General features: G+C 38.2%; 7 protein-coding genes and 2 non-coding genes across 14 annotated transcripts; 6 read left to right on the top strand and 3 right to left on the bottom strand.

Annotated features, from left to right (window-relative positions):
• Positions 1-169,195: 169,195 nt before the first annotated feature.
• Positions 169,196-169,267, top strand: TRNAC-GCA (transfer RNA cysteine (anticodon GCA)). The gene has a single exon. It is a non-coding gene; the product is annotated as a tRNA-Cys (tRNA).
• A 31,408-nt stretch (positions 169,268-200,675) lies between these two features.
• MZT1 (mitotic spindle organizing protein 1) lies at positions 200,676-214,450 on the bottom strand. Its single transcript, XM_020887830.2, has 3 exons — positions 214,289-214,450; positions 208,720-208,865; positions 200,676-202,477 (listed from the first exon to the last, which is right to left on the bottom strand). The coding sequence occupies exons 1-3, from the start codon at positions 214,359-214,361 to the stop codon at positions 202,454-202,456; spliced, it is 243 nt and encodes an 80-aa protein (XP_020743489.1). The 5' UTR covers positions 214,362-214,450; the 3' UTR covers positions 200,676-202,453.
• BORA (BORA aurora kinase A activator) lies at positions 213,984-241,120 on the top strand. Of its 4 annotated transcripts, none has more exons than XM_070471587.1 (13): positions 213,984-214,262; positions 216,072-216,239; positions 217,999-218,105; positions 220,228-220,273; positions 223,484-223,565; positions 230,290-230,355; positions 230,898-230,954; positions 231,368-231,594; positions 232,129-232,185; positions 232,489-232,621; positions 234,835-235,442; positions 239,437-239,568; positions 240,806-241,120. In XM_070471587.1, exons 1-13 carry the CDS (start codon positions 214,125-214,127, stop codon positions 240,869-240,871), a joined length of 1,887 nt encoding a protein of 628 aa, XP_070327688.1. In that variant the 5' UTR covers positions 213,984-214,124; the 3' UTR covers positions 240,872-241,120. The 4 variants fall into 4 exon arrangements, with proteins under 4 accessions (XP_070327688.1, XP_020743485.2, XP_070327691.1 ...); XM_070471590.1 differs by lacking the exon at positions 213,984-214,262 and adding an exon at positions 214,516-214,608; XM_070471589.1 differs by lacking the exon at positions 213,984-214,262 and adding an exon at positions 214,688-214,777.
• Positions 241,121-244,576: 3,456 nt separating this feature from the next.
• DIS3 (DIS3 homolog, exosome endoribonuclease and 3'-5' exoribonuclease) lies at positions 244,577-269,979 on the bottom strand. Its single transcript, XM_070471586.1, has 21 exons — positions 269,630-269,979; positions 268,871-269,028; positions 266,443-266,636; positions 265,960-266,033; positions 262,034-262,201; positions 261,117-261,281; positions 259,834-259,947; positions 259,573-259,710; positions 258,863-259,009; positions 258,370-258,486; positions 258,011-258,112; positions 256,842-256,906; positions 256,669-256,753; positions 253,707-253,834; positions 251,133-251,219; positions 248,657-248,813; positions 246,923-247,137; positions 246,649-246,817; positions 246,358-246,516; positions 245,544-245,666; positions 244,577-244,881 (listed from the first exon to the last, which is right to left on the bottom strand). Exons 1-21 carry the CDS (start codon positions 269,855-269,857, stop codon positions 244,798-244,800), a joined length of 2,877 nt encoding a protein of 958 aa, XP_070327687.1. The 5' UTR covers positions 269,858-269,979; the 3' UTR covers positions 244,577-244,797.
• A 96-nt stretch (positions 269,980-270,075) lies between these two features.
• Positions 270,076-500,814, top strand: PIBF1 (progesterone immunomodulatory binding factor 1). Of its 2 annotated transcripts, none has more exons than XM_020902643.2 (18): positions 270,076-270,379; positions 271,472-271,771; positions 280,881-280,981; positions 287,179-287,377; positions 292,852-292,971; positions 314,663-314,796; positions 319,623-319,731; positions 320,206-320,387; positions 321,550-321,675; positions 344,958-345,056; positions 397,875-398,040; positions 403,494-403,644; positions 412,911-413,001; positions 428,047-428,149; positions 460,409-460,539; positions 466,756-466,840; positions 488,072-488,245; positions 500,554-500,814. In XM_020902643.2, the coding sequence occupies exons 2-18, from the start codon at positions 271,520-271,522 to the stop codon at positions 500,602-500,604; spliced, it is 2,274 nt and encodes a 757-aa protein (XP_020758302.2). In that variant the 5' UTR covers positions 270,076-270,379; positions 271,472-271,519; the 3' UTR covers positions 500,605-500,814. The 2 variants fall into 2 exon arrangements, with proteins under 2 accessions (XP_020758302.2, XP_020758301.2); XM_020902642.2 differs by having other exon boundaries at positions 270,076-270,500.
• Positions 441,885-442,424, bottom strand: LOC110143096 (ubiquitin-ribosomal protein eS31 fusion protein-like). Its single transcript, XM_070471585.1, has one exon. The coding sequence runs from the start codon at positions 442,386-442,388 to the stop codon at positions 441,918-441,920; it is 471 nt and encodes a 156-aa protein (XP_070327686.1). The 5' UTR covers positions 442,389-442,424; the 3' UTR covers positions 441,885-441,917.
• LOC110143097 (protein S100-A16) lies at positions 445,575-446,619 on the top strand. The gene has a single exon (XM_020902644.2). The coding sequence runs from the start codon at positions 445,722-445,724 to the stop codon at positions 446,031-446,033; it is 312 nt and encodes a 103-aa protein (XP_020758303.2). The 5' UTR covers positions 445,575-445,721; the 3' UTR covers positions 446,034-446,619.
• A 30,149-nt stretch (positions 500,815-530,963) lies between the features above and the next one.
• Positions 530,964-552,702, top strand: KLF5 (KLF transcription factor 5). Of its 2 annotated transcripts, none has more exons than XM_070471582.1 (4): positions 530,964-531,181; positions 537,913-538,786; positions 539,792-539,851; positions 552,422-552,702. In XM_070471582.1, the coding sequence occupies exons 2-4, from the start codon at positions 537,925-537,927 to the stop codon at positions 552,598-552,600; spliced, it is 1,101 nt and encodes a 366-aa protein (XP_070327683.1). In that variant the 5' UTR covers positions 530,964-531,181; positions 537,913-537,924; the 3' UTR covers positions 552,601-552,702. The 2 variants fall into 2 exon arrangements, with proteins under 2 accessions (XP_070327683.1, XP_070327685.1); XM_070471584.1 differs by lacking the exon at positions 530,964-531,181 and adding an exon at positions 535,279-535,624.
• Positions 552,703-564,068: 11,366 nt separating this feature from the next.
• Positions 564,069-564,141, top strand: TRNAG-CCC (transfer RNA glycine (anticodon CCC)). Its single transcript has one exon. It is a non-coding gene; the product is annotated as a tRNA-Gly (tRNA).
• The last annotated feature ends 12,575 nt before the right edge of the window (positions 564,142-576,716 follow it).

The following is a 576,716-nucleotide window of genomic DNA, read 5'->3' as shown; positions in this document are numbered from 1 at the left end:
CAACAATATTTCTTTGGTCCTAACAAGATACATTTTAAGTCCAAATAACCTGTAAATTCAAAGCTTATTTTCTACATTTAAGAAATATGCCCATACAGGTTCTATTATACATGGCCATAGATCCAGGAAATACTATTTGACTACCTACTCTGTGTCGGGTTTGTGTAAGACTATTGTTTTATAGTTTCATATTCAATCCTATCAGCCATGCTCTGCTGTTTGTCCTATTTTCTTCTTTTAGTAGTTGATAAAATAAGAAAGAGAGACAGTGACATGCCTAAGATAATGTATTTTTTTAACTTTTTATTTTATATTGGAGTATAGCCAATTAACAATGTTGTGATAATTTCAAGGATAACAGCAGAGGGACTCAGTCATGCATATATATGCGTCAAATCTCCCCTAAACTTGCCTCCCATCCAAGCAGCCACAAAGCATTGAGAAGAGTTCCCTGTGCTAAGATGATGCATTTTAGAAGAATGCCTCTGCCCCGCATACATACCTCTGATTGCAGGAGCAGCGGGACTCAGATGTACTGGCCTATGCCTGATCTGAGTCTCAGAGCCCTAAGTGTCTCCTCTCTCCTCCCAGGGCTTTGAACAAGGAACTCACATCCTGGAGCCCTCAGGCAAGCCAGTCAGCTTTTGGCAACATTTTTTTTTCCCATTTTATTTCAGACAATGGATTTGCTCTTTGTTAAAGCAAATGATATGAATGAACTTATTTATGAAGCAGAAACTGATTCAGAGACAGAGAAAACAAATTTATGGTTATCTAAGGGAAAAGGGGATGGGCAAAGGATGAATTAGGACTTCGGGATTAACAGATATACACAACTATCTGTAAAATAGGTAACTAACAAAGACCTTCTGTGTAACAGGGGGACCTATATTCAGTATCTTGTAATAACCAATAATGGAAAAGAATTGAATATATATATATTCATTCATATCACTTTGCTGTACCTCTGAAACTAACACAACATAGCAAATTAACTATATTTCAATTTGAAAAAAAAATAAAGTTTGACTATTTTTCTGTCTTAATTTGTTTACTATGTTTTACAAATTTTCAACATTTTCTCTTCTTTGTCTTTAGCAAATGAATTAACACCGTATGACTCAAAGGCCTAAGGATAAACCAGCAACAAAAGATAATTAGCCCTCAAAATAGATTCCGACCCCTCTGAACAGATCTCTATTCCAATTTTAAATTATCCTCTTGACCTTAAAGACGATGCTCTGTGTGAATGAGACACCTAAAACCACTGCTCTTCATAACTCAGTCGGGATATGAATGTAAAGATTCTCACAAAATGGTAATAAATCCAGATCCAAAGACAGTTTGAGAAAGCTACAGGAAAAGTGGTGCTCACTCATCTCAAGGACTTTTCAGTCCTTAGGGAACCTAATTGTTTAAAATTCAGGATATTGAATTCATAGGACTTTCGGAAATGAGCCAGATGTCCCCCCAGATCCGTGTTCTCACCTTAGGAGCCATTAAGGAAAGGTCAGGCTTGGAGAACCATTGGTGTGACCTTGTTGGAGACTTAATCTGGAAGACAAAATGGTCCAAATTTTTTACGAGAATCAATGTAGGGAGTCATATTGAATGAGAAACAAATATACTGAGGTGAGTGAAATAAAGTCAGCCCTCATCCTAGCTACAACTCTACCAACCTTTCACCTGAAGATCTTGCACTCATAGCTCTGGGGGCATTTTGTTGTCTCATCTGAGAATGTGGGCTCCTTGACTAAATTATTTGGAGACCTCATCTCATGATTCAACTTCAGAATAGCCCCAATAGACTTCTCCCTCTTGGCTTCAGAATGGCGTTATCTAATATTAACTTCTCGCCTCATTTCATCCTGAAAGCCAAACAGAAGCTGGTTGGAGTTTGGATAATTTCACCAAGGTCTTTAGGATGAGATTTGTCATACCTGTTAGGAAAACACTTCTTTCAATAGAATAAATTTCAGATTTTTATTGAACAACTTAAGCATGACCAGGAAAAAAAAAAAGCACTGTGATAATAATATGCTCAGTTGCTGAGTCTTATCCAACTCTTTGTGACCCTCTGTCTGCCAGGCTCCTCTGTTCATGGGATTTTCAAGGCAAGGATACTGAAGTGGGTTGCTGTTGTCTCCTCCTATAACAAAAATACAATATAACAATACAAAGTGCTGCTCTTCCACCAAGTACAAGATGCGAGGTAGGTGGGTGATAACCGAGAAAGGGGCAGTTTTAAAGCCAGGCAGTATCTGAGTTACTGAAGGGATTGGCAACACACTCCAGTACTCTTGCCTGGAGAATCCATGGGGTCACAAAGAGTTGGACACAACTGAGCAACTAACACACACAGAATAATTGAGTGGTTATTCTCTACTGTTTCTCCAAGAAGTAGAATAACAGCCAACACACAGGAGGACCTCGACACATATTTGATAAGTGGTTAAATAGATGAAGAATTAATGAATGTGATTCAATCTCTGTTTTGTACAAAGACCCATAGAAGCTATGGAATTTGTCCTGGACTATTTGTCAACGGAAATTAAAACACAGAATCTCTAAATTTTTGCCTCTGTCACAGTGTGACTTTCCCTGTTACTAGTTTGTTTTGGTATTAATATTTAGAAAATACAAGCTTTTATTGAGCAGGATATAAAACAGTTGAGGTACTGATATCTCAAGAAGCTATAGCACACAACTTTTCAAATGTGCCTAAGTACAGAAATCACTGGGAAAATAATTAATGTTTATTAAAAATAAGTTCCCAGGCTTCTGATTCCATCTCTCTCACCAGACAAGTCCTGGAAACACTGCCCTAACCAGGTCACTGGAGAGGGGAGGGGTCTCCCTTTGCTCTCTGCCAGGACACTTACTTCCAACCAGAGAGGGGAGGTTGGGATGCAGTAATACAGGATGCTTTATTTACTGCTGATAAGTCAAAGGATACTGATGAGAGCAGTGAGGAGGGTGATTTTGAGGGCAAGAAAACACCTGGGAGAGACAGCACTCACCTTTGATTTATTAATTAAATTCGTAGAAAGGCAGCTTCCCTAGAGGTCCTGCAGCTGCACATGCTTCCTTCCACCTTTTTATGAGAAAAAAAAAAAAATGACCCAAAGGCAGATGGAGGCAGGGCTTTTCTTTTCTAAAAACTAAATTTCAACCCTACTGCTAGGATTGGTACTCAGTCATCTATATGTTCCGTATCACTTACATGGGCACTTTCACCATAGCAACCATTGACTAGAAAAGGTGAAAATATAAATATTCACTGAATGAATGACAGGAGAGTTTTCTCTTCAACCATTAGTACTAGTATATGAGAATTAATCTTGACAGTCCTTTTCTGGAGTCATTATCATTGCCTTTCAAGACTATGCAGACTATGAACTACATTATTATTGATGATAAAAAAGAAAATGTGGCAAGAAGAATAGGAGGTAGAGGATTTAGCAAGCACACATGCTAAAGTCCTTAGGGAAAACTAAATGATCAGAAAAAGGAAACTTAGGCATTATAACTGCAGTCTAGTCAGCGTGCCAATGAAAGACAATATGTAGACCTGTTTAGTGTTAGTCACTGAGTCATGTCTGCCTCTTTGCAATCCCATGGACTTGTAATCCGCCAGGCTTCTCTGTCCATGGAATTCTCCAGGCAAGAAAACTGGAGGGAGTTGCCATGGCCTTCTCCAGGGGATCTTCCTGACCCAGGGATCTAATCCCAGTCTCCCGCACTGCAGGCAGATGCTTTACCATCTGAACCATCAGGGCTGGTAGACCTGCTTTAGAGGGTTTCATACCTTTTTGTTTGCAGTTTTCATGAACTGAGCTAATGTGACCCTAGCAAATTGCATGAACACTGTATGTAATTGCTGCAGTGCAAGTTTTACGGGGTAAAGCCAATGTCTGCTTTACCTGCTGTATCCCCAGAGCCTAGCACATAGCCTGGCACATGGTAAACACTCAGTAAATATTGAATAGATGTATAAATGATAGACACATGGATGAATCAATGGGAGGATGGGTGGATCTTGGCTATATGAAGGGTGGGCATATACATACCTATAAATATCCTATGCCCTTTTCATCTTCAGGAGCTAAGCTGTTCTAAGTCTCTGAAACCATGGTGAGATATGGAAGATGGGGCCTACAGGGTTGTAGTCAGTAATCTTCTTCATAAAATCATCAAGACATTAACTGTTGATGGAAGGCCACTGCATTGGTCCCCTAAGGCTTCCAGAGCAAAGTATCACAAACTGAATGGCTTAAAGACCAGAAATTTATTATTTCACAATTCTGGAAGTCTGAGATCCAGCTGTCAGCAGGATTGATTCCATCTGAGATCTATAAGGGAGAATATGTTCCTGCCTCTCTCCTCAGCTGGCAGTCTCTGGCATTTATTGGCTATAGATGCATTACCCACATCTCTGCCTTAAGGATCAAATAGCATCTTCTGTGTGTTTGTGTGTCTGTATTTGTGTGTATGTCTCCACATTTCTACTTTTCATAAGGACACTAGTCATACTATATTAGGGCACACACCAGTGACCTCCTTTTAGCTCGGTTACCTCTGTAAAGACCCTTTCTGATATACTGGAGGTTAGAAATTCAACATATGAATTTGAGGGGAACACAACATATAACAAGTTATGAAAAATAAATACCTCCTACAAAACTTATTATCTGCAACAAAGTAAAGCTAAATTGCTGTTTAAGCTTCTCATTGAATTGAAGACAATATTCCACTAACAAACGGATAGTAAGTAAAAATCAGCGCAAATTACCATTGTTATTTAGCATTTCTAAAACATCATTGATAGTCTCTTAATTTAATTGTTCTCTCCTGGTTTAGTGAACATATTCACTCACTGCTTAAACACGCAATTCTGCTGCTGCTGCTAAGTCACTTCAGTCGTGTTCGACTCTGTGCGACCCCATAGATGACAGCCCACCAGGCTCTGCCATCCCTGGGATTCTCCAGGCAAGAACACTGGAGTGGGTTGCCATTTCCTTCTCCAACGCATGAAAGTGAAAAGTGAAAGTCAAGTCGCTCAGTCATGTCCGACTCAGCGACCCCATGGACTGCAGCCTACCAGGCTCCTCCGTCCATGGGATCTTCCAGGCAAGAGCACTGGAGTGGGGTGCCATTGCCTTCTCTAACACAATTCTAGTGTAGAAATATTGTAAGAGCCTGAATAGCTTTACTTAAACATCAGTTAGCTCTCATCATCTTTTACATTTAATGGCTAAATTTCTGCAATACTGTGTTTTTAGAGAATCTAGTTCCCAAGGTTGGAAAATAAATATCATATATAGTGGTGCATGTATTTTGGAAAGATGTAAATCTGAAATAAGTTTTAAGTTCTGACCCTTGAAGAGATAATGTCCTCAGAAAATTTACTTAACCAAATAGCTTGCTTCCTAACAATGATGAATAACAGAGATTGTGCTATTTATAGAAGTGATTTAGCTGGATATACACAAATGATAAAGTTCAGCTCACTTTATGTGAGAGCAAGTCCCTTTATGATGAAGGCAAAGAATTGTTAAAGGAATTGCTAACAGAAACTTTTAAAAGCCTAGACATGTTGTATAAGCCACATCCATGGGGAGTCTGATAAACATTGAAAGGAAAATATCAAATTCATTGTTATAGTTACTATCATGGCATTTGGCACTTTTGCCCTGTGGAAGAAGCATTAACCATATCCTCTGAGTAACTTACACTCAAAAAGGAAAAAAAATAAAATGAGGACTAAATGTTAAGTTGTACATTCAGAAATGCAGGGAAAATATATGAATCATACAGGCATAGATTCTAACTGGGAAAGTAAGAGTGAAAAAACTCTAAAAATAAAATTGACTTCACTTTCAGACAGTTATAATTGATCTTGAAGAGGAAGGGAATTTTTTATAATTAACCAGGCTTTGATATAAAATCAAGGATCCATGTACATTTTCTACAAATGGTCAGATAAAGAAACACACTAAAGACAGTTTATTTATAAATATCAGCAATATTCAATTAGAAATATGTAGTTTTTAAATCCCACTCACAATTGCATCAAAATATATAGAATATCTAGGAATAAATTACACACAAAATATGCAGATTTACATGAAAAAGTACAAGATGTTTTAAAACAAAATAGAAAAGGATAGAAGTCATTAAGATGATTTAATACTACTTAAATGTCAGTTCTTTCTTAATCTACAAAGTTAAGAATTTTTCCACTGAAAACTTCAATGGAACTTTTTGACAAAGTAAATCTAAAGTTTTTCTGGAAGAATAATGTGCCTGATAATCAAGAAAATTTTTAGAAAGAAAACTGAGTAAGGATTTGCCCTGATAAATACTAAATGTATTTTTGTAAAGCTGTTATAGGTTTACAGTAATTACATGAGTGCAATAGACTACAGTGTACACACTGACACAACTTAATATATGACTGGCAAAAAAAAAAAAAAAACTCCTGTAAACTTAGACTGCATTTTCAAAAGAGGAAAGAGAACATTGACAGAATAGACTTTATCTGAAGAAGGGGAGGTTATAAATTGGATTGATTTGGTGATAGACGTTTGACCCAGGGGGATTTCTGGTGTTTCTTCCCACTTTAAAACACTATAAAAACCAAGCCTATTCCTTCTCCAGCAGATCTTCCCGACCCAGGAATCGAACAGGGTTCTCCTGAATTGCAGGCGTGTTCTTTACCAGCTGAGCTGCCTGGAAAGCCCCAGAGTGAATGCAGATTACTACAATTCTAAGTCTTCTTCAGAAGTTTTCACCAGAGGCCCCATATTTTGTCAGAGTGCTCTAGAGGAACTTGTGGCAGGTAAATGGGAGGAGAAATGGGTGCATTCAATTTTGCATATCAAAAAGACCACTTGGCAGCATTTTAATGGATTAGAGGAGGACCAACTTGATGGTTATTATACTAAGCCAAGCAAGAGGGTTGAAGGAGCAGAGTGGCAGTGAGGGTGGACAGGGGAAAACAGGATTGAAGAATTATACAGAAGATAAAATTTTCTTGGTGATCAATGGTATATCAAAGGAAGTATGAACAAAAGTCCAAGATAATTCACAGGTACTGTCTTAACCAATTGGGTAATAAGGAGTAAAGAAGAGTGATTTTAGAGAGAAAGACAATGAGTTCAATTGCTAGGTCTTTATTTTAGGAAAGAATCTGCATTTTTACATATTTTATGTATTTGATAAATATTTTTGCATATTGGGGTTTCCCCCATAACTGTAATTGTGAAAGGATTCTGTTGCTTTTTAAAAAGATTGAGAATTTCTGGATTTGAATGACAGTCTTTGCATAGTTATATCAATTCTCATTTTTAAAGAGGGGAAACTAGGTGCTTATAAAGTTATGTGATTTTCATCCTTATACGTAATCAGGGTCAAATATGAACATTTTAGCTCCAAGACTTGTAATCTTAACCTTGTGCTCCAATCACTAGACTACATGTGGTTCAGAACATTCCAAACATAAACTCTTACCTGGTAAGGACCTGAAAGCTTTCCTAGTCCAGCCCTTGGATTGTACAAGAGTCTGAGTTCCAGACGTTTTTCCTGGCTCTCACAGTGAGTATACTAGTAGAGCTCAGATTAAAATCCAATAGAGTAAATCATAATCAAGCATGTGACCCATTGCTGTACCCTGCCTCACCACTGGGTGCTAAATCAGTCACTAGAATTAACATCATTTGATGACACTTTAAAAATAAGTTGCACTTTCTATTAACAAAACAGATTAAATGTATATCTTATTCAATTCTCACAAGTCCATGATTTAGAATAAGATTTCTGTTGTACACATGAGGAAACAAAAGTTTGTAGAAAATAAAGTAACTTGCTCAAAGTCACATCACTAGTAAGTGGACTCAGAGATGTTGAAGCTACAAGCTCTTTTTCCTAATGCCCCATTTACAAAAAAATGAGTTAACCATATATATATATAAACCAGGAAGAACTAACACTTATTTCACATAGGTCTGTTGCAAGATGGTGGAAAATAAAACATTCAAAGTTTGTGTATCCTACTAAAGTCAAAATTTTAAAAACTGCTTACCTAATACATTTACTTTGACACCATAGATTACCTTTAATACTACCCTTGCCCTGATATACTTGACCTCTATTCACAGAAAATGAAACGCAGCTTGTACAGATTGATTTTTAGATCTCTTTATTCAAAATAAAGGATAAGCCAGAATCAAATTTTGGTATGTCTAATATTTATGCTTGCAAAGACAGTCTGGCAAGTGTCAACATTGGGTGTAAATTAGCATTATGGAAGATCAGCAGGTATTGGTGAAAAAGCTATCATTGATAAGAAAGATCTGCATGCATGCTTAGTCGCTTCAGTCATGTCTGACTCTTTGGGACCCCATGACCATAGCCAGCCAGGTTCCTCTGTCCATGGGATTTTCCAGGCAAAAATACCAGAATGGGTTGCCATGCCCTCCTCCAGGGCATCTTCCTGACCCAGGGATCGAACCTGCATCTCCTGCGTCTCCTGCATTGTGGGAGGATTCTTTATCATTGAGCCACCAGGGAAGCCCTAAGAAAGTCCTATATAAGCATAAACACTGCTTCAGAGTATCATTTTAAAAATATACAGTGCCCACTTTTAGTCTATGGTTACGTTTTAATAGTATTGCGGAAGTTCATTTTTCTAAAATGTATAAAACTAGTTATTTTTCAGTGGCAGAGTCCAGAGAACTCTTTTTCTAAACACAAATTGAAATAATTGGCCAATAAGGTAAAAGGAAAAATGAGTGGAAACAAATAGCCCTGGATTCTTGTTTGAGGCAACATGGCACAGTGAATAAGGGCAAAGACTTGCCCAGTGACCAGCACTTCAACCCTGTCGCTTGCCAGATGTGTGACAGTGACTCTGTTGCTCAATTTTAGGATGCCTCAGTTTTCTCATCTGTCCAGTGGGGATGATAATGTACCTGCCTCACTGAGTTATCAGCTGGATTAAATTTATACTTGTCAAGTATGTTAACTCAGATGACCCTTATATCTACCATGGTGGGCAAGAACCCCTAGAAGAAATGGGATAGACCTCAGAGTTAACAAAGGTGTCTGAAATGCAGTACTTGGCTGCAATCTCAAAAATGACAGAATGATTTTGTTCATTTCCAAGGCAAACCATTCAATATAACAGTAAACCAAGTCTATGCCCCAGCCAGTAATGCTAAAGAAGCTAAAGTTGAACAGTTCTATGAAGACCTATAAGAACTTCTAGAACTAACAACCAGAAAAGATATCCTCTTCATTATAGGGGACTGGAATGAAAAAGTGGGAAGCCAAGAGCTACCTGGAATAACAGGCAAATTTGGCCTTGGAGTACAAAATGAAGCAGGGCAAAGGCTAACAGAGTTTTGCCAAATGAATGCACAGGTCATAGCAAACACTCTCTTCCAACAACACAAGAGACAACTCTATACATGGACATCACCAGATGGTCAATACTGAAATCAGATTGATTATATTCTTTACAGCCAAAGATGGAGAAGCTCTATATAGTAAACAAAAACAATACCAGGAGCTGACTGTGGCTCAGATCATGAACTCCTTATTGCCAAATTCAGACTTATATTGAAGAAAGTAGGAAAAACCACTATATAATTCAAGTATGACCTTAATCAAATCTCTTATGATTATACAGTGGAAGTGACAAATAGATTCAAGGGATTAGATCTGATCGAGTGCCTGAAGAACTATGGATGGAGGTTTGTGACATTGTACAGGAGGCAGTTATCAAGACCATCCCCAAGAAAGAGAAATGCAAAAAGGCAAAATGGTTGTCTGAGGAGGCTTTACAAATAGCTGAGAAAAGAAGAGATGCTAAAGGCAAAGGAGAAAAGGAAAGATATACTCATTTGAATGTAGAGTTCCAAATAACAGCATGGAGAAATAAGAAAGCCTCCCTCAGTGATCAATGCAAAGAAATAGAGGAAAACAATAGAATGCTTGTTTGACTACAGATCTCTTCAAGAAAATCAGAGATGTCAAGGGAACATTTCATGCAAGGATGGGCACAATAAAGGACAGAAACAGTAAGAACTAAACAGAAGCAGAAGAGATTAAGAAAAGGTGGCAAGAATACACAGAAGAACTGTACAAAAAAAGTCTTAATGACCCAGATAACCACGATGGTGTGGTCATTTACCTGGAGCAAGACATCCTGGAGAGTGAAGTCAAATGGACCTTAGGAAGCATTACTACAAACAATATTAGTGGAGGGGATGGAATTCTAGTTGAGCTATTTCAAATCCTAAGAGATAATGCTGTTCAAGTGCTGCACTCAATATGCCAGCAAATTTGGAAAACTCAACAGTGGCTACATGCCTGAAAAAGGTCAGTTCTCATTCCAATCCCAAAGAAGGGAAATGCCAAAGGATATTCAAACTACAGCACAATTGTACTCATCTCACACACTAGCAAAGTAATGCTCAAAATTCTCCAAGCCAGGCTTCAACAGTACATGAACCATGAATTTCCACATGTTCAAGCTGGATTTAGAAAAGGCAAAGGAGCCTGAGATCAAATTGCCAACATCCACTGGATCATCGAAAAAGCAAGAGAGTTCCAGAAAAACATCTACTTTTGCTTTATTGACTATGCCAAAGCCTTTGACTTTGTGGATCATGACAAACTGTAAAATTCTTAAAGAGATGAGAATACCAGACCACCTTACCTGCCTCCTGAGAAATCTGCATGCAGGTCAAGAAGCAAAAGTTAGAACTGGACATGAAACAACAGACTGGTTCCAAATTGGGAAAGGAGTACAACAAGGCTATATATTGTCACCCTGCTTATTTAACTTATATGCAAAGTACATCATGCAAAATGTCAGGCTGGATGAAGCACAAGTTGGAATCAAGATTGCTGGGAGAAACATCAATAACCTCATATACACAGATGACACCACCCTAATGGCAGAAAGCAAAGAAGAACTAAAGAGCTTCTTGATGAAATTGAAAGAAGAGAATGAAAAAAATTGGCTTAAAACTCAACATTCAGAAAACTGAGATCATGGTATCCAATCCCATCACTTCATGGCAAACAGATGGGAAACAATGGAAACAGTGAGAGACTTTACTTTCTTGGGCTCTAAAATCACTTCTAGATGGTGACTGAAGCCATGAAATTAAAAGATGCTTGCTCCCTGGAAGAAAAGCTATGACCAACCTAGACAGCATATTAAAAAGCAGAGACATTACCTTGCCAACAAAGATCCATCTAGTCAAGGCTATGGTTTTTCCAGTAGTCATGTATGGATGTGAGAGTTGGACTATAAAGAAAGCTGAGTGCCAAAGAATTGATGCTTTTGAACTGGGGTGTTTGAGAAGACTCTTGAGAGTCCCTTGAACTGCAAGGAGATCCAACCAGTCCATCCAAAAGGAATACAGTCCTGAATATTCACTGGAAGGACTGATGCTGAAGCTGAAATTCCAATACTTTGGCCATCTGATGGGAAGAACTGACTCATTGGAAAAGACCCTGATGCTGGGAAAGATTGAAGTTGGGAGGAGAAGGCGACAACAGAGGATAAGATGGTTGGATGGCATCACTGATGCAATGGACATGAGTTTGAGTAAGCTCTGGGAGTTGGTGATGGACAGGGAAGCCTGGCATGCTGCCGTCGATGGGATCACAAAGAGTCAGACATGACTGAGTGACTGAACTGAACTGAACTGAAAGTACATAAAACAACATCTGGAATGTTGGATAAATTTTTGTCAAAGTAAATATTGGATAAATTTTTGTCACTGAAACAAAATGTAGACAAGTCACTCTGTGCATTTAGACCAAGTCACACTTAACTGATTCTTGATTACCTTCGCTAATAATATGAAGTGATTGTACAACCTTTAATCTCTTCTTGAATCACCCTTTGGGGAGGTAATTAGAAAAGGCAACTGCATAATATAAGAAAGGTAAACAAAAGGAAAAATAAGGGTAGCGTCATTGGAAATGAAATCTTTGGAGACTGCTAACAGGATCACATTTTCTGAAGTTTGAAATTCGTAGGTGGTTTGGCCTTGGGCAAACACCAGCTCCTCCTGAACCCGTGTGATGACCTACAGGTTCCTTGGTCTCTGAGCCTCTCAATCCCCATCTCTATGGTCTCATAGCAATCCCTACTTCAGAAATAGTTGGTAGTAAAATTATACATGTAAAGAATAGTAAGATTATACATATAAAGCATGTTTGACATGTTGTAAGAATGTAATAACCAGTGTTCTGGTGGTCATAAGAATGATGATGGTCACATTGTCAATAAGATACTTTAGCAACTTTATAACCAACTCTCCTATCAATTCACAAAATGATTATAAACCATAGAAATTATGTTAGATATGTAGCATGAGGCTTGGTTCAACTTAATTCCTTCTTTTACTTGTCAGGGATATGACTCAAATAATAAAAACAAAGTATGGAAGTAGAAAAAAAAATAATTTGCCATCATCACTTACTTCCTTTATTTTGTAAGTAGAAAAAAAATGCTATCATAGCTTACTTCTTTTATTTTAAAAAGTTTTATATAAATGCTAACACCTTTAAAGATTCACATGGAATCTTAAAAATAACCAATACAGTATTAGATGCTTTCATTTTCAGCTGGAGAGAAGCAGAGTGCTATTAACAACTCAAGGATAGACTTATGATGGCACAGCAAAGAAGTCCAGTACAAGTCATCCTGTCCTTCAGACGTGAGGATGTCACTGCCAGTGTGATTGGTACAGCTTAAGTAAACTGAATTACTAACAATTTTGCAGGCTGAATAGATTTTAGTAGACCTAATAAAATTATAAAATAAGCTATTTTCAAGGCTACTCATAAACATTGTACCAAATCCATAAGAATGCTTTTACAAGGAAAACATGATGCTAGACTGTAATTTTTGTGTTTCTTCTTAACCCTTATACAGTGTTTAGTGTTTTCTGTTGGTGTTATACTGCATCACTGTTTTGGAAAATATGATAAATGCTACTGAAAAAAATGTACAAAAGAAGATAAAAATCATCCCAAAAACTGCCACGCAGAAGTAATCTCTTTCTAATTAATACTTTGGAAAATAATCATGTTAGACCTCTCTCCAAACATTTCTGTACATATGGATTATGTACATATGATATTTCAGTTATATCATGCCAAATGGTATTCCTTAATGTTTTTTACTCAACAATATGCTATGATCATCCTTTTTATCTCAGTAAATGTGGATCCATGTCATCATTTTCATTGCCATATTGTATTCATTAATACATATCAACAAAATTTACTTGATCATTGATGAAAACTTAAAACATTCTTTTGTGATCATTTTGTGAAATATGACTATCTTTTCCCTCTGCTAATCCTTCAAGCCAAATAAAAAGTACTTTTAAAAGAATATTTGTAAAAAGTGAGATCCCATTCACAAGTAATTTAAACATCTAACAAGCTATATATTAAAACAGTATATATTTAAAATATGTTTTTATTCCCCAAAATATATAGATAAAGAAATGTATAGGTCCTATAATAAGAAAACTATAAAATTGTTCTAAGGGACAGAGACAAGACTTGAATAAATGAAAAGATAAAACTTGTCTTAAATATGAAAATTCAATGTTGTAACAAGACTAGTTCTCCCTAAATGATTGCATAAATTTAATGCAACTCTCTTTCAAATCCCAGAAGATTTTTTTATTCAGAATGATTACCTTAATAATAAGTACGTAAGAACATTAAAAATATTTCGGACCATTTGAAAGGAAGGAGAAGGAGAGAGAGAAGGAGAAAAGTGCAGTAAAAGATATGGGAATGTATTATACAGCTATCATGATTAAAACAATGTGGTACGAGAATATGTAATGAGATCAGTGAAACAGAATCCACATTCCTGGAAGTATATAGTGATTAATCATATGATAAAAATGTCATTTCAAATCAAATTTGAACTATTCATAAATATGACTAGGGCAAATTGTCATTGTTTGTAAAAAAAAATAACAATAATAAAGTTAGATAATGACCTCAATCTTTCTGTTGTTATTCAGTCAGTAAGTCATGTGACTCTCTGCAAACCCCATGGACTGCGGCAGGCCAGGCCTCCTTGTCCTTCACTGTCTCCCAGAGTTTGCTCAATTTCGTGTCCATTGAGTCAGTGATAATATCTAATCATCTCATCCTCTGCCGCCCCCTTCTCCTCCTGCCTTCAATCTTTCCCAGCATCAGGATTTTTTCCAATGAGTCAGCTCTTCACATTAGGTAACCAATGTACTGGAGCTTCAGCTTCAGCATCAGTCCTTCAGTGAATACTCAGGGCTGATTTTCTTTAGGATTAACTGGTTTGATTTCCTTGCTGTCCAAGGGACTCTCCACAGTCTTCTCCAACCTTGTAATCTGAAAGCATTAATTCTTCAGCATTCAGACTTTTTATGGTTCAACTCTTACATGTGTACATGATTACTGGAAAAAATATGGCTTTGACTATATGGACCTTTGTTGGCAAAGTAATGGCTCTGCTTTTTAATACACTGTCTAGGTTTGTCATAGCTTTTCTTCCAAGGAGCAAGCGTCTTTCAATTTCATGGCTGCAGACAACATCAGCAGTGATTTTGGAGCCCCCCCAAATAAAATGTGTCACTGTTTCCACTTTTCCCCCTTCTATTTGCCATGAAGTGATGGGACCAGATGCCATGATCTTAGTTTTCTGAATGTTAAGTTTTAAGCCAGTTTTTTCACTCTTCCCTTTCATCCTCATCAAAAAGTTCTTTAGCTCCTCTGCTTTCTGCCATTAAAGTGGTATCATCTGCAAAATTGAGATTGTTGATATTTCCCCCTAAAATCTTGATCCCTGCTTATTATTCATCCAGCCTGGCATTTCACATGATTTACTCTGCAAATAAGTAAAATAATCAGGGTGAGAATATACAGCCTTGACGTACTCCTTTCCCAATTTGGAATCAGTTCGTAGTTCTATGTCTGATTCTAATTGCTGCTTCTTGTTCTGCATATGGGCTTCTCAGGAGGCAGGTAAGGTGGTCTGGTATTCCCATCTCTTTAAGAATTTTTCCACAGTTTGTTGTGATCCACACAAAGTCTTTACCATAGTCAATGAAACAAAAGTATATGTTTTTCTGGAATTTCCTTGCTTTTTTATAATCCAATGAATATTGGCAATTTGATTTTGTGGTTCCTCTGCCTCTTCTAAACCCAGCTTATATATCTGGAAGTGCTTGGTTCATATACTACTGAAGCCTCACTTGAAGAATTTTTAGCATAACCTTGCTAGCATGTGAAATGATCAAGATTGTGCAGTACTTCGAACATTCTTTGGCATTTCCCTTCTTTGGGATTGGAATGAGAACTGACCTTTTCCAGGCATGTGGCCACTGTTGAGTTTTCCAAATTTGCTGGCATATTGAGTGCAGCACTTGAACAGCATCATCTTTTAGGATTTGAAATAGCTCAACGAGAATTCCATCCCCTCCACTAATATTGTTTGTAGTAATGCTTCCTAAGGCCCATTTGACTTCACTCTCACTAGCTCTATTTTTAGTTTTTAAAGCAACCTCCATACTGTTCTCCATAGTGGCTGTACCAATTTACAATTCCACCAGCAGTGTAGGAAAACTCCTTTTCCTCCATACTCTCTCCAGCATTTATTACTTGTAGACTTTTTGATGATGGCCATTCTGACTAGTGTAAGGTAATACCTCATGATAGTTTTGATTTGCATTTCTCTAATAACTAGCAATGTTGAATATCTTTTCATAAGCCTTTTGGCCATCTATATGTCTTCTTTGGAGAAATGTCTACCTAGATCTTCTGTCCACTTTTTGATTGGGTTTTTTTTTTTTCAATTGAGCTGTATGAGCTGTTTGTATATTTTGTAGTTTATTCCCTTGTCAGTCCTGGGTTTTCCAGGTAGCTCAGTGGAAAAGAATCTTCCTGCCAGTGCAGGAGATGCAGGTTCAATCTCTGGGTTGAGAAGATCCTCTGAGGTATGAAATGGTAACCCACTCTAGGATTCTTGCCTAGAAAATTTCAGAAGAGCCTGGTAGGTGGGCTATAGTCCATGGGGTCACAAAGAGTCGGGCACGACTGAGCGACTGAGCATGTACACCCTTGTCAGTCCTAAAGTTATAATAAACTTTATTATAGCTATAATAAAGTTATAATAAGTTATTACAAGTTATAATAAACTTATAAGCTATCAGGAGAAAACTATGAGAGCTATAATTTTAATACAGGACACCTTTTTTAAATATCACAACAAATAGAAATGGTAAAGGGAATGGATGTATATATCTTTTAGGCTATGTAAAATTTTAATTTTCAATGTGATTTTTTTAAGAAATAACATACCTAATGTTAAAAGTCAAACCACAAACTGGTTTCATTTTTTTTTTTTTTTCATTTGAAGGAAGGCTTATACTTAGTACCATTGCCTAAATAGTTGTTCTATTTTGCCTTAGAAATCCTAACACAAGCTGGATTCTTGACCCCCGCATGAACTATATACCTGATACCAGAATTAAACTATATACCTGATATTGAATGAACTATATATCTGATACCAGAATTGAAAGAGACACATGTACCCCAATGTTCATCGTGGCACTGTTTATAATAGCCAGAACATGGAAGCAACTAGATGTCCATCAGCAGATGAATGGATAAGAAAGCTGTGATATATATACACAATGGAATATTACTCAGCCATTAAAAGGAATACATTTGAATCAGTTATAATGAAATGGATGAAACTGGAGCCTATTATACAGAGTGAAGTAAGTCAGAAAAAAAAAACACCAATGCAGTATACTAATGCATATATATATATATGGAATTTAGAAAGATGATAATGATAACCCTGTATGCGAGACAGCAAAAGAGACACAGATGTATTGAACAGCCTTTTGGACTCTGTGGGAGAGAGCGAGGGTGGGATGATATGGGAGAATGGCATTGAAACATGTAAATTATCATATGTGAAACGAATCTCCAGTCCGGGTTTGACGCATGATACAGGGAGCTCAGGGCTGGTGCACTGGGATGATCCTGAGGGATGGGATGGGGAACACATGTACACCCAAGGAGGATTCAAGTCAATGTATAGCAAAACCAATACAATACTGCAAAGTAAGTAATAAATAAGTTTAAAAAAAAAAACTATTCCATTCCCTCAGTTCTTCTAAGTAAGTATCCACCTATAGCCTAATGATACTGTAATTTAGTTTCAACAATTACACAACAATATAAACCTATTCTATCACAAAGTATTCCCACATAGCCTCACTTGATCATGCCAATAAATTGTACATTTGTTGCTGACATTTTAAAAAGTTATCTGTTTGGTCTCTGCAAAACATTGGAAAGATTTCTTTTCTCCTATCCAAGACAATCTTCCTTTAAACACCGGGGCCCATGTGTTGTTATCACAATTGACACAAGATTACAATGCAAAACACTTCTCGGATCACCTCTGCTCTAACATAGAACACTCAATAGAATCATCATTTGTTATTGTTTAGTCACTAAGTCATGTCTAACTCTTTTGTGACCCCATGGACTGTAGCCCGCCAGGCTCCTATGTCCATGGGATTTCCCAGGCAAGAATAATGGAGTGAGTAGCCACTTCTTTCTCCAGGGGATCTTCTCAACCCAGGGATGGAACCGGGTTTCCTGCACTGTAGGTGGATTCTTTATAACTGAGCCACCAGGGAAGCCTCAGAATCATCAAACTTTAGCTTTAAATATTTTTTTGCGTACTTGTCTGCTTCTTGCTGCTGAAAGAAACAATCATGTAGACAGATGAATATCTATCCTCTATGTTTTGAAGACTACATAAGTTATAACAAAACATATAAATTATAAGTTACAATAAAACAATGTCTTAGCACACTGTAAGTGTTCAATAAATGTGAGTTGTTAGCGTCATCATTAGTAAGTTATTTAGTCCAAATTAAGGCAGGGACACATTAAAAGCAGGAGACTCTTGCCAACGTGTCTTATTAGATAAACAGCACATCTCTATCTACCTATATTGGAACTGAATTAAAGAAACACATAATGGCTTTGAGCCACATGTTCCTGACAATGATAAATGGTGTTTTGCTGGTCACATCCTGGCACTATGCAAGGGAGCGGTGAGGGGAAGGACAAGGGAGGTGGTCCATTGGTGCTCTTACCAAGTGTATTTAAATTGTTCCATTCACACCAAATGCATCACTAGCTGTGGCAGATGGAGAATTCAAGGAAGAGAACAAAGATACTCAAGTTGCAAAGACAGCATCGTAGCATCACAGTGACAGCCCGGTCACTGACTGCTCAGGCAGCTGGGGCTTTTAGAGGGAACATCCTGCAAGTGGAACAGAATTTGGTGATTTGGGGGAAGATGGTCTGAGGCAAGAGCCATGTTGGGCTCTCTGAAGGGATGCTGGGCTGGACCAGAACACAGACTAATCCCCTTGCCACGTCAGCTCTTTGTAGACTAAAAACAGATATTAGAAATTTGCTGTGTTTTCATTAGTGTATGTTGTACATTGGTAAAACACATGTGCTATTTTTCAGGATCCAATTTCAGCCAGTCTCCACAAACCCTATGATCTTTTTCAAAAATTCTTCCCTTTAGGTTAATATTTAATTGCAAAAATTGAAACAAATGAAGATTAAAACTCTAGTGTACTGGATTGACCAAGCCCAGAATAAAGACATATTTCCAAATGGTATGTGAACAAACTTTTGAAAACTGGGTTACTACATATTGAATGAAAGATCACTTAAGAGCATAAAGTGAAGTGAAGTGAAAGTCGCTCAGTCGTGTCTGACTCTGCAATCCCATGGACTGTAGCCCATGGAATTCTCCAGGCCAGAATACTGGGGTGGATAGCTGTTCCCTTCTCCAGGGGATCTTCCCAGTCCAGGGATCAAACCGATGTCTCCTGCATTGCAGGCAGATTCTTTACCAGCTGAGCTACCAGTAAGACACCTGGAAATTCCCGATGACTTAACATATTTTTCTGTTTTGGTTCAAATAGCATTTGCTTTAAACAAGGCTTCCATACCACAGAAAGAGGAAGTTTCCAGCCACAATATTTAATTAGTACCTAATTAGAGCACCGACATAATAAGCGAGGCAGATTTGGGCCCCGTGTTTGTACCTGGATATGGGTAAACAGTCTCCAGTGAGTCTTGGCTGTGTGACAGCTCTCAACTGTCATTGGCACCACAGAGCCCAGGGAAGATGCTGAGGCTCCTTGGCAAGCGTACACTAGCAAACATTCAAAGCAGTTGGAGGAAACCAATCACACCAAGTATATTACAAAAGCAAAAATATGGGGGGTCTGGAAAGGACGGCATATTCACATGTATATGCCTCATATTGAGCCACAGTCACCTGAAAGAGTTCATCAACTCCTTTCACACTTAACTGAGGTACCACCTCTTCCAAGGGTATCTTCAAGAATACCGTTCACTTAGGTAGAATCGGTACAACTGCCAAAAGCCAAATATCAATCTGATGCAAGTAAAATCCTTGATGAACTGCAATTACCAAATTGACTTGCCTCTGGGGAGCAACCCACCTTATATCAAGTCACTAAGGGAATAACATCACTATATATCTGGAACTCCTTAGGATTATTCATCTTTTTTTCCTACTAGTAAGCAGCTCTTTTAAAAAGTGAAAACTGTGTGGCTCAACTTCCTGTTCTTTGTTACACATTAACCAATTCTATGACCTTAGACCAGGCAGTTCACCTTTCTGGACCTTGGTTTCTTCCACCGAAAAAAGAGGGGATTAGCCCAAGTGCTTTCTGTGAGCTATCTAAAATGATATGATTTGGTGCTGCGTATTTATATAGCATACTCCTCCTGCAGATTTCAAGATCTCTCAAGAGACTCTCATTAGTATTCTCAATATTGCTGTGAGGCAGGCAGGTGGCAAGGTTTATTATCCCCATTTTTTCATAAAAGAGACAATGAGACATTTTGCTGACACAGCGCTCTTGACCAAGTAAAGACTAAAAGTTAGGTGTCCTAATACTAATCAAGAACTCTGTTAAACCACTTTGTTACTAAACTAAATGGAAGGTCTCTGATGAATAAAATATTCTGTGCTCATGGTCGAGGGGAAACAGAGTTTGATCACCTTGCAGAGATGTAATGGTTTCAAACAATGATTTCCAAATTGTCGCCCATACAATCTTCCAGGTGTTTTTCTTAGTTCTCACTGACACAGCCCTATGCATATATTTTTTCTTGGATATGAATACTAAAATGTGAATGTGCTGAAGTAAGAGGGTGTTAAAGAATATGTGCAAGCAAAGGAAGAAGGTAGACTGAGGAAGAAATCATTGAATTTGTTTGGAAATTTTTCAAAGAATAAATTATATAATCAATAGGAATATATTATAGAAGTGATAGCCAAATTCAATTATACACAGCAATGAAAAGAAAATATCATCCAAGGAATAATCCAAGGTCTTTCAATATTAGGATGTATTTCTCAAGAACTATAAAGGGTCTAAGATATCACCCTATACGCAAGCTACAAGGTTGGTCTGCCATAGTCTCACAGGTGCTGGCAGAAGACACAATACTATTAGCTCAGAAAAAATGGAAGTTAATTGCAGTAGCTAGAGTATCAATAATTTTACTGAGGTTTCCCAAGCCCCAGTTCAAACAGGACGATGCAAAGAGGGTCAGGTGACACCTGAATGTGTAGGAGATTGCCTTAGAGGAGAGAAACCCTGAACCTGGGTTTCCTGAATTATTTATTGTAACGGACAGCAAACATGCCTGCCCTTTGCACCAGAGGGAGACTCTATCTCTGTCTTCCAAGGCTGTTCACTATATAAACATGCCTGGAAAGATAGTTCAGAACACAAGCAGTGTTCTGAGTGCCTCTGCCTGCAAAAAGTGCAGAGAAAGACACATGGAGAAAATTTCCCAGCAGCATTTAATGGCTTTATTTGACTCTCTGTGTATCTGATATTTTGAGAATTCTTCAATGCTCAAAGCAAATACCATAGCAATACTGATGAAGCACAGGACGTTTTCCCAGCTTGAACTCCTATTGGACCTCCCCTATTTCTGTCTCCATCCTCATAGTTCAACAGCTCAAAGCAGAAACAAATAACCTCTTTGGGACACAACTAGAGATTATCATGCTAAGTGAAGTAAGTCAGAAAGAGAAAAAAAGTACGTTATGACAACACTTACATGTGGAATCTAAAGTATGACACAAATAAATTTATCTATGAAACAGAAACAGACTCACCCACATAGAGAAGAGACTTGTGGTGTCAAGGGGGAGAGGTTGAAGAGAGATGGATTAGAAGTTTGTGATTAGCAAATGCAAACTGGTATATACAAAATGGATTAACAAGGTCCTACTGTATAACACAGGGATCTATAGTCAATATTCTGTGATAAATCATAATGGAAAAGAATATGAAAAGAATGCATATATATATGTATGTATGTATGTATGTATGTATAACTGGGCCACTTTGTTATACAGCAGTAACTAATACAACATTGTAAATCAACTATACTTCAATTTTTAAAATGTAAAGAATAATAACTTCTTTGGTTCCCTGCCTTAGCTTTTTCACTTCCTTCCACTTATTAAAGTGGGCGGAAATCTTTCCACCAGTGAGAAAATACAAGTAAAACTGTCCTGAAATGCACTCAAGGCCATAGGAACATAAAGGCTAAGATTCCAAATCCCTTGTCTTAGTTCCAAGGACCCTGCAAAATCATTTCATCATCACTCGAAGCTCCCTTTCTTTTGAGCTCTGAACTTCAAGTCCTAGTTAAAGACTTATTATGACCAAACACCCAGAAAACAAAGAAAATCTCTGAGAGTGCCCAGTCGTAGAAGTAGGCTCACCACCAAACATATGCTCTTGTGTATATACTCCCCCAAAGCTCCCGGCAGTACTAAGAAGCTGTCTCAGTGAGGGGTGAACATGTCCACTCCACAGTCAGTCGGCAGTCATCAGATCCCAGAAGTGCTGGTCATTAGCTATGGAACCTCACTTGCCCTGATGTTTCAAGCTTTCTGTGTCTCAGACACTGATGAATAAACTTTCTTAGCTAACTTGGGGTCCATTGTACCAAACTGCTGATGTGAACAGCATCATTGCTGAAGTACTGACATTAATGGAAAGAGGTAGATATTGAAAGGACCTTTTTTTGGAAACTCCCCATCATTCCTTTTGATCTTATAAACTGGGCTGCTGGGTGGAGAGGGGACAATGCAATGTTAGTCTACTCACCCCTTAAAAAAGAAAACTACCTCAGAAATCTTGCTGTGTTAGATATATCCCACTCACTATTAAAATAAGCATTTTCTTGTGTGCTCTATATTTAGCATCAAACTGCTAATTTTGTGTTTGAAAAGTATAGAATTATGATTGGTGAACTATGACCTTCCCCTCTGTACAGAGAAAGTTTGGTTTCTTGTAAACGTGAATTGTTATTTTAAGGGGAAATGTGAAGGTCTTAAAAGTGGAGATTTTGCATTCCATACAAACAAATATAGAACAAGAAGAAGTAAATAAATGGCAATGACATTTTTAACATGACATTTTAGAACATTTAAAGGGACCACAAGAACAATAAGTGCATCTTGTGTGCAAATGTCTTTGAAGTTCTAATCTCAGTTCATGCCACTAAATCATCAAGGAAGGTTATTTTTAACTTGTTATGTAAAGGCTGGGGGAAAAAAAATCAAGAAGCACTCTCTGAATTTGAAACGTCAAAAAGAAAGAGGTTTTTGTTCATTTAGTGCACTAAGGTGATACATAACTTGGATCAGGGGCAATTCATTTATCCCCAAATTTTTCAAAATAGCATGAAGAGATTTACAGAATGGAAGCAATGAATTTTCTTCAACATTTTCTTTGAGATACTTGGTAAGCAGAACAGGTGGTTCAGTGGTAAAAAAAAAATCTGCCTGCCAGTGCAAGAGACACAGGTTCAATCCCTGGGTCAGGAAGATCCCCTGGAGTAGGAAATGGCAATGCACTCCAGTATTCTTACTTGGAAAATTTCACAGAGGAGCCTGGCAGGTTATGGTCCATGAGGTCACAAAGAGTGCACACACACACACACACACACACAAGCCACAGGACAAATTTAACTAATTAGCAAAATACCATCCCTTGAAACTAGATGTGAACCAAATTATGAGGACCCTCTGGAAAGAACACCAGCATCCCTGGAGTTCCCCCCAGAGAAGAGTTTTAATACCCACCAGAGGAAAGACTCTGCCATCCTAGAAACAGCCTATCAGCTTGCTCCTTAGGAAAAAGTCTTCCTCCTATCTCTGTTCCCTAATCTCCTCTTTTTTCTTTCATTTTCCTCCCATCTCTCTCAAGTACACATGCAGTTCATCACCTTTCTTAATCTAGTCTCTTTCTCAAAAATTAAAATCTCCATGGTATTTTTTCATCACCTGAAATTAATGATAATATGTATAATGGGTAATTTTCTTAGCATAATGGATTTTGTCAAATCATTGGGTACCATTTTGACTTGTAAACATCCCTTTACTTGAGTTGGTGTGAGAGTCATTCATCCATCAGCTTTCAACCAAGACAGTGAATTGGCCTTTTTAGTATACTGTCCACCTTCCTTTAATCATGTCTTGAAAATTTTATTTTGAACATGGGAAACATAAAGGGTGACATCTCTGCAGTTGGGGAGAGAATGGAAAGATCCAAATTTCTCACACACTTTAATGTGGGTGAGCCATGATCTACTTGTTAAAATTCTTGGATTGCTAATAAAAGTCATAATATACCAAATGGTGGTAATTTGGATGAAACAAGCATATCAATCATTGAAGAATGGGCTCGTGGCTCTTTATCTGGGCAGAATCATTAAGTAGAATTTATGATATATAATGTATACTATTAAGCAGCTTCCATTAAACTTGCCTGCCAAACTCATTCTATGTAGAGGGATGTTTCCAAAAACAAGCTGTATGCAAGAGCACCACCTATAGTTAAACTTCCACATTTACTTTACAGTGCTAAAACCCCAGAAAATTACAAGGTTTGGAAGCGGAAATTTAAAAAAAAAAAAAAACAAGGAAATGAGATGTTTAGTTTAAGATGTAAGTTCAAATCACCTCAAAAAAGGAAACTGAACAAAATTATTTGAATAAAAAATATAAATATTATAAAACACAACTTTTCCTATTTAGGAAAAAGTGCTCTTATTTTGCAGATAAGGCCACGGGAATACCTTTTCTTCTAACTAATAATTCAAATGAAACCATTACACTTTTCTATTCTTTAAACATTTTTCTGTTTTGGTTTTTGTTAACTGTAATTTTAGCAATCTGCCTTGGTGAAACCTGAAAACAATAACTATTTAAAGTACAAATAAACTTCTTTCTGATGTTTCATCCTTTTAGGAAACACACTGCCCAAATACTTTACCTCAGCATAAATATAAGATAAATGAAAAATCCTAAAGAAATAGTGACTGGTACTACTGCTGTGAAATGTCCTTTAGGAGTTGATATCCACAGAAATTTAGTCTTAATACTTGTTCCTTTGACCTAAAAGCTAATTATGAGGGAGTTGAGCCAAAAAGTAAGATGAATAAAAAGACATTTCATTGGTATTACAGAGACAGTTGCCAGAAAGAGCTTACAAATCATGAATCTACGCAGAGATGAAAAGTTGAGTCTAAATTATTATTAGACTGGGTCCTTAAATCAATGAAGAGCAAAAAAATGATTACAGTGGACCTTTAATTTTCAACTATAAAAAGTCAACATGGTGGCGTGTTCAACAGTGTTTTACTGCAGGCCGTTAAGACAGCCTTTAGCTCTTTCATTTCCAAACAGAGTGTATTATTTTTAAGCCCAAGTTACAATCAAGTCGTGGCTGCAGATCACATCCGAGGCTGCTCACCTCTCTGACCAACGGCTTTCACAAGAAATAAGCCGGGGAGGATGGTGCCCCAGAGGTACTTCTCATTATCTCACACTTGGGCCCCTTTGCTTTTCCGAGGCCCATTGTTTCCTTTTGGGAAGGATGGATTTTTAAGTAGATTCGCTGCTCATCAAGGCAGGTGCCAAAGGGAGAGGACTACACAGGGCGGCCCTCTGTTTGCGGAGCCGGAGGAGCCGGGACCGCAGCGGCTTTCCCACAATGCCCTGCGACGGCGCTTTATCTCGGCCCTGGGAGGCCCACTTCTCCGGATGAGAGGATAATTCACTCGCTATAGCCCATTCAGTCTTCAGCCTCTCGGCTGACGCTGCCAACAGAAGTGCCAATTAATGCCAATTACAATGGTGACTTTTCTGATATGGGCACCTACTCATATAGGCCATCAAACAGCCATCATCTATTAATGACTGTCAGTCATTACCAAGATGGGCCAAGTTTGAACTAGTGACCTAGAGGAGAACTGCTCTTTATCCTACATCCAACTCCCTGAACCGTCCAATTCCCCTCCCCCTTTCTTGGCCAATGTTCTTAATTATAGTTTTGTACCTGAATAATGAATGTGCTACATTTTGACAGTGACAATTGCTGAAACCCTGACAGCCGAAGTGCAGCCACCGCCTGCCATTTAGCAGCCCTGTCACAGCCTTCAGGCCGGGGAGGTCGGACACAGATCTTCAGGGGGCACCACTATTTCCTTTGTCATTCCATCCAGTGTATTTTTATTTTATTTGTCTCTATTACTCCTTAGAAATGAAAAGAGCCTTTGTATGCAGATAAATGTGTCATGGATTCCTATGCAGATGCCACCGTTAGGGCTTTCTTATCTGCTCATTATTTCAGGGAACCTTATGAGACAAAAACTCCCCCATAACAATTAAAGAAGCTGTAAATTAACCTGGAATTGCACCCTTCTGACTCAAAAGGGGAAAGCAACTCAAGCACAACAAACATTCTAAATGATAGAAAAGCTTCTGGTTTCTTTTGTAAAACACACACCTGAAACTCTGTCTCCCTGAATAGGGTTTTAACCCAATTTGGTATGCAACCCCTCAAAGGTCAGTTGCCACTTGCTATCTGACTGGAGTCTTAACATGTTTTCAGAAAGTCTGAGACTCACTTCACTTAACTCCCAGAATGCTCTGCAGCCTGTAACAGTCAGGAATATATATTATAAATTTGGGTTGCTTCTAGATCTTGGAAAAAAAAAAACTTTTAAGAGAAAGAAATTGTTACCCAGCCCTTCTTTCTACCTTCCAGGGAGCCCAAATAAGTCTCAGCCCTGCATTCTTCACATGTCAAAAGAACAAAACAAATCACCAAATGGTAGAGTGTACCCTGCTTCCAACTCTTTCCTCTTTCTCTGAAAGTGGCACCAAAAGACACTTTGTGAAATAATATTCTGGACTTTCACTTAACTTCTCTACACTCCTGATATGTTTGGGGAAATATTTTTTAAAACTGATAACTCCTTTCTAAAATGTCTAACTTTGACATATCCATCTAGTAATCTGTCCTATCCATCTAGGGAGGTGATGAGGGTGGCAAATTTAAGGTTAAAACTCACACCCACCCCAACAACCTACTCCAGATATTACATACACCCAATCCCATATAATTGGCAATCTGAAAAGGAAATACAGTTAGTATCATTTGCAGACAAGGAAAAGGAAACTTGGGGAGGACAAGGCAAACTGTCCCAAAGACACCACAGCCGGGCTGGAAGAACCAGAATGGGAACCGAAATATTGCTGGCTCCATAGAACATGGCTGTTCAACTGTACCATGTAACTTTATCTTGTGGAGATTTATTTGAGAAGTAGGTCAGAATTCCCTAGGTCAATTCAGTTTGCTCTACACAACTGTCAGACAGCCTATGAGATTTCAAGTCACTCCAAGTTACATTAGACCAACCCAGCTAGGCAGCATCTAGGACTACATAAATGTGGCAGAAAACACTCTGGTTTCCATTTTTGCTCAGTGATGTTCAAGCCATTAGGAAAAAAAGAGTGGGAGGTGAGAACTGCAGAAGACATTCTTTGTGTTGTTTGTTTTCTGTTGATGCTCCAAGAATGTTAATCCCAGGAGATTGGAGATAAGCACGTAGAGAAGAATTTAATCCTTGCAATGCATATTTTTACCCCCATTTGACAGATGGATAAACTGAGACTCCATAAGGTTTAGCAGGTTGTCCTAATGCACCAAGTTCGAGCTAGCATTTAACCCCACTAAGGCCAGAAGCTCTTTCTCACTGCACTGCTCTTCAACAAGATATCTCGTCTCATAGCTTTCTGGATTTGTTTGTTTTAGGTGGAAAAGAGTCCCAGGAGGATATTTCTAGATAGACTAAGGAGTCTGCTCTTGCCTCAAGGAAACAACAGGTGGATGAGTATATGGAAAAAATTATTTTTGAAAGTATCAACTTCAAGAGAAAATATTTAAAATATTATGAGACAATGCTTTCTAGGGGTAGCGTATTTTAAATGACAGATTGTTCCAACTTTGAGAGAAGATTGGAGAAGAAAATATGACCAGTGTACACAACAGACTGTAGAAGTTCAGAAAATAGATATAAGCCATCTCTTCCTATCTTCAGCCTGCCTCTCAAAACAATAACTATGTTAGGTTATCTTAAATACAGAAGCAATTCCCTCAAAGACACACTAGTAACTGCTTTTTGAAAAACATGTTGAGTTGTTCCTCCTATCACGTTGTACCGACTCAAACACAATATTTCCTTTACATCAAATCTAATAAGGCTCAACAATTCCCTCAAGTATTGCATTAAAAATATAAAATATTAGAAATAATCCTGGAGATAGATTTTTCTTTAAGACTAAAATTTGAACCCTTGATGTAATGGACCTTCAAAGGCACAGAACCATAGCCAAGTGAGGCCATTCTGGACCAAACACAAGAATTTTAGCCTGGATGAGAAGTAATTTTAAGGTCACAGTGAGGAAACATCTAGGATCCAGGGATCATAAATATTACAGGGGTTGAAATGCAAAGTCATGAAAGAATAAAGGAAATAATAAAATGTTTGTGACTTCAGGAAATCTGACTCTGAGGAAATGTGTCACACCCCGAGGAATTCACTAATAGAAAATCCACTACCGAAAAGGAGGCATTATTTGCTGGTACAGCTGAAACTAAATAGCTTATGACTCTGCAGAAGACTTCTGTGGGGCAGAATGTCAAGAATTTCTGCAATATTCTACAGAAACAACTGAGGGTATCTTTAAAAAGGACAAAATTTTCAATGTGCCACTCTTGAAGACAGGCAGGAAAATAAATACATGAAGCAAGGAAAAACAGAAAGATGGGATTTTTTTTAAGTTTTTAGTGAAAAGATAGGAATGTCAAGGTGGGAAAAAAAAGATGAAATAAGCTATTAAACAAACTAGTTTAAATTTAGGACAAAGATTAAAAGATAAAGATTGAGCTGTATGCCCTTCTCTGTTTTTATTTATAGGAACTAGCAATTCTTCATCTTTTAAGACCTTGAAGCTCTTCTCAGACATCCAAATCTTAGATGACAGCATTTTTTGCCTTTACCTACATTTTCCTTTCTCATTTTAACTATAGTTCCCTGTGTCTTACTCCATTTGGAATGCTACTATTCCAACTTTTAAACAGTTTGTACGCAAGATGTTGTTTTATGTAAAGAAGGGAAAAGATTGACAAATCTAAACCAAACAGGGAAGAATTATAAATATTTTGCTTCACTAATGCAGCTTTCTCCATATGCCTCATATAAAATATTTCCAATTAAGCTCCACTTCTGCAGAAAGCTTACCAACAAAATAAGTCTCTATTAGTACATAACATGTGTAAATGTAATTAGCTTTTTTAAAAGAAACAATTGAAATACGATGTTTATGACAAGGAACTGAGTTTTTTCTTTTTTCTTTTTGCGAATGAAATCTGAAACTGCACAAGCTATTGACAGACTGATGGCTGGGTCGGTTGCCAGAATCTGGTTAGGGAAGTCGGTATGAAGGTCACTAATTTCATTCTGTTTTATTTCAACAGGACCTTGAAACAAAGAACACAGCCTTAAATAGATGGTGAGGAGGGATGGGTGATTAAGCCAGTACTTCACTATTGGTTTTGTGTGACTTTTAAAAATCAGGAGGTAGTCTTTTACCACGATGAATGTTCTAAATTTTATCAAAAAGTAAGGTGATTGAGAATGGGATAAGAAAATGATATTCATAGCAGTGTCTAATCATGTAAAAACCATTTTTACAATGTGCCTTGCATTTTCCTTTCTATATGCCCAAATTATGAGCATTTAGAGTCTATCAGCTGGTGTGTTTTTTTTTTTGTTTGTTTGTTTGTTTGTTTTAAGTAGATGTCTGGGTTTGTAGTTTCTATGCAGACCTCAGATACAGTCTTTTGTTTTGTCAACTTCATTTTTCTTATTAATAATAGAATCGTAGTAAGGCAATTCATTTCTCCTACAGTGATCACTCATAAATTATTCTTTTAATAAATTTAACTTGCTTAAAGAAGAGGGAAAATATCATACTCAATGTCAGTAACAAGTAAATATATTTGCTTTGTTTTTATCTTTTATTAGAATAAGGAACTCACTCTACATGACCTGAGCTGTGTGGTACACACAATAGAACTGTAGTTTGAAGAGATTCTCTTAAAATCTTAAGACAAAACCCTAGATAGTATAGTTCCACTAAAAATTTGCACTTTTAACTGTGAGTTAAAATATACTTTATGTTGTACACACACATGCACAGAAGGACTGAAGGGATAAAGCTAGTAAATATTACAAAAAGAAAGTAACTGAAAAAATCAGTTAGTTAAAAAAAAAATCAAAAGAAATTCTAAATTGTTCTACTGAGTAGACCCAAATTCAACAGATAATTCAAGAATGAGGCAAAAATATCCAACAGGGCCTCCAAATCACCATTATCTCAATTTGACATGGGTTTTTGTTACTTGAGTCAGCACTAGACCTGGCCAGTGTCTGAATCCATCCCCCACCACTAGGGTATGGGGACCAGACCCAACCTTTCAGAGGTAGTATGGTCAAGTCAGGCTCTAGAAATAGGGTCCGCTGAGTATCTATCTGCCTCAGGGCAAAAAACAGAGTAAATTTGTTTTCCCTTCAGCTACAAAAACGCATTAAACAATGCCTTTCGAAGGCCAGCATCAACTAGTTCATGTGTGTGTGCTCATTTGCTTCAGCTGTGTCACACTTGGCAACCATATGGACTGTAGCCCACCAGACTCCTCTGACCATGGAATTTTCTCAGCAAGAATACTGGAGTAGGTTACCATGCCCATCTCTAGGGGCTCTTCCTAACCCAGAGATCAAACCCACATCTCCTGTGCCTCCTGCATTGCAAGCAGATTCTTTACCACCGAGCCACTGGGAAGGCCTGAATCACTTGGTGCTATGGACCAAATGTGTGTGTCCCCTCAACATTCGTATGCAGAAACCCTAATCCACAGCTTGACGGTATTTGGAGATGGGCTCTCATGATGGGACTACTAACCTTTTAAGAAGAAGACAGAGAAAGCTTACTCTTTTTCTCTCTCTCTGTCATGTGTGGACATAGCAAGAAGTGGTTGCTTGCAAGCCAGGAGGAAAGCCCTCACTTGAAGTTGATCATTCTGGCTCCCTGATCTCAGATTTCCAGCCTTCAGGCCTATGGAAAAGAAAGATTTGTTGTTTAAGTTATCCAGTCCATGGCTTTCTTGTTCCAGTATTCTGACTGACTAAGACACCCAATTGGATATGCCATTGATGGGCTAATTCCTCATGGATCGACAGTGTCCCCCTCTACTAAAGATTTTTCAAAGCCTAACTGAAGCCTCCTTCCTCACAGCTCCCAGGGCTGTGTGGCTTCTGATATCCCCGGGGCTGAAAGTGGAGAATCACAGTACCCCCTTCCCCTCACTAGGCTTATTGCTGCCTTGCTCTGAGTTGTCCCAAGACTACAGTTCCTCACAGTGGTACCTTGCAGCAGTTCCTCTGAAACAACTCTACCTTCCTTCTGTGTAGCTAGCAGACCTGAAGGGCTCTTGGCCTAACCTTGCCATGTGAGAGAGCTAACTGTATTTCTGCAGTATTTGCTTTTTATGCTGATTCTACTGAAGTCTCACACACTTTCTTAGCTCCCTGTTTGTCTTCTCTTATTGTGGCTCAGATGGTAAAAGCATCTGCCTACAATGTGGAAGACCTGGGTTCGATCCCTAGGTAGGGAAGATCCACTAGAGAAGGAAATGGCAACCCACTCTGGTACTCTTACCTGGAAAATCCCATGGATGGAGGTGCCTGGTAGGCTACAGTCCATTGGCTCGTAAAGAGTCGGACACGACTGAGCAACTACACTTTCACTTTCTTTCACTTTCATCATGATTTACCTCAAGAAGCCAGAATCCTTATAGCCCAGCCAATGGGGTTCACTGCCTCAAGACCTGTATGTGAAAAGGCCACACTCTTCCTTCTTCTGGCTCTTATTTGCCAACCCACTTTCAATAAGGACAAGCCCCTCCACATGCTATACATGGAGTGCAGGTTCCTTAGGCTTTCTCCTCCAGACCCTTAAACTTTCCTCACTCTTGAACTGCATTTTTATATGACCCCAGAGCTCCCAGTCACCAAACCCCTCAATCATCTAACATGAGAAACAGACACACACTTTGATCACATAGACTTCATAGCTTTGGGGTACACAAGATAATTTCTCTTCTTTCTTTCCAATGCTAACTTAATTATCAGATTGCACATTTTTACATAGAAATTGTAATCAGTTATCCAAAATGTCCTTACTTATAACAATGTCCCTACAGTGGGGGGAAAAAATCATTAAAAATTTTAAAGGAACCCAGTTCTAAACAATTTATAAACTATTTGGAAACTTAGACACACACAACACTGACTACCTTAGTGACTAGAATCTATAATCAGTGTCGATAACCTCTTAAACTTTGGTGCGTATTAACTTCACAAAAGAATATTACATGAAGAACTGCATCTTCATGATTTTCACATACAAAGCATTAGCTTACATATCTTGCTTTTCCAAATTTCTGATTAAATGTTTTAATTTAAATGGAAAATAATATTTAATGTAATATCTAGCTTAAAATGTCCCTGAAGCTTCAATTGCAAACAATCATAATAAAGAATGTTCTTGTTTAATCTACAAAATAAGTACATTTGATTTTAATTACTTGGGTAATGACTAAGCAACTACATCAGGCACATCCCTTCCAAGAGATAATGAAAGACACAGAGGAGCAAACAATATTCCTGCGAACAGACCATCACATTCTGACTCCGAGGATGGCTCCACTAATGAAAATCTGTCTTTGCAAATGACTCATCTTCTGAAGACGGCTCTGAAGATGTTGGAAATCAGAATGATGCATGTGAAAATGAAATTAATCAATATGAAGATGGGGAACAGCAGTCTATCACAGAAGGGCTGTTTGATAATAATGAAATTGAGGAAACAGTCAGTGGTAGAGAAACAAATGAAAGCACAGGAAATGTCAATGATAATAATGAATAAGTAACTAATTCTTGAAATTCAAGAGGAAGAGTTAGCAAACAAAGACAAATTATCAGCCAGAAGAATAACAAAGGCAGAAACCACAGTTTTCCAAATTTCTAGAGATGTGTAAACACTAATATGGTAATAAATTTAACAGAAAGGGGGATCTAAAATTTTCAGAACTTCACAGCAATAGTAAAGCTACTATTTACTATTTACTATTTACTGTCTAGTTTGGTCAGAGCAATGAAGCATAAAAGGGTAGAAGTGGAAGAGAAGGCTAGAAAGTTCTACTGTACCTCCAGAAGTCTTTTGAAAGTGTCATGTGAATCTTATTTGCCTGACTTTGCCTATTTTGTGATCACACTGTTTTAAGTCCACAGTCCTAATCAAGTCCACTTCGTCTGTCAAAACAGTACGACTCAGGCCCTGTTTTCAGCTGTTCTAGGTTCAGTCTTTAAGGAGTGGATTTTCCATGTCTCAATTTCATACTGTTTATCAATTTCACTTCCCTTGAAGATGCTGTTATTTGTATTAATAGTATCAGTGGTGAACCTCACACATCCATAGAATGGCACCTGGAGAAAACTGTGACTACTTGTATCTCTAAAGGGCAAATTCCTTCTGCTCTGTTTTGAATGCTGCCTGGAAGTATCTTTGTGCACGTGCAAGCTAATTCGCATCAGTCACGTCCACCTCTTTGCCACCCTGTGGACCATAGCCCACCAGGCTTCTCTGTCCCTGGGATTCTCCAGGCAAGAATATGGAGTGGGTTGCCATGAAGTATCTTTGCTACTGTGCACGTAATCAGTTTTCTATACCATAAGTATTCCCCCTTCTCACTATCAAACTCCCAAAAATCATTTAAAACTGAGGTTGAGTTTAGGCAGTAGAGCTATTTATAAAACTCAGTCAAGTCCTCTGAATATTAGGCAAAGTTGCAAATAGTTCATATGTGTTCATTATTTCCAGATTTCACATAAACCTTAAGTTTCTTTCTGTTTATTCCAGATTTCATATAAACTTTTAAGTTTCTCTTTGTTTATTTGTTCTGGATTTTTTTTTTTTACAAACTCAGCATATTACATTTGGATGTTATTTCTTGTCTTATAACTTGCCAGCAATGTTTTCCTCAAACTGGACCTTAATCAACTTAAATCCTGGCATTTAATCAAATGTTGAAAATTAAGGGAATTACTTTGAAAACTAAGCCTGAAATCTACATACAAATTGTATGTATAGCTCAGAAAATTGTTTTGTTCCATCTCTATCCAATTTAACAAATCAGCAAATCAAAAGGATATTGGACTATTAGAAAAAAATATATTATTACTTTATCTAAATCAACATACTCTCCTGACATGCAGGAGACACTTGACACATTAAAAAATAAATGGATCAGTATGTAATTTGTCCAAGTTTATGGTGTCATATAAAAGACAAGAGATGAGAGAATTTTAAGGATAAAATAGTAAACACTGTCAAATACTATGAAGAGGTCAGAAATGATGAAACTAAGAAAAGCCAGTGGATTTGGAAGTCATTCATAATGATGAGTGATCTTTGTGAAAGTAGAGATAGTTTCTGCTTTTGATTCCCCATCCCCCAAAATTTCAGGGAGAAATGAAGATTGATGAATATATTGATCTGAAAAATTTTAGAAAAATATGAAATCTAGCACTTTGAAATTATAAAGGAGAAAATAGCAGCCAAGCAAAGCACACACATGGGAACATCTCAACTTTTTTGGATCAGAGTAGGTCCAATACAGGGATGAAATAGATGTGAATATACCATGGACACGTAGTCCTTAGTAACACAGTTCTGTGCATCTTGAGAGCTGACATTGCAATGCAATGAAAATGAAATGCAATGAAATAAAAGTAAGCAACATGACAAATTTAACATGCATGTTAATTTCAACTTCTCAAGCCAGCATAAAAATGATGGTAAAAAAATTTTAATGTAAAAATACAGGGTAAAAGATAATAGGAAAGGAGAAAAACTTGACAAAGAATGTCCACAAATTTGAGAATAATAAAAAATTAATTGTGACAATGTGATTCTATTACACACACATTCTGGCAAAACTTAAAGTCTTATAGATGAATATGCATGATGAATATCCTTAGCTTAAAGCTTCCTTAATTTTGCTGTTTGGGGAGACACTGCTTTGGGAAAGATCTCTGGTGTTCTACTTACTTGCTACAAGTAATAAATCCTTCCTTCTGCTTAAAAAAAAAAAATGGTCTGATAATACTAGTAATAGGATAAAAAATGAGAATACTTATTCTGCTGTTGGAAGTGAAAACTGATCCAACCACTAATTTAAACAACTAATTTAAATAATATTTAAAATAAAAATTATTTAAATTTAGTGGTCCAACAACTAATTTAACCACTAACTAAAGTTGAAAATATTCATGTGTGCTCTGTCACTCAGTCATGTCTGACTCTTTGTTACCCCGTGAACTGTATCCCACGAGGCTCTTCTGTCCATGGAATTTTCCAGGCAAGAATACTGGAGTGGATTGCCATTTTCTTCTCCAGGGGATCTTCCTAACCCAGGGATCAAACCTGGGTCTCCTGCATTGCAGGCAGGTTCTTTACCACTGCGCCACCTAGTGTTCATACAAACAAAAACTAAAAATTATATATTTTAATATACATATGCAAAGAATTCTCACAAGTGTACAAGAAGACATATGTAAATATGTCCTTTGCACAGTGTGACACAGCAAAAACATATATGTCAGGAGTCAGGAAGTGGAAGGGAACCTAAGAAAATGATAATATATTGCAAAGTAGGATTAAGGAATAACTGCTGTGAATAGAACAATAAGCAAAAGCATAACTATTTTGATAGAAATATAAAGAGAAATTGGTAAATGGAACATATTCCTTGTCCTGGAGAAACTTAGTTGATTATGTTTTTAATTACATAACAAGAAATATCAGTCTACTCATAATAGTTTTAGATGTGGAAGCTGCCACTAGATGACACTGTTGAAAAATTTTAAGTAAGTTCTGTTTGGGGAAAAGGAGTTGAGATGGGAATGGGGGAAGGGGTGAGGAAGAGGGTAGAAAACAGGTGTACCACAAGCAAGCATTACTTTAATTCAACTTTTTAAAATATATCAGAAGGATTATTTAAAAATAAGAACTGAAACACTGCAGTTGGATTTGGCATTTAGATCATTTGCCAGATCTTCTAGATCATTTCTGTGAGGTTCTGAAAGTATACACCAAGTAGAAGTCTATCAAAACTTGAATATCAAAAATTGAAAGAGAAGTGAGAAAGTAGGAACAGCAAGTGTGGGCAATTCTTTCTCAAGACATTTGAAGGCAAGGCAGAGGAGAGGGCTAAGACTGTGTCCAGAGGGTCAGGTGAGGACTTTAGGAGAACAGGTGAGTATTGAGTGTGTATAGAAGAGGATTGTTATTGTAGTTCAGTCGCTCAGTCATGTCCGACTCTTTGCAACCCCATGGACTGCAGCACGCCAGGCTTCCCTGTCCTTCACTATCTCCCGGAGTTTGCTCAAATTCATGTCCATTGAGTTGATGATGCCATCCAACCATCTCATCCTTTGTTGCCCCCTTTTCCTGCCTTCAATCTTTCCCAGCATCAGGGACTTTTCCAATGAGTCGGCTCTTTGCATCAGGTGGCCAAAGTGTTGAAGCTTTAGCTTCAGTCCTTCCAATGTATATTCAGGGTTGATTTCCTTTAGGATTGACTGGCTTGTTCTCCTTGCTCCAAGGGACTCTCAACAGTCTTCTCCAACACCACAGTTAGAAAACATCAGTTCTTCGGTGCCCAGCCTTTTTTATGGCCCAACTCCCACATCTATACATGACTATCGGAAAAATTATACCTTTAACTAAAGGAACTTTTGTCGGCAAAGTAACATCTCTGCTTTTTAATATGCTATTTGTTTAGGTTTAGGGTTGTCATAGTTTTTCTTCCAAGGAGCAAGCATCTTTTAATTTCACGGCTTTAGTCAATGTCCACAGTGATTTTAGAGCCCAAGAAAATAAATTCTGTCAACTGTTTCCATTTTTCCCCATCTATTTGCCATGATGTGATGGGACCAGATGTCATGAGCTTATTTTTTGAATGTTGAGTTTTAAGCCAGCATATTCACTCTGCTCTTTTGCCTTCTTCAAGAGGCTCTTTAGTTCCTCTTCACTTTCTGCCATTAGGGTGGTATCATTTGCATATCTGAGGTTATTGATATATTCTCAGCAATCTTGATTCCAGGCTGATGAAAAGAATTAAACAGAAACAAATATCAAGGATACAAGGGAGTGTTGGAACAGCTGATGAAGCACTTTGCACAGTCCGTGTTGGCAGTGGGCATCCGGGGTGCATCAGACCCTCCCTGCCTTTGAGGAACCCATAGGCTGAGAGAAGAGACAGATAAGATAATTCCATACAAGTTGTTACAGGAGCATGGAAGGGGTTAGGACTGTCAAGAAGAGATTTTAAAACTTCACAAAGGAAGTTTAACCAGTGTAGAAAAGTGAATGAAAGTGCCAGGCAAAGAAAACAGCAAGCTGTACACTTAAAATGGTTAAGATAGTAAATTTTATGTTATTTTTATTTGATCGCAATAGAAAGAAAGAAAGAAGGAAAACAACCAGAAAAGACTCATTGCTGTGGAAGAATTATTGTAATATTTGGAAATGTGTTTAACAGAAAACAGTCCATATGGGTAAATGTTGGAAAATGGATTGAAAAGATAAATTAGGTTCAACTGGTAAGAGATCTTATATGCTGTACTGAAGAGCTTAAAATATATCTTTCATCGATTCGTTCTTGAAACATTCTGAGAAGGTACATTTTCACTTTCCATTTTATTCACCTTTGTATTATTTTAATACTTATATTCATCAGGAAGTATTTGTTTAATAAAAGAGTTTAAAGAAAAATAAAATGAAAACCATTTATTGGATGCCAGGCATTGGGAGAAAATAACATAAATGAAATAAAATCTATACTTTCCAGAAGTAGATAATATGAAGAAAAGATAGGCAGCACCAAATGACCTGCTATGAAGAAAAGATAGGCAGCACCAAATGACCTGCTGTAGCTAGTGAAATTGTGTAAGCGGAAGTGACATGCAACATGTGCCACGGGGAACCAAGTACATGCTACAATGCTTTATTGTCCAGGTTACTTGGAGGAGGAAATGGCAACCCACTCCAGTATCCTTGCCGGGAAAATCCCACGGACAGAGGAGCCTGCCGGGGTACAGTCCTTCGGGTGGCGAAGAGTCAGACGCAACTGAGTACTCACGTTTTCCCTGCCATAGAAACCACGGGAGAATATTTATATAGGGAAGAGTTGGACTATCAAAGCATTCTGGAATGTTATGCCAGTTCTTTTAAGACAGAATACATTGTGTGAGAAAGAAACCATGGTGGAATGAGCCACAGAGATTCAGGCTTCGTTATTCCAGCATAACATGACTTATCCTGGCTGATGAATCGGACAATGTCCAAGTCTCAGAAGTAATTGCCCAGTAATGCTGACATGAAGCTTGTTCAATTCTTCTTTGGTTTTGATCAGTCATGATACTCTGAACTTCGGGCAAACAAAAATTAGAAATAGTATTTTTTTAAATATATAAACCCTCACTTAATTCACATGGGAGCTTATTTTTTTCAGATGTGCCGGCTTACAAATATTGCCAGAATGGACACTATTGTAAGGTGATCCAGGGAACACTCACCTTAACACCATCACAATCCTTAAACTTCCTTCTAACCTTATTCTTCACAACTCCTCATCACAAATCCTATGCTCCAAGAAACTAAACAAGCAGATTTTTCCCTTATGCAATTTTCAGCCTCTAATATCTTAACATACACTATGCTCTTTATGTGGAATATCTTTTACCCACCATTTTCTAATACCCAAATCCAGTATGCATGTATGAAATAAATTTCATACATTTTATAAGTATGCATATACACTCACATACACAATCGCACACCTATAATATACAAAAAGTAATCTTTCCAACTAGTGAAAGAAAGGAAATGAAAGGAACGAAGCTTTATTGACTGCCTTAACTACTTGCTTGGCATTGTTTGTTGTACACCATTTGTCCATGTACTCACAGAGTACTTTATCCGCTTCTCTCTTGTGATATCCAAAACTGTATACCTTATCATGCTATGTGTGTTTGTGTGTATCTTTACTACCTTTAAGGATAAAATCAGTATCGTTTTTGGAGTCCAGCTTAGGGTCTGACATGTAGTAGACTTTCAATAATTTTTTTTAATGAAAAAAATCTCCTGAATGCCTTTAACATATATTTATAATCAAAACAGTTGTAAAGGAAAACATATGACTAGAAATTAACAGTTTGCTTATACTATTATGCCTGATTTCCTAGCCTTCAGTCCAATACCAAGCTACAGGATCGATTTAAAATGCCATCCTGTCTGAAAAGAGCAACAAGGAGCTGTGATTCACTGAAGGGACCTTCCTTGTTAAGGCATTTAAGACTTTGATCTGAGTTACCTATCTCATGAACATAAGTACTTAACTCCTAAAGTAAGACTGACTGCAACAGCAACCACCAACCAATCAGAAAACAGGAGTAAAATTGTGGGAGGAAGCCCAGAGAAACAGTAAAACAGATTTAGGCTTCACAGGACACTAATTAATCCTTTTGGCTGGAAAGCCCCTCTCCCCATGGAGCTTAATAACTTCCAAGGAAGGTTTGGATGAAATATGTCACCAGATGGATCCAGTACCTACATTAAGACTCTGCCACCCACATCCTTATGTATTCATTTATCTCTCCATAAAATATTTGATACTGTGTTGAGTCTGTGCTAACAATGGACTAAAGAAAATGTTGTATGACAAGTCACCTTTGATTTTTCATAGGTAAGTGTAAACTAAAATGGAGGTTCATAATTAAAATTATGTCACAAAAACTTAACATTTCTATTTTATGCTTTTGAACTAATGTACCAGGGTGGCATAATGATGGTGTCACTCTAGTTCTGCAAAAAAATCAGAGCCTGTTTTGCACTGAATTATTCACATGTAAAGAAATGTCTGATTGACCTCAAAACAGCACAGTACCAACAAGGATATACTGGACAGCACAGGGATATATAGCCATTATTTTTGCAATAACTTTAAATGGCATATAATCTAAAAAATATTGAATCACTATATTGTTTACCTAAAACTAATGTAATATTGTAAATCAACTATACGTCAAAAAAAATCACATGGCAAAAAATCTTTAAAGTACATGTTCCCTTTAGCCACTGTATTTAAATTGTAATTTACATAACCAGTGTGGCCATTTTCAGAGCACCTACAAGATAGGTGTTGTTATTCCATTGTACAGACGAGGAAAGTGAAGCTTAGAGGTTAAATTATGCAAACTAATTTATTTGTAATGAGCAGGTCCAGTATTCAAACCTAGGTCTTCTATATTCAAAGCCCAGGTTCTTTCCAGAATTATACTTCATTATATAGCACAACACTTTATCAGAGTGTTTATTTAAAAGTTATATCCATATTTGTATATACATACAAATATGTAAGAAAACAGGTTGGACTTATAAAGAAGACACACACACACATAGGAGAAAATCATTTCAAGAGTCTAATCCTCTGCTAGGAACAGGCTGTGATAAAAGAACTCAGGCACAAAATATTAGTTTTGTTTTTACCTAAAAATTAATAATGATCAGCTTTATTTGCAAGGCTTTATAGCAAAGGTTAAAATAAATGTTGATAAATTAAGACTATTAACACAGACTGGTAATAGTCTAAATAGCAATTTACTAACAGTGCCATCTTACACTTTAATGAAATGAAAATGTGAATTGATTGGATAAGGAAAGAATCTCTTGTTTATTCTAATCTTAATATTATGGTTGATAATTTCACCAGCAGTCCTGATGAAAATATACCTGATACAACAACGCCGCAGGAAACTAATGATCATAATGAATCTACTTGTCACTGAAGTACAAAGATAGAGACTCATAAATCTCTTAAAAATTACTAAAAGCAAACAAGTGATCAGGATAAACAAATGATTGTTTTATCATCATTTATTTGTTTTCTACTTTATAGTTACTATCTTCTTTCCTGGGGAAAATGTCAAAATATCTTTTAAATATTTGCACTTTAACCTTTACTATGTTTACTACACAGAAGCTCCTAAAGACTGGACTTCGGTAAACCTTTGTCTAATTATTATTATGAAATGGTTGTTTAATCTTTTCTTCTTCATAAGATAATCAGTAGTCAACTAACAAATAATATTAGTATATACAACATTTTGCCTATTTTTAGGACTTTATAACTTGATTATAAATTATCTTCAAACTTGAAGTACACATGGGTGGCCATGCTTTTTAAAATAATTTTTCCAAAACTGTGTCTAAAAATCACAAAATATATTTTATTTATTATTTACTACTTGAAGTTAGCATTCCATAAATAAAATGAAAAGTTCAATCAATTACTCAGAAAGTTCTATTGCTCCTCTGTCCACTGAAGAAACCAAACTAACCAAAATAAAACTTTTGCTCAAAGATAATTGCAATCATTTAGATAACTGCCTGCATCATAAACTTTCTACTTTTATTAATGGATAGTCCAAATATGACCAATTTGTCATGAGCAGAAACTAAATCCATGCATGTTAATTTCAGATGAATAGGAGGAAGAAGTCATCAATCTACTTTTACATGGAAATCAAGATATCTTTGATTATTTGATTGCAATATTCACTCTTGTTATAGAATTGAACTTCTCTATAATCTTAGACACTGTCATGTTTATGATCATTACTTACAAGATAACAACATATCTAATCACTCACAAGATTATTGGCATGAGGCCATAAGCTGATTACAAAAGTCTCTTGAAAATATAAAATTCTGCAAATATTACTATGTTACGAGGAATTCTGATCTTAGCCAGGAGTGATTTTATTTATTTACCAAAAATGTATCAATTCTTATTAGTGTGTGCATGCTTAGTCATGTCAGACTCTTTGTGACCCCATGGACTGTAGCCCACCAGGATCCTCTGTCCATAGGATTTTTCCAGGCAAGAATACCGGAGTGGGTTGTCATTTCCTACTCCAGGGGATCTTCCTGACCCAGGGAACCCACCTCTCCTGCATCCCCTGCATTACAAGTGGATTCTTTACTGCTGAACCATCAGGGAAGCTCAGAATGTGCAAGGCACTGAGATATCAATGCTTATTAGGTATGGGCAAAATAGTATGCAAAGTACTAGTGACAAAAACATCAATGAAACATGGTCTGTAGCCTTGAAGAAGCAGAAAATCGATGTTGTGGAAACCCTCTGAAGTGTCTGTCCAGCCCCGGAACTGACTGTCCCTGCCCAGAGAGCTGTTCCCACTCAGAGGGTGGGTGTCTACAGACAGACAAGAGTCACGTGACTCCATTCCTCTGGACATAGTGGATTGGATAGGAAAGACAAGTGAGCCAAGAATGAACCACCAGATGCGTTTCTCTAGAGAATTTGAAACTTAGATTCAGGGAACACCAGTTCCTCTCTGTAGGTGATTAGAATTGCAGCTTGTCAATTTTGAGTCACCATGTGTCTCAGTGGGGGACAGGGAAGCAGAGAAGCTGGTCTGTAGAATAAGAAAAATGAACCTGACATTGAAAATGGTGCCTGGATTTCTGATAACTTTTTATTACTTATTTCAAGTCACTACCTGAGCTCGGGTACATTTCCAACTCTTGGGGACCCTGACTCCCTTCTCTCTTCACCTCAGTAGGCTTTAAATTGCCTTTTCTCCTAACACTACCCTCTATGGTTTTATTACTTCCAACCAAAAGAGCATCTCAAAAAGACAATATTCATATTGTCTTACTAGCATAAGACAATTAATGTTATAATAAAGGCACATAGGACAAACTGCAGAAGCTGAGAAGTGGCGGCAAATAACTGATTTTGAGATTTTTTTTACAGAGGAGATGACATTTGAATTTGCATCTGCTGCTGGATCGTCTAGTCTCCCAACTAGAGAGCCTTCCTCCAGCATCTGCACTCTGCTTGTGTCCCACCCTAGTGGAGGGATGTACCGAGCCTAGTCCTAGGGTACCCGTCACACTCTATTTAACTGGACCAGACCAGCTTCAACTCCAACATACAGCACTGCTTTATAAAGCAGGGGAACTAGTTCACCAGTTCTGTGCTTCAATTTGCCCATGACCATACAGTCTTCAAGAGGTTTGACCCAAGAATCCTGATTCCAAATGCTTTGATTTTTCTGCAGTCCTTGGGTAGTGACTACCTCCTGTGAGGGCATCCAGTGGCTATAGGGGGTACAGATTAAGAAATTCCATGGTCCGACTGCCCACAGGCTCAAGGCCAAACTCCTCGCAATGACCCTCAAACCCTCCACAATCTCATTTCAATCACTCATTACTATGTATCTCCCCATAGATCATCACATAGCAGGCTTTGAACAACCCCTGAACTTCTCACCCATTTTCACACTTCTCTTCATATTACACTCTGACAGGCACAGCCTTCCATCCATCTCTACCCTCCATCAAGCCCTTTCCACCTCACATAGGCAGATTTCATCATCGTCTACTCTGCCTGACTTAACACTTCAGTCATCCTTCTGAAACAACAGATAACCAGGAGTTCTCATTCCTTATTAGACAAGTTGACCCAATTGGCATTTCTACAGAATCACAGGTAGACACATCTACCTGGAAACAGGCAAGAGCAGAGACAGCCCTAGAGAGAAAGTAGATACGATCTGAGGTGGAGCTAAAGACTCTGCCACCAGCAAAATATTTTTTCCACCCAAATACCACAGTGCCCGAAATCACCTTGTTAGAGACTTGTTTCTTTGAGTCGGTCTTGTACAAAAATATTTAGTAACCTAAGTGTAAATTAACTGGGGATACATTCCCTCTGTGACAAGAGGAACTAAGGCAGGAAAGAAACAGGTAACTAAGAAATGAGGTACAGAGAAGAGAAGAAAGGTCAGAGAAGAGGCCATCCAGATAGCAAAGTCTAACTTGGCAAGCCTTAAGAATCACACATTTAATTGATTAGAATAGCCCATGACCAATCACTGCTATCATTTGGATTGCATTTAATTTTCTCAGAAAATTTGCTGCATCTGAAGGTTGAAATGTTATTTCAATTGATTTTTAATACATGGCAACTTACATTTCCTTTGGCCATCTTACTGGCACTGGCTAATAAGATGAGAAATATATGTACTTTATAAAATGATTTGATAAAGTAGTAGAAGTCAACTCAGGTTTTGGTCGGTTGGTATAGGACATGCAAAATATCCACAATTTAGTTCTCATTGCTGCAAATTTCCTCATGTTCTTTTTATAACAGCAGTATGAAAAGTAGTGAAGCTGGCAAGATCCAGGAAAGAAAGTAACTCAACTTCATTTTTGCTTTGCCACTTAACCTAGAATATAACATCTATCCCATTGTGTAAACTGCATTTGAGTTGCCTCATCTGTAAAATTAGGATAATAATATTTTTTCTCACACAGCAGAAACTGACAAATAACTATTTCAGAGTATTAAAAATAGAAATTGACCAATTTTATGATAAACGAGGTGAACAAAATACATCCCTGGTTACAAAACAGCCACATGACGAAAATTATTTAAACAAATATGTATGATCATTTTTAATTTCCTAAACCTTGAAGAAGCCATATCAAAAACAACTTTAAAAGCATACACACTTCATGACCTCAGATGTAAAATAAAGGTTTGTTTTCATTTTATCCTTTCATGTGGAATTCATGCAGATTATGATTATTAATAGCTGACTGGCAGTAATTATTTTTTATGAATGTAAAAATCCGGTCTGATTATAGCAACAACAATAATAGTAATAACCTCAGGAAATAAAAGGGCACTTTTCTTGCATGATCTCATTTATTTCACGCAATTAACTTTACAGGTGAGGAAACTGGGAGTTGGAGAGTTTAAATAATGTGGTGACAGTCACACAGCCCATGGAATGGCAAAACGCAATGCTCCAGTATGTTCAGCTTTGCCATGGTATTCCTGACATTGGTGGGCTTTCCTCTGGTCTAGGCTTATTAGGGAACACATAACCTGCTATGATCTGAAAGATTGTATCCCACAAAATTCATATAAGACCCTAATAGCCAATGTGATGGTATCAGGAGATGGGACATTGGGAGGTGTTTAAGCCATGAAAGTGGAGCCTTCATCAGTTAGATTCAGGCTCTTATATAAAAGTGGCTCCAGGGAGCTTCCTACCACCTACCACCATGTGAGGACACAAAAGAAGGCACTGGTTATGAGCCAGAAAAAAAGGCTTTTAAGAGCATATGACGACGCTGATGTCTTGATCTTGGACTTCCCAGCCTCCAGAACTGTGAGGCTGTGATCAATAAATTTCTATTATAAGCTACCCAATAGCAATCCTCTCCAGTATTCTTGCCCAGAAAATCCCATGGACAGAGAAGCCTGGTGGACTACAGTCCATAAAGAGTCAGGCATGACTGAAGCAACTTAGTACACATATAAGCTACCCAGTCTGTGTACTCCAGATGCCTACACGGTCCCAGTGGTAAAGAACCGGCCTGCCACACAGAAATGGAGCAGGAGCCGCAGGTTCGATTCCTCGGTCAGGAAGATCTCCTGGAGAAGGAAATGACAATCCACTCCAGTGTTCCTGCCTGGAAAATCCCACAGACAGCCCATGGAGTTGCAAAGGGGTCAGACATGACTTAGCAACTGAACAACAACAAACTAGACTGCTTGGAGCATGTTCTAAGAAGCAGGCACCCAATGTGTCACATCACATCCACGTCAGCCTGCACTGCACAGCCTTGCTCTGTTGTATTCAATTCCCAGCAGGCCACTGACTCACAGTATGAACATTGTAGTTCTTAGTTTTCAGACACTATTTCTTTGACATCTCTTTCAAGCCTTTGTATTGTGTAAAAAAAAAAAAAATACTGATTTCTGGTTGTATGTAAATGGGATTTTCAAAGATAGGATTACAGGTGTGGATATCAAACAGAATCCCATGTGAAACACACTTTAAATGGAAAATATGCACATATTAACTATCTAGACAGACTCACTGCCGCCTTCTCTATTATAATTGACCAACCGTATTGTATGCTTAGTCACTTCAGTTGTGTCTGACTCTTTGAAACCCCATGGACTGTAGTCTGCCAGCCTCCTCTGTCCATGGGATTCTCCAGACAAGAATATTGGAGTGGACTGCCATTTCCTCTTCCAGGGGTCTTCCCAACCTGAGGATCAAACCCAGGTCTCCTCTGACTCTTCCACTACAGGTGGGTTCTTTGCCATTGAGCCACACAGGGAAGCCCAAACTATATTGCAACAGCATTTCAATACTCTAACATTCCAAGAACAATTCCCTTTTCCTTTTAGGTCCTTCTAATTTTTTGTTTCTGCCAGCACACACCATATCAGTGAACAACTACACTCTTTACATAATTCTAAAATATTGAACTATATGCTAAGTAAGTAAAATATTTTAAGATAATGTCCTGAGGGAATAGTATTTCATATTATAACTCAATATGTCCTAAGGTAATTATTCAGATATCAATATGCAAAAGAGCTGTATGTTGTAGTACCCTATATTTCTTTTTATTTTGCTTCTTTGCAGCAAGCAGTAAATTTAAAGATGCAAAGAAAAAAATATTAAAGGAAAAAGTTTGCAGTTGATTTTCTTAACAAGATTGTTTGTGCAGGGAGAGAGGGACCTCACTTGGTCCTTTACTAATTATTCATGTAAATTAAATTCTACAAGTGAAGAAAAATTCATAAAAGTCATACTTACTCATCTCAGAGGGAGATATGGCATATGAATGGGGCCCATAACCTCAGAAGGTGAAACGTAGAAAATATCACAAGCAACTCCCACATTAAGTTAAGTGAACCAAAAAAAAAGGGAGATTCTTGGTGTGAAGGAGACTTCAAGGATATCCTCCCTAATCGCCTCTTAATAGTCTCAAATCTCTGACACAGGAAACAAATCAAGAATTCAGCGAACATGGAATTATTAATCACTTATATCTGATACCAAACGTAAGCAAGACTAGACCCATTTTAAATTTTAAAAACCTTATAAGTATAACATTTTTAAAAACACAGAACATAATTTACATTTTTAAGGCATTAGTATGTGGTACATTCTAGGAAAACTTAGTTGTATATTCCTTGCATTTCTTCTGAAATCTATACTCTTTTTTTCTCCTAAACAGAAATACGTGTTAGGATGAAATTTAACAATAAATGACTATAGATTTGTATGCTGACTAATGTGCAATAGTCAGAGAGAACTCAAATCATTCAGCAAGTATTTACTGACTGCTTCTTGTATGCAAGGCATGGTACTAAACAACACAATTGCACGTCTTACCTCGGGTTTAATGAATTCTTTCACAAATACCAAATTATTAAACAGGAAGTATGGCGACCAATCATGGGGAGTGTTATAGCTTGCATCAACTTAGAATAAAGTTTTAAACTGTGAAGGAAGGCTAAAACAGAGCTGGAAACTAGTTGATATGGATAATAAAGATGGAGGAAATAAAGATAAAACTGAAAGTACACAAAGATCAAAACCAGGACAGTGGTAGAAACTGAGAAAGAGTTGGTGATACCAGAATGACAACCTAAGTGGCATATGGTTGACCCTTGAACAATACGGGTTTATTCCATTTACATACAGATTTTTTCTCCAGTGTTGTCGTTCAGTCTTTCAGATGTGTTCAACTCTCTACAACCCCATGGAATGCAGCACACCAGGTTTCCCTGTCCTTCACAGGGAAGTAATATATACAAAATAATCCACGGTTGCTGAATCTGAGAATGTGAAACCATGGATACAGGGAAATGATTATAAGTTATACATGGATTTTCAGTTATGCAAAGGGTTAGTGCCCCTAACCCCCAGTGTTGTTTGGGGGTCAACTGTATATGTTAAACTGGAATTAACAGTAACTGTGCTGGAAGTTACTGGAAGTCAACTGGAAGAAACCAAGAACAAATATATTAGAGGCAGCTGAAGGTATTTGACCAGAACTTGAGAGCTTGGAAAGATTGTCTTAAAATATACAGTGAGAAAGAGGTCCCAGGAGTGGAATCATCAGACCCTGAGTTTTGGTCACTCACATCCAGTAAAGAGAACAAAGAAGATACAAGCAAAAGAGGAATTGTTGAGGAGATGGTGGTACCTGCAGAGTCAAAGCGCTGAGAGATGATACTGAGTCAAGGAAAAAGCACTAATGCACAAATAAATAGCAGCAGATTCAAGGAGGTTAGCAGCTGAGAGACACCACTGAATCTAAGAAGTGCTAGCTAGTCGATTCAATAGCAAATTATCTAAAAAGATATACAAATGGCCAATAAGCACATGAAAAGATGTTCAAGATGAGCAATCATTAGGGGAAATGCAAATCAAAACCACAACAAGATACTACTTCACATCCATTGGAATGGCTGTTATTAAAGAAAGGTTTTTAAAAAAGATGATGAAGAAGAAGGAGGTGGGGGGGGTGGGGGGAAGGAAAGAGGGAGAAGGAGTAGAAAAGGGAAGGGAAAGAAAGGATAGGAAAGGACAAGTATTGGAGAGAATGTGGAGGAAATGGAACACTTGTGCATTGCTGGGAGGAACATAAAATGCTGTGGCTGTTATGGAAAATAGATAAATGTACAATTACCATGCAATCCAATGATTCCATTACTGGGTATATGCTCAGAAGAATTGAAAGCAGTGATTAGAACAAGTACTTGTGCACCTGTGTTCAGAGCAAAATTATCCACAGTAGCCAAATGTGCAAACAACACAAATGTGTTGCATGAAGGAGGAGCCCCTTCCAGAACTGAAGAGTGGGCTCTTGTCTATGACTCAGTAATGAATTGTCCGAGGACACACACGCACTGGCAAAGCAAGAGGCTTTATTGGGAAGGGACACTTGGGCCGGGTTCAGGAGGGTACGGGAACCCAGGGGGACTGCTCTGCCACTCTGCTCTCTGCCTCAGGTTTTACGATTATGAGTTGGTTTCCGGGGTCTTTGGCCAATCATTCTGACACAATCTTTACTGGTCAGAATCCCTCTTTATACTCAGCCAAGAGGGATTCCAGCCAAAAAGGATTCTGGGAAGTTGGTAAAGCAAATGGACTGGAATCTCCTCTCTCTTTTTCACTTTTCCCAAATTCTTCTAGTTGGGGGTAGCCGGTTATAATCGTTCCGAGTTTCTTACCAGGACCTCCTGTGTAAGATAACTCACGTAAATGTTATGATGCCTGGCCAGGGTGGGCAGTTTTGGTCAATGATTCCCCTAACAAATATCCATTGACAGAGGAATCAATAAATAAAAGGTACATATATACATACAATGGCATATTATTCAGCCTTAGAAAGGAATGAAATTCTGACCCTTGCTACAATGTAAATGAACATTAAGGACGTTACACTAACCAAAATAACTCAGATACATTTGCCCATTAAAATAAATATTATATGACCCCATTTACATTAAATACCTAGAAAAGGCAAATTCACAGTGACAGAAAGTAAGATAGAGAATGCCAAACTCTGGAGGGAAGGGTGAGGTGGGGGATAGGGTGTGGGGGGAGGAGAATAGGGATGTTTAATGAGTACAGAGTTCAGTTTGGGATTGATGAAAACGTTCTGGAGATGGATGGTGTTGATGGTTGCACAACATAGTAAATGTACTTAAAGCCATTAGGTACATTGAATTGTACACATTCAAATGTTTTAAATGGTAAATGTTATGCTATATATACTTTGTAACATTAAAAATAGTGGGGAGAGAACAGATCAGCAGAAATTTGAGAGGTGAAACCAGACCACAGAGCTCATGAAGGGAGTGTCCAGGTGAAATGAAGTCAACATGTGGCCCTCATTTCATCCACCAAAATTGATGGACAAGGTACAAACACTTGCTCAAACCAGAAAACTGTAAATAATATTCTTTAAAAATAGGAAATGAGACACTTCCGTCAGCTGAGTCATTCCTTTTCAATCCTTGTGAAGCTTGGACTCTGCTGAGACCTGAAGATACAGACAATCATTTGTGGTCTCTACATTGGAAAGTTCACTATCTGTTTAAGAATCCTGAACATGGGGCCAATTTTATTAATTAATCAAACCCATTGGCTTTTATTAAGCCCTTCCTGTATACTAATCTAAGAGCTAGTCACTCGAGTCACTAGAGGTTACCTGGAAACCTATCAACAGGCAGCTATCAATAAGGCAAGATTTCATGAAGAAATAGCCCACTCTTTTCCTTACCTAACTCTCACCAAAAAATACTCAACCCCAGTAAGGCCACTAATTCTTTTATTCTCATAATCATAATAAAAATTTAAAATTCATATATAACTCACAGAAATAGTACACTGATTCAAATTCCTCTTGCATTTCAAGCATCAGATATCAGACTTCCTGGAAAAAGAATTCATGGAGATTCTCCTTTTTGCTTTCACCAAAGGCTGGCAAATTACTCAACAACATTTAAAGAATCCAAAATTGAAATTGCTATGAAATTAACTGTGCTAAATACTTTCTACATAATACCTCTTTTGATCCCTACAACAATCCTAATGAGGTAGATTATGTCAGATTTTCAAAATGTCAAGCTCAACACAGTAATAAACAGCAACAGATACTAAACATGCCTGTTTTTCTTTGAGGAGGCTACAGCAATTTCATGGGTCAGAAGGGAACCGTAATCTCAGTCCTGTAGTTTATGTATCATGGTTCCTTTTGTATTCTGCTATCCACTTGTTGTCAAAAATTTATTTTAGAAACTTTTCTTTTAAGTAAAAATGGGGGATAATTACACTTTTTTAAACATTTTTTGTATGATTCCATATGATTTTAGTAGTAGATACTACCTCCTAAAATTTCTTTATAAATTTGCTTCTGAATAAGTATTTCTTATACACTCACCATATGTGCTTAGTCACTCAGTCTTGTCCGACTCTTTTAGGCCCCATGAACTGTAGTCTGCCAGGCTCCTCTGGCCATGGGGATTCTCCAGGCAAGAATACTGGAGTGGGTTGCCAGGCCCTCCTCCATGGGGTCTTCCCAACCCAGGAATCGAACTCAGATCTCTTGCACTGCTGCCGGATTCTTTACCAGCTGAGCTACCCGGGGAAGCCCATTCACAATGCCATCATTTCTTGAGCATATAGTATAAGCCAAGCACTGGACTTGGTGTTTCGCAAGAGGAAACTGGTGAAGGAGAGGAGAGCCAGGAAGGAGAGGAAGAGTAAAAAAGAAAAAGGCTCAGAGTCTTTTTTCCCCCTCAAGGAACACTCCATCTAGTAGGAGAAATAGTTTATAGAACAAGTTGTAACATAATTTGAGATGAGCTGTAATACAGATATATGAGAGACCTTGGGGAGTTGATGATGGACAGGGAAGCCTGGTGTGCTGCCATCCATGGGGTCGCAAAGAGCTAGACACGACTGAACTAAACTGATGGGAGCCCAGGGAGAAAATAACTAATTATCTCTCTGAGCAAGGCATCATACTAGGTATCCAGCACTTCCTGAATATAAAAGGATTTGTTGCTGCCTTCCCAAAACTTATAATCCTGTACTAAAGTTAAATATATACACAAATAACTGCATACCAAGGTAGTAGTTACAAGAGCTATTAGATCTATACAAAAATACACATTCTTGGGCTTCCCAGGAGGCTCAGTGGTAAAGAATCCACCTGCCAACGCACTAGACACTGGTTTGACCCTGAATCTGGGAAGATCCCACATACCGAGGGGCAACTAACTCCGCGTACCACATTATTGAGCCTGTGCTCTAGAGCCTGGGAGTCACAACTACTGAAGTCCACACTCCCTACAGCCCATGCTCCACAAGAGAAGCCACCACAATGAGAAGCTCATGTACCACTAGAGAATACCCTCCACTTGCAACAACTCAGAAAAACCCATGCATCAACAAAGAACCACCACAGTAAAATATATATGTGTGTGTGTGTGTGTGTGTCTGTGTGTGTGTATACACACATTCTTAAGAGCGCCCTCACAACTATTAGGAGAGACTATAATCCTGCCCCTTTATAGAAAATTTTCCAAGAATCAGGCACCTTTCAGAAATCTTCATATACTTAATTTTCAAACTTTCAGGTTGAGAACTGTAGCATACAAATTCTAACATGGACCCCAATTGCCACCACCTCCTACTACTCACACTCTTACATGATTCTTTGCCCCCCGAGTGTGGACATAGTGTAAAAAATAGGAGACTCTGAATAGTGTGTGTCTATATGTGTGTGTTTACACACAGAGGAAAGATACAGAGGACCCTAGGAAGACATCAGATCAAGATAGTTTTAATGAACACTGTGATTGACTCTGCAATATCATTTCTACCCCAGATGATTAAACCACCCAGGCTAATAAACTCCCCCTGGAAATTGACATTAGTCCAGGGAGTACACACTTCCCATCTTGGCCCAATCATATTGAAGGGAAGAATCTATATCCCTGAATAATGAGGTGTTCTAGACACGTCCAAGGCAACATGGAACAACAGCTACCCTTGGCAGCCATCTTGCACCCATGAATGAAGCTGATACCAGAACAAAGCCAACTCAAACTGGAGGGAGAAGACAATAGTTCACAGCTCTAACATGCTTTCTAGATTCTACCTCCTCTTGGCTTCTTCTTATGTAAAATTATATATTTTCTTGCGGTTTAAAGCCATTTCCTGAAGGCAAAATCTTTCCAACCAATAAAATTGTGCAAGTAAGAGAATTCAAATATTGCAGGCAAGGCAAACATGAGAAAAGAAAATATATTTCAATCAGCCTATTGGGTAGGCTGTATTCTGCTTTATAATTATTTACCCCCACCTCCCCTTACCTGAAAGAAGCCTATATATTCCTATTCCTTGGCGTGTGACTTGCCCAAGCCTCTAGTGAAAGGAGTAGATATCCTCCCTTGGATGTGAATGGAAAATAAAATGTGAGTGTAGGGAATCTCTGTAACATCTATGCAGATACTTTTAGAGACATAGTGAGTTTCATGAGTATTCTTTTTTTTAGATTTTTTTTTCATTTATTTTTATTAGTTGGAGGCTAATTACTTTACAATATTGTAGTGGTTTTTGCCATACATTGACATGAATCAGCCATGGATTTACATGTGTTCCCCATCCTGAACCCCCCTCCCACCTCCCTCCCCATCCGATCCCTCTGGGTCTTCCCAGTGCACCAGCCCTGAGCACTTGTCTCATACATCCAACCTGGACGGGCGATCTGTTTCACACTTGATAATATACATGTTTCAATGGTATTCTCTCAGATCATCCCATGCTTGCCTTCTCCCATAGAGTCCAAAAGTCTGTTCTGTACATCTGTGTCTCTTTTTCTGTCTTGCATATAGGGTTATCATTACCATCTTTCTAAATTCCAAAACATGCATTAGTATACTGTATTGGTGTTTATCTTTCTGGCTTACTTCACTCTGTATAATGGGCTCCAGTTTCATCCATCTCATTAGAACTGATTCAAATGTATTCTTTTTAATGGCTGAGTAATATTCCATTGTGTATATGTACCACAGCTTTCTTATCTATTCGTCTGCTGATGGGCATCTAGGTTGCTTCCTATCATTTCTTTCTGCCACATCCCAAACTGAGGCTGTTTCTTCCCCTGGGTTCTTACAGGTGGAGAGACAGGTAGAGATAGACAGATAGCCCAGCAAATCTGAGAAAAGTAAGCCAGAGAAGCACCAGTCAACCCACAACAAACCATATGTTATGTGCATAAAAAATAGTTATTTAAGTGACTGCTAATTTGGGGTTATTTGTTACAGAAGCAAGGCTGACTAATGCAACAATAGAAAACTCATGAAAATCTTCAAGAAAATATTTTTTCTAGATTGGTTATGCCAAAGGTGTTCCAAAGGATTTAGAAATGTGGGATGAGGAGCAGTTTCTCTTCCACTTATGACACAGAGAGCCTCAGAGCACGTCATTGCCCTAACAATGAGAAAATCCAGGTAAATATACAGAAATCATAACTTTTGTGGAGTCCATCACAGGGTCACAGGGCAACCAAATAAACTACATTCATAAGGTAAGCAAGCCCCTCAAATGACAGATGCTTCACAAGACTTTCACATTTGCTGGAGCATGGAAGAAAGGCATGGTCACCACAAAAGTGGGTAAGAAGTGAATGGGAAAGAATAGGAGATATGGGAGTAAATAGCTTACCAATTAACAATGGTAAGAAAAAAGCAAATCCTAAGATTTGGAGAACACTTGAAGAGAGCAATTTACTGTTCTGCCAAGTTCAATTTCCTGGTCTAAACAAATTATGGTCAATTACTGAGAGATCTTGCAAAAGGGGTTTCCCAGCCATTGACAGCAATCTTCAAATAATAATCAGAGAGAATAGAAAAGAGAATGTTCAAAGAACAGAGATGTATGGGGAAGGAGGGGGATGAGTCACAATTAACAAAAAGGAAAGGTAGATTCTGCAAATGCCAGACCAAGACCTTGACAACAAATCTAGGTAAGAATCTATAGCAAGTGGCTAAAGGTGTGTTTGGAAGTTCCCAGAAGACAATGTGAGATAAGCAAGAAAGATTCACCTCATTGATTTCTTAAATAAGATACATTAGTAGCTCAATAAAAATCCATTGGCATTGTATTTGTGAACTTTAAGCAAAGCCTGTGACAGTCTTTCACGATATTTATGTACACAGATGGATATGCATGAACTCTAGTAAGAGGAGAATAAGCACTTTAAGAAACAGGGACTATAGAAATTTGAGAGTGGTCCCTATTATAAAGGGGGCTTCCCAGGTGACACTAGTGGTAAAGAACTGGGCTGCCAGTGCAGGAGATATAAGAGATGCAGGTTCGATCCTTGGGTAGAGAAGATCCCCTGGAGGAGTACATGGCAACCCATTCCAGTATTCTTCCCTGAAGAATCCTGTGGACAGAGGAGCCTGGTGGGCTATGGTCCATAGGGTCACAAAGAGTCAGACTTGACTAAAGCCATTTAGCATACATGCACACCTCTTATAAAGAGATTCTAGAGAAATTACTTTGTAATTTCTATTCTATTAGGGTAACAAGTTAATGCAATTTAATTTTAATTTAATAATAATCTAATAACTTAAATTTATTGGAATAAACTTAATAATAATAGTATTGATTTACTTGGACTTCCCTGGTGGCTCAGAAGGTAAGGAACCAGCCTACAATGCAGGAGATGCAGGTTCGATCCCTAAGTAGGGAAGATCCCCTTGAGAAGAGAATGGCTACCCACTGCTGTATTCTTGCCTAGAAAACTCCAGGGACAGAGGAGCCTGTTGGACTACAGTCTTTGCGGTCACAGGAGTCAGAAATGACTGAGCTGTTAAAACTTTCACAAAGATCCCCTGGAAAAATGAAATAGCAACCCACTCCAGTATTCTTGCCTGAAAATCCCATGGATGGAGGAATCCATGGTGTCACAAAAGAGTCGGATATGACTGATAGACTTCACTGTGCCAAGAATGGTCCTGGGCACTTTTCATGAATTAACATTTTTTTCAGTCTTCATCACAAATCATTTTAGCTACATATTATTTGCCTCCTTCACAAACAAAACTGAGGCTCAGAGAGGTTAAGTAACCTGACCAAAGGAATACAGCTAACAGATGAAAGAAGGGAGACCAGAAGGTGGATCTGAGTGTAAGGACTGTTGCTCTTAAATACTGAACTGGACTTGGGATAATGCTGGGGCATTTTTTCAAGATACAACAGAGCAGTGTCAGGCCATGTGGACAGACCAGTGCAGACCTGATCTGATAGGCAGGAGCCTGGGGAAGAAGACAGCAGTAGAAAGCCAATTGTATCTCAGGCAGAAGGATGATGAAAGGAATGAAAGGAACCAGAGAACAGGAGATATGCTAGAGGAACTTGGTTGTAGAGATGCAGAGAGAACAAGGTGGCTTGAATTGTGGTTAATGAGGCAGACTCGAGTGCTGACTTGACCTAATTTTCTTCTAATAAAAACACTAGAAACTGCACCCTCATGAATGTTGCTTTCAATCCAATTGAGCCTTTGGCATTGCTGGTGGGAAGGAAATACACTGGTTGACAGAGACTCTTAGAGTGTTGATAAAATAGATATTCCTGCAGTCTTCTTTAATTACCCTTAGTAACTTTATTGCTCTTGATAACATCCTAATGTAAATATTTGATCTTTCTCACAAATCTTACATTCCAATCAAAGAAGATAAAACATTATATAAAATTTTATATTTTTTAAACGTGTACTCCATCAATATTGTTTGGTCTCTACCAATACCATATATAAAGGCAGTTTATTTATATAAATTTTTAAATAGTAAAAGACCATACTAGTACATGTTGGGCTTCCCTGATAGCTCAGTTGGTAAAGAATCCGCCTACAATGCAGGAGACCCCGTTTCGATTCCTTGGTCGGGAAGATCTGCTAGAGAAAGGATAGGCTACCCACCCCAGTATTCTTGGGCTTCCCTTGTGGCTTAGCTGGTAAAGAATCCGCCTGCAATGCGGGAGACCTGGGTTCGATCCCTGGGTTGGGAAGATGCCCTGGAGAAGGGAAGGGCTATCCACTCCAGTATTCTGGCCTAGAGAATTCCCTGGACCCACAGAGTCGGACACAACTGAGCAACTTTTACTTTCACTTTCACTACAAGTTACTGTCAAATTACACAATGAGTTAAGCATAGTTATTATTCCAAACTTAATGTATAGCAGTGTCTGCTATTTAAATAACAAATCTGAAATTTGGGGAAGCAATCCAAGTTTATGAGTAAATAAGAAAAGATTCAAACCAGTGAAATTGTTAAAGTTCTTACAGTGAATATACATAGATATTAATATTGCTAAATTATCCAGAGGTAACACTATAAATTGGGAGCTAACATTATAATACTTGTAAAATGGCAACCCACTCCAGTATTCTTGCCTGGAAAATTCCATGGACAAAGGAGCCTGGCAGGCTACAGTCCACAGGGCTGCAAAGAGTCAGATATGACTGAGAACACATGCAAATAAAAAAATAATAATGATATATGTTGTAATATGTGTGTGTTTTATAAATTTAGAGTTCAAACAATGCAAAGGAAATGCTGTTTTTATCTAAACCTATGAAAATAGTGGGTCACCTGCTGACTCTAAAGAGAATCTAAAGTTTTCTGTCATTTATAAGTAGTCTCCTGTCTTAAATATAAAATCATTGGCTTACACAGTGAAATCATTATAAATCTCTCACAAGCTTTTAAACCAATCAGTCAAGCTTAGAATGCAGTGATTTGGAGAATCATAGCTCTGAGGCTTTGGGGCCTCAGCGTGCAAAGGTAATAAATGTAAATGATTTTCTAACTTGTAGAAACATAGGTTAGTTCGCTCTTTACCTCCCAAGGAGCAGCTGAGTTTGACTAAGGAGGTTTACTGTGATCCCAGGGAAAAAAAACCTATTATGTCATTTTCTTTCCTGAATCCTGAGAGAAAGAACAACATAAGAAGCAGTTAATCTGTTAAGCACACAAAACCTACTATATAAAAAACTGCCACTCAGAAAACCTAGATTCCTTACATAATGTGTAGCATACTCAGAGAGAGTTTTTCTAAAGTAACGTTCTCTAAGTGGTGTCATTTACCCCATTTTCCCTGCTCTGGGCAAAAGAATCTTAATTATAACAATCAGAGAACATTCAATGGGCATCATTGTCATTCTCAAAAAACAAAAACCCTTTTGTAATCTTTATAAAATAAAACCCAATATTTGAAAACAAATCATATGAAGAGTCTGAAATGATTCTTTTTAATTTGAGATAACTTCATGAAGACACTAAAAATGAAAACAATACTTTAAAATAAAATTTTATATAGCTATGTAACTGTACAGTTAACTAAAGCATAATTATATGCATATAACTAATAAATCGTATAAAGTGAAATTCTGACTATATTTAAAATTTCTCCTCATTAGAGACCTGCTAAAATTTCTTAACTCCAAATGGGTAATAAAATATGCCCACTTATGTCTGATCGGGATTTGAGACCTTGTGTTCTTTTAATTCTACTGATGGTCTTTGTGTCCATGCTGTTTGGGTCCCCCTATTGTCATCTACAAGGTTGTGTCATGACAGTGTCAGAACAATTACTCTTTCACTTCTGTGTCCTTTCTCAATGTTCAGGTTTTAAATGACAAATTTCTCAAACAGGCTTTGCCAAATCCCTTATACTTGTCACCTTTGCTTTCTCAAGACTCTCTGAGCCCTTGTGACTCCATCTGCACCTTCTGCAGTATTCACCTTAATGTAATGGTGAAGCAAAGAAGTCAATTTTAATGTCCTTTTAGAAGGACTCCTAACTAATATCCAAACTGGAAAAAAAGGGAGGAGTGCGTCTGTGGGCACAGTGGGCAATGAAGAAATGTAGATACCATGAAACACTCCAATATAAAATACCTTCCCATCACTCCACACTCTCTCTGTTTTTAGTTAATTTTTATTGGAGCGTAGTTGCTTTACAATGTTGTGTTAGCTTCTACTGAACAGCAAAGTGAATTAGCCACATGTATACATATATCCCCTTCCTTTTGGGTTTCCCTTCCTTCCATTTAGGACCCCACAGTGCATTAAGAAAACCATAATTCAAAAAGACACATGCACCCCAATGCTTATAGCAGCACTTTTTACAATAGCCAAGACATAGAAGCAACCTAGACATCTGTCGACAGATGAATGGACAAAAAAGATGTGGTACATAGATACAATGAAATATTACTCAGCCACAAAAAGGAACAAAACTAGGTCATTTGTAGAGACATGGATGCACCCCACACTCTCTTTACTGTTCTTGCTGCAATGTTTGAGGGATGCTCTTATTTACCCCATATTTTGTGCCCCATATTATGTAAGCAAAATTTACAAATGTTAAAGGATATATGGCTTCATTTAAGCAATGATTTCTGCTTTAAAACTCTTTTTTGGAGGTCATATTTCCCTTTTTATAAACATATTCTTTTACAATTGTAGATTATAATATTAAACAGGCTTAGAGATAGTGCTATTTTTATACACTTGTGAAGCAAAGATAATTTTTACCCTCTTCTTCTTGAAACCTCTTTCTGCACCCTGGCTTTTACCCTTATTAATCCCTTTGACTCTTTTTGCAAAGAAAAGAAAATCCATTTGCATTTTCTACTCCCTGCTATACCCATTCAGATCTTATAACACCCAGTTAATATCCCCTTCTTCATGTAACCATTCATAATTATTTCAGCTTTCATTTATGTATCTCTTCTGTCCTATTCAAAAATACTACAGTAAAGTAAATAACACACAAATATTGCTTATTTGCTAATTTTGTGAATTGCTGTTGCTTAGTTGCTGAGTCGTGTCTGACTCTTTTGCGACCTCATGAACTATAACCCACCAGTTTCCTCTCTCCATGGGATTTCCCAGGCAAGAATACTGGAATGCGTTGCCATTTCCTTCTGCAGGGGATCTTCTTGACCCAGGAATAGAACTCAGGTCTCCCGCACTGGCAGGTGATTCTTTACCACTGAGTCACCAGGGAAGTTCCAATTTTGTGCATACATTAGTATTACCCCCAATTAGACTGTAAGTCTCTCTCTTATATTTGTGTGTTCATCATAGTATTGTGACACCTATGAGGGATCAATAAGTAAAGATGAATTGATTTGCTTGCTGAATTAAAAATCATTTAAAATATACTGAACATTAAGAGGAAAGGGAAATGCATAATGAAATGTTGATTTGAATTTTGAAATATTTTAGATAGATACATAATGAGTGGAATTATTATCCAAGTTTATTTTTCAAATTACTAGAATGCTAAAATGAGGGAGTTCAAAACTTGGAGAAGTGTATTTAAGACAAATGAAAGTTCTTCCCACCGAAGAGCCTGAGCTCTGAAATTTTGCATCAAGAGGTGGTATAAAATGAAAACAAATGAGATTCATGAGGAGTTGAGATAATTTAATTCATGTAAGAGCCATGACTAGCTAAAGTGAAAGTGAAGTCCCTCAGTCGTGTCTGACTCTTTGCAACCCCATGGATTGTGGCCTACCAGGCTCCTCCGTCCATGGGATTTTCCAGGCAAGAATACTGGAGTGGGTTGCCATTTCCTTCTCCAGGAAATCTTCCCAACCCAGGGATTGAACCCTGGTCTCCCGCATTGTAGGCTGTCGCTTTTACTGTCTGAGCCACCAGCGATTCTTCATCAGCTAAGCCACAAGAGAAGCCCATGACTAGGTAATATTCATGCAATTCTCATCACATGCCAAGAGACTGGGTAAACCAGACTGTTATTTCATTTAATTCTCACAAAAAGTCAGATCTGTTTTTATCCCTATTTTGTAGATGAGGAAACTGACATATACAAAAGATGTTAAGGAACTTGTTCAAGGTAATCCAAAATATGCTGTATTCCTATTTTTACAAAGTCACTAGGCTGGGTGGTGGTTTAGTCACTAAGTCGTGTCCGACTCGTGGGACCTGCCAAGGCTGCCAGGTTCCTCTGTCCGTGGGATTCTCCAGGCAAGAATACTGGAGTGGATTGCAATTTCCTTCCCCAGGGGATTTTCCCAACCCAGGAAACAAACCTGGGTCTCCTGCATTGCAGGCAGATTCTTTACTGACTGAGCTACAAAGGAAGCCCCCAGACTACAGACACAGAAAAACAAAACAGTATAATCCTAAAAGTGACTCGGGAGCCCCCAGGAAAGGAATTGACCTAGATGTGCGAATCAGAGGCAACTTCCAAGGGAAGCTCAGACATTTTGAAGGATGAGACTGGGTTAATCAGGCAAAGAAACAAGAGAAGAATGTCTACAAGAACACAGGCAAGGAAGTCCAAGGAGGCATAGCTCAGTCTGATAATCACAAGTGGTTGATGCGACTAGCAGCTAGCTAGTATGAAATAAAGTTCAATAGACCAGGATCCCATAATGATGTATATACACATTTATGTATGCTTACATACAAAGTATACATACAAATTTAAGGCCTTCAAAAAAATTTTGTTCAACAACATTCATACTGGTTTGGAAGTAAAATAAATGAAAAAACAAGAGAACAAAAACTAATGCATAATCATATAATCTAAATTATTGAGAGTGCTCAAGATCACTAGCCATCAGGGAAAGGCAAATCAAAATCACAATGAGACATCATCTCATACTTGCTAGAATAACTATAATCAAAAAGACAAGAGATATTAATAACAGTATTGGCAAGAATGTGGGGGGAAAAGACACTTGTACACTGTTGGTGGGAATATAAATTGATGCAACCCCTATAGCAAACAGTATGGAGATTCCTCAAAAAATTAAAAGTAAAACTACCACATGCTCCAGCAATCCCACTTCTAGATATTTATCCAAAGGAAATGAAATGACTATTTCAAATAGATAGTGTACCTCCATGTTTATTGAAGCTTTATTTATAATGGCCAAGAAAAGGTAACAACTTAAATGACCATCAATGAATGAAAAGCTAAAGAAAATGTGAGCTATATATACACACAATAACATATTATTCAGTTATTTAAAAAAAGAAGGAAATTCTGCCATATGTGATAGCATGCCTTGAAAATATGCTAAATGAAGTAAGTCAGGCAGAGAATGACAAATGCTTTATGATCTCACTTATGTGGACTCTTTAAACAAAAAACTCATAGATACAAAGGATGTGTGCCTGCGTACTAAGTCCTTCAGTCATGTCCAACTCTCTGTGATTCCATGGACTGTAGCCCACCAGGCTCCTCTATCCATGGGATTCTCCAAGCAAGAATACTGAAGTGGGTCGCCATGCCGTCTTCCAGGGGATCTTCATGACCCAGGGATCGAACCCGCATTTCCTATACCTCCTGCATTGGCAGGCAGGTCCTTTACCACTACCAACACCTGGGAAGCCCCCATACAGAAGACAGGAATCAAACCAGGGTCTTCTGCATTGCAGTTGGATCTTTACCATCTGAGCTACCAGGGGAGCCCATAAAGAGGACAGATTGGTGGTTTTCAGAAGTGGAAGGTAGAGGGTGGGCGAAATGTATGCAGATGGTCAGAAGGTACAAACTTACAATTATAAGAAAAATAAGTTTGGGGATATAACGTTCAGCATGGCAACTATCTATAGTAAACACTACTGAAGTGTATGTTTGAAAGTTGTTAAGAGAGTAAATCTTAAAAGTTCTCATCATAAAAATAAATTGTAACTATGAAAGGTTATGGATGTTAACTAAAGTGGTGATCACTTTGCAATATATACATATATCAAATCATTGTGTTGTAAATCTAAAGCTAATACACTGTTACATGCCAACTGTATCTCAATAAAACTGAGGAGGAAAGCCAAAGGGAGGTGTAAGTATGGGATATGAACCATCTGGAGGAAGAAATTTTGAAAACAGTAGGTTTTGTATCAGTTGAAAGGGCCATTTTAAGACAATGTATTAATGAAACTTAATGATAGACATACATAGCTGGGGTATATGAATATATACCGTTCTCTCCAGTAAATACATTTGTCTTGATTTGCTTTTAAAAGTATAATCAAACAACATAATCAAGGCAGAGTATCTGCAAATGTTATTTCTGTAGAAGAATCTTCATTTCTGCAGAAAAATCAATGTCACCTACATCAAAACAGATTTTTTTCCTCAAAAATTTGTAATAAAAATTGCTTAAAAGTGATTATTAACAGAATATGATTAATTTAAAGCAAATCACCTGACAATTGGCTCAAAAACAACTTAGCAGAGCAGGAAAATTTATAAGAAGGTTGTACTGATTCTAAATAGTTTCAGTACTGTGACCTCATTTCTCTCTTTTTTCTTTCAACATGAAATACAAAAAAAAAAAACTTTATATGTTAGTAAAATATATTTAATGATGTGTGAATAGTATGAATTTCACTGATCATCATAACCTTTAAATTTTGAAAGATGTTTTCTTAAATTATATAAAATATTGTGATAATAGTAAAATTAGTAACATCAGGTACTGGAAAGTCTATCAGCTCTGCTTTCCCAAATATGTACTAAGAGAAAAATAAGTTCAAATAAACTCTTATGAAAAGTTATTGCTAAACATAAGCAAAGATGTTGGCACAATGGAGTATAATGAGATAAGTTTACGAGTGGCTATAAAATGCCTTTTCTGGAAATCTTCCCCCCAAATCATTATTCATGTATTTTTAAAAGTTGAATAACTACTTTCATGAAAGTAAAAGGCCTCAGCAGATGATTGTTCCAAAGATCTCTTACTGTTCACATTTTTGTTTGTGTGTGTGTGTGTGTGTGTGTGTGTGTGTGTGTGTGTGTAGACATGGACCAAATGAATTCTAGTATTTTTCAATACTTATGCTATTGCTAAACTTTATACATGTACTAAATATCCCACTAAGGTTTTACTTCTATAAATTGAACTTTAAATTTCTTGGTCAAGTTTCCAACCATGATTATGCACAATGATCCAATTATATAGTTTATGAGTTAATTTATTAACATTAATTATTGTTCATGTAAAGCTAGAAAACAGGATCTTGAAAAAACTAAGTTTAAATATAAAATCACAGAACCAATATTTCAGCAGTAACATGAATCAGGTAATAAATAGCTCCCTTTGATCATTGTTTTTAAAGCCTCTTGAACCATGCTTTGATTAGTTCTATTTAATATTTAACATCTGGTTAGTCAATTTCAATCTGCAGGAAACACTGCTGGAAAAATTCTATGCTGACTAAATACATTTATAATACTACAAAGCTGACATGTAATTGATTTTAGTTCTCATAAAAGGATTATGCTAACTTTCCTTAATCTATATATTTGTATTTTATGCCGTCTAGTGAATTCACACCAGAGATGCTAAATTTTTATTTCTTATCAATATTTTATGTGAAATTGATAGGATTATATTTTAGCCTAAGTACCACTTTCCAATTTTCCCTTTGAAAAGAAAATAACATACCAAAAAATATGACTGTACAGCCATAGCACTAACACAGTGAAGGCTGCTTGGCTGGCTACAGTACTTCTTCTAATCCTTGAAAGGCATACAGTCATGTAAGATTTTCTATAGGCTATCAGGTCCCAGAGAGACGTTTAGATTTTTTTTTTTTTTTAAGATGTAAAAATTTTATTTCCTACAATTCTGGGTTTACTTTTTTTTAAGTATTGGCAAATTTAGGAAATCACAGATTTTCTCATCATTAAATAAAAGGTGTCAATGTTTGTAAAATATTTGGTTATTAGTCATTTAATATCATTTCATATTATCACATATTTAAATATAAAAGTGTGCCAAATCTGTAATAATCATTTCCAAGTAGGCTACGGATTTATTTTTAGTTTTATCTTTATAACGCTGTCTCAATTTCCCTGGTGATCTAATGGTTAAGATTTGGCACTCTCAACTGACATGGATATTAATTTTTTTTAGAAGAATAAAACTTACTTTTTCTATTTGGTTTCAAATACCCACTATGTTGAAATTGGTGGATTTTCTTTTCATTGTAGGATTCACATTCTTCTTTTGGAGTATAAATGCAAAGTGATGTAAAAATTATGAAGATAATGTCCAAATTTCAATTCTTTCACTCATCTTCTCCAAAGATGACCTACATTACAATCATAACAAGTTAGAAAGGCAATACACTAAGGAAAGAAGAAATATTTAAAACAAAACTAAAATAGTAATAAAACTTTTCTTTCTAAAGAAAAAGTCAGCAAAGATTATAATCTCTAGCAGTAAATAAGCTAAAAGAAGTAAAAACTTTTCTGTAATTCCAGTGGTTAGTTGTCCCAGCTCTACCCAGCTTTCCCAGTGGTCTGCAATAAACCTTGTCTTCCACCCACTCTTGGATATTCAGTGCTTGGTCAAATACTGAGCCCTCCTTAATAATTGAGGCTTCCCTGATAGCTCAGTTGGTAAAGAATCTGCCTGCAATGCGGGAGACCTGGGTTCAATCCCTGGGTTGGGAAGATCCCCTAGAGAAGGGAAAGGCTCCAGTATTCTGACCTGGAGAATTCCATGGACTGTATAGTCCATGCGGTCACAAAGAGTCGGACATAACTGAGCGAATTTCACTTTCACTTAATAAATAAATACTAATACACAAATACTGTGCTTGGTAAATATTTTAATAAATATTAATGGATAAAGTGTAACAAAAACATGTTTATGGTGAGAAATTCTTTTTTTAAATGCCCATAGTAAGAACTAATTTAAAGAAGGTTAACTAGTATTTGATGTTTAAATTCACCATTTTTTTCCTTCTAATATGGTTATATTATGTTGCTAAAATAAAACTTGCTATGTTGCTGAAATAAAACTGATTTTTCTTATAAGAACTTCAGCTTTATTTTGAGTGAAATGGAAAGCACTGAGTTTTGAACCAAGTAATGACATAATCTGGTAAATGTTTCTCTCTAAGGGGTTGTTGGGTTGAGAACAGACCAAAAGAGACAAATGTGGAAGTAGAAAGACCAGTTAGGAGGCTAATACAAAGATCTGGGCCAAAGATAATGGGGACTTGAACCAGGGATAAAAAAAATTAAAAAGCGATTGGGTTCTACACACATATTTTGAAAGCAACACCAAAATATTTCCTCATGTGGAAGATGTGGTCCGAAAGTGGAAAAGGAACTGAAAATGACTCCAAGGACATTGATCTGAGCATGGGGGAGGGTTGAGTTTCAGATGCTTATTAGACATTAAAGAAGACATAAAGAAGGCTGAGTGCCCAAGAATTGATGTGTTTGAATTGTGGTGCTGGAGAAGACTCTTAAGAATCCCTTGGATTGCAAGGAGAGCAAACCAATCAATCCTAAAGGAAATCAACTGTAAATATTCAGTGAAAGAACTGATATTGAAGATGAAGCTTCAATAATTTGGCCACCTGATTCAAAGAGCCAGTTCATTGGAAAAGACCCTGATGCTGGGAAAGATTGAAGACAAAAGAAGAGGTCAGCAGAGGATGAGATGGTTAGATGGTATCACCGACTCAATGGACATGAGTTTGAATGAATTCCAGGAGATAGTGAAGGACAGGGAAGCCTGGCAAGCTGAAGTCCGTGGGATTGCAGAGTTGGACATGGCTTTGCAACTGAAGAACAAGAAGGAAGCTGGCCTTATGGGTCTGAAGTGTAAAGAGCCACTAGCAACTATGGAGATTATTGGACCAAAAGATCTGTGAAGTTTTACTCTTCTCACAGTTTTACCACCATGCCTGGGGCAAAGGTCATTTGACATGATCAGAAGACTTAAAATTGGCCACAGTTTGGAGGTTTGGAAGGATACTATATTTGCCTTATAAGATAATAGCTTTGTCAATTCCCACCATAGTTCAATTGTCGTTTAATGCACTGGTGCTCAGAAACCTCCAGAGAAGAGAGCAAAGAGGGCATGCATTTTCATAGTAATATATATATATTTTTTCTGACATTTTGTGAGATTTTCTGGAAGTGTATAAAATGGCAAATACATTTGTCATAATTCCATTTCATTTTAACAATATTTATTGAGCATTTGTGATGGGATGGTTGCCAAGGGATTTACAAATTAAATAGAAATCCCATAAATTTTGCAAAAATATAAAATATTATGGCTCTCAAGATACCCATAGTCTAAAGAGTAAATATACTCAAAATAGGAGATATGCTTCAAAGGTAGCAGTTCTTAAACTATAATGTGCACAAAAATTTCTATACACAACCCCAGGGATTTTTTTTTTTTTTTTTGTAAACCTGGTAAACTAGACCCTGGATGGGCCTAGTGTTGTAAAAACATTCCATGGTATTCAATTGAAGATACCTGTATCTCTAAATAATGAAAATTGCAAATGTATCCAATAAAAATTATCTTTATTAATTTATAATGTTATGTGTCTAACCCAGATATGAGGTGGGGTCAACTTGTCCCTTGAGATGTAAATAAATTAGCTCAAATCCAAAACTTGGATCTATGGAAGTCTGAAACCCTCTTAGAGATTTTTATATTTTCTAGGGAAGTAACTTTTCAGTTTTATGTTTAATTCTGCCTCTAAGAAGCCTATTTCTAGATATACTGTTTCCCTCCTATACAATTTTGACAGATGCCAACCTCCCTCCCCTACCATCCCGTTCTATACACACATCCATGCACAAACACCCAGCATTAACGAATAGAATATCTGTAGGCTCAATAACTCAGTTATGTTCAGCTCTGTGATTCCATGGACTAAGGACTGCAGCCCAGCAGGTTCCTCTGTCCTGGGATTCTCTCAGCAAGAATACTGAAGTGGGTTATTATTTTCTTCTCCAGGGGATCTTCCCAACCCAGGGATTGAATCCATGTCTCCTGCATTTTCTGGTAGGATCCTTTTACCACTGAACCACCAGGTAAGTCCAAATTAATAGATTTTATTAAAGTTTTGAGAGGAAGAGTTGAGAAAAAAAGAGCAGACACTGCAATTCATGAAAAATTTGGGGACCTAAGAGACTAAACAGGAAGTTAGAGGAGGCGTGCGCTTTGGAACTGCAAAATCAACAAAGGATAATTTCAGAAGCCTGTCAGAGAACTCTACACATACAAGACCCATTTCTGTCTAAGTTACAGTGCTCACAGCAAAGGAAAAAAGGTGTCCAGACTCTTCAGTTTGGTATATATAATGAATGCCTCACCCTGATTTAAAAAGCAATATAAAGTTACACTGTACAAAACTACAAACATCCAGGGCATAGTCAAGTTCAATAGAACATTAATGATCTACACAATGTGTTGTTGTAAAGAATGTAAAGAAATGTAAGTGATGTAAATGTGAAGAATGTAAAGAACGTAAAAAAAAAAAAAGTAAAGAATGTTAAAGAACGTAAAGAAAGTTGACCACCAAAGAATTGATGTTTTTGAATTGTGGTGTTGGAGAAGACTCTTGAGAGTCCCTTGGACTGCAAGGACATCCAACCAGTCCATCCTAAAGGAAATCAGTCCTGAATATTCATTGGAAGGACTGAAACTCCAATACTTTGGCCATCTGGTGTGAAGAACTGACTCATTGGAAAAGGGACCCTGATGCTGGGAAAGACTGAAGGCAAGAGGAGAAGGGGATGACAGAGGAAGAGATGGTTGGATGGTATCACTGACTCGATGGATGTGAGTTTGAGCAACCTCCAGGAGTTGATGATGGACAGGGAAGCCTGGCATGCTGCAGTCCACAGGGTCATAAAGAGTTGGACATGGCTGAGCGACTGAACTGAACTGAACAAGTTGATGTGTTAATACTGTTGGTGATTAGATAGGTCAGAAGAAGGAAGGAATTACTGGAAAAGGCTCCATAGATAAGCAGAGATGTGAAGCAGGAAAAGGGTGGGCATATTTTTTCAAAAATAAATGGAGGAGAGCAGAGTGGAAACAGGATACAATGGTGAAAAATGACAGGGATATAGACCTGCCTGAAGGATCACACCAGACTACATTATTGGCAATGAGGGTAGATAGTTTGGGTGAATGCAAGTGGTTCTTGAGGAATGTTAGAAGTTTAATTTCAAGTGCTGCACTCAATGTGCCAGCAAATTTGGAAAACTCAGCAGTGGCCACAGTACTGGAAAAGGTCAGTTTTCATTCCAATCTCAAAGAAGGGCAATGCCATGGAATGTTCAAACTACTACACAATTACACTCAATTCACATGTTAGCAAAGTAATGCCCAAAATCCTTCAAGCTAAGCTTCAACAATGAGTGAACCAAGAACTTCAGATGTACAAGCTGGATTTAGAAGAGGAAGAGGAACCAGAGATCAAATTCTCAACATTCATTGGATCACAGAAAAACTAAGGGAATTCCAGATTAACATCTACTTCTGCTTCATTGACTCCACTAAAGCTTTTGATTCTGTGGATCACAACAAACTGGAAAATTCTTCAAGAGATGGGAATTCCCAGACCACCTTACCTGCCCTCTGAGAAACCAAGAAGCAACAGTTAAAACCAGCCATGAAACAAGGGACTGGTTCCAAAATGGGAAAGGAGTACATCAAGGCTATATATCATCACCCTGCTTATTTAACTTATATGCAGAGTATGTGAAATGCTGTGTTGGGTCAATTACAAGGTGGAATCAAGATTGCTGGGAGAAACATCAATAACCTCAGATGTGCAGATGACACCTCGCTAATGACAGAAAGTGAAGAGGAACTAAAGTGTCTCTTCATGAAGGTGAAAGAGGAGAGTGAAAAAGCTGGTTTAAAACTCAACTTTCAAAAAACAGATCATCTGGTCCCATTTGGTCCCATCACTTCATGGCAAATAGAGGGGGAAACAATGGAAACGTAGCAGACTATTTTCTTGGGCTCCAAAATCACTGCAGATAGAGACTGTAGCCATGAAATTAAAACACACTTGCTCCTTGGAAGAAAAGCTGACAAACCTATACAGCATTAAGAAAAACCAGAGACACCACTTTGCCAACAAATGTCTGTCTAGTCAAAGCTATGGTTTTTCCAGTAGTCATGTATGCATGTGAGAGTTGGACCATAAAGAAGCCTGAGCACCAAAGAATTGATGCTTTTGAAGTGTGGTGTTGGAGAAAACTCTGAGAGTCCCTTGGACTGCAAGGAGATCAAACTAGTCAATCCTAAAGGAAATCAGTCCTGAATATACACTGGAAGGACTGATGCTGAAACTGAAGCTCCAATACTTTGGCCACCTGATGCAAAGAACCAACTCATTGAAAAAGATCTTAATGCTGGGAAAGACTGAGGGCAAGAGAAGAGGGTGACAGAGGATGAGATGGTTGGATGGCGTCACCGATTCAATGGACATGAGTTTGAGCAAATTCTGAGAGTTGGTGAAGAAGAGGGGAGACTAGCATGCTGCAGTCCATGGCGTCACAAAGGGTAAGACATGACTGAGTAACTGAACAACAAGGTTAGGAACTAGAAGATGATCATTTGGGAGCTTGGGGAGGATTCAATGCAAAATTGAAAAAGGATCTTACGCTAAGAATCATTTTTATATTTTAAAAAGATTGTAAAGGGGAAAAAAGATTATACAGTAAGGGCCATGTGTGACCCACAAACCCTAAAATATTTTCTGTCTGACCCTTTACAGAAAGTGTTTGTTTTTCTTTGGTTTATATCTTTAAAACCTCTGTATACTATTATCAAAAAGGATCGCAGTCATTAAAATGTGAGTTCTGAGAGAATGAACATTCAAGGGTTTTATTAATTTCTGTGTCTTTCAGCCTAAAAAGTGCATGGAATATAGTAAAAGCTCAGAACAAATTTACTTTATTGAAGAGTACATAGAACATAGAAGTTAAGACATTTCAAAGGATGAAAACCAAGAAGAAACATGGAAGACCACGGATCTGAAGAATACAACTTCACCTCTTCTGTTCACTTTGCTAGCAACATCTCTGGATTTGTTTAAACCTAAAATGTATAGTGCTACAGTCCATGGTGTTGCAGAGAGTCTGACAACACTGAGCAACTGAATAACACCCATATATAAGGACATTTATTTAATTTTCATATTCATTTTCAAGTAAGTACCATCTTATTTAGAATATCAAAGAAAGGAAAAAAAGACAAAATTGGAAAAGGAATAAGTTGAAAGAGAAAATTCAACTGTTTTGTAAAAATCAACTATTGGAAGGCCATTGCCTTAATAAGTGCAAAGAATAAGAAATGAATACAAGATGATTGCAAGTGTCTTTATAATAAAAGCAGCTAAACTTAATTGAGAACTTACTATGTGCTGTTTTTGTGTGTTCAGTCATTCAGTCATGTCCAACTCTTTGAGACCCCATGGACTGCAGCCCTCCAGGAGATTCTATGCACGAGACTATCCAGGCAAGAAGACTGGGGTGGATTGCTATTTCCTCCTCCAAGGGATCTTCCTGACTCAGGGATCAAACCCATGCAGCCTGCATTTGCAGGCAGTTCTTTTATCACTGAGCCACCCGAAAAGCACCCTACTATGTGCCAGGCATGGTTACAAGCAACTTCACATGTATTAGCTTACTTATTTCCCTCCACAACCTCTTTAGATAAGTATCATCATTATACCCATTTTATAGATGAGGAAATTAAGGCCAAGGGTGGTTAAGCAAGATGTTCAATTTGCATAGTATATGAAGGATCTGGAATTTGAATTCAAGCGATTTGGCCCCTGGATATGATCTGTTAGCCACTATAACTTCCTAGAGGTGCACAGGGATAGAAAGAGAAAAAAACTGAGAATTAACAAATAGTACCAACACAAAGTAGTAAGGATTAAGGGGTCAAGAAAGAAAAGAACTGAAGATGACTCCAAAGTTCCCAGTGGGAAGAAAAGGAAGGAGTGATAGGAAGTTTGATAACTAGTTAAGTTTAAAAGTATGTTAGTGACAAAATAAGAGTAAGAGGTGATGATGTTTTTGCTAATCAAATTGTGAGCATCACTTCTTTTTAGTAAGAAATTTTCCACTTTGAGTAAAAATATAGATTAGGAGTTGATTGTGCCTCTTATTAGCTTTATTTAAAATTCTGCAGCTTTTTTTCGTGTGAGATAATACTCTGTATTTATGTAACACCTTTCTTCTCAGGACCTCAAAGCATTTTACCACAATGCATTACCTTATCCATCCTCATAACATCTCCTTTTAAGAAAGACAGTGTCAAGTCTACAATTTTACAGACGAGAACCCTAAGACCAATGGAGCTAGTGACTTGCAAAGATCACAGAAAAATCTGTAGCAAAACTAGGTGTAGCACTTGAGCTTTTATGAATTCAAAATTCTTTCCAGTCTCTTCTTTTTTTCATATCTCATTTTCCAATCTCTTCTTAATGATATGTCTCAAATTTGTCTTAACTTTGGCATTCCTTTATCTGTAAATTAGTATGTAGAGAGTCATGCTAATGACTGTAATCTAATGTTATCTATAAAGTGTGCTTCCTGAATGTGGCATTTTTAATTGGTAAATCTATAAAATGGTTAAAATTCATGCTTCAGTCTTTTAAAAGAAAATCAAAACTCTCCTCCTCAATTACTATACCTGATTTTCAGGCTTCCCTCATAATGCAGTTGGTAGAGAATCCACCTACAATGCAGGAAACCCCAGTTTGATTGCTGGGTTGAGCAAATCTGCTGGAGAAGAGATAGGCTACCCACTCCAGTATTGTTGGGCTTCTCTTGTGGCTCAGCCAGTAAAGAATTAGTCTGCAATGCAGGAGACCTGGGTTCGATCCCTGGGTTGGGAAGATCTTCTGGAAAAAGGAAAGGCTACCTGCTCCAGTATTCTGGCCTGGAGAATTCCATGAGATTGCAAAGAGTTGGACATGACTGAGCAACTTTCACCAAAAATACCTGATTTTAACCCTAACAAAGCTTTGATATGTGTATAAATCCTGAAAGTCCAAAGAAAATTCTATCTTCTATTTGGAGAAACTTTAGTATATCAAAGCCCAAAATTATCAATAAACAATAAAGAAAAACAAGACAGTACATACACATACATAAACACACATTCACACAGTAAAAGGTAGTGGTAATAAAGCAAGAAATTAAGCCATCTTTTTAGAGGAAATCAAGTATTCCCTCCTGATAGTAAGAGGACAAACAAAAAGATTTCCTACAAATCTCAGGAAAATTTTTAAAACACAAAAATTATGTTACTACTCATGTCTATATTAACTATGATTTCCATCTCACTTCATTACAAAAGCAATGCAAAATTTGTTGATAATGGCTCAGACAGTAAAGAATCTGCCTGCAATATGAGAAACCTGGGTTCAATCCCTGAGTTGGGAAGATCCCCTAGAGAAGAGAATGGCAACCCACTCTAGGAGTCTTGCCTGTAGAATTCCATGAACAAAGGAGCCTGGTGGGCTACAAGTCCATGGGGTCTCAAGAGTCAGACACAACTGACTGACTTTCACTTTTATAAATACTTAGATGGTCATATCCTAAAAAAGAGAAAAGACAGGAAAAGTGTTAACTTAATTTTTTAAGGGAGATAGTAGAATATATTCACTTTAAGAGTCCTTTAATAAAATCCATATGTACACATGTGGATGGTGAGCACAGTGTCTGGGGCAAGTTGCCAACCTAAGATCAAAGGCTCTATGATTATCCCATACAATTTAAGGCAGGTATACATTTGACTTTTCCTGCTGAAGCCCAGCTTTTAAAATGTTTAAGTCCTTTTAAAAATTCTACTGGCAGGATATTCTAGATCCAAAAAGAATTGGAACAGCTCTTTCAATGACAGTGAAAAGAACAAGGATGATGAGAAACAAATGATGTACAATGATGTGCCAAAAATAATGTCAAATTAGATTCATTTTTATCCCCAAAGTCAAAGAATTATTGGGGAAGCTGAGTTGGATTTCATGTTTATACCATTTTCTGTAAAAATTCTAAGGCCTTATAGATAAATATTTAACATTTTTCTGTTCCGCAAGACTGCCATTATTAATAACTAATTTAACATTCACGGCTAGTGGTCAACCACTTCCTCCATAAAAATAAAAATTGTGAGGAATCAGTGTGAGTTTTCTGGATGACTCAAAGCTTTGTGTTTTATAAAATGTTAAATGTAATGGTCCAAAACTTGACAGTAACAAAAAGAAAGTAGCTCTTTTAATAACATAAATGATACAATGGAAGACCATTTACTTTTTCAAAAGTACTTAAACACTTGCTCTTTGTCAAGCATTGCTAAGAGCAGTGGGGATAAAAAATGAACAAAAAGAAAACACTACTTCTGTGATGCTCACAGTCCAGAATGTAAGGATAGAAAAGAACTCATAAGTGACTAAATAATTGTATAATACATCTGGTGGAGATAACAGCTGAAAAGAAAAGCACGCAGCTCAAGAGTCAGAATATTGTAAAGGATGAAGTGTGTCATAGACTCTTACACATTTATGTTGCTTAAACTGAGTCACATCTTAAAACTGCCTAAGGAAACCTAAAAATAATTGTGTATTATACCTTACCCTATTAGAGAGTTTAGGAGAATCCAATATAGTTGGAAAAACTCATATCTTTTGCCATCATTTCTTGGATCTCTTCCACATGAAGATGGTGAGCATTCTGTCATTCCATAAAAATGTATTAGGAACCTACAATGTAAAGGCCACATGTTCAGGAGTGTGGTGGTGAATAAGATCCCAATTTTGATCTCAAAAAAATGTAATGTCAGGGGAAAAGGAGACACAAAACTAATTTGGGTGGTGTAAGCAACACAAATGCTACCAGAAATGCAAAAAGTTGAAAAACTATCTCATATGAAGTTTCTCTTGAATGGATCTGAGTGGAACTATGGAGGGTGAGAAGAATTTAGGCAAAAAGATCAGCATGAGCAGAGGTGGGGTGAGAAAGACTGTGCAGTCTCTAAGACCTGAAACCCAGGAAGGAACTAGAGATGAGGCTGGAAAAAGTAAATTGAGAACAGATCTTGGAAGGACCTGAATAAATGGTTTAAACTTAATCCTGTAGGTAATTGTGATCCACGGAGTATTTATGAGCCAACAAGACACTATTCATATTTGCATTAGAAAGGTATCCTTGGCAGCAAGGTAGAGGAGTAGTAGAAAATGGATAACGATGACTTTAGAGACTGTGAGCTCTTGCACTGAACTCCTGGGAAATGAAAAGGGTCTAAACCAAGACAGAAATAGAAACTGAAATGAAAAGCTCAAATAGAACTTTTTCTTTGACAGCCAGTTTGGTGGGGCATGAGGCAGTGGAAAAGTCTTTTTATACATGTAAACAAACCTTCCAGATCAGAAGCAGGACAAGTAAACATCTAAATTTTCTTTTCTGGAATCAATTCAAATATAAACACCCTGCTTGCAAAGTAAATATGGTTTTCTACTTAATAAGTGTATATGAGGTCATAACGGCTGCAATGAAAATATGAAGCCTCAAACCAATTATTACCCCTCAAATAAAGATAATAAGTTGCTGAAGTTGCATATAATGGGGAGTTTAATTATGTAGCATTATCTAAAAGTGTTATTGGGCACTAGCAATTAACATGAACTTTTGAGTAATTGGTAGACACTGTGTTAACCAATCTTAGATTTAGTATCTTCGATGCCTTTGTTCATGAAGAAGGATGGAGTCGAATGACTTGATCAGTCTTTTCACTTACCATAAAAGCACTACTCACAATCAAGAATCATTTCCCACCTCATTTCAAATCTTCAGAAAGAATAAGTACTTTTAACTTCCTATTAGAAGAGTTTCCCAAAAACTAATGATTTTCAATGTCAAAGAGTTCTTCTAACTAAATTACTCTTGGTAACTTATTCTTTTATATCATTTTAAATAATTCTACTCCCACCTCTTTAACTTGCAAATATTTGTAGAATCTTATAATATACCATGTAGTCATTACTTGCCTAGCTATCTATTTGTCTACTTAAATCTTTTCCTACGAATTAATCCCTTCCTTCTCTTAATCATTGCAATTGCTTTCTCCTGGCCTAGCTCCAATTTTTCTTCAAATTATTGGTTCTGAGGTACCTAATATCTAATGCAGTATTCTAGGCTTAAATGATATCTGGATATTTCCTTTTTATTTATTCACTGCACTGTCCATGTGTGTGTGACTTGCTGTGTACCATTGCTTTTATAGACCCTGGTCTCGGTGGAAATAAACTTCATCTTTGAAAAATAATCATGTGTCTCTCAAATCTGATAAAGATGCCTATTTTTATACATCCCCTGTCTACTATTACAAAAAATGTAAAATCATCCACCATCAGCATTAATAAGTTAATTAAATTTGGTTTGGTGCTTTTTGTGCTTCAGTATTTATTTTAGCACATATATGTCTTGCTAAGTCATTGTAAAAAATGACTACATTAGAATATCCTATTTCCTAAAGTACTTATCTACTGGAAATGCATATATCTCAAAATTATTTTGTATATTTCTCCTTTTACATTATACTCTATCTAAATAAGTATAAGGACTAAGGAAATCTAATTAGAACAAATGATTATCTTAGTTTCAACAATAAAGAAGAATGTGAGATTTTATAGAAAAATTTCCATTCTATGTTTCTTATGCTATAACCTTTAAAATAATATTTATCCAAATTTCAAACAAAATCTGAATCTATTGATTCAGATAAGCACATGATTCCCAATAACAGAGAACTAGAAAATGAGTTAATATTGCATCTCTGGATTTATAGGATTTAAGAATATGTTTTCCTTAAACCAGGCAAACAAACAGTCCTTCACCTATGTCCCAATCCTTGGCAACACAACTCATGAAATTATATTATCCCTTTCGTATCTAAAATCATGTGAAGGAGAGACTTTGTTTTGTCTTTTCCTCTCTCCTCTTCATGTGTTATTGAATCAATTATTTATCCATATTGAAAAGAGTATCTTCCCAATAGTACTCAGAGCTCCTTTCAGGCTAAAACCATATTTCAGTTTTCCTACCACTTAAACAGAGTATTTGGCATATAGTGACAATTCAATAAATTCACTGAATTTTATTGAATTCATGAGGTATGAACTAGTGGATAAATAATCATCACTTCTCCAGAGATGACAATCTATGCAAAGATGGACATGGTATTTTCAGAAGGAATGTTTTTTTAAAAAAAAAGAGAAAGAGCTTTTATTCAAAGAGTAAAACTACCATCCTTTGTTTTTATTATTTTTTTCCTTTCCATTTTCTCTGACTCCTAGGAATCAGGTATGTTCCAGGGAATATTTCTAAAATTGTTGACCATTTGATAGAAGTAAATCTCAGACATTAGAAAGCAACTGGTGAGATTTGAATAGCTCTGTAAATTGGATAATGGTACTATATTAACTGTTAATTTCCATATTGTGTACTGTGATTATGTAAGAAAATGTCCTCATTTTTAGAAAACACATACTGAAGCAGTTAGGGGGAACAAGGAATTATCCCCACAATTTATTCTCAAATGGTTCTGAAAAAAATCCAAGTAAATAGAGAGAGAGGGACTTCTTTGGTGGCCACTGGCTAAGACTCCAAGATCCCAGTGCAGGGGGCCCAGGTCTGATCCCTGGTCAGGGAACTAGATCCCACATGCCACAGCCAAGACCCAGCACAACCAAATAAATAAGACAAAAAAGTTTTTTAAGAAATTGTTTCTTTCTCTTTTTGTTTCAAAGAGAGCAACAGAGACAGAAGAAAGGGAAGGACTAAGTAAATATAGTAAAATGGTAACATTTGAGGATCAGGGTGGAGTCTCTTAAAGTGTTGTACTAATTTATGCACATTTTCTACAAATCTGAAATTGTTGTTATTTCAAAACAAAGAGTTGTTTGAAATAGGTGTGTTAACACATGATTAAAGAAGACAATTTCGGTGATGCCAACTTTATTTGACACTTTATGAAGCACACAATCTCCACTTGAAGAACTGCAAAATGAGATAGAAGTCAGGAAGCTTGTACAGGATAAAAAAAATAAAATAAAGAATAAGAGAGAAAAAACAGAAAGCACCTAACTGGCTGGGACGACATAGTCGACCTTGCTTAACATGAGAAGTAACAAGGAAGTAAGTACAGAGCCCAGAGCTGGCTCCACTTTTGGGGATCGGCTGACTGCACAGACGGCACTTCTGGTCCAGGGCATCATTTAAGTGGCAGAAAGTCATCTAAGAGTCTGTTTGTTAGTGTGGTACCCTAGGTAGGAGCAAGTCCATCTTAAAGCTAGAAAGTGATCTCAACAATACACTTTATCTGATTGAAAATTTATCCTTTGTAAAGTGTTTTCACATTCTACATTATTATCTCATTGAATTGTTATTATCAATTAAGAATTATTATCTCAGCGCTTTTTTTCCCCTGAGAAAAGAAACAAACTCAGAGAGTATCTACATTAAAGTGTCAGAACTGGGAGTCAAAGGCTTACTACTTGAAGCACAGAGTTATTTGTTCTACATACCATTCCATTTCTCTATAATTAAAAACTTAAATCAGTTCCCTAGAGGCATTTTGAAAGTCTGGCATCACAAATGCCCAGGTATTGCTTTTTTTCACAAAAGCTCCAGATATGTTTCTAATGACCAGCCATGCTAAGAACAACTGGACTATATGATGATCTTTACTTTCATCTATTTTGTTTCACTTTTTCTATTTCATATCCAGTGCTTCCACTTCACTTAATTTATGTTTTCCAATTTCTCCATCTCTTCTTTTTTTTAATGTTCTTTCTCAAGCCTTAATCAAGTGTAGTAGAAAAGTTTTTGTAATCATATATATAAATAGTATGTATTATATATATATATATTTTAGAAAGCTTACAAATTTTTGCCTAACTAAAAAATTTATGACATTTTGATTTCACTTCTTTGACTTAGTGTGAGTAGAATGCTGCATTTCTAATTTAAAAAAATAGACATGCAACAAGCAACAAAAGTTTACTCTATAGCACAGGGAACTACAGTCAATATCTTGCAATAAACTATAATGGAAAATTATCTGAAAAATAATATGTGTGTATATGTATAACACATATACACATATGTGTACATATATGTACACATTATATGCACATTATATGCATTGTATGCATTCCTGTATAATTTCATGACTCAAGTGTATGTGCATGTACCAGTTCAGCCCATTTCAGTCTCTCAGTCATGTCCGACTCTTACCAACCCCATGAACCACAGATGCCAGGCCTCCCTGTCCATCACCAACTCCTGGAGTTTACTCAAACTCATATCCATTTAGTCGGTGATGCCATCCAACCATCTCATCCTCTGTCATCCCCTTCTCCTCTTGCCCTCAATCTTTCCCAGCATCAGAGTCTTTTCAAATGAGTCAGCTCTTCACATCAGGTGGCCAAAGTATTGGAGTTTCAACTTCAACATCAGTCCTTCTAATAAACACCCAGGACTGATTTCCTTTAGGATGGACTGGTTGGATCTCCTTGCAGTCCAAGGGACTCTCAAGAGTCTTCTCCAACACCTCAGTTCAAAAGCATCAATTCTTCAGTGCTCAGCCTTCTTTATAGTCCAACTCTCACATTCATACATGACTACTGGAAAAACCATAGCCTTGACTAGACAGACCTTTGTTGATAAAATAATGTCTCTGCTTTTTAATATGCTATCTTGGTTGGTCATAACTTTCCTTCCAAGGAGCAAGCATCTTTTAATTTCATGGCTGCAATCACCATCTGCAGTGATTTTGGAGCCCCCCCCCCCAAAAAAAAAGAAAGTCAGCCACTGTTTCCACTGGTTCCCCATCTATTTGCCATGAAGTTATGAGACCGGATGCCATGATCTTAGTTTTCTGAACGTTGAGTTTAAGCCAACTTTTTCACTCTCCTCTTTCACTTTCATCAAGAGGCTTTTTATTTCTTCTTCACTTTCTGCCATAAAGGTAATGTCAACTGCATATCTGAGATTATTGATATTTCTCCCGGCAATCTTGATTCCAGCTTGTGCTTCTTCCAGTCCAGCGTTTCTCATGATGTAGTCTGCATATAAGTTAAATAAGCAGGGTGACAATATACAGCCTTGACATATTCCTTTTCCTATCTGGAACCAGTCTGTTGTTCCATGTCCAGTTCTAACTGTTGCTTCCTGACCTGCATACAGATTTCTCAAGAGGCAGGTCAGGTGGTCTGGTATTCCCATCTCTTTCAGAATTTTCCACAGTTTATTGTGATCCACACAGTCAAAGGCTTTGGCATAGGCAATAAAGCAGAGTAGAAGTCTTTCTGGAACTCTCTTGCTTTTTTGATGATGCAGAGGATGTTGGCATTTTGATCTCTGGTTCCTCTGCCTTTTCTAAAACCAACTTGAACATCTGGAAGTTCACAGTTCACGTATTGCTGAAGCCTGGCTTGGAGAATTTTGAGCTTTACTTTACTAGCGTGTGAGATGAGTGCAATTGTGCGGCAGTTTGAGCATTCTTTGGCATTGCCTTTCTTTGGGAGTGGAATGAAAACTGACCTTTTCCAGTCCTGTGGCCACTGCTGAGGTTTCCAAATTTGCTGGCATATTGAGTGCAGCACTTTCACAACATCATCTTTAGGATTTGAAACAGTTCAACTGGAATTCCATCACCTCCACTAACTTTGTTCGCAGTGATGCTTCCTAAGGCCCACTTGACTTCACATTCCAGGATGTCTGACTCTAGGTGAGTGATCACACCATTGTGATTATCTGGGTCATGAAGATCTTTTTTGTATGGTTCTTCTGTGTATTCTTGCAACCTCTTCTTAACCTCTTCTGCTTCTGTTAGGCTCATACCATTTCTGTCCTTTATTGAGTCCATCTTTGCATGAAATGTTCCCTTGGTATCTCTAATTTTCTAGTCTTTCCCATTCTGTTGTTTTCCTCTATTTCTTTGCATTGATCGCTGGGGAAGACTTTCTTATCTCTCCTGGCTATTCTTTGGAACTCTGCATTCAAATGGGTATATCTTTCTTTTTCTCCTTTGCTTTTTGCTTCTCTTCTTTTCACAGCTATTTGTAAGGCCTCCTCAGACAGCCATTTTGCCTTTTTGCATTTCTTTTTCTTGGGGATGGCCTTGGTCCCTGTCTCCTGTACAATGTCACAAACCTCCATCCATAGTTCATCAGGCACTCTGTCTATCAGATCAGACCCTTAAATCTATTTCTCACTTCTACTGTATAATTGTAGGGGATTTGATTTAGGTCATACCTGAATGGTCTAGTGGTTTTCTCCACTTTCTTCAACTTAAGTCTGAATTTGGCAATAAGGAGTTCATGATCTGAGCCACAGTCAGCTCCCAGTGTTGTTTTTGCTGACTGTATAGAGCTTCTCCATCTTTGGCTGCAAAGAATATAATCAATCTGTTTTGTGTTGACCATCTGGTGATGTCCATGTGTAGAGTCCTCTTGTGTTGTTGAAAGAGGGTGTTTGCTATGACCAGTGAGTTCTCTTGGCAAAACTCTATTAGCCTTTGTCCTGCTTCATTTTGTACTCCAAGGTCAAATTTGCCTGTTACTCCAAGTGTTTCTTGACTTCCTACTTTTGCATTTCAGTCCCCTATAATGAAAAGGACATCTTTTTGGGGGTGTTAGATCTAAAAGGTCTTGCAGGTCTTCATAGAACCATTCAACTTCAGCTTCTTCAGTGTTACTGGTCAGGGCATAAACTTGGGTTACCATGATATTGAATGGTTTACCTTGGAAACAAACAGAGATCATTCTGTCATTTTTGAGATTGCATCCAAGTACTGCATTTCGGACTCTTTTGTTGACTATGATGGCCACTCCATTTCTTCTAAGGGATTCCTGCCTACAGTAGTATATATAATGGTCATCTGAGTTAAATCCACCCATTCCAGTCCATCTTAGTTCGCTGATTCCTAGAATGTCGATGTTCACTCTTGCCATCTCCTGTTTGGCCACTTCCAATTTGCCTTGATTCATGGACCTAACATTCCAGGTTCCTATGCAATATTGCTCTTTACAGCATCACCTTGCTTCTATCACTAGTCCCATCCACAACTAGGTGTTGTTTTTCCTTTGGCTCCATCCTTTCATTCTTTCTGGAGTTATTTCTCCACTGATTTCCAGTAGCATATTGTGTACCTACCGACTTGGGGTGTTCATCTTTCAGTGTCCTATCTTTTTGCCTTTTCAAACTGTTCATGTGGTTCTCAAGACAAGAATACTGAAGTGGTTTGCCATTCCCTTCTTCAGTGGACCACATTCTGTATGTATGTGTAAGTATACACATGTGTATATGTATATGTATACACATATGTATATGAATCACCTTGTGGTGCACCTGAAATATTGCAAGTTAACTATACTTCACTAAAATATATACATTAAGAAAAAAAAGGATACTGTTGGAACCCCAGGACCTCCTTTTGTGCCCCTTCAAATAAATAATCCCTGACCTTCCCTGGACTTCCCTGGTAGCTCAGCTGGTAAAGAATCCACCTGCAATGAGGAAGACCTTGGTTCAATCCCTGGGTTGGGAAGATCCCCTGGAGAAGGGAAAGACTATCCACTCCAGTATTCTGGCCTGGAAAATTCCATGGACTGTATAGGCCATGGGGTCACAGAGTTGGACATGACTGAGTGACTTTCACTCACCTGACCTTCCTTAAAGGTAACCACTCTCCTGCCATTTGTGGTAATTACTTCCTTGCATTCCTGTATAATTTTATGACCCAAGGACACTTTGCTAAATACTGGGGTCTAGTTTTGTCAGTTTTATTATTTAATATAAACAGAATCTTATGGTTTATATTCTTTCTCTCATTATATGACTATGAGATAAGGAGTTTCTCCCTTTTTATTGCTAAGTAGTATTACATTGCATGACTAACCCACAATTTATCCACTTTCCTGTTAATGGACATTTGGATTGTTTTTTTTTTTAACATTTTTGCTATTATTAATAAAGTTGCTATAAAATAAAGGCATCATTAAGGAACATTTTTGTAAGCAATTGGTCAAGCAAACGGACTTAGCCTTGTTTCTCCACACCTGAAAGCATCAGACTCTTCCAAAGCCCATTCATTCTACCAGGGCTATACTGGGCCACTTGGTCTGCCCCTGATCTCCCATCACACATTCCCTTCTTGATCTCTGTGTTCATGGACTATTATATGTGATTAGAGCAAATATACTCAGAGTCTCCATGAAATTTAATCAAAAAGGAATTTGTGCTGGGAGGAGTGAATTTCTGGGTGTAGAGCACTTATGGTTTCTCATTGACCATGAGCACATCTGAATGGTATCCAAGTGCCTTAGAAAAATTAGGAGTGTCCCAAGAGTGACCTCTTCCAGGCACTCAGACCCTTTAATTAACCCTGACTGCTAGTGGTCTGAAAAGTTAACCACAACTCCACACATGTCTCTCTGGGATTCATTTACTCTCTGAGAGACTATGTATGAATTGGTCTGTTGCTCAGATTTATTGATCTCCAGATGCCATACCTTATTTTCAAGAATTACTTTTATCTCTTTTATTCAAGACTATTGAATGTTTTAACCACATTCCCAACCATCCCCAGTTATTTTTTTAATTTTTTGCTCAATACACACTGATTTCAATAATCTCAACTATTTTTATATTTTACACATTTTGATGGTAGAGTAAATAACTGATCTAACTAGAGTGGGTTTTATTACCAAGGAAACTATTTTCCCTGCATTTTTTAACTACTCACTAGTTAAATAAAGCTCTTTCCTTTTCTACCTAGAAACACTGACCCTGAACTGACAACAAAACCCTAGGTGGGATATTTAAATCTTAAGTGAGTGGTCAGTTAAGTGCCTGTAAAGGTAAAAGGACAGATAACATATTTGGTATGCTAATGGAACCTATTTACTTCAAGGAAAGTGACAAAAACATCAATCAAATCAGAAGAGGCTATTAAGGATTGTTAACTCCCTTTCAGATGAGCAATGATTTCCACTGAGATTTAAATAAATATTCATGAAAAGGACCAATGACAGAAATTTAACCAAAAAAATTATACCATAATAAGGTTTCTACACAGCTTATGCCAAAACTTACCTGGCTCCCAACACCACAGGATCTTTGATTATTTGGGACACATCTCTTTTAAGATATTGGTGAATATTAGCATTCTTTTTTCATTTTAAACCCAAAACACATTTATTTAAAATTATGCCCTCGAGGTATTTCTAATTCTCAAAAAGACTGCATAGTTCCCATAACCATAAAAATTACACAATTGCTAATGCATTGATAGTATTCAGAATATATTTCAATTAAAGCACACACACACAAACTGGAAAGCTTAAAAAAGTTTAAGTCATATAAGGTCATAATTTAAAATTATATGCAAATTATGTGATAAGCAATTTCTTTTTATTTTTTTTTATTAGTTGGAGGCTAATTACTTTACAATATTGTACTGGGTTTTGTCATACATTGACACGAATCAGCCATGGATTTACATGTGTTCCCCAGCCCGATCACCCCTCCCACCTCCCTCTCCGCCTGATCCCTCTGGGTCTTCCCAGTGCACCAGGCCTGAGCACTTGTCTCATGCATCCAACCTGGGCTGGTGATCTGTTTCACCCTAGATAATATACATGTTTCGATGCTGTTCTCTTGAAACATCTCACCCTCGCCTTCTCCCACAGAGTCCAAAAGTCTGTTCTGTACATCTGTGTCTCTTTTTCTGTTTTGCATATAGGGTTATCATTACCATCTTTCTAAATTCCATATACATGTGTTAGTGTACTGTAATGGTCTTTATCTTTCTGGCTTACTTCACTCTGTATAATGGGCTCCAGTTTCACCCATCTCATTAGAACTGATTCAAATGAATTCTTTTTAATGGCTGAGTAATATTCCATGGTGTATATGTACCACAGCTGCCTTATCCATTCGTCTGCTGATGGGCATCTGGGTTGCTTCCATGTCCTGGCTATGATAAACAGTGCTGTGATGAACATTGGGGTGCACGTGTCTCTTTCAGATCTGGTTTCCTTGGTGTGTATGCCCAGAAGTGGGATTGCTGGGTCATATGGCAGTTCTATTTCCAGCTTTTTAAGAAATCTCCACACTGTTCTCCATAGCGGCTGTACTAGTTTGCATTCCCACCAACAGTGTAAGAGGGTTCCCTTTTCTCCACACCCTCTCCAGCATTTATTGCTTGTAGACTTTTGGATAGCAGCCATCCTGACTGGCATGTAATGGTACCTCATTGTGGTTTTGATTTGCATTTCTCTGATAATGAGTGATGTTGAGCATCTTTTCATGTGTTTTTTTGCCATCTGTATGTCTTCCTTGGAGAAATGTCTGTTTAGTTCTTTGGCCCATTTTTTGATTGGGTCATTTATTTTTCTGGAGTTGAGCTGCAGGAGTTGCTTGTATATTTTTGAGATTAATCCTTTGTCTGTTGCTTCGTTTGCTATTATTTTCTCCCAATCTGAGGGCTGTCTTTTCACCTTGCTTATAGTTTCCTTTGTTGTGCAAAAGCTTTTAAGTTTCATTAGGTCCCATTTGTTTATTTTTGCTTTTGTTTTTAATATTCTGGGATGTGGGTCATAGAGGATCCTGCTGTGATTTATGTCGGAGAGTGTTTTGCCTATGTTCTCCTCTAGGAGTTTTATAGTTTCTGGTCTTACGTTTAGATCTTTAATCCATTTTGAGTTTATTTTTGTGTATGGTGTTAGAAAGTGTTCTAGTTTCATTCTTTTACAAGTGGTTGACCCATTTTCCCAGCACCACTTGTTAAAGAGGTTGTCTTTTTTCCATTGTATATCCTTGCCTCCTTTGTCGAAGATAAGGTGTCCATAGGTTCATGGATTTATCTCTGGGCTTTCTATTCTGTTCCATTGATCTATATTTCTGTCTTTGTGCCAGTACCATACTGTCTTGATGACTGTGGCTTTGTAGTATAGTCTGAAGTCAGGCAGGTTGATTCCTCCAGTCCCATTCTTCTTTCTCAAGATTACTTTGGCTATTCGAGATTTTTTGTATTTCCATACAAATTGTGAAATTATTTGTTCTAGTTCTGTGAAAAATACCGTTGGTAGCTTGATAGGGATTGCATTGAATCTATAGATTGCTTTGGGTAGTATAGCCATTTTGACAATATTCATTCTTCCAATCCATGAACACGGTATATTTCTCCATCTGTTTGTGTCCTCTTTGATTTCTTTCATCAGTGATTTATAGTTTTCTATGTATAAGTCTTTTGTTTCTTTGGGTAGATATACTCCTAAGTATTTTATTCTTTTTGTTGCAATGGTGAATGGTATTGTCTCCTTAATTTCTCTTTCTGTTTTCTCATTGTTAGTGTATAGGAATGCAAGAGATTTCTGTGTGTTAATTTTATATCCTGCAACTTTACTATATTCGTTGATTAGCTCTAGTAATTTTCTGGTAGAGTCTTTAGGGTTTTCTATATAGAGGATCATGTCATCTGCAAACAGCAAGAGTTTCACTTCTTCTTTTCCTATCTGAATTCCTTTTACTTCTTTTTCTGCCCTGATTGCTGTGGCCAACACTTCCAAAACTATGTTGAATAGGAGTGGTGAGAGTTGGCACCCTTGTCTTGTTCCTGATTTTAGGGGAAATGCTTTCAATTTTTCACCATTGAGGGTAATGCTTGCTGTGGGTTTGTCATATATAGCTTTTATTATGCTGAGGTATGTTCCTTCTATTCCTGCTTTCTGGAGAGTTTTAATCATAAATGGATGTTGAATTTTGTCAAAGGCTTTTTCTGTGTCTATTGAGATAATCATATGGTTTTTATCTTTCAATTTGTTAGTGTGGTGTATGTGATAAGCAATTTTTAGCCACCATCTGATGACAACTTTGAGAAAGCCTTTAATAAATACCTTAAAACAAAATTCCATGGGTAGGTTCTACTTCAATCCATTTCAATTCAATAAATATCTATTGAGCTACTACAATATTTTTAAAATTAGTTTAGATTCTGTTAGAAGCACATAAGTACAGCATAGGAACTCTTATCTTAATGGTAACTAAGAACTGAGATAGAATGCAAACAAATAAAAGAAATGATTGCTGTGACCATTATCAGAAAGACAAAAGCCAGCGTGTTGATAATGATGTGGAAGAAAGGGAACCCTGTACACATTGGTGGAAATGTGAATTAGTTAGAGCCATTATGGAAAATGGTAAAGGAGCTCCTTAAAAATTGAAAATAGAACTAGTATATCATCCAGCAACACCCCTTCCAGGTATATATTTGAAGGAAATAAATCAGTATCTCAAAGAGATATCTGCACTCCCATGTTCATTGTGGCATCACTCACAGTAGTCAAAAAGCAAAAACAACCTAAGTGTCTGTCAACAGACGAAAAGATAAAGAAATTGTAATACATAATGGAATACTATTCAGCCCTTAAAAAGTAGGAAATCTTGCCATTTGCAACAAGATGGATCAACTTGGAGGACATTATACTGATGCGTAATTAAATATGGTCTTCCCTGGTGGTTCAGATGGTAAAGAATCTGCCTGCAATGCAAGAGATCCAGGTTCAATCTCTGGTCAGGAAGATCCCCTGAAGAAGGGAATGGCAACCCACTCCAGCATTCTTGCCTGGAGAATTCCATGGACAGAGGAGCCTGGCAAGCTACAGTCCATGGAGTCAAAAAGTGTCAGACATGACTGAGTAAGTTACACACTTTCATAATTAAATAAGCCAGACACAGACAAATATTGTATTATCTCACTCACATTTGAAATCTAAAGTATTTAAACTCATAGAAGCAGACAGCAGAATGCTGGTTGCTGAGGGTTGTGGAGAGGGAGAAATGGGAAGATGCTGGTCAAAAAATACAAACATTCAGATGTGCAAGATGAGTAAATTCTGGAGATCTATCTAGAGCAAGGTGAGTATATTAACAAAAACATACTGAAATCTACTAAGAGGGTAAATATCAATATTAAGTAATCTTATCCAGAAAAAGAAAAGAAAATGGTAACTATGTGAGATAATGAATGTGTTAATTCACTGGATTGTGGTTATTATTTCATTACCAAGATACCAAGCTATACATCTGAAATATATACAATATTTATTTGTCAGTTATGTCTTAATAAAGCCAGGAAAGTAGAAGCAGTTCCTAAATAGTATGTGTTCATGCTAAATCACTTCAGTCATGTCCAACTCTGTGTCACCCTATGGACTTGTAGCCTGCCAGGCTTCTCTGTCCATGGAATTCTCCAGGCAAGAATACTGGAGTAGGTTGCCAAGCCCTCCTCCACTTAAATAGTATAGAACAGCATTAAGTAATTGATAATAAACACAGAAGAAAAAGGGAAAAAAGAAATCAAATGCAAGGCTGGATTTTCAAACTTCTAGATGATATGGGACTTGATATTGTGTTTAGAAAAAATGGAAGAGATCAGATTATAAAAGTAATTGAAAACCAGCAGGATATTAGACTTGGTGCATGAGATACTGGGAAGCCGGAACTCTTTTTCTTTTTCCCACTATGGTTTACCCAGGGTATTGAATATAGTTCCTTGTGCTACACAATAGGACCTTCTTATTTACCCATTCTATATATATAATAGTTTCAGAAGGCTGGAAATTTCTTAATCACAAGATTATTATAATGAAAATGGGAATTTAGGAAAATTGGCCCAAGAAAGTCTCCAACATAGACAAGATCCCTTTTGCAGAGGGAGTAACTCACTTTTGAGTTGACAAAAATCTGGGGAGATCAGTAGTAGAAGAAATGGAGGGAAGATAACTAAAATGGAATCTTTCAGAGGAGAATTTAAAAGAATTTGGGCACTGGTATTTGAAAGGAAGACAGAATTCATGACTTGGAACCTGATTGGCTCTGTTAGAAAAAGAAAAGAATGACAGGAAAATATACATGGGAGGATTCAGTTCAGTTCAGTTGCTCAGTCGTGTCCGACTCTTTGTGACCCCATGGACAGCAGCACACCAGGCCTCCTTGCCCATCACCAACTCCCGGAGTTTGTTCAAACTCACTTCCATTGAGTCAGTGATGCCATCCAACCATTTCATCCTCTGTCGTTGCCTTCTTCTCCCACCTTCAATCTTTCCCAGCATCAGGGTCTTTTCAAACGAGCCAGTTCTTTGCATCAGGTGGCCAAAGTATTGGAGTTTCAGCTTCAACATCAGTCCTTCCAATGAACACTCAGGGCTGATTTCCTTTAGGATGGACTGGTTGGATCTCCTTGCAGTCCAAGGGACTCTCAAGAGTCTTCTCCAACACCTCAGTTCAAAAGAATCATTTCTTCAACACTCAGCTTTCTTTATAGTCCAACTCTCACATCCATACATGACCACTGGAAAAACCATAGCCTTGACTAGATGGACCTTTGTTGGTGAAGTAATGTCTCTGATTTTTAATATGCATCTAGGTTGGTCATAACTTTTCTTCCAAGGAGCAAGCATCTTTTAATTTCATGGCTGCAATCACCATCTGCAGTGATTTTGGAGCCCCAAAACTAAAGTCTGCCACCGTTTCCCCATCTATTTCCCATGAAATGGTGGGACCAGATGCCATGATCTTAGTTTTCTGAATGTTGAGCTTTAAGTCAACTTTTTCACTCTCATCTTTCACTTTCATCAAGAGGCTCTTTAGTTCTTCTTCACGTTCTGCCATAAGGGTGGTGTCATCTGCATATCTGAGGTTATTGATATTTCACATGGAGGATTAGAAATTACTTTTTCGAGGTAGCAATTTTGAGATGATGACAAGATATGCAGGGAGAGATTCCAAACTGAAACCCTGACCTTTGCTTTTCAGAAGTTAGTTATTATTGGTAGCATTCTATGGCTCTTCTCCATTGTTCATTCCTTACCAAAGAGTAAAGTTTTACCTCAGAGAAGTTTTCATGAAAATGAGTCTTGATAAGATTCATATTCAACTAATTGAGTCTCTCCTAACTGCCAGTCACTGTGGTAGACACTTTCACATACATTATCACATTTAATTCTCACAGCAACTGCATGAAGTTGTTTATCTAGAAATTCTAATTAATTACATTGTAATGAAAATGAAACTGCCAAATATTAATCAAGTATTCATTGAATTAATTAGACATATATTGTTTGATTTCTAATCCAATAGCTCCACTGCCCAGGTTCCAAATTTCCTTTTAATAGACATTATTAGCAAATATCTCAGAGAAGGCAATGACACCCCACTCCAGTACTCTTGCCTGGAAAATCCCATGGACGGAGGAGCCTGGTAGGCTGCAGTCCATGGGGTCACTAAGAGTCAGACACAATTGAGCGACTTCACTTTCACTTTTCACTTTCATGCATTGGAGAAGGAAATGGCAACCCACTCCAGTGTTCTTGCCTGGAGAATCCCAGGGATGGGGAGCCTGGTGGGCTGCTGTCTATGGGGTCGCACAGAGTCGGACACGACTGAAATGATTTAGCAGCAGCAGCAAATATCTATTTATGTTGAGTAATAGACATTAGACTAGACATGTATAGTATAGCCTAGTATACTATATATAGTACAGTCTAGTATACTATATTATACTATAGTATACTTTTTGCTATGTAGCAAAAAGAGTAGTTCAACATCAAATAAAGCATGAGAATAAAATGCCTTAGTGAAAACAGAAACATATTGGGAGATGGAGCACCCAACTTACAATCTACGATCAACCTCAGGTAAATCACTGGATTTTGTTGAAGCTTAGTTACTTCAACTGTCACATGAAATCAAGACTCTCACTAAGTCTCTGTTTTTAGATTGTTGTATGGATCAAATGAAGTACTGGTGAAAAAGTTCTTAAATGAACAGGAGGCAAACCAAAGGTTTAAGAGAGAGGAAGAGGATATTTTCCTTTGGATCCCTCTTCTTCCATTTTTAAAGACTTTCCTTGAGAAAGTTTGTGGATAAGAAATGTGGTAAGAAAAGGGATTCTTTTGGTTTCCATCACCTCCACTCCTCCTCCATGTCCACCATTCATCCTTTTTTCTCCTGTGTAACTGAGCCTATATCCAAATATATCTCTGTAACTAAGACTGTCAGTACTGATTGCTTACAAGGTTTTACTCAATCTTGTCATCATAACTCTTAACCTCTAGCTTTTGATCATTGACACATCACCGTATTAAATGACAAAAGAGAGTCTGTTCTTCATCTCCTGCTGGACAGCTCACATGTCCACCTTGATGCTGACATGTTAACATTGAAGAGGTCTCACTCTTTCTGTTTGTAAATGCTCAACATGGAAGCACAGACTTTCTCTCTGAACCACACAGAGTTACTAATAGTATTTCATTTGCCTTTTCCATTTTATTTCAATCTAATGAAAGTTTTTAATACAAGAACTTTGTTTAACATCCCCTTGTAAGTGGTTTCATATAAATACCATAGATGGACCCTAAAATACCTGATATTGCTGGAGTGAGAACATTTTAGAGGACTCTGTGGTTTTAGGTATCATAAGTTGTATCTCACTGAAGTCTCTCATCTACCACTCAAGGTTTTCATCCAAGGCTGCAAGTATCTTTTCTCTTCATAGGTCCGCCATTCCCCTCCAACTTGCTAAGAGCTGCTTACCATTGAATGTTGCCTCAGTCTGGCCCAGAGTCAGGGCGAACTCTTCCATTTAACTTAGACTGAATGATACAGAGGCTTTGTGTATCAGAACGGTAAACTAGACCTCTTATTTTCCTAAACTTTCTGTGCCCTCTACCCCCATCACTGCGATAAACACTGTCTATGGAACCAGGACCTACTGTACTGTGCTTAGACTTTATAAATACCAGCCACCTGAAATGACCACTTTTGTAGGTCAAATAGAGTCAGTTTACTCTTATCAATCTAACATTTTTCACTCAATACCCTCTACAATCAAGAAAAGTAGACATAATCATCCTCATTTTTACAGCTGAGAAAATGAATACTCAGATCAATAAGTGACCAGGTTACACTCAGACACCTGGAGAAGTAGTGGGGCCCAGTTTTAAAACAGCAAAGTCACACCTATACTCTCAAAGATAGATTTTAAGGATAGATGAAGGTCCAGAGGAATTCATGGGAGTAATGATGGGTAAACAATGCAGACTAAGATTCAATAGGAAGATTATAATATAGATTATCTCTGGTGGCTCAGAAGATAAAGAATCTGCCTGCAATGCAGGAGATCCATGTTTGATCCCTGCATCAGGAAAATCCCCTGGAGGGTTAATTGGCAACCCAATCCAGTATTCTTGCCCGGAGAATCCCCATGGACAGAGGAGCCTGGTGGGCTATAGTCCATGGGATCACAAAGAGTTGGACATGACTGAGTGACTAACACTTTCCCTTTCATAATATAGAAACAGCAAATAACAACAAATTTTGAGAATTCTTCCATAAGTAATAACAACACACTCAGAACAGAAAGAAAAAGCATAGATCAAAAAATTACTTTGAAAGTAAAGAAAAAAATCCTAGAGATTTAATTTCTAAATACTGGAATGTCTTACTCATTAAGTCAGTTGACCTGTCCTTTCTTTAAAATGGGGAATATCAGGAACCCAAAATAAAAATAAATAGGCAAGTGATCAAAGAATACTGAAAGGCAGGCTTTCAAGTTTCAAGGTTCTTTTCTTTTGGCTGTCCTGGGCCTTTGTTGAGGTGCATGGGCTTTCTGTAGCTTTGGCTCACAGGCTCTCTAGCTGCAGCATGCAAATTTATTTGCCCTATGTCATATGGGATCTTAGTTCCCCAACCAGGAATTGAACCCACATCCCATGCATTGGAAGGAGGATTTTTAACTGCTGGACCACCAGAGAAATCCCTCAAGTTTCAAGATTCTTAAATCAGAATGGAAAATTGCAGAGAACTCAGGAACCTGGTTGCATTGCTTGGGTGCCATTCTGATCCTATCCCCAACAGTCCCTGATTTCATAACTGAGTGGTAAAACCTTGATGTGAGGATGAGGGGAGGGACTGAATAATTTAATTCTAAGCTATGGAGAAAGCAGAAATCAAAGTGAAGGATATCAAGGTGAGAAAATGTGAAGGATTAGTATCTAGTAAGATTGAATAAAACTGCAATATCTTGCTAATATATAAAATCAATGAATGCAGGGCTAGTCTTCAGTGAGAAAGTGGAATGTTTGACCCAGGCATTACACTATGAAGGACACAGGAATCTCTCTTGAAGCTACTATAAATTCACTAAAGGCAGTTGTCGTGATGTCAAGACAAACTGCACATGTTCTGTCTAATGAGATCAACTTTCATTCATTCACTTTGCTTTCTCTTTTCTTTTCAGAAACCTCTTAAGTAAAGGTATTTTTTTAAAGGGAAAACACTAAGCATTTTCATACTAAAATAACTATTTTCATATTTTAAACTTCCCTTCCAGACTTGATCTGTATAACTGTGATGATCGTGAACATAAAATTTGTGTTTCATATTTTTCTACCTATCATCATACGACTAGTATGCTTCCATGTTTCTAATTATCACTTTAAAGGCTGACATCTGCGGGGCATTCAATGTAGAAACTATTAAGATGTATTCTAAATATTCAACTGAGCAATTTAAAGTATTGTATCTTTCATTTTTTAAATTTTTATGTTTTAGCTTTCTCTATTTTTTTAATTTGTATTTTATATTGGTCTATAGTTGATTCACAATGTTGCATTAGTACTAGGCATACAGCAGAGTGATTCAGTTATACATATATATATATATTCTTTTTCAAATTCTTTTCCCACTTAGATTATTGTAGAAAATATAGCAGAGTTCCCTGTGCTATACAGTAGATCTTTGTTGCTTTTCTATTTTAAATATAGTAATGTGTATATGTCAATCCCAAACTCCCAATTTATCCCCCTACCACCTCTTCCCTTTGTTTTCTATGTCTGTGAGTTTGTTTATTATTTTAAGTGCCAAATTCTAGGAAAGAGATCTGTGATGGTTTCCATTGTTTCACCTGTCCAACAGAGGACTGTGGCAAAGGAATCCTGTTTCCTTTGGGAATACCAGACTGTCTCTGCCTTAACCCATTTGGTCTCTATTGGGCTGACCCCAAACCAGTAGTGAGGCAATCACTGGATTATTCAATATCTTCCATCCAGCTGGACAAACCGATTGGATGGGGAAAAATTATGTGACCATAGTCAGCAGAGTGAGAAACAACTATGGAAGAAAGGTTCTGTATCTGCCAGATTTAAAGCTGGTAGAATGAAGAGCTAAGTTTACTTATACCACCACAAGGCAAGAAACTGTCTGAGACTTTAACAGAGAATAGAAAGTTTTGACAAGAGATGTGACAGAGAATGAGAGAAAAAAGACCAAGTCCTAACTGACTTTTGGATACCTGGATGCAACTAGGCCTGACTTTTCAAATATTTGAGCTAATAAATCTTTGAGGTTTAAGCTAGTTTGAGTTAGACTTCTATTACTTGGAACCAAAATAGCCTTGAATGATTCTAAATCGAAGAAATGAGGCATGAAACTGTAAGAAGGGGTGTCTACACTTAGGGTCTTGGATCTGCAGAATATGTAAAACTCTCTCTGTTAACAGATATATTTCACCCACAAATGAACTAAATATCATGAATGGGGTCTAAAAACCTGGAAATGTATAAAATGCAGGGTCTTGTTCTTGCAAAATGAGCCAGATAACTGGGATGAGCTTGCACAACTAACGGGGCTGTTCTAGGCTTTGGCCACATAATTCAAATCTGACTTCACGCTAGCTGCTGTTCGCTGCTGTCTGGGAGGGGTTGACCAGCTTGTTTTACACATCGATTCTACGTACTCTGACTGGTTGGAACTCCCGACAGGTGACACTGATTTCAGGACTCCAGCTTCATTTTGATGATCTGATCCAAGGTGAATGGGCTAGAAGAATACTGAGGACCCAGAGACCTAGCCTTTCGGTGACCACCCTGAGAACTCTCTTCCCGCCAAGCTGCTTTGTCTTAGCTCACAATGTCCCACAGAAGAAAAAGAAACTTTAGCTGAGAACAGGGCTGGACACAGGAATGTATCTAATCAGTGCTATTGCGGGGTTTACTGTTACTGACTTTCTGAGCTCCTTCTCGATGACAGAGACCATGTGAAACATACGCAAAAGAAATCTGATTTAATCCCAAGTCTATACTCTACAAGGCAGGTGTTAATGGTATGATCATGTCATAGATGAGGAAATGATCCAGTCTCCACTGGAAATGACCTTGGAAGTTCCATTTTAAGGCACTTATTTTACATGTCAGGACTATAAGCTAACAGTTGTCAGGACTGGCCCAAGGACATTCAACAAACCAGCAAGGTCAAACCTTGAACTCAGCTCCCCTGATGCTGTCCTCTTTTCTCTTTCTTGGACTCACATTGCTCTCTGTCTTTCTGTCCCCAAACACTGAAAAACAAATATACAAATTGGGAAGAACTCTTTTTGACAACAACAAATAGAGATATTAGAGATATTAGGTAACAGAATACCAAACTTAAAATCCAATGAGAGGGGAATTTATAAAGTTTGGAAACATGCCATTTTGGTGTCTGATAAATGACGGGAGAGAAGATGTTGACAGGGCCTCTTCAGAGAAGGAAAAAAGTGAACAGGAGAAACTGAACTCCTTATGTTTAACTATCATATTTACAGTCTCCTCCTCCAGGTATAAAAATAAGCTTCATGGGGAAAACAGCCATGGGGAAAAGAAATTCAAGAATTGGTAAAACCAAAGAAATGGTGAGAATAAAACAACACCCAGTAAAATAGATAAGAATATGTAACTGCAAACAGCTGGTAAGTGGGTGGATAGAAAGTGAGAGTGTTAGTCGTTCACTGTGACTGACGCTGGGACTCCATGGAGTATAGCCCACCAGGCTCCTCTGTCCATGGAATTCTCCAGGCAAGAATACCAGAGTGGGTAACCATTTCCTTCTCCAGGGGATCTTCCTGATCCAGGGATCGAACTCGGTGTACTGCATTTCAGGCAGATTCTTTACTGTCTGAGCCATTAGAGAAATTCCAAGTGGTGGATAGAAATCAGGCATTGTGAGATAAGGGCGATTCCAAAATCAAATAGCAGAAATAGTGGTCATTTACTCACCTAACGAAGGCCAGTTTTAAAACTCAAGTCAGTGAAGCTGGTACGTAAAATATGTGTATGGTAAGTGACTGGGATCACTCTCTCTGCTCTCCTAGTCCATCCCTTCCTAAGGAAAAGAATATTTAGAAAGCAAAATGCCCAGTTTCTCACCTGTCTTAATGCATCACAAGCACCAGATCCAAGCACAAATCTCTCTTAAAGACCTTGGATTAGCACCTCAGGGTGCCAAGCAGAACTGACATGAAGAACCCCAAGGTGGCTTATTTAACTGGCTAATTGCTAACTGGTAGGAGGTGGGCTATGACAGGGAGTGGGAATGGGCCTGCCTTCTGCATGAATGAATTCAACACATGGAATTCATGCTCATATTTACATTTATAACTTACAAAATTTCTATGTCATTGACCCCAAGCTGATAAACAAAATTACAAAGTTCATTTTAATTTCATAGTCTCGGCCAATCTCATCAGTCTCCCCATTAGGTTTTCATAGTAAAAGACAGAGAAAAAATAAGAAAGCATATGTTTTTAGCCAAGAATAAATATAGCAAGAATAAAGGAAATAAAAAATGAAAACTGACCTTGGCCTAATGACTTAAATTTTTCCACCTTTCTCATATGGAGAGTTTCCAAGTTCTACCATTTCAAAGAAAACACCTCATTGAAGAACACGTAATTGCATGTTGTTTCCATTCTTTAAATGTGGGAAATGAAGCCTTTTCACATTCACATCATCAGCTGTGCCCTAGGAAACCTTCCATTCTTTCCAAATTAGTTTTTGTATCATTAAACCAATCAGCATTAGGTGCTTAGGATTATTTTCTGGAATAAACCCTGAATCATTACCTACATCATGTATGTAATAAAGGCAAATAATGACATCATTATATAGCACATGAGCACTGACCCTAAATGACCAAGCCCTAAAAGAAATCAGGGCTGTCCTAATAAGAATCAGGCAGGATGCCTAATGAAAATCAAACAGCAGACTTAATAAGAAGTAATGTATTTTGCTTCTCCTTCAAATTCACTTTTGATTTGCTTTTCATGAGAATCCCTGTTTGAAGTGGAACTCCCGCAGGCTAGAATTCTCAGAGTTAACTCTGCGATGAGTAACTCCCAGGTGGTTCTCTGGGCCATTTGATCTGGGACAAGAACCACTCGCTCATGCAATGAGTATTTGATGGGCATTTACCATAACCATAGGCTTCAACCTGGCTGTTTTCTAATTGAACAAACATTACTGAGTGCCTAGTACAAACATGAATGGAGCTAGACTCAGAAATTGAAGCAATAAATAAGAAGTGTCCTAGACATCACTTAGACATCACTTATATCTTAGACATCACTGTGTGTTTATTACATGCTAGGCACAAATATCTATGCATTATTAATTAATAATCTGATATTCCCAACAATCCTATGAGGAAGTATATGTTTTACCCCATTTTACAAGTGTGAAAAATAAGGCTTTTCCAGATTAAGAGACTTGCTCAAGGTCACATTGCAAGGGAGGTGCAGAGATGACGGGAAAAAGTCAATCCATCTCCAGCTTAGACACTGTATTATCTTCTATTGGAACCATTTGAAATTGCTGATATTGGACTCTGCTTTTTTTTTTTTTTTTTAACCTACAAAATGACAAATAGGTTTTTCCCTAAAAGAACTGGGGTATGGTATGGAAGAAACAGAAAACTTTCTTTATAAAATAAAGGATGATTTGCAGCAGGATGGTTATCCACATCACCATGTGTGTGCCCTGTCCCAGCCACTACTCTGTAGCCTTAAATATGAGTTCAAATCTCGTCACTTCCTGTCCACACCAGAAATCCAGTACTAACACAATGAGAACACACCCTGTACTCACATGTGTCCCCCCCACCCCGTCTTATTCTGACTGAGATCCCAACTACTCTTGTCATAATACTCACATATAGGCTTGGAATGGGAATGCAAAAGAAGTGTTGCCAATATTTGCCTTGTCATAAAAGGAAAGCAAAGAGCCTGGACAGAGAGGATGTGGTAGGTATCAAAAAGAGAACAAGATTATGCACATGTAGAAAGTCAAATGAAATTTTTACAACATTCTTTTACACAAATTATTTACAAACTTGATTATATGACTCATTCTGTAAAGCACTTTACAAATCTCTAAGAATGGATATAGTTTGAGCACTCTCTTCTGCTTTGAACATACACAGAAGATGGAAACTTTCAAGTTTAAAGATGGAAACTTTCTACCATCTATTGTACACATTGGATGAGCTAAAGTATTTCAAATCCACTCTTTGAAGCCCTTGTTTATGCTAGTAACTCAACATGCATGAGTTTTGAGCAAAGATTAGAAATGCATTTATTCTGAGTATGATACCCTATGGGCATTAACTATATAAAAATTGGTGGAATTGTTTCTCAGATTCTTCCCCATTACAGGTTATTACAAAATATTGGATATAGTTCCCTTTACTATACCATAGGTCCTTGTTTTTTATGTATTTTTTAAGATATAGTAGTGTGTATCTGTTAATCTCAAACTGTTGATTTATCCCACCCCCACCCTGCCCCTTTGGTAACCATAAATTTGTTTCCCATGCATTTGTGAGCCTGTTTCTGTTTTGTAAGTTCATTCATATCTTTTTTTTAGATTCCATACACAGACACATACAAACACATACACACACACTTTGCCGTACACATGAAATCAGCACAACATTGTAAATCAATTATACTTCAATCTTAAGAAAAGAACTGGTGTAATAACTCACAACCAGTTCAACATTTTTAAAAATTAATGCAATTGGTTGATTAGCATAGCTTTTACAGGGAATTAATCTTTTGCTTCCGAGACTATCAGCCTCTTGAGAGCAAGGACCATGTTAAATTCTGAATTTCTCACAGGTTAAATAGCATGCAATAAAAATGTATCATTTGGTCGCTTTATTTAACTTATAGTCTTTGTAACTACTCAAGAAAGAAACCAAGTAAGAAATTGTATTTGTAGCCTTGATGTTTGTAATCAAAAAAGGGCTGAGTTGCAGGAAACCGTGTTTTATCAGCCAACCATTAAAAATATCCCACATAGTAGCAGGTCTCTGCAGAGCCCAAACTGACCAACATGAAATACTTCATCTCCTTGGACAACACATCCCGTAAATTATGAAAAGAAAATGGTATTTTATGAGAGCCAGGCAACCTCATTTTCTAGGCAGCACATTTCATTCATATCTCCGTTATTAATAGGTCACTTACAGGATTCATGACTGGTGCCACTGCGTGAAGGTACCCATACATGGACAATCACCGTGGCGAAAAGTAGTATATCTCAGTTCTTTCTAGAACAGTAACTTTATCAAAACGATCACAGGTGTCCTTTGAACTCCAGTCAAACATTTTCTAATTGGAAATGTTTTAGGTCGTGTTCATCAGAGGTCCTAGATTTCTTTTTAACTTCAAAACTTTCAAAAATCTCCTTTTACCCATGAGTTTTGCCTACTAAGTTTGCATTTCCTCCATGGATTACTGCAGGCAAAAGTGCCTAGCTGTACTTTTATAACTCTCGAATCAGCTCATCTTTTGCATGAGTAAACATATTCAATATTTTTAAAATTAGAAGCTGAAGAACACAGGATGAGATGGCACTATAAAGAGAGCTAGGACAGATAATTAAGGATTAAAATCTAAACCATTGCCTCTCATGCTCTCACACAAGGTAGAGCAAGAAGTATGCACGACTTCCACCTCCTGAGTGAAATACAGATACAAGGGGCCTGCCAGACGAGACATTCTGCAGTTTTCATTATAAAGTTAATATTTATCTTATAGCACCGAGTTTATCTTACCAACATATCTCATTCAAAAAAAGAAGAATTCCTTGATTTACCACATTAAAGTAAATATTGCTATGAGATATGTGTTAAATTTTTAATAAAAACCACCCTATCTTGGTTGGATCAAAGAGAGCTGCTTCAGCTGAGATGTAAACAAAACCAAATAAAAATACGTAATTCCGAATACTGGGCATCGCTGCACATATCAACCAGCCCACCCATGACAATTTACAGTCTTAAGTAGCTATTTCAGAACTTCAGCTAAGTTTATTATAAGTCATCATCTTTGAACTCAAATGGGCAATCACCTGCAATGCTGACCCACAGGATAGCATTTCAGAACTGTATACTCCTCGTGTCTGAACTATGACCCCTGAAAGGTACCAAAGTGAAGTTTAATTCAGTTAGATTTATAAACAGCACCCTTTGCCTTGTGTGCATGTGATTTTTGTATGGTAGATTTATTAGTGTGGTATGTTCTTCTTTGTACAGAATAGTTCAGTTCAGTTGCTCAGTTGGGTCCGACTCTTTGTGACCCCATGGATGGCAACACACCACGCCTCCCTGTCCATCACCAACTCCCAGAGTTTACTCAACTCATGTCTACTGAGTCAGTGATGCCATCCAAACATATCATCCTCTGTCATTCCATTCTCCTCCCACCTTCAATCTTTCCCAGCATCAGGACCTTTTCAAATGAGTCAGTTCACATCCGATGGCCAAAGTATTAGAGTTTCCACTTCAGCATCAGTCCTTCCAAAGAACACCCAGGATTGATTTCCTTTAGGATGGACTGGTTGGATCTCCTTGCAGTCCAAGGGACTCTCAAGAGTCTTCTCCAAGAGTAGAGTTAGATGTAAAGAGTAGAGATGTACCGCGTTGATCTACAGAGTAGTTAGGTGTACAGAATAGAGTTACATGTAGAACCCAGGTTGTTTTCACTAATCCCATATTCTTTTGGGGCTTCCAGGTGGTGCTAGTGGTAAAGAACACAGCTGCCAATGAAGAAGACATAAGAGATGCAGGTTCGATGCCTGGGTCAGGAAGATCCCCTGGAGGAGGGCATGGCAACCCACTCCAGGATTCTTACCTGGAGAATCCCATGGACAGAGGAACCCAGCGGGTTACAGTTCATAGGGTCACAAAGAGTTGTGCCCAACTGAAGCATCTTGGCACATAGCACACATATTTTTTTCAGTTAGCAATAAAAATCCTATTACTGAAGAGCAAAAACAACACAATATGGTGATCCAGATTTTCAACCTCATATGAAGGAGAATGAAAAGTCAGTGAGCCTAGGGAAGGCTCCACGTGTGTATGAAGTGAGCCTCCAGCAGCTTGCAGCTGATGCTCACGGAATCGCTTTCCCACCCTGGAATGAGCTGCATGGAGGGGAGAACACAGGACGAGATGGACAGAGAATATAGGACCGCCTCAAACCTCCAGGTTCAGAAAGAGAGAATAAAGCCAAGTCTTTAAACTCAATCCATAAGTTAAATATATTTTGGACCATCTAATATGCTGCTCCCTGTAACAAGCCCCACAGCCTTAATACCACAAACTCTTCAACCAGACCCACATGCGTTTGAATCACAGCTCTGTCACTCACTCTTCAGGAAAGTTATACAACCTCTCAGGCCCATGCCTAGATTTCCTCATCTATAAAATGGAGACAATAATCATACCTATCTCTTAGGGGTGATAGGAGAATTAAATGAGTTAATATTTGTTAAGTTCTTATAAAGAGTCTGGCACACAGTAAATGGCACTGTGTTTAATGAATATGCAACATATTTATATTATTAATTATTATTGTTATTCAGTCACTCAGTCATATCTGACACTTTGCGACCCCATGGACTGCAGCACACCAGGCTTCCCTGTCCTTCACTAACTCCTGGAGTCTGCTCAAACTTGTGTCCACTGAGTTGATGATGCCATCCCACCATCTCATCCTCAGTCATCCCCTTCTCCTCCTGCCCTCAATCTTTCCCAGCATCAGGGTCTTTTCCAATGAGTCAGCTCTTCACATCAGGTGACCAAAGTATTGGAGTTTCAGCTTCAGCATCAGTCTTTCCAATGAATATTCAGGACAGATTTCCTTTAGGATGGACTGGTTGGATCTACTTTCTGTCCAAGGGAATCTCCAGAGTCTTTTCCAGCACTGCAGTTCAAAGCATCAATTCTTCAGCACTCAGCCTTTTTTATGGTCCAGCTCTCACATCTGTACATGACTACTAGAAAAATCATAACTTTGACCATATAAGTCCTGTCTCTGCTTTTTAATATGCTAGCTAGGTTTGTCATACTGTAGAAAACCAGGCTCCTCTGTCCATGGAATTCTCCAGACAAGAATTCTGGAGTGGGCAGCATTCCCTTCTCCAGGGGAATCTTCCTGACCTAGGGATTGAACAAAAATCTGCCTTCAGTGCAAGAGACCTGGGTTCAATCCCTGGACTGGAAGATCCCCTTGAGGTGGGCATGGCAACCCACTCCAGTGTTCTTGCCTGGAGAATCCCCATGGACAGAGGAGCCTGATGAGCTACAGTCTCAAAAAGTCAGACATGACTGGGCAACCAAGAACAGTACAGGTAGGTTCATCATTTCTTTTCTTCCAAGGAGCAAGTGTCTTTTAATTTCATAATTTCAATCACCGTCCACAGTGATTTTGGAACCCAAAAAATAAAGTCTGTCACTGTTTCCATTGTTTCCCCATCTACTTGCCATGATTTGCCATGAAATGATGCGACCAGATGCCATGATCTTCATTTTTGAATGTTGAGTTTTAAGCCAAATTTTTCACTCTCCTCTTTCACCTTCACCAAGAGACTTTTTAATTTCTCTTCACTTTCTGCCATAAGGATAGCATCATCTGCGTATCTGAGGTTCAATATTTCTCTCAGCAATCTTGATCTCAGTGTGTCCTTCATCCAGCCTGGCATTTCACATAATGTACCCTGTATAAAAGTTAAATAAGCAGGGTGCCAACAAACAGCCTTGATGAACTCCATTCCCAATTTGGAACCAGTCCATTGTTTCACGTCCAGTTCTAACTGTTGCTTCTTGACCTGCATATAGGTTTCTCAGGAGGCAAGTAAGTTTTTCTGGAGGTCCCATATCTTTAAGAATTTTCCACAGTTTATTGTGATCCACAAAGTCAAAGGTTTTAGCATAGTCAATGAAGCAGAAGTAAATGTTTCTCTGAAATTCTCTTTGCTTTTTCTATAATCCAACAAATGACAATCTGACCTCTGGTTCCTCAGCCTTCTCTAAAACCAGCTTGAACATCTGGAAGTTCTTGGTTCACATACTGCTGAAGGCTCGCTTGAAGAATTTTGAGCATCACTTTGTAAGCATGTGAGATAAGGGCAATTGTGCAGTTGTTTGAACATTCTTTGGCATTGCCCTTCGTTGGAATTGGAGTGAAAACTGACCTTTTCAGTCCTGCTGCCACTGCAGAGTTTTCCAAATTTGCTGGCAGATTGAGCGCTAGACCATTGAGGTATGACCTAAATCAAATCCCTTACGATTACACCATAGGAGTGACAAATAGATTCAAGAGATTATATCTGATAGACAGAGTGCCTGAAGAACTAAGGACAGAAGTTCGTGACATTGTACAGGAGGCAGGGATCAAGAACATCTCCAAGAAAAAGAAATGCAAAAAGGCCAAATGGTTGTCTGAGGAGGGCTTACAAGTAGCTGTGAATAGAAGAGAAGTCAAAGGCAAAGGAGAAAAGGAAAGATATACCCATCTGAATGCAGAGTTCCAAAAAATAGCAAGGAAAGATAAGAAAGTGTTCCTCAGCAATCAATGAAAAGAAATAGAGAAAAACAATGGAATGAGAAAGACTAGAGATCTCTTTAAGAAAATTAGAGACACCATGCAAAGGTGGGCACAATAAAGGACAGAAATATTATGGACCTAATAGAAGCAGAAGATATTAAGAAGAGGTGGCAATATACAAAAAAGATATTCATGACCCAGAAAATCACAATAGTGTGATCACCAACCTAGAGCTAGACATCCTGGAATGTGAAGTCAAGTGGACCTTAGGAAGCATCACTATGAACAAAGCTAGTGGATGTGATGGAATTCCAGTTGAACTATTTCAAATCCTAAAAGATGATGCTGTGAAAGTGCTGCACTCAATATGCCAGCAATTTAGAAAACTCAGCAGTGGCCACAGGACTGGAAAAGGTCAGTTTTCATTCCAATCCCAAAGAAAGGCAATGCCAAAGAATTCTTAAACTACCACACGATTGCACTCATCTCACATGCTAGTAAAGTAATGCTCAAAATTCTCCAAGCCAGGCTTCAGCAATACATGAACCGTGAACTTCCAGATGTTCAAGCTGATTTTAGGAAAGGCAGAGGAACCAGAGATCAAATTGCCAACATCCATTAGATCATTGAAAAAGCAAGAGTTCCAGAAAAAAAAAACATCTATTTCTGCTTTATTGCCTATGCCAAAGCTTTTGACTATGTGGACCACAACAAATTCTGGAAAATTCTTAAAGAGATAGGAATAACAGACCACCTGACCTGCCTCTTGAGAAATCTGTATGAAGGTTAGGAAGCAACAGTTATAATTGGACATGGAAAAACAGACTGGTTCCAAATAGGAAAAGGAGTACGTCAAGGCTGTATATTGTCACCTTGCTCATTTAACTTATATGCAGAGTACATCATGAGAAAGGATGTACTGGGCTGGAGGAAGCACAAGCTGGAATCAAGATTGCGAGGAGAAATATCAATAACCTCAGATGCGCAGATGACACCACCCTTATGGCAGAAAGTGAAGAACTAAAGAGTCTCTTGATGAAAGTGAAAGAGGAGAGTGAAAAAGTTGGCTTAAACTCAACATTCAGAAAACTAAGATCATGATTTCTGGTCCCATCACTTCATGGCAAATGGGGAAACAGTGGAAACAGTGACAGGCTTTCTTTTGGGGGCTCCAAAATCACTGCAGATCTTGACTGCAGCCATGAAATTAAAAGATGCTTACTCCTTGGAAGAAAAGTTATGACCATTATAGACAGCATATTAAAAATCAGATTCATTACTTTGCCAACAAAGGTCCGTCTACTCAAAGCTATGGTTTTCCCAGTGGTCATGTATGGATGTGAGAGTTGGACTGTATAGAAAGCTGAGCACAGACGAATTGATGTTTTTGAACTGTGGTGTTGGAGAAGACTCTTGAGAGTCCCTTGGACTGCAAGGAGATCCAACCAGTCCATCCTAAAGGAAATCAGTTCTGAATATTCATTGGAAGAACTGATGTTGAAGCTGAAACTTCAATACTTTGGCCACCCAATGACTCATTTGAAAAGACCTTGAAGCTGGGCAAGATTGAAGGCAGGAGGAGAAGGGGACAACAGAGGATGAGATGGTTGAATGGCATCACCAACTCAATGGACATGAGTTTGGGTAAACTATAAAAATTAGCAATGGTCAGGGAAGCCTGGCATGCTGCAGGCCATGGGGTCACAAAGAGTCAGACACGACTGAGCAACTGAACTGAACTGTACTGAGTGCAACATTTTAATAGTATCATCTTTTGGGATTTGAAGTACCTCAACTGGATGTCCAACTCTTGTGACCCCATGGACTGGGCTCACCAGGCTCCTCTGTCCATGGAATTCTCCAGGCAAGAACAGTGTAGTGGATAGCCATTCCTTTCTCCAGGTTCTCTTCCTGACCCAGGGATCAAAACTGGGTCTCCTGCATTGCAGGCAGGTTCTTTGCATCTGAACCAAAAGGGAAACTCCATTAATCATCATTAAGAAGATATATTAACAAAATTTTAATGTATTTATTAAAGCAAAACATTCTTTCTATTAACTTCTTTGACTTATATAATAGTACACAGAGGATGAGATGGCTGGATGGCATCACCGACTCGATGGGTATGAATTTGAGTAAACTCCAGGAGTTTGTGATGGACAAGGAGGCCTGGCATGCTGCGATTCATGGGGTCACAGAGTCGGACACGACTGAGCGACTGAAATGAACTGAACTGAACTGACTAGAGATAAATTCAAACCTTACCTCTTTCTCCAACTCTATGCTTTTTCCCTCCCCCTTTACCAACTCATTAGCCTTTTAATCATAGTAAGAGAACTTTTTCTCTTTACAACAATAACTCTAACATTTCGTAAACACCCTATATGTCCTAGGTTGCTTACCTCATTCATTGATCATGAAAACAGTGAAATGAGTCTTATGATTATCCCCACTCAACAGATGAAGCAATGAAGGCATTGAAAGATACGTAAATTATCCAAGATAACAAAGTTAGTATGGAACAGAACCAGGATTAGAATCCAGACAGTATAGAAGTTTGCTTCATAGAAAGTAAATATACCACACCAGAAAAAAAATAAATCCCTGTTGAACTGACCACTTATAAGACGAATCCTCAGGCTTCCCTGGTGATCTAGTGGTTGAGAATCTGTCTGCCAGCGCAGGGGTCACGGGTTCAATCCTTGATCCAGGAAGATACCTAATGCCGAGGAGCAACGAAGCCCATGTGCCACAGCTGCCGAGCCTATGTACTGCAACTACTGAAGCCCATGTACCAAGAGCCTGTGCTATGCAACCAGAAGACACCGCAATGAGAAGCCGATGCACAAAGAATAGCCCCTGCTCACCACAACTAGAAAAAAGCTGCATGCAGCAATAAAGACCCAGCACAATAATTAATCTTAAAAAAAAAACTAATCCTCATTCAAAATTCCCTCCTACCTGTACTCACTGTATACCACCTAATACCCAGGCAATCTGCATATCCATGAGAACCAATGATTGCTATTTTAAGCCACTGAGTTTGGGCTTAATTTTATTGATAAGGGTTTTGTATGCTTTTAACAAATGGAAACAAAATTGAATTTGAAAATGCTTATAAAATATTAAACAAACATATGTTGAAAGCCTCTATATTTTCTTATAGAATATATACACACACACGCATACACAAACAGATTTCAGGCCAATTGTTTATACAGCTTAAATAAAGCTTCTCCTAGAAAATCAATTCTTTTTCCCAAAATACTAATGTCTATACCCACATCTCAGATTAACATGCTTTTGTAAATAGCAAAACAAATCTGCAAACCTTACCAAAAATCCAGGCTTCCATGAAGTCAAGGGGCACACTGTCATGAGCTTTTCATAGCACCTGAAAGCAACTGTAGAGTTAAACCAGTCAACAATTGAAAAATAGAAATTTCAACAAGTATAATGACTCCGTGTGTTTCTAAAGAGATAAATTCAAATATCAAAGAATTAATGGATGCCTATGTGAACACTGACAAAGTCTTTGAATAATTTTACAAAAATAATTTTTTATGATTATACTATGCAAATAAACCAAGAAATGAGCTCTTCCTCCAGGAGGCAGAACTGAACCAACAAAACACAAACTAGAATCTGTGCTCCTCCTCTCAAAAAAACTTGATTCATTTTTTGATACATAGTTGAAAAAAAAAATCTAAATTTGGTTATAATATAAGAGTAATTGAACATATCTTTATAACAGTTAACTTTATTTTTCAAGATAAAGCCCACTCAAGCCTTTTTTTTCCTGATTATATTTTGGCCAGCATTTTTAAACGGATTCATTCAAGAAGGCTTTTTTCTCTACTACCAATTATCCTCAGAAAAAAGCAAAGAGGATTTCTTCTCTCACATTTCTCTATCAAAGAATCTTCAAAAAGTAAACCCATCTAAGTCATAAAAAGATTTTAAGAGTAATTCTGCTATCTGGTGGCAAAATGCATAAACAACCATAGCAAGTGATGGGATTACAAGTACCAAAGAATGGGTCTGAATTTTTCTTACATTTTCCAAAAAGAACCCCAGACTTTTCTAACCTGAACTAAAAATAAAACACTCAAATCTTGTCAAAGAATCATCAATTTAGGAATAAAGAAAGGGAAATGATAGAGTATTATTGAATATTGTGTTCGTGACTATTAGAAACTTTGCATTCAATTTCTGAGAAAATTTGAATCACTAAGACTTTCCTTCAATGATAAAGAACAACTCTCCAAATCAGTATAATTGTCCCAAAGATAAACTGGTCAATTGCCATTGTGATGCAAATGCTCCCTGTGACTTAAAGTCATACCAAAAAATTTTAAAGCAGAAAGAGATCTTAAATATTACATAGCCTGACATTCTCATTTTACAGATGAGAAAACTGAATCCAGGAGATTAAGTGACTTGTCTAAGACCACACAACTAGTTAAAGTCAACGCAGGGCCTAGAATCTAAGTGTCTTGACTTAAGGGCCAACGATATTTCTCCAATTCTTGGGCTTCCCCAGTGGCTCAGAGGTAAAAGAATCTACCTGCAATGCAGGAAATGCAGGAGGCTGTGGTTCAATCCCTGGGTCAGGAAGATCCCCTGGAGGAGGGCATGGCAACCCCCCTAGTATTCTTGCCTGAAAAAGCCCATGGACAGGGAGTCTGTTGTCATTGTTGTTGTTCAGTCGCTCAGTTGTGTCCGACTCATTGCAACCCCATGGACTGCAGCATGCCAGGCCTCCCTGTCCATCACCAACTCCCGGAGCTTACTCAAACTCATATCCATTGAGTCAGTGATGCCATCCAACTGTCTCATCCTCTGTCATCCCCTTCTCATCCTGCCTTCAATCTTTCCCAGCATCAGGGTCTTTTCAAACGAGGCAGTTCTTTGCATCAGGTAGCCAAATTATTGGAGTTTCAGCTTCAGCATCAGTCCTTCCAATGAATATTCAGGACTGATTTCCTTTAGGATGGACTGGTTTAATCTCCTTGAAGTCCAAGGGACTCTCAAGAGTCTTCTCCAACATCACAGTTCAAAAGCATCAATTCTTCGGAGCTCACACATCCATACATGACTACTGTAAAAACCATAGCTTTGTCGGCAAAGTAACGTCTCTGTTTTTTAATATGCTGTCTAAGTTTGTCATAGCTTTTCTTTCAAGGAGAAAGTGTCTTTTAATTTCATGGCTGCAGTCACTGTCTACAGTGATTTTGGAGCCCAGGAAGAGGGGAGTCTGGTGGGCTACAATCCCTGGGTCAGGAAGATTCCCCTGGAGGAGGGCATGGCAACCCACTCCAGTATTCTTGCCTGAAAAAGCCCATGGACAGGGGGTCTGGTGGGCTATAATCCATGGGATTGTAAAGAGTTGAACAGACTGAGCTACTGAGTACACACACACTTCACTGAGAAATGGTAGCAGTTATGAAAAAGAATTTCAACCAAAGCCTATTGCATCCCACATGTTTTCCTCATTGAGACTATTTCCCTTCTTTGAAAAAAATAGTGGGTTGTATCAACAGTGAGTTTAATATTGTTTTCCATATTTGAATGTAACAGAATCTTAAACCCTCAAATGAGGGTTGCAGGGGCTCCTTGATGGGACTTTCAGGCAAGACAACCTGTGGATTTCATCTTCTGCTCACCCCCATTGCCAGGAGTCCCAGTGCAGAACACAACCTGCACAACAGTCATCAAAGAGTGGTCCCCAGAACTACATCATCAACATCAACTGGGACCTGTTAGAAATGCACATTCTTGAGTCCAATCCCAGACCTACTTGATCAGAAGCTCTGAGAGTAGAACCCAAAACAATGTGTTTAAAAAGACTTCAGGTGTTTCTGACACGCTGAGGTCTGAGAACCACTAGCCTACACAACCAAAGCAGTAGCTACCTTAATAAAATCTGATGTTCTCCACCTGAGAGGCACTTCTTTATCATATAAAGAAATGCCAGCTCATTTTAGAGTATGTCTTATTACCTAAATTTTGAAGCACTGGCACAAAACTTTCCTGACAACAACTGTTCAGTTTACTAGTGGCATCCTATTCCCAGCTTTATTCAAGACTTGGAAGGTTAAAAATGAAATAATGCCATTTGCAGCAATATGGATTGACCTCAGGATTATCACACTAAGTGAAGTATTAATAAGTCAGACAGAAAGAGACAAATATCATACAATCTCACTTATATGTGGAATCTAAAATATGACACAAATGAACTTATCTATGAGACAGAAACGGACTCACAGACACAGAGATCAGACTTGTGGTTGCCAGAGGAGGGATGGATCGGGAGTTTGGGATTAGCAGATGCAAATTCTTATACATAGAATGAATAAGCAACAAGGTCCTACTGTAGTGCACAGAGAATTACATTCAATATCCTATAATAAACCACAATGGAAAAGAACATGCAAAACAATGTATCAGATGGTAAAAAATCCACCTGCAATGTGGAAGACCTGGGCTCGATCCCTGGGTTGGGAAGATCCCCTGGAGGAGGGCATGGCAACCCACTCTAGTATGCTTGCCTGGAGAATCCCAGGGATGGAGGAGCCTGGCAGTCTACAGTCCATGGGGGTCACAGCTGGACACAGTTGAGCGACTAAGCATAGCACAGCACATAGTATAAAGAAATCACTTTACTGTAAAGCAGAAATTAACACAACATTGTAAATCAACTATACTTTAATAAAATAAAACTTTTTAAAAAGACTCAGCAGGTTTTTGTTTTGTTTTGTTTTGCTTCATTCCCCAAAGACAATGAGTGTATAAAGCAGAAATGAGAGGAGAAAATGTTGCAAGAGCACAGAGATGGCGGCGAGGATATCTTCTCTTCCTCTTCCTTTCCTTCTTCCTCCACCCACAGATCCAACTGGGCCCTCCCTTCAGCCACTATCGGCCCTCGTCTTATTGGCCGCTTATTGGTACTCTCATCACTGCTACCTCTATTGTTCCTCCCTCCGCTGTTTACTGCCTTGACTTCTATTCAACTGCCCGTTCCTTAGCTTTGGAACATCAGGAAATCTCAGTATCTAGGGGAGAAGTACCATATAGTCAGGTCCCTCTAATACAGAAGAGAAAAAACCGTGATCTTGGAAAGTTAAAAAAATTATTCTTTGCTATACAACTCTTTCAACTCAATAAATGAGATTATATATTTTTTCTATTATGCTTTAACTTTCTTGCTTGAGTTCAGCATTTTAGTCCCTCAAAAATGAAGTTAAAGTTGGTTCTTAAAGCAGTTCTTCCTTGCTTAGGTTTATCAGAAAGTTTTTCTCAGCCCACCTTTTGTATTCTCAACAGCCTTTAGTGAGAATAATCAGAGCTATAAAGTGCTTAGTGCACCCAAGACCTTTCTTGAGATTGTCTTTAGGACACTGATCATTCAATCCAAATAACAGTGTTATCATTCAGTCTGTATTTCAATATCTTCACAGAGATATTTCTGCTTTCAGCACCTAGTGTGTAGCATGGACTGTCCTAGATGCTGAGAATACAGCAGCTAAGAGAACAGCGTTGGGGAAGGGGGAACACCTTTTTTAGTGGAGTTTACATTCTAGAGGAAAGCACAAAATATGTAATAAAATAGTATCTCAGATGACGGAAAGTGCTAAGCAGAAAAATGAAGCAGGGTGGAGAATACAAAGTGTTACAATTCTAAGTAGGGTGATCAATAAAGGCTCATTAAGGTGGGAATATTTGAATATCTTAGGAGACTCTCATACATTTTATTAATTTGTTGAGTTCTAAGAAGTACCAAAAACCATTTGCTTTTCAATTACTCAAAAACTATTTGTTTAGCCACACATTCTGGAATTTTCTCAGAGTTAACATCAACCTTATAAATTATATTTTCTTGAATTAGCCCTGTGTTTTCCCAGAACCAGTCATGTCACTGATACAAATAAGAAAACAATAAGTACCAGGATATATAAAAATAGGAAATGTAAAGCCACATCTACACAACTACATGGAAGAATATCATGAAATTTGTTTTTAAAAAAAAAACACAGGTTTTTCCCTTCTGCACTTTTATCTACTGAAAGAAAAAAAATGCATGCTTATTATTACTAATTATTATTATTATCAGCTAGCCAAGTTCCTAAGAAGTCAGCAATAAACTGTGAAGTGTTCACCTGGGTAGATAAAAAAATTGGGGGGAGGAAAAACAGAATGAACCTTTAAAGCATCTTTTGCAGAGAACTGAATTTCATATTTTTGCCCTAGACTGAACTAATAAAGACATAATTTATTTAGCCAAAGCACCTCAAGTCAAATACAGAGTTTTCGTGGCCCAGGGAACTTCTTTTTCATGCCACCTTACATTTGGTTCACAGAAGAACAATGAGTTCAAATAATTTGGCCAAGGTCACATGCCAAGTTTGTGGTTTTGTCTGTTTTAAAACTGGAAAACTTAATGTTTTCCCCTTCTTATTATACTCATCAGAATCCATTGTGTCTTTCTTCATTTCTCTGCCCAGTTCTGCAGAAAACACTTAAAATCTTTAACTGCTTTGGTCATTTTAGTTCTTCCAAATTGGGCAGTCACACAATTGCTTCATGTCCAATATAGTTACTATAAAATGTCCAGAAAAACTGGGCATTGTTGCTATAAAAAAAGGGGGGGGGGGGCGGGATGTTTACATGGTTACAGGGTAAAACAAAATAAAATGAAAGCAAAATCGAGCCAAAACTCTTTATATAGAATAAAAATTTTTATTCTTTTATATATATATATATATATATATTCTTTATATGGAATAAAAATTAATATCGTTGAAGCAAACTTCCCAGGGTCATGCACAAAATTTGATGATTTATTTAGCTCTGTTTAGGGAAAACATCAATGATGAGTCAAAAAATTAAGCTATCCCCTCTTCCCAATAAGTTCTATTAAAGAATCCACAGCCTGCTTATGAAACTTCAAACTATATTGGTCTTTGTATAATAGAAAATCTTTACTTTTTGTTTTCTTTTTGTTTAGCAATTTTTCAAGGTGATTCATTGTCCTACTACAACCTATTAGAACTTACCATCTAGAATTTCTTTTCTCCAAGTTTGAATTCTCACCTCTGTTTTTTACCAGGTTTTAGAATCAGTCCTAGATTCAAATCCTATGTCTTTTGGTTGTGTGCTGGATGCTGTGTGTGAGGTAGGCTTATTTATCTCTCTGAAATTCACTTTATGCTTAAATGGCAACAAATAGTAACAAACTCTTCAAATGGTTATTTTGAGAAATAGATAAATAATAAATATGATACCACTCACAGTTATTGCTAAATCAATATTAGTTTCATTTCCTCCTCACCAGAAATTTTCCTTGTTTGCTTAAAACAGTATTTCTTCTTGCAAAAATTTTACAGTATAATTGTCAAACATCTAGAAAACAGAGACAACTGAACTAAGAAAATTGAGATTATTTCTATTCCTCATAATCAAAGATAAGCAGATTAACTTTTGTATATATCTTTCTACTCTTTCCTTCTTTAGATATATAGAATATTTTTTAACTGTAGCACTAACTTAAGTATCAGATACATACAAAAAAATGTGGGAATCAAATTCTCACAAAGTAAACACCTAATATCACTACATTTGATGTGTTTTTGACCTTAACAATGCATCACAACCACAAAACCGTGGGAGCCAGACTCTGAGGCCGTATCTCCTGAGGTTGAGTTCTGCCCTCCAATTTCCTGCTGATGTGACCTGGATAAGCTTTTAAAGTCACAGTTAGCTACTAAATAGTAACAGTTTCTCCAGTTATGAAGATTACATGAGTTAATTTACGTAATTTACTTAGAACAATATGAGACGTATAACATGTACCCAGTAAGGTAAGACATTGTTATTATTATACACTATCTGAAGAACCTTTTCTCTCCCAATAGTTACACATTTCCTGTGTGCATGGAAGTCATTTTTCTCTAGAAGAATTTGGTTAGCTCCCTTAAAGTCGTCTCTGATTTCCTCATATGCAATTAATCAAATGGAAAGCAATCACCATCCTCACAATAAGACGCATATTTCTATTTGCAATCAAATTTCCTCAGCTGGAATCAAAACTGTAAAGTGCCCCCCATCACACCCTAACCTATCTTCCCAAACAGAAATCTTTTTACTCCCGTCTATAAACATGTCTATCAGGCAACTCATTCTCCTTTAAACATGTCTTATTCTTTTCCACCTCCGGCTTTGGGTTTATATCTCCCAGCTTTCTTGAAATGCCATTTTTTTCCCATCAAGTTTTCAGTATTTCCCACACTCCTCCACAAAGAGCTTCCTCTCACCTCCACATCGCCCTCACTCGGCAGTGATCAGGCACTGCCTTCCTCACAGGAAAGCAGTTCACCTGTATATACGGCACTTCACAGCTCACAAAACGCTTTCACGTTACCGTCCCTTTTGATCCTCACAGCAATCTGATGAAATAATGAAACAGTGACTATTATCCACATTTTACCATCAAGGAACTTAACTCTTCATCATGAAAATGCATCCAGTCCCTGCCTAGCATGAAAGTTCCTCCAGACCAACGACATTACCCTTTTCGTTTTCTTGTCCTCAAGACATATTTACTTTGGAATTGATCTACTGCCCAAATCACTGTTATCAATAAAAATAGCAAACACTTTTGAATGCCTTGTACATATATCTGGGCTAAATACACACAGGTTACCGTTTATTTATTTAGCAGTGTATTCAACATCTGCCATGTGCCAGCACTCTGCTCCATCTTGGGACTCCTTGCTAGGAGACTCTTTGATTCTCTCTATATATTGAGATTATGGGAAAGAGCACTGGGGTACCTTCTGGAAAACCTTGTGTCAAGTACTGCCTCACTAACATACATGTAAGGTTATCTTGTGCGTCTCTGGACCTGAGTTTCCTTGTCTACGATATCTCTGATCTGACCCCCTCATGAGATTATTATGAAGGTCAAATAAGATTTGCAAGTACTTTGTATGCTTTATGAAAGTATAAAAGTATCAATGTTGCATGATTATTAAAAAGTGGCTTGCTCTTGCCCTTGCCTTCCCACAATCCAGTTGGGAAGATAAGGAGGATACATAAGACGAGTTCTAATATATAATGACATATTTTCAGTGACAGAAGATACCAATGTATAATAACCGAGAGAGAACACGAGACAGTAACATTGCACTTGTAAATTCAGAAGATTAAAATGTTCTTCAAAATCCTAGTTTGTCCCCTACTTTATCAATGGGAAAATATTAATTCTTCTTGTGGGAATTAACTTTACATCAGAAATTAGATTACTCATTTGGATTCTTTAAATGTTTTCAATGCCCTGGATTACTGTGGCAGTACCTTATCCAGGTTCATTTCATTATTTTACTCTTATTCCAATGAAATAGTAAGTTATTGCTCCCCGATTTCTGAGGGAGAAAGAGTAGGAGCAAATGTAAGGAAGCTGCTCTTTGATCTCTGTGCACATCAATTACAGGTAATAAATCCCCCTGCTGTTGGAGCTAAGACAGGATCTCAAAAGCACATGGACTTTCCTATTAGAAAATATAAACCAAATAGTGACTATTTGTTGTTTAGATTTATTTTGTGAGTAATGTAACTGAAAAAACAACCCAGCATTGAAGGATGTATCATTTTTAATCTCAGCACTTTTAGCTACTGCCAACACCAGATAGAGTATCTTATTGCAATAATTCAAGGATTTCTCTATTAGTTTCTCTAAGCCCTTAAAGCAAATGAAGCTCTTATGATATAAAACACCTTCTTTCTCTATTTTTTTCTCAGCTCTCAAGCCTAAATGCATTTCAGGGTAGAATTTTAAATGAACTAGATAAATGAAATTCTATCTAACTGTATTAATTTTTGACACTCTTTTTATGATTCTTTTAAAAAGAACATAGAAACGAATTGCAGCGCTGGCTGCCGTACAGTCATGATGAATAGCATGCTACAAATAATTTTTTTTTTCAAACTTTTGAAAGAACAATTTAGATGTTTAATCTCTTAGGTGGCTTTACAAATACCCTCCACTGATAATTGACCAAGGAGCTAGCAATGAGGTTTCTTAAACAAAGAAAAGCACTCGTATATTAAAGGAAGCATTTTCATACTTTTTCTCCCTATTGTTTAACCTTTTGTTCCCATCACGAATACCTACCCGTAGTTCTTATCTCTGACCTTGAGGGACTGTATAGCTTTATCGAGACTTCCTTTTAGCTCACAGATGACCTTCAGCGGATGTCATTGAGCTCTGACCTGCCTCAGTGATCAGCTCACACAAAATACATATGCTGAACAGTGCTGCTCTGTGCAGTAGGGGTAAGTGAATTATTTACAAAAATTTGAGTTGACACCTTTTATCAAATGTGGAAAGATGAAGACAAAACAGCTGCTATTGCTGTCGTAAGCAATCTGCTGGTGATTGAATAAAAGTGTCAAGAAAATGGCTGCTTGATGGCCTTTTGTTCTCCCTCATCCAGCTTGATGTTAGTTTGAGCTGTCAGTTAGGAATCACGGCAGTGTGATTTATCAATAGACTGAGTGACCTTCTCTTTTAGCTTGAGGTAGGACTAGAAGACAGCGCCCTCTACTGTGAATACACCGCGCTTCCTTTTCGTGTACCATTCGGGGGATTGGCTTGCATTTGCTGGAAGCGACTCACTCTTGTGATAATAAAGGCTTTTAAAATTTTGTCCTGTTTCCATTGCCGCCACACGTTTATTTAAAATTAGAAAAATAAAAATAAAAAAACCTTCAATCATATTTCTCTACCTTCCAGCAAACTGAATTAGAAAATCAGTATTTCAGATAAAATGCTTCCTCCTTGCTAATTAAACTGCAGAATAAGGAAACATTATCTTTGATAGCAAACTGAATCTTTAAATAGTGTTTGGACTGTATTGATATTAATATCCGTTAGCATTAACTCAAATTATTTTATAGCCTCTATAAAAAGATGGATTTAGACTTATTTTTCTGTCATACTATCGTGGTCTCCTTAAGAAAGATATTATTATCAATCAGAGCTTTGTGGATCTTTGAGTGGTATGAAACCAAAGCGGAAAAGGACCTTACAAATGAATATTCCCACTACCATTGTGTAGATATATGTGTTTATTTGAAGCAGGACTTTCTAATTTAATAAATATTTCTTTGATCTAAAACCCAAAGGAGAATAAGGTTTTTCTAGCAGCTATTGAAAAGGAAATAGTGAATCTATTTAAAAGAATTAAAATAATATTATCTGATTTCCAAAAACACATAATCTTTTAAGAGCAATGAGATCTAATTTAACAGGCAACAAACTTTTGTGCTTTTAAAAACTGTTAGATATACACAATTTAAATACACTTAACTTCTCCCTAGATATTCCACAATAATTTTTTATCTTAACTTCTTATTTTGTATTTTTACATCAGACATGAAAAATCATTGTGGAAGTATTATCTTGTTGGCCAAATCACAGACTTAACTATCCAAAGATACTTTGTTAGGGCAGTCTCTCCTCAGCCTCTCTTAGCTGTTTCCATTGCACCACAGATTAGGGCAGACCAGGTTTGGAAACTAAAATGATGTGCTTCCCCAGTTCACAAAATGTCCACTTCGGAATCCCTGCCTTTTCTTCCCTAACTTAATTTCAACCATTAGGTGGTGAACTCACTCTCTCTTAAAAGAACAGAAGCACCAGGCTTGGGGTTCAAACCTCAGTTCCTGGCACGAGCTTTGACTTTTTCCTCTCCATCCTGATATACATACACACCATGACTTGTTCATAAAAGATCTGCAGCAAAGTTGAATAATATGTAAATTTTATGTTGTAATGAATTAGGTCCTAAGATCTTTAAAGGTCAGACACCTGGTATAATACATCACATTCTTTAATATCAACTACAAAATAACTGTAATAAATTTTTCCAACACCACATCCTCACACGCTGCTACCCACAAGGAAGCACCAAAGGAAATGTGTCATTTGTCAAAACATGCAAAAAAACTGGCATGTGTACAAGTCACTTTAAAAATAATTCTCAGGTTAGAAATAGCTTTCCAAATGAATATTTTGTGGTTAAACAAAGAAAAACACATTAGTACTTGACTGAAATCATCTCCTGATATGTTAAAAGAATGAGGAGAAAGAAACAACTAACATTCTAGGATATATGATCAAATCATTTTAATTAGTTTCAGGATAAATGTACAATTTATAGGCAAAGAGCCTTATTTGATTATCTTTAAGGAAAAACTCAACAAGCATGGAAATTTAAGTATGGATGAGTGAGTGGTCTATTATAAAAATGTATAGCTTCTTGAGTTATCGAAATTTTATAGTTGCTATTAAAATTAAAATATTTATTTCTTTTATAATGCTATTTGCAAGCTTCAATTACAAGTCTCTATTATAGGAACATATCTCTTAGCAAGGGAAGGAAAAGAGATTTGCTCACTGAAAGGGCAGACTTTAGAGATTCTTTTTAAAGTGCAAACCCACATGAGTACTTGCTCTCATTCCCACCCACCCCATGTCCCTATACTCAAATAGTATATTTTATTGACTCAGGATACAGTGAAATGCACATATAAGCAAAAATGTTCATCTATAGAATTCCTAGTGTGACCCCAGATAGGTCTCTGATATGTATTTGTAACACTGTTGAAGGTATGCCCTTAGAAATAAACATTGGTAGGACTTCCCTGGTGATCCAACGGTTAAGAATCTGCCTTGGGATGCAGGGGATATGGATTCCATTCCTGGTTAGGGAACCAAGATCCCACATGCTGAGGAAAAACTAAGCCCGTGGGCAGTGAAAGATCCTGAATGATGCAACAAAGATCTAGCATGCCATGACTAAGACCCAATGCAGCTAAATAAATTAATTAAAAACCTTTGCAAAAAAAAAAAAAATATATATATATATATACATTATTTTAAAATACATACATGCACACACACACACACACATATATATATATACACACAAAGTGGTTATTTCATATACCTCACCACTACCACCAATCTGGTGAATTTTCAACAGGAATTGAGACTGTATTTGAGAAATAATTAAAAGGTTTATTAATTTAAATAGGATTAATGTTTTAAAACTGTATATGCTTACTGAAACACTGTGATCACCTGAAACACCACTTCTATTTTTTTCAACCTATTCTATGGTTGAAAACAGGACCTATTCTATGATCTTGTTCATATGTATATATGGCATCAGTCAATAGTTAAAAAGTGAAGTGGAAATTTTGTCTAGATCATTAAGAGGTACCCTATAAAAAGGAGTTGAACCCGGTGTAGTTTTAGTATTTGAAAGTTTCTGGAAAACTGCCCAAATCCCACCCTTTTTAATATATATACATAAAGTTAATCAAAATATTCATAACCTTTATAGCCAGATATAAAATGGGCTTTCTAGGCTGGGAAGAATGAACAAGCAGCTGAACACCTGTGTTCTTGCTCCCTGTGAGTCAAACATAGAACTCCTTAGATAAACTGAAGGGACTAAGGACCTCTAGAATGAAGCTTTCTGGGTTTCAGTTAATTTGTTCAAAGTGGGAAGAGGATGTAAAGAAATAATTTAAAGAAAAGAAATGCACAGTAATCAAAGAAAAGCAATTTAGGTAAATTGTCTAAAATGGAATTTTTAGGCCATTGACACATAATGGTCATGAAGGTGTTATAAAAAGTGCATGTTCATCCTCTGCTGGTAGAAGTGTAAATTTCCTTAGCTTTCTGGAAAGTACTTCCAGAGAGTAAGAATTTGGTAAACAATTTGGCAGTATGACCCATTCATTCATTCAACAAATGTTTATCCAATGTTTAGTTTGTGGCTAACTAAGCAAGCACAAAAATACCCCTGCTTTCTTGAAACTGATATTCTGGTGAAGGAGATAAACAATAAACAAGCAAACGATTAAATAGTCAGCATGTCAAATGTTGGTAAGAGTGATGGAGAAATTGTTTTAATAGGTAGGGAAAGGAGCAGAGGTGTGTGGCTATTTTAAGTAGAATGGTCAAGGGTAGCTTCCCTGAGAAGGTGGTATTTGAGCAAAGACCAGAAAGAAGAGAGAGTTATTGAGGGAGGAGCCCCAGGCATGGCTGACCTCTAAATCCTACCTAGACTCAGCTTCATGCCATCAGATTGGTTTATTGCCAGTCACAGGGATGGGGGACCAACCCTCTCAGCATGCTCTCTGCTGGGGTGACTAAGTGGCAGACCCACCACCTGAATATCCCTGTATTGGAGAACCCATCCATCTCAGCCAGTGAGATGCTGGCATCCTGCACACAGGCTGCCCAGGCCCTGGGGAACCACCTTCAGCAGCTGGGCCCTGGTGCTGCAATAGGCAGCAGGACAGAACTAGCCCCTTGTAAGCCTCTGAGCAGTAGGGGAGTTGGGGGCAGCGGGCCCTAAGCACACTATGCGTATTCCCATAAGTAGTCACCTTGGCTTTCCCCTTCCTGTCCTGGCTCTGAGTTTTCTCTGAAGGAACTCACATTGGTGTGTCTCATCTATCCTAGGGAAATGAGCAGAAGTCAAAACCGAATATGGGCTTCCCTGGTGGCTCAGATGGTAAAGAATCTGCCTGCAAGGCAGGCGACGGAGTTCAACCCCTGGGTCGGGAAGACTGTGGAGAAGGGAATGACTACCCACTCCAGTATTCTTGCCTGGAGAATCCCATGGACAGAGGAGCCTGGCGGTCATGGAGTTGGACACAACTGAGCAACTGTCACTTTTCACAAAACCAAATCTCTCAACTCTTTATCAGTTATTTACAATAGAAATACCCAGACAATAGAAATATACAGTGAAAGGGAGCACTATGACTTATATTTACAATGATTTAAACATCAGTATTCATAGAGAAAGACAGAAAACAACTTCACTAATGTGTCAGGTTATAATTTATAGCCTGTGATAAAGCAGGTTAACAAACTATGGCCCAAGGTGGCAAATCTGACCCAAGGCTTGTTTTTTTTTTTTCCCCTAAGTTTTCTTAAACACAGCCCTGCCCATTCATGTATCTGCCTTTGTAATAAGGCAACAGAGCTGAGTGGTCACCACAGAGACCACATAACCTACAACACTAAAATATTAACCATATGACCCTGACAGTTTGCTAGTCCTTGATCCAGTCACAGATATTTTCATTTCTTCTTTGTGCCTCTGTATTTTTATATTCTTTACAGGTAAAAATATATGATATTTATAGTCAGAAAAGAAAGATAAATAAATAGTTTTGCTCTTTCCTGTTGTCTGGGAATATTTTCATACCATAAAATGATAGGCAGCTATTTATCAGATCCAGCTTGGTCCTCAGCCATAGTTAAATAGCTTGTTGAAAGTGTTAGTCACTAAGATATGTCCGATTCTTTGTGGCCTCAAGGACTGTAGCCCACAAGGGCTAAATGTCCATGAAACTCTCCAGGAAAGAATACCGGAGTGGGTTGCCATTCCTTTCTCCAGGCATCTTCCTGACCCAGGGATCAAACCCAGGTCTCCTGCATTGCACGCAGATTCTTTACTATCAGCACCACCAGGGAAGCCCTTCAAACAGCTTTGTAATGGGGACTATAAAGTTACTATTTATATCAACAACATCTGTAGCTCACAGTTACCACGTTTCAGGCATCTAAGTGCTTTGCAACTATTAACTCTCTATGGGATAGAAATGATTATTATCTTCTTTTACAGATGAGGAAACTAAAAAACAAAAGAGTTAGATAATTCACCCAGAGTCTCACATTCGTACAAGGAGCCAGGATTCAAATCCAAGCAGGCTGGAGCCAAGATATGTACTCTAAATCCTGTACTGTGCTGCCTCCTTGTGACTCTTTAATTCAGGGTAAAAATTAATCATCTCAAGTTAATACTTGAGGTCCAAAAACTTCTGCAAAGGCTGAAAGGGAAAAAGAGATGGATGGGGAGAGAAGAAAGAAGGAATAGATGTGGAAGTTTGACTTTTCATAGTCCTGACTGTTTTATCAAAAGTGGGTCATTGAAAGTAGTTTGGTGTATTTATTACTCAAGGTCTTCCAAAGAAACAGAACCAATAGAATGTGTGTGTATATATAGAAAGATTTAAATTTTAAAAATTGGCTCTCATAAGTGTGGGAACTGACAAGTTTGAATTCTATGGGCTAGCCAGTAGGCTGGAGACCCAGGGAAGCTGTGATGTTGAGCTTGAGTCTGAAGGCCATCTGGAGGCAGAATTCCTTCTTTCTTGGAGAATCTTTTTCTTTTTCTCTTAAGGTTTTCAACTGATTGGACAAGGACCACCCAACAAAATGAAGAGTAATCTGCATTACTCAAAGTCTACTGACTTAAATGTTAATCTCATATAAAAAAAAAAAAAATACCTTCACAGCAACATCTGTACTGACACTTTACCAAATATCTGGGTACAATGACTTTACCAAGTTGATACATAAAATTAACCATCATTCTGAATTATGATGCAGGAGAAGACTCTTAAGAGTCCCTTGGACTGCAAGGAAATCAAACCAGTCAATCTCAAAGGAAATCAACCCTGATTTCAGTCCTTCAGGACTGATGCTGAAGCTGAAGCTCCAATACTTTGGCCACCTGATATGAAGAGCCAACTCATTGGAAGAGACCTTGATGCTGGGAAAGATTAAAGCCAAAGGAGAAGCAGATTGCAGAGGATGAGATGGTTAGATAGCATCACTGACTCAATGGACATGAGTTTGAGCAAACTCCGAGAGACAGTGAAGGACAAAGGAGCCTGTCCTGTTGCAGTCCATGGGGTAGCAGAGAGTTGGACATGACTTAGCAACCAAACAGCAGCAGCTGAGTAAACAAATGAGAAGAAGGGAAAAAATAGAAAGAGGAGAGAACTAAGGGGCAGAGCTACAGTAGGATCTGGGGTTCTAGAAAGGAGCACACACTTCTCTTCCCTCAAGAGTTTCCAATCTATCAAGAGAAATAGACAAGACGATAGAAAAGTCACAGTGGGAGATAGTCTTGTGCCTTGACTCCAAACAAGGATTGTGACCCATCTAAGCAAAGGTGGTCACTGGGGGGACATGCAGCCAGGAAGCAGGCTGGACAATCAGCCTTAGGGTTTAGCTTAGAGGGGCCGGGAAGCTTGGCCAAGGGGGATTGTGGAGTTGGAAAGGACAGCCAGGAGTCTAATATCTTATCCTGTGTCCTATGCTGCAAGTAAAAGCAGAAAAACTTTTCTTCATAAGACATTCTGTGATCCTCGGGAATATCAACCATGCTGCCTTGGTCAATAGGAAAGCATGTACTGAAAATGGAGCAGCGCAGCCTGACTTCAGCTTCCTTTTGATGAGGGCTTCAAGGACCCTCTTCACCACTTTTATCCTTCCAGGATTGACAGCTTGGGTAAGGAAGATGTCATTTTCATCACAGGGGACTGGAATGCAAAAGTAGGAAGTCAAAAGATGCCTGGAGTAACAGGCAAATTTGGCCTTGGAGTACAGAATGAAGCAGGGCAAAGGCTAATAGGGTTTTGCCAGGAGAATGCACTGGTCATAGCAAACACCCTCTTCCAACAACACAGGAGAAGACTCTACACATGGGCATCACCAGATGGTCAATACCGAAATCAGATTAATTATATTCTTTGCGGCTGAAGCTGGAGAAACTCTATACAGTCAGTAAAAACAAGGCCAGGAGCTGACTGTGGCTCAGATCATGAACTCTTTATTGCAAAATTCCGACTTACATTGAAAAAAGTAGGGAAAACCACTAGACCATTCAGGTATGACCTAAATCAAATCCCTTATGATTATACAGTGAAAGTGACAAATAGATTCAAGAGATTAGATCTGATAGACAAAGTGCCTGAAGACCCATGCATGGAGGTTCATGACATTGTACAGGAAGCAGTGATCAAGACCACCCCCAAGAAAAAGAAACACAAAAAGGCAAAAGGGTTATCTGAGAAGGTCTTGCAGATAGCCGAGAAAAGAAGAGATGCTAAAGGCAAAGGAGAAAAGGAAAAATATTCCCATTTGAATACAGAGTTCCAAAGAACAGCACAGAGAGATAAGAAAGCATTCCTCAGTGATCAATACAAAGAAATAGAGGGGAAAAAACAGAATGGGAAAGACTAGAGGTCTCTTCAAGAAAATTAGAGATACCAAGGGAACATTTCATGCAAAGACGGATACAGTAAAGGACAGAAATGGTATGGACCTAACAGAAGCAGGAAGTATTAAGAAGAGATGGTAAGAATACACAGAACTATACAAAAAAATATCTTCACGACCCAGATAATCACCATGGTGTGATCACTCACATAGAGCCAGATATTCTGAAATGTGAAGTCAAGTGGGTTTTAGGAAGCTTCACTATGAACAAAGCTAGTGGATGTGATGGAATTCCAGTTGAACTATTTCAAACCCTAAAAGATGATGCTGTTGAAGTGCTACACTCAGTATACCAGCAAATTTGGAAAACTCAGCAGTGGCCACAGGACTGGAAAAGGTCAGTTTTCATTCCAATCCCAAAGAAGAGCAATGACAAAGAATGTTCAAATTACCACACAATTGCACTCATCTTACAGGCTAGCAAAAGTGAAAGTGTTAGTCGCTCAGTCGTGTCTAGCTCTTTGCAACCCCATGGACTGTAGCCTGCCAGGCTCCTCTGTCCATGGAATTCTCCAGGCTAGAATACTGGAGTGGGTTGCTGTTCCTTTCTCCAGGGCATCTTCCCAACCCAGGGATCGAGTCAAGTCTCCTGCATTACAGGCAGATTCTTTACCATCTGAACCACCAGGGAAGCCTGCTCAAAATTCTCCAAGCCAGTGTTCAAAAGTATGTGAACTGTGAACTTCCAGATTCAAGCTGGATTTAGAAAAGGCAGAGGAGGCAGAGATCAAATTGCCAACATCCATTGACTCACAGAAAAAGCAAGTGAATTCCAGAAAAACATCCACTTCTGCTTTATTGATTATGCCAAAGACTGATTGACTGTGTAGATCACAACAAACTTTTGAACTGTGGTTCAACAACAAACTTTTGAACTGTGGTGTTGGAGAAAACTCTTGAGAGCCCCTTGGACTGCAAGATCAAACCAGTCAATCCTGAGTGAAATCAGTCCTGAATATTCATTAGAAGGGCTGATGCTGAAGCTAAAGCTCCAATACTTTGGCCACCTGGTGCAAAGAACTGACTGATTCTAGGAAAGATGGAAGGCAGGAAGATAAGGGGATGACAGGGGATGAGATGGTTGGATGGCATCACTGACTTGATGGACATGAGTTTGAGCAAGCTCTGGGGGTTGGTGATGGACAGCGAAGCCTGGCCTGCTGCAGTCCATGGGGTCTCAAAGAGTTGGACATGACTAGGCATTGAACTAACCGACTGAGGGTAGTGCTACCAGAGAACAGTACTTTGCCTCTCCAAGGGGTGTGGTAGGACCCCAGACAAGTATCAGAGAGTTGCAGAGCCACAGATATTTGTGAGGCCAGATGGGAGATCACCATATGTAAGCAGATGTCAGGCAGACTCAGAGACTCTTCAGGATACCGGTGAGCCTATGCCTGGGGTTACAAGAATTTAGGGTTGAATTAATACTACTCTTACCTAATGAGGGTTAGTGCACCGAGGCTGAGGAGCTTTGGGTGACAGTGGTGTATGATGCTTGTTTTGATGGACATAAGAACAGAGTGACACTGAGCAGGGAGGCTCAAGAGATCTTTGGAGTTCAGGCTGTTGTGCATAATTCCATGTAGAGTGACCACAAAATATATGTCGGCCTGAAGATCGAAGTGGGAATTACAGCTTCTCTGACTCCATGGACTTTTTCAGGTTGAGCCTTTTCCAGATGGAAAGTTATGGAGTCATTGAACCACAATGATTCTTCTTTCCATTTCCTTCCACCCATTACCCTCCCCAGCCCCCACTCCCATCCCTTCACTGAAAATTCATTTTCCTTATTGTACACTCTCCCTCAGGAGAAAAGCTTCACGTTCCTTTGCAGACCAATAATTTCATAATTTGTTGGACTGGAAACAAAAGCAGAATGTAAACTCCATCAAGGCAGGAGTTTTGTTTTGGTTGTTCCCTATTTTATCCCTGGTGCTTGAAAGAGAGTCGATAGATAAGACATATTGCTAAGAAAAAAAGTCAACTCAGTTTCCTTTTATTTTGGAGATCATAACAACCTCTGATACTAAAGGGAAGCCCAGGAAGAGGTCAAATTGTTTAGCAGGATATCAGGTATATGTTATTGTTGTTGTTTAGTCACTAACTCGTCTCCAGCACTTTTGTGAACCTGATGGACTGTAGCCCACAGGCTCCTCTGTGTTAGTAGTCAGCAAATGTCAACTGCTATTATTTATATAATGAAAAATAAAAAGAACAAAAATTTATTTTCCAGTGAAATATTAAGTAGCTAAACATATAGGGGCCTGGTTATGAAAAGCCTCCATGCCATATTGAGGTGCTCAAATTTTATTTAAAAGCAAAGTTTTCAGAGAATTTAAAGCAAAGCAGTAAATGGTAAGGGTTCCATTTTAGAAAGACTTCTTTTGTGGTGGTGTGAAGCATGAAATGGGATGGAATTTTGAAAGAGTGGAATGGAAAAGAGGTGGGAGATTGGAAAGGTATTTGGGAAGTAAACTTGGCAGGAATTGTTAAGTAATTCAAGAAAAGGGTGTTGGGGGGGGGAAGCGAAGAAAAAATGCAGTAAGAGTACTTTGGGCTCAAGAGAGCATATCTTACAAATAAGTTTGTAAGTGGCTTACCAAGAAAGATCATACAATCTGGTTTTCTGGGGGCCTTTAAAAATGAGATTGAGCTATCTGTGTTTGGTAGCTGAAAACTTGGGATTGGTCAGAAGTTGGCCCAGGCTTTTAATGTTACAATTTCAACAGAAAGCCAAAAAATAGACATTTCAGTATATAGAAATAATATATAATATTTGAAAGGTTTGAGTCATACACATATCTTATCTTCACATTTTCTTGTATTGTTTTTATTTACCTACAGAATTTTTTCCCATTCACCTTTAAATATGCTGTCATTCTCTGCCCATGATTTTTTCCAATCATGTTCTCATTATGTCCCATCATTTTATGACAATGACATTGCTGCCTAGTGACTTCATTACTGTAAAGAAACAATATGAGTTTACACCTGAAAAAGGCATAATTAAAAGCATAAATTATGGCTGCTGTCAGGACAACAGACATTAACACTGAAACTTAGAACATAATACTGAAATAGGTTAGGCTTATGCTACCTGAAATCACTGTGAACCTTGAGTGTTTTCTCTACAAATAATCCACCCAAAAGTTATGACATTTTTTAAAACCAGGAAACTAGGTGAATCATCCTATATTGCCTCTTTTTCGGGTCTTTTTTTTCTTGATACATGCCATGCTGATATTAAAAGGTGTTATGAGACTATATTAAAGGCTGCTGAAAAAGATATTAGTATAAAGTGATGTCATAAAAAAACCAACAAAGTTATGAATAGAAGCACTAACAGAAATCTTTAATCTTGTAGAAAGGTCCAGGAAACTTAGCCAACATCTAAGAAATGTGATGTCTCAACTACCATCTGCTAAGTAAAACCACAGCTGTGTCAATTCTCTCCTATTCTGAGATGGAGAGGTACGCCTGCTTTCACTTACACATCATCCTCTTGAATCATATTGAGGTTCAGAAGGCCACCCCTCATTGCCAGTATGCTTTCAGGCTACAAAGTAGAGAACAAAATTTCAACATAGGCATTCAAGAACCCTGCTTAGAGAAGAGAAGCATGGTGGAATTTTGGTCCTGGGAAACTTTGACAAACATGTTTTTGCCTGGAATGATAAGCCTCATAAACAGAGATCCATAACAAAGGCCTGTGTACAAATAGAGGCTACTTGACTACTTCATTCGGGATGCTGCAGTGGATCATTTTAAGGGGCTAGAATGGCTGAGGGCTCCCCAGGTAGCACTAGTGGTAAAGAACCTGCCTGCCAATGCAGGAGACATAAGAGAAGCTGGTTCAATCCCTGAGTTGGGAAGATTCCCTGGAGAAGTGCATGGCAACTAACTCCAGTATTCTTGCCTGGAAAATCCCATGGACAGAGGAGCCTGGTGGGCTACAGTCCATGGAGACACAAAGAGTCGAAAACTATTGAGCAACTAAGCATACACACATGCACACACAGTAGGCAAAAGGAGAAGGCGGCAGCAGAGAATGAAATGATTAGGTAGCATCACCGACTCAATGGACATGAATCTGAGCAAACTCTGGGAGATGGTGAAGAACAGATAAACCTGGCAAGCTACAGTCCATGGAGTGACAAACAGTCAAACATGAGTTAGGAACTGAACAACAAAACAGCAACAACATATATATATATATATATATACATATGTATATGTATATATATATATATATATATATATATATATATATATATGTGTGTATATATATACACACACACACACACACACACATATATCTTTATGATTTCTAGATTCTTGAATATTTTATTTTATATATTTGTATGTGTAAATAGACTTCCTTGGTGGCTCAGATGGTAAAGAATCTGCCTGCAATTCAGGAAACCTGGGTTCAATTCATGGGTCAGGATGATCCCCTGGAGAACGGAATGCCTACCCACTCCAGTATTCATATGTATAGATAAGTATATAGACACGTCAAATAAAAATATGCACCCTGATTCACCAGTGCATTTGCACCTGTATATACACATGATCCTATAGAAATAATAAAAATGGTATATCTAATCACAAAAAGAATAATAATAGATGAGATAGAAGGGAACTTTTGAATATGATGAATAAATTTATGGCCTAGATTGTGCTGATGGCTTAATGAATATATTCTTATCCCCAAACTCAAGTGTACACATTAAACATGTACAGCTTTTTATACATCAAAAAAAATGCTTTTAAAGAAATGAAGTATTGTTTTACATGCTACATTTTACATGAAATCTCAAATGTTTACATGAAAATCTTATTTTGATCAAAATTTTTTTTTTGTCAAAATATTTTAAAATTAGTATATGATACACTGAAGGGAGCAATTTAAATTTGTTAAAACCTTCTAAAAAGCAATTTGGCAATGTACTATATAAGATTTTTTTAAAGTTCATGCAATTTGATTTAATAAAGTTATTCATAATAATATTCTAAGGCAAAAATAAATGTAAGAAAAACACATATATATGAATATTATCTTTACAGTATTATTTACAAAATGGAAATGGAAGCAATGAGCAGTATGAAATATTAGGCAGCCATTATAAAATTATTATAAAAATCCAGAAAATAATATAAAGAAAATGTATCTAATAGTTTGAATTCCTAAATATATGAGAAAATTCTTATCTACTCTCTGGCCTTGAGAACTGCAAATAGGACAATGCCCCTATGTGATTATAATATAAGGAAATACCAGATTATATATTATATATTTTCAGAAATATTTTCCATTGTTTTTATTTTTATTTGTATAAAGTCCTGCATAGATCATAACTATTGAAGATTTTTGCAGACAGGAAGTTAGAAGGATTATTCCAACTGAAACAAAGACATATTTTCCTAGTGGAAAATATGAAAAGCAGATTATTTATTCCTGAAATTCACTATTTTCCCCCTAAAGAATCTGCATTTGTGATAAACAAGTAGATTTCTTGAGGAGTGATTTGCCATGTTTACCAAAATGTGAGGTCTAATTTCTGTTAAAATATTTTTCAGTATTTTTAATGAATTTTAATAAAGGTTTATCAGGCGCATGTTATGGTGCAGAACTTTTATTAAATTCTGTGATCCATAAAAGGCTTTTTTTTTTTTTTGAATGACACATAGTTTAGTTTTTCATTTAGAGGCTATAAAAGTGTTCACAAAAGTTATGTTGAAAAAAAAGTGATTGAAAGTGCTAAAACACTGTACAGAATATAAAATCCTTTCATAGACTTTTTATGACACATGAAACATGAGTCTTAAAGGTTTAATGTTACTGACTTTTATACAAGGCTTTTTAATTCTTGATTCCAGTTATGGTTCTGCAAATGAACTGTGACATTAAAAGGAATCAGGCTGGAACTGCCGGGGCTCACTTTCTAGATGAGTTCCCACCGGCCAGAAGAGGTTCTCTTTAGGACCCAACCCGCCCACAGCTGATTAACACACACTCGCTTCCCAGGAACCAAGGAGGGAGCACGCTTGACAGTTTCCTCCTCCCTGAATTCAGTATGAATATTGGGGAGGGCACCAGATTACTATTAGTAAATATGAAGTATTAAGGGTGACTATGCATTCCTCCTTGCTTCCTTAATGTCCTACACCATTTACAACTCTAACTGTGGTGTTGTCTTGGCCAATCTACAGAACCAACATTGTTGTCTGTTTCGTTAACATCACAGATAGAAATTCCCCTTGGCTTTACTTTTAGGGAATTTTGCATCACGGTACAGGCTTGAATCCAATAGAGAAGACACATTCACTCTTTTGCTAATTTCTAATATTTAGGGTCAACCATACAAAGTTGATATTTTGGTAAAAAACAATGAAACCTTCAACTTTTTTATGGCTCATCTTACTCTTCCAAGAATGTCCAAAATTTAGTCAAAGTCACTGTGGCTTTTAAAAGCCAGCCACAGTGGTGATTTAGGATAAAGAGGAGAACAGAGTAATATGGATGAGTTGGGTCAATGTAAGAAGCCAATTTGCGGCATTCAGATTAGAGCTTGGAGTGATACTCTTAGCTTAAATGATCTTCAGTGGTGCCTGAACATTACATGTTATTTTGTAAGTGTAGACGGTTGTTCTTTTGTTGGTTAATTTCCTAGAGGACTCAAACAAAGTTCCAGTTTCCATGTGTTGATACTGCACTTTGAAAATTGCACACAAAAATGCTTGTGTTTATAGAAGAGAATGGAAAAAGTATGATATTGAATAGCTATTCCAGATATCCTTGTGCTGCTTTAGGAGTCATCAATGTTATACTCCAAAAGGTTGAAATAAAATACCTGTGCTATATATGATATTCATGATTCATCTGTTTGTTTTAATAAAAAGTATCTTTCTTATTTCAAAAGTATTTTAATATGAAAGGGACTAGACATTGGATTTCTCGAAATGAGTCATACTTAATATCCTGAATGTAACCAAAAGAATGATCAAATATAATGAAAATGTCTGCTTCATTGTAATCTGTGATGTTTCTAATTCAAAGCATGTGAGTCTAATTCAGTGAAAATTATAAAATAATTTCTTTCTCTATATTCTTCAGCACTACATATTTTAAACCAAAAGCTCACAAATTTTACAATAATTTTAGTGTACTTTAGAAATTATTGAAAGACGTATTTTTGATATATTACTATACAGTGCATTAAAGACTTTGCAAATTGTAATTTTTTCTTGAACTTCCATGATTCATGTATTATCCATTTGTAGCTTAGTTTATTATAAGTACTGTGTCTGTAAGATACTAAAACTGCAGTTCAGCTAGAATATCCTGTGTGAAGACTATTCTTTAAGACAGATTTGCCTTTCTCTCATGTATCCTAAATTAGTAAATTTTTACTAAATTGTCAGATGATTTCTGCACTTTTTGACCTTTGAATATCATTTACCTATCTATTACTCTAGAGATAAACAACACAAAATTCACAGTACTTAATCCATTACAGCCAAGAGCTAATAAGCAAAAATTCTGCCTGAAACTTAAAAAGAAAAAAGAAATTAGAAATCTCCCTAAAGAGAGAAGCGTCTGAGGTACATGAATGTAAATCTGAGTGAGCAGGGGGATGGAAAAGGCCATTGCCAGCTTTATGAATATTAAAGATATTTTTAGAACTATCAAACATTGCTAATTTTAAAAAGAGAGAGGCAGTTAAGAAAGTATAAGCAAATCTAACTTTTTGGAAGACAGACTTTCCAAAGGGGCAGTATTCCCTAAAAATCATATTTTAATCTTTCAGTAGGTATTGCATATAGATTTTTGTTTTTTAGGACATAGTTACATGTCCCCTGTTTGTTGTGTCACTGGATTTTAAAATTATAAGCACGGTAGAATGAAGACACCTGCATTACTTCCACTTGTAGGCAATGTGATCAGGTGTGAGACCCCCAAGCTGTCATCCCCCCTTAGAAGTCACAGTTGACTTGGCAGAGCCACAGAATGGAAGAGCCCTGCATCCCGGGGTCGCTGAGCAGAGAGGAGCTACTCTGGAGCATCACCTGACCTGCATCGTAACTTGCAAGAGGAAGAAATAAACCTTGTCGTGTTCAGTCACTAATATTTCAGGATTTATTTGTTACTGTAGCAAAACCTAACCTATCTTTTATTTTAATGCTGTTTATTGTAGTGAAATCACATAATATAAATACTATATTAATCATATTTGACAGTACAGCTCAGCAGCACTAAGTACATTAACAATGTTGTACAACTTTCACCGTCATCCATTTCCTGAATTTTTCACCTTCCTAAACTGCAGCTCTGTCCCCATTAAATACTAAGTCCCATTCCCCTCTCCACCGCATCCCCCGGCCCCTGGCATCTACCAATGTACATACTGACTCTAGGAATTTCAGTATTGTAGGTACCTCATATAAGTGGAATCAAACAGTATTTGTCTACACCTAATATATATTGGGGGTTTCCAGGTGGTGCTAGTGGTAAAGAACCCACCTCCCAATGCAGGTAGATATAAGAGACCAGGGTTTGGTCCCTGGGTCAGGAAGATTCCCCGGAGAAGGAAATGGCTACCCACTCCAGTGTTCTTGCCTAGAGAATCCCACAGATGGAGAAGCCTGGCAGGCTGCAGCCCATAAGACTGCGTAGAGTTCAATATGACTAAAGTGACTTAGCACACAATATATATTAGACTGCATTTTTAGGGTTACCTTACTATATGTCCGGGCTTCCCTGGTGGCTCAGAAGTTAAAGCATCTGCTGCAATGCAGGAGACCCAGGTTAGATCCCTGGATTGGGAAGATCCCCTGGAGAAGGAAATGGCAACGCACTCCAGTATTCTTGCCTGGGAAATCCCATGAACGGAGGAGCCTGGTAGCCTGCAGTCCACAGGGTCACAAAGAGTTGGACACGACTGAGCGACTTCACTTCACTCACTTTACTATATGTCCTACAAAAAGACTGTACCTTCTATTTTTCTCCCCTGCACTATACAGTAGGTTCTCCTTAGTTATCTACTTTAAACATAGCAGTGTATATATGTCACATCCCAATCTCCCAATCTTGAGAGCACACTTTCTTGTAAGCTAAAAAACTTGAGGCGATCCTCAATCTCTGCCTCTTATCTCCCTACATCAAATCAGTTCACATGCGCATTTAGCCTATAACTACCATCTTCCACCATGTTCTACCATGTTCTAAGCACCAAGAGTACAAAAATAAATAAGATAGAAGCTTATGTTTTTGTGAGTGAGACATAAAATCTGACAAATTATTTGAACCCAGTGAGACTAGATGCAGTAATATAAGTTGGTACAGTGAAGGCACGAAATGAGAGCTTTTACTTTCCATAAATCAGGTGAGCTTCCCAGAGCAGAAAACATTTAAGCACTGTCTGAAACGATGAATAAAACTCATCTTCCCCCCAGTACCTGCTTAGCCAGGCCTTCTCTTAATCTTAGACTATTAGCATAGCCTCCTCATAGGTCTCCCTGCCTTCAGACTTCTACTCTAAGCATCAGTTCTCCCAAATGCCAACTAGGTTATCTTCCTGAAACTCAAAATTAAGCAGGCCATTCACCTGCAAAAAAGCACCCTACAGTTGACCTCTCCATCTCATTTGCTACCACACCTTCCTTGTGCTCACCGCAGTGTGTATGTGCATGTGCTCACTGGTGTCCAACTCTTTGGGACCCCATGGACTGTAGCCCACTAAGCCTCTCTGTCCATGGGATTTCTCAAGCAAGAATACTGAAGTGGGTGGCCATTCCCTTCTCCAGGGGATCTTCCCAGCCCAGGGATTGAACCCATGTCTCCTGTGTCTCCTGCATTGGGAGGTGGATTATTTACCAGCTGAGACACTGGGGAAGCCTATGCTCACCAGACAACTCCTCATCTTTCTGTGAACACTCCCAATTTTTCACACATCAGTGCTGTCTCTTGATCCCTCTGATGTGATGGCCAAACCTCTCCTTCCCTTTCTCTGCTTTGGAAAATTCCTATAATAAAACATCAATAATTCATAGATCCCTTGTTCAGATGGTAAAGAGTCTGCTTGCAGTGCAGGATACCTGGGTTCAACCCCTGGGCTGGGAAGATTACCTGGAGAAGGAAATGGTAACCCACTCCAGTATTCTTCCCTGGAGAATCCCATGGATGGAGGAGCCTGGAGGGGCTACAGTCCATGGGGTGGCAAAAAGTTGGACATGACTGAGTGACTAACACACATTATAATAAAGCACTTCCTGGCACAAATCTGGCAGAATACATCCTACCTTTTGCTTGTGCTCTGCAAATCTACCTCTTATAATAATAATAACTAATGTTTATTGAGAACTTCCTTTTTGTAAGGCCCTTAAGCATTTTCTACAGAGATTATTCCATTCAGTTCTCACAAAAGACCTAGGTGGTAGCCATTATTATTATTATGTCCCTTTTACAAATGAGGAAACTAAGGCTTGAGTTAGGTAGCCAGCATACATTTATATACAGGCAGTAAGGGATAGAACTTCCCTGGTGGCTTAGATGGTAAAAAATTTTCCTGCAATGCAGAAGGCCCGGGGTTTGATCACTGGGTTGGGAGGATTCCCTGGAGAAGGGAATGGCCACAAAGAGAGAAGCCTGATGGGCTACAGTCCATGGGATCACAAACTGTCAGACACAACTGAGAGACTAACACTTTCAGTTTTCACTTTTAAGGGCTAAAACCAGCATGAGAACCTATCACAGTTGGACAATTGGATTCCAGACTTGTACACTTCACCACTATGCCTCTTAGTACCCATTCAAGTTAAAAATCCCTTGGTGTGCATTCTGCCTTAATCTCACTTCTTTTCCTGTTTTTCCCACATAAACCCCAAAACCCAGCTATTTTTAGGTCAACAAATGCTTGTCATCTTGTTCCCTCATCTTGAAAGACATTTTCTCATTGTATTTATCCAGTTTACTCCTGTTTTTTCCATTCATCAGCCTTGGCATCCTCTCTTCTCACATTGCTATGTGAATGCATATGTGGTGCCTTAACCATTGGTCTTTCTCTCAATCTCTCTCTCTCTCTCTCTGTTCCATTCCCAAAATGTGCTTGAGGGATTCTTACTGCAGCACTTAGCTAAGTGTCTGGCATACAGTAAGTACTCAACAAATGTTTTTGAGAGAATGAATGAATGATATAGGTTTTGCTCTTTGCATTTTACCACTATTAAAAATGTGGTCCTCCAAATGATTAACCTTTTATTTTTGAATGAAGGACATTTTGTCCCTTCTTAATAACTTCCTAATGAAAGATTCAATTTGTGAGTTATGTGACCCCATTCATATTCTATTTCTTAATTCATTATTTATTTCTCTCTTATATGTATGAGCAGATATATATTATAGAAAATTAAAGCTCCAAAGTGAAAGTGCTATTTTCTCCTAAACTTTTTATTTCAAAACTTAAATTTTCAGACTTAACCTTAAAATATATGTTTCCAGTCTCTCTTTTCTCTCTTGTGGTTTCCAAAAGGGTTCAAAAGTTACCTGATCAAGCAATAATAATAATGGTTAAAAAGTATTAAACTCATTATATGTGACAGTCTCTGTTTTATATAAAATAGCTGATGCATTCCTCACATCAACTCTATGAGGTTTATAATAGTATTATCTCCAATTGATAGATGAGGAAACTGAGGCCCTTTGAGATTAAGGAACTTATTTAAGGTCACACAGCTAGTAAAAACAAAAGATGAAGACTGCTTTCAAACTCGAAGTGATCAAATAGAGTATTTTGAAGGAGCTGATATTTTACATGTTGATACCTATATTTCTGAATAAACTAATAAGAATGAGAGGAATAAAAGTAACCTATGTTGGTAATGAAAGCCATATATGATAAACCCACAACAAACATTATCCTCAATGGAGAAAAATTGAAAGCATTTCCCCTAAAGTCAGGAATAAGACAAGGGTGCCCACTCTCACCACTATTATTCAACATAGTTTGGAAGTTTTAGCCACAGCAGTCAGAGAAGAAAAAGAAATAAAGGAATCCAGTTTGGAAAAGAAGAACTGTTTGCAGATGACATGATCCTCTACATAGAAAACCCTAAAGACACCACCAGAAAATTACTAGAGCTAATCAATGACTACAGTAAAGTTTTAGGATATAAAATTAATACACAGAAATCCCTTGCATTCCTATACACTAACAATGAAAAAACAGAAAGAGAAATCAAGGAAACAATTCCATTCACCATTGCAACAAAAAGAATAAAATATTTAGGAATAAATCTACCTAAAGAAACAAAAGACCTGTATATAGAAAACTATAAAACGCTGATGAAAGAAATCAAAGATGACATAAATAAATGGAGAACTACATACCACGTTCATGGATCGGAGGAATTAATATAGTGAAAATGAGTATACTATCCAAAGTAACCTATAGATTCAATGCAATCCCTATCAAGTTACCAACAGTATTTTTCACAGAACTAGAACAAATAACTTCACAATTAGAATGGAAATACAAAAAACCTCAAACAGCCAATGCAATCTTGGGAAAGAAGAATGGAACTGGAGGAATCAACTTGCCTGACTTCAGATGATACTACAAAGCTACAGTCATCAAGACAGTATGGTACTGGCACAAAGACAGAAACATAGATCAATGGAACAAAATAGAAAGCCCAGAGATAAATCCATGCACCTACGGACACCTTATCTTTGACAAAGGAGGCAAGAATATACAATGGGGCAAAGACATCCTCTTTAAGAAGTGGTGCTGGGAAAACTGGTCAACCACCTATAAAAGAATGAAACTAGAACACTTTCTAACACCATACACAAAAACAAACTCAAAATGGATTAAAGATCTAAGTGTAAGACCAGAAACTATAAAACTCCTAGAGGAGAACATAGGCAAAACACTCTCTGACATAAGTCACAGCAAGATCCTCTATAACCTACCTCCAAGAGTAATGGAAATAAAAGCAAAAATAAACAAATAGGACCTAATTAAACTTAAAAGTTTTTGCACAACAAAGGAAACTATAAGTAAGGTGAAAAGACAGCCTTCAGAATGGGAGAAAACAATAGCAAGCAAAGCAACTGACAAAGAATTAATCTCAAAAATATACAAGCAGCTCATGCAGCTCAATACTAGAAAAATAAATGACCCAATCAGAAAATGGGCCAAAGACCTAAACACACATTTCTCCAAAGAAGACACACAGGTGGCTAACAAACACATGAAAAGATGGTCAACATCACTCATTATCAGAGAAATGTGAATTAAAACCACAATGAGGTACCATCGCACACCGGTCAAAATGGCTTCTATCAAAAAGTCTACAACCAGTAAATGCTGGAGAGGGTGCAGAGAAAAAGCAACCCTCTTACATTGTTGGTGGGAATGCAAACTAGCACAGCCACTGTGGAGAAAAGTGTGGAGATTCCTTAAAAAACTGGAAATAGAACTGCCATACAGCCAAGCAATCCCACTGCTGGGCGTTCACACTGAGGAAACCAGAATTGAAAGAGACACATGTACTCCAATGTTCATCACAGCACTGTTTACAATAGCTAAGACATGGAAGCAACCTAGATGTCCATCAGCAGACAAATGGATAAGAAAGTTGTGTTACATATATACAATGGAATATTACTCAGTTATTAAAAAGAACACATTTGAATCAGTTCTAATGAGGTGGATGAAACTGGAGCCTATTATACAGAGTGAAGTAAGTCAGAAAGAAAAACAGCAATACAGTATATTAATACATATATATGGAATTTAGAAAGATGGTAACAATGACCCTATATGCAAGACAGCAAAACGGATATAAGAACAGGCTTTTAGACTCTGTGGGAGAAGGCAAGGGTGGGGTGATTTGAGAGAATAGCATTTAAACATATATATTACCATATGTGAAACAGATCACCAATCCAAGTTCGATGCATGAAACAGGGCACTCAAAGTCAGTGCACTGGGACAATCCTGAAGGATGGGATGGGGAGGGTGGTAGGAGGGGGCTTCAGAATGGGGGACACATGTACACCCACTGCTGATTCATGTTAATGTATGGCAAAAAACCACCATAATATTGTAAAGTAATTAGCCTCCAATTAAAATAAAATTTTAAAAATTAAAATTAAAAAAAAAGTAACCTATGTTGGGCCCATGAGAGTATTATGGGGAGATGAAAAGTTCTCACACATTGCACTAGACCCTGATTGTGGATCTCTATGATGCCTTGGCAAACTATAGTATTGTTAATCAACTACCCCATCCTTCAATCTGGGTGTGAAAAGCTAGGTTTGTAAAGTGATTTCTTTTTCATTCCTGCCTCAATATTGTTGTGCTTAAGCCTTTCACTAACTGATTGACTTGATAATTTGTATGAGAGATTCAGGAGGACCAAGACCTCATGATCAAGTTCATTATTTTGTTGATCACTTATCTATGGCAGTTCACTGATCATGCACATAACCAGTACTGCTTCTGATCTTGTCCTCAAAGATGTTATAATCTATCAGGAGAAATAAATAACTGGAATATAAAACAGGAAAGTGAACATACGATAGAGATACAGACTATAGCTAAATAGGTTTGCCAGATGGCACTATTAGTAAAGAATTTGCCTGCTAATGCAGGAGACACAGGAGATGATCCCTGGGTTGGGAAGATCCCTGGAGTAGGAAGTGGAAACCACTCCAGTATTCTTGCCTGGAATAGTCCATTGGCAAAGCAGCCTGGCAGGCTACATCCAAGGGGTCACAGAGTCAGACACAACCAAGAACACACATAATAGCTAAATGCAACTGGGAGAGGGAGACAGGATTTCTACTCTGTGGAACACATAGAATTTGAGATGGAACTTGAAATCAGGGAAGAATTTCAACAAGCAATAATAAAGGAAATGCAAATATAAACGAAGGCAAAGGGTAGAGGAGAGAAACACAAGACCTACTGAAGAAACAGAAAGCAGTTCAGATGGCTGGTGAATAGAGTGTCTGCCGAGGAGGACTGGAAAGCAAGAGGAGATTTTCTCTGAAAACCTTTCATGGGGTCTTGAGTAACAAGCAAAGATGTGGAATAAGATTCTTCAGGATTTGAGAAATCAGTGAAGGTTTCAGGAAGATATTTTCTGGCCATGGTGTCTAACAGGGAGAAGGGAGAGGTCTAAGCCCAAACATTTTGAGGATACAGCAATATTTCTAGTTGATAGATAATAAGGATTTTAAAGGAACAAGATGAAAGACAAATTCAGGAGATCATATGGAAATGGAAGCTACAGGACTTTATAACTCTCACGATGTTCTCAGAGAACACTCAAGGTTTCATCTCTTATTGATCTTGGGACTATTGATGGCTTTATTCATCAATAGTAGGAAACATAACAGCAGAATAAGTAAATCTCAATGGGAACGATGACTTTCACATCTGGACATGTTCCATTCTGTGAGGTAGGAACAGTCCAAAGGAGATACCTAGCAGACAGGAGTTCAGAAGAGTCGGCACTTGGACATATGCATTTCTCAGTACTCAGAAAGGAATGCCTTGAAACCGTGAGATGTGGACAGATGTCCAAAAGAGAAAAGATGACTGATAGAAGGTGGACATTAAGAAAGAGGCAAAAAAAGAAGAAGAAAGAAAAAGAGCCAGCAAGGAAGAGATGACCACCCTGGGGAGAGCAGAATTATGGAAAACGAGAAGATAGAAAATATCGTCAGGGGTGTCAAATGTTGCAAAAACGTCTCTGAGAATTACAATTAAGATGAGAGTGAGATAAGGTGCTGACTAATGGGACATGAGGAGAAGACAAAATCTGGGACTGTGGTCACCCTAGTAATAATTAAAGAAGCAATTGGTAAATTTCAAGAGATTTTATGCTCAACTAAATCAAGTAAGATATTTCATAGCAGAGCTTATTATCTAGACTCTATCACAGTGTTCTTTCCCATTACATGTCCCTGAAAGAAGACAAATAAACAGAAACAGGAGAAAATGACTTAAGACTAAGAAATAGACATGAAATATTTTTTAAAAAGAGAAATGAAAAAAAATATTCTTTAGCAAGTGTTTGTTGAGCAGTTAGTGCAGGAGACCCAGGTTTGATCCCTGGTTGGGAAGATCCCCTGGAGGAAGGAAAAGCTACCCACTCCAGTATTCTGGCCTCAAGAATTCCATGGACTCTATAGTCCATGGGGTCGCAAAGAGTCAGGCACAACTGAGCGACTTTCACTTTCACTTTTAGTGTATGTGAGACTTAGATGATAGAAATTAATATAAAAATTTATTTCTAGGTATTTTCTTTAAATGCCATTGTAAATGGGATTTCTTGATTTTAATATTTCATTTCTAATGTTTACAGATGCAACTGAGTTTTGTATGTTGATCTTGTATCTTATAACTTTATCAAATTCCTTTATCTGTTCTAATTATCTTTCTATGGCGTCTTTATGGTTTTCTGCATAAGAGACCATGACATATGCAAAGAGATAATTTTACTTAGTCATTTCCAATTTGGCTTCCCTGGTGGCTCAGACAATAAAGAATTTGCCTGCAATACAGGAGATCCAGGTTCAATCCCTGGTCTGGGAAGATGCCCTGGAGAAGGTAATGACTATCCACTCCAGTATTCTTGCCTGGAGAATTCCATAGACAGAGGAGTCTGGCAGGCTACAGTCCTTGGGGTCACAAAGAGTTGACATGACTGAGCAACTAACACATTTTTACTTCTTTTCCTTGCCTAACTGCTCAAGAAGATTTCCAGTACTATAATAAAGAGAAATGGCAAGAGTATGCATTCTTATCTTGTTTTAAATTTTACAAGAATGCTTTTTGTTTTCACTACTGAGTATGAAATTAGTTGTGAGCTTTTCATATTGACCTTTGCTATATTGAGGTAAGTTTCTTCAAGATCTAATTTATTGAGAACTCTTATCATGAAAGGTTCTTGAAGTCTTTTAAATGCTTTTTCTACATCAACTGATATGATCATATGATTTTTATATTTCATTTTATTAGTATGGTGTATCAAATTGATTTTTTGTGTTGAACCATCCATGTATCCCAAGAATAAACCCTCTTGGTCATGGTTTATGATCCTTTAATGTGCTATTGAATTCTGTTTGCTAATATTTTGTTAAGGACTTTGGCATCTATATTCATTAAGGATACTGGCCTATAATTTTTTTCCTTATAGTGCCTTTGTCTGGATTTTTCCAAAGAAATAAAGCTTGTACACTGAAAAATATAAAAGAGTAATGAAAGAAATCTTAAAAGACACAATTAAATAGAAAACCATCTCATGTTCATGAATTTGAAGAATTAATAATTGTTCAAATGTTCATATTACCTAAAGCAATCTACAGATTTGGTGCAATCACTATCAAAATCCAATGTAATGTCTTATGGAAACAGAAAAAAAAACAATTCTAAAATTCATAGAGAACCACAAAAGATGCTGAATAGCCAAAGGTATTCTGAGCAAGAAGAAAAAAGCAGGGGTATCAGATGTCCTGATTTCAAAATATAAAACTACAGTAATCAAAATAATATGGTACTAGTGTAAAAATACACACATAAACCAATAGATCCAGAAATATACCCTCATGTATATGACCAACAGATTTTCAACAAGGGTGTCAAGAATAAACAATGACAAAAAGATGATCTCTTTAATAAATGGTGTTAGGAAAACTGGACATCCACATGCAAAAAAAAAAAAATGAAATCCCTTATCTTACACCATACTCAAAAATCAATTCAAAATTGTCAAAATTGATAAAAGACTTAAACGCAAGATCTGAAATTATTAAACTCCTAGAAGAAAGCATAGAGAAACCTTTTGTTATCTTGACATTGGCCTTGACAATGATTTCTTGAAAAGCATAGGCAGCAAGAGACAAATAGACAAATGGGACTTGTCCATTAAAAAGTTTCTGCACAGCAAAGAAAGCAATCAACAAAATAAAAAGGCAACCTACAGAATGGGAGAAAATATTTGCAAACCAAATATCTGATAAAGAGCTAATATCCAAAAAGTATAAGGAACTTCTGCAACTCAATGGCAAAATAATAATAATAATAAACCAACTAAAAAACATAGAACATGAATAGATACATCTCCAAAGAAGACATATAAATGGCCAATAGGTATATGAAAAGGTGCTCAACTTTAATAACCATCAGAGAAATCCAAATCAAAACCACAATAAGCTATCACTTCATACCTTTCAGAGTGCCTATTTTCAAAAAGACAAGAGATTAACAGTGTTGGTGAGGATGTGGAGAAAAGGAGACCCTTATACACCTTATCACTGTGTTAGCCTAAATATTACCATTAAATAAAAGAGATGTACGATATGGAAGAATACTACTTTTGTGGTTTGCATTAACACATAAATATACTCTTTATGGCTTGTCATAAGCTTATAACATTCATTGGAATGTAGAGAAAGCAAAGGAAAACATCTACTGCTTCATTGACTACACTAAAGTCTTTAAGCGTGTTGATTGCAACTGTGGAAAATTCTTAAAGAGATGGGAATACCAGACTACCTCACCTGTCTCCTGACAAACTTGTATGTGGGTCAAGAAGCAACAGTTAGAACTGGACATGGAATAGTTGACTGGTTCAAAATTGGGAAAGAAGTATGTCAAGGCTGTATATTGTCACCTTGCTTATTTAACTTACATGCAAAGAGTGTGTGTGTGTGCACGCGCAGGCTGAGTCATTCAGTCAAGGCCCACTCTTTATAACCGAACGGACTGTAGCCCACCAGGTTCTTCTGCCCATGGAGTTTTCCAGGAAAGAATACTGGAGTGGGTTGCCATTTTCTCCTCTAGGTGTTCTTCCCAGACCATGAATCGAACCAGCATCTACTGCGGCTCTTGCATTGTCAGGCGGATTGTTTACCACTAAGTCAATTGGGTTTACCACTAAGTCAATGTGCAGAGTTCAGTTCAGTTCAGTTCAGTTCAGTCACTTAGTCGTCTCCTACTCTTTGCGATCCCATGGACTGCAGCATGCCAGGCCTCCCTGTCCATCACCAACTCCCGGAGTTTACTCAAACTCATGTCCATTGAGCTGATGATGCCATCCAACCATCTCATCTTCTGTCATCCCCTTCTCCTCCTGACTTCAATCTTTCCCAGAATCAGGGTCTTTTCCAAGGAGTCAGTTCTTTGTATCAGGTGGCCAAGGTATTGGAGTTTCAGCTTCAACATCAGTCCTTCCAATGAACACCCAGGACTGATCTCCTTTAGGATGGACTGGTTGGATCTCCTCGCAGTCCAAGGGACTCTCAAGAGTGTTCTCCAACACCCCTGTTCAGAAGCATCAATTCTTTGGTGCTCAGCTTTCTTCACAGTCCAACTCTCACATCCATACATGACCACTGGAAAAAAACATAGCCTTGACTAGACAGACCTTTGTTGTTAAAGTAATGTCTCTGCTTTTTAATATGCTGTCTAGGTTGGTCATAACTTTTCTTCCAAGGAGTAAGTGTCTTTTTATTTCATGGCTGCAATCACCATCTGCAGTGATTTTGGAGCCAAAAAACATAAAGTCTGCCACTGTTTCCACTGTTTCTCCATCTATTTGCCATGAAGTGATGGAACCAGATGCCATGATCTGAGTTTTCTGAATGTTGAGCTTTAAGCCAACTTTTTCACTCTCCTCTTTCACTTTCATCAAGAAGCTCTTTAGTTCTTCTTCACATTCCACCATAAGGGTGGTATCATCTGCCTATCTGAGGTTATTGATATCTCTCCCAGCAATCTTGATTCCAGCTTGTGCTGGAATATAGAGAGTACACCATGGGCAAAGTACACCATGCTAAATGCTAGGCTGACTGAATCATAAGCTGGAATCAAGATTGCTGGGATTATCAACATATCAACAACCTCAGATATGCAGATAATACCACTCTAATGGTAGAAAGCAAAGAGGAACTAAAGACCCTCCTGATGAGGGTGAAAGATGTGAGTGAAAAAGCTGGCTTGGTACTCAGCGTTAAAAAGCTAAGATCATGGCATCCATTCCCATTATCTCATGGCAATTAGAAGGGGGAAAAGTGGAAGCAGTGACAGATTTTATTTTTTTCAGCTCCAAAATCACCACAGATGGTCATTGCAGCAAAGAAATTGAAAGATGCTTGCTGCTTGAAAAGAAAGCTATGACAAAAAAACAGAGATATCACTTTGTCGAAAAAGGTCCATTTAGTCAAAGGTATGATTTTTCCAGTAGTAATGCATGGATGTTAGATTTGGACTATACAGAAGGCTGAGTGCCAAAGAATTGATACTTTCAAACTGGGGTGCTGAATAAGACTCTTTAGAGTCCCTTGGACAACAAGAAGATCAAGCCAATCAATCTTCAAGGAAATCAACCCTGAATATTCATTGGAAGGCCTGATGCTGAAGCTGAACTCCAATACTCTGGCCACCTGATGCAAAGAGCTGACTCACTGGAAAAGACCCTGATGATGGGAAAGACTGAAGGCAAAAGATGATGGGGGCAGCAGAGGATGAGATGCTTAGATAGCATCATTGATTCAACGGACATGAGTTTGACCTAAGTCTGGGAGATGATGAAGAACAGGGGAGCCTGGTGTGCTGCAGTCTGTGGGGTCACAAAGAGTCAGACAGAACTTAGTGATTGAACAACAACAAATACACTGTTAGTGGTAATGTAAAGTGATTTGGCCACTATGGAAACATTATGAATATTCCTCAAAAAAATTGAAAAAAGAACCGCCATTTTTCAGTCCATGGGGTCACAAAGAGTTGGACTTGACTGAGAGACTGAACAACAAGTTTATGATACATTGATCCAGCTTCTGGTTATATAGCCAAAGGAATTGAAATCAAGATCTTAAAGATACATGTCATGACCATTGCCATGTTCATTGCAGCACTATTTACAACAGCCAAGACAAACTCAAAGATTCATTGAGAAAGAATGGATTAAAAAAAATTACGTTATTTACATATAATGGAGTATTAACATGCACATATAATGAAATATAATATTGCAATAAAGAAGAAAATCTTGTCATTTGCAGAAACAGATGAATCTGAAGGACATAATGCTAAGTGAATAAGCCAGACATAGGACAAATACTATGAGTCCACTTAACTAGTCAAACTCATGAGAGTAGAATGGTGGTTAGCATTCTTCTGGCATGCAGAAGAATGGGGAGGTGTTAGTACAAAGGTACAAGCTTTGGAAGGTGAGGAAGTTCTAGAAGTCTATGTGCATCACAGTGCCTAGAGGTAACAATACCATAGTGTATCCTTAAAACATTTGCTTAGATGGTAGATATTATGTTTAGTATCCGTATTTTTACCACAAAAGTAAAGATGGTAGGAAGAAACTAGATGTGATGGATATGTTTATGGGGTTGATTGTTGTGATGGTTTCATACTTCTAAACTCAGCATCACCATGAACTTCAAAACTCATTCTTCTAAACTCAGCAACACTATGAATGAAGCTAGTGGAGGTGATGGAATTCCAGTTGAGCTATTTCAAATACTAAAATATGATGCTGTGAAAGTGCTGCACTCAATATGCCAGCAAATTTCGAAGATGCAGCAGTGGCCACAGGACTGGAAAACATCAGTTTTCATTCCAATCCCAAAGAAAGGCAATGCCAAAGAATGCTCAAACTACAGCACAATTGCACTCATCTCACATGCTAGTAAAGTAATGCTCAAAATTCTCCAAGCCAGGCTTTAACAGAACATGAACCATGAACTTCCAGATGTTCAAGCTGGATTTAGAAAAGGCAGAGGAGCCAGAGTTCAAATTGCCAATATCCATTGGATCATCAAAAAATCAAGAGAGTTCCAGAAAAACATCTACTTTTGCTTTATTGACTATGCCAAAGCCTTTGATTGTGTGGCTCACAACAAACTATGGAAAATTCTTAAAGAGATAGCACTGGGAAGACCCAGAGGGATTGGGTAGAGAGGGAGGTGGGAGGGGGGATCGGGATGGGGAATACATGTAAATCCATGGCTAATTAATGTCAATGTATGACAAAAACCACTACAATATTGTAAAGTAATTAGCTTCCAACTAATAAAAATTTTAAAAAAAATAAAAAATTTTCTTAAAAAAAAGAGATAGGAATACCTGACCACCTTACCTGCCTCCTGAGAAATCTGTGTGCAGGTCAAGAAGCAACAGTTAGAACTGGATGTGGAACAACAGACTGGCTCCAAATTGGGAAAGGAGTGCATCAAGGCTGCATATTGTCATTTAACTTATATGCAGAGTACATCATGCAAAATGCTGGGCTGGAAGCACAAGCTGGAATCAAGATTGCCAGAAGAAATATCTATAGCCTCAGCTACCAAGATGACACCACCCTTATGGCAGAAAATGAAGAGGAACTGAAGAGCCTCTTGATGAAACTGAAAGAGGAGAGTGAAAAAGCTGGCTTAAAACTCAACATTCAGAAAACTAAGATCATGGCATCCAGCCCCATCACTTCATGGCAAATACATGGGGAAACAATGGAAACAGTGACAGACTTTACTTTTTTGGCTCCAAAATCACTGCAGATGGTAACTTCAGCCATGAAATTAAAAGACACTTGCTCCTTGGAAGAAAAGTTATGACTAACCTAGTTCAGTTCAGTTCAGTTCAGTCACTCAGTCATGTCCGACTCTTTGCAATCCCATGAATCGCAGCAAGCCAGGCCTCCCTGTCCATCACCAACTCCAAGAATTTACTCAAACTCATGTCCATTGAGTTGATGATGCCATCCAGCCATCTTATCCTCTGTCATCCCCTTCTCCTCGTGCTCCCAATCCCTCCCAGCATCAGGGTCTTTTCCAGTGAGTCAACTCTTTGCATGAGGTGGCCAAAGTACTGGAGTTTCAGCTTCAGCATCAGTCCTTCCAATGAACACCCAGGACTGATCTCCTTTAGGACGGACTGGTTGGATCTCCTTGCAGTCCAAGGGACTCTCAAGAGTGTTCTCCAACACCACAGCTCAAAAGCATCAATTCTTCTGAACTCAGCTTTCTTCACAGTCCAACTCTCACATCCATACATGACCACTGGAAAAACCATAGCCTTGACCAGATGGACCTTTGTTGTTAAAGTAATGTCTCTGCTTTTTAATATGCTGTCTAGGTTGGTCATAACTTTCCTTCCAAGGAGTAAGAGTCTTTTAGCATATTAAAAAGCAGAGACATTACTTTAACAACAAAGGTCCATCTAGTCAAAGCTATGGTTTTTCCAGCAGTCATGTATGGGTGTGAGAGATGAACTATAAAGAAAGCTGAGTACCAAAGAATTGATGTTTTTGCACTGTGGTGTTAGATAAGACTCTCGAGAGTTTCTTGGACTACAAGGAGATCCAACCAGTCCATCCTAAAGGAGATCAGTCCTGAATATTTATTGGAAGGACTGATGCTGAAGCTGAAACTCCAATACTTTGGCCACCTGATGCAAAGAACTGACTCATTGGAAAAGACCCTGATTCTGGGAAAGATTGAAGGCAGGAGGAGAAGGGGTTGACAAAATATGAGATGGTTGGATGGCATCACTGACATGATGGACTTGAGTTTGAGTAGGCTCCAGGTGTTGGTAATGGACAGGGAAGCCTGGCGTGCTACAGTCCATGGGGTTGCAAAGAGTCGGACATGAATGAACAACTAAATTGAACTGAAAACTCAGCAAGCTGTATACCTTAAATATGTACAGTTTTCTGTATGTCAATCATACTTAAATAAAATTTTTTAAATTAGAATAAAAAGTGGTCTCTACCCTTGGGGAACTTACTATGCAATTAGGAAAGAAAGTGTTAAATCAAGCTCATTGATACAGAGAATAGATTAGTTAGAGGTGAGGATGAAGTGGGTAAAATGGGTGGAAATGAGTTAAAACTTAAAACCTTACAGTTATAGAATAAATAAATCATGGAGACATAATGTCATAGCATGGTGACTGTAGTTAGTAAACTATACTGCATATTTGCAAGTTTCTAAGAGAGTAGTAATCTTAAAAGTTCTCTGTACCTATGTATGGTGCCAAATGTTAACTAGGCTTATTGGGGAAATCATTTTACAATATATACAATATCAAATCATTGTTGTACACCTGAAACCAATATTTATTGTTGTTTAGTCACTAAGTTGTGTCTGACTCTTTTGCAACACCATGGATTGTAGCCCACCAGGCTTCTCTGTCCATGGGATTTCCCAGGCAAGAATATTAGAGTGGGTTGCCATTTCCTTCTCCAGGGGATCTTCCTGACTCTGGCATGTAACCCACATATCCTGCATTGGCAGGCAAATTCTTTACCACTGCCACCAGAGAAGCCCTAAACTAACATAATGTATGTCAATTATACTTCAGTTTAAAAAAAAAGTGTTTGTAATTAGAAATGTGAGAGGCCTTTAAATAAGATTCAGAAACTTCGAATTGATGGAGGAAATGAGTCAAAGAGAAAAGAATATTTTTAAATATTATTATTCAAGCAGGATTAAAGAACACATCTGAGATAAAGATGAGAGTAGGCCCCTTAAAAGGGAAAATGGTTACTTAAGCAAGGTAAGACACACAAAGGAATTTTAAAGAATGTTTATGCTACATTAGCTTGAGTTAACATGTTCTCATATTTTCATCATTAACAGCAAAAACAATATCAAGAGCACCTAGTCTCTAGAGAGCACTTGATATCTGTGACATAGAAACTAATTAATTAATTGAACATTGAGTTGCATAGCATCGTTAAACCTAAAATGTGATTTGGGAATGTTAGGATCTCTATATTTAAAGTACAGTCTTCTGCGAATGATTTAAATACCCTAAGAGCTGGAAATAATTGTTCATATCACACAATTGACTAGCTTTTAAAATGTATCAATAGTCTCATATATCCACGGAAAGCAAAAAGTAACAACCCCTGAACTTCTAGGACTCTCTAGTGAAAAAAATTTTAATGCTATTAAAATAAGTTGAGCCAGCAAAAAACGACTCAAATTCTCCAGACTTATTTTTGGAAAGGGTGAGCAAATGAATTAAATTGTAGACAAATACATCTGAGATGCAAACTAGTAATACAGGTAACAATCCATTTTTCATAATTAAAGCTTAGCTAAACTATCATTTGGCCACAATGATAATTTTGTATCGAAATATAAATAACAACAGGAGATTTGTAGAGAAAAATTGCCTTGCAGCATTTTTTGAAAAATTAATGTATATCCAATATTGATCCTGATTTGTGCATGTTAAACTGTTCCTTCTTGAGTAAAGTATTCTTGAAGTCAATAATATGCCATAATCTCATATGACACTAATAAAATAATGCAAATGACAATTCATTTTTGTTAACTTGTCTATAACTTAATGGATGTATAAATTTTGTTAAAAGAGGAAGCAAGAACTTAGTGCATAGTAGGCATATCTGTAAAACAATTGTGATTGATTTTTTTGGGGGGGTCACTTTCCTAAGAGAGAGAGTGAAGCAATCAATCTCTTGAAATTTTTCCCAAAAAGTGTTTTTATAGTTGTTGATACGAACTTCAGAAAACCGAAGCCACATACATTAGATAGTTTGTTTTGTTCACTAAGAATGTGATAGAGTAATGGTGTCACCAATAAAGTCCAAGGAAGCTAAAAATATGCAAAACAGCAGCATTACAATGATCTTATATATAATACTTCCTTAGTGGCTCAGTTGGTAAAGAATCTGCTGCAATGCAGGAGACCTGAGTTCCAACACTGGGTCAGGAAAATCCACTGGAGAAAGGAATGGCAATCCACTCCAGGATTTTTCCCTGGAGAATTCCATGGACAGAGGAGCCTGGCAGGCTACCGTCCATGTGGTCACCAAGAGTCGGACACAGCTGAGCGACTAACACACATACCAATTTTAGTACTCAAAATTGTTGAAATTAGTAACACTAAAGTTGTTTTCTTGTACCCAAAGGACACTAGTAAGGGAAAAGAATAGCTGAGCAGTGAGAGAGCTAGGTAAAGTCTTAGATTCAAGGAAAAATATAGAGCAAGAAAGAATTATTTTCCATCCAAACCAATTTTCCTGTGTACTCATTATGAGAAAGCAATAACTAAAGACTTGTGTTTGCACAGTACACCAATTAAATTTGCAGGAGAAAATACAAACAGTGTAACTTAAGGAAATAAGTTTGCATTTGAGTCTCCCTGGTTATTTCCTAGCAATCATTTAACTCTTGAAAATGCACCTTAACTCTTTCAAGGCACTTACAATTCACTTAGGCAGAGGCAGATACTTTACAGTGAGAGCTAAAGTACAATTTAATCCAAGACTTTATAACCCAGGAGTGCCATGGGCAATGAGAATTCCTCTGAGGCATGCTTTCTTTGGAGAAAATATTGTTTGACCACAGTGTGAATTTGGTCAAGATGTATACAGAACTGGAATGTTAAACAGAAAGGTAACTTAGGTAAAATGTCATTTATTGGGGAAAAAAAAAAAATTGGCTCAACTATGTAACACTAGGGCTTAAAAATAAGAATGTCTTGCCCCTTCTTGCCTTACTGGGTCTCATAGACGAAAGGGAAAATTCAAATTAGTAAATTAGTTATCCAAATTAATAAATCTTTTTGCCATATAAAATATGTTACTCAAAACAAATCATAGACCTAAATGTGAAGACTAAAGCTATAAAATTTCCAAAGGAAAATTTAGGAGCAAAAATCTTCGTGACTTTGGGTTAGACAAAGATTTCTTAGATGTAATACCCAAAACATGATTCATAGAAGAAAAAAATGGACTTTATAAGAAGCAAAATCATCTCTTTAAAAAGACAGTCTTAAGTGAAGGAAAAGACAAATCATAAATCTAAAGAAAAATTTGCAAGGTATATATTTGATGAAGAACTTGCATATCTATAATATATAAAGAACTCTTAAAACAATAATAAAACAACTAAATTTTTTAAATGGACAAAAGATTTGAACAGACATTTCACTAGAGGAGATTGCAATACTTATTGCAAATAAAAGTCATCAAAAAATGCTAAACATTAGCTGCAAATGAAAGCTGCAATAAGATACTACTACATACTTGTTAAAATGTGTAAATTTTTTAATTTTTAAAAGCTGACCTTGACAAGCATTGACAAGAATATGGGGTAACTGGAATTTCATATGCTGCTGATATTTTCTGTGTGCTTAGTCACTCAGTCATGTCTGACTCTGCAACCCCACGGACCTCTGTTGATGGGATTTTCCAGCAAGAATACTGGAGTAGGTTGCCATTTCCTCCTCCAGTGGATTTTCCCAATGTAGGATCAAATCTGCATCTTCTGCCTTGGCAGGCATTTTCTTTTACCACTGAGCCACCTGGGAAGCCCACAGTACTGATGGGAATGTAAATTGGTATTGTTACTTCGGAAAACAGTTTGACAGTTTCTTAAAATGTCACATGATCCAGCCATCCTAATCCTAGATATCTATCCAAGAGAAATGAAAAGTGTACATCTATACAAAAACTTATATAGGCTACTCGGAATCACAGTCTGGGGAACAGGTAATATCCATCAAGTATAATTAGGTGAAGGGGGCTTAATAGAGGTTTATATAAAATGCTACTGGGTCCAGAAGAAAGCAAGTTACTCAGGAAAGGGGATAATGATCAAGGACAGCCTGAGATCATTCTTAAAAGACAAAGTCCTGCAAGACAACAAAAATTAGAAAGAGTGTTTCAGAATGTGCAAAACTGAACTCAAAACACCCCAAACTAAACCCCCATTTTTCCAAAAATCTGCTGTACCAGGAGCAGTCCTGTGTCACACAATAGCAACTCCATCTTTCCAGCTGCTCAGAACAGAAAACTTAGAGTCATTCTTGACTCCTCTCTTTCTCTCCTATCTCTATCCGACCCATTAGGAAAGACTGCTGTCTCTGCTTTCAAAATATTAATATATCCACAGCCTGTCAACATTTCACCATCTTTGCTGTTCCCAGCTATCATCATCTCTCACCTGCAGTAGACTCCTACCTAGTCTTGGTGATTCTAAATTGGCCACTGTCTGTAGCCCATTCTCAACACGGCATCCAGCATTATCATTTTAAAATGTAAATCGAATCATGGGAGTCCTCTGCAGTGGCCTCCCAATCCCTTTAGAGTAAAACTAAGGTCTTACAATGATCTAAAAGGCCTTCACAAGTTAGCCTTTCTCACTCTCTTTGCCAGCACTGTTCTCTCTGTGACTCCTTGCCTCTCCCCACTCTTCTATTCCTTGCCCCTCCCCAGCCTCACCATCCCCTTGCTGCTTCTAGAACAGGACAGACAGATTTCTATGTTAGGGTTTTTGCACTGCTGTTCCTTGTGCTGGAACTCTTTTCTTCCACATCTCCAGGTGGCTAATTCTCATACCTTCCGCAAGTCTTACTCAGATGTCACCTGCCTGAAACACTCTATATGAAATTGCATCTCGCCTTTCCTCCCAAACTACCATCTCACATTCTCAGTTCCCCTTGCTGAGTCACTCAGTCATTTGCAACTCTTTGTGACCACGTGCACTGCAGTGCCCCAGGCTTCCCTCTGTCCCTGGGGATATCCCAGAGGAGCCTGGTGGGCTGCATTTCCCAGGCAAGATACTGGAGTGAGTTACCATTTCCTTTTCCAGGGGATCTTCCCAACCCAGCGATCAAAACTGCATCACTTGCAAGTCTTCTGCATTGCAGGTGGATTCTTTACTGTTGAGGCACCAGGGAAGTCCTCAGTTCCCCTTACCTTGCCCTAAACTTTTCCCCATAAAACTCACCAGCTGCTAACATACTGTACTTATTTATGATGCTCATTGCTAGTTGGTCTTTCTGTAGTGGAATGCAATCCTCATGTTCTATTAATTAATGTATCCCTAGATACACTGCCTATTACATAATAAAGGTTTAATTTTTGTGTGTTCAATAAATGTAAGTTTCATGAAAATGAGAAAAATAATCATTCCAATGACTGCAAATAGTGTCACTAGAGTGTTAAGAGCACATGAGATAAATGCACAGGAGAAGGTAAAATTAGAGTTGTAGAAGATCTTTCCATCCTCTGCAAAGAGTGCCAGCAAGTGGGGAACCACTGACAAGATTTGCATATGGAATTAACATGATTATATTTACATATTACATCACTCTTGCAGCAGTGTGAATCTGACATCTCCAACTTTCCAGGGTCACAAAATAAAATTTTAAAGTAGCCTTTTTATGTTGCCATAAACCTGACCCTTCCTGAGTGCTATAGAATCATAACTGTTAGAGAACAGATTCTGGAACAGACTGCCTGGATTTACATTCCTTTTCTACCAGTAGCTCTAGGATTTAGCTAGTTACTCAGCCTCTCTTTTCTTTATCTGTAAAATAAATAAATAATTCTCTTTAAAATGTTGTTGTGGTCCTTTAAGAGTTATAATAAATAAGAGAGTTCATGCTTGAACATGGTAAGCACTATAAACGTGTTTTAATATTTTTAATACTAAAAGAAAAAAACACATTTCATAGATGCTTTATTTAATGGCAAACTACTGCTTCATCTTTCCTCCAATAGTTTTGCATTTTCTAAATTGAGCAAGCCTTTCATACATAAATATTGGCAGTATTTTCATATATTTTAAGTTAGTAAAACTTAGAGATGTGATCATTGAAACGAACACTTCAAAGAATAAGTGTTCTGTTGTGTTTTGACTTTAAACGACTCCTGTCTCATATTTCCACAAATTCCAATCTAGATGAGCAATATTCATTAAAATACCCACGGCTTGTTTTATTATTTATAGTTTATATGTCTTTCCATTGAAACAAAGAGACAGATTGTCTTCTAGCTGAGACACCTGGAAGGTGCTTGAAGTACAAAGGCCATGATTCAAGTCTGCAGTGCAGTCAACAAGCAATTACTTTTGCATGTGATAGGAGACTGTCAGCTTCAAACACAGGACATTCTTTGGGAAGATTAGTCCAAATTACATTTTATTACATTGGCCCACTTGAATGGCCTAAACTTCATATACTTCTTATTCTAATGGAATTCCAACTGAGGCATTAATATATTGTTTATGACATGTTTGGAGTTCTTGTGTTATCAGCATGCATTCATGAGAGAAGCTTCAAACAGTATCAGATAACAGTGAGCTGGATGTTGGCTGTTGTACAGCGTAGGGGATTTTATCATCTTGTTGAACCAGTGGCAGTGATTAAATTAAACTGTCTGAACAAAGCTTTTGCATGTCAGACTGTTGAATGGCAAAATGAAAGAGTGATACACTTCAAAGATCAGAGGAAAGGAGCCAGGGCTAGAAAAACACAGTTATATAACTGTTTATTTACAACATTCAGAGACAAAATCAACAGTTTTAAGCTGTTGGTTTTCATGTTACTTCATCTTTAAACTTTTCAGTATCATTTTGTACGTTTTCTAGGCATATTTCCCCACATTCTTTTCCATGTAACATACTTAATTTAACTTGGAATGTTGATTGAACGATTAGGTAGTTAGGGGAAGATTTTTTTGTTCTGTTTCTTTGTGCATGGAGGATTTTTAATTTGGTTTAATTTCTAATTTTTCTCTTATTATTCTTAATGAGATATTTTAGAGAAAAAAAATGTCCAGGAAACTAAGATGGTTCCATAATTTTTGTCTAGGGAGAGAAGCACAGGGCTTTTATTTTTCCACTTCAAGAGACAAATCAAAATTTTAAGGGAGAAGTTTAATACAGTAGAACTAAACTGAAATTATTTTTATAAGCTGAAACATTATAATATATGAGTTCTCTGAAGGAATTTATGAGTAAAAAAGTTTTACAAATATAAATGTATCTGAGATACAAAGTTAGCTTTAGAGGAATCCACATGTTTTCCATCCAATGAGATTTGTAAATCAACAGACTGTTCTGACACTTATTTATAATTATTATTTTTGTTAGCAAAAAAAAAAATAGTTTTGTTAGTCTTGAGAAAATGTTATTTCCTCTCACACAAAATAAAACTGGGAAAAAATCCAGAAAAAGCAAATTGAGTTTTAGTGCTGTTTCCATTACAAAGTCTACATAGTTTTAGATCATTGTTTAGACTGGTGATTTCCTTTTTATTTAAAGACTCTAAGTAACCATTTGGAAACATTTAAGAAACTTCCAGTGTCTCGAAGTAGTTATAGAAGATAGGTATTCAGATGATACTAACCCTTGTACATTACTTTCTTCAATTTTGATTTACACAATTTCCAGAGCTTTAAGATAATGTTCATTTTGAAATAAATGCTGGTTCTTAATAATGCATTTTCACACTTTGTTTTTCATTTTCATTTATCATGGAAGGTGATAGACTTTCAGAGAGATTCTAAGTACTCAGTGACATCCACTAACATTTTAAAGTACAAACCACTTTAAATCCAATTCCTCTTGAGACACTTAGTGATAAGGGGAGAAATCATAGAAAAAATGAAAACAAAGTCAACGTGTCCTTTTAGAATATTTCACCACAAACAACCACATCAGTATGCATCCTTTACAAATTTACTTCTTCAACCCACCAAATATTTAGGAAATGCTCAGGGCAGTGAAATACAAGGAAACCAACAGAGGATAATCAGGATTATCTACAGATACAAGAAAACATGAATTTTTACTTAGTTATGTGGCATACTTTTGGAATTGGGTTAGAAACATTCTCAATTAGAAATTTGTAAAGACAGCAAAACAATTCCTAAATTCATCAAAATCCTGAAATCTATATGATTATAAACTTATTCAGAGTTTCATTTATAAATGTATTTTCATAGACTATATTTTTTATTAAAATAAAATTAGGAAGAAGTTACTTTTGGCATTTTCTATTATACAGAATGATAATGTTTATATTTATTCAAAGTATTTTTGAAATTTTCTATTCACTCAAAGTCTACTGTGATCTAAAAAAATTGAGAATTTAAATATTGTAAGTCATGAATTGTTATTTAATCAATATAATACAGTGTCAGTTATCTTCAACTAAAAAATGTTACTATATAACATCAATATTTACACTCTAAAAACAAAAAGTAAATTTTTCAATTTCTCACTGCACTTTATAAAAATTATTCATGAATTAGACAATGAAGTAAACCTCTGTGAAGTCATAAAAACAGAAAAATGTACATCACCTGGTAAAAATACAATAAAAAATTAGGAATGAATAACAAAATTTACATAAACACTCACCATGTTGGAAATTTTAAAACACTCTAGGTAAATTTTGCCTCAAATAAGATATTATGAGAACAACATGAGTCAAAACTCATGAGATAGACCAGAAACTATAAAACTCCTAGAGGAGAACATAGGCAAAACACTCTCCAACATAAATCACAGCAGGATCCTCTATGACCCACATCCCAGAATTTTAGAAACAAAAGCAAAAATAAACAAATGGGACCTAATGAAACTTAAAAGCCTTTGCACAACAAAGGAAACTATAAGCAAGGTGAAAAGACAGCCCTCAGATTGGGAGAAAATAATAGCAAACGAAGCAACAGACAAAGGATTAATCTCAAAAATATCCAAGCAACTCCTCCAGCTCAACTCCAGAAAAATAAATGACCCAATCAAAAAATGGGCCAAAGAACTAAACAGACATTTCTCCAAGGAAGACATACAGATGGCTAACAAACACATGAAAAGATGCTCAACGTCACTCATCATCAGAGAAATGCAAATCAAAACCACAATGAGGTACCATTACATGCCAGTCAGGATGGCTGCTATCCAAAAGTCTACAAGCAATAAATGCTGGAGAGGGTGTGGAGAAAAGGGAACCCTCTTACACTGTTGGTGGGAATGCAAACTAGTACAGCCGCTATGGAGAACAGTGTGGAGATTTCTTAAAAAACTGGAAATAGAACTGCCATATGACCCAGCAATCCCACTTCTGGGCATACACACCGAGGAAACCAGATCTGAAAGAGATATGTGCACCCCAATGTTCATTGCAGCACTGTTTATAAAAGCCAGGACATGGAAGCAACCTAGATGCCCATCAGCAGACGAATGGATAAGGAAGCCGTGGTACATATACACCACGGAATATTACTCAGCCATTAAAAAGAATTCATTTGAATCAGTTCTAATGAGATGGATGAAACTGGAGCCCATTATACAGAGTGAAGTAAGCCAGAAAGATAAAGAACATTACAGTATACTAACACATATATATGAAATTTAGAAAGATGGTAACAATAACCCTATATGCAAAACAGAAAAAGAGACACAGATGTACAGAACAGACTTTTGGACTCTGTGGGAGAAGGCGAGGGTGGGATGTTTCGAGAGAACAGCATGTATATTATCTATAGTGAAACAGATCACCAGCCCAGGTGGGATGCCTGAGACAAGTGCTCGGGCCTGGTGCACTGGGAAGACCCAGAGGGATTGGGTGGAGAGGGAGGTGGGAGAGGGGAACGGGATGGGGAATACATGTAACTCCACGGCTGATTCATGTCAATGTATGACAAAAGCCACTGCAATGTTGTGAAGTAATTAGCCTCCAACTAATAAAAATAAATGAGAAAAAAAAAAACTCATGAGATATCTTCAAACATTTTTCAAAAGAAAGTCATACTCCTGGATGTTTACATCATACAAGAAAGGAAAATAAGAACATATATTAAATGAGCACTCAGCTAAAGAAGTTAAAAGAAAAGCAAAGATATCTTTTAAAATATAAAATGAAATTAAGGACCTAACGTTTAGAAATTAATAAATTAAAAAAAAACTTTGGAAATGATAGCTTCATCTATAAACTGATATTTAGAAAAGAAAGACAATTCCTTAAAAGTCTATTCAACAAAAATAAGGAAAAAGCAAATACAATATTAAAAATCAAAATGGATCTATACCAATTAAATCTCAAATTATAAGGGAATATTATTAACACACAACTCAGAAGCCAAAAAAGAGAATTGTTGATGTTACTACATCAAAACACAAACATTTTGTTTGGCAAAAGACATCCTCAGCAAATGTATAAGACAAATTCAAAATTATAATCTGGGAGAAAAGTTTGCAATCTACATGAAAGACAAAATAAGTGAAATAAGAATAAACACAGTTCAGAAGAAATAAACATGGTTACAGAGCTCTAAAAACATCACTCTTCTTTGATCTAGCAGTTCTATTTTTAGTAATTTATCCTGTAAAAAAAAGTTTCAAAAGATACAGCCAGACATTGCATTTAATTTAAAATATAGAAAAATGAAAAACAATTATATTGGTAAAAGAGTCAAAATGCACACAAAGAAATAATATGCAGTCATTAAAAGAGTTCAGTTTAATTCAGTCACTCGGTAGTGTCTGACTCTTTGAGACCCCATGGACTGTAGCATGACAGGCCTCCCTGTCCATCACCAACTTCCCAGAGTTTACTCAAACTCATGTCCATTGAGTCAGTGATGCAATCCAACCATCTCACCCTCTATCGTCCTCTTCTCCTCCTGCCTTCAGTCTTGCCCAACATCAGAGTCTTTACCAAGGAGTCAGTTCTTTGCATCTGGCGGCCAAAGTATGGGAGTTTCAACTTCAACATCAGTCCCTCCAATGAGCATTCAGGACTGAGTTCCTTTATGATGGACTGGTTGGATCTCCTTGCAGTCCAAGGGACTCTCAAGAATCTTCTCCAACACCACAGTTCAAAAGCATCAGTTCTTTAGCATTCAGCTTTCTTTATAGTCCAGCTCTCACATCCACACATGACCACTGGAAAAACCATATCTTTGACTAGATGGACCTTTGTTGGCAAAGTAATGTCTCTGCTTTTTAATATGATGTCTAGGTTGGTCATGGGCTTCCCTGGTAGCTCCGACGGTAAAGCATCTGCCTATAATGCAAGAGACCTGGGTTTGATCCCTGGGTCGGGAAGATCCCCTGGAGAAGGAAATGGCAACCCACTCCAGTATTCATGCCTGGAAAAATCCCATGGACCGAGGAGCCTGTGGGGCTACAGTTCTTGGGGTAGCAAAGAGTTGGACATGACTGAGCAACTTCACTTTCACTTTCAGGTTGGTCACAACTTTTCTTCCAAGGAGGAAGCGTCTTTTAATTTCATGGCTGCAGTCACTATTCATAGTGATTTTGGAGCCCAAAAAATTAGTCTGTCACTGTTTCCACTGTCTCCCCATTTATTTACCTCAAAGTGATGGGACCAGATGCCATGATCTTAGTTTTCTGAATGTTCAGTTTAAGCCAACTTTTTCACTCTCCTCTTTCACTTTCATCAAGAGGCTATTTAGTTCTTCTTTGCTTTCTGCCATAAGGATGGTATCATCTGCATATCTGAGGTTATTGATATTTCTCCCAGCAATCTTGATTCCAGCTTGTGCTTTACCCAGCCCAGAGTTCAGAAACAGATAAATAAAACATAAAATTAAAAAAAAAAGATAAATAAAAGATAATAGAGTTCAGAAACAGATAAATAAAAACATCTCCAAATCTATTGTTTAATGAGAATTAAGAGGGAGGCAGGTTACAGAACAGTAGGCAGAACATGATCAAAATTAGGATTTTATAAAAATGAGGTAGGAGAGGGGTTACATATGGCTAAGCAGGCCTGGAAGACTACACACCAATCCAGTAACTATGATTTTCTCTGGGAACTGGCATTATGATTATGCAGGTTCAGTTTCCTTCCATCTAAAGCAGTCTCCCTTTGTTTCTATGACATGAGTTGAAGAGATCTGAGCCACTTATGGATGAGAATGTCCCACCTCAGGACTTCCTGGCAGTCCAGTGGTCAAGACTCCACATTTCCGATGCAGGGGGTGTGGGTTCAGTCTCTGGTTAGGGAACTAAGATCCCACATGCCATGCAACATGGCCAAAAAGATTTAAAAAAATAAAGAATATCCCTAGATCCAGGATATACTTCTGATCAACTTGTTGTTATTTGACTGTTCCATCTCACCTCCCCTGTGTTTTCTCTAACTAGAAGCTAAGTCTGCAATCTTGATTAAACATTTAGATTAGACATTTTTGGCAAAATATAAGCAGTTTACTCTGGAGACTAGGCTTACAGTGAAGGCACAGAGAATATATTTACTTTCTACAATACATATTTCAATATTATCTCAATTTTTGCAATAAAGTACATGAGCAACTTTAAAAAATAGAGACATTTGCACTGACACAGAAGAAACTTAATAGTATACAGATCAAATATTTAAGAGGAAAAAGGAAGGTACAAAGTAAGATCTTTCTTTAAAAAAAAAAAAAAAGGATTGTGTATGTGTGTGTGTGTTTCTGTATATACTCACATGTGTCCATGCAGGCATTTATCAAGAAAGAAGTAAAAATGTTAACAAAGGTTGCTTTTGAGGGTGGGGTTATTGATTTTCTATAGTGCTTTATTTTATGCTTTTGCTTAATCTTCTTTCTTCCATGAGAAAAAAGGTTTGTGAAGGGGTGAGGTTGTGAAGGGGTGAAATTTGTAATTATTTAATGAAACTAATTATTTTAGATGTAGAAAATAACAACTTCTAGCAATGAGGAGGAAGAAAGAACAAACAGAAGAAGTATACACAGGAACTCAAAAACAGTAATGTTTGAGGCAATGGCCTGATTTTCCAAGGAAATACCAAATTATATTCAACATAAGTGACTCTTATTTTCCAAAACTGTGCATTCCCAGAAAATGCATTCCTAAACATGTCTTCACTAATCAGGTCATATTTCATAATATCTTCATTGCAATTGTATTTGGGGACAGGAAGCAGGGTAATATATTTATTCCATGGAACTTTGCTGACCAAGTTTCAATAGAATCATAGCAGTAATCATGATCTGTTTAAATAATTTAAAATATAAATTACATTCCAAATAATAAAAACAAAAATGAATGTTGCACTGATTAGGTCACAAGAGTCATAGAAGAAGATAAATTAGCACATAAATAGGTTTTAAGTTATAAACTTAACCTTTTAACCTTTATTTTGTAATTTATTGTTACAAAAATTTTCATAAACATCTTTCTATACCAAGGAGTGGTGTTCAAATCATTCTGACTTAAGCTGGCATTGAGAACATTCATGTAAGTGTTAACTAGGCATTGCAATGGAATCTTTTATGTGTTCTTTCAAAATCTGAAGATATGAAGTCTTGGGGAAAATGAAGAGGTAAATCTTTTCTACTTTTTCCTTCTTTTCTTGATCTTTCCTACCCTTAACAATGTGCATGTGCTCCGTTGTTCAAGCAAGCCAGATTCTTTGTGACTCCATGGCCTGTAACCCTCCAGGTTCCTCTGTCCATGGAATTTCTCAGGCAAGAATACTGGAGAGGGTAGCAATTCCTTTCTCCAGGAATCTTCCCAACCCAGGGATTGAACTCAAGTCTCCTGCATTGCAGGCAGATTCTTCACCATCTGAGCACCAGGGAAGCCCAAAAGTGAAAGTTGCTCAGTTGTGTCCGACTCTTTGCAGCCGTGGTCTCCAGGGGATCAAACCCAGGTCTCCCGCAATGCAGATGGATTCTTTACCAGCTGAGCTACCATGGAAGCCCAAGGAAACCCAAATTAGCCCCAAAACACTGGAGCTAAAATAACAGACACCTATTGTCTCACAGTTTCTGTGGATTAAAAATCTTGGAGCATTTGATCTGGGTGATTCTAACACAGAATAGGCTTCCCAGGTGGCACTAGTGGTAAAGAATCCACCTGTCAATGCAGGAGACTCAAAAGACATGGATTTAATCCCTAAATTGGAAAGATCCCTTGCAGGAGGAAATGGCAGCCCATTCCAGTATTCTTGCCTGGAAAATTCCATGGATAAAGGAGTCTGGCAGACTACAGTTCACTTTCACCTTCATTTATTGAGTTAAAGAAGGGGGGGGTGATTTTTTTAAAACCCAGAATTAATGTAAGGATAACAGTCAGTTTCTGTCTTTTAATTCTCATTTCTTAAGGTTTCCTATCTGCAAACCATTTTCTGCTTGTCCATTGTTCAAGTTCTTCAGTTTTTTCTGGAAACATTTTGAACCAATTTCCTAGAGGCAATAAAAGGTTTTCAATTTAAAGTATTTTTTAAAAAGAACTGCTTCCTGGTAAATGGCAGTATGCCATGCTCTAGTTGACATCCCAATTTCAACTGATTCATCAGAATTCATCAGAACTGAGCCTGTGTGTGTGTGTGGAAGTTGCTCAGTCATCTCCAACTCTTTGAGACCTCATGGACTATACAGTCCAGAATACTGGACAGAATACTGGAGAGGGTAGCTGTTCCCTTCTCCAGGGGATCTTCCCAACCCAGGGATCCAAACCAGGTCTCCTGCATTGCAGGCAGATTCTTTACCATCTGAGTCACCAGGGAAGCCCAAGAATACTGGAGACGACTATCCCTTCTCCAGCAGAACTTCTTGATCCAGAACTGAACCTACTATTAAGTAATTCCTGATGACTCACTTACGTTTCCCCAAGGATCATTGGCTCAACCTGTAGTTGCATCTTAGAATTTGCCACTTGTGTTGCAGAACCAGAAGTGCTGAAGAGACAGCCCAGCACTGAAGAGGAGAGTTTCTGCTGTTGTTGGTGTTTTACTTTACACAAAAGTGACACTATCTTCTTCCAGCTGTGTCCGATCCTTTGTGACCCCGTGAACTATAGCCTGCCAGCTTCCTCTGTCCATGGAATTTTCCAGGCAAGAGTACTGGAGTGGGTTGCCATTTCCCCCTCCAAGGGATCTTTCTGACCCAGGGATCAAACCCACATCTCCTGAGTCTCCTGAATTGGCAGGCAGATTCACTCTCCTCTCAGAGCGAAATATTTCACTAGTTACATGAGATAATTCTTGTGAAAAATGAATTAACAGGTACCACACTTATGATTTATTCAAGAAATAAATATGATACTAATAGTAACCCTTAAAGATTGGTACCCCAGGTAGCTACCCAACCAGCTCATCACTTAGCCCATTCTCAGTGTTTGAGAGAGGGAAGTGCAGAGACTAGAGAAAAGGCTGCAAGGAGAAGTCTGAGATAGTGCCCACGATGCATAATAAACCATGAGATGGAGAAAAGAGCCAGCCAGTTGATTAATTAGTTGCTGCAAAAGTGAAGCAGGGTGTTATTGCCTCAACAAAATAACCCTAGAGGAGGAGGCAAGATGAAGCCATTGCCCAGAGAACATCCACTAGGCCCATGAACCATCGAGTCACTAGGGCTTTGACTGGATGATCAAGACCACTGCTGAGTCCTAAATGACTTTGCAACTTTCATGGGGTTGTTCTCCTCCTTCTCCATGTACCTTTAAAACAAGAGCCTAAAACCTGGTGGAACTTAAGTATGTCTCTGTTACTTACACCTGTAATGAAATCAGCCAATGCAAAAACTTTAGATATTGTCAGATATTGAAAATTCTGAATATGCTTTCACTTCAGTTCAGTTTGACGGAGAAGATTATTTTCAAATATCAAAAACAAAGACTATTTTCAAGCCTAGGACTAAGATAAGCCAGTGTTGAATAATGCCTTATGGTTTATAAACCACTTTCCATGCTCCTGCTGCCATGTAACCTTCACAGAGTAATAATGTTGCCATTATTATCTCTACAGATGAAGAAACAAGCACAGTGTATATTGGAAGGGGGAAGAATCAAGGGATGGATGAGTATTGTATACTTTACACAGGAATTTTTAAAATTTCTATACCAATTGAGAAAACTAAGATCATGGCTATGACCAGTACGTTCTCTTGGCAAAACTCTATTAGCCTTTGCCCTGCTTCATTCTGTACTCCAAGGCCAAATTTGCCTGTTACTCCAGGTGTTTCCTGACTTCCTACTTTTGCATTCCAGTCCCCTATAATGAAAAGGACATCTTTTTTGGGTGTTAGCTCTAAAAGGTCTTGTAGGTCTTCATAGAACCATTCAACTTCAGCTTCTTCAGCATGACTGGTTGGGGCATAGGCTTGGATTACCGTGATATTGAATGGTCTGCCTTGGAAATGAACAGAGATCATTCTGTCATTTTTGAGATTGCATCCAAGTACTGCATTTCAGACTCTTTTGTTGACCATGATGGCTACTCCATTTCTTCTAAGGGATTCTTTCCCACAGTAGTAGATATAATGGTCATCTGAGTTAAATTCACCCATTCCAGTCCATTTTAGTTCGCTGATTCCTAGAATGTCGACATTCACTCTTGCCATCTCCTGTTTGACCACTTCCAATTTGCCTTGATTCATGGACCTAACGTTCCAGGGTCCTATGCAATATTGCTCTTCACAGCATCGGACCTTCCTTCTATCACTAGTCCCATCCACAACTGGGTGTTGTTTTTGCTTTGGCTCCATCCCTTCATTCTTTCTGGAGTTATTTCTCTACTGATCTCCAGTAGCATATTGGGCACCTACCGACCTGGGGAGTTCCTCTTTCAGTATCCTATCATTTTGCCTTCCCATAGTGTTCATGGGGTTCTCAAGGCAAGAATACTGAAGTGGTTTGCCATTCCCTTCTCCAGTGGACCACATTCTGTCAGACCTCTCCACCGTAACCGGCCAGTCTTGGGTGGCCCCACACGGCATGGCTTAGTTTCACTGAGTTAGACAAGGCTGTGGTCCTGTGATCAGATTGGCTAGTTTTCTGTGATTGTGGTTTTAGTGTGTCTGCCCTCCGATGCCCTCTCGCAACACCTACCGTCTTACTTGGGTTTCTCTTACCTCGGATGTGGGGTATCTCTTCACGTCTGCTCCAGCAAAGTGCAGCCGCTGCTCCTTACCTTGGAGGAGGGTTATCTTCTCACAGTCGCCCCTTCTGACCTAGAACATGGAGTAGCTCCTCTCGGCCCTCCTGCACCCGCTCCTTGGAGGTGGGGCAGCTCCTCCCGGGCGGGACCCCTGACCTCCGGGATAGGGTAGTTCCTCTCTGTCGCCGCCCCTGACCTCGGACGTGGGGAAGCTCCTCTCGGCTGCCGCTCCTGCGCTGTCGCAGCCTGGTGCTCTCGGTCACTACCCCTGACCTTGGGCGAGGGCTAGCTTCTCTCGGCCATGCTTCTGCGCGGTCCGTCGCAGCCGGCAGCCTTCTTACCGAAATCAGAATTATTATATTCTTTGCAGCCAAAGATGGAGAAGCTCTATACAGTCAGCAAAAACAACACTGGGAACTGACTGTGGCTCAGATCATGAACTGCTTATTGCCAAATTCAGACTTAAGTTGAAGAACGTAGGGATAACCACTAGACTACTCAGGTATGACCTAAATCAAATCCCTTATGACTATACAGTGGAAGTGAGAAATAGATTTAAGGGAATAGTTCTGATAGACAGACAGCCTGATGAACTATGGACAGAGAGGTTCATGACATTGTACAGCAGACAGGGATCAAGACCATCCCCATGGAAAAGAAATGCAAAAAAGCAAAATGGCTGTCTGAGGAGGCCTTACAAATAGTTGTGAAAGGAAGAGAAGCAAAAAGCAAAGGAGAAAAGGAAAGATATTCCCATTTGAATTCACAGTTCCAAAGAATAGCCAGGAGAGATTTAAAAAAAAGCCTTCCCCAGTGATCAGTGCAAAGAAATAGAGGAAAACAACAGAATGGGAAAGACTAGAGATCTCTTCAAGAAAATTAGAGATACCAAGGGAACATTTCATGCAAAAATGGGCTCAATAAAGGACAGAAATGGTATGGACCTAACAGAAGCAGAAGAGATTAAGAAGAGGTGGCAAAAATACACAGAAGAACTGTACAAAAAAAGATCTTCACGACCCAGATAATCACAATGGTGTGATCACTCACCTAGAGTCAGACATCCTGGAATGTTAAGTCAAGTGGGCCTTAGAAAGCATCACTACAAACAAAGCTAGTGGATGTGATGGAATTCCAGTTGAGCTATCTCAAATCCTGAAAGATGATGCTATGAAAGTGCTGCACTCAATATGCCAGCAAATTTGGAAAACTCAGCAGTGGCCACAGGACTGGAAAATGTCAGTTTTCATTCCAATCCCTAAGAAAGGCAATCCCAAAGAATGCTCAAACTACCGCACAATTGCACTCATCTCACACGCTAGTAAAGCAATGCTCAAAGTTCTCCAAGCCAGGCTTCAGCAATACCTGAACCGGGAACTTCCAGATGTTCAAGCTGGTTTTAGAAAAGGCAGAAGAACCAGAGATCAAATTGCCAATATCTACTGGATCACTGAAAATGCAAGAGAGTTCCAAAAAAAACGTCTATTTCTGCTTTATTGACTACGCCAAAGCCTTCGACTGTGTGGATCACAATAAACTGGAAAATTCTGAAAGAGATGGGAATACCAGACCACCTTACCTGCCTCTTGAGAAACCTGTATGCAGGTCAGGAAGCAACAGTTAGAACTGGACATGGAACAACAGACTGGTTCCAAATAGGAAAAGGAGTACAGAGTACATCAAAGCTGTATACTGTCACCCTGCTTATTTAACTCATATGCAGAGTACATCATGAAAAGTGCTGGGCTGGAAGAAGCACAAGCTGAAATCAAGATTGCCGGAAGAAATATCAGTAACCTCAGATATGCAGATGACACCACCCTTATGGCAGAGAGTGAAGAGGAACTAAAAAGCTTCCTGATGAAAGTGAAACAGGAGAGTGAAAAAGTTGGCTTAAAGCTTAACATTCAGAAAACTAAGATCATGGCATCTGGTCCCATCACCTCATGGGAAATAGATGGGGAGACAGTGGAAACAGTGTCAGACTTTATTTATTTTTTTTTTTGGCTCCAAAATCACTGCAGATGGTGACTGCAGCCATGAAATTAAAAGATACTCCTTGGAAAGAAAGTTATGACCAACCTAGATAGCATATTAAAAAGCAGAGACATTACTTTGCCAACAAAGGTCCCTCTGGTCAAGGCGATTGTTTTTCCAGTGGTTATGTGTGGATGTGATAGTTGGACTGTGAAGAAAGCTGAGTGCCAAAAAATTGATGCTTTTGAACTATGGTGTTGGATAACACTCTTGAGAGTCCCTTGGACTGCAAGGAGATCCAACCAGTCCATCCTAAAAGAGATCAGTCCTGGGTGTTCATTGGAAGGACTGATGCTGAAGCTGAAACTCCAATACTTTGGCCACCTCGTGCAAAGAATTGACTCATTGGAAAAGACCCTGATGCTGGGAGGAATTCGGGGCAGGAGGAGAAGGGGACGATAGAGGATGAGATGGCTGGATGGCATCACTGACTCGATGGGCATGAGTTTGAGTAAACTCCGGGAGTTGGTGATGGACAGGGAGGCCTGGCATGCTGTGATTCATGGGGTCGCAAAGAGTCAGACACAACTGAGCGACTGAACTGAACTGAACTGAAGATCATGGCATCCGGTCCCATCACTTCATGGCAAATAGATGGGGAAACAGTGGAAACAGTGGCTGACTTATTTTGGGGGGGGGCTCCAAAATCACTGCAGATGTTGACTGCAGCCATGAAATTAAAAGATGCTTACTTCTTGGAAGGAAAGTTATGACCAACCTAGACAGCATATTAAAAAGCAGAGACATTACTTTGTCAACAAAGGTCCATCTAGTCAAGGCTATGGTTTTTCCAGTGGTCATGTATGGATGTGAGAGTTGGACTGTAAAGAAAGCTGAGCGCTGAAGAATTGATGCTTTGAACTGTGGTGTTAGAGACGATTCTTAAGAGGCCCTTGGACTGCAAGGAGATCCAACCAGTCCATACTAAAGGAGTTCAGTCCTGGGTTTTCATTGGAAGGACTGATATTGAAGTTGAAACTCCAATACTTTGGCCACTTGATGCTAAAAGCTGACTCATTTGAAAAGACCCTGATGCTGGGAAAGATTGACCACAGGAGAAGAAGAGGATAACAGAGGATGGGATGGTTGGATGGCATCACTGACTCAACAGACATGGGTTTAGGTGGACTCTGGGAGTTGGTGATGGACAGGAAGGCTGGTGTGCTGCGGTTCATGAGGTCACAAAGAGTCGGACAGGACTGAGCTACTGAACTGAACTGATAACAGTTGAAATATATCTTATGCAAATATTTTGTGTAAGGGTTTTGTAAGAGTTAAATGGATAATATATTTAGTAAGCAGTTTCCATTTCTCCGGATCAAATTGAGATGCATGAACATCTAGTAAGTTATGAGTGATACATATGCATAAACCATTCAGGAGAGACTATTTAATCATTTTGACTACAGCAAGAAATTTACAATATTATTAGTGATTATTATTAGGGCCATAATAACACATAAACGGAAGTTTTCATCTTTCCAAGGATTTTCAAAAACAGTTAATATGTAATCCTCTCTGGGTCTATTGGAGGTTACTTTTTTACTTGGTGTTTTTATCAACATAATATTTTATCAAGAAGCTACTCTTTAAAATTGCCTGTAATGGCTTTTCTGGACAAGAGTTTCAGTGTGGTGCTTAAAAGCGTAGATTTTGATTCAGAATGCTTGGGTTTCAATCCCAACACAGACAATTACCTTAGGCAAATCATTTTATTTCTCTGCGTCAACTTCCTCATTCATAATGTGCGAGGGATTATAATAGTATAAATCTAAAAAGATTTTCATAAGGATTAAATGATTTAGTACCCACAAACTCTTAAAATAATATTAATACCCTGCACAGAGTAGTCTCTCGGTATTTGTGAGACATTATTAGTATAGTTATTCTGTACATCTGACTTATAAGGAAGTTAGCGTAAGCATGTTTAACTTGAGAGCAGAGCAGTTTTCCAAAAGTTTGTGCACAAATTAGAATGCATTGCCTCAAATAAATGGTGTTGCCCATGGAGAATAAGAATCCAGGGAAACCTACAAATGTCCCTTTTGTCAATGATGTGGTTGAGATTGTATGGTACTTTCAAGCTCTGCACTCCCTGAGCCCCTCTAAGCTCTAGGGAGCAAGTTACAAAGTTTGATGGGAAATGTGGGTGTCACCAGACAGATTGGGGAGCACCAAGGGGTCATGGAGAAGATGCAGGTGGGGGCTGTGAGGGCAACAAGGCTCCAACAAAGGATGTAGGAGAACTCTTCCTTCTGATGTTTGAGGAAGGCTAAAGATCCAAGACTCCAAGGGTTTAAGTTCAGTTCAGTTCAGCTGTCCAGTTGTGTCTGACTCTTTGTGACCCCATGAATCGCAGCACGCCAGTCTTCCCTGTCCATCACCAACTCCCGGAGCTTACTCAAAGTCTTGTCCATCGAGTCAGTGATGCCATCCAGCCATCTCATCCTCTGTCGTCCCCTTCTCCTCTTGCCCCCAATCCCTCCCAGCATCCAGGTCTTTTCCAATGAGTCAACTCTTTGCATGAGGTGGCCAAAGTATTGGAGTTTCACCTTCAGTTGCAAGAAAAGACTCCAGATTGCCAATACAATAGCATGTGTGTGTGTGTGTGTGTGTGTGTGTGTGTGTGTGTGTGTGGTAAGCCACTTCTGTCATGTCAGACTCTTTGTGACCCTGTGTATGGACTGTAGCCTGCCAGGCTCCTCTGTCCATGGGATTCTCCAGGCAAGAATACAGGAGTGGGTTGCCATGCCTTCCTCTAGGGGATCTTTACCACCCAGGGATCAAAGCCACGTCTCATGTCTCCTGCATTGACAGGCGGGTTCTTTACCACTGGCACCAACTTGGAAGCCCACAGTAGCATATTCAGTGATTTTAGATGTAATTTACTGAACTATCTGCTGCAAGCATTATAGTTTTCAAGATGTCAAAAGGAAGTACCAAACGGTCCCTAAAGAATTGCTTCTGATTGTTGTTAAAAGGTAGGTTTGCATAAGAGGTGGGGGGGAGGAGCATGTTTTCTCTTGGCAACAAGTCTTAAAACAGGGTTATGAATGGAAGAAAAAGGAGAGAGATTTCAATAAACTTCTGGGTTGGCACTCTGTCTCCTTACATCACATGCTTCCCAGCTGACCCTAATGGTAAAGGATCTGCCTGCCAATGCAGAAGACTCAGGAGACACAGTTTCGATCCCTGAGTGGGGACGATCCCCTGGAGGAGGAAATGGCAACCCACTTCAGTATCTTGCCTGGAAAATGCCATGGGTAAAGAAAACTGGCAGGCTACAGTCCACGGGGTCGTGAAGAGTCGGACACAACTGAACACACACACTCCTTAATCACAGGTTGATTTGTCCTGGGCATAGTACTGTTTGTCATGCTTTTGTCTCCTCCGTTTTTCTCAGACCTTTTAGGAAAGAACCTTGACAGACTAGAAGGACATACAGTGCAGCATGGAAGTAATAAAGAGTCTGGGCTTTTGCACCTGCTGTTTCCTCTACCTGGACACATTTTTCAAACCAAACCTCTCTCTCTCTATCTATCTATATACAAGGGGGCTTCCCTGGTGGCTCAGAGGTTAAAGTGTCTGCCTGCAATGCAGGAGACCCGGGTTCGATTCCTGGCTTGGGAAGATCCCCTGGAGAAGGAAATGGCAACCCACTCCAGTATTCTTGCCTGGAGAATCCCATGAACAGAGAAGCCTGGTGGGCTACAGTCCACGGGGTCGCAAAGAGTCGGACACGACTGAGCGACTTCACTTACTTACTTACTTGCTTATCTCTCTCTCTCTCTCTCTCTCTCTCTATATATATATATATATATATATATGTATATGTGTGTATGTACATATACATACATACATATATATGGGCTTTGGGTCTTACTTAGAAATCCTTGGCTCCAGAAAACAACTTTCCAGATCCCTCCAAACTAGCACGCGTTTCCTCCACTATGGCAGTTGTGCAATGAATTGGAATGTCTTGTTTGCTGGTCTTTTCTGAGCTCCTGAGAATACAGACAATGTTCTACTCACCTTTCTATCTGCATTACCATTTGTCATGACTTTCACAGGAGGGACTCAATAAATCCTGGCTATCTGAGTGAAGGAAAGCGGGAATCTCAAGGAGATAGAAGGATGGATTCCTCAGGCCTTTCTTGTTCTTCTTGCTTTGTTTTGAGTTGGAACTGAGTGTACCCAGATCCTTTTCACCTATAAAGTGGAGCTAATAGACAGTCCAGAGAAAAAGAATGCAAGAAACGGGTGCTAAGGGCCAGTTCTGATCCAGGCTGTAAAGAGGAAGGATAAAGGGAGGATCACGGATTCTGCAATATCCAGACAAGTTGACTAGAGTATGAAATTGGAATTGTCAGAGCAAAACCGCTGCCTGGGAAAGAGCTGATATCCAGTTACAGTAACCTTTGCCTTCTGTGTCTTTAAAGAATGCAAGCTTAGAACCAGGCAGATGAACAGACATTGATCGAATTGAGGAATGAAAACCTCAACCATGGACACTCAAAGCTCACTTCTGCAGAGGGGGGATCTGTCTTCCACTGACACCCTAGATTATGTGAGCATTGGGACTGAGGAAGGAGAAAACCTAATTCTCCTTTTCTGGTTAAGTTCTCTCCCCACCTGCTAGGTGGACCATGTGTGAGACCTGCTTGTGGAAATATGAAAGTTATTCTTCTTAGTGCTGCTAAAATAGCTTTAGGTCATTCAGCATATTAATGGAAGGAGCTGGTCTCAGAATTCGAGATAAGCAAATGCCACTATATTCCAATTATGGAAATCAAAGCTGTGAAGTTAAATGCCACTCAAAGAGACGATTTGCTAGCTCAATAGAACTAAGGAATGCTTAGCTTTTAAACTCAGTTGTATCAGATGGAAGGAAGTATTATTGGAGAACTGGGAGATTCAATGTCAAGACTAAAGCCGTATCTACATACAGCAAGCGTATCAGCCAAAATGAAGTGAGCCCAATATACTTTGTTGCCTCCATGATGAAGCTATGCAGTGATCAGCCATGTCAATTGTGCTGTGATCTAATTCAGACTGTTAGAAATAATCCAATCAGCTCTAAGCAAGCTAGTGACTTTGATTATGAATTTTAAATTGAGAGTCTCTGGTATTCCTTTAAAATCTCAGAGAAACAATTTAGTCAAAATAGTCAAATCTTTTCTCAAATATTAAAAAAATATGTATTTAAAATGTAGGATTTCTGCAAACCACACATGCATTCTAGAAAATATTGCTTAGTTAAACATATTCATTATAGTTTATATTTTCATTTTAATTACTGTTATTTCCCCATGTTACACAGTTATTTCTTCAAGTATAAGTTTTATCACATTTGCCAAATTGCCTGATGAGCAAGATGTTGGGTTTTGACTACATTTTATCTATCATTTTACATAACATGATTTACATACTGTTCTCACACATAGCATAACAATAGAAGCAAATGTGTAACAACTAACAATAACATGGGTGACCATAAAGGGAACTGACTATTTAGATAAACACAAACAAACCACTCCTTATACCTTTTCTAAGAATTTAGAATTTAAATTAATCTTACTGCTTTTGATGTGAAGCCTTAATTTTCTCTCCAGTTCTCATCACTTAGCTCTTGCAACTTCCTTACTTCCCTGTACACATTCAAAGGAAGTTAAAATAGATGGGAAAAAAGTAGAAACAGTGTCAGATTTTATTTTCTTGGCCTCCAAAGTTAATGCAAATGGTGACTGCAGGCGCAAAATTAAAAGATGCTTGCACCTTGGAAGAAAAGTTATCACAAAGCTAGACAGCATATTAAAAATCAGAGACATCACTTTGCCAACTAAAGTCTGTATAGTCAGAGCTATGGTTTTCCCAGTAGTCATGTACGGATGTGAGAGCTGGACCGTAAAGGAGGCTGAGCACCAAAGAATTGTTGCTTTCAAACTGTGGTGCTGGAGAAGACTCTTGAGCGTCCTTTGGACAGCAAGGAGACCAAATCAGTCAATCCTGAAGGAAATAAGTCCTGAATATTCCTTGGAAGGACTGGTGTTGAAGCTCCAATATTTTAGCCACCTGATATGAAAAGCTGACACATTGGAAAAGACCCTGATGCTGGGAAAGATTGAGGGCAAGAGGAGAAGGGGGTGACAGCGGATGAGATGGTTGGATGGCATCACCGACTCAATGGTCATGAGTTTGAGCAAACTCAGGGAGATATGAAGGACAGGGAAGCCTGATGTGCTGTAGTTCATGGGGTCACAAAGAGTTGGACATGACTTAGCAACTGAACAACAATGACAGCAACATTTCTTGAATGCTGTTTATGTTCTATCAATGGTGTCATTTTTTTTGTAGACTCTATCTTCTCCCCAATAACCCTATTATTATCATCTCTATATAAGACATGAGAACATCTGGACTGATTGCTGTTATTATTCAGTCGCTCAGTCATGTCCAACTCTTTGCAACCTCATGGACTGCAGCACTCCAGGCTTCCCTATTCTTCACTATCTCCCAGAGTTTGCTCAAACTCATGTCCGCTAAGTTGACAAGGCCATCCAGCCATCTCATCCTCTGTTGCCCTCTTCTCCTCCTGCCCTCAGTCTTTCCCAGCATCAGAGTCTTTTCTGTTGAGTCAGCTCTTTGCATCAGGTGGCCAAAGTATTGACATTGAGGGACTGATTGAGGGCAAGCTATTTATTCAACCACAGATAGAGAGTTTTCAAATTATTGATCAGCAAATAATCTCTCTCCTTCCCACTCTGTGAAGAGTAGACTTCCCTGCATATAGAATTTGACCATGTCATGATATTGGACTTACCGGATTTATGGAATATTAACAGACATGAAGTGAGCAGAGATCTTAAATGTGTTTCATGGGTTTGGCTTCTTTCTTGCATCCTGGCTGTCTTCCATGAGAAAAACATGATCCAGATGGATGCCACTCTTCAGCCTGGGTCACTTAATGAATACACAGGGCAGAACCCCTGCTCCAGGAAGCTGTTAATCCTAGAAGTATCAAGACAGGTAGTGTAAACTTCAGTTAAACCTGTAGCTTATAGCCTAGAACCTAGTCCAGGCACTGACTTGCAGATCTGTGAGCAAGAGAATCCGTTGCTCTTTTATGCTACTAAGTCTGAAAACACTTTGTTGCTATGGACTGAATGAATGTTTGTGTCCCCCTGCTCCATATTTGTATGTGGAAGTCTAATTTCCAATGTGATGGTATTTGGAGTTGGGGCCTTTGGGAGATAATTAGATCATGAGAGTGAGGCCCTTGTGAACATGAATGTAGGCCAAGAAGCAACAGTTAGAACCAAACATGGAACAACTAACTGGTTCAAAATTGGGAAAGGAGTATGTCAAAGCTGTAGACTGTCACCCTATTTATTTAACTTAAATGCAGAGTACATCATGTGAAATGCCAGGCTGGATGAATCACAAGCTGGAATCAAGATTGCTCAGAGAAGTATCAACAACCTCAGATATGCAGATGATGCCACTCTAATGGCAGAAAGTGAAGAACTAAAGAGCTTCTTGATGAGTGTGAAAAAGGAGAGTAAAAAAGCTGGCTTAAAACTGACCATTCAAAAAACTAAAATCATGGCATCCAGTCCCATCACTTCATGGCGAATAGATGGGGAAAAAGTGGACACAGTGACAGATTTTATCTTCTTGGGCTCCAGAATCACTGCAGGCCATTACTGTAGTTACAAAATTAAAAGATGCCAACCACTTGGAAGGAAAGCTATAACAAATCTAAACAGCATATTAAAAAGCAGAGACATCACTTTGCCAACAAAGGTCCGTATAATCAAAGTTATAGTTTTCCAGTAGTCATGTACGGATGTGAGATTTGAACCAGAAGGATGAGCACCAAAGAACTGATGCCTTCAGAATTGTGCAGCTGGAGAAGATTTTTGAGAGTCCCTCAGACAGCAAGGAGATCAAACCAGTCAAACCTAAAGGAAATCAACCCTGAATATTCATTGGAAGGACTGATGCTGAAGCCAAAACTCCAATACTTGGCCACCGGATGTAAAGTGTCAACTCATTGGGAAAAATCCCGATGCTTGGGAAGATTAAAGGCAAGAGGAGAAGGGGATGACAGAGGATGAGATGGTTGGATGGCATCATTGACTCAACGGACACGAATTTGAGCAACATCCAGGAGCTAATGAAGGACAGGGAAGCCTGGAGTGCTGCAGTCCATGGGATGGGGTCACAAAGAGTTGAACAGCACCAGGAAGAAACACGAGCGAGATTACCTCTCTCCCTCTGCCATGGGAGGATACAGTAAACAAATATCAACTTACAAACCAGGAAAAGGGCCTTTACTGGGAGCTGATTGATCTTGTTCTCAGCTTCTAGAACTGTGAGCAATTTATTCCATGCCAAGACATTTGTTGTGCAGCATTATTGAGATAGTGTAGGTGCTAAGTTGCAGCAGTAGGATTCACATCCATATCTGTAGGTACCAACACTGGAGTTCACTTCTTACTCAACGTTGCCTATCTGTGAAGTGATAGACTAGTAAATAGAGCACAAGATATATGGCTCCAAAGCCTGAGGATTACAGGCTGAAGAATTTAGAAAGGCAATGGGAAAGAAGCTAAGATAATGAATAGGGAGGCTGTGGGACTTAGAAGCACTTAAGGGGAGGAGATAATCTATGTGACCTAGTTCCTCTTCCTCATTATGCTCAGTCCCCAAACCCACACCTCCTCTTTTACCCTCCTGCCCCAATTCTCACCTCTGGATAGTGCAGAGAAGATAGAACCAATATATATGCCAGTGCAAAGAAATCAAATGCTCCAGAAAAATCCTGAAGTGTCTGTTTTATATATATTTCCTTCATCTTTCATTTTAAAAGTTTAAAGAATACTTCTACCCATATTTCCACTGATTGCAAGGATCCAGAAAACCACTTATGAGTCAGTATTTCACAAATGTTCAAATAAAAGTGGATTATTTTTGACAGCAATATCACTTTCTGATGAGATGGAGACCCAGAAATTCACAATAGTGGTTTTCGTTAAAGAGCATCCTTGGCACTTTTTATGGCAATAATTATTAGCAATTGTCTTTTGGCAAAATTCCAAGCCAAGAAATTATATTATACCTGTGCATACTCTTCTCATGATTTCAAATGTCATTCTTCTTGCTTTCTTCCTTGAAACAATATGATGTTACTGTGAATGTCTAATTCAATTCCAGAAGTCAGTGAGCCTTGGTTTCTCTTTTCTTAATACCAGGATTATCTAATTGTTATAATTATTATCTAATTGTTATAAAACAATCATATGAAAGAAAATATGGTATTATAACATTGATATCAGCAATATTTGATATAAAATTTGATATAAAATTCCTAATATTTAAAGCCAATAAGACCATAGAGACAGATAAATTAGAAAACCTCCTAGATCTCTCACCCCCAATACCTATAATATTTGAGATCACTCTTGCCATATTTGAGGCCTCTCTAGCAACACTTACTACTTAACAAATATTTCAGGTTCACTTGCTAAAAGGTAGACCCACTTTAGGGTAAGTATAAGTGAGACTAGATTTTATTTTGCTTTGGAATTCTAAATATATTATTATTCTTAACCTGGGATTTACCACAGTGCATCATATCATGCCCTCCTACAGGTTGAAAATGCTTCTCTAACTCGTATTATTCAGGATTCTCCAGAGAAACAACATCTAGAGAATGTGTATGTATGTGTGTGTGTATATATTCTTTGTATTGATAACATTTATTTTGTAGTCATTTTTAAATTTATTTCATCTTATACATATAGCAGACACATTATAGTCTTCTAGGTTATAGATATAGAACTCTCAGTTCAGTTGCTCAGTCATGTCTAACTCTTTGCAACCTAATGGAGTGCAGCACGCCAGGCTTCCCTAGTCCTTCACCATCTCCCAAAGTTTGCTCAAACTAATGTCCATTGAGTCGGTGATGCCATCCAACCATCTCATCCTTTGTCATTTCCTTCTCCTCCCGCCTTCAATCTTTCCCATCATCAGGATCTTTTCTAATGAATCAGTTCTTTGCAACAGGTGGCCAAAGTATTGGAACTTCAGCTTCAGCATCAGTCCTTCCAATGAATATTCAGGGCTGATTTCCTTTAGAACTGACCATTTGATCTCCTTCCTGTCCAAAGGACTCTCAAGAGTCTTCACCAATACCACAGTTCAAAAGCATCAATTCTTTGGCACTCAGCTTTCTTTATAGTCCAACTCTCACATCCATGCATGGCTACTGGAAGAACCATAGCTCTGACTGGACAGAATTTTGTTGGCAAAGTAATGTCTTTGCTTTTTAATATGCTGTCTAGGTTGGTCATAACTTGTCTTCCAAAGAGCAAGTGTCTTTTAATTTCATGCTGCAGTCACTATCTGCAGTGATTTTGGAGCCCAAGAAAATAAAGTCTGTCATTGTTTCCATTGTTTCCCCATCTATATAAATATATCAATAGATAGATAGAGAACATATTGATTGATTTTAAGGAATTGGCTCACAATGTGGAAGCTGGGAAGCCTGAAATCCTAAGGGCAGGCCACTAGGCTGGAAATCTCAGCAGGAGTTGATGTTGAAGTCTTGAGTCAAGGACAGTCTGGGGGTAGAATTCCTTCCTCTTCCAGGGACCTTGGTCTTTTCTCTTAAGGCCTTCAACCAATTGGATAAGACCCATTTACATATGGAGGATAATCTGCCTTGCTCAAAGTTCACTGATTTAAATGTTAATCACGTTTAAAAAATACCTTATCAACAATATCTAGACTGACATTTGACCAAATAACTGGATGCCATTAACCTGGCTAAGCTGACACAAAAAATTAACCATCATATTCACTGATCATTAAAGTGGGATGACTGTATTCCAGGAGCTGCTCTAGATGATAAGGTGGTGTAAGGGAATTAAAAAATAGAACTTCTTTTTATCTTTATTTTGATCAGGAAAAATTGTATCCTTACCAGTAGTTAAAGCACCATATTGACAGCCACACCATTCTCAGGCCATGTAAGAGATGTCCTATGCCATGACTCTGATTCAAGGTGTCCTGGGGGAAGGAGAGGGAGGTCTGGGGCATAGAGCATTGACCCAGGTCACTTGTAGCACAAGCCACATTCTCGTGTTTACCTGAGCCACTGTGGTAGATGGAATGAATAATAGCCCTCCGGAATACATCCATGTCCTCATCCTGGAAACCTGTGAATATTCACTTTTCATGACAAAAAGAACTTTGCAGGTGTGAACAAGTTAAGGATCTGAGATGGAGAGTTTATCCTGGCTTATTCCAGTGGGCCCAACATAATCACAATTCCTTATAAGAGAGACGCAGGAAGAGCCAGAATCAGAAAAAACGGGATGTGACAACAGAAGCAGAGACTGGAGTGACACCCTCTGAAGACAGAGGAAGAGGCTACAACCCTAGGAATACAAGTGGCCTCCAGAAGCTTCAGAAGGCAGGGGAACAGATTCTCTCCTAGTTTCCAGAAGGGATGCAGCTGTGCCAGTCCCTTGATTTGGCCCAGTTTGCAAAAGTAATGTACTAACAGCAGAAAAGGGAGAAATTTCTTGCTAATTTCAATGAAAACCTCTGCATCATTTTTGAATGGGATTTAAAAATGTACATCATGATTTTTAATTAGTACTGCACTTCTGCAAGTATAGCTAGTATCTTCATGAGTTATTTCACCTACAGTGTTTATCAAACTTTGTATCCAAAAACCCTTAGAATCAGATCTTATTTAACTGCAAAGGGGGTAAAAGAGATTTGAAAAGTGATGTTGCATATTCATCTACCTGAGAGCCTAAGACACCACAAATCCATTGCTGATGACTGTGGCTTGACACCACCCAAGTAGCCAACTCTGCTGGTCAGGATTTCACCTTTGAACTTATAGGCAAAATCAGCACTGGGCGGGGGTGCGGTGGGGAGCAGGAAGGTAGTCTCCTCAGCTAGAGCTCCAGCAGTTTTGGGATTGTGAAGGGGGAAGAATAGAGGATGAAAGCCCAAGAGCATCTGTCAAAGCACTCCTGCAGATCACTGACCCTGGGCACCAGAGGTCCAGCCTGTGGCTGCACATTGCTAGGGTGAGTGAGCAGGTAATGATTATGTCAAGGCCACCTGAAAGAAAGAAAAGAGAAAAAGTAAACCAACACCCTCAGCATCCCTCCTAAAAGGCCACACATCTGTTAAGACCATTAAGACCATCCTCTACCACTGGTAAGAATGCCTCTAGTGATTTACCCCCTCTAGGGTGCTCATATTACCACCTCTAAACTGTTTTCCAGTTTACTTCCATATCAAGGACATCAGTTTGAATTCCTCTGAGTTCTCTGCCTTCCATCCGGATATGTTTTCCTTCATTTGAAACAAGAGGAAAGAAGGAAGTGTCCCTTCTCTTTTTGAAGGCTATAGCTCCTGTGACCTTGTTGTACCCACAACCCCTTCTCCTTCTTCTTCCAGATCTGCTCATTCCTTTCTACTGGGTCCTCTTCTTTCCCAAGCATAGAAAGGCAGCACTCACTCTTAAATACAAGTCACATCCTTAATTTTGTTACAACCACAAGCCAACACGTTCCCTTATTCTTTCTTCTGATGTTGAATTTCAGGATAATGATGTCTTCCATAAACTCCACTTCCTCTCCACCCCTTCACTCCTTCACCCTAGTGGAGAAGGAAGGTCTTTGACTATTTCCTAATATACAAACCAAAGTAGTTTCCCACTTTTTCTAAGATCCAGTTAAAGATTTGAGATTCACTCCTTGTGAGTTCCTTCTTCCTTAATTATATCCCCCAGACTTACTTGCTACCTTTTTGCCATCTTGATTTTTCTCTCATCATTTCTTACCCCCTGATGCATGGGGTCTTAAACTTTAATGTTGGGACTTCCCTGCTGGTCCCGTGGTTAAGACTCCAAGCTTCCCAGCTTTATAGCACAAGGATCTCAGCTCGGTGCTCTGTGATGACCTAGATGGGTGGGATGGAAGGCTCAGGAGGGAGGGGAGATATATATACTTATAGCTGACTCATGTTGTTGTGAAGCAGGAATTAACACAACACTGTAGAACAATTATCCTCCAATTAAAAATAAATGTTTCAAAATATGTTACAAGAAAACGAAGACTCTGCACTTGTAATATAGGGAGTACAGTTTCAATCCCTGGTCAGGGAACTAAGATCCCACAGTTTGGCGAAACAAAAACAAAATTTAATGTGTGTCAGATAAATATTGACAACTTGTTAAAAATATAGAGTCCTTAATGTTGTCCTCACATTCTGATTGAGTAAGAATGAATGGAGTCTAGGAATCTGTACTCAATAAGCCTTTCCCATTTGGTCCTAAGGCCTCACTCCTACCCAAGTGAAATACTCTGTGATCCTGTCTATGCCCCTAGGCCTCAGCTAATTCTGTATCTCTTGGTTTTCATCCTCATTAGAGCTCTAAACTTGCATTCCCAACCAGGTGGAAACCTCTCACTAATTTTAAAGCTGATAGCTTGCACTTACGTAGCGTTAGAAACAAACCCATCACTTTCCCCCCCAACCTCGTTTCTGCTCCCATCTTCCTTGTCTTTACTAACCACCATTTTTCCAATTATGTGGGCTCTGAAACCTCAGGAAACCTCAGTCATCAGCAAGCACTTACTGTCCCAAGAAAATGTTCATGATCATCCTCTCCTTGGAGTTCCCAGGGGACAATAATACTACCTTTCAGCTGATCTTGCCAGTATCCTAACTGGTCTTTATTCTCCAAATAACCCAACTTGCTGCTGCCGTATTAATCTTCCTTAGGAACAGTTCTGTTTCTAGAAAACTTTAACGGCACTTTCTTTTCAGTCAAATTTAATTCAAACACTTTAACTTGCAATCAGCATCTTCCTCCGAGGCTCTGAAATTCCTCTCCTAAAGGTGTCACATGTGTACATCCTCCTCCCAGTTGTCATAGATGCAGGATATTAATCCTTTGTCAACTGAAGGTGTCGCAAGTATTTTTTTGTTTGTTTTGTTGCCTGTGGATTTTTATGGTATTTTTGTGTTTGTCTGAAAGTTTGAATTTCTATGTCACCAAACTTGTCCACCTTTACCGTTTCTTTTTTTAATTAATTTATTTTTTAATTGAAGGATAATTGTTTTACAGAATTTTGTTGTTTTCTGTCAAACATCAACAAGAATAAGTCCTAGATATACCCATGTCCCCTCCCTCCCGAACCTCCCTCCCATCTCCTTCCCCATCCCACCCTTCTAGATTGTCCCAGAGCCCCTGTTTGAGTTTTCTGAGTCATACGGCAAATTCCCATTGGCTATCTACTTTACAGATGGTATTGTAAGTTTCCATGTTATCTCTCCATACATCTCTCCCTCTCCCACCTCCCCTCCCCCCATGCCCATAGATCTGTTCTTGACGTCTGTTTCTTACTTTGCTTTAAGTGGCTTTTTTGTTCCAGGTTTTTGCAGATCACTCTAAGATGAATTCTGTCTTGTTTTATGTTACTCTTGTGCCTGTCTTCTCTTAGACCTTAGATTGCAAATTCCCTAAAGGTAATATGTTATCTTCTTAATAGAGGTAATGAGCATGTTAATGAACACTTATTTTGAGCTATTATTATTTTTTTAGTCCCTGACAAGTGCGAATTGATTTAATCCTCATTTCAACCCTATGAGGTAGGTACTACTATCGGGCCTTTTATATTGATGTGGAGCCTTAGGTAATTTGTCCAATAGGTCAAATGACTATCATATAACAAGTTCACACAGCTAGTAATCATGGTGGAACCAGGTTTAGAATCTAAGCAGTTTGACTCTGGAAACTGACTGGAACTATTACCTTAAGCCGCATTCTCATATGTGGAAGTGTTAGTCCCTCAGTCATGTCCAACTTTTTGTGACCCTTTGAATCGCAGCCCACCAGGCTCCTCTGTCCATGGAACTCTCTAGACAAGAACACTGGAGTGGGTAGCCATTCCTATCTCCAGGGGATCTACCTGATCCAGGGATTGAACCCAGGTCTTCTGCATTGAGGCAGATTTTTTAACATTTGAGTCACCAGGGAAGCAGGAGATAGGGGTTCAATCCCTGGGTTGGGAAGATTCCCTGGAGAAGGGAATGGCTACCCACTCCAGTATTCTTGCCTGGAAAATTCCATGGACAGAGGAGCCTGAGGGGGCTACAGTCCATGGGGTTGCAAAGGGTCGGACATGACTGAGTGACTAACACTTTCACTTTCATATGCGAAAAAAATGATGGGTATTCTATGAGTACTTGCTGAATGAATAAAATTTAATATGTAGGCTTGGTGCATATTTCTAGGCTATACATAGTTTCTTAGAAGACCTCATGAGAGCTTGAGAGGTCGTGAGAAATGGTTAAGCAGTCATAATGTGAAATGCCAAAGGACCCAGAAATGAAACTCCAAGTTATGAGGCTTTTAGAGTACCAGTCTGCACGCACCCGGTTGGCTAAGAGGGAAATCCGATGATGAATGGGAGGAGCAGAAAAAACGTGGAATCCAACGCAATGGGCAGTTTTCCACATCATTATCGCAGTATTTTGTAACAATTTCTTTGGCAACTGACAGCAGGCATTTAAATCAGCTATTTCCTCCTCAGAATTCCTCTCCAAAGAATAATAATGGCCTCTGCGACTCTGAAGGAAATGTAGCCCCTACTCGGATACAATCTTATCTGGGAAATTGCCGTGGTATTCGTCACAGCTGTCACCGAGCTGAGCCCATTAGAGATGTGCTGAATGGAGATCTACAGGGTTGTGGGCTCTGAGTGCTCCCGCTCCACAATCTTCCTGGGTTTCAACAGGAAAACAAACACCACCCAACATTTTGGGGACAGAGTCTCCTCAGAGTGGGGTCAGCATGAGAGCCGTTCAATACAGCTCTAAGCCCATAGAAGTTACTCTATGGCTTGGGTTGTAGATTTAGAGCAACATTTGCAGTGATAGGGCTTCCCTGGTGAGCAGAACATGAGAAAGAGTTCATGAAGAAAGCCCAGATTTCTACTTCTTTAATTGGAGAGCATGAGGGGAGCTAAAGAACTAAAAAGTTGGGGTGTTTGGGGTCAGAGGTTGGCACCGGGACCTTGGACCTAGTTCCTTTTCGTTTGTTTCAGTAAAAGAGTGAGACGTTTACCGTTCTTCTTCTTCTCACGCAGAGAGTGTCACAGCAGAAAGTATAACTCTGGATGATATATAATTTCAGTAACTTGGGCCCAGAGATGTCCAGTGACTGGGCAGGGTCCTATATGCAGCAGGTGGCAGGACCCACAATGCCTGGATTTGGGCCAGATGGAACTTATTAAAATTTGGTTCTGTGAGGGAATACTCCTAAAAATCTAATGTAAGTTTTCTTCATTAAGAAATAAGGACTAGGGACTTCCTAGTGCTTCTGTGGGTACAGCTTGGTGCTCCCACTGCAGGGGGCCCAGGTTCAATCCTTGGCCAGGGAACCAGATCTCACATGCCACAACTAAGACCCAGTGCAGCCAAATTAAAAGAAATACATAATTTTTAGAAAAATAAAAAATGAGGACTCCAAATCCAATTTTCTTTTATTTTCAAATTAATTTTTTTTTTAACTCACAGTTGGCTTTATGAAGAAACAGACATAAAAATAGTCTTCTATTCAGTAGACTAAGGGAGACAATTTACTCCAAAATTGCACTGTCCTAGATACTAACTTACTGCACCATGGGAGTTGCTTTAGCCTCAGAAAGTTGTTTAACCACTTTGACTCAAAACAAGGTCTTCGTCATACACAGCACAGCCTGGGATTTTCTAAATTAAAGACTGGGTATCACTTACTTTGCACAGAAGCAAGTTACTGGGGTGGGTGGGTAGGGAAGAGATGCTGCCTGATGTGGTTCCCACCTTTGGCCCTCTCCTCCTACCTAAAGACCCTCCTGAGGCTCCTGAAGACCATGGGCCTTACCAGCAGGCTCCGGCTTCCCTTTTGTTTTTGTTTAGTAAGGAGGTGGGTTTCCCCAGTGACTCATCTGGTAAAGAATTTGCCTGCAATACAAGAGACAAAGGAGACACCTGTTTGATCCCTGGGTCAGGAAGATCCCCCAAAGGAGGAAATGGCTACCCACTCCAGCATTGTTGCCTGAAAAATCCCATGGACAGAGGAACCTGGCAGGCTACAGTCCATGGGGTTGGAAAGAGTCAGACACCACTGAGCAACTAAGCGTAGAAAAAAGGCAGTCAGCAAAGGCAGAGAGAGGGGAGGTAGCTTAACAACACCATGGCAACTGTTCCATTATCTCATCAATTCTTATATTTCTTCCCATTTGCTCACCTAACATCTCCCCTCTTCTATTACTTGCTCTCGTTTTGAGCAAAGAAGTCACATTTCCATCCCCACCCCACTGCTTGACCAAGAACAAGCACTCAGCCAACCATTTGTGGATTACACCAGTGATCTGACTTCTTTCCATTACTTCCCATTTTCTGTTCTTTCTTTTTTTCTCCTCTTTTGCTGATGGTCCCAGTCTTCAACTTTTTGAGAACCAGTTGTAAGATAAACAGTAGCAAAAATAATGACTGAAATAGGGACAAAAGTTTCTTTGAACCAGTTTTTATTTTCTAATTTGTTATTACATTTTCAAATGATGTCTGTGTTTCCCAATGAATTCTTTTGTAGAACTCACTTCTTAACCATTTTGCTCTTTGCAGGTCAATAGAATAATTTTTTCTTTCATGGTACATGAACCAGAGCAAGTGTACAACTGTTTGTATAACTCTTCTCAAGTGCTTTGCAAAGTGTTCTGATGACAAATAATACAAGAATTATTATTGATAAATGGTAACATGACACATGAAATCAGAATAAAATAATAAGAGCCACACTGAAATTATTAACACAGAAAGAAAAAGAAATACCGTGCTTAACTTTTGTGCCACATTTACCTAGATCACATAGTTTTAATTCTCTTTCTTTATTAAAAAAGCATTTTGAGTTTATAACCATGAATGTATCATCAACATTTTTAATAATATTACTAAGATTCTCTTCAATGTATCATAATTCAATATAGTACAGTTCAATGGTACACCTAATTATATCCAAGTATATTTTAAAAGTCTCTGTACAAGTTAAAAAGTATATATAAATACTATCTTTAATAAAATAAAGGTTAAAAAATGATAAAAAAAAAACAAAAATTTGCATTAAAAGGGCTTGGCAGTATGCTAAAGCCAATGAAATTCCATCATGTATATCTTAATTGAGTTGTGTGGACATATATGTACATATATAACCACAAACTAATTTAAAGTTTTCTCTTTAATTTTAAGCTTAATATGATTAAATTAGTTTTAAAATAACCAGTTGTCTTATAATCATATTCTACTATTCAAACTAAAATGAAATATATCTCCCTTTATTAAAAAAAAGTCTACAGAACTGATTAAAGAGATGACAATGTAATTTCCATTACAAGTGCTTTTTCTGCCATCTAGTGGAAAAATGAAATCTATGAGGGGTCACAATTTACAGTTTTAATTCTATTGTCTCAAATTATTAAACAAGGGTTTATTTGAAATCTCAAGAAAAGAAAGGAATGTGTTCTCTCCCTGCTTCGGGCTTGGTCTGCAGGTGGACCAAAAGTGGGTAATCCTGAACATTCTTCATATTGCCAAAGGGGCTACAAACAAAAATGTAAGGGGTGCTTTGGACTTTCTATAAAAATCACAGAAGCCATGGATTCCGAGCAAGGAACTAGCACCCACTATACTATGTAATTGGATCATTGTTCATTGTCAAGGTGATGAAAGATGCCTCTTACCTTTCCATTCGTTTCTTTTCATGTCTCGCCGCTCTAGTCCTATAAACTGAAGGAGAAAGTTTAGACTAGAGAGTTGGTTTGTTGAGCACTGTCTAGATCAGTGACTCTCAAGCATTTTTAAACTGCAACTCACACTAAGATGAGTATTTGACATTGCAACCCAGTGTGTGTACATAAAAAAGAAGACAAATTTCCACAAGTAATAACCTTAAAATGAGTGATCACTGTGATATTTCACATTCTGCTCTGCTTTATTCTACTTCACTTTTTGATATTTTTTAATATTTTTAATTGACTTCATGATCCACTAATGGTTCTGAAGATTGAAAAATCACTGGTAAGAATTTCCTGAAAGCGAAAGTGGCTTAGTCGTGTCCGACTCTTGTGACCCCATGGACTATACAGTCTCCAGGCCAGAATACTGGAGTGGGTAGCCTTTCCCTTCTCCAGGGGATCTTCCCAACCCAGGGATTGAACTGAGGTCTCCCCACATTGTAGGTGGATTTTTACCAGCTGAGCCACACCTGAGATGTCCTAAATGTTTACTTCCCCTGCCTTAAAAATACATGATTCTACATCTCAAAAAAGTTGACAAAATAAAAAGTTAAATGAAAAAAAAAAAGATGATAGAGATTGGTTAGTTAGTACAAAGACCTTTGAGTTATTCTCAAGGATATCTTGTCTGGTGAATGTTCTCTATTATACCACTAGCATCATCCTCTCTGTCACTCAGAATAGATGGCTTGGCTTCATTTTCATAGCCACCTCTCTCATTGAATAAATCATCAAATTCTGTGTATTATATCATCACAGTGTGTCTCATATCTTTGTTCCTCTTTTCATCTGGTTTAGAAGCCTTCCCATTTGTCCCTGGATGGTCACAGAAGCTTCCATACTCCTCTCCCTGACTCTATCACTCAAGCCTCTGGACCATCCTTCACACCGTTGCCAAGACTGACCCTCCTCCTTACAGGTCAGATGACATCATTCACTGAATTCTGTAACTAATGAAGGAAGGCATTAAAAACCCTCCTTGCTTAACACTTTGTTGGAATTTAATATTTTAGATTAGATTATTGTTCTCACCATTGCATTCTGAACTAGGATTGTATCTGTATCTCTTTTTGAATGCATTATATTTGCCACAGCAGACACTTAATAGGTATATGTAAAAGGCACTGAACCAAACAAATAAAAAAAACAGCAAAATAAAAAGAACAAAAACAAAACAACACAATGAAACAGCACTAAACAAAATTTCCTTTATTAGTATATTAGGTTTTTTAAATTTTATTTTCTTTCTTAATTGAAGTGTAGTTGGTGTAAGGGCTTCCATGGTGGTTCAGTGGTAAAGAATTTGCCTTCCAATGCAGGAAACGTGGGTTCAATCCTTGGGTTGGGAAGATCCCCTGGAGGAGGAAATGACAGCTCACTCCAATATTCTTGCCTGAGAAAGCCCATGAACAAAGGAGCCTGGTGGGCTACAGTCCATGGGGTCACAAAAGAGTCAGACACAACTTAGCGACAAAAGAACAAAAGTTGACGTGTAATACTGTATGTTACTTGTGAACAATATAGCCATTCACAATTTTTAAAGGTTATACTCCATTTATAGTTATTAGAAAACATTGGCTACAGTCCCCATGTGGTACAATATATCTTGTAGCTTATTTTGCACATAAGCTCTTAATTTCCTACCCCAGTATTGCCCCTCCCCACTTCCTCTTTCCACTGGTAACCAGTAGTTTGTACTGTATATCTGTGAGTCTACTCTTTTGTTATCTTCACTAGTTTGTTGTAATTTTTACATTCCACAAAAAAAATGATATCATAAAGTATTTATCTTTCTCTGTCTGATTTCTTTCATTTAACATGATGTCCTCTAAGGCCATCCATGCTGCTGCAAATGGCAAGATTTCACTCTTTTTTGTGGCTGAGTAGTATTCCATTTTACATACACATTCCACATCTTTATTCACCTGTGAACAGACATTTAGGTTGTTCCCATGTCTTGGCTATTGTAAATGGTGCTGCTATGAACATGAGGGTGCATGTATCTTCTTGAATTATAGTTTTCATCTTTTCAAGATATATGCCCAGGAGTTGCTAGATCATTATATTGCTAGATCATATGGTAGTTCTATTTTTAGTTTTTTAAGGAACGTTCCTACTGTTCTCTATAGTGGCTGCACCAGTTTCCATTCCCAGCAACAGTGTAGGAGGGTTTACTTTTCTCTGCGGCCTCTCCAGCATGTATTGTTTGCAGACTTTTTGATGTTGCTTCTTTGAAAGAATATGCATATGCTCAAACTTTTTCTTGGACCGCCTCATTTTCTATGTTCTGCCTACAGAAAGCCTTGTCACCCTTTAAATACCAGTTCAGATATCATCCCTTGCAAGAATCTCTCTTGGTCCCCAGCAGACTGAACACCCACAGTCTAATAGTAACTCCAGTATCTATTCAATGCTTAATGTCATTGTGCCAAATTTAAAATTTTTGTGAGTGTGTCTATGTGTCTATCTCACTTGACTGTGAGCATCTTGAGGACATGGAACAAGCCTTGTGCATTTTTCCAGCCCTTAGGGCTATTTCAGGTGTCGAATGTTTGTTCGTTTACTTGAACACACGTGTTATGTGTATCTTTTTAAATAGGAACTGGAGACTGCTGATAATGATGTTTATGTAGGCCAGCCGTAGATGGGCTATTTTAAGTTTCAGAAAAGGGTTTGACCAAACTTTACAGTTTGAATTATTGGTCCACCCACCAACAATTTTTTTTTTTCAGTTTTTACTAAGCACTATATCGGAGAAGGCAATGGCACCCCACTCCAGTACTCTTGCCTCGGAAACCCATGGATGGAGGAGCCTGGTAAGCTACAGTCCATGGGGTCGCTAAGAGTCGGACACGACTGAGCGACTTCACTTTCACTCTTCACTTTCATGCCCTGGAGAAGGCAATGGCAACCCACTCCAGTGTTCTTGCCTGGAGAATCCCAGGGACGGGAGCCTGGTGGGCTGCCGTCTAAGGGGTCGCACAGAGTCGGACACGACTGAGGCGAATTAGCAGCAGCACTATATAGGGCTTCCCAGGTGGCTGTAGTGGTAGAGAACCCACCTGCCAATGCAGGAGACATAAGAGACACAGGTTTGATCCCTGAGTCGGGAAGATCCCCTGGAGGAGGACAGGGCAACCCGCTCCAGTATTCTTGCCTGCCCCAAGGACAGAAGAGCCTGGGGGACTGCAGTCCATAGTGCTGCAAAGAGCCAGACACAACTGCAGTGACTTAGCACACACTCAAGCACTATATGCTTCTGAGGAAAAAAAAAAAAACAACAGGAAATTGCAGAGCCATCTCCCAATGCCCCGTTGAATGGCTCTTCACCGTGTTGCCAGAATAATCTATATTTTCTTTTGTCACTGAACTTCCTCCCTGCACTGTATGATGATTGTTTCCACCAGATCCTTGAAGGTAGGGAAGCTGTCATTCATTTGTATACTCAGAAGCCAATGAAAGCACTTGCACCTAGCAGAGGTGTGCTAATTGCTCAGTCGTGTCCAACTCTTTGCAACCCCATGAACTGTAGCCTGTCCGGCTCCTCTGCCCATGGAATTCTCCAGGCAAGAATACTGGAGTGGGTAGCCATTCCCTTCTCCAGGGGATCTTCCCTAGCAGATGGTCAATAAATATTTGTTGAATGAAAGAACAAGAGACACAAAGAATTATAATGGGTAAAAAAGAAGTACTAGATATTATGTCCATCTTCAAGGAGCTGATGCATCACTTAGGGAAGTAACTACCTAAATATTCTGACCATCATGTCCTACAGTTAATAGACATTTAATACATTTTAATGGATTACAATTAATAAAATGAGAGTCAATTTCTGTGTGCAGGAAAAATGCGAAATACTCATTAAGAAGTACAAGTGCTGTCTGTGTCCTCTAGGAGAGCATAATCAAGTGTGAGGTAATAAAAATGTTCACAACACATTACTCAGCAGGTTGGTTTCCTGCCAAATGTATTTTGGAGATATCACTGTAAGCTGGAGTGGTTAGATAAGACTTCCCAAAGGAAGAAGGTCTTTGTCAAGAACCGTGGAAAGTTTGAGATGTTAGCCTATTTGCAAACTGAAAAGTTAGTCTGCCACATTTTTGTAGATGCTGCCAGAGATCACAAAACTCCTGGGTCAGAGGCGACGGCCTCTGTTACTCTGAGCACGGCTGGCAGCAGGAGCTTTGCCTCTATACTGGTTCTCTTTATCCTCCATGGCCCAAGGAGGTGTTAAAGGAGGATGCTATACACTCCACGGGTTTGCACCACAGCTGATGGACCCTGAGCTAAGGAAACCTCAATCTTCTATAAAGAGCCAGCAAGCAAACCTTTTCAGTCTTAGTCCTGGAGGGACACATTATCCCTACCTTCCTGGTCAGAAAACAAATCTGTTTTCTCTCAGAGCGAGATTCTATCTTTGTGTCCCAAGGCTTTTTGCTGTACAAATATCCTTGAAAAAAATGGCCCAGAGCAAAAGCTGTCAATGCCATTTCTCAGAAAATGGACAGAAACACAAGAGAGCCATGGAGAGTGCTTTTTCAACATTCTTAAATTGATTCTTGAAGGTCAGGTGTGATTTGGTCAAGTAATAGGAAGAGAATAAATATTTTCGGAGAACAAAGAATTTCATGTGCACATATTTATTTGGTGACAGATATCTCCAGGCCTTAGTTTCTCTACATCTATAATTGGAATAATACCTACGTCACAAGATGATTGTAAAAATGACACGAGGTTATGTGTGATTACATGTAACATCCAGCCTGGTAACAGACACATAACAGGTACCAAACTGTTAGTTCTTTTCCATTTTCTCCAAGAATATATAGGTTGAGACTCTGTACACTGCCCTGACATTAAGAAAGGGAGAAAGAAAGTCCCTTAACCAGTCAATCTGCAAAATTTTTATTGCGTATCTACTGTGTTTCAAGCACCTGGCTAGATACCATGCCTGTCCTCTTAAAGTTTACCTTCTACTCCATGGAGAAACTAAAAGAAAATAGAATTATCTTGCTCCCATCAACTAAATTCCTTAAAGGTATACCCCCCAAACTTTATGGCAATGTCATCTGACCAGGAAACCAGGGAATTTGAGACAGTAGCAGCATTAAAAGAACAGAGAAATGACAAGACTTCAATGAGAGCATACACCAGTCAACAGTGGCTTTTCAGGATGATGTTGAAAGAAGGATACTAACAATCACAGCAGGAAGATTTCATGTGAACATTATCAACACCTATGTATGATTGTTAAACCATTCATTTAACAAATGCTTATTGAACATTCACTACATGTTATGCTATGTTTAGTAACAGGTGCTAGAATTCCAGTATCAAGAGCAGGGATCCCATTGAGGGTGAGATGGCCTCCAGGAAACAAGGGATCAATTTTTCATAAGTTGGTGTCACTGTTCATCTATATATGGATGGAGAGAGAAGTGTGAGAATCTTGGAGATACTATCAACAAGATGTTCAATGCAAGGGTGATTAGATTATTGAATCATTGGACAATCTTAAATTGGGACTTGATTTAGGAGAAAAGGGAATTGTTAAAATTTCTTTCTTTATCGATGGAAAGGACAAATAATTAGTTGTCATATCATAGACCATATATATTGGAGAAGGAAAGGGCAACCCACTCCACTTTTCTTGCCTGGGGAATCCCAGGGACGGGGGAGCCTGGTGGGCTGCCATCTATGGGGTCGCACAGAGTTGGATAAGACTGAAGCGACTTAGCAGCAGCGGCAGCAGACCATCCATATGTGGGCTTCCCAGGTGGCTCAGTGATAAAGAATCTGCCTGCCAATTCAGGAGATGCAGGAGATGTAGGTTCGATCCCCGAGTTGGGAAGATTTCCTGGAGTAGGAAATGAAAACCAGCTCCAGGGTTCTTGCCTGGAAAATCCCAAGGACAGAGGAGCCTGGTGGTCTACAAACCATGGGGTCACGAAGAATCGGACATGACTTAGCAACTGAGCATGCATGCACACAGACCATATTTATGCCTGAACTATTTAATAGTAATAAAATAATAATTTTGAGAGAAAAAAAAGAGTTTTAAAGACCGTCCCTATTTGGGAGTGGAACGGGTCTTGATAATGTAACCACAATGTTAAGCCTGCTTGAAGTAGAATAGTATAAGAAAAAGCATTTCCAGCTGACTTTTCTGGAAGAACAATGGTAACAGTAGTTTTTTCCTATTTTGTTTCCAAAGTGAAGCAGACTAGATTTCAGTTATGTGTCAAGAAGCTACCCAAGGGGCTAGATTGTGAGAGATGGCATGTGCTGTTTGACAGCTGAGTGATGGGGGCTAACCAAGAGGAGTGAATTACATTTGAAATGAGAAGCTAAGACAAGGGAAAGGGAAAGCCAAGCCAAAGGGAGCAGCTTTCCATCTTCAGTTTCTATTACTCATGGATCATGGGATGAGCTTCAGCTGACACTGAGTTGGTCTTACATTAGATGGCTTCAGAGAGTGTTGGGTCTAGCTGTCAAATGATTCAAAGGACCTTAAAACTCTCCACGCGCCAGTCTCATCCCCTCCCCTATTGCCTTGTACAGCTAGCTGGCTGCTAGCTGAATGCTTCTGCTAGGACTTGGCTTTTCCCAGAGAGGGGAGATGCATTATCAGTAACATCCTAGTTTGAATTCTTTTGCTTCGACCTGAGTGTGTGAGGGAAAACAAGAAATCTTGGCATAAAATGCTGAAAAGGAGAACAGAAAAGAACTGAGAAATCCCAGGTGTGAAAGCATCTTCTCTTTTCCACACATTGTTTTCCCTAGGGACTCCCTTGTTAACCAGATTTACTGCTAAATCCCAACACACATTCTAAAACCTCTCCGAACTGATGAAAGTGACAGTGCAGAAGTCATAATAATCCATCACAACAGCTCTCTTCCTAAGTCATGCTTGCGGCTGCTACCTTGAAAGGTCAAGTCCACACCAGTTTTTCCTAAGGCTACGGAACCCCCAAGGTCTTTGTGCAATAGCATTTGAAGGTAAGAACAGTTCAGGTTACAGAGCCGTTTTTGTGACATGGAAGCACTTTTGTCTTTGTTCCACGCAAAGTGCTTTTCTCTCACTTTTTCTGAACCTGGCCCTTTCCATGTCTATCAGGTAAAGATAGGTAAAAGCAGGAACTGTTTATCCATGGCTAAAATGAAACCTTACAGATCTCCCTCTCCCTGACAATTTTCTACTAATAGACTTCCAAAGAAGCTCCTATCTGGCCAGCTATTTGCTCCTGTTTTACATGGTGATTGTCAGTATTCACCAGGAACAAAGATCACTGATATTCCCACTGGGTTTTTCAGAAGCAACTGAACGGTAAGCTCTTTTTATGTTGAAAATGGAGATTTAAACATTATTCATAAACTTTCTCCCAACATATTCTCAGCCTCATGGGCTTCTTTCACTAATTAGCTATGCAAGTCTTCGCACTAACATTTAGCTGCCTATTTATCCTTGATTTTCCTTGCTATACAAACACAGTATATGTTTATATATCAATACATTTTGTCTATGTTTCCAAAAAAAAGAGTATATAGAAGCAAGAGTTTATAAAAACATTAGGTCTGACTCCATTGGTGAGAAACAAATGCACTTTGAATTTGTATATTCAGAAACACTGAGGCACTCTGTAATACAGAGGAACAAATCTGACTCCATATAATATCTGTATAATATCTGTTTCTTTTACTGTAACCTTTGTATTCTATTGATTTTGCTTCCAGTAAAGAATGTACAGTCCAAAGTGTTGCAAAGGGTAGGACATGACTAAGCGACTGAACACACACACACAAGAATGTTGCCTATGGCTTGAATGTTGCCTATACAGAATAGCCCATTCTCAAGGCTCTGACCTTTAAAGGTATAACACTTTCCCCTTCCGTACAGAGATAAAAAGTTGCAGGACAGAGTATAACACTTGTCTTGTTGGCGGTTTACAGGAACATCATGACCTGAGATCAAACCACACGCCCTACCCTGTTAATACTCTGTATTAGTCGTGTCTGATCCTTGGCAGCCCCATGGATTTCACCAGGCTCCCCTGTCCATGGAATTCTCCAGGCAAGAATACTGGAGTGGATTCCATTTCCTACTCCAGGGAATAGTGGATTCCATTTCCTACTTCCCGACCCAGAGATTGAACCCACATCTCTTACATCTCCTGCATCAGCAGGTGGATTGTTCACCACCATTGCCACCTGGAAAACCACCCTGTTAGTATGAAGGAAAGCCAAATTCTGATTTGGGCAAGATGGTTCTCAGGATATTAGTCTACCATCTTCTTGGTCTATTGACTTTTTGAACAAAGTTGTTATTCCTGGTTCCAACACCTTGTCTCTCAACTTATTGGCCTGTCCTGTGGCAAGTAGGACTCAGCAACAGCTCCTGAAATTAGGTTGCTAGATAAGTCCAATTAATGTAAAATGTAACATGAAGATTAACTTTTATGAAACTCCTAGTATGTGCCAGGTGGTATGATATGGGTTTTAAGTATGCCCACTTAATCTTTGTAACACTGTAAACTGTATATTATTATCCTTATCCTATAGATAAGGAAACTGAAATTTGAGCAATGCATATGGAACTCATGCCTGTCTAACCAAAAAGCTTGAGCTTTCTGATAAACTATGATTAGAGCCAAAAGGAATCTTGGGGATTACCTAGGATAGTGGCTTTCCAAAATGTAGGATGGGTGTCAAAGGGGGTGGTACATGGGAGAGTACGTTTCAAATGCAGTATGTGCTATAGTGAAGAACATTTTTTTCAACTCTTTTCATCTTTTTAATAACTCAGTTCTCTGTCTCTAAAACTTGTTTATCTCTTTTTCTTTCACAGAAAGATCAGGTCTCAGTACTACTGGTTTTAAGGACAATACCCAACTAAGATGTAAGTCTATGTTTATTTTCCATTATAGTTATTTTTATAGTTTCTTTCTAGCTAGGGCAAATGAGGCTGCTTTTCCTTTTTGTAGTCATGTAAATTTTTATTTTAAAAGTCAACATATGTAGATTATTTAAAGCTAGGCTACTTAAAGAAAAAAGGTTATAAATAATAGTTCAGTGGTGTATACATGTGGTAAAAATCATGAAGATGCCCTAGGACAGCAATCCCCAACTTTTTGGTGCTGGGGATTGGTTTTTTCAGACAATTTTTCCAGACAGGGATGGCACATTATGTTTATTATGTTGCTGCTGATCTGACAGGAGGCGGAGCTCAGGCAGTAATGTGAGCAATGGGGAGCGGCTGTAAATACAGATGAAGCTTCACTCAGTCACCTGCCACTTACTTCCTACTGTGTGACCTAGTTCCTAACAGGCTAAGGATAGTACTGGTCTTGGGAATTCCTGCCCTAGGAAAACTAGACTTTGGGGGCATAGCTTTGGGGATTCTAGGCTAAAACTCACATGACACAATTGAAATTCATTTTGGCCCAGAGAGTCTTAATGACCCAGATAACCACGATGGTGTGGTCACTCACCTAGAGCCAGACATCTTAGAGTGTAAAGTCAAGTTGGCCATAGGAAGCATCACTGTGAACAAATCTAGTGGAAGTGATGAAATTCCAGCTGAGCTATTTAAATCCTAAAAGATGAGGCTGTTAAAGTGCTGCATTCAATGTGTCACCAAGTTTGGAAAACTCAGCAACAGCCACAGGACTGGGAAAGGTTAGTTTTCATTCTGATTGCAAAAAAGGGCAATGCCAAAGCATGTTCAAACTACCATACAGGTACACTCTTTTCTCATACTAGTAAGGTTATGCTCAAAATCCTTCAAGCTAGGCTTCAGCAGTATGTGAACTGAGAACTTCCAGATGTACAATCTGGATTTAGAAAGAGCAGAATAACCAGAAATCAAATTGCCCATATTCGTTGGATCATAGAGAAAGCAAGGGAATTAAAAAAACAATCTACTTCTTCTCATTGACTACACTAAAGCCTTTGACTGTGTGGATCACAACCAAGTTTGGAAAATTCTTAAAGAGATGGGAATACCAGATCACCTTACCTGTCTCCTGATAAACCCACATGCAGGTCAAGAAGCAACAGTTAGAACCAAACATGAAGCAACAAACTGGTTCAAAATTGGGAAAGGTGTATGTCAAGGCTGTATATTGTCACCCTGCTTATTTAACTTATATGCAGAGTACATCATGCGAAATGCTGGACTGGATGAATCACAAGCTGGAATCAAGATTGCTGGGAGAAAGATTAGTAACCTTGGATATGCAGATGATACCATTCTAATGGCAGAAAATGAAGAGGAACTAAAGAGTCTGTTGATGAGTGTGAAAGAGGAGAGTGAAAAAGCTGGCCTGATACTCAACATTCAAAAAACTAAGATCATAGATCTGGTCTCATTACTTCATGGCAAACAGAAGAGGAAAAAGCAGAAGCAGTGACTGATGATGACTGCAGCCATAAAATTAAAAGATGCTTGCTCCATGGAAGGAAAATTGTGACAAACCTAGACAGCATATTAAAAAGCAGAGGCATCACTTTGCCGACAAAGGTTCATTTAGTCAAAGCTATAATTTTTCCAGTAGTCATGTGTTGACGTGAGGGTTGGACCATAAAGAAAGCTGAGCACCAAAGAACTGATGCTTTTGAATTGTGGTGCTGGAGAAGAGTGTCTGTTAAGGGTCTTGAGTCCGCTGGTCTGCAAGGAAATCAAACCTATCAACTCTAAAGGAAATCAACCCTGAATATTTATTGGAAGCACGGATGCTGAAGCTCCAATATTTTGGCCACCTGATACCAAGGGCCAACTCATTGGAAAAGACTCTGATGCTGGGAAAGATTGAAGGCAAAATGAGAAGAGGCAGAGGATGAGATGGCATTGCCTATTCAATGGACATGAATTTGAGCAAAATCTGGGAGACTGTGAAGGACAGGGAGTCTGGTGTGCTGCAGTCCACGGGCTCACAAAGAGTTGGACATAACTTAGTGATTGAACAAAAACAATAACAGGCCAAAAAGATGTGTAATTGTGTCCACAATTACTGAATTGCTGGAACATGATCATTTACCTTTTTAAAAAAAATTGAAGTATGGTTGATTTACATTGTTTCAGGCGTACAAAGTGGTTCGGTTTTACATATATATATATATATTATATTTATATATATGTACTCTTTTTCAGATTCATTTCCATTATAGGTTATTACAACATATTGAATATAGTTCCCCGTGCTATACCATTTATCCTTGTTGAATCATTTACCTTTTAAAACATACAATGATCTCCCCACCAGCAGGTCAATTTCCGCTGTTGTTTTCCTGGTGGGGCTTCAGACATTTTTTAACTACACATACAAACTAGAATGAAAGAAAACAAATTGTTTCCTTCTGGAGCAGTCACATAGTTTCAGTTTTCTTCTGGTGCTAAAAAGGTGTGAAATAGAAGTGGGTGGTATTTAAATTATTTGGACAACTGGGACTTTCAGCTTCAATGAGAATTAGATATTTCGTATTTGTTTTTAAAAAATGTACATTAGTTTATTTAGGTATTTCATCATATATTGACAAGCACATTCAAGTATAAGCTGTAGGTGTTACAACAAAAAGGACTTTTACTGGTAGGAGAGCAAGTAGATTGTCTAAAATATTTAACATGTGAGATAGTTTTCTAACATTCGCTCTTGAAAACAGAATTAACAGAACAATCTCTTCAAAGGACTGGATGTAAAGTGTGCCTCTGAAAATCTATTGTTTTCAGTAGCTGAAGATGATAATTTGACCACTTCTGATGTAACACACCTGAATTTCCATCCCGTTCCTGGGGACCCAAAAGAGACCCCAGTTTTCTGCTCTATTCTAACAGACAAAGCATTATTACTTAAGAGGTAGACTTCCTGAGGCTTCTGTTTAGGGCTGTCAAATGTCCCTTTTCTTTTTTTTTTTACACACTTAAAATACCTGGTGTATATAAGCTCAATAGTGAATTTCCTAAGAGATTTTTGTTGCTGTTATTGTTAAAAATGGGATTTCCAAGGACAGTATTTTTGAAAATAAAAAAAAGAATGTTTTTAACCTGTTATTGAAAGGCAGTAATGTAGATCTGCAGAGATGTCACAAAAATTCACAAGCCCATAAGCATCATCAATAGCATGCTGGTTAGGAAAAGAACCCTGGAGAAGGTAAGCAACTATGATTAGTCTTTTGATATATTCTCAGCATCTGCTTCCCGTTTCAGCTAATACTGTCAGGCATCTGATTTCCAGCCTCTTCCAGCTCCTCCCGTGTTCTCTTCACCCAAGAAGGTGACGGATAGTGAGAGGCACAGGCTGTGTGGACTCTGTAGTCACTTCACCTGGGTTGGAATCCTGGCTTTGCCACTTTCCTGATTAAGCTATTTCTTTACCATCTGTGCCTCAATTTCCTTACCTGCAATGATGTGGTGGTGGTGGTTTAGTTGCTAAGTCATGTCCACCTTTTACGATTCTATGGACTGTAACCCACCAAGCTCCTCTGTCCATGGTGATTCTCCAGACAAGAACAGTGGAGTGGGTTGTCATTTCCTCCAGGGGATCTTCCTGACCCAGGGATTGAACCTGTGTCTCTTAGTTCTCCTGCACTGGCAGGCAGGTTCTTTACAACTAGCACCATCTGGAAAGCCCCTACCTGCAATGATGGGATGATGCAATCTCCTACAGTAACAATTTGAGACAAGTCAAGCATCAAACAATGTTTTTACATGGAACAGGTTCTCCATGTGTGTCAGTCATTATTTTTCAAGCGCATGGTGGATATTGTTTCCTGGGTGCCGAGTCTACCAATGCTTTCAGCTAACACATTTATTGAGCACTTACTATGTAGCAGTTCAAGATGCTTGAGATCACTGAACAGAACCTCCCAAATCCCTGCCCTTGTGGAGCTTCTTCAGGTAGAAGACAGAGTAATCAGTAAATACTGTAACTAAGTAAATTGCATTAGAGTGATAAACACTATAGAAAAAAACAAAAGGTATCAGTAATGGGGATTGGGAGGTAGGCAAGAATGAGATTTCATACATATGTTCAATATGATATTCCTAAAATAATACTCATTTTTCTGGAAAAATTAGATTCCCTCTCCAATTTTCATTTGTTGATAAATCATTCTCTTTGCTGCTCAGGTTAAAAACTCAAGTCACCAGGGAATTCCCCGGTCATTCAGTGGTTAAAACTCTGCTCTTCCACTGCAATGGGCACGGGTTTGATCCCTGAGTAGGTGATAGGGAAGAATTCAGTCCCTTTAGTTTCTTTTCTACATTCCTCCTAATGCGCCACTACATTTTATGTGTCTTTCTTCATTGTCTCTTGAATCTACCAACTTGAGCCTTAGGCCTGAGTTACTGTCTCCTGTCACAGCCTCCGAACCAGTGCCTGCTTCTGGCTTCATCCTGCACTTCACTTGCAAATTCCTTAACAGTTTACCCTGTCTCTTCCTTTCTCTGATGCCTTATGGAATGAAGATGGAAGTTGTTCAGGGATGTAAATTCAGGGATGTTCATAAATCTGGTTCATCCTGTCTTTCTAGTCCACTCCCACCCTGCCTAAATATAACTTTCCATTTCAGTAAGAATAATCTACTTCTATGGATTCACCCTCTGTGCCTACACATCACACTAGGTTCTTTTCTAACACTATTGCTTAGTGTTTGCTTTCTGTTTGTACAAGTATTAGGAATTTCATTAAATTTAAAATTCCATAGAAACTTGTGTAGTTTGATTTATCAACGTATCCCAAGACATCCCCGAGGGAAGTGGTGTGGACCTGACCTCAGCAAGGAGGATGTGCTGATGGAGGGGCTCACAGTTTTCTGGAAACTCCTCAAGCTTTTGATATCTTTATACTCAGCTTACTCAAGGAGATTACCAGCTAACTAGTTTATGCCAAAAATGCACAAATATCTTTTTCTAGACTACCTGAATTCTCCCCTGGCTTACAAATCCTGTTCTCTCCTGTTCTTTATCTCAATGATTTCCTCATCTGAGCAATTTATGTAAAAATAGTATCTGCTTTTTGAATCGTGTTAGTCACTCAGCATGTCGGACTCTTTTTGATCCTCTGGACTGTAGCCCGGCAGACTCCTATGTCCATGGAATTTTCTAGGCGAGAATACTGGAGTGGGTTGCTATTTCCTATTCCAGGGTATCTTCCCGACTCAGGGATTGAACCCGGATCTCCTGCACTGCAGGCAGTTTACCATCTGAGCCACCAGGAAAATACATACAGAAATTATTTTACATTTTAAAATGTTCCAGGCTTCCCTGGTAGCTCAACTGGTAAAGAATCCACCTGCAAGGCAGGAGACCCTGGTTCGATTCCTGGGTCAGCAAGATCCCCTGGAGAAGGGACAGGCTCCCCACTCCAGTATTCTTGGGCTTCCCAGGTGGCTCAGCTGGTAAAGAATCCACTTGCAATGTGGTAGGTAGACCTGGGTTCCATCCCTGGGTTGGGGAGATCCCCTGGAGGAGGGCATGGCAACCCACTCTAGTATTCTTGCCTGAAGAATCCCCATGGACAGAGGAGCCTGGTGGGCTACCCTCCATAGGGTCACAAAGAGTCAGACACGACTGAGTGATTCACAGAGCAGAAGTGATTCAAGTAATGAAGTCTTCAGAAAAGCAAATCCATCTATTTTGTTATGCAAATAAAATCCAACTCCATTTGGATGGAGTTTGTGTAAATATACACTTTCCACTGGTAAATATCAAAGCACTTTTATTAATCTATTTTCTTCTGCGAGGTCCTAATGCAGTGGGTCACCATCTTGGTTTCTCAGCAATACTGTCCACTTGAGGCTCTTCAAGCTGCCTGCATGTAAATGGTTCAACAATTTCTATTCCTTTATATGGGGTCTCAGTATTAGTGAAATACACGTTTGTCTCATAAAAGCCCTTTCCCAAAGATTCCTCTTAATTTAAATATTAAATTGTACCAGTCTTTAAAACCACAGGGACCATGTACTGGGAACTATCACCAACCAAAACTATTCTTTCGGATTCAGGTTTCTCAAATGGCTGGCTATTTTCAGCTGAGCTCCTAAGCATAGGGTTCCTCTTCACCAACATGGGATAAGGCAGCCATCAAGGCTTTGCTTTAAAAAAAAAAGCCTATTTCATCTTCCCAGTTTGTTCAGCTTTGCTTTAGATTGACTACAATGGTTTGTCGGTAACAGGCACTTTATATTTGTTCCTTTATTAGTCTGTTACAGTTGCCATAAAAAAGTACTACCAACCGGGTAGCTTAAACAGACATTTCCTCAGTTCTGAAGACCGGAAGTTCAAGACGAAGTTGTCGGTGGCTTCCTGTCTGGAGCCCCTTTCCTTGGCTGGTAGGCGGCTGCCTTCTTGATGTGTCCTCACAGGGCTTGTTCTGTGCACATGCGGCCCTGGTGTCAGTGTGTGTCCGGACGGGATAGCTATCAGCTCGGGTGAGTCCTCACCCTGAAGACCCATGTTCAACTTACCCACCTCTTTCAAGGCCCTTACCCTAAATATAATCACACTCTAAGAGTAACCGGAGGTTACTGTTTCAACATCGCATTTAGGGAAACACAATTCAGCCCAAAGTTTCCTAACAGATCCCAACTGTCACTTAAACCATGACTAAAAAGATTTGGGCTCTATTGTTGAGGAAGGTGTTAAAGTGAATATTCTTAATGTCACTGAACTGTACAAATGGTTAAAATGCGAAGTTTTATGTTGTGTACATTGTACTACAACAAAAAATGTGGCCAGTGTGAGACAGTAAACTTTTAATTAGTTTAAATATGTTTAAAAAACATACAGTATGTTTGAAATATGTAAGTTTCATATTGTCCACTATGGAAAGCTCTTATTTTAAATACAGAAAAACATAATCTTACCTTGTTCAAACATCAACTTTGTTTTTAAGCCTGGGTAATGTTACAGCTATCGCCTTTTACTACCAGGGGAAAAGTATTTCATTTTACTACCTCAAGCCTAATTTTAAACTGTAAATTATAAACTATAAACCCTACCTTTAAACAGTCTTCAACTACACATAACTAAAAAGCATTCTGTCCCTGGGATTCTCCAGGCAAAGAATCCTAGAGTGGGTTGCCATGTCCTTCTCCAAAAAAGCATCTAAATATTTACCAAATACTTATAGAAACACAAGTTGATTTCACAGAGACATACTTTAAATCAGAAGTACAGGCTGATATCACCAAAATGGTTTTATTTCGGACACTGACAACATGCGCAACAATGCAACTGTATCATTACTTTGTTTGGTTTCCTTAAGCATTACTTAAGTATGCATTAAAAATACGTTTACATTTAAGAAATGTAACACATTAAAGTCCTCTGTAAACAGAACTCCTTCTCAATATATTTTCCTGCTTTGTTTCATACATAAATAACATAATCTCTAAGTTATAAATAAAACTATTAACTCTTATGACCTAAAAGTATATACAAATTTTGGAGCCTGACAAGAGTGTTTTCTTTCTGATTTTATATAAGTAACAACATGCAGTGTCTGCAATGTTTTTTAATCATATAGATGACTTATAATCAAAACCTTTATTGTCTCCCAACCTGTTCTCCCTGTAACAGACGTTCAGTGTACTTGGTAAAGATGCCACCATTCAAAAGTCAACGTAGTCAAAAGACTAGATTTTAAAAATAGAACAGAAGGTTGCCATTAAATATTATTAAGCCTTATTAAAATCACTTTAGTTTGTCTGAAGAACAAAATATGCTACCAAAGAGTATATGCTTGTACTATCATTTAACTGGAAAGCTAACACAATCTTAAAAAATCAGATTAAATTTGTAGTAGTCTTGGGAAAAAATAGTTCATGGAAATTCTGTTAGAGGAACAGAAACCATATTATCCTAAGTTTTCTAAACTTTATTTTGAACCATTACTTCAATTAGTTAAAACTTACAGGGTAAAAATAATGACACACAAAAATGATCTTAGAAAGGCATATTCAGAATTCCTGATGCAGAAAACATGATTATTTAGTTTTTGTTTAATGACTGGAAATCTTTATTCCTTCAGAAAATAGTAACATTATTTATTGAATGTCACCACCTGTTTGCTGATTTACTAGATAACCACTCAAGGTATTTTATTAAGTAAGCACTCAAATTATTTTTATTTAACAAAAGTAAAAAGACTTTTCATGTTGGAATTGTTTCATTATGAATTAAAAACTTAGAAAAACATTCTCAATTAATATCTTCCCTAAATTTAAATGAATCAAATGACAAATACTAAGCTAAGCACTGTCATTACCTTTAAAATTTCAGTTTTCTAAAAGTTTTACTCTTCAGTCAATATTAATATGATCTGGATAACACTACTAACTGCCACTCAAACTTGATGTTTAAAAAAAGAAATATTCTTTGTTAAAGAGCAGATTAACAACACGTTTTCCATGTTCTTATAAAAAAATAAATTCTGATATGCATAATGAATCTAAATCAAAAATCCACACATGGTAGCGGAAGTTCTGTCAACTTTCAGCTTAATACAACATAAATCCAGTTATTTTGCATAAACAATTCAAAATTTAAGTTTATAATGGAAATGTCAACAAGTCTTAACTACAACATTACTGCTGATGGGTTCCACTATAGTTCACCCAGGCACAGCAGATGTGCACATCTGATAGACAGACTGCTTAGAAAATTAAAGCTATCAGAGCTATAAATTAGGAATACATAAATATGAACACAGCAATGCCAAAGCATTAGAGCGGTTAAAGAAGAAAAAAAAAGATGTGATGTAAACACAACTGATAGTTTTCTCTGTAAGCCACTTTCCACTGATTTATAAAGCTATGGATTTATAATTCTTTTAAAAAGGACGTTTCCACATTGCTACATGCAGTGATTTCATCGTATGTTCCTGACTACAATGCAACCTTCAATCTTCTTACACAGCTTGACATAGCCCATCAGGATTTCTTCAGAAAGTCAGCTTGTCATATTTTCAGCAGCCTAGAACAAAAAGTATGATTCAGTATAACAAAGTCATAGCGGGGTGGGGGGAAACACCATGGAAATACATTTGTCAATATTGTACTGTCATTAACAAACAACTCTTCCCCCACATACAGCAAAGCACTTTTATCAGGATGATGCAGTAGTTTTCACTTTTTGCAGTACATTATTAGAACTACCATTTGGACTGATTGCTAGGCTAACAGTAGAAAATTATTGTGTTTGTGCTGAGTCACTAAGTTGTGTCCAAATTTTTGTGACCCCGTGGACTGCAGCCCGCCAAGCTCCTCTGTCCATGGAATTTTCCGGCAAGAGTACTGGAGTGGGTTGCCATTTCCCACTCCAGGTTATCTTCTCAACCCAGGGATTGAACCCATGTCTCTTGAGTCTCCTGCATTGGCAGGTGAAGTTTTTTACCACTGCACCATGTGGGAAGTCCAAATTGCTATATAATCTTAAATAACAGTTAATGTAAAAATATAGCAAGCACTACTTGAAAAATTAACTTATAGAAGTCCTCATCCACAGTCTTTATTAGTTTGTTTCTATATGTTTCGTTACAGTGTGAAAAGGGAATTAAGAACGAAAAAGACCTTTCTGTTATGCTGTAATGCAAAGGAATAAAAAAGGCAAAAGAGGAATAATGAATACGTGGCTAATACAGCTTTACCGAAACCACCATCCGTTACCCTTTCCCTGATTATTCTGTAGAAATTTCCAGACACCATTATCATTCATCAGAAATTATTTTATATGCATTTCTAAAAGATAGGATTTAAACAAGTAATTTCTCAAGGCCAAATGTGGAAATGTTGAATTTAAATAAGTTTAATCTTAGAAGTACATGGTAAACTCAATTCATTTATATTTCAACCTCCTAATTAAAACTTGTTTTTTAATATTCAGTCTAAGTTCAGAGGTCCTTCAAGGAAATTCCTTAAGATACTGGGAAAGTTGTAGATAACTAAATATGAAACATTCTTGTCAACAGAACTTGCCCTGTTTTTCTATATAGCTGGTTGTTCATCTTTCTCTTCCTGGGTTTCCTATTCACAAGAATTAGGACCTAGTTTGAACAAAAACTGCCCCTTTTTCAAAAAAGCTTCTTACTTCTTTCCACCCTTATAGGTTCTTACGACGCTTTAAGTAGTCTTCTCCCTGCTCCGATTTTCATACTAATTTTAGAGCTTCCTCTCCCAAGATACAATGCAACATGTCTTTTCATTTGAATTAGGCAAGCCGTCAACCTTGTGGAGCATTAATGTTAAATGTGTGCGGAACTACTTTGCAGTTGAAAGGAAGACAGCAATCCTAAAAACTCATACAGTTTCCAGACAGTCATTAAAAGACTCCAAAAGTGCATATACAGTGGTCCTGGGGAAAACCCACATTAGAGGTCTTCTCTCCAGACTTCCCATTGCCCAAGTTTATTCCCTCCGTTGTGAGGATGGGTGGGACACGGGACTTACTTCGTCCCTCATTTCTCTGCCAACTAGAGATTCTACAGCGCCAACGTCCTCATGCTGCAGTGAGGAGATACATCACATACTCTAAGATATCAGTGATAGTACAAGACGGCTTCAAAAGAAAACACAAGGCTTGGTGGGTCTGAAGTCACCGATGGTGTGTAATTCAAGGCACCAATGGCAAGAAAGTAGAAAATATGGGAAAATGAGGTTTGCCCACAATTTCTGAAATCACAATCTATAAATGACTGCCAACACATAAATACTAGCATTGAGGAGACAACACAAAAATTCAGTGTTGATAAAAGTAACATTCATAAAAATAAAGTCTATTTTTAAAAGAAACACACGTGATTAACAATTCTATTTATGCTGTGGCAAATAAACACAAGGCAATCTGTCTATCACTGTTAAGAAATTTATCTATCTGGGTGACACACAACTAGCTGCTTTGACTATAATATACACACACAGACATGGATACATACAAAATACAACACCTATACACAAATCTAAAAGATTTGAAAGAGAAAAACAAAATAATTAGTAAAATTATTATAATTTTCTTCATATTGAAGAACAGAAGAAAAAACTACGTTTCAGAGCAACAATTCCTTGCAACATTTCATCACATCCTTGATTTATATTGTACATGGTCTAAAAGAGAGATGAGTACCATACAATTAAATTCTAATCACTAGGATGTCTAGGTAAAGATAATAAATGCAGCAAGAAGAGTTTCTCCTTACTCTATTTATCACACTAAGAGAAATAAACAAACAATATGAGGAAAAAAATTCACAAGCAGCAACCACACAAAAGAGAGAACCTATGCATATTAAGGCACTAAGGCTGGGGCAGGGTAAGGTGGTCAAGAGAAGACAGGTGTGGCTGAGTGCAGTTCTGAACCAACCAGCTCCCAACCCAGACCCAGCAGGAGCAGTTAGGAGAGAACAGACTTTGCTCTGGAGAGAATCAACCTGAGGAAGTTTATTCATTTTTAATTCAATGAGATTAACTATATATTTTGTTTTCAAAGTAGCATGAGACCAGCTAGGATGATGTTAACCAAATATTATCAGTGGTTATCTACTGGTGATCTTGAATGATTTTTGCTTCCTTCTTTGTATTTTCTGATCTAAATATTTAAAAATTACCAACATGTATTACTTTTATACAACTTAAATAGATTTCAAACATTACTTTCAAGAAAAAGTTCTAATGAATATTTCTTCTCTATTGTAAACTTTTCACGATCTCTTCCCCTACCTAGTTTTAGAAAGAGTCTGGTATACCAATTTTAGATGAAGGGAGAAATGTGTTTTAAGAGGCTTTGTGTGTGTATGAGACTTATTTTCCATTCAAATGGGCAATACTTTCTGATTTTTGTTCAACTTAACTGTAGTAAGTCCCCTACATGCAAATGAGTTCTTTACTGAGAGTGTCCAATTTGTTCATAAGTCCCACAAAGTTAGCCTAGGTACCCAACTGACACAATATAGTACTGTACTATAGGTTTATAATAGTATTATTATAACTGTCTAACTGTATTTTAGGTTTATAATACTTTTTACACAAATAATACATAAAAAACAAACAAAAAATAAAGAAGCATTTGAATCTAACAGTGCAGCACCTTGGAAAGTACAGGACAGTGGCTGGCACATAGGGAATGGCATCGAGTGAACAGGCAAGAAGAGTTACTTATGGTGAGGGAGAGGATGTGGGAGATGGTATAGCTGAAGGATGGTTGGCAACAGAAGGCAGAGGGCAAGCTGCAATTTCATTAACACTTGACGTTCACAACTTGAAAGTTTGCTGTGTAGCGGAGTTACTGCATTGACTTTGCCTTCAGAGTTCATTATAATCCACTGAATGTGGAAAAACCGGTACGTCAAAGCTTAAAAAGTTGTGTTAAACAGGCACTTCTGAATCTCCTAATACCTTGATTAGTATTCTAAGAAGCTATGTTGTCTGCCCCCTACTTTTCCAGCTAGGCTACTTGTCTCCACTTCCTTCACATCAGTCAATCTGTGTTAATACAAAAATTTCTTGCTCTTCTGCCTCCCTATTCCCTTTCAAACTTCAGCATAGCTCAATAAACATTTTTGTGGTTGTGGAAGATGTATATTAAATAAATCCTCTTCCACTGAAATTTCAGAAATTTACTAATAAAAGGCTATGATACCTCTTATTTTATGAGACAGTATTAAGCCAGGGAAGGTACTTGGGCTCCAATCCACTGGCTTGGTTTTAATCATTTCATGCTTTTCAAATAGCAGGCTCAGATATTTTTTAGAACTTACTGTAGGCAGAAACTTAGCAGGTAACAACTCTGACATCAGAGGGTCTGAGCTCAAATCCTAGCTCAACCACTTAACTGTAAGCCTGGGGAGAAGTAAGTTAGCTACCACAGCTTCCGTTTCCTTAGGGGTAAACTATTACTAGTAGTCGTAGTAAACATCCTTGCATTGACTATAAAGGAAACAATGCAGGGAGAGTTTAGCAAAAGTAGAGTAAACACTAGCTATTCTTACTGTATTATGTAGTTATTTTTCTTTCTCTCATATGAAAGCAACAGTTGTTGAGTTAAAGAAAGAAACAGAAGCTGCTGGACAACACAGGGAGCTCAGCTTGGTGCTCTGTGATGGGGTGGGAGGTCTGAGAGGGAGGGGACTTGTGTACATTTGTGGCTGATTCGTTTGTATGGCAGAGGCCTCAGTTCAGTCGCTCAGTTGTGTCCAACTCTGCGACCTCATGAACCACAGCACGCCAGGCCTCCCTGTCCATCACCAACTCCTGGAGTCCACCCAAACCCATGTCCATTGAGTCGGTGATGCCATCCAACCAGCCTACACAACTGTAAACTGTGTTTACAACACAATGGTAAAGCAATTATCCTCCAATTAAAAATACATTTTAAAAAAGAAACAGAAAATTGAACAGTTTTCATAATTACTTAAAAATTCTGATTAGAAGCCTTACATCTATATCTGACAAAAGTTCATTTCCAAAATATTTAAACAAAGACTACCCACAAAGAAGAAAAGGACCGATAACCCAGAAAAATGGGCAAGCTACATGAAAAGACATTTCACAAAAGAAAATGGCCAAAAAAATTAAAGAAAAGAAATTCATTTGATCTCACTGGTACTCATAGAAATGCTCATACACAAGAAGAAATCCAAACACAGCTACCAGAATGACTAAAATTAAAGACACTGACAATAATAAATATAGACAAAGATGAGATGCAAGGGAAATTCATTTGCTGCTGGTGGGAATACAAATTCATATAACCACTGTAGTCAAGTCTGGCCTTAATTCTTCACGTTGAAGATATACATAAGCTATGATTCAGCAATTCTAGTTCTAGATACACACTCAACAGAAATGGCCATATACATGTATCAGAAGACACAGACAACTAAGCTCAGAGCAGCATGTTCATGATAGCTCTGGACAGGGAGCAACCTAATATCCATTCATAGTAGGAAGGATAAATAAAAAATACTATATTTGTATAATGAAACATGATTATTACAGTGAAAAGGAATGCACTACAGCTACATACAACAGAAATGAACCTCACAAAAATAATGACAAATGAAAAAACTCAGTGGAAAAAAGAAACTGCTGTAAAATCTCACTTAGCAAGTTAAAAATTTTTTTACAAAATTAAACTGGTGTTTAGTGATCCATGCTTAGTCAGTGAAAATGTTAAAGTCTCTATCATAAAAATTAGGACAGTAGTTATTGGAATGGGGAGCAGGAAAGAGAGGTTAGTGACAGGGGAGCATAAGGGAACTTCTAGAGAGCTGACAATGAGAACTGTACAGATGCTCTATTTATGATACAGTTCTGCTCTGTAAATGTCCTTGTTTACCTTTTGGTGTTATAGGTAAATGGCATGTCTCCTCAAAGGAAAGACAAAAGGGTAGACAAAAGACAAAAGCCACCTTCTGGTGGCTGCCAACAATCCTCGGCCTTCTTTGTCCTGTAAACGCCATCACTCCAATCTCTGCCTCTGTCATCACACAGCATCCCCTCTGTGTCCTGACATGGTACATGCTTTGTGTATCGGTGTCCAAATTTCCCTTGTCTTTATAAGGACATTGGTCACTAACCCATTATGATCTCATGTCCATTTGATTATACCTACAGATACACTGGAGAAGGTAATGGCAACCCACTACATTTTTTTTTTTTCCCCATTTATTTTTATTAGTTGGAGGCTAATGACTTTACAACATTGCAGTGGTTTTTGTCATACATTGAAATGAATTAGCCATGGATTAGTAAATTTGATTATACCTACAGTTACACTGGAGAAGGTAATGGCAACCCACTACATATTTTTGCCAGGAGAATCCCATGGACGGAGCAGCCTGGTGGGCTACAGTCCACGGGGTTGCAAAGCATCGGACACGACTGAGCGACTTCACTTTCACAGATACACTATTTCCAAACATGGTATATTCACAGGTACTGCACACTTAAGCATATCTTTTTTGGGGGAGTAGAAACAATATCACCACAACAAAAGCAGAATTCTAAACATAATCAGAGACTTCTACAAAAAGATAACACAGTTCAGATAGAGAATTCTGTGATCTGAACAAACACTACTGAGATCCTGGTCTTCAGAATTCCTCCTGATGATGACAGATGTTAGTTTAACCTTGTTTAGAATCATTCACATAAAATTTCAGCATTAATTTTTTCTAAACAAAAGCATCTTCATTCAGAGTGAGTGAACATATGCATCTCTACCTTTAAGGCTTCTGTGGCCTTGCGAAGTTCCTTAATAACTGATGATAAAGCTTCTGGGTTAATTCCTTGTTCACAAAGCCGCACACATATAGACAGAGTTTCCATATCTAATCCAGTATTCAAAATTCTTGAAATCTCAAGTAGGACTAGAAAAAGACAAGAAAATGTTAAGAATAAAATCTTGTAACACTTAAAAAATGCACATGAATACTTCCATTTTTAATTCATATAATAGTGCGTAACGCCAAAGAACAGCACAACATTCCTAGATTTGAAAACTGGTATGTAATACTAGAAAACCAGCATATAATACTGCCCTTACTTAGCTCTACAAACTTACAAATAAATTTATAACCTCCCTCCACATAACTTTTCTATACCTTGGTTTATATTCTACCACTCATTTAGTATCTATCTAAAATTTACATATCATAGTCAAGATTATTCTGAACATTTTCCCACTTGTTAGCATTCTCTTACAATGTAATTTAATCATTCATTTTAATATTCCATTTTAAGGAAATAACATACACTACTTAACTGCTCTGCTATTTTATGTGGGTCTCATGTTTCCCTGATGAAAATAATACTGTGACAAATATCTGTACATAGGAACTTAATTTTATCAGAATAAATTCCTAGAAGTGGAACTACTTAGTAATATACCATTTGGATTTTGATATAAACTATATGAAAATGACACTTTATTTGGGGATGAATGGACAAATGAACAATACTAAGCCATCCTTCAATTTCAGTCTAAGTCCTTCTGAAAACTTTCATAATATTCATGATTTTTGTGATATGGGCCCGTTCCACTTTTTCATACTTTACATTTATTTTCATCTCGAGAAGTTCAATTTGTTTAAAAAAACCTTTCTTCCATTCCTCTATTTAACCTTCTGAACAGATGAAGACCGTTCTAACGTTTTCACCTGCTAATCCTAACATCTCTATCAACTGTGGGTCAGTTTTAACAGGTTAAAATTTATCCTCATTGGTCACATTGTTCTGTTTTGCACACCTAATAATTTCTGAATGGATGCCAGACATAGTGAATTTTACTGTGCTGGGTGTTTGACAGTTTTGTATTCCCATACATATTCTCAAGCTTTGTAATGAGATACAGTTATCCAGAAACAGTTTGATACTTTGGTGTCTTTTTGGGGTACTTTCCTTGCATACCGATCAATGCCGTGCTGAATACCTGAGGGAGATCACTCCATGGACCTCCAGAATTCTCTCTAGGTGCAGGCTCTTTCCTCTCAGGTACTCTGTCTTGAAAACTCTGCCTGCCTTGGTCTCCCTGAACCCTAAACTAGTGCTCAACTCCAGGTGTCTGCTGGGTTTTGCCTGAGTTACTCTCATCCTGCCACTGCACTGCAGCCTTGAAGGCAAAATCTTTAAAAAAAAAAAAAAGAATATCTGATCTTGTCACATTCCTGTTTTAAATGCAGTAGCTTCCCAGAGTTCTCACGTCTTCAATAGGACCTTAGTATATTCTCATGTCTGCCTCATCTCATACTTCACAACCATCTATCCCCCTTAATTACACTGTCTTTACATGAGCCTTTCAGTCTCATTTACCAAGTTCTTCCCAGTGTAAGTTAAGACCTGGGGAGGAGGAGTCCAGATAAGTTACTGCAATTATGGAGAGACTGGTAGGTGGCATGGACAGGAGAGATTAATACAAATGGTCAAATCTGAGATGAGTGAAGAACTGAAGAAGCTTAGTGAAGGAGGGAAGTAGGGGAGGCCTCACATTAGTAAGGGGATTGATGGCGGGAGCACGGGCTATATGTTTGCTTCACTGACACTGCCTTGCACACTGTGGACTCTCTTCGCTCCTTTTGCTAGTTTACAACTTGATACAAGTCAACTGTGGATTGAAAATATTTGGGAAAAAAAATTCCAGAAAGTTCGCAAAAGCAAAACTTGAGTTTTGCGTGTATGCGCAGGCAACCATTAACGTAGCATTCACATTTATTAGGAATTATAAATAACCAAAAGATGATTTAAAGTATACAAGAGGATGCTGCTGCTCTTCAGTCGCCCAGTTGTGTCCGACTCTCTGCGACACCATGGACCGCAGCCTGCCAGGCTCCTGTCCATGGGGTTTCCTAAGCAACAATACTGGAGCAGGCTACCACTTCTTTCTCCAGGTGATCTTCCCGACCCAGGGATCAAACCCGAGTCTCTGGCTTGGCAGGCAGATTCTTTACCACTGAGTCAGCTGGGAAGCCCCTATACAAGAGGATGAATGTAGGTTATATGCAAACACTTAGCCATTTCATATGACAGACTTGAGCATCCAGATTGTGATATGGGTGGGTGGGTGAGGGTGTCTTGAACCCAATTTCCCTGCAAATACTGAGGAACAACTGTATCACATTGAAGCCTCTAGTAGGGAAGAAGTAAATTTTAATCACCATTGCCAAAAACGTAATTTGTTATTACTGTCGCTAAGGCTAAGTCATGTTTTACTCTTTTGTAACCCCACGGACTGTAGCCTGTCAGGCTCCTCTGTCCATGGGATTTCTTAGGCAAGAGTACTGGAGTGGGTTGCCATTTCCTTCTCCAGGGATCGAACCCATGTTTCCTGCATTGGCAGGCAGATTCTTTACCACTGAGCCACCAGGGAAGCCCCTTATCCAACAGACCCTATACTAAATCTGGCCAGGATCAATCAGGTTTCTTTCAGTGATCTGTGCAGATAATAACAAAGTCCAGCACTTCCTCCCGTCTAAAGTATCTTTATCAAAACGCTTTCATTTTCACAATAAAATTACAAGTGTTCATAGCTCAGTTTTATAATCCTTGCAAATCATCTGACATTAATTAAAAGACGAAATCACTTAGCTGACTCTAATTCTGATGGGAGGGAGGGAGGAAAAGGATGAGGAGAAATATACTAGATCTTGAAGCAGCACTGTCAGACTCAAAAAGTTTTGAACACTTCAGTTTGGGTCTCATGGATAGATTCAAATACATGGAAACTCCACAATAACAGAATTTCAAAAAACACTGGTGCTTATGTAGGTCAGCCCAGCCCCTTGGGCAAATTAAAGTTCTATTTCTGGCAGTGAGAGTGGAGAGAGGTGGGATTATTAAAGGACTGCATTGAGGACTTTTTTCAGTTGAATATGTGGTCAGTTCTTAACAGTGCAAGTGTCACTGTTTCCCTTTGTGCCTCAATCATTATAGACAGCCTGGAAAATATTTTCATTAACTTTGCAAAACTTCACATTTTCACTGACTGTTTTGGATTCAATTATGATTCAAGAGATGCCAGTTTGATCCCTGGATTGGGAAGATCCCTGGAGGAGGAAATGGCAACCCACTTCATTATTCTTGTCTGGGAAATCTCACGGATAGAGAAGTCTGGAAGGCTACAGTCCATGGAACGGCAAAGAGTCGGACACGCCTGAGTGACGGAGCATGCATGCATGGCATGATAGCAGTGGACACGACAGGACCTAACTGCCACATTTAACAGATGTTGATACACTGCCAACCTGGGGCCTTCCTTTTTACCTTCTGATTTGGGGACCCACTGTGTATGGAAGAGCAGTGTTCTCTACTTTGCACACTCTCTCCTCCAGTGTTGGTTGAGAAAAAATAATCTGGTCTTTCCTCACTTTTTCATATCCTAACACTATAATCTTCAATGCTCTCAGTGAAAACCTTGATGATGCAGCCAATAAAAACGATCAGTTCTCATTTCTGTACGAGCAGTTTCATCAGAGAGAAAATGCGGGCTTTCTATTCAAATGTAATCCTGTGCCCATATAATAAGGAACAAACAGTTAATATAAGAAAACTGACTGCAAGTCAGGACTCAAATAAACTTCACACTGTTCAGAAACCACACTGGTTTCCAAGCAAAGATGTAAGACAATAACGGTGTACACTAGTTTCTAAGTGCACAAATCCACTTACAAAATAAAATAAGCTCTGCTATTTCAAGAAGGATGGGAAAATAGGATGAATATGGTATTAACAAAATTCCATTTTTCAGAAAAAGAGAAAAGCAGATACTGAGTAAAAAATTAGATGCAAAGGCTCTATTAATAAAAAAAAAAAAAAAAGCTTTTAAAAGCGGAGCAGCAGAGAGTGCAAAGAAAGTCATAAGCCTTATCACAAGTCCCCATAAAGAAGGGGCTCTAACAGGAAGTGGAGCCTACAGTGAAGGAGCCACAGATAGGACATGAAGGCTGACAGTGCTTGAGAATTTCATGGTTTGAGAGACAGCAGTTCATGTGGGTATCCCTTGGAAAACGCAAAATGCAAAATTTAACATCTATCAAACACACATATACAGATGCAGGCAAATAAAATGGGGACAGCAAAAGGGATCGTGGAATGATGTTTATACACGAAAACAGTGCAGGAACTACCTGTTAATGGTCACCTTCGAGATGCCTTTATCAGGTGATCTTATTTAAATATTCACAATAATCCTAGGAGGTAGCATGTGGCTTCCCTGGTGGCTCAGACGGTAAAGAATCTGCCTGCAATGCAGGAGACCCGGGTTCGATCCCTGGTTGAGAAGATACCCTGGTAGAAGGCCTGGCAACCCAACCCACTCCAGTATTCCTGAGTTAAGAATCCCATGGACAGATAAACCTGGCGGGCTACAATCCATGGGGTCGCAAAGAGTCGGACATAACTGAAGCGACTTAGCACTCACGCAGCATGAGGTAGCAACCTTGTTTTATGGGGGTTAAAAAAAAAAAAAGCAGTCTCAAAGATGTTTAAATGACTTGTCCAAGCCTACACCAGGGCTATAAAGTGTCAGAGCCGGCAATAGAAAGGAGGGAGAGGATAACTCCAAGACACTTTTTCCCCCTATTACTTGCGGGCAGTTTTTACCTGCTGCAAAACAGGTAAATACGCCCACGGTCTCCGGACACCGGCATCACCGGCTCCAGGACTAAACGGGGGCAACTCTGATTAAAGCACATGTTCCTTCACGGGGTAGGTATTTTACACGCTCCTGCAGCAGCGCAAGGTACAAGGAGGGATGGAGCGGTGACCGAACATCGGAAACCACTGTCCACAAGAGACTCAGTCTGGGGCGCTTCGGAGGCGATCCCCTCACTGGATTCGGCGCGCGGGGTGGGCGGGGCGCGCGAGACCAGCGCAGGAGAAAGGATGCGGGGAACCCGCGCGGAGGGAGCGTGGTGCAGGGACCAGCCGTGACTTGAGCTCGCGCGAGAAAGGTCGCGGGGACTGGGCGCGGGAGAGGGTGCGAGATGAGCACTCCGGAGAAAGCACTCGAGGCGGGAAACGGGCGGCGCGCAGGGTCCGGTGCTGGAGGGACCAGACGCGCGCCGGGCTGACGTGTGGCCGCAACGCCGTGCGCGCGACAAACTAAGCAGGAACGGAGAGACGACTCTCAAAGGATGGAGCCATCAGCTCTGGGGCCCTGGAGGGTCCCTTGGGAGGATGTCCAAAGATGCCGATCGGGGCAGGAAGTGGACCTGAAGTCCTCGTGGGCCCAGCCCCGCCCCAGGGCCTTGGCTCTGGGGAACAGAGGCCAGGTAAAGGGGGCGAAACGGGCACTCACTGTCCATGGTCTCCCTCACCGCATTCAGATTCGCTGCCGCTGCCGCCGACCCGGCGCCACTGCTGCTAGCCATGGCGGAGGCCGAAGGAGGCGGGCGAAGGGCCTGACCCGGAACTGGAGCGCCTTCCTTTCTCCTGGGCAATCACACCGCGCGTTCCCGGCTCACGCCGGGCAGGCTCCGCCCCTCGCGCTGATCGCCAGCGTGAGGCTACGTTGATTTGAATTTGGAGCCGCGATACTCGGGGCGGAACGCGAAGCGAGGAGTTGCCATTCGAATTTACTACGCGGCCTTGCGGAGATTGGCTGGTTCGCGGACAGCGGTAAGACGCGATTGGCCAGTCGCGTACAAGGCCCGTGCCCTGGTTGGCCTGAGACAGCGCGGAAGCGGGGAGTTAAAGAGTCTGTGCCTGTCGTGGGAGCTTACCCGGCACCGTCGGGAGCGCCCTGGAGCCGCTTTAGGGGGGGCTTCCTTTTTATACACACAACTAGGTATGTTCTTTGTGGTTCCTGGCCTTTCCTCCTGTCTCGAGTTGGAGAACTCCCTTTGCCCTGCTCTGGACCAGCTGCACGCTCGCCTCGGGATGAATGAGAGCTGCCGGGGAGTGGGTGCGGAAGAGGGGGGCCCAGGAAAAGAGTGATCGAGTAGGGATGGGAATGACACCGGCGTCAGTGTCCTCCTTTGCCCGTCACCCGAGGAAGCTTGCTACACATAGCCTTCCGTGGAGTGGGTTCTTTTTTCTAGTTGTACCCCCCCCCCCCCAACGGGAAATAATGTAGTCTCGCTTCCATCGTGGGAGGGTGGGGGGGTCTTAGTCTTTGGCTAAGGGTATTTGAGAAGAGGCAACCCAAAGCGGTTAATTTCGTACCCCTAATCAGTCATTTCTTTTCTCATGGGGGCTAAAGTGCAAGACAGGCACCTGTGCACAAAGAGACCAGAGATTTCCTCCTCTCTTATTTGCTGCTGTTGTTCAGTCGCTCAGGCTTGTCCGATCCTTTGGGACCCCCGTGGATTGCAGCACGTCAGGCTTCCCTGTCTTTCATCATCTCTGGGGTTTACTCAAACTCCTGTCCATTGAGTTGGTGATGCTGTAAATAACTGTTTAGTAACTGCAGTTTGTTGGGTAATTGCTGGGCTGTTGGAATTATGTACAAAGTGTTTGTTTACAGACTTGAGATAATGAATAAAAAGCTGTAGGTCTACTGTTCTTTAGCAGGAAAAGGTTTTGTGCCTATTAGAACGTTTAGTTGTCCCGAAGGGGGACCTCAACTCATTCACATTCGGTTGAGTGCTACTTAAAAACCAGTTGACTTCTCTGAGCTTGTTAATTCTCCTGCAAAATTCTGTCACTAATACTTTACCCTTCTAGCTTTCAAGATTATTTAGAGCATCACACTTGTGTAAACTACAAAAAAGCCCCAGGAGCTTAGGTTTTGAGTTAATTCTTCTTGTAACATGTATGTTTGGTAATGGGGCTTTCTCTGGTGATTCAGTAGTAAAGAATCCGCCTACCAATGGCAAGAGTCGTGCATTCGATCCCTAGATGGGGGAGATCCCTAGATGGGAGAGATTCCCTGGAGAAGGAAATTCCCACTTCAGCATACTTGCCTGGGAAATCCCATGAACAGAGGAGCCTGGTGGGCTGTACTCCATGGGATCGCAAAAAAGTCGGACTCCACTTGGAGACTAAACAACCACCACCTTTGTTGAATACATTTTAGTTGTCAAAATGAATGTCTGTGGAACTTTGTACTTTTATTATATATACTTATGATTTCTTTTTAGTTTTTCCTCTGTGCTATGGGAGATGTCAAAGAATCAAAAATGCAAATAACACCTGAAACTCCAGGAAGGATTCCTGTTTTAAATCCTTTTGAAAGTCCTGGTGATTATTCTAATCTCCATGAACAAACTGTCTCCAGTCCTTCTGTTTTTAAATCGACAAAATTACCAGTAAGTTAGTCTCGACTACTTTTTCTAAATAACTTTAAATGTCAATCTTTCTTTACAAGTGGTAAACTGGAGTGCACTTTTAAATTCTAATGGTTATTGGCTATTATAATATAGTGACTGGGCTAAAAATGACTTAGCTAGTTATACTAATATTATATATACTAGCTATACTAATATATACAAGCTATACTGATATTCTTTTGGATTTTTGCCACCCATTCTTAGCTTTCAACTTGCTTTTTTTTAGTTAGCATTTCTTTTTTATTCATTAGTTAGCATGTTTCTCACAGCCGTGGGTGCCGCTTATGTTGATGGTCTAAGGACTAATACCGTAATAGAGAAGAAACTATTTCGTCTAATTATTTTCAGGTATTCAGCAAATTTTGTTTGCATGCTATGTGTCAGGTACAGTTCTTGACTACAGGGTTACATCTTGAACAAGTCAGAGTCATAAAACACTAATTTTCAGAGAGCTTGTACTCTGTAGCAGGGGTCAGCAAGCTTTTTCTGTTAAGGGCCAGATAGTAAATATTTTAGGCTCTGCAGATCTTCTGGTTGCTGTTACAATTACTCACCTCTGCCTTGTATTATAGAAGCAGCCATTGGTAGTATGTTAACAGTAAATGTGGCTGTGTTGCAGTAAAGCTTTATTTATGGACACTGAAATTTGAATTTCATTTATAATCTTCACATGTGAAATGCTAATATTATTTTGGATTTTTTTGTCACCCATTCTTAGCTTGCAGATTGTTTGAAAAGAAGTCAACCTGTACTCTAATTAGATAGGCAAGACTAGACTGGCAACCTCAAGAGAGTATGTTATGTGCTATGACAGAAGGCTGATATGGAGGGGAATAGTCTCTTTAATAGATTAGGGAAGGCTTCCTCTCTTTAGCTTCTTTTTACTGTTATTGACTACGGTGGAGAAGTTCTTTTGAAGTCTGATCTTCTGACTTAGCAAATTATCTAGAAAACTGCAAACTGTGTCCTTTTGATGCTAGCTACACGTGCGTATCTACGTGAAGCTAGTTATGCACTAGAGGAAAGTTTTACAGTTATACACTTTATATTGAATCATTATGTGACCTCATGATTTTAAATTGAATGGTATTCAATTTTAGTTAATTTTAATAAAAATAACAAAATGACTGCAACTTAATCTTCAAAGCAAGAATGCATGATGGACATCTTGGATTTTTAAGTCTGATTTTTCAAAAATATATTCCAAATTTACAAATTAGAATTTGGTGTGCAAATTCTAATTGTAGAATTACAAAAATAAACTTTTGGTTTATTGGATAGTTGAATACAGAAAAGCAGCACTGGTTACCACTCATAATTATTTATTGCATATCTTATGAGCTTTTGCAAATATGAGCTCTTTGTAGTTAGGACTTTGTATAATTTCAATTCATTCCTGGTGAAAATAAAGGCTTTTGATAACTCTTAAGAGATTTTTAGTTTTATTTGGGTGTGTTGCATCACTGATGAGAGTTATTTGTGGAATTTCTATATCTTTAATATGATGCGATTTTTCTATTATTATGTAATTTCAGCAGTCACCCAGATGGAATGTCAAGTCAGTTGATTTAGTGTGATCTGCTTACCGTTTGCCTTTTAATTTAGTGGTAAAGTCAAATATCTGTAAGATATTTTTATATTATAACCGTTCACGTTGTTTTTGAAGCTGACATTTGAAGTTAGCATTTTGATGCACTGTTATATGCTTTTGCTCATAAGATCACTTTCTTTTGTTAAGACTCCAGGGGAATTTAGATGGTCTATTGATCAACTAGCTGTAATAAATCCTGTAGAAATAGACCCAGAGGACATTCATCGTCAAGCTTTATACCTAAGTCGTTCTCGGTAAGTTTTCCTTTCTTGCTCTTAAGTGTATAACATGTCTTATCGGTCCAAGGTAATGAATAATTCTTTTCCCTTTAATTTTAGAATTTAATCACCCAAAGATGTACACGTGTTGAGGTGCTCTTGCAAATATTCGTCTGGCTGTTGTACCCCTTCTTCTCTTGACTTGGTAGCTTGATGATGATCCCCTTGTAATTAATCCTCATCCAAAGTGCTCAAGAAAAGGACTAGAATGGGGATAGAGTGTAAATGGGTTTTACTTAATGCTGGATGATACCTTTGATAAGGAAAGTTAAAAGTATATCAAAAAGCAAATGTGTCACAAATGAGACGAATTTTTTGTGTTACACAAACCATATGTCTTATTTTGCCTCCTCTCTTCAGTATGTTGAAACGTGAACAGCCAAGAGAAATTTATTGAGCGCTGTAGGGGACCCCGAAGCAGTACAGGAGGTTATTCCTGCTTTCTAGACACAACAAGTTGTGAAACAACATGTGTGCTAGTAAACGAGGTGTCACCTGAGCAGGTTTATGAAAAGACTTGGTGTATTTCAGTAAATAGACCTTTAACATAGAAGAGGGGACAAGACCCTGATTTTAATTTAACTCATGTAATTCAGTAAATGGTTATGGTTTCTACCGAGGGTAGTGAGTATACCCTTGAAACATGTTGATTCATTCTTAGAAATAAGCATAGGCTTCCAGTGCCTCTTCCTCACTAACCCAAGTTCCCTATTTCAGAGCTTCCCACCTTTTTCATGCCATGCTATATATGAGAACTGCAAGTTCTCTAAAAATGAGAGCTGCAAGGTATCCTGGTGTAAACAAATGAGTCTGTCCACATTGGAGGTGAACAGTCCCGGAATCCCTTCCCTGCCTCACCCGCCAAGGGTCCATTCAGGGCACACCAGTCATAGTGAACAGTGTATGCGTTATGCTGGTGTTCTGTGGTGTACGGGTGAGAGCGCCCTGCCCTGTGTGACTTCTTAGACCCTTCTGTCATCTAACTCTACAATATTTGGCCAAAATGATTTTCACTGCTTCTAGCCATCACCTGAATATCCCAGGTTGTTGAAGTCCTCTGATGAAGCAGCAGTAGGTTTCTGAATTAAGTATTGCTAGATCAGAGCTTACTAATATTGTACGCTGTTTTTACGCACTGAGATCTCTGTGATGTCCACGATAAGAGGAAGAGTTAAAAGCTTCATAATGGCTGTTCAAATGGAGATATGTGGATTCTAACTTAGTCTATTTTCTCACAATTCCTTTATTTATAAATCCACTTGATTTTAATTTTTAATACATGTACATTATTATAAGCTTTGTTAAGGTACAAATTAGATAACAAAAATTTGGACAAAAAAAGGTGTCTTACGTAGTTATTCATGGTAGCAAATACTCTCTCTGGGAAAAGATTAGGGAAGTGGTCCTTCAAGGCTAACTGCTGAGTCCTTGACGAGTATATGCCTTGTCCTTGAGACCTGACAATATTAAATCTTACAAGTAATAAATTTGTGGTGCTATAATTGCATATTCTATCAAAGTGGGAAAAAAGAATTCGTTTGGACAAAGTTTTATATTTCAAATTTTATAGTGTTGATATTTAATCTCATAATTAATAATTTTGCCTATTTATTTAGAACTGTAAGGATGATAGTCTTTTTTTTCATTTATGTCAAACGTAAGAATTGATTCCAGAATTACAACTATGATAAGCTTGCTGTAATAGAAGAAAAGGAATTTGGACAGTTTTTAGATTTCTGTGGAATGACATACTTCTTAAATTGTGATTAAAGGGCACAGTTTATTCAAATTACTTTATTTCTGTTGTTAATAGTAATTTAAAAATTGTATCCATGTAAGCCTTTTACTAGAAAATATTCCATTCGAACTGTGAATGGAAAAGGCGGGGGCAGGGGGGGCAGGTAAGCCTAATAGCACAAGGCTGACTCTCCAAATACTGTCATTTACAAAATGTGATAAGATCCCAATTTTTCTTTTAAAATGAGCTTAACATTTGCCAGTTTCTAAGATGGAAGAAAACTATTTCTTTGAAAGGTTATTATTTTAAATGTTCAGTCTGCTGAAGTAATGGTATGGTTATTTTTCTATCTCTGCATAGAATAGATAAAGATGTGGAAGACAAAAGACAAAAAGCCATTGAAGAGGTAACTTGACACGATTATGATGGTGAAGCCAGTTGAGCATCAATTCTGCACGCACAGCACCTCTAAAAGAGGAGGAGTTCCTTCACATCCTTTCCTGTCTCAACTTCCCCAAGCCTGTCTGTTCCCAGTATCCCTCGGAGCTCCCCTAAGACTAGTGTTTTCGAGCTGATCCAGCGCCTTTCATTGTAATAATCGGTTTAATGCTTTTCTCCCCCAAGACTGAATTCTTTTCTGGTCAAAATTCATCTTTTCCTTCTCAGGACCTAGCATTGTTTGTCTTCTTGTGCCTTTGATGAACACTAACCATTGTTTCAAGTTGGAGTAGAGAAAGCTGGATATTTTCAAGCCTTGAAAATCTAGCCTGGTCTCAGGAATGGTTTTATCTTTTGTTCTTGTTAATTCTTTAGATTTTTAAGACATTGAATATATTTCATGAAATATAGTATACTGCTAAATAGAAAAAGTATATCACAAAGGTAGGGTTTTTTGTTTTTTTATAAAGCTAATAAACTAAACGTTTCACTTTTTGCTTTCCTTTTTTGCTAAAATTCTTTAGAATGTAAAGGTTGTCTGTCTTAGTTATTTTTCAGAAAGTCTTCAGGCCATGGCAGCGGTTTTTTGTCCTTTTTCCCCTTACTAGTCTTCCTCTGACCTCTTCTATTTGCTAGCTATGCTTGGTTCTTCTGCAGCCCAGAAGACTTGAGCTATGGCATGTTCAGAGATTCAGTGAGCCCCCACATTTCAGATATAGCCTGTTTCTTAGGAAACAGTTTCATAAGCTTTACTCCTGCTAAATATTACCTACTTGTTAATCTATCTAATAACTTCAACATTTTCATTCTAATCTAGTCACCTGATTCCTCCCTAGTTGAATATTCTTAGACTCTTCCCCATTTCCCAACATTTTGGGAAATATGCTTCCTCTTTCAAATTCTCAACTTAATTTTAAAGAGAAATTTAAGAAAAAACTTAAGAAAATTAATTCAAAGTGAAGAGTATGGCTAATGTTGCAGAAGTTAATGTATCAGTAGCAAATTAAATTCATGTTTATATATGTGAAATACAGTAAATACATGCACATAGTGAAAACAGAAAAATCCAAACTGCAAAGAAAAACACATAAAATGAAAACAAAGAGCCTCTCATTCCCTGTCTTACTCCTTGAAAGTAATTGCTGTAATATTTCTTAAGTGTACTCTCAGATTCATTTTGTGTATGTAATAGCTCATGTCCTTTAAATATTTGCACTTAAATAGGATCATCATTCTGATACTCTTTTGCCCCCCTTTTCTGCTTAATCGCTTAGATTTTATTTTTGATTATCAGCACATAGCAATTTTTAGTAAATAGCGTAGTATTCCATGATATGAATATATCATAATCAAATCCAGCCCCCGTTGACCGATGTGTAGGTTGTGTTCAGTGTTTTTCTGCAATGAACACACTTATATCTTTATGGACTTGCTAAATCAGAGGTTTTGTGTTTCCAATTTTGGTATATTTTGCCATATTGCCTTCCCTAAAGGTTATACCAATTTGTTCTCCAGGCCATGTTACAATACTTCCTATATTCTCTTATCTGTAATACTGGCTGTTAGCAAACTGCTTATAATGCTATTCTTACTACTTTCAAATTTTTATCTTGTTATTGGATTTCCATCTCTTTCATTTTGAGTGAACTTATGCTTTGCTTCTTGAGTTTGTGGGTCTTTTATATTCCTCTTTTTTTCTGGGAACTGTCTGTATGTCTGCTCCCTACCTTCATTATTTTGTCTTTTCTTTATGTATTCATAGGTAGTTTAGTCAGGAAATTAGTTTTTTGTCATAAGTATAGCAAAATATAAAGAAAATGTTGTGTGTTACCTTCAAAGCATAGAGATGGGAGGGCAAAATACTGTATTACTCACTGTATTAGAGCATTTGTATAAATGTCTTTCCTCTTTCATTCTGATATAAAGTGAATTAAGCCTAATACAGTAATACAGCTTTTATCCAAATGCTGTATCTCCATTTGTTAGAGTACACTGCCCAGTGGTGTGCCGATAAATATATAACACCTGGCCCTCTGACTGAGGGGAAAGTATGAGTTTTAGTGATCTGCTGTCCATAGCACAAATACTCCAGCCATGGCCAGTTTCAATTTAGTGATGATGGCATCGCTGAATGGGAAAAGAAATGTACGTGGGACACCATTATATGCAGGCATTCTACCACACAAATAAAAAAGACGTACAGTAAGTCCCCTACTTTCGAACCTTCAAGTTGCAAACCAGAACCCGTGCCATCAACGTCAGGCATGAGTGAAATCGCAGCTCGCCCTCCGTCTCCTGTTGCTGACGATCCTTCAGCTCTACCATCTCCCACCTCTTCCCCCTCCTCCAGTCAGCAACTCTTCTTGCCTCTTCACTTGATGTCAGCTCCTGTATGCCAGGAGCTGTACTATTATACTTTCCAAGGTATTATACTGTAAGATTCAAAATGCTTTCTTATTTGCTTTTTCTGTTATTTGGGTGAAAAGTATTATAAATCTATGATAACATAGTATTATATAGATGACTGTGTTAGTTGGGTACCTAGGCTAACATTGTTGGACTTATGAGCAAATTGGACCTGCAAACTTGCTCTTGAAACAACTCATTCGTTTGTAGGGGACTCTCTGTAAATAACCTCAGGAGCGTAGATATTGTTACGTGTAGTAAAAGAATTAGCAAGCGATGATTTCAGTTTTTATTTTATTTTTTAATATAATTTATTTAAGTTTACATAATTTTAGTGTTGGCTTTGTTTAACAACTGATCCGCAGTATTCCTGAAAATTTTGAGAGTCAGGACAAGGTAGCTCCAGCACACCTCCTCTTGGTTTACACATATACATCTGTCTTCCTTTATTCCTTCCCTCTTTATCCTCCCTTTTGTCAACCTCATCCTTCCCTCCAAAAAAATTGGGGGAGAAATGAAAGATATTTTCTTTATGAATAATACGCTTAGCTTAATTTGCAAATTTCAAATGTAAGTGGTTGATGTGAAGCTTTAAACTTTCTCTTTATATTTTCTTTAAATTTCTTCTATTTCACCTTTGCTCACTTGGGCTTTAAGTATTAAATTTTAAAATATAACTATAAAGTCTGTATGTAGCATGTTTGATGGTTATTTAGCACAACTACCTTTTCCTATTTCATATGCCTAATTGAAGGACTTTTAATTCTCCTAGTTTTTCACTAAGGATGTCATCGTACCCTCTCCTTGGACTGATCATGAAGGGAAGCAGCTTTCAGAATATCATTCCAGTAAATGTGAGTGTATTAAAGATTGAATCAATAAAAATCATAAAAATAGAAAGCAGTGAATATAAAACAACATATATAGTGAAATATCAGTTTATCTGCTTTGGTGAGAAGCTTGCTATAAAATTAAACTTCTGGGATACCAGGTTTAACTGTTTAAAAGTAAGGATTCTAAACTTAACTAAAATTTACAAAATTCTTTTTTTTTTTTTAGCCATTCTCTTCTGAACTTAATTTTTTCTTCATTATCATTGTGAATATCAAGTTATAATGTTGGTTATAGAGACCCATAGATGCAGAAATAGTATTGGATATAGATCTGAGTTGTTAATGATTTTTGCAGTGATTTTGAAGGTTAGTTTTTTAAATGAAATCCTTAAATTGTTTTTTTTTCCTAGTTTGCTGGTTTCTTATAGTAGTAGAGGAGGAATGGGCATTTTTATGATCTCTGGGGTGGTGTAATACAGCCAGTTATCTGCAAAGTTAATAAGGAAATTGAAGGTCAAGCCAACAATCTTTCAAATGTTTTTCTACCTTCAGGAAATGGTTAGCTTATATTTGCTCTCACTGTCCTCTGAGTTGTGAGCAGTGTTCAAATACTGCTTTTATATACACATCCCTCACTTCAGTGGAATTGCTACTCTTCAGAATAGCACACATTAATAGGATACAGTATAAGAGGGAATATTTGTCCTATTCTTTATCAAAACACAACAGTACTGGAAAGATGGGTCGAGCACTTTTCATGTGCCCAGTATTCAGTCTTTCAGTATTCTTGCAACAGCTTGTATGAAATAGGTGCTGTTATTGACCTCATTTTGTAAGTGAGAAAACCTAGTTTTCAAAAGGTTAGAGCACCTGTCCAGGGTTACAGAAATAAGGTGTCAGAACCTGGCTTTAAAGCCAAGCATTTCTCAGTTCAGATTCAGTACTCAGTTCAGATTCATTACAAACTAAAGGTGGCGTGCGGTAGCCAGTGGAGACCTGGGTTGTGGACCTTCTGTACTGTAAACCGGAAGGAGTGATCTTGATCAACTTTTTCAGTGCTTTTGCTGCTGCCGCTGCTGCTGCTAAATCACTTCAGTCGTGTCCAACTCTGTGCGACCCCGGAGATGGCAGCCCACCAGGCTCCCCTGTCCCTGGGATTCTCCAGGCAGGAACACTGGAGTGGGTTGCCATTTCCTTCTCCAGTGCATGAAAGTGAAAAATAAACGTGAAGTCGCTCAGTCGTGTCCGACTCCCAGCAACCCCATGGACTGCAGCCCACCAGGCTCCTCCATCCATGGGATTTTTCCAGGCGAGAGTACTGGAGTGGGGTGCCGTTCCCTTCTCCTCAGTTTTTTATTTCTAAAATCAAGGGGTTAAACAAGATGGGTATATGTTAGCCTCCCTCCCAGCTCTGAAATTCTGTATCCAAGGTAACATCTGCATAGATACTAGGTTCCCTGCCCCCAATTTTTTAATGTTGGATTTTCAAACAGGTGAATCAACCTTCTTATATGATCTTATTTTTAAACATTATTTTATACTTAGAGTATCCTGTTTTAAAGTGATGTGAATCAGGGAGATGCTAGAAATAGCACATATAGCCTCTTTGGTATGCTCATCAAGCCCATGATGACAGAGTGTTGTGGCTGATCAGGGGAGCTGTGCTGTCCAGGATGGTGTTGGAAGACAGTTCAGTTCTCTGTGGGTCTCTCATTTCTATACGTGTCATGAAGGGTGGCACGGACAGGTTTTGTTCCAAACTATCTTTTCAAGGATGTTTGTATTGTGAACATCCTTGGAGAACAGAGATAGAGCCTCCTTCTGGAGCAGAAGGTAGGTTTGTGTTGATGTCTAATATAATAGTGGTACTGTCTCCCTCTGGAGCAGGTTGGGTTGCAGCTTATGAGAATGGGATTTCCTAAGCTCAGGGTTCCTTGGTGGAGACATGGACCCTCTGTGTGTGCTGCATCCGCCAGGGCTGTTTCGTATCACTTCCTTAGGATTGATGGTCAAAGAGAACTGATGTGAACATGAAGCTCATGCTGCCGGCTGTGCTGAGAATAATGAAGTCCTTTGTCTTTGACCCGAAGCCTTGTGTCTTCAGCCAGTGTCCATGGAATGTTGACATGCTAACTTGTCAACTCTTCATAGTTCTTGACATATAGTAGCTATTAGCCACATGTAGCTATTTAAATTTGAATAAACTAAAATTTGAAGTTTGGTTTCCTGGTCATACATTCACATTTTAGGTGCCCAGTAACCACACCTAGTGGCGACCATGTTGGCCCCAGATACAGAACTTTTTCCATCATCACAGAAAAAACTCTCCTGGAAAATGTGACCTTAGAATAGAGGATGGCAACCTCTATCTAAAGGACCAATTGTTAAATATTCTAGGCTTTGCAGACCATCCTATTTTTATTGCAGCCACTCAGCTCGAATGTACCATGAAATCAACACTGATGATACATAATGAGTGTGAATGTGTTCCAGTAAAACTTTATTTACGAAAAAAGGTAACAAGACAGATTTGGCCCATGGGCAATCATTTGCTGACCCTTTATCTGGAGTAATACTGTCGGAGTTTGAGCCGTGCCGTATAGCAGTATAGTTTAGTAGCTGTGTGACTTCACATGAGTTACTTAGCTTTTCTGTGCCTCACTCTCATTACCTGTGAAATGATGGTTGTTGGGATGATTAAATGAGATGATACCTCCAAGACCGCATACTTAGCACATGGTAAGTGCTCAGTGTTATTTACCTAAAGAATAATAAAGGAAGTTGTGAGTTACAGGGGAAAATGATTTTGTTTGTACACGTGGGCTTTATGCTGTCAACTTTTACTATTAACCAATATTTATGTAGCTGCTGCTGCTGCTGCTAAGTCACTTCAGTCGTGTCTGACTCTGTGCGACCCCATAGATGGCAGCCCACCAGGCTCCGCTGCCCCTGGGATTCTCCAGGCAAGAACACTGCAGTGGGTTGCCATTTCCTTCTCCAGTGCATGAAAGTGAAAAGTGAAGGTGAACTCAATCAGTTGTGTCCGACTCTTTGCGACCCCATGGACTGCAGCCTACGAGGCTCCTCCACCCATGGGATTTTCCAGGCAAGAGTACTGGAGTGGGATTTATGTAGCAGGGTGCTTCAATGAGTGTACTTGTTGTGTTTTATTTATGGACTTAAATGAGAATTTCTTAGAAAAGTATACACAGGCTGAGAATTGCTGAGCTAAAGACAGTGTGTTTATCTGACTTGATTGTGCAGAGCTAGAGTACTCTCCAGAATGACCACACACCCTGCGTGCCCACCTGCAGTGTTTAGGATTCCTGTGTCTCTACACTCCTGCCAACACTTGGCTTTCAGATTTGTGCTGTTCTAATGTGTTGGGGCTTCCCTGGTGGCTCAGTGGTAAAGAATCCACCTGCCAATGCATGAGACCCAGGAGATGTGTTTGATCCCTGGGTTGCTGGAGAAAGAAATGGCAACCCACTCCAGGATTCTTGCCTGAAAATGGCATGGACAGGGGAGCCTGGCAGACTACAGTCCATGGTGTGACAGAAGAGACATGACTTAACAACAACAACAGTGGTTTGTTTGACATTCTCAATGATTGTTTTAATTTTCATTTCTCATATGCTCACAGCTTTTTTATATCCTTTTGTAAAATGCCTATTTTTACTTTGTTGTAACTGAATCCATCTATGTTTCCTCATTTGATTGTGGTCTTAAAGTTATGGAGTCCTTTTAGAGGAAACAAATGAGACAATTGCTATACAGTTGAACAGTGTTGTGATAATGCCAGAGTCAGGGAATTGGGAAGAACAGTCAGGAAAGAGTTTTAGAAATACCTAGAGGTAAGAAAGAGAGCCTGTTTGTTTTTTATGTTACTCAAATAATGTCTGGTTGGAGGAAAAGTGCTAGGTTTGAAAGGGCTTTATTTACACCATTAAGATGTTTGGTGAAAAAGTATGAAAGTGTTAGTTACTCGTGTCTGACTCTTCTCTGAGAGCTGTGGATGGTAGCCTGCCAAGCTCCTCTGTCCATGGGATTTTATGGGCAAGAATACTGGAGTAGGTAGCCATTCCCTTCTCCAGGAGACCTTCCCAATCCAAGGATTTTGAACCTGGGTCTTCCACATTGCAGGCAGTTTCTTTACCCTCTGAGCTACCAGGGAAGCTCCTTGAGGTGTTTGAGCTCCAGCCTAGAGACCAAGGGTGTTAGAGGGTTTCTGCAGCAAAGCACCTTTACATTTGCGTTATAGAAGGTCACACTGCCTACAGCAAAGAAGGCATTTGAATCTAGAATTTTATTTATTTTATTTTTTACCCATTCTGATAGTAGACATTTAATGAGAGACTTTAAATTATCCACCCACTCATTCATCCATTTATTTACTACCTGATGATTTTTCAATTTAAGAAGCTTAATACTAGTCATTACCTTTATATTTTTTTTTTAAAAATTTTGTGCACCCATCTTTGACTCCTGTCTTGAGGGGAGGAAAAAAACTGAGTGCAGTTTTACTGATGAAATTGCAGTTTCTGTCAAAATGGCCTGGCATTTTAACTCCAATAATGGATACCCATTTAAACAAACCTTTATTTATGGCAGCTCTGGGTCTTTGTTGCTGTGTGTGGACTTTCTCTGGTTGCAGCGAGCAGGGGCTATTCTCCAGTTGCGGAGTGAGGGCTTCTCATTGCGGTGGCTTCTCTAAGCACAGGCTCTAGGCTTAGAGGCTTGTAGGCTCAAGTAGTTGTGGCTCGCAGGCTCTAGAGCACAGGCTCAGTAGTTGTGCACGGGCTTGGTTGCCCCACAGTTTGTGGGATCATCCTGGCCCAGAAATTGGCTTGGTATTCCCTACCTTGGCAGGCAGATTCTTAACCACTGGCTCACCAGGAATGTCCTGTCCATACCTATTTTGAAAAAGCATCTAGCCACTGAAGATCTGCTTGACGACATTGACATTAGCTAACATGTGTCCCCAACCTTTGAAGGTCGACAGAGAGACCAACCCTGCTCGCCTTAAAAAGGATCTTTTGGTGCCTCCTTACTTGCTATGGTAATCCTTGTGTTTGAGCCTTGTGGGGATTCCCTGGTGGCTGAAATGGTAAAGAATCTGCCTGCAGTGCAGGAGACCTGGGTTTAATCCCTGGGTTGGGAAGATCCCCTGGGGAATGAAATGGCAAACAACTCTAGTATTCTTATCCTCAGTTCAGTTCAGTCATTCAGTTGTGTCCAACTCTTTGCGACCCCATGAACTGCAGCATGCCAGGCCTCCCTGTCCATCACCAACTCCCGGAGTCCACCCAAACCCATGTTCATCAAGTTGGTGATGCCATCCAACCATCTCATCCTCTGTCGTCCCCTTCTCCTCCTGCCCCCAATCCCTCCCAGCATCAAGGTCTTTTCAAATGAGTCAGCTCTTCTCATCAGGTGGTCAAAGTATTGGAGTTTCAGCTTCAGCATCAGTCCTTCCAATGAACACCCAGGACTGATCTCCTTTAGGATGGACTGGTTGGATCTCCTTGCAGTCCAAGGGACTCTCAAGAGTGTTCTCCAACACCACAGCTCAAAAGCATCAATTCTTCAGTGCTCAGCTTTCTTTATAGTCCAACTCTCACATCCATACATGACCACTGGGAAAACCATAGCCTTGACTAGACGGACCTTTGTTGACAAAGTAATGTCTCTGCTTTTTAATATGCTGTTTAGGCTGGTCATAACTTTCCTCCCAAGGAGTAAGCGTGTTTTAATTTCTTGGCTGCAATCACCATCTGCGGTGATTTTGGAGCCCAGAAAAATAAAGTCAGCCACTGTTTCCCCATCTATTTCCCATGAAGTGATGGGACCGGATGCCATGATCTTAGTTTTCTGAATGTTGAGCTTTAAGCCACCTTTTTCACTCTCCTCTTTCATTTTCATCAAGAGGCTCTTTAGTTCATTTTCTGCCATAAGGATGGTGTCATCTGCATATCTGAGGTATCTAGGCAATCTTGATTCCAGCTTGTGCTTCCTCCAGCCCAGCATTTCTCATGATGTACTCTGCATATAAGTTAAATAAGCCTGGTGACAATATACAGCCTTGATGTACTCCTTTTCCTATTTGGAACCAGTCTGTTGTTCCATGTCCTGTTCTAACTGTTGCTTCAACTGCATACAGGTTTCTCAAGAGGCAGGTCAGGTGGTCTGGTATTCCCATCTCTCAGAATTTTCCACAGTTTATCGTGATCCACATAGTCAAAGGCTTTGGCATAGTCAATAAAGCAGAAATAGATGTTTTTCTGGAACTCTGTTGCTTTTTCAGTGATCCAACAGATGTTGTCAATTTGATCTCTGTCTCCTCTGCCTTTTCTAAAACCAGATTGAACATCTGGAAGTTCACGGTTCACCTATTGCTGAAGCCTGGCTTGGAGAATGTTAAGCATTACTTTACTAGCATGTGAGATGAGTGCAATTGTGTGATAGTTTGAGCATTCTTTGGGATTGCCTTTCTTAGGGATTGGAATGAAAGCTGACCTTTTCCAGTTCTAGCACTCCAGTCCTAGGTTCTTTCTGTAGCACTCCCCCAAACTGGAAAATAAATAAATTTAACAGAAGTTTGTCAAATTATATATTTACATATGCAGGCATTTATTTTTTAAATGTAAAATAAAAGCTCCCACATTTTATTTTTTTGTTCTGGAGAAAGTAACCCTAAAGTAAATGAATAGAAAATTTAAGATTTTTCACTTAGAATGTTTTATAGGTATCAACACAAATAATGAATCTCCGGTTGGAAGAAAGCTGACCATCCATTCTGAGAAAAGCAATGGTGAGTATGAATATAAACTGGAAAAGAAATATGTTCTATACTAATGCACCATTTAATATTAAATTCAGTTCATGTGATAACGTTTTACTCTGGAATTGAAATTGTTTGCTTTTTATAAGTGAGCTTTATGAAAACTGACCTTGAGAAACAGAATATTAAGAGATCTATCTGGCCATGTTTGAGAAACGGCAGTAGTGTGTTATGTTGTGGTGCAAAGCCTGTGGATTGATTTTTGGTTTTAGAAGGCATTCTTTTGAAACTTTGTTAATATTGGGAAATCTGTCCCCAAATTTAAGCTGGCTGCTTTTTTAATTCACGTGCCAACAGCACAGCCAGGAGTTAACTTTTACCACTGATGGGTTTACATCAGCGTTAGAAAGTAAGGGAACCTGTTTATGGGAAGATGGTATGGAATGGGATGTATAAAGGAAATGACTGAGGTTGGCTGGATCATCATGGGGAGACAGTTGATTGGGAAGTCCGTACTGAACTGCTTGCCTTGATTTAACCGTGTTTGTATTCATTTATCTGCTTGCTTCCAGCTGCTTGCCAGACATTGCTGTCTCTTCCTGTGGATTTTAATTTAGAAAAGATATTAGGTAAGTATTGTATTTGTATTTGTTTAAACCTTTAATAACTTAAAGATTTTGTTTTAATGCTTTTTTGTAAATGGGCATCTGTGGCAATACCTCTTTTTAAAGAGGTGGGGAAGCCATCCTGGAATTTCTTGTTTTTCTTTACTAAGGCCTGAATTAGCCTTTTTGTCATAATGAGCTTAACTATAGACATAAACTATTCACGGACACATCTTATTGATACTACCCATACTAATAAGGAAACACTCAAAAAAGTATTTCAAACAGCACCTATGCAGTTAAACTTTTGCCCTCTTTTTGAAAAAAATTCAAACATAATACAAACTGCTTTTTTAAAAAAAAAATCAGACAACTAAAATATAACTGCTCTTCCGAATGACTAGCTCTGCCTTTTATTCTGTTAATATTAAATGTAGGTGACTATTTTAGACCTGATGAATTTGCAGATCAGTCTCCTGGAAACCTCAGTTCTTCATCCCTCAGAAGAAAGCTCTTTTTAGATGGCAACGGAAGTATCTCTGACTCCTTACCTCCAGCTTCTCCCAGAAGTCCTCATAGTGGTGCCCAGGCGTCACTTGAGGTTTTTTGTTCAATAGAGTTATCTCCTGTGCAGTGTAGGAGCCCTGTGCAGACCCCGAGTTCGGTAAGAAGTGGACTAACAGTGGCTGGTTGGTTGGCTGTAGGCATCTTGGACCTAGAAGTTCCTGTTGCTCTCAAGAGGAATGATTCATTGTCTGTTGGCTTTTCTATTTCATGCGGGTTAGCGCAGTTCACATTTTGTCATTAGGTATAGGAATGGTTTTGGTCACTCTCCAACTATATATTTAGAGGTAAATGAGTCTCAAGAAACTTCAGTGTAAGTTATTTAAGATTTTCAGCATAACACAACTAGATTGGTAGTAGTGGAGTAACTTAATTTTTTTCATAAACTGCTACTTAGTATAATGGTTTGTGTAAATATGGTGTATTTATATTTTATCTGTCTAGTATATTCTATTTCAAAATTTTGGAACAGTCTTCTTAACTGTCCTCACAAGATGCCTTGCCTTTTGGTGTCTTTTTTTCTTTTTTTTTAACCTTTTTTCTTCTTATCATAGTTGAGTTACATTGTTGTGTTAGTTTCAAGTATACGGCAAAGTGATTCAGTTATACATACATATGTATCTATTTTTTTCAGATTCTTTTCCCATGTAGGTTATTACGAAATATCGAGTATAGTTCCCTGTGCTATACAGTAGGTCCTTGTTGATTAACTATTTTGTATATAGTAGTGTGTATGTGTTTATCCAAAACTCCTTGTTTATCCCTCCCCGCCTTTCCTTTGGTAACCATAAGCTTATTTTCTGTGTCTATGGGTCTGCCTTTTGGTGTCTTGCCTTTTGCCACAAAGCAAAGGTGGCATCTGGCTCTCTGATGACTAACCAAAATTATACAACTCAGCTTATAAATGTGTTTTGAAAATAAAGATAAGTAGCACTTAGTGTAACAGAGCTAAGGAGGAGAACCCTATAATTTTATTTGTTTAACTTTATCACAGGGGCAGTTTTCTTCTAGCCCTATTCAGGATAGTGCAAAAAGATACAGTTTGGGAAGCATCACCAATCCTTCACCAATTTCTTCACCCACTTTCTCACCAGTTGCGATTCAAATAGGAAAGACACCACTCTCAGGTATGTCTTGTAATAAAACGCCCAATTAAAATTATTATATTATCAGTGTTTATTATTACAGAGGCTTTTTTTAGCTTGTTCTAACTATAGAGCTCCAAATGACTACTAACCCTTTTGAAATTTAGAAACCTGGGTTGTTTTTTGTTTTTTGTTTTTAACAAAAGGAACAGTTTACTTTCAAAGACTGAAATTCTCAGCAAGGTTTTGCTCTCATGTCAGATACAGGTAATTTGACTAGCACTATTTATATCAAATATCGTACAAGCAGAATCAAAGAAAGATGGCAGTTGTAGAGATAAGTTGGCTTTGGAATGCCTTCCACTGTGTAATTCAGACTTTGGTGATCAGATACCCGGGCTTCTCAGGTGGCCCTGGTGGTAAAGAACCCACCTGCCAGTGCAGGAGACGTAAAAGACTGAAGGGCAGAGGAGCCTGGCGAGCTACAGTCCATAGGGTCGCAGAGTCGGACACAGCTCAAGTGACTTGGTGCGCACACATACAATCAGATATTTATATTTTGTAAAAGTGTATTTGTTTGCATAAAGTTTTTAGGTGAATATAGTGTGAGGGGATTTACATATTTCTCTTTACACTATATTAGTTTCTTTTAAAAAAAATTACAGCACTTGTTGAAAATCATTCACAGTTTACAAAAATCTATTCATGGTAAATACAGTTTGAAAACTGAAAACTATTTTTGTTAGTCTTCCCCTTATATATGTGCATGTGTATATGTGTATGTATATCTCCACTCATACATGAACACACACACACATAGTTCTATATCCTGCTGTTTTCACAAAGCATTTTAAGTATTCATAAGTCATCCAAGTCATTTATTATTGTTTGAAACCATGATTTTGAATCACTGTATGATATTTCATTTCATGGATGTACCTTTGTTTTTAATCATTGGCAAACATTTAGATTATTTCTATTTTTTCCTGGTAAATACATTGTATTGTATATATTTATTTCTTTAGGTTAAAATCTCAGAAGTAGAATTATTTGGTGAGCAGGGGTGACTGTTTTTAAGCTCTCGAGGAATTTTGTCAAATTTTCTTCCTGAGAGGTTGCACCAGTTGAAGTTTTCATCAGTGGTGTGTGAGGAAGTTATTTTTCCCCCATCTAGCAACACTAGTCTTCCCAGTGTTCTTTTTGATGTTTTTTGATGGTTTGATTCTTTATGATGTTTGTTGATTCAGTGCATTACAAAAAGGTCTTTTACTGCTTTAATTTCTGCATCTTTAATTTATTACAACGTGGAATTCTTTCCAAAGGTTTATTGGTCATTTGTTTGGGAAGGTGAAGGAACTATTAGTTCAGACATCAGCAGTTTTGTTCAACAATGGCCACTCATTGCTTTAATTTCCCTACTCTCTGTTATTTGTGTGGCCAAACACGTCGTGAGTTCATTTACTGTTGGGAGGATTGTTTATGTGCTTTGCCCATTTTTTAAACTTTTGTTTTTATTAAGTTAATGAAGTGTTGTAAAAAACTTAACTTTTAAGGCATTTTTATAATTTCGTTTACCATCATTAAGCTCTTTATTTTTGCAGACCTTGTTTGGCACTCTTTTGTTTGCCTTTTCATGTTGCTTACAGTGCCCACCTGGGTCTTCCCAGGTGGTGCTAGTGGTAAAGAACCCACCTGCCAATGCAGCAGACATAAGAGACACAGGTTCAGTCCCTGGGTTGGGAAGATCCCCTGGAGGAGGGCATGGCAACCCACTCCAATATTCTTGCCTGGCGGGCTACCGTCCATAGAGTTGCACAGAGTCGACACGACTGAAGTGACTTCGCACTCAACCAACTTAGCACACAAGTGTGGGTAGAGAAACAGATTATTACGTATTTCATTTACCAGGTTATTTTGCAGCTGTCAGCTGGTTTGTTCTATATCTTGGATTTGAACAGCATTGCTGTAACAATATGTTTGTGAGGAAATGATTTTCAGGGAATAAAATATTTTGTTTAACTACAAAAGGGAAAACACCAGAGGAATTATTTTTGAAGAGCCTCACCCTGCCTGTGGATACACATTTGTTTGTGCTGTTATTTTTGACACCAAAATTTCACTTCAGGAAACACCACCACTGTTAGAGACATCCGGTTTTGCTGTCATGGACTGTGATGATGACCATTTAGTAATGGCTTTTCCATTTTTCATGAGGTGATTTTTCCTTCCCCATCTCCCCCCCCCCCATCTTTTAGAACAAAGGAAGTTTGCTTTTCATTCTCCTGATGCTTCATCTGGAACCAATTGTAATGGGATTACCAATCCATATATCAGAAGTCCTTACATCGATGGCTGCTCACCAATTAAAAATTGGTCTCCTATGAGACTGGAGATGTGCAGAGGAGGTGCTCAGTATCGGACCTCCCTGATTCGGGTCCCTTTCACTCTCGAGGCTCCTGGCGAAGATGAAGAAGACCAGGCAGCGGTTCCTTCCACGGACGCTTCCTCCCCAGCCACGGGCCTGGCCGGAGTCCCCCTGCCACAGTTGGGCAGCGACACTTCGCGCGGCGCGCGCTTGGTGGTGACCGCCATGTCCATCACCCAGAGCCAGTCCGGAGCTTCGGAGAAAGAACTGGAACTGCTGCAGGATGTGGAGAGTGAGAAGGAGAATAACACTGTGGATATGGTCGATCCCATCGAGATAGCGGATGAGACCACCTGGATTAAGGAGCCGGTTCATAATGGGAATTTACCCGCAGCGGATTCCGTGAGCGGGATGGCATTCAGTATTGAAAACTCTCATATGTGCTTGTCACCTCTCGCAGAAAGCAGTGTCCTTCCCTATGAAAGCAGTAACATTCAGGTAAGGTGTTTGACTGTTCTGGAGTCCTTTTCCTTGCTCCCTTGGTGTTCGCTAGCCTTTCCTTTATAAGATTATAGTAAGAAAGAAGATGGGTTTGGGACCTAGCCTTCCCGTGATTAAGACTCCTGGCTTCCACTGTAGGTGGCGTGGGTTTGATCCCTGGCCAGCAACTAAGATCAGACATGTCCCGGGTCATGGCCAAAAAAAAAAAGAGAGAGAGAAATAGGTTAAATGTGAAACCTACAGCATTATATATATTTTTTTGAGTCAGCATTAGATGATATCAAGAGAGTTGTTTTCTTTGGCCTGGTGATGCATATTTAATAATCATATTCACTGATAATTCTTTGGAGTAGGAAAAGAGAGCAGAAAAGAAATCAAGCTGCTTTGTTTTTACAAACTGCTAGAGTCTGGCAGCTTCTCAGGGTTCACCTTTCTTTCCTGTGGAGCTAGTTCCAAAGGAATTCAGTTTGTGGTGTAGCTTTGTATTCTAAAAATACAATAGTTTTGGTTTTTCTTGTATATGATTTAGGGAGAAGACATAGATGAGAATAATTTTATGTGGGTTTTTTTTTTGTACTTTTAAAAAATGTGATTTATAACCACCATTTTTCACTTTATCACACAGTTCCAATTTTGTATCAAATATCAGGAAGGCACGATTCATTCGACAAATACAGTTCACAGTTAGCAGCTTCCTTTCAGAAAGACATTTGTTTCATTAATTGCCATATTCTTTGAGTTGGGAGTTTTGAAAGAACTTTTAAAATAGTCAGAAAGGCAATTCTACCTCCCATTTCATAGTAACAATGTCTAATAGTTATGTAGCTCTTAAAATATACCAGCCATTATTTCAAGTACTTTACATGTGTTACTTTGTTTAATTTTCACAATAATCCTATGAAATAGATGTACTGTTGTCCCCATTTTACAGATGAGGAAACTGAGGGCCAGAGAGGATCAGTAAATTGCCTCTGTAGCTAGTAAGTGCTCAAGCCAAGATTCAAATTCTGGCAGTCTGGCTTTAGAGTCCATGTTCTTTAAGTTAATACTGATTCGTAATACTTAGTCTTCCACTGTGCCAGACACTCTCCCAACCTCTTTATACTAATCCATCTAATCCTCAGAACTCTATAATGCTATAGTGCTGTCAGTTTTGACATGATAAAGTTTAAAACTCATGGAGGGATTTTTAAATGACTCCAAATTACATATACTCCTTTGCTCATATTTAATGCCTATATTGTCTATCCTAACTTCTAGGATTGTTGCTCAGAAAAATACACTAGAATCACCTTCACATATTCCAACTTCTAAATTTGGTTCCTAAATAAAGAAGCACATCAGGTCAAACTTAGTCTTAAAAGTATTGTTAACTTTTTTGCTCTCTTTTTTTCTTCCTTTCTTTCAGAACTCTTATAGAAGCGCTAGAAAATACTTTTCATGGACATACAAATTAATCATCCAGTCCAACCACCCACTGGGAGCCTGTCTTACTGCTAAATTGCCATCCACTGTCTCCCTGAGTACCTGCAGGGATGTCCCAGCCTATCTTAGAGGACTTCTCTCTCTGCATTTACAAGTCTCCTTCCTTAGCAAGCTAGAACATAGTTCTTTCAGTCTGTGGTATCTACCAATCAGTTTCAGTTTTACCTTTTGGGCTTTAGCAGAAAATTTCGTAGTTTAAAAATATTTTCATACACCCTTTACTTCCAACCACAGAGGTAGCTCCTGATATTCAAAAATGGCCATGTTTCTCAGGGCCTTTTGACTTGCTTTATTGTGACAGGCTGGCCTCCAGGCATGGTACAGCTGTGTTCCTGGAGTATCCCTTCATCCTGACCTGAGAATTTCCGCAACCTCTCCCATGTTCTATGCCCCGTTCTTCTCTTTCCAGGCTTGCTTCTCACTTGACTGGAACACATTTTCCAGTAGCTTTCTGAAGAAAAGTCCATTTTTCAAGATACTGCACTTGTGCTGATATATCTTTATTCTGTCACATTTGAGAATTTGGAAATAATTGTCCTTCAGACTTTGACGGCGTTGTTTCGTTGATTCTATTTTCAGTGCTGCTGGTGAAAGATCTGAAACCATTTTAATGCTTCATCTTTTTGCACTGGTCTCACTTTATCCCTCTCTGGAGTAAAGGGTCCTGACATTTCAGTGACTCTTTGGTGTGGGTCCCTTTGCCTCAGTCGTACTGGGCACTCAGTTCCTTATGATCTGTAAACTCTTGCCCTTCACTTCTTGGATCTTTTCTTGAATATTATCTTCGATTTTCACTGTTCTTTTCAGAAGTCTGGTTGATTCTCCAATTTAAACAAATCTTTTCACTGTTTTTTAACTCCCTTTTGTTCTAATGTTGGGGAAATTTGCTCAACTTTATATAAGAACCCTTCTATTGAGTTTTTATTTCTGCATCTTGAATTTCTGAGCTTTTTTGTTACTGGTGCTTGTTTTGCCCTTGGTATTGATTCAGAAATCTGTAGCGTGGCTGGCAAAGCATTGCGTGGCCTGGCTTGGCTTTACTCTCCAGCTTGGTTTCCCTTCCTTCTCTGTTTCGGTCACGTTGGCTTTCCAGAGTGTGAAATACCATGTTGGCTCCCGCGGCCTGTGGGGGGTGGCGAGATGACCTGTGTTGTCTGGTTGGCACACAGTAGGCACTGACATTAGTAGCAGTTAGATGGGCGCTGGCGGGGGCGAGGGAGGGGGTCAGCCACCATGTGACCTTTTGGGCACCTGTGATCCCTTCCTTCCTAGAGAGTGGGGCAGATGCCCTGCATACCGTCCTCCCTACATCACAAGGGTTTTGTTCAGATGGAATATGACTCCCAGGGGTGAACATGCATCCACCCCTGAAAACTGGAGACATTTTTCTTAAGGTGATGATAGAATGGACTTTCCGGGCTATTCTGATGTTGGTGATGGGGGCAAATGTAGCTCCCTTAGCTGATCATAGGTGGCATATCAGGGTGTTACGTGCAAGATGACTGCCTTGTGGGCTGTGTTGTTGGGTGCTCAGCACTGTGTGGTTAAGTGCAGTGTGTGCAGTGAGTGGACAGAGGCAAGGGGGCCTCAGCTCTTCCTCACCTCATTCCACACCGTGAAAGTATCCTTCCTGAGCCTGTCTCCTCATCTGTGCAGTGACTAGGGTATCACAAGGAGAAAATGAGAATGATATTACGCTGAGTACCATATGGGGCCTGGCACTTTTTTAGGCCCTCACAAAATAAATATTTGTCCTGTTTGTACCAAAATTGAAGTTTGCTAGTGTCCCTTTTTTTCTTTTGCTCTTTTGGGCTGTAACAATTGTTGTAGAATGCTACAATTTTAATTAAAATGAAAAGTTGAGCTAACATCTAGAGCTATATATATATATACATGGTATTATTATGAAGGTAAGATTTTTTACTTCAACAGTAGGTTAGAGTATAGGACATCTTTTAAAAATGTGTGTTGTTTTGAATCCTCTTAAAGGCAGCATGCCTTTTAGGTAAATTTTATTTAGAGATGCAAGTAAACCTTTAGAGACAAGCTTAGTAAATAAATTGCAAGACGTTGATTTGTAATTATTTTCATCCACCGGGTGTGAGCACAAAGTAACAGAAAAATATGTTCTTGGTGCCTTGTTCACTGATTTAAAGAAAATTACAAGATGTATTTTATTAGAAGGAATTGTAGTAACTGCTTTGAAGAAGAAACAGTTCTATGTAGAACTACCTTTTATGTTTATATATTGCTTTTAAAATTCAATATAATCAATATTAAATATTACTTGTAGTGTTCAGTTGTGAATGATATATATAAAGTGATTTTAATGTTTTTAAATGGTCTTTATATTTAATTATATAAGCCATATCTTATATATAACATTTTATATAAATATTCTAAAATAAATTTAAACATAAAAGTTTCTGAAAATAAATTTTGTGGTTAAGTGAATTAGTTTGTGGTGTTATCTGTGGTGGTTCTTCTCTTTCCTCATTCCTGGCAGATGGATAGTGGCTATAATACACAGAATTGTGGAAGCAATATTATGGATACCGTTGGAGCAGAAAGTTACTGCAAAGAAAGTGATGCACAAACCTTGGAAGTCGAGAATAAATCTCGAGTTTTTAATACAAAGGTATGGAAAAAAATACAGCAAGTTTGAAATGGTTGTAGTTTATAAGTATTTTACTAAATGTGACTTTTATTAGCCTGTTTCTTTTCCCCATTTTGCTTAAAACTCCAGTATTATCTTTATGCCTCATCCTGTCTTCATTTAACAGCAGGAGAAAGTGCTTCAGACCACTTCATTTTCCTAACTCTTCTGCTATGAGGGAGCATAAAAAGATGTTGGGGTTGGCGGGGTGGGGGAGGTAATGCTGCTTTGGAAATGGAGCTGAAATCAGTTCCTTTAAGCTACCGGGCAACAGGAGGAGAGGGTGTCAAATAGGAGGGAGGTGGACCTTTTTGCCTAATATTGTCTCAAAGCTAAACATAAAGAGTTTTGATTATTAGAGAGGGAAATAGTACAATTGAGAGATTACACATCAGTTAAGAACAGGCAAGGGTAAGGACTCTTAAAACCCGAGCCTTCAGAGGTAAGATATATGTATCTAAAAAGCTGAGTATTTATACAAAAGTACACTGTTGATGTGGACATTCACGGAACCTCCAGGGAGGACAGCTATGACTATGTACAGGAGACCCTCCATATATCTGCCAGTTCCACATCCATTAATGCTTCGACCTCAGATAAAAAATATTCAAGGGAAAAAACTCCAGAAAGTTCCAAAAGCAAAACTTGAATTTGCCATGTGCCAGCTATTTACATGGAACTTATATTGTATTTGCCACTATTTACATAGTATTTATACTGTATTAGGTATTATAAGATTAGAGATAATTTAAAATCTATGAGAGGATGTGCATATGTAAACATCAGTACTATGCCATTCCATAAAAGGAACTTGACTGTCCACAGATTGGGGTATCCTTGGGGGGCCCTAGAACCAATTCCCTGTCCATACTGAGGGACAACTGTATTCATATCTTGAAGAATTCCATTATAACTTCAGGCACTAGTCAGGAGAATCTGATCTTTATATGCCAGTTTAATATGCAGGCCACGCTGTTTCACCTTCCCTCCATTTTGTCACGCAGCATGGGGGACAGTAGTTGTCCATTTAAATGCGAGCATTAAGACACAGGAAGTACTTCTACGATACAGAACACTGATCTGTAACAAAGTGTCTCTTCTCTGTCCCTCTAGAGTGCATAAGGAAATTTGCATCTAGGTTTTAAAGACAGTTCATATAATTGTTGTATCCGTGAATGGTCCTGTTTAAACTGAAAATAAGGTATTTCTTTTTTCACAGCAAGATCACTCAATGCAAAGGTGTTGGATGAAAACTTCAAACCTGCCTCAATGCAGCAGTCCTTAGGATACCTCTCTCAGAACCAAAGACTATCACTGGACAGCTCCTCGTATTTTTTATGCATGGGGTCAATGTGATCATAACTGGGGAAAAAACTGCTTCAACTAACATGCTGAGCTTTTTGCTTTCCCTCCTTAATGTGAAAAATCAAGGGCTTAATTCAGTGACACAGAAACAACAGAAAAGCTCCTGGAACTTTCAACAAGTTACTTCAGTACAGGTTCGATTTTTTATCAATAAATATTTTTATATTGACGTTGAGTGATGTGTTTAATAAATTTTGAGTGATAACTTTGCTTCAGTCCTGCAGGGTCGATGAACTGCTGCTTAGTGAGCCTTACTGACAGTACTGACTTAGCATTAGTCTGGGAAGGTATGGAACTGTGAAGGTGGTTTTATTTTACATAAAAGTATGTGAATATACAGATGAATTCAAATTTATAACCTTTGTGAAAGCAATAAATCTGATTAAGAAGGGAATTTACAAACTTTGTATTCATGTTCACAGTAGAATGGGTATATAATTTTAGAGGGAAATATTCTTTACCTCTGGAGAATGTATACTCAGATTTTACAGATCACCTTTTAAAAACTATCTCATTTAAGGAATAATTCACATGCAGCCCTAGGAAATAAAGACCTCCTCTCATTGTGTCACATCCTGCCTTCCTCCTGTCCACCTGGAAGTTCCTGCCAGCCTGCAAGGCTTATTTCCTGCTGTGTACCTGGCTTATCCTCCCCTCAGTGCACTAACCATTAAAGCCGTCAGCCATTAGTTCCCACTGCTGATTAGTCATTAGGAAGTCCAGTCCTCTATCACAGGCTTTCGCGTTGTGTGTGTGGCTCAGCCCTGTCCGACTCTTTGCAACCACATGGACTGTAGCCTGCCCGGCTCCTGTCAATGTGATTTCCCAGGCAAGAATACTGAAGTGGGCTGCCATTCCCTTCTCCAGGGGGTCATGGAAACTTAAAACAATCATACATAAGAGGAATTCTAGATCCCAGGAGTAGGACTTCCTTGGTTGTGCTTTTCTAATAGCACAAGGCAAGAAAAAATGTAGCTGTGATTGTAACTTGAATTCAAGTCCCTCCTCTGTCACTTAATTACCCGAAACAGGCCATAAACCTCTATCAGTTTCTTACCTGTTTGTTACTTGGAGATGATAGTCTTTATCCAACAGGGCCTTTTAAATGAAATATTTCATTTATGCTGCTTACCGTAAGAAATGGCATTTGAAGCATCCTAGATTATCAAGGAAGAGGCTTCAAGGGTGAAAATAAGGTTCCTGGTCATTTTGAGCTACTTAATAGGGACTAGAGCCTGAATTAGGCCTTCCTTATAAAAGAGGCACAGGAGAAGAAGTCTGGAAAGATATGAGGTCAGTGTAGCCTTGTTTTAACCTGAAACCTCCCTTTTCCTCACCCGTAGGGAGACCACGGCCTATGGGCAAAGAATCTTTAAATGGTTGGGAGAGGCGCAGCGTGGCAATCAGTTTTGTTAAACACATGAAAATCATGAAATTTAAATTTCCCCGTGTGTAAGTCAGGTTGGAAGGTAGCCATGTTCATTTGTTTACATCAACAGAGAGCAGTCCATGGCTGCCTTCTCGCTGCAAGAGCAGAAGGGTAGAGAGACACAAACCACCCGGCTGGTGGGGGCTGACATGACTGGCCTTTATAGACAAGGCTCGCTGACCGGCATGCTGGGGGTCAGTTCACTCATGGCTCTTTTCTTCTGACTGAAAAAATTCTGCCACACTGGATGGATGTTTTCCTCAGTCCCAGGAAATGGAAACAATCACTTATCAACAATAACTTATCAACTTATTGACCAGAGCTATATTAGTACATCTTTTGTTACCTGGAATGTTTCAATATTCACTTCCCTAACAAATTGCTGGCCACAGGTGGTCGTTTCTGCAGAAATCCCTGGGTCAGTAATGTATTTACAATCACTGCGTGCCTGGGTGACTGTACATCTTGTGACTGCTCCCACTTACTACACCTGCCAGTGTGTGCACTAGTCTTCTCCCTCAGTGCCCTGCAAGCTCCGGCGGAGATCGTTTGCTTGACTGCTGACAAGCTTGGTACACTGTCAGTACTTTGGAAATTGAATGAGCAAAGTGAAATGTTTTAGGGTATCTCTATCCCAAAATATTCTTGGAAATACTGACTTTATCATTAATAATCTTTGTGGTTGACAAAGCAGTTGTTACTGGCACACCAAACAGCAACACTTCAGTCAGACCTCATACAACCCCTCCTTCCCTGCATAATCTGATATATATATATATATATATATATATATGCAATTTTATAAGCCCTTTTTATAAGTAACATGCTGTGACATTTAAAGTGCCATCTCTAAGCTTTCTTTGAACCCTAATGTGTTATTTTCAGGGAGATATCCGAACTGAAGGTCAAGGATTGATGATCACACTTATCTGGTATTTAAAAAAATAACTATTTTCCCAGTCAGATAATATTCTACTTCACCTTCCTTCACCAAATTCCCAGTCACATCTGTTTCAGTTCAGTCGCTCAGTTGTGTCCGACTCTTTGCGACCCCATGAATCGCAGCACGCCAGGCCTCCCTGTCCATCACCAACTCACAGAGTTTACCCAAAATCATGTCCATCGAGTCAGTGATGCCATCCAACCATCTCATCCTGTCATCCCCTTCTCCTCCTGCCTTCAGTATTTCCCAGCATCAGGGTCCTTTCCAATGAGTCACTTCTTTGGGGGCCAAAGTATTGGAGTTTCAGCTTCAGCATCAGTCCTTCCAATGAACACCCAGGACTGATCTCCTTTAGGATGGACTGGTTGGATCTCCTTGCAGTCCAAGGGACTCTTAAGAGTCTTCTCCAACACCACAGTTCAAAAGCATCAATTCTTCGGCTCTCAGCCTTCTTCACAGTCCAATTCTCACATCCATACATGATCACTGGGAAAACCATAGCCTTGACTAGATGGACCTTTGTTGGCAGAGTAATGTCTCTGCTTTTTAATATGCTGTTTAGGTTGGTCATAACTTTCCTCCCAAGGAGTAAGCGTCTTTTAATTTCATGGCTGCAGTCACCATCTGCACACCTGTTTAGGGACCACTAATAAAATGCAGGTTTTTAATAGTAGAGGAACACAATGTAAGTTGTAGCCATTGTGTGCAAGTTGCTCAGTCATGTTCGACTCATTGTGACCCTTCCCCCACCACCTCCTGCCCCACTGACTGTAGCCCACCAGGCTCCTCTGTCCATGGAATTTTCCAGGCAAGAATACTGGAGTGGGTTGCCATTTCCTCCTCAAGGGGATCTTCCCAACCCGGGGACTGAACCCACGTCTCTTGAGTCTCCTGCATTGGCAGGCAGATTCTTTACTACTATGCCACCTGGGACGCCCTAATAAGAGGTAAATTAAAGATGGCAGAGGAAATTACAGGCTGAATTCCCTGACAGCTCTTGACTTCACTGTCTTGAAATCTAAAAATTGCCATCCCATACAGTGACAGCTTTCAAGACTTAGATTGTTCCTTGCTTCTAAAAATGTTATATTTTCTCCATAGGAAAATTAGTTTTTTTCTGTCAATAGTAGATAATCAAATTATGCAAGACTCATCTCCTCTTCAGTGAGCAGGTGAGTGCTCCCTTTCAGAGATCTTCACAGATCCCTCAGTTGCTGTCCTGCCACTATATAAGTGATGGTTATTCAATTGAGTTTTTCTGCATAAATAGTTCTTTAATCCTGAAAGAAAGCAGTATGATGGGACAGACACAGTCAACAGTTCAATAAAAATGCAAATTTTAAAAATTATTAAAATGTACTTAGAAGTAACAAACTGTATCAGACACTTCTTAGGTTTACAAGTGTTCTCTCAAGATTCTTTTTGTTTTAAAGGAAACCAATCCTTGAAGTTTTTTTGTTGTTGTTGACTGTAGCTATTTTTGAAGCTTCTTCTTCTTTCTCTCTGGTTCATTAATGTCCATGTTTGAAGCATCAGCTGAAACGCTTATTCCTGGTATCTAAAGTAATGCAAAATGGGAAGGACAGGTGAGTAAAAGCATAACATAAGGAAGAAACCTCCATCTAATCTTCCTCTTCTTCACTGACACTTTGAGGTTCAAAAAGATGGAGGGATGGTGGAGGCAAGGGGAAACAGTAGGTTTTCCACACAATGTACAAATGTATGTATATCACATGCAAAGGAATAGCGGTTCAGAATTTAACAGCAGACATGATCTCAACAGACAGAAGCCTGTCATTTGGAAAGCGTCTGTTTAGCCATAACACATTCAGCTTCTCCCACTGAGAGCCACTGTCAGCCTTACAGGCCTCAGGTGTGGTGGGGGCAGAACCAAGGTTGAGATCCAATGTCTTAGGGTGAATCACACTTTAAACTGCTTTTCAAAAGTGCAGATTTCAAAACTGGTAAAAATGAAGAAGAACTAGGCAGATCTCAGGATTCCATTTGTGGAACCAAGGAACTCAGAAGCAGCCCAGGTGCCTGGGTTCCTGCAGCCTAGGGAAATCAGTGAGAAAATAGGATTTCCTCTGTAGATACCTGTCCTGCACACAACTTTTAAGATTCTATAACTAAACAAATGCCTCAGGACTGTATCACTCATTTCACAAAATATGTACTGTTTATTCCACCACAACATGAACAGTGTAAGTCTGGTCTTACCTGTGGTTCTACCAGGGACATTCGGATTTTCTGATGCTGAAGATTGGATGAGTCTAACATGATTTTCACTTTAACTTTATCAAATACATGAAATACTGTATCTTCTATTTTAAGTGATGGTATCTAAACAAAACACATTTTACTATTTTTAATTGCTTTCTTCCACTTGAAGCTTGGTTCTAATTCTTTATAATTTATCTTCCAAATTAAAAGTTTAAATTTAAAAGTAACTTCAATATTTAATAAGCACCTAGGTGTTTAACATAACCAAAACCTCTAACCTAACACCCTCACATATACAAATGACCTATTTATATGCACACTTCTCCCGCTCTGTGGTCCCAATATATTATTCATCAATCGCAGGATTCTCAACCCTTTAATTAGCAAATTATTGGTTTTGTACAGGGGCACACAGGTAATTCGGCAGAAATTTGTTTTGTACTTCTACTAATCAGGGAAGTAGGGAGTGTGTCAGGTAAAACACACTGCGAGATGGATGAAAAAATTCCCTTCTTGGAGCTATCAACAGCCATTTATGCCTTTACTTTAATCCATTTGTCCACCAGGAACAAAGCATAATTCAAGTTTTCCTTAGAAGGGAAAACTTGATAGAGTAGAAAGAAATTAATAACTTTTGTATAGGAGAACATATACTGAGGTGAGAAATTGTGAGTAAAACGCTAAGCTTAGTAGGCATAAAATTCTGTAGGGTACAAAAATAATTTTACCACTTGCAACCTACTGAAGACAAAGTGTTCCCCACTCCCACCAAAAGAAAAAACCCAAAATAAAACCATCAGAAATACTGTACCTCATCATCATATATAAGCCGTGGCTTTGGTTTGTCCTTTTCTTCAAAAAACACTGTACCTTCTAAACCATACTTTGGAATTAATACCACAATAGCATTCTTTCTTACAAACAGAATATAAGCTTCTTCACTTACTATTCCTTTGCTTTTGAAAAATAACTGTAAAAGAGCAGACAACCTTATTAAGGATTACCTTAAAGTATTTTGAAGTTAAGAAAAAAAAATTCTGCAGTCAAATTAAAAGTGAACAAAACTTCATTTCTGCTAACATTAGTGACAGAAGGCAAATACCTGGGTATGAAAAGCCACAGATGCACGCTGAGCATACTGAGCCATTTTGTGCCGGAAATTGAGATTTTTACATAAATCTGCAAGCTTGTGTTTGTCGGTCAACTCTGGATAAGTACAGTCAGCTCCGATAGCCACAGCCAACAACCGATGAACAATGATGTCTGCATATCTAGACACATAAAGAAAAAATAAGAATCGTGCCATGTTAGCATTTAAATATCTTTTCACAGTTCAAAATATTTTCTATCTCTCATTTGTTAAGGAGAAAAAGTACCTTCGGATGGGTGAAGTAAAATGTGTGTATATTGGGGATGCTAAGCCATAGTGATGAAAATCATTGTCCATTCCAGAGCAGAAGTACACAGCTTGCATCATACAGCGAGTTGCTAATATTCTTAACAGGGTGTTTAGATAAGGGAAAATAGGTGAATCTGCCCGGTCCAAAGAGTCAGCTAAAGCCTTGGCTGTATCAGTTTTAATTTCCAAATTCTGTGAATAAAGAACAGGTAAAAGTGTTAGTTGCTCAGTTGTGTCCAAGTCTTTGGGACCCCATGGACTGTAGCCTGCCAGGTTCCTCTGTCCATGGAATTCTCCAACAAGAATGCTGGAGTGGGTAGTCACTCCCTTCTCCATAGGATCTTTCTGACCCAGGGATCAAATCTGGTCTCCTGCATTGCAGGCAGATTCTTGACCATGTGAGCCACCAGAGAAGCCCAAAGAATAGGGGAAAAGGATCAAATTAAACATTTTAAAATCAGTACCAGCCGTGCCTTCAAAATATAACGTATCAGGCTGAAAAAGTATGGTGTCTTCTGACCAGGTGATAAGTGTTTATGCCTTTTATCCTTATCTAGGAGAACTGAAAATAAATTGAGGAACAGTCATAGTGGTTTTGTGTAGTACCAAACCTTAAATTTTTCCGAATTCATTTGAAGGTACTGAAGCACCAACATTCTCAAGGGGGAGAGAATAGTGGGGGCAGTAGTGCTACCTCTCAAAGTCCAACTGTACTTGCCTCATCTTTGCTGGCGTAGAAAAACATCAAAGCAGATCTGGTTCCGTTTCCGCATGTTAGGGTTTTCTCTACAGACCCTTTCCCTCCATTCAGTGTAGAAGTAAAGGCCAGAGGTATTGGTGACTACAGCTCAACATGATGATACAGCAGTTAACTGCCTATTCTACTTTGCGAAATGAGGCAAAAATACATAAACTCCTTCCTCTACCCAGGTCACACAAAGAAACAGGACAATAAGAGAAAATTCTCCAATTTACAGAGTAAGCCTTGGAGGAGAGGAGAAGCTGATACTGTTCTAATGGATACAATAGGAGCCGGCCCACCATAAAGGTCTGAAAAATGAGAAACCAGCATCCTCCTGTTAGAATAATGCTCTGAGATCCAACACCCTTTCTTCCCTCTCTTCCAGACAGGAAAGATGTGGCCTGAGCAAGTGATCCAAAGAAAACCAATGTAAGCCATAGTCACCCCAAAAGCAGAGGTAATCATGTCTAAATAAAAGTCTACTAACCAGAGGCAGGGGGTATAAGGGGCTGAGGAAATGGGTTCCCCTTTCTATGTTTTTCCTTTTTTTCATGTTTGCAAAAATGGACTTCTTTCTTAGGGATGTGAAATAAAGAGGACTGAAGTGAGTTGAAGATAAAGAGGAAAAAAAACAACCAAGTCTTAAGAGGTCGGCAGTTCAGAGACATGAAGTAACACAGGTATGAAGAAAATGCGTAAAAGCACAGAGATATGGAAAAGTTTAATATGTTCAGGATATTATAAATAACGTAGTTTGGAACGTCTGGCTTTAGTATAGGGCAAATGATTTCAATGTGTGAAGAGATGACCATACCCAAGTTAGATGATTTCTTTAATGAAAAGAATTACTGGCACATTTTTGCATCAGGAAACAACAGAACTTTTATGGAAATGTGGCTATAGATTATTCAGTGCAAACACTACATCACAACATGAATACAGATGATGTTTCTAGCTATGGAACCATACCTTGGATTTAGCTGCCTTAACAAGAATTTCGTAATTTGATGGAGGAGGAGCAGGATGTTTTCGAAGCAGAGCATGCTCAGAAAATTCTTCATGAATTTTTTTTGCAACAGAGATATTGGCAAGTAACATAAATTCTTCCACCATGGAATTTGTTTCTCTGCCAAATGAAAAGACATTAAAGAATGAGATTTCTATATATCATTCACAAGTTATTTTTTTCTGTCAATGAGATAATGAAAATTCCTATGCAAACATTCATGTGTGTATACACATGTGCAGTTTTAAGAACATCCCTTTCACTTCTCAGTTACTATGCTAACAAATCTCTTATAATTCACCTATTGCATAAGTAAATCTTATGCTAAAGGATATTTTATAAAAAAACAGAAGCTTTACTAACTCTAGTAACATGTAAAATCTAAATCGTAAGCATTTTCACCTCTTTACACTGAGTCCAAAGAGATTTTTATTTAATTCTGTATCTACAGAAATACAGTTTTCTAAGAATTAAGAGCTATTTAAGTCATATCAATATTGGCTTAAAAAAATGGAAACTTTCACCAATAAATCCCCCAAATGAAAAGATATTTAAAATAGTTATTTTGGGTGCTTATGATGTCCCAGGCATTGTGCTATAAGTGCTGTTTACATTGTGGTATGTGTGCATGTATATGAATATAGGTATTAGTCCTATTTTGTAGATGAGAAAACTAAAGATGTGTAACATTAATCTCTCGCTAAAGGTCAGAATTACTAGAGTAACAGGATCTGGGCCCATTATGACCTGACTTCAAAACTCAACCAATTTGATACTGTTTTTCATCAAACACAGTAAATGATTTGTGTATAACAAAATATTAGTAAATGATCTGTTGTTTTTTAATAATTTTATTTATGTGTTTGGCCGCACTGGGTCTTCATTGCTGTGAGCAGGTTTCCTCTAGCTGCAATGAGTGGCGGTTATTCTTTGTTGTGGTGCATGAGCTCCTCGTTGTGGTGTCTTCTCTTATTGCAGAGTATGGGCTCTAGGGTGGGCAGGCTTCAGCAGTTGTGGCTTGCAGGCTCTAAAGCACAGGCTCAGCAGTTGTGGAACATGGGCTTAGTTGCTCCAAGGCATGTGGAATCTTCTTCCCAGACCAGGGATCAAACCCATGCCCCTGGGATTGGCAGGCAGATCCTTAACCACTAGATCACCAGGTAAGTCCCTGTGTTCTGTTTAATAGGCTTTCTCCCAAGTTACTGAACATGTATTATTAATCTGTCACTCCTGTTTCCTTCTTTAACAACATAACTTCTTGACAAGACTTCTGAAGTATATTAATTTTTAATTAGGAAGACCTCCAAACATGTCTTTAAAACTATGGGGACAATCTCTTAGAAATGTGGTTTTTATTCTTGGTAAGAAGAGATGGGTGATGTTCTACTTTGGTAAAACAAGATTCAAGGTTTTCCTCAAAAGAGCCCTTGGTAGTGGATGTACTGTTCCACTAACATTAGACTTATTTGCACAGTTCACGCAAAGGTGTTTTTAAATTGTAGCTCTAAAGCTGTAAAGCACACTCTGGTCCTAACTAACAAACTTGAGTATAATCCCATTTTTAATCCCTGGTCATCTGCTAGAAAAATGTAAATGCAGGCTTAATTTCAGAATCACCTTATATAATAGGTATGGAAAGAGGCCCAACTCTGACTTAATCAAAATCAGCCTTGTCTCAGGGATCGAACCCAGGTCTCCTGCATGCAGGCAGATTCTTTACCATTTGAGCCACCAGGCAAGCCCCTGCCTCCTAAACCTTAACCCAAAGCAATAAAACAATAACAAGAATTAACCTCTGACTATTCTTCACATCACCCTATGAGTGTGTACCACTACCAATTCTATTTTACTTACAAATAAATCGAGGTGTAAAGAGGTCAAATAATTTGCCTGGAGTCATTGGCAGAAATCGGATCCAAATTGAGGCAGTGTGACTTCAAATTCCAGGGTTTTGGCCTAGGTCTGTCCTATCACAATATATTCTCTATTATTCTCTATTAAATATGTAAGAAATTAATAAGGGCAATCCTCTTTTACTTACCATAACTATTACTAGTCAAGTTCTAATACACCACACATTAAGACAAATGAAGCTGGCAAGTTTTCTTATATAATACAAATAAGGTATCTGAGTTTTATATGAGACTAGAAACTAAAATCATGTTTATTTTTCTCTATAGAAATCATAACTCCACTAAAACAGGTATCTGGGAGTACAAACGTTTTATTAATATATACATTAGTTGCTGCTGCTGCTAAATCGCTTCAGTCGTGTCCGACTCTGTGTGACCCCATAGATGGCAGCCCACCAGGCTCCCCTGTCCCTGGGATTCTCCAGGCAAGAACACTGAAGTGGGTTGCCATTTACTTCTCCAATGCATGAAAAATATTATATTACAATAAAAATCTTACCAACTACCCATTAAAAAAACTGCATACCTGAGTTCTTTGGTCTGCAGATCTATAGGATCATGAGTTTCACTGTCCATGTGGAATCGAACTTCTGGAGAAGAAAGAGTCAAAGCCCTAAATAAAATAAGGAGGTGAATCAGTTCTGGGGGCAGTAACAGATATAACTCTGGAAGTGACTCTTAAAACAGAAATGATTAAAGCAAGTGTTGACAGTTTCTCTTTTGAAAGCTTTATGACCACCTGCTAACTTTTATGTTCCTTTATATTTTCACAGATGGCCTAATAGTTTACAGTTCTCAAATCCATTTTAAAAGGCAGGACAACAGCAATATAACAAAATAAGTCCTATGTTTCTCAGGATAAAGAATGTCTTCTATACCCAAAATGAGAGGGTTTGATCAGTTTCATAAAGAACGCAATCAATTGTATTTTATTTACTACAGGAAACAATGTATTAGGGTGACGGATGGTGGAAAAAGGCAAAAGGGAAGCTGCCCTGGTCAAATGAGTAACACCAAAAGATCCTCAGTTCAAAAGTATCTTCCACATACACTCAACCAGTCAATGAGAAGACTAATAAACCACAACTCACGTTACAGATACTGATGGCTATTGGTATCTGAGTACTACGTATCAGATAATACACCAGGCTAAGTGCTTTACATGCACAGCTCAATTAAAGATTTGGCAAGTTCTTCTTTGAAAAGTAAATTCCCACAAGGCAAGCATAATGTGTTTCTACACACCATGAACCTATCTGCATCCGGTCAGCTCCAAATCAACCAAAACCTAAGAATTTCATTGAGGCTGGGTAACTTTGGACAATCACAAAGAAGGGGAAAAGATGAGTTGGGGCAAGTGGGATTCCAAGTCCTTTTTTCCCCAACTCACCTTTACTGCAAGAACTATAGAAGGAATACTAGAGAGGGAATATGCCTTTCTTTCCATGACAAATAACTCAAGAAATACAACAAGGTTCTACACTACAATTAATGTGTTAATTAATACAGCTTGACCTAAAGAGCAAGGTATAATGACCATATTTTGATCATTATTTCTTCACAGAACATTTAAAACATAATGCTTATCCTTTTAGACATATGATAGATAAGACAAAACGTATCCTTCAAGAAGGTGAAAGGTAACCATTTTTTTTAACTGATTGCTTTCTCTATTCACCCTAAGACTGAGAAGACTCAATGATAGGTTTTAGATAGGTTTTACCAGTATATGAGTATCTACTTTCAAAACTAGAAGTACAGAGTGTTTTTCAAATTAAATAAATAGCTTTTCTGTCCTAATCACAATCTACATAGATACAAATCTACATCTCTTACTTTAAAACTGCCAAAATAGTTTTAATTGGTTTTATTCACTTTGCTTTTACAACAAACCTTCTTCTGATACCTGGCATACTATAAACTTTCAATAAATGAATATGATGAAAAATGTGTTGTTTTGCATTACAAAAGAAATCTAATTATAGTCATCTTATTTACATCTTAATGACAAATTTGAGCAATAAAGTTTTCATTGGGTTTTACTTCATCCAAATTATCCTTTCAATTTCTTTTCAAATCATCTTCAAGTGTAGTATTTAGGATCATAACAAAATTCCCAGGAAACTGAAATATGAGTAGAGTTAAGTAGGGGTGGCTCAGCATAAATACCTAGAAGATCACTGTCCAGTGGAACATCCTGCAGGGATGAAAATGGTCTCAATCCACCCTATCCTATATGGTAGCCACCAGCCTACATGTGGCTCCTGAGCACTTGGAACATGGCTAGTGTGACTCAGGAACTGAATTTTTAATCTTCTTGAATTTTAGCTTTAATAGGCACATCTTATGAAAACAGCAGAGATCTAGAGTTTGCACTACCCAACAAAACCACTTTCAGCAACCACTGTGACTCCACTGTGGATGGGCACGAGCATCCAGAGACCAACACGTGAAAGGCTCAAGGCTTTACTCTGACAGCTGATGATGTCTTTCAAGAATCAAATTTCTTCCGACTACTTCAACAGATTTGGGTACGTAGATATTCCTTAAAACTCCTTTGCAGTCAGGCAAATGCAATGATATATAACAGCTAAAAGATGTGAATCTGCCACTAGTGATCAGATATTTCATAAGACTGCTTCAATGTAACCCCTAATCATTTAAAAACTGAAGGTGTTGGATTAAACATGCTCTAAAAATCTCTTCCAACTCTAAGTGCAAGAAGGACTTCATTTGTCTTTATTGAAACATCTGAAAAACAGCGTTCAGTCTTGAAATTCACTGCTAATTAAAATCAGGAACAAGCCATAGAAAAGTCTCAAGAAGATCTTCCCTTCCTACAATTTCTTCAAGATCTTTAACTCAGACATATCAAGGTCTGCAACATAACAGAACTCCTGAACAAACTTCAGTCCAGAATCAAGTTGCTAATATTTAAAAAGGTAGCTAGAAGAAATAGAATATATCTACTTAAGAGTCCCTACTCAGCCTATTAAATAATTCATCATTGTCCATGATAAACACTTCATAAAGAGTTCACAAGTTATCGTAATAGCAGGATAGGTGAATTAAAATAAATCTTAATATTTTTGAAATGTACCCTTTTTCAATTCTTCTTTTTTTCAAAATTTTAGCTAGTTTATTTAGTCCACGGAGACTAGTAGTAATATTATCGTTCATGGCTGCTGAATCAATTCTCATCTGAGCTTCAGCATATGTAAGGGAAGCCTAAAAAAAGAAACCATATATTAATACAAATGCTTATAAAAATCTGGTTTACCTTTGAAAGTTTGTTTCCACTATAAAATATCCATGATTTCAGAAAACCTAAAATCAATAACAAAAGAGATTCCTAGTTATAATATTTATATTCCACACCAATGATTTCTGGTTCATTAACTTTTATCTGATGCATTACACAACATAAGCAAACTTACATTAAAACAAAATAAAATGATAGAACTGTTAAACTCTCATTTCTTTCATTGTTCTTTTAATTCATAAATACTTAGGAAAAATTGAAATAAGATAAAAGGAAGGTTAGATTATTCTTTGATAACGACTGTAAAGTGAAATCATTTCCAGATGACCAGTACTTCCTTACACACAGCAAATAATAAAAGTACGAGTCCAGACATCATGTTTTGTAGGAAATCAGTAAATACCCCAAATTAAATATTTAATCCACGAACTGGAAAGTCATAGTAGGAAAGATCAATTTCCAGTTACAATACAAATAAACAAACAGCTTTCTGCTCTGCTCCTATATTTCCCTCCTCATGGAAAAATGCCACTTTTTTAGCCTTTTTTTTTTTAAGTTTTATGAGTAAAAATCAGGAATAGTAAAAAAGAGGTGATACAGATCGGGACAGATTCTTGGGAGAACTAACTTATCCACTAGGAGCTAAGTGTTCCTTATCTAAAAATGTTTTATGTTACACGTTTACCAAGTTTTTTTCATATAAAATTTTGCTAAACTAACCAACTTTGGAAGAATTATAAACTCACCTTATTTAAAAATACAAATCTAGGAAAATTTAAATCATTCACACATGACTCCTTGCCAGTTTCACACTAAGCTTTATTTCCAACCACTAGCTAATCAGAAAAGAATGATGTCAAAAAGAGAGAAAATGCAGGTAAACCTAGAAAATAGATCACTGGAAAAAGAGGGTTTCCACCTCCCAGAATATTGGAAATAAAAGCAAAAATAAACAAATGGGACTTAATGAAACTTAAAAGCTTTTGCACAACAAAGGAAACTATAAGCAAGGTGAAAAGACAGCCTTCAGATTGGGAGAAAATAATAGCAAATGAAGAAACAAAGGATTAACCTCAAAAATATACAAGCAACTCCTGCAGCTCAATTCCAGAAAAATAAATGACCCAATCAAAAAATGGGCCAAAGATCTAAAGAGACATTTCTCCAAAGAAGACATATAGATGGCTAACAAACACATGAAAAGATGCTCAACATCACTCATTATCAGAGAAATGCAAATCAAAACCTCAATGAGGTACCATTACACACCAGACAGAATGGCTGCTATCCAAAAGTCTACAAGCAATAAATGCTGGAGAGGGTGTGGAGAAAAGGGAACCCTCTTACACTGCTGGTGGGAATGCAAACTAATACAGCCACTATGGAGAACAGTGTGGAGATTCCTTAAAAAACTGGAAATATAGAACTGCCATATGACCCAGCAGTCCCACTTCTGGGCATACACACCGAGGAAACCAGATCTGAAAGAGACACGTGCACCCCAATGTTCATCACAGCACTGTTTATAATAGCCAGGACATGGAAGCAACCTAGATGGCCATCAGCAGACGAATGGATAAGGAAGCTGTGGTACATATACACTATGGAATATTACTCAGCCATCTGAAAGAATTCATTTGAATCGGTTCTAATGAGATGGATGAAACTGGAGCTCATTCTACAGATTGAAGTAAGCCAGAAAGATAAAGTATACCAATACAGTATACTAAAGCATATATATGGAATTTAAAAAGATGGTAACGGTAACCCTATGTGCAAAACAGAAAAAGAGACACATATGTACAGAACAGACTTTTAGACTCTGGGAGAAGGTGAGGGTGGGATGTTCTGAGAGAACAGCATTGAAACAAGTATACTATCAAGGGTGAAACACATCACCAGCCCAGGTTGGATGCATGAGACAAGTGCTCAGGGCTGGTACACTGGGAAGACCCAGAGGGATCGGATGGGGAGGGAGGCGGGAGGGGGGATCGGGATGGGGAACACATGTAAATCCATGGCTGATTCATGTCAATGTATGGCAAAAACCACAATAAAAAATTTAAAAAATAAATAAAATTAACCATGAACTAAGAAAATAAAATAAAATTTAAATTTTGTATCAGAGGAAAAAAAAAAAGAGAGTTTCGTAGACATCAGAGGAAGATTCAGAGCAAAATGAGAGCATAAGGAAACTGGATGAAAGGTACAAAAGAAGGAAAGGAGTGAGAAATGTAATCTTGCTCCATTCTGTTTGAACATCAATTTCAGACTAGTTCTACTAGAATTCAACTGTGGCTTATATCATTTCAGTGAAAAAGTGTGAGGAGCAAGAAGATGGTTTACACACCATCTTTTAAAATACTAACCAGTTATAAATTGGGATAACTTCAAATACTGGAGTTCCTACATTAGGGCTAAAAGAATCTACTTGGTCACCTAAGCATACAGGCTTTCTAAGTTTCTGAAGACAGAAAAATTGCCACATCAACTCATTTCTGCTGCCGCTGCTATGTCACTTCAGTCGTGTCTGACTCTGTGCGACCCCATAGACGGCAGCCCACCAGGCTCCCCCGTCCCTGGGATTCTCCAGGCAAGAACACTGGAGTGGGCTGCCATTGCCTTCTCCGAAACTCATTTCTAGATAACATCAAAAATTAAGCAGATAACTGAAAACAAGATTTTGTGGCAAAACTGGGGGAAAACTTCTTATTAACAAGCCTAACTTTTTCAAAACAATCTAGACCATTGTTAAAAGTAAAAAAGATGTGCAACATGAAATATTAAACATGAAACCAACCTTAGAATTAATGACACTTTTGGTAAACCTCGTTTTTAAGATTTCAGCATTGTGACTCATTTCCCAAATACACGAAAATGCCAACCTATGGAGAAAAGTAAGACAGTATTTATTAAAGGGAATCTGTTAAAATAGTAAATACTATGTTTTTATGAAGAAGCGTGCATAAATACCTGTCAACGTTAGATCTCAGGGAACATAAGTTAGAGCTAAGCAACTCTGGAACCATGTCAATCCTCTGAAACAGATAAAATAAGAGTAGCAGATTACTGAGCTATATCCATACATTTATTTGAGGTTCTATTCTCAAATAACATTGATGTGGGGGGGGGGAGCCTCTGTAAATAGAATTGAGACAATGTTAAATGTAAAAAAAAGTCTATTTCTAGAGAAGTAGCTACATGCAATTTTCACAAGAGGGAAGCAGCAGGCTTCCCTGATAGCTCAGTAGGTAAAGAATCTGCCTACAATGCAGGAGACCCTGGTTTAATTCCTGGGTTGGGAAGATCGGCTGGAGAAGGGATAGGCTACCCACTCCAGTATTCTTGCCTAGATAATTCCATGGACTGTATAGCCCATGCTGCAAAGAGTGGGACAACGACTGAGTGACTTTAAAAAAAAACAATGAAAGAAAACTGGATTTCATGTCAGTGCTAAGTTCTTTACACTACCCACCTAGCTGTGCCCTGAAAGTCTGAAATCTCTGCTCTGTACAAAATGTTTGTACTAGATAACAGACACAAGCCCTAATAACTCTACAACGGGACCTTCCTCCAATGCTTCACACAAACTCCATGGTGTTTTCAACATCCTTGAGAAACAATGAATTCTTATGGAAAAAAGGTACACAGAAGAGCTCTGACAGTTAATTAAGCTTGACTTTCCCTCTACTCTCACAATTTTCTCTGTAAGTTTCTGGGAGCACACTTAATGAAGAAGAAATAGTAATTGTGACACAACAGACTCATGACTTAACTATATGTAAAAAAATGGAAAATATATTAATTACTCAAAGACAAGTTAACACTTCACAACAATTTATATCAACTACATCTACTTGTTATTTGGCTAAGTAACAAAAAACACTGCAATATTTTCACTGATTTAAGGTCGCCTTATTCTATGTATGTCTTTTAGCTAATTCATATACTACTCCACTGTTTCGGAATCCAAAAGTGCCCATGATTATGACATACTACACAATTAACAAAGTGATTACTTATATTTCATTAAATACTGAGGCTCTCCCTTCCTCAGGAAACACCTCAGATGACTTTATTAAGAATAAAACAGACGATAGAAAAGATGTATCAAAATTCCACTTTAAATTTACCACATTTACCTTTTCACAAAGATATACAGTTGTTCCCCTTCTAGCTGACTCTTGATCCAAAGCATTTCCTGGTCTAATAAAATGGCTAACATCAGCAATATGAACACCAACCTTAAAAAGATAAAAAGGATGTCAACATGCTTAACTGGGTAAATGTACTAAAGGAATTCTAATGAGAAGAAATTCAGCTAAAAGGAAAAAAAGACGTCAGTCACAGTTACCATTTCAGCTTTTTCATGGCCATGAGTCTCTGCAGCTACAAGACTCTACCCGATATGAATAATTCACAAATTCTACAATGGGTCAAAAGAAAATTAATTCAAGACCAGAACTATTTTTGAATAGAATGTCATCGTAATTACAAATACCTCCAAATTTCCATTTTCAAGTTCTCTACAATGGAGAGCATCATCTATATCAGTACATCCTGGGGGGTCCACACTACACACACACAGATGTCTCAGGTCTTCTCGGCTTTTCATGTCCTAAAAGATGCCATATTATTGAAAAATAAAAAACAATTTTGGTGGTACAGATGTAACACAGCTCTATAAAATCAACAATAATTATAATAAAAAGTAGCTTTATTTCTCAGTGATAACAACACTTCATGATTTATAATTTGTGAACCCCTTGCCTTTAGAAAACGTTGATGTCACCCAGTGTCTGTCCCCTAGAGAAGTTTGTCTTTTAGTAAAAATGATTTTCATGATAACCTGAGCGTTCTGTAGCAAACTAAATGCAAGGGAGGAGGGGAATAGGTTTCTACATGGTTTTTAAAAGACACATACAGAAATCAAATAAAACTAGTAGGTCAGATACAGTGATTCATAACGTCACTAAGAATTCTTTTCAACATACCTTCTCAGTGATGCTCCAGGGCATCTTTGGCAGAAAGCTAAGAACAGCCTGTGAAAAAGCCTGATGTGGAACATCATGCTCAAGTAACAAAACTTCTGTTTCTGTCTCTTTGTCTCCAACTTCACCTAAATTTTTCACAAAGTGTCCCTAAAACCAAAAAGTAGTATAAGAACAGTGCATTTTACAGCTTTCTGTTTATTAATTTATATTTTATTATCACACTAAATGATTGAACATTTTCCATGACCACTTAAGTATTTCTAAATTTTCTCCGCAATTCTTAAGAATGACCACTAGGTAAATTAAAGCTAAAAATCACAAGACTTCTCAAGTGATTTATGGTGGAGACCTTCTGAGAGTTCAGTTTTCACATAACAAGGTATCTGTTTAGCTCCTATTATCTCTCAAGTTTAAAAGTTACTTCAAATATCTTAGCTTCAAAATTTGTTTATTAGAATCTACTTAGGTCTCAAACACTAATTTTGTAGTCAGTGTCACCAAAAATTACTTGTTAGTAAGTCTGAATAAAATTAACCAAATGATTTACATTGGAATTTCCTAGGATTAATTTTCAGATTGGATGTACTACTTAATTCTCCTAAATTTAAGCATGCATTTTATATAAAGACAGATTCTATTTTCAGTAAAAGAAGCAACTTTATTCCTAAAGTTTTAAATATTCTAACATAAAATTATTAATTCAAGCTTACATTTGGATATCTGGAATTTCTTGGCCAACCATCAACAGCAACAATAATTCTCCGTCCTTCTAATGTAGAGGCCTGTCTGGTTTCTATCCGAATTCTAGGGATTCTCTTATCAGCAGGAGTAAAGAGATGTCTTCTGGACTAGAGAACATTAGGAAAAAAGAATTTACACACAAAAGGCTGGGGATGGGGGCAAGGTGAGGGCTCTAAATTCTATTCAATGTACATCATTTTCCATTACATAGCAACATGCTCTTTACTCACCTCCTTAATATCAGACTTGGAAAGCATGCCACAATATGGTCTCCAGTTCCTTTTTATTATCCCAACAACTCTACCTGTAGGCCTTAACATTTTTTCATTTACAGCAGTCTTAAGCTGAGATATAAAAATAAAAGTAAAAACCTTCAGTTATCTGTCCTGTGAGGGTAATGAGGCAATTTCCCTTCAGAATTAGAATACAGACACTAATACTTTTTCAGGCAGTAAATTATGACATAAAACTATGGAATTTTGATGTTTCAAGATTCTAGGCAAGAGCATGCCAAACAAAACCACAAAAATAATTCCATAATAATGCACTACCAAAAAAAAAAATCTAAAAGAGAAAACTGAATAAACATGTGAGACCCCAACTCTCCAGTTTTAATGTGAGGATTTACTGACACACACACGATTTACTGACACACACAGACGCACACATGCTCATGCACAGGTCTGGTAATTAATATGATTTTAGTAGTAGTTTCCAGTAATGAGCAGAGTGGTACTTATTAATTCATTTTAAAAAAAGAGATGTATCTTTAAACGCTTGTCTTATTCAAAATATAAACCCAAATAAATAATAGTTCTTACTAGAAATAGCAAAAGAACCCTATAGTATTTCACCTCTAATACTCTCCTATGGCCTGGACCTTGTCAAGATAGTGTTATAGTAAGACTCTAAAGTAGTGATTATAATTCATATAAAGAGAAGAACTACTAAAGTTCTGTGAATTCCAACTACCTGTATCATTCTTACAATTCTAAAATGGAAAAATACCTATCAGGTAGACTTTAGGTCATAAAAAACAACGGAAAGCATTTTCTTCATAATAAATATGGTAACAGAGAAGGAATTATTAAACAGACTTATTTTTAAGAGCCTAGAAGTACATCTACTATGTTGAGGGGATTATAAACATTGCATAAAAACATTTTGAAAAATTTTAAATCTGTAAAAGAAGAAAAAATAAAATTTTATTTACTTAAACCTAATTCAGCTAGATCATATACCTGAATGTCAGAGTTCAAGTTTCATACTCAAGTTAAGTCTTTTTGTATTTCAACCTGTTTATTTGATCACAGTAAGACATTAATTTAAAAGAAGACTAAGTTAGAGGAAAAGAAATCAACTATGTATATGACATACATTAAACCTATAGGACTGTAATTTTATTCCATAAATCTGAAAGCAATGAAACTTGTTTAATTTTCTCCAAAGCTAACACATTAACAAATTATTCAAAGCTACACAGACAAGAAATAAAACCTGCTTGGTTTCATACAATGCGTTCTCTCTCCTCTTCTTTCTCTATGTCATCTTCATTTTGACCTTCATCTTGTAAAACCACAGAAGATGGAGCTACCCACTGATGCCTGGGAAGAAGCTCCACAGCCACAATATCTTCATGAATAGCTCGGTTTAAATTTTTAAGTCCTTGTAAGATTATCTGTGTGAATAGCAAAGAACACATGCCCAGATATTTTCAAAGGGAAATAATAATGGGAAGGTTGCCCTCAAGAAGTTGAGATATATTCTGATGTCTGTGTGTTTCTATTTCACTTCCTTTATATTTTTTCTTCCTTCATAGTGCCCCTTTCCTCTGCCCTCTAAATTTTTCAATATCAAATAGAAAAAACAATGTCAGAAAATATGAGTTGTGTTCATGTGTTCCACATAACTCTTACATTAATACCAGAATTTTTAATCTCTCTAAATCTCAGGGTCCTGATTGGTAAAACAAAAGAGTGCCTACTTTTATAAGCAGAGTTGAAAATTAAATGAAATGCAGAATTCCAAGCACTAAGACAAGTACTTGGCAAATAGTGAGCACCCCAAAATGACTGCTGTTTGCTTTAAAGTATGGGAAGCCCTCTGGAGCAATTATACATTAGGTAAATAGTATTTCCCATAATAGATCATAATGCAGAAAATAGAGGCACCATAGCAGGGTTTGGTTTTGATTGATTATATTTGTATTCTCTTAAAAGGGGCTAATAGAAAATTCTTTTCCTTAATAAGCAGTTTTCTGAAAAAATGATTAATTCTATCATCTGTGACCTCTCATATAACTTACTTCAAGCTCACAAACTAGGAGGATAAAGCAAATTTAAATTCTTGTACAAAAATCTGAAACACTTATGAAAGAAAAAAATGAACAGAAAATATTTTAGTGTGAAACGAATTTATGTACACACTTGCCTCTTTATTGTCTTCGTCATCACCATGGACCCACACTGTAGCTTCTAAGTAGTTTTCCCTGCTGGCTCGAAATGTCCCTTGAAGGTATGTGCCAGATTTGATGCCCTGTTGTAGCTTACTTAACGGAAGATGCTCTGAAAATATTGTTTTTCCACTTTCTATTTCATTCTGTGAAATAAGCAAACCAAAAGAGATATAGTTAGTATGTGAGTCTTTGGTATGCTCCATATACAACTATTATCACTATCAGGTATTTAAAACAACCATCCATGTTACTGTAGATACAACTCATGGATTTCAAAGAACATAGCACAGTAAGAAAAAAAAATGCTTTTTATTCTTAAGGCAACATACACAAACATTTCCATTTCATTACATTTTGGTATCAGCCACCGAAGAAGAAATTCTGTGTACCCCTCCAACCCCATCCAGGCGTCCCCGAATGAAGGTGTGTAGCTATGTGATCAAGTGAGCAGGCAGGAGTATATAAAAGGTAATAGGAAATCTCAAATGTATGAGAAGACTGTGGTTCCTGAAAGCAAAGAAAAGCTATTTTTACTTAGATTATTTTAAACAGCTAACGCAATCAGACAGAGGTAGGCGGGGACCTGCTGTAGATCCACCGCAATATCTTCCAGGATCCTCTGAGACCTCCAACATCCAACAATCTAACTGCCTGGCTCCTTTAGACTTCTACACTTCCTAAATTTCCCATCTTCTAAGGAGATCACTTTATACCTTCTCTTCTGCTTAACTCTCCAAGTTCCTTGTCTTCCTTCCTCACTCTCAGATGAGGGACCTCCACCTCCACAATGAGAACCGGAAGCAATCAATCGAGACTTGCTTCACCTCTCCATGCTGAATCTGCTCACCTATGAGCATCTATCCCCCACTTCCTCTCCTCTACTCAAGACCTTTGTTCTTCTCTCTCTGGAATCAAATTCCCCCCTGTACTATAACATCCTCACCACCATATAAACATGACCTATTAAAAATAAATATGGACCTATTAAACCTACCATGAACATAACCTATTAAATAGATTAATGATATGGCCTATTAAAATAATTAACTGATTAACTAATTGTACCCTCTCAGCCCCATCTATGACCAAATCCTAAAATCAACAAAATATTTATTATATCAACAAAATACACACAACATCTGACTTCTCACTACCTTAACTTCTGCTACCATGATCCAACTTTCTGTCTTGTCTCCCAGGGATACTAAAATATCCGTCTAAGTGGAGGCCCCTGCTTCTAACCTGTTCTCCTTAGAACAGGGAAATAGGTATATTATTCTGCTCAATAGCTGTCCAGTGCTCATGGACTAAAATTCAATTTTTTTCCATTACTTACTACATCCTTACATGATCTCATCCCTGCCTACATTTCTGACTTCATTCCTAACATTTTTCTCCCTTGCTTACATCATCCCATCCACACTTTTAGGGGTTTCGCCATCTTGCCAACTTATTCTAACCTCACAGCCTTTTAACTTGCTATTCCTTCCACATGAAATGCTCTTCCCCTAGTCATTAACTCCTTTAACATACAACACAGCTAAAATGTCTCTGTCTCAAAGCAATTTGCTTTAACATCCTTCTCATCTCAACTCAGATACAATTTTATCAGGAAGCCTTGACATTTCAAATCTGGGTTAGATGCCTTGGCTAAGTATGGTTAGCTCTCCTATCATGCTTGTTCTGAAAACACAAATGTGTTCCAATGCAACTGGTAAATTAGAAAACTACCAGGTGAGAGCAGAAAACTGCATCCAGCTGAACCAAGCTGAATCCACAAAACATTCACACACACAAACACATGCCTCAAACACCTACTGGTTACTTCAGATTACCATGTTTTACTAGCCACACCATCTTCATCTGGTGTAACAACTTTCTGTTTTTCTGTTTATATTGAGAAAATCCTCTTTCCACTGCGTCAAGAAGTTTCTGCCTGTGTCCCTAATCACATTTTCCCTTAAGCTCTGTGAAAGTGAAAGTGAAAATGAAGTTGCTCACTTGTGTCCAACTCTTTGCGACCCCATGGACGGTAGCCTACCAGGCTCCTCAGTCCATGGGATTTTCCAGACAAGAGTACTGGAATGGGCTGCCATTTCCTTCTCCAGGGGATCTTCCCGACCCAGAGATTGAACCTGGGTCTCCTGCATTATAGGCAGACGCTTTACCATCTGAGCCACCAGGGAAGCCCAAGCTCTGTAGTTTTCATTATATAAAACTTTACATGGCACAGTGACTTTGGGGAACACACACAGGTACTATAATAGAACTGACTGCAGTTTCACTATCTCCTACATTTACTCCACTCCATCAGAGTACGTAGTCAAACACTGTGAATTACCAATGTTGGACTACTTCCTGTTTCTTCATTTAGACCTATCCACTTCATTTAGTGCTACCCAAATCAATTCTGTGATAAAGGAAGTGTTCTTGTGATCTCCAACATGGCAGTCACTAGGCACAAGGGGCTCTTGGACACTTGAAAGGTGAACAACACAACTGGGAAAATGAATTGTAAACTGAACTAAACTTAAACAGCTGCATGCAACTAGTGGATAAATATTAGATAGGATAATGCTATTACCTGTATTCTAAACATAAAGTCCAGCTTTTATTTTTTCACTTCTATTTAGGTTTGTGAAGTAGCTGGTTGAAAACAGGCAGAGAAAAAAATGCTGTAAAGATTGGATGTACAATGAGACAAGTGCTCGGGCCTGGTGCACTGGGAAGACCCAGAGGGATCGGGTGGAGAGGGAGGTGGGAGGGGGGACTGGGATGGGGAATACATGTAAATCCATGGCTAATTCATTTCAATGTATAACAAAAACTACTGTAATGATGTAAAGTAATTAGCCTCCAAGTAATAAAAAAAAAAAAGACTGGATGTACATACACTATTATATAAAACCTAATAGTATCTACCATTTACATGTACCATAATTATGTGCCAGGCACTGAGATAAGAATTTTATTAACACTACTATTACCTGAGCAAACTCCGGGAGATAGTGAAGGACAGAGGAGCCTAAGGTGCTGTAGTCCATGGAGTAGCAAAGAATTGGGCACGACTTAGCGACTGAACATTATCAGCATCCGACCCTAACAATGCTATGACATCGTTATTGCCCAACACACTTCACATTCAAGGAAATAAGGTTAAGGATTCCCTCTCACATCCACTACTGCAGTGACCCTCTACTCCTGCCTCTGCTCTAATCCTGCTGAGATACAAGGTATCATCTTATAATAGAGATTAGAGTGGTTTTCCAAATAAGTAACATTTCTGATTGTTCTCCGTTCCTACTAGCCACACTCTCATCAACCTTTAATGTTTTCAGCCTAAGAGTATAAGGTAGGGAGCCCAGAATCCTATGTGCTAACTTCTCTTAGTAGCAGCCCTTTAGGGAGACCTTTATATGATAGTTTAAAAATTACTAACAGGATAAATGGCTGAGTCCTCACTCTCTGGCCCCTTGCCTTCCTGTTCTACTTCTCATGAGCCCTCCCTCCTCCTATGGAATTAACACTACAGCTGGATGCTCTCTCTCCAGGGCCCACCACTTGTTTCTTTGTCAAACACCTACTCCTTATCACAAGCCAGCTATGAACTCCTTCACTGATTAATCACACAAACAGTGCCACCTTGGGCCAGGCCCTACTTGGGTTGCTGAGGATGTATCAGTGAACAGTGGTATTGTAGAAGTCAAGACTTTAGGGACGCCATTTTGATCAAAAGCCTATTGCAGCCATTTGTGTTGTTTATCACCCAACTCCTATTTCAATTCCAGCTTGCCCACTGATATTCCAATTTCTAAATCCGGTAATTATAAGCTTAACATCCCAAAGTGGCTATGTTAATCTTTCACTTCCCAAAAACAAAATAAAGCAAACTCAAACATACCCCTTCTTCAGACAAACAAGCAAGACGATCTACGAGTTCGGGGTTAGCAGTTAGGCTTTTTATATATTCTTCACCTGAAAAATAAGTTTTTTGTTCTTGATAAATTTAAATGTTTTTTATCCCCCTTAAATTCAGAAGAACATGGGTTATCTTATTCGTGACAGTACACATATCAATTTTTTGGAGGGGAGGGAACCTCTGTAGAGGTGGTCAAGCCCAAGAGGCAGTGGATCAAGTGTGTCATGAACTTCTATTGCTAAGCCCACTCCAAATGTTGGCAGGAAAATTAACAGCCACTGGTGGCACAACTCGCTTAGCTCAGCAATGTTGAAAAATTTAAAAAAAATACAAAAATGTCACATTAAGCTATACAGGACCATGAAAACACCAAAAAGTCAAATGAACATCTGACCATGGGCCTGATGATAATTTTTGCGTGCGTCTGCAAACATGAACTGACAGTCCGGTCACACAGAGACTCACACGTGAATGCTGGTACCCCCTCTTCCACGGCCTTCTCTTTGCTTCTCCTGTCATTGGTTATGAAGAGGACTTGCAGCCGATGCTCTGCCGGCATTTTCCTCAAGTGGTCGTTGTACCATTTTGCGGCTACCCGGATGGCTCTGTCATTCCTGTCATTGGAATTTTCTCCCTGTGCTTGCTCCACGTAAGTCTCTCTAAGTGTAATAAACAGGGGAAAGAGAAAGACAAGAAACGGAAATCCACAGAACCAAGCACACGGGAAGAGTCTTTGGACATATACGCTTAATGATCACTGAACATAAAAGTCAATAGTACATCTTTGCCCCGAATGTATTCACATTTATACCTCACAGAGGAAATAAATTAAGATCCTTCTAGTGATGTCTTTAAGACAACAATTTGCTTGGAAAGAAGAAAATCATATTATTAATGGAATAATAAAAAGCTAAAATAAATTCATCTCATCAAAAGAAAAACTCAATATCGGAATTTATTCTATAGGTTGGGACATTAAAAAAAAGTAACAGTTTGTTGAAAAAAAAAAAACTATACTAATATTTTACAGGTCTGATAATGAGATTTCATTCAAACTGTAGATTAACAGAAATTCCTAAAAGCTACCAACTGTATGATTAGATGACGTGTGATCATATGATTAATGTAGTTATTAAGTACATGATGCCTGTAAATTATCCATGATAAACTCGGAATACATGACAAGGGCCATCAAGATAATGAAAGACAAGACCCAGATATGACTGCATATTCCTTCTAAGTCTACCAACTCTGAGCTATCAAATGTCAGTATACTTATTTCTTTAAATCTGTTCTTCAAAGCTAAATTTAAGAACAATTACAAAATTCAGCACAATAACTTCTACCTACTTCTTAAAGGTTAGAGGTTCAATTTTAGAGTTTTATACTTAATATAAATAAACCTGCTTTAATATAAATTAAACACATCTGTTAATGTTTTTAGAATTATCAAAGACACGGTCATAAATTTCTGAATTGGTTTTAGCATGCCTGAGTGTCCTAATTCTTCCTGTCAACCCCAGTACTGCTAAGCTCTATTTACTGCACCTTTACAGCCAAGAAAAGTGTTAACTTTGTATTAAAAATCTGATGGTCATGCTCCACAGAAACTAAGTCTCTGAGTGCTGAAAAACTGTGAAGTTCCTGTTTTTGGATTTTAAAGAAGAAATAGAAACAAGAATTCTACAAGTGCTTAACTGATATTCTTTACATAAGTAATACTTAAGTCTGGGATATAAGAATAAGGAAGAGAAATTTGAAATATTAAATATTTTTAAGGTTGTATATGCCCATGGGATTTCATTATCCAATCCACTGTCTAACCCAGCAGTTCTCAATATCTGGGGTGATACTGCCCCTGATATCCTCCCCCCTGGAGGACACTTGACAACATCGGAAGACATTCTGGGCTGTTACAGCTCATGGGATTGGTGGTGGTGGGTGAGGGGAGGGTTTGCTACTGGCATAGTGAGTATAGGCCAGGAATGCTGCTAATCACCCTACAGGGCCTCACATAGCCTTTCCATAACAAAGAATTACCCAGTCCAATTGGTCAATAATGGCAATGTTGAGAAATCCTGATTAATAAAAGTAAACAGGATTCGTTATAAATTATTTATGTAATACAAGAAATGCATGCTCCATCTGTCAGTCGTGTCTGACTCTCTGCAACCCCATGGACTAGCCTGCCAGGTTCCTCTGTCCATGGGATTTGTCAGGCAAAATACTGGAGCAGGTTGTCATTTCCTCCTCCAAGGCATCTTCCCAACCCACGGATGGAACTCACATCTCCTGCATTGGCAGGCGGATTCTTGACCACTGAGCCACCCAGGAAGCCCAATGTAATAAATACCATATTTTCTAAGATCACACAATAAGTTGAAACAAACATCTTGAATCTGAAACGAATTATATGTCTTAACCTTACTGTCATTAATGTGATCAGTTATAAGGTATTAGTGTAACTTTTAAGAGCCCATTAAGAATATACCTGCTTTATATTTTTAAAGTTCTCCTTCACAAACGCCTATATTTAATTAACTTATGTTGGTTATTCATATAACACGGTACATCAGAAACCTAGGCAAATCTCATCTTCCAAAAATCCTACTGCTCAACTCATGCTAAAACCAATTCAAAATGAAAACATTTTGGAGATTAAAGGACCTACCACTTTCTAGGAACCAGGAGACTTTGGTTCTGGCTTTGACCCAATCGACGCCTATGTGACCTTAGCAAGGTCTGTAAACTGTGTAAGAATCAAACATTACTCCCAGAAGTATGAAACTTAAAAGTGTATCTTCCAACAATGTCACAGATGCCAGCCAGGAACTCTCACCCCCCAATTTAGCTAGTACTAGTTTCTTGATAACTGAGGTAATTTCCCCCCTACCTATGATGCTCATTAGTAAATGTGTAGAAATGCTTCTCCTGGTTATTAGTCATATCTCGGATTCGTTTGTATACTGGAGCACTCCTATTTCTCACTTCTTGGAGAACTGTTTGTAGCACGATGACATTCCTGATGGCAGGGTCCTCAAGGACATCAATCTTTTAAGTAAATAAATAAATAAATAGTTATTTTTTTTCCCGTGTTCATTCATAAATTGCTTCTGTTGAACCTAAAACTGCAGGTTTTTTTTTTTTTTAATACTACCTGTACATTAAACTAAGGAGCTATTTTGCAACAGAAAACCAACCCTTCAGGTCGATTAAAGTGTAAACAAACTAGCTACAAAACTTTGTAGAATTAATCATTAATAAAGAAATACGTTGGCCCACATGGTTTTCGTTCGTAGGCACTTACAAGCTGCCTGGGGGTCGCAGGCAGGAGGCCACAGAAGCCCAGGTCCCCGGCCTCCAGACATTAAAATCTAAGGCAGAAGAGACAGCAGGAGTTAGAAAGTTGACGTATCTAAAATTCTTATAACTCCAAGAACTCAAAAAAGTAAAGATTGGAAAAAAAAAAAAAAAAAACAGTAGAAGGAAAAAGAACTTCGGCCTGGGGGCAGGAGGCATGGGTCCCGTGGGGCTGCCTCTCCCTGACTACGTAATGCTGCCCAAGACGCTCCTCCTAGGGTCTCAGTGTCCCTGTCTCCCTTTCTCCTGGTGGGACAGCGGTGCCCGCGGCTCCGCCCGCCTATCGGCGCACCTGGTGGAGCAGCACGTTGGTGTCCGGCAGCAAGTAGTGTGGCTGCGGGCAGAGGCTACTCGCCCGGTCCAGGGGTTGCAGCTCGAGGACAGGCCCCTCGTGCGCTCCGCCGCACGCCGCGCACCCCGACGCACCGCAGCCTATATCATCCCGCAGGTAGTGCTCGCGCACAATCTTCATCACGCCACCCGCCCGCGTCTTTTTCAAGAAAGTCTTGGACTTGAGCATCTCGCCTCCCCGCTCGGAATCCCGACCCGCTATAGTGCTCTTCCGGCGGAAAGTGTCAAGCTCGGAGCCCTGTTGCACAACCACACTTTAACCAGAAGTTCGCTCCTTCCTCCTCCAGGATATTAGTGAACCTCTCTAGCGGAAAAACTTCGAGCCTGCTGTTGGTTGGCCTTCTAAGGGCTGTGAGGATTGGGCGAAAGCGGGCAGATGGGCGGAGCCCAGAACCATTTCCGTCCATGAAATGGGCGAGGCCACCTCTGGACTCCAGCTCCCAGCATTCATTGCTTCCCGCGCCCGGGTGGACCGGGGAGCGCTGAGTTCCGGCAGCGTGGGCATCAGCCAGGAAGCTGTCTCCTCTGTCCTCCCGGCGCGGAAATGGTTGTCTTGGTTACCGGTGCTAACCGTCTCCCACCTGTGATTCCTTGTTGAGGGGCTGCAACCTGAGCTGCCCTCTGGAGACACTTCTAGCTCCTCTAAGAGGCGACTGCTCGAGTCTTCAACGTGATAACTGAAGCTTTCCAGGTAGCTCGAGGCTTCTCCGTTTTCGCATTGGTGTAGGAATCCTCTGATGCTGCCAGATTCGGGTTTTATCCTTCACGCAACACGTGTGGGCAGTGCCAGTCCCTCACCCTTTGTAATCCAGGTGATGTTACCAGTCTTTGATTCGCCTTTGCTTACCTACCCCTGTCCCTTTAAAAATGAGGGAAGCCGATCCATCCAGAGTTCTCAGGTTTCCCCTACACACATTTTTCCTAATCCATCAGTTAAAAAACAGAAAACCAGTATCTTCAATACTATAAGTAATTTATTATATTGTGCACAATTAAAGGAAGGTAGTTGCTAAAATTTGTATGAAAGGGTAGAGTTTTAGACCGAGGAATTTTTGTTGCCATCTTGTTTAATTTTCCTATCTGCAAGTCTATAAAAATGTGTTTTATCTCAGCTTCCGGTTTTCGAAAAACTTCAGTGATGCAGCATTACCTGTAGAATAAATGTAGAACATATTGAAATATTCAAGGACCTCCACAGTCTTGATTATGCATAAAGGACTACCCTTCTGTGTATTTCTGTTTGGGGGAGTAGGGGAGGAGTCACTACTCACTTTCACATAGGCTTGGCCCAGCCTGAGTACCATTATTTCCCGAGGTTGTTTTACTGTTTCATCACCTTTATACCTTCATACCTGCAGGCTTTTCATTTTTTATTACTCCTCTCCAAATCCTTCAAGATTCTAAATTCTCCCTCTGTATAACCTTTCCCTGACCATCTCAGAAGTAACTTCTTTATCTTACACCATGTGTAACTTTTATGAGTAGCATTCTTGGATACTAGCGATTTAAGGCTTTATTGTTTATTTCTTTCTTTACACCCAAGTAAGAGACCTGCCCCCAGGAACTGAGTTTTTACTTATCAAAAGTGTGGGTTCATAATAGGATTTAATGACTGATTTAATATGTTTGATTTGAGCAATAATTTACCAATCTGTCTTAGATTTGGGGGTCCGCCCATTTGCCTAATAATTTCTTAGGGAATCCTTAGTATCTCTTTGATAAACTTTCTGCTTTCCACAAAGAATGTTTGAATATATTTAAATCAATGTTTTTTAATCTACAGAAAATTGAAATAGAATTGGAAACGAAAAGTGACCCATAATAATTTAAAATGTCTCGAAAAGTTAGCAAGGCATCAAAAAAACTGAACATCTCTAGCTCCCTGGAATCTGAAGATATTAGTTTAGAAACAACAATTCCTACAGATGATATTTCCTCATCGGAAGAGCAGGATGGCAAGATCAAAATCACCAGGCAGCTAATTGAACGGAAAGAACTGCTTCATAATATTCAGTTACTGAAAATAGAGCTATCACAGAAAAATATGATGATCGATAATTTGAAGGTTGATTATCTTACAAAGGTAAGATCATGTGTAAATTTTGTTATCTGTGTGCTTTGTTGTCTTCAAACTGCAGATAAATAAGATTTAAACTTATGAATATTTAATCTGAACTTGATACTTCTAACATTTTGAGAAAATAATTATCAGTGTTTTTTCCCTAGCCAAGTTGTTTTTCTGCTTCACTGAGAATTAGCTTTGATATGACTAGTTGGGTAGGGAGAATCAAGATTATTATTACATTGTTGAATCTGTTTAATCCTTTACTGTGGAGATTTGGTTTCTTTTATATCCTGCTATTTGATAGTTACTGTATCGTAGTACCAAGTATAACAAATTCAGTTACCATAGCTTTAATAAGTTATCTGCCAAATAAGAAGGAATGCCTCAGTCCTTGTTTTTCTGTCTTTTGTGCTTTTTTTTATAGTTAGAGTATTTTATGTAAGACCTGGTAAAGTTGTCACTAGTGAGAAAAAAATTTACAGTGATTTCAGAAAGATAGGAGACTCTTCTTAAGTCTTACTACTCTGTCTTCTGAGAAAGTCTTCTCTTTCCACAGAGAAGAGATATGGAAGATGGTAAACCCTCCATCTTTGCTCTTGACTTCCAGCTCTACCTGTCTCCTCCCCTCCCATTTTGTTTCAGTTATGTCTTATTTTTTCTCTGTTAAGTCAGTCTTGGGTAGTTCTTGCCTATGTATAGGGATCATGCTACTAGAAAAATTTCTTGACCACACCTCTCTAGGAAAATGAAATGTCCTAAACCCCAAGGTCTTGATGGTGTAAAGAGATCATTTAGGTGCATTTTTAAAAAACATTAATAGTTAATGTTTACTGAGTGCCTATTCTATGCCAGACTCTGCTCTGTGAGCTTTTCATGTGTTATCTCATTTGAGCCATACAACTGTTTGAGGTGCTTTTACCTGCTGTACAGGTGCTTTTAGGGCATTTTATCTGATCCATCAAATTAAATGAACCAGTAGAATAAGTTAGATGGATATTTCGTTAAGTACACAGTAAGTATAGTTATTGTTGTGGTTATTGACTAAAGTAACATTCTCATTGTTTTCACTGTGTTTATTTTCTGTGCCTTATACGCGTTCATAGTATACTTGCCTTGTTTGTTGGGTATTTGTCTCTCTTAATAGAGTGTAAGGTTCCTGAGGACAGGAATGGGGGACTTCTTTGTAGTCCCTGTTGTAGCTTCAATGCTTAGAACTGCCTCTGGCACCTCGCATGTGCTTGGCTGTTTCTTATATGAGTAACTGAACCCCATTTGCTCTTGAAAAAATGGAACCACAATTGGTTAATAGTTTACCAGAGCCATTCACATAGAAGTGATGGAGCCAGATGGGATTAACACCAAATAGACTAAAGCCTGCATTCCATCCAAGCCAGTCTCCTAAGACTTCCTTTTAGGTTCTCTGTGGTGTCACTGACCAAGACTAGGTCACTTGATATTTTATCAGTGTATCCAGTGGTTTCCCATTTCTTTTCCTTGAGTCATATTTTTACTCCTCAAATGGATTCCCATGGTGATACTGGCTTGTGTATCTCTACCCTTAAGATCTCCTTCACTGGAACTCATTGAAGAACCCCAAGGTAGGTCTCCATTCTTTTACCCAGTCAGTCAACAAATAGTCTGTTTTTTAAAATACTTACTCATTTGTTTTTTGGTTGTGCTGGGTGTCTCTTGCTGTGTGCGATGAGTGGGGGGCCCACTCTCTAGTTGTGGTGCACGGGCGCCTCATTGCTGTGGTTACTCTTGTAGCAGAGCATGAGCTCGGGTGCTTAGGCTTCAGCAGTTGTGGCCAGGGGGCTGGCTCACTAATTGTGGCACACGAGCTCCGTTGCCCCGTTGCATGTGGGATCTTCATAGACCAGGGATCAGACTGGTGTCCTTTGCTTTACAAAAAGGATTCTTAACCCCTGGACCACCAAGGAAGCCCTAAGTATTCTATTAAATGCCAGCTGTATACCACATTCAAAATTGCATTTTGTTTGGCTACTTTTTAAATCTCTCGTTTTCAACTTGCATGGTGCTCAGTTGTCAGTGGTTTCTCTTTTTAAAGTGTAATGTTTACGTTATTGGAATGGTGGCTTATTCTTGAGACGCTTCCAAGTATAACAAATTAGAGCTACAGTCCTAGATACACACAGTTTGAGTTTGAATCCCAGCCCTTACAGTTACCTTGGACAGATTCCTTAAGTTTTTTGTTCCCTGATTTCCTGTAAAATAATAATCATGTTTTGTACTTCATGGAGTTGTTAGGAAGATTAATCAATGCACATAAACTCTTAGATGGCTATGATGGAGTGTGTGCTCAGTCATGTCTGACCCTTGTACAATGAGTAATAGGGGTAGTTATACTTGCTCAACACTGTATTATTATTATTATTACATTATATCCCATGGTGCTTTATATAATTTTTTATTGTGGTGGTTTTCTGGTTGGGCTGAAAATGTAGAAGGTTAAATTAGTCATATTCCTGAGTTTATGATACATAATCATCATTGATCCTTGCAAGAAAACTTCTTAGTTTGTGTGTTTATTCTTTTATTCCTGTCATTCATTTCCCTTCCTCCTCCTCTTTATGTTTGCCTTTACCTTTTAACACTTATTCTTTAAAAAAATTTTTTCTTGAGGTATATAGTTGATTTATAGTATTATATGTTTCAAGTGTACAACATAGTGTTTCACAATTTTTATTTTTCAAATTATTGATTTATAAATAAAATGAATCAATCAATGCTCAGCCATTAAAAAGAATTCATTCGAATCAGTTCTAATGAGATGGATGAAACTGGAGTCCATTATACAGAGTGAAGTAAGCCAGAAAGATAAAGAACATTACAGCATACTAACACATATATATGGAATTTAGAAAGATGGTAATAATAACCCTATAAGCAAAACAGAAAAAGAGACACAGATGTACAGAACAGACTTTTGGATTCTGTGGGAGAAGGTGAGTGTGGGATGTTTCGAGAGAACAGCACGTATATTATCTAGGGTGAAACAGATCACCAGCCCAGGCTGGATGCATGAGACAAGTGCTCTGGCCTGGTGCACTGGGAAGACCCAGAGGGATCGGGTGGAGAGGGAGGTGGGTGGGGGGATCGGGATGGGGAATACATGTAACTCCATGGCTGATTCATGTCAATGTATGACAAAAACCACTGAAATGTTGTGACGTAATTAGCCTCCAACTAATAAAAATAAATGAAAAAAAATTATTGATGTATAAATAAAATCAATCAATAAACTGATTAATTTAAATTAATAGATAAAGTCAGCTGTGCCAAATCTTGAAACTGCCCACATGGGCTCTCCGGTTGTGGCTAAAGGGCCTGCGCTCTAGTTGCCGTGCGTGGGCCTCTCACTGTGGTGGCTGCTCTTGTTGCAGGGCGTGGGCTCTGGGACGTGCCGGCCTCAGCAGTTTCGAGCATGGGCTCGGCAGTTGTGGCACACAGGCTTAGTTGTCCCACAGCATGTAGGATCTTTCCGGACCAGGGATCGAACCTGTGTACCCTGTATCGGCAGGTGGACTCTTAACCACTGGACCACCAGGGGGGCATCTCATAATTTTTAAAGCTTGTACTCCAATTGGAGTTGTTATAAACATTTATCTTGAAAATTAGTATTTTTTAAATTTTTTTCCTTTACATAAATCTAAATGGCCTGTTTTGTTTTAGATTTTATTTCTTTTATAGCTTTTCCTTTCAACTCAGTGCTGTTTTAAAAATCCTTCCTGTGACTACATGTGCATGTAGTCTTCTGCTTCCAGCAGCCACGCATTTCCGGTGTCTTCCCATCTGTCTACCCGCTCCCCCAGTGCTGGCCCGCAGGCTGCCTCCAAACCCTTGCCACCTCATGTGGTGTGGCCTTCTTTAGACATTTCTCTTCCAGACCGGATTTGAGCAATCCTTTGACATGTATTGGAGAAGGAAATGGCAACCCACTCCAGTATTCTTGCCTGGAAAATGCCATGGGCAGAGGAACCTGGCAGGCTACAGTCCATGGGATTGCAAAGAGTCGGCCATGACTGACTGACTGAACACATTGACACCTATACTCAGGAGTGGAATTTCTGGCTGCAGGGTATATGTCTACTTCATTTAAGTGTATTTCCAAATTCTTCTCCAGGGTAGCTGCCTACTCTGCATTCCTGTGTTTTTTTGTATGCAAGCACTCGACTTGTCCTGCTTGGAGACCCCTTAGGGGTAATATATTTGCTGTCAAATATGGGAAGAGGTGAGACTCCCCATGGACACAGGAGCCTGGCAAGCTATAGTCCATAGGGCTGCAAAGAGTCAGACACGACTGAAGTGACTTAGCATGCATACTTGGGAAGAAGTATTATAAAGGTAGAAGAATTAGTCTTTAATTTGTCAGATCCAGGGCACCTGGATTATAAAACAGACCATTGCGTGTACTGCTAAGGTTAAACACTGCCAGATTAAACTGTTATGTGATGTAGTTTGTAAGATGCATTCTGCCTTCAAAGATGAAAAGTGTGAAGATGTGTGAGTCTGGGATTGATGAAGGAACAGTATTTTTAGCCACTCATTCGTTCTTCAGAGCTTACCGATGCATTGAACATCATGTATATGAAGGTGAAAATGTCACATTCAGCACTGAAAAAAATGAATTTTCCTCCAGGGACTGTAGTGCCATGAAAATGGTTGGAAATCACAGGGAGGGTAGGTTTCTGCTGAATTTAACTTGTTGCTATTAACATTTAAATGGCCTGATTTTAAGTTATTGAGGTTCCTGTCATCAGAAGCTTTCAAGTAGTCCTGAATGATCGAGTGTCTTGAATATTATAGTTATTTCTTCTCTGGAAAAAGATTGAACCAGCTGTCCAGTGTTCAGCTCTTAGCATGAGAAACTTGAAAAACATTGGTTGCCAGTCACAAAAGTGTGGAAACCAAAGCTTAAGCAGGATAAGGATTTTGTTTCTCTGGTATAACAGAATTCTGAATATAGGTATTCAGACCTGGTATTTACCGTTGATATCATTAGAAACCCAGGCTCCTTTTAATCTTCTGGGTGGCTGTAAAAATAGCATATGTTTTTCACCTCAAAATCACAGATGGCTGATCTGCCTCCACTGTTGTGTCCATGTTCTAGGCAGAAATAAGGAGAAGGGTGTTGGAAAAATGCAGCATATACCAAATGAATTTGTTCTTTAAAGAGCTTTCCTAGAGCTAAAGCTGGTGACCTTGACTGACTACGCTACATGTAGGTGCCAGGAGAGGGAAGCTGGGAAGTGTAAATTTTTAACTGGACATGTTGCTGCTAATAAAAATCAGAGTTACTTGAGAAAGAGAGACAAGTAACAGTTTTTACTCTCAAGGTCTTTCTTAGTTCAGAAATAAGTGAATCTGTATAATCTAACATCTCTCCACACCAACATGGGAACAGTATAGTGCTTATGTTTATTACAGCTTATTACTAGTGGTATGTTGTTGTTCAGTTGCCCAGTCGTGTCTGACTATCTTCCAGAGTTTGTTCAAACCCATGTCCATTGTATCGGTGATGCCATCCAACCATCTCATCCCCTGTCACCCGCTTCTCCTCCTGCCCTCAATCTTTCCCAGCATCAGGGTCTTTTCCAGTGAGTCGGCTTTTCTCATCAGGTGGCCAAAGTATTGGAGCTTCAGCATCAGTCCTTCCAGTGAATATTCAGGGCTGATTTTCTTGAAGATTGACTGATTTGATCTCCTTGCTATCCAAGGCACTCTCAAGAGTCTTCTCAGATACCAAGTCCGAAAGCATCAATTCTTCAGCGCTCAGCCTTCTTTATGGTCCAACTCTCACATCCATACATGACTACTGGAAAGACCATAGCTTTGACTAGATGGACATTTGTCAGCAAAGTGCTGTCTCTGCTTTTTAATACTTTTCAAAACTAATGGTATAGTTTATTACTAGACTCATGTTGCTTTGATTTCTCCATCTCTAAAAACCCAAGCAGATTGTTCACATGAAACTTCACAAGCATTGATTCCCACTCCCCACTCAGCTGCTTGCTGACTGAGAGCCCTGGAAGGAGAGTTGCTCAGGCCATGCTTCCTGGTCTTAGAGGACTGTTTGTTGCACTTCTATGCACACTTATTGCTGCGGAAATCTCCTTGCTTACTCCACTTCCTTATTCCTCTCCTCCTCACTCTTCTCGCCTGTCAGTTTTTAAATGCTAAAATCTCTTTTTTGTTTATCTCTCATTAATGGTCCCTGGGTTCCTCATTGCTTGGGAAGTGCTGGAAGCTTGACTGTCTCTGAGTCGAGGGACTTAAATCTAGAAGTCAGTTGAAATTGTTAAAGTTCTCACCCTGAAAAAAGTAGAAGTTTCACTCCTTGTGGTAACATTCTTCTTGATTTGCAGAATGGTAATTATGAGGAATATGGTCATCATTTGTTGACTTAAGACATGTATTGAGACATGTGGCCAGGAATACAGCAATGAATATGACAAAAGTCCTTTTTTTATGGAGATCATATTTAAGTGAGAGACATCATCAAACAACAATTAAATAAGCTGTCTTCAAGGTCATGTGATATAGCATTGCTTAGCAGTGGGAATTTTCTGCTTTAGATAGGAAGTCAGCAAACTTTCTCTGTGAAGACCTGGGCAAGACAGTAACTATTTTAGGCTTTCCAGCTTGCATATGGTCTATTACATATTCTTCCTCCTTCTTTTTTTTTTCTTTTCTTTTTTTTTTTTTTTTTGGTCTCTTAACAACTTTATAAATGTAAAACCTGTTCCTAGCTTGTGGGCTATATAGGAACAGGACATGGGCGGGATTTGGCCTGTCAATTGACATGTTAACTCTTGCTTTCAATTGTGTGTTAGAGAAGCCATTTGAAGAGTTTAGGCAATTGGACTTCTATGTCCTGATTTCTGCTTTCAAAATATCACTGAAGCAATAGACTAAAAGCAGATACGGTGGAAGAGGAAGACAGTACTAGATAATTGCCTTGTGTAAGACTTCAAGTTTTTGGTTTCATCTCCTGGAGCCATTTATTGAGAAATAGAAAGCTGGAAGAAAACTGATGGAGGAGGTAAAATATAAGTTCTGTTTTGAACACATTAAACTTTAAATGCCATTGGACTCCCAGATGAAATTGTCACTTTGACTTTAGAGGAAAGTCTATGACTGGAGGTAGGTAGATGTGCGTGTGCGTGTGTGTGTGTGTGTGTGTGTGTGCGCGTTTGTATGTAATATACATTAGCGTGTGAAAATGTTAGTTGCTCAGTGACTCTTTGTGACCCCTTGGACTGCAGCTTCGTGTGTGTGTGTGTGTGTGTGTCTGTGTGTAGTATACATCAGCATGTGAAAGTGTTAGTCACTCAGTGACCCCTTGGACTGCAGCTTCCAGGCTCCTCTGTCCATAGGATTCTCTAGGCAAGAATACTGGAGTGGGGTGCCATTCCCTTCTCCAGGAGGTCTTCCTGACATAGGGATTGAACCCAGGTCTCCTGAGTTGCAGGCATGTAAGTACCACATAAAGCTTTGTTATTGGATGACATTACCTGGGGAGAATAGAGGACCCCAAACCAAGCCAAGGGGTAGTCAAACATTAGAAATAAGGTAGAGGAAAAAAATCCATCATAGGAACCTGAGAAGCTTAAGAGGGTCCTGTGAGTTAAGGAAGAAAACCAAAAGGAGTCTATCACATAAGGTAAAAGAGGATGGAGTGGTCAACTCTGCCAAATCATGCTATCATGTAAGATAATATGCAGAAATAACCATTGGACTGGGCATCATGGGGGGATTCATAACCTGAACAAGTATTGTTATTGGAACAGTGTGGGACAAAAACCATATGAAAGTTTTATTAAGGATTGACTTATGTTAATCTGCATATTTTAAAGGGTGAACAAAAATTGCCTGGGTTGAAAGGGAGAGAGTAAAGAATTTTTTAAATGGACAAAGAGTCAGCTCAGGTGTATGGAGACTTAAGAGAGAGCATTACATATTTGAGGAATGGCAAGCATTTATTTTGGCTAGAATAGAGTTTTCTTTTAAGCTACTGCCCACAGGCATGGTTGGCAAGGGCCAGATCCAGAAGGAGTAGTGGAGGGACTTCCCTAGTGGTACGGTGGATAAGAGGCCACCTGGCAATGAAGGAGGTACAGGTTCGATCCCTGGTCCAGGATCCCACATACCATGGAGCAACTAAGCCCCAAGAGCCAGGACTACTGAGCCCAGCTACTGAAGACCTTAACACTCCCTAAAGCCCATGCTCCGCAGCAGGAGAAGCCACCATAGTCAGAAGCCCACGCACCACAGCGAAGAGTAGGCCCTGCTCTCCACAGCTAGAGAGAGCCCACATGCAGCAGTGAAGACCCAGCGCAGCCGAAATTAAACAAATAATAAATAAATTTAAAAAGAAAAAAAGAGTAGTGTAGAGTGCCATGCAGTTTGGAATTTATTCTGAAAACAGGATCCTCTGAAGGATTTAACACTGGGAAATACATTTTTGATAGCATTTTTAAAAGATAAGGTAAAGGAAGATAGTTTTGGAGGTTCACAAAGCTGAAGGCAGGGAAAGAGTAGGCAACCATTGTCGTAATCTAGGTAAGGTATGGCAGGAATCTAACTGAAGACTTGTCATTGGATGTTAAAGAGGATGGTGTAGTTGTGACACCTTTTTATGGAATAAACTCAACAATAAAAAAAAACAGTGATTTCTGATCAGGATAAGCAACGGGAGAGATGTATCAAATGTGACTGAGATTTCTTTGCTTTGGAGACCAAAGAGATGCAAAGAATATAAGATTCGGTGAGGTGGGTGACTAGGTTCATTTTGGACATTTGTGGCATCACCCATGTAGTAGTCAATTGAAGACATGTAGCAGTCAGATAATATGGATCTACAATATATGCAGAGTCTGGCCAGGAAAATTTACCTGGGCAAGGCACCAGCATATAAACCCCAGTTGTCAAAGAGTTTTTCAGTGAGATTAGATTAAGGGAAAAATAATCCTAATGACAGCCTGGTAAAAAATGATTTATGAGGCAGCAGATTCAAAGCATAGTTTAACAACCGTTTGTATGAACAAACAAAGTTTTATTAGATTTCCAAATTGACCTTGTTATTTACCTTTTTCTCTTGATTAAGATTGAAGAATTGGAGGAGAAACTTAATGATGCACTTCACCAGAAGCAGCTACTAGCCCTGAGATTAGACAACCAATTGACTTTCCAACAAAAGGATGCCAGGTAAAAGTTTTTAAAAGCAACAGTATCTATTTAGCAGTTAAAAATAATGTCATTACCTATTCGTGCATGTGATTATGAGCTAAAATAGAGAAATCTTAAAGACAATAATCATTTTTACATCCAGACTAAGAAAAAACTACTTGATATAATATAAAAAATACAGAAAACCAGAATTTGATATTCATTCAATAAATATTGCAGATATAAGTGAACCATACATGAAAATGGAAGCACTCTGAACTTACCACCACTTAACTTTCTGCCTTTTTTTCTCAGCTATTTGTAAAACCTCCTCAGATAACCTTTTTGCCTTTTTGCATTTCCTCTTCTTAGGGATAGTCTTGATCCACTGCCTCCTGTACAATGTCACAAACCTCTGTCCATAGTTCTCCAGGCACTCTGTCTATCAGATCTATTCCCTTGAATCTATTCGTCACTTCCACTGTATAATCATAAAGGATTTGATTTAGGTCATACCCGAATGGGCTAGTGGTTTTCTCCACTTTCTTCAATTTATGTCTGAATTTGGCAGTAAGGAGTTCATGATCTGAGCCACAGTCAGCTCCCGGTCTTATTTTTGCTGACTGTATAGAGCTTTTCCATCTTTGACTGCAAAGAATATAATCAGTCTGATTTCTGTATTGGCCATCTGGTGATGTCCATGTGTAGAGTCTTCTCTTATGTTGTTGGAAAAGGGTGTTTGCTATGACCAGTGTGTTCTCTTGGCAAAACTCTGTTAGCCTTTGCCCTGCTTCATTCTGTACTCCAAGGCCAAACTTGCCTGTTAACTCCAGATATCGCTTGACTTCCTACTTTTGCATTCCAGTCCCCTATAATGAAAAGGACATCTTTTTGGGGAGTTAACTCTAGAAAGTCTTCTAGGTGTTCAAAGAACCATTCAGCTTCAGCATTAGTGGTTGGGGCATAGACTTGGATTACTGTGATATTGAATGGTGTGCCTCGGAAACGAATGGAGATCATTCTGTCATTTTTGAGATTGCACTCAAGTACTACACTTTGGACTCTAGAAGAGAAATTGAAGGCAGAGGGGAAAGGTAAGATGTACCCATTTGAATGGAGAGTTCCAAAGAATAGCAAGGAGAAATAAGAAAGCATTCCTCAGTGATCAATGCAAATAAATAGTGGAAAACAATAGAATGGGAAAGACTAGAGGTCTCTTCAAGAAAATTAGAGATATCAAGGGAACACTTCATGCAAAGATGGGCTCAATAAAGGACAGAAATAGTATGGACCTAACAGAAGCAGAAGATATTAAGAAGAGGTGGCAAGAGAAAGAGAACTATACAAAAATATCTTCATGACCCACGATAACCCAGATCACCCATCTAGAGCCAGACATCCTGGAATGCAAAGTCAAGTGGGCCTTAGGAAGCATCACTACGAACTAGTGTAGGTGATGGAATTCCAGTTGAACTATTTCAAATCCTAAAAGATGATGCTGTTGAAATGCTGCACTCAATATGCCAGCAAGTTTAGAAAACACAGCAATGGCCACAGGACTGGAAAAGGTCAGTTTTCATTCCAATCCCAAAGAAAGGCAATGCCAAAGACTGTTCAAACTACCACATATTTGCACTCATCTCACATGCTAGCAAAGTAATGCTCAAAGTTCTCCAAGCCAGGCTTCAACAGTATGTGAACTGAGAACTTCCAGATGTTCAAGCTGGTTTTAGAAAAGGCAGAGGAACCAGAGATCAAATTGCCAACATCCGCTGGATCATCGAAAAAGCAAGAGAGTTCCAGAAAAAACGTCCACTTCTGCTTTATTGACTATGCCAAAGTCTTTGACTGTGTGGATCACAATAAACTTTGAATGATTCTTAAAGAGATGGGAATACTAGACCACCTTACCTGCCTCTTGAGAAATCTGTATGTAGGTCAAGAAGCAATAGTTAGAACTGGACACGAAACAACGTACTGTTTCCAAATCAGGAAAGGAGTACGTCAAGGCTGTATATTGTCACCCTGCTTATTTAACTTATACGCAGAGTGCGTCATGAGAAATGCTGGACTGGGTGAAGCGCAAGCTGGAGTCAAGATTGCTGGGAGAAGTATCAATAACCTCACATATGCAGATGGCACTACCCTATGTCAGAAAGAGGAACTGAAGAGCCTCTTGATGAAAGTGAAAGAAGAGAATGGAAAACCTGGGTTAAAACTCAAGATTCAAAATGCGAAGATTATGGCATCCGGTCCCATCACTTTATTATCTGATAGATGGGAAAACAATGGAAACAGTGAGAGATTGTATTTTCTTGGGCTCTAAAATCACTGTGGACAGTGACTGTAACCATGAAGTTAAAAGACGCTTGCTCCTTAGAAGAAAAGCTATGACCCACCTAGACAGCATATTAAAAAGCAAAGACATTAGTTTGCCAACAAAGGTCTGTCTAGTGAGAGCTATGGTTTTTCCAGTAGTCATGTATGGATGTGAGAGTTGGACTATAAAGAAAGCTGAGTGCCAAAGAATTGATGCTTTTGAACTGTGGTGTTGGAGAAGACTCTTGAGAGTCTCTTGGACTGCAAGGAGATCCAACCAGTCTATCCTAAAGGAAATCGGTCCTGACTATTCATTGGAAGGACTGATGCTAAAGCTGAAACTCCAGTACTTTGACCCCCAAAGAAGTGACTCATTGGAAAGGACCCTGATGCTGGGAAATATTGAAGGCAGGAGGAGAAGGGGATGACAGGATGAGACGGTTGGATGGCATCACCAATTTGATGGACGTGAGTTTGAGCAAGTTCCAGGAGTTGGTGATGGACAGGGAAGCCTGGCATGCTGCAGTCCATGGGGTCACAAAGAGTTGGACATGACTGAGTGACTGAACTGTACTGAACCAGCTGTCTTAACCTTTCTTCATTTGCTTTGTAGAAAATATTGATATATTCTGTGGACCTTTGAATTCTTTTGGGCTGAAGTACCTTCTGTTTGCCTGCCTACTTTCTCCAGCTCAGTTGTGTACTTATCCAAAGTTCCTTGTATTGTTCTCAAATATACCTATGCCAGTTGTGCTTACTATACTTCTGTAGGGGTTTCCCTGGTGGCTCAGAGGTTAAAGCGTCTGCCTCCAATGCGGGAGACCCAGGTTTGATCCCTGGGTTGGAAAGATCCCCTGGAGAAGGAAATGGTAACCCACTCCAGTATTCTTTTTTTTTTTTTTCCATTTATTTTTATTAGCTGGAGGCTAATTACTTTACATCATTGCAGTAGTTTTTGTCATACATTGAAGTAAATTAGCCATGGATTTACATGTATTCCCCATCCTGGTCCCCCCACCCACCTCCCTCTCCACCCGATCCCTCTGGGTCTTCCCAGTGCACCAGGCCCGAGCACTTGTCTCATGCACCCAACCTGGACTGGTGATCTGTTTCACCCTAGATAATATACATGTTTTGATGCTGTTCTCTTGAAACATCCCACCCTCGCCTTCTCCCAGAGTCCACAAGTCTGTTCTATACATCTGAGTCTCTTTTTCTGTTTTGCATATAGGGTTATCATTACCATCTTTCTAAAGTCCATATATATGTGTTAGTATACTGTAATGGTCTTTATCTTTCTGGCTTACTTCGCTCTGTATAATGGGCTCCAGTTTCATCCATCTCATTAGAACTGATTCAAATGAATTCTTTTTAATGGCTGAGTAATATTCCATGGTGTATATGTACCACAGCTTCCTCATCCATTCGTCTGCTGATGGGCATCTAGGTTGCTTCCATGTCCTGGCTATTATAAACAGTGCTGCGATGAACATTGGGGTGCACGTGTCTCTTTCAGATCTGGTTTCCTTGGTGTGTATGCCCAGCAGTGGGATTGCTGGGTCATATGGCAGTTCTATTTCCAGCTTTTTAAGAAATCTCCACACTGTTTTCCATAGTGGCTGTACTAATTTGCATTCCCACCAACAGTGTAAGAGGGTTCCCTTTTCTCCACACCCCCTCCAGCATTTATTGCTTGTAGACTTTTGGATAGCAGCCATCCTGACTGGCGTGTAATGGTACCTCATTGTGGTTTTGATTTGCATTTCTCTGGTAATGCCACTCCAGTATTCTTGCCTGGAGAATCCATGGACAGAGGAGCCTGGTAGGCTACAGTCCATGGGGTCGCAAAGAGTCGGACACGACTGAGCGACTTCACTTTCACTTTCTTTCATACTTCTATAACTTAATTAAAATTATATTTTAAAATGAATACAAAGGCATATACAGTTCTTTGCAGATTATAATGAATTCTTTGGAATGATTCAATAAAAGTGAGTGACCAAAAGATCGTCAAATAAGTATAAGCAAGAGATGTTTAGAGATTAGGGATAGAAATCAAATCTATAAAAAATATGCTCAGATTTCTTCTCAAGTGTCTTTTTAAAAGGCCTCCTGCGATTGTAAAGAAGTTGAACTTGGAAATCGTGAGAAATGATTGACAGATAAACAAGGCACATCCCCTTATGACAAAAAAATCTAGACCCTTGGGAAAAAATGTTTCAGATGAATGTTTATTTCTGTATTTTGATTAGAGGTGAATGTAAAAGGAGGCATCTTTCCCGTTTATAAGATTTTACTATTTAACTGATATACGAAAGAATTATCTGAAAAAAAAAAAAGAATTATCTGACCAGTTATTAGCCACTATCACATTGGATGAGTGTGGTTCTCAAATTTGACCATGCATCAGAGCCACCTGGAGGGCTTGTGGGAAAAAATTGTTGGGCACACTCTGGGATTCTGACTTACATTGGGCCCTGAGAATTTGCATTTCTTCCAACTTCCCAGATGATGTGAGCGCTGCTACTGGCTTGTGGATAACACTTTGAAAACCACTGCATTGGGTAATAGGGCTTCTATTCTAGTTCTTTAGACACTGATCAAATTAAATAAAGTGGGGAGAGCAGTTAGGAGGCTGTTGATGTAATCCTCTTGATAGTGGTAAAAAGAGGTTGGATTCTGAATATATTTTAAAGGTAAAGCTGGTAGGATGTCCTAATGGATTCAGTGTGGGGTTTAGGAGAGAAAGAGGAATCAAGGATTGTACCAATCCTTGGCCTGAATAAATCAAAGGATGGAGTTGCTGTCAACTGAGATGGTGAAACCATAATGGAATAGGTTTATGAGTGAAGAGTGGGAGTTTAGTTTGGAACATGTTAGGTTAGAGTTATTGTATTAGACATCCATGTGGATATATATGAGAAGTCTGATCTAGAGAGATAAATCTGGGAGGCATTAGGATACAGACAGTATTTAATTCATGAAACTGGATGAATTCCCCAAGGGAGTGAAACTAGACAAGAGGAGAGGACCAAGTAATCTCAACATTAAGATAAACAACAAAAAAAGACTGGGAAAGTGTCGCCAATAAAACAGGAGAAAAATGAAAAGGAAAATAATATGGTATCTGGGAAACCAGATGAAGGAAGGAGAGGGCAGATGTCTCAAGTGCTATTGATAGAGATAAAAAGAAATGAGATATTGATTATTAGCAATCTGGATTTTTCAGTTCCCTGGAGATTTTGGTGGAAGTGTGAAAACCTGATTAGCCTTTGTTTAAGAGGAAAGGCGATGGAGAGAGTGGATATAGAAAACTTTTGAGAACAAAATGGGCAGTGAAATGGGGTCAACAATTGTGGGGGCTTTTTTGTTCATTTGTTTTAAGATAGGGCAAATAACGGTGTGTTTGTATGTTGATGGGATACAGTGGTTGGTGGAGGGGGGGGTGGGCAGGATTCATATGGTCCCTTACTGCTCAAAATTTTCTGGTAGGCAACTAACCATGTCTACTACATGTATTCCTTGAAAAAGGTGCCGATTACTGTTTTCATTACCTCATTGTCTGTATTGACATTATGGTGGTTCAGTGTTACCATCTTAAATTACCTGGATAAAGACAGTGAAAATTACTTCAGTGAGTAGGATCTAAAGCAGATATATCAGATTTACACCTTAAGCAGAGGAAATGTATAATTTTATAATTTGAATTTTAAAAGTTATTAACATTTTCTACTTTATAATTTTTGTGGCTGCACACTTATTATAACTGTCATTTTTTGTTTAACTGGTTAAGCATTTAGCTGGAGCCAAAAATATTAAGTTTCTCATTTAATTTGATATTACTGTAAAATAGGAACTTTGAGAAAGTATGTCTCCATGATTTTTTTAACCTTACCATATATTCTCTGATATTGTAGAAAATATCAAGAACTAATGAAACAAGAAATGGAAACTATTTTACTGAGACAGAAACAACTAGAAGAGACAAATCTTCAGCTAAGAGAGAAAGCTGGAGATATTCGTCGAAACCTGCGTGACTTTGAGTTGACAGAAGAGCAATATATGAAGCTAAAAAGTTTTCCTGAAGATCAGCTTTCTATTCCTGAATATGTATCTGTAAGTGTCTTGTATCGTTAAAAACAAAAAAACTGTGTTTTCAGACTAAAATTTGCCATTTCCATAGTAGCCGTAACTTTTGAAGTACCCAATTGATAAATTAATTTATGGCTGTGATCTGAAGGTAGTGAAATGGTGTTCAGATGACCAGATTTTAAAGTGTGTTGATCATTGAGCTCTGAAGTCAAGCAAATAAATAAGGTTTATGGCTGGAAGCTCCATAGAAATAAATTATTTTATCATGAACTCTGGCAGTTTGTAATGTGTATAGAGATAACAGTGGCTGCCAGGGGTTCGGGACGGCAGAGAGAGGGGAGTGGTGTGATTATGAAGGGATAGCTTGAGGGAGATGGTTACGGATCTATGTAGGTCAAGACCTCAACTGTGGTGTTGGTTACACGGATATGTACATAGATTGATCTGTGGCAATGGTCTCAGATTTTTTTAGTATCAGTATCATTTACACTCTAAAAATTATTGAGGACCCAAAGAGCTTTTGTTTATGTGAACTGTATCTGTTAATATTTATCATATTTGAAATTAAAATTGAGACATTTTTAAAACATAAGAGTTTAAAACATAAGAGTACATAACCACAAACTTCATTAGTCTTAAGAGCAATGATACTATCACACATTGTGTAGCCACTGGCAGATGTCACTTAACTTAAGAATAAAACAGGCAAAATTAAACACCAAAAAAAAAGTAAAGCAGGCAAAAAATATTAGTCTTACTAAGATGGACTGGAATGGGTGAATTTCACTCAGCTGACCATTAATCTACTACTGTGGGCAAGAATCCCTTAGAAAAAATGGAGTAGCCATCATAGTCAACAAAAGAGTCTGAAATGCAGTACTTGGATGCAATCTCAAAAACGACAGAATGGTCTCTGATCATTTCCAAGGCAAACTATTCAATATCACGGTAATCCAAGTCTATACCCCGACCAATAAGACTGAAGAAGCTGAAGTTGAACAGTTCTATGAAGACCTACAAGACCTTCCAGAACTAACACACAAAAAAGATGTCCTTTTCATTATAGGGGACTGGAATGCAAAAGTAGGAAGTCAAGAAACACCTGGAATAACAGGCAAATTTGGCCTTGGAGTACAGAATGAAGCAGGGCAAAGGCTAATAGAGTTCTGCCAAGAGAACACACTGGTCATAGCAAACACCCTCTTCCAACAACATAAGAGAAGACTCTACGCATGGACATCACCAGATGGTTGACATCGAAATCAGATTGATTATATTCTTTGCAGCCTAAGATGGAGAAGCTCTATACAGTCAGCAAAAACAAGACCGGGAGTTGACTGTGGCTCAGATCATGAACTCCTTATTGCCAAATTCTGACTTAAATAGAAGAAAGTAGGGAAAACCATTAGACCATTCAGGTATGACCTGAATCAAATCCCTTATGATTATACAGTGGAAGTGAGAAATAGATTTAAGGGACTAGATCTGATAAGACAGAGTGCTGATTAACTGTGGATGGAGGTTCATGACACTGTGCAGGAGACAGGAATCCAGACCATCCCCAAGAAAAAGAAATGCAAAAAAGCAAAATGGCTGTCTGAGGAGGCATTATAAATAGCTGTGAAAAGAAGAGAAGCGAAAAGCAAAAGAGAAAAAAAAAGATATACCCATTTGAATGCAGAGTTCCAAAAATAGCAAGGAGAGATAAGCTTTCCTCAGTGATCAGTGCAAAGAAATAGAGGAAAGCAATAGAGACTAGAGATCTCTTCATGAAAATTAGAGGTACCAAGAGAACATTTCATGCAAAGATGGGCTCAATAAAGGACAGAAATGCTATGGACCTAACAGAAACAGGAGCTATTAAGAAGAGGTTGCAAGAATACACAGAAGAACTATACAAAAAAGATCTTCATGACCCAGATAATCACAATGGTATGATCAATCAACTAGAGCCAGACATCCTGGAATGTGAAGTCAAGTGGGCCTTAGGAAGCATCACTAAGAACAAAGCTAGTGGAGGTGATGGAATTCCAATTGAACTATTTCACATCCTAAAAGATGATGCTGTGAAAGTGTTGCACTCAATATGCCAGCAAATTTGGAAACCTCAGCAGTGGCCACGGGAATGGAAAAGGTCAGTTTTCATTCAAATCCCAAAGAAAGGCAATGCCAAAGAATGCTCAAACTACCGCACAATTGCACTCATCTCACACACTAGTAAAGTGATGCTCAAAATTCTCCAAGCCAGGCTTCAGTAATACATGTACCATGAACTTCCAGAAATTCAAGCTGGTTTTAGAAAAGGCAGAGGAACCAGAGATCAAGTTGCCAACATCTACTGGATCATCGAAAAAGCAAGAGAGTTCCAGAAAAACATCTATTTCTGCTTTATTGACTATGCCAAAGTCTGACTGTGTGGATCAAAATAAACTGTGGAAAATTCTTCAAGAGGTGGGAATACCAGACCACCTTACCTGCCTCTTGAGAAATCTGTATGCAGGTCAGGAAGCAACAGTTAGAACTGGACATGGAACAACAAACTGTTCCAAATAGGAAAAGGAGTATGTCAAGGCTGTATATTGTCACCCTGCTTATTGAACTTATAGGCAGAGTACATTATGAGCAATGCTGGGCTGGAGGAAGCACAAGCTGGAATCAAGATTGCCGGGAGAAATATCAATAACCTCAGATATGCAGATGACACCACCCTTATGGCAGAAAGTGAAGAGGAAAACTAAGATCATGGCATCCAGTCCCATCACTTCATGGCAAATAGATGGGGAAATAGTGGATGACTTTATTTTTCTGGGCTCCAAAATCACTGCAGATGGTGATTGCAGCCATGAAATTAAAAGACGGTTACTCCTTGGAAGAAAAGTTATGACCAACCTAGACAGCATATTGAAAAGCAGAGACATTACTTTGTCAACAAAGGTTCATCTAGTCAAGGCTGTGGTTTTTCCAGTAGTCATGTATGGATGTGAAAGTTGGACTATAAAGAAAGCTGAGTGCCAAAGAATTGATGCTTTTGAACTGTGGTGTTGGAGAAGACTCTTGAGAGTCCCTTGGACTGCAAGGAGATCCAACCAGTCCATCCTAAAGGAGATCAGTCCTGGGTGTTCATTGGAAGGACTGATGCTGAAACTGAAACTCCAGTACTTTGGCCACCTGATTCAAAGAGCTGATTCATTTGAAAAGACCCTGATGCTTGGAAAGATTGAGGGCAGGAGGAGAAGGGGATGACAGAGGATAAGATGGTTGGATGGCATCACTGACTCAATGGACATGGATTTGGGTGGACTCCGGGAGTTGGTGATGGACAGTGAAGCCTGGAGTGCTGCTCGTTCATGGGGTTGCAAAGAGTCCGTCACGACTGAGCGACTGAACTGAACTAGGCAAATAGTTTTGATCTTGTGGATTTCCTGAAAGTGTCTCAGCGTGGCAGCAGTGGGGTGTGGGTCCCAAGAACACACATAACACACACATTGCAAGTTTGTGATACAGAGAAGTCATTTCACCCTAAGAGGCTTAAAATTTTTCATCTGTAGAAGGCTTAATAATAATAAAGTATCTTTATTCAATACCTTATAATAATCTATGATGAAAAAGAATGAGAAAGAGTATATATATATATTTATGTGTAACTGAATCATCTTGCTGTACACTTGAAACTAACAGCGTTGTAAATCAACTACTTCAAGTAAAAAAATAATAAATTAACAGCACTTTTCTGTTGAGGTAATTTTGAAAATTAATTGTGAATATGTACGTAGAAAGCTTAACAGTGCTTAGAACTTAGTAAACACATAATAAATATTATCTATTATTTTTGCTGGAGTGGTGATTGCCTCTCTTGGTTCTCATTTGAATAAGATTTCCAGATTAATAATTTCCTATAAAATGGAGTACTGTTTTGTTTGTCCAGCTTTTTATTTAAATAGCTCAAGCATAAATTTTTCTGCCACCAGTACTGTCCAAAACCAATTATATAGCTCAAGTGCTGTCATTGAGGCCCTTTATTCATCATAGCTGGCAAGTATTCCATTAGTGGCAGTCATACATGTTTTGTTCTCTGGTTTGTTCTTTGTCTTATCTTTTGTTTTCAGACAGTATTGTCCTAATTAGTTAATTATACACAGATTCATTGTGTTCAGTACTAGCTTTAGTACTGGCCTCTTACCAAATGTGGTACTCCTGCAATTCAGCAATGCATTTAAGGAGTTTCAGGTTGTATGACTATACAATAATTAGTCCCTACTTGCCCTCTCCTAATTTGTGGATAGCTTAGTTTTGTAGAAACTTGTCAGATGGAACACATTACTAAGGGCAGGCAAATTCCCCTGAGAGAATTGAGAGTGGAAAGAGAAATCTGAACTGAATGGGAATAGTGACAGGAAAGATACCTCCTGATTATTTATCCCTTACATGGCATTGGTAGTAAGCAGAGCACCCAGAGCCTAGGATGGTGGTAGTGGTTTAGTTGCTAAGTTGGTTGTGACTTTTGCGACCCCGTGGACTGTAGCCCACAGGGCTCCTCTCTCCATGGGATTCTCCAGGCAAGAATACTGGAGTGGGTTGCCATTTCCTTCTCTATATTTATGAAATATAGAGGCTTTCATATTTCCAAGGCTTTGCATATGTATGTATTTAGGCACTGGGGACAGAGCAGTATACAGACCAGACAAATATTCCTGTCCTCCCAGAGATACCTTCCTGTGGAGCAACACACACAGCAAACTAAAACCTGTAGCATGTTTGTCATAAATGGTATGGAGAAAAGAGCAGAGTGAACAGGCGGAACTGCTGTCCGTGAAGGTACTGTGTTAAATCAGGTCAGGCGAGGGGATTCCCTGCAGTCTAGTGTTAGGACTCCGTGCTCTCACTGCCAGAGGCCTGGGTTCAATCCCTGATTGAGGAACTAAAATCCCTCAAGCAGCGTAGCCTGGCCAAAAAATATATCTATATATATCAGGGGAGTCAGGGAAGGTTTTACTGATAAGGTCATATCTGATCGGAGACCTGAAGAGAGTGAAAGCATGAGCCATGCATTTACATGTGGGGAAGGGCTTGCTTTCCTATCAGCAGAAATAGCAAGAGCAAAGTTTCTGAACGCTTGATGTGTTCAGGAAATAAGCTGATAGTGTAGAATGAGCTGTAGTAGGAGGTGAGAAGTAAGGAGGAAGTGGAGTATTGATAGAAGAGAGAAAAGAGACCCTGTCAGTGCCAGGGACTTATAGATAATCTGGGCCTTACAGGGACTAAACTGAACTCAAAGTATTAGTAGTCAGGGTCAATTAAAGACCACCTTGTTTTAGTTTTGAACAAACAAAATTTAGTGTACAGGCGTATAATCTGAAACCCCTTAACACTTTCCTTTGTTACCTTAATACTTTTATTCATACTACTGATAATTGAGAGTGCTATTAATTAGCAAATTTTAATTGTACTTTGTGTTTCACGACTGCTTATTGATTTTTTTGTTTGTTTGTTTTTTTAAGATTCGGTTCTATGAACTAGTGAATCCATTAAGAAAGGAAATCTCTGAACTACAAGTGAAAAAGAATGACCTGGCAGAAGAATTAAGTGCAAACAAAAGTCAATTGAAACAACTGACTGAGGTTTGTCTAATTTTGATCCCTGGTGGTTAAGAGACTCCAAGGAGGTCTTAAGATTTGTGATAAGGAGTATAAAAGTCAGTGATAGAAAAATGAGACTTGAGCATGCTGACTGCTATGATTCTTCATAAGCAGTGGGAAGGAGATGAGACTGCAAATAGCTATCTTAAAGATTGATAGGGTACGTCCATGATACTGACCTGTAATCCCCAGCTGAGTGTTTTGTTCTTGTAATTCATTCATTCTCAATTCTTCATTACAGATCCACCACGTGGGTGATACGAAAGGGAGCCTGGTCCATTTATTAGTCATTTAGTCTCATCATCAAATACAGTTACTTCCCCTAATATCTGTTCAGAGCACATGCACTGATACTAGCATCCATCCCTGTGAGGCAAGGTGCTGACAGTGGTGAATACAAGTGTCTGCCCTTCCAGAGTTCAAATTCTAGTAAGGTGGAGTTATACCTTAGATGAGATCTTGACACTCATTTTTTGTGTGACCTTGAACAAGTCATTTAGTGTTTCCTGCTCTGTCAAAGGGAGAAAATAATCTTATTTTTCCATTCATTTCATTGACGTGCCCACACTTCTGTTTCAAAGTGAAAATGTGATTTTTAGTAAACTTGCAAATAAATAGCTGTTTTTTGTTCTACTTCAAGGGCAACTTTTACCAAAGATCTACTTTCCAGAAATAAATTATTGCAATTTAATTTATATTCTGATGCTCTGATTTGCTGCACTATTAGTGCTGGATGGAATCTACTTCTGTTGTTAGTATAGAGCCACTATTGCAGGCAAATGAAGGCTCAGCTTCCTTCTTCTGGCAGGAGCCCTGAAGTCATCAGGAGCGATGCCGGAGAACCCTACAGGGTCTGTTGTGGTGGTTTTATTTCTGCTGCTAACCTGCCACATTGTTATACACATTTAGAAAGATAGCTCTTAATTTTAAAAAATTGCATCCAGAGTCACAGTAATAAAGGACAAAGTCAGAAGGCCTCCGTTTGTCTTCTGACTGATTTTGCAGTCTTGGGCAAGTCCTCTACTTCCTGTTGTCTCTGTTAAATGGCCGGGGTGGCGGCGGCGGTGGCACAGGGTTTGTCCGGGACAAGGCAGACGGATTTTCAGACTTGGTTCTGCAGCACATTATGGTACCTCAGCATCCATCAGGGACTTCTTGTATTTTAGAGGGAGTCTGGAAGAGCTCTCTATCCTCGTTTCTATCAAATCACCTCTTTTTTAATTCGCTTTTGACATTTGGGGATTCTACAAGTGATTTCTCCTGAACAAAGGATTCTTTGACCGCGCCCCCCCCCCCCAAAAGTCCTGAATCTCTAAAATTATCATATTTTTACTGTGTGGTAAAGCAAGTCTCTCTACTCTCAAGGGTCAGTAATTATATTCCAGATTTTAGTTTGTTTCAACCTTACTAACACCTTTAGTGTTTTACTGACATGAAAGCATGGATAATTAACACTGGTTTCGTTCACAGGGTCCCCGAGTGTTTTTAGTGCACTAATAATTCTTAAACACAGAAATGGTTTTCTTTGTGAACATCTTTGGGTTCTCCAGAAAAAACAAAACCAATAGGACATATAAATATTTATGGATAGAGATATATTTTAAGAAATTTGCTCACATAGTTGTAGCAAACTATGTGCAAACTTCACGTGCATGTATGCTTATCACTTCAGTCGTGTCTGACTCTTTGCACCCCTATGGACTGCAGCCCACCAGGCTCCTCTGTCCATGGGATTCTCCAGGCAAGGATACTGGAGTGGGTTGCCACACCCTCCTCCAGGGGAATCTCCTAGACCCAGGGATCGAACCTACGTCTTTTACATCTCCTGCATTGGCCGGTGGGTTCTTTACCACTAGCGCCACCTGGGAATCCCCTGTAGAGGCTTGGCGAGCCCCAAATCTTAACAGGGTAAGCTGGCAGCCTGGAAATTCAAGAGAAGGTTGCAGTTTGAGTCCAAAGACTATCTGCTGACAAAATTCCTTCTTATTCAGTCTCACTTTTACTAAGGCCTTAACTGGTTGGATGAGGTCCCCAACATTATGGGAGGTAAACTGCCATCCTCAAAGTCTACTGGTTTAAATGTTAATCTCAGCTTAAAAAATGTCTTCACAGAAACATCTAAATTAATGTTTGACAAAATATTTGGGTACCATGGTCTAACCAAGTTGACGTAAAAAATTAACCATCACAGAACCTTTCCATCTACAAGTTTGCTTCTTAAAGTTTTACCACCTTTCAGCTAAAAATACAATCCTATGTCTTAAAACTCTTCCTGAATTTCATACTATAAAGGGAATATTGAATCACCTTCAGGAAAAAAGAGTTTAATAATGCCTTATCTCTATAATAAAAGGTCTTAGAAACTCAGAGAATATGGTTTAAACATAATGGAATTACTTTTGTATTAAAACCACCCTTAAAGTTAGATTTTCTGCTCTGGCAAGGGCCTATTACAGATCAACTTACCCAACACAAAGAAAACATAGAACGAATATTTTTATTTTGTTTGTATTTTTTATTTTTATTTTTTGGCTATGCCATGTGGGATCTTAGTGGGATTTAGTTCCCTGACCGGGAATGGACCCTGTGCCCTCTGCAGTGGAAGTGCAGAGCCTTAACCACTGGGACCACCAAGGAAGTCCCTAGACTGAATATTTTTAAATGAAAAGTTAAACCAGCAAGGACTTTTTTTTTTAATAAGGGTATAGTGAATAAATGTTAATATTTAATGTTAAAAGAAATTTTGTTTGGCACTATTTTGTGGAGGTTTATTTTTTTAGGTAGTTTGTTAAATTATTTACTGCTTTGATATTTGGGGAGTTCATAGATACTAGTTTAAGTTTCATCTCTGCAGTTTGATGATGGTGTAATGATCTTGGATAAAGAACTGAGTCTTCTTTACTCCTCCCTTCAGTCCCCATGATAAAAATATGGATGAGAATATGTAACACCTCCATCACTTACATGGTCATTATTATGATAATAAAATTCAGTCAATAAATATTCACTGTACATCTGTTATGTGCCAAGCATTGTTATAGGTATGTAGGGGTACCTCAGTGAATAAAGCAAAGATCTCCGGCCTTGTGAAAATTATATTTTAAAAGGAGTGCAGGGAAACAAACAGTAAACATTATATTAGAAAGGAAGCTCAAAGTGAGCTCTCAAATTTACAGACAGCAAAGTTTTTGAGGGGTAGAATACTGTTACCAGTAAGGCAAATTGGAGGACCATCTCAGAAGATAAGTAAACATGTGTTTTCTTTTATACATCTCATAGCTTATGATCCCAAAATTAGATCATTCAAAATTGATTAGCAGCCCTAGAGAGTGTAATTTTTTTCTGTTTTATTATGAAAGTTTTCAAGCTATAGATAACTAGAAAAAATTTTACAGGGAACACCTAATTTCTGCCTGATAATTTATACTTACCTTAATCTGTCCATCCACCAGTAATATTTATTTTATGAGAAATTGCCAGATTTTTCTTTAATGTATCAGTAGTTCCCTTATATTGTTGGGGAATATTTAATTGTATGGATATATTCATTCTCCCTTGATGGGTTTTTGAGTTATTTCCACTTTGAACACATTATAAGTGAAGCTGCTCCAGACTTTTGAACATTGGTTTTGTGTGGACATACATTTTTGTTTTTTCTTAGGTAAAATTTAAGAGTGATATTTTTTACTTCTAGATTTCTGTTGTTTATTATTATTTTTATTGCTCTGGTATTTGTTTTTTCATTATGAGCATATTTTCCTTTATACCACTGAGAATAGTTAAAACCTCTAGCTGAAAATCTTTCTCTGCCAATTCCAAAATTTGGGTCACCTCAGAGTTGGTTTTTGTTGATTGTCTTTTCTTTTAAGAATGGGTCACATTTTCCTGTTTCTTCAAAGGTCAAGTAACTTTTAAAATTGTTTATTTAAATCATAGAGTAAATGTAGATCTTAACAGTACCACTGCTATGTTGTATAGACTGCATTTTGACAGTTACTGATGTTTTTGTTGTAGCAGGAATTTAATGGATTTATACTCAAGTTGTATACTCTGTCTCTTGGGCAGCACCTGAAATTTCAGTTGAGTTTTTTTTTTTTTTTGGGGCCTAAGTAGGACTGCTTGGGTCTGTCCTACATATATGTTGTTCAGAAGTCAACCAGATATTTGGCAGAGATTATCCACAGAATAGAGTTCCCCTTCTCTGTCTCTAGAATTCCCTCCTCACTTTAGAGCATCTGAGTTGTCCATACTCTTGTTTTCTGGTTCTTCAAGCTAGAAAGATGAAGGATTTTCTCTTATACATTTGTCATCTAACTTTGCACGTGGTAGGTCTGCCTTCCAGCTAAAAGGCTTTTTTTGTTTTTTAAAGGAGACACCAGGAAATTCACCCAGTGCTATTCCATTCTTCCTCTTGTAGATTATATCCCTCCAGAATCTGCCTGATTTGGGTCACTTTCTTGTGTGTTCAGGTGGTTGTTTTATATTTTGCCAGAATATGAGATTGTATTGCCAGTAGGGTTGGTCAGATGGGAACTTACAGATACATCACCAGAAATGGAACCATCTTACAATTTTGTCTGAAACACAAGTGAAGAAAAAGAAAATACATTCTGTGCATGTGAAATATTTGGCTTTGAAATCCACTGTTTTCTCTAAAAAGAACCTTGGCTTTGTTAGAGAGTCTTTCAACATTTTTAACTTTGTACTGACATGGGTGATGACTCATGAGGCATTCATTATTTGTTGTTGTTCCGTCGCTAAGTAGTGTCCAGCTCTTTGTGACCCCATGGGCTGCAGCACACCAGGCTTCTCTGTCCTTCACTGTCTCCCGGAGTTTGCTCACATTCACGTCCATTAAGTCTGTGATGCTGTCTAACAATCTTATCATCTGCCGCCCTCTTCTCCTTTTGCAATCTTTCCCAGCATCAGGTCTTTTCCAGTGAGACAGCTCTTTGCATCAGGTGGTCGACATACTAGAACTTCATCTTCAGTATCAGTCCTTCCAGTGAATATTCAGGGTTGATCTCCTTTTGGATTGCTAGTTTTGATTTCCTTGCAGTCCAAAGGACTCTCAAGCACCACAATTCAAAAGCATCAATTCTTTGGCACTTAGCCTTCTTTATGGTCCAACTCTTACATCTGTACATGACTACTGGAAAACCATAGCTTTGACTATACAGACTTTTCTTGACAAAGTGATGTCTTTGCTTTTTAATATGCTATCTAGGTTTCTCATAGGCATTATTAGAGAAAATATTAAAAGTAAAATAAAATACATCACTAGACCTTGAAAAAAATGTACAGTTTTGGACATTGTGACTTTGGTTGTTTGCACATCTTATTTATTAATAATTACTGAATTCCTTATATAGCTATAAAGTTCAGAGTTTAGAAACTAAAATCTGGTAATTGGGCAACCAAGTTTGCTGTCTGAGGACATACAGAGATTAAGATGGATCAAATGAACCCCAACAGCTAGGGAAAATGTGATTGAAGTTCATAGAAATCACAAAATCATGAAATCACATTCAGTTCAGTTCAGTTCAGTTCAGTCGCTAAGTCATGTCCAACTCTTTTTGACCCCATGAATCACAGCACGCGAGGCTTCCCTGTCCATCACAAACTCCTGGAGTTTACTCAGACTCATCATGTCCATCGAGTCAGTGATGCCATCCAGCCATCTCATCCACTGTCATCCCCTTCTCCTTCTGCCCCCAATCCCTCCCAGCATCAGGGTCTTTTCCAATGAGTCAACTCTTAGCATGAGGTGGCCAAAGTACTGGAGTTTCAGCTTCAACATCAGTCCTTCCAGTGAACACCCAGGACTGGTCTCCTTTAGGATGGATGGGTTGGATCTCCATTAGGTGAGGATTGACTTGCAAGAGGATAAACTCAGGACAAATACAAGAAGGTAGTGTTATTTCATAACAACAGTTCAGTTCAGTCACTCAGTCGTGTCCGACTCTTTGTGACCCCATGGACTGCAGCACGCCAGACTTCCCTGTCCAGCACCAACTCCCAGAGCTTACTGAAGCTCATGTCTGTTGAGTTGGTGATGCCATACAACCATCTCTTCCTCTGTTGTCCCTTTCTTCTCCTGCCTTCACTCTTTCCCTGCATCAGGGTCTTTTCCAGTGAGTAAGTTCTTCACATCAGGTGGCCAAGGTATTGGAGTTTCAGCTTCAGCATCAGTCCTTCCAGTGAATATTCAGGACTGATCTCCTCTAAGATTCACTGGTTGGATCTCCTTGCAGTCCAAGGGACTCTCAAGAGGCTTCCCCAACACTGCAGTTCAAAAGCATCAGTTCTTGGTACTCAGCTTTCTATAAAGAAACTCTCACATCCATACATGACATGCTGGAAAAACCCACCGATATGAGGTGAAAAACTGATTTAGAAATGTAGTAGAATGTGATTTTTTTGACCTTTAAAAAATAGAACATAAAACAAGTAGTAAATTAATAGAAACTTAAAAGAGGAGGCAACAGTTGACAAATATAAATGCCTCAAAAAAGACAGGATCATGACAGTCCCATGTATACTAAGAGAAACTAAGATATCTGTTAGTTATGTCTCTGAGTTTTGTAACTGGGAGTTAGGGAAACAAACTTTCCACTTTACTAAGACTGTGGGATTAATTTTGTCTTTTCCAAAATGGTCTTAATTTTCTTTACCACATGGTGGCAGCATATATCCATTGATTTCTGTAATCAGTTTTGGGCTACTCAAAAAACACTGTCATTGCCACAGCTTTACTGTGTTACCTTATTTTCCTTTATATTTCTTGTTTCAAATCTGTGTCCTTAAACCAATCAAATACTGTGTCTTCCTAATAAAATTCAGTTGATCTATAACTGGGAGATAGAATTTTAAGAAACAAACTTTTCTGGCATAATATGCCAGATCAAAGGTGTCTCAGTTATTAGCCCTGATATCATAATTATACCTAACAGATACATTCAGAGATGTTAAAGCTTCACAAGTACACAGTTAGTTACTCCTTTATTCATATATTCTGCTACTTCATGGCAGATATGAGGTGAAAAACTGATTTAGAAGCATAATAGAAGGTGATTTTTTGACCTTTTTAAAAAAAAGTCACCAATTTTAGTAGATTTCTTGAATTTTCTTTCAGTAATTTTTTCTACATCTTTAGTTACTTGGAAATGATATCTATTGTAGATACACTGGAAAATAAGGCTCATCTTTTACTTCAAGTTTAGAGTCTGTAAGTGTCAGTAACATAGTCTAATTATAACATATTTTGAGCTGTTAGGTACGTGAACTTGTGTATAGTACTTAGTGTTTTCATAAGTGCTGTACTTTTATTTTCTGTTTATGAAATCTCTTTATAACAGGTCAGAATTCTGGTCCAGTTCATGTAGTTAAGCTATTTGCAGCTGTTATGCTGTTGTAGTTATTTTCAGCATGCTTCTTTCATTTCAAAAGAAATAATGTTAATACTAATAGGGCATTAATGAGTCTGTGTGCATGACATTAAGTTTCATGTTGTTATTTAGTCCCAAAGTTGTGTCTGAATCTCTAGCTATCCCATGGACCACAGCTCTCCAGGCTCCTCTGTCCATGGGATTTCCCAGGCAAGAATGCTGGAGTGAGTTGCTATTTCCTCCTCCAGGGATCTTCCCAGACCAGGGATCGAACGCACATCTCCTGCATTTGCAGGCAGATTCTTTATGACTGAACCACCAGGGAAGCCCAAAGTTTCATAAGGAAATGATGAAATATTTTTCTCTTATGAGAACTTTGGTAACTAGGAAGCAAAAGTGTTTTGTTCAAGAGAACTTCCTTGTTTAGGAAACATAGTTACATTTGTTGAGAAAACTGCAAGATTACCTTGAGGCTCATCTTAAGTATTCATACGTGAATAATCCTGTCTTTATTTGAATGAAAATGAAATATTTCATTAATGATACATACTTGTTATTCAGGTTTTTTTTCATTTCAGGGATTGTTTTAACTATCTGTTTTCTGAAGTTTCTTTTTTATCCTGCCCAATGATGAATTTAAAATTCCTTTGTTAGATACATGCTATGATGATACTTATCAGTTATAATTATTTTAGAGTATCTGACAAATTCATTAGTAAACAGTGGTAGTTTTCCCTCTCTTTGTTACGTTTAAGTTGAATAAGCACTGCTTAAAACTTAGTTTCCTAGATGCTTTGATAAGTTCTGATTTTGGTTTGAGATGAAGCTGAGAATCTCAATTTTAATAAACAGCCTACGATTTTATGGTGGCAAGTTCATGGACTGTGAACACAAGTCTCTTTTGTTGTTGTTTACTTATTGAGTTACAAAAACACTTTATATTCTTAATTATATTTAAATTTTTTATGTATTATTACTTCCATTAACTTTCAACATAATTAATATTTTTAATGTGTTTATAGCACCCCAGAATCTAATTCACTGCAGTATTACTACTTTGGAGTTTCTAAAGCTCATCTTTTACCTGTGCATCTAAAAGTTGTTGCTTGCTTATAAACCTGTTTTATTTTTTTACAAGTAATATAAATGACTCGTTCATGGAAAAGCTATTTATGAATAGCTATTTCAAGCTATTGCTTTTAATGAAGGCAATTTAAAATAGAATGTCATCAGAGAAAAGCCTCCTTCATCTGACTGTTTTGTACATAGCTCTGAGAGGAAACAGATTTTAAAAGAGTTACATCTAGTTCTGCTTCATTGACTACATTAAAGCCTTTAACTGTGTAGATCACAACAAACTGTGAAAAGTTCTTAGAGATGGAAATACCAGACCACCTTACCTATCTTCTAAGAAACCTGTATGCAGGTCAAGAAGCAGCAATTAGAATGGAATATGGAACAATAGACTGGTTCAAAATTGGGAAAGGAGTACAATAAGCCTGAATATTGTCACTCTGCTTGTTTAACTTATGTACAGGATATGTCATGAGAAATGCCAGGCTGGATGACTCACAAACTGGAATCAAGATTGCTGGGAGAAATATCAATAACTTCAAACGTGCAGATAATACCACTTAATGGCAGAAAGTAAAGAGAACCTAAAGAGCCTCTTGATGAGGGTTGAAAGAGGAGAGTGAAAAAGCTGGCTTAAAACTCAGCATTCAAAAAACTAAGATCCTGGCATCTAGTCCCCTCACTTCATGGCAAATAGAAGGGGGAAAAAGTGGAAGCAGTGACAGATTTCATTTTCTTGGGCTCCAAAATCACTGTGGACAGTGACTGCAGCCATAAAATTAAAAGACACTTGCTCCTTGGAAGGAAAGCTATGGCAAACCTAGACAAGATATTAAAGAGCAGAGACATCCCTTTGCCGACAGAGGTCTGTATAGTCAAAGCTGTAGTTTTTCCAGTAGTCGTGTATGGATGTGAGAGCTGGACCATAAGGAAGGTTAGCACCAAAGAATTGATGCTTTTGAACCGTGTTGCTGGAGAAGACTCTTGAGAGTCCCTTGGACTGCAAGGAGATCAAACCAGTCAATCCTGAAGGAAATCAGCCCTGAATATTCATTGGAAGGACTGATGCTGATGCTAAAGATCCAGTACTTTAGCCATAAACAACTACGTATCAGAGGATGAGATGGTTGGTAGGCATCATTGACTCAATGGACATGAGCTTGAGCAAATCCTGTGGGATAGTGAAGAATAGGAAAGCCTGGAGTACTGCCGTTCATGGGGTTGCAAGGAGTCAGACAAACTTAGCAATTAAACAACAACAACAATCAAGAAACATAATTAAAGAAAAGGGTTTTAGAAAGACAAGGAGAAATTAATAGAAGTATAATAATGATAGGAAAGTTTATAATGTACTTCCTTCTGAATTGAATATATCTTATAGACATAAAAATGAGTCAGGGCTAGAAGAAATGAGGCAATCAATAATTCTGATTTAGTTGTTATAATAGAGTTTAAAATTCCTTGGCCAGGGTATATATATATATATATATATATATATATTTTTTTTTTTTTTTTAATGTCAATGAAGGGAATTCCCTGGCTGTCCAGTGCTTAAGGTTTAATTCCTCCTGGGGGATCTAAGATCCCATAAGCTACACAGGGCGGCCAGTAAATTAATTAATTAATTAAATTCAATGAAAAGTTTACAAAACTATCATGTATATACTTGGCCACATAGTAAAAGAATAAATTTTAAGGACAGATTTAATAGTTCCTATTTTTATTTTAACTTAATAGTGGTCATTTAAAGGGGACTGGAAATAAATTTGGAAATTAAGAAACATTTTTTTTAGGTCAAAAGTAATAAACTAGAGAAACACTTTTTAGATCATAGAGTAAATAAAAATAAGAAAACAGTGAAAACAAGAATATTTTACATCAAAATCTTATAGACACATTTAAAGCTGTGCCAGAGGAAAATCTGTAGCCTTAAATTACCTTTATAATTAAAGAGAAGGATGATAAATAAAAGCATATAGTAGTCCATTTTAGAAAGAAAAAAAAAGAACAGTAAAAATAAGGAATTTGGAATTATTGGACATTAATTAATATTGCATGTAGCTCTGTGGTGACAGTCTTAAAAACTGAAAGAAATGTCCCAACAAAATGTAGATTACCACAATAAGTAGAAGTGGAGAACTTGAATAGAATTGCCACAGAAGTATTACACAGTGAATTCTTCATCACTAGTCGTGTCTGACTCTTTGCGACCCTTTGGAATGCAGCACGCCAGGCTTCCCCTTCCTTCACCATCTCCCTGAGTTTGCTCAAACTCATGTCCATTGAGTCACTGATGCCATCCAACCATCTCATCCTCTGTTGCCCTCTTCTCCTCCTGCCCTCAGTCTTTCCCAGCATCAGGGACTTTTCCAATGAGCCGGCTCTTCATATCAGGTAGCCAAAATTGGAGCTTCAGCTTCAGCATCTGTCCTTCCAATGAATATTCAGGGTTGATTTCCTTTAGAATTGACTGCTTTGATCTCCTTGCTGTCCAAGGGAAACAGTAAGTAAAGCTATATTATTGATGAAGTTACCAGGTTCGCCAGACTTCCCAGGTGAGACTGGAAGTAAAGAACCTGCCTGCCATGCAGGAGGCATAAAAGACACAGGTTCAATCCCTGGGTCAGGAAGAACCCCTGGAGAAGGGCTTGGCAACCCACTCCAGTATTCTTGCCTGAAAATCCTATGGACAGAGAAGCCTGGCAGGCTACAGTCTATAGGAACATGAAGAGATGGACACGACTGAAGTGACTTAGGGCGCACACTCCAGATCACAAATATATTGCCCTGATAGGGTCAGTTGATTTCTCTAAGGGTAGCTGATTCCAGTTGATTAAACAGTTGTTGTTTAACAACTAAGTCGCTAAGTTGTGTCTGACTGTTTGCAACCTCATTTACTAAAGCCTGCCAGGCTCCTCTGTCCACAGGATTTCTTAGGCGAGAGTACCGGAGTGGGTTGCCATTTCCTTCTTCAGGGGATCTTCCCTAACCAGGGATCTAACCCACATCTCCTGCACTGGCAGACAGATTCTTTACCACTCTGTCAGCCGGGAGGCCCATAATTAAACTATACCAAACTAGTACTGAAAAGATGGAAAACTCTGAGAAAGATGGAACAAAACAATCCATCAGCCACTTTTACTTACTACTAAAGTTGCTAAATGTTCAAAAATGAATTCTAGCATTTTATCAAAAAAATAGTGCTTTATGTCTGATACAGTATATTTTAGGACAGAAAGGATAAACCATTGCATCAGCAAGTTAAAGATGAATAACCATTTAATTGTATCATTAAATGAGAAGAGATGATAAAATTCAGTGAACATTCCTAATAAACAGACTAAGTATTTACTTAAAAAAAAATGTGAGCAAAATACTTTATCCTAAATGGCAAAACAATAGAACTTTTTCTGTAAAAATCAATAACTCGACACAGACTTGTGTTGCTTATTATTATCTAACATGGTCTTGGAGGGCCCTAGCAGATGCACTAAGAAGGAAAAACTGTCCATGTAAAATTTTGGAAGGAGATTAAAATTTTTTTCTATTAGAAACCACCTAAATTTAATGCAGAAATGTATAAATGATCAATAGGATTTCTTTAGGTTTAGAGAAATAACTGGTAGAGATGGACTTGGGGGAAAATAGTTAACTCATGATACAGATAGTAGGCTTATATGAAGAGGACTATTAAACTGTATTGTTGAACCTGGAAGCACCATGTCTTAGGAGAAAAAGTCATAAAAGTAGCATTTTTTTCCATATTAATGCATTAATTAACTTCAGTTATTCTATATCCCAAGAATTTTCTGGTTTTCTGTGTTTGATTTTTTTGGTGGAAGACAGATAATTCTGTCCAAGGATTGGGCTTGGATAAGTGATTTTAGCTTATATGAAAAAGTAAGTGTTCTGGAATTGCCAAGAAAAATGTGATGGAAAAAATGTGTAAGGAAGGGGACGGTGAGATTCTGTTACTACCAAGATCCCGCTTTATATTTCAAAGCTAAATGTAATACTGACATATAAACAAACATCAGTAGAACAAAATATAGAAATAGATCTAATTATTTACTACAGTATTTGCCAACAAACGTCTGTCAAGTCAAAGCTATGGTTTTTCCAATAGTCATGTATGGATGTGAGAGTTGGACTGTAAAGAAAGCTGAGTGCCGAAGGATTGATGCTTTTGAACTGTAGTGTTGGAGAAGACTCTTGAGAGCCCGTTGGACTGCAAGGAGATCCAACCAGTCCATCCTAAAGGAAATCAGTCCTAAATATTCATTGGAAGGACTGATGGCTGAAGCTGAAACTCCAATACTTTGGACACCTGATGCAAAGAACTGACTCATTAGAAAAGACCCTGATGCTGGGAAAGATTGAAGGCAGAAGGAGAAGGGCACAACAGAAGATGAGATGGTTGTATGGCATCACCAATTCGATGAACATGAATTTGAGTAAGCTCCGGGAGTTGGTGATGGACTGGGAGGCCTAGCGTGCTGCAGTCCATGGTGTCGCAAAGAGTCAGACACAACTGAGTGACTGAACTGAACTGATTTACCACATAGCTGTAGTTCAATTCAGTTGAGAAAGAATTTTTTTTAGTATAAGGGTCCTAGCACAAGTGGATGATACTCATCTGTTAAAAAAAAGTTGATTGTCACGTTTTATACCATACACGTAGTAATTCTAGTTGGATTAAGATTTTTAGAAGGAAACCTAAGCCATTACTTCAACAATCATGCCAATTCTTAAATCAGGGTCCATGTCCCTCTAGGTGGAATGGGAAAAACATTATTTTCACTTCTCAGTGAAATTTAGAGCTTCAGTTATAAATGTCACAGTAGGTTTGTCACTGCCTAGAGCTCTGTCAGCATTAGAATTCAGGTATTTTCCTATCACAGTGTAGTTACCACAAATATCTTTCGAGATTAGGCTCATCACTATTCCAACCCTAGTGTAGTTGTTAGCCTCCTCACTAGATCTTATCTTTAATGCAGTAATGAAAAAAACGTCGTATGTCGGGCTTCCCCAGTGATCCAGTGGTTAAGAATCTGCCTTGCAATGCAAGGGACTCTGGTTTGATTAGTGGTTCGGAAGATCCTAAGTGCCACAGAGCGGCTCAGCCCGAGAGGTACAACGGCTGACCCCACGCCCTAGAGGTTGTGAACTCCCACCAACTGAAGCCCTGGTGCTCTGCGACAAGAGGAGCCCGTACACCACAGTGAACATTACCTCCCGCTCATTGCAACTGGGGAAAGCCTGAGTGCAGCAGCAAAGACCCAGCACGGCCAAAAAATACATCTTTATTTAAAAAGACATTAAAAGACTCAGTTTTTTAAAAGAACATGTATAACTTTAAAAAATATTTCAGTAGTTTTACTGCAGCATGCAATTAATACTACAGTATGCAATTAATACTTGAATGACAGGGGTGAAAATCTGCATAGACCTTTTAGTTAGCCTTCTGTACCAGCAATTCTGTGTTTGTGGATTCAACCAACCACAGATCATGTAGTACTGTAGTATTTATTATTGAAAAATTTCATCATGTAAGTGGACCTGCATAGTTCAAACCTGTTAGTTATTCAAGGGTCAGCTATAATTTGTTTCCTTTGTAATTCTGCATTATTTTAATTTTTGATTTTAGAAACTTTAGTCTCCGAAGGGGTTCGCAAGGCTCACCAGATTGCCAGTGGGGTCCAGGGCACAGAAAAGTCTTGAAAATTCCTAATTTATATGACTATTAGCAGTACTTCTCAAACTCTAATGTAAATACAAGTCACCTGGGGATCCTGTTAAAATGAAAACTGACAGAGTAGTTCTGGGTCGGGGTCTGAGACTATTCATTGTTAGGATGCCTCCCAGCCTGTGCCCCTTCATGGATTGAACTATGAGTAGCTAAGTTTTGGATTGAGTTGTCCAACATAGTGGTCACGGCCACTAGGTGCTCTTTAATTGAAATTCATGTTAGTTTCACTAGCCACAGGTGGTTAATGACTAGCCTATTGAATGGTACAGATGTAGAACATTGTCATCATTGCAGAAACTTCTCTTGGACACTGTTGTTCTAGAGATTGGAATAGTCTTAGCCAAGAGAGAGAGAAACAAAAAGCTTTAAAAGAAAAAAACAAAAAGGAAGCCACAGGCAAAGTTTAATATTTAAAAGACACATTTGGTACAAAAATTGTAATGTAGGTGATCCATAGTTATTATCAGCACTGTTTAAAGCTCTTAGAAATTAACACAAAAAAGACAGCCCAATGGAAAAATGGAAAAAACTATAAATAGACATTTCACAAAAAAGTGCAGATCCAAATGTCCAGGTGCTCAAACTAACTAGCATTTTGGGAAATATTATACAATTAAAATAACAGTGAGAACTCAGGTTGGCAAAAATGGAAAAGGTCTAGCTAGTATCTATGTAGGTATAAGAGAAACGATACAAACATTGCTAGTGGAAAAGTGAAGTGCTATAGTCTCTTGGAAAGATATCTTGACAACATCAGTTAAAATGAAAAGCATTGCTCAGCACAACAATCCCAGTGATGCGCAAACCTTGTCCCATGGAGTGAAATACTAACATGTAAGACTATGTGCACAGGGAGGTTTCCTGCCGCAGGTGCTGGAAGGGGAAAGGAAGGACAGGAAACAATAAATTCTAGTCAATAAAACAACAAGAAAATGGTTACATAAACAGTGTACAGTGTACACTGGAATTTTCTGCAGTCATTGACAAGAAAGAATTAGAGAATATCGGTTATTTTAGGATTTACCCAAGGTACCTATCTTCCCATTTGTGTTGTTTTCATGAGTATATAAATATAGAGAAGAAGAGGGAAAGATGCATGTTATTTAATATGAGTTACCTGAGGATGCAGATGGTATGTCAAAGAGAGGGAAGAAAGAGATCAAAAATATGAAATTTCCTTCTCTTTAACTAGTATGTATGATAGTTCCACAATATATATCAGTCGCTCAGTCATGTCTGAGCAAGTAAGGATGTATGGTTCAACAACAGGTGACTTATTAATTGCAAAAGAAAGTCACCTTTGCTTTACTAGTAAATTATCATAGTTATTTTAAATACTTCAACAGTTTAAATGTGCACAAAAAAATTTATATAAGTAATTCTTAGTGACTCCATGGACTGTAGCCTGCCAGGCTCCTCTCTTTATGGAATTTTCCAGGCAAGAATACTGGAGTGGTTTGCCATTTCCTACTACAGGGTATCTTCCCGACTCAGGTGTCAAACCCACATATCTTGGGTTTCCTGCATTGGCAGGCAGATTCTTTACCAGTGAACCCCCTTGGAAGCCCCAATTTTTCCCTTTAGAAAAGCTTAAACTTTTGTTTGAGCTTTCATTTATTGAAAAGATATTGAAAACTATCATGTAATATATTGAAATTTTCATGTTTTTTTTTTAACTTTTAATACTTCAGTTGTGGTTTGTTTTTTTTTTTCTAAGACTTTAAAGAAGAAGTCTAAATTTTTTTGAAAAAGATTATATTTCTTGAGGATCTTAATAACAAGTAGTAGTCTCTGGCAGCAAACAGATGGTTGTTTCTTAAAGGAACGGTCTTTAACAATCAGAGATTAATTAGGCTTCTTGTTCTTTTCAATATTTACTTGCTGGGAGTAGGTTATAGGCAATGTGAAACTTGTAAGAGTTCTGAGGAGTGAATTCTCATGTTCTCAGAATAGCTGTATTCCATTTCTACTTCCCTTAACCACTCTCTCTCTCCCCAGGCAAGAGATCACTTCATTTATTAAAGATTTATTTTGACTTGTAGATTGCCATTGTTTTCTCAGTTTCTGTGGTGTGAGAGACAAAAGATTTAAATGATGCTCAGAAATTGTATCTAAAGTAATCGCCTTTGGGTTTATGCAGCTGCTAATTGTTTAAAATATGCCTATTTAATTGAATCTTTGAATACATTTTTATTTTTGTGGAAAACATTTATTCAGTGTTATCTTGTCATGATTTTTATAATATGTTTTAAGGAATAATTGTTGTAATTATTTTAAAGGAAGGGAGTCTAAAATTAACTACGAATTATGCATGTGCCATATTTTAACCTGTAAAATTTTCAGTTAAAGTTTTTTTTTTTTTAACAGCCTGGATTTGGGCAGTAGATAATATTAACATCCAGTCAGTGGTTTTATAGGTTTCATGAATAGAATCTGTAAAAATCAGGAACTTGAAGTTAAGAAAGAAATGAACTATTTATGAATTCAAGAACCTGAATTCTAGCCCTATCTCTACTCAATCTGGAATCCAGGACAAAAACACTTAACCCCTCCAGGCCTGAGTGTTCTTATCTTGGAAATAAGAAGATAGTAACAGATTATCTCCAGTGTTTCTTTCATCTCTGAATTCTGTAATTGTGTCCTGCTCAGCTGCTGTTGTTTGGAAATAAAGAGTCTGGGTGGAGGAGAGACCTCATTTTAAATATAGAAGGTCTTATAGTTGATAACTTTGCCAAAACACTGTATAACATAATTTTTTTTGTTTTCATATGGAACAGCAGTGGAACACGTAGAGTGAAAAACTAAATGTTTCTTCCATCATGCCCTCTTCCCTTGCGCTGTGACTCTCACGTGAACGTCTCCCTGTCCATTCCTAAGACCAGCATCCCTGCAGAACTTCTCCCCAGTTATGGTTTTCTTGGTTGAAGCCTCTTGCTTTACTTTTTTAAAGCTTTTTAAATTTTTTCTTTAATAAAGAAATTAATAAAGAAATTGTGACTGACTTTTTACACAGAGTATACATGTTTAACCACCATCCAGACTAAGAAATGGAAGCTCCTTTCATGCAGCTTTTCTCAAAATCTTTGAGAAAATATGGGTTCATATACATTGCATTGATATCATTGTTTCAACTGAGGGTTTTTTTTTTTTTTTTGGCAGATGATGATAATCTTTTCGTTTCAGTTGGAAAACTAATTTATTAATCCTTAATTGTTAAAGTCACTTTTTCTACATCTTGAGCTTGTTGTCTTCAATGCTAGTGCTGTATAGTCCCTTTATATACCAACATAAGTTGACTCTGCAAGCATTTCCAGTGTAACTACTATGTGAGGTTCCTGGGTGTAACCAGAGATCCAACAGGATTTCAGGGAACTTCAGAGTGGGTGTGTAGAAAACCGAGGGTTATAGACAAGACAAGAAACATGCAGCCACAATTACTTTTTTCAGGCTAGAGGTAGCCTTGTGTTATTTCTTATCATGAATAATTTAGGAGATGGAAAAAATGACATTAAGCCCAGCAATCAAAATCAGTTCCATTCTAGATATCGAGGAAACCTGCAGACAGTGAAATCTTCTCAGTTACCTGGATTGTCCTTGATATCCCTGTGCAGTTTTTTTTTTTTTCTTTATTGAAACAGGACACTGAGACTTGCTGTTAACCAAACCTGTTTACTTTTTATTTAGACATTTTCTGTTAGAAAGAATTGTTGATTGGAAATTCTATGTTTTCTTTTTTACATTTGAAAAAATTAAGTTTTTTACTTCTTTGAATTCAGTCAATTTAATATCCTGGTTTGCTCCTTCTCTTCCAGTTTTTTTGTTGTTCAGTTGCTCAGTCGTGTCCAGCTCTTTGCGACCCCATGGACTGCAGCATGCCAGGCTTCCCTGCCCTTCACCATCTCCTGGAACTTGCTCAAACTCGTGTCTATTGTGTTGGTGATGCCATCCAATCATCTTGTCCTCTGTCATCCCCTTCTCCTGCCTTCTATCTTTCCCAGCATCAGGGTCTTTTCCAATAAGTCAGCTCTTGAGGTGGCCAAAGTGTTGAAGCTTCAGCATCGGTTCTTTCAATGAATATTCAGGACTGATTTCCTTTAGGATTGACTGATTTAATCTCCTTGCAGTCCAAAGGACTCTCAAAGCGACTCTCGAAAGTCTTCAACACCACAATTCAAAAGCATCAATTCTTCGGTGCTCAGCCTTCTTTATGGTCCAACTCTCACATCTGTATGTGACTACTGGAAAAATCATAGCTGTGACTATCTTTAGCCTTAGCCTTGAAGTTTTCTTCCTCTTGTCAGTGTTCTTTCTCTTGTCAGTGTTCCCTGCTTCCTCCCTGTCTTTTTATTGAAACTGCCTGACAGAATCCCAACTCCTGATTTTTCTACCTGAGCGCTACTGAAGAAAATCACAGAGGCAGTAACACAGCTATAAGTTTATAGTTACTGACTTCGAGTGGGCCCACACGATGTGCTGTAATTCAATCTTTTTCTAGTTTTCCCCTTTCTCACAGCAGTTATTTTAGGCATTCAACAGTGCATATTTCCAGCTTTCAGCTTTCCTTCTCTCTTTCTCAGCTGAATGGTGTTTCATGCCACAGAGAAAATAGAAATCTTCCAATGAGAACTGCCACAGTTTCTTGCCACAAACCTATTTACATTTGTACTGTTTCTGTTTTGTTTGTTCTTACTGTTTGTGGTGGCAAGAGCTTGCTTTTAAGAGTAGAAAATCATACGCCTCCAGAAACCAAGAGATAATATAAAATCTGTGAAGCGGTAGGGTAAGAAGTGGTTCTGTGGCTTGCTAGGAACTGATAGGAGTTACCTGAAGATATCCAAATGCAAGTTTTTAATACTCTTTTGTCAGCTGGAGCGAAGCCTGCCTTGATGAGCATGCCTGCTGGGCTAAGACTAGAGAAAATGGAGCCTTCTCAGGGGGCTTTACCCCAACCTTCACCATGCCTATCTTCTCCAGTATCAGTACCTCTTTTTCTATTCTTTTGTATCCATTTTTAGACATTCTCAAGCTTATCCCATTTTTGGAGCCTTTCATTTATCCCTATTTTCTTCTCTAACTACTCTACTTTCTTACTTTTAAACTGAAGAGAGAATTGCCTACTGCTCTGGTGTTCGACAGATTTCAATTGGAGTCTTTACCATACTGTTCACGAGCTCTCAGGTTCTTATCCTCTCCAAGCCTACTTTCTTCAACCATAAAAATGAAATGAGGATAATATTAATAATATGCCCAGTCATAGAGTTAAGTATTAAATGAAAGAATGTAGGTATACTATTCATAGCACCAAAAAGGTCATACTGAGTCCTTTGCTTACATACATCTGCTTCAGCCCCTGGCAGTCTGCCTTCTGTTCCCATCCCTGAAGCCCTGTTGTGTTGTTTTTGGGTTTTGTCCCCAGTTGTCACTGGTACCCCTGACAGCCTTGCCTCCTCAAAGCAGTTCTTCTTTGGATGTCCCTGCCATGCACCCCAGGCTCACGCTCTGCTTCTATGAATCCTCCCTTGGGTTCCTTCGACTCTGTCCTTTCCCCACCCTTTAAATGTTTATCTTCTTCAGCATTCTGTCTCCATCTTTGTGCAGTTGAGCTATCAGCTTGGCTAGAATCTCTCTGGTAGCCAAAGCAAAGGAAGAATATTGTGATGATATTAATGTATAGTTCATGATCATTTACTATGTGTTAGGCATTTTTATAAGTGCTTTACATGTATCACTTGATAAAACCTGCACAGCAACTCCATGGGGTCGAGGAGGTAGATAAGAGCAATGAAGTGCTGAGAGGTAAACCTGCTCCAAGTACTGCTCCAGGTAATTCAGTTCTAGGCAGGTGAATTCTGCAGATCTCTGTCCTAACCAGAACAGTATACATTCTCCCCCAGACAGATGATTAGTAATGTTTAGAAAGGTAAAAACATTCTTCAGGAAACTACAGCATCTTCTGGGACATAGATCTGAAGTGACATGTGTGATGATTCTTTGGGAGAGATGAGAAGGTTTCCTCAGCTATGATCTGCTAATAAATACCCCTTAGTAACATTTCATTCTCATGGAGAATGTCAGTGCAGAATGCTATAATATATTACCAACGCGGAACACACCCAATGTCTTTTTTCCATGATTACATTTTTCAGATAGCCATCTGATAGAAATTTGGAGCAAACATTTCACAGTCAGGCCTAATAGTTTAAAAGGGACATGAACAGTGTCTTAGTCTTTTTTGTATCTACAGTATCTAGCCCAGGACCAGTCAGGCCTAATAGTTTAAAAGGAACATAAACACTGTCTTACTCATCTTTGTATCTACAGTATCTAGCCCAAGACCAGTCACTTAGAAATCGTTGAGTCAGTCTGTGACCTGCATGTGACCGTACTGAGCTCGTCAGCTCCTTAAAAAAGAATGACTTGGGACAGGATGTATTTCACGTGACAGGTTCTGGGGGTAGAACTGATGATCGCTTGCAAGATCTGCTGAGTTCAAAGGGTCAGAAGAAGTAGGAACTCCATCCCTGTGTCCTGCTTCTCCCCATTTCCATATTCATGTTTTTCTTTATTAATTTATTGTATCTATTTCATTCTTACTGTATACCAAGTCCTGTATAAAGTAATAGGGATCCGGTGGTGAACAAGATAAAGTCCCTGCCCTTAAGATGTTTACACTCTGGTGTGAAAAAACTGATTTGATAATACACTAAGATCAGTACTCTGAAAGGAGTGTTGATAGTATTCGGCTCTTCAGGCAGTGAGAACAGGTTAGAGGAAGCAGTGTGTTCAGAGAACCTCAGATCTTTATTAGAGTTGGAGGTGAAATGTGAATGTGAGAAATGGTGAGAAATGGTGAGAAATGAGGCTCACGGAAAGCAGGGCCAAGTGTGTATTTAAGGTTTGTACTTCCACTCCTCTTCCACATCTCTGCAATCCCTTTCTACTAGTTTGATGAGTATGAGGAAGCTTAATGTAGAAATGTGTTCCAGGTGCCATAAAACTCCTTTTTTGCTGAATACCACAACTGAGACTGCACAGTTAATCTTTTCAGTAACTATTTTTCATTGTGAATGTTTGATATTCATGTGACTCTTTGCCTGTCATTGTGAACTCTTCAAGAACAGGGGCAGTGTTTCATTCATTTCTGTGTCTTTAGCATCTAGTAGTAACTCAATAAATGTTTAAAATTTCATTCGCATTTGTAGTCATTTTATGTGTTATGCTATTTACCAAAGCATAGTTGTCCTATTTTTCTGTGAAAAACAGAGTTCAAGTTTTAAACAAATGAACTTATAGACTACTCAGTGAGTTTAAGATTACCTGTCTTTGAGTAAGGAAAAATTACTAAATAGAAAAATAGAGGATTTTTAAAAATTACAAAGATACAGTTCAGTGAAAGAATGCAATACGGAAGTTGGTCAAGTATGTTTAGTTTGAATGGTTTGTTACTGTTTTTGATCTATAGACTTATGAGGAAGATCGCAGAAACTACTCTGAGCTTCAAATTAGATGTCAACGTTTGGCCTTAGAATTAGCAGACACAAAACAGTTAATTCAGCAAGGTGACTACCGTCAAGAGAACTATGGTAAAGTTAAGAGGTAAGTAGTTAAAATGTCTACATTACTTGTTCTCTTTTTTGGCATGCATCAGTCACTTGAATTCTTACCGTCATCATCATTAATGCTACTTTATTTCTCTTTTTTCTGTTTCCATAGTTTTTTCTTTTCTAAAATGTCATATAGTTGGAACCATACTATACGGAACCTTTTCAGATTGGCTTCTTTGACTTAGTTATATACATTTAAGTTTCCTCCATATCTCTTCATGGCTTGATAGATCATTTGAATAATGAGTAGTATTCTATTAAATAGTACTCACTGAATAATAATATTCCATTGAATGATGAGTAATATTCCACTGTCAAGATGTAACCACAGTTTACTTATCCATCCTGCTGAAGGACATCTTAGTTGCTTCCAAGTTTTGGCAGTTAGGAATAAGGCTGATATAAAAATTCATGTGCCAGTTTTTATATGGACATAAATTTTAAACTCCTCTGGGTAAATACCAAAGAGTGTGAACGTACTTGTATGGTAAGAGTATGTTTAATTTTGTAAGAAACCAGCCAAGTGTCTGTCCCAAAGTATCTGTACCATTTTGCATTTTCACCAGCAATGAATTAGAGTTCCTGTTGCTCCACACCCTTGCCAGTGTTCGTTATCAGTGTTCTGGATTTTACATTCTAATAGGTGTGTAGTCATATCTCATTGCTTTAATTTGCATTTCTCTGATGACAGGTGATATGGAACATCTTTTCATGTACTTAGTCGCCATCTGTATATCTACCTTGGTGAGGTGTCTGTTAAAGTCTTTGGCTTATATTTTAATTGCGTTGTTTGTTTTTTTACTGTGAATTTTAAGAGTTCTTTGTATATTTTGGATAATAGTCCTTTGTTTATCAGATACATCTTTGGGAAATATTTTCTCCCAGTCTGTGCCATGTCTTCTTATTCTCTTGACATATACCTTATTCTTTATTGTTTGAAAGCATGTAGTTTTAGCAGCTTGGTGAGTTTAGATTGTATTTTTAAATCAGTTGTTTTTATTTTATTTAGAAGTTGCTTTTGCCTTTTTAAATGTGATAGGAACCCAGGGAAATCCTATGTGTATAAATATTTTTGAACTCTTACTTGATTATTTTTATTTTATGGAGTGAATGTAAGTACTTTGCAGTTTTATCTAAAGTTTTTTCAGCTATTTCTTTTCAACAAAAGGCACATACACTTTCAGAAAAATGATCCTTTCTGAGGATATGTTTCCCATTGTGTTACTGCTAAATAGCTATACCATATAATTTTCCTTTTGCTGGAATAGACTAATGAACCACTACTCTTGAGAAACCTGTATGCAGGTCAGGAAGCAACAGTTAGAACTGCACATGGAACAACAGACTAGTTCCAAATAGGAAAAGGAGTCCGTCAAGGTTGTATATTGTCACCCTGCTTATTTAACTTATATACAGAGTACATCATGAGAAACGCTGGGCTGGAAGAAACACAAGCTGGAATCAAGATTTCCGGGAAAAATGTCAATAACCTCAGATGTGCAGACTACACCACCCTTATGGCAGAAAGTGAAGAGGAACTAAAAAGCCTCTTGGTCAAAGTGAAAGAGCAGAGTGAAAAAGTTGGCTTAAAGCTTAACATTCAAAAAACTAAGATCATGTTATCTGGTCCCATCACTTCATGGGAAATAGATGGGGAAACAGTGTGGAAACAGTATCAGACTTTATTTTTCTGGGTTCCAAAATCACTGCAGATGGTGATTGCAGCCATGAAATTAAAAGGCACTTACTCCTTGGAAGGAAAGTTATGACCAACCTAAATAGCATATTAAAAAGCAGAGACATTACTTTGCCAACAAAGGTCCCTCTGGTCAAGGCTATGGTTTTTCCAGTAGTCATGTATGGATGTGAGAGTTGGACAGTGAAGAAAGCTGAGCGCTGAAGAATTGATGCCTTTGAACTGTGGTGTTGGAGAAGACTCTTTAGAGTCCCTTGGACTGCAAGGAGATTCAACCAGTCCATCCTAAAGGAGATCAGTCCTGGGTGTTCGCTGAAAGGACTAATGCTGAAGCTGAAACTCCCAATACTTTGGTCACCTCATGCGAAGAGTTGACTCACTGAAAAAGATCCTAATCCTGGGAAGGATTGGGGGCAGGAGGAGAAGGGGACAACAGAGGACAGATGGCTGGATGGCATCACCAACTCGATGGACATGGATTTGGGTAGACTCTGGGAGTTTGTGATGGACAGAGAGGCCCGGCATGCTTGATTCATGGAGTTGCAAAGAGTCGGACATGACTGAGCGACTGAACTGAACTGAATTGAACTTAGCTATATGCCCTTAGGAAATCTCTAATTATTCTAAGCTGAAGTTTTGTCATTTCTGAGGTGGTGCTAATACAAAAACTATGCTGTATAAATTTAGAAGATTGAATAATTTTTATGAAAATATATATGTGTGCATATATACACATATATAGAGAGAGGTTATTCTAGTTGTCTACTGCTATGTCTATTTGTACCTAAAATAATTCTTGAACCATTGTGGTCACTCAGTGATGTTTGTTAAATGGATGAATGCTTTATAAACTGTGAAACACCGGAAGTAAATTTGCAAGGATTTGGGAATATGACATTGGTACTCCTACTCCCAGCGTGACTGACATGCAGTGTCTGTTACTATGTATGTATTGTTATATCATAATGTAGTGATTATTAGAGCTTGAAATCCATGGCAGCTGTACCTTTGGGTTCTCAAATAAAGCTAGATTTAAAAGAATCATTTCAAAATGAAGTAGATTGTGATGATAAGATAATACTTTGAGTTGGTGTTTTGATGGTCTCTCAGGGCTTCCCTTGTGGCTCAGCTGGTGAAGAATCCACCTGCAACGTGGGAGACCTGGGTTTGATCCGTGGGTTGGGAAGATCTCCTGGAGAAGGGAAAGGCTACCCACTCCAGTATTCAGGGCTGGACAATTCCATAGACTGTACTGTCTGTGGGGCCAGAGAGTCAGACACCACTGAGCAACTTTTACTTTCTGCCACTATAAACCTATAGCAACAATAGGTAAAATATGAAAGGAGAAAACTAAAAGGCATAGTCATCAAAATAATCCACAGTGGCCATGAAAGGATGGGTGAATGAACCGAGATGAGCCATGAGTTGATAATTATGGTGAGTGATGAAAACAGGGAGTGGGGTGGGGAGGTGTTTCATTTTATCATCTTTATGTATTTATATGTTTTCCATAATGAGAATCTAAAAAATAAAAATATAATAAACATCATTATGTGCTGGAAATGGAACAGGAAAACAACCAAGCAAGGGTGGCTCAAGCTGAGAATCCTTTGGTTTGCTCAATAGGAAGAATGGATTTTTAAAAATTGGTCTGATCACAAAAATATAAACTGGGAGGAAAAATCACTTTAATGTCCTTGATAAATTCTCACAAATGTACAAAAGAGAACAGGTATATATATGGAGATTAGCTGCATCACTATTAGAAAGAATTCAAATGCTTTTTGACAGCAGCATGGAAAACAGATTATGAAAAAAAAAGAAAATAGATTGTAATTTATTTCTATAATGTAATTCTGTGTAACAATTAAAATAATTAAATTAGATCTGAATGTATATATTTGCTCGCTCAATCACTTCAGTCATATCCAACTCTCTGCGACCCCATGAACTGTAGCCCGCCAGGCTCCTCTGTCCATGGGATTCTCCAGGCAGGAATACTAGAGTGAGTTGTCATTTCCTTCTCCAGGATATCTTCCCGACCCAGGGATCAAACCCATGTCTCTTTATGTCTCCTGCATTGGCAGGTGGGTTCTTTACCTCTAGTGCCACCTGGGAAGCCCCTAAGGTATATATGGATAAGTCAAACACATTTAATTTTAAGAAGCAAAATGCATATGCCCATCTTTCTTTTTTACACTAAAAAATCATAGCAAAAGTCATTACCTTGTGAGAATAAAATCATTTGTATGTAAAGACATAAAATACTTAACATGAACCAGAATGTTAATACTGATAGTCATCTTTAGTTAGTGGGTTTATGGGTGATTGTTATTTTTTAACTTGTGCTTTGCTCAAGTATAAATGCACTATTTTGTTAAGCAGAAAAAATCTTAGAAGTCATCTTTCTAAATGAGTTATTAAAAATCTGATGAAAAGAAAAAATTTTTAGTAGCTCTCCCTATGGAAACGCCAGGAGAGTGTTTCTGAAATAAAGGGCAAAGGAATTGATTCTGACTATAGAGGACAAGTTAAGAAATAGTAACTCTGTTTCTCTGCTCATTTTTTAAGATACCTGTTTATAGTTTTGGTCCAATTTTTAGTTTTGCTGTGTTGGGGAAAGAGCTGATCTGAGAATGGAAATTAGAATCTCTGGGTAATCATGAACAATCTATGAATGAAGCAGTCACAAGAATGCCTGCCTGTGTATCAGGAACACAATCTGAGTAATGAGTGAAGGGCTTTTGAGCCTAACAACTGAAAGCCTAGAGCCATGTTTAAATTCTTTAAAGGTTTTGACTTCCAGATTACATTGAAAATGATTAGTGAAAAGACACCAGAGTATACCTTTAAAAGTTTTATTGTTTACTTTTGTCAGTGTAGCTTACATATTTATTTTTTACAGATAATAAATTTATATTTATCTGAGCAAGATCTCAGAGAGTCTCCTAAATTTGAAAAACAGATCCTTTATTGTTCACAGAATGACACTGAAGTATCTCTGTTCAGTTTCCTGAAATATAATCAACCCTTTTAAAATGCTTGTTATAAAAAGAGATGTAGAATTTGCATATGTACTTGAGTTCTAGTTTAATAAAAATAAATGTATTTGAATTTTATAGTGAGCGTGATGCATTTGAACAGGAAGCAACTGACTTAAGGAGAAAATATGAAATACTTGAAGCCTCTCACATAACTCAAGCTAAAGAAAGAAATGAATTATCAAAAGAGGTAAGCTTATAGAGTCACTTGTTTGTGTGTTCGTTTTTAATATTTATTTCTTTGACTGCGTTGAGTCTTCATTGAGGCACGCAGGATCTTTATTGTGTCATGGCTATGCAGGATCTTTATCCGTCACATGTGGAGTCTTAGTTCCCTGACCAGGGATTGGTCCTACATCCCTGCATTGCAGGGTGGATTCTTTAACCACTGGACCACCAGGGAAGTCCCGAGTCACTTGTTTTTTATTGTACAGTGATTATGGACATAGCCCAGGGCAAGAATTGTGAGAGGCATATTGTTTCTTTTTTGATGTAGTTGCTGGAAAGAAGGGACTTCTTAGTAGCTCTGTTTGGATGGAAAATTTCGTAGTACGAATTGGCCTCTTTATGTGTTAAGCACAAGCACAAATGAAAGAAATAATTCAGTAAACCTTGAAAAGTAGGATGACGTTGCCCTGGACACTCTGTCTCTGCCTGTGTGCAGGTGGCCACCTTACGACAGACTGTGACTTTGCTGCAGAAGGATAAAGAATATCTCAACCGCCAAAACACGGAGCTCAGTGTGCGCCATGCCCACGAGGAGGATCGTCTGGAAAGACTTCAAGCTCAACTTGAAGAAACCAAAAAGGCTAGGGAAGAGATGTATGAAAAATATGTAGCATCCAGGCAAGGTTTACATTATTTTCCATATAAATAGATATAAATCAAACCATCTTCTTTGAGCGAACTCCTGGCTTTGGGGACAAATAATGATTTGTTGATAAGGTTTATAGGATAATGTTAAGATAATTGTTTTTGGTTCTTGACAAGATACTCATAGTCTGATTTTTTTTCTTAAGACATTTTGTTTTTTTCCAAAAGCCTGTTTCTTTTAGGTAGGGATATATACACTGTTACTGTTTTTATTTATTTTTTTCTTATGATATAATCTTTTTAGCCTCCAATAACTAAGATCTCTATTTAAGTGTTTTAAGAAAGTATTTATATACTTTCATGTATTTAGTGTTAGTCGCTCAGTCATGTCCCCATGGAATGTAGACTGCCAGGCTCCTCTGTCCATGGGATTTCCCAGCATAGGTTGCCATTTCCTACTCCAGGGGATCTTCCTGACCCAGAGATAGAACCCAGGACTCCTGCATTGCAGACAGATTCTTTACCATATATTTACGTGCCTCATGTATATCTCTTCAGAAGGTATTTATTTTATCAGCATTTTTGTGAGCATTTCAAAAACTAAAATTCTAAATTTTATCCTTAAGACTTCATATATTCATCACATTTTTCTCAGCTTGTGGTATTTTTCATCAGTTTGTGCTTCTGCTAATACCCTATGTAATGCTTTGTGACTTTGCTAAGAGATCACAGTGACTGTGGTTGTTGTGCTTAGAAGGAAAGTTTTTGAAAAGAATCCACAAGGGTCTTTTTTTTTTTTTTTAACATTGTTCCCTAATATGCACCACATCAGATAATTATTTCTAAATGAAGTACATTCCACAATGCATTGGTTTTAAAGTTTTTGGCCATATGCATTAAAAACTATTAGTAAAATATTTTTGAAGGTGAATAATTATCCAACATGAACTAACATTTTTTATAGTGATTAAGCCTTTGTGGAAATATGTTTAAAAGGAAATCTTAGATGGAACTACTTTGAAACAGTGTTTTTAGGAATTATAAAACTATATCTAATACTGTTTTTTTAAGGAACATTGTATGTAGAGCATGTTTGATGTAAGGTATTAAAATCTTACATGAAGGGCAAAGACCTATTTCTTTTACCAAAAAAAAAATAATAATAATAATGGATATTCCTTTTGACTCCTTTCAGAGACCATTATAAAACAGAATATGAAAATAAACTACGTGATGAACTGGAACAGATCAAATTGAAAACTAATCAAGAAATCAATCAACTCCGAAGTGCCTCTCGGGAAATGTATGAACGGGAAAACAGGTAAAAAAAAAAAAAAAAAAAATAGGACATTTCTGTGATATTTTATTGGTATTTGAAGCTTATAGTTTTATTGAAATTAAACTTTAGTTCATGATGTAATGTCTTTTTTAATATGTTAAATGAAGTTTGTCATAAATCTAAGTATAATGGAATATTAAAGTTCTCAGGCCTTTGATAACTAGCTTACAACAGGATTTGTCAGACATTAGGCCTGTTTATTCTGTTATTCCTATTATCTTTTTATTACCCTGTTAACTTGTCCTTTTGTCTTTATTAAGGACAGAAATGAAAAGGAAATTAGAATTAAGAGATACTAGTTCTTCCAGTAACATGCCAGTGATTTCTCCAGGAAATTTCAAAGACTGGAATAATAATAATAAATATTGCTTATGCCTCGTTTAGCTGCTGCACCTAAAAGAAATCATATTTTTAGATAATCTTAAAGAAGGATAGGTTTTATTCATGCAGTTACTTTGGCATATATCAGGTGTCCTTAGTGATTAGCAGTATTAAGGGAAAAATAAATGCTACTTATTTCAATAGCAGTTATTTTTATTTACCATCATTATGATTCATATGGCTTTTCAAAGTTGACATTTAGAGGGAAATTTATTTGGAAATTAACTTAATTGTCATACTAGTTTATTAACACTGACTTGAGTGTGTTTGATCTTTGCCAATAAGCAAGACTTTAAATCAGACTGTGACTTTTGGACTCTGTGGGAAAAGGCGAGGGTGGGATGTTCTGAGAGAATAGTATTGAAACAAGTATACTATCAAGGGTGAAACAGATCACCAGCCCAGGTTGGATGCATGAGACAAGTGTTCAGGGCTGGTGCACTGGGAAGACCCAGAGGGATGGGATGGAGAAGGAGGTGGGAGAGGGGATTGGGATGGGGAACACATGTAAATCCATGGCTGATTCATGTCAATGTATGGCAAAAACCACTACAATACTGTAAAGTAATTCGCCTCCAACTAATAAAAAGAAATGGAAAAAAAAAGAGAGAGATGCCAGAAAAAAATAAATAAATAACCAGACTGTGGTTGGTATTAGAGAAGTTTACACTTGTACTCTCAGAACAATAAATTTATTTATTTAGCAAATATTTACTAACCATGTACTGATACATGTCATGAGCCATAGATACAGTGGTGACCTTTACCTTCACAAAGCTGACAGTATAATGGAGAAATAAAGGAACAATAAGCAAAAGTATGATGATAATAGAGCAAATGGCAGGATACTCAGAATGAGACCACATAGACTCAAGGTGTATCTAACTGAGCCCTGGGAGGAATTGGGGAAGGTTACATGGAGGGAGAAATGCGTATGCTAACGTCGGCATGGCGACTAAGAGTAAGACCGTCAGTTATGGAAGGGAAGGAAATTAGGGGCACTAATGCGTATCCTGGAGACAAGTCAAAATGAAGTCTTTTTAACAAACTGCAAATAATTTAGTATGGTTAGCCCATAGACTGAGAGGCAGTGAGTTGTAAGAAATGAAGCCGAAAAGGGAAATAGGTCCTAATTATGCATTTGAGCCATTGTCTAACATCATAAAGGGTTAAAAGATTTTGAGATTATGCATGATATGATCTGACTTTATATAAGAAGTCCATTCTGTGATGTGGAGGAAGATTGAGTATATAAAGCTGTAGACAAGAAGGCCTCTTTTAGAGATTGTTTCCCTTACCAAGATGGGAAGTAATGATGGAACTACAATAGTAGCAGCAGAAATGGGGAGGATTAGGCCAGACTGGGAAAAATGCTCAGGAGGTAGAACTAAGCTAACTGGATAGTTAGGAGGATTCAGTGACTAGATTGGACTGGGGAGTGAGAAGGATGTCACTAGGTTCTTGATTGGGCAACCGTGGGGACAGTGATGCAGTCTTTAAAGCATCAGAAAAATACATGGCTTCGCCTGAGAAACATGACAAATTTAGTTTAGTTTCATTAAGTGTCTGTGACATATGTAAATAGAAAAATTGACTGTATAAGATCTGAATCTTAGAAGAAAGATCCAGACATGCATTAAACCTGTGGCATAGGTAATGCTACTGTTCTCTTTTACAAATAAGTACTTTTAGTCCTGTGACTCAGTTCTGCTATGGGATTTTGTAAAAAAGGCTTTTATTGGTCAACTTAAAAATCTTAAAATTTATGGGATTGTTTCTATGATAAACATGCATTATTACTTCCAAATAGTACACATAGCCACATAAACCTTAGTATGTAGTCATTTTGAGAATGTACTGATTTTTTAGTTTTTGTTGTTATTGTTGGTGGTGGTAGTGATTTTCATTTTTTCTAAAGTCCTTTAAAATACAGCTCATGTATTTGCAATTTGTATTTGCAAATTACAAATGCAATTTACAAATTGTATTTACAAATTTACATGTATTTACAAATTGATGTAAACTAGCCCCTCTTCTCTAAAATGATTGGTAGCAGTAGGTTGGGAAACAGATGATGGAACCATTTCTGGAAGCAGGGAAAATGAGCAGGTTTCCTTAACGTCAAAGTGGATGCCACCTAGTCAGGTTCTTCCTGGGATTAGGGCTGCTGCTGCTGCTGCTACTGCTGAGTCGCTTCAGTCATGTCCGACCCCGTGCGACCCCATAGACAGCAGCCCACCAGGCTCCCCCGTCCCTGGGATTCTCCAGGCAAGAACACTGGAGTGAGTTGCCATTTCCTTCTCCAATGCATGAAAGTGAAAAGTGAAAGTGAGCTCACTCAGTCCTGTCTGACTCTTCTCGACCCCATGGACTGCAACCTACCAGGCTCCTCTGTCCATGGGATTTTCCAGGCAAGAGTACTGGAGTGGGGTGCCATTGCCTTCTCCAGAGATTGGGGCTACCGCCCTGGAAACCGCAGCCAGCCACTGGGATGACTGCATGATAGTGAATCTAGGGTGGATGGTTGCCACCAGGTGGAGCCAGACTGCAGCCTGGGCCCCCAGCCAGCTGTGATACAGGCTCACCTGTATCATTTTATTAACCTCACAATAATCTAATCATATGTTTTATGTGGCTGAATTCTTTTGAATCCCAGTTTCCTCATTCTGGCAGGAGTTAACTGTAGTTAGAGTTTGCATTCCACTTGTCTTTCACAAGGTAAAAATAAATTGTAAATTATTTCCTTTGAAACTTACAGCAAAATAATTAAGGAAAGGGTTTTAGTGTTCCTTGTTATGAAACATGATATCCAGAAAACACAAGAGTACTCATTTAGGTGTTTCTGTGTCTGAGCAAATTGATCACTTGTTCTGGACTTAGGTGTTTATGTTGATTACTTTTACTTCATCAAAGTGTGCTGTTACAATATGAATTAAAGTGGGGAAAGTACTTACACTTGCATATATGTACTTAGTCTCCTGGCCCCTTGGGCAATAAGCATTTTTAGGAGAAAGTTAAATAAGATTAGAGAAATATTTTTTGCTTTTGGTTTGTTTTCTATGCAATGGGGGATATTATAAGAGAGTGCCTTTTTAAAGACTTAAATATAAGTCATGACACTATAAAACCCCTGGAAGAGAAATACGCAAAATATTCTCTAACATAAGTCGTAGCAATCAGTCTCTCAAGTCAATAGACATAAAAGCAAAAATAAACAAATGGACCTAATCAAACATATAAACTTGTGCATAACAAAGGAAACCATAAACAAAATGAAAAAAATGGCATATAGAATGGGAGAAAATATTTGCATACAATACAACGAGGCTTCATTTCCAAAATATACAAATAGTTCATATAACCCAATAACAAAAAAGCAAACAACCCAACCAAATAATGAGCAGAAGACCTAAATAGACATTTATCCAAAGAAGACACACAGATGGCCAATAGACACATGAAAAGATGCTCAATGTGTCTGATTATTAGAGAGATGCAAATCAAAACTACCGTAAAGTGTCACCTCACACCAGTCAGAATGGCCATCATTAAAAAAATCTAAAAATAACAAAAATGATGGAGAGAGTGTGGAGAAAAGGGAATCTCCTACATTCTTGGTGGGAATGTAAATTGGTTGCACCCACTATGGAAAACAAAATGGAGATTCCTTTAAAATCTAAAAATAGTGGCTGTATGATTCAGCATTCCTACTCCTGGGCATATATCTGGAGAAAACTCTATAATTGAAAAAGATATGTGCACCCATGTGTTCATAGCAGCTATACAATGAAATAGTACTCAGCCATAAAAAAGAATGAAACAGTGCCCTTATATGGCAGCATCATGGATGGACCTAAAGATTATCATATTAAGTGAAGTAAGGCAGACAAAGATGAAAACTGTATGATATCAAGTATATGTAGAATCTAAAATATAATACAAATGAACTTATTTACAATACAGAAACATTCTCACAGACATAGAAAATAAACTTAGGGTTACCAAAGGAGGGGCAGGCATAAATTAGGAATTTAGGATTAACAGATACAAACTACTTTATAAAACAAACAAGATCCTACTGTATATTACAGGGTACTATATTCAGTATCCTGTAATAAACCATAATGGGCTTCCCTGATGGTTCGCTGGTAAAGAATCAACCTGCCAATGCAGGAAATGTGAGTTTGATTCCTGAGTTGGGAAGATCGCCTGGAGAGGGAAATGGCAACCCACTCCAGTATTCTTGCCTGAAAAATTCCATGGACAGAGGAGCCTGGCAGGCTACAGTCCATGGAGTCACAAAAGAGTCGGACAAACTGAGTGACTAAATAGCAACAACCATGAACCATAATGGGGAAAAAAAAATATGTACTGAAGGGTTGAGATTTAATGAAGTAATTTTGCTACTTTAATAAAGAGAAAGAGTGCCTTTTATTTTCTCTCCTTAGATGTAAAAGAAAGATGGAACTCATTCCATCCAATCTTGATCTGCCTCCGCAGTCAGTCATACCAGTAGTTCGTGAAGTTAAGGGGTTGAGAGGTAAGGGGAAGAGAAAATAGAGATAAAGGCTTCAGAAATGGCTGAGATAAGCAAAAAGAGAACTGATATATTTGGGTACATCTAAAATACTTTATTTGGAATTATTATGTGCATGCATGCTTTGGCTCAGTCTAGGAGTTGGGTTTCTTGTCTTTTCCTGGACTTTATTCTTCTTTAAAATGATACTTGGGAGCTGTGTGAAATAATGAGCAAAACTCACTCTGGTGGTGAGATTTACTATATAAAAGACTTCTTACTTAGTAGGACCCTCTTGTGCATTTGGAAGAAAAGCATTATTCCCTGAACAGGGAGTATAGTGTGAGAGAGATTTGGAATGAGACAAATTCTGGCTGTACGACTTTATTAGCTGAGTGAATATGTTACTTAATATCACTGAAGTTTAATTTTTTGTTTTATAAAATGAGCTAGTATATTTCACAGGGTGATCTGTAAGTTCTAAATGAGATAAAATATGTAGAAAGTACACTATAAATTATAAAGCTGTATATAAATGGTAGTTATTTAGGTACCTTTTATTTATGCTGCTGCTGCTGCTAATTTACTTCAGTCGTGTCTGACTCTGTGCGACCCCATAGACAGCAGCCCACCAGGCTCCCCCATCCCTGGGATTTTCCAGGCAAGAACACTGGAGTGGGGTGCCATTTCCTTCTCCAGTGCATGAAAAGTGACAAGTAAAAGTGAAATCGCTCAGTCGTGTATGACTCTTGGAGACCCCATGGACTGTAGCCCACCAGGCTTCTCCGTCGATGGGATTTTCCAAGCAAGAGTACTGGAGTGGGGTGCCATGGCCTTCTCCGTTTTATTTATGAGAAATGCTTAAAAATTTTCTTTTATCCATTATGTTGACAATTTAAGTAAAATGAGCATTATATAAAAGAAAACTGGTAACATCATGGAATTGTTTGCATGCCTGTGTGCTCCGTTGCCAAGTTGTGTTCAACTGTTTGCAGCCCCATGGTCTGCAGCCCACCAGACTCCTCTGTCCATGAGATTCTCTAGGCAGGAATACTGGAGGAGGTAGCCATTCCCTTCTCCGAGGGATCTTCCCGACCCAGGGATCAAACTCAGGTCTCCCTCATTGCCGACAAGTTCTTCACCATATGAGCCACCACGGAAGCCCTGGAATTGTTTATCATCACTAAAAGGCAGTATTATAAAATATATAATTATTCTTAAGTATTGATTTCCATGGCATTTAACCATTTTTGTTAAATAAGACAATATAAGCATAGGGGGTCTGCATGCCATTTGTTTCAGTCTAAATTTCTGCATTAAATGGCTTACTTACTGTTGATTAATATTGTGAGATGGTGAAATAAGAGGAGATAAATTCAGCTGATTAAGTTTTTCCAGAACATAAAACTGATTCATTATTATAACCACAGAAAGAGCTATATGCATAGTAATAATGTAAAAAGAGTTGAGTAAAGAAGGGTTTGTGAGAGATGCTCATTATACTCTTTTTTTTTTTTCTGCACAGAAAAATATGAAAATGCAAATTGCTTTACAGTAATTTAAAAGGGGGAAGGCAGTAGGGAAAAGGAGATCAAAAATATGCTTTTAAGTGTAACAATTAGTATTGCTTTAGTGATTTTATTTTCCCACCATATCACTGAAAACCATCTTGACCACAATTTATCATCTTCCAAAGTACTCAAGAAGAAATTTAAAAAAATAAAAAACTTAAGTTTTGCGTAGAATCTCAGAGTGATATTAAGCACCTTTGAATCTTGGATCTGTTTATTTACAAAAGTTAGTTGAGTATACATAACACATTACAATAGGTGAATTGCAACTAGTGTACAGGGATTTCGTTCATGATCTGAGAAGTGTATGCCCTCATTAGCACTTAAACAAGCATACTTCTTTCACTCATATCTTAACAGATATGAGGCGGGGTGTGGGGGGGAACATGCCACATGACAGGGGGGTCTTCCCACCAGGGGTTGAGCTTATGCTCCCTGCAATGGGAACATGGAGTCTAGAGCATGGAGTCTTAAACCACTGGACTGCCAGGGACGCCCTGTATGTTTTTAAAGTTCTTTTATGAAAAAAGTTAACCATATTCATACTGTCTTTGCAGTTAGACTATTCTGAAAGTATGTGGCTTTACAAATAACATCTCAAATAATTGTAAATGAAGTTTTATTATTAGCCATTTCTTATTGTACATTATTTTCTTTATGCCCTGTAGGTGATTACTGCAGGCGTTCACTGCTTAATTGATAATATTTAAGAATTCTCAAGGTGTTTAGGGTGTTCCAGATATGAAGCAGTGAGAGTTTGAGTTATGCAAAAACTTAGATTTGCCTGCACTGTTTAGTTCATAGGATGGTGAGAGAGGCTGGTTGAAGAGTAGGGTCAGATTTTTAAATGTTCTGTTGTCAGGTTATTTTAGGAGATTTTATAGTAAAAGAGTGACATGATATATTCAGTTTTTTGTAACCACAGTTGCAGTGTAAGGTGGATTATGATTGTAAAGGACATGAAGGCAGGAAGACTCTTGCAAAATTTAAGTGAATATGAAAATGAAAAATGGAAAGAGAAAATAAAAGTTGAAAGAATATTTATAGTAGAATTGACAAGACCTGGTGATTGGCAGGAAGTGAACAAGAATGACTCATCTCTTCTGCTGAGTCTCTATTCTATTCTAGTCTCAGAGAGATGACTAGTTAGACATGGCCATTAACTCAAGGTTATAGACAAAATTGAGAAAGGAAGATAACAATTAATTCCTGATGTTTTACAGATATGACAGCTCCGATCAAGCTCCAAAGTACCTTCTCTAAGATCATATTGTTTGTCTGTTGTTCATTAAGACAATTTTAATTTTATTATTTGTTTTATTATTATTGGGGTAGCATTTGATTTATGACATTATATACAGTTTCATGGATACAGTAGTGTATATCTACTTGTGTACAGCGGTGTATACAGATACCCTGCAACATGCTCACAACTTTGTTTTTCATCTGTCATCATACAGTTGGTCACTTTTACCCATTTTGCCCTTCCCTTCCCTTTCTCCTCTAGTAACCACCACACTGTTCTCTGTATGTTTGTGTTCGTTTCTGTTTGGTTTTGGTTTGTTCATTTACTTTGTTTTTATTTATTTACTAGTTTTTTATAGTCCACCTATGAGTTAGATCATACAATATCTGTCTTTCTCCATCTGACATAGTTCATTTGGCATAATAACCTCAAGGTCCATTCATGTTATTGCAAATGGCAAGATTTCATCTCTTTTTTATTGCTGAGTACTATTCCAGTGTGTGTGTGTGTGTGTGTGTGTGTGTGTTCAAATTAGTGTTTTCTTGTTCTTAGACTATATATCCGAAAGTGAGATAACTGGATCATATGGGAGTTCTATTCTTAGTTTTTTCAGGAATCTTCATACTGTCTTCCACAGTGGCTGCACCAATTCACCAATTTACATTCCCACCAAGAGTGATTAAGGGGTCCCTTTTCTCCACATCCTCTTCAGCACTTGTTATTTCTTGTCTTTTTGATAATAGTTGTTCTTGTCAGGTGTAAGGTAATAGCTCATTGTGGTTTTGATTTGTGTTTCTCTAATAATTGGTGATTTTGAACATCTTTTCATGTACCTATTGAGCACCTGTATGTCTTCCTTTGAAAAATGTCTGTTAAGCTCTTCTGCCCATTTTTATTTGGGTTGTTTTTTGTTGTTGAGTTGTATGAGTTCTTTATATATTTTGTATATTAATCCCTTATTGTGTGTATCATTTACAAACATCTTCTCCCATTCAGTAGTATCATTGTTGTGTTATTGATTATTTTCTTCACTGTGCAGGCTATTAATTTAATGTTATCTATTTGTTTATTTTTGCCTTTGTTTCCCTTGCCTGAAAAGACATATCTGGAAAACTATTGCTAAGACTGATGTCAAAGAGCATACTGCTTATGTTTTCTTTGAAGAGTTTCATGGTTTCAGGTCTTACATTCAGATTTTTAATCCATTTTGAGTATTTTTTTTTTAATTTATTTATTTGGCTGTGTAGGGTCTTACTTGCAGCACATGGGCTCTTTTTGTTGCTCCTCATAGTGCGTGGACTTCCTTGCTCTGGGGCATGTAGGATCTTACCTCCCGAACCAGGGATTGAACCCACATCCTCTGCATTGCAAGGCAGATTCTTAACCACTGGGCCACCAGGGAAGTCCCATTTTGAGTAAATTTTGTATATGATGTGAAATAGTTTTTTGCATGTGGCTGTCCAGTTTTCACAACACCATTTATTGAGGAGGCAGTCCTTTCTCTACTGTATGTTCTTTGCTCCTTTGTCATCCCACATGTGTCGGTTTATTTCTGGGCTCTCTATTTTGTCACACTGATCCATGTATCTGTTTTTCTGCCAGTACCATTCTGTTTTGATTACCGTGGTTTTGGAGTATAGGTCGAAGGCAGGATGTGTGATGCCTACAGTTGTGTTCCTTTTTCTCAGGATTGCTTTGGCTGTTAGAGATCTTTTGTGGGTCTATGTGATTTTTACAAAGTTTTGTTCTGTTTCTGTGAAAAAATATCCTTGGGGTTTTGATAGGGATTACCTTGAACTTTAGACTGCTTTAGGTAATAAGGACATTTCAACAATGTTAATTCTTCCAATCTATGAGCACAGAACATCTCTCCACTTGTTTGTGTCTTTTTCAGTGTCTTTCAACAATAAGATCACATAGTTTATAACTAGGAATTTTTTCTACTGTGCCCCAGATACAATTCCCCTGAGCCCTCAGGAAAGACCCTGAGGCAAGAAGGGCTCTTAAGCTGCTGAAGCTTCTGTAGCAGTTTTCTCTGTTTTCCCCAGGATACTCTTACAAATATTATTGTTTTATTTTTATACAATAAAAAATCTTGGGAAGCATTGCCCTAATTGTCATTCTCTAAATTAACACCTTCATATTTTTAAAATTTTTTATTAAGTATAATTGACTTGTGTTATATCAGCTTCTGATGTACAGCATAGTGATTCAACCTTTTTAATAGATCCTACTCGATGCAAACTAATCACAAAATCATGGCTATAGTTCCCTGTGCTGTACAATACATTCTTATTGCTTATTTATTTTATACATAGTAGTTTGTGTCTTTTAATCTCATACACCTATCTCTCCCTTCCCCTAGATTTTCATATTTAGATTACATAGTAGCTATAGCTACTATTTATTGAGTGTGCATAAATAGATGTATCACATACATTGTAGAGAGAATTAAGTGGAGCATTTTATGAGGTTGTAGGTATGAATATCTCCATTTTACAGTGTAGAAACTGAGACACTGAGAGGTTGTGATTTTTCTGTAATTGTAGACATTCTAACTGGTGAAACTAGATACCTCTGACTCTATAATGTAATGAAGATTCCCATCTTACTGGCCAAGGCTATGAAAATTGACAAAAAATTTCTTACTGAAACTAATTTTAGTGATAATGTTTTTGAGAAAGAATCTCAGCCTTTTCAGAGAATTTGCAAATCTTGAAGGCTTCACAGGTGGTGCTAGTGATAAAGAATCTTCCTGCCAGTGCAGGAGACTTAAGAGATGGGGATTTGATCCAGGTTCAGGAAGATCCCCTGGAGGAGGGCATGGCAATTTGCTCCAGTATTCTTGCCTAGAGAATCCCCATGGACAGAGGAGCCCGGTGGGCTACAGTCCACAGGGTCTCAAAAGGTTGGACATGACTAAAGCAACTTAGCATGCACATATGCACACAAACCCTACTTCACACTTGAAGGCTGAGTGTGAATTATGAGAACTGTATAAAAGCATTTGTAATTTTGAAAATTAGAGAAGAGACCTTTATTTTTCTATAAAATGGTATTTTTTGACAGGGCCTGCCTCTCTGAGACTCCTCTGCTGAGTCCCAGGCTCTGCACCTGTAGCTAGAGCCGGTCCCCTCTGCTGCACAAGGGCACACTCCAGTAGTTCTCCCTTCTGTCTCCTGTACTAGCAGTTTTCCCCCTTTTCCCCATGTATAAGCATATTGTTTCTCCTATCTTTAAAAAACCTCTGGATCTCCACTTCCCACTCTAACCCCCAATTCTAACCACTGTCCCCATTTTGTTGCTCTGCTTTGCGGCCAGATTCCTGCAAAGAGATTATATGCTCATTTTTTGTTGTTGTCAGTCAGTCGTGTCTGACTCTTTGTGACCCCATAGACTGCAGCATGCCAGGTTTCCCTGTCCTTCACCATCTCCCAGAGTTTGTTCAAATTCATGTCAGTGATGCCAGCCATCTCATCCCCTGTCGTCCCCCTCTTCTCCTGCCTTCAATCTTTCCCAGCATCAGGGTCATTTCCAGTTAGTCGGCTCTTCACCTCAGGTGGCCAAAGTATTGGAGCTTCAGCTTAAGCATCAGTACTTCCAGTGAATACTCAGGGTTGATTTCCTTTAGGATTGACTGGTTCGATCTCCTTGCTGTCCAAGGGACTCTCAAGAGTCTTCCTCAGCACCACAGTTCAAAAGCATCAATTCTTCGACACTCAGCCTTTTTCATTATCCAGCTCTCACATCCGTACATGACTACTCATTCTTACCCCATTTTAAAAGTTCACTAGCAAGCTTTGTCCTCTTCCCCCATACCAGTCTAACAAAGCTACTCTTACCAAAGCCCCCGGAGACCGTGTTGCCCAAAGTGTAGTGGTCAGGTTCTTCGTTCTCATCTTACTTGACCACAGCAATGTTGAATACAGTTGATTACTCCCTCGTCCTGGAAACATAGTCTAACTGCCTTCCAGGATCCCGCACCGTGACTTTTGCCCTTCCTCACTGGCTGTCCTCATTTTCTTTACTAGTCCTCCCCGTCTCCTCCACATCTTTGGCAGCTGCTGCCATGGCGTTTCCACTTGGTTATGTAATAAGCTGATCTTTAATTTAACGTGTCTAGAAGCAAACTTCTGTCCCTCCAACCTAGCTCTGCCTCAGTCTGCTGCTACTGCTGCTAAGTCACTTCAGTCGTGTCTGACTCTGTGTGACCCCATAGACGGCAGCCCACCAGGCACCCCCACCCATAGGCAAGAACACTGGAGTGGGTTGCCATTTCCTTCTCCAGTGCATGAAAGGAAAAGTGAAAGTGAAGTCGCTCAGTCATGTCCGACTCTTCGCAACCCCATGGACTGCAGCCTGCCAGGCTCCTCCGTCCATGGGATTTTCCAGGGGAGAGTACTGGGGTGGGTGCCATTGCCTTCTCCCTGCCCCAGTCTGACCCAGTGCAATTAAAGACAACTCTAGTCTTCTCACTCAGACCAAAAACCTTGAGATCCTTTTCAAAATCTCTTTCTTATTTTCCATGTTTTATTCATTTGAAGATCCTTTTGATTGTGTCTTCAGAATTTATTGATCTTTTATCATCTCACAGATAGAGCCTCGGTTCAATCGACCATTATCTCTTGCTCTGATTACTGCAAGAACCCCTTAAGTGGTCCCAAATCTTCCTTCTGTCTTCCTGTTAAATAGTAGGTCAAATTGGATCACTCCTCTGCTCAGGTAAAAAGGCATTCCATCTTACCCCATCAAAGTTTAAATGATTAAAAACTAAATTATAAGTGATTAATATGACCTGTGATAACTACATGATCTATGCCTAGTATCCCCACATTTCTTTCCCAGCCTCTGTTCTAAGCACTTGCTTAATCACCTCTCCTCCTCTTCCTCTGACTGTTAGGCATGTTTCCCACCTCCTTTGTATTTACAGTTCCCACTGCTTAACCACCACTCCTGGATGTCCTGGAGCCCTATCTCCTCACTTCCTCCGCACCTTCGGATGTCACCTGCTCTCTCCATTTTTCCTGATGAGTCTGTTTAAAACTGTGGAAGCCCCCTCTTCTCCTGTACTTGCTCACCCACACTCATTAGCCCCTTCTCTGCTTCATTTTTCTCCAAGAACTTAGGACGTACTGGCATATGTTTGGTTTCTTTCCTACTACAATGTAATCTCCATATGAGTAAGGACTTTCATCTGTTGTTCAGTGTTACACTCCCCTGTGCCAATGTCTGATTTATAGTAAGTGCTCAATAAATACTTGTTTAGCGAAAGAATGATTCATTCCTACTTTAGAGAAATCAGACTATGGGTTTAGATGAAATGAAAACCTGTACAAGATTTATAATAAGGTGGATTTACAGGACGTAGCTTGGCAATTTACATTTATAGTCACTCAGTTAACCATCCCCCAGAGTCACCTAGTTTCATTTTAGTATATTCCATTTTATTCCATCAGCTACTTGTTAAACCTCAACACATTAATGGAACAAGTGTTTTGCATTTTGGTACTTACCATTTTTATAATTTTAAAAATTCATTTATCTACTTTTGGCTGAAATTTTCACATCTATAAAATCAAAAAAATCTACTTGGGAACCAACTAACATAAAGAGAAGAAAAGTCTAACTTGTTCATTTGACAATAATCTCAGTAAGTTTCCACTCTTAGAATGCCTAGCTTCCCCCAAGAAAGTATGTTATATAAAATTTCTACTTTGCTCTTTTTTTTTCTTTTTTTTTTTCCCATTTATTTTTATTAGTTGGAGGCTAATTACTTTACAACATTGCAGTGGTTTTTGTCATACATTGAAATGAATTAGCCATGGATTTACATGTATTCCCCATCCCAGTCCCCCCTCCCACCTCCCTTTCCACCCCATCCCTCTGGGTCTTCCCAGTGCACCAGACCCGAGCGCTTGTCTCATGCATCCAACCTGGGCTGGTGTTCTACTTTGCTCTTTTTTTTCATGTCCTGTTCATTCACTTGTCAACTATCTATATTAATTAAAGGACAGGTTATCAGTCATTGATTGTATAATAGCAGATAATCCACTTAGAATTCTTTTATTTCATGCCGTCTTAAAAACAAATACAAATGAGCAGTTGTATGTTTTGTCCTGGAGGAAGAATCTGAAGGTAGAGGAGATTAATTCATATGCTTTTCTAATAAGTAAGCTTGTCTTATAAACAGCCAGTTTCAGTCCCTTTTTTGTTCCAGCTAGAAAAAATATGTTCAATTTTATTAAACAAAAAATGGAGACGGAAGGAGGAGAATGGGTTGCTTAGTCATGCTTGCTGAAGTCTTCTGATGACCATGTTTCTTTTGCTATGGATCCTTGGTCAGTTTCAAGTTCTGAGGCATTTGCGATGTTTATTCAGACTAACACATGTTCTTGGCATTGTCAAATTCTAGTTTTTTCCTATTAGAATTCTAAAAGTTCCTAAAGTTTTTCTCCTTCTTGTCACATTCTTCTTACCACTTTCCAAGTATGTATTTTAGTTTGGCCTATTGATACCATGAAATTTTATCAAATGTATCTTGCTGCTAAAAAAGTAAGAAAATACATTCCTTCCTGTACAAAACTCTAGTATTATTGTATGTTTTGTACTGAGGTTTGCAGATTTCAGTTGTGAGATTATTATTGTTATTCAGTCATTAGGTCATGTCCAACTCTTTTCCATCCTCATGGTCTGTAGCCTGCCAGGCTCCTTTGTCCATGGGATTTCCCAGGCAAGACTGCTAGAGTGCTCCCCAAGTGACTACATAGAGGGGTAGGATAGGGTTGGGAGTGGGAGAGAGATTCAAGAGAGAGGGGACATATGTATGCCTATGGCTGATTCATGTTGATGTGTGGCAGAAACCAACATAGTATTGTAAAGCAATTATCTTCTAATTTAAAATAATAATTAAAAAAAAAAAGAACCCTGAAGTGGGTTGCCATTTCCTTCTCCAAGAAATCTTCCCAGACCAGGGATCAAACCCATGTCTCTAGCACTGGCAGGAGGGTCCTTTACCACTGAGCCATAGAAGCCACAAAAGCCCATACTTTTGGATAAACTTACATGTTGGAAGTCATCTCTGCCCAAATACACTAGGTTGCATATGAAATATATCTATTTTGTTGTAACAGTTAAATTATTTTGTTGGAGAAATAGTTAAGAACTTAACTCTTAAAGTTTATTGTTTGAATGTTATAATTTAAGTGATATCTTCCAGTTTTTTTTCCATAGAAGTCCTGGTTGATGCCTATTTCTTTAGCATAATCATATTTTTTTTGTTTTTGGCTATGCTGGGTCTTTGCTGTGGTGCCCAGGCTTCTCTTGTTGTGGAGCTTAGACTCTAGAGCATGCAGACACAGTTGTTGCGGCACATGGACTTAGTTGCTCTGTGGCATATGGGATCTTAGTTCCTCATCCAGGGATCGAACCCACATCCTGTGCATTGGCAGGCAGATTCTTAACCACTGGACCATCAGGGAAGTCCCTGGCATAATTATTAACAGCACCTTCTTTCACTCAAAAAGCACCTAAGTTGAAAGGTATATTATTTGAACATGAATGATAATATTAGGCTATTTGCTTTTTTTTTGCATTTTGCATGGAATTGATAAGATTTCTTTTCCCTTTTCTACTACCTTTCCTCTTAATCGACCTCCCACATGCAAATATAGAATGATGGGAAGAGATAAGCATATGTGTATGGAAGATGGAGTTAGTAGGAAGCAACATGAAAGAATTATGAAAAACAGTTTAGGAATCAAATGCTAGCTTTCTAAAAAGCATTTCTAAGGATGAAATATTTGAATTTGTGTAATTTAAAACATTTGCTATAATGTTGGCCACCTTCCAACATCTTTCTCTGTTATTATATTTGATTATATATACTCAGTTTGAACTTTGAAAATTTTAACTCCATTAGCTTGTTCATGCTCTTAATTTTTCAAGTTTGTCTTTTGAAGAACATTTGAGTTCCTGCTATTTGTTCTGTAATTGTATTTCTTTTACATTTTCTAATACATTTAACATTTTCAAGTGGATAGTTTATTAGTTACATGGCAGTTATGGTCTCAGCTGTGACAGGAATCAATCCATCTGGTGTTTCATCAGACCAGTTTGAGTTTGCAAGAACATGGACCATAAACACAAATGTATAATATAGTCACAATTATTCTAAGAATTGTTTTTGACTTAACATATTTTTGCATTAGGAGATAATCATATAATATAAATCTCACAATGACAAGATTTCCCAAAGAGAAGATCTCTGAGACAAGGGTACTCTTCAGAGAGGCGGCCTAGTGTGGTGAAGAGCATGGACCCGAGCACCATACGGTTTGGGTTCGAATTTGGCTCCAGAGTTTATTTACCATGTGACTGTTGTAGGCACATACTTAACTTCTCTGTGTTTCAGTCTTGTCCTTTGTATTATGGAGATAATGATACAACCTTGTGGGGTTGTTGCGAAGGTTAGATGCGTTATTATGAATATGTGTACAGTGCCTGACAGAGTTCCTGGTACAGCATGAGCACTCTATGTTTGCTGTTACTGTTATTGTCAGTGGAAGAATTCCAGTTTCTCTCCCGGACTAAAACATTAAATGTCAATTCATAACATTAAAGGAAGTATCTCTAATCTTTATGTTAAAAGGAATTGTGCTATTTCTTACTGAAGTGTGCAGCTTGTGGCAGGATATGGAAGGCATGGTACCTGATAAGACCGGTTTACACAGAAATCTTACCAGCAGATACCTGTGGGAAGACTCGTTGGTAGAAACTTGAGTTTCAAGCACTTTCTCCCATTCATTTTCTTTTTCTTTTTTTGAGTTAACTTTATTTATTGGTCCTTCAACGGCCAACTGAAATGTCTTTCATTCGCTCATCTGTTCCTCTGGTTAAAAATAAACAACTCCTCTTCTTTGTGGCCATAGAACTTGTTTATGCATTAATATAGCACTAATGATAGTCAGTTTCCCTGGTGGCTCAGCTGGTAAAGAAACCTCCTGTAGTGAAAGAGAGCTGGGTTTGATCCCCGGGTTGGGAAGATCCCTTGGAGAAGGGAACAGCTACCACTCCAGTATTCTGGCCTGGAGAAATCCATGGACTGTATAGTCCGTGGAGTCGCAAAGAGTCGGCCACAACTGAGTGACTTTCACTTCACTTCACTTCAATGATAATTAGTTGGATGATACAGACTTTCTTTCTCTTCCAGTTTTACTGAGATATAATCGACACAGCACTGTATAACGTTAAGGTATATAGCATAATGATTTGACTTTTATACATCATGAAGAGATGACCACATGAAGTTAAGTGAACACCCATCATTTCACATAGATAGAAAATTAAAGAAATGGCATCACCGACTCAATGGACATGAGTTTGAGTAAGCTCCATGAGTTGGTGATGGACAGGAAAGCCTGATGTACTGCAGTCCATGGGGTCGCAAAGAGTCAGACACAACTGAGCAACTGAACTGATGAGAACTCTTAGGATTTATTCTCTTAACTTTTATATGTAACGTACAACAGTGCTAATTATATTTATCATGTTGTACATTACAGAGATGCAAGTTTGATCCCTGGGTTGGGAAAATCCCCTGAAGAAGGGCATGGCAACCCACTCCAGTGTTCTTACCTGGAGAATCCCATGGACAGAGGAGCCTGGCAGATTACAGTCCATGGGATCTCAAAGAGTTGGACATGACTGAAGCAACTTAGCATGTAGGCACATTACTAGTACTTATTTACCTTATAACTGGAAGTTTGTACCATTTGGCCACTTTCATCCAATTTCCCCTCCTCCTACCACTCCCCCTGCCCCAACTCATGTACCCTGATCTTTTTTTTCCTATAAGTTTGTTGGCTTGTTTGTTTCTGTGGTGTAATGACCTATAATACTATGTTAGTTCCTGTTACACAGCTTAGGGATTCCATGCATGCATGCGTGCTTAGTTGCTCAATCATATCCAACTCTTTGCAACCCTGTGTACTATAGCCCACCAGGCTCCTCTGTCCTTGGGATTCTCCAGGCAAGAATGCCAGAGTGGATTGCCATTCCCTTCTCCAGGAGATCTTCCTGACCCAGAGATCAAACCTCAGTCTCCTGTGTTACAGGCGAATTCTTTACAGTCTAAGCCACCAGGGATGCCCATAGTGATTCCATATTTCTATATATTTCAAGTGATCACTATGGTAAATCTAATTATTAGGTTTGCTTTTATTTCTAATGCCCATTTCTGCAGTTTATAGAGACTGGAGCTTTTGTACCTACCAACTAAGCTTTTATGATTAATTAGTACTGTAAATGTATCTACTTGAAATTTTGCAACTGAAATAACTTCTAGGATAAAAAAACTATATAGTATTTGAGAAATGAAAATTGCAACCAGTTTTGGATTACGGTTTACCTGTGTCAGGAATCAAGCCTTCTGGTGTTTTGTCAAACCAGCCAGAGTTTGAAAGAGCGTGGGTCATAAAAACAAGTATATAATATATTCACAATTTTTCTAAGAATTGTTTTTCACTTAACATCTATTTGCATTGAGATAATCATATAATGTAAATCTCATAATGACAGAATAACTAAAATATGTAGATCATTTAGTGATGAAAAATATGTGTGTTTAATATATTCTGAGGATATCATTCTATCTATAAAATTAAAAATTTTGTATCTCAGTTAATTTGATAATAATTGAATATTTTTGAAGGTCTTTGCAATCAAAATGATACCAGAAAATAATGACATGCCATTTTGTGATGTATATTTTAAAAGGTACCTCCACTTAGATAATAGTATGCAGAAGTTATTTTCTATTTAGTAAGAGTTGTCTATACTCCAGTTTTTTTTTAATTATTTTATTTCTGGCTCATAAGCTATTTTACTAATGAATCTCTCTTTGTTGACACTTTCTAAATTTTAAATTTCTTGTTAGCATCACTGTACAAAAGATGACATCAAGCCACTGGCACAACAAATATGACCCCTAAACATTTCTGTCTAATAGTTATTAGATAGATTTATTCAAATTGTGTGGGTTTTCATGGCTCCCTCCTGACATTCTCCATCAGTAATAAAAACCAAATTCTGATATCCAGTCCTGTTCTTTATGGGAGATAGGTGATATAATGTAGAAAATACTCACTTTGGAATAAAACACAGCTGAACTCAAATTATGGCTTTAACACTAAAACTCCTACTTGGACCCAGGGATTTAAACCCTCTAAACAATTTACTCAACCGTAGACTAGAAAATACAACACCAAGGATTTCTAGGGATTAAGTGAACACAATCATTTACATTATATGCCAAATTTACTAATGTTATAGCTCTATTAGAGAAGAGGATTTTTTTAAAAAATTGAATGACTCTGAAAGAAACTTACTGTTGGTATTTTTCTTGATCCAAACGTCTACTGTGATAAAAAACCAAATAGGATTTGATTTTTGAAGGCCCCTATCTGGCTGTATACTGTTCATGAACAGTATGAAAAGGCAAAAAGATAGGACACTGAAAGATGAACTCCCCATGTTGGTAGGTGCACAATATGCTACTAGAGATCAGTGGAGAAAGAACTCCAGAAAGAATGAAGGACAGAGCCAAGGCAAAAACAACACCCAGTTGTGGATGTGACTGGTGATGGAAGCAAGATCCAATGCTGTAAAGAGCAATATTGCATAGGAACCTGGAATGTTAGGTTCATGAATCAAAGCAAATTGGAAGTGGTCAAACAGGAGATGACAAGAGTGAACATCAACATTTTAGGAATCAGCAAACTAAAATGGTCTAGAATGGGTGAATTTAACTCAGATGACCATTATATCTACTACTGTGGGCAGGAATCCCTTAGACGAAATGGAGTAGCTATCATGTCAACAAGAGAATCCACAATGCAGTACTTGGATGCAGTCTCGAAAATGACAGAATAATCTCTGTTCGTTTCCAAGGCAAACCATTCAATATCACGGTAATCCAAGCCTATGCCCCGATCAGTAAGGATGAAGAAGATGAAGTTGAACTGTTCTATGAAGACCTACAAGACCTTTTAGAACTAACACCCAAAAAAGATGTCCTTTTCATTATAGGGGAGTGGAATGCAAAAGTAGGAAGTCAGGAAGCACCTGGAAAAACAGGCAAATTTGGCCTTGGAGTACAGAATGAAGCAGGGCAAAAGGCTAATAGAGTTTTGCCAAGAGAATACACTGGTCATAGCAAACACCCTCTTCCAACAGCACAAGAGATGACTCTACACGTGGACATCACCAAATGGTCAACACTGAAATCAGACTGATTATATTCTTTGCAGCCAAAGATGGAGAAGCAAAAACAAGACCTGGAGCTGACTGTGGCTCAGATCATGAACTCCTTATTGCCAAATTCAGACTGAAATTGAAGAAAGTAGGGAAAACCACTAGACCATTCAGGTATGACCTAAATCAAATCTGTAATGATTATACAGTGGAAGTGAGAAATAGATTTAAGGGACTAGATCTGATAGAGTGTCTGATGAACTATAGATGGAGGTTCGTGACATTACAGGAGACAGGGATCAAGACCATCCCCAAGAAAAAGAAATGCAAAAAAGCAAAATGGCTGTCTGAGGAGACCTTACAAGTAGCTGTGAAAAGAAGAGAAGCAAAATGAAAGGAGAAAAAAAAAAGATATACCCATTTGAATGCAAAGTTCTAAAAATAGCAAGGAGAAATAAGAAAGCTTTCCTCAGTGATCAGTGCAAAAAAATAGAGGAAAACAATAGAATGGGAAAGACTAGAGATCTCTTCAAGAAAATTACAGATACCAAGGGAACATTTCCTACAAAGATGGGCTCAATAAAGGACGAAAATGGTATGGACCTAACAAAAGCAAAAGATATTAAGAAGAAGTGGCAAGAATACACAGAAGAACTGTATAAAAAAGATCTTCATGACCCAGATAATCATGATGGTATGATCACTCAACTAGAGCCAGACATCCTGGAATACAAAGTCAAGTGAGCCTTAGGAAGCATTATGAACAAAGCTAGTGGAGGTGATGGAGTTCCAATTGAACTATTTCACATCCTAAAAGATGATGCTGTGAAAGTGTTGCACTCAATATGCCAGCAAATTTGGAAACCTCAGCAGTGGCCACAGGACTGGAAAAGGTCAGTTTTCATTCCAATCCCAGAGAAAGGCAATCCCAAGGAATGCTCAAACTACCGCACAATTGCACTCATCTCACACGCTAGCAAAGTAATGCTCAAAATTCTCCAAGCCAGGCTTCAGCAATACATGTACCGTGAGCTTCCAGATGTTCAAGCTGGTTTTAGAAAAGGCAGAGGAACCAGAGATCAACTTGCCAACATCCTTTGGATCATTGAAAAAACAAGAGAGTTCCAGAAAAACATCTATTTCTGTTTTATTGACTATGCCAAAGCCTTTGACTGTGTGGATCGCAATAAACTGTGGAAAATTCTGAAAGAGATGGGAATACCAGACCACCTTACCTGCCTCCAGAGAAACCTGTATACAGGTCAGGAAGCAACAGTTAAAACTGGACATGGAACAACAGACTGGTTCCAAATGGGAAAAGGAATATGTCAAGGCTGTATATTGTCACCCTGCTTGTTTAACTTATATGCAGAGTACATCATGAGAAACGCTGGGCTGGATGAAGCACAAGCTGGAACCAAGATTTCCGGGAGAAATATCAATAACCACAGATATGTAAATGACACCACCCTTATGGCAGAAAGTGAAGAAGAGCTAAAGGGCCTCTTGATGACAGTGAAAGAGGAGAGTAAAAAAGTTGGCTTAAAGCTCGACATTCAGAAAACTAAGATCATGGCATCTGGTCCCATCACTTCATTGCCACTAGATGGGGAAACAGTGGAAACAGTGGCAGACTTTATTTTTTTGAGCTCCAAAATCACAGCAGATGGTGACTGCAGCCATGAAATTAAAAGACGCTTACTCCTTGGAAGAAAAGTTATACCAACCTAGACAGCATATTAAAAAGCAGAGACATTCCTTTGCCAACAAAGGTCCGTCTAGTCAAGGCTACGGTTTTTCCAATAATCATGTATGGATGTGAGAGTTGCACCATAAAGAAAGCTGAACACTGAAGAACTGATGCTTTTGAACTGTGGTGTTGAAGAAGACTCTTGAGAGTCCTTTGGACTGCAAGGACATCCAACCAGTCCATCCTGAAGGAAATCAGTCCTTAATCTGAATTTCAGGAAGGATTGATGATGAAGCTGAAACTCCCATACCTTGGCTACCTGATGCAAAGAAGTGACTCATATGAAAAGACCCTGATGCTGGGAAAGACTGAGAGCAGGAGGAGAAGGGAACAACAGAGGATGAGATGGTTGGATAGCATCAACGACTCGATGGACATGAGTGTGTGTAGGCTATGGGAGTTGGTGATGGAGGGAATCCTGGCGTGCTGCAGTCGATGGGGTCGCAGAGTTGGGCATGAATGAGCAACTGAAGTGACTGAACTGATCTGGTTGTATCACTCCTAATTTCTCACTGTTGTTATCTTCCACCTTTTGGACATTCCCCTTAACTGTCACTCAGTGTATCTTTTTGTCAATTTCACTTCCTGTTATCATTGGCACTGTAAGTGAGTGACTAATACTGTGGCCTCATACTTCCTTGAGCCCTGCATGAACATTGACCTTCATCTCAGCTCTGCTTCATTTAGCTATTCTTATGTCACACCCTCCATTTTATGAACTAAAATTCCAAGGCTGAAGGCACTACTCTACCTCTGAATCACCATCCTTTGACAGCAGTTTCTGGTCTTCCGTCCTGCCTGCACAACCACTTCTAGGTAATCTTTGGGTTATCTTATCAGGACCTCAAGTCCTTTGTCCCTTGCCTTCTAATCTCAGTCCTGCCGTGTTCTCTTCCTTTCCTCTCCAAGTGAGACCCAGGATCCATCAGTTCATCAGTTCTCTTGCTCATATACCAAACTTCATTTCCATTTGGATTTTTTTAATCTCTATATCATATCTCTATATCTACATCTCTCACTGTGAAATTGTATTTTATATTTACTAGCTTCTCAAAACCTCAGCTTTCTTGTGGATAATATCTTGGTAGTTATACCTACCTCATTACATTATGCAGAGAAGGCACTATCACGCTACTCCAGTACTCTTGCCTGGAAAATCCCATGGACAGAGGAGCCTGGTAGGCTGCTGTCCATGGGTTCACTAAGAGGCGGACACAACTGAAGTGACCTAGCAGCAGCAGCAGCGTTACATTATGGCAGGGTTAAATGAGTTGCTATATATACAAACCAGCCAGCCTGTCTTCAACCATGTTGAGAAAAATTGTGGCGAAAGGTAGCATGACACTTAAAGATTAGAGCTTATTTGTACCTGTGCCGCTGTGTGCTGTTAGAGAAACTCACCAAGCCAGGTGTATTCATGTTACTTGCACTGTGGATCACCCAACCCCTAGGGCATCCCTAAGATTATCAGTTAGTCCGACTCCATTTATGAGTCTTTAGACGATGGATACTGTGTGTTTGAAATAACTGAAATATATATTTAAATTTTAGAAACCTCCGAGAAGCAAGGGATAATGCTGTGGCTGAAAAGGACCGAGCAGTGATGGCTGAAAAGAATGCTCTAGAAAAACATGATCAGCTCTTAGACAGGTAAGCATCCTGAAAACAGAGGCATTGAAACTTTGATTTTTGTTCCTATTACTCTTTCTTTTAGAATATATCTTTTTAATAGAAGCTTAATTTTCATTTAAGTATTATGTACATGTAATAATTTACATATGTGATCATTGTATACATTGAAACAAGACAGAGAACAGTGTAGTCACCCTAAGGAGTTTCCTTATGTCCCTTTGGTCAGTCTCAGCCGCCACCCATCAGGAGCTGAACACTTTGTGATTTCTCTCACCATAGTTTAGTTTTGTTCTTCATGAACTGAAAAGAAATGGAATTGTGCAGTGTGTACCCTTTTATGTCCGTGTTCTTTCACTCAACATTATATGTTTTCATCCATTTTATGTTATTCCTGTAGTTCATTTCTTAACTTGCTGGGCATGAATATACACAAGTTTGTTTATTCATTCACCTCTCAGTGGACGTTTGTTTTTTTTCCCCATGAAAAAAATGAATGTTTGTATACAAGTCTTTTTGTGGGTGTATGTTTCTGTTTCTCTCGTATAAACACCTAAGAGTGAAATTGCTAATCATCAGTAGATGATTGTTTTACCATGAAAGACTTGGAAGTTGAAATAACTCCTTGACCCATGGACTATAGAATCAGTTATGTGTTAGCAGATATGAAAACAGCATTCATGTCATTGTGCATCTGTCATTAGAACTGTTGGTTAACTAAATACATTGTCATTGAGTAGTAATATTTTGAAAAGGTTTTTTTTTTTTTTTTCCAAGCAGTCATTCTCAGCAGTAGGCTTAAAATATTCAGTGAGCCTTGTTATAAACAGATCAGGGTCCTCCAGACTCTGCTGTTCCACTTATAGAGTACAAGTAGAGTAGATTTAGCACAATTCTTAGACCACCTAGGATTTTCAGAACAGTAAATGAGTATTATTATCACCTTAAAGTCGACAGCTTCATTAGCCCCTAACAAGAGAGTCAGATTGTTCTTTGAAACTTTGAAACTAGGCATTGACTTCTCCTCTCTAGCTATGAAGGTCATAGGTGGCATCTTCTTCCAATAGAAAGCTATTCCATCTACACTGATAATCTATGTTTAGTGTAGCCACTTTCATTAATTATCTTAGCTAGATCATCTGGATAACTTGCTACGGCTTTTGCATCATCACTTGCTGGTTTGCCTTTCACTTTTATGTTATGGAGATGACTTCTTTCCTTAAATTTCATGATCCCGTGAACCAGCCTCTTCAAGCTTCAGACTTTTCTTCTGCAGCTTCCTTACCTCTCTCAGCTTTCCAAAAATCAGAGACTTAAGGCCTTGCTCTGTACTAGGCTTTGGCTTAAGGGAACATGGTGGCTGGTTTGATCATCTCTCTAGACCACTAAAACTTGCTTCATATCAGCAGTAAGCCTGTTTTACTTTCTTATCATTTTTGTGTTCACTGGAGACACACTTTTAATTTCCTTCCAAGAACTTTTCCTTTATATCCGCAACTTGGCTAACTCTTCCGCACAAGAGGCCTAACTTTCTGCCTATATCAACTTTCAACCTATATAAATTTTCAATGTGCCTCTAAGCATAATCATTTCTAGCTTTTGATTTAAAATGAGAAATGTGTGCCTCTTCCTTTCACTTGAACACTTTGGAGGCCATTGTAGGGGTAATTTCAGTATCGTTGTGTCTCAGGGAATAGGGAGGCCCAAGGAGAGGGAGAGAGCCTGAGAAGATAGGCAGAGAGTCTGTGAGTGACTTTAAGTACTAAGCTGTGCAGTCTGTATGCCATCCTGTTGAATAACATGATCAGAGTCCCCAGTTCTAGAATAACTACCCTGGAAGAATGAGTGATGAAAGTAGTACTAAGCTAATAACAGGAAGATAGTTCAGAGAATATTATAAATAGTTTGTTATCTTATATAGGCAAGATTTCTGGAGCCCCCAAACAATTACAGTAGTAACAAAAAATCACTGATCCCAGATCACTATAATAAATATAATAATAATAAGTTTAAAATATTATGAGAAATTTCCAAAATGTGACACCAATATGAAAGTAAGCAGATACTGGAAAAATGGCACTGGTGTACTTGCTTGGTGCCCCAAACCTTCAGTTTGTAAGAGGAAACAAAAAAGTTCAGCATGTGCAAAGCTCAATAAAATGAAAGTGCATTAAAAGGAGATATTAAATAGTGGGACTGTATGTAACCTTGTTCTGTATGAACTGTATGAACCTTGTTCATAATTTTCCAGGTCTCCTGTAAATGTGTTATCATACCTCCATAATTTAAAAAATAAAAATATATAAAAAAGGAGATATTAATATTTCTGTATCAGCTTAGAATAAAATACAAAGACAACTTGGAAGATTTTCATATGGAGATACTATTCTATGGTAATAGAAGTTATATCTAGAATGTGATCAGGAATTATCTTGTTTATAGAATCACCCTGGGTCTGGGCACCCAAGCTCTAAACCAAAGGTCTTAAGAGGAAATTGACCAAACCTACTCAAAAGATTAGAAAACATCCTGTTAGTGCCCAGATTATAACCGTCTACAAATATTTGAAGGGTACTCTTCTTACTTGGTAAGGTCTAAAGTAGTAGAATTGGAACAACTGAGTAGGCATTACAAAAAAGAGTCAAGATAAGCTCTCTGATGAAAGTGAAAGTGAAAGTCTCTCAGCCGTGTCCGACTCTTTGTGACCCCATAGACTATACAGTCCTGGAATTCTCCAGGCCAGAATACTGGAGTGGGTAGCCTTTCCCTTCTCCAGGGGACCTTCCCAACCCAGGGATCGAACCCAGGTCTCCCGCATTGCAGGCAGATTCTTTACCAGTTGAGCTGCCACGGAAGCCCAAGAATACTGGAATGGGCAGCCTATCCCTTCTCTAGCAAATCTTCCTGATCCTGGAATCGAACCAGGGTCTCCTGCATTGCAGGCAGATTCTTTACCAACTGAGCTACCAGGGAAGCCCAAGCTTTCTGACAGGGCTTTTCAAAATGTCTTGGCATTGAGTGTGTTCTCCATCAGCAGAAATGTGCAGGCATCAACTGGCTAAGCATTCAGTAGGATTGTGTTTATAAGGATTGAAGTATCAAGTGGGTAGCTTGATGATTTTAAAGTCTCTCTCTCTCTCTCTCTCTCTCTCTCCCTCCTTTTCTAAGTATGTATTTATTGATTTGGCTGCATCAGGTCTTAGTTTTGGCACAGGATTTTTTCACTGAGGCACATGGACTCTGTAGTTGCAGTGTGCAGGCTTAGTTGCTTAGCAACACGTGGGATCTTAGTTTATTGACCAGGGATCAAACCCATGTCCTCTGCATTGCAGGGTAGATTCTTAACCACTGGGCCACCAGGAAAGTCCCTGAAGTCCATTTTAATCCTGAAATTATCTGTAACAACAGCTCGAAAGAGTTAATACACTGATTAAGTTACCATGTAGAAGAAATGGTGAACCCAAGCTATTTTTGTATCTTATAAATCTCCATAGTTCACTTTTCCTGTTTTTTTTTTAAATAAAAACCTAGTGTTTAACACAATATTTGAAAAAGATACTCTCTCTATATATATTTAAATATCCACTGAAGTTCTTTTGAGTATAGTTGGCCTCGGAATATTTTGGGAGTATCATGTATATGTTTTGTATATGTTGAAACCCCAGGAAAAATATTTGTTTTATTTTTCAGAGGTTGAGTTTTTACTCTGGCTTCCTTTGTGTCAAAATCAGAATAAACAAATGTGTTTCATTCTTTACATGCACTGTGATTTCCCTGAATTGTGCTTAAGTAAAGCCTGAGACATGTCTATACACAATTTTCTAGTCAAGTATAACTAATCGCAACTTTTTTATTTTGTTGAAAGTTTTACTTTATCAAATGCTTCATTTAATGATTAAACAACCTGTGTTATTATAAAGAGAAATGTAAGGAAGTGGTATGCCACTTTCAAACATGAATGAAAAAGGCTTTTTGCTCAAGACTTTAATTTTCTACAAAAACAAATCGGACTTTTCTCAGGCATAGAAAAGACCTGTATATGTCCCAATTCAAGTTAAATAATTTATTTAATAAGTAACAAATGCCCAGCTTTCATGAGCAGGAATAGTTATTTACCTCTCCTTCTGTTGCTTTGAATCTCTGTAAGCACCATGAGGACTCTTTCTGCCCCAAGGGGAAAATTTTAAACTCAATCAGTGTGAACAGAATAAATTTGAATACACTGTTAACATCTGTGGGATCCTACAGGAGAGGCCTGTGTTTGAATCTTAGCTTAAGTTTATAATCCAGCTGCTGCTGCCAAGTCACTTCGGTTGTGTCCGACTCTGTGCGACCCCATAGACAGCAGCCCACCAGGCTCCCCCATCCCTGGGATTCTCCAGGCAAGAACACTGGAGTGGGTTGCCATTTCTGTCTCCAGTGCGTGAAAGTGAGGTCACTCAGTCGTGTCTGTCTCTTAGTGATCCCATAGACGGCCGCCAACCAGGCTCCCCATCCCTGGGATTTTCCAGGCAAGAGTACTGCAGTGGGTTGCCAGTGCCTTCTCCAGAGTTAATTTTAATAGTCTTTCTTTTTCAGTTATAATTATTTTAGTTTTTTTTTAGCTATGGTTTGATGTATTTGGATTTTTTTTTTTCAGTTTGTAGGTATTGTTAAATTAATATTACTTGACATTATGATTTCAATCCCTACAACTTCTCTGGTGATAGTAGAATTTTGTCCTTATTTTTTACTTATAGATGACAGAAGATAAGAGAGAATAGGAGATCTAGTGAGTAGATTAAGAGAGTCATATGTTATATTGGGCTAATTTAAAGCTTGATATAGCAGCCAGCTGTCCTAAATTTCCATTCAGTGCTTTATCCCCAAGAGTAGAACAGTTTTGACATGCCTTTATTCTGCCTGTTGTCGTATTCTTATATTGTTTTATCTTTGTTTGTTTTTTAATCTTGCCTTGCTCCTTCAGCAGGCACACAAATGTTAGTGTCATTTGAGATGGGATAAAGGATGTTGACATTTGAAATAAAAATTATACTGTGTTTAAACTTTGTTTACTTAATAAATTCTGTGGTAATTTTATTCACATTATCCTTAGTTTTCACGGTTACATAGTATAAGTCACATCATAATTGTTATTTGAATGCAGAAATTCTTGATTCTCAATCCCTATATATTAAGTTACTCTTTTGACATATTTCTGTATGAAAGAAAGAATATATAATAAATTCATGCTTCTTAAACAATTTTTAGTATTTTTTCTTTGAGAATTTGCAAAGTGCTCTCTTTAACTGTAAGCTACTCTGATGATTTTTCAGAGTTTATAAAATTATGTTTAATTACTTGAGTTCTCTTATTTTTTGAAATGTTCTGTTTGCCCATTGGTTTGTTTCATTTATATTGAAACAGTCAAGCTCCATGTTCTCACTTTTCTTTCGGCTTTTAAGCTGCTGTTCCATCTGACATATATTTGGCCACTTGTATAGGATATTCTAAACTGGTTTCATTACATCCTAAGTTACCACAAGTGACTATTCCTTTCCTAGTAAAGGCTTTGGAATTAGTAGTATAGAATGTCATGTACATGAAAGCATTAAGAAATTTATTGCTGAGATGAAAACTATTTCTTCCTTCTTGGTCTAGACACAAGGCTTTGAAAAGACCTGATGAGAAACACCCATATTCAGATCACAGTGTATGGATTTTGTTTTATCCACCTCTCATCTATCTTTCTTTTTCTTTATAAAGTATTGGTCTGATCTGAAATTCCTTGTCCCACCAGAAACAATGGCCCAGGGGGTCCTGTAGCCACTCATGGATACTTTGTTGCTTATAATTGGGCTTAAAGGGTACTACAGGTTCTAAAGTGATATACCTATTCTCCTCCTCAAAAGAGTACATCTTGAGTATTTTCGTGCAGCGAGTCAAAACACACACATGCACAAAACAATTAGATATTGTTTTCTGTCGGTCTGTTTTTTCTCGAAGAATTACTGGGTGGCTTCTGTAGCCAAAAAACAGAAAAAACTGCATCAGGAAAATTAATGATGGGTGCCAGTATTGTTAGTCTGTGGGACAGAACATCTTTATACAGTAATAGACTAGAGTTATCAGCATATCTTGTGTAAATGGAACAATTGATATAGAGAAAGCTGTTTCCATTCCTGGCAGCATAAACCTCTTCTCTTCTTAAGCCAGAATAACTTTCAATGGATATCACTCTCAGAGGATCAATTCACTGTTGATGTTATCAAATCAAAACTGGGCTTTAGCATTCTATCTTAGTCCTTATTCTTTTTTAACTTATTTCAAATTTCGTTTGTGCACAAAAGCTACAAGAATGATGCAAAGAACTCGTCTGGGTCTTTCATCTAGATACGCCCCTTTCTAGCATTTAACTACATTTGTTTTATTATTCTTATTCTCTGTCTCTCTCCTCTTTCTCTCCCTTCTTCCCCCACACATAATTTTTTTTCTGCATAGTTTAATGCATCATATACTTTTACATCTTCACAGTTTATTTTCTAAGAATAAGAATATTCTTTTATACAACCACAGGACACTTGTCAAGTTCAGGATAACATTGATAATAACAGCTTTATTCATTTTTGTCATTGTCCCAATAATGTCCTTTTATAACAGTTTTTTTTCTGGCCCAACATCCCATCCAAAATTATGCTCTTCTTTTAGTTATCATGCCTCTTCAGTCTCCTTTAATCTGAAACAGTTAATTTTTTTTCTTTTCTATTTTGTTTTCATGACTTTTGATTATTTTTATTGATATGTTGGATCACATGCATATGTATGTCTCTTCTTTCTGGAATCTCTTCTGCTCAGCTTTTAACTGTCACTTTAGGGAATGACCTAAAGTGCTTTGAAACTCAAACCATATCTTTTCTTACATTTTGTAAACTGTATTTCCAGCTATGTGATTGACATTTTTACCTCGATGTTTTTCTGGGACTTGAAACTCAGTATTTCTGAAACAAACTCAGCTTCCGCCCACATTCACCCTTCCCAAAACAAAAAGTGGCTTTAGCTGACCTCACATCAATAAACTATACCACCATGCTTAAGTCATTTATTTCTGTTTGACCTTCCAGAATAATACTCCTTTTCCCTTGTTCCTCTGTGTAATCTTGCTAAATTTCATAGCTTCTAAAACCCCTGTCATATCTGTCTAATCCTCTGCATTCCTGCCGCCATCCTCCTGGGTCAGCTTCTCGTTGCTTCTTGACTGGTGTCATGTTGTAATTGTGTACAGTAGCCTCTTAATTGATTGCTCCATCTCTCCCCCTCAGTCAGTCCTCTTGCCCAGACCTGTTTCTCCTCCCATAGTTCTGCATTCTGACTAATGTCGTTATTTGCCCAGGCACTTGAACAAGAGAGCTGGTGGTTCACATCTACTTTTTTTTCCCTCACTCCTCTTCCCTTTATTCAACCAAGAAGTGTTTATTGACAACTACCATGGGCCATTTTTTGCTGTGCTGGATGTTGATGTACATGAATAAATCAGTAAAGGGAGATTGCCCCTACTGAGAGTCAATTGAGGGAGACAGAAAATAATCAAATAGATGCATAATTATAATTATGTGTTTCGATGATTGCTCTGAACTAGATTGGAGGAGGAGTAATGGCTCAGGCAGGGTATGTCGTGATAGGATGGTCCAGAAGGGCCTCTCTGAACACTTAAACTAAACAAATGTCATGTTATTTCTAATTTCTAAACATATCTAATCATGTCCCTCCTCTTAAACCCAGGTGCCGCTGCTTTATTCAAATCTTTCTTTTCTCTTGCCCAAACTATTTACAATAGCCTCTGAACCATCTTGCCACTTTCAGTTTAGCCCTATTTTCATCACTCATTCTTCGAGACTAATGTTCTAAAACTGAGAGCTCTAATCATGTCATTCAGAAGAATGGCATCCAGACTGCACACAACTTAGCATTTAAAGTTATTCACAGATTTCCTGCCTGTCTTCCCAGTTGCAGATCTTTCTTTTGTTTCTCCCCTTATACTCAGGACTAATTGATCTTTTCAGGTTTTGCAAGAGTGTGGTGCTTCTTCGCTCACCCTTTTATATGTATTCTTTGCTAAGAATGACCTTTTCTTTCCCTTTTCTCATGTATCTTACCTTTCACGTGGCAGATAGATGCACATTCATGAGGTAAGACTGAAATCACTGATCTTGTCTTCCATGCATGCCTTAAGTTCCTGTCAGAAATATTGACATCTCTTTTCTCTATTTCCTAGCATTATAATTGTGTGTTTAGTTTACAAATCTTTCCCTCTGAAGTGTTGGGGTTTTTTTTGAGGTCAGAGGTTTTTCTCATCCATATCTTTGCCTCTCTAGTGAGATAAGGTCTCCATTCAGTGTCTTTGATATAATATTTATCAATTTCAATTGATCAGAGCTTACCATGTTCCTTTTGACTCTTTCCATCATGAAGGCAGTTTGAATGCTGAAAAGAGTGTCCCAGACTTGATTTTACTGTATCAGTGGTTCTCAAATCTAGATGAATTTCAGTTACCTGGAGAGACTTTTTTGTTTTGTTTTGGAAGACTTTTTTTTTTTGCCTCCCTCTACTTCATAGAGGGTCCCTAGGAATTTGGACTTCCTACAAAGCTCCCCAAATGATCCTGAGCTATTCATTCCTCAGATAACGTGTTTGGGAAACACTACAACAGTATCTATCACTGTGCCCTTCTTGGTGCCTTAATTAACCAGTAATCTCAAAGAAAATATAAGCTTTTTCTCTAAGGCTAATGCCCTTGGTACCCTGAGATTTGAAAGAACTTTGTAACTGCTGTTTGTCTTACTCAAACTGTTATCAGACCAAGTTCCAGAAGATGGGAAATAAGCAAATGTCACTATGCTCTAAAGACAGAAGAGGAAAGATTCCAGTACTATATGCATCAGTAAACTTAAATGTAGCCCACCGTGAACATTCTAAAACAGTTTATTAAGCAGATAGTAAGCATTTATAAATGGAAATGGTGAAAACTGGAAGTTATCATAAGTTAATTATCAAGCCTTGGCAGACAACTTCTACTTTCTGTGTTGTTGTGTTTTGTTTTTTGTGTTTTTTTTTTTTGAGGGATTTACTAGAACTTCTAGAGAAGAATGCCAATGATAGAAGTGTTAGGTAGGTAGAATAGGGGAAAGGAGTCCAAAATGGCAGTGGTTAAAAGACAAGGAAGACAAGGAAGGGAAAAGCCTGCAAAAATAGAACAGAGGAGGGTCCGAGGACCAGAGTGAGGACTTCAGGTAGAACAGCGCTCCTGCCTAAGCCCAATTTGCATAGCGCAGGCCAGGGGAAGAAAAAACACATTTAAAAAGAGGAGCCAAAGAGGTCTCTCTCTCTCTCTCCCCTGCACACTGGGGCGTTCTTCTTTTCGCGTCTTTGGATCAACGTGCCCTCACGCCTTGAAGATGGATTGGCCTGCTATCTTCTAAATAAAATAGAGCTGTAACAGTGAGCTGTAACACTGATTTGTCTAAGAGCTATGACACAGTCCATTCGAGACCTGAGAGCTATAAAATGGTCTGTTCAAGACCCGAAAGCTGTGACACGCTGAAGTAGCTTTAATGTCCGTCACTCCAAATCTTTGGAGTCAAAGAACCAAGGAGCATACACTCGCCTGACAGAAGATATCTCAGTTCCAGCAAAGCTTTTTATTAAAATTAAGAACATCTTGGTAGATACATGGGAAATGGGAAGTTAATGACACTATAAATAAATGATGAATTGAAAGCAATTTAAATATGTTTCAGAGAATGTTGCTTAGCACATCAACCTAGAAAGACATCACTGATTAAATGTTTTAGACTTTTTACTTAATTCTTAACCAGTCATTGGTGATTGGTTAAACCTAGATTTCATAGTGAACCCAGTGGGTAATTCTCTTCAAATTTCAGACTTAAAACACACTTTCATACATTTAGCAAATTGAGTACCTTGTACCTATCACATAACCCACTTTGATGTCCCTCCTTCCATTCTCGGTGGTAAGTTAGCCAGTATTGCATAAAATCATAGGCTAGGCAACTCTGACCTATGGTTTAAAGAAAAAATTGTCCTTAAGGGAACTCGAAAGTGTTAAACTGATGGAGGATTTCTAAAAATGAAGATTTTATAAGAGCATTTTTATGGTATTCTCCATGTGTATATTAAATGAGTAAAATAAAATGAAAAACTCCCATCTCCATTGGAAACTAAGAATTATGGTATCACAAATTTCAGAGAATTTTGGTCAGAGACAGTGTAATGAGAGAGCTCTAGGATTCAGCAGAAGGAGTACAGTGGGGTGGATGGTTTGTAGAGGAAATTCTTAACCACTTCTAGCACTCTCAAATAGAACTTTCTATTGTAATGAAGATATTCTTTATCTGCCCCGACCTCCCATACAGTAGCCACTAGCCACACAGGGCATTTGAAGTTTGTTAGTGTGGCTGAGAAACTGAGTGTCTTTTATTATTTTAATTAATTTAAATTAGCTACTTGTGACTTTAGGCTGTTGTATTAGACAGCTTAGCCCTAAAGTGAAGGGGTGAAGGCTGGCAATTACAAGCTCTTCCTTCATCAAATATCTGCAGGAATGCCAGGCTAGGAGGGAGCTTATTTAGCTGTACTCTATCTTATTTTCTTTTGGTGTAATTTAGATTCCCAACCAAGAGTGATGGGTTCGATTAAAGCAAATAAATGTGCAGAAAAAAATGCTTTTCCATAGGTTGAATAGGGTTGTCTAAAATCTGAGGGTTCTGATGAAATTTTTAGTCTGAACTGACTTTTTTCCAACATGACTAACTCTTCTAGAAAGAGAGAAATGAGTACAAAATATGAGAAACAAGGCAAGGAGTATAAACGTACAATCTCAGCTTTCTCCTCTTCTTTAAGCAAGGAAGTTGCTGATCAGATAATATCTTCCTAGTTCTCCAATTCATTGGATAATGGAGCAATACAAATAATGTCTTGTTAAACAGAAAAGGGACAAAATGAAGGCTTGGTTAGAACTGCCTTCATTCAAAGATTATTAAGGGTGATTTGGGAAAGGGAAGGGTTTCACAGAAGACAGGAAGGGGATGTCTGTAAATGTTTTTAGATGGAAGGAGACAGCAGGAGTACTATGAAAGCTGTAGAAGATAAAGAGAACATTTTAAAAGATCTAGGACTATAAAAAGATTTTTTTTATTATTAACTATTCACAACTTAAAATATTTAAGAAAGCACAGACCTCTTTGAAACCAAAGATATTACAGAAGATAAGATGGAAAGAAGCTGGCAACGTTAAAGAAACAAATTATCTAGAAATATGATGCACTCCCTTAAGATGGCAAAATAGAAGGACATGCACTCACCTTCTCCTGTGAGAGCCCCAAAATTACTCGCTGTTGAACAACCGTCAACAGGAGAATGTTGGATCCCACCAAAATAAGATACCAAATAAGATACCAATAAGATACCAATAAGATACCAAAGATACCACGTCCAAAGGAAAGGAAAAGCCCCAGCAAGATGGTAGGAGGGGCGAAATCGCATTTAAAATCAAACCCCATACCCACCTGAGATGCTCGGAGGGCTCAAACAAACCTTGTGCACACCAGGACCCAGAGACCCCACAGAGACGGAGCCAGAACTGTGTTTGAGTGTCTCCTGTGAAGGTGTGGGTCAGCAGTGGACTGCTGCAGGGGCAGGGACTCTGGGTGCATTAGACCTGGGTATGGCATGAGCCTTCTTGGAGGAGGTTGCCATTAACCCCACCATAGTACTTCCAGAACTTATGCAGGACTGGGATACAGACTCTTGGAGGGCACAAACAAAACCTTGTGTGCACCAGGACCAGGAGTAACGAGCAGGACCCCACAAGAGACTGACCCAGACATACCCTTGAGTGTCCAGGAGTCTCCAGGGGAGCGGTGGGTTGAAGGTGGCTGCGGGGTTGGGTGTACTGAGCGCAGCAGTGTCTGCAGGGACCTTTAGAAGGAGGTCACCATTATCTTCATTACCTCCACCATAGTTTGACCTCAGGTCAAACAACAGGGAGGGAGCACAGCCCCACCCATCAACAGAAAATTGGATTAATGGTTTACTGAGCATGTGTTAGTGTTAGTCACTCAGTCATGCCCGACTCTTTGCGACCCCATGTACTGCAGCCCACCAGGCTCCTCTGTCCATGAGATTTTCCAGGCAAGGATACTGGAGTGGGTTGCCATTTCCTTCTCCAGGGGATCTTCCCAACCCAGGGATCAAACCCAGGTCTCCTGCACTGCAGGCAGATTCTTTACCAAGTGAGTTACAAGGGAAGCCCCTTACTGAGCATGGCCCTGCCCATTTGAACAAGACCCAGTTTACCCCTCAGTGAGTCTCTCCCATCAGGAAACTTCCATAAGCTTTTTATCCTTCTCCATCAGAGGGCAGACAGGATGAAAAACACAATCACAAAAAACTAACCAATCTGATTACATGGACCACAGCCTTGTCTAACTCAATAAAACTATGAGCTATGCCATGTAGGATTACCTAAGACAGACGGGTCATGATGTAGAGTTCTGGCAAAATGTGGTCCACTGGAGAAGGGAATGGCAAACCACTTCAGTATTCCTGTCTTGAGAACCCCATGAACAGTATGAAAAGGCAAAAAGATAGGACACTGAAAGATGAACTCCCTGGGTTGGTAGGTGCCCAATATGCTACTGGAGATCAGTGGAGAAATAACTCCAGAAAAAAGAAGAGACAGAGCCAAAGCAAAAGCAACACCCAGTTGAGGATGTGACTGGTGATGGAAGTAAAATCCAATGCTGTAAAGAGCAATATTGCATAGGAATCTGGAATGTTAGGTTCATGAATTAAGGCAAATTGGAAGTGGTCAAACAGGAGATGACAAGAGTGAACATCAATATTTTAGGAATCAGCAAACTAAAATGGACTGGAATGGGTAAATTCAGCTCAGATTACCATTGTATCTACTGCTATGGGCAAGAATCCCTTAGAAGAAATGGAATAGCCATCATAGTCAACAAGAGAGTCCAAAATGCAGTACTTGGATGCAATCTCGATAACCACAGAATGATCTCTGATCGTTTCCAAGGCAGATCATTCAATATCACAGTAATCCAAGTCTATGCCCCAACCAGTAATGCTGAAGAAGATGAAGTTGAACGATTCTATGAAGACCTACAAGACCTTCTAGAACTAACACCCAAAAAAGATGTCCTTTTCATTATAGGGGACTGGAATGCAAAAGTAGGAAGTTAAGAGATACCTGGAGTAACAGGCAAATTTGGCCTTGGAGTACAAAATGAAGCAAGTCAAAGGCTAATAGAGTTTTGCCAAGAGAACGCATTGGTCATAGCAAACACTCTCTTCCAACAATACAAGAGAAGACTCTACACGTGGACATAACTAGATGGTCAATACCGAAATCAGACTAATTATATTCTTTGCAGCCAAAGATGGAGAAGCTCTATACAGTCAGCAAAAACAAGACCAGGGGCTGACAATGGCTCAGATCATGAACTCCTTATTGCCAAATTCAGACATAAGTTGAAGAAAGTAGGGAAAATCATTAGACCATTCAGGTATGATGTAAATCAAATCCCGAACGATTATACAGTAGAAGTGACAAATAGATTCAAGGGATTAGATCTGATAGACTGCCTGAAGAACTATTAACGGAGGCTCATGCCATTGTACAGGAGGCAGTGATCAAGACTATCGACAAGAAAAGGAAATGCCAAAATGCAAAGTGGTTGTCCGAGGAGGCCTTACAAATAGCTGAGAAAAGAAAAGACGTGAGAAGCAAAGGAGAAAAGGAAAGATATACCCATTTGAATGCAGAATTCCAAAGAATAGCAGGGAAAGATAAGAAAGCCTTCCTTAGTGATCAATGCACAGAAATAGAGGAAGACAATAGAATGGGAAAGAATAGAGATCTCTTCAAGAAAATTACAGATACCAAGGGAACATTTCACGCAAAGATGGGCTCAATAAAGGACAGAAATCATACAGACCTAACAGAAGTAGAAGATATTGAGGTAGTAAGGTTACATTGAAGAACTATAACAAAAAGATCTTCATGACCCAGATAACTCCCAATGGTATGATCACTTACCTAGAGTCAGACATCCTGGAATGTGAAGTCAAGTGGGCCTTAGGAAGCATCACTACAAACAAAGCTAGTGAAGGCAATGGAATTCCAGTTGAGCTATTGCAAATCGTAAAAGATGCTGATACTAAAGTGCTGTACTCAATATGCTAGCAAATTTGGAAAACTGAGCAGTGGCCACAGGACTGGAAAAGGTCTATTTTCATTCCAATCCCAAAGACAGGCAATGCCAAAGAATGTTCAAACTACCTCACAATTGCACTCATCTCACACGCTAGCAAAGTAATGCTCAAAATTCTCCAAGCCAGGCTTCAACAGTATGTGAACTGTGAACTTCCAGATGTTCAAGCTGGATTTAGAAAAGGCAGAGGAACCAGAGATCAAATTGCCGAGATCCGTTGGATCATCAAAAAGCAAGAGAGTTTCAGAAAAAGCATCTATTTCTGCTTTATTAACTATGCCAAAGCCTTTGACTGTGTGGATCACAATAAACTGTGGAAGATTCTTAAAGAAATGGGATTACCAGACCACCTTACCTACCTCCTGAGAAATCTGTTTGCAGGTCAAGAAGCAATAGTTAGAACTGGACATGGAACAACAGACTGGTTTCAAATCAGGAAAGGAGAACATCAAGGCTGTATATTGTCACCCTGCTTATTTAACTTATATGCAGAGTACATCATGAGAAATGCTGGGGTGGATGAAGCACAAACTGGAATCAAGATTTTCGGGAGAAATATCAATAACCTCAGATATGCAGATGACACCACCCTTATGGCAGAAATAACTTAAGGGCCTCTTGATGAAAGTGAAAGATGAGAGTGAAAAAGTTGGCTTAAAGCTCAGCATTCAGAAAACTAAGATCATGGCATCCAGTCCGATCACTTCATGGCAAATAGGGGAAACAAAACAGTGAGAGAGTTTATTTTGGGGGGCTCCAAAATCACTGCAGATGGTGGCTGCAACCATGAGATTAAAAGACCCATGCTCCTTGGAAGGAAAGTTATGGCCAACCTAGACAGCATATTAAAAAACAGAGACATTAGTTTGCCAACAAAGGTCCGTCTAGTCAAGGCTATGGTTTTTCCAATAGTCATGTATGGATGTGAAAGTTGGACTGTAAAGAAAACTGAGTGCTGTAGAATTGATGCTTTTGAACTGTGGTGTTGGAGAAGACTCTTGAGAGTCCCTTGGACTGCAAGGAGATCCATCCTGTCCATCCTAAAGGAAGTCAGTCCTGAATATTCATTGGAAGGACTGATGCTGAAGCTGAAACTCCAACACTTTGGCCACCTGATGCAAAGAGCTGACTTTTGAAAAGTCCGTGTTGCTGGGACAGATTGAAAGCGAGAGGAAAAGGGGATGACAGAGGATGAGATGGTTGGATGACATCACCGACTCAATGGACATGAGTTTGAGTAAGTTCTGGGAGTTGGTAATTGACAGGGTGTCCTGGCGTGCTGCAGTTCGTGGGGTAACAGAGAATTGGACACAACTGAGCGACTGAACTCTACTGAACTGATGATGCACAGAACTTAAAAAGGAATTAAAGAAAAAAGTAGGATAGGAAAAGGAGGGAGGGTGATCCAGAACATTGAATTGATAGTTTGAAAATGGAGGATTCTGAAGCAGAAATAGACCAAAACAAAAACAGAAAGAGAAAGAAGTCATGCAAACATTTAGTGACGTGACATTAGACATGGAGAACAGACAAAATATATCTGCGTTCAGAGAATTAGTGTATCAAGAAGAATTTAAAAAAAAAGGAGAAAGTTAGTGTGTCAGGATAAGAAAACAAAATGGAAGAGGAAAAAATATTTAGAGATATAGTAGAAGAAAATTCTTTCTGAGATAAGGATCTGCAGTTTAGTAGAACTCACCACATTCTGGGTGGTGTGGAGCGAACAGGATCAACAGTGCAATAAACCCAAGTGAAGTTGTTAAATATAAAAAAGGAACATTATTAGAAGTATCTGGACTGGATAAGTAAGTCATTTGCTAAGGAACAAAATACTGGTTGAGCTTAATTTTCTCTTTCCATAATTTTGTACTTTATTTATTTAGCAGTATTATTTTTAAAAAAATATATTGATTGATTAGTTGATTGCTCTGGCAATCCCAGGTCTTAGTTCCAGCATATGCGATCATCAGTTGCAGCAGGCATAGTCCTAGTGGTGGCATTGTGGGTTCCAACTCCCTTACCAAGGGTCCCCCAGTCTCCTGCATTGGAGGTCGGAGTCTTAGCTACTGGATCACCAGGGAAGTTCCTGACAGTATTTATTAACCATCTGTTTTAAGCAAGCAGTTCTTGACAGTGGAATTGAAGATTTAACAAAAGGTCTCTGTCTCAGTGGAATTTACATTCTTATGGTGTAAATCAGAATGCATGTAAATAAGCAACAAATAAAGTAATTTTTAGAAAGTAGCAATTATTTGAGAGAGATAAAATGAGAGTGTGACTCAAGGAAGTGAAACTATGTGAGGGGTGACATTTTTGCATCCTGAGTGATGAAAAGTCACTAGTCCTATGAGGACTCAGGAAACCTGTTACCCATATGGCCCTCCTTAAAGAAGCCTACTTAAAACTGTAACCTGCGCTTCCCCCTGGCTCAGCGGGTGTAGGATCTGCCTGCAGTGCAGGACACATGGGAGACCCAGGTTCGAGCCCTGAGTCAGGAAGATCCCCTGGAGAAGGAAATAGCAACCCACTCCAGTGTTCTTGTTGGATAATTCCATGGACAGAGAAACCTGGCGGGCTGCAGTCCGTGGGGTCACAAGAGAGTTGGGCATGACTGAAGCCACTTTAAAAGCATGTCACCACAGCCAAAGAATCAAAGAACTCATGAATTGAGATGTTAAGGTGTGAAAGAACTGGCAGTGAACACTTAATGTAAAATTAAATCATAATAACTGTTGTCATTCTGGTTTCAAAACACATTGTAATCATAATAGTTAAGGGGAAACGACAGCATAAAAATAATAATTTAACATAAGTAAAGGCAAAAATAGCGACTTGCAACTAAAATTAGAGAATTGATGGTGAGAGGAAAATAGTGTGTATATAATATATATAATATTGTATAATTATAATTTCCTCAAACTTCATAACAATCAATAGCTTTATCAACAAATATATATTTAGGCATATTAGTTATGAAAGAAAACATTAATTAAACTGAAAACAGACAGTATACTTGCATATTGCCAGAGGAGAAGGGAAAAGAAAAAGAAAGCATAGACTTTATAACAAAAGATAGATAACAAAGCAAACATCAAAGAAGCATAAAACGGAAAATATAAATTCTTAAGATGACAGACAACTGAATGTGTCTTTTCTGGCAATTATAAGTGTGATGGACCCCCTAGTATATAGGAAAGGAAATACAGTTTGGGTCAAAAATTAAACTATATTCTCTTCACAGTACGTAACTCCGGATATTTTAAAGAGGAAAAAGAGGGACTGTGATTGTGATCCAGTGGTTAAGAATCCACCTTACAAGGCAGGGGCCACAGATTCATTCCCTGGTCGGGGAACTAAGATTCCGTATGCTGTGGGGCAGCTAAGCCTGCGTGCTCTAGAGCCTGTGCGCCCGGCTACTGTCTGCAAGCTACAGAGCCCATGTGCTGCAAAGGAGAGGCCTATGCGCTGCAATTAAAGAAAGCCCTTGTGCTTTCACGAGGATCCAGCACAGCCAAAACAAAAGAGATGCAAAAGATCTTTTTTTTTTAAAAGTGAATAATAACACAGGATCTAAAACTATTCTGGAATAATGCATTTATTAAAATTGTTTTAAAATAATAATTCAGGGCCTTGAGAATCCCTCTGTCATGACAATATATACACAATGAAGAGATGCTTCAGAGTATTTAGGCATCACATTTGCCACAGGGAAAGTGCACACTTTTTCACTGAATCTAGCTTACGGCCACATTAAGTTATGATCAGAGATATAGTTCAGTATGTAGCTCATTACTTAGCTTAGTGAGAATATGGTGATAGTAGGATCAAGGTTTCAGGTCCATTCATCTTGCAGACCTTTTATTTTTTTTTGTGGAGGTAAGTGGAGGAGGATGAGAGTGTTCTATCATCTTTTCTACATCTAACCAGCTGCCTCACAAATTGTGATTTTTGGTCCCAAGTGGAGAGAGTAGATAGAATCAGTACAAATATGTAAGTGTTACTAGAAAAAGAGCTCAAGCATATGCTCTGAGTGACTTATCAGTAACATGTGTTTGTAAATGAAAGAAAACACATCATCATATATCTGCACATTTTTCAAGATGCTTTCTTAGAAATCCAGAGTCATAGCTGGTCAGTCTTTATGTATATGAATTGAATCAGAGAGAGGGTATGTGTGGGTGGGTGGGTGGGCGGGAGTGTGTGCGCGCATGCATGCGTTTGTATAGCTTTCTTTATAGGCTGCTGCTCGGTTGCTTAGGGGGAAATTTTCATAGATTTACATTTGGTAAATATATCCATGTCCAAAAAAAGATATGTGTAAAAAGTTGGAATGCCAGCTGACTAAATCAACTCATAAAAACTTCAGTTAAAAGTAAGATATTTTCCACGATTATTTTAAAATATGATGTTTACTGGAAGGAAAGTCCAGAGAATTACCACAGATGAAGTGTGAGTGTATTTCTCCCACTTGTAAATGAGCTCTTATTTCCTACAGTGTATATTCTGGTCCACAATGAGTCATTTTCAACATGTTTCAATTTAACTCCTAATACATTTTTAAACTTGGCAGGCATATTTAGATGAACGTTACTTCCAGTTTTAGAGACTGCTTCTAAATTATACGTCAGTACTGCAGTCATTATGAAAAGTCCTTTCAGTAAAAAGGAAACAGAATTGATTGGAAAGTGTTATGTTTTGAAGGAATAAAAAATGGTTGCCATGAATAAAAATCAGATAGTTAAGCTTTTAAAAATTTTGTTACTGCATAACCCTCCTAATATTATCTTAAAGCTCTATAAGGTTCTTCTTATTGATAGAAGGCACTCAAGAAAAAATAAGATTTATTCTAGGTAATAAAGTTTATATTTATTGATCTCTTACTATGCCTAGCACTGTTTAAGGGTTTTAAGTGTATTAACTTTTTTAATGGCCATATAATAGGTAGTAATTCAGTTTCTATAAACCATTCAGACTTTTTTTCTATTATATTACATGGAGCTTGACACATTTCTGGACATATAACTGGTGTTACGTAAATGTTTGTAAAAGTTAATATTTTATGAAGAATTTTACATATGATGATTATTTAATAATTCCTGTTTATAAATTTGTACAATCCTATGAATCTTACAGTCTTCTGGCAGATTTCAGTTGACCAAACTGTGCATTGTTACAATTTTAATATCTTTATTTTTATCATAAAAATATTTACACTCTGCTTTTATTCCTTTCGGGAACTTTACAGGTTCCCTAAATTTTAGAGCTGCGAAAAGCTTAGTTATTGAAAACATTCTACCCGTTTAGCAGATGAGGAAAGAATCCTAAATAGGTTATATGACTTGTCCTGAGTTATACTGTTATTAGGAGCACTATTAGAAGTAGATATGTGTTCTCTTTGTTCCTGTCCTGGTGTTCATTCTGCCACAGAATTGTGTCATTCCATCAGTAAGCAGAATATGAAGCACAACTTGTGTGATGTTAAACAGCATCAATATGTACATTTTTGCTCTCCAATATACATGTTAAAAACAATAACAAAATTCACAATGATACTGTATTAATTTCCTGTGGTTGCCATAATAAATTATCCGAAACTTTGTGACTTAAAACAGCAGAAATTTATTCTCTCAGTCTGGAGGCTAGAAGTCTGAAACCAAGGTGTCTGTAAGGCCATGCTCTCTCCACAAGCTCCAGGGACACTCCATTCCTTGCTTCTTCCATCTTCTGGGGTTCCAGGCATTCCTTGCTTTCCTTGGCTTGTGGCCACATCTTCTGTAGTCTCTGCCAGTCTTCATATCACCTTTTCCTCTGTATGTGTTTTATAAGGATATGTGTGATTACATTTAGGGCCCACCCAAATAACCCAAGGCAGGCTCTTCCTCTCAGGATATTTGCTTAATCACATCTGCAAAAACCCTTTTTCCACATAAGGTAATATTCACAGGTCCTAGGGATTAGAACATGGACATACATTTTGGGGACAGCCCACCATTCAACTCAATCCATATATGCCTTTTAAGTCATTTGAATTAGTATAAAGTTGGATTATCTTTTCAATCTACTAATGTGACATTTAGCAAATTACTCGATTTTAAATGACACCTTATAGATTCTAGCCTCTGTACCATATGATGTGTGACATATATTTATTCTGAATTAAAAGACGTCCTATTTCTAATAATATTTTTTTAAGAACATCATGGCAGTTACATTCTGAGTTAAAGAAACAGAATTAGATGTTTTTAACAGAGTGTAAAAATACAGCTTTAAGCTAAGCTATATTAACTTCATTTAGACCATATAATTGCTTTCTTCTATATAGCAAGTACTTTTTGCTTTACTATACTTAAGATTCAATAAGTAAGATCTTTTAATAATATAATGACTTCCATGTTTTATTTTTGTTATACTCATTTTTTTTTTCATTCAGCAAACTTTTAGCCCTTCCTGGTTTTAATAAGTGTGTGTGTAACCTGTTTATTTCTATGTCATATGCTGGATACGTGATCATTTAGTTTCTCCTTCTGTAGAAATCACTGTTACTAGTATGAAGAAATTCCAGAAATCATTGTTACCAGATGTGAAGATATTCTCAATTCCTTTTATCCATTAAAGGGTTTTACTGTAAATGAAGGAACATAACTATACATTATATAATTCTGTGCATCATAGAATTAAATGATATTTATTTTGCAGTTTAAATTCTCAATAAATGTTAACTATTATTATTTATTCTCACCATCCAGTTAGTTGACTTTTAAACTTTAATTGTATGTTCTCTGTCCAGCACAATAAAGACAAAGGGTTGGAGCAAGCTCTGACTAGATCTGGTCAAATTACTTCATGAAGGTGGATAACCTTGACTGTTACAAAACTCTTGGATGAAGAAGGTCCCTTTCCTCAACTTACCATTTATTTTAGTCATTAGTAATTCATACTATTGGGATTTCCCTTGCATTATTTGAGAGTTTCAAAACATTGTGTTGGCCAAAAAGTTTGTTTGGATTTTGCCATACATCTTATAGAAAAACTTTTTAGCCAGCCCACTAATATATCCATGTGTTTTTTTAATGGATCTTTTTAACTTAAAGGCAATGTGTTTTTATTTTACAAGTTAGAAGTCTAATCTGTACATTTGTCAAAAGTAGGAAATGAGTTAATAGATCTTTAAACAGTGAAACTTAACTGACATCCACGTATCTATTATTAGAATTCAGATGTTTTCCTTTAATTCACTGGAAGCCCAAATATAAATTTCTGTTAGCGAGAATATTCAGATACTCCAAATGTAATGATGCCTATCATTTCTAACATACTTTTTGTCCAAAATCACAGAGGTGGAAAATGACCAAAAGAATACATCTCCCAGCCTCCAGGCAAGGGTGCACCCAGATCATTCAGGTCAGATAGACTGTCCACATGTAAACATGTAGAGGAACTCATATTCCTGTAAATGACAATGAAATGTTAGCTTTGAAATAGTTTTTTAAAGTAGTTTAGAGGAAAATCACAGTATGGTTAATAGCCTGTCACTTATGAGAATGGAATGTTCTGTATGTTGGTACAAGACATGTCTATTCTTATTCATTTCTCATCTTTTGCCATTAGTTAAACTGTGCATTTGATCCAGAAATAAGTCAACAGATGTTTAAATGGAAAATGTGTTATGAAATCCAATCATTTGTGTATAGTAAACATAGATTTTTTTTTTTTTTTTTGGACCTCAAAGTAATAGCACTTGTAAAATATAAATCAAGTTCTTTAACTAAAATTCTGGTCTCTAATTTTTGAAAATTAAAACCATAAACTGAATGCTTGTAAAGGATAACAATTTTTTAGCCAGTTTTACATGTTACTAGCTACTGTACAATTATGTTATCCAATAGCAAATAATGACTCTTATCATGATAGAAACCACCTCTTGCTCAGCTCTACTATCTCCCTTAAATATTATGCATTACTCTTATAAGAAATTGTAAGCTCTAGTAGCCTTTCTGCAGGCTTATGTACCAGTTTTCATCCCACAAATTTTAAGCAGAACTACCTTTACCAATTAAAGTATACACAATAAACTGTGGAAAATTCTTAAAGCTGGGAGTACCAGACCACCTTACCTGCCTCTTGTGAAACCTGTTTGCAGGTCAAGAAGTAATAGTTAGAACTGGACATGGAATGACAGACTGGTTCAGAATTGGGAAAAGAGTATGTCAAGGCTGTATATTGTCACCCTGTGACACATTATTTAATCTCTATATAGAGTACATCATGCAAAATGCTGGGCTGGATGAATCACAAGCTGGAATCAAGATTTCCAGGAGAAATGTTAATAACCTCAGATATGCAGATGATACCACTCTAATGGAAGAAAGAAAAGAGAAACTAAAGAACCTTTTGATGAAGGTGAAAGAGGAGAGTGAAAAAACTGGCTTAAAACTCAGTATTCAAAAAACGAAGATCATGGCATTCAGTCCCATCACTTCATGGCAAATAGATGAGGAAAAAGTAGAAACAGTGACAGACTTCATTTTCTTGGGCTCCAAAATCACTGCATCAGTGACTGTAGCCATAAAATTAAAGGATGCTTGCTCCTTGGAAGAAAAGCTGTGACCAACCTAGACAGTGTGTTAAAAAACAAAGACATCACTTTGCCAACAAAGGTCCATATAGTCAAAGCTATGGTTTTTCCAATAGCCATGTATGAATGTGAGAGTTGGACCATAAAGAAAGCTGAGCACCGAAGAATTGATGCTTTTGAACTGTGGTGCTAGAGAAGACTCTTGAGAGTCCCTTGGACAGCAGGGAGATCCAACCAGTCAATCATAATGGAAATCAACCCTGAATATTTATTGAAAGAACTGATGCTGAAGCTGAAACTCCAATACTTTGACCACCTGATGCAAAGAGCTGACTCATTGGAAAAGACCTTGAAGCTGAGAAAGACTGAAAGCAAGAGAACAAGGGTGCGACAGAGGATGAGATGATTGGGTGGCATCACCGATTCAATGGACATGAGTTTGAACAAGCTCTGGGAGATAGTGAGGGACAGGGAAATCTGTCATACTGCAGTCCACAGGGTCACAAAGAAATCGGACATGACTGAGAGTCTGAACAAGATACAGCTGACGTTTATGCCTTCTTAAACTATACATATGTCTTTGATGGTAGAGAGTGCTAAAACAATGTTGCATTAATGGCTCACACTTTTTATAAGCTTTCAATAAAAAGTTTAACAATTGTAATTCTTGGGGTTCATTTGAATAGACTATGAAAAAGGTCGTTTTTCTTTTTATGAATTTTATTTATAAAAATGATACAATTTATAAACACTTCTAAGAATTTTTAATTGCTGATACTATCTGATAAGTGTTATAAATTTGTACATACATGATTGTGTACCCAAAGTAAACTCCATACAGCTAAACTCATTTTCCTGTATAATTTGTGTAATGGAATATTGTTGTTTAGTCACTAAGCTGTGTCTGACTCTTTGGGACCTCTTGGACTATAGCCGGACAGGCTCCTCTGTCTATGGGATTCTCCAGGCAAAAATACTGGAGTCGGCTGCCATTTCCTCCTCCAGGGGATGTTCCCAACCCAGGGATCAAACCTGCGTCTCCTACACTGGCAGGCAGATTCTTTACCACTGAGCCACCAGGGGAAAATATACTGGATATGGTCATGACTGCCTGCCTCTTCTCTGTGAGAATTGAGTATCCACTGCACATTTTATGAAATGTTCTCTGCTTCCCTCACTTCCTTAATATCTGAATGAATCTAAGGCCTCCTTCCTGTCAATTTCAAATGTGTAACATTGCTTACTTTATTTCTTTTTATTTTAAGTGTGAGCCAACATTATGAACCCTGTACATTTCTGTGAACCTCAGGAAGCAGAAGAGAAATATCTCTCTCACTATGCTTTCAGAGGAGAATGTAGAGAAAAATATGTATGTTGTACTCAGATTTCTCTTTGGTGAAGTGTGAACTATGACAAAGAGCAATAGGTAACATCTCTAAATTTTTCTTACAATGGACTAGAAAGTGTTCAGCTCAATAGTCTTTGAACCTTTGTGCATAACACTGTGAAAAAATTTCTTAAGATATGATTTCTGTTTCCAAAGAGGTAAAATAATAACTGTATATACATATTTATATTTTAAAGCAAAATGTTCTATATCTCAAGGATCTATACTGGTCTACGAATGTCCCTATTTATTTTAAAGTAGTATAGGGAATGATCTTTTAGAGGAGGGGGTATGTGAAACAAGCATCTGAAGTTTAAATTGTGATATGTAGATCTGAGAGAAGGGCATTCCCAAAACTTTATAAACCTTCCTAAATGTAGAAGGAAAGCAATTAAAAGATTATCAGGAAATAACAGATAATTCAGTCAACTGATTTGGCATATGTACATTTAGGCAGAGGAGACAGATAGTTTCATATTCTGGTAGGCCTGAAATTAAAAACAAAGAGCTTATATTCATTTCAGTGAGCTGTGAGGGGTAATGTGATGAGAATCATTTTAGATAATTAACTTGGTATTAATATATATTCAGAGAAATATGTATATTTTCAGAGTAATTGAAGATACCATGAATGGGAGCACCTGACGGTCAGGTGACAAGTAACCATGGCCTTCATTGGTGTGATAGCCCAGGGAATAGATGGGAAAATTGGTTTTAGAAATACAGCTAGGGGCTGGTGACTTGAGATTTCTCTACCCTGTTCTCTACTCACCACACTTCCTTTCCCAGAGAAAAGAAGTTCCTAATATGTTTGGCTCCTATTCCAAGATTGTTTGGGTATTGTTTCTAGTTTCTGGTCTCTAATCTCTCACAATCATGAGGATAGGTTGCTCTTCCATTTCCTCTTTTCCTGTGACTAGAAAAACAGGGTTGGAGATCACTTGCACTTCTTTTTAGTCTTTGGCAATGTATACACACACACACTGATGTATTTAGTCTCCAGGAGCCATCCAGAGTTGTGCTTCTCCATTCCCATCTACCAGAGACTTCTAAATTGCGGTTTTCACTGTTGAGCCCAGCTGAATAACACAGTCGTGATTTTGTTTCCCATTTGTTCCTGGCCTCTTCGCACCTGTGTTGTTTTTTTTTTGTAACATCATGCTGAGGGTGCTTATTTTAATGGATTATTAACTATCTCTTGGATTTCCCTAAATGTCATCTTAAAAGCACACAATCCCACCATCTCCACAGACAAGTGGATCCTATGGTCTGCACATATTAGAGGCAATATAATTTATGTTTTAGATTACTATTTCCAGATGTAGATTGCCCGGATTGTGATACTTTCTCCATCATTACTGAGTACATGACTTTAGGAAAGATGTTTAACCTCTGTGCCTCAGTTTCCTCATGTATAAAATGACAATAATAGTAACTTAATCATAGAATTGTTGTGAAGACCAAATTAGTGTTTGGCATAATGTTTAATCAACATTAAACAATAGCCACTGTGATTAGTAAAGATTCAGTAACTTAATGAGGTTTGTGTGTTTGGGGCAGTTATCAGTGATTTCTACAAAATTTGGGGTAGTGAAGTTGACAATTTCATAATCAGAAATAAGATTTTGTGAAAGCAGAAGTAATTCACGGATGAATGAGGATTATGATACTGATTTAGGACTTGTACTTGAAGCTCTAACACTTCATTGACATAATAAAAATATGGTAAATGGGAATAAGGATCTCAAGCCGAGGAGAAAGATTAGGACTGTAAGATAAAAACTGGGGACATGTCAACATTCCTGAATCTTATAGTAAGAACTCTAAAATTTGAGAAGAGATTTAATAAGTGGTAAATACTTTCTGTGGATTAGATACTGTGTCAAATGTTTTGAGAGGGGTTTTTTTCCCCTTCTTTGATTTTTTTTTCTCAATTTTTATTATTTCTCACAAATGGCTATTTTTTAAGTGAGGAAATTAAGGCTGAAGTAGATCATTCCCTTAAAGTATCATAGCTGAAATCTACAAGCAAGCTGTTAAACTAATCTCTAGCAAGATTATAGAACACAGGGTCATGATGAAAATAAGTCAGTTATATTTCCGTATACCAGTGATAAGTAGTTGAAATTTTTAAAAATTAAAAGTTTTTTAGTACTGTTTGTAATAACATCAAAAAAAGGATAAAATTAACAAAATATGAAGCAGGTACCTGACACTGAAAATTAGTAAATATTGCTGAGAAAAAGTAAGGCAGACCTAAATAAATAGAGATACATCACATTCCTAGGTTGGAATGCTGAGTATTGCTAATGTGTAGGTTGTCATCAAAGTGATTGATAGATTCAGTGCAATTGTGATGAAAAATTCAGCAGGTATTTTGTTGGAAATGAGAAGCTAACCTAAAATTTACATGGAAATTTACAGGACCCAGAATATCCAAAATAATTTTTTAATATGAAAGTACCAATATAAATAAATAAAGAATTATATAATCTTTTCAGCAATATCCTAGAACATTTTGATATCATGTGCAAAAAACTGACCCACAATCCTTACCTCAAAATATAAAAGTTAATTTGTATTAGATACGTTTTGGGCAGATGTTTTCTCCAACTCCATGATTTGTCTGCCTTTCCCTTTTTTATCAGAAGAGCAAAAATTTCCTTTTTCATGAAGTCCAGTTTAACAACCGTTTTCTTTATGGTTCAGCAGCATTCATAGATCTAAATATAAGGACAAACACATACACACACAAAAAAAAAAATACAGAAAAATCTTATTAACCTAGGATTAGTCAAAGAATATGTAAATAGGGCACAAAGAATGTGAACCATAAAGAAAACAGCTCTAGTAAAATAAACAAATGGGACCTAATTAAACTTAAAAGCTTTTGCACAACAAGGGAAACTATAAGCAAGGTGAAAAGACAGCCCTCAGATTGGGAGAAAATAATAGCAAACAAGGCAATAGACAAAGGATTGATCTCAAAAATATACAAGCAACTCCTGCAGCTCAACTCCAGAAAAATAAATGACCCAATCAAAATATGGGCCAAAGAACTAAACAGACATTTCTCCAAAGAAGACATACAGATGGCTAACAAGCACATGAAATGATGCTCAACATCACTCATTATCAGAGAAATGCAAATCAAAACCACAACAAGGTACCATTACACGCCAGTCAGGATGGCTGCTATCCAAAAGTCTACAAGCAATAAATGCTGGAGAGGGTGTGGAGAAAAGGGAACCCTCTTACACTGTTGGTGGGAATGCAAACTAGTACAGCTGCTATGGAGAACAGTGTGTAGATTTCTTAAAAAACTGGAATTAGAACTGCCATATGACCCAGCAGTCCCACTTCTGGGCATACACACTGAGGAAACCAGATCTGAAAGAGACACGTGCACCCAAATGTTCATCACAGCACTATTTATAATAGCCAGAACATGGAAGCAACCTAGATGCCCATCAGCAGACGAATGGATAAGGAAGCTGTGGTACATATACACCATGGAATATTACTCAGCCATTAAAAAGAATACATTTGAGTCAGCTCTAATGAGATGGATGAAACTTTAGCCCATTATACAGAGTGACGTAAGCCAGAAAGATAAAGATCAATACAGTATACTAATGCATATATATGGAATTTAGAAAGATGGTAACGATAACCCTATATACAAAACAGAAAAAGAGACACAGATGTACAGAACAGACTTTTAGACTCTGTGGGAGAAGGCGAGGGTGGGATGTTTCAAGAGAACAGCATCGAAACATGTATATTATCTAGGGTGAAACAGATCACCAGCCGAGGCTGGATGCGTGAGACAAGTGCTCGGGCCTGGTGCACTGGGAAGACCCAGAGGAATTGGGTGGAGAAGGAGGTGGGAGGGGGGATCAGGATGGGGAATACATGTAAATCCATGGCTGGTTCATGTCGATGTAGGCAAAACCACTACAATATTGTAAAGTAATTAGCCTCCAACTAATAAAAAAAAAAGTGGCCAAGGTTTGTCTAGACATTTCATGAAAGGAGAAACGCAAATAACCAATAGCAAAAGAAAAGATGCTCAATATCATCACTCATCAGGAAAATGAAAACTAAAACCACAATTAGATACCACAACAGCCAGAATTCTACAATCTAGAATGGCTAGACTTTATTTTTTTTTTTAATTTATTTATTTGGCTGTGTAGGGTCTTACTTGCAGCACATGGGCTCTTTTGTTGCTCCTCATGTTACGTGGACTTCCTTGCCCTGGGTCATGTAGGATCTTACTTCCCCAACCAGTGATTGAACCCACATCCTCTGCATTGCAAGGCAGATTCTTAACCACTGGGCCATCAGGGAAGTCCTAGAATGGCTAGACTTTAAAACACAAGTATTACCAGATGTTGGCAAGATTGTGGATTATCTGGACTGTCTATACATTGCTATTGCAAATGTGGAGTGGTACTATCACTTTGGGGAACAGTTTGGCAGTTTCTTATAAAGTTGAGCATTAACTTACTACATGATTCAGCAGTCCTACTTCTGGTTATTTACCCAAGAGAAATAAAAACATGTGTCCACAAAGGGCCTGAATGGAAATGTTTATAGCAGCTTTATTCATAATGGTCCAAAACTGAAAACAGCCCAAATACACATCAGATAGTGAATGAATGAGCAAATTTTGGTATATTCATTCTCTGAAAAACTACCCAGCAAGAAAAGGAACCAACTACTCAACACACAGCTCTGTTGGTAAATCTTTTTAAAACATATTATGTTGAATGAAAGAAGGCAGTTAGAAAAGGCTGCATACTGTTTGACTTCATATATGTGACATTCTAGAAAAGGCAAAACTAATGACTGATGATCAGTCACCAACAGCCAGAGGTAGGTTGAAGGAACTGACTTCAAAGTAGCACAGGGCATTTGGGGGTTTGATGATAATGTGGTTTGATTGTGGTCATGATTGCATGACTGTAAACATTTGTCAAAACTCATAGACTTTTATACTTAAAATTGATTTGGCTGCTCTAGGTCTTAGTTGTGACATGTGGGGATCTTCGGGCATGTGGGATCTGTTAATAATTACCTGACCAGGGATTGAACCCAGGTCCCCTGCATTGGGATCATGGAGTCTTAGTCACTAGACCACCTGGAAAATCCCAAGCTGATTTTTTTTTTAAAGGTGATTAAAAAAGGTATAGCCAATGGGTGATTATGCCAATATTCAAATTTATTTCTTTACTTTTATGGCAGGGGTGGGAGAATCAGAAAAAAAATAATAGAAATTTTAAGATCTCTATTTTCAGTTGACTTGTAGGAGTGAAAACTAGTAAGAGGCTAAATTGTGACGATGCAAAACCAGCACTATAAACAAATAGGAAAGAAGGGTCATTAGTTTAAAGAGCTGACAAAGTTAAGAAAAAAGTTGAGCTTTTTAAAATGTTTTAGGACACAGGAGAGCTTAGCAGATTTGTGAGCAGAGGAGACGCACCATGACAGAGAAAGTTTGAATATGTAATCAAGTGATAATTGAGGAAGTTGAAGTGTTTTGGTATCAAGAGGTCAATTGGAGAACTATGATCCTTCGAACCTGAAAAGGAACAGTTTCAGAGATAGAAGCATTAGAAAAGAAAGAATATTAGGTTATAGATTTAGGGTAGAGAGGAAAGAATTGAAAGAAACCTTTGCTGGATAGGTAACTGATCTTAGCAAAGGAGTCATCAAAAAAGGAGAGTGAAGAAGGCTCTAAATGACCCAATGTCTTAATAAAAGACAGCATTTTGGGGGAACACTCAGTATAGAAAATAGAATAGTCTAATAGATATGGATACGTTTATTCCAAGCATCAGTAAGAGTTGGGTCATAAACTTGGTTAGCATGTTGTCACTAGTGTTCCAGAGCTACTCTTAATTCAAATCAGAGCCAAAGCAAATCTAGCCTGCCATCTGTTTTAGTACAGCCTGCAAGCTAAACGTGGATTTTTATATTCTTTAATTATTAGAAAAAAATCAGAAGAATATGTCATGACATATGAAATTCAAATGTTAGTGTCCATAAATAAAGTGTTATTGGAACACAGCTACAGTCATTTCCTTATAGATCATCTATGACTTCTTTTAAGCTACAGCTGCACAAAATCCAACTCTTCTGCTTCTAGACCTTTACAGAAGTTTGCTGATTCCTCATTTAAAGCATTTATGCCAGCTTTTCAGTAGCTCCCACAAGTAGCAGTGGTTATTACCCGTCTTCTCTGCCGGCATCCCCAGTTCTGAGTAGGCGGGTTACCATTTGTAGATTTCTTCATGGATATCAGGGTGCTCTTCCCAATGCATCTCTTTAGCTGGGCAAATGAAAAGTTATTTGACTTTGAAGACATAGTTCTGTGGCTTGATAAGGATAAGATATTCACATTCTGTTAACTGGAAACAAACAAAAAAACAAGTTCTGTGCTTGCAAAATTTCTGTATTTCAAGTAATTAGAATATTTTATGGTTCATGTGAAATATAGTGCAACATGTAGGCCAGTTGAAAACTGAAATTTATTGGCCAGGAAAGCATGTAAGGTCACCTATCATTTTACCCATGACAGGCCTTTTTTTGTTTGTTTTTAGAAAAAGGGTTGGCGATCTTGAGTGTTTAATTTCATTCAACAAATACTTAGTGTTTACTATACCACCACAATTTTAAGCATTTTACTGATATGAGCTCACTTAATCCTCATAACATGATGAAATAACTATAATTATTCACATTTTATAGCTATTTAGACTGAGACACAGGTAGTAAGGGGCAGTTGTGGATCCATTGCAGTCTAGCTTTAGAATCCTTGCTTAATTTAATTATATGTAAATATTTAAAATTGCAGTTTATAAAAGAGTACTTTAGTCTCATCACATGAACCTTCAGTATCACTTGAGACACTTTTTGAATCAATTAAAATGGTTTTCCAAAACATCATCTGCACTGCTTTTTGTATTTTTTCATTTTTGGAATCCTTAGATGGTACTCTTGCCAAATTTTCATCTTTTGCCACAGTACCATTTCGAAAAGGTTTTTTTTTTTCATTTGTTCTTTTGGCGTGTTTGTGATCTTCACCACGTGATTGATTATGTTTCATTTTTAAGGTAATCTTTGACATCTGCTTTGGTTGTAAGGCAGCATCCCAAAAATAATTATTAACTATGTTAAATGTCTGCCTCCATATTTATTGATTCCTTCAACAGGACAATATCAGCATCAAAATTTGCATTGATTATGGTCTTGACAAGCCAGTGTGTCCTTCCTACACAGTGTTTTACTTTTCAAAGTAAAGTTATTGAGAGAATTCTCAATGGAAAGGATATTATAAAAACTCAAAGAAAAAGTGACCCTTTTTGCCTTCAGGATGGTTTTTGAGGGAAAGGCCTCATCTTACATTCACATTCATACTATAGGTGTTGGTGGGCAGAGAGCCAACTTTGTCCAAAGCAAGAGAAGTAGCTTTTCTCTCTAGACTTCCTTCTAGGACATCCATAATACCTTTAATGGCCTGAGCCTCCTTAAATCCCATACCTAAACCCGGGTTTACTCTGCCCATGGGGAGCCACTGTGTGTTTGATTCTTTTCCTGAGCAGCTCTAGCCTGTTTTATCTTCTCTTTCACCTTTGTCTCTGCAGCCTTCCTTCTGTAGTCGTGTCTATCCACACTTACCTGCCAACAGTATGTTGCTGGAGATTGAGTATGTCTTTTTGGTATATACTTAACTTTCATTTGAATTTTTTCCTCTCTTGGACACAGGATGTTCTAGAAGAGCCCAGAAATGTGAGGCAGATCTGGGTGCAAATTCCAGCTCTGTTACTTACTTGGGCAAGTTATTAACTTTTTTAAGCCTCAGCTTCTTTATCTCTGACAAGAGAGTAATCCACAACTCTGTGTTAGTTTTAGAGATGATTAAGTGAAAAAAAAAATGTATACATGGATCGCAAATACAAACATAAGGCACTAAATTATTGAGCTTCTTTTCTTTGTAGTGGTCTGTACACATGCTGACAGGAGTCATGCCAGTTCAAGTTTTCTTACAGTAAAATCCTTTAGAGTTCATCTCTGACTGATTTGTTAAGTCTATCTTTATTTATTTGGCTGTGTCAGGTCTTAGTTGTGGCATGTGGGCTCTTTTTAGTTGCGGCGTGCGAACTCAACTGTGGCATGTGAACTCTTAGTTGTGGTGTGTGGGGTCTAGTTCCCTGATCAGGGATTGAACCCGGGCCCCCTGCATTGGGAGTGCAGAGTCTTAGGCACTGGACCACCAGGGAAGTCCCTCATCTCTGACTTTTGATCACAAGCCTCCCTCTAGCTTAATATTAGAAAGTGGAGGCCTTGGGTCTTGGTTAGAATAACAAGTAAGAAAAAAGAAAGAGGCAACGGACCCTAATAAAAGTGCCAACCTTTTCCCAGCCTGGGACTTTCTTGGTGGCTCAGACAGTAAAGAATCTGCTTGCAATAGAGGAGACCTGGGTTTGATCCCTGGGTTGGGAAGCTCCTCTGGAGAAGGAAATGGTTACCCACTCCAGTATTCCTGCCTGGAGAATCTGTGGACAGAGGATCCTGGCAGGCTATACTCCATAGGATCACAAAGAGTTGGACCCAACTGAGCAACTAACACTTTCACACTTTTCCCCCAGCCTAGTGAGAAGGAGCTTAAGGAGCAACAAACACTTCCTGGGCTGGAAGGGTACAGGAAACATGTAGGGAGAGAGGTGGGATTCCAGGAAATATTTAAGAAGAGAAAGCATTTCTTCACAGTACTAATGTGAGATTTTAAAATGTTTCTTTTTTTTCATTGAATTAATATTTATTTTCTTTGATTATATTAAATACTTTATTATTGTACTTTCATCCTGATGTATTTATTAGCTATAAGTAGACACTTAAATAAATATCTTAGTATGCAGAGATTTTCTGAAATTTTATAAGCATTTGACAGCCATAGAAAAATAAAAAGTATGATCATAGCGTGATGTGTTAACTATGCTAACAGGCATGATATTTTATTGTATATCCACTTGTTTGAAAATCCTAAGGTAGCATTGTATAGGAAAACTGGTAAGCAATTATTTAATCCATTAAATCTAAGGAGAGAACTTTAGAGAAGAGAAAGTAGATATAACAGTGATTTAATTCTTCTCATTATTGTGTTTGTTTTTCTTCTTCATGTCTGTTTTACATGCCCTCATGATAGACATTCTTGTGGGTAGGCTAGTGAATTGCACTTACATTTTTTAAACCTTGTGTACATTTTGCAACAATTTTAATTCTTTACAGAACCTAGATATATTGTGCTATATGCTATCGATTCACACAAACTTTGTTCCGTTTGCATTTCTGTTTTTAAAATATTTTTTGAATGTTGTCCCATCTCCATCTACCACCTTAGTCATTAGGTAACCTACAGTTTTAAAAACTTTAATCTTTCTTGTAGCTCATTCATACGTACATATCCTGTCATTTTGGGTTTTTTCTTCCCTTCACTTCCTGTAATTTGTTTTTATCTTAAAATGACACCCAAACCTGGAAATAGTCATCTTAATTCACTGGTTTTGTCATATTTCAGGAAAGACTGTCGCTCATCAGATTAGTTTATGATACTTTTGTGTTTTCTATCCAGGCTTGGACCTGCTTAGTAATTTCAGTTTTGTAACACCTAAAATGGTTAATATGAGTTTGTTTATTCAGTAAAGAGTCCTTAAGAGCTTATTACATATCAGCTGATACACTATATCCTAAGAATCCAGAGATACATTAAACTTGAATAACTAGAATAACTTGTATTTTAATTGTACAAGGCACTGTTGTATGCTTTTCACGTATATTTGCTCATTTAGTCAGCTTAAACTCAACAGTCCCAAGTCTGTCCTCAGAGATGGAGCCATGGCATCTGAATTCTTACAGGTTCCAGAAGCGATGCTGATGGTCATCTCTGGTTGGACAGATAGAATCAAGCTCCCCCTTAGAACAGAAAAATGTCTTCCTAGTGATCCAGCTGTACTATCACTCTGTATGATTTTGAAGACCCAGAACTCTGGTTTCTAGATTTCTATTCAGGAATTTTTCTAGAGTTCTTATGGAATTCTTTAGCCTATTTTCAAAACACGTTCATATAAGTTAAGTTGTAGATTTTGCCTGTTAATAGGAAGTTTGTCTAAATAAATGACCTTTATTTTCCATTTTGCCTTATACAGTAGTTTGTATGTTAGCTGTAATAAGTTGGTTTCCATTCTTTGCCCTATATCTTGGGGGAAAATGGGGCAGAACCATGATTAGCCTATATTCTGCTACTGTTCATACCTGACACTGTTCATAAAAGCTCGCCCCAAAAGTGTTTTTTCTTAAGACTTTTTTTTTAAGACATAATTTTTTTAGAGGAGTTTTAGGTTCACAACAAAATTGAGAGGCAAATACAAAAAGCAAACTACATAACTATTTTTAGATTCGACTTTTTAATGTTGTGATTATTTTTCTTTAATGTAGCTTCACACTACATTAAAAAGTCTATATTGAAAGCAGCATGAAATAGTTTTGAGTACTCTGATGCACTGATGTAATAGATCTCTTAGTTCAGAGGATGATTGAAGTTGAATTTTAAGTGTTGTCATGTTGCCACAAAAGAGAAAACAGCTATGCATTCAAATACTGTTATAAAATATTTTACTCTAATTTTATCTCATGCATGCTTTGAGTTATTTTAGGGCAGCATTCCTTTCGTTATATTTGTTTCATTTAAGTACTTACTTTTATCTTCACATACCTGTACCAATTTTTTGCCTTTATAGATGGCCAAATATTACTACATATTGTTTATTAATGACATTACATATTTTATTTGATCATGATATGATAGATGCATTGAATTACTCTTAATGCATGCTTGAAATTCTTATAAATCCATGGTACAGTTGTTAAACATACTCAGCGTTTTTAACTCAGCAAAAGAAGCTCTCTCGCATTCATTGAAGAATTAGCTTGTAAGCCAAAAATGACAGATGTAGTATTACAGCTGAGATGTGGACTTGTTGAAAAAATCATCTTAATGGCAGAAACATTTGGACAAATACCCAAACGCCTTTTAAATTCCTTTCTCATGTCCTGTCGTAATCATTGTTATAATACTGATGGTTGTTTTGTAAGTTTTTACTACCTGCTTTTTCTTTTTCAGTTTAGAAAATTTCACACTTGAAATGACCAGAGTTACTAGAATTCTGTTTCTCTGTAACATAATATGTGTATCTTTAAACTACTCTTCTAATTTTCACTGAAAATAGTTTGGATTCAGTATCTAAGTATATATTTTAAAATTTTGCAATATTGAGAACACAAAACAATGAAAGAGAACAGTTAGTAGAACAATAGGTAGCAATAATGTATAAAAGTAAAATCTCTAAAATTACATTTTTCATTTTAATGTCAATGAAAAGAAAGCAATTTCAAATATATTCTCTAATATATATTCATTGTTCTAAACATGTTTTTGATCTTTAGAACTTTCACATGGGCAACATGGTCCTATCAGTAAATTTCTTTCCTTACAAACAGCGATTCTCAATTAGAAAACAAACACTTCCCTCTGGGTCAGTATATTACAGGGTAGCAAGTTGGGATGTAATCTGAATAACACAAGATTTGGTATACTCACCTTTCCAACTGATATATATATTGATATAATTGAAGAGTGTAACTATATATTTAAATATTAACCATGTAGTGATATGATGTTATTTATAAAGAAAAACCTGCAGATACTTGACAGATCCTCCTTTGAAAATTCACTTGTAAGTTGTGATATCAATATGTATAAATATAAATGTGTATATAAATGTGCATTAATTTGAAATATATAAAACTACATAAAATTTTGGGTTTTGTTTTGTTTGCTTTTTAAATTTATTTATTTATTTATTTATTTATTTTTGGCTGCACTGGGATGTGCAAGGCACACAGGCTTCAGCAGTTGCCACACCCAGGCTCAGTTGCAGCTCGCAGGCTCTAGAATGTGGGCTCAGTAGTTGTGGCACGTGGGCTTAGTTGCTCAATGGCATGGGGAATCTTCCCAGACCAGGATCGAACCCATGTCCCCTGAATTGGCAGGTGGATTCTTATCCACTGTACTACCAGGGAAGTCCTGTTTACTTTTTTTCTTTTTTAATAATTTTATTCATTTATTTATTTTTTGCTATGCTGGGTCTTTGTTGCTGCCTGGGCTTTTCTCTAGTTGCAGCGAGTAGGGGCTGCTCTTTGTAGCCGTGCGCAGGCTTCTCATTGCAGTGGCTTCTCTTGTTGCGGAGCACAGGCTCCAGGGCTTCAGTAGTTGCAGCATGTGGCCTCAATAGTTGTGGTTCCCAGGTTCTAGAGCACAGGCTCAGTAGTTGTGGCACACGGACTTAGTTGCTCCATGGCATGTGGGATCTTCCCAGACCAAGAATCAAACCCTTGTCTCCGGCATCGGCAGGTGGATTCTTTAACACTGAGAAGCCTGGGAAACCTCTGTTTGCATTTTTAAAGTAACAAATTAGAAATTGGAGATTGGGTCTGGTAGAGCAGGAGTGCTTATTTCTGGCTTCAGAGATCTTTCAAGTGTTTTCAGGATATTAAAAAACTAAACCAACCTAAGACTTAACTTTACTCGACATTGCTGATATAATGTACTTCATCCCTTATTTGGCTAATAAATAAACTTCAATTTTGAGAAGTAAAATATATGTCAGCCATAATTATTTAAATGGAAGGTGCTTAAATTTACATTTTTTAAATTGCTCATATCAAACATTTTTAAGTTGCCTTTAAAAATTACTTTTAAGTCAAGCCACATAATGTAAAAACAACTTTATTTCCAACCTTTCACATCTCCCAGATACCGTTACCTACAGTAATACCATTTCGCCGGGATGCACACTTTTCATGTTCTTATGTGATTTTGGATATATCTATAATACATGTCTCAATATGTATGTAAGTAATGAATCAATCTTGTATTTTTTAAACAAACACAATAGAATATGTGGATCTGAATGATAGTATCCTCCACAAAGTAGGCACTTTTGGGGCTTATACAATGCTTTCTGTTTAGTCATTGCTCAATATAGCTACTTTTTAGCACAATTCTTAGCGTAGCCTTTAAGTAGGCACTTTTGGGGCTTATACAATGCTTTCTGTTTAGTCATTGCTCAATATAGCTACTTTTTAGCACAATTCTTAGAGTAGCCTTTAATTGTAAGAGCTTTCTTCCTTCAAAGATGTATTTGTTTTTGGAAAATCATACTTGAACTCATTACTTTGAATGGGTGAATAAACTCGGCACTACTATTAGTATAAAAAATGAATTGAGAAATTGGGGAAGGGCTCAATATCTTGACAATCGAGGAATAATTAAGAATGGAAAATTATGGGGCCAATAAAAATAACACTTAAAAAGGGGTAGCATAGGAAGAATTTTACATTCTATTGAGGGGTAAAAGGAGAGCAAATTCTATATGAAGGTGCGATTACATATAGAATGTACTTAACAAGCATGTTTATATATGATAAGATCAAAAATTGGTGAGAAACCATATTTCATACACCTGTGGGACCATTTTTAATTGATATTGCCACTTGGGAGGGCAGTATGTCTTAAAATTTAAAATCCTTTGATTCAACAGTTCCACTTCAGGATCATTCTTAGAAAAACATTCACTCATGAACTGGAGGCATTAATTAAGATCATCTTTGAAGCACTCTGTGTAATTACAAAAATTGGAAATAATCTAAATGGTCATCAGTTTAGTACAAAATAAATGAATTTGGGAATTAATTAAATGATTATGTCCACATTGTGATCTGCTACATAGAAAATGGAAAGAATGAGGTAGAAACATGGAAAGATCCCCATATTCTTAGATGAAAAATAGTTTACAGAGTGTATGTGACATGCTGCCATTTAAAAAAAAAGGGGAGATTGATATCTTTCTGTGTACATGTATTGTTTAAAAAAATAAAAAGAAAACCTCAATGAAGATGCACAGAAAAGTGGTAAATAGGAGGTCTCTAATCTTTACTTGGAGCTTCCCAGGTGTCACTAGTGGTAAAGAACCCGCCTACCAATGCGGGAGACATGAGATGTGGATTTGATCCCTGGATCAGGAAGATCCCTTGGAGAAGGAAATGGCAACCCACTCCAGTATTCTTGCCTGGAAAATCACATGGACGGAGGAGCCTGGTGAGCTATAATCCATGCGGTCGCAGAGAATTAGACATGACTGAAGCGACTGAGCAAGCAAATGTTTACTTCTAATATTTGAAGTTTTTCCCTAAGGATGGATGTGGTATAGAATTTAAATTAAAATCTTCCAGTTTTTGTTTTAGTTAGTTTTGTTCTTAACTGCTAAATATAATTCTTTATTTCCTTTGTTCACCAGGTCAATCTACGATAATTTATTTTTGTTGGACTGTTTTGACTTTGCTCATGGGTGTATATGTATATGTGTATATTACATTATTTTAATTATTATTTGCTTGATTTTGTAACTGCCATTTGTCTGGAGTTCACCTTTGGTTTCCCGTTTTGGGATATTTGTTTTAATCTCACTTCACGCCATAACAAACCACTTGTGGAATCTTCGTTCCTGACCAGAAATCAAGTCCTGAGCCTTTGGAGAGGGAGCCTAACTCCAAGACCCTAGACTGCCAGAGAACTAACCCTAGGGAGTATCAAATAATGAGAACTCACACAACAGAAACCACCTGAATACAAGATCTAGCATCACCCAACCATCAGTAGCACCCTGTGCAGGATGCCTCATCTAAACAACAAACAAAACAAAAACACAAACCCAATCATCTGCAGACAGGATTGCCACCTCACTCAGCCTTGCCCATCAGAGGGAAAGCAAACAAACAAAAAAGCACAAACCTCACCCTGTACAAAGCTTTCACAAACCACTGGACCCACCTTGCTGCTGAGGGCAGAAACCAAAAGGAAGAAAGAATTCAACCTTGAAGTGTGGGAAAAGGAGAACTCAAACACAATAAGTTAAAAAAAATAATGGAAAGGCAGAGAAATACTACACAAGTGAAGAAACAAACTGGAAACACAGAAGTCCAAATAAATGAAGAGGAAATAGGCAAACCACCTGAAAAGAAGTCAGAATAATGATAGTAAAGATGATCAAAAACCTTGAAAATGAATTGGAGAAAATGCAAGAATCAATTAACAAAGACCTACAGAGATAAACAACACAATTACTGGAATTAAAAATACTCTAGAAGGAGTCAATAGCAGAATATCTGAAGCAGAAGAACGAATCAGTGAGCTGAAAGATAAAATGATGGAAATAGTTTATGAAGAGCAGAATAAAGTAAAAAGAATGAAAAGAACTGAGGATAGTCTCAGAGACCTCTGGGATGATATCAGACACACCAACATTCAAATTATAGATCCAAAGAAGTCCCAGAAGAAGAGAAAAAGAAAGGGTATAAGAAAGTTTTTGAAGAGATTATAGTTGAAAATTTCCCCAACATGGAAAAGGAAATAGTCAATCAAGTCCAAGAGGCACAAAGAGTCCCATACAGGATAAACCCAAGGAGAAACACACCAAGACACACACTAATCAAGCTAACAGACTAAACACAAAGAAAGACTTAAGAGCAGCAAGGGAAAAGCAACAAGTAACACACAAGGGAAACCCAATACACTTAACAGCTGACCTTTCAGCAGAAACTCTGCAGGCCAGAAGGGAATGGCAGGATATATTTAAAGTGCAGAAAGGGAAAAACCTACAACCAAGATTACTGTACCCAGCAAGAATCTCATTCAGAATTGATGGAGAAATAAAAAGCTTTTAAGACAAGCAGAAGTTAAGAGAATTCAGTACCACCAAACCAGCTTTACAACAAATGTTAAAGGGACTTATGTAGTCAAGAAATACAAGAGAAGAGAAACGATCTACAAAATCAACCCCAAACAATTAAAATGGCAATAGGAACATACATATCAGTAATTACTTTAAATGTAGATGGATTAAATGCTTCAACCAAAAGACAGACTGGCTGAATGGATACAAAAACAAGACCCATATATATGCTGTCTACAAGAAACCCACTTCAGACCTCAAGACACATATAGACTGAAAGTGAGAGGATGGAAAGATACATTCCATGCAAATGGGAAGCAAAAGAAAGCTGGAGTGGCAACCCTCATATCAGACAAAATGGACCTTAAAATAAAGATTACAAATGATAAGGAAGGACATTACATAATGATCAGGGATCAATTCAAGAAGACATAATGATTGTAAATATCTATGCACCCAACATAGGAGCACCTCGATACATAAGACAAACTAAAAGACATAAAAGGAGAAATTCCCAGTAACACAATAATAGTAGGAGACTTTAACACCTTACTCACACCAATGGGCAGATCATCAAAACAGAAAATTAATAAGGAAGCACAAATCTTAAATCATACATTAGATGAGATGCATCTCATCATTATCTTCAGGACATTCCATCCAAATGCAGAAGAATACACCTTCTTCTCAAGTGCACAGGAACATTCTTCAGAATAGATCACATCTTGGGTCATATATCAAACCTCAGTAAATTTAAGAAAATTGAAATCATATCAAGCATCTTCTCTGACAACAGTGCTATGAGACTAGGTATCAATTGCAAGAAAAAAACTGTAAGAAACACAAACACATGGAGATTAAACAACACATTTCTAAATAACCAACCAGTTACTGAAGAAATCAAAAGAGAAATCAAAAAATTTCTAGAAACAAATGACAATGAAAACACGACAACTCAAAACCTATGGGATGCAGCAAAAGCAGTTATAAGAGGGAAGTTTATAGCAATACAATCCTATCTCAAGAAACAAGAAAAACATCAAATAGACAATCAATTTTGCACCTAAAGCAACTGAAAAAGAACAAAAAAAAAAACCCAAAATTAGTAGAAGGAAAGAAATCATAAAGATCCAAACAGAAATAAAAGAAAAAGAAATGAAGGAAACAGTTGTAAAGATTAATAAAACTAAAAGCTGATTCTTTGAGAAGATAAGCAAAATTAACAAACCTTTAGCCAGACTCATCAAGAAAAAAAGAGAGAAGAATCAGATCAACAAAATCAGAAATAAAAAGGAGAGGTTACAAAAGACGATGCAGAAGTGCAAAGGAATTTAAGAGACTTTTATGAATAATTATATGGAAATAAAGTGGATAACCTGAATAAATGGACAGATTCTTAGAAAAGTTCAATCTTCCAAGCCTGAACCAAGAAGAAATAGAAATTATGAACAACCCAATTACAAGCAGTGAAATTGAAGCTGTGACCAAAAATCTCTCAAAAAACAAAAGCCCAGGACCAGATGGCTTCACAGAATTTTGTCAAACATTTAGAGAAGACCTAATGCCTATGCTTCTAAAACTCTTTCAAAAAATTGCAGATTAAGGAATGTTTCCAAACTCATTCTATGAGGCCACCATCACCCTGATACCAAAACCAGACAAACACAACACAAAAAAAGAAAACCTCAGGCCAATATCACTGATGAACATAGATGCAAAAATCCTTTAAAAAATTTTAGGAAACAGAATTCAGGAACACATCAAAAAGCTCATACACCATGATCAGTTGGGGTTATTCCAGAAATGCAAGGATTCTTCAATATACACAAATCAATCAATGTGATATACCATATTAACAAACTGAAAGACAAAAACCATATGATAATCTCAATAGATGCAGAAAAAGCCTTCAACAAAATTCAGCACCCATTTATGATGAAAACTCTTAAAAAACTGGGCATAGCCTGCCTCACCATCAGTTCAGTTCAGTTCAGTTGCTCAGTCGTGTCCGACTCTTTGCAACCCCATGAATCACAGCACACCAGGCCTCCCTGTCTATCACCAATTCCTGGAGTTTACTCAAACTCATGTCCATCAAGTCGGTGATGCCATCCAGCCATCCCATCCTCTGTCGTCCCCTTCTTCTCCTGCCCCCAATCCCTCCCAGCATCAGGGTCTTTTCCAATGAGTCAACTCTTCTCATGAGGTGGCCAAAGTATTGGAGTTTCAGCTTCAACATCAGTCCTTCCAATGAACACCCAGGACTGATCTCCTTTAGGATGGACTGGTTGGATCTCCTTGCAGTCCGAGGTACTCCCAAGAGTCTTCTCCAACACCACAGTTCAAAAGCATCAATTCTTCGGCACTCAGCTTTCTTCACAGTCCACCTCTCACATCCATACATGACCACTGGAAAAACCATCGCCTTGACTAGATGGACCTTTGTTGGCAAAGTAATGTTTCTACTTTTTAATATGCTATCTAGGTTGGTCATAACTTTCCTTCCAAAGAGTAAGTGTCTTTTAATTTCATGGCTGCAATCACCATCTGCAGTTATTTTGAAGCCCAAAAAAATAAAGTCTGGCACTGCTTCCACTGTTACCCCATCTATTTCCCATGAAGTGATGGGACCATATGCCATGATCTTAGTTTTCTAAATGTTGAGCTTTAAGCCAACTTTTCACTCTCTTTCTCTTTCATCAAGAGGCTTTTTAGTTCATCTTCACTTTCTGCCATAAGGGTGGTTTCATCTGCATATCTGAGGTTATTGATATTTTTCCTGGCAATCTTGATTCCAGCTTGTGCTTCTTCCAGCCTGACATTTCGCATGATGTACTCTGCATATAAGTTAAATAAGCAGGGTGACAATATACAGCCTTGATGTACTCCTTTTCCTATTTGGAACCAGTCTGTTGTTCCATGTCCAGTTCTAACTGTTGCTTCCTGACCTGCATATAGGTTTCTCAAGAGGTGGGTCAGGTTGTCTGGTATTCCCATCTCTTTCAGAATTTTCCACAGTTTATTGTGATCCACACAGTCAAAGGCCTTGGCATAGTCAGTAAAGCAGAAATAGATGTTTTTCTGGAACTCTCTTGCTTTTTTGGTGATCCAGCAGATGTTGGCAATTTGATCTCTGGTTCCTCTGCCTTTTCTAAAACCAGCTTGAACATCTGGAAGTTCATGGTTCACGGATTGCTGAAGCCTGGCTTGGAGAATTTTGAGCATTACTTTACTAGTGTGTGAGATGAGTGCAATTGTGTGGTAGTTTGTGCATTCTTTGGGATTGCCTTTCTTAGGGATTGGAATGAATACTGGCCTTTTCCAGTCCTGTGGCAACTGCTGAGTTTTCCAAATCTGCTGGCATATTGAGTGTAGCACTTTCACAGCATCATCTTTTAGGGTTTGACATACCTCAACTGGAATTCCATCACCTCCACTAGCTTTGTTCGTAGAGATGCTTTCTAAGGCCCACCTGACTTCACATTCCAGGATGTCTGGCTCTAGGTGAGTGATTATACCATTGTGATCATCTGGGTCATGAAGATCTTTTTTGTACAGTTCTGTGTATTCTTGCCACCTCTTCTTAATATCTTCTGCTTTTGTTAGGTCCATACCATTTCTGTCCTTTATCGAACCCATCCTTGCATAAAATGTTCCCTTGGTATCTTTAATTTTCTTGAAGAGATCTCTAGTCTTTCCCATTCTGTTGTTTTCCACTATTTCTTTGCATTGATCACTGAGGAAGGCTTTCTTATCTCTCCTTTCTGTCCTTTGGAACTCTGCATTCAAATGGGAATACCTCAACGTAGTAAAAGCCATATATGATAAGACTATAGCAAACATTATTCTCAATGATGAAAAACTAAAAGCATTTCCCGTAAGATCAGGAACAGGACAAGGATGTCCAGTTTCACCACTATTATTCAACATAGTTTTGGAAGTCCTAGCTACAGCAATCAGAGAAGAAAAATAAATAAAAGGAATCCAGATCGGAAAAGAAGAAGTACAGCTCTTACTGTTCACAGATGACACAATACTGTACATAGAAAGCCCTAAAGATAGTGTCAGAAAATTAGTAGAGCTAATCAGTGAATTTAGCAATGTTGCAGGATACAAAATCAATACACAGAAATCACTTGCATTTTTATATACTATGAAAAATCAGAACGAGAAATTAAGGAATCGATCCCACTCACCATTGCGGCGAAAAGAATTCAATATCTAGGAATAAATTTACTTAAGGATACAAAAGAACTGTACACAGAAAATTATAAGACACTGATGAAAGAAATCAAAGATGACATAAACAGATGGAGAGATATTCCATGTTCCTGGGTAGGAACAATGGAGAAATGTCTGTTTAGGTCTTTTTCCCACTTTTTGATTGGATTGTTTGTTTTTCTGGCATTTTCACAATATTGTGAAAATTACTATACTACCAAACACAATATTCAGATTCAGTGCAATCCATATCAAGTTACCAATGGCATTTTTCGCAGAACTGGAACAAAAAATTTCACAATTTATATGGAAACACAAAAGATCCCTAATGCTAAAGCAGTCTTGAGAAAGAGGAATGGAGCTGGAGGAATCAACCTTCCTGACTTCAGACTATACTACAGTCATCAAGATGGTATGGTACTGGCACCAAAACAGAAATATAGACCAATGGAACAAGATAGAAAGCCCAGAAATAAACCCATACACCTATGGATACCTTAATTTTTGTCAAAAGAGGCAAGAATATATAATAGGGCAAAGACAAAGGTGCTGGGACAACTGGACAGCTACATGCAAAAGAATGAAATTAAAACACTTCCTAACACTGTACACAAAGATAAACTCAAGATGGATTAAAGACCTAAATGTAACACCAAAAGCTATAAAACTCTTAGAGGAAAACATAGGCAAGACACTCTGACATAAATCAAAGCAAGATCCTCTATGACCCACCTTCTAGAGTAACAGAAATAAAAACAAAAGTAAGCAAGTGGGACCTGATTAAACTTAGAAGCTTTTGCACAGCAAAGGAAACTATAAGCAAGATGAAAAGACAACCCTCAGAATGGGAGAAATAATAGCAAAGGAAACAACTGACAAAGTATTAATTTCCAAAATATACAAGCAGCTCATACAACTTAATACCAGAAAAACAAACAACCCATTCAAAATGTGAGAAAAATCCCTAAACAGACATTTCTCTAAAGAAGACATACAGATGGCTAACAAACACATGCAAAGATGCTTAACATCACTCATTATTAGAGAAATGCAAATCAAAAGTACAATGAAATATCACCTCACACCAGTCAGAATGGCCATCATCAAAAAGTCTACAAACAATAAATGCTGGAGACGGTGTGGAGAAAAGGGAATGCTTTTGCACTGTTGGTGGGAATGTAAATTGATACAGCCACTATGGAAGACAGTATGGAGATTCTTTAAAAAAAAAAAAAAACACACTAGGAATAAAACCACCATATGACCCAGCAATCCCATTCCTAAGGCATATACCCTGAGGAATATACCCTGCGGAAACCAAAATTGAAAAAGATACATGTATCCCATTGTTTGTTGCAGCACTGTTTACAGTAGCTAGAACATGGAAGCAACCTAGATATCCATCGGCAGATGAATGGGTAAAGAAGTAGTGGTACATATACACAGTGGAATATTCAGTTCAGTTCAGTCGCTCAGTCGTGTCTGACTCTTTGCGACCCCATGAATCGCAGCATGCCAGGCCTCCCTGTCCATCACAAACTCCTGGAGTTTACTCAAACTCATGTCCATCAAGTCAGTGATGCCATCTCATCCACTGTCATCCCCTTCTCCTCCTGCCCCCAATCCCTCCCAGCATCAGGGTCTTTTCCAGTGAGTCAACCCTTCACATGAGGTGGCCAAAGTATTGGAGTTTCAGCTTCAGCATCAGTCCTTCCAATGAACACCCAGGACTGATCTCCTTTAGGATGGACTGGCTGGATCTCCTTGAAGTCCAAGGGAATATTACTCAGCCATAAAAAGGAACACATTTGAGTCAGTTCTGGTGAGGCGGATGAACCTAGAGCCTATTATACAGAGTGACATGGGTCAGAAAGAGAAAGATAAATATTGTATTCTAACACAAAAAATATGGAATCTAGATGAATGGTACTGAAGAACTCATTTACAGGGCAACCACAGAGAAACAGACATAGAGAATAGACTTATGGACATGGGGAGATTGGAGAAGAGGGTGAGATGTTTGGAGAGAGTAACATGGAAATTTACATTAACATATGTAAAATAGATAGCCAACAGGAATTTGCGGTATGGCTCAGGAAACTCAAACAGGGGCTCTGTATCAACCTAGCAGGGTGGGATGGGGAGGGAGATGGGAGGGAGGTTCAAAAGGGAGGGGGTGTATGTATACCTATGGCTGATTCATGTTGAGGTTTGACAGCAAACAACAAAATTTTGTAAAGCAATTATCCTTCAATAAAAAAATGAAAAATTAAAATCTTGAAAATATTTACTTGTGCAGAGAAGTAGATATATGAAAATAGAAACAATAGTTATTATTATAAGCTTATGATTGACTTTTTTTCTATTTTCCATATTTGCTAAAATTCTATAATCTATTATTTGTGTAATCAACACAAAAATTGTAAAGCCATTTTGGTTAAATGATGAGAAGATATTTCTTATGTGGCTTATAGATTACCTCAGAATAAAAGTAAATCCAAAGCATTTCTTAAACAGTGATGAAATTGTTCGTCCACATAAGTGTCTATTCCCAACCCTGTGAAGTAGTAGCACTTATCCTGATGTCACTGGTACATTTGTTAAAAATTTAGTTCTCTTTGTTTTATTTACAATTTGTATAGATGAGACTGTCTAGTAAATCCATTAGTATGGTTTGAGTAGGTAATTTTAACCACTGGTTTAAGATACCAAGTTTCAAATCATTGTGAAGAACTTCTATTGTCTTCATATGTTTGACATTGTATCTCTTCTTTAAAAAGGAAAGTCTTTATTCTTTTAAAGTCTTGAATATGATGCATGGCCAGTATATATTTTTTTTATTAATTACTTACTTTAGTTCTGAAATACAGGTTTTGGTAAATTCTGGTACACATGTCTTTGCTCAAATACCACCTTAACAGAGAGATGCCTTCTCTGCCCAACCCCTTTAAAATAATACCATCTCTGACATCTCCATCATTCCCTTACTCTATTATTATTATTATTATAATTTATTACCATATCACTTTACAGTTGTTTGCCTTCCTCACATCATTATAATGTGAGTTCCTTAGAGTAGTAATGCAATTTGTGCTTCTCTGCTATCCTAATAGAACCTGGCACACTTAGGTACACAATAAATATTTTTAAATGAATTAGATGTTGTGGAATGAAATATTCTGGTTGGGAGTTCCCTGGTGGCCCAGTGGTTAAGACTTCATGCTTCCATTGTAGGGGCATAGGTTCAATCCCTGGTCAGGGAACTAAGATCCTGCATGCCATGTGGCATGCCCACACACACACTCACACTCACACACACACAAAAGGAAGTATTCTGGTTAATAGAAAGTTAACCCTATATAAAATAGCCGATTTGAAAGAGAAAATAAAAAGCATACTCCATACTCATGTTTTAAATATGTAATTGATATAATACTACATATTTAAATGCATATCATTGGAAGGACTGATGCTGAAGCTCCAGTACTTTGTTCACCTGATGTGAAGAGCCACCTCATTGGAAAAGACCCTGATGCTGGGAAAGACTGAGGGCAGGAGGAGAAGGGGATGTCAGAGGACAAGATGGTTAGATGGCATCAGTGACTCAATGGACATGAGTTTGCTCAACTCTGGGAGATAGTGAAGTACAGGGAAGCTTGGCGTGCTGCAGTCCACAGGGTGACAAAGAGTCGGACAATACTTAGTGACTGAACACCAACAACAAATAATACTAGTTAATACAAGATTAGGTACAGATCTATAAATATAGATATACAAATAGAACTATTGAGAGCAAGAAAACCTTTAGGGATAATTGAAAAATCAGTGGTTTAGTATCTTTAACCTAAAATAATTAGCCTTTTCTCAGTTCACAGAAGCAGAAAATCCAAACGAACAGGTTTGTGTGTGTGTGTTTTCCCTCAATTCTTAATTAGCAGAATGATTTGGCGGGTTTGGTTAACTGTCAGTGACTCATCCAGAAGCATTTTCAGCATGTGGTTCAGGGCTAGTAATACAAGTGGAACAGGTCTAGAAGTACAACTGAAATTCTCCCTAAACAGAATGGAAATAAGTTTTATCCCCATCGCAGGCTAGTAGTTAAGGTACAGAAAGTAGTTAAGGTGCAGATTAGTTATCAGCTCAACCAAATGAATACTTCAAAGGAAACTGAACATCAACACAGTGAAGCCTGTTGAAAGAATAAGGAGGAGGAGCCTGAAACACCAGAGTAAAATGGGATTGGTGTCCCACCCGTGTAAACAAAATTGATTCTCAGTTGATCAGAGATGACAGCTTCTGTCCCTGTCTAATCCAGTTTCCCACAGTATAATCCCTGTCTGAAGTTTCAGGCCCATCTCTGTTTCTGGGCACTTTTTTTTTGTTTGTTTTATTTTTGTTTTTTCACATGTAGAAAGTTCATCAGCAGCCTGTGCTCCATTTGCTTGTGGAGTTTAGAATTAATTTCCCCTCCCCACACAGAGGATTTAGTGGTTCAACCATGACTTCCTATTCCCATGTATTCTTATAAACCCCACAAGTATTTTCTCTGTATTGACCCCGAGTTCCTCTCAAAACTTGATCTCACTGATGCCCAGCTACTAAAAATCCCTCCCTGAACACCTGCCTGAAACTGGAAATCCTACGACTTTGCTTAGTTTCTTTTACCAGTCTTGCTTGTATGTGCCTTGCCTCAGCTGCTTCACTGCCTTACTTCTAAGTTGGACCAGCTCTCAGGATTTCTTAGTGGAAGGACCTCCTATTGGTCCTGGTAACTACAGGAACCTTACCACTGGATATGTGAGATCTTAGTTCCCTGACCAGGGATCAAACTGATGCCCCCACGTTGGAAGCATGAAGTCTTAACCACTGACTGCCAGAGAAGTCCCACATCCACTTTTAATATTTGGGAAGCCATGAACATTTTGTGGATAAAAATTCAAAGATCAGCTGCTGTTCCTCATTGGAGTAAAAACTACATTAATAATTAAAGCAGTCTTTTACTTTCTTGGGCCTACCTGGTGGCTCAGACGGTAAAGAATCTGCCTGCTATGTGGAAGACTGGGTTTGATCCCTGGATCAGGAAGATCCCCTGGAGAAGGGAATGGCTATCCACTCCAGTATTCTTGCCTGGAGAATTCCATGGACAGAGGGCAGAGTTGGACACGAGTGACTAACACTTTCACTTTTGACCTTCTTACCTGTGATAACCTTGTTGATAGAGATGGGAGTAGACATACATTGCTTGGCTTAATATATCAGAGTATGATGAGCAAATTTTCACCATAGTATATATGTAAAGACTGCTGATGTAAATATTGTTATGAAGATCTGTTGTTATTTAGTGTTTTATCTAGTGCTTTTGTTCAAATGAGCTCTCCTGTTTCTGAGAAGAGAATTCTATGTTGATGTCTCTCCTGCAATTATTTCTCAGCATTGCAGAATATGCCATGCGGCTTGGAGTTTATTCACTGTAGCCGAGAGCACTTCTTATGGGTTAACTCTTGTTCCCTGTCTAACTGCTCCTTGTCACCTTTTCATAGGTGAAATTCTCCTTGTTTGTCCAGCTTAAAGTCTGTTGCAGTGACTATTCCTTAAGAGCAAACAGTTCATTCTAGGTCTTTACAGTACTATTTTTAAAGTAGTGTGTGATTTATGAGTAAGTCTTATGCAAACTGAAAACCCAGCTAGTGTAAAGACTCATCTAGTCAAACTAGGGACCTGGGGTGACTGTAGCTAGAGATGCTGATAAACTTAGTAAGAAATGTGACCTCTTAAAGTTACTATGCTGAATTAGAATGTCAAACATAAACTTGCAAACATATGAATAATATTGCCTTCATTCAAATAAAAGTTTCACGTTAAGAGAAGAAGATGAGAAGTCTGAGTCAACAGTGTAAAATGTGACAGGTTATATTAGCAAAACAAATAGGAGGAAGTCACCTGAATTGTCAGCCTGTACTCTGGTCGCCATCTCTCCCCTCACACTGAAACTGCCTTTGCGGCGCTGTTTCTAAAGCCTTTTCACAGTTCAACTTAAGTTAAAATAATAACTATTATTACAAAGGCATAATGATTTGAGGCAGATTTTCCTTTACTGTGTAAATGACATGAGAATAGATGAGTCCTTTAGAATGATCATTTGGTTCATGTAAGTGTCATTTTATTAAACTTAATATCCTCAAATTTTTAGGTAATCACTATTGTACTTAACTGTGCAGTAAAATGGGAAGATTAATAGTGCTAAAAGAAACTTTCAAGTGCCACATAATGAACAAGAAGAGCAGGTGTCGTCTAAAAGCTCAGTCTTTCATTTCCTGTTTGAAGTTGGCATTGACCTCGGTATTACTCACAATGTCCTGGATAGTAAAAAGGCAAACTTTGCAGTTTAATTTTTTCAGAACAAACTCTTTTAAAGATAAATATCACATTCCAAATGACTTAGTATTTATTTCAATAATAAGGTTTAGTGTGCCCCATAGTTTAGCATACAAATAGTTATGGATTCCATAAGTTTTATAAATTTATATTTTACAAGACAATTTACCCCAGGGAGTTCAGGGCATTTTCATGTCAGTAAATTGTTGAATTAATAAATTTTTGACTAATTTTTTTACTGCTTCACATCCATGATGATGGCTATAGTCAAAGAGACGATGATAAGTTTTAATAAGGATATGGAGGACTTACCACCCTCATAATTGCTGGTGAGAATGTGCAGCCACACTGAAAAGCAGTTTGGCAGTTCCTCAAAAAGCTTAAAACCTGAGCGACCATATGACCTAGCTATTCTTTTATATATATATATATATATAATTAATGCCTGGCCTTCCCCAAAAGTTAAACACACAAGCTGACATTCACCTTAAAGCCTTGCTGTGTATTAAGTGATGTGTACCAATAGGCCTGAATGGAACTTCCACCACTCTGAATGTGACATACTTGTAAGAGTGAAGTAGCCTGTAGCAGGAATCTAATGCCTGTCTTCTCTGATTATATTTTACATGTTCTTGTCACAAGAGTGAAGCGATGTCCTTTAAAACACGTTTCAAAGTTTATCTGACTTCAGAAATATCAGCTAAGATTCTTATGTAATATTGGAAAGATCATTACTGTGGTGTCAAACCTAGCTGGATTTGAAACCCCCTCTGAAATCTACCAGGAACTTCTTCCTCTTGAAGAAATGAATTAATCTCTGAACCTCTGGTTCCTCATCTGCAAAATACCTAATAGAGTTGTGGGATTAAATGAGATGCCATGGATAAAACAGACTGTACTTTCTGCTTCTCTGGCCTGCATGTACTCTTGTTTCTACTTCTAGGGCATTTCCACCTTGGACTTCTTCCTGCTGTATACTCTAAACACACATCTACACAAACTGAGTTAATTCTTCTTCCTGTATGTACCCATCAAACCTAGGGTTTATCTTATTGAAGCGCTTATCTTGTTCTATTGAATTTGCATATTTATTTGCATCTCTTCCCCAGAAAACTAAGTTCTTATTTTTTTTTTTTTTTGGCACACCACGCAGCTTGTGGGATTTCAGTTCCCCAACCAGGGTCTCAGTTCCTGGACCAGGGACTGAAGACTGGCCCTGGCAGTGACAATGCCGAATCCTAACCACTAGACCATGAGGGAGCTTCCAAAAAATAAGTTCTTTAAAGGGGAAAAAAAATTGTCTTCCACTGTATACATATTTGCCTGGCATGGTGACTAGCTCAATAAATATTTGAAAAAAATGAATTTTAGGAACATCTAGCATTATACTGGGTTCATAATAACTCCCTGAAAAGGCATACAATGCCTTTGTTTTGCTTTCTGTTAGAACACAGTCAACTTGAAGCATTTTCAAATCTATAATATGCAGTGATTTATAGGTTAAATGGAAATGTTTTTATTACTAGTTATACTTGTGGAATGAAGAGAATGTTTCTTATCTGTACTGCAATAGACTGCTGATTGTTATATATTTATCTTTGTAATTTGTACATTATGTTTTCTTAATAAAAATCAAATATATGTTTACTAGCTTAAACATTTATTTTACATATGTCTCAGGAGTTGCAAGTTAATGCATATATTTCATGCCATTCTTCTCCATTTAATATTATTTAGACTTAGAATGAAATAGCAAGGTTGGAAACAATGCTATAAATTTAAGAAAGCCTATGAAATATATGGAAATTAAGTCATTTTAAGTAACAGCTGAACCTTATTCTTACCATTTTTATTTTAAATGTCTTATCTTGCAAAATAATAATAATAGGTAATAACTATTTTGGAATGGGAAGAATGGTATAACGGAGCAGTAGAGGAAGTTTAATCAGTATGTTTTGTTTCCCGGACTTAGCATATTTCCATACACACAACCATCTAAATTATTTACAAAAGCTTTGCTGAAGAAATAAAAGTTATTAACTGAATAATAATATAGGGATACTGAACAGGTAGGAGTACTGCTTATGTTTCTATAAATTGGAATTTCTTTTTTGTTTTACAATTGTTTTCTTTTTTCAGGTACAGAGAACTACAACTTAGTACAGAAAGCAGAGTAACAGAATTTCTCCATCAAAGTAAAATAAAATCTTTTGAAAGCGAGCGTGCTCAACTTCTACAAGAGGAGACTGCAAGAAATCTCACACAGTGTCAGTTGGAATGTGAAAAATACCAGAAAAAATTGGAGGTACATATGGAAGCTTTTGTTTTAAAATTAACACAGAATGTAAGCTCTGTAAGCATAAGGTCTGTATTATAGTGAGCTTTTTTTAAAAATAATTTTATTTTTCATTTAATTTTGGCTGTGCTTCATCTCTGTTGCTGCACTTTCTTCTAGTTGGAGTGAACCGAGGCCGTTGTGGCACTTGGGCTCAGTAGTTGTGGCGCACAGTTGCCCACGGCATGTGGAATCTTCCTGGGCCAGGGATTGAACCTGTGTCCCCTCCACTGGCAGGCGGATTGTTAACCACTGGACCACCAGGGAAGTCCACAGATCATATTGAGCTTTATGTGTTACGTATGAGAAGGAGCCGTGTCTTTAATTTTTAAAGATATCTTATCAAGAGAATGTATCTTCCTCTTTTAGATGAAAAAGGTGGAAAGAAGTAATGGACAGCCACTAAGAAAAGAAATGCAGATTGCCATAGGTCTGTTTGTTGTTTTCAAAGTGTTGGCAGAAGTACCCTTAAATGGTAAATCTCATTTAAGGAGAAAATGGACCATCCCTTCTAGAGAATGGTATGGTAATTTGTGTTAAAGTCCTTAAAAAATTGATCCAGTAATTTTAGTTAAAGGAACAATGAGGCGCTTGTTGAGAACAAGTAAGGTTTTATGTTCTTTGTGTACATCACAGCATTATTTATTATCATAAAAACTGGAAATGTCTTAAATGTCCAACAATAGATAATTAAACAGTTTTTGACTAGTATGTTAAAATTATAAATTTCGCTATATTCATACATTGTATGATTATGTACAGTCATAGAATCAAGGAAATTTTTATTTAAAATGCTGAATGAAAGATGCAATAATATCATTAGCATGATTAATTAATGATGTAAGTATTCATTACAATAAACTTTCAGAGACTACAGTTCAGAAAAGTACTCTGATAAGTAAAACTAAGATTAACGGTACAAAAGGAACTTCCCTGGTGGTCCAGTGGTTAAGAATCTGCCTCAGAGTTCAAGGGGCACATGTGTTAGATCCCTGGTTGGAGAACTAAGGTGCTACATACCACAGAGCAACTAAGCCCACACACTGCAGCTGCCTGGTCCTTGGGCACTGGAGCCCATGCACCACAAGTACTGAGCCTATGCACCAGTACTGAGCCCATGCTGCACAAGTACTGAGCCCGTGCCCCACAAGTACTGAGCCTGTGCCCCACAAGTACTGAGCCCATGCACCAGTACTGAGCCTGTGCCCCACAAGTACTGAGCCCTTGCCCCACAAGTACTGAGCCCGTGCACCACAAGTACTGAGCCCATGCACCAGTACTGAGCATGTGCCCCACCAGTACTGAGCCTGTGCCCCACCAGTACTGAGCCTGTGCCCCACCAGTACTGAGCCCGTGCACCAGTACTGAGCCCGTGTACCACAAGTATTGAGCCTGTGCACCACAAGTACTGAGCCCATGCAACCCAACTAGAGAGTCCGTGCACCACAGTGACAGAGCTGCATGGTATGACAAAGATCCCACGTGCCCCAACTAAGACCCAGGGCAACCAAAATAAATAAATGTTTTTTTAAAAAACAAAAGTAACAAAGAGTCTTACAGAAAATAAAGCGTTAGGGGAAAACATAAAGACAATGTTAATTAAATAGTACATATTTAAAGAAAAATGAGTAAAAATTGTAGGTGATACCTACTTCTAAGTAAACTGGTGTTCTGCATTTAAAACTTTTTTAGGTACCTTCTTTGGGAAACTGCTACAGTCACAATCTGCTACAGGCACCTCTCCCACACATTTTAGATTAGATTAGCTCTGCTTTGGTGTTCATCATCTGCAAAATTTTTATGGTTTAAACTTTGTAATTCCTAGCAATTTCTTTTTCTTTCCACATCAGATGGCTGTGCTTACGGATGTGTTTGGGGTGAGTGAGGGGTTATATTTAGGAAAGTAGAAAACCACTTGCCCTCTCTGTGTACTGAAACAAACATTTCATTAACCAATACTTTGCAACATATAGTGCTGGTGTTTTAACCATTCTATCTTATTGTTTTTAGCTGGTTGTAGTCAAAACTGATTTCATGACCTCCTAAAGGTTGCAACTTGCAATATGAAAACCACTTTTCCATAGAGATACCCACTTAGTCTGTGGCTGCAGGTGACTAGTAATTATTGAGCTCCCTTGTGTAAAGGCCTTACATGGAGAAACACCTTTGTGAAAAACACTATGATTGTAAAAACTTGGGTTGATAAAACTGAGGCATTAGGAGAATTTCTTTAGTTTCTCCTCTGTTAAACTAAGATCTTTAAGAGGACAGGGACTATTTACTTACTATTGTCATCAACGCCTAACATAGCACCTCACTCATAATGGATGCTCAATAAATATTAATGAGTGAATGAATGGTTTGATGCTGTGCTGTGTTCAGCCAATCAATCGTTGCTGACTGTTTGTGACCCCATGGGCCGTAGCCCACCAGGCTCCTCTGTCAATGGCGATTCTCCAGGCAAGAATACTATGGACTGCCATGCCCTCAGGGGATCTTCCCAACCCAGGGATTGAACCCAGGTCTCCCACATTGCAGGTGGATTCTTTACCATCTGAGCCACCAGGGAAGCCAAGAATACTAGAATGGGTAGCCTATATCTTCTCCAGGAATTGAACGGTCTCCTGCATTGCAGGCAGATTCTTTACCAGTTAAGCTACCAGGTAAGCCCCATTTATAATGAATTCAGAGAGAAATAATGTTGTAAAGGGTAAAGATTACTGTAATTATATACTTTGTGATGGCTTTTACCCAATATTCTCATTGATTTATGCTTTAGGGACAGTATTTTATTTTTTTTCTTAATTATCAGTTTCCAAAAGCTTTCCAAAAACTGGCTTTAGGACTTTCTTGGTGATTCAAGTAGTTAAGAATCCACCTGCCAGTGCAGAGAACGCAAGTTTGCTCCCCAGTTCAGGAAGATCCCGCACTCTGTGGGGCAGCTAAGCCCCTTCCACAGCTACTGAGCCCAAGCGCACCTAGAGCCCATGCTCCGCAACAGAAGAAACCACCGCAGTGAGAGGCCCACACCACAACTAGAGTGTACCCCCCACTCGCCACAACCAGAGAAAGCCCTCATGGAGCGATGAGACGTAGCACAGCCAAAAGTAAATAAATGGCAAAATTTACTAAAAACAAAAAAACACTGGCTTTATATTTTTGTCTCTTTTTAAAGCAATTATTGGCCTATAATTTTGTGTTTTCATTCATTTTATGTATGTTGTCTATATAATTTTATATAACTTTGTATTATCATTCTGTTATTTAAAAGAAGGAAATATCCACTGTGAGTGCATGATATTTAATGGATTCTTAAAAGCAGTTTACATATTTTTTGCATTCATGATTAAACTCAGATGTTCATAGATTGATTTTTCCCTAAAGAATCTTTAATGTAATGGCCTTCCATAGGTCCAATAATCATGTTCTCCAGTGGACTTTCAGAAACTGTAATAAATTTATTCATATCATCCACTCAGACAAATCCATGATAAAAGAGAATTCTCTACCGTGGTGTATCAGAGATTTTGAAAGCTACCCAAGTCAAAAGTTTCTGGCCATCTCTTCTTTCTGTCATGAACGAGAATTTTAAATTGTACCTCTCAATTTAATACTACCTTTCAGTCTCTTCTTAAAATAGTACTTTATGAAATATGTCGTCTCCAGCATTTTAGTTCTTTGTCTCTTCTGATATCCATTTCTGCAGTTTTTCTTTTGTGGTTTTGTTGGGAAAGTGAGGTATAGATGAAAGGTTATCAGCCCTGCTGTGAGAACCACCATTTAACACTGTCCTTACTGAGCCTCTCTACTGACAAAGGCATTAATGTGCCACTGACAACCAGATTCTTAATGAATTACATCCCAACTTAGTGAACTCTCTGAAAACCCCAGGTTGTTTCACTGTGTAGTGATTTTGTTATAATAAATTCTCTAGAAAGCATTTCCAACCAGCAAGAATTAATGCTACAACAGGAATTTTCTTTTTCTGATCCAATCAAGGACACTAGACATCATCCTACAACTATTACTCCCATGTCACTCTTTCTCCATCTTCCAAAGGAATGTATTTAGAGGATCGGGGATGATTATTAGTTTATTTGCATTTGGGAGGGTGTTTTGATGGAAATAATTTTTAAAAATGAGATGAAACAGATTAAATTAAATCAAAATTTCTGCTAGGTAAAAACTGTAAATAGATCTTCCATATCTTCTTTCTCCCTATCTCAGGAAGCAATCACATACATTTGTTAAGGTAAACTTTATGTCATTAGAGAAAATAAGTTTTCTTCAAAATTGCTTAATAATAGAGAATTCAGGGTAATTAAAGCAGTACATCTCATCTTTATGAACCATTTAATACAGAGTACTCATACTTCTGTTTCCTGCAGTGGTAATAATATTTTTTAGCACTTTTACTATATTCTAGTCACTTTGCTAAACACTGTGATTTTATCCTCTCATTTAATGCTTCCAATAACACACTGAGGTAGGCCTAGAAAGAATAATTACCTAAGATCACGAGTAAGTGTCAAAGCCAGGATTGAAATCCAAATCTTTCTGGCTCCAAACCATATTCTTACCATAATATTCAATTGCTTCTCAGGAAATACTGCATTCCTTATGCTGTGTTAAGAAGTAAGTATAATACCACCCCATAATTTAGTCTGTACTAGTAAGTAAATTTTCTAGATAGTTGCAATTTAATGTAAGCATTAAAGCATTCCTTTGTCACTAGAAATGTCTCCTTCTTGGTGAATTCATTATTGTCACCCTAGTGATTTCTTCAGTAAGTTACCATAGGAAAATACAGGCTTTTTTCTTCTACTTAAAATAACTCCAATTTCCATGTCTTTTATATCTCTTTTTAATAAATTTTTTATACTTTCTTTCTATACAAAGGCATTTTCTGGTACTGTTCCAAATAGCACTTCACATTTACATTTTGATTTGCTGCTTTGAATTTATGATTGTTTAGCAAACCAAAAATCTTACTAAAACCATGGTCTGGGTAAATGAAATAGTCTGTGGTAGAAAACTGAAAGACTCATTATGAGTATGTAATTTTTACACACAACTTTGCAGGTCTTTCTCAAGTATCTGTGATCACTAGATAAATAACCTCCACCTAGGTGAGGAGTATAGCATTATTGCATTTTTTGAATTCTAACAAGCAAATGCCAATGTTACTCCTACAACTTTTCCTAAGTTTTAAATTTTTTTCAATTTATATAAAAAGGTGCTTCATAATTTTCAGTTCAAAACAAATTATTTTCCTCAGGAACAAATGTATTTACCTCTTCAGTCATCTTCATTGAGCTTTCTCTTCATATCTAATCATTAAAAAATATTTTTTGCTTCATGTTTTCATCCTAACTGCCAACCTATTTAATTCTGCCTTTGCCATTTTTTTTTTCCACTTCTAGGTTTTAACTAAAGAATTTTATAGTCTCCAAGCCTCTTCTGAAAAACGCATTACTGAACTTCAAGCACAGAACTCTGAACATAAGGCAAGGCTAGACACTTATGAGAAACTGGAAAAAGAGCTTGATGAAATAATAATGCAAACTGCAGAAAGTAAGTCTCCCCACCCCAACACACACAGCTTTTTCTTCTGACAACACAAGGAACCTGATACTGTTTCTAAAACTGCTTTGCTATATTGCTTTGAAATGTTACTTGTGACTTTCTTTGAAAGAATACTTTGTATTTTAAAAATTAGTTAACCTTAATTCTAGTAGTTTGAGAGCAAAAAATATATATTTGTCTCACTATGATAGATTTTATCTTTTCATTTATTTATTTGTTTTACTATTTCATTTCACTCATTCAACAATAAAATGATTACATATGCCAGGATCTGGGGTGTAGAGTTCATGCAATAATTTTTATAGGTATTCCTAGTCTATTCTGCTGGGAGAGACAAACATGTCAACAGATAATTAAAGTGCTATTAGCAAAAGAGAGGCAGATCTTGATAAGTACAGAAGAGATGTGAGTTAATTCCTTGTTGGAGGTGAGGAATCCCTAAGAGGGGAGATAACATTTGAATGAGTCTTGAAGGACAGATAGAAATTCATTGCACACCATGTGTTAAGACTTTGACCTTTAATTTCTACTTCTTTTTCCCCCTCTTATTTGCCATCTTCCTGTGTTGTCCTTGACTCCAAGAGAATATTGCAAATTAACACTTCACCATTGGCTGAGATGTTTGCTATAGTACATTATTTCTATTCAAAAGTCAGAAATGATAGTGGCATTCTTATAAAAGTGGGTTTAATCTTCAGCTGAAGTTAAGGTTGACCCTATCTGGGGTACCTTTTCTTATGAAGACTGTATTATGTTGGTATCCCAATTTAAGGAAAACTCTTTTTCATTTCTGTCATTGCCTTTTTTTAATTTCCATGGTCAGTGTCTGATAACTGCAGTAGTTTCCAAATTTATCCTCAGTTTCTTCATGGCATCTGAATAACCTCTATAAAATATAGATTTGACCATACCATACACCTGCTTTAATGCCCCTATAAACATAAATCAGCCCAAGGTCAAATTCCTTAGCATGTCTTTTTATGATTAGACTCATTTATCTTTGTACTTTTTCATGCCTTGCCATTCTTATCACCTTATTTTGAAAGTTCTATACTCTTTTTTATCTCTATAACTTTGCAGATGTCCCTCTGTTTAAATAAATTAGTAATAAAAGAAAACTTCCTCAATCTGATAAGAGATACCTGTAAAAAATATACAGCTAATATAACTAATGATGAAATATCAATTGCTTTCCTTTTAAGGGAGAGAACCAGGCAAGGACTTCTAGAAGGATTGCCTTCTAAAACCAGGCAAGAAGTTTTCATAATTTCTATCAAACATTGTATTTGAGCTCCTAGCCAGTGTACTGCTGGATAGGATAAATTTTACCAAGATCAGAAAAGAAGGGAAAGACTATATTTTCAGATTACAAAGCGATCCCTGACACTGATAAGTAAATTTAACAGGCTATGACAATTACACGAAAATATACTAGAAGCAAACAATTGGAAAAAGAAATTTAAAAAGCAATTTCCTTTACAGTGGTATCAAAAAACACAAAATATATAGGAATAAGTTTAACAGTACTAAATACAAATCATTGCTAGGAAAAATTAAAGAAGACTCACTAAAATATCCAAAGATAAAATCATGAATTCTGTTAATTTGGTGTTGTTCCAATCACAGTTCCTTTTTTAACATTTTAGTATTCCATTTATGTGAAAATTCAAAGTCTACTTTTAATAATAGCATGACACACCTACCACAGTGCCTGAAATTAGCAAGACTGACTATTCTCAATGTTTGTGAGGAAGACGTTCTTATAAAACCAAACAACCTATCCAGTTATCCAGCAATTTCATTCCTAGTTACTTTCCCAAAGACAAAGAGCATATGCACACTAGAACAACCAAAATAATGTTATTGGATCAGGGGGAGGAACACAATTGGAAGACTTACACAGACTGACTCAAGACTTAATATAAAGCTATAGTGTCAAACTAGTATGCTACTGGTGTAAAGAAAGACAGATACAGTAACAAAATAAAATAGAGAACTAAGAAATAGACCCACACCTGTCTGATTATTTGATTTTTAATAAAGACAGCAAACCATTCAACTGGAGAAAGGAAAGTTCCATACATGGTGCTAAAAAAATTGGACATATTTTTGAAAGTGAGCCTCAACCTTATTTCATACCATACACTAATACTAACTTAAGATGAAACTTGCAAGTAATAAGTAAAACTATAGATCTCTAGTGGAAAACATGATTGTTTTTGCAACTTGATGCAGCTCAAAATTTCCTAGATAGGTTCCTGAAAGGAACTATAATAAAATAAAGCTTTACTAAGTTGATTTCATCCTCTTTTAGAAGACATTTTTAAAAAATGAACTAAATTGCAGAGTAGGAGAAGTAATGATAGTCTTATGTCTGACAAAGCAATGGTATCCATATTAAGAAAATGACTCAGAGAAAATATTCACAGAAGTCTTGACATAAGATTATCCAGATGGGCCTATCTCAAGTGTCCTTGTAAGAAGGTTATGTGATGATGAAAACAGAAGTTGGAGAGAGGATTTGAAGATGCATAGAAAATGTTAAGAAAGTCATAAGAAAAAAATATATTTACAGTACTTCCCTGTATCTATTAATACTGTGGGTTTACATCGTCCTCCCATGCGGCACTAACAGTAAAGAACCTACCTGCCAATGCAATGAGACATGAGAGGCACAGGTTCAATCCCTGTGTCCGGAAGATCCCCTGGAGAAGGAAATGGTAACCTACTCTAGTATTCTCGCCTGGAGAATTCTGTGAACAGAGGAGCCTGACAGGCTACAGTTAGGAAGTCACAAAGAGTTGGACACAGCTGAAGCAACTTAGCATGCATGCATCTACATCAATATTGTTTTAAATGATACAAACCACTGTAGATGTTATATGTATTGCTAACACTGTATCCAAAATGAAACGATAGATGGACCTAGAGGTTATCATACTAACTGAAGTAAGTCAGAAAGAGAAAGACAAATATCATAGTAATATCATTTATATGTAGAATCTCAAATATGGTACAAATGAACTTAGTTACAGAACAGAAATAAACTCACAGACATAGCAAATAAACTTATGGTTACCAAAGGGGAAGAAGGAGGTAGGAGAAGAATTAATTAGAGGAGTTTGGGATTAGGAAATACAAACTACTATATGAAAAGTAGATAAACAAAATAGATAAACCTACTTTCTAACACAGGGAACTGTATTTAGTACCTTGCAATAAACCATAATGAAAAGAATATGAAAAGGAATATATATATTCACTTTGCTATACATCAGAAGCACAACATTGTAAATCAACATTGTAAATCAACTATATGTCATTAAAAATTAATATTATAAAAAATGAAAAGATAATGTGAAGAAAAAAATTCACATTTATTTACAGGTATAAAAATTCATGCATGGATAAAAAAGAAGCAGCAATATCGCTTTATCACAGCCCAGTATAACTGATATGATTATTTCAGGGTAGCCTAGCCTATATACACTAATGAATGAATCACTATAAAATTTTTGTGACATACAGTATTATAGTCATATTTACATTACAGTATTGGAAACATTGTTAGACCTTTTAAGAAGCTCCTTACCTGTGATGATACGCTAATATGCAGTTTCTTCAGTTATGAGAGAGAGACATACAGTACAGTAATTGTTTGACAGCAAAGGTTATAAAACAGTAAGAAAACTGACACATTATTAATTTTGTTAAATATTACCTATGCCTGTATAAGGATAGACTAGCATCTACATATACTTGATGCATTCATGACTTACCTTATTCTTAACTTTTTTTTTGATATTTTAAGGCTACATGGTTCACCTGCAAGTTTTTTCAAATTGTTTCAAATCTCAAAAAAATTTTTCCAGTGTATTTATTGAAAAATATTCATGTATGAGTGTGACCCAAGCAGTTCAAACCCTTGTTATTCAAGGGTCAACTGTATATATTTCTCCAAATGCATTGAATGGTAGACTTAAGATTTGTACCTTTCACCATGTGTCAATTTTATTTTTAAAAAAGAACTGTAAATAATATTGAACCATAGTTGATAATTTACACATTGAACTATTTGGAGTGAAGGCTCAGGACTGCAACTTCTTTTGAAATTCATCAACAAATAAGATAGATTCACGAATGTGTAGCATTCGTAGCTCAGATGGTTAAGAATCCACCTGCAATGCAGGAGACCTAGGTTTGATCCCTGGGTTGGGAAGATCCTCTGGAGAAGGGGATGGCAACCCACTCCAGTATCCTTGCCTGGAGAATTTCATGGACAGAGGAGCCTGGCAGGCTGCAGTCCATGGCGTTGCAAAGAGTCAGACACAACTAAGCGACTAGTACAACAACAACAACAGCATGGATGAATACAGTGATGGACAGATGTGTGAGAAATAAATATAGTGCAGTGTACAATTTAAACTACAGATGTTGGATATATGTGTACATTTCTTTCAGGTTTTTCATATATGTAAAAATTGTTAGATTTTTCATATATGTAAAATCTTTAGAAAATATACAGAAATTAATTTTTTTCTATGACATGTATAAACCATATCTTTGTTAAACTAGATTTATTTGTACTTGGAAGACCAGTAAACTAGGTTCTTTTCTATCCATTTACACTGAAAATTAGAATATTCCTATCCTGTTTAATGAATAGTTAACTGAAAAATGAAATTTGTGAGATGTAAGGGCAAAACGGAGAAGGCAATGACACCCCACTCCAGTGTTCTTGCCTGGAAAACCCCATGGACAGAGGAGCCTGGTGGGAGGCAGTTCATGGGGTCACTACAAGTCGGACATGACTGAGCGACTTCACTTTCACTTTTCACTTTCATGTATTGGAGAAGGAAATGGCAACCCACTCCAGTACTCTTGCCTGGAGAATCCCAGGGACAGAGGAGCCTAATGGGCTGCCGTCTATGGGGTTGCACAGAGTTGGACACGACTGAAGTGATTTGGCAGCAGCAGCAAGGGCAAAACACTCTTTTTTAGTACCATAGTGTATACAGTACTCAAAGGATTATCGTCTAATTCCTCTCATTTCAGCTGACACAAAGATGCTTAGACTTTATTTATTAAGGTGTAACCATGACAAGAAAAAAATCTCAACAACCCAGGTAACCATGATGGTGTGGTCACAAATTTCAAGCCAGACATCCTAGAGTGTCAAGTGGGCTTTAGGAAGCATCACTACAAACAGCTATTGGAGGTGATGGAATTCCATCTGAGCTATTTCAAATCCTAAAAGATATTGCTTTTAAAGTGCTGCACTCATTATGCCAGGAAATTTGGAAAACTCAGCACTGGCCACAGGACTGGAAAAGGTCAGTTTTCATTCCAATCCCAAAGAAAGGCAATACCAAAGAATGTTCAAACTACTGTGTAGTGGTGCTCATTTCACATGCTAGCAAGGTAATGCTCAAAATCCTTCAAGCTAGGCTCCAGTAGTACATGAACCAAGAACTTCCAGATATACAAGCTGAATTTAAAAAGACAGAGGAACCATAGATCAAATTGCCAGCATACTCTGGATCATAGAAAAAGCAGGAGAATTCCAGAAAAACATTTACTTCTGCTTCATGGACTACACTAAAGCCTTTGACTGTGGCTCTCAACTTAATGTGGAAAATTCTTAAAGAGATGGGAATCACCACCTGAGAAACCTGTATGCAGGTCAAGAAACAACACTTAGAACCAGACATGGAACAATGGACTGGTTCAAAATTGAGAAAGGAGTATGTCAAGGCTGTATATTTTCAGCCTGCTTATTTAACTTATATGCAGAATGTACATCATGCAAAATGCTGGCCTGGATGAAACACAAGCTGGAATCAAGATTGCCAGGAGAAATAACAACCTCAGATACGCAGATCATACCACCCTCATGGCAGAAAGTGAAGAGGAACTGAAGAGCCTCCTTAATCAAGGTACAAGAGGAGAGTGAAAAAGCTGGCTTAAAATTCAACGTTCAAAAAAGTAAGATCATGGCATACGTTCCCATCACTGCATGGCAAATAGTTGTGGAAAAAAATGAAAACAATGACAGTTTATTTTCTTTGGCTCCAAAATCACTGCAGATGGTGACTGCAGCTCTGAAACTAAGAGACGTGTGATCCTTGGAAGAAGAGCTATGACAAACCTAGTTGTTGTTGTTCAGTTGCCAAGTCATGTCCACCTCTTTCTGCCCCATGGACTGCAGCATGCCAGGTTTCACTGTCCCTCCCATCTCCCAAGGTTTGCCCAAGTTTGTGTCTGTTGAATTGGTGATGCCATCCAACCATCTCATCCTCTGTCACCCTCTTCTTCTGCCTTCAGTCTTTCCCAGCATCAGGGTCTTTTTCAGTGAGTTAGCTGTTCACATCAGGTGGCCAAAGATTGGAGCTTCAGACAGTGTATTAAAAAGCAGAAACATCACTTTGCTAACAAAAGTCCATATAGTCATATGTATGGTTTTTCCAGTAGTCATGTTTGGATGTTAAAGTTGGACCATAAAGAAGGCTGAGCATTGAAAAATTGAAGCTTTTGAACTGTGGCTCTAGAGAAGACTCTTGAGAGTCCCTTGGACAGCAAAGAGATCAAACCAGCCAGTCCTAAAGGAAATCAGCCCTGAATATTCATTGGAAGGACTAATGTTGAAGCTGAAAGTCCAATACTTTGGCCACCTGATTCGAAGAGCTGACTCACTGGAAAAAACTGATGCTGGGAAAGATTGAGGCCAGGAGGAGAAGGGGACAACAGAGGATGACATGGTTGGATGGCATCATCGACTGTGCACATGAGTTTGAGCAAGCTCCAGGAGGTGGTGGAGGACCAAGAAGCCTGGTGTGCTTCCGTCCATGGGGTCACAGGGTCAGACATGACTGAGTGACTGTACAGTAACAACCCATGGCAAATTGCAGTATCCTGTTTACACTTGAATTGCTTTTTGCAATTAAGTGTAACATTACGTTGGAGAAGGAAGTGGCAACCCACTCCAGTATTCTTGCCTGGAGAATCCCATGGACAGAGGAGCCTGGGGGCCCATGGTCCATAGGGTCGCAGAGAGTCAGACACGACTGAAGCAACTAAGCCCGCACATAATATTAAGTATTTGAGGAGTTTTCTTTTCAAAGATCTCATCAAGTTGTTAAAAGTACAGGTATTGTCCAGAAAGTAAATAAATTTTTTTGTGAATATCAGATTTCTAATTGTCAATTGAGGGACCTCTTCTCTATCCTCCTTCTACTTGTAAACTCTGCTAAGCATTTGTCACATTTTTCAAAACTCTTCTCTTGCTTCTCAAATCATCCCTTTTGATTGTTTCTTCTCCATCGTCTTTATTCTCTTCTTCTATCTAACTGTTTCTAGTTCCTGGGGCTTTTTTCTCCTCATCCTCTTTAACTCTTACCTATTTTCTGGATAATCTTATCCCTTTCCACGATTTCAGTTAGTGTCTGTAGGCTAGTCACTCCACAGGTCTGTATGGAATTCTGTTTTTCATTCCTTCCCTAAATCCAGTTAATAATAGTAACTAACTTGTGAGGAGTTTTCTTTTCTCATTACTGGAATTTTTTTCCTATATAAAATCAGAGTTAACAACAAAAATATATTGGTCATGTTACTTACCTATTTTAATCACTTTTAACTTCTTGTTATCTTGTTGTCTATAGAATAAAATCCAGACTCTTTTATCTAGCAAATGAGACTACTACCATTGTTTTCAGACTACCTAGCCACTTTCCTCACAATTATTAATACTAAAACTTATCTCTGTGCCTTTACGTGTTAGAGTTCCTTCCTGCAACTTCTCTGTAAATGTCATTCTCCCCATACCTTCTTTATGCCTCTAGCATGGGGAAAATGGTAGTACTCGGTTATTAGTTGTGCTTCTAAGACACATTCATATGTCTTTAGTACCATTTACCATGTTGAATAGTACATTGCTTCTTTAATTAAATCATCACTAGCATAATTATACCGTGAGTTACTAATCAAGTAAGTATTAAACTCGAATTTAAGTTGTCCATCAGTATCTGATGAGATTTTGGGATGTTAGCTAAATTTACTCCTCTCTCTTCTGAACTTAGAACTGTCTAAGACAAACAAGAATCAGATGGGTATCTAATGCCAGCTCTATCTCTGATAGAGATGAAGTGAAGTCAACTTGGATCTGAGCAGTGATGGCTGATAACACGACTGGCCATGGCACCAAACATCTCTCGCCTCCACATGTCCCTCATAATTAACAATCTGACCTCTGAAAACTGATCTTGGTTCAGTGTGAAAATTAGAGTCAAAATTGAAGAAAAACGCTTACAAATATTCAAAATGTTTACTGTACCACAGCAGGATCAAACAACAAAAAAGGGCCTACTACAGTCATAGGCCTGCAAGTAGCTTCCTCACTAATGTAAAATCTGTGGCATTGTTTTAAACTTGAAACACTTCTGAAAGTAGGTTTCTCTTTTTGACATTAAAATAATGGTTATCAATGAATAATGTCATAAAAGTTGTTATATGTCATTGACTGCTTTAAATTGAGCTATAAATCTTTAGCTTTTATGGCCTTTGATTAAATGTTTTTTCATCTCAACTTCTAGTAAAATTGTCATTGCATTTAAACTTTTTACCCATAAAATGTTAACCTGTTGGTTAAAATTTCTTTTGGGGAGCATGTGACAATAATAAAATGTAGAAGTAAATGTTGTTGCTAAATTTTTTGTAATTAAAAAAATCATCAATAGGTTGTTAGACTGTACTTTTTCTTTACAGAGTAGCCTACTTAAATGTATAATTTCATTATTGCAAGTTAGGATAACTTGATAACAAATTAGATAGCTTTATCTTCTGATAAAATAAGGGACATCTTTCCTAATTAAAAATAGTCATTTCTTTTATCAGGAAGAGAAGTGATGAAATTGAGGTTATCTTTACTTTTTCATAATTATGTAACAAACATTTCATGCAAAAAGCCTTTGAATCTCAGAATAAGCAGTCTGTATTATTATGTTTTATAACAAGACAACTGAATGTGTCATATGATGCAGTCCCTCACACTTTGAAGCAATAGATGGGACAACTCCAAGCAAGCATACACTTTATGAAATACGCTGCTACTTACAAATGGCCTGTTTGAGATTATGCATGATCCCTTTCAAGTGTTCTTATGTTCACTAATTCATTATTATGAACTCTTTTATTTTCACTTATGCCATGCTTCTTAAGAAGAAAGAATTTCACAGTGTACACTTATTATTATTTTCCAGTTGAAGATGAAGTTGAAGCTGAAAGGATTCTTTTTTCCTATGGCTATGGTGCTAATGTTCCCACAACAGCCAAAAGACGACTAAAGCAAAGGTAAGATCAATATATATTTGTTTACTTATCTAGTCAAGCTAGATGTAATTACATTCTGCTTTTTGATAATGTACTAAGTGGAGTGACAAAGTTACTGTATTTCTTCTTATGCATAAATATTACATTGCTCATGAAACATAGCATAGTAAGTAATAATCATGCCTTTCATGTATTTTTAAGTAGACTGTAAGTGTACATTAGAATTTTCCTCGAATTGGATTCAGTGATAATGGCAGCATTTAAATTTTTTCAGGTTAAAATTAGCAAATGTGTTTCCTTTGTTCCCTTGTTTCATATTCGCCTGCGTACATTCCTTGACTTATACTTGAGAGAGAGAGAGAGAGAAAGACTGAGAGAGAGACAGAGAGCTGGCATATATGCACTAAGTCTGACTCTCTGCAGCCCCATGGACTGTAGCCCACCAGGCTCCTCTGTCCATGGGATTCTCCAGGCAGGAACACTGGAGTGAGTTGCCATTTCCTCCTCCAGGGGATCTTCCCAGCCCAGGGGTCAGACCGTGGCTCCTATGACTGCTACATTGCAGGAGGATTCTTTTACTGCTGAGTCATCAGGAAAGCCCAGCAGATATATTGTGACTGAAAATATAAAAGACTTTATGAAGACCAAGAAAATTTTTAGAAGATCCACTAGTTATTTTGTGAATTTATTTATTTAAAGTATACCAAGAGAAAATTATACCTATGTTAATTGCTTTTCTAGTTGACCTAACTCTTTTCTCCCACCTAAATTCATCCTGCTTTGCAAAAAGAGTTCCATTTGCTACCATAACAAATCTAAATGTTTCTACCAGACTTCTGAGCCCTTCCATGTAGCTCTACTTCTCCAGCCTTATTTGTCTCTCTACCCAAAATGATTATCTCCCTGCCTATAAACATATATTTTCCATGTAACCACATAACAAGCATTTGTCTTTATCTCGCTAGCTCTCATTCCTATATTGCTTCCCCAGCCAGATGGAAAGATCCTCAAGGTCAGCAAGTACGGCTTATTCTTGTTTATTCTCCATTGTCTCTACCCAGCATGGTGTGAGACAGCTAGCAGAATTGTCTGTTCATATGAGTATTTGAGGATTCAAAGCTGCTTGCTTATCTGTTGTTTTTATATGAATTGATTTAAACATTTAGAGACATTACATACTAAGTAAGAAAAGGAATTAATCTTAACTCTAATACTTCTATAGAAGCTTTGGCTCAGAAGATAACATGTCTTTATGGCTATCAAAAGTGATATAAGATACAGGTCATTTTATGAGAGGTAACAAAAAGATGCTTAGAACTTGTGTTTCCTGCTAGTTACACTAAATAGATCAAGGATAGTTGACTACTAGATAAAAAATTGTAGCTGGAATGGTTAATTCTGTTTAGTGAAGATGCAAGTATTTCTAAATTATGTATTATTTGAAAAATTGGGTGTAATCCCATTCCATTCACATTCTTCCCTGAGTCCCTCCAAGTCACTAAGGGTGACCTAGGATAATTTGTCATTTTCAGAGTATCTCTGTATTTGAGGATTATATTGCCAGGGGAAAAATGGAAAAATAATTTTAAGGGCAAGCAACTTTTTTTTTTATCAGTGGCAAATGATTGGTAAAATGCTAAAAGTTGAAATTTGAAGGAGAAAGCCCGTAATTTTCTCTATCTTAGGATCCAGTTCCTTCACATGCATCTTGCTCACAAGGAAGAAAACTTTCTCCTGTAAGGTTTCTTTTGGTAGCCCCAAATGCTGAGTTATTCTAGAATTGAAAACAAGTGTTACTATTACCTTAATATGTTTTTTGGAATTTCCAAAACAGATGTTGATTTCTTACTATTTAGACTGGAAATATAAGGAACCATAACTGATTCATGTTCTGTATAATCCTAACTGTCTGCCCAAATATTTCTAAAGATTTTATCACTGAGCTATCTATGTGCCTTGAACAAGTGCCTAATGGGCATGCTATTAATACCTCCTACCAGCTGGTGCCAGGCATTCTTCTCATGATGAACCAGAGGGTTATTTTGAGGAAGTGCTTCTCAGGTCATCTAAATGGAGTGAAGGGAAAGTAAGTCTGGACAGCCAAAGAGGACATTTATGCATTCCTTTTCCCATTCATTCAACAACTTTTATTGAGTACCTACTGTACACACAAAGTTGACCCGTGGCAAAGAAAATCCCTTTTGAGGATCTGATGCATTTCTGAAGTTCGCAAAGTCCTTATTTGATTTCCTAATGGATATTTGTAAAGAAGTAAATGGCTTTGTGCTTTAGGTTTAATTTATTTAAGATTGTTGTATGGCAGAAACCAATACAGCATTGTAAAGCAGTTATCCTCCAGTTCAAAAAAAAAAAAAATGAAAGCAATATAATCTTCTAGAAAATTTATATTTAATTCATCACATTTGAAATTAAAACAATGGAAGCTTAAGGTGACTTATAAAATAACAGAATGGCCAATGAAATATTTGCATAACAAAGTTTCCATTATACATCAGCCCATAACAAAATGTATTGAAATTTCAAAGGAGCTTGTCTCACATCTGCTATACAATATACCCCATTCATACAGTGTTTGATTTGAAATCTCATATATTCAACAACCAATTCCCTGGTTGGCTCAGTGGTAAAGAATCCGTCTAACAAAGCAGGAGATGCAGTTTTGATCCCTGGATAGGGAAGATCCTCTGGAGAAGGAAGTGGCAACCCTCTCCAGTGTTCTTGCCTGGGAAATCCCATGAACAGAGGAGCCTGGCAAGCCACATTCCAAGGGGTTGCAAGAGAGTCAGACACAACTTGGGGACTTAACAACAAATATTCAACAACCAACTTAGGTATTTCAGGGTAACACTTAATTGGAGGGGGTTTCTGATTATAAAAAGAATACATGTGTATTTTAGATAAGTAAAATTACCAGTAATCCTGCTATCCAAAGATAACCATTCAAAAATGTATACAGATAGATATATTTTTCTGCATATTTATGGTGTTATTGTATGTAACTTAGAAGTTTAACTTTTTGTCTTCTAATTTTACCCTGAACATTTTCTTACATCATTGGATATTTCTTCAAAAAGATAAATTTTAATGGTTATTCAAAACTTTAGTTTGTAGGCCTTCTGTTTTTGAGTGCCATTTGTAAATTGACAAGTCACTGAAAATTTTCACTAGTTACCTATTGCCACTTAAGGCATATTATGAAATTAAAATGAGAAAATGGATGCAAAGTTCATCACAGTGAATGCCTGGCATTGAGTAGATGTTCAAGTGAAGTTTGTTATGTTAGTTAATGTTTCTTAAAATAAATTGATCAAACCATTGATTTTAGAGATAAAGCCAGTGTTCCAAAAATGCTGGTGAGGCATAATTTGAATTTTCATTTAAAACAATTTTGTCTTATTGTAATGAGACCCTCTTGAGGTAATTAGTAGAAACAACCCCTGGACATGAAACTAGTTTGGAGATTCACATTCTTTGATATAAGTCAGTTTCTTAAAACATAGACCATAATGGCAGTTTCCCATAAAGAAGTGACAAAACTAACTTTTCAAAATTAGTTTGAAAAATAAATTCCAGAAATGTATCCTAAATGCATTATAATTGTTAAATAAGGTTGCTCCCAGTTTGAATTTTCAAGAGAGATATGAGCAATAACTAAATATTGTATTAAGCTTTCTGGGTCAAAGTCATGGAAAGTTAAAAGGGCTTAGACAATTAAAGCAGATTAAAATAAAATAAGCTCTTCTTGACTTGACTAAACTTGAAAACCTGAAGTAATGTTTTTGTTTCGGTCATGATTGTTTTGAAAATAGCAAACAAGATTTTCTGGTTACATGTTTTGGTTATGCTCTTTAGCTTGTAACACTAAATGGGCAACACCCAGGCACTAACGTGGTCCTAGTGTGTGCATCTCTATTTGTTTTGGCAGACCTGAATGTGGAGACTTTTCTGAGGGTTTTTAAACCTTTCAAATTGCAAGATTTACTGCATACTGTTGACCTTTGTTTTAGTTTCTGTCTAGTTTTATAAAGAGCTTTAAGTTGAAACTTTCACAGTAGACTAATCTTTATAATAAAGGAAAAAATAACACAGAGGGAGCTTTTCTTTTCTCTAGCAGACTTTTGAGCATAAAGTAATTTTGTTTTCCGCTCCTTTATTCTCACATATGTGAATTCTCATTTTTGTCCTTAGAGAAAAGTTGTGCTTATTTCATTTGGGTAGGTTTTAGGAATAGTCCTTTAAAAAGCTACTGCTAATCAACTTGAAAGTTTAACCCTACAGAAAAACTAGAAAAAGACATAAAACTATAGGTAATCAGAATATACCACTATTTATTTAGTCCCTGTAACTGCCAAGAAAGTGGGCAGTGCAGGGAGCAACCTGATGCTTTCTGAAGCTGAAATCATTCTGGCCTGTGTGCCCTTTTTTTTGACCATTTCTTCATGCCAGTTCATGTCCGAGACAGAACTCTGACCTTCTAAAACTGTAAAAGACCAAAAAGCCAAATGTTATTTCAGAGTATGTAACTAATTAGGAGATATCTGAGTATATTCAGTTAGTTATATAAGTTTTGGTAATACTAAGTGAAGTATCCAGTATTGAAGGACTCAAGACAGAGCGTCGGTCACCCATTGTGCTTTGATAACTCAGATATGAGTGAAGGTCGACCATGTTCACTTCGGCTGGGCTATGCTTCTATGAAATTGTGTGTGATAATCAGAAGTGCTGACATCCATTGACAAATCCAAAATGGTAACTTTTATTTGGAGTCAAGAGGTGCTGAGGAAAGCTAAGAGATAACCCATGAGGAATTAATTTTAGCATATAAGAGGTAAAAATTTAGTTTAAAATTTAAATACAGAACTATACTCTGGTGGTATTAGTTTCTAGTTAATGTCAAATTTAATCTTGGTGCAGGTAAAAAGAATCACGTGGCAATTATGTAATTACAAAGAAGAATTGAATGCTGTACCTACTGTAATATCCCAACAAAGAGCCTGTAAAAGCAATGCTTTCTTGAGGAGTTCAGTACTGAATAAATAAATAGCCTACCAACCAAACTTTAGCAGGAGTCATTTTCCCTGACTGTATCCCTGGTTACTCATTATAAAGAACTCACTATAAACCCTTGTTTTCATTGTACATGCATTGTAGTTAAGGAGACATAAACTCAGCTTAGTTAAGCAATTCTTCATTTGTCTTGCCTTGAATTTCAGTTAAGCTAAAATCACGTCCTTTCTCCTGATTTTTAATATCCCAGATTTCTAAAAGAATCCACCCATAACATCAAACTACTCAGCACAGCAGTATGCCACATTTAAATACTTAGGAGGTTGAAATACAGAAGCGATCACAGGTGAATTCAGCCAAAAGTTTAGGGAAGAGCTAACACTTATCCTCAAAGTCTTCCAGAAAATTTCAGAGGAAGGAGAACTCCCAAACTCATTTTGCAAGGCAACAAATCACCCTGATAACAAAATCAGACGAAGATGCCATAAAAAAAGACAGTTACAGGCCAATATCACTGGTGAACGTAGATGGAAAAATCCTCAACAAAGTTCTAGCAAACAGAATCTAACAACAAATTAAAAAGATCATATATCATGATCAGTGGACTTTATCCCAGGGATGCAAGGACTCTTTAATATATACAAATTAATCAATGTGATGCACCATATTAATAAATTAAAAGATAAAACCATATGATCATCTCAATTGATACAGAGAAAGCTTTCAACAAAATTCAGCACCCATTTATAATTTAAAAAAAAAAAAAAAAAACTCTGCAGAAAGTAGGCAAAAAGGAACATAACATAATATAGGTAAGGGACCAACTCTTTGCAACAGCATGGACTCCAGGGCTCCAGGCTTCCCTGTGCATCACCAACTCCTGGAGCCTGCTCAAACTCATGTCCATCAAGTCAGTGATGCCATCCAACCATCTCATTCTCTGTCATCCCCTTCTCCTGCCTTCATTAGGGTCTTTTCCAGTGAGTCAGCTTTTCACATCAGGTAACCAAACTATTGGAGCTTCAGCTTCAGCATCAGTCCTTCCAATGAATATTCAGGACTGATTTCCTTTATCATTGACTGGTCTGATCTCCTTGCTGTACAAGGGAGTCTCAGGAGTCTACTCCAACACCAGCATCAATTCTTTGGTGCTCAGCTTTCTTTATGATCCAACTTTCACATACATACATGACTACTGGGAAAACCATAGCTTTGGCTAGATGAACCTTTGTCAGCAAAGTAATGTCTCTGCTTTTTAATATGTTATCTAGGTTGGTCATAACTTTTCATCCAAGGAGCAAGCATCTTTTAATTTCATGACTTGAGTCACCATCTGCAGTGATTTTGGAGCCCAAGAAAATAGTCTCTCACTGTTTCCATTGTTTCCCCATCTATCAGCCATGAAGTGATGGGACCAAATGCCATGATCTTCATTTTTTGAATGTTGAGTTTTAAGCCAGCTTTTCACTCTCTTCTTTCACTTTCATCAAGAGGCTCTTTAGTTCCTCTTCACTTTCTGCCATAAGAGTGGTGTCATCCACAGATGTACAGAACAGACTTTTGGACTCTGTGGGAGAAGGCGAGGGTGGGATGTTTCAAGAGAACAGCATCGAAACATGTATATTATCTAGGGTGAAACAGATCACCAGCCCAGGTTGGATGCATGAGACAAGTGCTCGGGCCTGGTGCACTGGGAAGACCCAGAGGGATCTGGTAGAGAGGGAGGTGGGAGGGGGGATCGGGATGGGGAATACATGTAAATCCATGGCTGATTCATGTCAATGTATGACAAAAACCACTACAATATTGTAAAGTAATTAGCCTCCAACTAATAAAAATAAATGAAAAAAAAAGAATGGTGTCATCTGCATATCTGAGGTTATTGATATTTATCCCTGCAGTCTTGATTCCAACCTGTATTTCTTCCAGCCTGAGATTTTGCATGATGTACTCTGCATATAAGTTAAATAAGCAGGGTGACAATATACAGCTTTGACGTACTCCTTTCCCAGTTTGAAGTCAGTCTATTGTTCCATGTCTGGTTCTAACTGTTGCTTCTTGACCTGCATACAGGTTTCTCAGGAGGAAGGTAAGGTGGTCTGGTATTCCCATCATTTTAAGAATTTTCCACAGTTTGTTTTGATCCATACAGTCAAAGGCTTTAGCATAGTCAATGAAGCAGAAGTAGAGGTTTTTATGGAACTCTCTTGCTTTTTCTATGATCCAGCAGATGTTGGCAATTTGATCTCTGGTTCCTCTTCCTTTTCTGGGGCTTCCCTGGTAGCTCAGAGGGTAAAGCATCTGCCTGCAATGTGGGATACCTGGGTTCAATCCCTGGGTCGGGAAGATCCCCTGGAGAAGGAAATGGCAACCCACTCCAGTATTCTTGCCTGGAAAATCCCATGGATAGAGAACCCTGGTGGGCTACAGTCCATGGGGTCGCGAAGAATCAGACACAACTGAGCAACTTCACTTTCTTTCTTTCCTCTGCCTTTTCTAAATCCAGCTTGAACATCTGAACGTTCTTGGTTCACATACTATTGAAGCCTAGCTTGGAGAATTTTGAGCATTACTTGCTTGCGTGTGAGATGAGTGCAACTGTGCAGTAGTTTGAACATTCTTTGGCATTGTCTTTCTTTGGGATTGGAATGAAAACTGGCCTTTTCCAGTCCTATGGCCACTGCCAAGTTTTCCAAATTTGCTGGCATATTGATCACAGCACTTTCACAGCATCATCTTTTAGGATTTGAAATAGCTCAGCTGGAATTCCATCACCTCCACTAGTTTTGCTTATAGTGATGCTTCCTAAGGCCCACTTGACTTCACGTACCAGGATGTCTGGCTCTAGGTGAGTGATCACACCATCATGGTCATCTAGGTCATGAAGATCTTTTTTGTATAGTTCTTCTGTGTATTCTTGCCACCTCTTCTTAACATCTTCTGCTTCTGTTAGGTCCATATCATTTCTGTCCTTTATTGTGCCCACCTTTGCATGAAATGTTCCCTTGGTATCTCCAAGTCCCTTATCAGATATGTATTTTGAAATTTTTTCTTTATTTTTGGCTGCCCAGGCTCTTTGTTGCTATGCATGGACTTTCTCTAGCTGCAGCGAAATGGGAGCTACTCTTCATTGTGGTGCACAGGCTTCTCACTGAGGTGGCGTCTGTGTTGTGCAACACAGGCTCTAGAGCTCACAGGCTTCAGTAGTGATAGCATGTGGGCTTATTATCTCCATGACTGGTGGGATCTTCTTGGACCAGGGATTGAACCTATGTCATCTGCATTGGCAGGTGAATTCTTAACCACTGGACCACCAAGGAAGTCCCTCTTTTCACTTTCTTGATGGTGTCTTTTGAAGCACAGAACGTTTTAATTTTGATTCAGTCCATCCAGTTTGCTTCTTCTTTTGTCATTTGTACTTTTGGTGCCATATCTGAGGATCTTTTTCCAGATCCAAGTTCATGAAGATTTTCTTCTGTGTCTTCTTCTAAGCATTTGTACTTTTAACTCTTTGGTATAAGTCTTTGATCCACTTTGAGATAATTTTTGGTATCATGAAGTAAAGGCTTTGTACCTTTTTAATGTGGCTAATAGAAAATTTAAATTGCATATGTAGCTTATATTATATTCTGTTGGACAAAACTGGCCTAGAACAGTGGTCTCCAAACTTTTTGATATGAATCCCTATTAGGGGGAAAAACTGAGCATGTACTCAAGCATATTACATGTCTGTGTGTGTATGTGTGTGTGTGTGTAGTTGCTCAATTGTGTCCAACTCTTTGCCACTCACATATATTTATATATACGTGTATACATATATACACATATATGTTATATGCACACACTGTCACATGGAAAGTGTCTTATATACATGCTCACTCGCTTCAGTCATGTCCAACTCTTTGTGACCTCATGGACTATAGCCCACCAAGCTCCTCTGTCTATGATATTTTTCTGGCAAGAATACTGGAGTGGGTTGCCATGCCGTCCTCCAGGGGATCTTCCCGACCCGGGGATCAAACTTGCTTCTCTTGTCTCTCGTGTATTGCAACAAATTCTTTACTGCTGAGCTACTCGGGAAGCTGCAATCCATACCACACTGCTTTCAATTTTCTCCAGCAGAACATTCTTCACTTCTGCTTTTCCCTCTACCCAGAATGCAGTTTCTCTGTTTTGTCACTGCATTAGTTTTCATTCTTCATTGTGGCCGTTTATATTATTTAATGTACTACTATAATTTTTTTTACTTGCCCATCTTCCTCAGGTAACAGTTAGCTCCTCCAGGAAGAAATTGAGAAATCCTAGTACCTAGGTAGGTGATAGGTTTTTAATAAATGTTTGTTAAAAGAGAATGTTCATGATTATTTTATTGAATTAATTAATAAATATGTTTCTTCCAACTCAGCTTACTTTTCTGCAGTCATTGATATTCATGATCCAGAGAAAAAAATACTAGTTTTCTTTTTATCATTTTTTAAAAGTGTAACTGCAAGTATTATAATGATGAAAATTTTTATTTATTGTTTCTCCTGAGTTTTCTGTGTGCTTAAATATTTTATTTTTTGAAGAAAAAGTATCTCACAGTATTTTTTTATTCTTGATACTATATTCTTTTTCTTTTTTTCCTAGAACAAGGGTTGTTAAGGGCAATTTGAGAACTTTAACATAATTTCTAATAATCTGTGAGATGTATTCTGCTGTCCTTACTACTGACTTGGAAGTGAATTTTTCAAACATGATCAGTGGTTCAGTTGTAGACCAGTTGTACCACAGTGTCTATCATTTTCTAAACGTTGGTCATAAACAGCAGTATTCGCATTCATAGTAGTAGTCACAGTGGTTCCCATCAGCATCAGCTCTTAGAAGGGTTTCCTCAGTGAAATAGCACTATGAGCTGCCCGCTGAAGCACTGCAGCACACATTTCTGGGTGACTCCAAGAGGTTGTCAGACGCCTTCCCTCTACTTAGAGCAGAATTGTCGCCCTCAGAACCCTCCTGCCAAAGACAGGAAATTCAGACTAGTGATAGCTTTGGTGTTAGGGCTCAAGCACCAGCATACCAAGAATTTCTTCAATTAAGTGGTTTGTGTTATGTGGTATTTTACATTGATAACTGGTATCACACCATATCTGCATAAGAGCATGAGGCAATTCCCCAACAAAACAAAAAGCACCCAAACCAATGAGCTGTTTAATATTATTAAACTTGATGTCTTCAAGTCATTAACTGCTTGAAAATGTTAGTAATGGGTGACCTTTGTATCTCATTATTTTTGTGCATCCTTTATTGCATTTAATCTCATCAATAACTGTTTCTGTGTAATAGTGTTTGATTGTATTCTTTATCATATACTGAACACTACACAAATATGATCTGTATGACCAACATACATTTATTAAGAAATTGCCATGTCAAAAAAGACCCTAATACTGAGTTCTGTGGGAGACAGAAAGATAAAAGAGTTGATTTTAACATGTATGAAGAATGAGAAAAAAGAGAATGAAAGTATGAATGAAGTGACTGCAAAGTTTTTAAATTAACCTAATAAAAAGACATAGCTAATGATATGTAATACTGATGTTTGCAAAGATGAGTCAACAGATTTAAAATGTAAACAACATAAAATTAGCATTAAGACTTATTTTATTTGAAGAAGATCTCTATCTTATTTTAAAGTCAGATTTTAGGGAACTTGATATATTTTATATTGGGGGACTGAGTATACAGTAGCCATAAACAGCAAACTGTGGAAAATTCTTAAAGAGATGGGAATACCAGACCACCTTACCTACCTCCTGAGAAATCTGTATGCAGGTCAAGAAGCAACAGTTAGAACTGGACATGGAACAACTGACTGGTTCCAAATCAGGAAAGGAGTACATCAAGGCTGTATATTGTCACCCTGCTTATTTAACTTATATGCAGAGTACATCATGAGAAATGCTGGGCTAGAGGAAGCACAAGCTGGAATCAAGATTGCAGGGAGAAATATCAATAACATGACAGCACCCTTATGGCAGAAAGTGAAGAAGAACTAAAGAGCCTGTTATAAAAGTGAAAGAGGAGAGTGAAAAAGCTGGCTTAAAATTCAATATTCAGAAAACTAAGATGATGGCATCCAGTCCTATCACTTCATGGCAAATAGATGGGGAAACAATGGAAACAGTGAGAGACTTTGTTTTGGGGGGCTCCAAAATCACTGCAGATGGTGACTCCAGCCATGAAATTAAAAGATGCTTGCTCCTTAGAAGAAAAGCAATGATCAACCTAGATAGCATATTACAAAGCAAAGACAATACTTTGCTGACAAAGGTCCGTCTAGCCAAAGCTATGATTTTTCTAGTAGTCATGTATGGATGTGAGAGTTGGACTATAAAGAAAGCTGAGCACTGAAGACGCTTTTGAACTGTGTTTGTTGGAGAAGACTCTTGAGAATCCGTTGGACTGCAAGGAGATCCAACCAGTCCATCCTCAAGCAAATCAGTTCTGAATATTCATTGGAAGAACTGATGCTGAAGCTGAAACTCCAATACTTTGGCCACTTGATGTGAAGAACTGATTCTTTGGAAAAGACCCTGATGCTGGGAAAGACTGAGGGCAAGAGGAGAAGGGGTCGACAGAGGATGAGGTGGTTGGGTGGCATCACTGACTCAATGGACATGAATTTGAGTAAGTTCTGGGAGTTGGTGATGGACAAGGAAGCCTGGCATGCTGCAGTGCATAGGGTTGCAAAGAGTCAGACATGACTGAGCGACTGAACTTAACTAAACTGCAAATACCTTAAAAGTCAATAAACGAAGAAAGTAAATGAGTGAATCCCTCAGACTGAACAGGGAGGAAAGGGGGTAATGCTAATGGGTACAAATTTTTTTTGAGGGGGAGGAGTAATGAAAATACTCTAAAACTAAATTATAGTGATAGTTGTACAACTCTAAATATACTAAAAGCTATTGAATTGTTTAAATTGATGGGATTTATGGTATTATAAATTACATATCAAGAATGTAGTTTTTGTAAAAAATGATTGTCAGGCACAGAAAGACTGTGTGTTTTCCATCTCTAACTTCAATTGGTTATTAAGGCAAAATTTTAGGCATCGCAAGGATAAAAGTCAGATATGAGCATACCTAAGTGAGCTACCCAGTTCACTGTATAACAAAAGAACTCATCATTTGGAATAACAGGTTCTTAGAAATAGTAATATAGGGTGATATTTAGCAATTTTTTCCAGAGTTTTGTATGAACTCCTTTTTCTGATGTTCAGTTCAATTCAGTTCAGTTCAGTCACTCAGTCGTGTCCGACTCTTTGTGACCCCATGAATCGCAACACGCCAGGCCTCCCTGTCCATCACCAACTCCCGGAGTTTACCCAAACCCATGCCCATCGAGTCGGTGATGCCATCCAGCCATTTTGTCCTCTGTTGTCCCCTTTCCTCCTGCCCCCAATCCCACCCAGCATCAGGGTCTTTTCCAATGAGTCAGCTCTTCGCATCAGGTGGCCAAAGTATTGGAGTTTCAGCTTCAGCATCAGTCCTTCCAATGAACACCCAGGACTTATCTCCTTCAGGATGGACTGGTTGGATCTCCTTGCAGTCCAAGGGACTCTAAAGAGTCTTCTCCAACACCACAGTTCAAAAGCATCAATTTTTCAGTGCTCAGCTTTCTTCACAGTCCAACTCTCACATCCATACACGACCACTGGAAAAACCATAGCCTTGGCCGGACGGACCTTGGTTGGCAAAGTAATGTCTCTGCTTTTTAATATGCTGTCTAGGTTGGTCATAACTTTCCTTCCAAGGAGTAAGTGTCTTTTAATTTCATGGCTGCAGTCACCCATCTGCAGTGATTTGGGAGCCCAAAAAATAAAGTCTGACACTGTTTCCACTGTTTCCCCATCTATTTCCCATTAAGTGAAGGGACCAGATGCCATGATCTTAGTTTTCTGAATGTTGAGCTTTAAGCCAACTTTTTCTCTCTCCTCTTTCACTTTCATCAAGAGGCTTTTTAGTTCCTCTTCACTTTCTGCCATAAGGGTGGTGTCATCTGCATATCTGAAGTTATTGATATTTCTCCTGGCAGTCTTGATTCCAGCTTGTGCTTCTTCCAGCCCAGCATTTCTCATGATGTACTCTGCATATAAGTTAAATAAGCAAGGTGACAATATACAGCCTTGATGTACTCCTTTTCCTATTTGGAACCAGTCTGTTGTTCCATGTCCAGTTCTAACTGATGCTTCCTGATCTGCATACAGGTGTCTCAAGAGGCAGGTCAGGTGGACTGGTATTCCCATCTCTTTCAGAATTTTACACAGTTTATTGTGATCCACACAGTCAAAGGCTTTGGCATAGTCAGTAAAGCAGAAATAGATGTTTTTCTGGAACTCTCTTGCTTTTTCAGTGATCCAGCGGATATTGGCAATTTGATCTCTGGTTCCTCTGCCTTTTCTAAAACCAGCTTGAACATCTGGAAGTTCACGGGTCACGTATTGCTAAAGCCTGGCTTGGAGAATTTTGAGCATTACTTTACTGGCGTGTGAGATGAGTGCAATTGTGCAGCAGTTTGAGCATTCTTTGGGATTGCCTTTCTTAGGGATTGGAATGAAAACTGACATTTTCCAGTCCTGTGGCCACTGCTGAGTTTTCCAAATTTGCTGGCATGTTGAGTGCAGCACTTTCACAGCATCTTCTTTCAGGATTTGAAATAGCTCAACTGGAATTCCATCACATCCACTAGTTTTGTTCATAGTAATGCTTTCTAAGAGTGCAGTGCTTTCACAGCATCATCTTTCAGGATTTGAAATAGCTCAACTGGAATTCCATCACATCCACTAGCTTTGTTCATAGTAATGCTTTCTAAGGCCCACTTGACTTCACATTCCAGGATGTCTGGCTCTAGGTGAGTGATCACACCATTGTGATTATCTAGGTCATAAAGATCTTTTTTGTACAGTTCTTCTGTGTGTTCTTGCCACCTCTTCTTAATATCTTCTGCTTCTGTTAGGTCCATACCATTTCTGTCCTTTATCGAACCTATCTTTGTGTGAAATGTTCCCTTGGTACCTCTAATTTAGGAAGTATTTAAAATACAATGGAATTATTTATGTCCTATAATTTGAGTTAGAACGAAAATATTTTTCTTCTTGTCATTGTAGAACGTCCTGTCTTCTCAATTTCTGCAGATCTTGAGGTTCTGAGATTAATGGACTAAGCTCATGGACTATGAAAATGTAATAAATATTAAATTTTTAAGTTTCTGGAATTACAGAACAAGTCTTCTCAGCATTTTTAGCAGTTTTTTAAAGCACTGTGCCCCAGTGGCTAGGAGGAACGATTTTATAGCTGAGCCTTTTTTTTTTTTTCCCGCTGTGTCTTAAAAGTGGAATTGGGACATTTTTCATTTAATGTGATTTTAAATACTGAAGATTACACTCAGTAAATAAGTTGTGATGTGGTGATCACAGTGTGATCTTTTAGTGATTTCTTTTAGTACAGAATCTTTACCTTTACTGTTAGACATCTGTCTCTACTTTTCCTACATGTTTTCCATCTCTATTTTCAGTAGAAAAGCTTTTCAGTTGTGTTTTTGGTTATGAAATGCATTATGTTGTCTGCGGAAAACACTGATACTTTTCAAAGTGCAAGGTTATTATTGTTTCAACTAATTGCCTTATTTGTTTGTAAAAGGGAAATTTTTATAAAAAATGGAGAATAGCTGTAAATTGCTTTCTTGCGGTCTTTTCAAGCAGATATCACAATGTAACTCTCCACTTTTATAGCAAGGGGTAGAAACTATTACTGTGATAATCAACATATCACAGTTGCATTAAGATTTTTAATGTTACTTTCAAAATTCTGAGTTGTTGGGATGTTGGTCTTCTACTGTTGACACTAGAGAATATTATTTGACTCTATATTTTTTCCTGTTAATATTTAAGTACTATTAGGAGATGGTCAATTTTCAAGCACACAGACACATTTTTAATGTTTGAGGTAGTAGTCCTCTTTTGTACATATTGATTTTCTTATTCCATTCTCCTAGTGTCCACTTGGCAAGAAGAGTGCTTCAGTTACAAAAACAAAACTCGTTGGTTTTAAAAGACCTGGACCATCAAAAGAACCAAGTAACACAGCTTTCACAAGAGGTAAATAACCTAAACAAATGAAACACATATAAAGAATCACAGTGTTGATTATAATTCCTTGTTACTCGTTTGTGTATTTTCTGAGCAGTTTCAAAATAAGCTGTTTGCTAGTACAAAATGATTTTACAGTCTATGAAAACTAACTGAATAAAGCAACTTAAAGTGTATGGTAAAACCTAAGATCAAAAAAAGAGATTAAGTACCCAGACTAAATATAAATGCAGGCTAGACAGACAAAGCTTTGATTTCTGAAAATATACACTGGCAAAGCAAGTTTAGCAAATTTTGGTGTTATTTTAAGTTTTAAACTAAAGACTCATTTTTAAAATAAATTTGCTTTTTGACTTCCTCTTCTTAATATCTTCTGCTTCTGTTAGGTCCATACCATTTCTGTCCTTTATCAAGCCTATCTTTGCATGAAATGTTCCCTTGGTATCTCTAATTTTCTTGAAGAGATCTCTAGTCTTTCCCATGCTATTGTTTTCCTCTATTTCTTTGCATTGATCACTGAGGAAGGCTTTCTTATCTCTCCTTGCTATTCTTTGGAACTCTGCATTCAAATGAGAATATCTTTCCTTTTCTCCTTTGCTTATTGCCAAATTCAAACTTAAATTGAAGAAAGTAGGGAAAACCACTAGACCATTCAGGTATGACCTAAATCAAATCCGTAACAATTATACAGTGGAAGTGAGAAATAGATTTAAGGGACTAGATCTGAAAGACAGAGTGCCTGACGAACTATGGACAGAGGTTCGTGACATTGTACAGGAGACAGGGATCAAGACCATACCCATGGAAAAGAAATGCAAAAAAGCAAAATGGCTGTCTGAGGAGGCCTTACAAATAGCTGTGAAAAGAAGAGAAGCAAAAAGCAAAGGAGAAAGGGCCTTCTATGTAATGTACTTTTAATACTACAGCATTAGGAGGATCTTTATGCTCAAATTTCAAGACAAGACAGACTTCATGTGACTGCAGTACCTAATTCATGGTTAATGTTCAGGGCAGAAGCAGTGTTGTGCTGGCCACTGGACATCGGCCCTCACATTGGCAGGGGTTTGAGGGATGGCTCTGATGTGTAGCATTTGCTTATGTCTCATGCATAAATATTCCTCCTGTGACTAACTTCAGGTCTCCAAAATAACATTACGAAGCATAAAGTAGAGAAAAGATGCTCAGTAGCACATATGATGCTACTAACCACACAGATACAACAGAAATGTAAACTAAAGAGCATAGATAGTAGTAAAATTAAAATTGTTGAGTATTTGAATTTTTTAATAAAGTTTGCTTTATTATGAATCTACATAATATTTAATAATAGTGATGTTTAACAACCTCCTCACAAAATTAAGAAAGAGTTACCAGCCGTCTCACAAACCTACAAGCCCACTCCACCACATCACCAGCTGGAACCATGGAAGGATATATAAATAAGAGAATTACTAAAGAAGCAAATGAACGTCTTTTTGTTAGTGTATTCTAGATCCCTCTTGTTTGTTTTAATTTCAGAATAACCTATCAAAAATATTTCTTTTAAAAGTACTGAAATTCATATAAACATATACATATGTTTTTATATTGCTTTTTAAAAAAAATCTCCTGAGTACTTAATTGAAATAAAAATTTCTAAATGGGTTCATACTCCTATAAAATAGTAGGGAAGAAGTATAAGAAATTAAGTCAAGTACTCTTGTAATGAAGTATAATTCACTTTGTGTGAAGCAATTTTTTAAAACACTGTTGGCTTATATTAGAAAAAGATGTAAAAATATTGAAATATTTGTGATACGATATAATATAATGCCTGGAATTCATGTTCCATAAAAATGTGGGGGAGGAGCTCAATATATAATCTCAAAATGTTGATAATGATTGAAGCTTGGTGACAGATACATATAGATTCAGTATTCAGTTCTGTACTTTTGAAATTCTTTCATAAGACTTATAGACAATCAGTAACTCTGAAAAGGTTTCTACTGACTGTGATATATACTTTTTCCCTTGCAGTTGAAAAAAAGTATTAGCATTTGATATATTCCATGGATTTTACTTTTTCCTGCCGTACAAAACTTTCCTTTAATTGAAAAAGAATTCCACAAACTAATTAGCTGAAAAGTGATAATATTAGATTGCTTCTATACCTATGGACTATTCATGATAGATGTTGAAAAAACAGGAAGAACAGTCTCTCAGGATCTGTATTCTTTTGAGTAAGTTAAATATGTTTAAACACATTGGAGTTTCTGAGAATTAATACAGAGATGAAAATCAACTGACTAATAATTAAAATTAACATTAATTTGTATGTTATTCAAATTATATCTGAGATTATGCATAAACGAATTGTCTAAGTCCAAGTGCTAAAAAATATTCAAAATGAAAACAGATACTCCTTTTATAGCAGCTTTATTGAGTCATAATTGATATAAACTAATCTGTGCGGGTTTAATCTGTACAATATGACTGACGTGAATAACCATGAAACCATCACCAAAACAAAGACAATGAACAGATGTGTCACTGCCGATGTTCCCTGTGTCCCTTGGGAACCTCTGGCCCAGCCCTCGCCACCCCCCTGTTTGTCCCTAAGCCTCACTAATTTGCGTTATATCACTGTAGATTAGTTTGCATTTCCTAGACTTTTATGTAAATCAAGTATATATGCATGAGCAACTGGGGAAGCCTTATGTGTATAATATGCACACACTGTTTTTTTTGTCTGTCTTCTTTCATTCTGCATAATTATTTCAAGATTTGTCCACAGTCCATTCCTTTTACATTGCTGAGGAACATTCCATTGTATGAATTTACCACAGTTGTTCATCCATTCACTTCTTGATAGATATTTAGGTTATTTCTGGTTTTTAACCTATTGTCAATAAAGCTGATATCAACATCCATGTACAAGTCTTTATATAAACATATGTTTCTGTTTCTCCTGGGTAAATGCCTGGGAGTGGAAATAGCTGGATTGTGTGGTAGGTGTCTAATGTTTTAAGAACCTGCCAAACTGTTTTCCAAATATTCATACTATCTACTTTCTCCACTAACAGCATATGAAAGTTCTGGTTCCTCTACATCCTTGCAATGATTTGATTTGGTCAGTCTTTTTAAGTTTACCCCATTCTCATAGTGGTGTTAATTTGCATTTTCACAATGATTCATCTTTGCTCTTTGTTTCTCTTACTGGGAGAAGTGTCTGTTCAGATTTTTTGCCCATTATATCAGATTGTTTTCTTATTAATGAATTTTGAGAATTATTTGTGTATTCTAGATACAAGTCTCTTATCAGCTCTATGGTTTCCACATATTTTCTCCCACTCCATGGCCTGTCTTTCCATCTCTTAATGCTGATTTTCAAAGAGCAGAAGTTTTTATCTTGTCCATTTTTTCAGTTCACTCTTTTTTAGACTGTGTTTTCTATGTTGTATCTAAAATATCTTTGCCTAACTTGTGGTTAGAGTTTTTGTCTGTGTAGTCCTGTAGATCTTTCATAGTTTAAATTTATGATCCATTTTTAATGTTTGTGTGGAAAGGACACAGAAGAGCCAAAAAGCTTTGAACAAAATTGGAGGACTAGTAACATCTACTTTCAAGACATTATAAAGCTGCAGTAATGAAGATGATGTGGTAATGACATAAAGACAAAGATAACTGGAACAGAGAGACCAGGGACAGACTCACACATAGATTTTTAACTGATCTTCAACAAAGGTGTTCTTTATTCCTTTGTGTAAATCCAAATTTCCATCTGGCATCATATTGCTTCTGGTTGATATAATTCTTTTAACAATATTTATAAAGTAGGTCTGCTGGAGATAAATTCTTTTCACTTCTGTATGTTACAAAATGTTATTTTATCTTTTTGTTGTTTGGGTTTTTTGGTCTTTTTTTTTTTTTTTAACATTTCTGACTATCTATTCTTAACAAGAGTAAAGACTAAAACATTTCTCCATTATGCTGCTACAGCCAAAAATAAACTGGAAGGGTTCACTGGGTAGCCTTTCCCTTCTCCAGGGGATCTTCCCGACTCAGGGATCAAACCCAGGTCTCCCACATTGCAGGCAGATTCTTTACCGGCTGAACCACAGGGGAAGCCCAAGAATACTGGAGTGCATAGCCTTATCCCTTCTCCAGCGGATCTCCCCGACCCAGGAATAGAACTGGGGTCTCCTGCATTGCAGGCAGATTCTTTACCAGCTGAGCTATCAGGGAAGCCCTTTTCTTTTTTTATTGGAGTAAAATTCATGTAACATAAAATTCACCATTTTAAATATTTTAAATTGTACAGTTCAATAGATTTTGTTATGTTTGTAATGTACAATCATCACCACTATTTACTTTCAGAACATTCATGTCACCCAGGAGAAACGTGAACGCACTCAGCGCTCACTCCTCAGTCTCCCTTCCCTCCAGCCCCTGGGAACCTCTAATGTGCTTTCTGTCTCTATGGATTTGCCGGTTCTACATGCTTCATATAAATGGAATCATGCAAAATGTGCCTTTGTGTGTCTGACTTCTCTCAGCATAATGTTTTCAAGGTTCATATATTAATATGTTGCACTGTCTATCTGTACTTAATTTTTTATGGCTGAGTAATATTCCACTATACAAATACTTCACATTTTGTTTATCTGTTCACCAGTGGTGGACATTTATCATTTCCATCATTTGCCTATTGTAGATAGCCCTGAGCATTCATGTACATTTTTATTTGTTTGAACACATATTTTCAGTTATGAGTGCATACCTAAGAGTGGAATTACTGGGTGACATGGTAATTCTGTTAACTTTTTGAGGAACCAGGGAACTGTTTTTCACAGCAACTGCACCATTTACATTCCCATCAGTAATGTTCAGGGTCCAGTTGCTAACATTCTTGCCAATGCCTATTTTCTGTTTTCTGGGTTTTTCTAAATTCTAGCCATCTTAGTGGGTGTGAAATGGTGTCTCATTGTGATTTCAGTTTGTATTAACCTTATAATTAATGATGCTAAGCATTATTTTGTGTGTTTATTGGCCATTAGTATATCTTTTTTGAAGAAATATATACCCATTTGAATGCAGAGTTCCAAAGAATAGCAAGGAAAGATAAGAAAGCCTTTCCCAGTATTCAGTGCACAAAAAATAGAGGAAAACAACAGAATGGGAAAGACTAAAGACCTCTTCAAGAAAATTAGAGATACCAAGGGAACATTTCATGTAAAGATGGGCTCAATAAAGGACAGAAATGGTATGGACCTAACAGAAGCAGAAGATATTAAGAAGAGGTGGCAAAAATACACAGAAGAACTATACAAGAAAGATCTTCATGACCCAAATAACCACGATGGCGTGATCACTCACCTAGAGCCAGACATCCTGGAATGTGAAGTCGAGTGGGCCTTAGGAAAGCATCACTATGAACAAAGCAGTGGAGGTGATGGAATTCCAGTTGAGCTATTTCAAATCCTAGAAGAAGATGCTGTTAAAGTGCTGCACTCAATATGCCAGCAAATTTGGAAAATTCAGCAGTGGCCACAGGACTGGAAAAGGTCAGTTTTCATTCCAATACCAAAAGAAAGGCAATGCCAAAGAATGTTCAAACTACCGTATAACTGCACTCATCTCACATGCTAGCAAAGTAATGCTCAAAATCCTCCAAGCCAGGCTTCAACAGTATGTGAACAGTGAATTTCCAGATGTTCAAGCTGGCTTTAGAAAAGGCAGAGGAATCTGAGATCAAATTGCCAATACAACATCCACTGGATCATAGAAAAAGCAAGATAGTTCCAGAAAAACCTCTACTTCTGCTTCATTGACTATGCTGAAGCCTTTGACTGTGTGGATCACAACAAGCTGGAAAATTCTGAAAGAGATGGGAATACCTTACCTGCCTCCTGAGAAATCTGTATGCAGGTCAAGAAGCAACAATTCGAACTGGACATGAAACAACTGACTGGTTCCAAATTGGGAAAGGAGTACGTCAAGCCTATATATTGTCACCCTGCTTATTTAACTTATATGCAGAGTATATCATGAGGAATGCTGGGCTGGAGGAAGCACAAGCTGGAATCAAGATTGCTGGGAGAAATATCAATAACCTCAGATTGCAGATGGTACCACCCTTATGGCAGAAAGTGAAATAGAACTAAAAAACCTCTTGAGGAGAGTGAAAAGGTTGGCTTAAAACTCAACATTCAGAAAACTAAGAGCATGGCATCTGGTCCCATCACTTCATGGCAAATAGATGGGGAAGCAGTGGAAACAGTGAGAGAATGTTTTGGGGGGGCTCCAAAATCACTGCAGATGGTGACTGCAGTCATGAAATTAAGACTCTTGCTCCTTGGAAGAAAAACTATGACCAACCTAGACAGCATATTAAAAAGCAGAGACATTGCTTTGCTGACAGAGGTCCGTCTAGTCAAAGCTATGGTTTTTCCAGTAGTCCTGTATGGATGTCAGACTATAAAGAAAGTGAACACCGAAGAATTGATGCTTTCGAACTGTGGTGATGGAGAAGACTCTGGAGAGTCCCTTGGACTGCAAGGAGATCCAACCAGTCCATCCTACAGGGAATCAATCCTAAATATTCATTGGAAGGACTGATGCTGAAGCTGAATCTTCAATACTTTGGCCACCTGATGCAAAGAACTAACTCATTAGAGAAGACCCTGATGCTGGGAAAGATTGAAGGCAGGAGGAGAAGGGGATGACAGAGGATGAGATGGTTGGGTGGCATCACTGACTTGATGGACATGAGTTTGAGTAAGCTCCAGGAGTTGGTGATGAACAGGGAAGCCTAGTGTGCTCAGACATGACTGAGCAACTGATCAGAAATGAGCTTTGGAGAAATGTCTGTCGAAAGTCCTTGCCTATTTTTAAATTGAGTAGTTTGTCTTTTTGTTGTTGAGTCATAAATTTTCTTTATATATTTGGATATTAAATTCTTTTAGCTATATGATTTACAAATATTTTCTCTCATTCTGTGGGTTGTCTTTTGCTTTCTTATTAGTTCCTTCTATCACAAAAGTTTTTAATTTTGATGAAGTTCAAGTTATCTGTCTTATGTTTCTTGTGCTTCACTTTCGGAAGTTTCACAGCTTGAATTTTTATTTATGTTTTTTCATTTTGCTTTTTAATTATTTTTAAATTTAGATTATATATATATTTAAGATATACAACATGATATGTATAAACATAATGAAATGGTTACTACTAATAAACAAATTTCCAGACATGTCACATTTTGTTTTTCCATTCATCCATTAATGGCCGTTTGGGTCATTTCCAACTTTTGACTGTAAATAGTGCTGCTGTGAACATTCAAGGACAAGCACTCTACGTTTAGCTATTTGAATTGTGGTTTTTTTTTTTAGTATACACCTAAGAGTAGAATTGCTGGGTTCATATTTGTTTTGTTTGTTTGTTTTTATCTTTGTTTTTGAAAGATATTTTCCCTAGGTGAGAATTCAAGGTTGACTTTTTTCCTCTCTCATATTCAGTACTTGAAAGATGTTGCTCCACTTTCTCCTAGTTTGTCTTGTTTTTGCCAAGAAATGCCCTGTCTTCTTTATTGTTGTTCCTGTCTAGGAAATACGTCTTATTTTTCTGGTTACTTTAAGATTTTCCTTTCACTAGGTTTAGCCAGTTTGACTATGATGTGACCTGCTGTTGTTCATGTTTCCTGTGCCTGGGTTTGTTCAGACTTCTTTTCTATGTAATGAGTGAGGGAGTGAATAGTGAGTGAAGGTCACTCAGTCGTGTCCAACTCTTTGTGACCCCATGGACTATACAGTCCATGGAATTCTCCAGGCTAGAATACTGGAGTGGGTAGCCTTTCCCTTCTCCGGAGGATCTTCTCAACCCAGGGATCAAATCCAAGTTTCCCACATTACAGGCAGATTCTTTACCAGCTGAGCCACAAAGGAAGCTTTCTATGTAATAAGATCATCAAACATTTGCAAATTTGATGATTTCTCTGTAATATGATCATCAAATTTGGAAAATGTTTCATCCATTATTTCCTCAAATATTTTTTTCTATCCTTTTCTCTCTCTTCCCTTTGGAGACTCTATTGCACATATATTTGCCTGCTTGAGGTTGTCCTACAAGAGAACAAATGATGTTCTGTTCTTTCTTACTTACTTTTTTTTGGCCTTTCCTTTTGAATAGTTTATCTTACTAAGTCTTCAAGTGCAGTAATATTTTCTTCTCTAATATGTAATCTGCTGTTAATCCAGTCCACTGTGTTTTATTTCACATATTGTAGTTTTCATTTGTAGAAGTTCAGTTTGGATCTTTTTTTGTATCTTCCAGCTTTTTATTTAAGCTTTTTTTTCAAAATTTAATTTCTTGGGCATATGAAATACAGTTTAAATAATTACTGTATAAGATACCCTTATCTAGTAATTCTATTATTGTGTCATTTATTGATTGATTTATCTCATTACATATCATATTGTCCTGCTTCTCTGCATGCCTGCTAATTTTTTAATGGATGCCAGACATTGTGAATTTTATCTTACAGCTAAATATTTTGGAATTTCTTTAAGTTTCTGTAAGCTTTTTTCTCAGAAACATGATTATATTTCTTAGAAAATGTTTGATTCTTTCAAGTCTTGCTGTTAACCTTTTATAAAAGCAAAGAAGGGTTCATCTTAAGGCTAATTTTTCCCCCACTGATGAGACCAAAGTCTTTTGAGTACAAAGTATATGTGTGTGTTCAGTCATATCCAACTCTTTGCAACACCATGAACTGTAGCCCGCCAGCCTCCTCTGTCCATGGGATTTTCCAGGCAAGAATACTGGAGTGGGTTGCTATTTCCTCCTTCAGGGGATCTTCCTGACCCCGGGATTGAACCCACATCTCCTTCATTGGCAGGCAGATTCTTTAACACTGCACCACATGGGAAGCCAGTTGAGTACTGTACCCTGTGTTTTATGAATCAGTAGGTTCCTTGTTTTAGCTGTTGGGATAGTAGTGTCCCTGGCCTGTGTGATCCTCAGAGATTGTCCTTTTATCTTTTCGGTGGTTCCCCTGTCTCAGTGTCTGGTGGGTCCTTTACACACGCGCACTGTTCAGTGCTCAAGTGAATATGCAGAGTTTAGTGTTCATTCTCTACACAGCTCTTTTATTCACTACTCTTCCAGGTGAACTGTAACCACCTCGAGTTCTTCTCGCAACAGCTCCTCGACTCAGGGAGTTTGGCAGACTCTGCCTCGGTTCACCCACCCTACACCCCCCTGCACCCTCTCTCTGTGCAGGAAAATGGGGCGCTTGTAGGAGTGGGCTCACTTTGCTTCCTGTGTCTCAGGGGTCCTTGACATCCTTCACTGCTTGATGCCCAGTGTCTTCATACCGATACTTCATTAGCTGGTCCAGGGCAAACGAAAAAAAGGTTAATTGGTTTCCTTTTTTGTGTGTATATATATGCCCACCTAACTCCCAGGAAACCACCAAGTTAGTGGAGTGTTGATGTTATTAAACAGTAGAAAATCTAGGCTAAATTTTAAAGCATGCCATTTTACCACCCCCAAGAACTAGTCTTCACTCACCACCTTAAACCCTGATTCTTGTGCTTTGCAGTCATTTAGTAAGTGTTTATCAAACACCCTCTTTATTCAGCCACTGATGAACCAAAGGGGCATGTGGCCTTGCCGCCTTAGTGTGCACAGCCTCCTTCACTCAGGCCTTGCTTTCTGCTGTAAGCACTTACATATTTATCTGTTATAGCTAACTTAATTTTGGAAAATTGACTTTGAAAAGAACGTGCACAATCTCAAGTGACCAAATGGCAAGATTTAGTTGCCTGGAATTTTGTACCTAGGAGGCACTTGATGAAATCCAGGTGATTTGTTACAAAACTTTAGGTTGCTAGATTTCAGAGAGATTGCAAGATGCATAGTTAGAGTAAAGCAAATCTGTATGTACTAACTATAAGAAACATTCATGCAGTCTTGATAAATTTTTTTAAAGGAAGATTGCAGAATATTATATATTATGTTCCTCTATTTGGATTTTAGTGTGTGTGTGTGTGTGTGTGTGTGTGTGTGTGTATGTGTGTAAAGGGTGAGGTTGTATTTCTGTTAAAGCCTAGAAAAAAAGTTTAGAAGACAGACAACTGTCATGCCAAAGGCACACAAATACCAGTATACATACATTCTTGTTGTCGTTGTTCAGTTGCTAAGTTATATCCGACTACAATCCCTTGAACTACAGCATGCCAGGCTTCCCTGTCCTTCACCATGTCTTGGGGTTTGTTCAAACTCATGTCCACTGAGTCAGTGATGCCTTCCAACCATCTCATCCTCTGTCACAGCCTTCTCCTCTTGCCCTGAGTCCTTCCCAGCACCAGGGTCTTTTCCAATGAGTCAGTTCTTTGCATCAGGCAGCCAAAGTATTGGAGCTTCAGCTTCAGCATCAGTCCTTCCAATGAATATTCAGGGTTGATTTCCTTTAGGATTGACTGGTTTGATCTCTTTGCTGTCCAAGGGACTCTCAAGAGTCTTCTCCAGTGTCACAGTTCGAAAGCAGTGCTTCGGCACTCAAGCTTCTTTATGGTCCAACTCTCACATCCATACATAACTACTGGAAAAGCCATAGCTTTGAGTATACAGACCTTTGTTGACAAAGTGATGTCTCTGCTTTTAAATACGCTGTCTAGGTTTGTTATAGTTTTTCATCCAAGGAGCAAGCATCTTTTAATTTCATGACTGCAGTCACTGTCTGTAGTGATTTTCATCATGAATATAAAATAAACTTTATTTGGGTAAACTTAAAATCACAGAATTAACAGAGTGTATACCAACATCTAAGTTCTCTTCCCACAGATAAGTGAGCTTAGACCTAGCATAGAAGGTCTGGATGTACCACAGATAGGCCTGTGATAGAGATCCCAAAACACCGTGCACATTTAAAGTGAAAGAGGATAATAGGAAGGACTTTCCTTATGGTCCAGTGGCTAAGACTCCCAATGCAGGGGACCTGGGGTTCGATCCCTGGTAGGGGAACTAGATCCCATGTGCCACAACTAAGAGTCCACATGCTGCAATTAAAGACCCTGCATGTTGCAGCTGAGACATGGTGCAGCCAAATAATAAATTTTTAAAAAAAAGAGGGTAGGGAACATCTCAGTGACTGTGTCCCAGTGGAAGAGGGAGAGTTACTGCTCCTATGAGCCTGTTCTAGTGGAAGAGGATGTGAACCTGCAGGACCACCTGTGTTTGTCTCTCTAACCAGGCAGTGCTTACCACTGGGACTGGGAGTAGAAGTGAGGAACAACTAATTGTTACTGCATGCATTTTTTTAATTGTTTGGATTCATTTCAACTTATATAAGATTTTTTAAAGGCATAGATTTGGTGATCAATATATTTTCTAACTCATAATAGGTATGAAGAAAATGTTGACCCATTAGATAGATCATTGACTTAACCCATCCACCAAACATAGGTAGCTTTATAAAGATTATAAAGATAAGTAGCAGAATCCTATCTTTTAAATGTATCTATAAACAAAGATTACATTCCAGCAGTATTCTTTATACCCAAAATTTCATTGCCTAGTGTGTACATACATATACATGAAGACCCATACATACATGCTTCAGTATTTTTATGCTACATGCATGGAGACATTGGGAATGATGCACACCAAAAGGTGTCACTGATGTTGGTTATTATTGTGGAAAAGCCACTGAGGCTCCAGGATGGATGGAAGAGAGTCTTTCAGTTAATAGTCCCTCTCTGAGGTTTGAATTACTTACTGTGTGTATATGATACCCGCTCTCTCTCTCTCTCTCTCTCTCTCTCTCTCCCCCCCCCTTTCTTCCTCACTGCCTCCATTTCTTTACCAAGAAGAAGTATATTAAAGAAATATGGAAGTGTTAGAGAATATCAGAAAAGGGATTTGCTGTAGGAAAAATTCAGAGCATCTACAAATGTAATGTGGGATTTTGAAACATTAATACTGAGAAAAGGAAATAGGAAGGGTGTCTAAAGTCTGCCCTAAAGTAAAAATTATGTGACAGAAGGAGTTTTTACTTGATGGAGTCTTCGTAATACTTGCCAGTATGTTTTAGTGTCTACCAGTGACCTTAGGAAACATGATTTCTACAAACATAATAAATGTATGTATCTATATGAGAAGAACATTTACATCTGTCCTCTGAGTACCTGACTTGAGAAATTGGGAGGGTTGTTCCACTAGCATTCTGGTTGAGCCCAAGCTCTAGGAAGGAGTCTGTAGTACACACAACTCCTAGAGCCCCACCTCAGCATTTTAAAGGAGGAGATTCACATGCCAACCCCAGCCCTAAAACTACACAGTCAACCTTTCCCAGCATATTTCTAAGACTCCACTAATATGAAAGGGAAAAAAAGAAGTTCCGCTATTTTTTGTATCACCGAAGAGTCAAAGGGCTTCCCAGGTGGCTCAGTGGTAAAGAATCTGCCTGCAGTGCAGGAGAAATGGGTTCGATCCCTGGGTCAGGAAGATCCCCCGGAGAGGAAACGGCAACCCACTCCAGTCTTCTTGCCTGAAAACTTCCATGGACAGAGGAGCCTGGAGGACTGCAGGCCATGGGGTTGCAAAGAGAGTCCACGGGGGAGCAACTGAGCAAGCATGCCAAAAGTCGAAAGTAGATGATGCTGCCAGTTAAACTGTGATCCAGCGCTTTATTATCACTTCAATTTTTCTTCTAATTTTAGACATTCTTTTAGACTTTAGACAATGATTTTTATCATATATTACACAATTCTGTTTCTGCGCTTTTCTTTTAACACCAACTTTGTTTTACTGGTGAATCACATTATCATCTTTCTGAAGACATTTTTATGGCAGTTAAAACTCAACCAGTGAAGGATTAGCCAGAACTCAATTGAAACTACAGTGTAAACAACTAAGACCAGATTTGTTGATGTGCAAGCAGAGCCAATAGTGATTCTAAGATGTATCTCAGTTTCATAGAAAAGATGAAAACTAATTTGATTTATTGAGTCCCTTTGCTTCCTAAGGTGTTTTCCTGAAAGTTTGTTGATACTTAAAATTCTTTCATAAAGACTAGTGCTTTTATTTCACCAGTAGAAATGCAGAGCTTAGAAAGTAAACATTTGGATGAAGTACTATGTTGCTTACAATTTTTTCACAGTTTTTAAAGGTTTATTTCATTTATAGTTAATAATATATTGGTTATATTCCCTGTATTTTACAGTATCTCCTCATGGCTTATTTATTTTTTACATACTAGTTTGTACCTGCTAATGCCTACTCTCCCTTTCCCTCTCCCTGATGGTAACCACTACTTTGTTCTCTGTATCTATGAGTCTGTCTTCTTTTAGTTATATTCATTAGTTTGTTTTATTTTTTGGATTCCACATACAAGTGATGGCATATAGTATTTGTCTTCCTCTGACTTATTTCACTTAGCATCAATAACCTCTAAATCCGTCCATGTTGTTGCACGTGGCAAAATGTTCTTTTTATGGCTGAGTAGTATTCCATTGTATGTATGTACCACTTCTTTTTCTCTCTCTCTCTCCTATTTTTTAATTGGAGGATAATTGCTTTACAATATTGTTAGCCTCTGCCATACGTCAACATGAATCAGCCACAGGTATACATATGTCCTCTCAAATACAGTTTAATTCATCAGTCCATCAAAAGTCTTTCTTCCACCCAAAACTCTCCTCTAGGCTGTAGATCATTATTTCCTGTTTTTTGTTTGTTTGTTTGTTTTTGTTTTTGTTTTTTTAAATGTTAGCTCATATCTTTATTAGCCAATATACAATTACTTGTCTTCTGGTTTGTTGAAACAATAGGTCAGACAACATTTGCCACAGTAATGTCTGTCGAAGTGACTGGCCATAAAAACTCCATCACCACATTCATCTGAGGGACACTCCCGGTGAAAGCGACTGATTTTGCCATTCTCATCCACCTTATAGTATTTCAGAACAGCCAATTTAACCTTCTTTCTCTTATGCTTGTTCTTCTTGGGAGTGGTGTAAGACTTCTTCTTCCTTTTCTTAGCACCACCACGAAGTCTCAACACTAGATGAAGAGTGGACTCCTTTCGAATGTTGTAGTCAGACAAGGTACGTCCATCTTCCAGTTGCTTGCCAGCAAAGATCAGTCTTTGCTGGTCGGGAGGAATTCCTTCCTTATCCTGGATCTTGGCCTTTACATTTCCTATTGTATCCGAGGGTTCGACCTCGCGAGTGATGGTCTTCCCCGTCAGGGTCTTCACGAAAATCTGCATCTTGGCGGCGGTTCCACCGCAGATGGCGGATCCGAAAAGTATTTCCTGTTTTAAAATGTCCATCTCCTCCCAGAAAATGTCCAGATTCTTTAGCATGGCCAATTTTTTAGCATGGCCATAGAAGCCCGATTCCATCCTAACCTATTTGTCATGCTTATCTTGTGTTATCTTTTTCTCCCCATGTCCTTGCTTACATCCACCTCCTCCACCAAATAATGTGTCCTTTGCTCCCACTGCACCCACTTTGTTACCCTCCTACTTTGCAGTCTCCTGCATTTCCTTTTGTTTCTCTGTTCCATCAATGTCAACAAACCCCAGAGTTCTATCACTGTTCTTCTTACTAAGATGTGCATCTTACCTCATCTTGTTTTATGGCTTCAGCATGAAGTACCCTTTTTCACTAAGCCAGTTTTAATGTGGAAATATATATAGTCATAATTCAAACAGTACAGAAGGAAAATTCAGCAAATACCAAGTCCTCCCTGCTCACTTCACCCCATCTCTGAACATCTCTCTACTGAGTGTCCTGCTTCAGTGGCACTGACTTGGTACAATCTCTTTATCTCTCATCTGATTATTTTAGTAACCATCTGCTTCACCGTCCTCTTTGCTTTAAGCCCTCCACCTTGTTGCCAGAGTGCTGTTTCTAAATATAAATCTGTTTTCTTTCTTCCACAGTCAGAGTCGTCTGTTTCCTAAGAATAATGATATATAAAAGTGTCCTTATCCAAGCCTTGCCTGTCTACCCACCCAGTTCCCTCTTACATTACACAATACACACACACACACACTCACACACACACACTCACACTCACACTCACACTCACACTCACACTCACATCACACTCCACCATGCGCCCCCCCGTACATAACTATGTGTGCTTTACTTGTTATTCTCCAAGCGTTCCATGCTATTTTATGTCACCATGCTTTTGCACATTCTGGTCTCTGCCCAGCATACCCTTGTCTACATCACAGATACATGTCTTTCAAGATCAGTTTCAAGTATCACCTATTCTTTTAAGCCTCCTTTGAACCCCAGGTAAAAGTGACTTACATATCCCCATCATGCCATACATACCTCTCTCTCCACCTCTCTCTCTCTCTCTCTCTCTCTCATATATATACACCTATATATGTGCACACACCCACACATTCATATAATTAGTGACCTGGCTGTTTGTAAGCTATAATATATGTTTTTATTGGTCTCAGTATTTCCACCATTTAGTACAGTTCTTATTTCTAGTAGGTAGTAAATAGATATTTGTTGAAGGATTAGTTTCCAGTTTTGATGGGACAAAGTATGCTTTTTGTTATATACTGAACCAGAGCTGAGTATATATATCATCTCTACCCACCACCACCGTGAAAAAAAATGCTCCAGTTGCATGGGATCAGTAGAATCATCAGCCTTTATTAAAAACACTGTGGAGTTTTTTCTTTTGGCTTGTTTTGTTTTAGGGCAAAATGGCTATAAAACTAAGAGCTGAGTAATAAAAAGGTATAATAAAGGTCAGAACATCTTACATGTCTGTAGCATTTAAATCATCTTGCTATATTCATTTGCCATTAGATTATGAAAACCATGGGCTTTCAGGTGGGACAGACTGACTTAATCTGTCTCTAGGCAAGTTATTTAAACCTCAATTTTTTGATGTGTAAGGTAGGAGTAATAATACTATATCCATGTTTGCCCTAACAATTTGAGATAACCCAATCTAAAATAAGCACCTAGCACACTGACATGTTAAATCACTCAGTAAATGCTGACAGTTTAGGTGTTTGTTTGTTTTTTACCCTTTATATCATTTATTTTTCTCTGGGCCATAGTATTGATGAAATAAATATTTTATTAATAAAGATAGCATGTTTTATGAAGCAACAGACAAAGGATTAATCTCAAAAATATACAAGCAACTCCTGTAGCTCAACTCCAGAAAGATAAATGACCCAATCAAAAAATGGGCCAAAGAACTAAACAGACATTTCTCCAAGGAAGACATACAGATGGCTAACAAACACATGAAAAGATGTGCAACATCACTCATTATCAGAGAAATGCAAATCAAAACCACAACGAGGTACCATTACACACCAGTCAGAATGGCTGCTATCCAAAAGTCTACAAGCAATAAATGCTGGAGAGGGTGTGGAGAAAAGGGAATCCTCTAACACTGTTGGTGGGAATGCAAACTAGTACAGCCGCTATGGAAAACAGTGTGGAGATTTCTTAAAAAGCTGGAATTAGAACTGCCATATGACCCAGCAATCCCACTTCTGGGCATACACACCAAGGAAACCAGATCTGAAAGAGATGCGTGCACCCCAGTGTTCATCGCAGCACTGTTTATAATAGCCAGGACATGGAAGCAACATATATGCCCATCAGCGGACGAATGGATAAGGAAGTTGTGGTACATATACACCATGGAATATTACTCAGCCATTAAAAAGAATACATTTGAATCAGTTCTAATGAGATGGATGAAACTGGAGCCCATTATACAGAGTGAAGTAAGCCAGAAAGATAAAGAACATTACAGCATACTAACAACATATATATGGAATTTAGAAAGATGGTAATGATAACCCTATATGCAAAACAGAAAAAGAGATACAGATGTACAGAACAGACTTTTGGACTCTGTGGGAGAAGGCGAGGGTGAGATGTTTCAAGAGAACAGCATCGAAACATGTATATTATCTAGGGTGAAACAGATCACCATCCCAGGCTGGATGCATAAGACAAGTGCTCGGGCCTGGTGCACTGGGAAGACCCAGAGGAATCAGGTGGAGAGGGAAGTGGGAGGGGGGATCTGGATGGGGAATACATGTAAATCCATGGCTAATTCATGTCAATGTATGACAAAACCCACTACAATATTGTAAAGTAATTAGCCTCCAACTAATAAAAATAAAATAAATTTTAAAAAAAGATAGCATGTTTTAAAAGAAATAGTAGTTCCATCATTGGAGTACATTATGCTTATTTTGCCTGTATGAAAATATTCAGATATGAACTATCTGAATGAATTTTAACAGAATATAATAAGATTTTTTAATGATAATATAAGTAATTTCTATGAAGAGATGCATGGTACTAAAACTGCAAATCTAAAGAGTGGTAAGGAGTCACTACCTTCCCACCGAGCCAGCTCCGCTGGGCAGGGCCGGGAGGGAGTGGGACAGAATCTGGGAGTGCAGCGGGGAGGAGTCCTGGCTGGGCTGAGCGCAGGGAGCTGCTTGGCAGTGCCAGAGCCCAGGCCCCAGAGCCCCGCAGGAGAGGAAGTGGACCGAGAAGGCAGGCCCTGTGAGGCGTGAGGCAGTGAGATGGCAGATTCGTACACGGAGCTGGAGAAGGCGGTGGTCGTCCTGGTGGAAAACTTCTACAAATACGTCTCCAAGCACAGCCTGGTCAAGAACAAGATCAGCAAGAGCAGCTTCCGGAAGATGCTTCAGAAAGAGCTCAACCATATGCTGATGGACACGGGGAACCGAAAGGCTGCTGACAAGCTCATCCAGAACCTGGATGCCAACCACGACGGACGCATCAGCTTTGACGAGTACTGGACCTTGATAGGCGGCATCACTAGTCCTATCGCCAACCTGGTCCGCCAGCAGGAGCAGCAGAGCAGCAGCTAGAAGCCCCCCGCCATCCCTGCCCCCGTGCCCCCCACGCTCCCTCCCTAGGCTCCTCTGCCCACCAGGCCCCGTCCTCTCTTCTCCCTCTAGACCCTCTTCGGACCTTAGCCGAACAGGGTAAGGGGAAACGTCAGGGCCCCTCTGTGAGTGTCTCAGCCGGGGGCGCCTCCCTGTGGGTCTCCGTCCTTGGAGCCAGCGGACCCTGGGGCCCCTCTGTGACAATGCTGTGTGGGGACCCATGAGTTTCCCTACCTGCTCAGTCCGTCTACCCTGCTGACTTCCGATGTTCCTGCCTGATTCCGGGCTTCTCCCGACCTCAGCTTGCTGCTTCAGGCCTCCGGGTTCCTGGCAGCACCAGCAAGGACTTCTCTCTTGCTCTCCCCTCAGCTCCTCTGCTGGGTGGAGGAGACTTCCAGGGATGGTCCTCCAGCTGCCTCTGGGTCTGGGAACAGGGTTGAGCCCCCTTCCTCCTCTTGAGCCACTGAAATGGGAAAAAGGCTGGATCTAGAGTTTTCCTCCCCCTCACCCAGTCCCTTTGTCATGTTTATTAAAGCCTTTCTATTCCTTGGAAAAAAAAAAAAATAAAGAGTGGTAAGTTACTCTTAATTGAAAAAGTATATTTAATTGCATACAGACATAGCATTTTAGGAGCAGTATAGAAAACTGCATACTTTAAAATTAATAAAAACTTCAGAATAACCAGAACTTTTATGTTTAGAGAACATGAATTACTGATAAAAATTCAACTAATTTGTTGAATCATTGTATAGAAAAGCAAGAGTTAAACAGTAGTAATATATAATGAGATAATTAACAGCACCAATAACATAGTCTTTATTAGAAATTTTAAGTAGATACTTTTATAAAATCAAAATTATTTTGTGAATAAATAATAATAACGGCTAGCAATATCAGAGAAGAATGAAAGAATCAGAAAAATGACTCAGATGCAAAGTCTGTCCAGTTCACTCAGGTTCCTGGTGAATATGGTATTTGTCTTAGTAACATACTGCAAACTGTAACATATGATCCCTCCACTCCTCAGATCTAAAAGATCTGATCTAAAAAGATCACTTTTCACCAAGCGATCAAACTCTCAGTCAACTGGCTCCAAAGTTGACCTGCAACAGATTTGGGTTTGGACTTATTTGAATATAAACTTGATCCTTTTTAATTAAAGATATAACTACCACATGGACAAATAACTTTTATCTTTTTTTGACCGTGACCTATAGTAAGAAGTGCATCTTAATATCATCCCAGTATGTACATATGTATATATATTTTGCTTGTGTGCATGTGAATATATAGGTGTGTGTGTGTATCTGAAATGATTTTCCCAACACAGCGAATACCCTTACTGCATTCTATTAGTTCCTATTCTGTTCTGTTTCTTTTTTCTTTTAATACTGTTTGCAACCCACAGTGTGGAAACACTCATCTGGACAGGCATGTAGCACATTTTTTCTCCTTAAGTCAGCCTTCTCAAGAAATCAGTTTAGGGGTTAAAAAGAGAGGAAAGGTGAAGAAGTAAAAATGAGTAAAGTATGTTAGAGAAATAGGGAGTCATCTGGTGTGACTATAATATAAAAATGTGTAAGCTTCCCAGTTGTATGTATCTATTATCTTTAGGAGCAATGCTAATCTAATCTATCATTTTGAATTAATAGTGTAATGGTGAAGCAGTTGTTATACTTTTCTGTATTTTTATTCTTTTTCAATCAGTTTTTTCCATTTTTTCAGCATTGCCCCTTGAACAGTCTTGAACAGATTCACTGTGGTTTCTTCCATTGGTTGGAATTAGTACCATTTACAGATGTGAGTAATTTCAGTCTGTAACTTTTCCTCCAAATTATTTAGAATACGTATGTATGACTGTGAATCAGAGAACCCCATTATTTACCTTCTTTATCAAGCCTTTGTCTTCCCAAAGAGGCAGCCCTCTAATTCCGGCGTGATTCCTTTCTTAAAATAAATCTTGTTACAAACTTTATTTTTTTCAAAGGCCTCATATTCATGTTTTAACATTTTTATCACTAAATTGCAGATATTATTCCTGACAAACTCCCAACAAATAGCAGGATTTTACATTATAGAAACTATATTACTTTCCCCCGCAAAAAATGTGTTTCCTTATGGCGCTTCACAACAGAAAGGACTATGTTAGAAAAATCTATAAAGGTAATGTTACTATAAAATGTTTTAATCTATTCCATGCCATTCAACCAAGCATAAGAAATGAACTATTTTAGTAAATGATTTTGTCAAGTGTTAGATAGTATTGATATGAAATTGTCTGCCAGCAAATATGTATTGAATGCCAACTGTGTGCCGGGCATTGTTCTAAGCCCTGGGACTAATCAGTGGAGAAGACAGACAAAAATTCCTGCCCTTGCCCTTTGGAACTTGTGTTCTACTGAGCGGAGAAACAAGAATTTTTTGCAAGTAAAAGATATACTCAAGTTATATAATAGAAGGGAGAACTCAAGTTATATAATGGAAAGTAAAGCAGGAAAGAGGATAGTGACTGTGACTGCCTATAGTCAGCCACATGGGCACACAGAAGACATAAAATGAGGGCCATGGTTCTCATGTATCTTCTGAAAGTGGCCAAAGCAGCAGGGAAGCCATCACAGTCTAAGTCCCACGTCAACAGGGGTGCCCAGGTAGAAGCAGTCAGATGTTTTTAGCATGGGAGAATGGCTGTGAAGCATATTTCTTTGTGGTAAATTGGTCACATTTCTTCACTACTTGTATGTGTGCCTGTGCATGCACGCTTCTAAGCCACATTCTTTATTTGGGGGAAAGTAAGGAAAAAGAATTCTTTTTTTTTTTTTCTATTTATTTTTATTAGTTGGAGGCTAATTACTTTACATCATTGCAGTGGTTTTTGTCATACATTGAAATGAATTAGCCATGGATTTACATGTATTCCCCATCCCGGTCCCCCCTCCCACCTCCCTCTCCACCCGATCCCTCTGGGTCTTCCCAGTGCACCGGGCCCGAGCACTTGTCTCATGCATCCAACCTGGGCTGGTGATCTGTTTCACCCTAGATAATATATATGTTTCGATGCTGTTCTCTTGAAACATCCCACCCTCGCCTTCTCCCAGAGTCCACAAGTCTGTTCTATACATCTGAGTCTCTTTTTCTGTTTTGCATATAGGGTTATCGTTACCATCTTTCTAAATTAGGAAAAGGAATTCTTATCTGTCCACATTCTGGGCTGGTCTGACATTATATTGCTTCCTTTTCGTTATTGAGAGGTAATAATGAGTACTGGCAAAACACATGGTACCAGAGCCAGACTCACTGGGTGCAAACCTCATTTTTGGTAATTTACTAGCTGTATAAAGTTGGGTCAGTTGTTTAACCCTTCTGTGTCTCACTGTCCTCATTTGTAAAATACGAAGTTCCAAGTAAACTGTTTAATTGAAATTTGATCAGAGTGGACTACTTTTGGTTTTTAAGACAGATTATGTTTTGTAACTTTAATACAGGGGGTGGGGGGAAGCAAGGGAGAAGAAAAAGTAACTTTTAAAGCAGAGACAGTCTGAAGAGACTACATACTATCATACTGTGTTTCCAAACGTATGACACTCTGGAAAAGGGGAATTTTATGAAGACAGTAAAAAGATCAGTGGTTGCCAGGGATTAGAAGGGATTTACAGACAGAACTGCAGGGGTTATTAGGGCAGTGAAACTATTCTTTATGAGGTAAACAGTGGATACATGGGATTACAGTCAGTCCTCCATATCCACAGATTCCACACTCATGGATTGAATTCAACCAACTGTGGATCAAAAATACTTGGGAAAATAAAATCCAGAAAGTTCTGAAGAGCAGAACTTGAATTTGCTGACACTAGCAACTATTTCCATAATATAATTGCATATATAATTACATAGTATAATCATATTAGGTATTATAAGTAATTAGCTATATTTTAAAGTATACAAGAGGATATGTGTAGATTATGTGCAAAGACTATGCCATCCTATTTTCTGTAACCAACTTGAGCATCTTTGGACGTGAGCATCCATAGGGGATCCTGGAGACCAGTTCCCTGTGGATTCCAAGGGACAAACATGCATTTGTCAAAACCTGTAGAATATACATCACCAAGAGTGAACCCTTGGTGATTTAAGCTGTGGACTTTGAGTGATAATAATGTCTCAGTGTAGGTTCATTAATTATAACAAATGGTGATGGCCGTGGGGTTGGGGGCAGACAGAGAGTATCTGGGACTCTGTACTTTTGCTTAATCTTGTCGAAACTCAAACCGCTTTAACAAAAGTCTTTAAAAAGTAAAAAGGAAGAAAGAAAAGAAATCAAACAGGAAAGAGAATGAAATCTGAGAACCACAGAGAAAAGACAGAAGAGGAAAGGAAGGAGTGGGGAAGATGTCAGTGACTCACTTCCTGTGAAGGTATCCTGGCCGCCTTTTGTCACTTGTGCGATTTGTCAGTCCTTAAGCTGTTTTTGTTGATAGCAGAAAAATACCCCCTGGAAAGTAATATTGTCTAGAGAAAAATGAACAGAACTTACTTTTTGGTAATGTTAAAGAATTTGGGAGAGACAGAGATTTCTGTGTGTCTGTGTGCATTTCATGTTGGTGTGTTACCCCTTGTGAAGTTAGTGTTAACATAAATTTATGGATGCACAATATGTAGTGTAATTGGACATGTGGATAATTGTTGATGGGTGATAGTTTCATAAAGACTTAAAGTTGTTGGAACAACAAGCAGTGTTCATGGGTGTTACATGACAGAGTCAAAACAATACCAGAAATTGCCTTTAACATATATAAATTAGTCATTATCTTATTTTTTGAGGTTCCAGTGCAGAATTATATAGAAATTAACATTTTATTTTAGTACTGATAAACATATTTACCCTGCGAACGGCTGATTCACTACATGAACAAAACATTAACTTTAATTGTAGTACATCTCTGTGTCTAAATTTGCCAAGGGCTTAAACCAAGATGTCTCCGTTATAGTTCATTCTGGAAAAAAATTCAATCACATGGATCCAAGACAAGATACTAGAATTTGTTCTTTAATCCATCTTTTTAAAGGCTCACAATACCAGATCATATGAGTATGTGTATGAGTGTGTGTGTGTATGTGTGTGTGTGCGTGCACATGCCAAATGCCAGTCACCACTGAAGTAAGGAAAAACAATGATTTATTTATAAATTATATCCTGTTTACATATCAAACAGGTGTTGTAACTGTTTAAACTCTTTCCCTTACTGGTGTGCTTTTATAAATTCATAAATGGCTATAATTTTTTCTTTCAAGAGCTATTACAAATCACATTGTAAATCCCTCCTCCCCCATCAGCACTGTTGTACAAGTGAACCACATTAAAATGAATTTCTCAGGGGTAGCTTTGAGGGGGAAAGAAATTTAAAGCACTTGAACTTGAAAATTCCATTCTCTGACGCTAATCACCGGCTCTTCCAACTCTCCCAGTTCTTCCCACCCTCCCAGTCTTTTCATTTCCACCACATCTGTGCTTTATTTGTACTCATAAACTCTTTGCATTTCCAATCTGTCAAACCCCTTGGCTCCACGTGGCCTCCTAACACAGCCTGGGACCTTATCAGTCATCTGAACACTACATTCACTGAGCACTCTCCGAGGCTTTGTTGCCAAATTCATCCATCACCCTTTCCTTGACATTCCCACCTTTAGCCTAATATCTTATAATCAGGTAGTTACTCCATCAATATATAATGAAAGGGAGGAGAGGAGAGAAAATTCTTTGATACAGTGTTAATACTGAAAATTTCTTGTGGAAATGTGTTATTTTTTGATGCTTGCAAGTGTAACAGATTCATGTTGTACATAAACAGGGTTCACATACCTGTAGCCCAGTATTTTTATTTTTCTATATCTACATCCTGTTTCCCTTTATCTTTATTGAAGGCCACTTCCACTCCAGCAAACCATCCATTCCATCATATAGCTTTCCTTATTACAGTTAGATCATCTGAATTTCTTTTCCTTGAGTCTTTTTCACCCAGGAATTTTTTAGTATCTTCACTTACTGTTTTCTTCTGTGACCTCTCTTCAAAAAAATGAGCTGTGTGTGTGTCCGTGTGTGTGTGTACACGTGTGTGCGTGCACTCAGGCACAATTTATGCATGTTAATGTAAATAACTTTCAAAACTTAACCCCTCTCTGTCTTCTTTGTTCCTTCTGCTCTCTCTCAACCTTTCTTCAGTTTTGCCCTTCCTCAGTGATCACCAGTGACTTCCTGATTGTCAATATTTTCTTCTCAGTCCCTTACTCTATCAATGGCATGACATTATGGGTATTAGAGACATTACTGAAATTCTGTCCTCACTTTGCTTTACAGCACCATTTTCCCTCATACAGCTCTCTAGTCGTCTTAACTGATACCTTCTTCTTCTTCCAGACCTGAAATGTAGGTGTCCCTTTTGTGTTCTTACACCTCAGTGATTCTCAAATTTTTGTTGAGTGTAAAAATCACCAAAGATTTTTGTTGAAAATGTAGGTTTCTAGATCCTACCCTCAAAGATTATGATTAGGTAGGTCTCGAATGAGGCCCAAGAGTCTGCATTTTTAACAGTGTTCATTCTTATGACTCTAATAAAAGTGATTCGGGGCCACAGTTTGAAAAAAATAATCCTCTGCAGTCCTGTGTACTCCTGTGACCTCAGTCATCAATTCCAGGCTGATTATATCCATATATTTTAACATCCTACTCATGAATTTCTCCTTATTCTGTGGACCGTATTTCTGAACCATACTCAGGACCAGAGCAGGGCCGATGATCACACTTACTTTTGATTATTAAAATAATAAAATGTTTGGAGAAACACTTGTAAGCAGCTGTTGCCCTCAGCCCACAGGTGCCATTCTACACTACAGTCCTGTCTATCCTGGTGCCTCTCCTCAGATCTTCTGGACCTCCCCACTTTTCAGCAACAAAAAAGTAACACCTGGAACCACAGAGTTTCTCCAGGATCCTGCCCCAGTGCAGAGGCTAGCATCCTAATTGGTTTAATTGTATCCATTAAATATTAATATTACCCCTGTTGTAGGTGATGATGTCATTAACTCTATGGGGCACAGGAGAAGAAGCTAGTTTTAGTGGGGAAGATAGCAAATTCAGCATATAAGATAGTTTATGTGCAGTACTCTTAAACCTACTGAAATAGTTGGATGGAGTGACCTGTAATAAGTTCAAAAATCACAAGAGCTGTGCTTTCCAAATTTGACTAATCATCAGAATCTACAGCCTAACCCTGAGAAATTTTGATTCATCAGAATTGGGGCAGGACCCAGAAATGAGTTTTTTTAACGTTTCCCGCAGTGGTTCTGATGGTTGGGTGGTTCAGTAGAACCAAAGTATTGCCCCTGCTGGACCGCAGATAGGCGTTTCCATTCCATGGCATGGTCAGAAAGACCAGGCAGCAGGAGATGTGGGTTTGTCAGCACAACTAATTACCACGGCCAGAAAGTATCACATGTAGGTGTTTTATACACCGAAAGCAGCTCAGTGCTGCATTCCATTCAGCAGAATGCATTTTGTCCCTCGTTAAGAAAGAGTTCCATTTCTAGGAGTTTCTTTGAAAATAAATTCCACAAGGAAATCAATCCCTGTTTAGGAAAAACATAACAAACTGTAGTCACTTTCTTATGTCTTTTAAATTTAAGAGAACATATATAATTATAATCAGTTGTTGCTTTTCTCTGAATCATATGTACAGTTTATTGAAACAAAAGAGAACAATTCTATAAAATGTTGTATCATGAGTTTAGTCCTGAGTCATTCGTTACGTACGTGATTCCTGAGTCACTAATTACTAAGGCTTTCCGATAAGGAAAAGATTACTAACAATAGGCAAAGTGAGTGATTGTGAAACTTTTTGAATATAAATGATTATAGTTACAAAAAGACTTTTAAAACTGTATTGGAGAAATTAAATTCTGTTGTTACATTAATTTCAGAAATAGATATTAACATCAGCTTTCATTGAAAAACATGCACTTTAATTCCCTGAGGAATTAAATCTGGGGGATTTAGAAACTTATAAAGAAGCATTCTTAAAATCTACAGCATAATAGAAGTTTTATTATCTAGAGAGAAAGAAGTTTGTTGGTTTCTTAGTAGAGATACATTTTGAAAGTAAGGTTTTTGGTCCTCAACTTTGTTTATAATACTAAAACCTAATATATGTAATTGCTGTAATGAGAAAAAACAAAGTGAAATAATTGAAGTTAATGACCGCTGTTACATTTTTTTCTGTAAATGCCCTTAGTTCTCCCATGTCCCACCCACCCCTACTCCCCACCCCCAACTATTCTGCACTTGGAAACACAAAACAACTTGTCAGTTCAGTTTATTCAGTTAGGGTCAGTTCTGTGAAAACAAAGTCAAGGCAATTGTTTGATTTAATTGACTAGTGAAACTGGTTATACAGGTAAGTAGAAGTTAGTTTTATTTTTGTCCAGCTGCATATTTGAATGTTCATAAAATAACTTAGCAGAATAATAAGATTCCAGTGACATTGTAATAGATTTTAAAGAATGATTACCAAAGCAAGGGGAAAGGGCTCTAAAACCCAAACTATAGAAAATATTCATGGTATTTTTTTTCTTTGTGGCTCTACTTACACTATAATGAATTGTGTCCAAAAAAGAATAGTCTTCTTTTCTTTCACTATTCATATCCTGTTCTTTGAGGAATTTTTTTCCTAGGTAATACTTAATATAACCTTAACAAAAATGTCCAGTATAATTTAGGTGAATCATTTACATAACTTTTATAAAGTGGTCCTCAAACTGTATGCTGATGGCCTTTAAGAGTTAGTCAGCCAGCTCTTGGCTTTGCTTTCTTCCTCATCCACCTGAACCTCATGGTTGATCATTTTCACAATGAATGTTTCTACCCTTGACTCTTTGTGCCTTCTTCTCTACCTTCCTCTGTCCACACCCTGCTGTTCTCTACACCTTCAACTTTGAGGCTGCTAGTCACTCATTATTATTTTTTTTTTTTCTGCTGTGAGAGGAGAACCAAAAAAAGTGCAGTGCTAAAATAAATGATATGTTTCCATCTTAATTTGAAAAAAAAAAAAAGTGTAGATCTTGTAAATGTAGTTTATTTGAGAAGGAAATAGAAATCATTTCTTGTCCTAGAACAGCAGCAAATCTTCAGCCTCAGTTAAACTTGTTAGGATTTATAAAGGAAGGAGGAAAAAAAATTTTCATGTAAAAAGCTAGAATTTTATTGTTAAAGAACATTTAAGGTCATAAAGTAGGAATTTTATAATTTTTTTGTTCTGCATAATAAAATACTCCCTTCCTGACCCCCTCATCCTTATAGTAATAGATATCCACCACTTTTATTCTAATTGTTCAGTTTTTACATATCCAGCTTTGTAATTCCTTTTTCAAGAACTTATTATGTACCAAAGTAGTGGCCTCCTCATACTGACAATGCTGTTTAATCCTATTCTAGCATACATTTTATATTTGCTTAGGAGAAGAAGAGTAAACACAAAGAAATAAAAAAAACTAAGGTTGGTTGATTACATAAATGATAAAATCCTTTAGAAAGATCTTTGGTCTTATATATCAAGAACATAACATATTTGCACCCCTTTAATATTGGTGCTTCTGTTATGGAAAAAAAATTTTTTAAGTATTAAGGAAAAATTTTATCTACAGTATAAAATCATTTGTTTTAGCATTATTTATTACTAGTCAAAAATTGATGACAGCCTAAATGTTTGCTAGTATAAACAGTGCAATTAAGTTGTGACTCATTGGCTTACTAGACAGTTTTATAAGCATTAAAAATATAAATTAAGGTCCTCCCAACAGCCTGGAAGAATGAGTATAATATAAGATAAAGTGAAAAAGGATGATATAAAATTGTACACAGTACACTAACTTTGAACAATCTGAAAAGGAACTAAAATATTTTATTTATAAAATAAAATACTTAGGAATAAATTTGATCAAAGGGGAGAGAAACATGTACACTAGAAACTACAGAACATTCCTAAAAGAAGTTAAAGAAGACATCCCTAGCTAATACATAAGATGATTTAAGATTGTTTTTTGTGTGTTTGGTTGGTTGGCTTGGTTGTTTTTTCTTTTCATTTTTTAAATTGAAGTATTGTTGAATTACAACTTTGTATAAGTTTGAGATATAGAACATAGTGATTCACAGTTTTTTAAGATTACACTCCATCTATAGTTATTGTACAATATTGACTATATTCCCTGTGCTATATAGTATATCCTTGTAGCTTTTTTTTTTTCTTTTTGGCCATGCTGCATGGCCTGTGAGATCTTAGTTCCCTGACCAGTGATTGAACTCGGGCCCTTGGCAATAAGAGTGCAGAGGCAAGACCACTGGACTGCCAGGGAATTCCCACTTGTTTTATACATACTAGTTTGTACCTCCCCTACCCCCATCCTCCCCTGCCCTCTCTTCCCTCTCCGCACAGATAAACCACTAGTTTGTTTTCTATGTCTGTGAGTCTGTTTCTTTTTTTGTTATATTTACTAGTTTGTTGTATTCTTTAGATTCCACAGATAAGTGATAACATTACAGTGTTTGTCTTTCTGTCTGACTTACTTCACTAAGCATAATACCCTCTAAGTCCATCAATGTTGTTGCAATTGGCAGAATTTCATTTTTTATGACTGAGTAATATTCCATTTGTGTGTGTGTGTGTGTGTGTGTGTGTGTGTGTGTAATTATTGTTTAGTCGCTAAGTCCTATTCGACACCTTTGGTACCCCATGGACTGTAGCCTGCCAGGCTCGTCTGTCCATGAGAATTCCCAGGCAAGACTACTGGAGTGGGATGCCATTTCCTACTCCAGGGGATCTTCCCAACCCCAGAGATCAAGCCCATGTCTTCTGCATTAGCAGGTGGTTCTTTACCACTGAGCCACCTGGGAAGCCACCACATCTTCTTGATCCATTCATCTGTTGATGGACTTGCTTCTATATCTTGGCTATTTTGAGTTATTTCTGCTATGAGTATTGGGGTGCATGTATCTCCATCTTTTCCAAAGAAGGAGAGGAGAACCAAAAAATATTGCAGTGCTAAAATAAATGATATGTTTAGAGGAGTGGGATTGCTGGATCATCTGATAACTCTATTTTTAGTTTTTAGAAGAACTGTCATACTGTTTTCCATTGTGTCTGCACCAATTTATAGTCCCACCAGCAGTGTTCAAGGGTTCTCTTTTCTCCACATCTTGCCAACATTTGTTACTTGCAGTCTTTTTGATGATGGCCATTCTGATAGGTGTCAGGTGATAACTTACTATGATTTTGATTTACATTTCTCCAGTGACTGGTGATGTTGAGCATCTTTTTATCTACCTGTATGTGGAAGACTTAATATTGTTAAGATAACAGTACTACTCAAAATGACTTGACAGATTCATAGCAGTCCCTATCAAAATCCCAAAGGTATGTTTTGCTGAAACAGAAAAGCCCATTTAAAAATGCATGTGGAATTTCAAATGACCTCGAATAGCCAAAGCAGCCTTGAAAATGAAAAACAAAGATAGAAGGACTCATACTTTAGATTTTAAAACTTACTGTGAAGCTACAGTAATCAAAAGAGTGTTACACTGGCATAAGGACAGACATACAGGACTGATGGAATAGAGTTGAGAGCCCAGAAGTAAATTTCATATATATGGTTTTTTAGTAAGGATGCCAGGACCACTCAGTGGAGAAAATACAGTCCTTTCAACAAATGGTACTGGTAAAATTGGATATCTACATGTAAAAGATTGAAATTGGACCCATGTCTTACACTGCATATAAAAATTAACTCAAAATGAATCAAATATGTTAAATTTCAAAATAAAGGTATTAAACTAATAGAAGAAAACAAAGGAGAAAACCTATGACCTTGGAATCGGCAGTGGTTTCTTTAAAATGACACCAAAAGAATGAGCAACAACAACAAAAAAATAAGTATGATTGGACATCATCAAAATTAAACACTTTTGTGATCAAAGGTCAGTATCAAGATGGTGAAAAGACAACCTACAGAATAGGAGAAAATATTTGAAATTCGTGTAGCTAATTAAGGATTTAATATCCAGAATATATAAAGAACTCATATGACTCAACAGCAAAAAAAAAAAAAAAAGCCTAACTAAAATATGGGCAAAAGATATGAATAGACGTTTCTCCAAAGAGGATATACAAATGGCCAGTACGTACATAAAATAACTGTGCTGGAGAGGATCTGGAGAAATTGGAACCAAGTACATTGCTGATAGGAATGTAAAATGATGCAGTCACTTTGAAAAACAGTTGGCAGTTCCTCAAAAAGTTAAATATAGAATTATTATATGACCTAGCAATTCCACTCCTCTCCTAGGTAGATAACCAAAGTAACTGAAAACTGGGACTTCAAACAGATATTTGTACACCATAACGTTAGTCACAGTAGCCAAAAAGTGGAAACAGTGCAAGCATCCACTGGCAGATGAATGAATAAACAAAATATGCTATAAATATACTTGGAATATTATTTGGCCATAAAAAGGAATATGGTGCAACATAGATAAACCTTGAATACATTAGAATTAAATGAATTAAACAGATGCAACATGACAAATATCATATGATTCCACTTATATGAGGTATCTAGAATGGGCAAATTCATATAGAAAGAACAGGATTTCTGGGAACTAGGGAGTTGAGGGGAGTGTTTTTACTTAATCTGTATAGTTTCTGTTTGGGTTGATGAAAACGTGCTAGAAATAGATATTAGTGATGCTTACCTGTTGTGAATGTACTTAATGCCATTGAATTGTACACTGTAAAATGCACAAAATCATAAATTTTATGTTTGCATTTTAAACATGATTGTTTAAAATATATATGATTATTTCAGTTCAGTTCAGTCACTCAGTACTCTCTGACTTTTTGCGGCCCCATGATCCGCAGCACGCCAGGCCTCCCTATCCATCACCAACTCCCGGAGTCCACCCAAATCCATGTCCATTGAGTCAGTGATGCCATCCAGCCATCTCATCCTCTGTTGTCCCCTTCTCCTCCTGTCCTCAATCTTTCCCAGCACCAGGGTCTTTTCAAATGAGTCAACTCTTCTTATGAGGTAGCCAAAGTATTGGAATTTCAGCTTCAGCATCAGTCCTTCCAATGAACACCCAGGACTGATCTCCTTCAGGATGGACTGGTTGGATCTCCTTGCAGTACAAGGGACTCTCAAGAGTCTTCTCTAACACCACAGTTCAAAAGCATCAATTTTTCGGTGCTCAGCTTTCTTCACAGTCCAACTCTCACGTCCATACATGACCACTGGATAAACCATAGCCTTGACCAGACGGACCTTGGTTGGCAAAGTAATGTCTCTGCTTTTTAATATGCTGTCTAGGTTGGTCATACCTTTCCTTCCAAGGAGTAAGCGTCTTTTTTAATTTCATGGCTGCAATCACCATCTGCAGTGATTTTGGAACCCAGAAAAATAAAGTCAGCCACTGTTTCCCCATCTATTTGCCATGAAGTGATGGGACCGGATGCCATGATCTTAGTTTTCTGAATGTTGAGCTTTAAGCCAACTTTTTCACTCTCGTCTGTCACCCTCCTCAAGAGGCTCTTTAGTTCTTCTTCACTTTCTGCCATAATATAGTTATTTAAGTGCATAAATTATACATAGTGGTTTAGGTATGTAAGTAAAGATGAGAAGGAATATGAAAGCATGAAAAATTACTGAATTATAAGTGATTATGTTATTTGGGGGTTTCCGGGTGGCTCAGATGGTAAAGAACCTGCCCGAAATGCAGGAGACCCAGGTTCAGTCCCTGGGTTGGGAAGATCCCCTGGAGAAGCGAATGACAACCCACTCCCGTATTCTTTCCTGGAGAATTCCATTGACAGAGGAACCTGGCAGGCTACATTCAATGGAGTCACAAAGAGTTGGACACAACTGAGTGACTTAACACTTTCACTATATTATTTTGAGTAGAAATAAAGTTCAAATAAATGATTTTCATTGTAGCTAATGGATATTCATTAAAAGATAAATTTTATATCACATGTTGTGTCAGACAAACAAATAGTAAGAAAATTTATGTGACTCATGCCCCAAATTGGTAAGACTTAATATTTTATTTAAAATGTTTCTTTCCTATTTACATGGTCTTTATTCTTATTTTAAAGAATAGTATGTTGGTTAGTAATTTTTAAAACTTTCAAATTTACACAGGAAGAGCTTTTCAGAGTAATTCATCTAAGGGAGAGCTGGTGGTGTCTGTGCTAGAGATTTTGAGCAGTTTCAGTTTCTTATAAAATTGTCTAGATTTTAATGAAACTTTTTTTTTTCTTTAGCTTGACAGGGCCAATTCTCTGTTAAACCAGACGCAACAACCTTACAGGTATCTCATTGAATCAGTGCGTCAGAGAGATTCTAAGATTGATTCTCTGAAGAAGTGTATTACCGAACTCGAAAAAGATGTCAGGTAACCATCTACAAATCTTGTATTTGAGTAATAAAATGTCATTATTATTTATTTGGATAATAAAGGCATTGTGAGCATAATACTCCTGTAGTTGAGTTGAGGTTGGAAATTGGGAAGAAAAAATGTACATGACGAAGGTGGTCTTAAATGTGATGTGTTCTATTTCTCTTAGAAAAGCTAAGTCACATCCCATTAAGGTATTCACATCCCACCTGATAATCAGAAGTCTTACCCTGAAAGCAATGCTACACTGATTGACAAAGCACTGCTCCCACCCCAGGGCACACAACAGCCAACCTATGTTGTCCTTGTTCCCGAGAATTCTTTAGTGGGATGGGCCACTTGTGGAGTCAGAACGACTTTTTAAACAGATAAAATGTACACATTTACTTAGATTCCTGTTGACTTTGCCAAGGAATTTAGGCTTTTCTGCCTCTGACCTTTTACATGAAGTAAACCATAAATGACCTCAATGTAAATAAATTCCTTTCACGTCCTTAGTTGAAATTGTTTTCTTACATGACACCTTATCAAAAGACTTGCTCCACTGAATAATTATTCAGATTCTTTACCTGTTCATCTAATGAGATCATTTTAATCTTTTTAAATTACAGTAGAATAATGATATTATGTAAAGAAAGATGTTTTAACTCATGGATGCTTCGTTAGTTGGCTTAATTATCATTAGATTTTTTAATTATTTAGGATAAATAATTAGATAAATTATTAACCAATTTATAAAAGTATAAGCAAAGAATTAGATGAGAAAGACAATTCTTAAATTAAGTAATTAGAAAAGGTAGTTTATTTTAAAATATAATTATTGGAGAAGATAGCTATTAAATTTAGGTTTCCCAAGGTATGTAACCAAAAATATAAAACTACTGATAATTAACTCCATATAAGGACCACATGCTAACTGTTTGCGCCACTGGAGCTCTCTGATAACTAACTCAAAAGTGTGAATGTTGTTTTTGATGAATCAGAATAATTATCTTTTCCTCTCTTTTCTACCCCACCAAAAACTTGGCCCAGAATTTTATTCTTGATCATAATTTTTCAATAATATAATAAAGTAATTTTAAATCACATTAATGTTTTAAATGTCAACATAGATAACAATTTATTTCTAGATTTTAAAGTTAAATATTTAAAATATTCATAACCAACATTATCAAATTAATTCAACGAATTAACTAAACCGTCCTATAAATAGCTATCGGGAGCAATAGAAATTATGTCTTATCATTCACTGGACACTTGGTTATCCTAGGGAAATTGAGGAAAGAGCCCCAAAGAGAATTTTTTCTTTACATATTATAGAAATTTGTTATATTTGAAATTTTGTATAGAGTTTTGTTTTACCTTTGTAATTTTGGAGCAGGGATATATAAAAAGCCCTGTGGGAAATTTGCCTCTTACAGAATTACCTTCAAGTAAATTTGTTTGAATATTTATTTTACTAAGAATTAGGATAGCTAAAAATATTTATTATAAAGAAAAATATAGCTAGCTACAGGAGAAAATTATAATGATGAGCAAATTCAGCCCTAGAGAAATTTAGCTATTTGTCATCTAAGAACATATTAGTTTTGTGATGGGGCCAAAATTTGAATCCAGATCTGTCTGCTTTCTAATTCCATAATCTTCACCTTTATGTTATACTGCCTCCCTATGTTCTAATCTGAATAAGAGCTAATTTTTCATTAATATAATTAAGAGGAGCAAAAAAACAAAAAATAGTGTAGATTAGTAGTTAAAAGGAAAGCTTTTCGTTGAAACTGGCTGAGAGATACATGGGGGCCTATTAAATTTTCTCTCTTGAAATATTTCATAATAAAGTTTTTTTTCAAAAAACAGATTTAAAAGGGAGGACAAGGACAAATCCAGCTCCGTCCTTAGTTTTGAATTAGAGCAAATCAATTAAAGTCTCTGAACTTCATCCAGTACAACTTCCTATCATTATAAAATACTATCTTTCTGCAGTGTCCAGTATGATAGCCACCAGCTACATGTGGCGATTGAGCATATGGTGTTACTGAGGAACTAAATTTTCAATTTTATTTTAATTAAATTAATGTTAATTTTCATTGCCAATTTTGGCTAGCTAGTGGCTGTAGTATTGGACACTGTAGCCAGTTTTCTCATCTGTGAAATGAGGGTGGCACCCACAGCACCTAATTCACGTGGTTATTCTGACACTAAGTGATACAACCTTTGTAACATATATAGCACTGTTCCTACGCTTAAAATGCTCAATAAATGTTTGATATTATTAGTATTGTCTTATTCTTAGCATATTTTTATGTTGAAAATTATCTTTCAAATGAGTAATAACATTTCTCAAAATATGCTGAATCTTGACAAAAATTTATTTAGTTGCTAAGTCAGGGCCGACTGTTTTGCTACCCTATGGACTGTAGCCCACCAGGCTCCTCTGTCCGTGAGATTTCCCAGGCGAGAATACTGGAGTGGATTGCCATTTCTTTCTCCATGACAAAAATTAGGACTCCCTTAATAACAGCAACAGTAAGTAATCATAAGAACTATGCCAGTTATGGAATTAAACAAACAAAAAAAATTTTATGTGCTAAACATCTGAGACCTTTAAAGCTGTCTGTGTTTCATAAATTTATTATATACTATTTTAGTAGACTCTGAACTGATATTTCACAGGATATGAAGTCTTGCTCTTCATTGAAGCAACTGTCTTCTAATGTGAAGAGTTATGGTGCTTTCAGCATTTTAATTACGGCTTTCAAGATGCTGTAGATGTACCCTGATGTCATGGAGGAAAAGATGCCATACAATACACAGCCCAATCAACAAGTCAGACACAGCAGGTTAGGTCACATTCTGTCTACCATCACCCTGACTCTGAGCCAGTGGCATTTCAAATAGAGTAGAATTATCCTGGGCTTCAAGTACACATCAGCCTGGTTTTTTTTCCTCATGGTAAATGCATCTGTAAAAATATAGATATTAATGTGAACATCAAAGGGTAATTGTGAAAATTAAATGAAGTAGCATATAAAAAGCAAAAGCTTCCGGCACACAGGAGAAACTCAGTAAATGTTACCTCCCTTCCTCTTGTCCTTCATTAATTCAGAATTTAAGCATTCAATGACCCATCCAAAAAGATGACTAAGTGATTATGTTCCTTGAAAATTCCTGTTTGTTTTTGCTGGGTGTGGATTTTAATTGTAAAGAATATTTACATAGACTGATTAATTTGTAAATATTTCTCTAGCTTATACAATATAACCTTCTTTAAAGAACTAAATATTATTTTATCATTTTTCTACAAAATAAGGCAGTGTCACTATATCACACCCACAACTTGCCAGTTTAGCTATTGATACAATTTATTCAGTGCCTAGGAAGGTAGAGTAAATATGCACTAAAATGAGATTGTGATAAACATGTTAATAGCTAACACTTGAGATATCACTATTCACTGTCATTAAAGAAATACTCTGTTCTAAAAGTAGTACGTTTAACAATCCTCCACCAATCCACAAGAGAGTCTGAGTTATATAGGTTTGATCTATAGGTCAGGACTGAATGAAGCATGCACAGAGAATTAGCATAAATTTTCTTTTTCTGTTGTCAGTTCTCTGTTTTTTGTTAACTAGTCATTTAGGAGGAGTAGACTACTTAGGCTTATAAGACTAAGCCAGAGTATATTGATCCAGGAAGTTAAGGAACAGTATATCAGGAATATGTTTTCATACAGCAGGTGAAACAGAGCCATAAACACGAATTTCTGAGTAATAATTAACAGTGAATTGAACAATTATGGGTGTAATATACCATTCACCATAGATGTGCTTATAAGGAGATTTGTTTTGTAGTTGCTTTATGAGTCACGCATAGAAGCTTTGTATTTTTAAGGGTAAGTTTCCACTGTTATGAAATGTCCTATGGAGATTAAACTTCCATTGAGTAATTACTGTGTGTGGAAGAACACAGAATATAGTAATCATCATATTCACTTTTAGAGACCCACATGTTGAAAGTGGTCTCCCTTTTGATTTAAGAAAGACAAGGCTAAGACTGAAAATATACACCCAAGGGGCTTCCCTGATGACCCAATGGTAAAGAATCCACCTGCCAAGGCAGGAGACCCAGGTTCAATCCCTGGGTCAAGAATATCCCCTGGAGAAGGAAATGGCAACACACTCTAGCATTCTTGGCTGGAAAATCCCATGGACAGAGGAACCTGGCAGACTGCAGTCGTAAGAGAGGCAAACACGACTGAGCATCCAACACAGCATGTTGTCTGTGGAGCCAACGTGTCGCAGAGTTGCTTTGTAAGCCAGTTTATCCACTTGCCTTTTACTCCATATTATATGGTTATTTTTGTTACTTAAATATAACATATTTACCTTATTCTGAAAAAATTAGGCACTACATATGAAGCATTTCTAATGAATTATTCAGTCCAAATCCTTTGATTACATCAATGTTCCATTCCTATTACACTGTCCTTTATTTAATGGGCCTGTTGGCATTTGAGAGCCTGTGTCTTTGTGTCTTTGTATGCACACCCATGTGTATACTGCATGGAGTACATGTTTACATTCTGGGAGGGGGGATACATGTATATGAATATGTAAATGTATGAGTATGTATACAAACACATATCTGTTCTTTGAAAAGTCCTCTTCCTATTTATTGGACATTTATTTTCATTTTGAAAAATATTTTGTCTTCTTAGCTAAAGATAGAATTTTAAACTTATAGAACCTCCAACTAATAAAAATAAAAATTAAAAAAAAATTTTTTAATGGAAAAAAATAATAAAATAAAGTTACAGAAACACCCAATCCTTTACCATTTTGGGGGGAACTCAAGCAGAACACGGCACTAGATTTCCTTTATATCATCTAGTTTTTTTCAACTCCTCGGCTCAGTAGGATTTCTGGCGCCTAAATACAAAAGTCAGTTTGTTTTCCTGCTGAGCTGCTTACCTTTATTGACATTTAATTACCATTTTCCTCTGATGACTCTTCCTTATATAAATTAGTAACACCATGTATGTAGAGGTTTGTGTTCAGTGTTTTATATAAGCATTCATTAGATAATTCACATGTCCCTTTGACATACATAAGCTTCATTTCCACTTTAATAGATGTGACTACTGAGGTTCAGTGGGGTGGTATTTGTGGTGCATTATACTACACAGTTGAATCAGTGGCACAGTTGGAAATGGAAGCCAGAATTGCATCTAGTCTTTCCTCTCAGAAGACAGACTTCTATTTCTAGGAAGGAAGAGAATTTGAATCTCTCTATTCTCAAGTCCTTGGAATTACCAGTTCTCCCAGAACACCTACTGCTATTCCTTGAGTTTAAAAAACTTCTCCCTAATATTTTAAAAATTGGTGGCATTCCATTTTCTTTAAGTATAACTTAAAACATCCTACCTGTTCAGCAAACAATTCTCATTAATTTTACCATCTCAGATTCTGTTTTGACATTCAAGGAATTGTGTTTCTTCATTTCACTGTTGCTTTTCTTAATCCTGGTTGCAGTACTGTCTGAGTAGACTCACCCCAATGGCTTTCAAAGAATATTTAATGGTTCTGACTAATTTTTATATGTTGAATAATAAAACTCCAGACAGTATAAGATAAGCCTCAGATATTTATCTTTTCAAATAATAATATGTCCTTACAATTAGGCTTGTCACCCTTTCCTATCAGAAAATAGGTCATTTCAAAGAGAAATCCACAATGCAGACTTAGAAATTAAAGACTGAACTAAGAATATGGAGGCAAAAGTTGTTTGCCTGCATTTACCATAGACCAAATATCTAATTAATTTATCTCAGTTATATAGCTGGTAATTTAGTATGTGGTAAATTATAAAATATGCTTTTGGTTTTAAGGATAAATGTTATAATTTGACTTTCAGTGAGGAATAACCCATCATCTTTAAGAAAACACTAACTGTATACCCCCACTAGGCAGGAAAGTATTCTATGAAAACATTTCAGTCACATTGTCAGACTGAAAAAATATTCTTATAAAATAGCTAGGTCAATGATTGAATCAAACATTGTAGTCACTGATCTGATATCTTTATGAACTATAAATTTAATTTCTCTTTAATTCAAACGATCAAAGTTGTCTTTAGTCTTTTATAATTTCTTATTTGTTAAATTTGACTAGTATGACAGTTTTTTTAAACTTGGTGTATTTTTTTTCCCCCTAGCAATTTAAGTAAAGAAAAGTCAGCTTTGCAGCAAATGAAGGATCAAATGGCATTAGATTTGGAACAACTTCTAAATCATCGTGAGGTACTTTTTCCATTTTGTCAATACTTTTTAACACTTTAGGCTTTTTCAGAATCAAATTGGGTTGAGATTATTGGATCCCAGTTGCCCGTATTCATTATGAGTTAATTCTTATTCCTGGAATTCCTAATTCTTGATGGCCCCTTATTGCCTTATTCATATCTCTGTCATTGAATTTCCATGTTGTTTAATAATCATCTGTGTTCCACCTTTCTCCCTCTAGACAGTAAAATTTCTTTAGTGTACCTCTTGTCTTGTTTATCATTCTGTAGCCAGTGCCTAGTGTACAATATTTGTGTTGAACTTTAAAATCCATAAGTTTTCTTTCATTTCTTCCTCATGAAAAATCTTTTAGACTTAATACAATCCCTGTTTTATAAAAGAAGAAAATAAGTTTTAAGGGGTTTGCCTAGAGCTACATGGTCACTAGGATAACCTCAGTTTTCTTTCTCATTTTTAAAGTCAGATTTATTGAGATATAATATACAATAAAATTCACCCTTTCTAGCATACATTTCTGTGATTTTTGGCTAATACCCACAGTTCTGTAACCATCACCCCAAGCAATATATACAATAGTTTCATCATCACAGAAAATTCCCTCTTGAACCCTTTTCCCCAACTCCAGTCTGAGCAACCACTGATCTGTTTTCTATCCCTGTAGTTTTGCCTTTTCCCACAAAAGGTATTATCCTTTCACAGAATGTCAAATAAATAAAATTATCAGGGAATTCTCTGACAGTCCAGTGGGTAGGACTCTGCACTTTCACTGACAGGGACAGGTTCTTTTCCTGGTCAGGAAACTAAGATCCCACAAGCCAAGTAGTACAGCCAAAAAAGGAAATAATAACAATAGTAATAAAGTTATTGGTCTTTTCAGTCTGGGTTTTGCTCAGTTGCCATAAAAAAGATTCATTCATGTTGTTATAAATATTAGTAATTTGTCCTTTTTATTGCTGAGTACTATTCCATTGTATGGATATACCACAGTTGGTTAATCCATTCGCAGTTGAGGGTCATTTGCGTCATTTCCATTTGGGAACACTTAAAAATAAAGCTGCTGTACACTGTTGTGTGTATGGTTTTATGTAAATAAAATTTTCCTTTTATCTTGGTAAATACCAGGAGTAGGATTACTGGGTCATGTGGAAAGTATATGTTTAATGTCATAAGAAACTGCCAGACTATTTCCCAAGTGACTATGTCTTTTGTATTCCCACCAGCAACAAGTGAGTTCCAGTTGCTCTGCATTCTCACCAACAGTTGGTATCATTAAGCTTAGTTTTTTAATCCATGAATTTTTTCCACTGTACTATCACTGTCTTGTCTTAGCCATGTTTTTACCATTTTGCAGTCCTAACAGAGAAAGAAATGCTCAAAGCAGATCATTGATTTATAAGTATCCTGAAGACATTGCTTCCTAGTCTGGAAAAGATATATCAGGTATTTAGGAAGAAATTATTGGAAGGAAATTATTGAGAGAGATGAAGCAAGGAATATTCCTGGAAACAACTTAAAGATACATATCCTAGAAATAATGTCAAGGGAATTGGGAGACTGTCTTTATCTTAGAAATGGCCTTTGGAGTGAGTTCTCTTAAAGGTGTATTTTATGTGATGGGTGAAAAGGATAAGAAAGTGTCCCTGGGCTAGATTTTAGAGATGGTTTTTAGGTAGATAAGTAGACCTGACAACAAGTTAACAGAGTAGAGAAATTTATGAAGATATTTATTCTTTTTTCCGACTTTCAGCATTCCAGGCCTTATCTACTATCACTTGTGTCCTAGGATTCTGATTTCAAATAGTTTGTTGCCTCACTGTGGAAGCCAGATGTATTCAGTATGTGGATCTTAACAAAAGTTTTTAAAACTGAATATTTAAGAAATAGTAGCTACAGAGGTCCATTAAGTCATACCAAAAAGCTTTTTTTCCCCCCAAAAAGCTGCATAATAGATAATGTATTTAGAATGGCAAGTCTCATTTGAATTTAGAGAATTATGCTCAACTCTGAAAAATATATGAAAACCTTCAATTATATTTTGTATGTCATACTTGGAGTCACATTATTCATGAGTCCAGATAAAAATTAAAATTTTTAATAGTGGGTTGAGACTTGAGTAGGTTTAAAGGAAAATATGTCTTAACATGAAAATTAAATACTAGCAAGGTGAATTAAATTGACAGCTACCACGTGGCATCAATGAAGTTTGCAAGGATACACATCTAATTAAATAATTATCAGTTAATTTTCGTGCATTTGAGGTTTCTTCATTTTGGTATATAAATAATCCAACATTATGACTTTTCTTTATGCCAAACAGTCAAAGAAAAGTAACTTTTTTTCCCCCCAAAGCAAAGTAAAAATTCAAGTTTAATGGAACAAATCTAATATAAGCTTGTAATCTTTTCTAAGAAATGGTTTAAGGAATTCCCTGATGGTCTATTGTTTAGGACTCCACACTTTCATTGCCAGGGGCCTGAGTTCGATCAGTAGTCCGGGAACTAAGATCCCACACGTCTCCTGGCCCAAAAAAAAAAAAAAGAAGAAAGAAAGAAACATTTTGCCCCAACTTGCATCACATATACAGCGTGCGTGCTCAGTCGCGTGTGACTCTTTGCAACTCTGTGGACTGTGTCTCCCCAGGCTCCTCTGTCCATGGGATTTTCCAGGCAAGAATACTGGAATGGATTTCCATTTCCTACTCCAGGGAGCCTTCCCAACCCAGAGTTCAAACCCACATCTCTTGCATCTCCCGAATTGGCAGGCAGATTCTCTACCACTGCATTACCTGAGAAGCCCTTATAATGTATGCAGACCCAAATGCAAATACAGAAGGCTTCTATGGAAAGAAAATAGCCTGTAACCCAGGAATATGCTTAAACATTCCTTTGAACACTTACCTGATGAAAAAGAATCTGCAAGATTGATTTATTCATTTTATGACTCTGAGGGTGATGTGCCCAGAACAGCCAGTAGATAACAGTTGAATGAGAATAACTCTGATAAAGAAGTCAAATTTATTGAAAGTGAAAACCAGGACTGAAACTCGGGAGGGCACGCAGTCACCGCAGGCACAAAATAGTGGAGGTGCCCCTCTCAGGGGCACGCCCAGTGCGGGGGGGGGCTGGCTGCTTAGAGCACGCCTCACCCCTGTCAGGACCCTGTGAAAATGATCTAGCATGAGTCATTGATTGAATCAGCCAGATTTTCTCAGTTTAAATAAGTGATTCATAAAGAGACCAAATGAACGTTTAAAGTCTTTCATATTCTTTTTTGCATTGGACAGGTCTTGCCTTAATTTTATAAGTGATGTTACTTAGTTCTGGTAAGACTGTGTATGTATGGTAATAATACGAAATGAGGTCCCCACCTCATTTAAATAGTTATCAAATATGTGTTACATGAAAAAAAGAAAATGAGTGGGATAGTCCTGGGTTGACAGTGCTAGGATAGGTGAGCCATGGCCACAGGATTTTTCTTTTCTGCATTGGTCTTAGCTCAAAATATTAGCTTAAAACCTCATTCACATGAGTAGTTCAGTTGTGGTCTTAAGAATTTCCAGGAAGGATAAAATTGATAGTGGCCTCTTATTCTATAAATTTTTAGAACTGATATATTAAAAAACCATTGTGTGTATTTGGAAAGTGTATTGCGTGACTTTTATTCTCATCTTTTCTTTAGAGAAAGTGTATTAACCTAATAAAAGAATGTTAAGAAAGGATTGTTGTTTAGTCACTCAGTTGTGTCTAACTCTTTGTGACCCCGGGGACTGTAGCCCACCAGGTTCCTTTGTTCATGGGACTTCCCAGGCAAAAATGCTGGAGTGGGTTGCCATTTCTTCCTCCAGGGGATCTTCCTGACTTGGGATCAAACCTGCGTCTTATGCGTTGCTGGCAAATTCTTTTCCACTGAGCCTCCAGGGAAGCCCTGCTGAGCCTGCGCTCTGGAGCCCGGGAGCCTCAGCTCCTGAGCCCCAGCGCTGCAGCTCCGAAAGCCTCTGCACCCTGAGCCGGCACTCTGCAGTAAGAGCCTGAGCTCCGCAGTGAAGGGTGGCCCCCGCTCCCGCAGCTGGAGGAAACCCACCCACAGCAGTGATGACCCGGAACAGCCGAAAATCAATCTTATTTTTTAAAAAAAGGCACAATTTAACGTCATGATCCCTGCCTTTATAGAAGATCAGAACAAAATCTCTGTTTTCTGAAACTTTAGGGACCTACTAAGTGCTTCCATTTATATTACATAATTTAGTGTTTGCTGCCGCCCCCTGAGATAAGTATCATTGTCCCTACTTTTACAGATGAAACTGATGCTGAGTAACTCATGGTTAAGTAACTCAACCATGATTACATACTTACTGTTAAAACTTTTTTTTTTTCCCCTGAAACAGAAGCTTATGATCCTTCTTAGTCTCATTTAGACAAAAATCTCATGATGAATTATTGTTTGCGTGAGTTCCAGGAAAAATTTTTGCCTCTGTAGCTGAAGCTATATCTTTTTTTTTTTCTTTAAGAAAATGAGAACTGTGTAATTTAACGTGTTTCCTTTTTGTCTTAGTTGACAGAAAACTCAGAGCTAAATATCTTATCCAGGTGTTGTAATCTTTTTCTTTTCTTTCACTTTTGATGCTTCAGAGTAGCTTTTTCTTTATCTTTCAAGTGGAATGAAATCTTTTTTACCCTTCAGTGCCTGCATTTATACTAAGACCTTTTATGTATAAAAATATAACATATAAATCTTAAATAATTAGGTTTTTAAAAATATAAAGGAAAAGACTGACTAACATGATCTCACTTTTAGTTAACAGTATCAGGGCTTCAAATTCAACATTCAGTTTTGAGTATAAGAAATATGATTCCTTAGAGTGACTTTTCTTGTTTCATCATATGTCCTTAGAATCTAAGCTTTCAAGAGCAGGAAAAATATCTTTAATCAGCTAAGTATCTAGTAAAGTACTGAGCATAATTTTAAGAAATTGATGCAAAAGCTCTTTTTAAAGTTCTTTTGTAACTGTGTTAGGGGCAGTGGTAAGAGCTTCTCTTAGGAAGCTTTTCAGTGTTTTATCGAGCAATAGTTGGTATCATGAACTTAAACTGGTGATGTTAGTGTTCAACAAAAATGAACCAATTTGAAAACTATTTAGAACGCAGAATCCCGGGGCTTGGTGATTGACTGGATTTAGGGAATGATGAGAGAAGGAATGAGAATTGATACCCGGAGTTTTGGCTTGTGTCCTGGGTTTATGGTGATGCTATGAAGGCCATAGGACGAATAGGTTTGGGAAAGAACTCAAGAAAATATCTAAGTGAATATATTCAGTAGAGAGTTTAAACTGTAAGTTCTGGAGTCCAAGGAAGAGAACTTATCTAGAGCTAGAGATTTGAGAGTCAAGGCGTAAACACGATGTGTACACGGAAGCAGATAGAATGAACTAGTGAAGGGGTATAGAGTGAAAACAGAGAGGGTCCTCGGACAGAGTCCTGATGAGCACTAACAGTTTAGGGATAGGCAGAGCAAAACAAACTCACACTCGAGTGAGGAGGGGCCAGAGAAATGGCAGGCACATCAGGAAGAGTGGATCCCTAAAGCCAGACCCATTCAGTAGGGAGGAGGTTGGCAGCAGGGGCTTCAGCTGCCGAAGGGCCAGATCAAACAAAGATAAAAAAAGACAGTGTCATTTGGATTTTTAAAATGCTAAAACAAAAAAAAAGCTGTTTCAGTGGTGCTAAAAGGCAGATTGCAGTGAACTAATAAATGCATAGAAGTTGAAAAATAATAATAGAAAAAATAGATAACCTTCTGAATAAGGGTTGTGACCATGAAATTAAAAGATGCTTGCTCTTTGGAAGAAAAGCTATGACAGACCTAGACAGCATGTTCAAAAGCAGAGACATCATTTTGCCACCAAAGGTCTGTATAGTCAAAGCTGTGGTTTTTCCAGTAATCATGTAAAGATAGGAGAGTTGGATCATAAAGAAGGCCAAGTGCTGAAGAATTGATGCTTTCGAATTGTGCTATTGGAAAAGACTCTTGTAAGTCCCTTCAACTACTGGAGCAATCTGGCCACGTGATGCAGAGAGCCAACTCATTGGAAAAGACCCCAATGCTGGGAAAGATTGAAGTCAAAAGGACAAGGGGGTGGCAAAAGATGAGATGGTTAGATAGCATCACCGACTCAATGGACATGAATTTGAGCAAATTCCAGGAGATAGAGCAAACTCAAGGAGCCTGGCATGCTGCAGTCTATGGAGTTGCAAAGAGTTGGACATGATTTAATGACTGAACAACTGTTTAAGAGAATATAAGGTTATCAGGGAGGGAGCATGAGATCAAGGGCTTTTACCTTCCTGAATTGGAGAGTATCTAGCCTAAGTGGTGATAGGAAGGAGCCAAACAGAGGGAGACACTGAAAGTTCAAAAGAGGATGATCAATTCAGCAAAAGTGCTGGGAAAGGAAGAGATCCAGGATGAAATGATGGGATTTAACTTTAGATAGGAGGGGACACCTTTTCCATTTTGAAGAGGAGAAATAAAAATTATATTAAAAGTAACTTAGTAGGTTTAGTGGCAAGAATTTAGGAAGTTCCCATCTAATGGCTGTTTTCTAATGGCAAGACAGGTGATAGGATCAGAATTTGGTTTTTTATTTTATTTATTTTTGACAGCGCTGGATCTCCTTTGCCGCGTGCAGACTTTCTCTAGTTGCAGTGAGCAGGGGCTTCATTGTCGTATGCAGGCTTCCCATTGTGGTGACTTCTCTTGTTGCGGAGCACAGGTTCTGGGTAAACAGGCTTCAGTAGTTGCAGCTCGGAGCCTCACTAGTTGTGGCGCATGAGCTTTAGTTGTTCCACGGCATGGGGAATCTTCCCAGGCCAGGGGTCAGACCTGTGTCCCCTGCATTAGCAGGCAGATTCCTATCCTCTGTACCACCAGGGAAGTCCCTGTTAATTTTTTTTAGCCATACCGAGCAGCGGTATGTAGGATCTTGGTTCCCCAAACAGGGATCGAACCCTTTCCCCCTGTAGTACAAGCACAGAGTCTTAATCACCAGACCACCATGGAAGTCCGAGGATCAGAATTTTGAGAAAAATACAAGTTTGAAATAGCTGTATAATAAATGAGTGATGTAAAAAAATAAAATAAATGAGTGATGTGCATTACAGACATAACAAATAATTGCCAAGGTGAGATGTCACATGTTCATTGTAGTACCATTCTGTGTAATTTTTCTCTAGCAGCTTACACTCAGCATGCTCGGTGCAAACATGGAGAAGGTAGATAGTTGGTCTGATCCAGAATTACAAATGTATATGTTCAGCTGTCATTAAATCGTAAGGCTGGAATTACCTTTATATTCTTTACGTCACATATTTTGAAATACTGTGGAAAAATATAGCAATCGAACAGACAAGATAGCTCTGCTACTTAGTAACTATGGATTCTTAAGACAGCAATTTAACCCCTCTAAACTCAGGATTGTATGAGAATTAAACAATGTGGTACTTTTCTGACATATGACAATAAGGCAGTAAATGTAGGTCCCTTCCCTCTTTTCCTTCCTTTTCAAGAATCAATTCAAATGTTATCTACTCTTTGAAGCCCTTCATAACTCAGTAAAGAAAAACTTAAGCTTTTTTAAATCTCTTTCCCACAACTCTAAGAATATTTGTATTAATATTCCTACCACTATAATTCCGCATGTGTCTTGCCAGTGAAGTATACCTAGTTTCTCTTTGTGTATTAGCCTTTAGCACAGTATTTAGCACATAGTAAGTATTCATTTGGGCTTCCCAGATTCAGTGGCTCAGTGATAAAGAATCTTCCTGCCAGTGCAGAAGATACAGGTTCAATCCCTGAGTGGAGATCGCCTGGAGGAGGAAATGGCACCCCACCCCAGTGTTCTTGCCTGGAGAATCCCGTGGACAGGGGAGCCTGGTGGGCTGTAGTGCATGGGGTCGCACAGAGTCAGGCACGACTGCGCAGCTGAGTGTACACACACGCACACACACACACACGTGCAAGTGTTCAATTAAACGTTTGTTAAACTGCCACCTTCTTCAGTCTTCAATAATAATTTCACTGCGTGAGTGTGAGTGAAAGTCGCCCAGTCACATCTGACTCTGTGACCCCATGGCCTACACAGCCCATGGAATTCTCCAGGCCAGAATACTGGAGTGGGTAGCCTTTCCCTTCTCCAGGAATAATTTCACTAGAAGCTGTCAAATAGAGGGCTCTGGAAACCATCTTTTAATATATTCACGTTCTCCCCACCTCAAACATATATGTTTGTGGAATATAACACATCTGTTTCTCAAAACCTGAACTTTGGACTTCCCTGGCGGCCCAGCGGTTAGGAATATGGCTGTCAGGACAGAGGGTGTGGGTTCGATGCGTGGTGTGTTGAGATTCCATATCCCGTGGGGCAGCTTGCGCCACAGCTGCTGAGCCCAAATGCCCTAGAGCTAGTGCTCCACAACATGAGAAGCCCATCACCACCACTAGAGAGTAGCCCCCGGGAGCCACAACTCGAGAAATCCCACCAGCAGCAATGAAGACCAAGCACAGCCAAAAATAAATAAAATTAAAAAAAAAAAAATTTAAACTTGAGCTTCTTCTACCCTTTCACCCAGTGCTTCTGTCAATAATCTCTCTCAAGGTCCACAAGCATTTCAGTTAGTATTTAACCAGAACTTAACCAACCACTTCTTAGTAAGTGTCTAGAATGTGCAAGGCCTCACACTTGCCTGAATGTTGGCCTAACTCCCACGGTTCCAGATAACTTGCCTCTTACCGCGGTGTGTGTCACTTAAAAAAAAAAAAACCCTGCAGTTAGCCAGGTTTCTGCAAAATGAAGTCACAGTATAATTATCATTCTTTTATGGTATGTTTATGTTCCAGGACTAACTCCTATGTTCTTTGTGATTTCTCGGAAAGTTTCAGGGACGTTTCGGCATCACAAGTGCCCCTGAGGCAATCCACTTCATAAAGGGCTCAAACAAATTACATATTTCTATATGTGTGTCATTCTTTTTGGTTCATACTTAACTATTTTGAAATTTCCTTAAGAATACCTTTTTACATGTTTTTCTTAGACACCTATGCAGTTAAATTTTACAGTCAGAACAGTCATCATGACTTAAAACAAATACTGTGTGGGTAAGTTAATTTTTCTTTAAATGAAGATGTAATTATTTCTCAGATTGATACATTTCTCATCATAGTGTGCTCTTCAAGTTCAAATTTGTTTTTTATTTCCTAGATGTAAAAGAGTATTTTAAAGGTAATTATTATAGTGGAAAGCTAAAACATATATAGCATAAATCATATTTTCCCTATAAAATTTGAGAATGCTTATTTTTTGCACATAAGGGTATGTGAATTTAGGTCTGAGGAAATTCAGAGAGTAAAGTATTGCAAAAAATACTCATTGCAAGTGTTGGATTTAAATATACTTGAAGTATGACAAAACTAAACCTACTATGTAAAAGTGATAACAATATAGCTTCTTCCTACCAAAATATTTTAATTGTTTTCAGCCCAATTATGTTATAACTAAAATATCCAAAGGGCTCTGTGATGGCCTTATACCCACTTGACAGAAGCAGCAACTGAATGTTTCCTCTCCTCAAGTTTGAACTGCCTAACGACACACATTTTTTGTTTTAGATTATACTCTGTAGACCTCTATGTTTATGTGGACTTGCACCAAACTTAATAGAACTAGGTCAGATTATTTTGATTTTCATAAGTACCTTGTCTTCTTTTTTAATCTTTTCATCATCAGGTTTAAAATTACAAATACCCCTGTTGTGTCCTGCAGGTAAAATTCTGTCTTGGGTGAAACATTCTATCTCATCATAGAAATACCTTATTTGTGTACATATGCCCTTTTAACATTTTTCACATCACACTTTCACATCTATTATGTATCACATAGGCCTTTCATTTTCTAGTTTTAGGTTTGTTTTGTTTTTTTCAAAGAATGAAATGTGTGTTTTTCCCACTACATTTTAGAAGTTTGGTATGTTTCCTTTTAAATAGTAAGTACACTTCTCTGACCTTTTTTTATCAGTAAGGAACAAGTAAATGACCTCTTGCTATCATTTCTAACCCTGTGTTTTTATGACTCTCAGGATAGCAGCCGTTTATAACAAACTAAACAGTTCTCGGGTATAAGGACACACACAAAACAAACTGCAAAGCTATTAAAATAAGTCTCTGGAAATACGTGTTGGCCAGGAGAGAATATGAACAGTGAAATGAGATGACTATGGTCTTCTTTGGCAGCATTTTAGTTTAAACTTAGGACATCTATATCCTGTATCAAGTTGCTGACACTGAGGGAAGACTGGGAATATAACCTGGAGAAGTTCGGGCACTAGAGTGAGTCACACTCCAGACACCAAAGAGTCTCAAAGAGCCTGGAGCCTGAAATTAATGATGGAAATCAACAAGAATTTGCATCAAAACCTACCAGATTATACTGAAATAATAAAAGCCAGAAAGCAGACAACAGCTAGATGAATAGTGGTACGGAAGGAAAAGCCAGGTACAAGACAACATGTATACCAGAGGCAAGGCCGTTAGAAGTCCAAGGTGAAATTCAGTAATCAGATGAATGAAGGGGTCTGTACAAACCAATCAGAACAGAATTGAGGTGCCCACATTTATGTTTTCAGTGAGCAGTGGCAGTGGATTCATTCCTCAGGAGCCTACTGCAGTGTGTAATAATGCTAACTTCCTCTACCTGCCTCACTGTTAAGGATGACCTTAAGATTATATCCAAGTTCAGGAAAGAATGTTGTTAGTGATTAGCTATGTCCCCTAGGCTATGAGAGCACAATTGTGTCTCATTTACCAAACCCTTGAGCTTTCACTAAGCTTTCCATGGTAGATAGAGTATGACTGCAAAAATATTTATCATCTGAAATGCATTAGAATAAGGAGTAGATAAGCCTTATTCTTCTCTGCTCTGGCTAGGACTTCATTCTGTTCTAGACTCAAAACTTTGAATACTTACTAGGAGGTAATCAGAGGAAAATAATCAAGATGATAAAAGAATTCCATTCAGCCAAGGGAGATTAATGGATTTGGGGGTGTTTAGAGAAGAAAGCTGAAGCTCCAATACTTTGTCCACCTGATGTGAAGAGCCACCTCATTGGAAAAAACCCTGATGCTGGGAAAGTTTGAGGGCAGGAGAAGCGGATGACAGATGGGCAGATGGACAGATGGTTGATGGGCATCATTGACTCAATGCACATAAGTTTGAGCAAATTCCGGGAGACAGGGAAGCCTGGAGTGCTGCAGTCCATGGGGTCACAAAAAGTCGGTCACTACTGAGCAACTGAACAACAGCAGGGTAGAAAAGATTTAGAGAGATACAAGAAATTCGAAGTAGGCATGTGAAAGAGGCAGAAATAGACTTGCGATACATCTCTCCAAAGGCTGGAATTAAAACCTAAGGGTAGACATTATATGGAGACATGTTTGGTTTGCTTTGTGTGGTTGTTATTGTTGCTTTGCTTTGTTTTGTATAGAGGTTAAATAACTTGAAGGTCCCTTCCAGACCTGAAATTGTGACTGTCAAAGGCCTTGATAGAGAGCATCTGCATTATTGTGTAAATAATGAATTCATTTGAATTCTAATTTGAATTGCTTTGAATTCATTTGAATTCTGATTTCATTTCTTAATAGCTAGTGAATTTGGCTGTATTTCTTAAAATCTTCTAAACCTCAGTTTGTCTTGAGAATTGAAGTAATATCTACCTTTTGGTATTTAACAGAGGATTAAATTTTTTTTTTTTTCAATTTGTTTGGCGTGTGCTGGGTCTTAATTGCAGCACATGGATTCTTTGATCTTGTTTGGTACGCAGGATCTTTACTGGCAGCAGTGAACTTTAGTTGCAGCATGTGGGATCTAGTTCCCTGACCAGGGATCAAACTCGGGCCCCCTGAATTGGGAGCACAGAGTCTTAGCCACTGGACTACCAGGGAAATCCTGAAGATTAAATTTTTGTGTAAAATACATAGTGCAAAGCCTGGAACATAGTAAATACTACATGAATATTAATTTTCCAGACAAAAATCTGCTTTGTCTATTGTTTAGAGTATAGTGGCATTGGCATTCAAGGTATAGTTTACCTTCTTCAAAAATTATACATTGAGTGAATTGAGAGAGTAGCATTGACATATATACAGTACCACGTGTGAAATAGATAGCTGTGGGAAGCTGCTGTGTAACACAGGGGGTTTAGCTCGGCGCTCTGTGAAGGCCTAGAGGAGTGGGATGGGGGGCAGGGTGGGAGGGAGCCTCAGGAGGGAGGAGATATATACGTATACTTACAAACACACTGATTCACGTTATACAGCGGAAGCTAACACAACACTGTAGAACAATTATACTCCAATAATAGTAAACTTTTAAAATCATACATTGAGATGTGCTAAAAATTTGCTTTGATAATGATTTAAAATTGTCTTTGGGCACTTAAGAGTATCAATAGATAACTTTCAGATAATTTTACATTTTCTTTTACTATTTTGTTAGATGTGATAATGATATTTTGGGTTTTTTGTTTTTTGTTTTTAATCCTTATCTGTTAAAAATCTCTACTGAAATATTTACAAGTGAAATGTTCTGAGGTCTGAAATCTGCTTTCAAAGATTTCAAAATAACTGGAAAGGAAGTAGATAAAAACAATGTTGACAGAACATTATGGCAGTCCCTCAGATGATTAAACATGGAGTTACCATATGGCCCAGCAATTCCACAACTAGGTTTATACTTGAGAAATGAAAACATGTCTACACAAAAACTTGTACATGAATGTTAGATGTTAACAGCATTATTCACAGCAACCAAAAGGTGTAAACAACCCAGATGTCCACCAGCTGATAAATGGACTAAATAAAATGTGGGATAGCTATACAATGAAATATTACTCAGTCATAAAAAGAAATAAATTACTAGTAGATATATAACATCCAGAACCTTGAAAACACCATGCTAAGTGAAAGAAGCTGGTCACAATGGACACACACATGATTCTATTCATTTGAAATGCCTTCAACAAAGAGATAGAAAGTCGATTGATGGTTGCTTGTGGCTGGTAAGTTGAGGACAGGATAGATAGTGTAGGGATTTCTAAAGGACTAAGGGTTTCCTTCTGAGGTGATGGAAAAAATTTTTTTTCATTTTATACTTTAAATGGATGACTATATTGGCAGGTGAATTATATCTCAATGAAGCTGTTTTTAAGAAAAAACAATTTATTGACAAAATGTTGATAATGGCTAAAGTCAAGCAGTAGAAACTGGGAGTTAGAAGTTTCCATAATAAAATGTTTAAATGCTCTTTCAGATGTAGTTTAAACCTCCAATATAAGTGTGTACTTGGTTTAGAACGGTTCAGTTCAGTTTAGTTCAGTCACTCATTCATATCCGACTCTTTGCGATGCCATGGGCTGCATCACGATAGGCCTCCCTGTCCATCACCAAGTCCCGGAGTTTACTCAAACTCATGTCCATTGAGTCAGTGATTCCATTCAGCCATCTCATCCTCTGTCGTCCCTGTCTCCTCCCACCTTCAATCTTGCCCAGCATCAGGATCTCTTCAAATGAGTTAGTTCTTCGCATCAGGTGGCCAAAGTACTGGAGTTTTGGCTTCAGCATCAGACTTTCCAATGAACACCCAGGACTAATTTCCTTTAGAATGGACTGGTTGGATCTCTTTGCAGTCCAAGGGACTCCTCAAAAGTCTTCTCCAACACCACAGTTCAAAAACATCAATTCTTCAGTTCTCAGCTTTCTTTATAGTCCAGCTCTCACATCCACAACATGACTAGTGGAAAAACCATAGCTTTGACTAGACGGACCTTTGTTGTTAAAGTAATGTCTCTGCTTTTTAATATGCTGTCTAGGTTGGTCATAACTTTTATTCCAAGGAGCAAGCATCTTTTAATTTCATGGATGCAGTCACCATCTGCAGGGATTTTGGAGCCCAGAAAAATTAAGTCTGCCAGTTTCCATTGTCTCCCCATCTATTTGCCATGAAGTGATGGATCCAGATGCCATGATCTTAGTCTTCTGAATATTGAGTTTTAAGCCAACTTTTTCTCTCTCCTCTTTCACTGTCATCAAGAGACTCTTTAGTTCTTCACTCTCTGCCATAAGGGTGGTGTCATCTGCATATCTGAGGTTATTGATATTTCTTCCAGCAATCTTGATTCCAGCTTGTGCTTCCTCCAGCCCAGCATTTTGCATGATGTACTCCGCACATAAGTTAAATAAGCAGGGTGACAATATACAGCCTTGACATACTCCTTTCCAAATTTGGAACCAGTCTGTTGTTCCATGTCCAGCTCAAACTGTTGCTTCTTGACCTGCACACAGATTTTTCAAGAGGCAGGTCAGGTGGCCTGGTATTCCCATCTCTTTAAGAATTTTCCCCAGTTTATTGTGATCCACACAGTCAAAGCTTTGGCATAGTCAATAAAACAGAAATAGATGTTTTTCTGGAGCTCTCTTGCTTTTTTCATGATCCAACATATGTTGACGATTTGATCTCCGGTTCCTCTGCCTTTTCTAAAGCCAGCTTGAACATCTGGAAGTTGACAGTTCACGTACTGTTGAAGTCTGGCTTGGAGAATTTTGAGCATTACTTTACTAGCATGTGAGATGAGTGCAATTGTGCAGTAGTTTGAGCATTCTTTGGCATTCCCTTTCTTTGGGATTGGAATGAAAACTGACCAGTCCTGTGGCCACTGCTGAGTTTTCCAAATTTGCTGGCATCTTGCATGCAGCATTTTCACGGCATCATCTTTTAGGATTTGAAATAGCTCAACTGGAATTCCATCACCTCCACTAGCTTTGTTTGCAGTGATGTTTCAGAAGGCCCACTTGACTTCACATTCCAGGATGTCTGGCTCTAGGTGAGTGATCATACCATCGTGATTATCTGGGTCGTGAAGATCATTTTTGTATAGTTCTTTGTGTATTCTTGCCACCTCTTCTTAATATCTTCTGCTTCTGTTAGGTCCATACCATTTCTGTCATTTTTTTGTGCCCATCTTTGCATGAAATGTTCCCTTGGTATCTCTAATTTTCTTGAAGAGATCTCTAGTCTTTCCCATTCTGTTGTTGTCCTCAGTTTCTTTGCACTGATTACTCAGGAAGGCTTTCTTATCTCTCCTTGCTATTCTTTGGAACTCTGCATTCAAATGGATATATCTTTCCTTTTCTCCTTTGCTTTTCGCTCCTATTCTTTTCACAGCTATTTGTAAGGCCTCCTCAGACAGCCATTTTGCTTTTTTACATTTCTTTTTCTTGGGGATGGTCTTGATCCCTGCCTCCTGTACAATGTCACGAACCTCCGTCTTCCATAGTTCTTCAGGCACTCTGCCTATCAGATCTAATCCCTTGCATCTTTTTCTCACTTCCACTGTGTAATCGTAAGGGATTTGATTTAGATTATACCTGAATGGTTTAGTGATTTTTCCTACTTTCTTCAATTTAAGTCTGAATTTGGCAATAAGGAGTTCATGATCTGAGCCACGGTCAGCTCCCGGTCTTGTTTTTGCTGAGGTCTTGTTTTTGCTTCTCCATCTTGTTTTTGCTTCTCCATCTTTGGCTGCAAAGAATATAATCAGTCTGATTTCGGTGTTGATCATCTGGTGATGTCCATGTGTAGAGTCTTCTCTTGTATTGTTGCAAGAGGGTGTTTGCTATGATCAATGCGTTCTCTTGGCAAAACTCTATTAGCCTTTGCCCTGCTTCATTCTGTACTCCAAATTTGCCTGTTACTCCAGGTGTTTCTTGACTTCCTACTTTTGCACTCCAGCACCCTATAATGAAAAGGACATCTTTTTTGGGTGTGAGTTCTAAAAGGTCTTGTAGGTCTTCATTGAACCATTCAACTTCAGCTTCTTCAGCATTACTCATAGGGGCGTAGACTTGGACTACCATGACATTGAATGGTTTGCCTTGGAAATGAACAGAGATCTTTCTGTTGTTTTTGAGATTGCATCCAAGTACTGCATTTTGAACTCTTTTGGTTTAAAACAAGGTTAGTTTTTACCTCGGGTTAGCTCAGGTAAGAAAGACGCACAGAATGCTGACTTCACTGCCAGATGCATTGTTATTCCTCTAAAGAGCACTTCAGTGTAACCTCCAGTGGAACACATAGTTTGCATTATACTTCTTAGAGCTATTTTCATCAAGAAATGCCATCTATGTGTCCCCTTGCCAACATGTTTGCAGAGTTTACAACTTTCAGCCATTTATTGGCATCAACTGTGCAATACTCTTAAACAGCTGCTCTGCAGTGGAGCTCTTTTAATATGCTACCCTCTATGCAAATAGTTTATACTAAATGACCAAGATATGTGCATTCATATTCAAGAGAGTAGTTTATCTCTTTTACAGAGTGTTTGTACAGTCATCATCTTCAACATCATCATCATCTGGAAGCTTTGTGAGAATGTCCTTAACTCTTCCACTTTGAGGAGTAGAGTACTGCAATGTGGTTTTTATTGTTTTGTTTTATTTTTATTTTATCTTAAGTTACAGTCATATAATCGGATTCAGTTCTACATTGTTCATTTTAATGAATGGTTCCTTCATTCCTGAAGTTATGATAATTTTCTTATGTATTTGATATACTAGAATTATGAAATATATCCTATTAGGTTTTTGTAGATCACTGGAAAATGTATCAGAACTAATAAATATTATTATCAATCAGACTGTTATAGGAGAATCTCAAAGATCTCAAACAAGTGGTATAAGGAAAAGAGAATTGAGGCATGGCACTTGTGCTGTACTTGAATTTTATAATGAATGAGTAATGATTCTATGATTTTTAAAAAGCAGAAATTAAAAGAAATATTTGACAAATGACTTTCTAAATTAATGGAGCATTTGCCAGGAATTGATTAGGACTACCAAAAAGAAGTGTCCCTGAATAAGATATTCCACATTTTGTAATTTTGGATAAGAGAGCTTACTTTTCATCTGAGGACCCTAGAGTGAAACCTGCTTGACAGATTTTCTTGTCCACATATCCAGCTATCTCATTCAGATGAATGGCCCATAGCAGCAAAAAGAAAAAACATTTAGTCTGTTTCTTCACTCATAAATTGGGACACACAACCAAAGACTGTCAGAAACTGGAAGAAAATTAATAGCACAAGAGGAAAAAATCACAATAAACAGAGGGACTGACTCTTCTCCAAAGAAAACAAAATAATTCTGTGACAGAAAAGAACTTGCAAGGTTTTGTAATTATTTTCTTCAAAAAGGTTTAAGAAATTAGTATTCATAGAAAATAAGCAGTGTATGGAAAAAGTTTCTGGTGTTTTCAAAAATTGCTGAAATCAAAATCATGAAGTTACTCTAAGTAAGTTAAAATGCCTGTAGAAGGATGTCAGGAAAAGTGAACAAACTCTGCTAAAACTTTGAAAAAGGTAAAAAGACAGAAATTTACAAGGAAAAGGTAAACAATATTGACAGTTCCTAGAGAAAGAAAATACTTACAAAGAAATCAAGATTAGCTTAGCATCACAGTTCCCAGAAATTTGACTTTAGAAAACATAGACATAATACCAGCAGAGTTCTGAGGACGAGTATAATACTTTGCCACAGTACCCCCTCATGAAATTGCTAGATTGTTTACCATCAAATGACAAAGAGAGACGAGAAATAATGGAATATGCCAAGATGTGCAATAAAGGGAAATTTCAGAGTAACAACTTTGCATTAGTCTTAAAATCAGTCAGTACAAAATTGATCCCAGCAAACAACATGATTAAGAAGCTAGATAATCTTAGGTAATGTGGAAAAAAGGGCATTTCCATCAATGAGGAGAAAAAAGGCAGAAACTCTTTAAGAAGAAGGGGAGAGATCTCTGTAAGAAAGTCAAGGTTGCTATATTTAAAATGGATAACCAACAGAGACCTACTGTATAGCACATGGAAGTCTGCTGTGTTATGTGGCAGCCTGGATGGGAGGGGAGTTTGGGGGGAGATTGGATGCAGGTATACGTATGGCTGAGTCACTTCGGTGTTCACCTGAAGCTGTCACATTGTTTGTTAATCACCTATGTGTGTGTGCTAAGTTGCCTCCGTCGTGTCGGACTCTTTGCGACCCTCTGGGCTACAGCCTACCAGGCTTCCCTGTCCTTCACCATCTCCCAGAGCTGGCTCAAACTCATATCCATTGAGTTGGTGATATTCTTAGACTCAGGAAAACTGCCCACCCTCACAACAGAAGAAATGCAAAATAAACATACCCAAACACTTAGGAGACTGGCAAAGACCCAAAACGGTAAGACAAGCATACATTTTATCAATTTGGAAACTGAAGCTTATTCAGAGTAGATTTCCTAAGTTTACACAGTTAATAATTGTGTCCGCAATAGGTGAGTCTGACTTCTAACCGAATCCTGAAAGATTTCCACTACCTGTGCTTGGCTTTCTGTGTGCTCAGTCTCCAGTGGTGGTGTTGATACTATTTGATGTTAAGTGGAATTTTCTTTGTTCAAATTTACCATTGATATAAAAGAGATCATCTGTATGAAAAGATAATAAAACTGCATCTTATGTTGGTGTCTATTGTAGCTGTGTATTGCCCTAATAGGGATTTTGCAGAATTCTGTTGCTTTTCCAGAGTTCTTTACTTAGATTTCAGAAGCTGTGCTCACATTTAGTACTGTCAGATGAACAGCAGTAGTACTGTGACAGCACCCTCGGTTGGGGTCATCCTAGTCTAAAAGTAAAAACCTGTGAATGTCCCTTCTGTCTCCTGACCAGCATCAAAAGTGATCTGTTACCTGTAACTGTCCCTATATGAGCAGCAGGTGAGGCCAAAGAGAAACAGAAGCATGACTTCCTTTTGGACTCTCAGGAGCCAAAGCCCCTCTGCCTGGTACCCCCGTTGTTTTCTCTCTCCTCATCCTTACCGTCTCTGCCTTCCCTGCTTTCAGAAGGTATGATTCCCTGGACCTTATTTATCTGTAGAATAGTGTTAGGTTGTATTGGAGGAAATTTTTTTCTTAATAATCTTCATGCCAAGATACAAAAGTTGTGACAAGTAAAAAAGAGGTTCTTTCAGATAAAAAGTGTTCCTTTGATAGGTTGAGAGACCATTATCTCCCCTCTGACTTTACTTGCTGCGTAGTGACTAGACAGGAGCTGAAATCTACCGTAACACAGATGTGTTTTACATTGAGTCAGTGGTACACACTCCACTATAGGGAAGCATGTAAAGGAGGTAACATAATCTCAGAAGCATTGAGTCCTCTAAAGGCTCAAATATCAGGGACTTCCCTGATGGATCAGTGGCTAAGAATCGACCTTGCAATGCAGGGAACCAGGGATCAATCCCTGGTCAGGGAACTAAGGTCTCACATGCTGCAGAGCAGCTAAGACAGGGCACAGCCAAATAAATAACTTTTTAAATAGTATATCAGACTGGCAGTTTCTGAAGGTAGACACGCCCTCGTGTGCCTTGGCCAAGCCAGCCCCATTCCTGCAGAAAAGAGGATTCTGGCATCGTTCTTCTAGCTCCTCTCTTGGCCCTGCGAGTTATTAAGGCTTTGTGGCTTAAACTCAACAGCTCTGTTTTAAAATACCCACTCAAGCTAGATGGTTCTAAATAGAACTAATGACAGCCAGAAAAAAAAAAAAAAGGCCTGTAGGAACTTGCTCCGACACAGAGCTGATGTCTATAAACAGATTAGTAGAAGGAAGCAGAACATTTTCTATCGCTGTAACTTTTGTGTCTTGGCACGAAGATGAAATAAAATCATTGGAGAAAATTACCTCCAACAAAGCCTACCACTGTTCTACAGAGAATAAGGTAAAGAAGAGTTTAGTCTGCCCTCTCTCCATATACTTGTGTTTGATCAAATCAATTTAGTAATTAAGCATAAATATCCACTAGTTAGTGTGTGGTGCTAAAGATTTGACTATGGGGAAAAGAAACGACGAAATAGATGTAGAAGAGAGAATGAGGGAAATTTTTGATCTGGGTTTTTCAAGATTCAGCATAACTAATCCTTAGTTCAAACAATGACTGATAGAGCTAACTCAGGTTTTCATTTGTAGAAGAGGGAGTAATATGCTTTGCTGTGTCTTTACTGAAGTCTGGTCGATTTACAATGTTTCAGGTGTAGAGCAGAGTGATTCTGACTCCCTGTGCTATACGGTTGGTCCTTGATGTTGATCTGTTTTATATATAGCAGTCTGTATCTGTTAATCCCAAATTCCTGATTTATCCCTCCCCCCACTTTCCCTTTTGGTAACCATAAATTTGTTTTCTGTCTTTTAGTCCAGGAATAACATGATTAAAGAAATCCTGAAGTTACATTAAACTTATTGTTTGAACTGCTGATTAATAGACAAGAAAAAGATTTTCAGACTTTTTCCCTTGCATCTTCATGCAAGATTTCAAAAAAGGCTGGTAGGATAGTTTAAGAGGTAGAAGAGGAAAAGTTAAGTGCCTAAATAATCTGTTTATCAAGTATGTGTAGAAAAGCTACTGGGGGATGTAGCTATGCCCATGACTCCAAAATTTGTTAAAATCACCTGGGGAATCTTTAAAAATTTCAGAGCCAAGGCTACACCCCAGTTCAATTATCTCTCGATCTCTCAGGGTGGAACACAGGCATCAGTTTTTTTGGTTTTTTTTTTTTAAGCTCCACAGGTGATTCCAAAGTTCTGAAAAATTTGGGAAACACTAGACTATGGAATAATATATTTTTTTAAGTACAGTTGGTTTATAATACCGTGTTTGTTTCAGATGTACAGCAACGTGATTCAGTTATACATGTATATTTTTTCAGATTATTTTCCATCATAGGTTATTATAAGATTTTGAATACAGTTCTTTGTGCTGTATAGTAAATCCTTGTTGCTGATCTCCTTTATATATAACAAGATACTACTATTGTATTTGTCTCTTAACCCCATACTCCTATTTATCCTATTTCTCCCTCCCCCTCTTTCCCCTTTGGAATGATATATTTATCTTTTAACAGTATTAACAACTATGAGATTTTTGTGCATCATTATTGAACATTAATATGTAGTTATTTTCACAACTTTGCTCATTTATGTAATGTAATTGTTTCAACTGTTTTTTCTACTTCAAGAATAAAAATAAATGTTTTAAGATCAACATCATGAGTTCTGCTTGCTAAAATCATACTTGCCTTCCTCTTCTGTTTTCATATATCAACAGGAATTGGCAGCAATGAAACAGATTATCACTCACATGCGTAGTAAGCGTTCCGAGGACAACTTACTTTTCACTAAAACGGAATCCAAAAATGTGACAGAAAATCAGAAATCAAAGACTTTGAATGCACCTAAAGAACCTGAAGACAATGTATTTATACCCAAACCAACACTGTTTGTAAGTACAACAAAAATTAATTTGGAATGTTAGTGTTTGGTTTTCACTAAATATATTTGACTTAAATGTCCTTCCTCTCACTCATATTGGTTTCAGACCAACTATAGTCATTTTACGAAAGGGCCTTGAAAGCTCTGCATTAGTCCCTCTTCTAGTTAGCATATTGAACTTGCCCAGTAATTAGCATTAATACAGCATCTTCCATTCCCCAGGGACAAATTTTAAACAAATCAGAAACTCTTGATTTGACTGGTTTCCAGCATGATCTCTCAGTTTTCATTAGGATGTAGCTGAGATCATACCTCTTTTGAAAGATTTTCTCTTGTATATAAAAGAAAGCTTATTATAGAAAAAAGAGAAAATGCAGATAAGCAAAAAGAAGTTTGTTTTTGGGGGGTTTTGTTTGTTTGTTGCTGCTGTTTTGGCCATGCCTCACGGCTTATAGGATCTTAGTTCCCTGACCTGGGATTGAATTCCAGCCCTCAGTAGTGAAAGCGCTGAGTCCTAACCACTGGACAGCCAGGGAATTTCCTGTTTGCATCATTTATAAATTTACATAAGAATAAAAAGGATGTAAAATATCACCTATCCCCTTTTATTTGTAAAATAATATATTTTGCTATAAGGAGTTTTCTTGTAAAGTATAAAACCAATCATATTAACATAAACCAAAAAAACTGAAATGCACTATTATGTAAAAATGTATGTGCACAGAAAGTAGTCAAAAAAACAAGAAATTAGAAAAATTTGGATTAAAAGCAGAGAAAATAAATTATGAAATATTGAAAATGATGTTTTAATAAGTAATGAGAATTTAACAGAATCAAACTAGGAGTAACTTTATTAAATATTTCACTTTACTTCAACACAGTTACCCCTCCATGCCTTAATTTCTCAGAAGAGGCATGATTTTTACCATCTGAGCATAGAGACCCAAAGCCAGAAAGATTTTCTGTACAATATTCTGAGTCAATGAGTCCCCAGAATCTTAAACTTTTTTCAGCTGCCTAGATGATTATAATAATCGGTCAAGTATGGGAACTTCTGATCTAAGCTGTTTCATTATACATTCAGAACATGCTACTCAAGATCAATGAGATGTGAGAGATTGCTTGGTGATTACATAGTTCAACCTCCTTTTTCAAAAAAATGACAGAGTTACAATCTAAATGAAATAAGGGATAATTATCATAAGGATCTATGTGGCAATAGACTGAGCTGACAGAATGGAGAAAGCAGCAAATCTAGATTGACCGGCCTGGGAACAAGGCAGCTCTGGATTTCCACGGCTGAGTCCACGGATCTTTTTCCTTTAGGGGTCCTTTAGCTTCTCGCTGTTTCTCTCCTAGCGTCTGCTCACTCATGGTTTCCACTTCCTTATCCACCTGCTCGCAGTTCCTTGTCTTGAGACATGTTTCTCTGCATCCTTTCCCTGATCTGTTCTCTTCTAACTAGTTCTCTCTGTATTTTCCAAAAGCAAGAATTGAATCGGCACAGTTCCTCCTTATTGGGGGATGTATACCTCTTGTGGCGAGACGTGTCAAGGTTATTAGCCAGCTACTGAATGGCTGCCCTTACTAATGGACCAGGGATCATCTGGTACCAAAGAAAGCTGCCTAGGGCTGTTCATTCAGAAGGGCTACAGCTAGGCAGGTTCTCCTCAGAAAGTCCGCTAAGATTATGGCAGACACTGTGATGTGTCTGTTATTATAGTCTACACGAAGAGAGCAGATTGAATACACAGGTGCTAATGGGAAATGTAGGGTCGGATGAAAACCGCATGGTCCAGCCACATACCTTAAGCCTGTCACATGCTCTGGTCTGCTTTTCTGACCCTTCTCTGTTTCAAGCAACGAACTACTCTTTCTGACCCTGACCTCCTACATGTCTGACTTTAGGTGGGTAACCTGATTCTGATATCCTGAAATCCTGACTGTCACCAGTACAAAAGTAACAGATTTCTCCAGGATGTCAACATAAGGTTTTACAAAGAGAAGACAGTTAAGAAGATTTGAAATATAAAGTCTTAATTGACTAGTGTTTATTTCCTCCTTTATGCTTATCTGTATTATCTTTCTTTCTACAATCATCTTTTTCCTATATACTAGAGAAAATGTTTCAAGAGAGGTGTAATCTCAGCTACGTCCTAATGAAAACTGAGAGCTCATGCTATAAACCAGTGAAATCAAGACTACGTTGCTAATAATGTAGAATTTGGAATGGGAACTGACCGGGTCACCTGGGACGAGTAACTGAAATGCCCTGAACTGGTTCATATCTATAAAATTAGAAGTAAGATTACATGAAATAAGGCCCGGACTTCTTTTATACTAGCATCCATGATTATCTTAAAGCATCATAATTTCTACAGTTATTATTTTGAGTATTTTCAGTTTTCCATAGCAATGCTTTTCTTATGTTTTCTCTGATCTTGTTAATAGGAATTTATGGTGCTAATATTTGAAAGTAAGATCTAATCATTACATAATTTTATGGTTCTGTAGCTAAAATGGAACATTTCTAATTTACTTCTAGATCCTTCGGCTGAAATAATTTGCTGTTGATATTTTTCCCTAATATTAAATTCAATAATGGAGGGATGGCTAGGTGCGTGTTTATATATACACTGGAAATATGAAGAAAACACACAAAGCCCCTGTTAAATGGGCAGTAGGGTGAAGGTGGATTCCCTGGTAGCTCAAATGGTAAAGAATCTCCTGCAGTGCAGGAGACCCGGGTTCGATCCCTAGGTTGGGAAGATCCCCTGGAGGAGGAAATGGCAACCCCCTCCAGTATTCTTGCCTGCAAAATCCCGTGAACAGAGGAGCCTGGTGGGCTGCAGTCCATGGGGTCACAAAGTCAGACATGACTGAGCAACAGACACTTGCAGGGTGAAGGTAGAGCTGAGTTGGAGAAGAGAAGGGGGAAGAATAAGAGCTTAAGACATTTTTCTTCACAGAAGATTATAATCATATAAATGTTCTGGAGTGTTCCTGTGACATGTACATACAAAGACAACCCCACAAGGTGCATTTTTTTTTTTAATGTCCTTCTTTTTTTGGTGGGCTGTCAGGTCTTAGCTTCAACACGTAGGATCTTTCCTGGCAGCTATAGGCTTCTCTCGAGCTGTGCTCGTAGGCTGCGGAGCAGGTGGGCGCCGTAGTTGGCAGCTCTCGGGGTCTCCAGTGAGGCACCCGGGCTCTAGATGGAGGACAGAAGCTTAGTTGCTCCGCTCCACATGGACCTCTGTTTCCCCGACCAGGGACGGAGCCCACATCCCCTGCATTGGAAGGAAGCTCTCCACCTCTGGACCACCAGGGAAGTGTCTCCCACAAACTGTATTCTGTAGGAAAACTCTTGACTGATGAAATCACACATGTTGGCAGGGTTATTTTTCAGGCATTTCTGATGGACGAACAAAGACTAAATTGAACCATAGAATGTAAGTGCTTTGAGGAAAGAAGCTGTGTTCCCATTGCCTTACACAGCACATGATCAAAGCAGATAATAAATATTTGGTAACATAGGACTTAAAGAAACAGTTATTTGCCTCCCCAATTTAGTTATCGTCTTAGCTGTTAAAACTAAACTCTGTGGGGAGTTTTAGTGTTGAACTAAATAAACTACATGAGGTCACAGAGAGTCGGACACGACTGAGCAGCTGAAGAACAACAAATAAACCACCAGGAAAGTGAGAGCTGCAACTTGTGAGGCCAGGCGCTGCTGCTGCTGCGTCAGGCAACACCGCGCAGTCTCTTTCATCCGAGACTCACAGTGTGTTCCCACCGCTAATCTGCTTTCTCTTTCAAGGTGGTTTTAGCTGTCCCAGCCATTTTCTTCCCGAGCCTTACCTACCCCCTTCCTAGAAGAGAACAAGAACTATTTGAGTCCTCTTTGTAGCAACTCTCCTCTCCTTTCAGAGCAGCATGGAACTGTCTTTTGCTAGTTTTCTGTTCCTTTCCCAAAATACCTTTATACTCAGGATTCATATCATTGTCATTATTTTGTCAATACTTTCTTTAAATACATATTAGCAACCCCACTGTTAGTCTTGTCTCCAGGTAGATTGTGGTGGTTTGGTTGCTAAGTCATCTCCAACTCTTTGCAGCCTCATGAACTGTAGCCCACCAGGCTCCACTATCCATGGAATTCTCCAGGCAAAAATACCGAAATGGTAACCATTTCCTTCTCCAGGGGAATCTTCCAGACTGAAGGACCGAACCCGTGTCTCCTGCATTGCAGGCAGATTCTTTCACCGCTGAGCCACCAGAGATTGTAGGCATTAAAAAAAGCGAGAACCTGAATCTCCAAACAGAATAGGGAGCATAGTGAGAATATGCAGCACAAGCACGTAATTGACGGGTCTGAATTACAGGGAGTTCATGATCGCGTCCAGGTCTTGGCTTATACTGGTTACGTCATTGGCTAGTGTATGTTGAATGGGTAAATTACATTTATGTAACTTTTACAAAAATGATTATATAAACCACGTGATTCTCAAGAAGTGATTTAGAAGGCTATGTGTAGTCATATGAAGGCAAAACATATTCAAGTAAGTTAAGTTGAACACGTGTGCTGACTCTGTGGAGGACCTAAGCATCTGTTCATGAAGAGAGAGTCAACTTTGGACTTCTCGGTCCAGCGCAGGGGGTGCAGGTTCAATCCCTGGTTGGGGAACTAAGATCCCACATGCCTCTTGTGTAGCTAAAAAAATAAGAATAATTTTAAAGATAAAATAAAAATAAATACATTAAAAAGCTTGAAGTAAGTGTTAAAAAAAAGTCAGCTTTAAAGATGCTTGTCCTCTAAGATCAAAAATGAAAATAGTAAAAGGTGAAATTGGGTGGACTCTTTTAAAGGAAATACAAATTACTATGAAAATTAAAAATAATAATAATAATAATAATATGATGTTGATGGGCGCCAGGAAAGAAAGCATTGAGGTTGATCTTGAAGAATATCTAGGATTTGACAAGGACAGTAAGGGTTAATGAGTGAGAAATTCCAAGGGCAGAGAGTGTAATATTCATCAAACAATTTCTGATTTGATCCTTTTCATTATTCAAAATGAAAATGTTTCATAATCTGACTTTACACCTCTCCTACTACATTCTTATGCCTGACTTGAGGCATTTCACCACTTAATGCTTTCTCTTACGACAAAAGAAAAATACACATCAATAAGGTATACATAGAGTCATCTGATTCAAAGAGGCAGGACTTACTAGAATGGTGGTTACCAGAAAGCAGGGGAAATGGGGAGTTATTGTGTCTAATGTATGCAGAATAAGCATGATATTTTAAATAGGGTAAGTTGAACTTTGCTAGTAGATTGAAGCAGCTCCAGCCGTGTCTGAAGGCTCAGGGGCCAGTTGCTCATCATACCTCTAATGCTTTCTTGTCACATTTGTTTGGAAGCTCTGGTTTCACTATTTCATGTTGAATCTAGATTTATCTCATCAGAACATGCTCAGATCTCAAGATATCTAGCTATGTCTATTTACATTTTTAAAAGTAATTTTGTAATTTCAGCTCTCAGGAATAGTAATAGCAACCTCTTTCTGATGTAATGTAGTTGTGAGCCAAATTAGAAATAAGGAGTCTTTTTAGTAAGCATGGAAGTAGAGCTGTGAGGACTGCATGATTTGGGGCAGTTTCTCATTTAGTCAGTTCCTTGGTAGGAAAGCTGGTCGACTCTCCTAGATTCATTTCAGTTGAGCCCTGCCTTTGAGGACTTGTAAATATTTGTTTCTTTGATTCCTAGTTTGTATCTTTGTTTTCAAAATACAGTGATTATATCTACTAAACATAGTATTTCTTTACTTCAGAAAAGTGGCGTTGGCTGAACATTAATAGATTCTTAATTTCTAGCTCTCTTTCTAGATTCCAGGAATAATTCACCAGGCGTATTGTGTCTGCATTTATCAGTCAGCATTCTTCTCAATGTTTTAATCCCCAAGTTATATATTAATGTTTTAGTTGTCTGTTACTGGATGATACAAAAGTAGCTATCTTATCAGTTATTATCTCCCGAATCACATTGTAACAGTAAATTACTTCTGGTTGGTTTCCAGTTAATCCCATCATTTGTTTTTAACCACAGCCCCCTGAGCTCTTTCCTAGATCTGGAATACAGTTACTTCAGGGCCTGCTAACACCACTAATAATGGGAGTTTTTCACTAATTTGTACTGTTTCTATAAAGTTACAAATATAATTAACCTAAACCAGCTCAGAAAATTAAAGCAGTATTTTGGCTTAGATGGTAAAGAAGAACCCAGGAGACCTGGGTTCAAGCCCTGAGTCAAGAAGATCCCCAGGAAAAGGAAATGGCCACCCACTCCAGTTTTCTTGCCTGGAGAATTTCATGGACAGAGGAACCTGGAAGGCTATAGCCCATAGGCTTGCAAAGAGTCGGACACGACTGAGCAATTAAAACTTATCTGCCCAATACAAAAGTTCACTCCAAGTAGTTTGTATGTGTAGGACTTCCCCGGTGGTCCCATGAGAATCTGCCTGCCAGTGCAGGGGAGACAGGTTCCATCCCTGGTCCGGGAAGATTCCACATACCACAGAGTTGCTAAAACTGTGTGTCACACCTACTGAGCCAGTAGTCTCTAGATCCCATGCTCCGCAACACGGGAAGCCCATTCACTGCAGCTAGAAAAAACCCATGCACGGTAACCAAGATCCAGAGCAGCCAAAAATTATGAATTAATTCAGGAGTTCGTATGTCTAATATATGTCTAATGTGTTTGTATATAAAATATATTATGAAAAGGGTTTCATATCGTAGAACCTCTGAGAATCTTAATTTTTTTAAACTGTGAAATAGAAAATAAAGATGCTCCTCAGAACATTAACTCTGTTAATGACTGAAGAGGCATAGCAAAATTTGTTACCTAAAATACCATCTTATGGGTCGAAAAGCTAAACAGCTTTAAGATAGTAACAAAAGAAACACTACTGTTTAAATAGGTGAAAGAGTGGAATTAAAAAAGCAGTTAGTTCTGTATCTGGATTTTTGTGCCCACCTTATTTAGCAGTCATCTATCTGGGGTTGGCAAATTTTTCCTTAAAGCGCAAGACAGTAAATATTCTAGGCCTTAAGAGGCACATGCCATCTCTATTGCATATTGTTTGTCTTTTACCTTTCTTTAAAAATGTTAAATCCATTCTTAGCAGGCAGTTCATACAAAAACAGATCATGGACCATAGTTTGCCAATCAGTGATGTATCGTAATGTAGTTTGCTCAGTACTAATCAGGAGTTGGTAAAGGCTTAGAAACTTCTAGTATCTGGAACTTTGAGCCATCACTAATGAATAGTACCTTACTGACACAGTATCTAAAAACAGAGAATGCATGTGTCATAAGGATCTGAAATCAGCTTTCCAGAATCACTGTTATCTCCAAGGAATTTGTTTGAATTTTGCTAGTGTTTAGATATAGATACTGATGTAGATGAGAAGTTATTCACGGGTAACCTGAGTTTCAGACAGTGACAGCAGAAGTTTACCAGTACAAAGGCTGAGCATGCCTTGAGTTCATAGCACAGAATATGCTCTTTCCATATCTTACTGGTTATTATCATTCCTGTTCAGTAACGGCAGTGTTACTTAGAATCTTTAATACTGCCCACCCTGCTTGTAAATGGTGATGTTACCTGATTGGCTGGAGCCTGTGGTGGCGTTTTCTTTCACATTGCACAGGGGCAACTCTTGAATATAAACTCTCGTGAGAATTCATAGCCAGACTTAAACAGAACTGAGAGGTGTCTATCATAGCTAACCCTAACATCATTCATTCATTTTAAAAACTGTTTATTGAGCCCCTACCTTATGCCAAGCACTGTTAGAGGTAATAAAGATATAAAAATTCCTCCTTCTGTGAGCTTACTTACATTCTTTTATGAAAATTAAACTATAAATCGACAAGCAAACCAAAAAATAAATTGTGGAGAAATTGGAAAATTGACAAATGCTATAGGGAAAAATAAAACAAGAAGGGGAATGAGGAACAGAGAGGGGTGGCCTCCTCAAGAAGGTGACACTTACGACTTGAAAGAAATAAAACCAAATGCTCAAGAGTTTTGAGCAGCTGGGTTTTGCTAAATCTCATCATTATCTTAATATTAAGTCAGTATACCCAGGTAGAAATAGATTCCGATGGAAAGTTGCTTTGCTATTAACGTAGGAAACGAGTTCCTATTACTTTTTTTTTCTATTTTAGAGTACAAAATATCCAATAAAATATGTGACTTTCTGTAACAGCAAAGTCCAGGTAGCTCACACTGGAAACTATGCCCTTTTTCAGTGTTTCTGCTTTTTTCAAAACATTTTTATTTATTTACTTTTTTGGACATGTACACACTGCTTTATTTGTTTGTTTGTTTTTCGCTGTGCTGGGTCTTCTTTGCTGCAGGCAGGCTTTCTCTGGTTTTGGAGACCGGGGACTACTCTCTTGTTGCAGTGCACGGCTTCTCCTTGCGGCAGCGTCTCTTGTTTTGGGGCATGGGCTCTAGGCATGCAGGCTTCAGTAGTTGTGGTGCACAGGTTCAGTTGCTCCTCGGCATATGGAATGTTCCCGGGCCGGGGACTAAACCCATGTCCCCTGCAATGGTGGATTCTTATCTCTGCCACCTGGGAAGCCAGGAGGCTGATAAATGTAGTTTTTCATGACTCTCATAATAAAATCAGAGTTCTGTATTTCAGAAGAGGAAAATAGATGTAACCCAGGCAACCAGCAGGCCATGTCATAGGGTATTATTATTATTTTAGCCATGCAGTTGGTAGAATCTCAGTTCCCCAACCAGGGATCAAACTGGGGTCCTCTGCAATGAAAGCATAGAGTCCTAACCATGGGACTTCCAGGGAATCCTTTATTCATTTTTGTATCTGTATAACCTAACACAAGGACCCAGTATATAAATAGGTGTTCAATAAGTTATTTAAAAAATAATCTCAACTACAAACAATTTAGTTCATGTAGTAAAGTGTTCAGAGTTAGGATTAGAAAAGTAGTCTGGGCAATATCCTAAAGGGCTCTCTGTCTTCTAAGTTCAGTGTAGTTTGAACCCGACAGTGATAGTGAAGTTCTCCCCAAAAACTTATGAATAAGGAACAAATGTTAGTCCTATGGGAGCAAGCTGTGAAACCAATTTTAAATGGTTATGACAAAAGAATTGAAAAGTTCATTTATGAAGTGGAAAAGCAGTTAATCCCCAAGACAGAGGCCCACTTGACTGTGGCAAAGCTACTTCATTAACACATCTGAAGAAAGAAGGTATTGGGAAGAGGGGATGGAGAGAGAATGATCTGCAATGGACCAGATGCAGATTGAAGTCATCAAGAGGGACAGTCTGCCATTGAAATGTTTGTTCTGTCCTTTATAAGTCTTAAGATTCCTTTTTAATATCAAAAGTTTTATTTACCAATGGCAGAAAATAGGAACTAAAGAGCCTCTTAATAAGGGTGAAAGAGCAGAGTAAAAAAGCTGGCTTGAAACTCAGCATTCACAAAACCAAGATCATGGCATCTGGTCCTGTTACTTCATGGCAAGTAGAAGGGGGAAAAATGGAAGCAGATTTTCTTTTCTTGGGGTCCAAAATCACTGTGGATGGAGACTGGCACAATGAAATTAAAAGACACTGCTCCTTGGAAGAAAAGCTATGACAAACCTAGACAGCATATTCAAAAGTAGAGACATCACTTTGCAACAAATATCTGTATAGTCAAAGCTACCAGTAGTTGTGTATAGCTGTGAGCCATAAAGAAGCCTGGGCACCGAAGAATTAATGCTTTCGAATTGTGGTGCTTGAGAAGATTCTTGAGACTCCCTTGGACAGCAAGAAGATGAAACCAGTCAATCCTAAAGGAAATCAACCCTGAATATATATTGGAAAGACTGTTGCTGAAACTCTGATACTTGGGCCACCTGATGTGAAGAGCTGCCTCTGGGAGAGACCCTGATGCTGGGGAAGATTGAAAGCAAAAGGAGAAAAGGGCAGCAGAGGAAAAGATGGTTGGTTAGTATCGCTTACTCAGTGGGCGTGAATCCGAGGACAGTGGAAGACACAGGAGCGTGGCGTGTTACAGTCCACAAGGTTGCAAAGAGTCAGACACGACTTCGCGACTGAACAACCACAACCATACATACTTAACGGGCTTCCCTGATGGCTCAATGGCAAAGAGCCCACCTGCGAATGCAGGAGATGTGGGTTTGATCCCTGATTCAGGAAGATCCCTGGAGAAGGAAAGGAAAACCCACTCCAGTTTTCTGGGAAGTCCCATGGAAAGAGGAGCCTGGCAGGCTACAATCCATGGGGTCCCAAAAGGGTCGGACATAACTCAGCGATTAAACATACACACACACACATACGTAATGCTAAAAGAACTTTTAGTATCAGTTGATTGAGAAAATGTCGATGTACAAATTCTGTGCCTTTTTCTTGGTCTGTACAATTTGCTTTCACATTTTTTTATCCTCGAGCCCCAGTTAAAACCAGTTTATATCATGACTTACTGAAGATCATAGTTTCTCAGAATGGAACCTAACTCCTCTTCTGGCAGATCAGCTAGCCTTCTGGTTTGTACTTTGGTTTCTTTTAGATTTGGTTAGCCCCTGTCACCTTTGAGTTCTCTTGGAAGATAAAGCCTGACTTTTCCCAGTTTCACCCTGAAGGCTTCTTTCACCTTTAATACTAAGGACTTTGGACTTTCTATTAAAGAAAAACTACTAAAGTGTTTTAATGCAGGTTTACATTTTAGAAAGATAAGCTTGGAAGGATTGTGGGTGCTGAACAGAAGAGATAGTCAAATCAGAATTAGGAAATTCTTGCAGGAATGAAGCCAGAAATAAAGGCCCAAGGTAAGCCTTTTGGAGTCAAGATAGAAAGAGAATGTGTGTGTGAAGTCGCTCAGACATGTCTGACTCTTTGCGACCCCATGGACTGTAGCCTACCACGCTTCTCCGTCCATGGGATTTTTCAGGCAAGAATACTGGAGTGGGTTGCCATTGCCTTCTCCAGGAGATCTTCCCCACCCAGGGATCGAACCCGGGTCTCCCGCATTGTAGGCAGATGCTTTACCGTCTGAGCTACCAGGGAAGAAAGAGAATAAGGAATGTAAAAGATATTTCTGTAAATGTTAAGGACTGTTTAGAATGAAGACAGCAAGTGAAAAAAAAAAAAAAAGAAGAAAGCTAAGATGAAGAAGAATCAAAATTCTTGGTTTAGATGACTGAACAAAATATGGTACCATTCACCAAGACAAAACATGGAGGATTGGGGGAGTTCCTTTTGACATACTGAATTTTAGTTGCCTTTAGGCGTTATGTAAAAGTATCTGTAGCTCAAGTTAGGGCTATGGTAATACAGTTGGGGTCTGAGGAAGGAGATGGAGGGACTACTGGTGTATTTGGTGGTACCTGAAGGTGGCCAAGGGCATGGCTAAGGTCAAGAGGAGCTGACCATTGATGTCACTTCTAATATTTGTGCATTCAGCTATGGCATATAAGAAAGATAAAATTATAAGTTATCATACTTACCTATATGCCAGTGTACATATATTTTTGTGTATTTAGGAATGTGGTTCTTCATAATTTTAAGGAGATATAAGTGGGAAAGGAGTAATTGCATATGTGATTTATTATATAAAATAAGATGTTTTGATTGGAATCAGTACCTTATATAGATTTCTGAGTTTTATCACAGCCCCACCTTCCCTGCTCCTTTGTTACCACTCTGTATAGCCAGGCTCTTTTGGACTGAGATGATTGAGTAGTAAACCCAAGAAGTACTCTGGTTGGTCAGCATAACATCATACAGTCAAAACAAACAAACTTTTTGGCCAACCTATACTTAACAATTCAGAATACCCAAAGCACAATTATTTAGATCTAGAAATTCTTCATTAAGTAACTACTGAGTGAATGAGTATCTATATAGATAGATAAGACAACTAAAAAGAAACTGTGGCCTTGGTTTTTTTTATAATTTTCTTTGAAAAATAGAATCAATTCATAAAATGCTTACCTCTGTAGAGTATGTTAAATGCAGAATTTAAGCCAGAAAACACAGCTGTGTGTTTTTTTAATAGACATTCCAGTGGGAGATTATTTCTGACAAAAGACAAAATCTTTGCCCTTAACTATCCTTCTGAATTATAGAAAGCAATTATTTACTATAATTTTACAGAAAAATTCCCAGCGTATATAGGTGCTTAGTTCTTTGAATTGACTTCTCTTGTACTCTTGTCCTTCTTATAAGCATTTTACTTAATTTTCTTTTATTCTTTTATTTTTTTCACAGACCAAGAAAGAAGCACCTGAGTGGTCTAAGATACAAAATATGAAGACCTAGTGTTTTGGACAGATTCCCGAAGTTCTTTCTCTGATGAGCAGAAAGTTTATCTTAATCATGTACTTGACATTTTTTAAATAGCTAAAGTTTATTTTAACTGAACATTAAATTAACAAATTTTATCATAATAATCAAAATACATAAAATGTAAATATTTGGTTTATCTATTTTGTTAAAAAATAAATATAGTGTACTCTATTATGATTTAAATTTTGGAACTTTCTTAATTCTTTGAGTCATTTTAAACATGTGGCTTATAAATATTTTGGTTAGCTGTTATACTGGTGAATATTTTCCTAACTACATAAGTTTTGAATTTAAATGTCATAACACAAATACCAAGACACTTTACAATTTTTAAATTAATAATCATTTGTGAAGAATACTAAAAAGCATTTCAAATGCCCGATAATGGTAGTCAGATATCATGTTAGTATATATGAATTGCTGATTCTTTCTTGGAGTCTGTTTTTTTCTTATATTTCATATTATTGCTCACCAATACAATCCTTTACAAAGTCTATTATTCCATTGGTCAAGTAAAAATTTGGTGAAAAGTGTCTTATTACTTTGGTTGAAACAGTGCTGATTCAGATGCAATATGGACCAAATACCTAGTCAGTGAGAAAAAATCAGTAGCATTTTCTATTTTTATTGTCATAAAATATGCTCCATTTCTTATTCAAGAGTTACAATTTAGAAGAAAGAAGAGGAGTGAAAGAAAGAAAAAGAAATATATTTTTACGTATCAGATTTTCTTAACCACTGTTGGCATAACGTGTAAAAGTAAAGTGAAGTCGCTCAGTCGTGTCTGACTCTTTGCAACCCCATGGATTATAGCCTGCCAGGCTCTTCTGTCCATGGGGTTTTCCAGGCAAGAGTACTGGAGTGGGTTGCCATTTCCTACTCCCAACTGTTGACATAGAGGCTGGATAATTTTTGTTCAGGAAGGGAGTGGGGGGCAGTTCTTCACTTTGTGGAATGTTTTACCGACACCTCTGGCCTCTACCACTAGATGAAAGTGACATTCCCATCCACCCCCACCCCCAGTTATGACAGTCAAAACCCTCTCTGTCCCCTTTAACTCCTAGTGAAGAACCATTGATACACATTTCATCAGTGATTATCCTTGTAGATATGAGAAAAGAATCTATCTGATCACTGTGTTCTTTGAAAGTTTACGAGTGTCATAAGCTATTAGTTGAGTGTGAGAGAACAGAAAAAGCCTTTGATAATAATATACACTTGTAAATCTACTGTTGGCCTAAAAACCCTAATCTGCTGCTTCCCTTTTATTTCATTTGGATACATCTAAAATGTGATTTTCTGCAACAAAGTTTTGTTTGTTTAGCCTCTCTCAGGCACACATGCTAATTCCAGATACCTTTATAATTCATTAAAACTAAACATGTAGACATAATTTGTTTCCTTGCAAAATGCTAGAAGAGAATGTCTATTTTATTTTCAATTCTAGTTTATCTGAAAGCATTTTATAATTTAGTTCAGTCCAACTTCATTTGTTATATGTACATATTTTAATATAAAGGAATACTGATTGATAGTCCAAGTTAAAGCAATGGTGTGGGCAAAAACACAGAAGCAGGAAAATTTGGAGCTAATTTTAAAAATAGAAAATGCAGTGATGAAGAAATTTAAAAAGTCTTTCTCCCTTCAAATCCCTATTTTTTCCCCTTTTCCCATCCTTTCATTTCTAGACATGAATTACTCCTTTAAAAAGTACAGTTCTTTCTGTCATTTCCTACCACTAATAAATCCAGAATTAGATTGTGGAATGAAATCTTTTTGCATGACATTTGTGAATTTTCTATTTCAAGTGCCACTTCTTCCAGAAAGTTCTATCTGTTCTGCCATAATAATCTGTATTGTGTACTCTGTACTCTATATCTCTAATTCTGCTTGCCATATTTTATGATTGTTTACTTGTTCATTTCCTTGAAGGTAAGAACTGTTTCTTAAGCTTTTTTGGTTCACAGTATTTAGCACTGTGCCTTGAATTCAAGATATAAATGTTGATTTGATAAGTTGGGCACAGATGAGATATAATGATGTAACTTTTCTTAATATATTAAGAATTAGTTTTGTTGCTGCTCAGTAAAAAAAAAAAAAAAAAAAGAACTAGAGGGATTTTTTTTTCATGTCATAGACTCTGTTCTAGCTCATTTCTTAATAGCACTACAATCCTTGCCTTTTCTTTCAATTTCCAGAGCTTCATTTTGTCTTTCTCCTTTTTTTAAATTGCAGTAAAATTTTTAGTTGTAGGGTTCAATATGTTGAGTATATTCATACTGTACAATAGGTCTCTCAAGCTTTTCCCTCTTTCAAATCTGAAACTCTGTACCCATTAACTCTTTCTCTCACCAGATCACACAGTGACCCAGGGTCACTGTATTGTACAGGCATGGTTGTATAATCAACAGGGGTTTAAATCCAGATTCCCGCCTTTAGGGGAGATTGAACTTGTTAATGAGCCAGATTCCCTTTCCTTTTAAGGTCCTAAGAAGCAGCATGCATGCGTGCTGAGTCCCTTCAGTCATGTCCGACTCTTCGTGACCCTCTGGGCTGTAGCATGCCAAACTCCTCTGTCCATTGGATTTCCCAGGCAAGAATACTAGAGTGGGTTGCCATGCCCACCCAGGGATCGAACCCATATCTCTTACTTTTCTTGCATTGGCAGCAGGGTTCTTTACCACTAGTGCCACCTGGGAAACCCACCTGAGAAGCTGATGCTAGGCAAAACAGAAGAGTTTAAAAAGTAATTAGTACTATAAATGCTGCAAAGAAAGACTTCCTGCAGCTTGGAGGTGGTCACCAGGCAAAGCTCACCAGCCAGACAGCTATCGGGATTTCCTCCAAGGTATGGTTTGTTTTGGTTGATTTACTGAGTCCATGGTCCAGTCCTCAGCCTTACAGGCTCAGAAACTTAATTCTGTAAATGAACTAAAGATGACTTATCTTTCCAGAGCTGCCCACACTTAACTGGTTGCAAATCATAATGTATCAGTTGTCAGTGAGAAGTAAGACTCATATAGAATGTGACTTAATGGGATAAGCACCAAGGATGTGTTCTTGCCGTGTTTTCTCTTGCTTCTGCAATACTGTACACTCATCAATTTCCCCGTTGCTCCTCTTGTACCTAATCATAAAACATTAGAGTTGTTCAGAATGTCTTTTCCCCCTTAAGTCTTTTTTCTGTTCTTATTCTCTTGATAACCCAACTTATTCTCTTGATAACCCAACTCTCTTGGCTTCAGTTATTATATGCCAGTTGCCCCAAGTTTATATCTCTCACCCAGACTGTTACATTTTAGAATAAGACCTGCCTATTTGACATCTCCACTTGAATGTCTCGTTGTAACCTCAAACTTAACATGTACAAAACTAAACTCAACAAGTTTCTTCTCCAGTGTTCCCAGTTTCAATAAATGGCTCCTATCAGTAGCTATTCAGTGGCTTCTAAGATAAACCTATGAGTCATTCTAGACCCTTTTCTTATTAGTCTGCAAGCTTCAATCACCACACCCAAGTGATCTACCTCTTAGTTTCCTTTTAAAAGAACTTTTGATTATGAAAATTTCCAAGTATTTAAAAGGACAAAATAAATCTTGGGGTGATGGAAATGTTCACTATCTTGATTATGGTGGTGGTTTCATGGTTATATACATATAAAAATGTTTATCAAATTCTATTTTTCTAAATGTACAGTTTATTGTATGTCAGTTATACCTCAATAAAGATCTTTAAAAAGAGGAAAGAGTTAGGAAATCACCACTGAGTAACCCCTGATGAAGTGATTCAGGCATCAATCACCAATGAATGCCAAAGCAATTGGAGGATATTTGAGAACTTTATATCAGGACATAACCACCTAAATACTCTAGTCAACTTGGATTATGTGATTTACGTGACTTGATATGATGTAACGAAGTATAAAACACACCAATGCAGGATCCTTGCAGAAAAACAAATTTAACCTGAGTCAAATCAAGGCTTCAGAATTAACTTCCAGTCTACAGGCAAAACAAGAAGTAGACCAGGCTTAGTGACACCAGAGAGAATGAATCATTCTGCACGCTGGGGATGTTCATTGCTTCTAGACCCTCCATATTTCTAGGCTTTTTCATTAGAGCTATGAAATTAGTGTTTTTTAACAGAGAAGGGGAAAGTATGAGTTCCTAACAGTGTAACAAATTCTCATTTAAGATTTTTTTTTTTTTGAAGATTTCAACTTCTTTGACTTTAAACTTTCTGTTTCATTTCCTGTTTGTGAATTTCTGTTACTGCTTGAGTTCAAACCCTGGTGTCCTCTTCCCTAGATTATGTCAGTCTCCTAACCAGTCTCTTTAAATCTACTCATTTCTCTCTCCAAACCACTCTCCACAGAGAATAATGATCTTTTTTTAATACTATAATTTTTTATTTAATCTACAGTCTATATATGGTATTATAAGATATGAACTTAGAAAATGGAACTAATTGCAGTTGAGGTATAAGCTGAGAATGTAAGTATGTGTTAGTTGCTCAGTCATGTCTGACTCTGTAACCCCATGAACTGTAGCCCACCAGGCTCCTTTGTCCATGGAATTCTCCAGGCCAAGAATACTGGAGTGGGTAGCCATTCCCTTCTCCAGGGTATCTTCCCGACCCAGGAATCAAACCCAGGTCTCTTGCATTACATGCAGATTTTTTACCATCTGAGTCACCAGGATAGCATAGTATAATATGTTTCAATAAATTTAAATCAAAATGTTTAAATGATCAGCTAGATAAGCCTTACTTTATCCTAAACCCGTGTAAAAATATTTTTTCTTTCATGTGAGGTAGAGAATAGTTTTATTTTTCATTCAGTGCAGTCTTAGCAATTTTAATTATAAAATGGTACATCATTGGCAAATTTTAAATTTTTTACTATATTGATCATAACTTTAAAATTTTTCACCATAGTTGCAGAAAGTTATTTCATTTGCTGTTTTCACAGACTGCCGCTGCTGCTGCTGCTAAGTCGTTTCAGTCATGCCCGACTCTGTGCGACCCCATAGACGGCAGTCCACCAGGCTCCCCCGTCCCTGGGATTCTCCAGGCAAGAACACTGGAGTGGGCTGCCATCTGCTTCTCCAATGCGTGAAAGTGAAGTCGCTCAGTCGTGTCCGACTCTCAGCGACCCCATGGACTGCAGCCTACCAGGCTCCTCCATCCATGGGATTTTCCAGGCAAGAGTACTGGAGTGGGGTGCCATTGCCTTCTTGCAGACTAGGAGTTCAGAATTACCTTAACTAAAAGACTTATTTGCTAGAATTATCAGGATAAATGCTTCTAAATAGATTAAAGTGTATTTTATTGCTCCCAGTCTTAAAAGCCAATTATTTTATTTCTTATACTAGAAGTATTCTGTGTTCCCCTTATATTCAGAGTACCTACAATTTAGAAAAATATTAATAAATTTATTTTAAATTAACTTTTGATATATCATTTCTACTTTTATTTTATAATTGAACACTTTCTAACTCCAAAACCTAATACAACCTAATATATGTAATTCTATGACTCTCAACTGTATTTAGCAGTTTAGAATCTAGCATATTAACTCCAAATAGAGTGGGATGGAATAGAACAAAGAGGGTTGTCCTGATAACCCAGATGCAATATAAAATAGTTCTTCTCTTCTAATAATAGAAATATGTATTACTAGGCGGGAAAAAAGTTTTAAGCTTTAATATTTAAGCTATTCAGTTCCACAGTATATAATACAGCAGTTATGTCCTTTATTGCTGACAGCTTCATAAAACTAATTAATAGTTTCAAACAGAAAAAACTACTACAACTTTTTCTTTAATTTTCTTGAATTCACTAGCATGTGGAATAAGTGGATTAAGAACAGAGAAAAAAAATTTAATTGCAATTTCTTCCTTTAAATAATCAAAAAGTAAGCCCAGTAAATCAGAAGAAATGTTAGGAGCTGATCCAGAAATTTGAGAAACAGCTTTGCCATTATAGAGAAATGCATTGAATACCTCTAGTGAATTTATTCTTTTAGTTTCCTTCCAAGTAAAGCCAAGTATGAAGGGCAGGGGCATGGGTTGGGAGGAGTGGACGGTTGTGAATTTTAATGTTTGTGAAACCTTTTAATTGTATTTTTACATCCAGTTCAGTTCAGTCGCTCAGTCATATCCGATTCTGTGTGACCCCATGGACCGCAGCACGCCAGGCCTCCCTGTCCATCACCAACTCCCGAAGTTTACCCAAAAATGTCCATTGAGTCGGTGATGCCATCCAACCATCTCATCCTCTGTCATCCCCTTCTCCTCCCTTCTTCAATCTTTTCCAGCATCAGGGTCTTTACAAATGAGTCAGCTCTTTGCATCCGGTAAACAAAGTATTGGAGTTTCAGTTTCAACATCAGTCCTTCCAATGAACACTCAGGACTGATCTCCTTTAGGATGGACTGGTTGGATCTCCTTGCAGTTCAAGGGACTCTTAAGAGTCTTCTCCAACCACAGTTCAAAAGCATCAATTCTTCAGCACTCAGCTTACTTTATAGTCCAACTCTCACATCCATTCATGACTACTGGAAAAACCATAGCTTTGACTAGACGGACCTTTGTTGTTAAAGTAATGTCTCTGCTTTTTAATATGCTGTCTAGGTTGGTCATAACTTTTCTTCCAAGGAGCAAGCGTCTTTAATTTCATGGCTGCAGCCACCATCTGCAAGGATTTTGGAGCCCCCAAAATCCTCACTGTTTCCACTGTCTCCCCATTTATTTGCCATGAAGTGATGGAATGCCATGATCTTAGTTTTTTGAATGTTGAGTTTTAAGCCAACTTTTTCACTCTCCTCTTTCACTGCCATCAAGAGGCTCTTTAGTTCTTCACTTTCTGTCATAAGGGTGGTGTCATCTGCATATCTGAGGTTATTGATATTTCTCCCAGCAATCTTGATTCTAGCTTGTGCTTCATCCAGCCCAGAATTTTGCATGATGTACTCTGCATATAAGTTAAATAAGCAGGGTGACAATATAAAGCCTTGATGTACTCCTTTCCCTATTTGGAACCAGTCTGTTGTTCCACGTCCAGTTCTAACTGTTGCTTCCTGACCTGCATACAGGTTTCTCAAGAAGCAGATTAGGGGGGTCTGTTATTTCTTTCACTTTAAGAATTTTCCACAGTTTATTGTGATCCACACAGTCAAAGGCTTTGGCATAGTCAATAAAGCAGAAGTAGATGTTTTTCTGGAACTCTCTTGCTTTTTTGATGATCCAATGGATGTTAGCAATTTAATCTCTGGTTCCTCTGCCTTTTCTAAATCCAGTTTGAACCTGCTGAACACCATTCATGTACTGTTGAAGCCTGGTTTGCAGAATTTTAAGCATTACTTTGTTAGTGTGTGAGAAGAGTACAATTGTGCGGTAGTTTGAGCATTTTTTGGCATTGCCTTTCTTTGGGATTGCAATGAAAACTGACCAGTCCTGTGGCCACTGCTGAGTTTTCCAAATTTGCTGGCATATTGAGTGCAGCACTTTCAGGGCATCATCTTTTAGGATTTGAAATAGCTCAACTGGAACTCCATCTCCTCCACTAGCTTTGTTCCTAGTAATGCTTGCTAAAGACCACTTGACGAACACATTTGTTTAAGAATGTATTCCAATATCACATGGTAAAGTTCAACAATGCAAAAACTGCAATTACTTTTGCACCAACCTAATAAACGGAAATCAATTTTTAAGTGCCCACTGAAGTAGTGAGGGGTGTGCTCATAGTTATTTAGCAACAGCTCCCAGAAGAAAGGACTCAAGATTTTGTGGAACCCCAGTTTTTGCAGTGAAATGGAATAAAGACCCCCCACCGTGGCTGACATCAAACCACCAAAGTGGTGCTGTCAGGGGTGCACTCCACTGATGCCAGCTGGCTCTACAGAGACAGCCCTGGCCCACAAGGGTGCAAGGCGGAGTGTGCAACCATGCCTGCTTTCCAAGCTCCTTCTGAGCAAGTATCAATCGTTCACTTGTGTAAAACTCTTTATGACCCCGTGGACTGTATAGCCCATCAGACTCCTCTGTCCATGGAATTCTCCAAGCAAAAATACTGGAGTGAGTTGCCATTGTCTTCTCCAAGGGATACTCCCAACCCAGGGATGGAACTCCAAACTCCTGCATTCCAGGCAGATTCCTTACTGCCTGAGCCACCTGTCTACATTATTCAGTGGCCTTTTTGCATTTCCTTAAACTGTCGCAGCCCCTTTTTCCTCAAGATCTTCACTACAACGGTTTCCTACTGCATCCTTCCTTCTATGGGGACCATGCCTCAGCCTTTAGATCTAGGTCTTCTGCTCCACTCCACACCGTGGAAGGAACTCAGATCATGATATAAAATGCAGTTCTAAAAACTTCAAAACCACTACCCTAGACAAAACTAAAATAGGCAGTGCCATCCAGACTCTGATTTCATAGAGTTTAGATTAACAGTCCTGGGGCTTCCCTGGTGGCTCAGCTGGTAAGGAATCCACCTGCAATGCGGGAGACCTGGATTTGATCCCTAGGTTGGGAGGATCCCCTGCAGAAAGGAATGGCTGCTCACTCCAGTATTCTGGCCTGAAGAATTCCATGGACTGTACAGTCCATGGAGTCGCAAGGAGTCGGACAGGACTGGGTGACTTTCACTTTCATTTTAACCGTCCTGACCCCTCCCTGCCTTTACTACATTGCCTATACTACTGTAATTTACATTCTGTTCAGTTCAGTCACTCAGGCGTGTCCGACTCTTTGCAACCCCATGAATCGCAGCACGCCAGGCCTCCCCGTCCATCACCAACTCCTGGAGTTTACCCAAACTCATGTCCATCGAGTTGGTGATGCCATCCAGCCATCTTGTCCTGTCGTCCCCTCCTCCTCCTGCCCCCAGTCCCTCCCAGCATCAGGGTCTTTCCCAATGAGTCAGCTCTTCGCATGAGGTGGCCAAAGTACTGGAGTTTCAACTTCAGCATCAGTCCTTCCAATGAACACCCAGGACTGATCTCCTTTAGGATGGACTGGTTGGATCTCCTTGCAGTTCAAGGGACTCTAAAGAGTCTTCTCCAACACCATGGTTCAAAAGCATCGATTCTTCAGTGCTCAGCTTTCTTCACAGTCCATCTGTCACATCCATACATGACCACTGGAAAAGCGATAGCCTTGACTAGACGGACCTTTGTTGTTAAAGTAATGTCTCTGCTTTTTAATATGCTATCTAGGTTGGTCATAACTTTCCTTCCAAGGGGTAAGCGTCTTTTGGTTTTATGGCTGCAATCACCATCTGCAGTGATTTTGGAGTCCCAAAAAATAAAGTCTGACTGTTTCCACTGTTTCCCCATCTATTTGCCATGAAGTGATGGGACCAGATGCCACAATCTTAGTTTTCTGAATGTTGAGCTTTAAGCCAACTTTTTCACTCTCCTCTTTCACTTTCATCAAGAGGCTTTTTAGTTTCTCTTCACTTTCTGCCATAAGGGTGGTGTCATCTGCATATCTGAGGTTATTGATATTTCTCCCAGCAATCTTGATTCCAGCTTGTGCTTCTTCCAGCCCAGTGTTTCTCATAATAATAGTTACTAAAGAAGAAGTGGTACATATACACAATGGTATATTACTCAGCTATAAAAAGGAACACATTTGAGTCAGTTCTAATGAGATGGATGAACCTAGAGCCTATTATACAGAGTGAAGTAAGTCAGAAAGAGAAAGATAAATATCATATTCTAATACATATATATGGAATCTAGAAAAATCGTACTGAAGAATTTATTTACAGGGCAGCAATGGAGAAACAGACATAGAGAATAGACTCATGGACATAGGGAGAGGGGAGGAGAGGGTGAGATGTATGGAGACTTACATGGAAACTTACATTACCATAGGCAAAATAGATAGCCAACGGGATTGCTCAGGAAACTCAAGCAGGGGCTCCATCAACCTAGACAGGTGGCATGGGGAGGTTCAAAAGGGAGGGATTTAGGTATACCTATGGCTGATTCATGTTGAGGTTTGACAGAAAACAACAAAATTCTGTAAAGCAATTATCCTTCAATTAAACAATAATTTTAAAAAATAGTTACTTTCTAGTCCTTTCTGGAAGCCTGTGAACCTGCCTTCTAGGTGAGTGTGCACGTGTCTGCTCTAATTCAGATTTTACTTTCACTCCAGAGGACTGTTTTATCCTCACGTGACACAATACCTTTCGCTCCACCCCAGCTATACAAGTTGTATTTCATTTGTTTCCAGCACTGCTACTTTCATGTGATTTCCTAAAATATTTTATTGGAGTGTAGCTGCTTTACAGAGTTGTGTTAATTTCTACTGTACAATAAAGTGAATCAGCAGTCCAGATACATATATCCCCTCTTTTTGGATTTCCTTTCCATTTTGGTCATCACAGAGCATGGAGTAGAATTCCTTGTGCTATACAGTAGGTTATCCAGGGCCATATACTTATTATTTATTTTATTTTATTTATTTATTTGACTGCATCCAGTCTTAGTTGTGGCATATGGGTTGCCCTGAGACATGTGGAATCTTCCCAGACCAGGAAACCCTTGCAAGGTGGATTCTTAACCTCTGAACCATCAACGAAGTCCCCTATACTTAAGTCTTCCTTTCTCTCCCCTTTCCCCCCTCACTCCTTCTCCCTCTTTGTCTTTCTTTTTTCCTTTCCCTTCATTAGTACATTGGTACTTGAATCAGAATAAAGAACTTGTTTTTGTATCTTCTTTGTTTTGAAACTTTGTATCAGTTATTTATTGAATGTGTATTTTCTATATCTAATGATGTTGTATCCTCTCTTTAGTAACAGTAGAACAATTAAAACTTTTACTGAGAATCTAAAATTAATTCCTATTCCCTAAACCTTCATAGTTCATAAATTGAAGTCACTCAGTCATGTCTGACTCTTTGTGACCCCATGGACAGTAGCCTACCAGGCTCTTCCGTCCATGGGATTTTTCAGGCAAGAATACTGGAGTGGGTTGCCATTTCCTTCTCCAGATCTTCCCTGACCCCAGGATTGAACCCGGGTCTCCTGCATCGTAGGCAGACGCTTTACCATCTGAGCTACCAGGGAAGTCATAGTTCATAGCGTATGTAATTCCCTAAATCCATCTATAAGTGCTGTATTAAGCAAGTTAATGTTATATAGCAAAAATGTAACTAACATTCAAAACTGTGGTCTAAAATATGTGTAGACTTTCTAAACTGCTGATGACTTCTCTCTCGTTACTCTGCTCACTTATTTGTAATACTGCAGAGTCATAAATTTGCCTCTTTCACTTTCACTTCCTTCCATTTATTTTTGGTATGATCATCTTGATTTACTATTATTAGCAAGACTAGATCATTATCATTACTGGGTACTAAGACAGTTCCAGGGACACACTACCTATTTTATAAAAGTTACCTCACTTTTATTTTCTTCTAGTGTAGTCTAACATTATCCATTTAAAATACTTTCAGCAGGAGCTAGAGCAAAGCTATGACCCTAAGGACCTAGAACAAATAAAGAAAACATTTCTCTAATTCCTATTACCTTTGGTGACTAAAGGATAAAACACAATGGCCCCTGGAGAAGGAAATGGTAACCCACTCCAGTATTCCTGCCTGGAAAATTCCAAGGACAGAGGAGCCTGGCGGGCTACAGTCCATGAGGTCACAAAGAGTCAGAGACAACTGAGCGACTGAGCACTTAGGCAAACTTTAGGAGGACAAAGACCTTCAGGAGGGTACATCCTCTGTGAGGGCTTCCCTATGGCTCAGCTGGTAGTGAGCCCACCTGCAATGCAGAAGACCTGGGTTTGACCCCTGGGGTGGGAAAATCCCCTGGAGAAGGGAAAGGCTACCCACTCCAGGATTCTGGCCTGGAGAATTACGTGGACTGTTTAGTCCACAGGGTCGCAAAGAGTCCGATACAACTGAGTGACTTTCACTTCCACTTTCACTATCCTCTGCTGATGTGCTCAGAGCTTAGAATAATGCCTTGCACATGTTGAATACTCAATAGAGGATGGTTCAATCAATGAATTTGTGGACAAGCAGAGACAGCTGTGCCTAAGTGGCATTGAATGCCCACAAATATGTATAGATATTCTTTAACTGTAGAATTCACAAGTGTGTCCATCCAGTTAATCAAAATAAATTATACGGCCAAATATATCACAACTTATTTGTCAAGTCAATGTGGGATGTTCTGTTACAGGTTCTTTAGGTACCTCTTGTCTCAATAAAGGTGAAATAAAATTTAGCATGTGACTGTTCCAGCAAATATTCATGCAGACAGGTGAATTGGTTTCTGGGTTTGTTTGTTTGTTTTCTTTTAGAACTGTTTTAGATTTTTAGTTTGGAATTTTCCAAGACAAAACTCAAGTGGCATTTGAACTTAGAATCACAGTTTGTCCGTACATATTTCAAATAATATTCAAAAAATATTCAAAAAATATTGCTTCTATGACTAAAAAGTTGTTTTTTGTTTTTTAATACCCTATTCAATTGTTTCTATTTATGTTCTTGTATTTTTACAGTGTTGTGTTAGTTTCTGCCACGCAACAACGTACGTCAGCCGTAATGACATATATACCCCCTCCTTCCCTAGCCTCCCTCCCCTTCCCCACCCCCCCCTTCAGATCATCACGGAGCGCCAGACTGGGTTCCCTGTGCTACACGGCAACTTCTCAGCGCTATCCCTCTTACATCCGATCCCGTATGCATGCTGATGCTACTTTCTCCATTTGTCATACTCTCTCTCTCCACCACTGTGTCCACAAGTCCATTTTCTATATCTGGACCTAATTAAAGTTAAAAGCTTTTGCACAGCAAAGGAAACAATCAGTTCAGTTCAGTTGCTCAATCATGTCCAACTCTTTGCAACCCCATGGACTGCAGCATGCCAGGCTTCCCTGTCCATCACCAACTCCCAGAGCCTGCTCAAACTCATGGCCATCAAGTTGGTGATGCCATTCAACTCTCTTATCCTCTGTCGTCCCCTCCTCCTCCTGCCTGCAATCTTTCCCAGCATTAGGATCTTTTCCTGAAGGAAACAATAAACAAGATTAAAAGACAGCCCTCAGGATGGGAGAAATATTTGCAGATGAAACAACTGACAAAAGATTAATCTCCAGCATATATAAGCAAAACTCATATAGCTCAATATTAGGAAAACAAACAGCTCAGTCAAAAAATGGGCAGAGCCCTAAACAGACATTTCTCTAAAGAAGACACACAGATGGCCGATAAATACATGGTGCTTATTGTGTTACACCATAAACGATGCACCACATCACTAGTTATAGGGCTTCCCTGGTGGTTCAGACAGTAAAGAATCTGCACGCAACGCAGGAGACCCAGGTTCAATCCCTGGGTAGGGAAGATCCCCTAGAGAAAGGAATGGCAACACACTGCAGTATTCTTGCCTGGAAAATCCCATGGACAGAGGAGCCTGGTGGGCTACACTCCATGGGATTGCAAAGAGAGAAATGCAAATCAAAACTACAATGAGGTATCACCTCACACCAGTCAGAATGAGTGAGTGAGTGAAAGTCACTCAGTTGTGTCCGACTCTTTGCAACCCCATGGACTATACAGCCCATGGAATTCTCCAGGCCAGAATACTGGAGTGGGTAGCCTTTCCCTTCTCCAGGGGATCTTCCCAACCCAGGAATCAAACCCAGGTTTCCCACATTGCAGGCGGATTCTTTACCAGCTGAGCCACAAGAGAGCCCAAGAATATCCGAGTGGGTAGCCTATCCCTTCCCCAGAGGATCTTCCCAACCCAGGAATCGAACCAGGGTCTCCTGAATTGCAGGTGTGTTTTTTTACCAACTGAGCTATCAGGGAAGCCCCCAGTCAGAATGACCATCATCAAAAAACTTTACAAACAATAAATGCTGGAGGGGATGTGGAGAAAAGGGAATCCCCCTCTACTGTTGGTGTGAATGTAAACTGATACAGCCATTATGGAAAACAGTTTGGACATTCCTTTAAAAACTGGGAATAAATCTATTTATTCCCAGCAACCCTATCACTCAGCATATACCCCAAGAAAACCATAATTGAAAAAGATGCATGTACGCCAGTGTTCATAGCAGCACTGTTTATAATAACAAGGACGTGGAAGTAACCGAAGTGTCCATTGCCAGATGAATGGATAAAGACATGATACATATATACAATGAAATATTACTCAGCTGTAAAAAAGAATGAATTTGTGTCAGTTCTAGTGAGGTGGATGAACCTAGAGACTGTTATACAGAGTGAATTAAGTCAGAAAGAGAAAAACAAATATATTAATGTATATCTATGGAATCTAGAAAAATGATTTTGATGCATCTGTTTTTGTTTTTAAATAAAAATTATTTTTGCTTTCTAGAATCAGGAGTATATGGTTTTGGCAGATTTATACAGATATTGATGCAATTTTCTTTGGCTTCATAGTTTTGAATTTATTTTTTAAATACTGGGATTTTACAACTTACTCAATATATAGATACATAATTCCTTAAATTCCTATTTTGAGGTTTAGGGATTAGCCCCATCTCACACATACAACCCTACCACACACCTGCCGTTCTGCTTTCCATTTGCTTTATCTTCTTTAGTGTAATATCTGAAATTCTTATTTTCTTGTTTGTTCATTGCCTTTTCCTCCTAAATAGAATATATTCCAAGAAAGCAGACAATCTTATATGACACTACTGTGTCCCCAGCACCTAGCACAGTGCCTGGCACAGAAAAATTGCCCCTCAAAATTTTGTTGAATGATAGGAAGAAAGGAAGGATAAAAGAAATGATACTTGCCTCCTGATTTTTTTTTTTTTAATATATATTGAATGTTTGCTGGAAATTGTCTTAGTCCACTTGGGCTACAAATAGGAAATACCACCCCACTCCAGTATTCTTGCCTGGAAAATTCCATGGACGGAGAAGCCTGGCAGGCTATAGCGTCCATGGGGCCACAAAGAGTCAGACACTACTGAGTGCCTGAGCAGGTCAGAGAGAGCAAAATACAGACTGAAAGGTTTATAAACGTCCGGGATGTATTTCTCAATTCTGGAGGCTATGAAGTCCTAGATCAAGGTGCCAGTAGACTGATGTCTGATGAGGCCCACTTTCTGTTCATGTGTCTTACTGCTCTGAGCTTACTCCTGCTCACCTGGCAGGAGGGACTTGGGAGCACTGGGGGTCTCTTTTATAAAGGCACTAATTCCATTAATGAGAGCCCCACCCTCATGACCAAATCACCTCCCAAGGACCCCCCACCTCCAAATACCAGCACATTGGGGAAATCATTTCAACAAATCAATGTGGGTGAAAACAAGCATTCAGTGTACAGCAGGGAAAAAATAAAACTAATTCGATAACCCTTTCTCCCACGTTACCCAGAAAACAAGGTCATTTTCCATCTCTGTATCTTAGGATCTTTTTTCCTCTCTTCTTAAAAAAAGAGATGTTTCTCCTTCCCGTGGTTAACACCATTATACTGGTATTCTTCACCATCCATGGGTGAGCCATGATCCAGGAAAAGGAAGGAGCAAGAAATGCAGAGGGCCCAAGACAAATACTAACATTTGAGTAAAAGACAAAGTTAAAAAATGAAAAGGAGAGTGTCCTTCACTCTCATTTACCTCCTACAATCTAGTTTCTTCCCCGAACCACCAAATTGAAACCACTGGCCGTAAAGGCACTACTACAACTCCTGTTAATTGAATTTCTAAGTCTGTCTCTCACCACGTCCTGCCTAAATGTCTTTCTCTCTCTAACCCCTTGGATAAAGTCAAACCTCAGTGTTCAAGTGTGAGCCCCATTTTTGTCTTGTTTTCCTCTACCCTCCTTTGATCAGGAAATAAATGTATCTGCTGTCACCTCCGTCCCACTCATATTCCATGTTTTCCATGAGGAAGCATTTTCTCAAATGTTCCTGCCTCTTTGCTTCACCTCCTGACTATCTGACCTGTAGATTTTGTTTAAGGAAGTGTGCTTGTATAGTTTTTGTCTACTTTTTCTTTTTTTCCTATGGAGGAACCATCTTTTCTATCCCGGGGACAGTTACCTGCCTTTCTTGTTCTAAGTCACAATCATCACCTTGTGGCTAAGAGGTTTTGTCTAAGGCACAGCCTGGGTGGAGAGGGGGAGAAGATTAAGCCTCCTTTGGCCTTCACATTCAACTGTGTCCTCCAATATAACATTCATTAAAAAACTGCAATGCAACACTCAGTTGTGCCCAACTCTTTGTGACCCCATGGACTTTGGCCTCAACAGGCTCCTCTGTCCATGGGATTTTCCCAGCAAGAATACTGGAGTGGGTTGCCTTTTATAATCTCTATCCACTGCTTTTGCTTTCCTAATCTAGACCCTGCCTGGCAAGAAAGATGCTATTTATTGAATTCCTCAAGTCTCCACACAGATGAGGTTTGTATACTCATCTTGAATACGTATAAAAGGTCTCTTTTACCCTTTCCCTGAGATACCTTTCTGGTATCCAAACACACAGAACTTGTTCCTCTCAAAAGAGTGAAGACTAATCTATTTGAGCATTTATTTTTTTATCACTTTGGAAATAAAGATGTCAGTAGCTCTAGTAGTTAATACAACTGTATTTGTTTTTAAGTCCTAAATTATGAAAAATGTCTTTCTGAGTGAGTAAAAGTAAGGAATCGACCACTCTCATCTGTTCTTACAAATCTTCCTGTGCACCCCTTATAATCCCTGGACTTTTTTCTTTTTTTTGGACTTTTTTCTACTTTCAGTCCTATGTTACCAATCCTCTACAGAATATTTCCTCTTAGATTTGAATTTTTTCCAATGTCCTACATATTTTTTAGTTCTTTAAAACTTTTTATTTTGACATAATTGCAGGTTTACAGAGAAGTTGCAAGAATATTGCAAATAATTTGATCTTTTACCCAAATTATTCAAATGTTAACATTTTATCACATTTGCTTTGTACTTTTCTCTAGGCTCTTGATTTTTTTGTTGCTGTTCTGGGCCTCACAAGAGTACTTTGAAGATATTATTTCCCTTTACTGCCAAAAGTTTCAGTGAGCATTTCCTAAGAACAAGGACATTCTTTTACAGAAGCAGAGGACAATGATCAAAATCAGAAAATTAACATTGATATAGTACTGTTATCTAATCTAAAGACCTTATTCAGATTTCACCAATTGTCCTAAGAGTGCCTTTTATGCCAAGGAAAATCTCCAATCATTCAATGCATTCAGTTGCTGTATCTCCTAAATCTTCTCTAACCTAGAATAGTTCCTCAATCTTTCTTTATCTTTTAGGACATGGACATTTTTGAAGTGTACATGTCAGTAATTTTGTTGACTGTCCATCAATTAAATTTTCGTTTGACCCCATTCATCCACATTACTTCGCTCATGGAGCTACAATGAATAAAAGCAATCCATTTTCTACATCCCTATTCTAGTTTCATATTTCATCACCTCTCATTAGATATGTGATCACTTATCCTCTCTCAGTTCCTCATCCTTAAAACTGGAATAATTACACCTACCTAATGAGTTGAGAGGCTTAAAGGAAGTGATATATTTAAAAGGAATTTACCCTCCAAACTCATCTAGCTGTGTACATTACATATACACGGCTTTTTGTATGTTAATCATATCTCAATAAAGTAGTTTTGTTTTGCTGTTTTTTAAAAGAATTTACCCAATGCATGTCACAAAGGCCATTTGCTTTTCATGTAATTTGATTTTTCAACTCTCCGCCATTTTGCTACCCTTACATAAATGCATTCTAGTTTCCCCATGTGTCTCTTAAAAGGCAATTCTTGAACTACTTACAGCTCACCAAAATAATTGTCAGTTTCATCAGACTATTAATATTGAACCTATAGTCAGTTAAAACCCCTAAAGCTTTTTCTGCATGATTTTTTTTTGCTATTTGTATCATGACTACAACTAGTACTAGCAACAGTACTTGACAGGATCTGCACAGAACATCTCTTTGGATGGCCCTTTATACTATGTACTTCTCCCAGCTCCACGCGGTAGTTATTATCTGCATTTTTGAGATGAGGAAGCAGATTCTGAGCAGTTAAGTCACAAGACTTTTAAAAGTGAGAGAGGTGGAATTTAGTCCCAAGTGTTTCAGAACATAAGTCTTATTTCTCTATTAAGTATCGCCTTTTTAATTTCCGTTCATCCTTCTGGCTTATTGGAACACTTAAGAGTCCTGATTTTGCCATCCAGTGGAATAGTGTTTTTCCCCCAGTGTGCATCTTGTGTGGCTCTCATGTCTCCCTCCAGAGCATTGATGAAAATGTTATTCAAGACCCCTCTGATACGTGGTAAACATTTTCTTCTATGTTGAAATCAATCACTTTCTGGGAACAGTTTTTTCAAATCTCTGTAAATAAATCTTACTAGATGGTGGGCTGATTCACCTATAAACCTCTTATCCACAAGAACTACTTAAGATTTTTTTTCCATGCCTATGGCATGACCCCTGGCTACAAATCTAATTGCACCACTGGGGGAAAATATTTGTCTTAGTTTAGCCAGAATTGTTTGTATTGAAATAATATTGGTCTTAGTGACTATTCCTTTACTTCTTACAAATCCTTTATTTAATCATCTCTTCCAGAGTTTTGGTAGGGGTGAATTCAAATAATGATGGTTTCCAAAATTCTGGTTCCTTTCTAACAATGTTCCCTGGGTTGCTCTGTGACCTAAAAAAGGTCACTCTTTTGACCTAGACATTTCTAAACGAATGAGAAAATTAAATTCACCACTTATTAAACTCACTACACTAATTATGTTTTTTTACTTTGGCCACAAGTTACCCAGGAAATATTGTTTCACAGATGAGAATGCTGAGAGTTGGAGAAATGTTAAAACTTATCTAAAGTCACTGAAGTTGAAAGCGATGGAGCTGTTAGATATATTGACTCAAAAAAATAAATAAATAAAAAATGGCACATTTTGCAAACTCTTTATGCTGTAAATCATGTCAGGACATTCTGCTGCCATTAATTGTTCAATAGTATGAAATGGTATAGACCAAAAATTAGATTTACTTGAGCATCTATATGTTCCCTACCCAACCAAATTAGTAATGCATCAGAAAGCAACAGTTCTCAAAGTGTTTTCAAAGGAACAATCCAGTAGCCTCAGGCTAATGCAATTCTTCTGTTACTGTCAAATGTTAGACATAAGTTTCATATTAATCCAAAGGCTTCTGAGGAGCCCTTTAGAAAAGAAACCCATTTAACGTTCATGAACCACAGGGCTAGTTTCCTGAAGCACATTTGACAGAAGCTGCTATAGGTGTTAACGTAGTATTTCTTTTCTTTTTTACTCCTTGGGACTCCAAGGATGTTTCTCCAGAGATACAATGAGGTTTAAAAACATTTTTATTTACATGAACATACCTCTTACTTGTCCAATGTGCCCTCCTGTCCTAAGATTGAACTTGGTCTTCACCAACCTTCTAGTTTAGAGCTGGTGCTCTTATTTTATATATATACATGGGCTTCCTTGGTGGCTCAGATGGTATAGAATCTGCCTGCAATGCAGGAAACCTGGGTTCAATCCCTAAACTGGGAAGATCTCCTGGAGAATGGAATGACTACTCTCTCGTATTCTTGCCTAGAGAATTCCATGGGCAGAGGAGCCTGGTGGGCTACAGTCTATGGGGTAATAAGAGTTGGACATGACTGAGCAACTAATATATATATATATATATATATATATATATATTTTGGGCTGTGCCCACTTGGCTTGCAAGATCTTAGTTCCCCAACCAGGGATTGAACCTAAGCCGCCACAGTGCAAGTGCCAAGTCCTAACCACTAGACCGCCAGGGAATTCCCAGCTGTTATCCTGATTTTACATTTGCAGAAAAAGGTCCAGAGTGTCTAGGAAACTTGCTTAGGCCTGACAGCAAGAGAAGGTCCAAACCGAGACCCAGATTCAGATTTATATCAAATCCAATTCAGCACTCTTTCGCTTGCTTCCCGTCTTTGTTTTTCTGCCTTTGATCATTTTAAAAGCTCGTTGACATTTCCAAAAACAAACAACTTTGGAAAATGGACAAAGTTATATTAAAAATGGATGATGAACTTTACAACTGTTTAAATACTAAAAGTCATATTTGGAATTTGTTTCCCTTTTGAACAGATCTTCCTCCATCAGCATTAGCCGGTCGAGGTTGGGATGGAAATGGGAGACCTCACTAAGTCTGAACCCTGTGGGAAAATGAAGGGATCCTGAAAACAGCAAATTAGCCCACAGCTATACCTGTTTACATAGTCAAAGTATGTTTGTCCTGTTTGAAGACACTTCAAAAATAACAATTGTAAAAGAGATTACTGCTTTGATCAGAGAATCTGAATCTCCTTTGTTTGACCATGAATAATTGGTCTTTGTAATGTTAATACTTCTTTTAAGGAATATCAGATCTGTAAATTCACCTTAATTACAGGCAAGCTGAGTTGTAGAGGGAATTCGCTACAGCATTTCATTGAAGGTCTTTTCTAGTTCCCCTTCAAATTTAATTACAGCAGAAAGATTATTTTTACGCCAAGCACCAGAAAGCTATAATTATTCGTATTTTCATTCACATTCACATAGGTCAAAAGCATTATCTTATTGAAGAATAAGATTGAAATCTTAAAAATGTCCTTGTTTTTCCACAAAGCGCAGAAGGAGGTAGAACCTTGACTGAGTTGTTCTTGCTAACCTGTTAACCTTCATCCAGCCGGCAGCTCAGAAGTCTATTTTCCCCAGACTTTACACTTGGAAACAGCACTCTGGAATCCACAACCTAAACGATGACTAATACTAAATTTTGTTTAAAAATTTGAAACCAACTAAACAATTCAGTTGGAGGATATGAGTACAGTAGGGAGACAAGAAGAAGGAAAAAAAAAATTTAAACCTTCCTATTGTAATTTTGTGGTATTCAGCTTAGTTATTTTTGTTGTAAGAACACAGATGTCAATACAGAAAGTTAGATGTTGCTGAAGATGTGAGGAAATGGGATTGCTAAACTGTAGATTGGGTGATTTAGTTAGATATGGGGAAGAATGTCTCAACAGCAGGGTGAAATCTCCTTTTGTGGAGGTAGTTTGAAAGTTGCATATTTTATGAAATGGTGTGGGGCAAAACTTGTGAGCCAAGCGGGCCTGCTTGAAGATGGGGAAGCTTTTCATTGATTGTATTTGTTATCTCACATTCTATTCAATCCCCAAACAGGATTTTCTCCTCTGGCCAGAAGGCTAATGACCATTAAGCACTTACACTTAGCACCCATCAGATCGCCACCTTCCAACCTGAGAGCATTTTTGGTAGTCTTGTGCTAACATTTAAACTTATCATTATAAAACCTATGAAGAGAGCCCATCACACCTGTACTGGAGGGGAAATATCTCTGAAGTTTAAACCACAGTTAACATATTCCCAGTCGTTTTGGGTGTGGGTGTTTTTTTTTTTTTTTTTCTTAATTATGGCAGAAATTAGCTTTGCAGCATGGCATTCATTCCAAACAGCAGGGATGGAGAACAATAATCTTGTTTACCTGAAGCTGGAGAGAGTGTACCTAGCTTTGTTCCCTCCACAGTCTAATCTAAACTCTTCCAGAGGTGCCATTCCGCACAATAGAGTGTGACTGCCCCCCACCACCCACCAAAGATCCCCCCTCCCCTAGTTAATTCATTTGTCGCTGAAAACCTCCACAAGGTCAAGGAAAAACAGGTCCCAGGCTGTTTCAAACTTTTACTTCCATTAATTTCAAAGACAGAATCCTCAGATATGGGAATACCTTTTTTAAATTTTTAAATTGTTTAAATCTGTCTAAATTATCCCAGGGACAACAATGGAGCTCCTTTAGACTGTTCTTGACAATGAATAGAAATGGGAAGATGACCGTTGTCAGTCCTGGGGAGAAGCAAATTATTAAATGGACGAGTTATTTACATGAAAATGAACTGCCTCTCCCATGGGGAAATTAGGTGACAGGCGATTCTGCATTACAAGAGGAACATGTCAATGGTTTTCATTTTCCACAACAAAGATTTTAGGGTAATTTCCTTTCAGGAGAATGGAGTAGTTTCTCTTCTACATGCATCACCATTCAAAACCATTGTTGTCATCATTTGAGAGCTTTTGGTTTGGGTTTTGGTTTTTTTCCCTCCAGTAAGAACTGAAATGGCAGGTGGACACAGCACAGATGGGCCGTAACCCTTGTACAGTGCCAAACAACAGTAGTCTGGAGTTATACTACAGCGTTGGACTTGTTTTTACCGTTTTACAGTATCCACAGTTTATTTCTCTACTGTAAAATGTAGGCTACTACAGAGGAAGAACAATAATCAGTTATACATTAACTATGAAAGGTCATTGCTTGTGGCAAATGCAAGGTCTATTGATCAAGTAATATTTGTCGGCAGAAATGAGTCTCATTACTGAACGAAGCTGGTGAAGGAAACCATTGTCTAAAGGGACATCATGATATGTGCAAATCATCCATTTGCTCAAGGTGGTTTGAATATCATCAAATGTTTATCAGCGCTTTTTAAATGTAATTTACTGACTTTTCAGCTAATCAGTCCCCAAAACTGCCTTCTTTTGTCAACTTACTATGCTGCACATTCAAACAATGATTAATCGCCTTATGTTAACTATGAGATAAGGAAAAAAATGAAAAGAAAATGAATGACGTATTCACTTGTGTTACAAAATGGGCTATAAACTAGTTTCCCAGCATGAGCTGTGGTTTACTTTCAAACTTAAATAACTTGTCTATGTAACCTTATCTTCCGGGCACTTCCTGCAAGCTTCATATATTATGCAATCGAGCCCATAAATATAGGTAGAAGTTAACTTGAATGGCTGAAACAGAGTTAACCACACACATGTAGTTAAAGCTTTATCGCCATTTCTGTCATAAACCTCTCCCTTTTCTTTAAGAGATTTACCAAGCTGTCATAAAAAAAAAAAGTATTATGGCTGTATCTTTGCAAAGAAAACAGAACTCTTGAGAAGTGCCTTGTCTCCTTAAACATACTGAACTTTGGCTTACTGTCCCATAGTCACACACCACGAGTGCTGCCACATATCAGGAAGGCCAGTGTGTTTGCATGTCGAATGTCTCAGGGTTGAGGTGGCACCAGCATTTTTATTTCCATCTTATTTTTCATAAATTCTTAAAAAGATTAACACTATGTAGCTCCAATGATGACATATTACTAGAGGTATACAATTAAGCACATTTAGCCAAGTCATCAAATAAATAAGGAAAAGTGTAAAGTAGAACGCTTTACCGGAAAATAAGTGATTATACATAATCAAATATCTGTAATGAGAGGGATAGGATAGAAATTTTCCAGGCATATAATCAGCCTAAAATAACTGGGCAGGAAAATTAAAAGGATCAGATTCCCTACATTGACTTAGCAAAGGGCTCTAGCAAGCACTCTACTGATGACTCTGCTGATTTCTTTCAAGAGCGAACACCAGTGGCACTCTACCTTGCAGTACATAGGCAGTATCTTGAGAAACTAAACTCAGTAATTTTAAATTCTTTTTTATTATTATAATATTGCTTCTGTTTTATATTTCGGTTTTCTGGCCAGGCAAAATGTGGGATCTTTGGCTCCATGACCAGGGACTGAACCTGCACCTCCTGTGTTGAAAGGTGAAGTTTTAACCACTGAACCAGAAGGGAAGTCCTGCAAGTTTCATATATATATATTTTTTAATGGGTAGACACAAGGCCTGTCTTTCTAGAAATGACTTCTCTCCAGAAATATGAGATTATCTTTACTTCTTACTTTCCTATCATAGATGTCTGAAGGTCATGGAGTAAAGATAACTGGACTTGAGTCCAAAAACTGAATTCAAATTCTTCAATGCTCTTCTCAGAGATCTCTTCTTCCAGGAAGCCTTCCTTGACTATCTGGCACAGATAATGCCTCATCTTTTAGGTTTTCAAGATATTTGGTGCTTAACCTTTAATAACACTTTTGGTCCCTTTGAATCACTAGTGCTCTTTAGTGCAGATCTTGTCCCATAGTAGGGACTCTGTAAATGTTTGTTGAATAATGGGTTTCTCAAATTGAGAGGGTTCTATTAGGAGAAATGAATTTTTTGGTTCTTTTCAGATTGATACACTCCATGAATCCCAGCTCGTCTCTCTAGTAATAAACATTTATGGGAATAAACTATGTTTTGCATGGAACTGTCAATGCTTAATTATTCTTGGGGCTTAGGTAGCAATCTCCCTTCCTGCCTACCATCCACAACCCCCAATCTCTCTTCTCTCTCCAGAGATAAACTGTTAATTATCACGTGTTAGCGATTTTAAAGTGTGAAAGTGTTAGTCACTCCGTCCTGTCATAGGCAATGTATATTTCATATAAATTAATTACATAAATGGTATGATGAAATATGTATTAACCAGTGACTCTTTCTTTTTTTCATTTATCATGCCTTTAGGGTCATTTCATGTCAAAATTTCTGGATAGTATGTAGATAAAGTAGAATTTACTCAATCATTTGTTGTTGTTTAATCCCTAAGATTCTTTGTAACCCACTGGACTCTAGGCTGCCAGGTCCCCCTGTCCATGGGATTTCCCAGTCAAGAATATTGGAATGGGTTGCCATTTCCTTCTCCAGAGGATCTTTCTAATCCAGGAATTGAACCAATGTCTCCTGCTTGGCAGGTGGATTCTTTACCACAGAGCTACCTGGGACGCCTTCTCAATAAATTTACTTGACCATAAATTACTTATTGTTGGATATTTAGGTGATTGCCAATTTTTCATTATTACAAACAATACTGCAATACATTCTGGTATATCTGTCTACTTTTGTGCACACATAAAGGATTTTGAGGAATGAATTTCTAAAAGTAGAATTTCAACCTGTGTGATAATTTTATCTTTTGATAAGTGTTCTAGAGTGCCCTGTATAGGTAGACTTTTTACCAAGTCAATACAAAGTTATATTTTTGCTAACATTATGAGCCTTCCAGTTTCCCCATACCTTCTCTGACTTTCATTTTTGTACATTAGTTGACTAAAGATGGTTTTCCCTTTGCTGTCTGATTTGCATTTCCCTGAGAGTGGTGGGGTTGAGAAACTTTTCATACATTTATTGGCCTCTTGTACATCTTCTTTTGTGAATTGCCTATTTACCACCATTACCTAATTTTCCCTGAGTTCTCTCTGTCTTACGGTTTTTTTTTAAAGATCTCTTTTATGATTGTGAATAGGAATCCTCTTTGCAACTATTTTCTCCTAGATAGTCACTTACCATAGGGGGGCTGAGGTAGAGGGGTCATTTGTCTTTTACCTTTGTGGTCACCTTGATACACAAGACTCTCCATTAAGTTAGACTTCCTTCCGGACTTTATTATGTAAATTCTTTATATATCATGTAGAAATTGGTTTTGATGAATCCATGGGCTAACTATTCTCACCAATTGCCCCAGTCTGTGATTTATCCTAAATGCTATGTCTGTTCTCAACTGAAATTTCCTCCTCTCTCCTACTATCTGCTGTTTTGCAGGAACTTGTCTTTTCCTGAGGGTCAATCAAGAATCAAAGTCCACAGCAATCTTTATCTCTTCCTTGTTCACTCTTCACTAGCACAGGTAAAGTTATTTTGTTATTTTATGTACACATATATTGTAACTTCAATGAGATGGGAAGCTACCGAACTGACAGTCCCTTGCTTTAGCCATAACTCCCAGTGTCTAACACATAGTGGGAATTTAATAAATATTTGTTGGCTGTTTCAACAATTCTACTTTATAGAAAAATGTTTAATCTACCCCCTTTCCCCAAGATATGTACACTATGGGCAATTTCCCTGTGCATTTCTTCAATCATCTTTTTTGTGTGATTTGTCTTTTGTTCCATTTGTCATTAGGTCACACCTGCTTATAGTGTCTGAGGTTCTAAATCTCAACAATAAATTGAGAACAATGTTAAGGACCTGATTTTCTCAAAATTCTCTGCTGACACAAAAAATAATCTAGCATTTTTCAAATTGAAAAATGCATCTAAAAGTCTAACTTATTCCCTAGGTCAGGCCTTATTTCACATAAAGTGAAACCTGTCTTCTCAGACACTAAAGAAAGACCATGACTTTATAGTAGTTTTTTGGATTTATTTGTTTTTTAAAGTTAAATTCAAAAACCAAACCTATACTACATTAAAATACCAAATCTACACTACACAACACTAAAATCTAGTTCACTGATTGGTCAAATTGTGCTTCTTATTACTACTGGTTCTACTGTATTTTCTTAAAAAAACTTTTTTTTTATATCATAGAGCATTTCCAAAAGATACAAAATTAGTGAGAATGGACCCCTTATGTACTTATCACTCAGCTTTCACCATTATTAATTCACATCCAATCTTTTTCATTCATACCTTCATACAATGTTTATCCTCTCTGAGTTACTTTGAAGCAAATCCCCAGTGTCACATCATTTTATACTAAAATATAAAATTTAAGTTCAAAAATTTAGTTCAAAGCTCTGGAGGCCCCTGCATTTTGTGTATGTGTGTGTGTTCTTCATTCAGACATGCATTTTCATGTAATACTCAACTTGGAGCTGAAGAAACAAAGATGAATGGAACATGAAACTTGAGGCTTCTCGGGTAGCTCAGTGGTATAGAGTCCACCTGCCAATATAGGAGATGCAAGAGACACAGGTCCAATCCCTGGGTTGGAAAGATCCCCTGGAGAAGGGAATGCCTACCTGCTCCAGTATTCTTGCCTGGAAAATTCCCCAGACAGAGGAGCCATGAGGGCACTAGTCCATGGGGTCGCAAAGAGTTGGACATGACTGAGCGACTGAGCACACACAATTCAACAATTAGTTGCAAACATCGTGTCCCTTTATCCATATATTAGTATTTTGGGTATTACTTAGTGTATTCCAAGAACAAGGACATTCCATTACATAACCACAATTACACTATCAAGTTCATCCATATTCAAACATACCCTAATAATGTTTATTAAGAACAATGCTGCAATAAACATTCTGGTAAGTCTATTTTTGTGAACATTTAAGTGATGCTGAGAAATGAATACCTAAAAGTAGAATTTCAAAGTGTGTGAAAATTTTATGTCCAGTTCATACTCAAATTTTGTCAATTATCCCAATAAGATTTATTGTGACAATTCCCACCCATCCCCCCCATGTAGATCAAATCAGGATTATTTATTCTGTAATAAAGAAACAATAGCTGAGTTTTTGTCTTTCATGATTCTTTCATCATATTTACATTTTTCAGGAGTGTAGCCAGCGGTTTGTAGAAGGTTCCTCAATTTGAGTTTGTCTGACTTTCCTCAAGGTTAGATTCAGGTGATGCATTTTTCTGTACAATGAAAACAAGTAAAACAATGGTGCATCCTTCTCAATTTATCACATCAAAAAAACAAACAAAAAACAAAACCTCACAATATCAGTTTGTCCCATTAATAAAGATGTGAATTTTCATCATCTGCTTAAGGTAGTGTCTGCCTAGTTTTTCCATTGTCAAGTTGCCAGTTTTCCCATCATAATTAATATCTTATTTGTGGGGAGATACTTTGAGATAGATACTTTGGCTATATAAAATATCCTATTCCTTATGAGAATTTCACCCAATCATTTTAGCTTCCTTTAATTCTTGCCTGAACCAGTTAAAACTGAGATGGTGGTAAGATGGTGATTTTTCTAACGCATTTCTTCTACATTCTTAGATGGCATTCTATCAAGCTTTATTCTTTCTGTTGTTGACTGTTCGCTTGCTTTTGACTGCACTGGGTCTTCATGTTGCGCACAGGCTTTGTCTAGTTGTGGCAAGGGGGGCTGCTCTCTAGTTGCAGTAAGAGGGCTTCTCTTTGCCACGGCTTCTCTTGTTGGGGAGCACAGCTCTAGGGGTGCAGGCTCAGTAGCTGTGACGCACAGGCCGTTGTTCAGCGGCATATGTCATCTTCCTGGACCAAGGATCAAAGCCATGTCCCCTCCAGGTGGATTCTTAACCCCTGGCCACTGGGGAAGTCCCAAACTTTTGTTTTTTGTTTTACCCTTTATGTTTATAAGAATACAATTGAGTTCACCAAACACTGGTGGTCTCCTTGATGTGGAACTCTGTGCTCAGAGACATCATATGGGGCACAAAGACAAGACCATTTGTGTCCTACAGGGGTATGCAACTTGAGAGGAGAGATGGATTCAAGTCAGATGGTAGGAGGTGCTTTGCTGGAGATACGAACCTAATGGGAAAGAGAGGAAATCCAAGAGAGGGTAGTTTTTACTGGAGCATGTGGAGTGACCTTGGAAGAGAGGTGGGGTTTTAGCTGAGCTTGTGATTTGTGGTACATGTGGTCAAAGACAGGCATTACAGTTGGAGGGAACAGCAGTGGGCATTTGGGAAATGACAAAGAACCCCTATGGTTAGAGCCTAAGTTTCCTGGGAGAAGAGATGGTGGGAGAAGAGACGGGGAGGAAAAGTGAAATTCCAGGCTGGGAAGATCAGCTGGGGTTGCCTCAAATCCCACACTGAAGAGTTTAGACTCCAGTTTACTCAGTGAGAGAAGCAATGAAACATATTTGAGGATGGCAGGGTGGGGTGGGGTGGTGGTTACCTATGGATGATGCTTAGGGATATCTATGGATGATGCTAAGATTGTGTCTTACCCATGTTTTTATTTCCAAGGCCTACAACAGCACTCAGCACATGAAGGATATTCAGTAACTGTTTTCAGGCACCAATGATATGCTGGATGATTTAGAATAAGATTGTGTGTGTGTTTGTTTCACTTGTGAGTCTGGGTGATGATGGGAGGATGGAGCAGGGGGTGGTGGGCCCTTAACTCTAAAAGCAGATCTCTACTGAATTGTTCATAGAAAATGTTTAAAATAACAAGCTCTGAGACCACCACCATGCTCCCTGTGACTTAAATTTTCAGTTCCCAGAAAGCATGTTTGGGAATTACCTTTGAACAACTTTAGGTGCCAGTAAAAAAAAAAAAAGACTCTTAGATAGTAAAAACATCCCATTGGAAACGATTTCATTCTATATCATCTTTATATTTCGAAATTAAAAAACAAAACCAAAAAATGGGAATTCCCTGACAATCCAGTGTTTAAGACCCACGGCTTTCAATGTGGTGTCCCTGGGTTCAATCCCTGGTCCAGGAATTAAGATGCCTCAAACCCCGAGGCACAACCAACCTAACAAAGCAAAACACAAAAATATCTCTTCAAAGATGCATATGAACTTTAAGAGACTAAGCATTTTGTCAAAACACTGTAAATAACGTAGTTAATTTAATAAGGGGAAGCAAAGCAAGAAAGTAAAATGAGATACTGAAAATGACTGAGTGTAAATCATTGTAGAAGTCTTATTGATCTCTTAGGAAGTGAATTAATTTATATTTACATTTAAAACATCCCCAGGTTGTCCCTTTCCAACTTCAAATCTTGTAATCCCTCTTCAGCTTCTTTATTCTGCAGTGAGTCCTAAAAAATCTACTGGCTTGATTGAGAACATTTACATATTTCCCCAGCACAGAGTGTTGACAAGTTGTGGCAGTATTTGGTGGTTTCAAATGGAAAATCATTTGATCTTCACCTCCAGTTGCAATAAACACTTAATGGTATAGAGGTAATATTTAGGTATGTTTTTATTTAAAACATTTATTCTGGTTACAAATAGAATACATGGCAAGTGTGGAAAATCTAGAAAATATTCAAAAGTATAAAGCAATGTACAACTACCTGTCATTTCACCATCCAATGAGAGCCACCAAAATGCATCCATGTTTTGTATTTTCCTTTCATCTTTGGGTGTGTGTTTATAAAGACCTCTTAACTTTTATTTTACTTAACATATCATGAGTATTTTTCCATGTGACTAAATATCCTTTAATAATATAATTTGGGTAGCAGAACAGTAGCCACTATATGGATATACTATTGAACTACTCTCCTATAGTTGGGCAAACTCAGGTCTTTCCAATGTATAATATATTTCCTAGAGGGGGTATTTTATCTATTGTTCTAAATGTTGTTTACATTTTAGCCTTCTTCAACTTATTGTCCAGCTGTGCTCTTCAGAAGTTACACTAATTTACCTAACCATCACCAGTGGATAGCCGTGAAGGCATGAAGAGTCTGCACTGGTCTTAGCACCATCCTTTTACACATTTCATTCACAAATGAACCTCCAAAGGGGTATTTTCTTGTGCCCCGCGCACAGTTCACTTGAGCATGCATTACGAGTGCCTCACAGCCTAGGACCATTAGGGCTTTGTCATCACATGAACATCAATTGGCTCAAAACACCACTCATTGTGATGCTGGTGATGGGGCCTCCTTAATGTTCTAAGATTGTCTGGCGTAACTACTTCAGTTCAGGACTTTTCTCTTGACCTTTCCTATCATGTTTCAAGTCAGAATTCGTATACTGTACAGTTTAAGCTACAGTATGCCTGGCCTATAACTTGGTTCAAGGCGTTTACATTTGTCTGCTTATTATACTCACAAGGTGGAAAAAGCAATCCCAGTGCCCCCAAAAGGTAAAATATTGTTTTTTTTTCCCTATTACTAGAGTTTGAAAAATAGGATAAATTATAGTACATTTAGGAATAAGTGCACATTGAGAGTTTTATGAAATATTTCAGGAAGAACACATTTAAATCCAAATTTAAATATAAAATTTAATTTCTTAAGAACTGGGATTGAGATAGTAAAAAAAATATAATATGAAGTGTTTTTCTTAAGACCACTCTGATTTATACAAAAAGAAATATACAATCGTGTTTAAATTACATATTGTTTCATCACAAAAGGAATGGACATCTTTTCTCAGGTGTCTTAGTTTTTTGAGTAAAAACAGTTTGAATTTTGAATCTTCTAAATCTCATTTGAATCTTCTGTTTATTGTGTTCTTTTCTCAATGACTTTTTTTTTATGTGTGGTTTCAAGCAGTTGCCATTAATGAAAAGATTAAAAATGTGAAATATAGGACAATAGTTATATCTTAGTTTCTACTGATACAGATTCTAATACTTGGCGGACAGTCAATGATTATCAAGAAAAGTCACTTTAAATTGAATAATCCTACCCTGGAGGAGAATTTACTCCCTTATCAAAAAAAAAAGGATTTTTATTCATTGTCATGCTTTTTCTGTATCATGTTCAGTATCACTCAGAAATTTCACTCATTTTACTGAAATGCAATATTCTATCAATAGTTTCCAAAGTGAATAAAGTGTTGTCAAAAATAAGATCCTATAATTTCAAGTTCTCCCTGAGGTTTTGGCCAAACAACTGAATACAGATATTTCTTTTGCCGTGTCTTCCTGTGAACCCTACCCTAGTGATAGTTTCATATTTCTTTCATCTCATCATTCAGAAGCTATTTATCAATTTTTTTTCCCCACTGCCTCCTTCAAATCTCCCCCTCCCCCACGGCTGACTGCCTGCTCAACCCCCACACATTCAGGCATATTTATTCCCGTAAAGATAGTGACACTTAGGGTTTATTCTAAGACTAAATCTGTGTTGCCCAGTGACTAAGGACTTAAGCATGCACACTGCTTCTATGCTTACCCTCCTACCTAACTTGACTACTCAACTTTTTCTCTTTCCTTCCCTCCGAATTCTCTGTTTTGGAACAGTTCAGTTACCCTCTGCTGCCAGGCCACTAATTGATTTTTGAAACCTGACATTTGTTTTTTGTTTTCTCCTATCTTCCCTAATGGTACAGCACTACTAAGCAGGAAAGAATGCAAAGAACTAGAAAGTTCAAAGTAATTGAGGATCTGTCCATTCACACTGTCTGGCTTCACGCCAATGCAGAACCTGAAACATTTGAAAAATATTTATCGAGTTTTAACCCTTTTGGTTAAGTCGAAGAAGCAGGTTTGCTGCTAGATCATTTGTGTTCACAGCAGCAGCAAGTAAGCTTGGTTGAACATGTCTTTTATACGTTCAGAACCGCATAGCAAATGTCTCTGAAAAGATTACTTTCCAATTTCCGTACTATTGTACAGTGCTAAGCTAGTTATTTTCTGTGAGCTTGCAGAGCTGGGTATTTCAGAGAAACCATTACTTAAAAGTGGCAGCCCTATTTCATGAATCCTTCTGTCGGAGATGAAATTTAAATAAATGCTACTGTGTTTGAGCAAAAAAGATTGTATTCAGCTTTTCTGCTATAAATATGTTTCGAGCCCAACCATAGCTAGGTTCATATCTATATTCATTAAGAAAATTGGAAATAAGAAAAAAATTTAAAGGACTATAAATATATTGTATTAAAAGTTTATCAAATAGGCTTTTTTTTTTGCATTGGAAACACTTTTGTACATGAAGACATGTCAAAAATTGGTGTGAAATATAGACACATTTCCGGTAAAATAACTGGATTTTATTGCAGTGAAAGCTTAGGTTGAAATAATAGGCCACTGACACTGTGGTGAAAAACAACAACAACAACAACAACAACAAAAGAGAGAGAGATAAAGGGAAAGGTCTAGAGAGGCTTAAAAGCAAATTAAAATATAAATAGATGCCAACTTGTATTAAATGTAAGTTAGATTTAGGTTTAAAGTTAAAAAGAATATAAAAGTTCTATTAAGAGTTATCTATGTGACACGGATTTGATCATGTTAGTAGCATTAACCACTAAAAATCTTTCAAGGTTCAATTTTTTTTAAGTTATATTAAATCCCATAACAATTCTATAATCTGTTTCTAAATTATTTAATTACCTAATTGGATTCAGTATTAGAGAAAATCAGGGCAAGTTTTTTTTTCCAGGGCAACTTTTTAAAGATGAAGGTGGATAGTGTGGGATTGTTTGCTTGGAAAAAATTTGCCAAAACACATTAAATAATCCTTTGGTAGCGTGAAAATAGTCATCAACCATTCTCTGAAAACAGTGATCACAGCTGTAAAAATGAATCTTTAGTAAAAACAGAATGAAAAGGAGAAAACATATTTTACAGCATAATTTTATGTTTTCTAACGATAAACACCCATAACACTTTATGTGTTTATTAATTTTTTAAATCCACACACTGAAAAGAGATCCATATCTTTTGATAGATTCACTCTTTGAGGAGAACATTTTCCTAAGAACACTTTTTTTGGTAAAAGCTGCTTTACCATGAAGTGATGATGTAGATGTAAAAATGTCAACATATGTACATATGTAGTAATATTCCAGGCATTTTTATTGCAGTGTAGTGTTATGGCTTCCCAATAAGCCAGATAAAAATCATGTATAAGAACATTAAGGATTAAGGAAACTGGTTTCCTTAGGTGATTGCTGGCAAAATTCACCTTCCCACTCTAACACAGTAAATGGGCAGTGAAATATTTTCGCTCTTACTTTCCGATAAGTTTGGATTCCCAGTTTTCAGAGCTGCTGCGTGTCTAACGTTTGTGACTTTCTTTGGTTGTCTTTTCGTAGGAGTAGGTGCCACGGTGTAAGGTAAATGTGCTACGTTTCTGTTTTACAAACATTAAACTCCACTTTTTGAACACACAGTGGTAGCAAAAATAAGTCAAAGATGTAATGTCTATTTAAATACATTTCATCTAGTCGTTGGTGCTTAAATTAGATTGCATGCTTTGGCTAGAATCAACAGTGTAAATATTAAAAACTTGAAAATTCATGTGCCCCATCTCCCTCCTCTCCATACCCAGATACGAGGTTGAAATGTGTTTGAAAACTTCTCCTACCCATTTAAATACTGCAAGGGAAAAAAAACAAGCTTTTATGTAAGGACTTAAAAAAAAAAAAACCTGCCATTAAACCTTTTATTCAGGACATTCCAAATTTGCTTTGCTGAAGGGATTTATTCACTGCTAAAGATACACAGAGACAAGAGCTGTGTTTAAATGTTTATCACATCGCCCCTAGTTTTGCGCTAAAGAAAAGTACATTTTGTATATTTAAAAATACACGCTCATTAAACAAAACTCTCCAAAACCTTAGCGCCCCCACCTAGCTGCCTTCTAGGTTTCAACTTGCGAGTTTCAGGTCCTTGCACAACACCTAAGGCGTGCAAAACTCTTTTTCTCGCTAATCCTGGCAGAGAACAGTCCGAAGAGATCTCCCTCCACGTCTCCACCCGAATTCCCTCTCTTCCCCATATTCCACTCGCTTCTCTTTTTCCCTCCGCCCCCGTCTCCGCCAGCCCAATCTGTCAGAGAGGTTGTGTACAAACTGCGCGGCCGCCCTGCGCGCGAAGCTCGTGGCCCGAAAGGGGTGCGGTCCGCCTGGCGGAGGCGGGGCCCTGAGCGAGCTTCTCCCTTTTCATAGGCCAGCCGCTCAGGCCCGGCCAGCTTCGGGGCCCCTCGATTTGTCGGAGCGCTGCCAGTCTGGCCGGCTGGCCCCGCCTCCCTGGAGTTGGGTAAAATAGAGGCGGGCGTCAAGTGTCAGTAGTCGCGGGGCAGGTACGCGCGCTAGCAGCTCGCTCGCGGAGGCAGGCAGTGGTGGGAGCGGACTCCGGGGAGCTGGGGAACGCGGTGGGGCGGGGCGGGAGAAAGTGGTCGCCGGGTGGACGTCGGCGTTTACGCGTGGCGGAGCGGAAGAGTTTGGCTTTTCGTGCGCGCCTTTGAAAACCGCGCCTGCTTGTGAGCTGAAGGGTCCGTCCGGAGCCAAGCTCGCCGACCCGAGCAGCGTGGGCGACGTGGGAAGCGCGCTTGACTCGCGCCTCGCTCCCGGAACCGCCCCCACCCCCCACCCCCGAGTGCCCATGGCTACGCGGGTGCTGACCATGAGCGCCCGCCTGGGACCCGTGCCCCAGCCGCCGGCCCCTCAGGACGAGCCCGTGTTCGCGCAGCTCAAGCCCGTGCTGGGCGCCGCGAACCCGGCCCGCGACCCGGCGCTCTTCCCCGGCGACGAGCTGAAGCACCCGCACCACCACCCGCAGGCGCAGCCCGCGCCGCCACAGGCGGCGCCGCCGCCCGCCGCGGGCCCGCGGCTGCCCGCCGAGGAGCTGGTCCAGGTAGGAAGAGCCGCTCCCCTCCCTCCGCCTCCCTCCCGGGCCTCGGGCGTGTCCCGCCGCTGCGGCGCGCGGGCGACAGGGGCCGCTCCAGGCTGGGGCGCGCGTCGGGGCGCACCGCGGCCCAGGGCTGGGGGGCAGCCCCGCCCTGCCCTCCTGGCCTGGTGGGGGCACCCGAATGAGTAGAGTCTATGGGGAGTCTGCCCTGGCAGCTCTTTCCGGGAAAGGTTCAGGAGGGAACTGGTGCTCACGCGCACCTTAGTTGTTTTTCTACCATTTGGGGGATGAAAGCTCGTTCCTCACGCCGGTCCTCGATTCCGTGTGTCCCCTAAATCCGCCTCCTCCCGCTGCCCCGGCCTTGGAGGTCACCCGCTGTCCCTACCCACGGCGTCCCGGGCTCAGTGGGAACGCAAATCGGGGCGGGGGGCGGTGCTGGAGGGAGGCCCCTCGGGGTGCTAGTTTTGTATCGCTTGGTGCAACCTGCTTTAGACGCGATCGTAGGGCTCCTTTGGGAAACGGGAGTTAGAAAAGCTCAGGTGGTGTTGGAGCGCTAATTTTTTTTCTTAGAAAAGAAAGAAAGAAAAAAAGAAGGACCGGGAGGTGTTGTTTTCTTCATCTGCGCGTAAATTTCCTCCCGGAGCCGCGTTGAAAGCTGGCAGTTGGCTTTTACACTTGCCCGGCAGCCGAATTAGAGCAACCGCCTGTTTCTTTCGCCCACGCAGGGAGTCATATAGCCCAGAAAAAACTTCCCGGGACTTTTAGCCTGTCCCAGGGAAAAAAAAAATTGGAAACATACCCACATGCAAACAGCTGGAAGAGCTAAAATCAGAAACCACTAACCACCATGGGAGCAAAGCGCACGAAAGGGTTTAGTTCGGTTTATTTCAAGACGCTTCATTTAATAGCCCCTTGGTATACTGTGTATTTGCTATACCCAACTCCTGCTCCGGGGGTCTGCGAATGTCACCGTGCTGTGCAGAGGCAGCGGCATTTGTCAGAGATGTGACCCACAAGACCAGCGCGTTTTTATTTTTAAATCGTATCTTTGCGGGAAACCCGAGTCTATATCCACACAAAATGATCTCGGGGTCTGAAAAAAAAAAGACTGTTATTCACTTGTTAAAATGCCACGGTTAATAGTTCTGTGAGCATCTAGTTGGGGGTGTTGTTTCGTATGTGTGTGTTTCTGTTGAAATTTCCTTTCAGTGCTAAAAATTTTAGAAGTTTGTGTTATACTAGGAAAGATGATAGCTGCAAAAGACTGAGGGAGACCAGTTACAAGCTGGACTGTGTCCTAAAGAGGAAAAATCACCCTTTTAAAACCATGTGGGCATTTGTCAGTTTGCTGCTTAGAAGACACAGGAGGATAAGGGATGACTGAGCTTTTTACAGAGTGAGGGGGAATGTAGCATTGGCCCACTGAGGACACATAAATGTTTGGCTGATGACTGTGCTGGCTACTAGCAGCCTCTCTCCACCCACGGCCCCTTAGCACCACTCTACCAAAGGAATGGTTTTCCCCTAGGTAATTAAAGATCTGTTTTAGATAGGGATATGAATAGGAACATTTCATTATCTTATTAACCAATTACAGAATCTGCTGATTAAAATCAACATTTAGATCAAACTGGTGGAGAAGTTGGTTTGTTCTCTCAGTGGATACTGTGTTTTGCTCAAAACATTGTATTTAGGTTTCCATTGAACTGTAAACTGGAAAAGGCACTTAAATAGACAAAGAACATGTTTTATATTAGCTATTTCAGCAATATCTACCCAAGCAAAAAAAAAAAAGAAAATTTTGCAATATTAACCTTAACCAGAAAGGTTTACTGAGGTTTTTTTTTCCCTTTTCAACCACTGGATTTACCTATGTGACGTGAATAAGAGAGATAATTTGGCCTTATTACAATACTGTATTTTCAGTTGTAATGGAGCAGAGAATCCTGCTTGTATATGAGTGATGATAAAGTATACCTTATTATTGCATCAGAAAGGAATATTTTTTTCTCTTTGCTTCCTTTTTCTTCTTGATTTGTCTCACTTTTTGTCTGGGGTTGACTGGCGGCGATTTTTCCAAACACTTGTTATACACAGTTTCGTAAGGCTTTTGGTGAACCATTTGTTACACAGTTGACAAATAAACCTGATATGTTTATATAAGGCACACTTAGAGGAGTTTGCCTTGGTACTTTTCATAGAGATTGTTGGGGGAATTTTTAGTAAGCACAGTTTGTTCTTCCCGCGATGATGAATTGGGTGGATTATACATGTTTCTATCTCTTCTTTTTTAGACAAGATGTGAAATGGAGAAGTACCTGGCACCTCAGCTTCCTCCAGTTTCTATAATTCCAGAACATAAAAAGTATAGACGAGACAGTGCCTCAGTCGTAGACCAGTTCTTCACTGACAGTGAAGGGTTACCCTACAGTATCAACATGAACGTCTTCCTCCCTGACATCACTCACCTGAGAACTGGCCTCTACAAATCCCAGAGACCGTGCGTAACACACATCAAGACAGAACCTGTTACCATTTTCAGCCACCAGAGTGAGACGACCGCCCCTCCTCCGGCCCCAACCCAGGCCCTCCCCGAGTTCACCAGCATATTCAGCTCCCACCAGACCGCAGCTCCAGAGGTGAACAATATTTTCATCAAACAAGAACTTCCTACACCAGACGTTCATCTTTCTGTCCCTCCCCAGCAGGGCCATCTGTATCAGCTCCTGAATACACCGGATCTAGATATGCCCAGTTCTACCAACCAGACAGCAGTGATGGACACTCTTAACGTTTCAATGTCGGCCGCCATGGCAGGCCTTAACACTCACACCTCCGCCGTTCCGCCGACCGCCATGAAGCAATTCCAGAGCATGCCCCCTTGCACATACACCATGCCAAGTCAGTTTCTTCCCCAGCAGGCCACTTACTTCCCCCCGTCACCACCAAGCTCAGAGCCTGGAAGCCCAGATAGACAAGCAGAGATGCTTCAGAATTTAACCCCACCTCCATCCTATGCTGCTACCATTGCCTCTAAACTGGCAATTCATAATCCAAATTTACCTGCCACCCTGCCAGTTACTTCACAAAACATCCAGCCTGTCAGATACAATAGAAGGAGTAACCCCGATTTGGAGAAACGGCGCATCCACTACTGCGATTACCCGGGTATGTGATCCTACCTGGTTAAAGAATCAGTGTGTGTGTTTAGTGTGTGCCATTTTCCACCTCTCATTCCAACTTTACATGGGAGAGTAGTGGCTGACAGTTAAAAAAAATTCACCTACTCTGCTCTTGTCGCATCCCAGTCTCCAGGGCCTTACCCAAGTAACCATTTAGTTAGTTTGCGCTTATTTGATGTAGTAAAAAAAAAGTTTGGAATATTATGGGACCAAAAAAAGGTACTGAACTCTTTTCTTTTTAATGTTAAGTACATGAGAGTCTTGCTCACTTTGTTTACTGTGGCAATGTAAATTGGAGTTCTTAATTCTAAATTAAGTATCCTGGAAAGGGATTGCTTAAGTAAACAGGGGAAAAGAAAGGGTGGTAATGAAGAGTGGGTTGGTACAAGACAAGACCATCTACAGAATAGATTTCAAGGTTGGTTCTGATAGCATGTAAGCATATGCTCTTTCTTGAATGAGGTATGTGGCCCAAAATATAAATTGATGACGGTGATGAATATATCTACAAGTTGCTGGCATAAGCTAGTTTATGATTAATACAGGGTATAATTTATTGACTCTGGTACATGATATGACATGACATACTAAATGAAAAAACAAGAAATGTGGGAGTACAGAAAATTGCAGTCATCTTGGATAATGGTTTAACATTGTCAGCTCTAGAGCCATTAAAATTTTTTAAATCACCGAGGTATGTGTTATTAGTATAAAGCACCTACTGGTATAAACATAGATTTCCCATTTGTAGTTTGGCTTGATTGTCTGCTCTCGTTCTTGCTAAAGTGAAACATAAAGCAAATCACTTTATACCTTTAATCAGGTAATAGGGGGGAGTATACTTTAAAACATCTCTTAAAACTGAAGCTTCAAATATCTCCTTGCATGAGAGATTTCATCTTTAAAGCCTGATTTTAAACACTGAATCATCAGATGTAAAGATTTCAAAAGGATCTCCAGAATGACACGCTGTTCTTCTCCTTTATTTCAGGCTGCACAAAAGTTTATACAAAGTCTTCTCATTTAAAAGCTCACCTGAGGACTCATACTGGTATGTAATTTTCTTGTTAATTCTGTGAGTTGTGTAAATAGTATAAGTGGTATTCATCCTTTTAAAAGCCAGCACGTGTTTGATCTCTTCTTTCTTCTGTCAACTTTTATTTTTTAATGGCTTACCTTTTTCAGCACTGCCTTGGCTCAAAATTCAGTTCAGTGAAAAAAGTTTGGTTCCAGGAAGGCTGATGTTCCCTCATTAAAGCCTTGTCCTGTCACCTCACATAGAATTAATTGCTCCCAAACATAAACAACGATGTTTACTAATGGATTTTAAAACTTTAATGGCACTGCTGTTCCTATCTTGAAGGAAAAAAATGTAACTAATTTTCTCCCTCCGTAACAAATCAGCTGGCTTCTATAAAACTACATCAAACACTAAAGCCTTTTCCATTTAGCAGGTAAAGCGTAATTGCTTAATAAATTATCTTAATTTCACCTTGAGCCTAAAATATCTGTGTTTAGTATGTTTTCCCTGCTGGTAAAAGGTGGGCTGGAAGTTGAAAAATACTAAAATCAGGCAAAACTAGGGTCGTGGTTTAAAAGCTATTTTACATTCTACCCCAGTCCATGTTGTACATCGGAGAGACTATTCCAGCTAATATCTCATCCGTGTTTAAAATGTTTAGCCCCTATAATTTTATAAAAACTTTTGTCAGATCTATACACTCATTTTAAAATGCTTTTTAATTTCAAAACTTTATATCAGAACTTATTTGAGGACGAAATTAGGTGGTGGCAAGCTGTAAAAATCTCCAAATACCCAAAGTATTTTTAAAACTACGGGTGGTTACCATTAGTGATTTTCTTAAAAGGATAGGCCTAAAGGAAAGAACCTATACAAAGTGATTGTGTTTTTTTTTCTCTCCGTAAATGCAGCTTTAACCTAAAGTTCAGAGAATAAGTTTGCTAATAAAAGCAATGACCTAGCAAAATGTTTTATTCCATCATTGCTATGGAAACCAAAGTATTCAACAGTTCCTTTGAATGGGCTGCTGGATTAGTGTGAGGACTTGAATCTCCCCAGGCTAGATGTTACTATGGAAATTGAGTTTTGATAAATGAAGTAGTTATCTCTAACTGCTGCATTAAAAAGTAAAAGCCTTTGAACAAAGGTCAGTGCTGAGATAGAGCTCAAAGAGGAACATGGCTGCAGACATTTCATATGCGCATTGGGAAGTATTGCTTGATATTCCAGTGATAAATACTACTTAAAATCTAAATAGTGTTGGCGACAATGTGGTAGATTCCAGGGCTTTCTGAGAAATTGCTTTTAAAGAAAAGACATCTCCTCTATTTATCAGTGAAACCAGTGGGTTGTTTCAACCTGAAGTTTTTAGGTAGAGACAAAAAGGCTATCTCCGAATCTCAAAGTAGAAGTTATATTTATACTTAAATATCCATTAAGCATGTAAACTCAATCTGAAGTTTTCAGCATACAAATGACAAAAAAACCATGAAAACAGTCTCTATAGAAATACTTAACAATGCTTTTATAGAATATATGTTATATATTTAGGAAGAAACACTGAAAATGGGTTTTTACCTGAATTATGATTAAGGAGGAGAGGAAATAACTTCAGAACTTTTGAGCTCTTGTCCTTTCTCCTTTGAAAGTCCTTGAAATGGGAGATAGGAAGGAGGAAACAATGTTTCTCCTGAGGTTAAAGTCTCCTAATAAAGGAGGAGCGTGATTCCATATATCAATGCAATCAACTGCTTATTGCTGGGATGTAGTCAGGACATATCTAAATGGCCTTGTAACCCCTGGCAGGGTTTAGTGCTCTGAATGCTTATACCTGCGATTCTGGAACTTGACCTGCTGGCAGGGAAATTTAATAGTGGGTTGTCTTAATGACGCTCATACTGAAAGAGATAAAAACCAACTAAAAAGATGGAGGCCTAGTTTGAATCCCATGCATTGACTTTTTTGCCCAATCATAAATGTGTGTCCATTGACATCTGATGAGTGAGACCCCGTAATCCAGTTTAATAAAGTTTTGTTTGATAGCCTCTCAGATGCCTCGAGGAGGGTTTGTGGCAGACTTGTTCATCTGGCTAAACCCGTTCTTGGGTAATCATAGAGCATTGAGGTTGTTTTCTCCTCATTTTTAGTTTCTACACAATGCCTTTGAAAATTACCTGTGCGCTCTCATTGCATCCTCCCCACCCTGTCGTTTTTTTAATGAATGTATCTGAAGCTAGCAAAGTGGTTTTTTTTTTCCTTATTCCTTTAAAGGCCCAGGTATTTCTAAATAACTTCTCATGTAATTAGCTTTTTTTGTTAGAGGACTTTAAAAATTTATATGGGAATGTTGATATTGTATTTTTGATATAAAACCTTTTTAATGATTGCCAGAATGTGGCAGAATGTGTAGGACCCTAGGACTTCTTTAGAAAATAATTGTAATTGCTTTAAAATGTCAAGTTACCTTATGTTTTTAAAATGTTTTAAGCAATTAAAACAACTTACACCTGAGTTCTGTTTAATTGCTTATTCTGGATTTTTAGATGGCAAATGCTTCTTGACTTGTAAACCGAACGTAAGGACATAGTCTTTCTGAAACAAGATGGTTTTTTAAAAAAATTTGAGATGAAAGAGTAGAAAATAGCAGTTAGAAGTCTCATAGCATTCAAGTTTTTCTAAGTTTATACATTTTGATTTCTTTATTCAGAAAGAATATACAAAAATAATACAAAGCTCTATATGGTTAGACAAAATACCTGAAATTGATGTTGCCTCTATTCTAGGGAAAAAATTGTAAAAACCATGCTGTCTTTTATATATATGTGATAGCGTACTTATTGGCCTATAGGGATATCCTTATTACCTGTGTGGAAGTGTTTTTGTGTTACTTCTAGCATATATATATATATCGTGCTTCTGATTAGAAATAAGTATGGCTACTTAGGCAACAGTGTCAAGAAGTGTATATTTCCAAATAAAAATATTTGTCCTTTTAACAGCATTTTAAAAAGAAATTGAAAACATTTATCACCCGATCCTTGTTTCTTGGTATGCCTAAGAGTCCCATGAGTTGAAATGTGGCTTTTACATTGAGTGTGGAAATTTCTTTGAAAATTGTGTTTACACTTTAGTAAAAAGTACTTACTTTCTAAAGAAAGAGTTCTGAAAAAGCAAACAGTGCACTCTGAATACAGAAGTTTGAAATCTGAGTAGTTTTAGTCACGTGTGTGGCTGTGCACTTAACCCTGGAGTATATGGTAAAGCGGTTGGGAAAAGAGAGGATGGTAAGGTTTTATGGTCCTCTGTCAGCTATCTGGAGCAGGGCCGAAGGTGAGCAGTTGTTCATAGTCTGAGCGGCACACATCAGGCGGCCGTGTCAGTAGCCTTGGATCCAGACTCTGTGGCCAGGTTGCTACCTGGGGACTACATGATCCCAGAATGACTGCCACCGATTGACAAGAGAAGGACAATTGGAAGCACCCCCCAAAAATGGAAACATACAAATAACGTAACAACATGAAGTGGACCGTGGGTGAAGCACTGTCCTGTTAGAATCACAGCTGTATTCGGGATTCCTTGTTTAAGAAAGAATTTCACAGTAAGCCTTGGAAAGATTTCTAGCCCAAGACTACTTGTAAAGGGGCTAAATTCCCACCTGCCGTCTCACTTCCTGGGTAGAACACTTTTCTAATGACATTTATATTAAGATGGTACTGTGTGTACTTCAAAATACATAATCTCTGCTAGAGATTTATTGCTCAGTTGATTTTAGTTTCATTTTGTATACTAAAAAATCCCTAGGTATAAATTCCTATTTAGTTCCTTGCTCTACACTTACTATCCATTGAATGTCTTAAGTATAGATTTTTGTTTTAAAATACTGGCCATGTTGATAATAAAGGTATTTTCATTTGCAGCACTTCCCCACAAATAGAAAACATTCAAAATGTTCTGAACATGAATTATTCCTTTTTTTCTGGAACTGTGGGAAGTGGTAAAACATTTTAAAAAATATAGAAAGGAATTCATTTCCTTAAAAAATGATTTAGAGTTAAAATCAGAATAAGATTTTAGATACGTGTGTGCACACATATATGTCTCCATATATATGTATATAGCCTTAGTGGAGATCATGCAGTTTGGATCTAGAGATCATTGTTGGTAGAGGTGAAAAAATTTTGCAGGATGAAATTAGTACTCGCTAATTTTTTTGAGTTTATATTTGAAAACTGCAGGAAACAGTATCCCCTTTAGCCTGTTACGTGTTACCAGTAGACATTCTTAAGTTACTTTGTTTGCAGCTTTGAAATTTATTTTTCTATATTGACAAGTTCAAGTTAACATTAAAAAAAAAAAACAGTGGCTCTAAGAGTCACTGGTTTAGATGCCTGGAAAGGTATTTATGAGCATAGAAGCTTAGAAACAATTTTTTAATGACTCATGGGAAAGGTTTAACTTTGCTTCTGGGACTTGATCTTTCATCTGAAAAACATTTACATTTACATAGGAAATTGATTAAACATTGTTTTGAGATGGTAAAGCATATGGAAGGTTAAGTATAATTTGATTAAGCAAACGTTTTTGACTGATTTTTCGAGAATCCAAAGACAATCTCTTCTTCCCTTTTCTTTTTATAGATTAGTGGGAGAAGATAGTTCGTAAATGGACTAAATAGAATAGCAGAAGTTGAGATAGAAACAATTAGCTGTGAAGATAGTGAGGAGCGTGATGTTTTTAAAAGTAAAATATTTTAATCACCAAAAGTTTTTACTTTTGCAGATATTTTTAGTTTTAAAGAATGTAATAGCTGTTTACTTGATGACCTACATCTTTTCAGGTGAAAGATTAGAAACAAAGTAATGTCCTAGTTTAGCAAGTATCTCTGTAGCAGCATTCCTATTCTGTCAGCCTGTATTATTTATATCCAAGAATCTCTTACAACTCTGATTAAGGTGAGTTGCTGTTTTAGAAGTGCCCCATAGGTAACTTTCATTAAAAAACATCCAGGCCGAAGAATATACCTGTGACTACTGTATAAAAGCACACCTTTTAGAGCTGGGAAGAATCTCCAGGTCAAGATAACCACGTTAAGTGCAAATTTAAGGAAAGGATAATCAGGACTCATTCAGTACTAGAAAAATGAAAATATAGAATTTTTCTATTTTGGTTAAAAAAGGTAAAATATTTCACCGAGACTTTACTGTTTGAAAATTTTACTTTGGGTTCTTGTTACAAGAAAGTGAATCTGAATGTCATTTTTGTCAGGAGAATCAGGAACTGGTATTTCATTAACACTATCAATGATAGAGGATGTTTTTGTCCAGAAGCCTTGGGGCTCAGATGGTAAAGAATCTGCCTGCAATGCAGAAGACCCTGGTTGGATTCCTGGGTTGAGGAGATCCCCTGGAGAAGGGGGTGGCTACCCGCTCCAGTATTCTGGCCTGGAGAATTTCATGGACAGAGGACCCTGGCGGGCTCCAGTCCAGGGGGTCGCACGGAGTCAGACACAGAGTGAGCGACACTTGGGAGACATATCAGAGGTGGTCAGGTGCCTAGAGGTTGGTCCTGGTGGGGTGGAGACTGCCGCCTTGGGTGGCATGCCCACCCCTGTTCTGTGTCTGTCTTTGACCAGCATGAGGAGCTCCACAGTTCCTTGGTTTCCCTCAAATCCAGTCCAATTATGGAAAAGAAAACTCATTTATGTAGAGTTGATTTACCCTTGTACAGCTTCAGGGTGGATAATAAACTGATCCGGAGCATGTCCTACTGAAGAGGCTAAATGCCTCTACTAAGAGGCATTTAGGTTCTTGCCTCAATGCACGTTTAGTCAGATAACACTCAGTGGTCCTCGGCAGAAGGAACCGGGGAAAACCCTGCCGCAGGTGAGGACGCGGAAAAGCAAAGACACAGTGCGGTAGCCTTTAGATGCTTTCCCGCCTTTTCATGAATGAAAATTCCCAAGTCGGTCAGCCTCGGGACACTGTGATTAACCAAAGTGCATAGGAGGTATGGCAATAGAAGGCAGTCTCTGTGTTTGGGGAACTTCCGTGGCTCGTCAAGAGGCAGAGTACAGTTGTTGCAGCCTTCATTCAGCAGTATCTGTGCCAGTACAGATCAGTCATTTAGATCACATTTAAGTGATGATGGAGATACAGAGAAGTGGAATGATTTCTCTTGGATTCTTTATAGGTTTTTTGGAAGGAATCAGGTGAGTCACGTTTTAAAGATAAGCGCAGAAGAAAGAAGGGAATTTCTTAATACAGCCTTTTAATTAGTTTCCTTAAACTGAGCAGATTATTGACAGGGATACTCTATCAAGTAAACATTAGGTAAAGTGAAGTGAAAGTCACTCAGTCATGTCTGGCTCTTTGCGACACCATGGACTCTAGCCTGCCAGGCTCCTCTGTCCATGGAATTCTCCAGGCAAGAATACTGGAGTGGGTTGCCATTCCCTTCTCCAGGGGATCTTCCCAACCCAGGGATCAAATCCAGATCTCGCGCATTACAGGTGGGTGCTTTACCATCCCAGCTACCAGGGAAGCCCAGGATGTACATTAGGTACATATTGCGAATACTTCTTTGAAATGAAATGCCTGCCCTTCTGTTGCCAAGTATAGGAGGTGCACTGCAGTGATCTTTAGTAAAAAATTTTAATATAAAATTACTGATAGATATATAAAAATTTGGATTAATGAGTCCAAATCACCTTACTTTGTGCTTTTAAAGATATCTAATATTTCCCTATGAGTTTCTTTAATCTTGGGATTAATGCTTATCTTTTTTAAAAACCTTTTATTAGAGTGTATACTGTTTTAGATGGAGAAGGCAATGGCAACCCACTCCAGTACTCTTGTCTGGAAAATCCCATGGATGGAGGAGCCTGGTAGGCTACAGTCTATGGGGTTGCGAAGAGTTGGACACGGCTGAGCGACTTCACTTTCACTTTTCACTTTTCACTTTCATGCATTGGAGAAGGAAATGGCAACCCACTCCAGTGTTCTTGCCTAGAGAATCCCAGGGACGGGGGATCCTGGTGGGCTGCTGTCTATGGGGTCGCACAGAGTCGGACACGACCGAAGCGACTTAGCAGCAGCAGCATACTGTTTTAGAATCTAAATTCCTTAAGTCTCTAGTGATGGGAAAAGATCTGATGATTACTGAGTTGCATGAAAATATTTTCCTCCTGAAATAAGAGCTCATTTTGCACATCAAGGACTCAAATTCTAAGAATTAAGCTTAAGGGGGGGCTTCCCTGGTGGCTCAGATGGTAAAGAATCTGCCTGCAATGCAGGAGACCCAGGTTCCATCCCTGGGTTGGGAAGATCCCCTGGAGAAGGGAATGGCAACCCACTCCAGTATCTTGCCTGGAGAATTCCGTGAATGAGGAGCCATGGGGTCATGAAAGAGTCAGACACGACTGAGTGACTAACACACTATTGACTATTGAAATAATTTATTCCACTTTAACGGTCAGAATAGAATATGGGTGTTAAGCTATTGAGGCCAGAGACCAAGCCTTATTCGTTGCATTTTGCAAGTCACCTGGTACAGGTTTGATTGTTAGTACATATTACTCTCCTTTACTAAATGTTGACTTCAATTCTGATTTTTGACCTCTATCAAATATAATTGATTGGATTTAGTTTTAGCATCAGGAAGGAAACCAGATATACAAATTTGTAACAAAAAGGTTACCTAAAATAAATAAGATAAATATTTCCATCTGTGATACTTTTCTTTTGTTGGAAGAATCTATACAGAACATCCTAGGAAAAGGCCTTAGTGTGAATCTATTGAACATGTTCAGCCAAGCAGAGAAACTTCCCATTCTAGTGTGGTAGATTCATAAGTCATTTTTTAGTCTATTCAACAGGAAAAAAAAGCAGCTGATTTTTAAGTTCATCACTAAAGACTTTTCAGATACTTAGCAAACACGTTCTGGTAACTCATTGATGTTCCTTTCAGTTCAGTTCAGTTGCTCAGTCGTATCCAACTCTGCGACCCCATGGACCCCATGCCAGACTTCGCTGTCCATCACCAACTCTGAGTCTACTCAAGCTCATGCCCATTGAGTCGGTGATGCCATTCAACCATCTCATCCTCTGTCGTCCCCTTCTCTTTTGCCTAGGGTTCCTTTATCCTAGGGTAAATGAGAGCCATCATTAGGTGACATTTGGGGATTGTCAGTCCCAGCACAGGACAACTCTCAGAACTCCACACGTCCTGAAAGTTGGGTGTCCTTGGGGGCTAGCTCAGCCAGGGTGTGTCCTATGCTTCAGACAGCTTGGGATTTAAGGCCTGCTTTGAGTCCATTAGGCTAGTTGTTAACTGACCTGGACAAAAGGCTTTAGAATCTTTAAGTAGAGGTGAACAATATCTGTATTCCTTACCTCATTCATATAGAGCCTGTATCAGTGTTTGCTAATGGAGGATATAACTGGGACATAGAGGAAAAGTGGCAGGCCAGGCTTCTCCAACATGACCTCCTTGTTCTGCTTCTAACTCTTGGAGTTGTTGTTGAGGATAAATGAAATACGAGTACCTGAGTCGGAGTATGCGCGCAGTGTCTGTGTCTGCCTGCTCCCTCCTCCTCCTGGTAATGGTTTTGCTTAACATTAATTGACTTCATCAGTATGGACAACATGTATATTTAACCATTGTTTTTAAAAAAAAGGATTAAGGATTTCTAGTAAAAGAGTCCTGATAATTTTATAAGATGATGAGAAAGTATATACTTTATTTGAGATAAAGCTGAAGCTTGTTTTTCGTGCTGTACGTATTTGTCACTTTTTTTTCTTCTTGCCTTTGGAAAGTTTCACATTAACAACAGCATGAGAACTTAAAAATACAGTTGATGTTGAAAGAGCTTAACTAAATATTTTAAATTGGTGGTATTGGAAGGAGATTCTGTAAAAATCCAATTAAACTTTTGAAAGCTCTATCCTGTTGAAATAACTTAAAGGAAGTTAGTTTGGTTTCCCAGAAGTACTATGCATAGTGTTTCTGGCTGAGGAAGAAAGACCTGAATCTGCTATTTATTTGGCCAGAAATTGGGTACCAGCTTCCTCTACGATGTTTTACTTGAGCGGTGTTGACACTTGAACAAATCCTGTACAAACTGCCCCAAGTGGGGAACAGTTGTCCTTGCTTCTGTGGTAGAGCTCCGGCCCCATAACTAACATCCAGAAGCTGGTAGTATTCTTGGCTGAATACTCTATAGATACGTATAAATTGAGAGCAAAACCCCAACTGTTTTAGGAACTTTCATGGCTACCGTTTTTCAACCAATCAGTAAAGTAAACTTTTAAAAATACTGATGCAGTTTATTGCTTCCTAGCCAATAAAAACAGTGAACAAAAAGAGTCTAGTGTCCCTTGTTTCTTAAGTAAACTTTGAAAATTCAGTTTTCTTGCCATTTAATTATTCAATTCAAAAGACTAGAATGACTCCTTTTTAAATCGGGGCACTTTAGGAATTTTTTTTTCCCTTGCCTCAGACATCAGAAATAACTTTCTCTTCACGTTAAATGACAGTGAAGTATTTTGCCAACCTGTTTGTTTTGGTGATTTATTTTTCACAGGGAACAAGAACAAACACTGGTGTGCAAAAAACCTTTTTCTGTTTGATTTACACTGACAAGAATGATAGCTACATTTACTACTGGTATTAAGACATTTCTGTGTATTAAACATATGTGAATATAAGCAAAAGAAAAGTGGTTTATTTCTGGTTGCTTAAAAGGTTTAAGTGTATTAGCTTAAATTCTTTGAATTTACTCTAAGAGGGGGAAGAAAAAAACACTTAAGGAAGTTGATATGTGCATTTTAAAAACGGAGCAATAGGAGCCAAAAAGGGAATTAAAAACATAAAAAGTATTTGTTTGTTGGTTTGGAGCCAGAGGAGAGGGAGAAGGGCAGGGTGGCTCACGGACACTCACTCCAGGAGTTGAAAGAGAACCCCCCTGGGAAATAACTGGTACAGAATTCAGAGGGCTGCTCTGGCCCTTCTGTCTTTGTCCTTCTGGGGTTTTGTTGTGGAGTCATGTTATGAATTATGTGACCCTTTATGGAGTCACAGTGGTTATCAGGACAGCAAAAATACGTTAACCACAAACTGTGGAGATCTCGGTTGATGTGGACAGTGTCTTTTAAAATTTGGCCTCAGCTGAATAATCTTACTGCTTCCTGAATGTGAGCCTGTTAAATCAGGCCGAGAAAGGTAGCTGGGTTTCACTGTGGCGCTGAGTGAGCAGTGTTCACAGCAACGCGGGTTTTCTCCAGCAGAGGAGAGCACTTTAAAGAATTCAGCAGCTAGTCTGGCCATTCAGAGCTTTCAAATGCTATATAAACTCAGCAGTTACACAGGGTGCAGTCAGGAGGAGAAAGAGAAATACCGTATTCTAACACATAGATGTGGGATCTAGAAAAACGGCCCCAAAGAATTTATTTACAGGGCAACAATGCAGAAACAGACATAGAGAATAGACTTGTGGACATGGGGAGGGGGAGATGTATGAGGAGAGTAACATGGACTCTTACACTGCCATATGTAAAATAGACAGCCAATGGGTATTTGCTGTAGGGCTCAGGAAAAAACTGAGGCTCTGGTGTCAGCCTGGAGGGGTAGGATGGGGAGGGAGCTGGGAGGGAGGTTCAAAGGGGAGGGGATGTATGTATACCTATGGCTGATTCATGTTGAGGTTTGACAGAAAACAGCAAAATTCTGTAAAGCAGTTATCCTTCAATTAAAAAAAAAACTCAGCAGTAAGCCAGCAGTACTTTAAGATGCAAATTTACCTCACAAATTCTCATCTTAAATTCACAGAAAATTATAACCACGTTAAGCATCAATAGAGGAACTACTAGTGATTGCTTAGTGAGAGATTCTTTGGTCTGGGGGTTTATTTAGAGGAATACATTATCTTAAATAGGATTAATTAATTCTAAAACTGGAAATTAAGGCCGCCTTATAAATAGTATGTGCTTTCCTCGTGGCTGAGATGGTAAAGAATATTCTTGCAGTGCAGCAGACCTGGGTTGGGAAGATTCCCTGGAGAAGGGATCATAAGTCATATTTTTTTTAAAGGTGACATTAATTTTATTTGTATATCAAAAATATACAATGATGTGGGGCAATTGCATGAAGTCAGAAGCTGGTCTGTGGTGAGGAACAGCGCAGGCCTTTGACAAACCTGGGAGTTTCTTTGCATGTCATTGTGGGCAGAATCCTTTTGGGCTGTCAATATTGAGTAGTTTTGAAAGGTTACTAGCAAACCTTAGACGACATTAAGAATACAGATGGCAGAGGGGTGGGGAAGTGGCTCAGATAGAGGGGTAGGGTGGTGGCTCAGATGTTAATTCACTATTTAAGTGAAGATAGATAGGAAGATTGAATAGAAGCTTTTATGTATTACATATATAAGTTCCATGAGTTCAGGCATTTTTGTTTTATCCTAAGCATTCAGGATAGTCCCTGGCATATAATATGCATTTGACAAAGCATTGATGGAATGAATTTTGATAGCCTTCCTGGTGCAGTGCGTTGCAAAGGGAAATTAAATGTGCATGACACCACAGTTAAGTTATTGGTACCAGACTTCCTGATCTGGTTGAGAAATTGTTAAATATCAAACGCATAAAGTTTTAACACCATTCAGCTTTAATCTTTATCTAGTTGTTTTGCTTTGGTCTGAAAAATGGGAAGATGTGAATATATGCATACTGGAGTGAATTTCAAAGAGCTAGTCCATTTTATTTTGGAAGGCCATGTGTTAAGTGAACTGGCTTATGTGCTGGCGTTTCACAGTGGCTAATGTAGAAACTGTTAGGACCACTTTGTGAAAGGGTCGCAGTTGTGGTCCATTAAGTTGGTGATGTGAGCAGCTCCTTGAATTCCTTCCTCCCTTGGACACCTTAGAGCCATTAGTCCTGCCCTGATTCAGTTGGGGTTGGTTGGTATAGAAATTATATTGGCACAGTAGTTAGTAATAAAGGCGCTCAAGCTCATCTAGTCATCTCATGGATTTACATGTGCAGGAGCAGCTCAGTGCTCATAAAAATATGAGCACTGATTCATCCTGCACATTTATTTTTAAAAATTGTTTAAAGAGAATTTTTAGACAATTTTAAAAAATTGAAGTGCGGTTGATTTGCAGTATTTTGTTTTAGCAAATGTTTTAGGTGTACAGCAAAGTGACTCACTTATACATGTATCTACTCTTTCTCAGCTTCTTGTCCCATGTAGGTTATTGCAAAATATTGAGTACAGTTACCTGTGCTATGGGGCAGATTCTTGTTTGTTACCTATTTTATATATAGTTTCATGTATGGGTTAAACCCAACTCCTAATTTAGCCCCCCCCCCCCATAAAATTTCCATTTTCCGTTCTGCAACAGTACACAGAGTACTTAATTAAGGACTATTCTGCAAAACAGTGACTCTCTGCGATAGATGCCCTGAGCAGTTTCTAGTTCATCAGGAATCCACACACCTTCCTCCGTAGAGCCTGAGTTTGAAAGACACTCCTCGGCAGACAACACTCCCTGCCTTGTCCAGGGTTGCCAGCCGCCCGCTCACCTTGCCTTCTTGGTCTGTTGCGCAGGTGAGAAGCCGTACAAATGCACCTGGGAAGGCTGCGACTGGAGGTTCGCGCGCTCGGACGAGCTGACCCGCCACTACCGCAAGCACACGGGGGCCAAGCCCTTCCAGTGCGGCGTGTGCAACCGCAGCTTCTCCCGCTCCGACCACCTGGCGCTGCACATGAAGAGGCACCAGAACTGAGCTGCCCGCACCGCCGCCGCCCGCCCCACGCAGCCCACTCGGCAGAAGTTTAAACTACACGATTGATTCTATATATATATAAAAGAGAACGAAAACACAAAACTGGAAATGTATATTTTGTATATTTGAGAAAACAGGGAATACATTGTGTTAATACCAAAGTGTTTGGTCCTTGTCCGAATCTGGAATGCTTGCTATATGCTGGCTTGACCCAGGCGGATGCCATCATCTCAGACAGGCAGCCCCATCTCAGTGCGGGCTGGGCATGCAAGGGTGTGTTTGAAGTGTTCTTTCCCAAAGCACCACCATTTAATGTGACAGTGTTTAGCAAACAAGTCCGTTGGGCACAAGAAGACAGCTGGATTGTGTGTCAAGATTTTGCTTGACATCAGAGGAGTTTTTTTTCAATACAAGATAATTCTTTAGAGGTACGCAGCATACCTGGCAATTCACAAATAGCCATTGAACAAATGTGTTGTTTTGTTTTTTTTTTATATGAGTTGCCTATATTTGCTATTCAAAATTTTGTAAATATGCAAATCAGCTTTATAGTTTATTACACGTTTTCTAAGATTCTTTTGGGGAAAAAAATCATAAATAATTCTTTTGAAAATAACCGTGAATACATTTACAGTTAGAACTTGTGGTAAGATACCTCTTAAAACCTTACCAAATTCATTTCTGTGGTAGGTAGAAATAAATCACTCAAATGAACTTCAAAAGCAGATTTCATGCACTGATTAAAATCGGATTGTTTATTTTAAATACAAGCTACATTTTATATGAATTGTGAACTCAAGAGCTTAAAGATAGAATATTCAAAAGTTAAAACATCTTAAAATAAGCTAAACAGTATCATTTTTGAAAAGAAGGACATATGTAGTTTTCACTTGGGAATGTTGAATTTATGATACAGTTTTCATATACGGAAACGTTGAATTAATGATGCAGTTTTCATATACTGAGATGTTTGCTTGTGCAGTACAATTGGTTAAATGCCAATTTATGTGGACTTTGCATGTAATATACAGTGAGACACAGTAATTTTACCTAAATTACAGTGCAGTTTAGTTAATCTATTGTTAACACTGACTCAGTGTCTGCCTTTAATTATAAATGACATGTTGAAAACTTAAGGAAGTAAGTGCTACATATATGCAATATAAAATAGTAATGTGACACTGATGCTGTTAACCAAAGGGCAGAATAAATAAGCAAAATGCCAAAAGGGGTCTTAATTGAAATGAAAATTTAATTTTGTTTTTAAAATATTGTTTATCTTTATTTATTTTGTGGTAATATAGTAAATTTTTTTAGAAAATTTTCATAACGATAAATTATAGTTTTGTTTGTTAGAAAAGTTTCTCTTAAAAACGTGTACATAGATGACAAATGGTGTAAATATTTTGTAAGAGGCTTCAAAATGTTTATACGTGGAAACATACTTACAGGAAAAGCATAAATTGGTTGCTGTTTTGCTTCTTTTTCCCTCTTATTTTTGTATTGTGGTCATTTCCTATGCAAATAATGGAGCAAACAGCTGTATAGTTGTAGAATTTTTTGAGAGAATGAAATGTTTATATATATAAACGACAATTTTTTTTTGAAAATAAAAAGTGCCTAAAAGATTCATGTTGTGCCTTCTTCCCCTCCCATAGCAAAAACAGTGAGCAAATTCCTCTCTCGTAACTATTTAAAAGGGTCTGTTTAATGCAGACAGTTAATAAAAAAGTAATTCCCACTTTGAACCAGCATCTACCTTTGTTTAACATGGAAGAGAGGAATTTGTTTTTACAATATCAAAAGTATAAAGGGGAGCATGCTTCATGAATGTTGATTTCTTTTCCCCTATTCTGGTCAGTACACAGATACATTACTGATTTTGTGTTTTCAAGATCATTACTTGTAGACACTGGAGGTAACTTGAATATCCTAGTTTAAAAAAATTTTTTTTGATTGTGCCTCTTGGCTTGTGGGAGCTTAGTTGCCTGACCAGGGGTTGAACTCAGGCCCCAGCAGTTGAAGAGCTGAGTTCTAACCACTGGACTGTTAGAGAATTCCTTGTATATCCTAGTTGTATTGTCAGAGGTAAAACAAGAATAGGGTTTTTAACTTTTTTTTTCCTTTTTGAACAAAGTCGATTTTAACCACTAGTAACAATACACCTGGGAGCCTCACCTTGGCTTCTAGTGCCACCTCCAGTGAAAAGAACTGGGGCTCCTTGGAGACATGGCTGATTCTGGGAGTGGACATACAAAATAAGCCTGGTGTATCCTACAACATCAGACTGTAAGCAATCATAATTCCCACAGTGATGTGGGAATGTCAGAGCAACAATATAAAACATGATTGACTTGTAACCAATCCTGTTTTTTACTAGTATATACCCCTGAGTCCATGCTAATATAACTGAAAAATGATTGAAAAAATTAGAGATCTGCAGAAGATCTCCAGTTTTTGTAGATCCAGTCTCTGGTAGAATTTAATGCCCTACTTTATGCAGTTCAGGCTGCATAAAGTGACTTTATTCCAAAGAGTACAATATAGCCAAGAGGGAAGAGAGGGTCACTTTACAGTTACAAAAACCTGCCAGACACTCAGCTTCTGATCAAGGTCCTTGTCAACAGATAAGTCATGTTCTCATAGTATATACCCTTGATTTGATGTGATGAAAATGAGACTTTGCCTCTGTGGTCTTCCTCTTAAAACACGTAAGTCCTGTGTAAGCGTGAGAAAGACATTGGACATCGCAGTCGAGGGATATTGCAAACTATCCAACCAGTAGTCAAAACTTAAGGTCTTGAAAACAGGAAAACTGAGAAGCTGTCACAGCCAAGAGAAACCTAAATGAAACAAAAACAAAATGGGATTCTGAAACAGAGAAAGGACATGGGGGAAAACTGAGGCAATTTGAATAAAGTATGAAATAGAGGAAGCTAAGAGTGGGGTATATAAGAATTCTGTATTATCTTTGCAATAAGTCAAACTTCTAGAATAAAGTTTCGAGCAAAAGTTAGAGTGAAAGTTTAGGATAAAGTTTGGAGTGAAGGAGAAGAATTCAGTATCACTATCATATATTTTCAAGAAGTGGAAAAATCTCTGATGAGGAAAATAAGGTAAAATTGCAGTTAACATAATTTGGCATTGTAAGTTTATTCAGCCTTCCTCATTACTGGACCCCTCATTCTCCCTGTCACTCAACACAGCTAGCTAAAGAAGAGGGCGTGTTCATTCTCCAGCCGGAACCTCATTATTTCATGGGTGAAAAACATAATTTCTTTGGCTTAAATTTATTTCTAGAAATTGAGATAGAAAGTGAGGCTACCAGGTTTCTGAAGCAAAGACAGAGATGTCTAATGATGCATCAGAGATGGATAAGTATTCAGTTGATAATTGTAAGAATTAAGTTTTCCTATGTGTAGAAATGTTCTGCTTGCTTTGGTTCCAGCACTTAACTATATTCAGCTTCCTCACGCTTCAGTACCAATTTACTCCAGATTACAGATTACAACTGTTTCTAGTCTCTTTTTTTTTTTTGGACCAGGCAGCATCTGGGATCTTAGTTCTGCGCGTGTTCATTGGAAGCACGCAGTTTTAACCACTGGGCCACTGGGGAAGTCCCTCTCTGCCTTTCTTTAGTCTCTGTTTCTCCCTTATGTAAAAAGCTGCCCTTTCTCTTCTCTTGCCAGCTACCTGTTCACATGCTTGTGTACTAGAGCTCAGTTCAGATGCTGTCTTTCTTGGTCAGACTCAGTGGAACCTCTTTTGCATTTGGAGACATGATGACGCTTCAGCATTTGAATATTTTCCAACTTCTTTTGTGTATGTTTTTTCTCCTCAGATTGTCAACTCCTTGGAAGAAACACCACTTCTCAGATTGCTTTTGTTTTCCTGCTCTTAGTGATTGATAAAGCAGATGTCAAAAATAGTTTTACAATGCTGTGTGAATTGGTTTAAGCCCTGAAGGGCTTGAATCTGTCTGATGTTCAACAGATTTCCTCTTCACGTTGCCCTGTTGATGCAGTGTTGGTGCTGGATTCTTGATGAGATGTGTGACTGAAACTGATTACAAGGTGGGCAAACAGGTAATGCCTTGTGAATTTTCAAACATTGTGAGTGAATTTTCAAAGGGAGAATTATTTTAGTGTCTTAACACACTTTCAAAGCTGCAGACAGTTTAATTTCGATCATTAGCATATCCACTAAATAAATAGCTGCATTCAAATATACTCTGACCAGTCTCTTGATAAACAAACTACCCCAACTAGATGAAAATTGATTAAGACGCAAGATTCCAGTTAGCCAGAACATAATGATGTGATTTGACATCAAGTTAGTAACGCTCTGAGTTTTAACCATCTTCAGTTACTTGTCATTCTCCCTTCCACCACCCCCTGCCCAAGTTACCTCGTTTTCTGTTTTGTTCATTATGTTATTTCATTCTTTCACTGCATCTTGTGTTAAACGCATCACTTCATGGTATCCAATTAGAGAATCCTTAGATAAGCATGACTTGCCTGCCTACATAAAAATTTCTTCAAAATCTAGCTAGATTCCTTTTCCTATCTGCAGCTAAGCCCACCAGAGCTTTTTGGATTAACTCATGGACTGTAACATAACAAAACAGAGCTTTATTCTCCATTACTAAATCTGGTCTCTACTTTGAAGTTAACCAAATCCCATCTTTGGTTAGATTCTTTACTGTAGTCTCAAAGTAATCAATAGGAGACACTCCCCCCCCCCCCCCAACCCTTTTTACTCATACCAGAGTTATCAGTGACAAAACCTGGCAATTATTTATATTTAATATTTATATAAAAATGATTATTAAGGCAAAAAGAAGCATAATAAATTACATGAGAGCTGTGTATAATTAGAAGAGTTTGCTACAGGAAAACTCAGAATGTCCTTTTTTCTTTGTAAACCAGCAATCTACTTTACTTACCACTTTTAGTGATTACCACCCCATGAAAGCATTTGGGGTGATAGGAATGGTAATATTCTTGAACATAAATGTAAAAACTTAATTCTATTTGGCATACAAAGACATTTGAATGATGTATATATGAAAGCATTTGAACAGGAAACTAAGACACTATACAGACTTCTAGGAAAAACAAATGGTAGATTACACACATCTAATTTTGCAGCTTCCTTAAAAAACCCGCTAAAGTGGAGAGTTTTTTTTCCTTTAAGGAATAACCCTATGAGTAAAAAAGGAAAACAGAAATACCAACAAGCTTGTGATTGCTGGGGAAAGCTAGATAGATGAGGCAACAAGCTGAGCAGAACTGAAAAAGCTAAATCCTAAAGTAGTGGTGGAGAAAACTAGGAACAAACCTAATTCTAATCCCCACAAAAATCCCAAAAGATCTCAGGAATTTGTAGTCTCAAATAGTTCTAAAGTAGAGCCAATATGCACTTGTTAAAAGTTTGTCTAAGAAGTTGTTAATTACCTAGCTCATTTCTTCCCCTCCCCCCACTCCTGCTATATCATCAACACTGTGAATAGGAAATAACCAGGGAGGCCACACTGAGGAATGGAGATTTATCTGCTTATTCTCTGGAGAATTCTCTGGAGAGGGTAAAGACAGAGGGTCTCTAAATGAGGTCCAGTTGAGGGGAGAAGTGCCAAATAGAAAGTAGGAGAATTAAATAAGCATGCATGTTTGTTGCTGGAACCCATTCCTTATTTGATTGCTAGAATACTGGAGTCAAGCCTTTATCCTCCAGGCAGAAGGCTGGAAAAGTATTCCAGCCCAGGAAGAACGATCTAGATGTACTGAAATTCCCAAGTTCTCCAACAATATGGCCCAACCAGATCATTTGCTCCCTCACTATTAATAAACAACCAAGAATTACCAGATATCTGAGGAAACCATTTAATGTGAAAGAGATAAAGCAGAGAAGAGCAACTTGGAGGAAAAATAAAACACTATGTTAAGATATTTGAGGTACTTGGTGTGCACTCAGTCATGTCTGACAATTTGCGACCCCACAAACCACAACTGCCAGCTTTGTCTGTCCTTGGGATTCTCTAAGCAGGAATACTGGAGTGGGTTGCATTTCCTTTCCACCATGTAAGATAGGCAAAAAAGATGACCCCAAAAAGATGTCCTTTTCATTATAGGGGACTGGAATGCAAAAGTAGGAAGTCAAGAAACACCTGGAGTAACAGGCAAATCTTGCCTTGGAGTACGGAATGAAGCAGGGCAAAGGCTAATCGAGTTTTGCCAAGAGAACTCACTGGTCATAGCAAACACCCTCTTCCAACAACACAAGAGAAGACTCTGCACATGGACATCACCAGATGGTCAACACTGAATCAGATTGATTATATTCTTTGCAGCCAAAGATGGAGAAGCTCTATTCAGTCAGCAAAAATTAGACCAGGAGCTGACTGAGGCTCAGATCATGAACTTCTTATTGCCAAATTGAGGAAAGTAGGGAAAACCACTAGACCATTCAGGTATGACCTGAATCAAATCCCTTATGATTATACAGTGGCAGTGAGAAATAGATTTAAGGGACTAGATCTGACAGACAAGAGAGCCTGATGAACTATGGATGGAGGTTCATGACATTGCACAGGAGATAGGGATCAAGACCATCCCCAAGAAGAAGAAATGCAAAAAAGCAAAATGGCTATCTGAGGAGGCCTTACAAATAGCTGTGAAAAGAAGAGAAGTGAAAAGGAAAGGAAAAAAGGAAAGATATTCCCATTTGAATGCAGAGTTCCAAAGAAGAGCAAGGAGAGATAAGAAAGCCTTCCTCAGTGATCAGTGCAAAGAAATTGAGGAAGACAACAGAATGGGAAAGACTAGAGATCTCCTCAAGAAAATTAGAGATACCAAGGGAACATTTCATGCAAAGATGGGCACAATAAGGGACAGAAATGGTATGGACCTAACAGAAGCAGAAGAAATTAAGAAGAGGTGGCAAGAATACACAGAAGAACTGTACAAAAAAGATCTTCATGACCCAGATAAACACGATGGTGTGATCACTCACCTAGAGCCAGACATCCTGGAATGTGAAGTCAAGTGAGCCTTAGGGAGCATCACTGCAAACAAAACAGTGGAGGTGATGGAATTCCAGTTGAGCTATTTCAAATCCTGAAAGATGATGCTGTGAAAGTGCTGCATTCAATATGCCAGCAAATTTGGAAAACTGAGCAGTGACCACAAGACTGGAAAAGGTCAGTTTTCATTCCAATCCCAAAGAAAGGAATGCCAAAGGATATTCAAACTACCACACAATTGCACTCATCTCACACAATAGTAAAGTAATGCTCAAAATTCTCCAAGCCAGTCTTCAACAATATGTGAACTGGGAACTTCCAGATGTTCAAGCTGGTTTTAGAAAAGGGAGCAGACGGGCCTGGTGCACTGGGAAGACCCAGAGGGATCGGGTGGAGAGGGAGGTGGGAGGGGGGACTGGGATGGGGAATACATGTAAATCCATGGCTAATTCATTTCAATGTATGACAAAAACCACTGCAATGATGTAAAGTAATTAGCCTCCAACTAATAAAAATAAATGGGGAAAAAAAAAAAAAAAGAAAAGGGAGCAGAACCAGAGATCAAATTGTTAACATCTGTTGGATCATCAAAAAAGCAAGAAAGTTCCAGAAAAACATCTATTTCTGCTTTATTGACTATGCCAAAGCCTTTGACTGTGTGGATCACAATAAACTGTGGAAAATTCTGAAAGAGATGAGAATACCAGACCACCTGACCTGCCTCTTGAGAAATCTGTATGCAGGTCAGGAAGCAACAGTTAGAACTGGACGTGGAATAACATACTGGTTCCAAATAGGAAAAGGAGTACATCAAGGCTGTATATTATCATCTTGCTTATTTAACTTATATGCAGAGTACATCATGAGAAATGCTGGTCTGGAGGAAGCACAAGCTGGAATCAAGATTGCCAGGAGAAATAGCAGTAACCTCAGATATGCAGATGACACCATCCTCATGGAAGAAAGTGAAGAAGAACTCAAGAGCCTCTTGATGAAAGTGAAAGAGGAAAATGAAAAAGTTGGCTTAAAACTCAACATTCATATGACAAAAACTACTGTAATGATGTAATTAGCCTCCAACTAATAAAAATAAATGGAAAAAAAAAAAACTCAACATTCAGAAAACTAAGATCATGACATCTAGTCCCATCACTTCGTGGCAAATAGGTGGGGAAACAGTGGAAACAGTGGCGAACTTTACTTTTTTGGGGCTCCAAAATCCCTGCAGATGGTGACTACAGCCATGAAATTAAAAGGTGCTTACTCCTTGGAAAAAAAGTTATGACTGTAAAAATATCTGCCGAAAAAGGAGATTATTAAAAAATAGAAATTGCCAATAGAACTTCAAGGCTGATCTTTTTGCCTTAAGCCTTCCCATCAGAATGTGAGATATTTATTTGTTGAAAGATGTGTTATGTCTTCCCCTGACCACGTGATTGTTATGAAATTACCAGCAATGCTAATGTTTTGGCCAAAAGTGAAACAGGTAGAAATACTTTGTTTAATGTTTTGTTTTGTTTTCTTTAAACTGCTTATAATCTTGGAATGACATCAGATAAACTGTCTAAAAAACTAAAAATAAAGCCAGTTACTTGAGGCTAATGAGAAGAGCTCATATTATGATATATTAGATACAAAGTGCTTAGATCTTCCAGGCAACTTACTAAGACAATTTTTCTTCAAGAAAATTAGAGATATTGAGTGGGGCAGGGTGGGGGAGTGGGGCAGAAATTGGATAAAGGTGATCAAAAGTTATCTTATAATTAGAAGTAATAAAATAAATAAGTACTAAGGGTGTCAGCATGATAAATAACACTGCTGTATATTATATATATATGAAAGCTGTTATGAAAGCTGTTAAGAGAGTAAATCTTGAATTCTTATCATAGGGAAAAAATATTTTTAAAATTTCTTTAATGTGTCTATCCCCTTCATGGATCACAGCTTTGTCGTGGCAAAGGGGCTTGCATAATTCAATGAAGCTATTAACTCATGCCATATGGGGCCACCCAACACGGATGGGCCATAGTGAAGAATTCTGACAAAATGTGGTCTACTGGAGAAGAAAATGACAACCCACTCCAGTATTCTTTCCTTGAGAACCCCATGAACAGTATGAAAAGGAAAAAATATATGACACGGGAAGATGAGCCCCAAGGTCAGAAGGTATCTAATATGCTACTAGGGAAGAGTGGAGGGCAATTACTAACAGCTCCAGAAAGAATGAAGAGACTGGGCTAAAGTGGAAATGTTGATCAGTTATGGATGTGTCTGGTGGTGAAAGTAAAGTTCAGTGCTGTAAGCAGCAATATTGCATAGGAATCTGGAATGTTAGGTCCTTGAATCAAGGCAAATTGGATGTGGTCAAGCAGGGAATGGAAATATTGAGTATCGACATACTAGGAATCAGTGAACTAAGGTGGTTGGGAATGGGTAAATTTAGTCATATTATATTGACTACCATTGGCAAGAATCCTTTAGAAGAAAAGAGCCTGAAATGCAGTACTTGCGTGCAATCTCAAAAATGACAGAATGATCTTGGTTCGTTTCGAAGGCAAATCATTCAACATGACAGTAATCCGAGTCTATGCCTCAACCATTGTGAAGAATGGTTGAAGAAGCTGAAGAATCAATGAAGAAGTTCATCAGTTCTATGAAGACCTACAAAGCCTTCTGGAACTAACACCAAAAAAAAATATGTCCTTTTCACCATAGGGAGCTTGGATACAAAAATAGGAAGTCAAGAGATCAGAATAACAGGCAAGTTTGGCCTTGGAGTACAAAGTGAAGCAGGGCAAAGGCTAATGAGTTTTGTCAAGAGAACATGCTGGTCACAGCAAACATCCTTTTCTAACAACCCAAGAGATGATTCAACACATAGGCATCACAAGATGGTCAATACCAAAGTCATATTGATTATGTTTCTTTGCGGCTGAAAATGGAGAAACTCTATACGGTCAGCAAAAACAAGAACTGAAGCTGACTGTGGCTAAGGTCATGAACTCCTTGTTGCAAAATTCAGGCTTAAGTTGAAAAAAGTAGGGAAAACCATGGTGGATGGTGACTGTAGCCATGAAATTAAAAGAGACCTGCTCCTTGGAAGGGAAGCTATGGCAAACCTAGAAAGCATGTTCAAAAGCAGAGACGTCACTTTGCTGACAAATGTCCGTATAGTCAAAGCTGTGGTTTTTCCAGTAGTCATGTATGGATGTGATAGTTGGACCATAAAGAAGGCTGATCACTGAAGAACTGATGTTTTCAATTGTGGTGCTGGAAAAGACTCTTGAGAATCCCCTGGACTGCAAGGAGATCAAACCAGTCAATCCTAAAGGAAATAATCTGGAATATTCATTGGAAGGACTGATGCTGAAGCTGGAGCTCCAATACTCTGGCCACCTGATGTGAAGAGCAAACTCATTGGAAAAGATTGATGCTGGGAAAGATTGAAGGCAGGAGGAGAAGGGGGTGACAGAGGGTGAGATGGTTGGATGGCATCACTAACTCAATGGACATGAGTTTGAGCAAACTCCAGGAGGTAGTGAAGGACAGGGGAGACTGGTATGGTGCAGTCCACGGAGAAGTAAAGAGTTGGACATGACTTAGTGACTGAACAACAACAAAGTGTCTGTATGATATGATGTATGTTCACTAATCTTATTATGATCATCATTTCATGATGTATGAAAGTCAAATCATTATCTGTACCCCTTAAACTCATACAGTGCTGTGTGCCAATTGTATAGCAATAAAGCTGGAAGGAAAATGCAAAAGAGACAAAATCAAAACAACAAAAATATTTAAAGCTCTTAAAAAATGTTATTTTTTTCTTGCTAATTTTTTTATGTGTTATAAATATTTAAGGCAAAAATGATCACATGGTCTTGTGGGGCTAGATGTAACATATGTGAACATAGATGTAAAATATTTGACAGCTATAGGAAAAGCCGGGAGGTGGTAAATGGACTTAATATGGTTGCAAGGTTTCTGCATTTTATATGAACTAGTACAACATTAACTCTAGATCGCGAAAAGTTTAAGATATATACTATAATCGTTGAGTAACCAGTGAGAAAATACCAAGAGATAGAACTGAAAAGTCAATTTAGAAGCTTCCCTGATGGTCTAGTGGTTGAGAATCTGCCTGCCGATGCAGGGGTCATGAGTCTGACCTCTGGTCTGGGAAATTCCCACATGTTGCAGAGGAACTAAGCCTCACGTGCCACAATGACTGAGCCAGTGCTCTAGGGCCCATGAGCCGCAATTACTGAGCATCCAAGCTGAAGCCCATGAGCCTACAGCCTGTGTTCTGCAAGAGAACCCACTGCAATAAGGAGCCCACGCACTGCAAGAAGAGTGACCCTCCCCACCACCCCACCAACTAGCCACAAAGTCTGTGTGCAGCAATGAGCACCCAGTAGAACAACAACAACAACAAAAAGCCAGGACTTCCCTGGTGGTCCAGTGGTTAAGACTATGCACTCCCAATGCAGTGGGCCCAAGTTCAATCCCTGGTCAGGGAACTAGATCCCACATGCCTCAACTAAGAGTTTGCCTGTCACAACTAAGACCTGGTTCAGCTGGTTAAAGAAATACATAAATAAATATTCTTTAAAAAAGCCAATTTTTTGTTCAGTTGCTAAGTCATGTCCAACTCTGCTACCCCATGGATTGCAGCATACCAGGCTCCCTTGTCCTTCACTATCTCCCGAAGTTTGCTCAAACTCATGTCCATTGAGTTAGTGATGCTATCTAACCATCTCATCTTCTGCCACCCCCCTACTCCTCCTGTCTTCAATCTTTCCCAGCATCAGAGTCTTTTCTAATGAGTCAGCTTTTCACATCAGGTGGCCAAAGTATTGGAGCTCCAGCTTCAGCACCAGTCCTTACAAAGAATATTCAGGATTGATTTCCTTTAGGATTGACTGGTTTGATCTCCTTGCAGTCCAGGGGATTCTCAAGAGTTCTTGGCCGTCACAATTCAAAAGCATCAGTTCTTCAGTGATCAGCCTTCTTTATGGTCCAACTTTCACATCTGTACATGACTACTGGAAAAACCATAGCTTTGATTATACAGATCTTTGTTGGCAAAGTGATGTCTCTGCTTTTGAATATGTTGTCTAAGTTTGTCATAGCTTTCCTTCCAAGGAGCAAGTGTCTTAATTTCAAGGCTGTAGTCACTATCTGCAGTGATTTCGAAGCCAAGGGGAGGAAAAAAGCCAAGAGATAACGATAAAGTGCTAAAAATTTTTTTTTTTTTTTTGCAAATAACTAAAAAGAAGGCAGGAAAGTTGAAACAGGACAAAAAACAGAACAAAACAAAACAAACACAGCAAAAAACCCAGCAAGGACAAACAAAAAACAAAGAGTAAAATAGTGGACCTAAATCCTACTCTTCAACTATTACATCAAATATTAGTGAACTAACATGCTATAAACATACCTGCCCCCCGCCCCCCACCCCCTTTAAGGGTTAAAGGTGTAAGTTCATTTTTGGAGTTGTTTGATTCATATTTTTGGAAAAAACTTCTCTGGATGGCTCCTTTCGTACACAGATACAGAGTAAGGAAGGATCTACCCATTGTGCCATTATTAACACTCTGATCCCAGCCTAATAACAACTAGCCCTCGGTCACACATTTACCTCCTGGGTAAACTTATGTGGTCAGCAATCAGCAAGAACTGGACCAAGAAAGAGATGGACCACATGGGCAGCCAGCATCTTGGTCTCAGGTCTCCCTGGACAGAGTACTAACCAAGAGGAAAGTGACATTGCCTTCCATTCTTGAAAAAGCACCAGTTTGTTTTCTATAAATCCATCTCCATAAGTACTTTATATGGTATACCCATCATGCCATGATTATAGGCAAGAGAGAATCAAAGAGACACGCTAGACAGGGAGCAGGAAAACACAATTGTTGGAACAGAGAGGGGTTGATTTTTGAAAAGGGGTAGTTCAAATAAACCTGGGATCAGGTGATCAGGCTTAATCTTATAAATTGGGTGGTCACAACCAAAAGAGTGTGTTGAAAACCAGGGAGTGTGTCAGACATAACTGACACATACTATGTGCCTCGGTACCGTATTGGGTCTTTTTTTATACATATTACCTCCCTTACTATTGGAAAAGGAGGTGGCAACTCACTCCAGTGTTCTTGCCCAGAAAATTCCATGGACAGAAGAGCCTGGTGGATACAGTCCATGGGATTGCAGAGAGTCAGACACAACTGAGCAACTGAGCACCTTACTGTAATCCTATAATGAACTTATTATTGCACTGATCTAACAGATGAGGAAAATAATGTTCAGGATGCGTAAGCGATTTGCTTTTCTTCATGGAAACATAGCTGCTAAGAGACTGAGCTGGGTGTTCTGACTTCAACTCCTTCACTCTTTATGAAATAACATACCTGTCTCAAGCATCAGGAGACTTAAGTTTAGGGCAGCTCATCAAAGGCAGGGGATTAGGGAAACTGGACTTGAGGTAACTCCAGTTCGTCTAGAGGGCTTCCCAGTCTTCCTTTGGGGCAAGAGTTGGTTCTGGGGTTCAGCATGCCTGGCCTATGAAGAATAATAGGTGAGTCCTGATAAGACAAGCAAGTAGATTCATCTTCTTAGAGATACTGACTGTGCCTTGAGGTGGAGTCGTGTTGGCCCAGAGCTGCCGTGTACAGAAACAGACCCCAGAGCTTGGGTGGGCCTTTAGGGAGTGTTTTGTCCACCGACTTGAACAAACTATCCAAGCCAGAGAACACAAGCCACTGTTGAAACAGAAGGACAAGTACATTCCTTGAGATTACACCTAAAGGGAAGACAAGAAGAAAGGAAAGTGGGGATGTTCCCAGGCCTTTGATCTTGTCTACCTGCCACAGGCCTCTCCTCCCCCTCCGAGAGACTTCCTGAGGCAGGAAGTGGTGACATCACCCTGGTTTGTCAGCAGTCTCCTGCTCTGAGTCATCAGGATTGCTGGCATAGTTCTCCAGGAGATCTCCAAGCAGATAATTCGCTCCCCTTGTAGGGCCTTGGCAACGTGCTGAGCAACAAATCGTTCTGTGAGCTGCCAGACTTCCATTCCGAGTGGGGTTTCCTCCTTGGAATGTGACTCAAGGTCCTTACAAGCAGCACCTCCAAACTTTCACTTCACATTGTCCCATAGAAACTAGCTGGAAGGGGGGGTTGTTGGTCATCAAAATAGACAATGGAATGAATTACAGTGAATTTTAGCCATTTTCCCATGTGGAACATGAACATGTGTTCCAATAACTTACTATTTTAAACAATGTGTAGGAAAATATCTTTCTACATAAATGGTGCCCCGGATGATTGTTTCTGTAGGACAGATCTCTAGATGTGAAATGGAGGGATCATGTAATTTAAATAGGGCAAATAAAAACAACACAAATCCGAGCATTTGTGTTGTTTTAATTTATCCCATTTAAAGCCTTTTGTCAAGGAAATTTGCAAATAAATATAAAAGTAGAGAGAAAAGTATAACGAACACCCACTCCTCATTTATCTAGGTTTCACAATTATCAATTCATAAACCCTTAATTTACCCTTTCCCTTGCCTTCTCTCCCCTTGATTATTAATTATTTTTTGGCCATACTCCAGGCTCATGGGATATTAATTCCCCACCCAGGAATGGAAGCCACGCCTTTGGCAGTGAAAGGGCAGGGTCCTAAACACTGGAGTGCCAGGGAATTCTAGCCTCTTGATTATTTTAAAGCAAATTTCAGACATTGTATCATTTTCATTTGTAACTATTTCAGTATGCCTCACTTCAAGTTGATTGTTTTTTGTGTGTTTTTTCTTAATATGCATATTTTATAAAAGTATAGTTGATTTACAATGTTTCAGGTGCTCAGCAGGATGATTCAGTTATACATGTACTATTTTTGAGATTATTTTCCATTATAGCTTATTGCAAGATGTTGACTATAGACCCCTGTGCTAGGCAGTAAACCTTTGTGGCTTGATGCTTATTTTTTTTAAATTAGAAATCTAGCATTCTATTCATACTAAGTAGAATAAAAAACTGATTATTATTAAAAAAAAAACCACAACATGATCTTAGCATCTCAAAAATGAATAATTCCTTATTATCATCCAGATATGTCATTTTAAATCTGAATAGGTTCTCAAAAATTGTCCTTTGTAAAAAAAAAAAAAAAATCCTCATTGACCCTTCCACCAGCAGTGCTGCAGAATTCTGGGGGGACAGGCAGGGTACAAGGAAGGAACTTGCATTAGCCAGTGTTGAAATGTGAAGAGCGACACCAAGAAATGGCCCTGTGGTAAGAGCGGAAGTTGAACCCACCAGTGGGTCTCTGAGCTCCCGTCATACATTTCACTCCCTTAAAGAACGGTCTTGAATAGCAGACAACATCAAAAGGCAGCTGTGCATTTCTCAGAATAAAACAGCTGAACTAAACAACCAAAACCAAACAGCTGTACTGCCTTTGGATTTAGTGTTACATTAAAATTAGATGTTTTCTTTTCTCTGCCTTTTTTTTTTCTAGAAAGAAACAATTGAAGAGTTGTATTTCAGACATAAATGTTATGTTCAAATCATGTGTGCACACAGCCTACAGTACTTCCATACTTATTATGGAAATTTGAGTGATAACATTGTCACACATAAACCTAGACCCTCTCTGTTGTTTTCATTATTCAATACTACTTAATTATTTAGAATTTGCCTGTGTACAGTGAGCACTATTTATGATCCAGAAGTGGAAGCTCAAATGCAAATTTTTCAGTTATTTTATTTGTAAAAAATATGAAAAAATTCCAAGGAATTAAAACAATTTAAACTTCATTTTAAAAAAGGGATTATTTCTTTCCTTTATAGAAAAGTTAATTATTATCTTACAGTCTAAACTAAATGGAACAATACAGGCGAAGAACAAAACACCGTCTCAATTCTTCCTAACAATAAGCCTGAAAAAAGTGAAAGTGTTAGTTGGTCAGTCGTGTCTGACTCTTTTCGACTCCATGGACTGTAGCCTGCCAGAATAAGCCTATAACCATCCCCCACTCCCTCCAAAACAAGTGATACTATTTATTAAATTTTACATTACAAAATATCACATGCTGATTGTAGAAATATGGTCAAGCTGAAAGAAGAAAATAAAGATTTCTACGGTTGCACCGTTTATTCTTCAGATATAACCTGGTATCCATTCTAGGCATTGTCACATCCTGCCATTCATAAACCCATTTCCAAACTTAAAGGGTTATATCATCCATTCTTGTCGGTAATCTGCTTTGTTTTCTACTTATGTCATGGCAATTTTTCCATGTCATTAAGTATTTTCATGATGTAATTTACATAGTTCCACAAAAGTGTTTTTAATCTTTTTCTCCCCATGAGTATATTTTGGGTGAGATTCTTTAAAAGCAGAAAAGACAAAACTGACTGGAGACCAATGCTTTTCAAATTATGTGTGATAAAAGACAGTTTTTCAAATTTCCAATCTATTGTGGGATTGATACTTTAAAAAATATGATAAAAGAAATGAAATATGAATTTTAAAAACCATTTTCAAGAAAATATGAAATATTTGAAAGAAAAAGAAAATCAAAGTATACAAAGATCCAGTTCAAACTTTTTAACATTAGATGTGACAGATATTACTTTGTGAAATGGTCATACAAATTTCAGAGTGTTTATTCTCAATATTTTTGTTGATATTATCACAGACTAGTGGCAGTTACATTGTCTCTACTTTGATTATGTTGCTTTAGACCTTCCCAAGAACATTACCACCATGGTTATCCTGGTTATTAAGATCAACCCTGAATATTCATTGGAAGGACTGATGCTGAAAATGAAGCCACAATATTTTGGCCACCTGATGAAAAGAGCTGACTCACTGGAAAAGCTCCTGATGCTGGGAAAAATTGAGGGTAGGATGAGAAGTGGGCAACTTTGGATGAGATGGTTGCATGGCATCATCGATTCAACGGACATGAGTTTGAGCAAACTCTGGGAGATAGTGAAGGACAGGAAAGCCTGGCGTGCTGCAGTCCATAGGGTCGCAAAGAGTTGGACATGACTGAGCAACTGAACAACAACAAGGACATTAAGTAAATGGTTCTCTATATGAACAATCAAGGGTGGAAAAGTTAAATAATCATTTTAATTTGCTATTTGAGAGTGGAGCCAACAAGCCAACAATTTTCAACTCTCTCCCATATTCCACACACAGGAAGTCCAGAAGGGACCTTGGGGTGTTTTAGGGAATGATCACAGGATTGTCATTCCTTGGGCTTCCCTTACCAACAGTCTTGATCCCACACCCATGAAACTCAGAATATGCAAGAAACCTATATTTCTATCTTTCCTCTACTACACTATCCTTTGAGAATGATTCCAGACTGTTCTCTGGATGAGACAACCAATGAAATAGCCCACGTAGCTCTTGCTTTTATATGATTGATTCTTTTAAGCAGCTTTATGGAGGTGTAACAGCAAAGGCTTTAGAAAAGGTTTTAGAAAAGGCAGAGGAACCAGAGATCAAATTGCCAACATCTGCTGGATCATCAAAAAAGCAAGAGAGTTCCAGAAAAACATCTATTTCTGTTTTATTGACTATGCCAAAGCCTTCGACTGTGTGGATCACGATAAACTGTGGAAAATTCTGAAAGAGATGAGAATACCAGACCACCTGACCTGCCTCTTGAGAAATCTGTATGCAGATCAGGAAGCAACAGTTAGAACTGGACATGGAACAGCAGACTGGTTCCAAATAGGAAAAGGAGTACATCAAGGCTGTATATTGTCATCTTGCTTATTTAACTTATATGCAGAGTACATTATGAGAAATTCTGGGCTGGATGAAGCACAAGCTAGAATCAAGATTGCTGGGAGAAATAGCAGTAACCTCAGATATGCAGATGACACCACCCTCATGGAAGAAAGTGAAGAAGAACTAAATAGCATTTTGATGAAAGTGAAAGAGGAAAGTGAAAAAGTTGGCTTAAAACTCAACATTCAGAAAACTAAGATCATGGCATTTGGTCCCATCACTTCATGGCAAATAGATGGGGAAACAGTGGAAACAGTGGCAAACTTTACTTTTTTGGGGCTCCAAAATCCCTGCAGATGGTGACTGCAGCCATGAAATTAAAAGATGCTTACTCCTTGGAAGGAAAGTTATGACCAACCTAGATAGCATATTAAAAAGCAGAGACATTACTTTGCCAACAAAGGTCCATCTGGTCAAGGCTATCGTTTTTCCAGTGGTCATGTATGGTTGTGAGAGTTGGACTGTGAAGAAAGCTGAGCACTGAAAAATTGATGCTTTTGAACTGTGTTGTTGGAGAAGACTCTTGAGAGTCCTTTGGACTGCAAGGAGATCCAACCAGTCCATCCTGAAGGAGATCAGTCCTGGGTGTTCATTGGAAGGACTGATGCTGAAGCTGAAACTCCAGTACTTTGACCACCTCATGCGAAGTGTTGACTCATTGGAAAAGACCCTGGTGCTTGGAGGGATTGGGGACAGGAGGAGGAGGGGATGACAGAGGATGAGATGGCTGGATGGCATCACAGACTCGATGGGCATGAGTTTGAGTAAACTCCGGGAGTTGGTGATGGACAGGGAGGCCTGGCGTGCTGCAATTTACGGGGTCGCAAAGAGTCGGACACAACTTAGCGACTGAACTGAACTGAACTGACTGAACGGCGAAGGCAATGGCAACCCACTCCAGTATTCTTGCCTGGCAAATCTCATGGACGGAGGAGCCTGGTAGGCTGCAGTCCATGCAGTCACGAAGAGTCAGACACAACTGAGCGACTTCACTTTCACTTTTCACTTTCACGCATCGGAAAAGGAAATGGCAACCCACTCCAGTGTTCTTGCCTGGAGAATCCCAGGGACGGCGGAGCCTAGTGGGCTGCCGTCTATGGGGTCACACGAGTCGGACACGACTGAAGCGACATAGCAGCAGCAGAAGCAGCACTGAGTAATAATTGATAGACAATAAACTGCACATACTTAAAGCATACAATTTGATGTGTTGACATATATATATATATATATATATATATATAGCCTAATGCAAGTCCTTTCTCAAATATATGCTTTGCAAATATATATATATATATATATATATATATATATATACATATACATCTTTGAAACCATCTCTAAATCAAAGTAGTGAAGATATCCATCACCCAGTCTTTTCATGTCCCATTAAAGTTCTTTTCTCTGCCTCTCCTATCTCCTTCCCTTTCCCAGGCTATCACAGATTTGCTTTCTGTCAGTGCATTCTTCTTTGCATTAAAATATATATATATTTACTTATTTTTATTTATTTATTTGACTGTACTGGGATCTTACTTGTTGCATGTGGGATCTAGTTCCCTGACCAGGGATCAAACCCAGACTCCCTATATTGGGAGCCCAGAGTCTTAGCCATTGGACCACCAGGGAAGTCCCTCTTTGCATTTTTGAGAGTTTTATATAAATGAAACCATACTGCACATACTCGTTTTTGTCCAGCTTCTTTTAAGTCTCTTGAATGTGTATATTATATAATTATTTTCAAATACACTCACGTTGCCTAGGAGTGAGTGCTTCACTCCTTTTATTGCCAACTAGTAGACCATCTTGTGGCTCGAGCATGGTTTGTTTATCCACTCACTTGTTGAAAGACATTTGGTGGTTACAGTGCTGTATGTCAATTATAGCTCAATAAAACTGGAAGAAAAAAAATACTGTTTTCTTATTATTGTGTTGAGGTCTTAATACAGCTTAATGCAAATCTTTTCTCAGATTTATGCTTTACAAATTTTTCTCCTTCAGTGTCTGCTCCGGTCACACAGTCTGTGTATGTCTGTGTCCTAACCTTATAGGAACATGAATCATGTTGGATTAGGGGGTCACTTGAATGACTTCAGCTAACCTTAATTACATCTTTTTAGACTGTCTCCAAATACAGTCACGGTCTGAGGTACTGGGGGTTTGGACGTCAGCACATGACTTTTGGAGGGATACAATTTATCTCAAAACAACCACCTAACTGAATGGTGGAACTATTCAGAATTCAGGACTATATTTCAAATCCATTCAACACTGGTAACTCAATGGAAGATTCTTCAAGCGAATTTCAAGTACTGAGATATTATTTATGGAACATGGATTCTCTCTAGCAGTTCCAATTAAATGATGTTGGCCATAACTACCTCACCAAATGAGTGAGATTTCCCTGAAAAAACGTCTGTGAATCATGAGTCATTCTCTCCTTTTGTTAGCAGCTGAGCTCTGAAAGAGGTGAAGCAACACCTTTTCAGGTGTAAAATGGAGATAATAGCAGTATTTGCCTTATAAGGTTATTGTGAAGATTCAAAGAGACAATTCACATAAAGCCATTAGAATACTGCCTAGCACTTAGGGTTTAAAATGTTAGCTGCTATTATTTATTCATCAAATACATGCTAAACTCTGGCTTCACATTAAGCATCAGGCATGGTGATGTGGCAGAGGCAAAGATAGATCAGTCACAGGTACAGTACCAAGTAAATGATGAACCTATTTGTAGTATTAACAACTACCAGCTATTGGACTTCCCTGGTGGTGCAGTGGGTAAGAAAGATTCTGTGCTCCCAATGCAGGGGGCCAGGGTTTGATCCCTGGTCGGGGAACCTGATCCCACAGACTGGGGCTAAATATTCCACAAGCCACAACTAAAACCCAGTGTAGTCAAAATAAATAAATAAAGATTAACTTTTAGTTATTGAGGGCCTTCTGAGGATCAACTCCTATGCTAGGTGATATACATTGATTATTTCATTTATTCTCCAAAAATATTTTGCAAAATAAGTCATGCTTGTCCCACTCTATAGGTGAGGAAACTGAAGCTCCTTGAGGTAACTAAAGTCCCACAGTTCAGCTATTTAGTTGTGGATGTGAGTGTTTCCCCAGCCTGTCTGATGCCCAAGTTCTCTTCCCTTTTCTGTGAGTTTGTGGTCCCCGGAGACACACTGCACATGCATCAGGAAATACATATACCACAGGGGAAAAAGTGCCACAAGCCTTAGGAGAGATATTGATTGTTGTAGGCATTCGAACAGCAGGAGAGATTTCCCTTCCAGGTTTTAGGGAAAACCCACAGGAGAGATATCATGTGGGCTGAATCGGCATGGGTGCAAATGGCAGGGCTGGGGGATGGCAACATTCTTGAATAGAAGAACAAAACCATACAACAGGAAATTGTGGTTTTTAAATGAGGAACAAGAGGGTTTTTGGTTTGACTAGAATGATGTGGGAAGCCCTCATCAGCTCCAGCCTGAACTACTGCCCCTTTGTTCTCCCCCTAACTTGACATCTGCCTCATCTTTCAGTGGACTTGGTCCCCCTGATCTTGTCCACATTACTGGGTGATAGATGATCTTTCTAAATCTGATCATGTGGCTCCCCTGCATGAAGTTTTCTAATGTCTCCCAATCACCAACAGGAGAGATAGCTAAACTTTAGAACCATCATGCTGTGTCTCCTACCCACTGCCTAGTCATGTGTGTGTGCATGCCAAGTCACTTCAGTCCTGTTCAACTCTTTGCCCACCAGGCTCCTCTGTCCATGGGATTCTCCAGGCAAGATTACTGGAGTGGGTTGCCATGCCCTCCTCCAGGGGATCTTTCTGACCCAGGGATTGAACCTGCATCTCCTGTGGTTCCTGCATTGCAGGCAGATTCTCTATTGCTGCGCCACCTGGGAAGCCCACTGCCTAGTCATACTGGCTTATATTTCCCCACATTGCAGGATGACCTGCAATACTGAACCCCAACAGGTAGAAGCTGCTACATTCCCTAACATTATCCTGGTCTTCACATGTGCAGTTTTTCTTTTCCTTTCTTATCCACCTGGAAAATTCTACTTTCATTCTTTGGTTTCAGCTCTTAAAATGCCTCCCCTGAAGTCTTTCCAGATTATCCTTCATCTCCTCCACCAGGCAGACTTGGCCCATCTTTTTAAGCACCCACTGCATGGGGTTTGTGATCATCAAATAATTATTTTATTATGGGGATTATGTTACTTAGATGTTTTTCTGTTTTTTACTTTTAAAGACACAGCAAAAGCTGTGTCTTATTTTCTCTTTCACATTCTCAAAGTTCAGTAAGTAGCAAGAATTCACATTTATTTTATACCCCTTAAATAAATGAATGAATGAAGGCGTGAATGAATACTGGGACAACCTTAGCAAGGAATACTGAGGCTAGATCTTTAGGGGTCTAGATGGCAAGTTTAGGGATCTAGATGAGGGGGGGGGGTCACAAAGGCTGAGTGCCTTTCACCTTCTTTCATGTGCTCCATTACTCATGTTTTTCTGAGAAACGAGATTGCAGGGGACGAATGTTAATTCCTGTGATTGCTATTAGAGGCTTTCACTTTGTTTTGCTCCTTCAGGGCAGGGACTAGAGCACACAGAGAGATCCCTGAACCCCTGGCATCTTGAACAGAACTTGGCAGATGGGTGTCAATGCCTGTGTGTTGAAAAAAGAAAAGAAAAGTAAAAAAGCCTCCCAGTATTGTCATGTTCAAGTTAATGACTCTGTCGCTGTTTGCACGTTCTTGAAACGTGGAAATGACTCTGTCGCTGTTTCCATGTCTCTGTTCTTCTCCATTCAGGCAAGCAAAACCACTCTTTCTGATGCTTATACTTGGATAGTGCTGTTTCTCCAGCCTCTTTAGGCCAATTTGTCTCACCAATGTGTGTTCTTGCTCGGTCGAGTTCAACTCTTTGAGACCCCATGGGCTATAGCTTGCCAAGCTGCTCTGTCCATGATATTTTCCTAGCAAGAATACTGGAGTCGGTTTCCATTTCCTCCTCCAGGGGCTCTTCCTGACTCAGGGATGGAACCCACGTCTCCTGCTTCTCTTGCATCGGCAGGTGGATTCTTTACCACTGAGGCACCTGGGAAACTCATTCCAAATATTGTATTTATTTCTTTAAACCAAGAAAGCCCTTTAACTTTTCCAGCTGAGTTCAACTCCTTGGCTTTTTCTGCCCACTTTCCACTGCCCTGCTGAGAACCACTTTGATTCAGTGGCCATGAGTTAAACGAGCTGCTGGAAGACCATTCCTGGCAGGTTGTGGGTCTTTGGAGGAGTTAAAGTCTTGACTTTCTTAGTAAATCTTGCTCTAGGTCCCTGGTTCCTCTATCTGGAAGAATGTCATGATCAGGGAAACTAGTTAAATGTCAACATTCCTGATGCCATTTCAATGTCACTGACTCAGAATTTGAAGTGGCAGGTGGTTGAGGACAACAGGAGACTGAGGGATCAGAATTTGAAGTGTCCAGGTGATTGTGATGTTCAGAAAGATAGTTGAAACCCTCATTGTAACTCTCTTCTCAGTTAAGCAAAGGGACAGGGGGGAGGGGAGGCATGACCCACAGTCTAGGTTTGACCCTGCTCCCAAAGGTTTGCATTTCTAGTTTTATATCTATAGTCTGTTTTCTTTCATGTTTTTCAAGATTAACAGGTAGATGGAATCTGGAGGTTCCAGGACTCGCTACTATATTTCTATTACAAGCAGGAATTTTCATGAAGACTAACAGACCGTAATTCTTCTATCTCACAATCCCAGAATTGCTAGGAATCTTAAAGGTCATTGAGTGGAACATGCATATTTTGAAGACGGCCTTAGATATCCAAAGGACAGGCAATGACATCAAGATTAGCGATGCACATACTGGCGAGTGGCCCTGGTCAAGCCTTACCAGAGGCTTCCTGCCCCCAGCATTGCCAGTGGAGAGATCAGGTGTCTGTCCAGAGGAAAGACTCAAGGGAGAGAGACCTGGAGGGCTGCATACTGGAAAATGAGGTGAGATAGGATTGTATAGGAGTGGAGTGGGTGGAGCGGTCTGCACGGGAGCCTTCCAACAGAAAGGAATTTATTTACTCACTCCCCAAACATTTATTAGTTATCTACTAGGAGGCTGATCTGATACTAGCCAGAGTTCCTGCCCTCAAAGGGCTCTCAATCTAGTGGGACAAACAGATACATATTACAATGGAGGGTGATAAATCCCACAACGGAGGCAGATACTACGGGTGATGTAAGAATATGCTAATATACTACAGCCCA

This window comes from Odocoileus virginianus, chromosome 8, assembly GCF_023699985.2.
Source record: "Odocoileus virginianus isolate 20LAN1187 ecotype Illinois chromosome 8, Ovbor_1.2, whole genome shotgun sequence".
Lineage (NCBI taxonomy): Eukaryota > Metazoa > Chordata > Mammalia > Artiodactyla > Cervidae > Odocoileus > Odocoileus virginianus.
This window is presented reverse-complemented; position numbering and strand designations above follow the sequence as displayed.

Excerpts from the sequence above, each read along its gene's own strand:
- BORA (XM_070471587.1), top strand. The coding sequence starts at position 214,125 with ATGGAGCCATCAGCTCTGGGGCCCTGGAGGGTCCCTTGGGAGGATGTC. Across the intron at positions 223,566-230,289 it reads AGAATATCATTCCAGTAAAT|GTATCAACACAAATAATGAA; the intron begins GTGAGTGTATTA and ends AATGTTTTATAG. Across the intron at positions 235,443-239,436 it reads ATGAAAGCAGTAACATTCAG|ATGGATAGTGGCTATAATAC; the intron begins GTAAGGTGTTTG and ends CATTCCTGGCAG.
- MZT1 (XM_020887830.2), bottom strand. The coding sequence starts at position 214,361 with ATGGCTAGCAGCAGTGGCGCCGGGTCGGCGGCAGCGGCAGCGAATCTG. Across the intron at positions 208,866-214,288 it reads GGTGAGGGAGACCATGGACA|TCCTACTTGAGATTTCAAGA; the intron begins GTGAGTGCCCGT and ends GTCTTTTTCTAG. Across the intron at positions 202,478-208,719 it reads AGGCCACAGAAGCCTTAAAG|GCTGCTGAAAATATGACAAG; the intron begins GTAGAGATGCAT and ends TTTTTGTTCTAG.
- DIS3 (XM_070471586.1), bottom strand. The coding sequence starts at position 269,857 with ATGCTCAAGTCCAAGACTTTCTTGAAAAAGACGCGGGCGGGTGGCGTG. Across the intron at positions 259,010-259,572 it reads GAAATTCCAGATATCCAAAT|GGACACTTTGTGAAAAATTT; the intron begins GTAAGCTTGAAT and ends TTTTGGTTTTAG. Across the intron at positions 256,754-256,841 it reads CTGAGATCTAACGTTGACAG|GTTGGCATTTTCGTGTATTT; the intron begins GTATTTATGCAC and ends TTTTCTCCATAG.
- PIBF1 (XM_020902643.2), top strand. The coding sequence starts at position 271,520 with ATGTCTCGAAAAGTTAGCAAGGCATCAAAAAAACTGAACATCTCTAGC. Across the intron at positions 428,150-460,408 it reads TAACACAGCTTTCACAAGAG|CTTGACAGGGCCAATTCTCT; the intron begins GTAAATAACCTA and ends TTTTTTCTTTAG. Across the intron at positions 466,841-488,071 it reads AACTTCTAAATCATCGTGAG|GAATTGGCAGCAATGAAACA; the intron begins GTACTTTTTCCA and ends ATATATCAACAG.
- LOC110143096 (XM_070471585.1), bottom strand. The coding sequence starts at position 442,388 with ATGCAGATTTTCGTGAAGACCCTGACGGGGAAGACCATCACTCGCGAG.
- LOC110143097 (XM_020902644.2), top strand. The coding sequence starts at position 445,722 with ATGGCAGATTCGTACACGGAGCTGGAGAAGGCGGTGGTCGTCCTGGTG.
- KLF5 (XM_070471584.1), top strand. The coding sequence starts at position 535,373 with ATGGCTACGCGGGTGCTGACCATGAGCGCCCGCCTGGGACCCGTGCCC. Across the intron at positions 535,625-537,912 it reads CCGCCGAGGAGCTGGTCCAG|ACAAGATGTGAAATGGAGAA; the intron begins GTAGGAAGAGCC and ends CTTCTTTTTTAG. Across the intron at positions 539,852-552,421 it reads TCACCTGAGGACTCATACTG|GTGAGAAGCCGTACAAATGC; the intron begins GTATGTAATTTT and ends TCTGTTGCGCAG.